This window comes from Delphinus delphis, chromosome 5, assembly GCF_949987515.2.
Source record: "Delphinus delphis chromosome 5, mDelDel1.2, whole genome shotgun sequence".
In the NCBI taxonomy this organism is placed as follows: Eukaryota; Metazoa; Chordata; class Mammalia; order Artiodactyla; family Delphinidae; genus Delphinus; species Delphinus delphis.
Genome location: NC_082687.1, coordinates 7,523,800 through 8,100,515, shown reverse-complemented (window position 1 = coordinate 8,100,515; position 576,716 = coordinate 7,523,800). Strand labels below are relative to the sequence as shown.

Here is a 576,716-nt window from a genome sequence, read left to right as displayed (position 1 = left end):
AAAGAAACAGAGCAAATAATGCATCACTTCCAGAGCTCTGTACTGCTACGCATTAAATCTCATTTAATAACTATTTGTGGACCCCAGTATTTGGGAGGTACTGGGGTAAGCAAATTACTTGTGTTAGCGCATTGAATTTTCTTACGAATTCTAGGAGGCTCATGAGGCTTCAAGAATTTAAATAACTTTCCCAAGGTTATACAGCTGCTAAGACTTTTTTAAAAAATAAATTTATTTATTTTTATTTTTGGCTGTGTTGGGTCTTCGTTGCTGCGCACGGGCTTTCTCTAGTTGCGGCGAGTGGATGCTACTCTTCGTCGTGCTGCGTGGGCTTCTCATTGCGGTGGCTTCTCTTGTTGCGGAGCACGGGCTCTAGAGCGCAGGCTCAGTAGCTGTGGCTCGCGGGCTTAGTTGCTCCGCGGCATGTGGGATCTTCCTGCACCAGGGCTTGAACCCGTGTCCCCTGCATCGGCAGGCGGATTCTTAACCACTGCACCACCAGGGAAGTCCCCAGCTGCTGAGACTTAATCCTACGGGTGACAAACCTGAGAGCCTGAAGTCTTCACCACTAAACTGACCTCAACTGGCATCATTTTTATAATCATCAGGTACATCAAGTATAATGAAAGTAAACATAAAGAAATCATAAATATCAGAATTTTCAAAAAAACTGAAACACCAGAGCACATGTATTTACTGGCTTGGCTGTTGATTCCATAAGGAGGCAGCAATCCCACCTGCTGACACCAATCCCTCCTCGAGATGATTCTATTATAACCCATCTTTGCTCCTTCCATTACTTGCTCTGTTCTCCTTTCTGCCTTTCCTTCTTGGAATCCTTCACTTCAGTTTACAAATATGTTAAGGTCTCCCTTATCCTTAAAAGAGAAAAAAATCTCAACACCACTGTTTCCAGTACAGACAATACTGGCTTCCTCTAATCTAGGTTGCCTAATTTTGGGGATTAATGTACACCAACTTCTAAACTCGTTTCTCTACTTAAATGCTTCTCTCCAAGAGGACCAAGAATCTGTGAATCCCCAATTCCAAGGACTTGAGTTTCTCACGTCTCATCCTAATTTCACCCACTCATTTTACACTTCTGGCCACTTCCTCTTTCTTCACACTCTTTTCTCCCTTGCTTTCTCTTATGAAGCACTATTCAAGCTTTCATCTCTCTCTTCTTTTTCGTGCTGCGTTAATACCAGAAATTCCTGCGGCTCTATGCTGGTGCTTCTATCCTTCGTCTTACCCTGCCCCTTTATGTGGGCAAGCTCCTTAACCTCACGAAGTGTGTTTTCCCACGAGATCATCAGAAAGATTAAATGGGATAACGCAGGTAAAGTGTCTCACACAGTCTGGAAAATAGTAGCTGCTTATTCAAATGTTACCTAAATTTTTTAAATGGATGAATGAAATATAAAAGTGGAACTAAAATAACTGAGTGGACTGGCTGGCTGACACAGTTTAGAGTCAAAATGAGTTCACCAGATTTTTTTTTTTTTTTTTTTTTTTTTTGCGGTACGCGGGCCTCTCTCTCACTGTTGTGGCCTCTCCCATTGCGGAGCACAGGCTCCGGGCGCGCAGGCTCAGCGGCCATGGCTCACGGGCCCAGCCGCTCCGCGGAATGTGGGATCTTCCCGGACCGGGGCACGAACCCGTGTCCCCTGCATCGGCAGGCGGACTCTCAACCACTGCGCCACCAGGGAAGTCTGAGTTCACTAGATTTTTAAAAATTGTCTATGTGCAAAAATGCTAACTCTAACTCTAACTGCAAACTCTATACTTTTAAAATAGTATCTTGAGTTTGGTCAAGTCAATCATTCTTTAATCTGAGTAGGACAAGTGATAAACTAATGCCTCGAATCAAAAACACTCTAATAAATATTATCAGGAAAATCCTGACTTGTCTTGATTAATTGGAGAGTCTAGAGCCTGATGGCTGGGCTGAAATCCTGGCTCTGATACTTATCAGTTGTGTCACCCTGGGATAAGTTACCTCATGGTTCTGCACCTCAGTTTCCCCATGTGTAAAAGGAGGGAAAAACAGAACCTTCTACACAGTGTGGGTCAAAGGGTTACAAAAGTGTAAAGCTTTTACAGTAGTTCCTGGCATAAGGAAAACATTCATTAGATCTTCTAGTCATTATTATTCTGTGTCAAATATCTATTAGTAAGACAATTTATATAGTAGCTAAACCGAAGATCGTTATTAATGAATACTCAGGACATGGTGATATCTACAATTATACCCTCAAAAAACTATGTAGTCAATAAAGAGAATGTTCTCTCTTCAACAAAGCAATCTGGGTTCCTGCAGAAGAGCAGAAACAAACTCTCAATTCTCCTCTGGGTCAACCCCATCTCACTGGAACCTTTAAAAGGTGATGACCAGCCGGCTTGGTCAAGCCTCATGAGGGGATGGACCTCTTAGGGCTAGTACTGGGCTATCTACCTGATCAGGTTGGGGGGAGGACGACCATTTCACCTGCTGCTCGTTAGCCAGACTGTACTGACAGCTCTCACCTGGAATGCACAGGTAACTGGGGAAAACTAGGGGAACTCCAATACAGATAACCCCAGCGGAAAAGGGCGATAATTCCCTCTCTGTAAGGCCCCTTATTACATCCTTTTATGTTTTCTGTCTTAGCGGCAAAAACATTAAGTAAGAATTATATTTTACCCATAACTCCCTCCTCAGATCTTCATTCTCAAACTGATTTAGCTGATTCAAAACATCCTCAATCAAGTGACTCCTTCTGACTGTTAGATTAACGGTGGGCAGTAAAGCAAATTCAGACCTTTCTTGTTCCACAATGCCAGCCAAACTCGCGCAAGCTCGCCATCTCTTCTCCTGGGAAAAGAAAAATGTTTCACTCCATTTCACCGTTTGCTCTAAGTAGAAATTTACAAAGTAGAATAAACCGCTTCGGTTTACTATCCGCGCGTGCCACAAACATTTATGAAAAGGGCCCTACGTACACCCCTGGAGACAGGCTATATATTCAGTATTCACCCCCAGTGAGCAGACGATACTTGAGACATAGGAAATGAAAAGCTCTGTGGGGCTGGTTTGGGTGAGCAGGAAGGTGACCAACCGCGGGCTCCTCTGGACCACTGTATCCTGTAAACACAGCTGTGAACACTTCAGGGACCGACTAACGATTGTCAACAGGCTAAGAGACTGACTCGTGAGGCCGAAGCAGTGAGCTGAAGCCTAGCATTCTCATCAGGAAGAGGAGTGCAGACGTTTAGAAAAGAAGCCTGCTGCAGGAAAAGCGCAGGATGAAAGACCTCTCTAAAGATATCCTTTTCTAGGAGGAAAACTCAGACAAGAGATTTTAGGGGACAGATAATCTACGAAGTTACCATGAGAGAGACAGACCCACAGACTGACAGACAGACACACAGACCGTCCACCTGGAACCAAATGGCAATATGGGATCATTAACGTCTATGTCTCTTAGCAAAACAGAGAGAAATCAAATGCCATTTCTATAAAAAAATTACCGGAAGCTTGTTTAGAATCAAGAGAGAATAGTTACAGGGTTGAAGCAAAATCAAGTTCTCGGATCCTTTTTCCTTCCATTTTCCTTTGTTAAATATTTCATTAATGGTCTTACTTGGAACTTATAAATCAATTTCCTACTTTGTTTTATTATGGCAACTGCATTAGGTAAAGGTATCTTTTTATGACATAGATTTGAATATTATTCATGCATATAGATATACAGATGCATGTATCAGCATAGAAGTGACAACAAGCGCTAACACTTTCGGGCACTTTGGGAGAGGCACTGTTCTAAATGCTTTACCTAGATCAACAAATTTAATCCTTATAATAATGCAGCGAGGCGCATTTTCTGAGGCATTTTCAAGCGTACAGTTTTAAGTTCAAAACCCCTTGCTGGATACGCTGACAAACAGCACCAAGTCAGCTGATGACAGTAAGTACATCTGCAAGGGAAATACTTTTCACAAACCTTTATTATGGCATGATCACAGCCAGCCGTTTCTTTGGGTCTGAATTTCAAGAATCCTCTGTCACCTCTATTCCCACTACTATGTTTTCCCATTAGATTAGACCTTCTTATGTACTGGTGCTAATCCCAGTCAAGCCCACGTCTGCCATGCGTCTTTGAGTACCGTTCAGAAGACTACCGGCGCCAACCTCAAGGCAAAAGCCCTACAGCTAGGCCCAAGCTCTGGCCTTTGCTACAGAGGCCCTAATATGCCTTGAGGCCAACCCAACTCAAATTGTGACAGCCTCTCTAGCCTTCTTTTTTTTTTTTTTTTTGCGGTACACGGGCCTCTCACTGCTGTGGCTTCTCCCGTTGCGGAGCACAGGCTCCGGACGCGCGGGCCCAGCAGCCATGGCTCACGGGCCCAGCCGCTCCACGGCATGTGGGATCTTCCCAGACCGGGGCACGAACCCGCGTCCCCTGCATCGGCAGGCGGACTCTCAACCGCTGCACCACCAGGGAAGCCCATAGCCTTCTTCACTAGAGTATAAGCTTCTTGAATGCTATGACCACCACTGGTTTCACCAGTGAGTGGCTCCCTTACCACTCCTCTATTATACACTGGAAAAGGTACTCATCATTTGATTTGCTAATGAAAACAAAGAAATAGGCATGCATACCTGTATTTTTAAAAGTGAGTCTGCATACAGTAGTTTAACTTTCGACAGAATATTAAAGATAAATGGAAAATGACTGAATATGACAGGATAGTGGATGTCCACTGAAGTGTCCTAAAAATGGAAATGACAACAATTTTGATAAATGAAAGGACAGAGAAATCTTACTTTACGCCTTACTTCCTAGCCTTAAAGCCCTGATGGTTTCAGGTCTCAGTACTTATAGCCAAAGCAATCCAAAATGCTGGTCAGTAGGGCTCAGATATATAAAATTCTAAGGAAATGTTTTATATCTATCAGTGAAAGGTATATACACCTAGTGTTTTCAGTACTCATTTAATTTCACCATTAATTATAAACTCTGGACATTTTCCCAAAGAGTCTGTTCTGCTGCCACCTGCACTTCTGAAACGTGAAATTAGTTCAGATGCATTCGGTAAGCAGGGGACTGACAGAATGCAGATGGCTGGTTAGCTCAGACAAGATTCTTCCCAGGCAAAGGATGATGTGCTAGGAGTAGAATTAGAACCTTCAGAGAAAAGGTGAAAAAAATCTCACATTAGCTGCTGAACTGGCAGCAAGAGCCCTTTAGCTTTATTTTAAGAAAATGAAAAAGGAGTACTTATACCCAGGGAACCCTCCCCAAAGTTACAGCCCTATCCTGCTGGCTCCTGGTGAGTTACCGAGCCTCCTATACCTACCTTAAGAGCAAAGCTCCACTCCCGCAGGTGTTATCTCAGTACCACCGGTCCTCTAATCAGGGTGTGGAGAGATTTCTACCCTTCGGTTTTTGTGCATTTTTCATCTCGCGGCACTGTCCACAGCCGCTTGCCTGGTTGATCTGAGCTATCCCCCCAGGTAGGAAGCACTTTTCTGTCAGTGTTCTGGCTACAAAACTGCATCGGTTTTGAGGGGTCTGCCTTGCTTTTCCCATAAACCCTGCTATTTCTATTGGGCAGCTCTGCAGAGTACAGGAAGTTTTGGAAATTCGTACAAAGTTACAGAACGAGTGCCTGTATTAACTTACCGACGATCAATACCCTCTTTAAATATGCCATACTTACTGCGCCCATTTTCCAGACGGTCCTTCTGTATGCATCTTCATAAAAATCAAGCAAGTGTGTGAGTTCATTTACTTTGAAGATATTTTCAGGCAGCTGACATTTAGTCTGGTTTACCTTAAATAAAACACCACCTGTGAGAAAGTTCTTTATACAAAGACAATTTTGCTTAATGGCTATAAATTAGATTATCAGAATAAACAGCAAGTTAAACATACTTTTAATGACCAGAATTAAGTTCTATCCAATTCCCCCACTGCCAAAGCCCCAAACTTTCAGGAGCATAAAGAATACCTAAGATTTAATAGTAGAAATTGATGGTATGATGAAAAACTTCTACTTTTAATCCATAAAGAAGTTTTAAAGAAACTCAAGTGCGAAGAAAAATACAGTGTAATATGAATCCAAACTACTCTGGGGCCCAATACTTCATGTCACGTTCTTTCTTTCTCTTAATTTGCGGGGGGCGGTTGCCGCACTGTGCAGCTTGCAGGATCTTAGTTCCCCGACCAGTGCCACTGCACGGGGATGCTGTTTCATCCCTGTGACTAGGACCCCGCTGATCTCAGCCTTGCACTGTCAAGAGCCTCAGAAGCCTCAGAGTCATGGAGAAAGAGGTGCGTCATCTTCGTGGATTCTGCTGGAGGTGTGTGGGGGGGGAGCTTGACAAACATTCTGACGCTGCCTGTTAGAGTCCAAGGGCAAAGCAGGATCCCTTCAAGATTTCTTCTGTTGCTGCTTCAGTATTTCTAGGAATTCTCTTTGTAAGTGGCAAGCTCATCACAATACACTTTCCCTGAGCTCTTCAGTAAACTGCTCAATTTTTCAAGACCTGGAATTATTTTGTTGATTGATCTTTCACTTTTATATAAAACCTTTAAAAACAGCCAGGAACAGGCATCACTTTTCAGCAGTAGGGCAGACCTTTTTTTTAAGCAGTTTGATAGATTAGGCACTTTGATTCACTGAAAACAACCATAAATACAGGATAAACTGTAAACCAACATTTTTGGATGGAATAATCAGGTCAAGAACTAAGGGAAGGTGGTACTTCCCTCGAGAGTATCTGCCAAACCTGGTGAACCTGAACTTCAGTTTCAATGGCTGAGGCTGAGAAAAGGAGACAAAGCCCAGACTCTGTTCAAATTAGGAAACCTTGCTTCATAAATCTGGGACCCAAAAGGGCTACCATTAGAGTGAACCAGGGTAACCTAGAAATGAACAAGCTCTTTCCTCCACTCCTGCATCAACCCATCCCCACCCTAACTCCAAGACCATGAGGCAAATTGTAGTTAAAATGGTGCGCGCGCGCACACACACACACACACACACACACACACACACAGAGTCACAAAATACATGATAATGAAGGAGCCGTGAGGAAGATTCAGCAGAAACTAAAGACAGCAAAAACTGACCTGCAAAGACTTCAGGTACCCAGAAATTATAAATAATGACCAAGAAAAAAAATTTAAAGAACCAATGAGAACTTCCAGAAGTGAAAAACATACTACTAGAAATAAAACTCAAAAGACAGTTTATGTTCTTTTTTTTTTTTTTTTTTTTTTGCGGTACGCGGGCCTCTCACTGTTGTGGCCTCTCCCGTTGCGGAGCACAGGCTCCGGATGCGCAGGCTCAGCGGCCATGGCTCACGGGCCCAGCCGCTCCGCGGCATGTGGGATCTTCCCAGACCGGGGCACAAACCCGCGTCCCCTGCATTGGCAGGCGGACTCTCAACCGCTGCGCCACCAGGGAAGCCCAAAAGACAGTTTTAATAGCAGACAAACATCACTGAAAAGCTAATTCATGAATAGGAAGATAGGGCTGAAGAAATCATCCAGAATGGGGTAAAAAGAGACAAACAGATGGAAATTATGACAGGACGATTAAGAGACATGGATGACAGAGCGAGAAGATCTAACGTACAAAATAAGTAGAATTTCAGGAGGGGAGAGTCAATACTTGTTTTGAATTAAAACGTGTAACAACTTAGAAATGGAGGGAACATCCTTTTACCTAGAAAGATTATTTTACAAAACCCCATAGTAAAGATGTTATTTAATCGTGATATTCAGAATTTTCCTTTAAAATCACCAACAAGATTAGGCACCTACTATCACTATGACTTCTATTCAACATTCCTCTTGAACAACTAGGGGTAGGAAGGCCTAGCCAGTGCAACAAGGCAAAGGAAAATAATAAAATGCCTAAGAATTGGGAAGAAAAAAACATTATGTTTTTCAAAGATATGATTGTCTGCACAGAAAACGCAGAAGTATCTACAGTTAAATTACTAGATATAATGCGAGAATTTAGCAAATTCACTGGTTATTAAAAAAATCAACATTCAGGGACTTCCCTGGCGGTCCAGTGGTTTAAGACTCCGAGCTTCCACTGCATGGGGCCTGGGTTCGATCCCTGGGTGGGGAACTAAGATCCCACATGCTGCACAGTACGGCCAAAAAAAAAAAAAAAAAAGGAAAAAGAAAACAAATCAATATTCAAAAATCAATGCATTCTTACAATGCATTCCTATAATCAATGCATTTATCTGCTGTTAAACCAACAACAGATAATATAGTTTTTAAAAGATACCATTTACAAAAACTTAAAAAAAGTTAAATACCCTGGAATAGATTTGACTAAAGATATCCAAGACTTTCATAGTAAAATAACAAAAACTCATTGAAAAACTTAAAAGATAATCTCATAAGTAGAAGAAATAGATACCATGAAGATTCACAACAGTAAAGATATCAATTCTCCCCAAAGTGAAGTACAGATTTAAATGCAATTTCAATCAAATTCCCAGTAAGATCTGTGTATGTGTGTGTAGAACCTGAAAAGCCAATTCCAAAATTTATAGGGAAGAACCAAATGCCAAAAATATCCAAGATTCACTTCAAGAACAAGACAGGAGTGTTTCTTTTAGCGAGTAGAAACAATATAGAGCCACATAAAATGATTAACAGTACAGAAAAGAGCCTGTATGTGAACCCCGCACACAGAAACTTGTTTTATGACAGTTCACATTACCTATCAGTGCAGAAAGGCCAGAATTTCAGTTAAGCGGTGCTAGGTAATTGTTTTCATATGGAAAATAATAAAAATAAATTTTCAGTTGGATTAAACACCAACGTGTGAAAGGCAAAGCTAACCTCAATACTCCCTTTAGACCTTGGCAGGAGTGACCTCTGCCCTCTGACTTAAAGGTCTTTGCTCTGGGCTTCCTCCAGCCAAGCCCCTTCCCACAAGGGGTCTGCAGGGTCAACGGGGCCTGTCTATATGGAGCCCACTCATCACACATCCCCATCTAGACTGAGCTCCAGAACCCAAGACCCGCAAGTCCCTGCCCAGACGGCTCCAAGCCAGCCCCGGGAGCTCCACAGGTTTCTCCCTCCACTTGCCCTTTGGGGAGTGGAAGTGTCACAGGTGACACACCCCAAGGCTCCAGGGCCCCAGGGTTGGCTAAGGAATGGCTATTGTGGGAGGTGGGATGGAACACAGAGACGTGGGCTGAGGTGTCCACACACGGCCACGTGACAGCCCTGGTGTGGGAGAAAACCAAGGAAGGAAGAGAAGCGCAGAGGACCTGGGGTGGGAGCGGGGAGGGTCCGTCGGAGCCTCCCCTTTCGCTGCAGAACTCTGTAAGGAGCCAAGGTTTCGAAATTCAAACCTGGCTTCCCCTGTCATGAGGAAGGTTTATTTGTCAAGGTGGGAAGATAGAGTATATTTTATTTCATTTAACACGTTGTTAGCTAGATTTCTAACCTTTTAAACATTAGACATATGGTGTATAAGCCTCTGTTTGAACTCCTCCTCTGGTCCCAGCTATCATCTCTGTTAGAAGACTATCTAGACTATCTAGAGCAGCCCTCGAGGCCAAATCAGGCCCTCTGCTTATTCTGTAAAGTCTCACAGATGCCTGAAATATTTACCATCTGGTCCTTTCCAAAAAGAAGCCCTCCAGATCCCTGATCCGGGTAACAATTTAAAACCTTGAAGGAAAAAAAAGTTTAAAACAAAACACATGGAGTAAAGATCATAAAGGAATAGACTGACAAAATTTTTTTTTTTTTTTTTTGGCCATGCCGTGTGGCATGCGCAATCTTAGTTCCCTGACTGGGGATCGAACCCGTGCCCCCTGCATTGGCAGCTGGGAGTCTTAACCCCTGGACCGCCAGGGAAGTCCCCAAATTTTATCTACATTAAAATTAAGAACCTGAGTTTTGGGCTTCCCTGGCGGTCCAGGGGTTAAGACTCCCCGCTTCCAATGCAGGGGGCCCAAGTTCAATCCCTGGTCGGGGCACTAAGATCCCACATGCTGAGGGGTGTGGCCAACAAGTTAAAAAAAAAAAAGAAGTGAGTTCATCAAAAACCACCAAGACAAGCTATAAACTGGGACTTGATATTTGCAACACATATAATTGACAAAGGACTAGTATCCAAACTAAAAAGTACTCCTATAACCAATAAGAAAAAATTAAATACATTTAAATTGAGCAAAAGGACAGGTATTCTATAGAAGAGGAAACAAGTACTGCAATTATAAACATGAAAATATGCTCTAATGCATCAGAACCAGGGAAATACAATTAAAATCATAATTTGGGGCTTCCCTGGTGGCGCAGTGGTTAAGAATCCGCCTGCCAATTCAGGGGACACGGGTTCGAGCCCTGGTCCGGGAAGATCCCACATGCCGCGGAGCAGCTAAGCCCGTGCGCCACAACTACTGAGCCTGTGCTCTAGAGCCCGTGAGCCACAACTACTGAGCCCACGAGCCACAACTACTGAGCTCGTGTTCCGCAACAAGAGAAGCCACCGCAGTGCGAAGCCCACGCACCACGGCGAAGAGTAGCCCCTGCTCGCTGCAACTAGAGAAAGCCCGCGCGCAGCAACAAAAACCCAACTCGGCAATCCATCAATCAATAAAGTCATAATCTGGCACGATTTCAATATGGCACGAAAAATATTTTCCCAATTTTAAAGTCAGATATGGGGCAACAGAATTCTCATCATTTCCTGGAGAGGATTTAAATTGGTCCAACCACTTTGGAAGACAGTTTGTCACTACCCATAAAGAACAACACAGGCATATCCTCCAACCTATCAATTCCAGAATTAGGGATGGAAACTAAAAACTAACTCTTGACACACGGACACCGAAAGATAAGTACAAAAATGTTGACAGTAGCATGTTTTCTCATAGAGGAACCCTCCCCCCAAAAAAGAATTGCAAATAGCACATACTGTATATCCATCAATACCGGAATGGATAATTCTGGTAGAGTCACACTATGGTGTGATACAGAAGTGAAAATGAAGTACAGACATAAGTATTAATCTGGATGAGTCTAAAAAAACAGAACGTTGTGTAAGCAGCATGTATTCGATTCATATGAAATTTTGGAAACAGCAAAATTAAACAGCATCGTGTCAAGAGATACTCATGGCTATAAAAAGATAAAGAAGCGTAAGTGAATGATTAACTGAAAATCCAGGATCCTGGCTACCTCCGCGAGGTGAGGGTGTATAATCTGTGAGAGACACACAGGCATTTCTAAAGCACTAGAAATGTTTTCTTTTTTAACATGGGTGGTAGTTACACTGATGTCTGTTTTACTACTTTCTTTAAACTGTATACGGATACTAGACACACTCCTTTATATGCATGACTTAATTCACAAAAAACAACATTTTAAAAATAACAGTACCGACCTCATGTTTCGTAAGAGTCTGCTTAAGTTTCAAGCCAGGTGAAACCAAGGGAATTTTTATTGCAAAATAAAGATACATGGGTTTCTAAAACAGCACTTACCCTGTGCAGCTTTTTCATCATTTCTAGGAGAGTTTTAATGTGATAGTTATTCTCCGTAGTTCCAGCCCAATAATTCAGCTGAGCAATGACGGCTGTTTTAAACATCTGCACCAGTCTGATGAAAGCAGCTTCTTGCAGAGATGCCCAATATTCCTCTGAGGGATACGAAGGTAAGTAACTGTCAGCATGTAATATTTCTTGGATTCTTAAAGGTAAAAAGTAGTCAGTATTTTCTGAAACTGGTGGAATATTTTCATATATATTGTAGTCATAAAGACACATTTGTAATAAATTTTTCAGTAAATACAATCGGAATTGAAAGTGTAGAATTTAATGTTCTCAAAAAAATGCCTTGACAGTAAGAGAGCCACAGATTGGATCTAATTCATTTGTTGGGGGGAAAAAAAAACTAGACAAAATTAATCAGTCACATTTTTTGCCCAGATGAAATAGCATACAGTATTAAAAACCAGATTAAGAACTATTTGTGATTACACGACTCTATTTTGCCCTCTTAGCACGAGTTTTTAACTCTTAAAAACCATCTTTCCGCATTGTATAAAAGAAAAATGCTTTAAACCAGCTTTTCATCGCTTACAATGTGACAAAACATATGAAAGAATGGACTTTCTTGGGCTGAATATGCTATTTGTGTCAAAAACCTCATTAGAATATAATCAAGCCCCTAGACCTAATTTCCAGTGTACTGGAAATACAGGGACAGGAGGAAACAATCAGACAAACCTAGATGTGAGACACTGAACAGGACTACTGACCCACGCTCTTTAAAAAAAAAAAAAGCCTGTACAATACTTTTCGGGACAAGTGCAGAAATCTGAATATGGCCTAGATGTGAGGTAATATTATGGAATCACGGCTAATCTTATTAGCTGTGGTAACCATGTTGAGGTAATACAAGATTCCATATCCTTAGGAGATGAATGCTGAATATTATGGGTAAAATGTCCTGATATCTCCAACTCACTTCCAAATAGTTCAGCATAAATAAAATGTAATCTGTACACACACGGCAACATGTTAACTGCTGTTGACTCTCAGGTAGAGAGCATCTGGGATTCACTGTACTAGTCTTTCAACGTCTGTGTATGAAGTTCTTCATAATGAAAAGTAGGGGGCAAAGGACCTCATGACCAAGCCACACAGGTATCATTACAAGAACGCTGAAAAGGGACTAGAACAGTCCATCTTGGATGAACACAGTAATTACTGCAGCATGTTAGAATATGCTAAGACTAGGAACTAACAACCATGAATGTGTTCACGATCACCTAAGTTTTGCCGTAACTTCACTAGGCACGTGTTTCCATTGAGAAGACAGTCATGTGTTTTCAAATGTAAACCATCCATCTTACCCAGGACCTCCGACGACTGGCCACGCATTTTATAAAGAGCCTCTGCAAAAGGAACCACCAGGCTCTCCCAGTTGTTACAGTCATGCATCACAGGACATTCTGGGAGAAGGAAGAAAACTCCTAAAGCTTCTTGATGTGGAGACTGAAATGGAAGATTTTTCAACAGAGTATCCCTGAGACATGTGGTTATCTGTAGTCAAAAAGGATCCAGGAAAAGACACTCAGAACACAGCAATTACTGTAATAAAATAAAGTGTGGAACCCGGAGTTTCAACCCACCATGAAATTGGAGCAATCACGTGGTCTCTCTAAAACCCATGTTCACAACCCATCTCATCTAGCTTCCCCAATACCTAGGTGTGTAAACGTGTGACAAGTAACCTCTCCGTCCAATTGTTGGGGTTCACGAAGGAGATCAAGAAGAAATCACATGTGCAAGATTATACTGGATGGACTCAGAACTAAAAGGCAGCCCTCCCAATCATGGTCCACATTCTTCCCTCCAGTTCCACTAGCACACCTCATTTTTTAAAGAGGATGTGTCAGAATCTCCCAAAGCAAAACAAAAATAAAAAACAAACAAAAACAACGAAAATCCGCATGGTTTCCTGTTACCTTCTCACAGAATCACCTGTCTCATCACAAACTCTCTCCACCAAACTCTAGTTTCTAGCCCTTCCAATCTTCTTAGTTTCCCCAATTCAGAATGCACGTGTTGAAGAAAAATTCAAATGGAATTCTGAATGTTTATGTGTTCTGTGGGCTCAGATAACGGTAATAATTTGCCTAAAAGCCCGTTAAGAAGATAATCTAGTGTTTACAGGGTTCTTATTATTTGTCTAAGTAATTCACATATATAAGTTCATTTATCCTTGTCGTTTCTCTGTAACATAGATGGTATTATTAACCCCGATTCATAAATGAGAACTCCGCACGTTAGGGAAATTAACCTGCTGAGGGTCACAGAGCTAAGTGAGAATCTCTCCTGATCTTTCTGACGCCAAAGCTCAAACTCAATCACTAAATTATGAGATACTAGCTAAATGATACCTCTACATCTACAAAATCTTACAATTATCTATTTTCACATCAAAACATCCTATTGGGCTCCCACCACGAGGTTCAGTCTTCAGAGTCATATGCACAACTGATGGTTGCTCGTGCCCGCCTCCTTCCTCTGGGCTCTTCACCATCCGCAACCCCGAACCTCCCAGCCCTTTAGAACCACTGTACCGCTCTCAAGCCAGTTATACTGTTTCACAGCTTGTGCCTTGGTGCACACCTTCCTGACTGCCTGGAATGTCCTTCCCCTGTAGGTACCTGGTAAACTCCCCTCCCCCTGGGCACCTTGTTTTGAGCACTCTAAACAGAGCTGACCGTTCACTGCCCAGGTAATGAATCAATTCATTCATCTAAAAATATTTATTAAACACCCAGTATGTTCTAAGCTGGGAACTAGGGAAGACAACTGACAGCTGCACATAGGTATCCGTCTCCTTCACTAAACCAGGAGCCTCTAAAGACAGGGGTCTCACCACAGTTCCCTACGCACAGCAGTATTCAAATATTTGCTGAATAAATGAAGGAAGGCCAAGTCTGTGAGTCCATGTCACAGAAATTGCAAAACAGAAACATTACAGGTCTTCTGATCCAACTGTCCCATCTGAACCACTGGGAGACTGCTCTGTGATTATGTCGCTTGCACTGTATATGATCCTGTTCTGGCACAGCTAAGGATAATTAGCCTTGGTGATGAACTGGTCCAACCTCTTCCCTTCACAGATGCAGACATGGCTTTCTATTCTTGGTGATCTTTCTACTAACTGCTGCAGAGTCCTGATAAAGGTGCATAATTAGGGATCCATTTTACATCAGACTCCTCATTGGGCAATGGTTCTGCCAAAGTTAACACAGTTAAATTTTCCATCTTCCCTTGAGAAAAGAGTGCACGAGAGAGAACCTGCAGCTAAGATACAGAATGCTGAGTGTGACAGACAGAGCAAGAGACCAGGTGAGGGAGGTGAGAGCAGGAAGAGAACAAGCACGAGACACAGAGAGGGAAAGAATAAGAGCCACAGAAGCAGAAGGAAAGACCAAATGGGGGGTGGGAGGAGCCAAGAGAAGTGAAGGAGGGGGAGAGAGCGTGCGCAAAAACGAGCCAGAGACCCAGAAAGAAACAGATTGAGAGAACAACATAGACAGTACCACCCCTAGATCAATCAGTACAGTAGAACAGGGAAATAAATTAATAAAAGCTACATTAGGAAAGGCTACCTTCATAAAGGAAGCATGCCTGAAGCATCCCCAAGAGGGAAGCCTAAAGATAGTAGTAACAGTGCTGAAACAAAGAAGCAACAATCCCAGAAAGAACAAGAATATTCTAGAACCTACAGAAAAGGAAGTGCAGACCAGGCAGTCCTTGGTGAGGGGGACATTCATATCAGAAAAAGTGTTTTCATTTCTATACTTATGTTTAAAATAACTGCAAATAAAATGTTGTTCTTATTCTAGTGTACCAGTCTCAACAAATATTTTTAATCATCGTCCTAAAGCCCTAAATTGAAAACATTCCCTCTAGGGGAGTGCCTGTACATACACGTGTATGTGTGTGTGGGCACTGATGAACTAGTTAGATTATTTGTAACCTAAGTGCCTCCTCTACCAGCTGTTTCACCCTAAGTGGGGAAACTCCTGAATGGCAGCTGAGTTTAACTTAATCTATATATGCCACAGGGTCTCAAAGAGTATCTGAAAACAAGATATTTCTTCTGAAATTTTGAGTTCTTATAAAAATGTTTCAGTGTATTTTCTTTTTCCAAGTAACAATCTGAAGAATACCACCGTGTTAGTAATCCAGTCCTTTTGGGTTAACTCCATAAAGGTGTCCCTTGCTGCATTTAAGTCCAAATGAACAGACATCGTTTCTGCAGCTATTCTGTGGAAGGAAGGTAAATGAAAAATGGATGAATAAGTAAATGAAAACGGACACTTCAAAATTAAATATTTTATTAGATTATTTATCCAGATGAAAAGTTTCTTCTCAAGCTTGCTTCATTTTAATAAAATTACTTTTTTCCCACCTTTTCAATAACTATAAAAATTTGACTGAATACAAACACAACTGAAAATATAGTTGACAAAATGTGATTATTTCTGAAATGTCAAAAAGTATCAAGGCCGCATTAACTATACGTACACTATCAGACTTTACATCAGATACTGTCTTATCTTAAATGAGTAATCAATAAGTATTTATTTTCCAGTACAAAAAAAAAATAGCCACAGGAAAAAGGTAAAGGTATTTCTTGTTTTCCAGTTACATGAACTACAAGCAGGGACCAAAAAAGGGGTTTCAGAGCAGTAAATTTTTAGTAATCAAAGAGAAAATTACTAATGAAATGTCTATCTTAACTCAAGAACTACGTTTATACTGGACTGAATATATTGTCTAAAATTAGACCCATTCTTTGTGAAATAATACATATATTTAGTGTCTGAAAACAGAAAAAGTTCTTTTAAATAAATATTATACCAATATTTAGGAAAAGAAGTACAAAGTCATTCTTTCATAATACTTAAAAATTCAAAGAAACCTTAGTATCTAGTAATAAGGAAGTAATCAAATAAATTAAGGTACACTCTTCCCATGGAATACATGCAACCACTAAAATGATGTTATGGGGAAATACTGAATAATATAAAAATGGAATAAAATGGAAAAATGGGCAAATGTATTAAGCGTGAAGAAATGTATAAAACAATATAATCCCCTTTTTTGTAAAACTACAGATTTGCATAAAAAATATTTATACAAACACTAGCTATTACGCTTAAGTGGTGAATTTTGGCTGATTTCCATTTTCTTTTTGTTTCATGTCTTTTTTTTGACATTTTCTACAGCAAGCATATATGTGCTTTTGTAGGGGAAAAAAAGGTAATTTTTAAAAAGAGATAAAGACACACATAATTATTTTACCCTCAAACCATTTTCTTTATCATCTATCACAGTTTCTTGAATTGAGACATAATGGACACATAACATTATATTAGTTTCAGGTGTGTACAACGTAATGCACTGATATATGTATAGCATATGCTGTGAAATGATCACAAGTCTAGTTAAAATTCATCACCACACACACTCACACATTTTTTTTCTTGTGATGAGAACTTGTAAGACCTATTCTCTCAGCAACTTTCAAACATACAATACAGTATTATTAACATAGTCACCATGCTATCGATACATAGTGTTTTCAACAGAATTTTAAATTTATTATATATATTACCTTTCCCTTAAAAAACTTCCAGCCAGACATGCAGGAGATGAAAATATCTCTCTGATTTCCCTATATTAGGAATAAGATGGTGGTTAAAACAAATCAGAATATGCCTCCTTGTAGCAGGAGACATGACAAATTGTCCTTCAAATTCCTCCCTCCATCTCCCAATTTATTTGCATATTGCCATGGGCATCTGAAAGTCTCATTTGCGAAATCTCAAAGTTTCAGAGGCAAACATGGGAAATAAAAAGATACGTACTCAGGGAAGCCAGAGGGGAAGGGGATAAGGCTTGACCTAGGATATTTTCTTGGACAAATAAAACACTCCCAACCCACCCAGCTTTCCAAGCCCTACTTATTTCTATTCCACTGGAGTAGAAACAAAAAAAAATTACCAGAAATGAAAGGTGGGGATGTATGTTCAGTTGTGTCATAGAAGTACTTGCACAAATAGCTCTTGACCATTTGTGCTCTGCACGATGCAGCTACTTGGTATAACTACTTTCCAGAATTAGGAAGCCATACCTAAAAATGTCTCTAAAAGGAAATGCCTGTATAAATGAGTATAGTTTGTACAGATGGTAGGAGTTCTACCATTGAGAGTAAGGTTGCCTAAGCTGTTCAGCTGTGAATAACAGCTCAACAAACAAGAGGCCCTAAAGTCAACGAGGGTTCAGAAACTGTAGACTCTATTTCCTGCGCAGTGTCACAATTAAACATATCAAAGGCCCAGAGAAGTCCTGCAGTAAAGAAAGACGCCCCCATGGAGCTTACATGCTAAATTGTATGTGTCAACTTGGCTAGGCCATGGTACCCAGAGATTTGATCAGACACCAATCTAGATGTCGCTATGAAGGTATTTTTTAGATGAGATTAACATTCAAATCAGAAGACTGTGAGAAAAGCAGATTACCCTCCATAATGTGGGTGGGCCTCATCCAATCAGTTGAAGGCCTTAAGAGAAAAAGTCTAAGGTCTCCAGAGGAAGAGGGAATTCTGCCTCCAGACTACCTTGGGACTCAAGCTGCAATATCAACTCTTCCCTGGGTCTCCAGCCTGCTGTCCTGCCTCAGAGATTTTGTACTTGCCATCTCCTACAATTGCATGAGTCAATTCCTTAAAATCTCTCCCCACCACCCTCAAACACACCCTATTGGTTCTGTTTCTCTGCAGATCTCTGACTAATGGACCACTAGCGGACCACAAAATCTCACATCTCTGTATCGTGCAGAACCAGTTGGGGAAACACTGCTTTAGAGAGGTATATGAGCAGACAGACACTTAGGGTGCACCTTTTTGTATTCTGCCACTGTTTAGTCCCCACATCAGCAATCCATCTCTTTACAGTGCCTTCATTCAAGGTAGGAATTCTCCTCCTCAGATTAACATAGGAATTCTGTAAACAAACAAAATAGTAAAATACAGTAACTTAGACACCACAGAAATAGGTATCCAACTCTTAGGCACGTTCTAGGGATAGAGAGTAATACTAAGCATGGATAACACAGCTCTGCAAAAATCATCAAGTAAGATTCTACCAAGGAACAATCAATCATTTATTTGTCTGGTTGCCAATTTCTTGTCCAAGGGTGCTTAGATCCAAAGTAAGTTTCTCTGATTGCCCCAACACTGAACACTTTGTACGGGTATGATCAGATTAGACTGAACATCGGACAGCTTTGAGTGGAGAGATCCTAAAGGACTGGGTACAGAAGTGGCAGGAACTCAGTTTGCCTTGGTGGAGTAGGATATGGAGGTTACAGACTGAGTATTCATAAGACTATAAACCTCGGGTCTTTTTTAGTACTGGCCGGCAAAGTCACTTCAGAACATCAACCTGCTGGTTCACTAGCACCCTGACCAAAATGCTCTTGGCAAGGAGCCCCCCGAAAGGTAAGCAGAGTCTAAGGAAATCACACGTATCTGACATACACTAAGGGCAAATCTGCTGACTTTTGTGAGTAAATACGTAGGTAGTTTAGACAATAAAGGATCGATAACGTCTAACCATTCCCCAAACTCAGCCTGGTAACCTGATGATTTTGGAATTCACCACATCTAGATTCTAGAACCTTCTGTGTTGCTTAAAATACCAAGTTATAAAACTTCTAGAGATCTATTTTTACCTCTTTTTCCACCCAAAGCAAAATGCTTTGATCTCCTCCAGCAATCATTATTAACTCCTTTTCTGAGGTATGGCTTTCTGAAAGGGATTTACAAAAAATAAGAGTTTAGAAACTCATCTGATACAAATATACACACTCGGCCTAAATAATTTCAGATTCTTCTTAAACTGAGTCCTTTTACCTTTCTGACAGACAAAGACTCAGTACATTTCCTACCGATAAAGCAGAAATACATATCTACTTCAGAGTAAAGTCTAGTTAGCAAACATAGATGGTTCGCAAGGTCGGCAACATGCTATCAGTTTAATACACATAATTAACATAAATGCTTATATATACAACACAGTCAAACAAATACTTGATTAGTTAACTGTTCCCTGGTTTAATTCAGCGCCTCTTACTAAAAACCCTATTTATTATTCTACAACTCAAGATTTAATCAACGACTACTGGCTGTGAAGGATGTTAAGTACTTCAAAAGCCTATGCAAGTGGTTATAAGAAATCAGATATAATACTTGATCTGCTTAAGGAAGTAACCCGACTGTTCATTTCCCCAGAAGAACTGAGAGAATTCTGGTACTTCCGGTCACCACTAAGCTTTCAGAAACAAGTGACCCAAGGGCTCCGAGGCACTTCTACAGTGGAACGTCTCAGAGCGAAGGCTCTAGAGTTACACAGGGCACAGTTCACGTGTCCAGCCACAACCCTTCCCGGGCTAACCTTCCGCCCTCCGAGTCTCTGCACCCTCCAGCAGAAGACAACTGAGAGGACACATCTCCTGGAACTGTTTAAGGGCCGGTGAGCTAGGCACAGTTTACACTGCCTGGCATATGTCAGCTGCTCATCATTCTGAGGGTTTTATACGATTATGAGTCAATTTAATCAGGTAAGAAGAACAATCACTATGGAATTAATAGGTCCCTTGAAAACTGGAATCAGAGGCTGCATAGGCCTCTGAACCCATACAGTCTATTTTATGTTGTATCGTTTTAAATCCACATTAATCTTAACCTGAAGGGCTAAGAGAAAACTAATGGTTATTTCGACTTGATAAATTAGATTGGCTGTGTTACGCTGGTTACAAGTAAACGAATGAAAGCAATGTTTAGAAAACCTCCCTTCACAGTCAGACACTTCTTTTCTTGCCCACATTACACACTTAGAACAATCAGTTTCTCAACCAAGGTATTCGTGCCGAATCCTGTGCTCCTCAAGAACTTACCAAATGTGAGTTCTTCCTTTGATGACAATTTCATGGGACACGGTATCAGCTGATTATGTGTTCCACCGTTCCCCAGTTGTCCTTCTTTTCCAGAACCAAAAGAAAAGACCTTCCCCAAATCAGAAACATAGGCAAGTGTGTGCTGCCTATTAAACGAAAACACATATGGTCCGTTCTCAATTATCCACAATGATTAGAGTATGCAGCAATCCGGTAAACTGAAGAAATTACGCTACTCGGTCAGGGAAACAGCTAACCGACTTCCAGTGGATGACATCAGCCACCTAGAAACTAAGAAACCACTCATGTGTGGCTGAGATGATTTTGGAACCCCTAAGCGTGCTGAAGGCCACGAGGCTGCACCCTGGCAAATGACGTTCCCTTCGTCAGAACAAGCACCACCTCTTGCCTTCTACTCCTTCTTTAGGTCCTGGCTTGAGTCCCCACCTTCTGGAAGCCATCTCTGAGTCCCTCCCCTCCCCATCCTAGAAGATAGCATTAGGTGATCCTCCCCGAGCTCCCGCTCTATTTCCCAAAGACCTTTATCATGCTGATGTTCTTACTGATTTGCCTGATGGCCTCTCCTACTATACAGATGTATAAGGAAAGAATCTGGCCTTACTCCGAGGTCTGGCTTTTGTCCTCACTTCCTGGGAGGTAATGTCTAAACCCTTAGAATTTTCCAAGTGATAGGAGTGTCTCTGTTATTCATGGTAGGCCCGCCCCTAAGACCACACCTAATAGTTTATCCAGGTGGCTCATGGAAGCCCCTCCAGCTGTATGTAAGCCCAACCTCTCGATACACAGAGGCTGGAGGCTGAGTTCAACTACATGGGCAAGAATTCAATCAATCATGACTAAGCAATGAAACCCCAATAACAACCCTGGACTTGGGTGAGCGTCCCTGGTTGGCAATATTCTTCAGTCATGTATCAGGCTGGGAGGAGGTAACACGGCCCATGGCTCCAAGGGGAGTGGACACCAGAAGCTCCTCATTTGGACCCCTTCTAGACTCTGTCTTATGCATCTCTTCCTTTGACTGGTTCTAACTTGTATCCTCCTCTTGTAATAAAAGTGACCATCAGTGTAGTAGCTTTCAGTGAGTCTTGTGTCTTTCCAGTGAATTCTCCTGTGTTAGCAGGGGTACTGCCTGGTTTGCAGTAAGACATTTCTAAGGTGAGGACTCCTTCCGTAACACATGCTACTCGGAGGAATGTATGTTACGAAAAATCCAAAGTGGTGACGATGTTCCTTTGGTCGATGCAGAGATGGAGTGATGATATCAATGGATAAACCTTTCTAACTCATGTTTGTTCATTTTTTTCCAAATAAATAACTTTTTTTTTTAAGATAAAAGTGCATTCGAACAGTTACAAAGGTATTTCACTAAAGGACCAACAGAAAGTAAATATATTTACACATTAAAAAAAATCAATGAAAGTAAATATCTATAGTAAAATATTTATTATGATTGTCTAATAATGTAAAATTAAGCATCTTCACCTATCTGAAAATGTCTGATACCTTTATTTCAATCAAAGAAACTCGATGGACATTTTATTAAACTACCTATCTAAATTTACTGTGCACATCTTACCAATTTTCATTGACACTTTACAACTCACCTTCCACATGCTATCTGGGTCACTCTATTCCCCACGAGTCCAGTTACCAAACAGGGTCTTAACTCATTCTGTGTTGAATTGTGACCGAGTTGCCCATACTTTCCAGCACCAAAAGTAAACACCAGCCCACCCTAAAGAAAGGGAACTTCATATCAGATTCTAGAGAAATATGACACAGAAGTAAACACTCACTGATGCAAAGCCGTCAGTGAAAAATCAATAAAATCACCATCAAAGCAAAGCCCCCCAGTGATCAGGACAGTCCTGCGTGTGGGCAGTGGTGACCTTTCTTCCCTGGGAAACGCCAGCTGCCCACATCTCCAGGTTCTAGTGCTTTCTCCACTACCAAGTGCTCTCCTGGAATTACAGTCAGAGAGACAAGGGTAACGCACCTTTGTTAGCAGGGCAGTGTGAGAGCCACCACAAGCGAGAAATTCAACTTTCTGATTGTCCAGCATTTCAATAAGGCAAGGAGAATCTTTATCTAGGCAAGGGAAAGAAGAGTTCAAGTGACCCAAAGGAAATGGTGAATTTCACACTAGAGTTCCACCTACTGATAAAATACCCAGACCACTTCCTCTAGGCCCATCACAACAGCTCCTAACACACTGACAAGAAAGGCTGTGTGTTGGTACATTTAGGTCTAAAAGCAGAGGTGGGCAGTGGTCAAAGGGCCACAGTCGGGGGCCCTCACCTGTGAAAGTGTCCCTTTCACTTCCCAGAGCCCCTTCTTCTCTTTTGAACCTGACCTGATTAGCCTTCATTGAAGCATACCTGATATTTCCAAGTCCCATCTAGCATTACCCTTTGAATGAACATAAAGCTTCTTTTTTTCTTTCAAAGTCTCTACTACACTGTCCTTCCCTTCCACTACCTCTTCTCTCTTTCACGATTATTTTCTTGTCCAAGCACTTAGAGATTCAGCAAAAATAAGTTCAACTGTCCTTTATTCCTTTTCCTCCTCTGAGTATTTTTCTAACACTGACTTACAGGTTCTCCTGAGTAACTAGCATTGGACCATGTGAGGCAGAAATGCAGTTATCTGATCAGTAACTCTGGGGGGAACGTGTTCATCACCACAGCTAATGAAGCAGCTGAGTTTGCCACACCTGAAATCTCTAACAAGGTGTTTGGGGTAATCAGAGATATTGCCATCTGCTTTGTAGGGGTAGCTCAACAACGCAAATTGTTGTGTTTTCGTGTGTGTGTACAGATGTAATGAATACCTTATGAGACTGGGACAGGTGAGTTTCTAAATAGAATTTTAGTATCCTTTTGTCCTAATGTAATTGGAATAATAGACATTTAAGTGCACAAGTACCTTGAAGGTCACTTCATCCAAACTCATCACTTTACAGAAAAAGAAAATAAGACCTAGAGAAAAGTAAGTGACTTGGGTAGGTCCTGAAATTAGTTAACTTCAAGTGGGAATCAAAGCCCAGGTATTCTGATCCCCAGCCCAATGCTCTTTCCCTTTTTCCCACTTGGCCCTGACACACGTCTCAATTACAGCCATGACCGGCACCCTGCGCATGCATGTCGTTTAGACCGATTCTGCCCTGAAGACAGAGAGATAACCGGGGAGATCAGTGCTAATGAAAGTGGGGATCTGAATCATTTTTGCCAGGGAAGTCTGTGGTACATTCATCTCTTACATGACAAATATATATTTGTTTAGAATATGAATTAGAAAATATGTTTCCATACTGTCGGTGTGGCCCAGGCCCAGCTGTCCACAATCATTTCTTCCCCATGAGTAAATGTTTCCCGACATGGATAAGGCCATGCTGTGGGCTTCTCCTGCAGAAATCTGAACCAAGGGGACTCCTGAGAGGTGCTCCACGATCTGCGGTGTAGGGACCGAGGCAAATCCTCTTCCAACTCCAAGCTGGCCGTCTGAGTTCTGTCCCCACGCAAAAAGCTCACCACCTTGACGTAAACAGAGAAAACGCTGTCTTAGTTAAGTTTAAAATGCAGCAGACATCACCCTAGGACATTATGTGCTATCCATACTATACCATCATGATCTCCTCCATTCAAACTGACAAGACTGCCCAGATCCTCTCATGTCTGGGTCAGAAAAACCAGAACCTTCACTTTAGCAATGACAGTTACAATTCCTTACCTCTTACCTCAAAGGGTAGTGCTATGAACTGAATGTCTGTGTCCCCCCAAAACTCCTACGTTGAAATCCTAACCCTCAGTGTGACGGTATTAGGAGGTGAGGCCTTTGGGCGGTGACTAGAATTAGATGAGATGGCGAGGTGGGGGGCACTCATGAATGGGGTTAACGCCCTCACAAATGGGTCCCCAGAGAGCTCCCTCGTCCTCTCTCTCCACCTGTTAGAAAACTGGCCCTCAGTAGACACCGAACCTGCTGGAACCCTGACTTTGCACTTCTACCTCCAGAACCGTGAGAAATAAATTTCTGTTGTTTAAGCCACCCAGTCTATTTTTGTCATAGCAGCCCGAACGGACAAAGAATAAAGCTATCTGAATATATTATAATCAAATTCAAGAAACACTTATGTTAAAAATCCCACAGGATGGGCCCATGAAAGATAGAAACATTCTACATTTGGGAAAATAAAACCTAAAACTACTTTTCTTTCTTTCCCTCTCCCAAGTGCCTTAAGATGCCAAATAAATACCTTAAAAATACATTGAAAACTGCAGCACAGTATTTTGAAAGAGTGAGCATCTTCTTCCATTAATTGAATATATGGAACATATTTTTATTTTACTTATTTATTTTAAAAATTTTTATTGGAGTATAGTTGATTCACAATGTTGTGCTAGTTTCAGGTGTACAGCAAAGTGAATCAGTCATACCTATACACATTGGATCATGTTTTTAAAGAAAAGTTCTTAGATATTATCTAATAGAGACGACAGTATCTAATGGGGTCTAAAAGAATATATCGGAGATTTAATCTTTACTGAGCAGGACCTGGTGGGAGACAGAGGTTTTCCTTCAAACGTAATTATCACATGCCTATCAGCCACCAGGAATATTATGATACGACTAAGAACGATCAGTAGTTCTCTTTCTTGCTTTCCCAACTTTCATTCTTCCTAGATTGTGATTTACCAATTACAAACCCTGAACAACCCCTTCGCCCCACATCCCTAGATCCTGGGCTTCTTGAAGGCACAGTGTGTCTGTCTCATCTTCACAACCTCAACATGGTAGATACAGTTTACTGAAAGATCTGTTCATAAATGGATGAACTCAAACAACCAGTTTTTTCCAATACAAGTTTTATACACTCAAACCTTAGCAGGGCCTTCAGTACAGGTCAAATACTTGATTACTTACTTCCCTTGAATTCCAGCTTTCATTCAGTTTATGTTTATATCTGTCCTACGTATTTAAAACATTTCCTTGATCCTGAATTCCCCCCTCTATCGCCTTCCTGTCTTAATTAGGTCAAGTTTCTTCAGGAAACACTCCATATTCACTACTTCCCTTCCCTACCATTATGGTATCTGATAAGAAACAGGAAGTAATAAAGGGCTGGGGAGAATCTCTGAATTCAAAAGGTAATGTTAAAACACGTCAGAGGCCTGCAAACTGGTCATAAAAGCAGACCCAAGGGATTCTGAGCTCCCATCATGGGAGCTAGAAGAGCACTAGGAAAAGGGAAGAAAGTTCTGGAAAAGGGTGGACCATGCCTGGTCCTGCTTCCAGAGAGGAGATTTTGATTATTCAGAATATTTTCACTGTTTCATATTTGAAAAATAAAAAAACATGGAACTTCTGAAATAAAGCTCTAGGCCCAAGAGGTAGCCCAGGTTCCATGTCACCAAACCAAACTTTCATGCCCCTGTAAATGCTCTCCTTGACCAGAAACACAGCATATGCAGTCAGCCAATCCCCAAGCACCACGTCGACGCTGCGCTCTACACTGATTTCCTTGTTCCTTGATCTTTCTAAATGTCAGCCACGCAACCTTAGCCGATCACGCCCGGTTTCCGCGTTGAGGCTTCTGACACTAAACTCGCCCTTGCCCGAAACCCCTCGGGAAGACTGTTCCACTGCTTGTGAAGCCCTGTACACTCTCAATCCATGGGTTCTTTTCCCTTAAATAAAGGACATCAAACTCGTTACCAAATTGTTTTAGTTTTGTCCTTTGACAGAAGAAAAGGTAGGAATAGTAATTATGAAAACCTGAAGATTTTATAGGTTCAAGAATTCTAATTTTGTATCTCCTTTAGTAGTGCTCTAGACCATATCACATTCAAAACCATACTTCTGTCCTCTTACAAAGTGAAGCACATACATTCTACTAGTTCTATACACACACACATTCGCTCCCTCTAAGAAACAATTAATATTCCAGAAAAGTACCTTTTGAGAGTGCAAGCGAATGATAATCTCCGCATGTGATCTGAATTATATTATTTTTTTCTTGTAAAATGCACTGAAACCTGATGAAAGAAAATGTTTTATATTGATCACATAATGGAAGTCACAACATTGATGTAAGAATTATTAACTGTATTTAATTAGGACTGAAGCTCAAAACATTAAATTTACTGCTTCACATTCAGCACATCTAAAATTATTATAATAATAACATGCTTTAATTAGTGGCTTAAAAAGAAAATAATGTGCATTACAAAACTGTGGTAAGATGATTCTAAGACACTTTTGCGAACAATAATTTTATGATGCAGGAATAATACAAGATGAAAATAACTTCTAATTCACATGATCTACTAGTAAAAAGTCTCACAAATCATTCCATGATAATTCATTTTTTCCCAAGGTTGAAAACTATTTCTGTAAATATAACTTATAGTATTATTATGAGGGTTAAATGAGTTAATGAATGTGCAAGTCCAGTTTGGGGCTACGTGGACTAAGCAATCATTTCCTTTAAATGCCAAAGCAACACATGGTGCATGCAATGGGAGACATAAATTGATTTCTAGTTCATTGATAGAATTCACCATTTACTTAAGATGTCACTGTATAAAGCAGGCGACAAGGATCATATAAAGTAACATCTTCCAACAAAAATTATGATTGCCTTTTGAGTAAAATTTAAATAATTTTTAATAAAAGAAAAAACCTTCCTTACCTTGCATGTTTTATGCTATAGTTGTACTCAAATGGTTTTCCATCTGAGGAGAGAACCAGCATGTGCTCTGCTCCTTGGTCCATGGAATGTATCTTCATTTTTTTCCCTAACTTAATGCACTCTGCAGAGCAAATCCAACCAGGAGCTGTCACCATTCTGTTACCCACTATTATTATGCATTTCATCATAATACACTTAAAACACCTGGGAAAAGTTTGCTTTTAGATTCCTGTTCAAGAAGTTCAGAAAGAGAAACTAAATTTGAAGAGCTAGAAATGAAAAAGGCTGTTAAGAAAATATACCTTAATTTTTGGACAACACAACTCTTTTTTTTTTTTTTTTTTGGTACGCGGGCCTCTCACTGTTGTCACCTCTCCCGTTGCGGAGCACAGGCTCCGGACGCGCATGCTCAGCGGCCATGGCTCACGGGCCCAGCCGCTCCGTGGCATGTGAGATCTTCCCGGACCGGGGCACGAACCCGTGTCCCCTGCATCGGCAGGTGGACTCCCAACCACTGCGCCACCAGGGAAGCCCCCACAACTAATTTAAAAAGTAAATATATTGTGTATTCTTTCCAAAAACAAAACAAATAACAATAATAAACCCCTCCTGACGCTCCATCTAGAAGCCAAGGCCTATATTCTTAAAAGGAGACATTTGGTTTGGGGGGACGATTTTTAAAAAGGATGTTGTTAAAAGAATTGTTATTGGCATTAGCGCATATTTAGCCCTTTATAAAAGTTAAAGATTTAAAACTGTCCACTATGCCATTTACTCTTATTTAATTTGTTCACAAAAAGTAGGATAGATTTGGGACCCTGTTTCAGTTTTCAGTTCTAACGAAAAAAAATTTATTCATGTAAAAATATCAAAGCACAAACGACTTCATAATAAAAATGCTAAGAGAACCAAAACAGTTTGGTAATAAAGAAGAAATCGCCCAACAGACTAAAGTTTTTTAGAGACCCAGCATTTCAAATCAGTTGAAAAAAAGGAGGGTTTATTCAAAAAAAGGTATTGGGACATTCGGCTAGCCAGTTTGGAGAAACAAATCAATCTAGATCCCCCTACTTCATTCCTTAAGTCAAAATAATTTCCAAGTGTATCAAAAATTTTAGGTTTAAAAGTAAAATCTTAAAATTTGTATAAAGATGAGAACATTAAAAAAAGAAATAGGATTGTGAATGGCTTTCTAACATAACACAAAATGCATAAGCCTCCGTAAAATATTGATGAAGTAGACAATAAAATAACCTTAGCTAAAAGCAAGTCGGGGAAAATTTTACAACATATATGACCGACAAAAGGCTCCTCTAACTCAATATTCAAAAACTCTTCGAAATAAATACGAAAAAGATGACAACTCAATATTTTCTTTTTTTTTTTTTTGTGGTACGCGGGCCTCTCACTGCTGTGGCCTCTCCCGTTGCGGAGCACAGGCTCCGGATGCGCAGGCTCAGCGGCCATGGCTCACGGGCCCAGCCGCTCCGCGGCATGTAGGATCCTCCCGGACCGGGGCACGAACCCGTGTCCCCTGCATCGGCAGGCGGACTCTCAACCACTGCGCCACCAGGGAAGCCCGACAACTCAATTTTTTAAAAAGCCAGGCAAAGATATAAATGAACAGGCAGTTCACCAAAAAGAAATGCGAATGACCCACAGAAAAAAAAACCTCGACTCCGCTCAAGTTAAAAGTAAAACGAACAAAAGTAAAATATCATGTTCTTCACTCAACAGAAGGGCAAATTTTTCAGTTAAGTGTGTGGCCATTTGCTTTCCCGCCCACCTGTAGAATGGGAGCTACGGACACCGGACCTAATCTCTACAGAGTTTACCACGGAGAAGTGCAACTGAAAGCACTCTTTAAAATGCCTGCAAACATCGTCACTGAGAACAAGATAACGCGAAAGACGTTCTCCAAAGACTCCAAATAGGAGCGGACCGAAAAAGGGGTCAGTGAGAAACACACTTGGAACAGAAACCAACGACAGAGGAGGGCTGGCTGAGATTAAGATGCTGCCGGTACACTCCCTCCGTGCGGTTGGCGGACGCAGCCGACTACTCCTCGCCACCACCCCGCCAAACTCCACGCCCACCGGGCTCGGGGCGGGGAGAGCGCAGGGATGCTGCACGAGCCAAGCGCGAAAAGCCCCCGGGCCGAAGCGCGTCTGCGGCCTCCGCCGACCGCTGCGGCGTCGGGTCCCCTTCTGAATGTCCTTCGCGGTGAGAGAAGGACTGCACACCCACAAGTCGGGCCACTCTTTAGAGAAGCGTCCCTGCTGGCCCCGACCGCGACTCCGACCCCGGCAGCCCACCGCACTCACACCCCCAGCCCGCGGCGGGAGGGCCGAGCGGGCGCTGCGCCGCCCCACTCACTCGGCTTCCTGGCGCCGTCGCTCCCCGCCGGCAGCTGGTGGACCTCGACGCCGGCGCCGCCGCGCTCCAGCACAGCCAGGCGTTCGCGCGTGCAGCACATCTGGCGCGTCGCCTCGGTCCTCCGGGACAGCGCGCTGCGGAGCGGGTCGGCGCTGGGGAAGAGCCAGAGCTTCGCACCCCGCAGCTCCGCGGGCCGGGACGCGGGGACTAGCCCGGGCGCCAAGCGCGCGCCGCCGCCCCGCGACCTCCTCGATGGCCTCCGCTCCATCACCGTTTTCCCGGGCTCCACGGCAGTGCCTCCGCTCTCCAGACCTTCGGAAGAGACCGAGCTGTGGCGAGGCAAGGAATGGGGGAGACGGCCGCTGCGAGAGCGCCCACGGGCCACGAAGCGTCGCGGTGCGGAGGCGGAACGAGCGCAACGCACGACAGCGTCGAGGACCCGCAGCCTCCCTACCCCGCCCCTGCCCCGACGCCGGGCTTCCAATGTGCTGTTTGGGGGCGGAGCCGGCAGTGTCAGAGAGAATCGAAACTGCCTTTTTTTTTTTTTAAGTGGGCGGAATCGAAAAGGAAAAGTTAAAGGGAAATTCTATGACTCACGACTGGCTTGGACGGTGGCCAGAATAAACAGGAAGCTGGCCGGTGAAGAGGTGGGTGGGCAGGGCTGAGAAGGTGTCCTCGGGCGGGCAGTAGCCACCTGAACTGGACAAGGTGGCCTTCGAAGAAACACTGCAATTCCACTAGGAGGAGCCCTGACACAGACGGACGTGCAGAATTTCCAGAAACTATGGTGGCCCGGAGAGCTGAAAGTTGTTAAGCATTCTGTTGGGGGCTCTGCCAGCAGTCTTGTGGTGAAACTAGTGCCGTACCGTACCACGGCCCACGCTGCGATCCCTGCAACCACTGATCTGCTGTCAATAAATCTTTGCCTTTTCTAGAGTTTCTTAGGAATGGACTCAAACTTGTGCAGTCTTTTGTGTCTGACTTTTTTCACTTAGCATAAGGCTTTTGAGATTCATCCTGTAGTGTTTCATCAGTAGTTCCCTCTTTGTTATTGAGTGGTATTCTATTATATGGATATACCACAATTTCTTTATCCATTTACCAATAGGCAGGCTTTTCAGTCCTTTCCGGTTTGTGCCCACAGAGAATAGAAGTGCTGTGAACACTGTGAACAAGTCTTTGAGTGGATAAATGTTTTCATTTCTTTGGGGTAAATACCTAAAAATGGAATTGCTGTGTCATATGGTAAGTACATGAATATCATTTTAAGAAACTACCAAACTTTTCTAAAGTGCTATACTATTTTGCATTCCATCCAGCAGTTTATGGGAGCTCCAGTCCCTCTGTATCCTTGCCGACATTTGGTTTGGTCAGTCTTTTTAATTTTAGCAATTCAGGTAGTCTAGAGTACTATCTTATCGCAGTTTTAATTTCCATTTCCCTAACGATTAATGATATTTAGCATTTTTTCAGGTGCTTATTAGTGCTGATCTCTGTCTCTTATTTGGTGGTCTGTTCATATCTTTTGCCCATTTATTCGATTGCTTATTATCTAAGGGTTTTTTATATGTATAACAGAGTTCTTTTTTTAATATTTATTTATTATTTTATTTGGCTGTGCTGGGTCTTAGTTGCTGCACATGGGATCTTCCTTGCAGCTTGCAGGATCTTCAGTTGCAGCATGTGGGATCTAGTTCCCTGACCAGGGATCAAACCAGGGCCCCCTGCATTGGGAGCGTGGAGTCTTAACCACTGGACCATCAGGGAAGTCCCTGTAATACAACTCTTTATGTTACATATAAAGTCCTTTATTAGACATATGTTTTGAAATGTTTCCTACCAGTCTGTGGCTTGCCTTTTGATTTTATTAAAAATGTCATTTGAACTAACACAATATTGTAAAGCAACTATACTTCAATTTAAAAAAAGCTATGATAAAACTAAAACAAAAAAATAAAATTACATGAAAAAATGTCATTTGAAGAGCTTAAGTTTTAATTTTGATGCAGTTTATTCATTTTTTCTTCTTTATCCATTTTTGTTTTTCTCTTACATAGTTCATGCCTTTTTTGTCTTACTTAAGAAACCTTTGCTTGACCCAAGGTAACAAAGATTTTCTTATATGTTATCTTCTAGAAGTTTTATAGCTTTAGGTCTTTGTTACATTTCAAATGAATTATTCTTTATGATGTGAGGTAAGGGAAGAGGTTCATTTTTTTATTCTTATGGATTTCCAACTGTTCCAGTTTGGAACAGTTCCACTGAATTGCCTTGGCGTCTTTGTCAAAACTGTTGGCTATATGTGATTTGATTTACTTCTGGACTTTTTATTGTGTTCCATTATCTGTATGTTCATTTTTAAAAAAAATTAATTTATTTATTTTTGACAGTGTTGGGTCTTTGTTGCTGCATGCAGCCTTTCTCTAGTTGCGACGAGCGGGGGCTACTCTTCGTTGTGGTGCGTGAGCTTCTCATTGCGGTGGCTTCTCTTATTGAGGAGCATGGGCTCTAGGTGCGTGGGCTTCAGTAGTGGTGGCACGTGGGCTTCAGTAGTTGTGGTTTGCGGGCTCTAGAGCGCAGGCTCGGTAGTCGTGGTGCACGGGTTTAGTTGCTCCGTGGCATGTGGGATCTTCCCAGACCAGGGCTCGAACCCATGTACTCCGCATTGGCAGGTGGATTCTTAACCACTGCACCACCAGGGAAGTCCTGTATGTCCATTTTTACTCCAGTACCACACTGCCTTGATTACTGTAGATTCTAATTAAGTCTCAAAATCGGTTCACTCAACTGTTCCACCATGGTCCTTCTTCAATGTTGTTTTGCCTATTTTAGGTCCTTTGCATTTCCATATACACTTTAAGATCAGTTTATCAATTTCTACAAAACAGACTGCAAGGATTTTGAAATTGCACTAAATTAGATCAGTTTCAGAAGAACTGACATGCTGATAATATTGATTCTTCTGTCCATGAGCATGTCTCTCTCCATTAATTTAAAGCTTCTTTAATCTCATTCAGCAATATTTTCAGGGAACAGTCGAACATATTTTCAGGGAACAGTCGAACATATTTTATTAAATTTATCCTTAGTATTTCTTATTTTTTGATGATATTGCAAATGGTACTTTAAAAAAATTCAGTGTAGGATTGTTGTGAGTATATATAAATGCAATTAATTTTTATATTGACCTTGAATCCTGACACCTTTCTATATTTACTTAATAGTTCTAGTAGTTTTTTTGTGTGGATCCCTTTGAATAGCCTACGGATACCCATGTAATTTATAAATAAGATAGCTTTACTGTTTCCTTTCTAATCATTATGCCCTTTCTGTTTTTTAGTTTGCCTTATTGTGTGGACTAAGTACATCTAGTACAATGTTGAACAGAAGCGATGACAGACATCTTGGCCTTGTTCCCAATTTTAGTAGGAAAGCATTTGGTCTTTCACCATTAAGTATGAAGTAATCAGGTTGAGGAAGTTCCTAGTTTTCCAAGAGTATTCATCCTGCATGAGTGGCTATTCATCCTGCACGAGTGGCTGTTGAATTTTGTCAGTATTATTCTACCTCTATTGAGGTAATGATGTGATTGTTTTTTCTATTATAGTGAAATATAATGGATTTTCAAATGCATTTCTGGACTAAATCCCAGTTGGTCACAAGGTAGTATCCTTTTTATATTTTATTGGGTGTTTGACACGTTAAAACTTTGTAGAAGATTTTTGTATCTGTTCATATGAGACATACATGTAGTTTTCTTTGCCTGTAATGTCTTTATCTGGTTTTGGTATTAGGGTAACGCTGGCAACAGAGAATTAATTGGGAAGTGTTCTCACTACCTTTATTTTCCGAAAGAGTATATAAAGAATTGGTACTATCTCTTCTTCATATGTTTAGTACAGTTCACCCATTTGCACAGAAAAAGTAATGTTGGAGTTGAAAGGCCTGAAAAACACAACCCAAAAGTCAGGGGCCTAAGGATCCCTAAGATTTAGAAGTTACCTTTTCCCTTAAAATTCAAATAGAATACATCTGGGCCTTCATTGCATTTATTGTAGAAACTAGATCTATCCAAAATAGCTATGGGGATTTGCCGGGGGCTTATGTTTCTACTAACCACCTTACCTTCTAGTGTCCTTGGTGCAGTCTCTATGTCTGTTCTGTCTGTCCTCAGATGCCTGCCCTCTTTCCACATCAGCACCCCAGTAGGAACTTCACCCCATAGCTTCCTTTCCCAAAGTACCACTGACACAAGGCTTCTGTGTGTGGTTTGGGATGACAATAGGCATTTATAGAATAGCTTACAGTGTAAAATTTAATATGAGATGGAAATGGCCCATAAAATTCATTTCCACCATACTTATATCTCTCCTTTAATTCATTCTATACCATGATGCTGAAAACATATTTCATGTTCTTCATTTTTGTCCAACTGTAATTAAATGGGAGTTCCTTGTTGGGCTTATTAGCCTTTAACCAAAATAAAGAATGCTTCTTGGAACACAGCAATGAGCATAAGTCATTATTCATTAAATTAATAAATCCCTTAACATTTAGATTTTTCAAATAGATTGTTTGGCTAAAATCAAAACTCTGGAGACATTCCAGAATATAAAAATATATATCTATGTGCCTCAAAAACATGTTGAATTAGTTTATAGTTTTATTTTTTTGAACTTCAGCATGTCTTTCATATTTGCAGACAGTGTTTATTAGATGTACAATTTTTTTTTTTTTTTAAGGCGGGCCTCTCACTGTTGTGGCCTCTCCTGCTGCGAAGCACAGGCTCCGGACGCGCAGGCTCAGCGGCCATGGCTCACGGGCCCAGCCGCTCCGCGGCATGCGGGATCTTCCCGGACCGGGGCACAAACCCGTGTCCCCTGCATCGGCAGGCGGACTCTCGACCACTGCGCCACCAGGGAAGCCCCCTAGATGTACAGTTTTTTAAAAATATCTGTTAGCTTTTAACATTTAGTATATTTTTAAATGATAATTATTGTTCAGGAAATAATTCAGTAAAAAGCAAGCATTCTCATAGCAAGTTTAAGGATTAGGAAATGTTGATTCATTAAAAATGTTATCCTTGACTCATCATGTTATTGTTTATCCCAGCATTTGTCAACTTATTCTAACTAAAATCCGTCAACACTTTGTACTAAGAAGAACAGAAGGATCGAAGGGTGAGAGAACCTGAGATCTGAGCCTCTCAAAGGTCACTATCACTCTGTGACCGTGGGTGACATAAATCCTTTGTTGCTGTTGATGGCTACTTGAAGTGCTTCCTCCATTCTTTCCATTGTAGAATATTTAGGGAGGTCCACAATATTATGACATGTAAGTGATATTGAGAAATCTCTTTCACTGAAAGTTTCAGGACAGCGAAATAGGATTCCCACCTTCCGTATGCTTTTTACATGCAGCCTTTCATTTCCTGTAAGAAAACTAAAAAGAAATAAACTTTGGTTAAGAGAGTTCATAGGAAGAGCAAAACTTAAAATGAAAAGGAAGAAATCAGTCACTTCACTCAACAAATATGTATTGGGTCCCCTTGTGCAAAGAGAACTACATGGGACCATGTGGAGTGAAAAAAAATCATGACATTTGGTCTTGGTCCTTGATCTAGTGAGTTCGTGATCTAGTTGAGGGGAAATTATATACCTGAAAATATAACAGCAAGATACAAGGAAGTTTAGTTTAGCTCAGCTAGGAAGTGTGAGGAGCTAACTCAAGGCAGGGAGAGAGGCTGGAGTGACAGGGAAGCTTCAGAGGTCACAGCTGGCTAGTCAGTTCTCAAGGAGATGAGCTGGGTGACCATTCTAGGCAGGGGGAAAAGCCCAAGAAAAAGCCAGGGGTAGGAAAATGTAAGTGAACTCACTGAACGTACAGCCAACAGAACCACTGGACTGGGCTTCCCTGGTAGCGCAGTGGTTAAGAATCCACCTGCCAATGCAGAGGACACAGGTTCGAGCCCTGGTCTGGGAAGATCCCACATGCCACGGAACAACTAAGCCTGTGCACCACAACTACTGATCCTGCACTCTAGAGCCCACGAGCCACAACTACTGAGCCCGTGTGCCACAACTACTGAAGCCCACGTGCCTAGAGCCCATGCTCCACAACAAGAGAAGCCACCGCAATGAGAAGCCCATGCACTGCAATGAAGAGTAGCCCCTGCTCGCCACAACTAGAGAAAGCCCGCGCGCAGCAACGAAGACCCAACACAGCCAAAAATAAATAAATAAAATAAATTAAAAAAAAAAAGAACCACTGGACTGAAGCAAAAGTTTCCCATTAAGAGAGAAGATTGGGGCTTCCCTGGTGGCGCAGTGGTTGAGAGTCCGCCTGCCGATGCGGGGGACACGGGTTCGTGCCCCGGTCTGGGAAGATCCCACGTGCCGCGGAGCGACTGGGCCCGTGAGCCATGGCCGTTGGGCCTGCGCGTCCGGAGCCTGTGCTCCGCAACGAGAGAGGCCACAACAGTGAGGGGCCCGTGTACCGCAAAAAACAAAAAAAAACAAAAAAAATCATTAAACCTAAACTATAATCTGGCTTTCATTAGTACTCACAGGAAAACGTATGCCAAGTACTTCTTTAATGTCATCAGCTTCATCATTTAGAACTTCTTATTTGGTTTAAAACATTATATTTATTATTCTTGTAAAATTTCAAAAGAAATAAATGTTCAATGGAAAAAGTTGTGGACAACTTAGAAATGTATAAAATGCCACGTAAATTTCTTCTCCTCCACCTACTCACTCCCTCTTCCTGGAATTAACCTCTATTTATGGTTTAATTGGTAGACCCACTGCTAACACAGACACTGCTGCACCATGGTGGAAATTATAAGAAGGAGCCCCTTCCTCTAGACCAGTCATTCTCAACCAGGGGTGGTTTTGTCCCCCAGGGAACATTTGGCAGAATCTGGAGACATCTTTGGTTGTTACGACTGAAGGGAGTTTTGCGACTGGCATCTAGTGGGTAGCAACCCCATAGGCTGCTAAACATTCCTACGATGTCCAGGTCAGCGCTCCACAACAAAGAATTATCCAGCCCAAAATATCAGTATTGCCAAGGCTCTACACTGTCAGAGCACATGGTGTAAATCTTGCCAGTTTACTCTTCCGCTAACAGTACATGAGAAGGGAATACTTCCCCCCCATCTGCTGCCAACCCTACATTTTATAAGAAACTTTTAACAGTTGTCAATCAGTAAGCAGAAAAATATCTCATTTTCATTTGCATTTTCTTGATTACTAGAGAGGTTGAGCATATTTTCATTTTATTATTATATATACACACACATATAGCCATATCTATATATCTATGTCTATGCATCAGAGATATTAATCCTTTGTCTGTCATATGTGTTGCCAGTATTTTCCTCACAGGATACAGTTTGCCTTTTAACTTAGAACAAGCATTTTTCAAACCTTAAAAAATAAAGTTGATGACACGCTGATTTATTCAAATAAATGAAATGATTAACTAGGATTTATTTAAAACAAATATAGCATGCATGATTCTCATTAAGAATATCATGTACTATCCAAAGCAACTGTTTCCATCTGGATAAATTCAAGAGACCAGGCCAGAGCTCCGTTTATTGTGCTGGTTGATAATTAAGGGGCATTTGGCTTTTCTCCATTTCTAAATGTTTACTTGATTATAAGTCATGCCAAAATTCAAATTCATCTAAAGAGCATGCACAATTATTGAAACTGAAGACCTTGTCTGTGTGTATAACATTATTTATATTTAAACTACTGAGACTGACTCCATATATAGTCCTAGAAAAGCAATTATATTTACTTACTTCCCCAAAAGAGGACTGAGTTCTTCTAAATCTTCTAATGATGGCTCTTGGTCCAGAAGTTTCTTAAACAGACCCAGTGGGAAAGGGAGGTTGACAACGTTAAAATTGTACAATAGAGTCCACACAGCAACCCAAAGAGGAAATATCTCTTCTTCTCAAATTTAGGGGGGAAAAGGAGAAGGAAAAAAATCCTTAATGTATTATAAATAATCAATAATCCAAAGGGATAATTAGATTAGTAAAAAAAGGTTTGCTTCCCTTTTCTAAAAGTCAGAAATTAGAAACAAAATGGGCTTCAGGAAAATCAAAATTTGAGGTTCTTACACAGGCTATAATACAAAGTAAATTCCTTCCATAAGTTAAAATACAAATGTTAACAGTTCAGGACACTGAATAAATGAATTTGCATTTTGTTACTAATAGCACATCTGGAATATGAAAAAACATGCTCAGATAGCCTTATAAACCAAGGTTTTCACTATTTAATTTTACAGTCTTTGTCTTCAAATTCATGTACAAACATGACACCAGGAAGAAAGGGTACACTTTATCTACACCTGCAGTGGGCACCAGGCATGTCAGGTGTGTGTCAGAGGAGTGTTCCCCTGTGATGCAGCCTCGACCTAGACGTGCTTACAGGGATAAGCATATGGGTCAGGGAAGGTGACCGAGGCCGTCGACTGTGAGGGTCTGTGGAAAGGAAGGAAAAAGTCCTGATGAAATCTCTTAAATTTGTATAGTGCCCTAAAGTTTTCATGGTGCTTCACACTTTGATATACCTTGTTTTAATCTCACAACAGCTCTGGAAAGCAGGCAGAACAGAAATTATGACAGCTGTTTTATAGGTGAGGAAACTGAAAACTCAGAGAGGCTAAATTACACAGCCATCAGCACTCAAGACTAGAACTCTGGGCTTCTAATCCCACATGACTGCTTCCTTCCCTATCCTACCGTGTTTCTCAACAACTATTACACTTAAAATCAGCAGCCTATAATTTCAAAAAATTGCTGAAGTTCCTGGTGTTTTAGTCTTATCGCTTCATCTACATATATAAAAAGTTTCAAGAGGAAAGAGACTGTGTTACACACTAACTTGAATCTTCTACAATATTTAATACAATGTGGGAACCTCAAGAAACAGTCAGCAAAAGCTTGTTGATTGATAAAAATCCTACCACTGGCACACGTTGGCCATTCCTATCTTTTAGAGGTTCATTCTTTCTCAGAAAGATACAAAACACGGCTTCCCTCGTGGCGCAATGGTTGAGAGTCCACCTGCCGATGCAGGGGACACGGGTTTGTGCCCCGGTCCGGGAAGATCCCACATGCCGCGGAGCGGCTGGGCCCGTGAGCCATGGTCGCTGGGCCTGCGCATCCGGAGCCTGTGCTCCGCAATGGGAGAGGCCACAGCAGTGAGAGGCCCGCGTACCGCAAAAAAAAAAAAAAAAAAAAAAAAAAACATGTTCTGATCTGGGCCTGAGATTCTGCTTTTCTAACAGCTCCAGGTAACACTGGAGTTCTGCGCTGTGCAGAGTGTTTTGAGTAGCAAGGCTTTATGTGACCTAATTTCACATTAGTATATGTTGTGTTCGTGTTACAGTATATGGTATATTTTTCTGTTCTGAAAAACCATAAGAAAACAAATAAAAAACTTACATTGACAGGAAACCGCACGTAGGAACCCTCTTCAGGATATATGAACATCCCATATTCTTTCTTGGTCATATCTTCAAATATACGGTGGAAGAACTCGGACTTCACCCCTTCTCCCACAGAACGAATTCCTTTAATAACTTCAACCTGAGGAAAGAGAACACAGTCCCAGGTCCAGATTTAAAATATAATGCCTTGACCTTTACGGAAAAGTTTCAAACCTGCCATCACCAGGATTCCCAGAATCTGCTCTCCTTACCTGACTGTACTCTGCTCTCCCTCAATCTGCTTCTGAGCAGCAGATGCCATGAACCTATTTACTGTCAGATTACTGTATAGTGAGTGCATGGGTCCCTTCCACGGCTACGTGAACCAAGTGAAGCGGGATTCTAGCGAGGCTCAGCATTCTCCAGTTATGTTGACCAGTGTCTTGAACCAAATTTTGATGTGCTTCAAACCCCTGGGCCACTAAGTTCCTCAATTCTTCTATCTTGTTTATCTTCCTCTCATCATTCAGGCTTTAAAACTTCGGCTCCAGTCAACAATTATTTGGTTTCTCCTGCCTCTCCCCTCATTAGGACTTCAGATAAACAGCCCTCCCCATCAGCCTGGGCATGACACCTTTGTAGGAACCTTCAGAGCTGACTGCCCAGAATGCTCCTGTGGGCGTCAATAAGAACAGGTCCCTCGTTTCTAAAGTCTGCCTCTGGGCTTTGTAGTTGAGTGCTGTCCTGGGTTTCCTACTACCTCTCTAAATACTCCTTCCATCCTTCCCTTTCTGTCTGTTTCTTTTTATCTTTTTAATACAAGTCTCAGCAAGCTTCACTAAGAGTTCTCTTTCTCTTCTGTTTGCCTAGAAGATCTTACTTACTGGCACTGTGATCAACCAACTCCTTGGCCATCATCTCCAAGGGTCTGCCTCACATTCCATCCAGAGATCCCAATAATAAATTAAACTTGCTTCTGATTTTCCTATTTCTGCTCATTTACACTAGCAAGTCCGCCTTTGCCACGGTCAGGACCTGCTCATAAAGGGCCTTGACAACCTTGCCTTGTTCAGAGGCTATAGTTTGATTGGATTTGTCTTGAAGTTTGCCTTCTTACCTCTTTGTCATCTCCTGCAGGCAGAATCATTTTCTATTAATTTCCTCATAATGAAGATTTGAAGGAAAATAGGTACAGAGGGAGACAACAACTAGAGAGTCTGGCTTATAAAATAGTTTCTGTGTTTTCCATTAGAGTCCCCTGCTGGGGAGCATACCTCTCCTCTCTGAGGCCCACCCTCAGGTTCTGACTTCTCTGAGAACTTAACTCTTCCCCTCATGGCTGATATTAGGAAAAGTCCCTCCCTTCTAGACAGATTCCAGCCCTCACCTACAAAGTTAGTCATTATTCTATGGGCAAACGATCTGAGGTACCGCACAGTGAAAACCCTACAGATGCCCACAAAGGGTGAAGTGAAGGATGCCGAGAACTGGAACCAATATACTGGAAAGTCTACGACTAAAACTAGAGCCAAAAGGTAGGATAAGTACCTGTTGCACCTGCTGCTTGCTGATTGCAGTCACAGCCCCAGTTCTTCACCCCTCCTTGACCCAGGTCTCTTGTGTGTGACTTTGCAGTTCCCCTCATTAAAGAGGCTGAGTATATTTTGCCAGCCCTTGACCTGAGTTCAGCCATGTGACTTGCTTTGACTAAAGCAATGTTTGTCATGTGACTGGGCTTCCTGTCTTGTACCTCTGACAATGCTGTGAGAACACGTCTGCGGGTCCCAGGAAGAAGATGGAAGACGTAGGAACGAGGGCCCCGGACCAAACTGCCGCAGCCGGGCCTAGCCTAGATCAGCCAATCCGTAGCTAACTCGCAGACATGTACACAAGTATAGACAAAACCTGCAAAGCCACCCGGATGAGCTCAACTTAGATTAGCAGACCCTCAGCTGAATCGCAGATCTATACAATTATTATTTTAAGTCACTGTGCTTGGGATGGTTCATTAAGCAGCATTTCTGTAGCCATAGGTAACTAATAGTTAACTCATAACCCAGTGTTCAGTTAAACACCCCATAGCTTTTCTCTGAAGGGGAAGCAAGGAATCCTGGAAACCATTAGGCTGATAACTCTAGTTGCAAACACAGGCTCTTCCTGTGCTACATTATATGAACGTTTCCCTCCCACATTGGTAAAAATATCCAAGGAGGCTTTTTACTGCATCACTAATGTTTTCCGGAGGTCAGTGACTTCAGCTTGGCTCAACTGACGCAGAGCATCTTCAACTAGGTGACTCTGTCTGACTCCAAGTGTAAATGGAGGGGATTCATCCTTTCCTCGCAGAATTATTTGCCCAAAATCCATGCAGTCTATCCCTTCTGATTCCTAGAAAAAGAAATATTTTAGGAATCCTCATAGGAATACTAGGAATTGTTTAATATTTCAAATAAACATAGTTTATATAGCACACATGTATGCCTACCATTGCCGTATACGCTCATATTGTAATTATTTAAGGAAAAGAACATCGTATCCATATTATGGGAGATAAAGAGATGGCAGGATCTGTGGCATCTAGGAACTGTATATAGGGGATTACTCACCATGGATGTACAGCTAAGTAGTCTCAGATCACTTATCATAGGAAACATAATCCTTACAGGCAACAGTGGTATTAAACATGCTGAAGCATTCATCCGGTGTCATCCACTTCGCAGTCTTGCCACCATAATCCTCAAAAATATAAGGGCAGTGGAGGAGCTCAGACGTGTCAGCTGTAGCAAGAAGACTAGAGGACAGGCTTTCCCAGAGAAAATCCACTCCTCTACTTCAAATACCTGTGATCCAGCTACTGAATTTGCATGAGAACTCCCTAAAAAGATGTCACTGGTGGCCTCATTTTGTAGCTAGCATTCTTCCTGGCCACGCAATACAGTACTTCCATGTAGCTTTTCTGAATTCTCAACATTTCCTTACCAATTTAGTCCCATAATCTTGCTTCTGCTGAACTCCCTTGGATTAGAAATCAGGTGCTGGACTTGCTTTGACCTCAACACTCCTCTAGGGCGTCTGCTTTATCCCAAGGACAGTAAAGGAGTATTTAGGATTTATAAACCAATGCAACCCTCTTGGGGCCTGTCCTGCAATAGTGACAGCAAGACAGGTGGATAATAGCTGTGCTATCCCAGGTTTCCAGGCTGAGTGTGGTTGCCCATATAAGCCCTCTACCAGCATCTGAGACAAGTGTGCCTGTGGCTCTAGGCTTGGGAAAGCCCTGTCCCAGACCTCTGCCACCACTAAGTACTGGGAATGTGATATAGGATGCTCCTAGATTCTTCTGCTTGTTCCTTAAGATATTTGTTGTAAAGAAATTCCAGGTTTGCAGGGAAATGCAAAAGTGCCATTTCTGGTCCTTCCTGGTGGTGGGTCTTCTCTTCCTTTGGTCCAGGAGTCTGCAGCTCTGGGATGCGTCGTGATTCTGACTGCCGAGCAACGTGTCCTGCGGCTCTGAGTGACAGGGAGTGTCCAGCAAAGCCCTCCACTGACTATAGCAGGGAGAGGTGTATGTGGCCTGTTGTAGGCCCCTCTTCTGTCACCTAGCCAAGAACTGGACTGGAAACCTGCAGCTTAACCTATTTTCCAGTTCCTCTACTCCCATTCTCCATGTACTGGTTTCCCCTCTCTACATTTATGCATTTGAATTGGTAATACAGTTCGGAGCTTACAATTTTGACTACATCCATCATCTCTCCCTTGGAAGAAAGGATTCTGGCGTGTGCTTTCTAACTTCACCCTTGACAACGACAACTAGAGTTTTCTTGTCCTCAAATCTTCCCTAATGCTTCATAATATGCAACCTGCCTGGGTCCACTGTCCACTCAACCCTCATTAACACGGTAGATAGGTTAGAAAGAGCGCTGCTGTAGAAGAAAGTACCAAGTAGGGAAGGACTTGTTTAAAGGACACTTACGGGGCAGTTAGGCTTCTCAAGGAAAGACAATCTATTTTCTCTCATTACCAGGGATGTTAGGAAAATTTTTAAAAGGGGTAGCTGGGAAACAAAAGAGGAGATGATTCAGTCAAATCTCCTTGTAAACATGCTGATGACAGACACTAATAACCTCAACTAAAGGAAGAGTCCGTATCTACAGAACGCTTTTAGCAGGATGGACCTTGTCCATCTAGGTTGCTTATTATAAAGAAACATGGAATTTATAGATTTACGGGGCATGGCTCACTGGAAAATGTCATGTAAGCTATATAATTAATAGGGTAAATAAAGGAAACGTTTGATAACTGAAATATCTCATTTTGTACATGGGATGTCCCAGACCTCTCCATGGCTCACCATGTGAGTCTTTAAAGTACAAATATCATAGATAAACAGATACAAACCTTTCCTGAGGAATGGCCTAGAAAACAAGCCTCAGCAATAAAGAAAATGTTTGGGAAATCTTCAGCATAATGTCTGGGGGTAGGGGCTGGGATGAGGATTATAGATACATAACTAAAAGCTCAGGCTGATGGCGGTAAGAGACACAAAACAGCATGCAAATGTGTCGAACAATACAGCTACGAGAGAAGCAGCAGAGGGGAGAGTAAGTGGGAAGCAGAATAAACTCACTGAATAAAGCAGATGTGGCACATATATACAATGGAATATTACTCAGCCATAAAAAGAAACGAAATTGAGCTACCTGTAATGAGGTGGATGGACCTAGAGTCTGTCATACAGAGTGAAGTAAGTCAGAAAGAGAAAGACAAATACCATACGCTAACACATATATATGGAATTTAAGAAAAAAAAATGTCATGAAGAACCTAGGGGTAAGACAGGAATAAAGACACAGACCTACTGGAGAACGGACTTGAGGATATGGGGAGGGGGAAGGGTAAGCTGTGACAAAGCGAGAGAGAGGCATGGACGTATATACACTACCAAACATAAGGTAGATAGCTAGTGGGAAGCAGCCGCATAGCACAGGGAGATCAGCTCAGTGCTTTGTGACCGCCTAGAGGGGTGGGATAGGGAGGGTGGGAGGGAGGGAGACGCAAGAGGGAAGAGATATGGGGACATATGTATATGTATAACTGATTCACTTTGTTAAAAAGCAGAAACTAACACACCATTGTAAATCAATTATATTCCAATAAAGATGTAAAACAAACAAAAGAATAAACTCACTGAATGACTCACAGGCACTATCCAGGAAGAAAAGATACCACTTGCGGCTTACAAATCAAGCTCCAAGACTCTTAAGCAAATATGAAAATCGAAAGACTAACACTAAGAACAGAGTAGTAACTAAAACTAGATTGAGGAAGAGAATGAAGGGAGTGGGAAAGAACAGTTACTAGATAATTTCAGTATTCCTCATAGTAGAAGAACAATGAATATTAGCTAAAAAGTATGAGGATTCAGGGACTTCCCTGGTGGTCCAGCGGTTAAGAATCCACCTCCCAATGCCGGGGACACGGGTTCGAGTCCTCTTCGGGGAACTGGGATTCCCACATGCCGCGGGGCATCTAAGCCTGCGTGCTGCAACTACTGAGCCCATGTACCACAACTAGAGAGCCCACCTGCTCTGCAGCCTGCACGCCACAACTTGAGAGAAGCCCGCAGGCCACAACTAGACAGAAGCCCACGCGCTGCAACGAAGAGCCCACATGCCGCAACTAAGACCTGACGCGGCCATAACTAAATAAATAAATAAAAAGAGTATAGGATTCAGGCATTATGTAATGATAAGAAACATAATTAAAATTAAACTGAAATGTCATGATTAAGCCGTCACATCTGGAAAAGATCACAAAGCTTAGCAACACTGCATCGGTGAGAGTGTGTGAAAGAGGCTTTTCATACGTTGCTGGTGGCAACGTAAGTTGGTACAACCACTACATACAGTAATTTGGCAACATTTAATTATTAAAGGAAAAAGATTAAGCATCATTCTACCTTCATATATGACTGATATTTTTCAGGGTAACTAAATGGCCCTGATTGACAAGGAAAAGTTCTTTACAGAATTCCAGTTAATAATTTTGGAAGGAACGATAAGATCAGAAATATCACCATTTTTCAAACTTTAACAATGCAATGGATGAAATTATTCATTAAAGGTTGGTGGAATGCATGTATCTTTTCAAATTCAACTATATTCACAGAAGTGGAATTTCTGGGTCATATGGCAATCTCCCAATTCATCCCATCCCCACCTTTCTCCCTTGGTATCCATATGTTTGTTCTCTACCTCTGTGTCTTTTTTTTGCTTTGTAAATAAGATCGTCTATACCACTTTTTTCAGATTCCACATATATGCATTAATATATGATATTTCTTTTTCTCTTTCTGAGTACTTCACTCTGTATGACAGTCTCTAGGTCCATCCATGTCTCTACAAATGACCCAATTTCAGTCCTTTTTATGGCTGAGTAATACTCCATTGTACATATGTACCACATCTTCTTCATCCATTCCTCTGTTGATGGACATTTACGTTGCTTCCATGCCCTGGCTACTGTGAATAGTGCTGCAATGAACACTGGGGTGCATGTGTCTTTTTGAATTCTGGTTTTCTCTGGATATATGCCCAATAGTGGGACTGCGGGGTCATATGGTAGTTCTATTTTTAGTTTTTTAAGGAATCTCCATACTGTTCTCCATAATGGCTGTATCAATTTACACTCCCACCAACAACGCATGAGGGTTCCCTTTTCTCCACAGCCTCTCCAGCATTTACTGTTTGTAGATTTTTTTGATTATGGTCATTCTGACTGGTGTGAGATGATACCTCATTGTAGTTTTGATTTGTATTTCTCTAATAATTAGTGACATTGAGCAGCTTTTCATGTGTTTGTCAGCCATCTGTATGTCTTCTTTGGAGAAATGTCTATTTAGGTCTTCCAACCAGTTTTTGATTGGGTTTTCTTTTTTTTGATATTGAGCTGCATGAGCTGTTTGTATATTTTGGAGATTAATCCTTTGTCAGTTGTTTTGTTTGCAAATATTTTCTCCCATTCTGAGGGCTGTCTTTTCATCTTGTTTATGGTTTCCTTTGCTGTGCAAAAGCTTTTAAGTTTAATTAGGTCCCATTTGTTTATTTTTGTTTTGATTCTCATTACTCTAGGAGGTGGGTCAAAAAATATCTTGCTGTGATTTATGTCAAAGAGTGTTCTTCCTATGTTTTCCTCTAAGAGTTTTATAGTGTCTGGCCTTACATTTAGGTCTTTAATTCACTTTGCGTTTATTTTTGTGTATGGTGTTAGGGAGTGTTCTAATTTCATTCTTTTACATATAGTTGTCCAGTTTTCCCAGCACTACTTATTAAAGAGACTGTCTTTTCTCCATTGTATACTCTTGCCTCCTTTGTCATAAATTAACTGACCATAAGTGTGTGAGTTTATTTCTGAGCTCTCTATTTGGTTCCATTGAGCTATGTGTCTGTTTTTGTGCCAGTACCATACTGGTTTGATTACTGTAGCTTTGTAGAATAGTCTGAAGTCAGGAAGCATGATTCCTCCAGCTCTGTTCTTCTTTCTCAAGATTGTTTGGGCTATTAGGGGTCTTTTGTGTTTCCATACAAATTTTAAAATTACTTGTTTTAGTTCTGTGGAAAATGCCATTGGTATTTTGATAAGGGTTGCATTAAATCTGTAGATTGCCTTGGTTAGTATGGTCATTTTAACAATATTGATTTTCTTCCAATCCAAGAACACAGTGTATCTTTCCATCTGTTTGTGACATCTTTGATTTCTTTCATCAACATCTTACACTTTTCAGAGTATAGGTATTTTGCTTCCTTAGGTAGGTTTATTCCTAGCTTTTTATTCTTTTTGATGTAAATGGGATTCTTCCCTTAATTTCTCTTTCTGATAGTTCGTTGTTAGTGTATAAAAATGCAACAGATTACTGTATATTAATTTTGTATCCTGCAACCTTACTGAATTCATTGATGAGCTCTAATAGTTTTTTGGTGGCATCTTTAGGATTTTCTATGTATAGCATCATGTCATGCGCGAACAGTGACAGTTTCACTTATTCCTTTCCAAAGGAATTTGGATTCCTTTTATTTCTTTTTCTTCTCTGATACTGCTGCTGGGACTTCCAAAATGATATTGAATAAAAGTAGTGAGAGTGGGCATCCTTGCCTTGTTCCTGTTCTTAAAGAGAATGCATTCAGCTTTTCACCATTGGGTATGACGTTAGCTGTCGGTTTTTCATATATGGCCTTTATTAAGCTGAGGTGGGTTCCCTCTATGCCCACTTTCTGGAGAGTTTTTATGATAAATGGATGTCGAATTTTATCAAAAGCTCTTTCTGCATCTATTGAGATGACCAGATGGCTTTTATTCTTCAATTTGTTAATGTGGTATATCACACTGATTAATTTGTGTATACTGAAAAATCCTTGCATCCCTGGGATAAATCCCACTTGATCGTGGTGTATGATCCTTTTAATATATTGTTGGATTTGGTTTGCTAGTATTTTGTTGAGGATTTTTGCATGTATGTTCATCAGTGATATTGGCCTGTAATTTTCTTTTTTTGTGGTATCTTTGTCTGGTTTTGGTATCAAGGTGATGATGGCTTCATAGAATAAGTTCAGAAGTGTTCCTTACTCTGCAATTTTTTGGAGTAGTTTGAGAAGGACAGGTGTTAACTCTTCTCATAGCAGCATTATTTACAATTGCCAATATATGAAAGCAACCTGTGTCCATCAATGGATGAATGGATAAGAAAGATGTGGTATATATATACAAAGGAATACTAATGAGCCATAAAAAAGAACGAAATCTTGCCATTTGCAGCAACATGGATGGACTTGGAGGGCATTATGCTAAGTGAAGGAAGTCAGACAGAGAAAGACAAATACTGAATGATATCACTTATATATGGAATCTAAAAAATACAACAAACTAGTGAATAAAACAGAAAAGAAGCAGACTCACAGATAGAGAGAACAAACTAGGGGTTACCAGTGGGGAGAGGGAAGCAGGGAGGGGTAATATAGGGGTAGGGGAGTAAGGGGCACAAATCATTAGATATAAAATAAGCTACAAGCATATACTGTACAACATGGGGAATATAGCCAATAGTTTATAAGAACTATAAATAAAGTATAACCTTTAAAAATTGTGAATCATTATATTGTATGCCTGTAACTTATATAATATTGTACACCAACTGTGATTTAATTATTTATAAAAAGGTTGATGGGAAATATTACAGTGGAAGAATGTGTTCACTACCTGAACCCACTGATTAATCTCAGCAAGAACAAAAGTGAAGCAACAATAATGTACTGAAGTATGGCGAGGTGAAAAGAAATTGGGCCTGGGATTTGCTTTAAAATATTATACGTTAGCAAAAATAGTAACAATTACAAAAATAACAAAAATGATAAATGAAGAAAGTATGGCAAAATGTTAATGATGGCTGAAAATTTGTGCTGTGGTTTAATACAGCATTATCTATATTTTGTGTATGTTTGAACATTTTACATAATAAAAAAGTAAGACATACATACCAGCATTTTTATATGGGAATCAGCTTGCAATAATTTAATTTTGGAGAGCAAATTAAAGACAAATGGAGGGCTTCCCTGGTGGCGCAGTGGTTGAGAGTCCACCTGCTGATGCAGGGGACACGGGTTCGTGCCCTGGTCCGGGAAGATCCCACATGCCGCAGAGCGGCTGGGCCCGTGAGCCACAGCTGCTGAGCCTGCCTGTCTGGAGCCTGTGCTCCGCAACGGGAGAGGCCACAACAGTGAGAGGCCCACACACCGCCAAAAACAAAAAACAAAAAACAAAAACAAAAAAACACAAAAGACAAATGGAAAATCACTGAAAATAATGGGACTGAGGTTTTCTGTAGGTATCTAATAATTAAAAAAAGATAACAGTTTTTATAATCGAAAGAAAAGGAAAACTTCATTCATTCCTTTACCTCACCACCTTTAATTATTTACTTCCACACTTTTCAGAATTTGTAAGAATCTATATTAACTAGAAACAAATTTCTAGGAAAATGCATTTGTTTTGTGACTGAAAGGTGTTTAAGTTTTCCATGATCATCTACTTTAGCAAATTCAGCACTGCAATGAGGAAATTTTCAAATATTAATTTATCAAAAAAGATACCTACCTAGCTACTAATGTGTTCCCCCTTTAAAGTATGAAAAACTTCAGAAAGTGAAAATGATATTCTTACCAGGTTTTTATCCCTACAGATCACTCTTCTTCTCTCTTCATAAAAGTTCAACAAAATGGATAGTTCATTTATGTTGAAAGTATTTCTGGTAGTTGACAATTAGCTTTGTTTACCTTAAAGAGAATATGACCTGTGATTTTCATTTTCTATCAATAAGTGATTTCATCTATTTTTATATATGGCCAGCATATAGATAATTAGAATAGAGCTCTATAAACCCAATACATTGGTCAATGATGAAATAGAGTTCTAGAAAACTTCCATGTTTTGATCCATAATTTCTCCAATTTTTACAAATATTGTAAAAGATGTAAAACATTGCCAGTGGAGATTAGTAAACCAATTCCCAGGGCACAGGTTCACTAGAAACAGTTTCTAGATACTGAGGATAAAAGCACAAAACAATCTAAGGTACTTTTGACAAATTCATCCCTTTCTCTATGAATTAATGAATATTAATTTAGCACACACTATTTATCAGTCATGAGACAAAACATATGCTAAAAGTTGTTGTGGTTTATACATCGCTTACTGTCTAGAAGAGTAGTCAGCAAACTCTTAAATTCAGATAGTAAATATTTTGAGCTTGGGATCATACAGTTTCTGGTGCAACTATTCAACCCTGCCATTTTGTAACACGAAACACCCTTAGACAATAAGTAAATAAGTGAGTACAGATGTGCCTCAATAAAATTTTCTGTATAAAAACAGGAGGCAGGCTTCCCTGGTGGCGCAGTAGTTGAGAGTCCGCCTGCCAATGCAGGGGATGCGGGTTCGTGCCCCGGTCTGGGAAGATCCCACATGCCGCGGAGCGGCTGGGCTGTGAGCCATAGCCGCTGAGCCTGCGCGTCTGGAGCCTGTGCTCCGCAACGGGAGAGGCCACAACAGTGAGAGGCTCGCGTACAGAAAAAGAAAAACAAACAAACAGGAGGCTGCCCATGGGCATAGATTGCCAACCCATGATCTAGTAGGTACAAACAAGTAATCAGGCACCTAGGATACAGTTTTGATTGGAGAAGGGCTTAAGGCGCTCAAGAAGGCTTCCCAGAAGAAGCAATGCTAGAAAATCAATGTTATAAATAAGCCTCCATCACATCCAATTAATCCAAATTAATCCAAGAGATAGAAGGCAGGAAATAAGAAATCTACAAATGTAAATTAAGGAAATAAAAAGCAGATATATAGGAGAGAAGATCAACAAATTAAAAGGTTGGGTCTTACAAAAAACCTTCTTGGTAAGACTGAACCAAAAAAAAAAAAAAAGATATATATAACTAATATCAAGAATGAAAAATATGATGAAACTACAAATTGTAATGTCCACTTTTTCTAAACAAAAGGAGTCCATTACCAAACATCTTTTTAAGTCTTCATAAAGTTTCTTACTTTTTAAATCTCCAATTATTTTATGTCAAACATTTCCCTTTTACTTTTAAAAATATTTGACTCCTCAGGATTCTTATTTGTCTTCTTAAAACTCTAACTGGCCATTCACAAAAGCATCAAAAACAATGAAATACCTAGGAAAAAATTTAACCAAGGAGGTGAAAGATCTGTACACTGAAAGCTATAAGATTATGATGAAAGAAATTGAAGAAAACACAAATAAATGAAAAGATATCCAATGTTCATGGATTGGGAGAGCATTGTTAAAATGTCCATACTACCTAAAGCCATCTATAAACACAATGCAATCTCTCTCACAATTCTAATGGCATTTTTCACAAAATAGAAAAAAACAATCCTAAAATCTGTATGAGACCACAAAAGACCCTGAATAAACAAATCAATCCTGAAAAGAAGAACAAAGCTGGAAGTATCACATGTTCTGATTTACAGCTATACTACAAAGCTATAATAATCAAAACAGTATGGTACTGGCAGAAAAACAAACAAATAGACCTATGGAACAGAAACAAGAGCCCAGAAATAAACTCTTACATATTTGATTGACTAGTATTTGACAATGGAGCCAAGAATACTCTCTGTGGAAAGAATAATCTCTTCCATAAATGCAACTGGCATAACTGGATAACCACACGCAGAAGAATGAAATTGAACCCCAATCTTACACCACTCAGAAAAATTATCTTGAAGTGGATTAAAGACTTAAGCAGAAGACCTAAATCCATAAAACTCCTAGAAGAAAACATCAGGGGAAAGCTCCTTGACATTGGTCTTGGCAATGATTTTTTTGGATATGACACCAAAAGCACAAACAACAAAAACAATAATTAATAAATGAGACTACATCAAACTGAAAAGTTTCTGCACAGCAAAAGAAACAATCAACAAAATGAAAAGGCAACCTATGGAATGGGAGAAACAATTTGCAAACCATATATTTGATAAAGGATTGATATCTAAAATATATACAGAAGTCATATAACAAGGAAAAAAATCAAACAATCCAATTAAAAAATGGGCAGAGGAACTGAACAGATATTTTTTCAAAAAAGACATACAGATGGCTAACAAGTACATGAAAAGGTGCTCAACATCACGAATCATCAGGGAAGTGCAAATCAAATCCACAATATGGTATCACCTCATACCTGTTAGAATGCCTATCATTAAAAAGACAAAAGATAAGTGCTGGTGAGGATGTGGAGAAAAGGGAACCTTTGTGCACTGTTAGTGGGAATGTAAATTGGTGCAGCCACTATGGAAAACAGTATGGAGCTTCCTTAAAAAATTAAAACTAGAACTACCATATGATCCAGCAATCCCACTTTTGAGTATATATCCAAAGGAAATGAAATCACAATCTCAAAGAGATATCTACAGCCCATGTTCATTGCAGCATTATTTAGAATAGTCAAGACAGGGAAACAACCTAAGTGTCCATGGACAGATGAATGGATAAAGAAGATATGGTGTACACACACACACTGGAATATTATTCAGCCATGAGAAACAAGGAAATCCTGCCATTTGCAACAACATGGACGGAACGTGAGGACATTATGCTAAGTGAAATAAGTCAAACAGAGAAAGACAAATACAGTAGGTTATCACTTATACATGGAATCTAAAAAAAGCTAAACTCAGAGAAACAGAGTAGATTGGTAGTTTCCAGAGTTGTGGGGGGGAATGGATAAATGTTGGTCAAAGGGTACAAACTTCCAGTTATAAGATGAATAAGTTCTGTGGATCTAATGTACAGCATGGTGATTATATTGTAGTTAACAATACTGTACTATATAGTCGAAAGTTGCTAAGAGAGTAGATCTTAAGTGTTCTCACCACAGTAAAAAATGGTAATTATATGAGGTGATGGAGGTATTAGCTAAAGCTATGGTGGTAATCATTTTGTAATGTCTAAGCATTTTATAATACATAAGTGTATCAAATCAACACGTTGTACACCTTAAACTTACACAATGTTCTATATCAGTTATATCTCAGTAAAGATGGGAAGAAATACACTACTTTAGAAATAGCAGTGCATTATTACTTCTGAAAAGCACTAACTTCTTTTTTTAATAAATGTATTTATTTATTTGGGGCTGTGTTGGGTCTTCGTTGCTGCGCACGGGCTTTTCTCTAGTTGCAGTGAGCAGGGGCTACTCTTCGTTGCGGTGCACGGGCTTCTCATTGAGGTGGTGTCTCTTGTGGAGCACAGGCTCTAGGCACGTGGGCTTCAGTAGTTGTGGCACGTGGGCTCAGTAGTTGTGGCTCGCGGGCTCTAGAGCCCAGGCTCAGTAGTTGTGGCGCACGGGCTTAGTTGCTCCACAGCATGTGGGATCTTCCTGGATCAGGGATCAAACCCGTGTCCCCTGCATTGGCAGGCGGATTCTAAACCACTGCGCCACCAGGGAAGTCCCAGCACTAACTTTTGTACATATTTTCTCCTATTGAGATTGATATTTTGTGGTGAAATTTGCTTTGATTGCCAATTGAGCAATTTATATTTATAAAAGCATCTTACTTTAGCTAATTGTTTTTCAACTGAACAATATCAATTTAATTATTTTATTTAAAATGCTCTGGCTCCTCCCTATCCTCCAATAACCATCAGGTTTATTAGTAGCTTTAGGTTACTTCTGGATTATGTTCTATTATGAAAATGCTGAATCATTCTCCTGAGTATTTGTGCCTCTAATATATTATATATAATATGTAACATATTCCACCAGAGTTTATCCAGTTAGCAAAACAAGCAAAATTCTGAATTATTAAGGGCTAAATAAAATATTTTCGTTCTTGATGTGCAAAATAAAACAAAACAAGCCTCCAAATGACTAACAACTAAGGGATCTTGATTTAGTTAAATGGCATATACATTCCTTTAAATGAACCCTTACCTTATACACTTCTTTCATCACTTCTAGAAGAGCTTTAACATTGTGGTGACTGAATGGTTTCAGTCCAACAAAACAGGTGAGAGGCGATGGCAGTTTTAAGCATCTGGACCAGCGTGTTGAGAGAGGATGCTTGCAAAGATGCCCAACACTGCTCTGAGGGGTGTAAAATCAGCCATGATAAATATGCACCCCCCAAAAAAACTCCCTCAGCTTCTAAGTTCTTTAATGTAAAAAATAGATCATATTTTCCATTTCTGATGGCATAACCCATAAAATATCTTTGAGAAGGATAACATCCTGGACAACATTTATTACTCACAGATCTGGAGAAAAATTTTTTTTCCCTGATTAAGTATCTTTGGAATTAAAAGCTCAAATCCAGGTTTCTGAAAAAATTTGTTGATAGTTCATATTTATGCTTGATTACTTGATTGACTTCATGATTTTCAAACTGAAACTTCCATAGCGTATCTATAAAGTCTGAAAACATAGGTGAATAAACAAATACAAACGCACACACACACACACACACACACACACACACATACACTCAAGACATATAATGTCATCAAGGACATTTTTAATCTGTAAGAAATAAGATAATATTATCTATGTTTTCAGACTGTATGAGCACCTTGTATAGATGGATATATTTTTAAATTAGCTCAGCAACAATATTTTAATATCACTGAGGTTACAAACTGAATTTTTGTACCTTTAAAAGACAATTCTCAAAAACAAACATATCAAGTGTTAAAATATATTTTCAAACTAATGTAACTAAAATAGTATGACCCAGATGCATGAATGGCAGATTAATTTAGCAGAGACTTCACAAATGGAACCAAATACACATGAGACTTTAGTATATGATGAAGGTGGCATTGCATATGAGTGGGGAATGAAACAGATCATTTAATAAATGTGTGACAACTGGAAACTGATCTGAAAAAAATGAAGTTTAATCAAGATAAACTCCATATAGTTCAAAGATTTAAACATAAAAATGAAACAATGTGGAGGAGGGATAAATTGGGAGATTGGGATTGACTTATACACACTACTATATATAAAATAGATAACTAATAAGGACCTACTGGATAGCACAGGGAACTGTACTCAGTACTCTGAATGACCTGTATTGGAAAAGAATCTAAAAAAGAGTGGATATATGTATATATATATGACTGATTCACTTTGCTGTACAGCAGAAACTAACACAACATTATAAATCAGCTATACTCCAATAAAAATCAACTTAAAAAATGAAACAATAAAAATTCTAATAGGAGCATGGGAAATCTTTAAATTTCATCATGAGGTAAACTTTTTGAGGTATGACCCAAATTCAGAAACCATAAAAGAAAATGTTAATATAGTAGGCTGCATAAAAATGTTTAAAAATAATTATGCATTGCAAAAATACAACAAAATAAAAAAATTTTAGTAACCTAAAGAAAAAAATTGCAACTCATACTATGGATAAAGAATTGTCGTATATGTATAGCTGATTCATTTTTCTGTATAGCAGAAACTAACACAACATTGTAAAGCAACTATACTCCAATAAAAATTAATTTAAAAAAATAAAGTAAATAAGTGATATGGGAAGATGTGGCAAAAAAAAAAAAAGAATTGTCTTAGTAGTTTAAAAGCTTCTAAATAAAAAAGAAAGATACTAACAACAAATGGAAAACTAGGTAAGAGGGAGAACTGATAGTTTCTAGAATATGATGTACAAATGGAACTGAATATAGGAAAACCAGCACAACTTCATTCATAATGAGAAAATTCAAATTCAAATTAAGAGATTCTTGGGGACTTCCCTGGTGGCGCAGTGGTTAAGAATCCACCTGCTAATGGAAGGGACACAGGTTTGATCCCTGGTCTGGGAAGATCCCATATGCTGCGGAGCAACTAAGCCCGTGTGCCACAACTACTGAGCCTGTGCTCTAGAGCCCATGAGCCACAACTACTGAGCCTGCGTGCCACAGCTACTGAAGCCCACACGCCTAGGGCCTGTGCTCCACAACAAGAGAAGCCACTGCAACGAGAAGCCTGTGCACCGCAACAAAGAGTAGCCCCTGCTCGCCGCAACTAGAGAAAGCCCACGGGCAGCAATGAAGACACAATGCAGCAAAAGAAAATAAATTAAAAAAAAAAAAAAAAAAGAGAGAGAGATTCTTGGGAATTCCCTGGCTGTCCAGTGATTAGGACTCCACGCTTCCACTGCAGGGGGGCCCAGGTTTGATCCCTGGTCGGGGAACTAGGATCCCAAAAGGGGCGTGGCCTGCCCCCCCCAAAAAAAAAAGAGAGATTCTTCTTTTCAGAACGGTATAGACCAAAGTTTGGTTCACACTGTGGAGAAGTGTGTGGGCTGATGCTCTCATATTTATTGATTAAGTGTAAACTGGTACATCTTCTGTCAGAGCTATGTTGCCCAATTCCAAGGGTGACAATGTGAATGGTAACCACTTAAAGCTGGACAACATGGTGGCCCTGACTTCTGTGGAGGGTCATTTGGCAAAATCTCTCAAGATTTAAAATGCACATACAATTTGACCCAGTAATTCTGCTTTCTGGACATTTCCCTGCCTGTGTAAATTTATGTACGTACAAAGAAATGCATGTTAGAACTGTTATAATAGCAAAAATTTATGTATATCCTCCCAATAGAATACTACTCAACCATTAAATGGAATGAGGCAGTCGTATAGGTCCTGTAACATAATGATCTCCAAGATATACTGTTTAGTGAAAAAAGCAAGTTGCCAAAGAATGTATGCTACCATTTTTAAAAAGAATTATTATTTCTATATGTTTTTATATAGAGAGAATATCTTTCAAAGGTTACACAAGAAACTCTACTCTGTAACTGCTTTCTGGGAGGGGAACTAGGTAGCTTATGATTCACCATACATTTCACCTTCACACCTTTTAAGCTTTGGACCTTGAACATTAGCTCAAAGTTGTAAAAGGATAACCCATGGCATTGAATAAAATAAAAAACAAGAACACAAAGTTAAACATTTTTTTCCTCACCTCTGGTCAAAATGTCTAAAGTTTTAAAACAACATAAAGTTTTAAAGTATGGATTTATCTTGACTGGATACTCTATGGTTATTAAATTCTGATGTCAAGGCCATGACCAAGTCTAAGATTTACACATGCTTTGTGATGATAGAGTAATGATCATAATAGCTTTGAAACCGAGCAGGACCCTGTGGGGCGCTCCCAGGTACAAAAGGCTTTCCCGTGCCTCCTGTTTCTTGATTGTAGGAAAAAGGCTTCAACCTCCGAGACCCTCCCTGGGTTCCAAAGGGCAGATTCACACTGTTACTAATTAGGAAGTGAGAGAATGCAGAAAGGAAGGAAAGCCAGTCCGGAAACAATAGTGCAGAGATGGGGCAGGGTCCTGGTTCCTCCTCGAGGGATATACAAGACAGTCTGACACATATCTCTGAGTGCTTCTACAGGAACTAAGACCCCACCCCAGGTGGAGGATGGTAACTTCAGGCTGACCATAAGCACTGGAACCCCAGACTGGTTACAACCAGAAAGCTGATGACTGAGATTCCCAGAGCACCATCCTGTTACCTCACCACCAACCAGTCAGAAGAAAGTCACACCCTCTGCAGCCCTCCCTGAAAATTTGCCTTTAGAAACTCTTCCCTGAGACCCATCAGGGAGTTCAGGTCTTCTGAGCATAAACTGCCCGTTCTCCTTGTTTGGCACTTGAAATAAACCTTCCTCTGCCCCAAACTCCAGTGCTTCGGTTTGTTTGGCCTCACTGTGCGTCAGGCACACAAACTCGGATTTGACGATAGCTTTAGGTTAATCTTTTCAATAATGCACATACCACATATTCAAACATTTGTGTAGTATTTTGCAGTCTATCTAAACTTTGCTACAACTTCTACTTTAGACAGTGACTCTCTATTGAGAATACGGATAAAGTGACATAAAGGTAATCACACTTACTCAGGACTTGTGAAGATTGGCCAGTCATGTTATGAACAGCCTCTGCAAACGGGACCACCAGAGTCATCCAGTTCTTAGGATCATGCATGACAGGACACTCTGGGAGCAGAAGGAAGACCGATAAAGTTTCTTGGTGTGGAGAACAATATGGAAGAGTGTTGAGCAGAGGATCCCTGAGACGTGTTGTTATCTGTGGTTGAAACAGGATCAGGGAGAGGCCCAGGATATATTAGACACAGAGTATTGCAAGAAAGAAGCTATGGGACCAGAGGTGTCATGTCCACTATGTTCCAAATGGAATAATCATTTAGTTTTCCCGAAACCTACTATTCAAACTCCATCACTCCTTGTTTCCCAAATGCCCCTGAAGTAGTATGTGAGAACCATCCACCCTATTTTATATTGGGGTGAATGAAAGAAATAAAGTGAAATCACACGCCGGGACCTACTGAATGAATCATAACGAACGGTTGCTCAATCAGAAGGGATCCATATCTAGATCTCTCTGACCTAAAATTCTACCGTGGCAGAGAAAATGCCATACGTTCACCTCGCCAACCCTATGTCATCTTCCTCCGGGGCTCGCGGGCAGATGGCATTGCCCAGCCTCCCCTGCAGTTAGGTGGGCCCATGCGACCGGGTTCTAGCTAACAGAATGTGAGGGAAGGCGATGTGTGACACTTCCAGGCTTGGCCCCTAAGGCCTCCCATGTGACCTTTCATACCCTCTTTCCCCATCTGCCAACCAACACAAAAGACCTGCTGGAGAATTTCGTGGCCCTGGGGCCTAGAATGACAGAAAGGAGACTGAGTCACCCCGGAATGAACCTGGGCAGGGGGGGAAGGGTGGTAGAATTTGCCACCCCCAGATATGCCACTCCAACACGAGGGTTATTTTAAGCTGAAGGCAAGTGAGAAAAAGCAGACGTGGAATGAGCTCTCTGGCCTCTCCCATCTACCTGAAAACAGAACATAAATTCCCCTTGTGAAGGTGCCCTCCTGTCCCCAGCTTCCCGTCCCAGGAAGGGGATAACAACCTGACTAGCAGAGATGAGCTGGCGCTGAGGAAGGCTCTACACCGCAAACCTCACTAACTAGACCTTAGCCACCATTGCTTTCTTCGTGTATTTTCCTTCCCACCATTTGCCAACCCAGAAGCTCAAAGTCCGTATCTTTTGTCTTCTCGCTTCTCTACAAAATTACTGTTCTTCACTAAGATGCTTTAGAAGCCCAAGTTCTAACCAGTCCTTAAAGTTACTCATCACTGAGTATTTCCATGTATAAGTGGGATGCACATGTTAATAAACCTGTTTTTCTCTTGTTCTTCTGTATTTTCTCAGTGTAATCTGTGAGGCCCCAGCCAATGAAACTAAGGTAAGGAGAGCAAAAGTAATTGTTTTCCTTCCCTACAGGTGCCTCCTATAGCAACCCTCTTTGGACTTTGGTGTGAGAAAAAAAAAAAAAAATCTTCACTGTGTGAATTGCCCATTGAGATTTGGAAGTTGTCTGGAGAAGCTCATGTCTGGAGGAGGTAATCAAGAGGATGTTGACCCTCAAGCTGGACCTGGGCAATCACATGGTCCTCACCCACTCCCGTCTGTTTGGAATGCATGCTCTGCCCACTGTTCCCATAGTGGGAGCTGTTCCAAGGATGCAGCCTTGAGAGAGTAAGGTGTTGCCGAGACTATGTGGACAGTATACGTGACTGAACCCAGCAGTTAATGCCTCTATATGAACTTCAGGATTCGGGCGGGCGGGTGCAGATCTACTCATCTTGCGGCCACCCAAGACAAGCCTTGTAAGTTCCCTTGCTTATTAAACCTGCTACCTTCCAATCTGGAGGGGCTGCCTCTTTCTTCAGTCCTTCCTTGTCCTCTGAGCACAGGGGGTGGTTTCTGAACCAACAGCTTATGTATTCTCTCTAACAGACCTTAGATACTCTTAACTGTGAGTATCTGCCTCCACATGTCCTAAGCATTGTTAGATGATACATGCAACGATAAACTGTGAAGTACTGTATACTAGTATTACACTGATGTTCTTACAATTTGTTTTTTCATATATCCAGAAGAACATGACTTCTGCGGAATGCTAGTAGGTGTACATGGGAAAACAGTGTCACAAAGTCAAATAACTTTGAGAAAAATAGGGTCAAAAAAGCTAGATTTCTTTCAGTATATGACATCATAGAGTCTTTGATTTACTTACGTGCATCACGACTCCATAATAGTATGCGGTGTTCCTAAAGCTGCTTCACTAAGAACCCCTCTTCATAGAGCATTCTGTGAAATGTTTCTTAGAACTCACACCGGGAAGAGCACCCCAAGTGATCTCCCACATAACCTAAATATTTATTTTAAAAATATACCTGATCACCTACACTATTCTTATTTTTTCATCTTGAAAATAAAAATAGGGACTTCCTTGGTGGTCCCATGGGTAAGACTAAGCGCTCCCAATGCAGGGGGCCCAGGTTTGATCCCTGTTCAGGGAACTGGATCCCACATGCCGCAACTAAGACCTGACGCAGCCAAATAAAATATAAATAAATATTTTAAAAAGTAAATAAATAAAAAGTGTCTACTGCATATTAAGGAACACTCTCCCCCTTTCCCTTCCAAATGTAGGGACCCCAAACGGTATAAAGATGATTTTCAACTGAAGACGTCAGAGATTCAGCTGTTGTGGAAAGAAGCCTTCAGAGCTTTTCTCATCTAACTAAAGGCAGAGGCTTCGAAGGGTGAAGCAGCTATAAATCCTCTCCTGGGTGGGCAGGCGAGAGAGCTTCACTGCCAGGAAAAAGACCCCGCACTTGCACTTGGATGAGAAATTGCAGAAACAAACGTTATCACAAGCTATCCTATCTTCCATGTGTCCCCCTAAATGCCCATCTGTCTCCCAATGGAAATTGTTTCATTTATTTCTCCCCCTTCCCTAAAGTTGGTATATAAACCCTCATTCCTAGCTGCTCTTCACAAGTAGAACTTCTCTTTTCTGTTAATCTGTCTATTCTTAATCGGTAGGTCCCAAAACATATGAATCCCAAACTAGTACTCTTTTCATAAGTTATGCCTCTCAAGCACTGTTTTTCTCATATTGAAAATAAAAACACTGTATCTACTGTACATTTAAGCATGCACAGCGCCTAATACAGTGTCTGGCATATAGTAACCTCATAATAAACACTAGCCCCTCCCCATCACACTTCCATCTCACTCAACTCCTAACAAAAGTAAACTGTAATCATATCGGTTCCTGTAAAGAAATTCTATTGATCTATTTCTCAAGTGAATATTGGTTATTACCAAAGAAGAAATCCATTCTTTTTTTGTTAACTTCTCGCCACTTCTAAGTCCACATCAATGGAAATAGTTTCTCCAGATTCTCTTTGGATGCAAGAAATGCAAAAAAAACCACATAAACAGATGTAAAGGAATATTCCTAACTTCATATACCATTAGGTATAATTTTATTTTACTATATATCATATATTATCTTTTTTCTTAAAGCTTGCATTCTTTCAAAATAATCAATTTACTTGGCACAAAAAAAAGTTATAAAGTCTATGTTCTCCTAATAGAGAATAGGTAACAATTTATTATCTCAAGTTTGGGCTGCAAGAATAGCAAAAGTTTACATGCTGCGTCTGAGTGCTGAAACCATTTACCCTCACACTCAGCCTGCGCACCGAGAACTGGAACTCCCTAACCCCACCTATCTTACCATCTATATTTATATTACTTTGGGATTCCACTGTTTCATTAGCATGACTTTACTATTCCAAGACACCCTTGCCCAAGCAAACGGCTTGATTGTTCATTTTAGGAACTTCCTGAAAAGACCCATTAACTCTACCACGGAAAGCAATCAACAGTTTACGCCCTAAAATTCTTCGCATCTCTTGTCTCAAAATCCTTGCCTTGGGCTTCCCTGGTGGCGCAGTGGTTGAGAGTCCGCCTGCCGATGCAGGGGATGCGGGTTCGTGCCCCGGTCCGGGAAGATCCCACATGCCGCAGAGCGGCTGGGCCCGTGAGCCATGGCCGCTGAGCCTGCGCGTCCAGAGCCTGTGCTCCGCAATGGGAGAGGCCACAACAGTGAGAGGCTCGCTTACCGCAAAAAAAAAAAAAAAAAAAAATCATCCTTTCCTTGCTGTTTCCAACCGTCCTGGATTGTAGTATCTTTCCTCAATCCTGATGAAGTCCCCAATCCTCCCCTCCCACACTGAAAGACCTGCCTTAATCCAAACTGTTGATTTAAAAAAATTCAGACCTGGCCATTCTCCTCAGAAATACTACCAAGGCTTTCTTTGCCTAGGTGTGGCATTTCCCTGGGTTGTGTTGGTAATATTTGAGGAGCTTGCACTCTGTAGGACGATTTGTCTTTATAATGTACTATTAAATATTTCATGCTTGCTAGATTAACCAATCAATTGTAATACTAGGCCTAAAACATTTATGCAAGTACCAAAACAGAGTACTGTAAATTTCCCTGTAAAATAAATTCTCCTTTGCAGCCTTTGGCGTCTTAAGATCAAACCTTCAGGTTTATCACTCCTGGGAAGGGGACATGGAGACACTTTAGAAAGATAATTTTCTTAGTGTAGAAAAGATTCTCCTCTAGGTAATGAGAATTAGCTTGAGGCTACAGTGGGGAAGAAACAGGATACATTACATGGTAGAGTCCCCTCCTTCCTAGGCTAGAAGGATGGCAAGAAGAGGATGGCAAATGGGAGAGAAAGCCGGCAGAGGGAAGCAGTGTCTTGATTTCTCATCTCCTGCCTTTGGCCGGGATGTGTAGAGATGAATAGGGATGCCTCTGGGGACTCTAGAATGATAACTGCCTCGTGAGCTGTGGTGGGCAGGCATGACACTCATCTTCCCTGGGCTTCTCTGGTTCCCAGGTGAAGCTGTTGGACCCAACAGTTCCTCCAGTCTCCCTGAGGAATGGCTGGGAATGCAGCTGGGTTAAGAACCAAAGGGACAATGGCGGGGGGGGGGGCGGGGGGAAAGGGAGGGCAGGTTACTTAGAGGCAAGAAGTACCTGCAACAGGGGTTAAGCGAATAGTGAGTACCGCCTAGCGGCGGATGTGTACAGCTATCTTCTGAGGCCAAGTCAACAAGGGAGGGACAGGACCTGACCTAGCGAAGGAGGATAGAGACGAGCGACACCAGCTGCGGACAGACCTGCAGGGCACCGGCCTCCGGAGAAGACAGAGGGCAGCCTAAGGGCCCCTTTATGCTACTATTCCCCCTCCCCTCCCTCGTTACTGCTAAAGTAATTAAACAAGGAGGCCATTACACTGCAGTGGCTCCAGTGCCATGGTGGCCTATAAAAGCAACCCAAAATCTAAGCCTGTAAGTGCCTCAAAGTTATGAATCAAAAGCTAAGGGCAGCCAATCACAAAAAGCCCAGTAGGCTTTGAGTTATAGCCAGTCAAATAGCTTCCTTTCTTCGTTTCTGTACCTTCTCCGTATGTCTCTCCCTGAGCTCCTCTCGCCGGTGCACTCTTAGGCAATTCTGAATTGGTGCTGCGTGATTCAAATTGATGTTCGCTCAAACAAACTTACAATTTTTAATATGCCTCACTTTATCCTTCAGTAGTTCCCAGGTGCAGTATTGGAGCGCATAGAGGGAGGCGAAGAAACAGAAGACCAAACATTGAGCGATTTAAGAGAGGAATTGTTTAAACTACTGAATCAGACCAAGTGTCAAACCAAGTAGGAGAGAAGTTAGATTCTCCTCTGTGGTAGTAAGACTAGTTAAAGATAAAATAAATAGAATCTGTTTTCCTTACTGATCTCAAAATAAGAGCTTCAGAGCACAGGCCTGGCCTCTAAGTACAAAAGCAATGTTCGAATGAACTGATCACTCCTAGATGCAAAGATTCTGAAAAAAACACCATTCCTGCCAATCAGACAGCAGAGAAGGGCAGGGCAGAGGCAGTGAACAAGGTAAATTAGAAATTACAACTTGCAGTGGTCCAATAGGAAACTACTTTACAAAAATGGGAGAATTCTGTAACAACCTATGGAGTTTTCAATGTTGGATTCTTTTTTGTTCATAGATAACAAAATGCACATATTAAAATGACTGAGTCGAAACATTTCATTTTAAATATCCCCCAGTGTTTTAAATAAAGTTAAGTCTCATGTAAATGTTACCTTTTCTTTAAAAACTTGCAGTCAGACAAGCAGGAGATGAAAATATCACTCTAATTTCCCTGCAAACATAATAAGACAAGGTTAAGTCACAACATACTATAAGCATATCCCTTTTATCTTACCAAATACTGTATGTAACTGATGACATGGAACCATTGTTAACGAAAATAACTGCTCTCTTAAGAGTCCTCCAAATTCTGGGTATACTTTGTGCATGTGACTGCTAAATCTCACCAAAACCCTTCATAGTTGATTTGATCAAGTCATCTAGATTTAAATAAAACGCATCTTTCTGAAAACAGAAACTTCTGGAGCTCCAGAGAATAAACTATGAAGCTATAAAAACAGTCTGCCCTGGGAAAGGCTTTGTGGCATAGAAAGTATTTTTGATTCACTCCTGCATCTTCCTCACCTATCAAAGTGCCTGGCATATTGTACATCCTCAATATACCTCTGTTAAAGAAATGATGAATGAATGAATAAAATGACTTCTTCAAACTAAGAGATGGTAGAAGAGAACCATGATTAAAATGCAAATGCCTTCATGACAAAGCCAAATCCTCTCTCTTATGTCTAGGATAAAATGACCAAGGCTTCAGAACCAAATAAAAGTGCTTTCTCCTTTTTTTTTGGGCTGTGCCACACGGCTTGCAGGGTCTTAGTTCCCGAAACAGGGATCGAACCTGGGCCCCCAGCAGTGAAAGCGCAGAGGCCTAACCCCTGGACCGCCAGGAAATTCCCAGTTTCTACTCTGTCAGACAGAGCCACCTCTCAGTCACTTACTTCATGCTCTGCACTTCCTCTTGCCACTGCCATCCATTTTTCTGTCAGCGACTGGTTAATTCCGCTTATTTCTGGCAGGGTTTTCCTGGAAACGTTGGTGGAACTAGTATCCTTCTAGGAAGAAAGAAAAGAATGATCAGGAAAATACACACACATTAAGTAGTGAGTAAAACACAGGTGGGAGATGGGCCCCCATCCTCTCAGACAGTGGGGTTTTGTGGGAGGAGCCAGAGCATCAGACTGGCCTGGCGCTTCCATTTTCTAGCCTTGGCCACTTTGCTTGGTCCAAGCCTTAGCTTTGTTATTTAAAAAATGAGATAACACAAAAGAACTGAAGACAGGGACTCAAACAGATACTGTATGTCAATATTCATTGCAGCATTATCCACAATAGCCAAAAAGATGGGAACAACCCACGTCCAGCAACAGCATCAACAGATGAATATGGTACATCCATACAATGGAATATTACTCGGCCATGAAAAGGAAGGAAGTTCTGACACATGCTGCAACATGGATGAACTGTGAAAACGCTACGCTGAGTGAAATAAGCCTGATACAAAAGGACAAATATTGCACAATTCCACTTATATGAAACAGGCTAATTCATAGACAGAAAGGGTATTAGAGGTTACCTGGGGTTACAGGTAGTGGGGAATGGGGAGTTATTATTTAATGGTTCAAAGTTTCTGCTTGGGGAGAAAAAAGAGTTTCTGCTTGGGGTAATGAAAACAGTTTTAGAGGTAGATAGCGGTGAAGGTTTTACCACATTAAAAAATGAGATTAAAAGATATTAGGTACACAAAGCCTTTGGATTATAGTAAGTACTCAGTAAACACTAGTTTCTTTCTGCCCTTTAATCATCCACAGGTTTTTGCTTTTATATCCGTGGTTTTCAAACTGATAACAGAATCACCTAGTGATCTTGTTAAAGCCTAGACTGCTGGGCCCATCTCCACAGTTTTCGATTCAACAGGTCAGGCGTGGAGCTCAAGAATCTGCATCTAGCAAATTCCCAGGTGATGCTGAGGCTGCCGATTTGGGGACCACATTTTTGAGAACCATCGTTCTACATAGTATTTGAAACCAAATGGCTCAACCAGAGGTGTCAGAAATCACTGTCTGGAGAGAAAAACCTGTCTTTAATATATTTTTCCAAGGACATTAGCGCTCTGCTCTGTAATATACCTCTGCTTCCACTAACTTATAGTAAATCAGGGAATTCTGCATCACTTTTGTTTAATGCTTAGCTAAAGACCTTTTGAAAAAGATGTATTACCGTGACTCCCAAAGTTCCCTTCACTGTCTTGATCTGAGTCCTGGGTGTTCCCTGGAGTTCAACCATGAGGAAGCTTTTTTCCCTCCACCATCCCAGGGACCTTAGGACGATGAGGTGCTCCCTACTGGCATTTACAGACCATTTCTTCTACTTTCTTCTTCAAAATCCCGGCTCCTCTGAAGCACATAACAACAGACTGTATCACCTGCCAAAGTCCTAGTCACGACCCTTCAATCACTGGAAACTTTAGCACCTTGCTGCCTGTCTTCCTCAGCACATCCACGCCTGTCATCATTCTTCCTGTCCTTCTTGGCAACTTCGTCCTTCATGAACCCAGTTTATTGCCCCTCTTGATCTCTCAGTTCTTTATCTTGTCTCCACTCTCTTCCTTTGCTCCACTGCAGCCACCCAGGCCCTGGGTCGGGGCTTCTAAACTGATCCGCCTGGCATTTTGCGTCTGATAATTCTCTGTTGTGAGCGGCTGTCTTGTGCATTGCAGGATGTTTAGCAGCAGCCCTGGCCTCTACCCACCTGATGCCAGTAGCAGCCACCCCGACATACATGCTCCTCCCTCAGGACAACCTCAGCTGAGCACAGACATTGCCAGGTGTTTCCAGGGGCGCAAAACCACTCCTAGTTGAAAACTATTGCCCTAGATAAAGGTGATATTCTGTACTTTATAATCACCAGTCATTGTTCCAGGGACTTCCCTGGTGGTGCAGTGGTTAAGAATCCACCTGCCAATGCAGGGGACACGGGTTCGAACCCTGGTCCAGGAAGATCCCCCATGCCGCAGAGCGACTAAGCCCGTGCGACACAACTACTGAGCCTGCGCTCTAGAGCTCGTGCTCCGCAACGAGAGAAGCCACCGCAGTGAGAACCCTGTAGAGAAAGCCCACATGCAGCAACAAAGACCCAACACAGCCAAACAAACAAACAAAAATTGTTCCACCTTCTAAATTTCCATTAGAAACATTCTCCTCTCTGATCATCATACACCATCCTTCGAATTCACTGACTTCAGAGTGGAACTCCCAGGCTAACATTCTTTGATGCTGGAATGAGTTAAGACTTGGGGGCTGTTGGGATGAAATGAATGTATTCTGCATGCAAGAAGGACATGAATTTGAGGGGGGCAGTGGCAGAACGTTATGGACTGAGTGTTTTCCCCCCAAATTCATATATTGGAATCCTAACCCCCAATGTGATGGTATTAGGAGGTAGGGCCTTTGGAAAGTGATTGGGTCATGAGGGTGGAGCCCTCAGGAATGGAACTAGTGCCCTTTATAACAGACCCCAGAGAGCTCTTTCACCCCTGTTCCTTCTGCCACATGAGGATACAGTGAGAAGACAGCCATCTGTAAACCAGGAAGCAGGCCCTCGCCAGACATCAAATCTGCCATCATCTTTTTTTTTTTTTTGGCCACACTGTGCAGCTTGCGGGATCTTAGTTCCCAGACCAGACCAGGGATCGAACCCCGGGCCACAGCAGTGAAAGTGTCAAGTCCTAACCACTGGACCACCAGGGAATTCCCAAATGTGCTGTCATCTTAATCCCAGACTTCCCAGCCTCCAAAACTGTGAGAAATAAACTTCTGTTTATAAACCACTCAATCTATGGTATTTTGTTATAGCAGCCCGAAGAGACGAAGACACTTTAGAGTGGAATCCACTCCAACATTCTTTGAGGCCACTGGGCTCTCCAATCCGTCAACCCTATTGTTTGTTCATTATCTATCCTACCCAGCTTAGGTTCTACGGTCAGCAGTGTAATCAGTCATTTGCAAATACCTCCAAGTCTTCTGTCCCTTTCCTATTGTACTTACCTAGCAAAAGTCCACCTGTAGTTAACCTTCAATCTGAATTACTCCAAAGGAATCCAAGCAGCTTAACATCAATGGAGAAAAACAAACACCTGTGCCGACTGATTTCACCTTATGCCCTACAACCACAGATTTCAAATGGTCACTCTATACTGTCTCGTAATCTCCCACGATGTTCACTGTCTCACTCTGAGTCACTATTGCACACTTTCCGTTTATTCCTAAACCTGTAGCAATCTTCCTCTGCTTCACTAAGTTTCAAATAAGGACCGTGCCTTGTGCATCACTGAGAAAACTGAAACAATCAGGGAAGAACTAATCACCTTCCCACAAGCAACCTACCCTCACCTCCACTGTTCCTCATCTGAACAGAATAAAAATTTCTGCCCAAAGCCCTACGTGCCACACTGGACGCCTGGCCCTGCTTCCTGGCTCCTATTCTGGGACAGTATTACCTCTACAATCATTCCCTCTTTCTCGTGCATCATCACTTTCTCCTCCTGAACTGGATCGTTCTCACTGGCATACAAACATACCTTAATATCACCCATCCAAACAACAACAGAACTTCTCTAAGTGGGAAACACAAGAGAAGGGAAGGACCTACAAAAACAAACCCAAAACAATTAAGAAAATGGTACTAGGAACATACATATCGATAATTACCTTAAACGTGAATGGATTAAATGCTCCAACCAAAAGACACAAGCTTGCTGAATGGATACAAAAACAAGACCCATATATATGCTGTCTACAAGAGACCTACTGCAGACCTAGGGACACATACAGGCTGAAAGTGAGGGGATGGAAAAAGATATTCCATGCAAATGGAAATCAAAAGAAAGCTGGAGTAGCAATACTCATATCAGACAAAATAGACTTTAAAATAAAGAATGCTACGAGAGACAAGGAAGTACACTACATAAACATCAAGGGATCAATCCAAGAAGAAGATATAACAATTATAAATATATATGCACACAACATAGGAGCACCTCAATACATAAGGCAACTGCTAACAGCTATAAAAGAGAAAATAGTAACACAATAATAGTGGAAGACTTTAACACCTCACTTATGCCAATGGACAGATCATCCAAAATGAAAATAAATAAGGAAACAGAAGCTTTAAATGACACAATAGACCAGATAGATTTAATTGATATTTATGGGACATTCCACCCAAAAAAAACAGATTACACTTTCTTCTCAAGTGCGCACAGAACATTCTCCAGGATAGATCACAACTTGGGTCACAAATCAAGCCTCAGTAACTTTAAGAAAATTGAAATCATATCAAGCATCTTTTCTGACCCCAATGCTAAGAGATTAGAAATGAATTACAGGGAAAAAAACGTAAAAAACACAAACACGTGGAGGCTAAACAATACATTACTAAATAACCAAGAGATCACTGAAGAAATCAAAGAGGAAATCAAAAAATACCTAGAGACAAACGACAATGAAACACGATGATCCAAAACCTATGGGATGCAGCAAAAGCAGTTCTAAGAAGGAAGTTTACAGCTATACAAGTCTACCTAAAGAAACAAGAAACATCTCAAATAAACAATCTAACCTTACACCTAAAGGAACTAGAGAAAGAAGAACAAACAAAACCCAAAGTTAGCAGAAGGAAAGAAATCATAAAGATCAGAGCAGAAATAAATGAAATAGCAACAAAGAAAACAATAGCAAAGATCAATAAAACTAAAAGCTCATTCTTTGAGAAGATAAAAAAATGTATAAACCATCAGCCAGACTCATCAAGAAAAAGAGGGAGAGGACTCAAATTAATAAAATTAGAAATAAAAAAGGAGAAGTTACAACAGACACTGCTGAAATACAAAGCATCCTAAGAGACTAGTACAAGGAACTCTATGCCAATAAAATGGACAACACGGAAGAAATGGACAAATTCTTAGAAAGGTATAGCCTTCCAAGACTGAACCAGGAAGAAACAGAAAATATGAACAGATCAATCACAAGTAATGAAATTGAAACTGTGATGAAAAATCTTCCAACAAACAAAAGTCCAGGACCACACGGCTTGACAGGTGAATTCTATCAAACATTTAGAGAAGAGCTAACACGCATCCTTCTCAAACTCTTCCCAAAAACTGCGGAGGAAGGAACACTCCCAAACTCATTCTCTGAGGCCACCATCACCCTGATACCAAAACCAGACAAAGATACCACAAAAAAAGAAAATTACAGAAAAATATCACTGATGAATATAGATGCAAAAATCCTCAACAAAATACTAGCAAACAGAATCCAACAACACATTAAAAGGATCATACACCATGATCAAGTGGGATTTATCCCAGGGATGGATGTATTCTTCAGTATATGCAAATCAATCAATGTGATACACCATATTAACAAATTGAAGAAGAAAAAACCATATGATCATCTCAATAGATGCAGAAAAGGCTTTTGACAAAATTCAAGACCCATTTATGATAAAAACTCTTCAGAACGTGGGAATAGATGGAACCTACTTCAACATAATAAAGACCATATATGACAAACCCACAGCAAACATCATTCTCAATGGTGAAAAGCTGAAAGCATTTCCTCTAAGATCAGGAACAAGACAAGGATGTCCACTCTTGCCACTATCATTCAACATAGTTTTGGAAGTCCTAGCCATGACAATCAGAGAAGAAAAAGAAATAAAAGGAATCCAAATCGGAAAAGAAGACGTAAAACTGTAACTGTTTGCAGATGACATGACACTATACATAGAAAATCCTAAAGATGCCACCATAAAACTATTAGAGCTAATCAATGAATTTGGTAAAGCTGCAGGATACAAAATTAATGTACAGAAATCTCTTGCCTTCCTATACACTAATGATGAGAAATCTGAAAGAGAAATTAAGGAAACACTCCCATTTACCATTGCAACAAAAAGAATAAAATACCTAGGAATAAACCTACCAGGGAGACAAAAGACCTGTATGCAGAAAACTATAAGACACTGATGAAAGAAATTAAAGATGATACAAACAGATGGAGAGATATACCATGTTCTTGGATTGGAAGAATCAACGTTGTGAAAATGACTCTACTACCCAAAGCAATCTACAGATTCAATGCAATCCCTATCAAACTACCAATGGCATTTTTCACAGAAGTAGAACAAAAAATTTCACAATTTGTATGGAAACACAAAAGACCCTGAATATCCAAAGCAGTCCTGAGAAAGGGAAATGGAGCTGGAGGAATCAGGCTCCCTGACTTCAGACTATACTACAAAGCTACAGTAATCAAGACGGTATGGTACTGGCACAAAAACAGAAATACAGATCAATGGAACAGGATAGGAAGCCCAGAGATAAACCCATGCACATATGGTCACCTTACCTTTGATAAAGGAGGCAAGAATATACAGTGGAGAAAAGACAGCCTCTTCGAAAAGTGGTGCTGGGAAAACTGGACAGGTACATGTAAAAGTATGAAATTAGAACACTCCCTAACACCATACAGAAAAATAAACTCAAAATGGATTAAAGACCTAATTGTAAGGCCAGACACTATAAAACTCTTAGAGGAAAACGTAGGTAGAACACTCTATGACATAAATCACAGCAAGATCCTTTTTGACCCACCTCCTAGAGAAATGGAAATAAAAACAAAAATAAACAAATGGGACCTAATGAAACTTCAAAGCTTTTGCACTGCAACGGAAACCATAAACAAGACCAAAAGACAACCCTCAGAATGGGAGAAAATATTTGCAAATGAAGCAACTGCCAAAGCAGTCTTGAGGGGAAAAACCGGAGCTGGAGGAATCAGACTCCCTGACTTCAGAATATACTACAAAGCTACAGTAATCAAGACAATATGGTACTGGCACAAAAACAGAAACATAGCTCAATGGAACAAGATAGAAAGCCCAGAGATAAACCCACGCACCTATGGTCAACTAATCTATGACAAAGGAGGCAAGGATATACAATGGAGAAAGGACAGTCTCTTCAATAAGTGTGCTGGACAGCTACATGTAAAAGAATGAAATTAGAACACTCCCTAACACTGTACACAAAAATAAACTCAAAATGGATTAGAGACCTAAATGTACGACCGGACACTATAAAACTCTTATAGAGGAAACCATAGGAAGAACACTCTGTGACATAAATCACCACAAGATCTTTTTTGATCCACCTCCTAGAGTAATGGAAAAAAAAACAAAAATAAACAAATGGGACCTAATGAAACTTAAAAGCTTTTGCACAGCAAAGGAAACCATAAACAAGACGAAAAGACAACCCTCAGAATGGGAGAAAATATTTGCAAACAAATCAACAGACAAGAGATTAATCCAAAATATATAAACAGCTCATGCAGCTCAATATTAAAAAAACAAACAACTCAATCCAAAAATGGGCAGAAGACCTAATAGACATTTCTCCAAAGAAGACATACAGATGGCCAAGAAGCACATGAAAAGCTGCTCAACATCACTAATTATTAGAGAAATGCAAGTCAAAACTACAATGAGGTATCACCTAACACCAGTTAGAATGGGCACCATCAGAAAATGTACAAACAACAAATGCTGGAGAGGGTGTGGAGAAAAGGGAACCCTCTTGCACTGTTGGTGGGAATGTAAATTGATCCAGCCACTATGGAGAACAGTATGGAGGTTCCTTAAAAAACTAAAAATAGAATTACCATATGATCCAGTAATCCCACTACTGGGCATATACCCAGAGAAAACCATAATTCAAAAAGACACATGCACCCCAATGTTCACTGCAGCACTATTTACAATAGCCAAGTCACAGAAGCAACCTAAATGCCCATCGACAGATGAATGGATAAAGAAGATGTGGTACATATATACAATGGAATATTACTCAGCCATAAAAAGGAACATAATTGGGTCATTTGTTGAGACGTGGATGGATCTAGAGACTGTCATACAGAGTGAAGTAAGTGAGAAAGAGAAAAACAAATATCATATATTAACGCATATATGTGAAACCTAGAAAAATGGTACAGATTAACCGGTTTGCAGGGCAGAAATAGAGACACAGATGTAGAGAACAAACGTATGGACACCAAGGGACAAAAGCGGCAGGGGATGGGGGTAGCGGTGTGATGAATTGGGAAACTGGGATTGACATGTATACACTGATGTGTATAAAATGGATGACTAATAAGAACCTGCTGTATAAAAAAAGAATTAAGAGAGATATTTTAAAAAAAAGAATGCAAAGAAGCTTTAGGAAAAGCTTTACCAGTTTGGTTGGTGCACATTTTCCTTTTTATGTTTCCAAAAGCCTGATGCATGATAAAAATATATGATCAATTAAGTCTAAAAAAAAAAAAAATACCAATAGGGCTTCCCTGGTGGCGCAGTGGTTGAGAGTCCGCCTGCCAATGCAGGGGACACGGGTTTGTGCCCCGGTCCGGGAGGATCCCACATGCCGTGGAGTGGCTGGGACCGTGAGCCATGGCCGCTGAGCCTGCGCGTCCGGAGCCTGTGCTCCGCAACGGGAGGGGCCACAACAGTGAGAGGCCCGCGTACCGCAAAAAAGGAAAAAAAAAAAAATCAAGTTCTTCTGATGCTACTCAGAGAAATGCCAACACATGTCAGATTTCTGTAAGTTATTACATCTAAGTTTTCTTTTTAACTTTAAATGCATTAAAATGAACCCCAGTGCATTAAACTCAACAGGTATCATTCTTTTTTTAAAAAATATCTTTATTGGAGTATAATTGCTTTACAGTGGTGTGTTAGTTTCTGCCTTATAAAAAAGTGAATCAGCTATACATATATCCTCTCCTCTCTCTTGTGTCTCCCTCCCATCCTCTCTATCCCACCCCTCCACGTGGTCGCAAAGCACCGAGCTGATCTCCCTGTGCTATGCGGCTGCTTCCCACTAGCTATCTATTTTACATTTGGTAGTGTATATATGTCCATGCCACTCTCTCACTTCGTCCCAGCTTACCCTTCCTCCTCCCGGTCCTCAAGTCCATTCTCTACATCTGCGTCTTTATTCCCGTCTTGTCCCTAGGTTCTTCAGAACCTTTTTTTTTTTTTTTCAGATTCCACATATATATGTGTGTTAACATACGGTATTTGTTTTTCTCTTTCTGACTTACTTCACTCTGTATGACAGACTCGAGGTACAGGTATCATTCTTATTCAAAAAATTACTTCCTGATGACACACAGGAGATCCAGGAAGACTTTTTTTACCTTCTGATAATGCCAGGGAGTGGTAGCATCCACAGGAGACTTGTATAATTTTCATACCAGTCAGAGTTTCTATCTTCCTATAATAAAAATGATACAAAATCTATTAATCCTTCTTCAGATTGGGTCACCAAGTGGACTACAGATATTTTAACTTATTTTCTTGTATTTCTGTACTATTGGGTTGGCCAAAAAGTTCGTTCGGGGGTTTCCATAACATCTTATGGAAAAACCCGAACGAACTTTTTATTCCAAAGCCTTCAAGCTATTTTAACGTGTCATCAACATGTACAAAGGTGCAGGGCAGAATCCAGAACAATATATAATTCAAAAGGGAATTGGGCTTTTGAATTATTGGGCTTTTCACACATTGTATAATGTACTAACTTTTATGCTATACTTATCAGCCTAAAAGAAAACTAAATTTCTTCACACACATATAGTCCAGGGCTTTAGAATTTATAGAGCACTGTCACCTACAACACCTATCTCACCCTGTGAGATAAAGATACCACTAGGCGGGCTTCCCTGGTGGCGCAGTGATTGAGAGTCCGCCTGCCGATGCAGGGGACACGGGTTCGTGCCCCGGTCCGGGAGGATCCCACATGCCGCGGAGCGGCTGGGCCCGTGAGCCATGGCCGCTGAGCCTGGGCGTCCGGAGCCTGTGCTCCGCAATGGGAGAGGCCACAACAGTGAGAGGCCCGCGTACCGCAAAAAAAAAAAAAAAAAAAAAAAAAAAAAAAAAGATACCACTAGGTTGATTCCTATTAAACTGCCACTTTTGTGGATCAAAAACATAACTATCGGCAATTTCACACGGCTCAACCTAGGAAAACTCAAAGAGGTGAACTAGTATCAGTTGTAGAACAGACTCAAACCTTGGGCTTTTCATTCCAAGTTCAGTGCTCATTCCCCCAAGCCACAGCAATCTCTTTTTTTTTTTTTTTTTTTTTTTGGTTTTTTTTTGCGGTACGCGGGCCTCTCACTGTTGTGGCCTCTCCCGTTGCGGAGCACAGGCTCCAGACGCGCAGGCCCAGCGGCCATGGCTCACGGGCCCAGCCGCTCCGCGGAATGTGGGATCTTCCCGGACCGGGGCACGAACCCTTGTCCCCTGCATCGGCAGGCGGACTCCCAACCACTGCGCCACCAGGGAAGCCCCTACAGCAATCTCTTATACAATTTAATGAGCAGAGAAAGTAACAAAAGGTAACTTCCTAGCATTAAAAAACATGTTTTTGAAAATTTCCGATGCACGTAATTCATGAACACACAGTTCAGACTGCTTGTCATATCATTTGGCCTAGGAAGCTGTGTGTGAGGATGTGATTTTTTACCCCGATTTTACTAAGGAAAATATTAGGATCCAGTGGCTTATGACAAGCCAAAAGGTTATGTTGGGAGGAAAACCTTTCCTCTTCCAACTTGTGTCCCATGATTGGGGACCTGCAAATTAACTGAGTATAAACAGATTAACAGGAGAAAAGGCAAAGTTTATCTACATGTACAGACAGGAGCTCCCGTAATGGGAAATTTGTACAATAGCCTGAGTAGAGGTGTACATATATTAACTTAGCAAAAGGGATTTATTTAGGGCTTGCGTGGGAGAGGATGGAAGGTTCAATTGGGTTTTTGATGCTGATCGGGCGCTTTGTCTTTACAACGGCTGAATTCATAGGAAACTCCCTCAAAGGACGGTTAATGGCAGCTGTATCTAAAACAGGTAAAACTAAATCTTACCTGTTTTAGTCAGGTAAGATGTCTCTCTGTGAACTTTCTGTAGCTCAAAGATTTTCGCTTTAAAATAATCTTTACACCAACTCTGGAGGTCCAAGTGGGTCCCACAGTTATTTCCAGTACCTAAGATTAAAATCACAGGGTCACAGGTTCTCACTTCATGCTGCCCTGCTCTTTCATAGACTCTAATTAAATAACAACTGGTGTTATACCTTGTCTTCTTCGCCCCTCCTTCCCTCCCTACACTGTAACCTGTGAGGTTAGGGACTGTGTTTGTTATAGTCATCTTTGGACCCTGGCATCTTGCATGGTGCCTGTCACATGAAACTCAAAAATACTGAAAGAATAAATGAATGAATTAAAATACGTACTTAGGCATAAAATGTATTTCCTTAAATTCTCCAATTCCCAGCTGTCCTTCAGAACCAGATCCCACGCGAAGACCCTTCCTTTGTGACAGCCAGCCAGGGAATGCTCCTTTCCACAGCTCACCGGACCAACATACAGAGTCTCCAATGCCGGAATTTGTTCTTTAGGAACAAAAACAAAACTAAACCTCCCATAAGATTGTTCATATAATACCAAGTTTAAGAAAGTACTTTTCCTCAAAAGGAAGGGTCACTGGGATTTCCCATCTCTTCCAATGACTTTTCAATCAAGGCCTAAGGTCCACCTTAAAGGTGTGAAGGAAACAGGCTCAGTGTGTGGCACTGTCCTTATGGGAATACGGCTGCTATTTAAAAGGGTGGGCATGTGGAGGAGGGAACCTGTAAGGACTTGCTGCCCTAACATTTCTCTATGAGGGTGGAGTCAAAACCCAGCCAGATAAAGGAGAGAAGATGGGATCACCCCTCCTCCATTCCTCTGACTTCCCAGCCCTGAAGAGTGAGAACAGTGCCTCCTTTGCTAAGGGCAGGGAGCCTGCCTGACTGTGAGAGGCAGATGCCAGAGGCACTCACAGTGAAGAGTGCAGTAGCATGCCTCCCAATGGGCCAGATGTGCCCACAGATGAAAACCTCAGCACATTTCCCTACAAGACAATCCAAGCTGTTCTCCCAAAGCGTTTGTCTCTGAATTATCGGAGGTTTGAAGTTAAGCACGTCATTACTGGTAAAGTTTTTCTTAACACTTGAGTTTTCTTTTTTAATCTTGTGATCTTATCCTTTTCAATGATTTACTTTGCAAACTATGCAACGATAAAAAAAATTCCCAAAGATTCATATACTCATGGAGGTGGAAACTGGTACCTTCTTCCTGGAGAAGAATTTGGCTTTAAGTGTCACGTTCTCCCTAATTTCCACCTGAAGGGGATCAGAATATGCCACCCCAAAATACGCCACTTTGGCCTAAGGATGACTTTGAGATGAAGGCAACTGAGAATCAACAGATGCAGAAAGAGTTCTCTGCCTTCCCCTTATCAACTTAAAAGCATAAATTTGTGAAGTTGGCATGAATTTCTCCTGTGAAGGTGCACCCCCCCTTCCATACCAGGAAGAAAAGAATGCCTCTTATCACCAGAGCTGGCACTGAGATGAGTCTGCATAAACAGCCCTTAGTAAAGTAACACTTATCTTCCATTAGTTTCCCTCATATACTTCTTTTTTTTTTTTAAGATGTTCATTACTTTTATCTTTTTTTTTTAAGTTGTTTTATTTTTGGATGCGTTGGGTCTTCATTGCTGCACACGGGCTTTCTCTAGTTGCGGCGAGCAGGGGCTACTCTTCGTTGCAGTGCGCGGGCTTCTCATTGCCGTGCCTTCTCTTGCTGCGGAGCACAGGCTCTAGGTGCGTGGGCTCAGTAGTTGTGGCGCACGGGCTTAGCTGCTCCGCGGCACGTGGGATCTTCCTGGACCAGGACTCGAACCCGTGTCCCCTGCACTGGCAGGTGGACTCTCAACCACTGTGCCACCAGGGAAGCCCCTCCCTAATATATTTCAAAGACACTTCTCCACAAATGATCATCCCTCAAAACCCAAACCCCCTGTTCTTTGTTAAATGGCATATAAGCTCCTAAGGCTAACCACTTCTTGAGTTTCACTTTTCTGTGAACTCCTGTGCACATAAAATATTTCTAAAGTTGGAAGGTTTTTTCTCGTTAATCTGTCTTTGTCAGTTTAGTTCACAGGCCCTCAGTATAAGAACTAAGAGGGTAGAGGAGAAGTTTTTCCTCCAGACACATCTTTTGGAATTTATTTTAAGTAATCAGAAATTTGGTCAAATATTTACTCAATAATGTCAATCATACTATTATTTATAAAAGGCCCTGATGAGATAAAAACAAACTTCCACAAGAGGAGAATAACTGAATTGTACTGTCAGAACCTGGAACGTTACACAACAATTTAAAATTTATTTTAAAAAATATATAATAAAAGGGCAATATGTTCATGATATTATGTTTGACGAAAACGCAATTTAGAGTTAAATTCTGCATATATAAAACTGTATAATGACATGATTTTATAAAGATTAAATGTATAATAGGAAAAAAAGGCCAAAAAAATGCATCAAAATATTAGTTGTCTTTGGGTGTTAGAATCATAAGCGATTTCTTTCCCTGTGTCTCTATTGATATAATAATCAATAATAGCAAAATGCTATTATACATGTTTTTAATCTGAAGAAAAAAGACGCCCTAGGGTATTTCTGAGGGAGTTTCAGGTGTCCAAACCACAAACCACGTTTGCAAGGTCACTCTGTTCCAGACAGATTCGCAGAGGTAAGGACTGGTGCCAAAAGGCATCTCCGTCCAAGGGAACGCTGCGCAGTTTAGCGCAACTTTCAGTTTCGTTTTGAAGACGGAACAACTGGAAACCGAAACAAAGCCGAGGCGCCTCGGGAAAACGAAACGGGAGGCGTTGCGCTCAGGCTGCGCGGGGCTCCGTTCTCCCGTCTCCGGCGGCCCGCGACCCAGCAGAAGTACGGGCCGCTCCCGCCCCCAGCCGCCTGCCCGAATCTGTGCGCTCTGCCAGCTGCGGCACCCAAAGGCTAGGGACGGGCGCGCGCTGACTTCCCAGGAAACGGGAGGCTGGGAGAGCCGCGCCCTCGCTGGCGTCCCCCTGACGTCCAGCTCGCCCCGCGCGAACGGCTTTCGGGTGTCGAACCTGAGCGCCAAGTGTTGAGGAGCAGAGGGACCCCGGAGGAAGAGCGCCTCAATGTGCATCCTAGCTAAGCCCCTTGAGAGCGCTGTGACTCTGGGCAAGTCACTTCCCGATTCTGTGCCTCGGCTACCACGTCTGTGAAATGTGGACAGTAATACAGCGAATCTAATGATAATAAATTGTGTTAGAATAATGCTTAGAGTACTTAATAAAAGCATCTGCGTGCCAGCCCTTTTTTAGGCGGTTTTTGGCACTGGAAATACAAAATCCTCATGGTGCTTACATTCTCCTATTTATAAACAGATAAATAAATATTTTGTATGATGTCAAGTGGCAACGTGAAGAAAAATAAAACAGTAAAGGAATGCAGGGCGAGGGCAGAAGGAACTAGCATTTTTTTTTTTTTTTTTTTTTGCGGTACGCGGGCCTCTCACTGTTGTGGCCTCTCCCGTTGTGGAGCACAGGCTCCGGACGCGCAGGCTCAGCGGCCATGGCTCACGGGCCCAGCCGCTCCGCGGCACGTGGGATCTTCCCAGACCGGGGCACGAACCCGTGTCCCCTGCATCGGCAGGCGGACTCTCAACCACTGTGCCACCAGGGAAGCCCGGAACTAGCATTTTTTGGTAAGATATCAGGGAAGACCTCTCTGATGAAGTGACATTTGAGCAGAGAGCCAATGGGACCCGGGGAATGAGGGAATGAGTCATTCTCGTATCTAAGCGCGCAGGGTGAAGTGGAGCATTTGGAGGCTTTTGAGAAGAGAAGTGATATGATCTGACTTTAGTTTTAAAAGAATTATTCTGGCTGCCATGTAGAAAATAACAGAACAAAGACGGAAGCAGAAAAGCCAGTTAGGGGAAGCTGCTGTCAGAGCCCAGGATAGAAGGATGGCTGAGTCCAGGACTGAGGTGATATCCTAGAGGGGGAGAGAGAAGAAATGATCACATTCAACATGTTGTAAAAGTCAGAGTCCACAGATTGGCTGATGAATTGGAAATGGGAGGAAAGAAGGAAAGGGATTAGGATTACTCCGAGGTTGGCCTGAGCAACTGGGGTGAAAGGTGGTACCCTTTACTGGAGTGGGAACCCCGAGAGAGCCACCAGTTTGGGGCTGATGGATCAGCAGTCCAGTCTGGTGATAACTGTGAGACGCTTATTATACAAGGAGGCAATAAGATCAATCATTCTGGAGTTGGGGAGAGACACTGAGGCAGTCATCAAACTGGGAATCGTCAGTGTAGAGATGATACTTAAAGCCAGAAGACTGAATGAGATCACCTACGGGGTAAGTGTGTTAAGCATGTAACAGAGGACTGATCTTAGGAGGAAAACCAGGAAGGGCGGTGTGCGTAAGCAAGTGAAGAATAAGGGAATGATTAACTCTTGTCAGTTGCTTGTGGAGCAAGGTTGAGTGTTGATCTTTAGGTTTGGCCAAATGGAGGTTATTGGTGACTGACAGCATTAGCCATCACCAGCATTTTCGTTTTATTTTTCTTATTATAGCATCCATTTATATACTCTCAGCTCACCTCTCCTTACTACTATATTTTAAGTAAAGACAAGAATAAATGTCATTTGCTTTTCTACCTCAAGAGGGTCTAGCTCGTGGTAGAGGCTAATAAGTATGTATTGGACAAATGGGTTGATGAGTGGTGAGTAAATGAGTATCGGTCATACTTCTGGTTCCATTTCATTAGGTACCATAGGTAACCTTTTTCTGAATACTAATTTCCTAAATGTTTTCCACTTTCCTTAGGCATAAGACACCGAGCCCTCACATTAAGTTATTTCTTTAACATGAAATCTGCTGGAGAACTAAACTGTAAATGTACTGCATCATTTTGTGTCCCCACCACCTAGCACAGAGTGTGTCACATAAAAAGAACTCAATAAATGTTAGTGAGATAGTGAATAAATTAAAGAAATTGAGAACATTTGAGAAAAATGTAATCCCCGATTCATCTGTGTTCATGCGCTTGGAAATAGTAGCTCCCAGTTACTGAATGTCTACCATGTGTTGACTATTGTATATAAAATTTCTAATTTAATTCTTTCAACAGCTTTTCTCAGTTAAGGTTCTTTTGGCTGCAAGTGACAGAAAATATGACCTCAGCTCGCTTAAGCAAAAGGGAAATTTACTGGTAGATTGCATTATCATTATTCAGAAATATTTGCTGCCCCTCTCCACCCTATGGCATGAAGCTTGAGTATGTGAATTTGTTCTGGCCAATGGTGTGCAAGCAGGAAGCATCCTCCAGGGAGATGGTTTAGGAGCTAGTACTTATTTTCCCTACTACTCTCTTTTCCCTCTATTACAACTGGTGATTTTCCAAACATAGCTTGCTCCATCATCCTGGGTCCCAGATCAAAAACAACCTAGCAGAGTTGCAGCCATCCTGTGTAACTAAGTGAGAACTAAATCTTTGTTGTTGTAAGCCCCTGAGCTTTGGGGTGTTTGTTATCACACAGCATAATTTAGCCTCTTCGGACAGTCACATAACTGAAAAGTCCATCGTCATGGCTGATTTGGGGAAGTGCTGTCAACAAGGGCTTATACAATGTCCGAGTGACTCCACTTCTCTGTATCTCTTCCTTCTGCCTCTTGCTAACGGGACTTCATCTTCAGGCCCCAAGCAGTGTAACTGCACAATTCCAGAATCTCCTCTGAAGTGGCAAGAGGGTTACAGCAGCTCTAACCTTTATATCCAGCTCTCAGCTTCACAGCCTGCAGACAGTCTGCTCACAAACAAAAGCCATGGTGTTTAGCCATGATGCTCTCAATGGCCCAATCTGGGTCACATGTCCACTCCTGAGCCCATCAGATCTGCCTGCAAGAATCTCTCATGAGCACACGTTCTGAGAGTGCGGAGTAAGCAGATTCCCCAGTGAAAGCTGGGCATGTTGCTGGAAGAAGTGGGGGATGGATGCCAAGGAGATAAGCAACAAGGATCCTCTACATCCGTCACGGAAACTAAGCAGTATTATCATTCCCATTTTGTAGGTGAGGAATCAAGGCTCAGAGAGTTTTGCTAACTTGTCTGACGATACGTGCATATAAGTGGCAGGATTTTAACATTGACTAATTTGACTAGAAAGCCTATTTAATTTCTACTATAACATACCTGTTGACCTTTAACAAATAGAATGCCATATATTTCTCCAGCAAAGGTGGGTTTGTTTGGGATCAGCGAAGAATTGCAGTCTGGGGTCTGCACTCATGGTGACCCATGTGCAAATCCCCCCATGGCAAGAGAAGGAGAACACTTTTATAGAGGGAAAAGGAAGTTGGGAGGCCCGTAGTACGCTAAGAGTCCATGGCTTTTCATTGGCTGAGTCCTTGCCAGAGAAGTCCTTTTTCTTCCTGCTGGGCTCTGCTATTGTCCAGGGCTTGAGAGCTCCCCCTTCTGGTATCGCAAGTCCATTTAATTGAGGTTTGTTATAATAATTTTTGCACACTTTTGAGTCCCTGACCTCTCCTCTCGGGCCCCCTTTGGGTTAATGGCGCATCCTCACAACCCTTCCATCTAGATAATTCCAATTCATCGTATATTCTCTCCCCATTGCAAAATCCTCCCCGAATCAATTAGTTGCTGAAGGATGCAGGCTCATATCAGAATCATATTTTCTATGCACCTTATATCTTCACCACTCCTACCCTGGTTCAGTTCTTCTGCAATAACATCTCACATGTCTGTATCTCTAATATCTGGCATCTCTAATCAATCTTTTACTTTCTCCTAAGAGTTATCTGCAGAAAACACAGTTCTGATCATGTCACTTAACTGTTCTAATCGTTGTTGGCCTATTGCTACAGAAATAGTACACACAAAATCCTTTGTGTATAATCTAAGGCCCTCCATGATCTGCTTGTTTGATGTTTCCAGCTGCATTTCAGCAGCAATTACAGACATATCTTGTTCTCTCTCTCTCTCTGTCTACTGTCACAACGAACAACTTGCCTTTTCCTCCCTGATTTTTTCCAAATCCATCCCTTTGTTCACTTGAGAAGAGGAATTTCCTCCTCTCCATTTGTTTACAGAAATAGTATGTCTTAAATGCTTCATCTCTGTGAAGTTCTTCTTGGACTCCACAACATCAATTACCCCCTTCTGGGCTCCTACAACAAATGATGACCTCAGTACGTACACACTCCCATGATTTCACTCTGTACGGCTATGTTATTTCACCTTTGCCCAACCTTTGCCTCCTTCTCCACCCTCTTTCCACCAAACAGCACTGACTCAGAGTGACGTGAGAAGGATGTTAGGAAGGGGATGAGAGAGAGGATGAGCTTACAAAAGGTCATCATGGAACACATGGGGTTGAGGGAAGCAGAATAAACCAGGTAGGAGGAGGGGAAATGGGCCTGAGGTCAATCCTTGAGGATCAGCTGGAAGGACATCTGAGAAGAGGGAAGGGTATAGCATTTCCATTGCTATCCTCTGCCATCGTCTTCCTAGACCCACTTCTGTTTAACCCACAATGCTTCTGAGTTCAAAGCCCATTTCCATGCTACTTAGCCAGGACAGCCCTTAGACGGGACAGATAAATGGAGAATGGACTGCACCCCATGTATTAGCTTGGTTTATGATCACACTCTAGCTGCCATCCCAGCTACCTCCGGAAGGCTCCTTGGAAAATGTCATCCAGTGACTCTTCACAAATGGACAAGACAATTAGGAGAGCCAGTACTAGTCAGTGGGAGAAGAAACCGCCTGCTCAAACCCTGACCTTTCAGGCTCCTTAGAGATAAGAGGTAGTAGTTTTGAATTTTATCTCTAGGTGGCAGTATGAGCCAACCTGATCCTCTACTCTTAGGCAACACGTTCATCTATTTTTTATGGTTGGCAAAGTAATAACGGTTGACATCTCTTTTCTATAGGTAATCTTATAAATATCCACAAGGATGTTTATAATTTTCTTTCCCATGCTCATTGTAAGGTATTGGTATTTAAATTACTTAGGGAAAAAATGACAAAACCCTACTCTCACGTATATCACTGCCATAATGCCTTACATCGTAACACTGCGTTTATCTGGAGTCTACCTGCAATCTCAGAGCTCCGAAACATAGTCGAGAACTGGGAAGAAAGAGGAAAAGTGCCTCTGAATCCTAGAAATCGTTGCCACTCAAGCCAGGGTATTCTAAACATGTTACACAATAACAAATTGAGGACTGCCCCAGGTTTGTCTTTAAAACACTGCTTAACTTAATTGGCTAACCTATGAGAACCAGTGAAGCTTTCCTTGTAAGTTAGGATTAGTTTTGCCTGCATATAATTAAAATGCCAAATAACAGTGATGTAACAAGATACAAGTTTATTTCTCTCACACATAAAAAGTCCTGAGATATGTAGCCAAGGGCTCCTGTGGCACCTCCATGGTTTTTCAGGGACTCAGGCACCTTCTATGCATTTCATCTGAGAACCCAACTTCCACCTTCAAGGTCACCTCACGTTCCAAGGTGACTGCTGGAGTTCTAGCTATCACAACTCTATTCTAAGCAGCTGGAAAGTAGAAATGAGACTGCTATCCCCCAAATCCCATGCAAGACTTCTGCAGACATCTGATTAACCAAAACTTGTTTATAAGTAGATGCATAAGATGCTGGAAAATGTAGTTTTTAGCTGAGCATCTTACAACTCCAAATAAAATTGGCATTTTGTTACCAAGGAGGAAGGAGAGGATTATTAGGTGGCAATGAGCAGTCTCTCTACAACCAGCAAGGAATTTGAGATGTTTGGTCCAAACATATACAGCAGACAAGGCAGCTTCATGGGTGCGTGACCAGTGTTGTACACTGAGAGGGTCCTGCTCTCAGAAGGCCCTGCACTTAGTTTAATGTTCTGTCTTAAAATTTTTAACAACTTTACCTTTGAACTTGTGTTTTATAAGTGCAGTCTGATGTAACACTGGAATATGCAAGTGAGCAGGGGAGATACATGCAATATGTCTGCTATTTCTTGCCACCCTGTTCACATATAGTGTTCAAGATGCCCCATGAGCACAAAATCCCATTGGGTCCATGATGTGCTCAATGTGTTCAATGAGACTCAAAGCTAGTATAAGCTAAGCATGTTACATCTACGACTGAGTAGTAAGTAGGGACACTGATAGCCCCTAGAGGCCACACTTTCTTTTTGAACAAGAACTGGGCTTCCAACACAGAAGGAAGGCAATGGCATTCGAAGAAACACAAAGGAGCAAGAAACCCTACCACACCATTCCTCACTCCCATTAGTTCTCAGTGTTAGGCAACCACTTATGCTGAAAATGCTGATATAGAAAGAAAAGGCGTCACTGTGGAGAACAGTATGGAAGTTCCTTAAAAAACTAAAAATAGAGCTACCATATGATCCTGCAATCCTACTCCTGTGCATATATCTGGAGAAAACCATAATCTGAAAAGGTACATGTATACCCCAGTGTTCACTGCAGCACTGTTTACAATAGCCAAGACATGGAAGCCACCTAAATGTCCATCAACAGAGGAATGGATAAAGAAGATGTTTTATACACACACACACACACACACACATACACACACACACACACTTACCCACACACACACAGTGTAATATTACTCAGCCATGAAAAATGAAATAATGCCATTTGCAGCAACATGGATGGATCTAGAGATTATCATATTAAGTGAAGTAAGCCAGACAGAGAAAGACAACTATTATATGATATTGCTTATGTATGGAATCTAAAAAAAAACCATACAAATGAACTTATTTCCAAAACAGAAAGAAACTCACAACATAGACAACAAACTTATGGTTACTAAAGGGGAAAGGGGTGTGAGGAGAGGGATAAATTAGGAGTTTGGGATTAACATATGCATACTACTATATATAAAATAGATAACCAACAAGGACCTACTGTATAGCACAGGGAATTATATTCAATATTTTATAATAATCTATAAGGGAAAATATTCTGAAAAAATATATATGTATGCATATATATATACACATATATATGTATGTATAACTGAATCGCTGTGCTGTAAACCTGAAATTAACACAGTACTGTAAATCAATTATACTTCAATAACAAATTTTTTTAATTAAAAAAATGTGAAAAGTCCAACAAAATTTGATTTTCCCCATAATGAATACTTTCATACTTTCACTGAAATATCAAATATTATATTCTTTCAAAACTAAAAAAAAAGGTTTCCTGTATAATTTTGAGGGTCACTTTGTTAAGCTGGTTAAGTTGTGAATATGTTAAGCTTCCATCTAGTCTCAAGAGTGGTAGAGGAGGAAGTCTATTATTTTTAGAGATTCTCAGTGACTAATTTTTTCGTTTATAGCCCTAATTTATTTAGATAAACTTCAGCTCATAAAGTCTTTCCTGGGATTTGAGGGTTCACTTGAAAGCTAAGTAACTGGGGAAACTAATAAATTAAGAAAAGAGTCAATGTGGGGAAAGTGAAACTGCATTATTTAATAAAGAGTTTAAATTACGAAAGAAAAGAAAAGATAGGGCAACCCATAATTCCTTTTCCTTCCAGTCCTTCCTTATCATTAGGCCAAAATTAGAGTGTTGGTAGAACACGTGGGAATCAAGAAGTGGAATAAAACAGTTGAGTTAATTTGGGGCAGTGTTTCCACTATTCTGATAAGGATGAAACACACTTATAAATAAGAGCTACAAAATATAAAGTGCATAATTTTTATGATTTTGCATACAAGTTAAACGTTTGTATTTGCATTTAAAACTGGTGTTGCACAATGTAAAGGTGAACGGTAGAATTCATGCTAATAATTTAAAATTATATATATTTTTTTGAATAACATTAAGCAAATAAAAACACCATGACAAATTGAAAAAGACTGTGGAAGATGACCTCACCAACACCAAACAACCAACCAAGCAATAATGTGGAAGACTAATCACCAAGATGTGGATGTTAGAATGTTTACTATTATTCTTCACCAAACAAACAACTACAAAAGGAAAATGTCAGCAAATTTCTTCCAGCAAGCTGAGACACTGGGAGTGTCTGCACAGACCAAGAGAGCAACCTCGTGGGTTTCAGCAAAAATCACTAGGTTTGGGCTTCCCTGGTGGTGCAGTGGTGGAGAGTCCACCTGCCGATGCAGGGGACACGGGTTCGTGCCCCGGTCCGGGAAGATCCCACATGCCGCGGAGCGGCTGGGCCCGTGAGCCATGGCCGCTGAGCCTACGTGTCCGGAGCCTATGCTCCACAATGGGAGAGGCCACAACAGTGAGATGCCCGCGTACCGCAAAAAAAACCCCAAAAAACAAAACCACTAGGTTTCTATTTTTTCCTGCTTCTACTATTTTGGTAATAGGAACTGAAAGAAGTATTAATACCACATGGGAAGACCTCCCCCACCAAAGAAATCTGAAATACATAGTAAATGTTTTTTCTCTCTTTTGTTCATTTTAGATGCTGGTGGTAAACTTCCAAGAGTTGTGATTTTTTTTTCAAAAAAATGTATGCCCTTCTTATTAATTTCTAGGATGAAGGGAGAACAATATTTTGCTTTCTAATGTGACTCTGAAAATGAGCAGTATGAAGTTCCTCAAAAATTAAAATTTTTACCCTTGAAAGGAAAAGATGGGAAAAAAAGAGATTGTAGAAGAAAATTATAAAAAATTATATTTTATACCTTTAATTGACCTTTTTTTCCTAGTCTTTGAACAAGTGGCTCTGAATTTTCATTTTGCACTAGGCCCCACAAATTATGAAGTTGCCACTGATGTCACGGTTTAATAACTCAGACTATTCAAAAACATTTATTTTCTAGAACTTATATAAACTTATTCTCCAGCCTTTGTGCTACAGAGTGGGCAGTGATCTTAAGTTTATCATTTAACTATCTCCATCTCTTCTTGTTTGAAATGTTGCTTTTCAGGTAAATACTCCATTTTCAGACATTTTCTTCCTTCCCACTCCCTCCAGCCCTGTGTCAATAATGAAAGTTTGGAAAGAAAAGATAAAGTAATATAGCCAAGTCAAAATAGAAGGCTGTTCCCATTACAGATTTCATCAGGAGAGCTCATCATTGTGTCATGAAAGTTTTATGAGAATTTTTTCACACTAGTGTCCTTAACTATTACTAGTTTATAATATGCAGGAAAAGTCAAATCAGAATATAGAAATTCAGTAAAATATGATGTCAGAAACAGTAATCATGAGGAAAGGAGAGTAAAAATGAAGAGTTTTTTAAAATTAGAAATTAAGATATCAGCAACTTAAAATAATCACATATAGATAGATTACTAATAATCACAAATATATAAATTACTATATAACCACAAAACAAAAACATCTATAATAGACACACACACAAAAAAAGAGAGAGGAATCCAAACATAACACTGAAGAGAATCATCAAATCACAAGGGAAGAGAAAAAAAGAAGAAAGGAGCAAAAAAGAACTACAAAAACAATTAACAAAATGCCAATAAGTACACACATATCAACAATTACTTTAAATGTAAACGGACTAAAGGCTCCAATCAAAAGACACAGAGTGGCTGAATGGATACAAAAACAAGACCCATATTTATGCTGCCCACAAGAGACTCACTTCAGATCTAAAGACACACACAGACTGAGTGTGAGGGGATTGGACAAAAGGTAGTCTATGCAAATGGAAATAAAGAGAAAGCCAGGGTAGCAATACTTACATGAGACAAACAGACGTTAAAATAAGGAATGTTACAAAAGACAAAGAAGGATATTATATAATGATCAAGGAATCAATCCAAGAAGAAGATAAAACAATTGTAAATACATATGGACCCAACATAGGAGCACTTAAATTTATAAAGCAAATACTAACAGACATAAAAGGAAAAATTGACAGTAACACAATAAGAGTAGGGGACTTTAATACCCCAGTTACATCAATGCACATATCATCCAGATATAAAATCAATAATGAAATACAGGCCTTAAATGACACATTAAACCAAATGGACTTAATTGATATATAGAACATTCCATCCAAAAACAGCAGAATACACATTCTTTGTGAGTGCACATGGAACATTCTCCAGGATAGATCACATACTAGGCTATAAAACAAGTCTCGGTAAATTTAAGGAAATTGAAATCATATCAAGCATCTTTTCCGACCACAGATTATGAGACTAGAAATCAACTACTAGGAAAAAACTGAAAAAAACACAAACTCATGGAGTCTAAGCAAGAAGCTACTAAACAACCAATGGATCATTGAAGAAATCGAGGAAAAAACTTAAAAATACCTGGAGACAAAAGGAAACAAGTACACAATGATCCAAAAACTATGGGACACAGCAAAAGCGGTCCTAAGAGGAAAGTTTAAAGTGATATAAGCCTACCTCAGGAAACAAGAAAAAAATCTCAAAGAAACAACCTAACCTTACATCTAAAGGAATTAGAAAAAGAAGAACAAACAAAACCCAAAGTTAGTAGAAGGAAAGAAATCATAAATTTCAGAGCAGAGGGACTTCATGGTGATCCAGTGGTTAACACTCCATGCTCCCAATGAAGGGTGCCCAGGGTCGATCCCTGATCAGGGAACTAGATCCCACATGTCACAACTGAAAGATCCCACATGCCACAATTAAAACAATTAAAAGAATAAAATACCTGAGAATAAACCTACCAAAGGAGGCAAAAGACCTGTGCTCAGAAAACTATAAAACACTGATGAAAGAAATCAAAGATGAATCAATATTGTGAAAATGACTATCCTACAGAAAGCAATCCACAGATTTAATGCAATCGCTATCAAATTACCAATGGCATTTTCCATAGAACTAGAAAAAAAAAATTACAATTTGTATGGAAACACAAAAAACCCCGAATAGCCAAAGCAGTCCTGAAAAAGAAAAATGGAGCTGGAGCAATCAGGCTCGCAGACTTCAGACTATACTAAAAAGCTACAGTAATCAAGGCAGTATGGTACTGGCACAAAAACAGAAATATAGATCATTGGAACAGGATAGAAAACCCAGAGATAAACCCACGCACCTATGGTCACCTAATCTATGACAAAGGAGGCAAAAATACACAATGCAGAAAATACAGACTCTTCAATAAGTGGTGCTGGGAAAACTGAACAGCTACATGTAAAAGAATGAAATTAGAACACTCCCTAACACCATACACAAAAATAAACTCAAAATGGATTAAAAACCAAAATGTAAGACTAGACACTATAAAACTCTTAGAGGAAAACATAGGAAGAACACTCTTTGACATAAATCACAGCAAGATCTTTTTTGACCCACCTCCTAGAGTAATGGAAATAAAAACAAAAATAAGCAAATGGGTGCTCACTTCAGCAGCACATACACTAAAATTGGAATGATACAGAGAAGATTAGCATGGCCCCTGCACAAGGATGACATGCAAATTCGTGAATCATTCCATATTTTTAAAGCTGGGACAAAGTGAGAGAGTAGCACTGACATATATACACTACCAAATATAAAATAAATAGCTAGTGGGAAGCAGCTGCATCACATAGGGAGATCATCTCAGTGCTCTGTGACCAGCTAGAGGGATGGGATAGGGAGGATGGGAGGGAGACGCAAGAGGGAAGGGATATGGGGATATATGTATACATATAGCTGATTCACTTTGTTATACAGCAGAAACTAACACAGCATTGTAAAGCAATTATACTCCAATAAAGGTGTTAAAAAATAAAAAAGATTTTAAAAAATGGTGAGTAAAACTGCTATTGCCTTACCACAAATCAAGGTGATAATACCCAACTGTACTAGTTTTTATCACTATGTTTTTGATGAAGCAATAAAAGTAATTAAGTTTCTATCCTTAAGTAAATTTTAAAAAAAATTCTGTGTCATAAAATGATAAGTACAATTAAAAACATTTCTTGGATACCCAAGTTTGAAGACTGTCTTGAGGAACAGCAATTAAGCAACTGTATGGTGTGCAAACTGAATTAACTACTGTATTCATGGAATATTTTTACTTGAAAGAAGAACTGACTTACAAACCATGGTTATTCAAAATCAGGCTTGTGGCAGATATTGTTTTGAAAATAAACAAAGTGAGACTGTCACTTCAGGGAAAACCATGGACAGTATTTGTTGTCAGTGATAAAATTAGAGTTTCAAGCAAAAATTAGAATATTAGAAAAACTGTGAGCTTGGTACCTTCTCAATAAAGATTTTTCTGATGAGATAAAAATAAATAAATAAATAAATAAACAAATGGGACCTACTGAAACTTAAAACCTTTTGCACAGCAAAGGAAACCATAAACAAGACAAAAAGTCAACCCTCAGAATGGGAGAAAATATTTTCAAATGAAGCAGCTGACAAAGGATTAATCTCCAAAATATACAAGCAACTCATACAGCTCAATATCAAGAAAACAAACAACCCAATCAAAGAAAGGGTGGAAGACCTACCTAGACATTTCTCCAAAGAAGACATACAGATGGCCAACAAACACATGAAAAGATGTTCAGCATCACTAATTATTAGAGAAATGAAAATCAAAACTACAATGAGGTATCATTTCACACCAGTCAGAATGGCTATCATCAAAAAATATAAATGTGGGAGAGGGTGTGGAGAAAAGGGAACCCTCATACACTGCTGGTGGGAATGTAAGTTGATTCAGCCACTAAGGAAAACAGTATGGAGGTTCCTTAAAAAACTAAAAATAGAACTACCATATGACCCAACAATCCCACTACTGGGCATATACGCAGAGAAAAGCATAATTCAAAAAAACACATGCACCCCAATGTTCATAGCAGCACTATTTACAATAGCCAGGACATGGAAGCAACCTAAATGTCCATCGACATTTAGGAATGGGTAAAGAAGATTTGGTACATATATACAATGGAATATTACTCAGCCGTAAAAAGGAACGAAATTGGATCATTTGTAGAGATGTGGATGGACCTAGAGACTGTCATACAGAGTGAAGTAAGTCAGAAAGAGATAAGCAAATATCGTATAATAACGCATATATGTGGAATCCAGAAAAATGGTATAGATGATATTATTTGTAAAGCAGAAATAGAGACACAAATGTAGAGAACAAATGTATGGATACCAAGGGGGAAAAGGGTGGGGTGGGAGGAATTGGGAGACTGGGATTCACACATAAACATTATTGATACTATGTATAAAATAGACAACTGATGGGAACATACTGCATAACACAGGGAACTCTACCTAATGCACTATGGTAACCTAAATGGGAGGGAAGTCCAAAAGGGAGGGTATATCTGTATGTGTATGGCTGATTCATTTTGTTGTGCAGTGGAGGCTAACACAACATTGTAAAGCAACCATATGCCAATAAAAATTAATAAAAAATAAAATAAAAGTTCCCGCATGCTGCCATTAAAGATCCCACATGCTGCACCTAAGACCCAGTGCAGCCAAATAAATAAATAAATAAATATTTTTTTAAAAAGGTCAGAGCAGAAATAAATGAAATAGAGACTTAAAAAAATAGAAAAGGTCAATGAAACTAAGAACTAGTTCTTTTAAAAGATAAAAAAAAAATTGTTAAACCTTTAGCCAGAATCCTCAAAAAAAAAGATTTCAATAAAATCAAATGAAAAAGGAGAAGTTACAACCAACATCACAGAAATACAAAGGATCATAAGAGATTATGATGAACAATTATATGCCAATAAAATGGATAACCTAGAAGAAATGGACAAATTCCTAGAAATGTACAGTCTCCCAAGAACTAACCAGGAAGAAATACAAAGTATAAAAAGACCAATTACCAGCAGTGCAATTGAATCAGTAATTTAAAAACTCCGAACAAACAGAAGTCGAGGACCAGATGCCCTCACAGGTGAATTCTACCAAACATTTAGAGAAGAGTTAACACCTACCCTTTTCAAACTATTCCAAAAAATTGCAGAGGAAGGAATACTTCTGAACTCATGCTATGAGGCCAGTAGCACCCTGATATCAAAACCAGACAAAGATACCACAAAAAAAGAAAATTACAGGCCAACATGACTGATGAACCTAGATGCAAAAATCTTCAACAAAAACAATACATTAAAAGGATTATAGGAATTCCCTGGCGGTCCAGTGTTTAGGACTTGGCATTTTCACTGCCGTGGCCCAGGTTCAATCCTTGGTCAGAGAACTAAGATCCTGCAAGCCACATGGCATGGCCAAAATAAAATAAAATAAAAATAAAAGGATTATACACCATGATCAAGTGGAATTTATCCCAGGGATATAAGGATGGTTCAATATCTGCAAATCAATCAATGTGATACATCAAATTAACAAGTTGAAGAATAACAACCATATGATCATCTCCACAGAGCAGAAAAAGCTTATGACAAAATTCAACATCCATTTATGATTAAAAAAAACTCTCAACAAAGAGTTGGGAACTCATCTCATCATAATAAAGGCCATATATGATAAGCCCACAGCTAACAACATACTTAATGGTGAAAAACTGAAAGCTTTTCCTCTAAGATCAGGAACAGAACAAGGATGCCCACTCTCATCACTTTTATTCAGCTTAGTATTGGAAGTCCTAGCCACAGCAATCGGAGAAGAAAAAGAAATAAAAGGAATCCAAAATGAAAAGGAAGAAGTAAAACTGTCACTGCCTGGAGATGATATGATTCTATAGAAAATCCTAATGGCACCACCAAAAAACTACAAAAGCTCATCAATGAATTTGGTAAAGCTTCAGGATACAAAATTAATATACAGAAATCTGTTGCATTTCTACACACTAACAATGAACTATCAGAAAGAGAAATTAAGAAAATAATCCCATTTACCATCACATCAAAAAGAATAAAATACCTAAGAATAAAACTTAACTAAGGAGGTAAAAGACCTGTACTCAGAAAACCATAAGACACTGATGAAACAAATTAAAGACAACACAAACAAATGGAAAGTTATACTGTGTCCATGGATTGGAAGAGTTAATATTGTTAAAACTACTATACTACCCAAGGCAATTTATAGATTAAATACGATCCCTATCAAAATATGAGTGGCATTTTTCACAGAACTAGAATAAATAATTCTAAAATTTGTGTGGAAACAAAAAAGACGTGTAATAGCCAAAGCAATCTTGAGAAAGAAGAACAGAGCTGGAGGAGTCATGCTCCCTGACTTCAGACTGTACTACAAAGCTACAGTAATCAAAAGAGCATGGTACTGGGATGAAAACAGATAAATCAATGGAGCAGAATAGAGAGCCCAGAAATAAATCCACACACTTATGGTCAATTAATCTATGACAAAGGAGGCAAGAATATACAACGGAGAAGAGACAGTCTCTTCAATAAGTGGTGCCAGGAAAACTGGACAGCTACATGTACAGGATGAAATTAGAACATTTTCTAACACTATATATATACAAAAATAAACTCAAAATGGATTAAAGACCTAAATGTAAGGCGAGAAACCATAAAAATCCTAGAAGAAAACATAGGAAGAACACTCTCTTTTTTGTAAATTAATTAATTAATGATTGATTGATTGATTTTTGGCTGGGTTGGGTCTTCATTGCTTTGCGTGGGCTTCCTCTAGTTGTGGTGAGTGGGGGCTATTCCTCGTTGCGGTGCGCGGGCTTCTCATTGTTGTGGCTTCTCTTGTTGTGGATCACGGGCTCTAGGCACGCGGGCTTCAGTAGTTGAGGCACATGGGCTCAGTAGTTGTGGCTCGCAGGCTCTAGAGCACAGGCTCAGTAGTTGTGGTGCATGAGTTTAGTTGCTCCGAGGCATGTGGGATCTTCCGGGGCCAGGGCTCAAACCCGTGTCCCCTGCATTGGCAGGCAGATTCTTAACCACTGCACCACCAGGGAAGTTCCGGATGAACACTCTTTGACATAAATTGTAGCAATATTTTTTTGGATCTGTCTCCTAAGGTAAATAAACAAATGGGACCTATTTGAATTAATAGTTTTTGCACAGCAAAGGAAACCATGAACAAAACAAAAAGACAAGCTACCGAATGGAAGAAGATATTTGTAAATGATATATCTGATATATTTGCAAATGAAAATCTGATAGTATTCAAAATATACAAACACATACAACGCAATATCAAAAAAACAAACAACCTGATTAAAAAATGGGCAGAGGGACTTCCCTGGTGGCGCAGTGGTTAAGAATCCGCCTGCCAATGCAGGGACACAGGTTCGAGCCCTGGTCTGGGAAGATCCCACATGCCACGGGGCAACTAAGCCCATGTGCCACAACTACTGAGCCTGATCTCTGGAGCCCGTAAGCCACAACTACTGAGCCCGTGTGCCACAACTACTGAAGCCCGCGTGCCTAGAGCCCATGCTCCTCAACAAGAGAAGCCACCGCAAGGAGAAGCCCGCGCACCGCAACGAAGAGTAGCCCCCGCTTGCCGCAACTAGAGAAATCCCATGCACAGCAATGAAGACCCAACACAGCCAAAAATAAATAAATAAATAAATAAATTTATTAAAAAACGAATGTGCAGAGGATCTGAACAGATATTTTTCCAAGAAGACATAGAGATGGCTAACACACACACACAAAGATGCTCAAAATCACTAATCATCAGGGGAATGCAAACCAAAACCACAATGAGCTATCACCTCACACCTGTCAGAATGGCCATTATCCAAAGGACAACAAATAGTCAGAGTTGGAGAGAATGTGGAGAAAAGGGATGTCTTGTGCACTGCTGGTGGGAATGTAAATTGGTACAGCCACGATGGAAAACAGTATGGAGATATCTCAAAAAATTAAAAAGCGGGAATTCCCTGGCATTCCAGAGGTTAGGACTCCATGCTTCCACTGCAAGGTGCATGGGCTTGATCCCTGGTGGGGGAACTAAGACTCCATAAGCAAGTGGCACAGCCCAAAAAAATTTAATTAAAATAAATTAAAAATAGAACTACCATATGATCCAACATATCTACTCCTGGATATTTATCCAAATAAAACAAAAGCACTAATTCCAAAAGATATATGTACCCCTATATTCACTGCATCATTCTTTATAACAGCCAGGATATGGAATCAACCACAGTACCCATCAATAGATGAATGGATCAAGAAGATGCGTTACACTGGAATACAATAGAATATTACTCAACCATTCAAAAGAATGAAGTCTTGACATCTGTGACGAGATGCATGGACCTGGAGGATATTATGCTACATGAAATAAGACAGAGAAAGAAAAATGCTGTATGATTTCACTTATATGTGGAATCAAAAAAACAAAACAAAACAAATGAACAAACATAACAAAGCAGAAATAGAGATAGATACAGAGAACAAACAGGTGGTTACTAGAGGGGAAGGTGGTTGGAGAAGGAAAGAAATAGGTGAGAGAGATTATGACGTACAAACTTCCAGTTGCAAAATAAATGAGTCTTGGGTACGAAATGTTCAAGGGACTATAGTCAGTAACTATGTAATACCTTTGTACAGGGACATACTACAACTAGTCTTATTGTGGTGATCTGTTTGAAATGTATAGAAACATCAAATCACTATGTTGTATAACAGGAACTAACATAGTAGTGTAGGTCAATTGTACTTCAAAAACAAATAAATAAACAATCTCATAGTAAAAGAGATCAGGGCTTCCCTGGTGGCGCAGGGGTTGGGAGTCCGCCTACGGATGCAGGGGACGCGGGTTCGTGCCCCGGTCCGGGAAGATCCCACATGCCACGGAGTGGCTGGGCCCTTGAGCCATGGCCGCTGAGCCTGTGCTTCCGGAGCCTGTGCTCCGGAACGGGAGAGGCCACAACAGTGAGAGGCCCACGTAGCGCAAAAAAAAAAAAAAAAAAAAAAAAAGATCAGATTTGTGGTTACCAGAGGCAGGGCGTAGTCAGGAAGAACTGGATGAAGGCAGTCAAAAGGTACAAATTTCCAGTTATAAGATAAATAAGTACTAGGAATGTACTTATTTACAACATGTACAACATGATAAATATAATTAACACTGCTGTACATTATACATGAAAATTCTTAAGAGTAAATCCTAAGAGTTCTCAGCACAAGAAAAACAATTTTTTTAATTAAAAAATTATTTTTCTATTTCTTTAATTTGTATCTATATGAGATAATGGTTGTTCTCTAAACTTATTGTGATAATCACTTCATGATGTATGTAAATCAAATCATTATGCTGGGGGATTCCCTGGTGGTGCAGTAGTTAAGAATCCACCTGCCAATGCAGGGGACACGGGTTCGAGCCCTGGTCCGGGAAGATCCCACATGCTGTGGAGCAACTAAGCCCATGCACCACAACTACTGAGCCTGCGCTCTAGAGCCCGCGAGCCACAACTACTGAAGCCTGCATGCCTAGAGCCCGTGCTCCGGCACAAGAGGAGCCACCACAATGAGAAGAATAGCCCCTGCTCGCCACAACTAGAGAAAGCCCACATGCAGCAATGAAGACCCAATGCAGCCAAAAATAAATAAATAAATATATTTTAAAAAAATAGTTTAAAAATAGAGATTTAAAAATAATCATTATGCTGTACACCTTAAACGTATACAGTGTTGTATGTCAATGATATCTCAATAAAACTGGAAGAAACAATGCATACATACATTTTTAAAAAAGAGATATGTAACCACTGTTGCCCACCTTGTGATCAGAGCTCAGTTTACTTAAAATATTTTCCCCCATGCCCTTGGCATCAGAAGTAGGTTTGTATCTCCTTAGGTTGCTACATCAGAAGCTGAGGATTATTTCTTCTAAGACCCACAAGTTTGAAGCAGGTGCCTAGTTATTATTTACGCATCACTTTCTTCTCTTTTAGGAGTAGTGATATGAATTAAAATATTCTTGTGGTGGATGAGTTGACAATACAATGGTATAACTTTGCTTCCTTATTGCCAACACTTCCAGTAATAAACACGTTGACACTTCTCATTTTCTCAACTCCCAAGTAGAACTTTAAAATATATCCTTCCAAATTTCACACTCCATCGAAAAGAAATTGTTTCCTACCTAATGAGAAAAAAAAAAAACACCCACTCTCTAGTTAAGGAAGTATTCGTTATAAGTGGCTGATAAAGTCCTAAAAGGGGGGCAGACTCCCTACATTGTTCTTGTGTTCACTTTCCATTCATTCATTTAATTTCCATTTACTGAGTACCCCACTTATACAAGGTACCACTTGAGAAACTTCATGGAATTTGTGCCCCAAGATGATTAACTGTCACAGACCAGATGAGACATGTACATTAGTAACTATAATAAAGGGTATATATGAAGAGAATCATGGTTGGGAGCAAACAAAGGGTTATAGGCACTCAGAGAGGGAAAGGATCTTTTTGGCCAAGGAAGTCAGGGTAAGTTTCATGGAGGATGTTGCCACTGCATAGTACCATAAAGAATGTGGAGAATTTCAACTTACAGAAATGGATGCAAAGGAGTCTGAAATGGAGACTTGGCATGAACAAGGAGACACAGGTAAGGTGAAATTACTGTAGAGTGGTTTCCTAAATAACCGTCAAGTTTTAAAGTCAAAAATGCCAAAGATCTTTAAACCCATCTGTCTGAGCAGTTTGACTAGGCCAATTTGCCTGGGGCCTGGAATGGATATGGAAGTACAGGTAACCAGGTAGAAAGACAGGAGACCATGGCAGGCCTGGGAGGCCAGGCCCTCAAAATGAATTCTACTAAGCAATGGGGAACCCTTGAAAGGAATGGAACACAGGAGCACCAAGATTTCAGCCAAATGTGTGACCTGATTATTTTATATTTAAATCTAGAGAAATTACTCCAATGTCAATTTAGGTCAACAAGAATTTGCCACGCACTGACCACAAATACCAGGTCCTAGGTTACATGCTCTGGAGTTCAGGCGTTTGAATATTTACCTTTCTGATTTCCTACCTTAATGTAATTTGATAAATCATAAAATGAAATACAATGTAGGTATAGATATACAATAGCCATTCAATTTTAAAGTGGCCTGTAGAGGTTGGGGGATAGAAGTAGAAGAGATTTAAGAGAAAGAAAACAGAACACCTTTGGAGTGAGTGTCATGTGTCACACGCTGCTATGAGCTTTACACATTATCTCATCAATGCAGTATGAATATTAGACAGTTTGGGAGGAGTGAGGGTGGCAAGGTGAGATACAGAGATGAGGCAAGTACAGAAAGAGAGCTGATGCCTCAGTCTTTTTTTAAAATATTTATTTATTTGGTTGCAGCAGGTCTTAGTTGCAGCTCACCGGCTCCTTAGTTGTAGCACGTGGGCTCCTTAGTTGTGGCAGGTGGGCTCCTTAGTTGTGGCAGGCAGGCTCCTTAGTTGTGGCATGCAAACTCTTAGTTGCAGCATGCATGTGGGATCTAGTTGCCTAACCAGAGATTGAACCTGGGGCCCCTGCATTGGAAGCACGGAGTCTTATCCACTGCGCCACCAGGGAAGTCCCTGATGCCTCAGTCTTACCAATGAGGTTAAACTCCTATAAATTCCTTTCCAGTTACCTCCTGTACGTTTCGTTTTATTTCCACCACTTAGGCTCAGATGAGTTTGTGAACTTTTCTGAAGCTCAGTCCCCTCATCTGAAAATCACAAGAGCCTTATGTAAGATCCCTAGCAGACTGCTTGCTACCTTAGTAGGTGTTTACTCAATGACCATTCCTTTTTCCTCTTCTATTAATGGAAAGAGGTCAAACAGGTCTCTGTTTAACCCGAGGGTTTCTTTTAGTAAATTGATGAATCAGGAAAAAGTAGGGGGTATGACGGAAGTACATGCAAAGGCAGTGGGATAATAATCTTAGCAATCACGTGGCACAAAAATGCGGCTAATCACAGGGTAAAGGAGGCAAGAGAGCATAGATAATCTGTACATCCCATCAAAACGATTACCTCCCTCAGGTTCAGGGGGCCCGTCTAAGAATGTCATCAGGCCTGTTTGACTATTTGAAGGCTGATTGTAAGAGAAGACATACTCATACTAGATAGAGTTAGTTCCTGAGTATCAACCTTCCATCATATTCTCAGCTCTGGACTAGGCACTCGGAAGGATTTACAGAGGATAAGGAATCTCATCTGCAACAGAATACGTACACATATAAAACAGAGAAAAACAAGGAGAAGCTAGAATTAAGAACTAAAACGGGTATTACTGACACCTGTGGTAGGAATTCAGAGGACAAGAGGAGGCCACACCTGGCCAGTGGCGTCAGGAAAGAAGAATGACCTTGCAGGGATGCTGGAGAGAGAAGTTAGGGCAGATCCTAGACAGAAAAAGAAACAAGGTCAAAAGCAGGTAGCGGGCTTCCCTGGTGGCGCAGTGGTTGAGAGTCTGCCTGCTAATGCAGGGGACACGGGTTCGAGCCCTGGTCTGGGAGGATCCCACATGCCGCGGAGCAACTGAGCTCGTGAGCCACAGCTACTGAGCCTGCACGTCTGGAGCCTGTGCTCCGTAACAAGAGAGGCCACGATAGTGAGAGGCCCGCGCACCCCGATGAAGAGTGGCTCCCGCTTGCCACAACTAGAGAAAGCCCTCGCACAGAAACGAAGACCCAACACAGCAAAAATTAATTAATTAATTAATAAACTCCTACCCCCAACATCTTAAAAAAAAAAGCAAGTAGCTAACGATGAACCTGGTGTGTTTAGGGGACGGTGAGTCTGTGCGTATTTGTGGGAGGAGAGGAAAACAAGTTTCAGCAGGAAGCGTGGGCCAAACACAGAGGCCCTGACAGTCTACACTGAATGTAGTAAACTTGGAGGTGTTTGAGCAACCACAAGAGGTGAGAAAACAGTACTTTTATTTTTTATTTTATTTTACTTTTTTGGCCAAGCCACATCTGGGATCTTAGTTCCCCAACCAGGGATCAAACTCATGCTCCCTGCATTGGAAGCACGGAGTCTTAACCACTGGACCACCAGGGAAGTCCTGAGAAAACAGTACTTTTAAAAGAGCCTCCTCAGGGCATCGACCCTACAGTTCAAGGCTTCCCAACCTGCTCTGCCCCGTTTTTGTACGGCCTGTGAGCTGAGAATGAATTTTACATTTTTAAATGATTGGGGGGGAAAAAAATCTAAGGAAGAATAATATTTTGTGACATATGAAAATTATATGAAATTAAATCAACTACATTTCAATTAAAATTTTTAAAAAATTAAAATTAAAAATAAGTAAAATAATAATTATAGCTTAAGAAAATTTAACTTAAATCTGATCAAGCTTCTAGATTAAGTAAAACAGATTAGATAAAACACAAAAAAGGAAATTATATGAAATTCAAATTCAAAGTTTTATTGGAACATCATCACTCTCACTTGTTCGCTTATTGTCTATGGCTGCTTTTGTGTTCCAGTGGCAGAGTGTGACAGAGACTGTATAGCTTGAAAAGGCTATGACATTTACCGTCTAGCCATAGCCGAAACTGTTTGCAAACCCCTGGTTTAGACTGACACTGGGGAAACAGGGATAAGAGAGAGCATCAGGGTGGGGACTAGGACAAGGTGCGTGAGGCACTCTCTTTGGCCACAACATTTAAGGGGAAGGGGTGCCGAAAACACTCAGCCAATCAAATAATATTTTAATGCAGTATTTTTAAAAATCAAAAATAATGACAAAGACAAATGACGGAGCAGAAGCAAGAATAACTACAATCCTGCAGCCTGTGGAATGAAAACCATTGATAAAGGTTTATCAATTTTGTTTATCTTCCGTGTGCACAGAAATCTCTTTCATTCCTATACACTAACAATGAAAGATCAGAAAGAGAAATTAAGGAAACAATCCCATTCACCACTGCAATAAAAAGAATAAAATACCTAGGAATAAACCTACCAAGGAGGTAAAAGACCTGTACTCAGAAAACTATAGGACACTGAAAAAAAGAAATCAAAGATGACACAAACAGATGGAGAGATAGACCATGTTCTTGGACCGGAAGAATCAATATTGTGAAAATGACTCTTTTACCCAAAGCAATCTACAGATTCAATGCAATCCCTATGAAATTACCAATGGCATTTTTCACAGAAATAGAACCAAAAAATTCTTAAAATTTGTATGGAGACACAAAAGACCCCAAATAGACAAGGCAATATTGAGGGAAAAAACAGAGCTGGAGGAATCAGACTCCCTGACTTCAGACTATACTACAAAGCTACAGTAATCAAGACAATATGGTACTGGCACAAAAAACAGAAATGTAGATAAATGGAACAGGATAGAAAGCCCAGAGATAAACCCATGCACCTATGGTCAACTAATCTATGACAAAGGAGGCAAGGATATACAATGGAGAAAAGACAACCTCTTCAATAAGTGGTGCTGGAAAAACTGGACAGCTACATGTAAAAGAATGAAATTAGAACACTTCCTAACACCATACACAAAAATAAACTCAAAATGGATTACAGACCTAAATGTAAGACCGGACACTATATAACTCTTAGAGGAAAACATAGGAAAACAGTCTTTGACATAAATCACAGCTAGATCTTTTTTGATCCACCTCCCGGAGTAATGGAAATAAAACCAAAAATAAACAAATGGGACCTAATGAAACTTAAAAGCTTTTGCACAGCAAAGGAAACGATAAACAAGAGAAAAAGACAACCCTCAGAATGGGAGAAAATACTTGCAAATGAGTCAACGGACAAAGGATTAATCTCTAAAATGTATAAACAGCTCCTGCAGCTCAATATCAAATAAACAAACAGCCCAATCCAAAAATGGGCAGAAGACCTAAATAGACATTTCTCCAAAGAAGATATACAGATGGCCAAGAGGCACATGAAAAGTTGCTCAACATCACTAATTATTAGAGAAATGCAAATCAAAACTACAATGAGGTATCACCTCACACCTTTTAGAATGGGCATCATCAGAAAATCTACAAACAATAAATGCTGGAGAGGGTGTGGAGAAAAGGGAACCCTCTTGCACTGTTGGTGGGAATGTAAATTGATACGGCCACTATGGAGAACAGTACGGAGGTTCCTTAAAAAACTAAAATTAGAATTACCATATGACCCAGCAATTCCACTCCTGGGCATATACCCAGAGAAAACTATAATTCAAAAAGACACATGCACCCCAATGTTCATTGCAGCACTATTTACACCAGCCAGGTCATGGAAGCAACCTAAATGCCCATCAACAGACGAATGGATAAAGAAAATGTGGTACATATATACAATGGAATATTACTCAGCCATAAAAAGGAACGAAATTGGGTCATTTGCAGAGATGTGGATGGATCTAGAGACTCTCATGCAGAGTGACGTAAGTCAGAAAGAGAAAAACAAATACCGCATGTTAATGCATATATGTGGAATCTAGAAAAATGGTACAGATGAACTGGTTTGCAAGGTAGAAATAGAGACACAGATGTGGAGAACAAACGTATGGACACCAAGGGGGGAAAGTGGGGGGGTTGAGGGGAGTGGGATGAATTGGGAGATTGGGATTGATGTATATACACCAATATGTATAAAATAGATAACTAATAAAAACCTGCTGTATAAAAAATAAAACTCAAAAAAAAATGTTAATCTCATCCAAAAACAGCCTCGCAGAAATGCCTAGATTAACGTTTGATCAACGTCTGGGCACCGTGGGTGGCCCAGCCAAGTTGACACATAAATTTAAACATCACACAAGATAATAAAATTAATTTACAATCTTAAAAAAGAAAACAAAATGACTCACGACGAACAAAATAACAATATTTACATAAAGATAGGATCAATAACAGTGGTGCATTGTGCCACATCAGAGACTCAGGCAGAAGGAAAATTAGTAAGTATTGAGAGAGCTGGTGCCCCCTTAAACTTTACATGGGAAGCAAGTGCTTCCCTCAGCCCTAACCTTGGCCCTGGCGTCACGGTGATATTCTGGAGAGGGTCGGGATGGTTAGGGACGAAACAGGGTGGCAGAACGTATGGAGACTTAGGAGTAGATTTCAGATCTTAGGTCTCAGATCTCCACTTTAAAGAAGAGAATTTCACCCATTTCACCCAAAGTTGAAGCCAAAACATAAGGCTCTACAGTCCAGCCACCAGCCCCTCAACTCTCCAATACTATTCCTAACTGCTTCCTCGCTGGCTTCCCTGAAACCACTGGGATTCCTTACAGTCCCTTCACAATGCCAAGCACGCATCATCTCAGAATCTTTGCACCCTCGGTCCCTCTGCCTGGAGTCCTTGTCCCTGACATGCACGGGGCTCGTGTCTCGCCTCCTTCAAGACTTTGCTCACGTGTCACCTTCTCAGAGTGGCTTCTCCTGACCACACTATTTAAGGCTAGACCCACCCTTTCACCCCAACCCCTCCCTGCTTTATTTTTTACATTGCATCTCTCGGCCTCTAAATATTATAGAATATAACGATTTTCTGGGTTTATGGTGTCCTCGTCTCCTGCGCAATTGCACGCTCCACAAAAGCAGGATTTCTGTCTGCTTTGCTGCTGAGGATGCTCAGCGCTTAGGTGAGAACGGGCACCGCATCCCTACCCAATGGCTGACTGAACAGATCCAGTAGAATGCACGGTGCAAAGGGAAAGGAGGATTGCTCTCTTTTACGTCTAGGGCATTACTGCTACTAACAGTGAGTAAAGAAACTTCTCCCTTAAACGAAAAGGACACTGTCCAAAATGTGAAAATTCTCACAGCTGCTCCCCTTGACCTGTTGACTGGTCTTCCTGTACACTCAGTTTTCCTTCCTCTTGAAATTCTTTATTTCCTGCAAAATCCTAAGTTAACTGCTCTCTTCTTTCAAGGGTAACTTTAGTCACAACAGCCAACTCTAGAGACACAGAAAAGGCAATCGGTTATTTGTCTGTTTAGCTGTAAAACTGTCTTTTCTTCTTTGACATTTTCCTTGATTCTGTTATCACGCGTGCCTTTCTGTTCAGGGCTGAGGCAATCCGTCTGCAATCCAGTACCCTCTTGCTGATTCTGCCAAGAATGAGTCATAAGTCAGTCGGCTTGCTCACTTACACCTGATAACCCTCCTTCTCAGAGTCCCTGCTTCTTTTAGCCTGGTATGCAAAGTATCAGCTAGTCGCCTGGCGATCCCCAGGCAGCTGAAAGCCCTGTGGGTAGGGGAGTCATGAAGAAGGAAGGAGTAAGCTGAACTTGACTCGAAGGTTTCCGTCCTTAGTCTTAAAGAAACAAAGGTTCTTTTTCCTAACTGCAACCTATCCAAAGAACCTATCTTCCCATCACCCCGCATACTATAGCTATGCTGATAGTTATTAAAATTGGAACATCAAATTTATTTTTATACAGAGGGAGTAATCAATACATGTACTTTTCTAATACGGCCTTCAATGCTACCCCAAATTTCTTAGCTATTGATTTTTTTCCCTCTCCTACCCTAAAATATATGTATTTTCTAATAGTTACCTGTCCATTTAATAGCAATAAGAGTACATCAATTGCCTAGGTCAGGTGTCAGTAAACTTCTGTGTATTGAGGGGCCAGATAGTAGATGTTTTAGGCCTTGCAGGCCATACAGAGGTCCTATGATGGAAGGAAGTACGGCACCCTTGAGAAAAAACATTAGAGGGACTGAAGAGAGCTAAGACGTGCTAATGAGAGCTAACATTTGTGGAGTACCTATCAGTAAGATCTAAGCACTTTACATTGGTCCGCACAACAGTCCCAAGTGAAAGATACTACCATTATTCCCATTTCAGAGATGAAAAAACTGAGGCACCGAGAAGGAACCAATCCAAGGTTACAGAGTTAGTAAGTGGCAGAGCAGAAATAAGATTAGTTTGGAGAAGTAGGATAGGACCAGACATGCAGTGATGCACAGGCCTAGTTAAATTTTTTTATTTTTATGATAAGAGAAAAAAGAAGTCACTGAAGTGTTATTGAAGGAGGAAAGCTCTGTGTGTGTGTGTGTGTGTGTGTGTGTGTGTGTGTGGTAACGTGAATGTATTTGCATTTCAAAACAATCACTTGAACTGTAGCATGAGAACTAGTTGAAAGGATGGCAAGAGTGGCTACTGAGAAACCAGTTAGGACGTAAATGCTGTTGTCGGGGCAAGAGCAAGACGTGATGGTAGCAAGACTGGGGAGATGGCCCTGGAGGAGGACAGAGTGGATGTGTCTGAGATACATGTTGGAGAGAAAGTGGGTGAGAAGTGATAAGAAGGTAAGAGGAGTCACGTGTCAAGGATGATCCACAGGTGCCTGGCTTGTGTAACTGGACGGATGATGGTGCCATTCTCTGACGCAGAGAACACAGGAAGAGGAGCCAACCTGGGCTTGGGAAAGAAGGCCATGAATTTGAGGTATTTTGAGACATCTCCACTTGGCGATGTTAGGAAGTCAGTTGTATTTGTGGGTCTGGAGCTCAGAGAGGTCTGTGCCAGAGATCTGAATTTGGCAGCCGTCTGTGACAAGCAGGAAACATGGAAATGGATGAGAGCAAGTAAGGAGTGAGAAGACTGCCTAACATGTAGTGAGGAAACCCGAGTTTTCCTTGGCCTGGATTCAGCTCTTCACACCTCTTTCCCCTTACTGATACACACCCCCGCTTCTGAAAGAGCAAAACACGTCCAACCGTTAATCAGGAGGAGAAACATCTCAAGAAAACTTAGACAGAGAACACCCGGAAAGCACCTTGCCAAAGAGCGTCCCCAGAAGCTTGGAAGAATTACTTCAGCTTCTGCAGGAGCTTGTGGTACAGATATGGAATAACCTGAGCATTCAGAGAGGTGGACTCTTTTTTCACGTTATGATTCCCAGAGCTATTGTTTCATCCATAGCCTGCTACGCACTGCACATTCACCAAGGAAAAATACACATCTAGCCCTTACACCATCTATTCGTGCTATCATTAAAATAGCTCTGGGGCAGACACTTATCTATCATGAGAATTTTCATGAGATAAAAATCTGAACTTTAAGAAAGAGCAAAACAAACTCTTAGTTCATAAGCCAGTGAGGATGAATGTTTCCATCTAAGTTCATTAGTGAAGTTTCTTTCTCGTTCTGATAGGGAGTTGTGAACTAACTGAGAAATGCGGCGATGAATAAGAGAGGGGAGCTGGATCAGCCATGCCAGTATTTCTGGACTGTTCAGTCAGCAGTATCAATAGAGCAAATCGTTATAACTCCAGTTTTGTGACAATCTGGTCACGTCTGTTAAGAGTGTATGTAGGGTTTCCCTGGTGGCGCAGTGGTTAAAAATCCGCCTGCCAATGCAGGGGACATGAGTTCGAACCCTGCGCCACCGGGGAAGCCCCCACCACCATTTTTTGAGAATAACTCCTTACTACCGATCAACCACAAGCTCCTAGATTCGTCAAAATTATTCCACCAAGGTGGAGGCCACTGTCCCCGGCGTGGTCAACATACATCTGCAAGCTTCTGACACCTACCTCGCTCTGGGCTTCTATTTCAACCACGACGATGTGGCTCCGGAGGGCTTGGGCCGCTTTTTCCGTGAATAGGCTGAGGAGAAGTGCGAGGGCCTAAGCGTCTCTTGAAAATGCAAAACCAGCATGGCGGCTGTGCCCTCTTCCAGGACGTGCAGAAGCCGTCTCAAGATGAATGGGGTAAAACCCAGGACGCTGTGGAGGCTGCCATTCTCGGGGAGAAGAACCTGAACCAGGCCCTTTCCCACCTGCAGGCCCTGGATTCTGCCCCTGCAGATCCCACCTCTGTGACTTCCTGGAGAGCCGCTTCCTAGAAGAGCATGTAGAGCTCATCAAGCAACGGCTTCCCTAGTGGCGCAGTGGTTGAGCGTCCGCCTGCCAATGCAGGGAACATGGGTTCGTGCCGCGGAGCGGCTGGGTCCGTGAGCCATGGCCGCCGAGCCTATGCATCTCCGCAACGGGCGAGACCACAACAGTGAGAAGCCCGCTTACCGCAAAAAAAAAAAAAAAAAAAAAAGAAGAAGATGGGCAAGCACCTCTGCAGGCCTGGCTGGTCCCCAAGCTGGGCTGGGCCAGTATCTTTGAAAGGCTCACCCTCAAGCACGACTAGGCGCTTCCAGAGCCCCTCTGGTGTCAGGGCTTCTGCCTGAAGCCCCTCTCTGCAGCCACTAGACAGCTTTTTAAACACCCTGGAGCCCTCTCCCAAGTCTTGGACCAAATAGAATCAATAAAGCTTTTTGCAGGAAAAAAAAAAAAAGCAGGATTTGAAGTTTTATAATACTCTGCTCACAATTTTTAAAAAATATATGAAAAAAATCTTGAATGAAATTACCAAAAATTAAAATAGTTTTATGAAGGTGGTAAAACAATGGATGGCGATCCTTCTTATTTTCCAAGTTTTCTGTAATGTATGATCACATTTAATTTAAAATACTCTATTCAGTATTGTTATGTCAAATACTTAAATATGTTTCATTTTTTTAATTTAAAAAATGTGTTTAGTTGTTTATTTTGGCCACGCCAAGCGGCTTGGAGGATCTTAGTTCCCCGACCAGGGATCAAACCCATGCCCCCTGCAGTGGAAGCGCAGAGTCCTCACCACTGGACAGCCAGGGAATTCCCTGTTTCATTTATTTTAATTACAATTTAAATATATTATTTTAAAATGCAATAAAAGTTGTACCTTATGGAGGGCTGGAATTTTTCTACATCTCCATCTGGATGGAGGTTACCTGAGTGTATACCTAATAAAAATACTTGTGTTATTTATGACTGACACAAGTTATGCATATTTATATATGTATATCTGTTACACCTCAGTAAAAGAGTTTTTTAAATTGTAATCCACAACACGTTATCTAAGGTATAGCGGATAAATGAGGCTGACTGTAATTCTTTCTATATTTACCTTCATTTTATCAATACGACACAGTATGATATTCCTGATTTTTAACCTCAAAGACAAAAAAATCTTAGAGCATTCCTACCTATCACTGTCTGTTTACTGGAAAACCCTTGTCTCTGGACATAGTACCAAGCTGTCTTGATTGACAGATTGGAAGTGAGGACAACAGGATGGTAGGTAATCCCTCAACCCATAAGATTTCTGGTAATAATAATAGAAATAAAGAGAGAAAACACAGATTGAGACTGGGGATGAACTGCTATTTGAAAACATAAGAAAAATGATCTCTATTTATATTACCACTTGTCATTTTCTTGGTACTTTTTATTCGGAAATTCCTCACAGTGGGAACCTATAGGACACAGACACAAAATGTAGTAAGGTCAAATCTTTGTCAGAAGTGGTGCTGGGAAAACTGGACAGCTACGTGTAAAAGAATGAAACTAGAACATTCTCTAACACCATACACAAAAATAAACTCAAAATGGATTAAAGACCTAAATGTAAGACCAGACACTATAAAACTCTTAAAGGAAAACATAGGCAGAACACTCTTTGACATAAATTGCAGCAGTATCTTTTTTAACCCACCTCCTAGAGTAATGAAAATAAAAACAAAAATAAACAAAAGGGACCTAATTAAGCTCAAAAACTTTTGCACAGCAAAGGAAACCATAAACAAAACAAAAAGACAACCCACAGAATGGGAAAAAATATTTGCAAACAAAACGACCGACAAGGGATTAACCTCCAAAATATACAAACAGCTCATGCAGCTCAATGTCAAAAAAACAAACAACCCAATCAAAAAATGGGCAGAAGACCTCAATAGACATTTCTCCAAAGAAAGATATACAGATGGCCAAAAAGGACATGAAAAGATGCTCAACATCACTAACTATTAGAGAAGTTCAAATCAAAACTACAATGAGGTAACCTCACACCACTCAGAACGGCCATCATCAAAAAGTCTACAAACAGTAAATGCTGGAGATGGTTCGGAGAAAAGGGAACAATTCTACACTGTTGGTGGCAATGTAAATTGGTATAGCCACTGTGGAGAACAGTATGGAGATTCCTAAAAAACTAAAAATAGAGCTATCATATGATCCAGCAATCCCACTCCTGGGCATATATGCAGAGAAAACCAAAATTTGAGAAGATACATGCACCCCAATGTTCACTGCAGCACTATTTACAATAACCAAGACATGGAAGCAACCTAAATGTCCATCAACAGAGGAATGGATAAGGAAGATCTGGTACATATGTACTCAGCCATAAAAAAGAATGAAATAACGCCATTTTCAGCAGCATGGATGGACATAGAGATTATCATACTAAGTGAAGTAAGTCAGACAGAGAAAGACAAATATATGATATCACTTATATGTGGAATCTAAAAAAATGATACAAATGAAGTTATTTATAAAACAGAAACAGACTCACAGACATAGAAAACAAACTTATGCTTTCCAAAGGGGAATGGTCAGGGGAGGGATAAATTCGGAGTTTGGGATTAACATATATATGCTACTATACATAAAATAGATAATCAACAAGGCACGGGGAACTCTACTCAATAATCTGTAATAAACTATATGGCAAAAAGAATCTAAAAAAGAATGGATATATGTATATGTATAACTGAATCACTTTGCTGTACACCTGAAAATAACACAACATTGTAAATCAACTCTACTCTAATATAAACTAAAAATTAAATTTAAAAAATCTTTGTCAGAAATTAGCAATCAGAGCCAGAGCTAGAACATGAGAGTTTTCGAAACACAGTCCTGAGATTCAGATGTGCTTTTTTAAAAGGTCAGATCCCGAGAATATCAGTCTTCTCAGTGGAAGCTGTCTTTTTATTAAAGTTGGTGTCCATTTAAATGTAAATTTTTGAGTTATTACTAGAAAGAGTATGTCTAATATCTCAGACTGTAGGGAGCAATCTTTCCCCAGAGCTCCCTGACTGGAGATACTCCCTGATGAACAGGGATATGCTAATTCAAACAATTTGTAAATTTCAGGAACTGTTTTCAGGAACAGCCTAGCTTACTCTCTGTGACCTGGAACAATGCCCATTTGGAGATGTCAGCATAAAATGAGAAGTATTATATCACTTTCCCCTGTACCTCTGGCTCGTGTATGCACATGACTTTTTCACTATAAGCCTGTAAAGAAGGTCACTTACTTTCCCGTGTTTCTCATTCTTCACGATTATCACATAAGATGTTTGAAAATATTAAGTAATAATATTATTTCAAGACTCTAAATGCCAAGTGCCCAAATTTACCCTATTTCTTTTTTTCCCCAGCTTTATTGAGATATTATTGACATATAAGCTTAAGATATACAACATGATGATTTGATACCTGTATAAATTGCAAAATGTTTATCATACTAAGGTTGGTTAACCCTTCTGTACCCTCCCATAATTACCATTTTTTTGTGTGTGATCCCTGATTTTTTATTTTTTGAATTATTTTATTATTTTTATTTTATTTTTTTTTATTTTTTGCTAGGAGAGTTGCAGTCCTTTCAGGAGGCTCCAGCAGAGAATCTGTTCCCTTGCCTTTTCAGCTTCAGAAAAGAGCTTACTGGAATCAAGTGCTAGGATGGACTCCCCTGTCTCAGCTTGGATTGTATGCACACCTGTGAACAAATCGTTGTACCCAGGAGAAACTGTTACTCTTCCAAGGCTGGCATGGCTAATGTTTCTACTTCTGGAACCAGGGAGTAGTTTTAACTCCATGTGAACTACCTAATGGAATACTTGAAGGGACTAGTTCTCCAGCGCAAACAAGGAAGATGAGGTGCTTTTAGCAGTAGTAGGACTAAGCACTGGTCGTGCAAAAACAAGCAAACACAAAAAAACCAGTTGTCAGATTCACAGAGATTCAGAGAAAAGACATTCACATTTTTGCTATACAGTCAACCAGGCTGCTCGATCCAAGGGTTACTGAGTACTGAGCACTGGGTGCTACGAAAGATGCAAAGATAAGCGAGACAAGGTCCTACTCTCTGGGAGCAATCGTCCAAAGCTTTGCTTTCAAACTTTAGTGGGAATAAGGTTGCTTAGGGAACTTGTTTAAAATGCAGGTTCTGGGCTCTCTTGCAGACTTGTTAGGTGATTCTAATACAGGTGATCTCTGAACAGTACTTTGAGAAACACGTGTATAGGAGGTGTCAGCACATAGACATACACACAAAAAATGATGATACAAGGAAGAAGTGGAAATTCTCGAGAGTTTTAAATTGTGTGCTCCAAGGGTAAAGCAAGCAGGCCTTAGTCTCAGCTGTGAGAGATGAATGAAGATTTGGTGGCCATAAAGAGATACATTCTGGTTTTTAATAAGCAGAGGAAAGAGCAAGGCATTCTAAGTGAAGCAGTGTGAGTCAAAGCACAGACCCCTAGGGCCCTCAGTCGTCCTTTTTAGAGAGTGGTCTGAATAGGATAAAAATTGCATTCTTGGTAGTAGGCTGTAAAAATAACTTAATGCCACCGAATCTGTGTACTTAGAAATGGTTAAATGGTCAATTTTGTTATGTATATTTTACTTTTTTTTTTTTTTAAGTAACTTAAGACCTATTGGTGGAGGGATTCTATCTATGTGATAGAAATTCGGCTTGCGTCTGGAAGCCCTGATGGTTGGAATCCTCTCAACACTTAAAACACAGCAAGTGATCATGGCCTTTTTTGTTGTTGCTTTTAAGTATTAATCTACTTATTTGGCTGCGCCAGGTCTTAGTTGCGGCATGCAGGTTCTTCAATGCAGCATGTGGGATCTAGTTCCCTGACCAGGGATCGAACCCAGACCCCCTGCACTGGGAGCACGGAGTCTTAACTGCTGGGCCACCAGGGAAGTCCCCAGGGTCATGGTCTTTATCAGCAGGAATGTTGTGCAAATATTTGCTCCCTGCTTAGGCTCAGTCATCAGAAAGGATGGGGGGCCCTGGCACTGGGGCAGGATTCTGGAGGCTCCTGCTCTGCCAGCTGCAGACCTTCTGGCAGAGGTCCCGGGGGAGGGGCAGGGCATCCAGGGCAGTGAAAGGCACTTGGGGGTTCAGGGAAGCAACTGCGTTACCAACTGAAATGGAAGTGTTTCAATATTTTCAGAACTGGTCTGACTGTATCAGTGTAAACTGGCTGAACACCAACAATATTCCTGGGTGTTTGGGGCATTGTGTTCTATTTCCAGCACCTGTTTAGCTGCAGGAAAGCTTAAAAAGAAGGCTGGATTTGTCTTTTCCTAGCATATCTTACCGAAATGGATCCTCCGCTACAGTTTCACTTTTCCTCTTCTCCAACCTTTCTACCTGCAGTGATCCCCATACACACACTCCCACGCGCCCAGTTCCCAAGAGTAGACCTCAACACCAACACCTGAGTGTGTTTCAGGTGCTTCCCAAGTCCCCAGATCAGTCCTTCAGCATCTCCCTTACACACCTACCCAAGCTCTTCCCTTATAGCAACTTGCCTGACACCCCACCCAAGAAACAGACCTGATAAATCAAGATGAAGACTTGTACTTCTAAGGATGACCTGTGAAGGCCTCTGTTGTCCAGAGTGGTAGACACACCCCTGTTGCTGTAATTTCCAGGAGAATGGTTGCTGGGGTTAGGAGCTATTTTTGAGAATAGAGTCGTGTGACATCGCTCATCTTCTCTTTTCTTTTTTTTTTTTTTTTTCCATCGCTCATCTCTCATCGCTCATTTTTTTTTCATCGCTCATGACTAAGTAAAATAACATTCACCAAGAATCCCAGAACTCCAGTGACTGCAACCTCATTTTACATGATCTCAAATGTGTCAGTACGTGTTCTGTCTCTAACCCCTTTCCTTTTCCACACTCTCTCTTAGGCAATGAAACAATGGAATTAAAAAGGTGAAGTAGGGCTTCCCTGGTGGCGCAGTGGTTGAGAGTCTGCCTGCCGATGCAGGGGACGTGGGTTCGTGCCCCGGTCCAGGAAGATCCCACATACCACGGAGTGGCTGGGCCCATGAGCCGTGGCCGCTGAGCCTGCGCGTCCGGAGCCTGTGCTCCGCAACAGGAGAGGCCACAACAGTGAGAGGCCCGTGTACCACCAAAAAAAAAAAAAGGTGAAGTAACCAGATGCAATCAGGTATCCTGAATTGGATCTTGGAACAGAAAAAGGATATTAGTGGGAAAACTGGTAAAATGCAAATAGATTTCTGTAGTTAATAGTATTGTACCAATGTTAATTTTTTAGCTTTGACAAACATAGTATGTTATATAAGATACTAACATTAAGGGGAAGCTGGGCGAAGTGTACATAGGAACTCTCTGTACTATCTTTGCAACCTTTTTGTCAATCTAAAATTATTCCAAAATAAAATTTTTTTAATAAATTTATTTATTTTATTTATTTATTTTTGGCTGCATTGGGTCTTCGTTGCTGCGCACTGTCTTTCTCTAGTTGCAGGGAGCGGGGGCTACTCTTCGTTGCGGTGTGCGGGCTTCTGACTGCGGTGGCTTTTCTTGTTGCAGAGCACGGGTTCTAGGCGCACAGGCTCGGTAGCTGTGGCCCACGGGCTTACTTGCTCCGTGGCATGTGGGATCTTCCCGGACCAGGGTTTGAACCCGTGTCCCCCGCATTGGCAGGCGGATTCTTAACCACTGTGCCACCAGGGAAACCCCCAAAATAAGTTTATTTTTAAGAAAGGTCAAGAAGGAAGAGAATCTAGTCCATAATTAGATTCTATTCAAAGAATGACTGCATTCCAATGATACCACTAACACCCTCAGTGTAAAATCTTCCTCCAGGTCATTCAAAGCAGGCAAAGGCAAACTGGCATTCTGGTGTTTTAGCAACAGTCCACAATGCATAATTGTTAAAAACATTACACAAAAAAAGCAGTCCAAAAAACAATTAGAACAAAACACTAAAACATTTTAAAGAAAATATGTTTATATTGATTTAGATTACAGATACGAAGAGAAAAATTAACCCCAATAGTTGATTTACTTTTGAGAATACCTGTGGATTTCATCAAACTGTTGCTTGAAGTACCTCCAGGAATGAGACCAGGAAAAGGAGGGGAAATGTATACGTTTGACTCTATATACTTTTTTTTTTTTTCTTTTTGCGGTACGTGGGCCTCTCACCGCTGGGGCCTCTCCCGCTGTGGAGCACAGGCTCCGGACGCGCAGTCTCAGCTGCCATGGCTCACGGGCCCAGCCGCTCCGCGGCATGTGGGATCTTCCTGGACCGGGGCACGAACCCGTGTCCCCTGCATCGGCAGGCGGACTCTCAACCACTGCGCCACCAGGGAAGCCCGACTCTATATACTTTTGTACTTCATGACTTTGAATTTTCATTTTCTTTTTTTTACAATGAAAATGTATTACTTTTATAATTGTTTAAACAAAGATTTTTTTTTCCAGTAGCAGGTTATGTATCATGTGGAAGAGAGAGCTATGTTTGAAATGGAACACCAGCAACAATTATAACTATAAAATAAGAGAAATGCAGTAATCAAAAAGAAAGCAAGAGAGGGAAGGAAGTTTGCTAGAGAACACATCCAAGATGTTCATGGTGCTTATTACATATAAGATGGATTTTTTCACTTCTGTATTTTGTTTTCTATGATCAATATGTGTTTTTTCATAATTAGTAATATTTTTGAAATTAAAATTACAACCTATACATACATGTATTTATCAAAATTTTGGTACATGTATTATGACACATGCTCCTACGTGGCTCTTTACACCTGAGTAAATGGCAAATTTCATAATATGAATCATAAACTAGCTTCAGAAAAAATTCCTATATCAAAAAAAAAAAATAGGCCTCAAGACCTTGGCCATTGATGCCTAATTGGTTTAGTTTCCTTTTCGAAGTTATTTAGAAAAAATATTTAGCTGTGTACAAGGGCTGCTTTCCAAAATTCTAGAAGTAATGCTCAGGGAGATGCTGTTTGGATATTTCTGTGAAGTGTCTGAAACCAAACATTTGCGAAGTATTTTTGAAAGAAGAACTTCAAACCTCTGGTTTTCTCTCCCTGTGGTTTCTGTTCTCGTCTCCCCTTGAACATCCTTGAGGCACCGCAAACAAAACAAGCCCCAAGTCACATCCAACCTCTTAGCTCTTTCCCAGTCCCAAAATTCTCCTCCTCCAACCTTGCCCTGGAATAGACAGCTAGTGGGAAGCAGCTGCATAGCACAAGGGAGATCAGCTCGGTGCTCTTTGACCACCTAGAGGAGTGGGACAGGGAGGGTGGGAGGGAGACGCAAGAGGGAGGGGATATGGGGATATATGTATACGTATAGCTGATTCACTTTGTCATACAGCAGAAACTAGCACACCACTGTAAAGCAATTATACTCCAATAAAGATGTTTAAAAAAAATTTTATGTTGTATATATTTCAAATATTAATAAAGCAGTTTCATTGGAAAAATTAAAAAAAAACAGGGCTTGATTCTCTCCAAAAATAACTGATTCTCTCCAGCTAGATCTGGAGGGGATTTTGCTTCCCCCACCCTAGGAAAGCACTGGAGCAAGTGGGTCGCATTCTCAGAGGTAAGGGGAACATAAACGCCAGGCAGAGGAGGAAGCTCTCAGGGAAAGTGGTGTGGCAGCACTAGACCCCTGGAGCAGAGGAGAGAGAGATTAGCAGCTGAAGTGAGTGTAAACTTTGGAAGGATATTTAAAGGGGATTTTTAGGAAAGTCTGCCTTGGAATGTGTTGCATCCCCCAGCCCTACCCCAGCACGGCACTCCACCCTTCGTCCCAAAGTCTCTAAAAAACCTGAGTCCTCCATTTATTGGCTGTATGGCCCTGGGCAAATCAGTGTACCTCTCTGTTTATTGATCTCCTCATCTGTAAAATGGGGATATGATTGCACTTACTTTATAAGGGTTGTTGTCAGGATGACCTGAATTAATCCTATTCCATAACTCAGACAACACCTGACTACACTGTAAGAGCTACATAGCTATGTATGAGTCAGCTACTATTTTTCTGGGCGCTCATAGTTCAACTAAAGCTGCTTTTAATGTACCCTGAGCAGATTGGCTCAAAAGTAACCCTGTAGGCTTCCCTGGTGGCGCAGTGGTTGGGAGTCCGCCTGCCGATGCAGGGGACTAATAAAAAATTTCCCTTCTGTGTATAATCTTTCTCAGCAACCCTAGGCAAAACTCGTCATTTCTTCGTCTCTGCTTCCAGGTACATAGCCCTGCCTTTGCACTTAGCCGGTTGTGCTGGAATTGTTTGTTTATGGTCCTGTCTTTCTCAGTGGAATGTGATCCTCTCAGTGACAGAGACGGTGACTAATTCCTTGTTGGCCAGAACCGTGCCCACATGCCTGGCACATCAAAGATGTTTAATAACAGTGTGATGAGTGGACGAATGAATAAATGAGTGGATCAGGTGACATCTACATTGGTAGGAGAGTAAATACAGTTTAGAAAAAAAAAAAGGAGCAAGTAGTATACAGGATCCACCAATAGCCTTGTGACTTTGGGTAAATTTCTTATACCTTGTGCCTCAGTTTCCTCATCTACAAAATGGCAACAATAAACCTTCATGGCTGTGTGATGATTAAATTCGTTAATAAACCTAAAGTGCTTAGAAGAGTGCCCGCCATATAGTAAGCACTCTATGTGCATTAGCTGCTGTTGTTTTTTTTTTCGTTTATGGAGAGAGAATTATTGTAAACTCCATGAGAGAGAGGCACTATGTCCTGACTTATCATTTAATTCCTAACATCTGCTACAATGCTTCACATAGAACAGGAACTCAATGAAGATTTGTGAATAAATATCAAAATAATTTTTAAAAGAACAAAAGAGAAAGGAATGAAGAAACAACCAACCAAACAGACAAACCAAAAAGGGCCAATGGGAATGCATTTGGCACAAAGTACAAAGAAGCCGCTAAGTCACCTCAGTTCTTCACCACTGGGCTAGAGGATAAGGTGTACTTGGAGTCCCTGAATCTTTCCTTTAACTCTCGTGAGAACTTTGACTCTGTCCACCTCAGTCAAGAGCGTTTTTTTAAAAGACAGTGATGGGGACGGACTTCCCTGGAGGTCTAGTGGTTAAGACCCAGAGCTTCCACTGCAGGGGGTATGGGTTCAATCCCTGGTCGGGGAACTAAGATCCCTCATGCCCCTAGGTACAGCCAAAAAAAACCCAAAAAAACCCACAAAAAGACAGTGAGAGGGAAAGGGATACTGCATACAGGGAATGATTTAACACAAGACATTAAGAGCCAGGAGAGCCTGTGTTTTCTTCTGCAGCCCACGGAATCATGACCTGCTGAAGCCACATGTTCTGATCCTCAGCTTGATCTATAAAAATCAAACTCTAGGGCTTCCCTGGTGGCGCAGTGGTTGGGGATCCGCCTGCCGATGCAGGGGACACGGGTTCGTGCCCCGGTCCGGGAGGATCCCACATGCCGTGGAGCGGCTGGGCCCGTGAGCCATGGCCGCTGAGCCTGCGCGTCCGGAGCCTGTGCTCCGCAACAGGAGAGGCCACAGCGGTGAGAGACCCGCGTACCGCAAACTCTAAGTATGTGCATGCCTGCCTGCAACCAGGCTATGCGATCATGACTTCAACAATCACTTGTCACCTGCATTGCAGGAACAAAGTCAAAATGTAAGGGTATTGTCTCAGTTTACACTACTATACCAAATCACCATAGACTGGGTGGTTTAACAACAGCAATTTCTTTCTCACAGTTCTAGAGGCTGGAAGTCTGAGATCAGCCCAGCATGGTTAGGCTCCGGGGAGAATCCTCTTCTGGGTTACAGACTGTTGTCTTCTCATTATATCTTCACACGGCAGGAAGAGAGCCAGCTGGCCTCTTCTTATACAAGAAGAGCCTTCGTCATGAGGGTTCCACACTTACGACCCAATTACATCCCAAAGGCCCTACCTCCAAAACTATCACATTGTTATCAGGGTTTCAATATATGAGCTGGGGTGGGAGGTAGATGTAAATGTTCAGTCCATTGAAGGTGATTTGTTTCTTCATGTGTGGAGAGGAGGGGCAAAACTTCATCTCTCCCCATCTTAGGTTCTTAGGTTTCCGGCTGGGGCTCTTTAGCAAAAAGACAGATGAATAAGGGAAAAACAGTTTATTCATGTCGGGAAAAACTTAACATGAAGAGTAACTCAAAGTGGTGGCTGAGAAGTCTGGCTTTTCTATAACATAGTCAACAAAGAACAGTACATTTGTAGCAAAGTCACAGGACAAAGGAACCTAGCTTTAGGCTTCCAAGTGCAGCAAACTGTGGGAACGTAAATATATGGGAGGAAACTAATGAAGTCAGGTCTGTCTGTGGATTCCTCTGCTGCCGTCTCTGGACTCATAGAATTTATCTCCAGGAAAAGGGGAATTTATATCTTGCCTATAGGCGGAAAAGGGAGCAACTAGGGAGAGCCTTTCCTGTGTTCATTGCTTTTCAACTGCCTTAAGCTCAAAATAATGTTTAGGTCAAAGAGGTTTATTTTGTGGTGATGTATTCTGGTCTCCTTCATTTACTACCCAAAAAGGCCAAGAGAAGGAGAAAAATAAATGGGAAGAATTACTCTGTCTCAGTCCACTAGTTTGAACCCCAAACTAGAAAAAGAAAGCCAAGGGAGAAGGTATAACCAGATTATAAACTCCATGAGGAGACTGTCAAAGGATAAGTTTCAAAAAGTTAAAAATACCATTTTCATAAAAATATGTAATGAACACATGTCAAAGATTTTATTCAACTAATTAACAGGGGGCCAGCAAGACAGTTAAGACTGGTTCCTACTTAATGAAAGAATGTTAGCATAAGATTGCTACACTAGATATAAAACTGGTTCATGTTCTTCAAGGCAATTAATTGTAGCCTTTGGAGTTATCTTTTCTAATGGACAAAAATTATTTGCATCTTTATGGGAAAAAACATGTAACTTCACTATGATTGGGCCCTTTAATCAAGAGTAAACAGTGGACTTCCCTGGTGGTGCAGTGGTTAAGAATCCCCCTGCCAATGCAGGGGACACGGGTTTGAGCCATGGTCCGGGGCCGCAGAGCAACTAAGCCCACGAGCCACAACTACTGAAGCCCACGTGCCTAGAGCCGTGCTCCGCAACAAGAGAAGCCACCGCGATGAGAAGCCCGCATGGCAATGAAGAGTAGCCCCTGCGCACAGCAACTAGAGAAAGCCTGCGCACAGCAACAAAGGCCCAACGCAGCCAAAAATTAATTAATTAATTAATTAACTTAAAAAAAGTAAACAGTGACTTGAACAAGGTATATTCCCCCTAGATTATGAAATATTCCTTGGGTTTACCTGATAAACAATGCCCTCCCATGACATTGAAAGTACACTCATGTTTTTGCTTTATTTCCAAGGTTTAAATAATGTTTCTTAATAGAAAGGATTTTATTCTGTTTTCTTCACTGCTGTGTTACTAGCACCTAGAAGTAGTGCTCATAGAAAGGAATAAAATAATGCCATTTGCAGCAACACGGATGGACGTGGAGATCATCATACTAAGCAAAGTAAGTCAAAAAGAGGAAGATAAATACCATATGATATCACTTACATGTGGCATCTAAAATATGACACAGTGAACTTATCTACAAAACAGAAACAGACTCAGAGTCATAGAGCACAGACTTGTGGTTGCCAAGGGGGAGGGTTGGGGGAGGGTTGGATTGGGAGTTTGGGATTAGCAGATGCAAGCTATTATATATAGACTGGATAAACAACAAGGTCCTATTGTATAGCACCGGCAATTGTATTCAATATCCTGTAATAAACCGTAATGCAAAAGAATATGAAAAAGAATATGTATACATATATATAACTGAATCACTTTGCTGTTCACCAGAAACTAACACACCATTGTAAATCAACTCTACTTCAATAAAAAACAAACAAAAAAAAGAAACTAGTAGGCTCTTGATAAATACTTGTTGAATGAATGTTCTAAGAAAGCTTTTGTTAGTTGGTTGTTTATAACGCAGAATGCATTTTCCTCTAACGTAATGTTAGAAATTATGGTGATTAGGTCTCTGGTCAGCCCACAAATCTTTCTATCCTGCAATGGCACCAAGAGAGCCTGCTGCCAAGGGCAGGAATGTTTTCATGAGAAATACATTCATCTATTCAAAATGGAAAAACAGGGAGTTACCTGGCCGTCCAGTGGTTAGGAGTCCACGCTTCTACTGCAGGGGACACGGATTCGATCCCATGTCTGGGAACTGAGATCCCACAGACCACGCGGAATGGCCAAAAAAAAAAAAAAAAAATTGAGAACCATGGCCACATCTCTCCCACCTCCACACTTACATCCCCTCCAGCCCACCCACCAATCCCTACCCCAGAGACCTTTCTGAGACCTCAAGGTCTCTATTGCTGGACAATGGTATGGGGAATTTCCCCAGCGATGCTGGCCGCTTTGTGCGTGGGCCTGCAGCAGGCTGTGGTTGAAGGAAAAGAAGGAGCAGGGAGCAGGTGGCCTTGGCTTTGAGGATGAGGTGCTGCGAGGCCTGGAACTCTGATTGTGTGACTCCCAGTATTGCTCTCGGTCATGTGCTTTTAACTACCTTTCTTTTCTTCTGTAGGTTCCAACATGGACTTGCCTACTTCCCTTTTACTATCACCATCTTATGTTCTGAGCAGAGTCTGTCTCTTCTGTGAACCACTGAAGGACAGAATGAGGTAAGGGGGTGGGCCTCAAAGTTCCAACCCTCTAATGACGCCTTGGTCTTTATGGCAATCAGCCCCCATCCTGAATCCACCAAGAGTGGCCTCATCGATTTAGAAACTGTGTACCAGGAACCAAGAACAAAGACCAAGTATATATTTATCACATACCCAGCTTCAACACATGAGAATTCATCTGCTTCATCTATACCTCCGCCCACTTTTCCCCAGCCCTCACCAGACTATTTTGAAGCAATCCATATTATAGAATTTCATTCATAATATTTCAGTGTTTGGGACTTCCCTAGTGGTGCAGTGGTTAAGAATCCGCCTGCCAATGCAGGGGACACAGGTTCGAGCCCTGGTCCAGGAAGATCCCACATGCTGCGGAGCAACTAAGCCTTTGCGCCACAACTACTGAGCCTGCGATCTAGATCCCGCGAGCCACAACTACTGAGCCCGCGTGCTGCAACTACTGAAGCCCGTGTGCCCTAGAGCCCGTGCTCCGCAACGAGAAGCCACAGCAATGAGAAGCCTGTGCACCACAACGAGGAGTAGCCCCCACTCTCCACAACTAGAGAAAGCCTGCGTGCAGCAACGAAGACCCAACACGGCCAAAAATAAATAAAATAAATTTATTTTTAAAAAATTTCAATGTTTGTCTTTAGAAGATAAGAACTATAACAATAATACTATTACCACAGGTTTTGAAAGGTTAAAAATAATCCAAAAGGTCTGTGCATTGTAACTGTGGTTACATATTGCTAACTTGCCCTCTTAGAAGGGTGCAAAGGGGACTTCCCTGGTGGTCCAGTGGTTAAGAATCTGCCTTCCAATGCAGGGGATGCGGGTTTGATCCCTAGTCGGGGAACTGAGATCCCACATGCCACGGGGCAACTAAGCCCGCGTGCTGCAACTCCTGAGCCCACGCACTCAGAAGCCCGAGCACGCAACTAGAGAGAAGTCCGCGTGCCGCAATGAAGATCCTGCATGCCGTAACTAAGATCTGACGCAGCTAAATAAATCTAAATAAACAAATAAATAAATAAATAAAATAAAAGCTCATGAAGGTGACCAGATATTAAATAAATATTGAAAAAAAAAAAGGAGAAGAAGGGTGCCAAGATTTGCCCTTCCACCCCCAGTTTACAGCAGGGCCAGTCCCGATATTATCAATCTTTTTCATCTCCACCAATCTATGTCTCTCGAAAAGGATGTCTTTTTCTAAATCTCATTTCTTTGATTGTTAATGCGATTGAGCAACTTCTCATTTCATACTGTCCATTTATATTTCTTCTTTTATAAAATGACTATTCATGTCCTCTGTTGATTTTTCTATGCATCAATCTTATATTTTAACTTAAAATAGCAAGGATTTTAACACACATTGCATCACCTGTATTGTATATAGTAGAAAAAATTTTCAAATGAACTTCATTTTCAAATAATTGTTTAAACTATTCATGGTAGGTCATACCATGGTACTACATGTGGCCATTAAAAAGTATATATTTGTCAAAACCCACAGAATGTACAACACCAAGAGTGAACCGTAATGTAAACCATGGACTTTGAGAGACAGCGATGTGTCAAGTCAATTGTGACAAATCGATTGTGACAACTGTAACACTCTGGTGGGGGGATGTTGATAGTGGAGGGGCTGTGCATGGGCGAGGGGGGCAGGGATATGTGAGAACTCTCTTACCTCCTACTCAATGCTGAGAACCTGAAACTGCTCTGCAAAGTAAAGTCTACTTTTTTAAAAGTATATATTGCTATGGACAGCTATTACCTAAAATTATGTATTAAATGTTCATATTGAGATCATTTCTCTCACTGAGTATACTATTTAAATACGAAAATATTACTTTGCACATATAATCTAACATAGTACAATCCTAGATTCAATAACGATTAACCATGAAATTCTATTAACATGCATTTTAAATTCCTCAATCATTTTGTTGAATCAACTTTAAGTTTTTTTAAAAAAAATAGGCTATTATTAAGAGCAGAGTTTGGTGCACCACAAAATTGAGTGGAAGGTACAGAGATTTCCCTTTTACCCCCTGCCCTACCACATTCATGACAGCCATTAACTTTATCTATATTGACATGGACAGCCATTCATTATACATATGTGTGTGTGTGTGTGTATATGTGTATATATAGATATATATATAAAGTAAAAACAAAATTAACAGAAGAATATGCGTAATAAATAGGATACAATTTGAGCTTCAATATGTATATTTGCAATTGCATAGGAAATACTTAGGATAGCTAACATAGTTTATTGTTATCTCTTTTTCATGTAGAAAAACAGAAGCTCTGAGAAGTTAAATGACTTAACTAGGAACAGTCAGCCATAAAGAATAATGCCAGGAGAGAAAACCAAGTCTTTCTGGCATGGAACCTGGCTTAGTCCATTTTAACATTAGGCAGGATGGTCTGAGGGAATGCCAGGAGCCACTGGCAGAATGATGCAAAAACTGGGGTTGTGGGTACATTCGTTTTAAGGAAAGCTTAAGGAAACCATGTACATAGCTGGGCTAGTAGGAAAGCTGAGGGACATACCAAGAGCCATTGTGGAATCAATGGTTCAACCTCAGTTTAGAGCAAAACCAACCATTTTCCATTTCAGAGAGCCAAGGTTTAAATCCTGTTTTGGAGGAACCACCCCTGGCTACTGATCCTTAAAATAGTCAAGAAGTTAGGTTGCCTCAGGATTCAGCCATAATCTTGCAACCTCTGTTATCTTATTGATAGAATTGTTTTGGCTTATCTAGCTCTAGGCCATCTGATACAGTCTCCTATCCAAGGCAGAAATCCCTCCCACAGACTTACTGATGGATATTTTTTCATCTTTACTAGCTCTATAAATTCTGACCTTTTTTTTTTTTGGCCATGCTGTGTGGCATGTGGGATCTTAATTCCCCGACCAGATATTGGCTGTGCCCCCTGCAGTGGAAGCACGGAGACCTAACCACTGGACCGCCAGTGAATTCCCTGTGTGCACATTTTTATCGTATGGAAACAGTATTAAATATCTCCATCCAGTGTTTATATTTTTCCACTCAGCACTATATATTTAAGAGTCATCCATGCAGCTTTGCCCACATCTAACCTGATGCTACTCACAGAGCCATTAGACTCCAGCATGTGCATGACATTTAACCTGTCTACTCACCCAGGAATGAGCACCCACATAGACTCCAACCCCTTTCACCCTGGGCTGTGATGCCAGGAACATCTTCACACATGTTCCCACACAGACCCGTGTGAAAATTTCTTTGGAATATATACCAGGAGCAGAATTGCTGGGCCACAGAATACGTGTCTTCTTCACAAGACTAAATTATGACAGATTATTTCTCCAGAATGGCTGCACTAGGTTAGATGCCCCCCAGCAGGGGAGGAGAGTATGTTCCTCTTTTCCCACATCTCTTCCAACCCTCGACAGGATCCACATTTCTGATTTTTTGTCAGCCTGAAAGGTGTGAAGTGATATCCTTGTGAATGTTTCAGTTTGCATTTCTCTGACTACTAGTGATTCCTGTTTATATTAAGTGACTAACCCATGGTAAAGTCCGTGAACTGAGAAGGGTCAGATCGAACCTGCCATTTCAGGTGCATACCTTGTGCTGTTCCCAGGGGAGGCCGACACCAGTTTTTAAACAGCCTGATTGCGATATAATTCACATACCACATAATTCGTCCATTTAAAGGGCACGATTCAGAGTTGGGCAACCATTACCACCGTCACTTTTAGACCATTTTATCACCCCAAAGAAACCCTGTACCCATTAGCATTCATTCTCCATTGCTCCCCCAAACTCTCACAGCCCTCAGCTTTTGCAACCATGAGGCTACTTGTCTATACAGATTTGCCTCTTCTGGACATTTCATATAAATGGAATCACACAGTATGTGGTATTTCGAGACTGGCTTCTTTCATTAAGCATAATGTTTTCGAGGTTCATCTGTGTCATAGCATGTATCCGTACTTCATTTCTTTTTACTGCTAAATAACACCCCCATTGTACGGATGTACCACATTTTCTTTATCTACTCATCAGCTGATGGACACGTGGGTTATCCCCGCTTTTTGGCTATTATGAAAAATGCTTCTATGTACATGCCTGCACATACTTTTGTGTGGTTGTGTCTTTTTCTTTTTTTTTTCTGTGTCTGTGTCTTAATTTCTCTTGGGTATATACTAGGAACTGCCGGGTCAAGTGGTAACTCCATGTCTGACACTTCTAGAAATTGCCATATTGCTTTCCACAGTAGCTGCACAATTTTATATTCTCACCAGCAATGTATGAAGGTTCAAAGTTCTCCACATCCTTGTCTATAATACTCGTTATTGCCTATCTTTTTTTATTATAACCATCCTCATGGGTGGGAAGTAGCATTTTATTGTGGCTTTGATTTGCATTTCCCTAATGACTAATGACGTTGGGCATCTTTTCATGTGCTTGTGGACTATTTGTATATCTTCTTTGGAGAAATACATATTCAGATCTTTTGCCCACTTTTAAATTGGGTTGTCTTCTTGTTACTGAGTTGCAAGAGTTCTTTATATATTCTGAATGCAAAAGATCCAGCCGTTCCTAGGTATATATACCCAAGAGTTTGTTCTCACAATACTTCTGACACCGAACGTGAGGGCTTTTTTTCCCCCACACCAACCAATTCTCCAGCTCTCTGGACACCAAACAGGTGTCCCACACTTCAATTCAATTCTGATACTAATAATTACCTGGTGTAAGTGCAGTCTCACTTCAGGTTGTCACCTGTACTCCTAACCCACCAGCTAGAAATCAAAGTTCCCATGACCCACCCTCCCAGGTTTGGTGATTTGTTAGAATGGCTCCTGGAACCCAGGAAAGTAGTTTAGTTACTGCTATTGATTTATTATAAGGATACAACTCAGGAATAGGCAAATAGAAGAGATGCATAGCGCAAGCCAGGGGGGATGGAGTGCAGAGCTTTTCGCCCTCTCTGGATTATGCCACCCTCCCAGCACCTCCATGTGTTCACCGACCCAGAAGCTCCCGGAACCTCATCGTTTAGGGGTGTTCGTGGAAGTTTCATTATGCAGGTATGACTGATTAAGTCACGGTCATTGGTGATGAGCTCAATCTCCAGCCCCTCTCCCCTCCCTGGAGGTTGGAAGTAGGACTCAAAGTTGTAAACCTCTAATCAAGTCTTGGCCTTTCTGGGAACCAGCCCCCATCGTGAAGCTATCTAGAGGCCCATCAAGAGTCACCTCATTAGAACAGAAGACGCTCCTCTCACTCAGGAAATTCCAAGGGATTTAGGAGCTCTGTGTCAGGAACTGGGGACAAAGACCCAATATGTGTTTATTTTTGTGCCACAGGTCGACATAGATCGGATTGAAGAGGAGTAAAAGAAAGAAATCAAATTCCAGGTTGGTTATCAATTCAGTTTAATTCATTTCCCACACTAATAAACATTACCTATGTGTAAGCTATTCTGAGCCTTTCAAGAAGCTTACAATCCTAACACAAATGAATGGACTGGAGACTCTTAAAACTGTGAAATAGCAGAAGCAGGAATTGTTCGATAATTTCGGTGTCTCCAAGGCTTAGCAAGCGTCCTGCACAGTAGCTACTCCACAAACATTTGTTCAATATAACTGAACTGAGATAAGGAAGTAACTAAAAGATGAGGCAGAAAATATTAAGCGACACAAAAGTACAGGCCTCTCCCGGTACAGCTGTCTACACTAGTCTTTGAGTTTAAACAGGAGCAGAAGACGGAAAAAGCGGGGACAAATGTGAAAGAAATGAAGAGAGGTGAAAGGAAGGACTTTAAAAGCAGATCAACGACACCAGTGGTCAGCTGAAGCAAATACGGAGGGGAAAGCAGGGTGGACCCTTGCCCTCAGGGACTTAGGACTTTTAAAAGGACTCTTGTAGAGATAATCAGGCTGAGCTCTATCTGCACCAGTAATTACGGCTTCTGCCCATCTCAGGTGTTTTTAATCAGCCCTACTGTTCTGTGCCACACAGGTGTGAAGTAAACAACAGCAAACACTGAAAGGTATAAAAGGCCAAAATTGCTGAAGAGGAAGGCAGCAGAAACCATGTCATGAAGTGAGAACAGGAGTATTTAGGTTAATTTTATGTTCTGTTTTCTTTTCTGCTTCCACGTCTCACATGTGAACTGACTAACAGCCCTTGGAATTTTCTGACGGTGGCCAACTTCACATGGTATTTGTTTGATGCAGTTTCCCACAGGACAGTCCTCGATGCAGCAAAGGCTTTGCAAGGTAGACATACAGACGGCCAAAAGGCACAGGAAAAGATGCTCAACACTGTTAATTATTAGAGAAATGCAAATCAAAACTACAATGAGGTATCACCTCACACCAGTCAGAACGGCCATATCAAAAAGTCTACAAACAACAAATGCTGGAGAGGGTGGGGAGGAAAGGGAACCCTCCTGCACTGCTGGTGGGAATGTAAATTGATACAGCCACTGTGGAGAACAGTATGGAGGTTCCTTAAAAAACTAAAAATAGAACTACCATATGACCCAGCAATCCCACTACTGGGCATATACCCTGAGAATACCATAATTCAAAAAGAGTCATGTACCACAGTGTTCATTGCAGCAGTATTTACAATAGCCAGGGCACGGAATCAACCTAAGTGTCCACTGACAGATGAATGGATAAAGAAGATGTGGTATATATACACAATGGAATACTACTCAGCTATAAAAAAAGAATGAAGTAACGCCATTTATAACAACACGGATGGACCCAGAGATTGTCATACTAAGTGTACTAAGTGAAGTACGTCAGACAGAGAAAGACAAATATCATATGATATCGCTTGTATGTGGAATCTAAAAAAATGATACAAATGAACTTACTTACAAAAGAGAAATCAACTCACAGACTTTGAAAACAAACTTTTGATTACCAAAGGGGAAAGGTCGGGGGAGGGATAAATTAGGAGTTTGGGATTAAAATGTACACATTACTATACATAAAATAGATAACCAACAAGGACCTGCTGTATAGCACAGGGAACTCTACTCAATGTCTTGTAATAAGTTATAATGGAAGATGATGTAAAGAAAAGAATATATATATATACACACATATACATATATATGTATAATTGAATCCCTTTGTTGTACATCTGAAACTAACACAACAGTGTAAATCAACTATATTTCAATAAAATTTTTTTTAAAAGAAAAAAAGGCTTTGCAAGGAATGGAAGGATTTATTCGTTCATTCATTCACCCATTCATTTAACAAATATACTTTGAGCAGTGGACTCTGTTTTGATGTGGGGGATATTACAATTTAAATGAATATCCACTTCTCACAGAGCTCACAGTCTGGGGAGTGACAGACACAAATAAATGAATGAACGAGTAAACATCTGAGGTGCTGATAAATGCTCTGAATGTGGGGAGCGGCAAGGGGATAGACGGTGAGGGACGGGTATTTTAGGTAGGTGATCAAGGAAGACCCCTCTAATACACTGCTGAGTGATCAGACAGCTGACGAGGCGAGAGAGTGGTCCGTTGAGCTGTCTCCTGGGGAGGGCCAGGGTGGCAGAACGGAGCTGCCTGGGGAGAGGGGAACATGGGCTCAGATTGGGAGCCAGGAATAAGTATACGACGTCATTTATATTAACACACACACTTTATATTCCTGGCTTCCTTCCTGTTTTATTTTATGCTGTACATGATCAGCTGAGCTTTTTAACCATGTTATACTATATTTGTAATTCCTCTCCAACACGCTGTATTTTAAAAAGTTCACTTGCCTTTTCCAAGGATGTCTGGCCCTCTAAATTCTGTCACAGATTCAGAGTTTTTTAAAATGTATTCCTTTAGGAAAAGAGATTCAAAGGTATGTAGCTACCATATGGCCTAGCAACTTCACTCACATGCAGAATAATGAAAACGTGTCCACACAAAAACCTGCACGTGAATGTTTATACAGCAGCATTCTTCATAATTCCCCCAAAGTGGAAACCACCTCAATGTCTATCACCTGATGAGGGAATAAACAAAATGTGGTGTCTGTCATCTTAAAAATTTGAAAATGCAAACCAGACCTTACAACACATATGTGTAAGGGATCATCTGTCTGCAACAAACGTCAAAAACTTGCCTTCTCTCAGCAGAGTTGCCTCGGCACTTGTACTTCTTACAAGGTGGCAGGACATGGAAGCTGCCAGGCCTCTAAGAGGCTAGGAGTTGAGACAGTGTTTCTTCTCTGTATTTTATTGGTCAAAGCAGCTCCAGGCCAGCCCAGATCCAAGGGTGTGCAGAAATAGATTCCATCTCATGACTGGGCAGTAGCATGTGAGTGCAGGAAGGGAAGAATCGGAGATAAACTAGCATGAAGACAGAATAGGTTGGGGAGCAAGAAACCAGATTTAAAATGTCAGAAGCCACTAACAACTAAAGGTCAAACTATATTTAAAATAGTTAAAAGTCAGCTATTATACACCACAGTGGATTGATTTGTGGGTCTCAATTCTTTACCCCTCCCTGTACCCACACACTTACTTGATGCAGACTATACTTCCCTGCCGCTTGACTTTGGTCTTAGGTATAAGTGTTATTTATCGATTGTTGCATACCAAACCCTTCCCAAACTTAGTGGCTTAAAATAGCTATGTCACAATTCTACGGTTTGGACGGGGGTTCTGTTGCTGTTCCGACCTGGGCTCATTCGTGAAGTTACATTCAGCTAAATAGGCAGCTTGGGGGCTGAGCTAGGACAGCTGGGATGGCCAGGCCTCTCTCCACGTGGGCTTTCATCCACGAAGAGGCTCAACTGAGTTGGGTTTCCTCATCCTCATGTGGTGACCACAGCATCCCAAGAGGGTGAGGGTGGAAATACAAGGCCGTTTTAGGCTAGGGCTCACTGAGTCACAAAACTTCACTTCTATCACACTCTACTGGTCAAAGCAAGTCACAAGCCCATCTTCAAGAGGTAAAGAATATGTCTGGGAAATAAACTACCTCTTGATGGGAGGAGGTGAAAATAGGTTATGGCCATATTGAGTCTACGAGAGCATGTGACTTGCTTTGGCCAATGGCATGGACACTGCAGTGACTATGCGCCAGTTCAAGTCTAGGCCTAGAAGATCCTTGAGCGTCTCCTTTTCTTGTGCTTCTGCCGTCATCATGTGAAGAAGTGCGTGGGGTAGCCCACTTGCCCAAGAATGAGAGACGCTCTGAGCAGAGCTGATCCGGCCAGTCTGTAGTCCTGCAGTGAGATGCAGAGCTGCCCAGCTGAGCCAAACTTAGGTCGGCTGAACCCCAGCCAGGCCGCAGAAGCAAGAACGGGATAAATGATTATTGTTCTCAGCCAATGAGTATTTGGGTGATTTGTCGCACAGCAATAACTAATACATAGGGCAATTTTTAAGAGCAAATATTTGTGAATAAAATTTATATCCTGTCTTATATTTGCTTCTAACTGTATAAACTGTATATATATATATATATATATATATATGTCACTTTCAGAGGCTCCTCTAGTTAAAGGCAATAGAAGAAAAAACTGCTATATTTGGGGAAACATCATTAGAGTTTCCACTACAACAGCACTTTCAGAAGCAAAACCCCCATCACAAATAATTGTATTTATTCATCAAATATTTACTGAGTGACCAGTATGTGTCAAACACTATACCTGCGACTGTGGTATCTACAGTGATGAATGTGTGTGTGTGTTACGATCAGGTTGGGCAGCTCTTAACAGAAATGGTTGTTATGGTTGCTCCATAGAGCAGTTCCCCAAAGATCTGACCTCCTCTCTTACTGCTCTGCCATCTCTACCATGTCATATTATGACCCAAGATGATTCTTAAGTTCCAGCCGTCATATCCACAGTCCAGGAAAGGAGAATGACAGAAGGGCATGCCTCCTTCCTTTGTAGTGTAACTTTCTGGAAGTCCATGTGTTTCTAATTACATCTCACGGCACGAATTTAACAGCAAGACCACACTAATTATACGGGAGGCTAGGAAATGATCTTTTCTTTTTGCCAGCAGTATGCCCAGACGAAAATCAGGGGTCTGTTACTAAGGAGGAAGGGAAGAATGTACACTGAATCGGGCATCTAGCTGTCTCTGCCACAATACATAATGGATTTTACTTCCTGGGAGCAACTATATTAATTTCTCAGTAATGACTATACTAGTAAATCTATTGATTTTTCAGTCCTGATCTATCCATTCCTATTGTCAGCATTTTCATTAACATTTTTGGTATTTCTTATATATATCGTATCATTATTCATGTTCACTCACGTTCAGTACCTATACACCTAGGATTTATAAATTCCTTAAAGACAGAGAATATCTATCTATATCTCCACAGAACTCACTGCGGCTGCTAAATGGTGACTGAAGTCAGTTATTAAGACAGTCCACCTTCCCCTCATGTTCCTTTTCTGGAATAAAGAAGTCTGTAATATAAATTCCAGTCCTGTATTATTTATATAACACGTCTTGATCTTTCAAGATCAAGTGGATCTCCGCTTCATCTCGTTAGACTTCTGGTTGATGAATAACTCACTTTTGATACAGAGAAAGCAGTGGGTCACCACGTATTCTGGACCCCATGCAGTTAGGTCAAATGGGGAAGTCCTTAACTTATATTATTGAGGCTCTTTCCTTCAATATTCTCCCATTATTCTGTCAAATGCCCCTAGAATTTGCCCATTAGAAATTAATTTCTTTGTGTTAAGAAGTATCTATTTTCTCATTAAATGCATGGAAGGTTATCTTTATAAGCTATTCACCAGTCATTCACATTTTAGAGTATTTTGGAAAAAAAAGACATTGTCCTGGGTTTGTACAACGGCCAGTATCTCCAAGTGATTGACCCTTGCCAGCTTTTTAATTTCCACGGCGCCACTCATGCCCTCTCTTCTCTGTTTATCCAGTTGGGATTCCATGGTCCATTGTTATAGTTTCTCTCCTCCCTGCTTTGTTATATCCATGTAGCTAAAGCTTAACCTGTTCAAATCTAACCCTTCACCTAATCTGCCTCTGCACCCAAGTAGCTGAATGTGGCTGGAGAAAGACATTAACACACACTAACTGGTCTCACACCAAATCATGAACCTAGCCTCAAGTGGGTCCTTAGATCTGTCCAGCTACCCTGCCAGCTCACCTGGGTCCTCCAACGCCTCCCCCATCCCAGATGACTAATGTGCTCCTTTTCTTGCAAGTCAGTCTTTCATTCCCTTCAAATTATTCTCATCAGCATGCATACATGCTATAATATTTTCCATCTTAAAAAAATACCCCTCTGTTACTGCCTCGTTCCTATGTCCCACCTTAAAATCAAACTCCTCAAGTACTTTTAGAGTGTTTGCTCCCTTACTTCTCATTCTCTCTTGACATTCTCTCTTGAACTCATGACAATCACGTTTTTGTGCCCTCACTGCACTGACACTGATCTTGTCTGGGATGGTCAAGCCTAATCATCAAACAGCTGCTTACACTCTCCTTGAAATGTTCTTTATTGCCTTTCTCTCACTTTTTATTGGATTTCCTCCTAGCTCATTACTATTCCTTCTTAGTCACCTTTGCCTGGACCTCTTCCTTTTGCCAACTTCTAAATTCTGCAAAATCCCAGCGCTTTGACCTCCAGCCTCCTCTCCTCTCCATCCATCTCACTCCCTAGGTGATCTCATCCTCGTGGTTTTAAATTCTATCTGCACACTGGTGACTCCTGAATGCATGTCTTTCGCCTTGACTTCTCCCTGGAACTGACACAGGAGGGAAGGGGTCAGGGTACGACCTTTAAAAGAATGACATAGCCATAGGGCATGACAAAAACTGGTTAGAACCAACTAGGTCCGAGGTGGCAGAAGATCTGACTTCCAGTGGACTTTGAGTCTCATTATACGCTCACTGTAATACATTAGCATATGCTAAATGACACACCACCAGCACCAGACAGTTCTGAGGCCAACCATAAAAGCTCAAAAAGTGGGTGGTGGCCCAATTCCTGGAAATCTCTAACCCTTCTCCAAAATAGTTGGAATAATCCTCCCAGTCATTAGACTATGCAATTATCCAGCCCGTAAAAACTAACCACTACATATTTGGGGGCCTCTGAGCCTTCCGAGATGGCTCACTTCTGTCTCTGTAGTGTGTTTCTCCCAAGGCCGTTCTCACCTTTTGAAATGGACCGCGTTCTGTCTATGGAATGTGTATCTCTCTAAATAAATCCACTTCTTACCTATCACTTTGCCTCTCACTGAATTCTTTCGGCGATGAGACATAAAGAACATGAGCTTCCTTAAGTCCTGGGATCAGCTGTGTGACCTCAATTAAAAGACAGTGGGTTCAAGTCCCAACATGAATTTTGACTGGGTTCGAGTCCAGGTCCGTGGGTTGAAGTCCTATCTGAGTTGTGTGATTTCAGAACCACAGATGAATATATCTAAGTCCTATGCAAAAGCTTTATTGTATGTTTACAGGACGTCACAAAGTTAACATCCTCAAGGTGAAACTCTCCATTCTCCTCCAACAACTTTCTACCTGGTCTCCTAGTTGCTACTTTTGCCTCTCCCAGGGTTCATTCCCTGCACAGCAACATGAGTGATCCTTTTCATCACAAATCAGTTCACAACCCTCACCTACTCTCTCTCCCCAGGTCTTCTCAACAAAGAGAATCAAGTCTAAATTCCTTTTCTTTTCTGTCCTTTCCTTTCCCTATCTTATCTTATCTCGGTCTACAACGTCTTACAGACTGGTTTCTCTCTGACCTCATTTCTGCTTAATTTCACTCATTATCTATGTTCCCGTCCTGCAGGCTTCCTTGCCACTCTGCTGCAGCACCTTTGTGCGTGCCCTTTCCTCTGCCTGGAATAGTTTTCCTCCAAATATATGCAGGGTCTGTTCCCTCCCTTCCTTCATTATGGTTCCTGCCCCCCAATGCCAGGCTTTTCCCTCACTTCCACACCTCAAATAGCACATACTCCTTTCTCTATCCCATTATTCATCATTTATTTTTCTACAGACCATTCATCGTTACAGATATCAAAGAATATATTTATCTGTTTGGTTTTCTGTTCCTTCCTCTAGAGTGTATGTTCCATGAGGACAGAAATTTTGTGTGTTTAGTTCACTGCTACATCCCCAGCTCCTAGAATAGTTTCTAGTACATAGGAGGATGCATTAAATAAATATTATTTGAGTGAATGAACAGCCATTTATTAAGCAAACAAAAGAGTTTTAATAGAGGAGAGGAGAAAGAAGAAAGAAGTTTTGTAAGCAGGAAACTGTGTCAGAGACCAGTGAGCTCAGGACCAGTTAGGGTGTTCTAGGCAAGGACAGGGAATAATAAAAATTCCTAACATTAACTAGGTTGTCTAAAGTCAAGAATGACTCTGATCACACACAGTATGAAGAGGCTGGATTAGTACTCGCCTGGGATACTAAAAATTTGGCCTATAATTCTAGCCTGTAGTTACCAGCTCTGTGGTGTTGGGCAAATCTCTTCACCTCTCAGAGTTTGCATTTAATTTTCTGAAAACTAAAGGGGAGACGAAGAGGAGGAAAATAGTTCAAAGGTACCTCCCGGCTCTAAAATTCTTTGGTCATATACTGACTTCCGGACAGGCCGAAAACCTTCTGGGGCCTTTCGTCTCCCAGGCTACAGATGTAGTTCAGTGAGTTAAGAAGACAGAGGGGAAAGATGCCTGGTGGCAACCACTACTCCATTAAGATCCTTATCAACAGTAAACAGTATGCTCTGCCTTCTCATGGGCCCCACTGGGAAACCAAAACTCCTTCTGGAATAAAACTTTCTACATCAGTCCCGTAAAAACAGACAGTAGATTCACCTAATTCCAGCTTAGCAAGCAACACTGCAAAACGGGCGATGATGTCTGATGTGTTTTCCCGCCCACTGAAGTCCTTGCCAGCGGGCTAGGCTTAGGTGAAGTCACTCCTTAGGTTCGATCTCTATTCTACTCTAGCTGGTCGTTTTCTCCCACTTCAGTGCTTCCGAGTGATGTGTTTGCCCCTTGCTCTTTCTCTAAATGCAGCGGGCCTCCAGGAGATGATACTAGCTAATCCCTACCTGGTAAAACAGGAAATGCTCTTTCTTTTTTTCTTGCCACTTAGCTACAATCTATGTTCTTTAGTCACAATCTATGTTCTTTTCTGGTGCATGAATTAGTCAGAAATTTAGGCTTATGTGTACAGTGTTTTTCACTTGTGGAACACATCGAAACAGAAAGCCAATTTTTGTTAATCTGCAAAGCCAACTTTGGTTAAAGTAATTTAAAGGCTTCAAAACAGAGATGAGTAGGAACATCTTGAACATACAGAGAGACACTGTGGTCAGCGGATGTGCTTGGGAGACTGAGCGTCCTAGGCTAATGCCTGCTTTCCACTCACTACTTCGTGGCCTGGGGCAGATCATTAACTTCTCTGTGCCTCAAATTTTCCTCGTCTGTAAAAGAGGGATAACACTACCTACATCAAAGAGCTGTTGTGTGGACATACATCAGGTTTCTGTAAAAAGTTGATTTCCAACAGATGTTAATGGCAGGCAAAGATATTTACGGAGGCAGCGGGAAGAACATATAAGGTATCAGTGAGTTCAGCTTTCACTTTTTTTTCTTGAGAGGTGAAGAGCACAGCAGTTAAGAACACAGACTCTGGGGCCAGGCTGCAAAAATTCAAGTCCTGGCAAGTCATCATTTATAAGCTATATGACCTCAGGCAAATTACTTAATCTATCTGTGTGCCTCATCTGTAAAATGGGGAAGATAATAATAACCTTATCTCATTGGGTTGTTAGAGTTAAATGAGTTAATACACATCAAGAATTTAGAACCGTGCCTGGACAGAATAAGCATTTGTATGGGTTAGTGTGATGGTTAAGGTTATGTGTCAATTTGACTAGGCCAAGGTACCCAGATGTTTAGTCAAACATAAATCTCGATGTCTCTGTGAAGGTATTTGTAGATGGAATTCACATTTAAATCAGTAGGTTGGGTAAAGCAGATTTTACCCCCGTAATGTGGATGGGCCTCATCCAGTCAGTTAAAGGCCTTAAGAGAAAGACTGACATCCCCCAAGGAAGAAGGCGATCTGCCTCCAGACTGCCTTGGGACGTGAGTGCGGCGGCGTCTCTTCCCTGGGTCTCCAGCCTGCGACTCTGCTGCAGGGCCTCTGTGCGTGCCCTCTCTTTCGCCTAGAATACTTTTCCTCCACATATACGCAGGGTCTGTTCTCTCTCTTCAGATTTGGACTTGCCGGCTCCCACATCCCATGAGCCAATTCCTTAAATCTCAGTCTCTCTCTCTCAGCCCCCGCCCACACACCCACACACACATACATACACACCCTATTTGTTGTTTCTCTGGAGAACCCGAACAGTTAGCAATTATTATTTTTGTTTGCAGCACAAAGTGATACTCTATTCTGCTTCTTCTCTAAGAGTACAAGCAATCAGTAATCACATGGCAAACGTTCACTTTAATCCTTCCGTTTCTGAAGATTTAAGAAAACTAAGAGGAGAAAATTAAGGTTTGCCTAAGCAGAGGCAAGGGAGCGAGGGGGTCAGAACCCTCACGGCAGGTTTAGGAAATGATGAGTTTGGGTGGAATGAGTGTCCATTTAGGGAAGTAGTAGATCAGAAGGCTGCTGAAGGGCAGGAACAAGCTCATGGAGAAGTGTGAATACTAGCCTTAGAAGCTTAGAATTTTTTTTTAAACACTGTTGGAAATGGGGAGCTCCTGAAGCTTCGTGAAACCGTGCTGTAAGATGAAAAATAGTACCAGTGGGTGTAGGATGAATTAGGAGGGAGAAGCCACAGAACGAGAGAACGTGTAGAAAATATTATGTAACCTTGCTTTCACCAGTTACATACAGTTCCAAGAGCACTAAGCATCTATTTCTACACGATTTTCATTGGGTCACATTTCAGGCCATATGACAGTCCCTCATGTGGGCAGGCTGACGTCTGTCTCTTGGTCCCCTTCCCTTTCTTCCCTTTGCTGTAACTCTGCCCTCTTCCCGAATCTCAGCATTCTGCCTCTTCCCTGTGGTCTATGCAAAGGTGGGGTGGCGGCAGGGAACACCATTTCTGTTGTCCTTTGCGACCCGGGGATATCGTTCCTGGTTTCATTCTGGGAAGATGATTGTCGATTCTTATTTTATGGGAAGGTATCTTCAAGAGAACCAGTGTCCCTCTTGTTAACTTCTCATAGCATAATCATTATGTGCTATTAGTTTATTTGAATTTTCACAACTTTTTCTGGAGTATTCTTGTATATAAAATCTAGAACACCCAAAGCCAAAGTAACATTTAAATGGTAAATGCTAAAGGCTGGTTTTCGAGTCTATATTTAACACTACCAGGGTTAAGAAACACAGTCCGGTACTTCCCCAGAGTATGCTAATTAACTGGGGGAAAAATACTGTCTCTTCTGTCATTGGAAGGGAAACTGACCAATAGGAAAGCAGTTCAGCACCTACACCCACTCTGTATACCTAATGAGGTGTGTTTGTACATGCCAATGACTCATGCTTTGGGTTGCCTGACAACCAGTGACAAATGTGCCTTTCATCATCTCTTACAATGTTACTTTGGGATACTGAACTCTAATCTAAATGAGACTTAGGAATGAGTTTAGAAAATTAGGTATTTCCAACAAGTTATAAGCGTACATACTTCTGAAGTTAACAGATCTCAAAGACAATGATAGTTTCTACTAACACTGCATGCATTTTTCTGTTGTTTATCCACTTGTATAAAACTACTTATTCGAACATTCCCTTCATTCTACTGACAAGAAAAGTACTGAATATTCCTTATGAAGATTACAGGGAATTTTTGGCTTGTTTCAGCCATATCCTAATAGCAGTACATTAGCAGATATGACTTGGCAATAAACACGCAATTTACATTCTTGAAGGTGCAACTCTGACCGTGTCATTCTGTATCATTTCCCACAGCTGGAAGGGTACAATTTTAATTTTAATTTGTTTATATGTTGCTTTATAGGTGGACCGAACTTTTTTTTTTTTAAAACTAGCTATTTATTGGCTCCTCCAGTTCACGTCAAGTAAAATCTTCAAAGAATAATAACACTGGTTTTTTATATGGGACAATTAATCCTCTGCTTAATTGAATTCTTGTAGCAGTTATGAAAGTCAGCCAAGGCAGGTTCTATTTAGTGTTATTTTACATCTGATAAAAGAGGGGCACAGCAAAGCTAGCTACTTGTCTGAGGCCGCCCATTGGTCAAAAGCAATGTTGGCATTCCAGACTCAGGCGAGGTATATTTTCTGTGAGTCCAAGATACTTCTCAAGAGTTAGAAACTTGTTTTTTCTTTCTCATTCTTTCTAGGTAGGCTTGTATAATATTCAGCAACTGAATAATCCCTAACTTAAGAGAAAGACAGAGACAGAAAGGGGAAGAGGAGCCACAACACTCCAAGAATAATACTTAGAGAAAGCCATACTTTTCCAGTTATAGCATTCACCATACCTAGATAAATGCCTACTATCTCCTCTGCCCCTCCCAATTTTCATGAGAACAGAGACATTTATATTTTTCATTCGTTGCTATAAACCCAGCAGAAACCTCATGAAAAGTTATTGAAAAAATGAATGAAAATTTCTTTTTGAATAAAACTGCCCCAAGAATACCTCAACCAAATGATTTTAAGTTGGAGCTACTAACTGTAGGAGTCAGGATAGGCTAGGTTAAGTTAGCTCAAGATGTAGCAGCAAACAGTATCAGGGGCTCAAAACCACAAAGGTTTGTTTCCTGCTCAGCTATCTGGCCACGATGGGTTGGCAGCAGGATTCTGTTCTCCACAGTTAGTTACTCAGGAACCGGACGGAAGGAGAAGCAGTGATCTGCAACTTCGTTAGTTGTAATGGCAGAGGGAAATAAGCCTTGAAGGGTCTTGCTCCAACTCAGAAACGCTGTCACCTCCACGCACAATTCACTGACCTAAACTAGTCACAGGCTCCCTACCTTCCCACAGCACCACCCATGAAGGGGCCAGAAACTGCCTGGGAGGTGGAGAGCAGGAACTATTTGGCAAATGGAGCTAATGACTATCATATTCCATTTCCTTGATTTTGAGCTTTTGCAATTTAAGTAACAAAATGCAATTTTGTTTATAACTTTTTCTATATTTATAAAATACGATTTTCCTCATAATAGCCCTATATGAGAATGATGCATAATGAGATTAAATACTTGAATAGGGCCAAATAGAAAAGTCAGAGGTGGAAATGGAAAGATAATTCAGAGCTCTATAACACTGGTACTGGATGAAGCTCATTTATTCCATATTTGTGGGAAAAAAAGCAACAATTACATTCTAAAATAAAATCAGTGCTACAAGTTTTAATAGGGTTCAAAGACAAGATGTAAAAATTGTTTGTGTCAGGGTTTTGGCAGTTATTCTGGTGACACACAGAAGGGACATCTGGGCTAGCAATTCTAGATAGAAAACCACCTGAACTGTGGAAAACTACAAGCTAATATCTCACACTTTAGGCATGAGGCCAGAAGTAGCATCCGGAGTCTTACCTGGAGAACTGCTGATTCTAACGGAGGAAAAGAAAAAATGTTTCCTTTTACCGTCTTATGTTCTCTGGCTGGGACCCTGGAAATTAAAATGACAAAAGACAAATAAAGAAGAGAAAAAACAGTTTTAATCCTGTAAGTATGAATGGAAATTTCATAAAGAAATGAGACTCTAGGAGACCAGATGATTGAGGTTTATGTACTATTTTAGGCTAAACAAAGGAAAAGGGGCTTTGGAGTAGGGGAGGCAAGTTACAGGAATGCAAGGGGAGGAAACGTGTACTAAGTAAGGGTTGTCTTGTTATGTAGAAAGGAGTCTGTCAGGCGGTAACAGTTATCTCTGGGAGTAGCGCTCTTTCTGGTACTTCCAGGAGCCACCATGAAAGATGGAAATTTCCTTTATAAATGTAAATTTCCTTTACTAAAGGGGAAATTTATACTCTATTTTTAGGCAGGGGGAGGTGAAGAGCTTTTTCTGAATCTCCTGGTCCTCAGTTGCCTTTAGCTCAAAATAATCCAAAGAGGGCTTCTCTGGTGGCGCAGTGGTTGAGAGTCCGCCTGCCGATGCAGGGGACACGGGTTCGTGACCCGGTCTGGGAGGATCCCACATGCCACGGAGCGGCTAGGCCCGTGAGCCATGGCCGCTGAGCCTGCGCGTCCGGAGCCTGTGCTCCACAACGGGAGAGGCCACAACAGTGAGAGGCCCGCGTACCGCAAAAAAATAATAATAATAATAACAATCCAAAGAGGTGTATTTTGGGGGTCACATATTCTGGTACCCTTCACTGACTATACAAAAATACCATCTCTAATGTTTTAACAAGAAAAAAAAATTGGTTATTCATTAGTGAATATTAATAAAATTATCAATTCATTATTCCACAGTATTTGGCCCCCAGGAGCATTAGCAACTAATCAGGAAAATGGGTAGTGTTAAATTAATTAAACAAGGAGGCCCTTAGACTGAGGTGGTTTTAACGCCTTAGTAGCTTAAGTAAACAAACCAAAACCTAAATCTATAGTGCCCTAAGGTTAAGAAATGAAAACCTAAGGACAACCAACCACAAAGCCAAACAGACTTCCCCAAATAAGGTACCTGTTTAACCTGTAGCCAATCAAATCATTTTCTTGCTTGGCTTTCACATCTTCTCTATAAAATCTTGCCTCTAGCTGCACTCCTAACCAATTCCGGTTTGGTGCTGAACAATTCCAAGCAGTTTTGGCTCAAACTCTTAAAATGTGTAATACGCCTCAATTCATCTTGTAACAGTTCCAGTCCAGTGGTTCATTAGCCTAAATCTCAAATGGTTTATGTCCTCACTTTATATTTTATAAGGCCTCCTGCGACCTGTCCACCCACAGCCTTGTGACCCATCTTGAGTATAATTGCCCAATAGTGACTACTATCAAATAGTTCAAGTCTTTAAAATATAAAGTGAAATAAAAAGGAGCTCAACTTAATGAAGCATGGAGTGTTGCATCCACTTGATTCTTTTGGACATTATGCAGTGATCCCGCATGTTGACTATATGTACATTTGTACTACATTTAGCCATGCTTCAGAGATGCAAGAAGCAAAAATAAATAATTCTAAAGAAGTAAACTGCTGGCTTTATTCCTAATCAACTGTGGTAGAATGTGGAATGGTATGGTTTTCAAATATAACTCCAAGGACTGTATTAGCACCAAACATATGCATATTCTTCAGGTCAGCCTAACTGACCTTGTTTATCATATGCCTGTGAATTACAGTCTTTTGTAATAAAAGGATGTAGCAAAGTCATGATGTTCTCAAATCCTGGACATGCAGTTTGCAACTGCTTAAAAAGAAGGTCAAAATGCCATACATAATTACAAGTGTTTTAGACTTCCAAACTTAAAATTTCTCACGTCAACAGTTCTTGTTGCCAAAAGTTTTCACATTTGTGAGAGCAAAGCCCTTGATGATCTGGGGTCTGTATGTTTGAGATACTGCAATACATGGTACTATATTACTGATGAACAGATTCAAAAATAACTTAATTGTATTTAAAACTCAGCCACCAGATCTCTCCATCAAAAGAAAAGGCCAAAAGACACGTACTAGAATGTTTATAGTAGCACTATCTGTAATAGCTCCAAACTGAAAACTACCCTAATGTTCATCAGAAGGATGAATTCAAAGGAATATTTACAGAATGAAATAACATGAATAATCTACAACTATATGCAACAGTATGGAAGAATCTCATAAGTATAAAGTTGAATAAAGGGCCAAACACAAAAGAGTGTATACTTCGTGATTCTATATATATCAAGTCCAAAGACAGGCAAAACTAATCTATGTTGTTGAAAGTCATGATAGGCAATGACTGGAAGGCAGTATGATGGAGTCCCTGGGTGTTTATAATGTTCTGTTTCTTGATCTGGGTGGTGGATACACAGGTGTGTTCAGATTGTGAAAATTCACTGAGCTGTATACACTTGGGATATATGCACTTATATAGAGAGAGACACACACACACATAACAGGGTGGGAGAGGGCTTTCTGTAAATAAGATTGCCTTGTCTGATGGTTCAGATATGCATGTGTAGGTGTGCGTGTGTGTATATATATATATATGGCTTCAATAAAATGATTAAAGAACAGAAAATTCCAGGAAGCCCATGAAAATTGAATCACTCTCTAAACAGAATGCTCAATGAACTGGTTTCAGAACAGTTGTCCGGGGAATGGGATACCTAATATGTCAAAACAAGCTAATAATTTATCTTTAAAATCTCTGCTTTTCTCTACCTCCAGTGATATCACCATAGTTTAAAACAGGTCATCTCCCACCTTGGAGTTCCTCTGATTTAGTCTCCTAACCAGTCTCCCAATAACCTGTTCTACCTATTCACCTACACATTAACCAAAGCAGTTTAAAGTCTAAACCAGATCCTTTTTCTCCTTTGCATAAAATGCCTCAATAGAGTCTCATTATATTTAAAATATAAAGCAAATTCCAAGTCTTGGCTACATCCTCTGGCCTCTGTCTACCTCATCTCCTTCTGTCATGCTGCTCTCTCCCTCCCTCTAAACTAGACCCACACTGGCCTTTCTGTTCTTCCAAAATGTCAAGCTGTCCCACCTCAGGACATTTGCTCTGCTGTCCCCTCTGCCCAGAACAATCACTTTCCAGGTGCCGTGGCAGACTGATCTTCTCACTCTTTGTTTAAACGTTATTAAGTTCTTATAGAACAACCCTCTCTAGCTAACCTCAACCTCCTATTATCCTCTGTATCCACATCTGTTTATTTCCTTCCTTGACATGATTTGTTATTATGTCATTTGCTTGTTTACCTCTTTCTGTTCTCCCTCTTCCTCCTCTTTAGACTGGAAGCTTTATGAAGGCATCTATCATGTCTATTTGTGTCGAGATTTATCTCCAGTGCCTGGCACACAAAAGGTCCTCCCTAAACACACAGAAATACTTGTGGAATAAATGAATCAACATTCTCAAGGGGAGTCTCCTGGCTGTCCACTGATTAGGACTCCGCGCTTCCACTGCAGGGGGCAGGGGTTCCATCCCTGGTGGGGGAACTAAGAGCTCGCATGCCACGCGGTGCAGCCCAACCTCCCCCCCCAAAATAAATAAATAAAAAGTGAAAAAAAAACCCACACATTCTCAAGGGATCACGAGATGCCTGTTCAGTCACGAAGAACGGTGCACTGTTGAGTTTTTCAAAGAACAGCAATGAAACCAGATGTCTTTCATTACCTCCGCCCAGGCAAAGTGTTGGCATTCCGTTCTGGCTTTCCTAGTTGTCACTACCGCTCCACTGCCCCAAGCGACACACTGCCTCTCCTCAACCCCCTGGCGAGGGACCAAATTTCTCGACCTCACCCACCGCAGAGGCGCTCCCTCATTGGCCAGAGAGCCACGGCCTTCGGAAGGGCGGACAACCCCGCGAGCCACCACTGGCCCAAGTTGACGTCGCTCTGCGGTGCACTGCTGAAAGTCAGCCAAGTCCAACGGCCCTTGCGGGGAGGCTCGGTCCCGTCAGAACCTGTGATTGGCTGCGACCGAGAGCCCGGGAGGCGTGCGCGCCTCGCCGCTGAGCGCGGATTGGTCGGAGCTGCCATCAGTCAGCGGGAACAGACGTGCCCCTCTCCATCTGGCAGCTGCCCGAGAAAAATTCTCGAGAATTTCCAGCAGTTGAGCCAGTGGGTGTTCTAACTGCTTGCTCCAGAGACTGGAAACATCGGAGAAGGCAGTCTTATTTACAGAAAACCCCTCTCCCGCCCTCCGTTAGCTAATTACAATTTTTCCAGGGACATTGCCATCACGAGGTAAGAGCCTGGAGAGTGTACTTCATTTATTTAACCGTTTATGATACTTACGGATGGGGGCACAGCCCACTGCTCCCGGTCCGCGGAATGGAGGGTAAACGGAGGAGGGTTCCCCAGGGAGGGGAGAGGAGGGGAGGGGAATATCTGTTTAGTTCCCCAGCCCCTTCAGTCCGAGCCCGGCGGCCGGTGCCTGGGTTCTCTGTGCGCAGCTTGCTTTCTTTTCGAGTTCTGGAGCAGCATGTCCGGGCGGGGCCCACCTTGGTGGCTGAGCCACCGGCTGCCGGCATTTCCTGCGGAGGCTTCGCGCTCGGCCTGAACTTGACTGCGAGCTGGAGGCTCCTGCCGAGCGAGGGTGGTGGGCCGGGCTGGAAGGAGGGAGGGGACCATGGAAGGGTCGATGGACGGGAAGCAGGGGCCGCCCGCCCTCGCTTCCCTTTAGCGAGGCCCCGAGTCGCCTAGCCCCAACTCCCGGACGCGAGGATGCTGCGGGGGTCAGCGCCTTGTCGCCGCTGCAGCTGCGGCCGGGCCGAGGGAGACGTGGCGGTGGCCGGAATCTGTCCGCGGAGACTGCGGTTGGGAGGCGGGGTCTGGGCGGCGGAAGGTGCGCGAGGGAACCCAGCCGGCAGCATTGCCGCGCGCTGCGCCGGTGGGAGGCTGCGCTTGCTGCGGTGTATCGCCCTGGGTCGCTCAGCTGTCCCGGCCAGCGAGCCAAGCCCAGGATCCCGAACTGTCCAAGGGTGAGCTTTTCAGGGGCTCGGAAGAGAGAAGGATGCAGATCGACCTGAGGACGTGGGTCTTGCTTTGCCAAGAGCGCACTATAATCTCAAGGCCTTGTGGCTGCTGACGTCTTCTTTCGCAGCCGCCGTCTGTAGGTTAGAGATTTCCCAGGAGGTGACAAAGGCGAGACTCCGGGTGGCAACAGCCAGGGAATTTGGAGTCTCTAAAGCTCCACCGGCCTTTCTGAGCTTCAGACTGGAAATGTGCAGCATGGCCTCTCCGGTCCTTGCACGCTCCACCAGTGCGGAGGGAAGAAGGAGGTGGTCGGCGCTTTAGAACTGGGCAGCTAAGGTGACAGATTATGTTGGTCTTGAAAGACAGCAATAGTGTCGTAGTCTAGGGGAAAAAAAGTCTCAGTTATAATTTTTCAGGATTTTTTTCTCGGAACCTTAGCCGGTTTCTCTTGGTCACCAACACAGGCACCTGCTTCCCTTGACTGGAATCTTAGAGAAGACGAAGAGTGGGAGAGGTGCTGGTGATAGAACGTAAAGGAAAATTCTTCTTCTTTTTTTAAAAAATTTACTGAAAATTTAATGTGTAGCTCTCAACGTTGTATTAGGTGCTCTAGAGGAAATGAAAAAGGATAAAATACACACTTTATACTCAGTTGTTCTGGAAAATTCTTAAATGAAGGTTTGGAATATGGTCTGTATCCACATTAACTGAAATGTTTTACCAGATATTTATGGAATCAGAATGATGAATACTTTTCATTGCTCCCATGTTCTTGTCTCTATTCACACATCTAAATACATATGTTCACATCAAACCTAAGAGGAGTCATTGGAGGTTTCTGTTGTTTTTGTTTTCTCCCTCATGTAGACTAGTAGATTTTCTTTCCTTCCTCCTAGCAGGGTACTGGTAAAGAGGATATTGGAGCCCAAATTTCCTGAAATACATTTTGGAGGTTTCCATAATATTTGAATCGATTGGGATGATTTTTTCTTTTTTCTAGAGTGCTTAAAGAATTATTTTAAGAATATTAAAATTACCTGTGTTTCCATTGTGTAAGTTACTGGTATAAAGATACCTGAGTGCCACTTTATAATGGGCAAATGTGAATACTTCGTTAAATATTTTTGCTAGAGGTATAAATCTAAGCAAGTTTCAGTAGTACTGATCCCTAGAACTCCTGAGTAATTTTGGCATGTGCTTAACATGACAGCAATAAACTGCACTTTTTACCTGCTTTCAACAGTCAAGAGCAGTTTAACTCAAATCCCAAGTGCACGCTGCTGCCAGAGACCGGGAGCGCCTCCCTTTTCCAAAAGCACATTTGGACAGCTCCAAGGTGTTTAAATCATTGCGGGATTATAAAATTGGAATAAGATGAAGATGTAAACTAGGCACAGCAATCTTGTAGCTGTGGCTTTCTTCATCACTCCCCCCCCTTTCATTTTTAAACAAAGTGTATACTTCGAAAGTTTACTAGAAACCAAATGTCTTTTTTTTTTTTTTTTCCCTTTCTGATGCTTTTCACCTGAGATTTCCTACTCTCAGGATGTGGCTTTTCACCAGCGCTCTACTGTGGAATCTCTATGCCTCCTCTCGTGGACTCACAACTTATTTCATTTAACCCTCTTTGCTGAGAATCCCCCCTGCTAGTCAGCGTTGTTCAATCAGGGGTCAACTGTCAGAGTTCTGTGTCAGGACTTTAAAGTATGAGATTAACCAAAAGCATTGAGGAGGAGGAAGATGGAGGCCTGGTCACACAAATGAATATTAAAATGATGAAAATGGAAAGTATTTTCAGCGTTTATTTATTGTCAGTATGTAGAATATATGCAGGCTCACACTGACACGTTTTAAAAAATTCATGTGATTAAAGTAAATCATGAGCCATACGTTTTGTGTTGATTGGGGAGTAAAAACAGTTTTGGTTTTGAATAACATATAACCTTCAAATAGAAGCAAAGGAGTAAACACCTCTTTTTTTGGTAATGGGATGTGGTTTCCCTTTGATAACCGGAGGTGCTATGTCTCCCCCGACCCCAGTATCGTCATAAAAGAAGTGAGTTTCAGACTTTAGTACATGATATTAGCTAAAAGGCCAAGAGGGAACGGCCTCCTAAGTCTTTTGTGACCCATTAATAGTTTGGGAGGCCATCTTCATTCTAAATTCTGAGAAGGCAGGGCTCAGAGGTCTTCCATTGCTTAGGTATCCAAGGGCGTTCTTTGGAACCTCATCCTTTCCTTCTACTGCTTTACTTACTGAAAGGAGTAATGGTCCTTCCTACACACAGCTAGACTGATTTCCAAAAACTTATTGAAAATGATTGTTTCAAATCTGTAATGCATTTTCTTGTAGATGAATTCAAGCTGGGCTTTTTGTGTGTGTTCATGTGTGCCTTTTGGGGAGATACATTTTTTTCAAATTCATTTTTTTATTGTGAATCAATTCAAACGTGCAGTTGAGAATCATATAACACCTGTATACCCTCCGCCGGCATTATCAAATCGTAACATTGTGCTATTTTTTACAGTTGGTTTTTAATTCATAAAGGAACAGAACGAAACACTGTGGAGACGAATTTCTGCTTAGAACCTTATTTGTATGGCAAACTGCCAGAAACACAGCCCTTCCCGCAGGGGTGTAGGAATTCCCCCTGCCAACGCCCTGGGGAGGCTTTCGGATGAGCTGCAGCTGTTAGTGTAAATGCATAGACCAGTGGCTCATAAATCAGGGCTGCTTGTCACACGGGCAGTTGCCCCAGTTTCTGAGATCACACACACGACCCAATTTACATTAACCAAAATAATAAAGTTTAGTAAGTTGAGAAATCTTAAACTGAACTGAGATCCTAGATTGTATCTTTGCTAAAACTTGGGCACTCTCTGAGTACAGAACTATCATAAATATTCTATTAACCAGTTTTCTTTTTTTTAAATTTCTAACTCTTGTAAGAGACTTTGTTACTGTTAATATTTTTCCCCACCTTTTCTTCAGAGCAGTGGAGTTAATGAAGGGAAGACTATTTAGTTACACCTGTTTTCTATATTCTCGCTACTCAAAGTGTGGGCCTGCCCGACCAGCAACTTGTTTGCAGGACCAGGGAGCTGGTTTGAAATACGGCATCTCAGGTCTCACCTGACAGACTGAATCAGAATTTACATTTTAGCAAGATCCCCAAGTGATTGTAGGTTAAAGTTGGAGAAGCACTTGTTCTATGTGAGCTGTGCACATTGTCAAATTTTTATAGAATTTAAACCCTGTGAACGGGGTAGGTAAATCAATTCATTTTTGATCCACTATTCTTAGAAGTAGGCTGTTAAGTGCCACCTCCTTTACAGACTTCATTCTTGGTACTATCTAATGATATATCAGTTATATTTGAAATCATTGATGGAGTCTCTCTCTCTTTCTCTCTCTCTCTCTCTCTCTCTCTCTCTCTCTCTCCCTCCCTCCCTCCCTCTCCCTTTCTCTTTCTCTGTTTCTTTCTACTCAGTTGCATCGTTTCTCTGGAAGACAGCCCATTGTTGTTCCACTGACGGTTCCCTAATTCCTGAGTCCTCTGGAGTTATGTCCACAGCTGCCTTACTTACTTTGGTTAGAAGTGCTGGAAACCAGGTGAGGAGGAAAGCGCTACTCGGCGCCCGCCTGCTGCAGGACGACAGGTGGGTGACGCCCACGTGCCACAGCTCCACTTCAGAGGCCCGGTGTTCTCGGTTTGACCCTGATGGTAGCGGACGGCCAGCCACCTGGGATAATTTTGGCATCTGGGATAACCGCATCGATGAGCCGATTCTGCTGCCGCCCAGCATTAAGTATGGCAAGCCGATTCCCAAAGTCAGCTTGGCGAACGTGGGCTGCGCCTCGCAGATTGGCAAACGAAAAGAGAACGAAGATCGGTTTGGCTTCGCTCAGCTGACAGACGAAGTCCTGTACTTTGCGGTGTATGATGGCCATGGCGGACCGTCGGCGGCCGATTTCTGTCACACCCACATGGAGAAATGCATCCTGTACGTACAAACGATACAATGGCTTTCACTCTCTGCAGTGTGCCTTCTGCTTCCTGTTTAAACTTCACCTTTTGGCTGAGACATTCACTGCTTTTTTTTGTTTGTTTTTCTATGTATGTATGGCTGCATTGGGTCTTCGTTGCTGCTGTGCGCGGGCTTTACTCTGGCTGCGGTGAGCGGGGCTTACTCTTCGTTGCGGTGCGCGGGCTTCTCACTGCGGTGGCTTCTCTTGTTGCAGAGCACGGGCTCCAGGCGCACGGGCTTCAGTAGTTGTGGCTCGTGGGCTCAGTTGTGGCTCGTGGGCTCTAGAGCGCAGGCTCAGTAGTTGTGGCTCGTGGGCTCTAGAGCACAGGCGCAGTGGTTGTGGCGCACGGGCTTAGTTACTCCGCGGCATATGGGATCTTCCCGGACCAGGGCTCGAACCTGTGTCCCCTGCGTTTGCAGGCAGATTCTTAACCACTGTACCACCAGGGAAGTCCCAAGGTTCACTGTTAAGGTAGTTATTTGCGTGCTTTCACACTATTGTTTTATGAACAAGCAGTTGCTCAAGCATGCCAGTTATTACAGATGATTATTACCACTTCAGAAATATGTATGTTTTAACAACTCCCTTGGTGAGAGCATTGACCAGAATCTGCAGCCCTTGACTTGTGATCATTTCAAGTGAATTAACATAATAAAGTACATGATCTCATGTACTCTGAGAATCTATGAGTAACATTTACTCCTATCAGTGCAGGGCACACAGTGCTTCAGTAAGTGGTAATTATTCCTTCAAGTGGTATGAATAGCTTGGAATACTTGTTGAAAATAGCTTTAGATGATTGGCATTAGAATAGGGAAAATGCTTTTAATGAGGGTGCTTTGGAGCTCTTTAAAAAGTTTATTTACCGCAATTATTATTAATTATTATTATTATTAATTATTCTACTGCTAGAATTAAAAGAGGGGGAGAACATGTGACAGTTATGACCACGTGACTCTTCTTCCCAAGCATAGTTATTCATACCGTTCATCAGTTGATTTATATATATTTTGCCTTATTCCACAAAGGAACTCAGTGGCTTAAATTTAATATAAAGGAACTCTTGACTTCTCAGGGTTGTGATAGTGAGGATTAATTTTTTAAGGATGGAGACTTGGGCTTTTATTTGACTGTTTTTAAAGGCTTATCTCTGTGCCTGATTCTTTCTCAATTTGATTCGTTAATATGTGGATCTGAAGCCTCTGAAAGGCAAGCCACGGAGGTCCATTGTATGGAATGAGTCTGCTAGCTGGAGGGACCAAGAGGAAGGCTAGAAACCTGTAGTCAAATGACTGTTTGGGGCTCTTTTTTCCTCTCCATGAAGGGATTTGCTTCCTAAGGAGGAGAACTTGGAAACTGTGTTGACCTTGGCTTTTCTAGAAATAGATAAAGCCTTTGCAAGGCACGCCCACCTGTCTGCTGATGGTAAGTAAAGCAATCTCTTTCTTTACTGTCCTGGGGCATTTCAGGGAAAAAGGAAACACTTTAAGCCCTTTAGGGGTGGGAGTTTTAATGTAAGTTTATTTGTAAGGATGCTTATGTTGAAAATGATTTTTTAAATGAAGAATCACTTTAAATGTTATTTGGAATCCAAACGAAATCCACTTTTAAATGAACTATATTGGAGATTGTTTTAGAAATTGGAGCTCCAAAATGGCTCTGATATTGAATTTCAATTTTACAAAGATTAAAAAACATTTTTTAATCTGTTTGATTGCTTGTTTTATGGGCAAGAGGTCCGTACTATGAGAGGGTTTATTATTTTGGGTTCTTTTTTTAAGAGGAATCTGACAAGCAAGTACTGAAATTCACTACAGGGTAATCTAATCTAGCCAGAGAGTAAATGTCCACATCAGAAGAAAATTGCTAATTGGTCCTCAATAGAAAAGGACAATGGCTAATATGCACTACTCTGTAAAATTAGAAGGAAGATCTTTTTTCTTCCATTTCTTAAAAAAGCTTGATCTTGCAGCTTTCCCGTGGTAACTAGTTGACATTTTTTTTTATTCGTTAAACACAAGGCCATGGCAGCTGAATTTTAGAATTTGTGTACTGTGTGACCTTACATTTTGAAAGTAAAATGTTTCTGATTTTGACTAAGTTTATCAAAACCATTTCAGGAGAATGTAGCTGATGTTTTTTGGTTAGCTGGCCCCCCAGTTTATTGCTCATAAAGTTAACCTTGAAAACTTCTGCAGCAACCATTTAAATGTATGCATATAGACCTCATAACCGATTTGAAAACGAATCACGCAGTAACATTAATCTGTGTTTTGTTCGTCCTTTTGTTTAAAGGAGGTCAAAGTGTACCACAGCAATGTTATTTTTGTAATTTTCAGTTGGAGGGCCTAGGGCTGGAAATTCTGGCTATTTCACAGATGAGGAAGTGAAACTCAGAGAGAGGTAGAAGGTCAATTGCAGAGTTAGGCCTGAGATGTTCCTGGCACCCACCGTGGCCTCTCTCATGGGCGTATTTAAAGATGAGTATTAGAGAGGATGATTCTAGGATGGCCCTATTTGCCATTTTAAGAAGTTTTTCCTCCTCTTTTTCGAGAACTTTATCATCATCATACTTCTCCGAAAAGCATTAGAGTCCACTCTCTTTGTTCAGTTCAGGGATTTATTTTCTCGTTTGTAGATTATTCAGGCCCATTTTCTCTTCTCCGTTCCTTAGGACTTTTCTTCCGCCTTCCAGCTGGCCCCTCACCTTGTGAAAATAAGGGTTGAGAGACGGTAGATTTTAGCATAAGATTCTGTACTTGTTCCTCGTGGGGAAAACATACAAAAGTGAAGAGATTCTGTACTGGTTCCTCGTGGGTAAAACATACGAAAGTGAAGAGGACATCAAAACACTTTCTTATAGCTGTATTTTTATAACTCTGAATATTGCTATGCTTTTATTTCATCCATAAGCAGGTCGGCTGTGTATCACACCACGAAGTTTATTGGCTGTAGCGCAGGTGGTGTGCCCCAGCTGTTGCGTAAATAGGTAGAGCTCACTGGGCAAGGTTTTCAGAAAGGAATGTTCAACTTTACCATGGGAATGTGGCCAACAGTCAAAAACCAGTAACCCTTCATGGGTGCGGTTAGCCCTTTTGTAAAGGATCTACTTGACGAAGATGCTTAAAACAGTGATAGATTTGGTATAAAATGTGAGAGTACTCCTTTCATTTATTAAATAATAAATTACAGTTAAAGGGAATTTTGAACTTAGGGAGAGAATTGACTTAACTTGCCTACCTTAAAAGAACCTTTCTAAAGATACCTTTCTCACATCAATTCAGTTGTGCAAAAACATTAATCATAAAAATGTACTTCATCTCTAATAATGAAGTGAAAATTTATTTATTTAACTTAGTTCCTCTGTCACATACTTTGAGTTAATGATCTCAGACCTTTCATAAGATAATTCTAGAATTTATTTTTCATTTGCTTGCGAGTATAATGGAGCATGACAGAATGATGCTTAGAGTACTACTAAAAGAAAAAGAAAGGGTCTGTTATGACATTGTTGTTCTTAAGTCTTATTTTCGATGTATTCTTATAGATCAGTTAGTCTGTGTGGTTTTTTTTTTTAAGTAAGTATTTTGAGAACAGCTTTAAATTTATTCTTAATCGGTTGCCAAGGCTTCCAAAGGTGGCAAAAATTGCCTTTTGATTTTTGGGGGCTATTTTATCAAATATATTAAAGCCACTAAAGATAGGATGCTGTACGTCGTTTAACCTTTCAATATGCGGATTTTTTAAAAAAAAAAGCGTACCACTTCAGATTTCAAAGTGATTATTTAAATTAAAAAACATTTTTTAGTTTTTAGTAAGAACCGAAGCAGTATCAGTATTATAAGAGCGAATAATATTCTTTTTGGCATAGCTGTGAGTAGGACCCATGCTAGTTAAATAAAATTGTGAAGTAAGTGCAGTTTGCCCTCTCCAATTTCTTTCACCTTTTCTTTCAGCATCAGCTCCATTTTCCCTCCTTGAACCCTTTCTGTGATCAGCTTGAGGGTAGGGGCCATGGCTTATTCAGTTTTGAATCTCTAGGGTTCAGCACCCTGTAGAGAGTCTGGAAGGTACTCAATAATTATTTGGACTAAACTGATCTCCACTGCCTACGCTTTCTTACCAAAGTTATTATAACTTATCCCTTGATTATCCTATAGCTGATTTAACCAAATTATTAACATAATGTATATAGTTTAATGAGTTATCACTTCTAGGGGGGATCTGAGTTTTGAGTAAGGAAAGCTGAAAAGAGATTGGTTAAACCATAGGAATGAATCACTAATGCTGGAATTTCAGGTAGGGAAGAGTGCCCCACGTCATACTATTAGCTTTCTCAAAAGAAAGTGAAAATAATAAAGTGAAAATAAAACACTCTCTTTTTAAGACTTTCATCCAATATCTGCATAAAATACTTCCAATTACCTCATTAGCATTTAAAATATTTACTATTTCAGTTTAAAATGGGGGTAGTTTGAGGAGAATAAAATCAGAATGCCACTTATCAAGAAACAGACCTTAAGAAATTGCTAGCTATTTTTATTGATTTGTTGTAGATGCATTTTCAATTTACCCTTATTTACAACTAGCTAATTTCATCATCATCTTTGAATATTTTGTATTCATTTTATACCAGTCATGTGTATTTTTACAATTAATGAAACCAGCCAGTAAGTTCAAGTGATGTCCCATTAGTCTATTGTTTAATGAACAAATTGTCACTCAAACCAGATGGTAGAAAACTTAGATGATATCCTCTATATCCGATAAACTCTTCGAAGTGTTTCTAGATTGCTTAAGATTTGAAAGCAACAAAGCTCCCCAAGAGACAAATGGATCAAAAAGAGAAGACTTGCTCTGACGTTCAGAGTGGGAGACGTTGGTGGCAGCATTGTGAGTCTCATTGGAAACTTCCATGCTCTTCATGTTCCTTGATCTCTTTATGGAAGAATTACACTAAAAAATAACCAGTGTGAGAAATGCCATGTTTTTGATTTCCCTTCTTATGTTGGAGGCAGCCAAAAGCAAAAAAAATAGGGAAAGCATTGAAGAGATATTCTTATTGTGCTGTTACTGCTTCAACTGGTTACTGATTTAGTGTTTATGATCATACATGTCTAGAATGCCTATTTTTGATAAACACTGAAACTGTATTGGTTTATACATATTATTTTTTACACAGTTGAATAATTACCGGGGGCAGGGGGGTTATACTTTGAAAAGTACAGCTTTACTCTTTATGTTGCCATTCAAAATCTTGATCATTTTTCTTTTGATATATTGACCTGCGACACTGGAGGAAAGAGAGAGCTGCAGAAACTCCCATTTTATGAATTACATAAAATTGTAAACATGCATTAGAGCTCAAGAGCCTTGCTAGCCTTTATTTAAACAATTAATTTAATCTTCTGTTCAAAAAATGCCTTATAGATACTAAAATCCTTGCATTTAGCACCATTAACAAATAAGTCACTCCTTGTGTCTGGTATAGGAGGTGCTTTGACTCCTTCTTGATTTATATTTAAATCCCAGTAATTTGGTGGTATACTGTAGTTTACATCCTCTCTGGTATGCTTGTCAGATACGAACTATTCAGTGCTCTACCCATGAATTCCCAGGAATTTTCCCTTTTGTAACTGGGACAGTTCTGATATTGATACCAAACAAATTTACGGTGCATTTTTTTCAACTCAATAAACGTACTGATTTACTCTTCAAGACTGACTGACTGACTGTGTGTGTGTGCATGAGTATATAGATGTGTGTCTGTGTTACCACAATATGTGTCTTGGTACACATACATTTGAAGATAGGTTTTCCTGCCTTGGGAAGCCACAAAACCAAGAAGTGTTGCTCTGTGATGAAAAACAGACTCAACTACAAAATACCATCAACTTGGGCAAACTGAGTTTTGGAATCATTGATTTGGCATCTCCTGGAATATTATATAATTTGCTAGTGAAATTTTCACCAAAATAAAACCCTTCCCCTTATTTTGCAGCTCTTTCTCTACCCTCCCCTGTGTTGCAGGTTTGTAATGTTTGAGCACAATTCCTGGGTGAATTTCCTATTTGCCTCTGTGCGTGTTATTTGTGGCAGAGAACTGTGCCTGGTCAGCAGCTCTAGACCTGGAGCCCGTGGACACTATATGCTGGGCTTCAGTGGAAAGAGAGATCTGCTTAATTTTGTCCCAGGTGAAGGAGTCCAGCGGTTCCTAGCCTGGACTACTGGAAGGTTCCCACATCCTCTTTGTCCCATTAGTTGAGATGACTTGCAGTAGAAAATGTCCAGTGAGTGTTAAGAACTTATTGAAAGATGTCTTAGTTTTATAGTTTTGTTGTTAGGGAAAAAAGTGAGAATTTTTACTTCCATGTTAAATGTTAAATGAAAATAAATGCTGATTTAATATTTATATTCTTAGATGCTTAGCAAACCAGAACCAACAGTTTTGAAAACTTTCCCATAAATCCTGGGATTTTGGAACTGTGAAGTTGGGTTGGTTAAAAACTCAAGCTCTTTTAAATTCCCAAATGGCAGAGCCGTGATTATAATCCTAAGCAGCTAAACTTGAAGTTTTCATTTATGAGGTTTTAACTCTTGATGTAGCCAATTAAAAACCACTTTTAAGAAAAAGCTGCTCCTGGGACTTCCCTGGTGGTTAAGACTCCGAGCTTGCACTACAGGGGGCACCAGTTCGATCCCTGGTCGGGGAACTCAGATCCCGCGTGCTGCTGTGTAGCGCGGCCAAAAAAAAAAAAAAAAAAAAAAAAGAGAGAGAGAGAGAAAAGCTGCTCCTGTCAGTTTAAACAAAGGAGAATACTAAACTCCCTGGACAGGTAGCATCTGAGTAAATGCCTGTGTTTTCTCGCCTGGCTGTTCTCATCATTTGAAAAGATTACAGAGGTTCAACTGTAAAGCTTCCCTTGTATAATGTTTTAGGACACTCACAAGTTGACATTTGTAATATAAACATCACAGATACACTAAAACGTTTGTGTTGTACGACTATGATATGTTACATATTTTAGTTTTGCCAAGATGACACTACTTTGGCACAGCAGTTCCAAAATCAAAAGAGATAAATGGGAAGATAGTGCAACCATATACGCTCTCTCTCCATAAAGTAAATCCGGCACGGATATAGAAGATTAAGCAGGGTTTATTCATGTTTTTTTCCATTTTCCTCTTCTGAGTAAAGCAGGCATTTTAATATACTGATTGGAAAATACTTGCATATATATCTTTCCAAAATGCATTACTGCTGTTTTGAAAATTGTCTTTAAAAAAAAAAAAAGGGAAAGACTGAGCTTCCGTCAGTCAATAGCACTTCATTTTTCCTAAATCTGCCTTTGAAGTCAAAATCATCTTTAGATGATCACCTGAATATTTTACTTAGATGCTTTAAAGAATTAACCATGTTACTGAAGATAATACCTGCTTTAAATGCTATCTTTTTTGATTTTCTCAATTTGCTTTCCTTTTCAGCCCATAATCTCACAGTACTCTCACTTTGACAAGGCTCAATGCACCCTCAAAACTTTTAACAAGCAGTAAAGAACTCAGGGCAGACACTGTTAGAATACACACCAAAGAAAGATGCAAAAACGCCCTCTGGATTGGATGGAGGAAATAGCGGTGACCTCCAGCCAAGCAACGTATAATTTTGTTATTGGTTGGAGGAAATTAATATCCTTGGAGTGCTCTGGGCCCAGGGCTTGACCACAGGATTAGCACTTGGCAGCACTGTCCGGCATCTGGGGACAGACTGATTGTTCGCTGGAACTACAAGCGTGAACTATACCAAGTTTATGGGAAACTAGAATGAATTTCATTCCCTGCCCTCCAGATTTACTCCTAATATGATGATGGCTGTACCTTTGTTTCACGTCTGGGGAGGACAAAGATGAGAAAAGAATGTGAACCTTTAACCGTTTTAGGATTTTTTTTGGTGAACATTTGTAAAATTAAAATAGGTGTAGAAGGAAAGAATATAAAATATAGTGCTTGAAGAGCCAATGAGGCCCTTGGCATATCTTGCTTAGCCTATTAACTGATGATAATTTCACAGGACAGGGGTAAGAAATGGAAGAAAAAAGCTGAGTGCATAGATTTTAGAAAAGTTGGCTTGCCTGAATGGGCTCTGTAGACCAAAATCATCCTGCCATATTAGCCAATCTAATTAAAATGTAATGCTCTTAACCCCAACACCTGATGCACACACAAAGGTGTAATAATGATCCATTCAAGTGAACCCTACTGCATATAAATAGAAGCCATTTGGAGACAGTGATGCATTTTTTACCAAATTAGGTTAGCAACTTTTTCTGTTTGCATGGAGCCTTGTTACTGAATTAAATACCTCTTTCTCTGCATGCTCTTACTTACATAGTTCATTTGCATTTTATTTGCATAGCTCTAGTTAAATTAGAATGATACATTTCAGCATTAGTTTAACATGCCTATGTTTTATCTTGTAATAAAAATTCCACATCCAATCATTTGGCCGTCACTGACTTGTTCTCTTTTTCATCGTGTCTGCAGCGACCCTTCTGACCTCTGGGACTACTGCAACGGTAGCCCTTTTGAGAGATGGTATTGAACTGGTTGTAGCCAGTGTTGGCGATAGCCGAGCTATTTTGTGCAGAAAAGGAAAACCCATGAAGCTGACAATTGACCATACTCCAGAAAGAAAAGATGAAAAAGAAAGGTACCACCTCCACTCATCAATCTTTCTATAAGGATAGTATTTATATAGTTCAAGACAGAAATAAAACCTTGCATTTTAAACTGATTTTATGCTTAAGTTTAACGGAGCCTTGGTTTTCTGGGTATCACAACGTAGTCTTTTAACATTTTTTTTGACCAGGATTAAGAAATGTGGTGGTTTTATAGCTTGGAATAGTTTGGGACAGCCTCATGTGAACGGCAGACTCGCGATGACCAGGAGTCTTGGAGATCTGGATCTTAAAACCAGTGGTGTGATAGCAGAACCGGAAACAAAGAGGATTAAGGTAAGAAAGGACTTGCAAACCCTTGATACACAGGCAAGGAAGGAATGCAGGATTGTCTCCAGCCGCAGGCTTTCTTGGAAGCCTTAATTGAAGCCAGAGTGACTTTTATTCTTAGTTTTTGAAAAAATATTCATTTTATTTATTTATTTATTGGTTTTGGGGCTGCATCGGGTCTTACTTGTGGCACATGGCATCTTTTTGTTGTGGCACGCAGGCTCTTCCTCGCGGTGCGTGGGCTCCTCTCTCGTTGTGTCACTCGGGCTCCAGAGAGCATGGTCTCAGTAGTTGCGGCACACGGGCTTAGTTGCCCTGCGGCGTGCGGGATCTCAGTTCCCCGCCCAGGGATTGAACCCGCGTCCCCTGCACTGGAAGGCGGATTCTTAACCACTGCACCACCAGGGAAGTCCCCAGAATGGCTTTTAAACAGAAGTTATTAATGGAAGGATAGATAAACTTTTCAGATAAAATAGGGTAGTGCTTTCCTGGCCTAATGTATGAGGAAGTGTTGGCTTTGTGTCACCCTGCTGTGGAATTTGCCTGGAAGCATCACTGTACTGCCCTTGCTCACCTGCACTTCATCATTCAGCATCCCTCTCCCTTGGAAGCTGAGCCTGACTTCCTTTTTCCACCAAGCTAAATAATTGTCCCACCTCTCTTTTTGTGACATCTTCTGCTTGTTACTAATCATTGCCCCCATTACGCTACGCTTCCCCCAGCATACACCCAGTGGTGAGCCGACACTTCACCTGTGCAACCCCCAGCCTGCTCTAGTACCTGGGAGTGTAGGCTCCCAGTAACGGCAGCAAATGACTGTTAATTTATTGAACGATTTTATGTCTTATAGATATCCCACTTATATTCATTTCGTCTAACAAATACTTACATAGCAGTTTACTATGCGCCAGGCTCTGTTCAAAATAGCTACTCCTACCCCATTTTACAGAGAAAACAATTCTGGAGCACATACACTTCAACCTACCTATGTTTGCCCAGTTGAAAAACAGAGGTGGGTTTCACACCCAGGGAGCCTGGCTCCAGAGACAGTGCTCTCAGCCATTACATCAAGCTGCCCGGTAGCATTTAGCTACCTGGCTTCTTCCTCCACGGTGTTACTAAGTAAATGTTAGGTTTGTCCTCAGTGATTGATGCTACATGTTGCCACTTTTGGCCTAAATGCAGGCCTTCCATTTTCACTCTGTTTGCCTACAAGCTCTGACACACGGCTGACCACTTGGAAAACAGATAAAATTGTTGCATTATGAAGATTATCCTCAGGCTGTCTGGCTTATAACCCTGTGCGTTTGGTTCTGACTGCAGCTACATCATGCTGATGACAGCTTCCTGGTCCTCACTACAGATGGCATTAACTTCATGGTAAACAGCCAAGAGATCTGTGACTTCGTCAATCAGTGCCACGATCCCAGTGAAGCCGCCCATGCAGTTACTGAACAGGTGACACAGCAGAGCTTCCGCTAGAGAAGTCCCAGGGCGGGGAGGAGAGCACAAAGCCAGGTGCAGGTTTCGCTGCAGCCTGGAGGGGCCACCACTGACTGCAGATTTCTTTGAGATCTTGTGTTTTAGCTTTAGTATTACATGGAATTTTACACTTGACTCCATAATATTTCCAATTAAAAATGTTTTTCCAATTCTTCCAAGTAGTTAAGTAAAATCAATATGCCAAGGAAATGAGCTATGTTTCTTTTTTGGCTTTGTACACATCTTGAAATGACAGTAACAGCATTGGTAAATTATAACATTAGCAAATACTCATGTCACCGTGTGTCAGGCACTTTTCTATGCATATGTATTTAACTCATGTAATCATCATGATAACCCTCTGAGGCTGGAGGTAGGATTATCCCTTCTTCACAGAGGAAGAGAGCGGAGGCACAGAGGCCGAGACATTAAGTAACTTATTCAAGATGGCAAGATTGTCACAGTGCAGAACTGGTCTTCAAACCCAGACAGCCGGGCTCCTGAATCCAGCCACTGGACCCTTTTAAACTAGACTGCTCCACATGAATATCCAGTGTAGAAACACTATAGCACAGTCAATTTCTGGTTTTGAAAGATGGGTGTGTAAAAACAAACAAATACGAAAAGGTATATGGGTGAGTGGTATGTTGGTGTGCCAGTCAGAGCTAAAATTTGGAAGCTGGATAATATCCAGTAAAACAAAATGTAAAATTTCCATATGTTAATACTCTGTTTGGATAGGTAGCTGTCTTTTTTTTTTTTTTTTTTACTTTATTTATTTTATTTATTTATTTTTGGCTGCATTGGGTCTTCATTGCTGCATGCAGGCTTTCTCCAGTTGCGGCGAGCAGGGTCTACTCTTTGCTGCAGTGCGCAGGCTTCTCATTGCGGTGGCTTCTCTTTGTTGCAGAGCATGGGTTCTCGGCGTGCGGGCGTCAGTAGTTGTGGCTCACGGGCTCTATAGAGCAGGCTCAGTAGTTGTGGCTCGTGGGCTCACTATTTGTGGCTCACGGGCTCTAGAGGGCAGGCTCAGTAGTTGTGGTGCACGGGCTTAGTTGCTCCATGGCATATGGGATCTTCCCGGACCAGGGCTCGAACCCGTGTTCCCTGCATTGGCAGGTGGATTCCCAACCACTGCGCCACCAGGGAAGCCCCTATATCATATATTTTTTATCAATCTTTTTCTTCAGAGTTTTGACCTCAGGCTCTGAGGTATTTTCTTTTTTTTTTTAATAAATAAATTTATTCATTTTTGGCTGCGTTGGGTCTTCGTTGCTGTGCGAGCAGGGACTACTTTCCGTTGTGGTGCGCAGGCTTCTCTTGTTGAGGAGCATGGGCTCTAGGCACGCGGGCTTCAGTAGTGTGGCTCGTGGGCTCTAGAGCGCAGGCTCAGTAGTTGTGGCTCGCGGGCTCAAGCGCAGGCTCAATAGTTGTGGCACATGGGCTTAGTTGCTCCACGGCATGTGGGATCTTCCCGGACCAGGGATCGAACCCAGGAAGTCCCAGGCTCTGAGGTCTTTTGAAGTACATTTGCTGTAATCCCAAGCATTTATTAATGCTGACTATATAATTTGCTATTTGCATTAGTTCCTAAAATTGATTTATAATTCCACTGTAGGAAGTTTAGTTTATGCCAGTTTTCTATTTTGTATAGACTGTAATAAACTTTCTTACAGTTTTATATCTTTATACACATCCACTTCCTTAGGTTATTATTTCTTTAAGCTAAATTCCTAGGAGAAGAATTGCTAGGTAAGAGCTAACACTGAATCCTTAACCCTGCATTATTCCCTATGCTAAATGCTTTACGTGTGTTTTCTCTTCAGGAGCTACGTATCTTGTACCTTAGTCCACTGGTGTATTTATTGCCAAAACCGCTACAGTGGCATATAGTTAATATAGTTGTTTGGGACATCAGTTATCCTATATGCAATTGATACAAACCACTGTGAAATAACTGCATTAGTAACTGTGTTTTAAGCCAGTTTGGCCTTCCAGAGAAAGGCCATTTCTTTTTGTACAGACTCTGATTTCCATTGTTCATCTCTTCCTTCCTGCCGTAACTTGCAGGCAATACAGTATGGTACTGAAGACAACACTACTGCAGTAGTAGTGCCTTTTGGTGCTTGGGGAAAATACAAGACCTCTGAAATCAACTTCTCGTTCAGCAGAAGCTTTGCCTCCAGTGGACGATGGGCCTGATCACTTGCTGGGACTTGGAGATTCTGTGCAGTTTTTCACTGATTGTGTCAAGAAACTGATAAGATTTTAAAAAGCTGACTGTACCAAGGTGACCCTAGGACTCACTAGATCAGTACACACATCACTATAAACTTAGTAACCATCTACATAGTAGTTTTGCACAAATACCTGTCATATTTATGTTCAACTAACTGTACATACTCAGTATAAATACGTGTAATTCAGCTATTGTGAATGAGTCTCTGAGTGAGCAAATGAAAAATGGTTTTGATACACTTGCTGAGTGTTAAATTTCTCTATGAACTTCTTTTGACCATTTCTGATCTTTATTCATTTGACCAGGTTCTTGCCTTCAAGTTCTTCAAAACTAGTCAGTATTTTGACAGCTACTCAATGGTTATCTGCAAGTGTTTCTTTTTAATAACTGTACCAAGCATTAAGGATGAAAACTGAGTTCTCTGTTACTGTATTTTGTACTCTGGATCACCTACTGGTGAACGTAACAATGCAAAAGAAATTAATTCAGCTGACATGACACTGCTAGGCTGTATACATACGTACAACAGTGCACTTACGTATTTCCACTGTGTCACCAGGTCTCTCTTGCCACCAGTCAATTCATTCCTGGTTTTCTGTAGGTAAGAATGCTGTATAGCTATGACTATTCCTTCGTATCAGAAAAGAATGTCCAGGCTAAGAGTTCTTTGGTCAAAGCTATACAGAGTTATATACTGACAGTATCAAGTATTTTGTATAACGTTTCCATTTGTTATTCGAATTCTATGTTTTGTGTTTTGTATACGGAATGTTTATATTATCGCTTTTTGTATAGAGTCAGCAAGTCGGATAATTTGTCAGTAAAAATAATCCCACATTGACTGATAACTGCTACAGACATAGCTTGAGGTTTATGTCTCCTTTTTCTAAGACTCCTAAGAAAGACTAAATCTAAAAAAAAAAGCCTTATCTATTCCAGCTTGCTATGTAATTTAGGAGTATAAAACTATATTTCCTTATATCTGTGTGTAAGTTTGCTGTTAAAATGTGAATCTCTAAATGTGTGTATGGAATTACATCTGCAGTTTATTTCTGCAGACAGTGTAAATTTGTTGTATGTGTAGGTGTATGTACATATGTATATTTTAGACTAATGGAAAATGAAAGGGAACAATCCTGCATAGCTCCTTCACCAGTCAGCTTTCAATTATTGATATGTTTATCTCTAAGAACACTTGACAAACTGAGGGAAGTTTCAGAGTGGAGAACCAATGGTTACTGGGAGATAAGGAAATAGATTAAAAATGGCTGTAGGAGATATTCTGTGGTGGGTAACTTCTGTGGAAAAACCTAGGAACAGAACAGCATTTGAAGCTACATTGCTGTATTGTAATTTGCATATAAAATAATAGGATGTGAGAAAAATACTGAAGTGTTAAGAATGACGTGGAGTTCTGTGGAAACAAAAGAAAAACCAAAACGATAAAGTTGATGTACCTTCAACTCTTAGTTTTCAGGTTGACTTTTCTTTAAGTTTTACTCAAGGCTTATTAGAAGGAAGGGGGCACAACATCGATATTCACATCTCACCTTTTTGGGAATGGAAGGAAAGAAATCTTGAGTTTTCCTGCCTGTATTCATCAGGAATTATCCTTTGCGAAAAAGTGGTATGGAAATATTTCAAGGTGTTTTTTTTTTTTCAAGGAAGTTTGGTAAAAGAAAGAGAAACGTTACAAGAAAGGATATGGTCTTCTATTCATTGCCTGGGAAGTGAGGAACCAAAGGTAGGCCTGGAAAACTTTCTCCCTCTTCCTGAGTAGGGTCTTGGGACATAAACTTGGAAGCTACATTTAGGAGTATGGAGAGTTTCCAAACTAACAAGCAAACAGAAACTCTAAAGCACAAGATGACCTGCTCGAAATGTAGGTTTTATTTTTGTTTTGAATTCTTCACATTGCTATTCCTCTCTTTTCCTTTAAAAAACCAGCGTGGGGGTGATGTCGTTGACTTCAGAGGTCTAAGAGCCACTGATGCGTTGGGTGGATTGCCATCTGTGACAAAGAAGAATTTGTAGGACATGTAGGCCTTGGTCTGGAGTGGATTTTGCTCTGCTCAACCTGAAAGTTTTTAAAACCTGAATCTAGTCAGCTTTGACTAAAGCATGAAAACACACTAGTGTCTGTTTTTCAAGCCACGACGTTGAAGTATAACTTATAGATTATTATAATCCATAAAAGATAAGCATACGTGTATTAGGCTTTTAAGTCTATTACTGGGAATTATGCAAATAGTAATGGAACAGAAGGGCTGTTCTAAATAGTTTTTTGGCTATAACTGTGAATTTGCCATGTGGCTATTACCATGTGGGTACAGGTATGGTGTAAATTATATTAATGTAATTAAACTTAAATCAATTGTATTTATGTTTGCCTTTCATTTATATGTAGTATATAAATCATCTTTCTAAAATAAGTTGCCTAACTTTATTTGCCATCATTGATTTGGCAAAATATTCTTAAAATCATTGTGATTTTTCACAAGTATAAATTCTTAGGTACCTTATATATTCAAGTGTAAATGCAGTCCTGCTTTCCATCAACCATTTATTTGTTACAGACCCTTGTGTTAAGTGCATCAAAGTTGTATGCACTTTTCTGAAAAAAAAAAAAAAATAAAGTTTTGGCAGGATCACTTTTGAATTTCAGTACTCTATGATGGGAAATTACTTACTTGGAAGAATTCTTAGCATGTCATTTAAATAGAAATTATTTTTTCTAAGTGGAACTGAATTTTTTTTTAAACAAATCTTGGGAGAGAATGAGTAGGCCTCTGCTAACTCTTCAGTATCAGACAGGACGTTTAGTTTTCTTTCTAAGAACGGACAAGGATTTAATTTCACAGTAATATTATAATAAGAAAATGCTTCAAGGTGCAGTGGGGGAAGGGATGGTTAAAGTTTAGCATTGAACCCTTAAACACAAACATATATTTGTATTCTCCTTTAGCACTTCAGTTCACATACCTGCGTCTGTGCAAAGTGACATAAAATTCTGGTTGGGTTACGTTTTACTGCATTTATTATATTCACTTATCTGGATGACTTCAGCAGAAATAAAAAGTCATGTCTTTAGAAGCCAAACTGTGATGACCTGCCTGTTGCTTTTGGCATCTGGAATGAGACTGCTTGACTCTCTGGCAGCTCCCCTTGGTTGTTAGATGGTTGAAACGGTCCACTGATGGTCATACTGCGCATTCGAGGCTGTGAAGTCGTGGGGTTGTTCCATCTCCAAGAACGACTCCTCTTCCACTGGATTCCTGTACAGAATTGAGCGGTTTGCTGTCTCCCAAATTAGTTTCTGCTAAAGTGCTCTTGTGTACATTTGTTTTATAATTTACCAAAGTACTAATTGGGTGTATAGCACTTCTGTAGTGGGCTGATGTAATTGCTGCTTTGACCGTTGTTTTAAAAGTATGTATTAGAGTAACTGTAAGCATACTAAAATCATATCTCAGTGTTCAAAGCAACATTTAAATAAAGTATGTGCATTAAACACTTTAAAATCAAATTGTGTTTATTTGGCATCCAGACTTTCCAATATTTATTATGTGACCCTGTGAACACTGATGTAAAGGAGTCAGTGAATGTTTGGAAATTTTTTAGCAGCCAAATCCTGGCTGTTTGCAAAATTAATGTGAAGGATCTTTGAAAACATTATATACACACTTATCTATTCAAATCTTTTCGATTGGATTGAAAACAAGATTTATCTCTCATTTTCCTCTTCCAAAATATTTGTTGGTACATAAGAAGAAAATGGTTGTGATTTCTACAATATGTTGCCTGTGGTATATTTTACTGCAGCATTTCCATGTATTAAAAATTAGAAACAAGTGTTCAGTGGGAACTCAGCAATATGCATTTAATGTAAGCAATTTTTAATGTCCTGCCATTGATTGAACAAAATGTCATAGTTGCAATCTTTCGGCACAAGGATCTCTTCTAGAGTATCCCCTGAAGGTAACTTGGTAAACTCCATGGTGGCAGAGATCTATTTCATTTTGTTCAGACTCCTGACCTAGCACTTTTTATAAGTTCAGCAATGAGGATAAAATGTTTGCTAAATCAGTGAGTCAATGCATTCATTGAATTACATTTTTATTAATTTTATGTTAGTGGGGAAATGGGCATTAGATATTTTAAATAATAAGCCAAACATAGTATTTAATCGTGAAGGAATAGTATTTAACCTCTTTTGGTGTTTCCTTAAGACAATGATCAGTTACGCCTTGTAAAGTGTAAGTTAGTATAAATATGGTTCAGAATCTTGTTCTGAACAAAACCTAAAGAGCAGTGCTGCATGGATGACTATAATCTTGTTTCTTTAAAAGGTGGAGAAAGGGATATGAATATTAAGGGTCTTTTATGTGCTATGCTCTTTTGCATATATTATCTCATTTAATCTTAACAACCATACAGGGAAGTCTTTCTAATTATCATTTTTATAGATGAAGAAATAAAGCCCTTAAGTAGCTAATAATAGCAAGGTCCAATCCAGACTCCTTTGACTTCAAAGTCTGTTTCTTCTCTTACCATACCTCCTTTATACACTAGCAAAAGCAAAACCAATTCACTACTATCAAACGGCTATTAACATCCATCTGCAGAAGGCTCTCTGGTGGACATGAAAAAGAGTGACATGGACACGACCCAGAAACTAACTCAGTGGATGAATGAACATAATAGAGGCAGTAACTGAGCATTTGTCACCTAAAACTAGAGTAGAGAACTAAATTATGTTCCAGCGAACAGTATAACTGGGGAACAAGTGAAGAATGAACAGAATAATGCTTTAAACAGTACAGGGTTTAGATGGTCACTTACGGAAGTCCAATAAGTCAGTTTACCAACGGTAAGCATTTTTTGAGAACCTACTGCATATGTCTAAATGACACTAGGGTGGGTCTAGCAGGGCTTGGGGCTAGTGGTTCACAATATCCCTAGAACTCTGTCCGGAGACCGACAAGTGAGGAAAGTGAGTTATACCAGAAGGATATCAGTGTTCACCTGGAGATGTGAAGCCAGGATGTTTGGAGCCGAGAGAGATCTAACCAGTGAAGTCACTGAGCCTTTGTTCACATGTCAAGGGTAGGTTCTTTCAAGGGCCAGGAGACTTAACGTCATGTCTTAAGAGGCAGGCGGCCAAAGGCAGGACCGGTAACATATTTCGTGCCAAATGACAATGCCAGGTCCTTATTCAAGACAGCAACTGCAGAGCACTAAACCAAGTAGGGGGCCCCTCTAACAGCTGGATCCTGTGCAGGTCGTGCACCCATAACCAGAAGGAAAATACTCTGTAAGAGCAAATGCAGCAAAAGAAGGGAGCACATTCATTGCACACCCACGGCCTTTCGCCAGTGCGCGGGCACTCACCGGACAAGATGCACTGTGGTGCTTGGCCCCAGGCGGCGACTACGGCTGCTGCCCGGGATCCCTGGTTTCTGCCCACCGAACCAGGCAAAGCCCGAGCAGCTTGGCGCCCTGACTCCACAGGCAGAGATGAGAAACAGCGGTGGGCGGCGCTCTCCTCGCTCTCGGGAGCGGGAGGGGGGACTGCGCCGAGTCCCTGCATCCCCCGCCCGGCATCCTCGCCCCGCGCCCCTGCATGCCCGCGCCCCGGCTCCACTGGTCTGGCGGCTGCGCCTCGGGAGGGCCTGGCGGAGACCCGGACCTGCGGCGCCTGAAAGCGGGTCCGAACAGCTAGCTGCCCTTCCCGTCCCCCTTTGTCGCTCACTTCCTCCTCCCGTTCCTTCCTTCGTCCCTTGCTTTTCCCCCTGCGGCGGCTGCGCCGGCCGGACAGCGAATCTGCCTCAAATACCGAAGCTGAGCGAACCGCCCGCCGAGCCGCCCGCCGGCCCCGCCTCCTCCCGGCTCTTCCTCAGTGCGCGCCCGGCGGGTCTAGCGGAACTGGCCGCGGCCCCCCGAACTGAACTCACCGGCGATGGGAGGCCGGCCGTTCGGGAAGAGGACGTGACTGTCGGCGGCGAGGAGGCGCTCTTCTGCCCGGGGAAGCGCCTGGAGCGGAGAGCGGGTGAGAGCTGTCCCCGGGCGGTGTCCCCGCAGCCAGGGGGCTACTGTAGTTCCTCAGTCCTGGTGGTCGGTTCTGGGCAGCACAACACAGCGTTTGCTAGGTACTAACTCCGCTTTGCAGGGAAAACTGAAGAGATCGAGGGATTGGTCTGAGGTTCCGTCGGCCTTTCTGTCCAGCCCAAACCCTCATTCCCAGGCACTGCCCTATTCGTAGCTCTTGCTTAAATGTTCGGCCTGGTGGCCATGTGTGTCCCAACTGACACTTCTTGCTGTTTGGGCGACAGGATCCTGAATGGAGCCAATGCTTAGCTCTAGTCAACAACCAGTGAGATTCCTTCAAAAGTCTATACTAAGGGATGGACCGGCTCTCTAGCTGTATAATGGGAGGAGCTAGGTTTGAGAGGACTTGTCAACTGGCAGGGCCATTTCTAGATAATGCGCACACTTTTGACTTTGCAGAGAGGAGCTACTTCCCCAGAGGGGGACGGACGAGTGGAGGGAAGAGCTACCTCCATCCCAGCCGAGTCTCAATTCCAACCCATGGCCAGTTTGAGAGGATTTCTGTACAGGCCCAAACTCCTACAGATAACAAAATACAAAAAGCAGGTACCAGAGGGTGCTGGCTAGGAATTCAAACCCAGCCCTGTTTCATCCCAAAGTTAATTATTTTCCACTACCAAAGTCAGGTAAGGTTAATAAGTACTTACGTATTAATAATTATGTGGAAAAAAATTCCAGAAGGGACCTGAGAACGCTGCAGCTGTTCATTGGAAACCAGGAGGGATAGAATAATTGGAAAATGTGTCAGGGGAAGGAGAGGACATAGTAAAAGCACATCAAGACTAAGACCAAGGGCTTCCCTGGTGGCGCAGTGGTTGAGAGTCTACCTGCTGATACAGGGGATACGGGTTCGTGCCCCGGTCCGGGAAGATCCCACGTGCCGCGGAGCGGCTGGGCCCGTGAGCCATGGCCGCTGAGCCTGCGCGTCTGGAACCTGTGCTCCACAACGGGAGAGGCCACAACGGTGAGAGGCCGCATACCGCAAAAAAAAAGACCAAGGCAAAAGGTAACCAAACTCTTAGACCACATTCCTGACTACATTTGAGGCTGCTGCTTCCCCATCTCTCATTTACTGCATCCTGCCTTCAACTCTACCACACCAATGAAACATCTGTCTCAGAGGTCCACAGTGACCTCTTACTGGATAAACATAGTGATTCATTTTAGTTTTTATTTTATTTGACATCTCTTCCACATTCAACATGCCTGGCTACTTCCGTCTCATTGAATCAGTCTCCTCTCAAGGCTTTTCTGTCACCACTTTTCTGTCTAAATATCTAGCAGCTGCTGTGATTGTCTCCTGCCCTTTGATTGTTGGTGTTCCCCAGGTTTACCTTATTAAACCCATTAAACCTGTGTGGAGGGGAAACAACTAATTCAGGTTGCAACTGAAACAATAACCACCTGCCCCCTTCACTGGTGCTTTTCCTAACAACAACCATCATAGCTGGGCAGCAGAAGTGCTTTATGAATAATTGCCGTTTCTTCACACGGAATATTGAAAAACATATACTCTGGGGTCACAATTTAATCGAATCAGGAGTTTCTACTGCTTCATCAAGGACAAAAAATCCACCCTCTTCTCATGGTGTACTCTCCTTGTGTGAGCCAATGCATTCTCATGACGTCACCCATCACGTGCATACTGATAACTTCCAACTGTTTTCCCAGCCCAGATTTCTCTCCTGAGTTCCACGCTCAGATGTCCAGATATGGGCCGGAAATGTCTGCTCAGAGGTCCTATAGGCGCCGCAGTTCAACATATGCAAGATGGAATTCCCACCCAAACCAGTCCTTCTAGTCTGCCCATCTTGATGAATGGCAGTGCCTCTCACTCAGACCTTCACATCTGTAACTCCTCCGCTCCATCCTCACCGCCATTTCCTTAGATCCAGCTGATGCTGTGGCTTCCCAACTGATTGCCCTGCCTTCAGGGTCACCCCTTGTCCATTCTCCACTTGGTCATCACACACACTCGTGTTTGCGTTTTTTCAATCTCACCACCCAGATAAAGTAAAAGTCGTTAGCATTGCATAAAAGACCCTACCTATGGGGCTTCCATGGTGGTGCAGTGGTTGAGTGTCCGCCTGCCGATGCAGGGGACAAGGGTTCATGCTCTGGTCCGGGAAGATCCCACATGCCGCGGAGCAGCTGGGCCTGTGAGCCGTGGCCGCTGAGCCCGCGCGTCCGGAGCCTGTGCTCCGCAACGGGAGAGGCCACAACAGTGAGAGGCCCGCGTACTGAAAAAAAAAAAAAAAAAAAAAAAAAAAGACCCTTCCTTCCCGGTCTGTTCCCTGCCCAGGCTGCACAGGCTCTGGTCTGGCAGGCTCAGCGGCCACGGCTCACGTGCCCAGCCGCTCCGCGGCATGTGGGATCCTCCCGGACGGGGGCACGAACCCGCGTCCCCTATTCTGGCAGGCGGACCCTCGACCACTGCGCCACCCAGGGAAGCCCTCTCTGTGGGTTTTTGTTTTGTCCGTCCCCTTCTGTGCCTTCTTTCCCCTCTCACTACCTTTCTACTTTTTTTTTTTTTTTTTGCGGTACGCGGGCCTCTCACTGCTGTGGCCTCTCCCATCGCGGAGCACAGGCTCCGGACACGCAGGCTCAGCGGCCATGGCTCACGGGCCCAGCCGCTCCGCGCCACTTGGGATCTTCCCGGACCGGGGCACGAACCTGTGTCCCCTGCATCAGCAGGCGGACTCTCAACCACTGCGCCACCAGGGAAGACCCTCTACTTTTTTTTTTTTTTTTTTTTTTTTTTTAACTATCTCTCTCCCTGCCTGACTGAATTTCTTCTTAATATTCTCATACTTCTCCCTCACTCACCTAAAAAAATGACTGATGGCTATGAACTTTAATAAACTTACAGAAGAAGAAACTTAATAATGACTATTAAAGCCCTATTTTCTTTTTCCCAAACTGATTTCTGATCTCTGCCATGTTTAGGCATACTTTTTTTTATATTTAAAAATCAGTGAAAACATTCATGTTGATTTAGTTCTGATTTTCATCACCTAATATAACTTTATACCGAAGGGGATCAGGATATGCCCCCCTACCCCCAATATGCCCCTTTGGCATGAGGATTAATTTGAGCTGAAGGCAATTAAGAATCAACGGATTGCAGAAAGAAGCCTTCTCAGCATTTCCCTTATCTAAGAGCAGAAACTTCTGAGAAATGAGGCTGTCATAAGTTCCCTCTTCAGGATGAGCTTACTCCTAGGAGAGAGATCAAAAGTAAATAGGCCGTAAATCTCCTCTCTGGGAGTTTCGTGGTCATGAAGGAGATGGAAAAGCCCACTTGCATATTCATAAATATTATCACAGGCTTTCTTATCTCCAGTTTATTCTCCTAAAAATCCTTTTCTTTCCTATGGAAACCTACTTGTTTTTTCCATAGATTTTTCTCCATCTCCCTCTTTCCCCTACTAAGTTAGGTAGATAAGCCTCTGTCTTTAACCAGTTAGCTAGCTACTAGCTGCTTCCATGTGAATAAGGCTTTTTTCTCCTGTTGTCTTTTGTCAGTTTAATTCAGAGGTCCCCAAGAGCTCAACCTAAGGGTACAGCAAACGTTTTTTCCTCCTCCAATACTCCATATGCCATGATCAATATAGACCATATACTTGTTAATTTTTATGATTATGGTATCATATACCACAGTTTGTCACATTCTCCTCTTGTGGGGCACATTGATGTTTCTGATTTTTTAGTCTTTTTAAGTATCTCCTTCCTTTAGGACACTTCCCTTGTGTTCTCTGCTACATAAGATATATACAAACATACAAATGCATAATTATGGACATATATAAAATTTGCTGCATTTGTTGTGTAGATCTTCAGTCTTGTGAAAAAAAGTAAAACTGAGACAGGCTGGGACCCAGGACACTTAGCTGCAGTGCTGCATTCTCGCACCTGGACACACTTCTCATCCAGCAACAAAATACAAAGAAACTCTACAGGACTAAAAATAACTGCGTGCATGTGCAGTTGGGACAGATTCTGGCCCCAAAAGATACAAAGAGACCAAAAATAGCCCAACTGCCACTTCTGAAGAGCTGGGACCAAAAACAGGGTGTTGGGGGCAACAGCACGGTAGTGAGCGTGCCCTGTGCGCTCAGTACCACCAGAGGGGTGGGCAAAACACCTAAGCTACCCCTCTGGCCGGACCCCTGGTCACAGCACTACCCTCACCCCGTTTCAGGAGCCAGCTCGCTCCCGGTCAGGGAACAAGCAAGCAAGGGAACCTGTTCCTTGTTCTCCTTCCCCCGTGCTGCTACAGGGGCCCCAATAAAGCCTTGCATCTGGCCTCTAGTCAATTTCTATTGATTGCGGAAGGCCAAGAACCCTGGTCGGTATCAAAGCCAGGCCTCCTGAGACATTCTCTTCGCTATAGAGCTGATCACGGTACCAGTCCTGAACTACTGTACCTAGATTGCTTCAACACTGAACATTTATCAGCAGTTGCACAAACTTGCGAGGCAATAAAGAGGTGAGGCTGGTCTGCCCAGTAAAAAATGGTTGCTTTGGTTGGAGCTTCCCTCTCCTAGAGCTTCTTGTGTAGCCAGTTCAGTACATAACAAGTTCGAAGAGTTCACAAGGAGAGTGTGTCACGATGACTGCTTTTCTGTTGTAGCTTTTGGCTTTTAAAATGCAGAAGCACCGTGGAAGCAGGTTTGGTGTTTCCAAGTTCTGCCAGAAGTGTGATTTTATTTTAAGTAATGTTCATAGCCTCAGTTTATGTTGTCATTTGTTCACAATGATGACTGTAAACCTCGTTTAAATGATTACTGTGTGAACAGTACCATACTATAGGACTACAAAAGCCTAAGATACGGCCCTTAACTCTGAGTAGTTGATAATTGGCAAAGTGAGAAACCCAAACTGTGAGTGCTGAGGGACTTGTACATAACCATTGAGAGTCTTGATAATAAAAGCATGCAACATAGGATTTTTGACTCTTTGTAAACAATTCCTAAGTCTTGAGTTTGCTTCTGAATCTTAAAGATAATTTGGAGCAACTTTTCCATACCCTGGAACACAGGAATAGATTATCATAAATTTACATGAATGCATTCTAGTGAATTCTGAAGACTCCATCATAAGCCAACATAGGCTGGGAAACAAAACAAAAAGTTTGGGATAATATCAAAGGCCCTTCCATCATTTTCAAATGCTTAGCTAAGGACTGCTCTCTGTGATTGCCTCTCAGAGCACTGAGGAACGGTTAAAGCCGGGGGAAAAACAGGACTGGCAAAATACTTGCCTGGGTATCACCTTCCCAACCTCCCCTCCCTCATAATTTGGATTGGCTTCCTCCCCACGCCATACTGCGGATTCTGATAAAAGTCTTCTCTAGCTAAAGGACTTTACTGTTCTTTGAATTAGAGGACGAAGCTGGCTGTTTGAAACCTTTCTCACTTTCCCTATTCCAAAGGCTTCAATATCTGCTCAAACAAGATCAGGAATTCAAGTCCATCTACACCCTTAGGGACATACATATTTTTGAAAGATAAAGGAGGCCTCCAAGAATTAGACATGATTTTTGCTACAACTCTTCACTTGTGCACAGTGCTTCCTTTATAAGAAATAAGGGATCTTCACTGGTTCTTTGTCTTTGTAAAGAAAGAGCTGGGGATTTCACCGAAGTTCCTAGGAGTGGTTGATTTATTCCTAGCTGTCTGAAAAATAGGTGTTCCAGGGTAAGATAATATGCACTGGTAGATAGTGTGCCTAAGTCAGTAGAAGGGCTTCCATTTAAAAAGCTTCCTTCCCATAAGTTTTATCTTATTTAAGAGGTTTAAACCAGAGGTTTTCAAAACTTGTTCCACAGAACCTGGGGGGTCCTTAAACATTTTATTCTGACTTTTTGTTTGTGAGATTGTGGATATCTTTGATTTTAAAAATACATGAATATATTCTTGTGAAGATTTGTGAATTGATTAATATATTTTATCAAGTACCTACTGGTATACCAGGCACAATTCTGGGGACTAAGGCTATATCAATGAACAAAGCAAATAAAAATTCATGCCCACATACAGCGTAATTCTAGTGGAAGGAGAAAAACAAACATAATAAGTAAAGAAATTACATAATATGTTAGAAGGTGATAAGTGCTATTAACAAAAATAAGATATGGTAGATCAAGAATGCTAGTAGGAGGAACTGCAATTTTTTTTTTGAATTCTCATAGTTGACTTTATTTTTTAAACATCTTCATTGGAGTATAATTGCTTTACAATGGTGTGTCAGTTTCTGCTTTATAACAAAGTGAATCAGTTATACATATACATATATCCCCATATCTCTTCCCTCTTGCGACTCCCTCCCACCCTCCCTATCCCACCCGTCTAGGTGGTCACAAAGCACCAAGCTGATCTCCCCGTGCTATGCGGCTGCTTCCCACTAGCTATCTATTTTACATTTGGTAGTGTATATATGTCCATGCCACTCTCTCACTTCATCCCAGCTTACCCTTCCCCTTCCCTGTGTCCTCAAGTCCATTCTCTAGTAGGTCTGCGTCTTTATTCCCATCCTGCCCCTAGGTTCTTCAGAACCTTTTTTTTTTTTTTTTTAGATTCCATATATATGCATTAGCATACGGTATTTGTTTTTCTCTTTCTGACTTACTTCACTCTGTATGACAGACTCTAGGTCCATCCACCTCACTACAAATAACTCAATTTTGTTTCTTTTTATGGCTGAGTAGTATTCCATTGTATATCTGTACCACATCTTCTTTATCCATTCATCTGTCGATGGGCATTTAGGTTGCTTCCGTGACCTGGCTATTGTAAATAGTGCTGCAATGAACATTGGGGTGCATGTGTCTTTTTGAATTATGGTTTTCTCAGGGTATATGCCCAGTAGTGGGATTGCTGGGTCATATGGTAGTTCTATTTTTAGTTTTGTAAGGAACCTCCATACTGTTCTCCACAGTGGCTGTATCAACTTACATTCCCACCAACAGTGCAAGAGGGGAACTGCAGTTTTATGTTGGGAGGTCAGGTGGGCCTCATGAGAAGTTACCATTTGAAGAAAAACTTGGAGGAAGTGAAAGAATGAGCCAAATAGATAAATAGGGGAAGAACTTTCTAGGGAAAAGGAGCAGCTAGAGCAGTGGCCATGAGGTGGGTCTGTGTATGTATATTTGAGGTATAACAGGGAGATATGGTCTCACTACATTGCAATCGGTAAAGGGGAACATGAGATGAGAGGGATAGGGGTGGAAGATACAGATTACATGTAAAGGTCTTTGGCTTTTAATCTAAGAAAAATAGGAAAACAGATGCATACGTGGTGGGAAGTCTTTAAACAACAGAGATGTATATGTTCAAAAAAGTATCCCCGCCTCCTAAGCCCATACTTTCCAGACATTGCTGCCATTTTGAGTCATATCTTTCCAAAGGTTTTTCTATGTGATTACATACATAGATGGGTACATACAGAAATACATAGTTTTGTTTTGTGAGGGCAAGTGTGTGTGTCTGTCTACATGGGTGCATTTTAACATAAGTGAACTTATATGCCCTGTGTTTATTAGCAACTTGCTTTTTATAATTAATATGTCTTGGAGATCTTTCTCTGTCAAAACAGTACATAAATTTCTATCTCATTCTTTTTTGTATACTATTCTGTTGTAAGCATGCGCTCTGTTTTGTTTAACCATATACCTTTATAGGTAAATATTTAGGTTCAAATTTCTCCCCTTTCCTCCCTTCCTGCCTTCCTCCTTTCCTCCCCATATTGAATTACTATTGTCTTAATATTACATTTAATAACATAAAATTACATGTTACATGAAACATGGGAGGAATTTGAAAATTAAAGTTTGTGTTACCTTCTTTCAGAAAAGCAATATGTGTTTCCTAAATTGGGAGCACTTAGATTTACCTCAATGGAAAAAAGGCCTCAGTTACTTCTTAAGCAAGGACTTATCTAATGTTTATTGTTTGGAATAAATGGGAATCATGAGAATTTGAGCCCAGGTACTCTGAGCTTTGCTAAGAGTTTACTCAGTCAGCTTACCTAAGTCGACCATGGGTCTATATCAGTTAGGAAGCAAGTGAGAGGCCCACGTACCGCAAAAAAATAATAATAATAATAATAATAAAAAGAACCCTGGAGGGGTTATTTCTTCATGATCAGAGTTTCTATTTGGGGTGATGAAAAAGTTTTGGAAATGGGTAGTGGTGATGGTTACATAACATTGTAAATGTCATTAATGCCACTGAATCAGACACTTAAAAATGGCTAAAATTTTATGTTATATGTATTTTACCACATTAAAAATGATAAAAAGAAATAGATGGGACTTCCCTGGTGGCACAGTGGTTAAGAATCCGCCTGCCAATGCAGGGGACACCGGTTCGAACCCTGGCCCGGGAAGATGCCAGGGAGCAACTAAGCCCGTGCATCACAGCTACAGAAGCCCACATGCCCTAGAGCCCGTTCTCCGCAACAAGAGAAGCCACCGCAATGAGAAGCCTGTGCACTGCAATGAAGAGTAGCCCCCGCTCGCCGCAACTAGAGAAAGCCTGCACGCAGCAACGATGACCCAATGCAGCCAAAAGAATTTTTAAATATAAATAAATAAATTTTAAAAAGAAAAGAAAAAAAGAAATAGATGGAATTTCTTAACAGCTTGCATTTCATTTCAGTAAATATTTACTGACTGCCTGAGCTGTGCTTAGGTATGCACGGTAGAGAGGAAAATCAGGATAGTGACTTGACCATAAAGAGGACGTCCAGCAAGGCGAGTTCAGTAATCAGCGTTTCACGTATCTCATGATATTGTTATGCCAGCTCTCTAAGGAAAGCACGATTGTTACCACCATTTTATGTTGCGAAGCCTTGGATCAAAAAACTGGTCACGGGTGGTAAAGGGTGGAGCCAGAAGCTCTTAGTATGTGTCAGATTTTGTCACCTGACATCCTTCATGTTTTCGCTGAAATGCCTATTTAATACAACCTTAACTTCCTGTTATACTTCTGGTTTAGAAAAGAACATTAGAAGGATAGCGGGTTCCAAATATAGTTCTTCTCTTCAAATCTCTAGTGGGCCTTTGCACTGAAACCTAATGCCAGCTGTGCTTTGGTTTCTTTCACTTCCTTTCCAAATCTGTGTTATCTTCCTGCTTGTATTCTTTTGCTAGAAGACAGAGCTTGTGAAAGGAGGCCCCTGTTACGTCACATCTAGCAAAAGACAGGAAGTTTACACAGAGCAAAACTATTTGCTAGAATCGGTTTTTATCCTTGCTAAAGTTGCCATGAGTGTCGGAGATACTGTCGTCAGGATTCTCTTGCACAAAGGAAAAGATATAAAAATATCTCTCTGACACGTGAATTTCTGCCTTTTTTATCCCCTTGCCAGGAACGTCGGAAAAGGATCCCAGGCTGGTTAGAGGCATTAGGTTGTCTGTTTGAATCCCAGTGATCGAGAAGGAAATGTGGTTAATAACCAGCTAACAGTGGAGAAAAAAGGAACTCAAGGAGATAGGAGAACTGGACATTATCCCACGGCTAGCTTATTTGGAAAGCCTCAGTCTTTCTGGTAGTCGGAAGACCTAGCCGGGGGCTGGTAAGTTTCCTCTCTGGTGCTTCCTCTTGCACCTTGAGAGCTGGAAGGAAGGGAAGCTCCTGGACTTTAATAGACGCGGACCTTGGTCTAAGTCTCTGTGGGAAAGCCAACAAGAGTCCAAATCTTCTCAGTATCACCACTGCCTCTCTACCAAGGTGCTTTCCTTCCAGCATCACAGATCATAACGGAGGTGAGTTGTTTGTTTTTGTTTTTTTCACATGTTCACACTGAGTGGAGAATCTTGATTCTTTTTTGGTATGTGCTTTTAACAAGTGTGTCGATTAAACCAGTACTTCTCATACTTGAATGTGTGTATGAATCACCTGGAGATGTTGTTAAAAAGCAGCAGAATTCAGTGGGCCTGAGACTCTGCATATCTGACACGTTCCCAGGTGACCTCGGTGCTGCGGGCCCATGAACCACGGGTAACAACGGCTAACACCCTCTCGGTCTGTTGCTTTTGGGGGAAAGGGGTTGGGAGATGCTGGCAGAGTGAAGGCATTCGGCTGAGCACATGATTTATGCAGAGCGCCTGGGAGGAAAATCAGACACCATTGTGCCCAGGTCGTACCTGCTTTGATGGACAGTCTCAGAGTTTGGGCGGTTGTGTTAAATAGTTCCTAGATGTGGTAAGCCACGTCCCCCCAAGTGAGAGAGGATGTTGGTCTGCTCCGTAGACCGCATGGGCCACTTTGAGCAGAGCCAGAAACATTGTTGCAATTTTGGGGAATAAGTATCCACATCGTGCCTTAACTGGGGTAGCGAGTGGTCCTTTGAACGTTTCAGCTTCAGTTGAAAATTACACATCTAGAAAAATAACTGGTGTCTTCCTCCTACCATTTGGAGGTGAAGATCGTACAGCGTGCGAATCTGTGATGCAGTTTAAAGTCAGTTGGAGTATGGAATACGATTGATGTGTTTTCTCTTCTTGTGAGAGTGTTCCTCTTTAAATCGAGCAGCCCTCTGTCCTAAATGATACATATTTATCAGAAAGTTGCTTTTAATCCGAAAGCCACAAGCCAAGAGGGCAAAAAACAAATAACAGGGAGGGTACCTATTCTGTGCCTCTTGAGGGGAGAAGCAAACAATGGGAGAAGAAAAGGGAAAGAAAGGCAAGTTGTGGCCCGGGAAGTCAGATGTGCAAAGTGAACACAAGAAACCCCAGCGTGATAATAGAATTCTTTCCCTCACATGCATGGGAGTTTTTCTAGAGCAGTAGCTCGCGTCTTCCTCAGCTAGAAAAATGTGCTTGAGACAGCATAGGTAAATTTAAAATTGCATTTTGTTTTGTTTCGGGTTTTTTTTGCGGTACGCGGGCCTCTCACTGTTGTGGCCTCTCGTTGCGGAGCACAGGCTCCGGATGCGCAGGCTCAGCGGCCATGGCTCACGGGTCCAGCCGCTCCGCGGCATGTGGGATCTTCCCAGACCGGGGCACGAACCCGTGTCCCCTGCATCGGCAGGCGGACTCTCAACCACTGCGCCACCAGGGAAGCCCTAAAATTGCATTGTTTTAATGAACATGCTGGAACTATTTGTCATTGAGTCAAGGACAGTCAATGGAATCAAAGGTCAGTGGCGTGAACAGGCCTGGTGAGGTTCAGTATGAATCCATTAAACCATCCCAGACGGAGGGGAGTTGCTTCTGTTTGAAATAAACGTCAAATAACATTCCTTTCCATTATGGAGCATAACGGGGGTGTTACTTAAAAATTTAACAACTTGCTTGGCACAAAGGCTGCCTAATCAAAACAGAAGCTGCTGTAAAGAGCCCACACCAAAGCAGGCCACACTGACAGGCAGTAAGAAGCGCAGCAGGGCTGTGTATCAGCCTCAGCTAAGCCTGCATGAACTTCTACGGGGGGAGAAATTGTAAAGCTACAGATGAGTTTAGAGACATATGATCACAGTCCTACCACCACCTGTCAGCGCTTTGGCCCCATTCTCTCAGGTGAGGCCACTTCCCTGACTTTCCAAGCCTGGAGCAGCCCCTCATTCCGGCTGTGTTATCTCCTGCAACCTTCACTAAAGAAAGGAGGGATCTCTTCAGTCACTGCAAGTGACCCAAAATCCTATCCATTTCCTGAGTACAAGGGAAAATGCGTGTATTCTTTTGTAAACAGATACGGCAGAAAAGGAAACTTGATCAGCACGCTATCCTTCCATACAAAGCATTGTCACGTATCTCACCCTGCTTGATTTTTCACAGCCATCATGGGGTACACGTCAAGGGGATTATTATTTTTACCTGTCAGTGAAGAAACTGAGGCTCCAGTTAAGCAATTTCTGAAAAGTCACACAGCTGGTTAGTAGGTGTGTTGGATTGAAACTTGGCCGTTTGCTGTAAGTTCAGGTTTATCCTGTACTTTTCTTCATCCCGTCAAGCATCCTCTCAAAACCTATGACAACCATTATTGTTCTCTGCTAGGATTTGTTGACTTTTAATGTCAAAATTTGAAACGTTTGTGCATTAAAAAGAGTCCTGTTTCTAGGATTGTCAGAATTATCCACGTTTGTCATAACCTTTGCATCCATTAGCGCCTCTACTCCCTAGGAATAAGCATTTTAGAGCAGGGCTTCGCAGACTTTACTGTGATTGAAAATCACCTGGGGAGCTTGCTAAAACTCAGATTCCTGGGCCCTAACTTCAGAGATCTGATTCAGTAGGTCAGGGCCCAGGCCTGAGAGTTCGCATGTCTAATAGCTCCCAGGTGATTTGAATGCTACCATCCAGAGACCATGCTTTTAGACTACAGGCATAGCTTCGGTCAGTATTTTTAAAGAACATATTTATGGTTTAATGAGGAGGTTTTGTGTGCTTAACAACAGAGATGATAGAGTCAGAATTCCTGGGTTTGAATATTGATGCCGTCACACTTATAAGCTGTGCGATCCTCGGGGACTTAACCATCCTGTGCCTCAGTTTCCTAATCTGTAAAATGGAGACAATGATACCACCTACCTCATATGGTGGTTGTGAGGATTAAATGACTTAACAGTTCCAGGCACAGACTATCTCTATGTGTGTTTGCTCTTATTATTTCTAAGTCTTGCTCAATTCATAATTATACTTTATAGTAGAAACACCAACAGCAAGAAGATATTGCGTGAGCAGGTATCAAATGCTGTTCTTTGATGTAGATGTTACCCCAGGACTTAATCATGAGTTACACATGTTCTTACGCGTGTATAAGTAGATGTCCTGAGCTGTCAGCTAGCGCTTCCCACTGAGGGGATAGAGAGCAGATGATGATGAGAAGTTGGCAAGGGCCCGATCACGCAAGGCTTTACATGTCCTCTTAAAAGCTTGAACTTAACTCTGACAGCAATGGAAGACATCAATGTAGTTTGAAGCTGGGGAGTGCAATCAGAATTGCATTTTAGAAGTGTCTCCTGCTGCAGCATGGAGGCCAGTTTGGGAAAAGGTTAGACTACAGGCAGAGAGCTGTTTAAATAGACTGTTGCAACCATCATGGAGAGAATTAATAAAGGCTCAGACGAAGGCAGTAGAGTAAAGCTCAGAGCAGGAATCCCATGGTTCAGGTGATGGAATGGAGCGTACGCCATGACTCAGAAAGGAAATGTGATACTGTGTTAAAACTCCTTCGCTTATGCCTCTTCTCTCCATCGAGGCTCCAGGAGGCTGAGGACTGAGCCTAACTTCTGTGTAGTCCCAGCCCCTAACTCCTAGTAGGTCTTTGATGGATGTTCGGTAGGTGAATGGATGAGGGGGAATAAATCAAATCCTCCTTGTGGTCAACAAGCGTCTATGTGATCTGGCCCCTGTATATCTCTCCAACCTCATCTCCCTTCTCTCTCATCTTTGTTCTTATCACGCTGGCCTTCCTTAAGGCCTTTGAAAATGCCCAACTGTGACCGCCAGTCCAGAGGGTATCAGACTACTGCCCTTGGGGAAAATTTGTCTTGCCACCTATTTTTTTTATTGAATGAAGTATTCTTTAAATTCTATAGTGCTTCACAGTTTTCGAAAGTTTCACACAGATGATTTCATATATCCCATAATAACCCCCCTTTCTGTAATCTCCTCCTCCTATATTGCCCCCCCTTCCCTCTCCCCACTGGTAACCACTAATTTGTTCTCTATACCTGTTAGTCTACTTCTTTTTTGTTATATTCACTAGTTTGTTGTATTGTTTAGATTCCACATATAAATGATATAATGCAGTATTTGTCTTTCTCTGTCTGACTTATTTCACTTAGCAAAATGCCCTCCAAGTCCATCCATGTTGATGCAAATGGCAAAATTTTATTCTTTTTAATGACTGAATAGTATTCCATTGTACATATATACACTACATCTTCTTTTTCCATCCATCTGTTGAGGGACACTTAGGTTGCTTCTATACGTTGGCAATTGTACATAATATTGCTGTGAACCCTGGGGTGCATGTATCGTTTTGAATTAGGGTTTTGGGTTTTTTTGCATATATACCCATCAGTGGAATTGCTGGGTCATATGATAGTCCTATTTTTAGTTTTTTGAGAACTCTCCATACTGTTCTGCACAGTGGCTGCACCAATTTACATTCCCACCAACAGTGAAGGAGGGTTCCCTTTTCTCTTAGAACTGCCATTTAATCTTCTATTTTCTGTTTGCTCTATATCTCCATTGTTTCTTTTTTCTTGTGTTTCTGTCTGCCATTTTAGTTGGCTCGTTTTCTATGATATTCTTCTGAGTTTTCTCTTTTTCTATGTTTCGTGTCTCTGCTCTATGTTTATGTTTTGTGGTTACCCTGAGGTTTCTATAAAAAGTCTCATAGATAAAGCGGTGCTTTTTCTGCTGCAAGCATTTTGTTTTCATTTACGTTTATGTTTTTGTTATTTCAAATTATAGCTTTTTATGTTGTGTTTGTCACCATACTGAGATAGCTAGCTATTTTTCTGCTTTCTTTTATTCTCCCTTTAACCCTTTTACCGTAATTAAGTGCTTAAAAACCTTTTCTGATAAAGAGTTACAATCTTCTAGTTCTGTTTATCACCTTGCTTAAAATTTTGTGTATTTCTGCCGTATTGTTTCTGGTAGAAAAGCTCCTTTCAACATTTCTTGTAAGGCAGTCTACTGATGATGAACTCCATCAAATTTGTCTGGGAAATTATTTCTTCTTCATATATGAAAGGTAAGTGCTGGGTGGAGCGTTCTTGACTGACAGCTTTTATCTTTCAGTATCTGAGAATGTTGCACTCCTTCCTGGCCTGTAGGTTTTCTGCTGAGAGATCTGCTGATAGCATAATAGGGGTTCCTTTGTAGGTTACCATCCTTTTTCCTCTGGTTGTCCTTAAAATTCCTTTTTTTTTTAATCATTGACTTTTGACAGTTTTAATATAATGTGTCTTGAAGAAGGTCTTTTGCATTGAGGTACTCAGGTATTTTCTTAGCTTCATAGATTTGTATGTCCAGTTCCTTTACCATGTTTGGGAAGTCCTCACCTATTATGTCTTTAAATAATTTCTCTGCTCCCTTCTCTCTCTTTTCTCCTTCTGGGGTGCCCATTATCCTAATGTTGCCTTTCCCAAAAGAGTTGGATATCTCTCAAAGAATTTCCTAATATTTTTATCTTTTTTCTCTCTCTTCTGCTTGTATGATTTCCAGATTTCTGTCTTTAAGCTCACTAATTCCCTCTTCCATATGACCTGCTTAATTTCCAGTACTTTCTAATACGTTCTTCATCTCGTTTATTGTGTTCTTCAGCCCCAGAATTTTTTGGTTCTCTTTTAGAGGTTCAGTTTCTTTGGTAAAGTATTCGTTCTGTTCATTAATTTTATTCCTGAGCTCATTAAACTGCCTTTCTGAGTTTTCTTGTACCTTGTTGAGTCTCTTCAAGACAGCTAGTTCAAATTCTCTATCAGTTAGATCACAATATTCATGACTCTAAGTTTGGTTTCTGGAAAATTGTCATTTTCTTTTCATGGTACAGTGTTACTGTGGTTCTTCATGTTGCTTGGTGAAGTATTCCTCTTCTGGTGCATTTGAAGTTAAATGACAGGTTAGCTGTTAGAGTCCTTTCTTTTGTTTTCCAGTAGATGGTGGTATCATACAAGTTTATGGTTTCTTTCACCTGAGCTGCCTCTGGTCATATTTGAGATTCAGCACTTGCCATTCTCAGCTGTCTCTGTAAGAGGTGTGGCTCCATGCCTTTGTTGTCACTTCTTGTTCCTCTGGGGTGGTTATTGCCTTGTTTCTGCCAGAACTGCTCTTGTCACTGGGATGGTGGGCTCTTTCCTTGCATCCAGGATCCCTTGAGACACAGGCTGCCCAGTGGGGGGAGGGAGACATTGGGAGGGGAGCTGGGGTCAAACAGGTATCCCTACCATGTCTGGTGTTGTAAGGTTTGCAGGCTCTACCACTGCTGATGATGGGTGCAAGGGCTGGGGTCATGAGTACCTCAACCAGTGGAGGAACGGTGTCCCAGGCCCCATTGCCGCTGCTGCCCAGTTACCTGTGGCCATGGGCGCTAGTGCAGTTGGGAGGCCAGAGTCATGTGTGCCACTTCCCCTTCTGCTACTAGGTTCTCTGAAGCTATGGGCTCTGAGTGTGAGTTGCTAGAGTCCATTCAGAGTCCCAGCATTAAGATTCATTATCATGAATTTAAAATCAGACAATCATAATTTTTATGTGTTTTTCTCCATCCATATTCAGGGGCAGGGGTGCAGGCACAGAGTGGGGGAGGTTTGAATTTAACTAGAGATTCTGGTTTTGCCAAGCAAGTGGCAACACAAAAGAGGAACAAGGGAGTTGAGGGTGTTTGCAAGGGTATTATCATAATGAATGATCATGGAATTTCAGCTGGTATGGAGATTAAAGATACCAGTAGGGATGAGGCAGAGTGAAATATTTGTGAAGTTAATGATTATAGGTCCTTGTGGGGGGTGTGTTAGAGTTGGGTTACTAGAAGGAGCTAGGTGGGGAGGTGCAGAGAGCACGACGCATAAAATGAGGTTGCGAATGACTGTGTCCACGGCACGCCCTGGAGGTGAATAGCTGAAGCAGGGTGGAGAACAAGAACACTGGAGGAGAGAAGTTCAAGGTAGGCAGAGGCCAGCATGCTAGAAAAATCACTTATGAGTATGTTGCATTCACCAAGAGGTACGACAGAAAGTGTTAGAGAGACTGACAGGGCGCCAGTTACTGATTAATGGGGGAAGAGGTCCTGGAGTCCCGAGAAAGCAGCAGCCGTGGAGAGCAGTCAGTGATGAAGTCTGGTGACATGAAATTCAAAGCTGAGATGTGGAGGGAAGTTAGTAGATGACCCACTTTGGGATGTCCGCATTTTGCAGTGGTTTCTTCTTTCAGAAGAAAGCTCTTTGGTTTCTGTAATGACTTTTTAAAAATAATTAATTAATTAATCAATGAATTAATTTCCGGCTCTGTTGGGTCTTCGTTGCTGCGCATGGGCTTTCTCTAGCTGCGGTGAGAGGGGGCTACTCTTCATTGCAGTGCACGGGCTTCTCACTGCGGTGGCTTCTCTTGTTGCGGAGCACGGGCTCTAGGCACACAGGCTCAGTAATTGTCGCGCACGGGCTTAGTTGCTCCGTGGCATGTGGGATCTTCCAGGGCCAGGGGTTGAACCTGGGTCCCGTGCATTGGCAGGCAGATTCTCAATGACTGCGCCACCAGGGGAGCCCCTGTAATGACTTTTTATGCTTTAATCACAAGAGGGCACCAGAGTCCAGTGAAGGATTATTTTTGTTCTTATCTAAAGCTAGGGCAACCGCATTTACTCTGAGTGAGGGGGGCACGATTAATAATCACTTGGGGCTACATGCACAGGGACTTTCCTGTGCAAACTGGGACATAAGCCCTGCACAGTATGAACATGGCCAATTTAATTATGAACTAGCTCTACACTAAAGGTTCTCATTCCCAAAGATCACTACAATACTTATGACACACAGGCAGATTAGAAAAAGTGACCAAACTTGCTCTTATCTTGAAGAGAAGATCAAGAAAGACTTTCCTCTGCATCCCACCTCCCTAATTATATTTATTTCCTATCCCATTTTTCCCCTCAGTGCGATCTTAGTTTGACTGTATCTTCAAGTAAGAGAATTGCTCTATCCCAAATTATCTTGGTCATTTGAAAGTAGTCTAAAGTGTTCTCTAACTTCCCATACTTCTTGGGACTTCCCTGGTGGCACAGTGGTTAAGAATCCACCTGCCAATGCAGGGGACACAGGTTTGATCCCTGGTTTAGGAAGATCCCATATGCTGCGGAGCAGCTAAGCCCGTGTGCCACAACTACTGAGCCTGCACTCTAGAGCCTGCATGCCACAACTACTGAAGCCCGCGCACCTAGAGCCCGTGCTCCGCAACAAGAGAAGCCACCGCAATGAGAAGCCCATGCACCACAACAAAGAGTAGCCCCCAGCTTGATGCAACTAGAGAAAGCCCACATACAGCAATGAAGACCCAGCACAACCAAAAATAAATTAAAAACAAATAAAAAGAAAACCAAAAGGAGAGCAGCTGTTAAAAACAAACAAAAATTCTCATGGTTCTTTTCTGAATATCTTTTATCTTCTATATTACATGATAATTATTTCTATACTTGTTTTATTTCTTCTTTTAAACATGACTTACATGCTGAGGACAGTAAAGAACAGATGTTGAAAATGGCTCTTTCTTTTTCCTTCCAGTTTTATTGAGATATAATTGACATCCAGCACTGTATAAGTTTGAGGTTTACAGCATTTGATTTACATGTATTATGAAGTGATTATCACAGTAAGTTTAGTCAACATCCATCATCTCATATAGATACAAAATTAAAAGTCATCTTATGAACATAAATTCAAGTATGGTTGAAAGGGGATTGTTGTGAATAACAAAAGATGCTCCCATGACTCCTATCACTCAGTAAATTACAAGAGTTTTAGAAGCTGTGTCAGGAACCGAGGACAAAGACCAAATATATATTTCTTACTGGATGTCACACGTCCCTTTTGAAAACGTACCATCAGCCTCCACTGGTGGGCACCTAGAGAATTTGAGGATGGGGGCTGGTTGCTTGAGAAACCAACTATGTGATTAAAGAATTTCAACCTCATCCCCCAACCTCCAGGGAGGAGAGGAGGCTGAAAGTTGGGTTCATCAGTCACCATTGACCAGTGATTTAATCAATCATGACTACATCATGGAACCTCCATAAAAACCCCTAACTGAAGGGGTTCAGAGAGCTTTAGAGCTGGTGAACACATCAAGGTGCTGAGAAGGGGGTGTATCCAGAGAGGGCATGGAGCTGCGTGCTGCCTCTCCCATCCTGGCCCTAGGCATCTCTTCTACTTGGCTGTTAACGAGTTGTATCTTTCATACTAAACCAGTACCAATAAGTAAACTGTTTTCCCAAGTTCTGTGTGCTGTTCTAGCAAATTATCGAACTTGAGGAGGGGCCTGTGGGAACACCTGATGTCTTTTCACTTCACACTGGCAGATGCCTTGGGGAATTACACCTGGGTCTTTGGGTCTAGCCAAAGGGCACACTAACGAAGCTTAAATACATATGACTCTTACGGCAACATAATAGTTGGCCTTCCTCTACAGATTTTTTTTTAAGTATTTCATTTCTCTTTTTTTAAACTATGTATTTATTTTGTTTATTTATTTTCTTTATTGTTTTTGGCTGCGTTGGGTCTTAGTTGCAGCATGTGGGATCTTTTGTTGCGGCACATGGGCTCTTCTTTGTAGCGCACAGGTTTCTGTCTAGTTGTGGCGCGCGGGCTTCTCTCCAGTTGTGGTGTGCGGGTTTTCCTCTCTCTAGTTGAGGCGCGTGAGCTCAGTAGTTGTGGCATGCGTGGGCTTAGTTGCCCCACAGCATGTGGGACCTTAGTTCCCCGACCAGGGATCGAACCTGCGTCCCCTGCATTGGAAGGTAGATTCTTTATCACTGGACCACCAGGGAAGTCCCTCAGCTACAGATTAAAGCATGACCTACTGCATTATTTCTGCTTCCCATCTCTACCTTTTCTTGACCAATACAGAGATTTCTTTCTCTTCATTCATTCCAGTGAAGAGGAGATGTAAGTTCTCCTATGTAGGCCACAAATAGTCACCCTTTAGTGTTGAAGTCCTTTTATGGATGTTAAGATGAGCAGCCCTTACAAGGCAAAGCCAGGTATTTTCTTAGGAATAAATTTTGGTCCATTTTAGCACATTAAAAGTGGGGGGGAAACAAATTGATCAAATCTAATCTTGTCTAATCTCAAACATTGTTTCTCAGAGTGTGGTCCACAGTCTACCTGCGTCAGAGTCAGAATCACCTGGTAATGTTCTTTTAAAGTCTAGATTCCTGGCTTCTTATCTACTGAATCAAAATCTTGTTTGTGTGTGTATGTATTTTGTAAGAGTCTTTATTTATGAAAAGGACCAAAGTGATTCTGATGTATTCTAAGCCAGCTGTCATGGTTTTATAACTAGTTGAATCAGCTTAACTTTCGTTAGTGTGCCTATAGCTATATTCAAGACCTGCTAGGGACTTCCCTGGTGGCATAGTGGTTAAGAATCTACCTGCCAATACAGGGGACACGGGCTTGAGCCCTGGTCTGTGAAGATCCCACATGCTGTGGAGTCACTAAGCCCATGTGCCACAACTACTGAGCCTGCGCTCTAGAGCCTGTGAGCCACAACTACTGAGCCTGTGTGCCACAACTACTGAAACCCACGTGCCTAGAGCCCGTGCCCCGCAACAAGAGAAGCCACCGCAATGAGAAGCCCGTGCACCGCAATGAAGAGTAGCCCCCACTCACCGCAACTAGAGAAAGCCGCGCGCAGCAACGAAGACCCAACACCGCCATAAATAAATAAATAAATTTATTAAAAAAATAAAACGAATTCCTTCCGATAACCAGTAGATAGCAAGACTATCTATTGATGCCACTCAAAGCAATAAAATTATCTTTTTTTAAAAAAAAAAAGACCTAATAGACAACTTGAATAGACCTATATCTTAAAGTACTTGAATCAATAATTAATAACCTTCCAAAACAGAAAGCACCAGATCGAGATGGGTTCACTGGGAAATTCCACCAAACATTTAAGGGAAAATTCTACCAATACTCATCCATCTCTTTCAGAAGATAGAAGCCAAGGGGATACTTCCTAACTCACTCTATGAGCAGTATCCTTACACCAAAACCAGATAATGACATTACAAGAAAAGAAAACAAAGTACAGACCAATATCTCTTGTGACATAGATGCAAAAATCCTCCATAAAATATTAGCAGGTTGAATCCAACAGTGTATGAAAAGAATTATATACTATGTGGGATTACACACCCCAAATTTTACACAACATGGCCTATATTTCAGGTAGGCAAGGCTGGCTCAGTATTTGAACTAAATTATTGTAATCAGTCACATCAACAGGCTAAACAAGAAAAATCACATGATCATATCAAAAGATGATAAAAAGCATTTGATAAGATGGAATACTCATTCACGGTAAAAACTCTCATCAATCCAGGAAGAGAGGAGAACTCCCTCAGCTTGATAAAGAACATCTACAAAAAGCCTACAGTCAACATCATACTTAATGGTGAGAAGCTAGACGCTTCTCAGGAACAAGGAACAAGGCAGGAACAAGGCAATGATGCTATCTCTCAACACTCTTTTTCAGTTATCGCACTGGGAGTCCTAGCAATGCAATAAGACAAGACGTTATGGCAATTGGGAAGGAAGAAATAAAACTGTTTTGGGCTGCAGATGACATGCTTGTCTATGTAGAAAATCCAAACAAATCATCAACAACAAAAACAGTAACAGCAACAAAATGGGAAAAGGATTTGAAAATGAATAGATACATGTGTATGTATAACTGAATCACTTTGCTGTACACCTGACGCTAACACAACATTGTTAATCAACTATACTCCAATATAAAATAAAAATTTTAAAAAAAGCAATAACAACAACAAAAACTCCTGGAACTAATAAATGATATAGCAAGGTTGCAGGATGCAAGGTTAATAAGCAAAAAGTCAACCACTTTTCTATATACTAGCAATGAACAAGTGTAATTTGAAATTAAAAATACAGTACCATTTACATTAGATCCTCAAAAGTGAAATACTTAGGTATAAATCTAACAAAATATGAACAAGATCTGTGTGATGAAAGCTACAAAACTCTGATGAAAGAAATCTACGAATAACTAAATACAGAGATATTCCATATTCATGGGCAGGAAGATTCAATATTGTCAAGATGTCAGTTCTTCCCAACTTGATCTATAGATTTAATGCAATCCCAATAAAAAAGTCAGCAAGTTATTTTATAGATATTGACAAACTGATCCTAAAATTTATATGGAGAGGCAGAAAAACCTGGTATAGCCAACGTAATACTGAAGGAGAAGAACAAAGTTGGAGGGCTGAGACTACCTGACTTCAAGACTTACTATAAAGCTACAGTAAGTAAGACAGTCTGATATTGGTGCAAGAATAGGCAAATAGATGATGGAGCAGAATAAAGCCCAGAAAAAGACACACGTGAATATAGTCCACTGATTTTTGACAAAGGAGCAAAGGCAATGCAAATGGCATAAAAATAGTCTTCAACAAATGGTGCTAGAACAAATGGACAGCCACAGGGAGGACAAAAAAAAGAATCGAAGCACAAACCTTACCCCCTTCACAAAAATTAAAGTGCATCATAGACCTAAATGGAAAATGCAAAGCTATAAAACTCCAAGAAAATAACATAGCAGAAAATCTAGGTGATCTTGGACACGATGATGACTTTTTAGATACAACACCAAAGACAGGACCCATGAAAGAAATTATCGATAGGCTAGGCTTCGTTAAAATTAAAAGCTTCTGGGGCTTCCCTGGTGGCACAGTGGTTGGGAGTCCGCCTGCCGATGCAGGGGACACGGGTTCGTGCCCCGGTCCGGGAAGATCCCACGTGCCGCGGAGCGGCTGGGCCCATGAACCATGGCCGCTGAGCCTGCGTGTCCAGAGCCTGTGCTCCGCAACGGGAGAGGCCACAACAGTGAGAGGCCTGCGTAACGCCAAAAAAAAAAAAAATTAAAAGCTTCTGGTCTGTGAAAGACAATGTCAAGGGAATAAGGAGACAAGCCACAGACTGGGAGAAAATATCTACCAAACACATATCTGATAAAGGACTGTTTTCCAAAACATACAAAGAACTCTCAAAACTCAACACTAAGAAAATAAACAACCCCATTAGAAAATGCCAAACACTTGAACACAGTGTTCACACGGTGTTCAACACAGTGTTCAAGTACCTCACCAAAGAAGATATATAGATGGCAAATAAGCATATGAAAAGATGCTCCACAACATGTCATTATGGAATTGCAAATTAAAACAGGAATAAGATACCACTACACACCTATCAAAAAGGCAAAACTCTAAAACACTGACAGGGATTTCCCTGGTGGTGCAGTGGTTAGGAATCTGCCTGCCAATGCAGGGGACACGGGTTCGAGCCCTAGTCTGCGAAGATCCCACATGCCGTGGAGCAACTAAGCCCGTGCGCCACAACTACTGAGCCTGCTCTATAGAGTCCGTGAGCCATAACTACTGAAGCCTGCGCGCCTAGAGCCCGTGCTCCGCAACACGAGAAGCCACTGCAGTGAGAAGCCCGCACACCGCAACGAAGAGTAGACCCCACTCGCCGCGACTAGAGAAAGCCCGCGTGCAGCAGTGAAGACCCAACGCAGCCAAAAAATTTTCATATAAATAAATACATTTATTTTAAAAAATTCTTTAAAAAAAACAAACACTGACAACATCAAATGCTGTCCAAGAACTTTCATTCATTGCTGGTGGGAATTCAAATTGGTACAGCTACTTTGGAAGACAGTTTCCCAGTTTCTTACAAAACTAAACATACACTTACCACGGGATCTAGCAATCACATTCCTCAGGATTTACCCAAATGAGTCGAAAACATAGGTCCTCACCAAAACCTGAACACAGATGTTCACAGCAGCTCTAGTCATAACTGCCAGAACTTGGAAGCAACCAAGATGTCCTTCAGTAGGTGGATGGATAAATAAACTGTGGTACATCCAGACAATGGAATATTATTCAGTGTCAAAAAGAAATGAGCTATCAAGCCGTGAAGAGACATGGAGGAAACAAATGCACGTTACTAAGTGAAAGAAGCCACTCTGGGAAGGCCACATGCTGTATGCTTCCAACTACGTGACCTTCAGGGAAAGGCAGAAGTATGCAGACAGTAAAAAGTCAGTGGTTGCCGGGGGCAGCAGGACAGCAAGGAATGTGGAGCACAGAGGATTTTTAGGGCAGTGCAACTCTTCTGTGTGACAACACAGTGGTGGATATCTTTGTCGAAGTCCATGTGCACCACCAAGAGTAAACCCTGATGTAAACTATGGACTTGGGGTGATAATGAGACGTCCGTGTCTGTTCATCACTTGTAAGAAATGTTCCACTCTGGAGTATTATGTTGATTTGGGAGAGGCTGTGCTTATAGAGGGCAAGGGGTATATGGGAACTCTGTACTCTCTTCTGTCTTGCTGTGAACCTAAAACTGCTCCAAAAATTAAAGTCTATTTAAAAGGAAAAAGAAAACATATAAGTATTTAATGAAGAGGCATGTATGTGTAAACAACACCACCGAAACCAGCGTGACACGGAAATTATTCACTTAATGCCGGGCTTTTTGGATCCCAGTTCTACTGCATCCTAATCTGTCACCTTGGCCACCTTCCTGCTTCCTCATCTGTCACAAAGGAGACCCCTATCTCCTAGGTTGCTGAGAGGACAAAACCAATTAAACCATGTTAAGTGTTTAGAAAAGTGTCTGGTAGTTAGTAAGTATACAATAAATGTTAGCTATTATTATTAATATTAAGCAACACAACATTTTATAAATGTATCATGCCAGGAGATGTCATGTCTGCCGGGAAAAAAAAGGTACACATTTTCTTAATATAAGTATATGCCCTAAAATATGGTAGAAAATAGCATAATATGACAACATATGATCCATAGACCAGATAGTCTCTTTTGATACTCCTAATTAAAAGCAGCTATTTGGTGACTCTGTTATAATGTTAAGCAGAGCGATCATTAAAATATGCAAAAACATCGTACGTAAGTATGAGATTCAGGTCGAGGAGGTGCACAATTATGAAAATTGAGGGAGATAAAGATTATTGGATGACATGAGTCAAAGTGAGATTTTGCAAATAAAATGTCCAATATCATGTTAGTCCAGAGATTCTTGAAGTGGGTTGTTAGGCAGGACGTATCTGCCCCAGGAACTGTTCTTTTTTTTTTTTTTTTTAATTGAGTAATGTATTTCATACAACCAATGTTAAACTACATTAAGACTCTATTCTCTTGATTTTTTAGTTTCTTCTGATATGTATAGTCTAGGAATTCAGAAGATACAGAAAAGGAAAGGAGAGGCAGCAAGAAAGCTACAATGGACAGGGCAGAGTGATTAGAGGGTCTAGTCCCGTGGTTCTTGTGTCTTGATGTGTAAGAGTCACCTGGAAGCTACTAAGGAACACAAGGGCCCAGGTTCACTGAAACAGGAATGGGTCTGGGTCTTTGTATTTTTACCAGATTTCCCAGACGATGGTGGTAGGGACCAAGGTTTGATCTAGACTGTCTATCTAACTAATCTCTTCCTTACTGCTCAAGGCCCAGGAAGGCGCAGCATGGACATCAGCTGAGCGCCAGCTAGAAATGCAGACTCTTGCGCCCCATCTCAGATCTACAGAGTCAGAATCTGCCTTTTCAGCCAGATCCTCGGGTGGTTCCAAATGCACATTAGGGGTGGAGCAGCCTTGGATTTCAACCTGTCTGCAGGTTAGAATCCTCTGGGAGAGATTCCGATTTAATTGTGTGGGGTTGGCCTGGACTCTGGAGTTTTTAAAAGTTCCCCAGGCTATTTAAATTTCAGCCATGTTTGAAAAGAGCATAGTAGCCAAAATCACAGCATGAATATAGGTGCAGTACTATCATGTTTAGCTCAAAGGGTCTTTTTTTTTTTAAATAAATTTATTTATTTATGCCTTCATTGGATCTTTGCTGCTGTGCGCAGGCTTCCTCTAGTTGCGGCAAGCAGGGGCTACTCTTCGTTGCGGTGCGCGGGCTTCTCATCGCGGTGGCTTCTCGTTGCGGAGCACGGGCTCTAGGCGCACAGGCTTCAGTAGTTGTGGCTTGAGGGCTCAGTAGTTGTGACTCCCGGGCTCTAGAGCACAGGCTCAGTAGTTGTGGTGCACGGGCTTAGTTGCTCTGCAGCATGTGGGATCTTCCCGGACCAGGGCCCGAACCCGTGTCCCATGCGTTGGCAGGTAGATTCTCAACCACTGCACCACCAGGGAAGTCCCGCTCAAAGGGTCTTTAACAACTGCAGTATTCTGTGGGCTGCCCCCAGCATGGTACTCATGGGACAATATCCATTAATGCCCCTCAACAATTTAGAGAGATTATATTTGTAGAATTATTTGTTTGAATAGTTTAGTAACATAAAACTCTCCTTAGTTTCTCTTTTTTCTTTCACTCCCACCCAGATTCCTTACCCTAGCAGAGTAGGTTTCCATTCAAATATATCTTTTTTTCTTTAAGATTTTTTTTTGGATACGGACCATTTTTTAAAAGTCTTTGTTGAATTCGTTACTGTTTTATCTTTTTGGGGGTTTTTTGGCCGTGAGTCATGTGGGATTTTAGCTCCCCGACCAGGGGACGGACCCACACCCCCTGCATTGGAAGGTGAAGTCTTAACCACTGGACAGCCAGGGAAGTCCCCTGTTCAACTATATATTTAATAAAACTGTTTGGCGTTCAGCAAAGTATCAGTAAAATTAGACTCCGTTCATAACCATTGAAAACACTGAGGATGATACAGAAGACTGTACTGCAGCTTATTCAGGGACTGCAGAGGTGAGGACAGAAAGGCGGATGGATCTGAGGAGGAGGTACAAAGATGAAAGAACTGAGGGAAAGCAGAGAGAGTGAATACTTGCTTGTTCTTTTTGGTTTTGTAAACTCTTAATGACAACTGGATTCTAGCCACTGGATTCAATGACCCAAAGCTGCAGCCAGCTGGCAACCATGGCTTGTTTACAAAGAAAGTCATAGTTAACAAATTGTGGGATGATTTCTTCCACGTGGTTTAATTAGAGTGTTCCAATATTGAGGCTCCAAGATGACATGACAGCTACACCCGAGGAACTAGGTTTTCTTTAAACCTCATAAAGAAAAAGCGCAGCTGAATGTTATTGATGGTATCAAAGTAAAATTTTGATCCCAGTGGCACAAGGCTAATCTTTATAGATGACCCAGAGATACTGACTTTCTGTTTTTGCACCAGAAAGTCTTAAAGCAGCAGCCAGATCAAAGGTGTCTCTGTTCCTGAAAAGAGAAGATAACCCTCTAAATATAATTACATACCTCCTTTTAATCACTTTGCAGAGCTTCTATTTTTCTCTAGTTTTCTTCTCTTCAAGTAGGAAAGAATTTTGTTGGCTTCGGAAGGAGCCAACATACTCTACCTAGAAAGAACTCAGGCAAGTCAGTCCCCGACTGCAAGAATAACAGGTATGGGATATTGGTTATATTTGCTTAGTGTACCATTTGGGTGCAAAGGATGACTTTACTATAGACGTTCAGTAATCAACAGCGTGGGCGTAAAGTTGCTCACCCCCAGTGGCCACATGTGTCTCTGTGTATGTAATAGTTTTGTACCTCTTCAGCGGATTTCAGGTTCTGGATCAGCTGGCCTCATTTGGCACAGTAAGAAAACTCCATTTTCTTTTATTTGTTTTGTTGCCTACAATAAAGGGGGTCGTTGACAGTGTTTTGAAGGAATGGAGGACTTCAGTTGCTTTTGATGAAAAGAGATTGGTGATTCTCTCCGTCATAGAATGATTAATTGCATGGTTTTGGAGGATTCGGATACTGATAGGAGTATTTGATTTCATAATTTTAAGAATAGTTGGTTCTGCATGGAACTAGACTTGAGGTCTTCAGCTGCTGCAGTATTTGTCAGTGAAATACAAAATATGTTTGTGATTCCACAGACCAGGAAGGCCAGGCTGGCCCGAACAGTGCTACTCAGCTTCCTAAGAGTGGTGCCAATTCTTTGCTTTGGCTTTGCCTTCCTAAAGCTGCTTCCCCCTCGGCCAGGAGCTGTTCACCCTTTCCCGAAGCACGTCTACCAGCTGGGGCGCATTAGGAAATGGCCAAACAATTCCTTTAGTTCTGTTTCCTTCAACTTCCACTGGCAGAGAACTTGACAGCCTGTCGTCTTTCCTGAAGCACAATCACCGAAGCTGTTGGCGTCTCGGGCTCTTCTCTATAAAATGATTGCAAAGTCTTCCAAAGACCCGGCAGACCGCAGCATGCCAGCTCACCACTGCGCACATTACCCCTCAAGATATGGGTTGCTTGACTTTCTCTCCGTTTATTTGGTAAAGCCAGGATTCTAGTCTTAAAAATACGTAAGCATTAAACCCCTTGGGCGTGTGTTTCAGTTACATTTTCAGTTGCAAAAATTCTTTTCTGTCTTGGAAAAGTAGGGGTCTAAACTTTTTTCACACTGCCTTCTGATATACACACTGATTCCAACTCACTTGGTGTAAAAAAAAAATATATATATATATATATATGAAAATATATAAACAACCCACAGATGCATACTTCATTCTGAAAATTTACTCTCTTCCTTCACTTTCACCAACATACTTTTATCTCCCCTTTCAATGTGGTAACCTGTCCCATCACTTCTTCCTTTACAGTGCTTCAGAAATGTATGTCTTTCTAAAACCTGTGAACTTAGTTTAGCTTACCTTTTATTCCTTTATATCTGGACTGTTTTCTAACTACTGTATTCTCTGCCAACAGTGCTCACTTCTTTAGTCTAACTTAAACCATCCTACACCTTGTCCCTAGTATAATCTTTATTCTAGAGCCACCAAACTCTTTCATCTATCCTTACTGTTGAAAACCCATTCATTCTTCTCCCTATGGAAAGAATCAGGTCCAAACTCCTGAGCCTGGGAAAAACAACCGTCACAGCCTGGAGCTAAGAGGCCTTTCCTCACTCTTCTTTTGTAAACACCTGGGCTGCAGTGTGAGAGGATCAACTCGCATCTTAAAATCACATCTGTTATTTTCTCACTTCCATCCCTTTGGCACACACAGGCTTCTGTCTGCTTCTCAGACCTTTCCCCATTCTTACATCTTCAAACCTAATATGTTTTTCAAGGCCAAGGTCCTTAAAGACCAGCCTCCTCCATAAAGGCTTTTTGACCCCTGTAGCCTACAGCAGTCTCCTACTTTGAGCTCTTAACACTTATTCTCACTTATTGGCAACTTGTCACTTACTGCCTCTTGTATGTCTTCAAAACGACTGTCTCCTATTATCATTTAACTTTGGGATGTTTATAACTTATCCCCTCAACTAAATCATGAACGCCTTCATTCATTTATTAATGTTAACTGGGTTTACCAAGTGCCAGGTACTGTGCTATAGCTGTGGGGAGAAAGTTTGTTTTCTCCTTACAGTGCAGTTCTCAAAGCAGATTTTTTTTTAATGTGTAACAAGTAGGTTTCAGGCATGATGCTCTAGCAGAGACTTCTGCTACACTCCTCAGTGTCCGGTGGAGAAATCTGTCAAAGGTACTGAAGTATATTAAAAGGATAATTTTTATTAACTCTTCCTGGGTCTTCAACACTATGGACTTCCCAGTTATTGCATGAGTTCAGTTAGACTCCCTACCTACTGGTGCTTTTATAAAAATTGTATTTTAGGGCTTCCCTGGTGGCACAGTGGTTGAGAGTCCGCCTGCCGATGCAGGGGACACGGGTTCGTGCCCCGGTCCGGGAAGATCCCACATGCCGCGGAGCGGCTGGGCCCGTGAGCCATGGCCGCTGAGCCTGCGCGTCCGGAGCCTGTGCCCCGCAACGGAAGAGGCCACAACAGTGAGAGGCCCGCGTACCGAAAAAGGAAAAAAAAAAAAAAAAAAATTGTATTTTAACATCACCGTTAGAAGCAGATTCTGTAAGATGGTGTGATATGGTTAACTATTAAGTGGTATAAACGGGGATGGATCCTAGGCTCCTTTTTTTTTTTGGTATGCGGGCCTCTCACTGCTGTGGCCTCTCCCGTCGCGGAGCACAGGCTCCAGACGCGCAGGCTCAGCGACTATGGCTCACGGGCCCAGCCACTGCAAGGCATGTGGGATCTTCCGGGACCGGGGCACGAACCCGCGTCCCCTGCATCGGCAGGCGGACTCCCAACCACTGCGCCACCAGGGAAGCCCCTAGGCTCCTTTTTAACTGAAATCTTAGTGATAGGACCTGTGATCGGTTCGAAAAAATACCCTTCTTCCACTGAGACTAGAGACAAGCAGGCTGCTATGGGCTGATGAGATATACTAAATTTGAGCTTTTTTGATCCTCTCAAGGGATGTTTTGAGGGGCTGAAAAGCCTATTCAGAAGTCTACTTGAATTTTAGAAATTAATATTTGGAGATCAAAGTTATAAATTCAAGGCTCTAGTTTTTCTCAAGTCTGTAAATTCAGTTTACTGATGCGATTGCTCTGTTTAGAAGTCTAACACATTTTATTATTCACTTCTAAGAGCCCTTTCAGTAATGTTTGGTCTAATTTATAAACTCATTTAATTTAACACTTCCAAACACTTTGTACGTGGAAGAAGGAAATTCAGTTTCCCTAGTGTGTTGGGGGACCCCTAGACCACCCCGACCTTCAGATTCACTGGAAGGATTTACAGACCTCAGCGTGTAGGTCTACTCATAGCTAAGGTTTATTATAGCAATGTAGTAAGAATACACAGGCAGATTGTAAGGGAAAGACAAAGGCAGAGTCTGGAGGACTCCATCTGTAAGCTTCCCTGTGCTCTTTCCCTCTCACAAGGGGTCACACAGAACATGCTCTTTCCCCAGCAGTGGAAACTCAACAACATGTGTGCAGTATATTGTTTTAAATTTAATGTTTATTTTATATTGGAGTATAGTTGATTTACAATGTTGTGTTAGTTTCAGGTGTACAGCAGAGTGATTCAGTTACTCATATACATATATCCATTCTTTTTCAAATTCTTTTCCCGTATAGGTTATTACAGAGTATTGAGTAGAGTTCCCTGTGCTATCCAGTAGGTCCTTGTTGACGTGTGCAGTATGTTGGCCTGGGGAAGCCACTCGAGAGTTAGAGCCTAAGGTTTTTATTGGGTGCTGAGTATGTAGACGCGCTCTGCCTAGCATGCGCCAAAATTCCAGACTCCCCAAATGCGAGCAGGCATTCAGCCTAAACCATAGTGTTTGCACAAGCAGTCTAGGCAAAGTGAACCATCCTTATCAGTTAACTACTGCATAGGAACACTCCGTGACTCAACTTCCAGGTGCCAACCAAGGGCCAACCTCCAGAGCAGACGTTTCTAAGGATAGCAGTCTCAGACCTGCTGTGTGAACTCTTTTCTGCACACTTAGGTACTCCTATTTTCTAATTGAACAAAATAAGCTTTCGCAATTGCTCAAATAATGCATATGAAGAAAATAATTGAAATGATAATTCTGGTAAACCCTAGTTCTTTTAATTTTATTTATTTATTTTTATTTTTTGAATATTTATTTATTTTGGCCGTGCCGAGTCTTGTGGCACATGGGATCTTCATTGCGTTGTGCGGGATCTTTAGTTGTGGCATGCGGGGTCTTTAGTTGCAGCATGCGGACTTCTTAGTTGCGGCATGCAGACTCTCAGTTGCAGCATGCGGGATCTTTAGTTGTAGCATGCGGACTCTTAGTTGCAGCATGCATGTGGGATCTAGTTCCCCAACCAGGGATTGAACCCAGGCCCCCTGCGTTGGGAGCACAGAGTCTTATCCACTGGACCACCAGGGAAGTCCCCAACGCTAGTTCTTTTAAATGTCCTGTTATTTACTACAAATTTAGTAGGATTTCAACTTTAAATCAAAAGCCTAAATCACTTATTTAATTACACATTTGAAATTGGACTAATGGACCAAATTCTATTAAATAGCGTAAATTTATAAAATAGCAAATAGATAAAAATTCTTTAATATCAAAGTATTAACATGTATTTGATTATCTTAAACATTTCTAGGATTAATTCCAGTTCTTCCTAGAATGAAAGATGCTTTAACACTAAGGAAACTATGTCACCCCTAACACTGCTCGCAGATATCTTAGCTGGTATGGTAGCGTGACCTGGAACTGGAGATTTCTGCAGAGGTTGAGTTCTTGCCCTGACCTTGAATTGTGGTTGATTAGGTAACTTAAAGGTGAGTTATTGTGATATCCCTGCATTTAGGTTACATATTAGCTAATTCTTCTGACAGCTGACTGAAGTCTGCAATTTACGCTAGTTTAAACATTGACAGGACGATGCTTTTTTTTTTTTTGAATTGTGGCAGAGGGACCTTAATCTAATTGTTTATTTTGGTCTAAATTTAAAGCTTTTTGGACTTAATGAAATTCTTCATTCTTTCATATTCTTGCTATCTTTTAGGACCATACATTTTTAGAATATTTATTATTCTAAATATTATTAGATTATTAATATTATTATATTATTAGAATGTTGGGTATGCATTTATGGTTTTACCTGTGTGATCACAACTTTCAAAGTAATTTATCCCCTTACGTGGTTTTTTTTAAAAATAGATTCTTTAAAGGAGCAGTTTTAGGTTTATAGCAAAATTGGGTAGAAGGTACAGAGATTTTCCGTATGTCCTCTGCTCACTACCCCGAACACACTCTCCTCCATTAGTGATATTCCCCATCAGAGTGGTGCATTTGTTCCAGTCAGTGAACCTACATTGACACATCATCACCCCAAGTCCATAGTTTACATTAGGGTGTACTCTTGGTGGTGCACATGGACTTCGACAAAGATATCCACCACTGTGTTGTCACACAGAAGAGTTGCACTGCCCTAAAAATCCTCTGTGCTCCACATTCCTTGCTGTCCTGCTGCCCCTGGCAACCACTGACTTTTTACTGTCTGCATACTTCTGCCTTTCCCTGAAGGTCACGTAGTTGGAAGCATACAGCATGTGGCCTTCCCAGAGTGGCTTCTTTCGCTTAGTAACGTGCATTTGTTTCCTCCATGTCTCTTCACGGCTTGATAGCTCATTTCTTTTTGACACTGAATAATATTCCATTGTCTGGATGTACCACAGTTTATTTATCCATCCACCTACTGAAGGACATCTTGGTTGCTTCCAAGTTCTGGCAGTTATGACTAGAGCTGCTATGAACATCTGTGTTCAGGTTTTGGTGAGGACCTATGTTTTCAACTCATTTGGGTAAATCCTGAGGAACGTGATTGCCACATCCCATGGTAAGTGTATGTTTAGTTTTGTAAGAAACTGGGAAACTGTCTTCCAAAGTAGCTGTACCAATTTGAATTCCCACCAGCAATGAATGAAAGTTCTTGGACAGCATTTGATGTTGTCAGTGTTTTAGAGTTTGGAATTTTTTTTTTTTTGGTTGTGCCACGCAGCGTGCAGGATCTTAGTTCCCTGACCAGGGATTGAATCCAGGCCCTGGGAGTGAATGTGCAGTGTCCTAACCACTGGACCACCAGGGAATTTCCTAGAGTTTGGCCTTTTTAACAGGTGTGTAGTGGTACCTCATTCTTGTTTTAATTTGCAGTTCCATAATAACATGTTGTGGAACATCTTTTCATATGCTTATTTGCCATCTGCATATCTTCTTTGGTGAGGTATTTGTTCAGGTGTTTGGCCCATTTTTTAATGGAGTCATTTGTCCTCTTAGTATTGAGTTTTAAGAGTTCTTTGCATATTTTGTTTAATAATCCTCTGTTAGATATGTCTTTTGTAGGTATTTTCTTCCAGTATGTGCCTTGGTTCTTCATTGATTTTCTCTGTTGATTTCCTGTTTTCAACTTCATTATTTCTGCTCTAATTTTACTTTTTCTTTCTTTTTTTTGGCCACCCTGTGGCACGTGGGATCTTAGTTCCCTGACCAGGGATCGAACCTGGACCCCCTGCATTGGAAGCACAGAGTCTTAACCCCTGGATGGCCAGAGAAGTCCTGAATTTTACTTTTTCCTTTTCTCTGCTTTGTATTTAATTTTCTCTTCTTTTTCTCATTTCCTAAGGTTGAAACTCAGATGACCCATTTTAGATCTTTCTTCCTTGCTAAAATTAGTACATTCAATGCTATAAATTCTCCTCTAAGCTCTGCTTTTGCTGCATTCCACAGGTTTTGATAAGTTGTATTTTCCTTTTCATTTAGTTCAGAATCTTTTTAATTTCTCTTGAGATTTCTTCTTTACCTATATGTTATTTAAAGCGTATTGTTTAATACAAACAGAAGAAAAACAGACTCATCGATACAGAGAAGAAACAGGTGGTTGCCAGAGGAAAGGGTGCTGGATGGTGAGAAATTGGTGAAGGGGATTAAGAGGTACAAACTTCCAGTCATAAAATGAATAAACCATGGGGATGTAATATACAGCGTAAAGAATATGGTCAATAATATTGTAATAACTTCGAATGGGGACAGCTGGTTACTAGACTTATTGTGGTGACCATTTCATAATGTATGCAAATGTCAAATCACCATGTAGTACACCTGAAAGTAGCAAAATATTGCATGCCAACTATATTTTAATTAAACTAAATAAAATAAGACTGCGTTGTTTAATTTCCAAATATTTTCAGATTTTGTAGCTGTCTTTCTGTTATTGACTTCTAGTTTAAATTCATTGTGGTCTGAGTGCAGGCATTGTATGATTTCTATTCTTTTAAAATTATTAAAGTGTGTTTTATGGCCCAGAATGTGATCTGTCTTGGTAAGTGTTCCATGTAAGCTTGAGAAGAATGTGTGATCTGCTACTTCTGGAGGAAGCAGTCTCTAGATGTCGATTATATCCAGTTGATTGATGGTGCTCTTGCATTCAACTATGATCTTTCTTAATTTTTGACTGCTGGAAATGTCCATTCTGACAGGGGTATTAAAGTCTTCAACTACAACTGTGTTTTTATCTGTTTCCCCTTGCAGTTCTATCAGCTTTGCTTCGTGTGTTTTGATTCTCTGTTGTTAGGTACATACGCATTAAAGATTGTTATGACTTCTTGGAGAATTGACCCCGTTATCATTATGGAGCGTCACGTTTTATCCCTGGTAATTTTCCTTGCTTTGAAGTCAGCTCTGTCTGAAATTAATATAGGTACTCCTACTTTCCTTGATTAGTGTTAGCATGGTATATCTTTCTTTATCCATTTATTTTTATTTATTTATTATTTTTTTTTTGCGGTACGCGGGCCTCTCACTGTTGTAGCCTCTCCCGTTGTGGAGCACAGGCTCCGGACACACAGCCTCAGCAGCCATGGCTCACGGGCCCAGCTGCTTCACGGCATGTGGGATCTTCCCGGACCGGGGCACGAACCCGTGTCCCCTGCATTGGCAGGCGGGCTCTCAACCACTGCGCCACCAGGGAAGCCCCCCATTTATTTTAAAATATATATGCATGTATATATTTAAAGTGGGTTTTTTTTAAGGCAGCATGTAGTTGAATCTTATTGTTTGATACATTTTGACTATTTCTGTCTTAATTGTTGTGTTTAGACCATTGATGTTTGAAGCAATTATTAATATATTTTGATTAGTATATACCACGTTTATTATTGTTTTCTATTCATTACCCTTGTTCTTTGTTACTGTTTTCGTCTTCCACTCTTTTTCTGCAACTTGTGGTCTTAGTTGAGTGTTTTATATGATTCCATTTTCTCTCCTTTCTTAGCATATCAATTACAGTCTTTTTAAAACTTTTTTTAGTGGTTGTCCTCAAATTTGCCATATACATTGCAATATACAACTAATCCTAGTTCACTTTTGGATAACACTGTACCACTTCTTGGGTTGTGTAAGTACCTTATAATAACAAAATATTCCTGATTCCTCCCTCCCATCCCTTGTATCATTGCTGATATTCTGTTATCTGTTAGACTATTAAGAATAAGAAAGATAAAAGGTTTTTTTGTTTTTATTCACATCTTTATTGGAGTATAATTGCTTTACAATGGTGTGTTAGTTTCTGCTGTATAACAAAGTGAAGCCACTATACACATACATATATCCCCGTATCTCCTCCCTCTTGTGTCTCCCTCCCACCCCCCCATCCTACCCTTCTAGGTGGACACAAAGCACCAAGCTGATCTCCCTGTGCTATGCGGCTGCTTCCCACTAGCTATCTATTTTACATTTGGTAGTGTATATATGTCCATGCCACTCTCTCACTTCGTCCCAGCTTCCCCTCCCCCTCTGTGCCCTGAAGTCTGTTCTCTACGTCTGCATCTTTATTCCTGCCCTGCCACTAGGTTCATCAGTACCTCTTTTTAAAATTCCATATATATGCGTTAGCATACTGTATTTTTCTCTCTTTTTTTTTCTTTGATAAAAGGTTTTTATTTACCTTCACTTATTCTTTCTCTAATGTTCTTTCTTTATGTAGGTCCAAGTTTCTGACCTATATCAATTTCCTTCTCTCTAAAGAACTTCTTTTTAACATTTCCTGCAAGGCAGATGTACTGGCCACAACTTCCCTCAGTGTTTGTCTAAGAAAGTCTTCATTTCTTCTTCGTTTTTGAAGGATAATTTTGCAGGGTACAGAATTTTAGGTTGGTTTCTTTTCTCTCTCAACATTTTAAATATTTTCCTGTACGTTCTTCTGGTTTACATGGTTTCTGAGGAGCAGTAGGAGGTAATTCTTTGCTTCTCTATAGATAAGAGGCTCTTTTCCTATGGCTTCGTTCAAGATGTTTTTCTTTGTCTTTGATTTTCTGCAGTTTGGATATGATATGCCTAGGTGTAGTTTATTTGGCATTCAGCCTGCCTGGTGTTCTCTGAGCTTCCCGTGGTTTTGTGCTGTTATGGACTAAATGTTTGTGTCCCCCCAAAAAATTCATATGTTGAAATCCTAACCCACTTGTGATGGTATTAAGAGGTGGTGGTGGGGCACCTTTGAGAAGTAATTAGGTCATGAGGGTGGAGCCTTCATAAGTGGGATTAGTGCTCTTATAACAAGAGCTATGAGAGCTTGCTCTCACTCTCTTTACTGTCTGCCATGGGAGGATACAGCAAACCAGGACACAGTTTTTCATTGGAACCGAATCTCCTGGCACCTTGATCTTGTACTTCTCAGCCTCCAGAACTGTGAAAAATAAATGTTTATTGTTTAATTAAGTCATCCAGTCTATAGTAACTTGTTATAGCAGCCCAAGCTGACTAAGACATGTGGTCCTACCCTGGCACTGGTTCCCACAGAGGTTCTTGTTTGTGGGTTTCTGCTCTAAGTGCAATTTTAGGGAAGCAGTTTGTCCCATGGACTCACTTCTCTGACAGATCTAAGAAAAGTTATTGAATTTTCAATCTCTTCAGCTGTTTTATTTGTTGTTAGGAAAGAGTGATGCCTTCCAAGGTCCTTACATATCTGACTGAAAATTGGGAGTCTGCTTGAATGGTTTTAAATGCCAATTTCTGTCCTCAACAGTGATGGCCGACACACTTTTTTGTATGTTTCTATGTCTGAATTAGTTGTCAAATGATTAATTGCTCAAGCAGCAAAAATTAGTACTTGGTAGTGTGGGGAAGGGGAAATTTCCCCCTTAACCCCTCTTGAGTTCTTTTGGCTGGTCTAATAATTGAATTAACACAAGACAAATTAACAGGAAAATAATTTAATTTGTACACACAAAGGTCTCATAGAAATAGGACTCCCCCTCCCCCAAGCAAACAAGCACACTGTTTATATATTATTTTTAGACAAAGAAACAATTATTTGCAAAGATTTAACAAAACAAAAGGGGCTTGTTCTTGGGGTAGCCGACTAATGAAGAAGTAACAAAGTTAGTTTATATAGCTTTCTCAGCCTTGGATTCCCTAACTCTGTTGATAAGGATGCTCTCTATCCTCCTGGTATAGGGAGAGTACCTTCACACACTCGATTTATTTCCCACTTGCACAGGGAAAGAGAGGAGTCAGAGTGTTAGTTTTCTTTTCTTTTTTTTTAATATTGTTTTTTTCACCAGCTGTTTCTCAAGTAACATTCAAGATAATTAGAATTCCACTGAGGCATTTTTTGGGATGTCCTGTGGCTGGGCCCCAATAGTTCCCTCCTCTGAAACTTCCCTGGAAGTTTTGCGTATTAAAAATTGAGCTCTTCCATTTCAAAGTCTCTTAGTCTTGACAATAGGTCACTTCCGTTAAACTCATTCAGGAGGTGGTAGTGCAGTTGGGTTCCCAAAGTTAGGCCTATGGTGCAAGCAGGTATTTAATAAGAGGCATTTCTATGGAGACAAAAGAAAAACAGTGGTTAATAATTGGATCAAATTATAGATAAGTTGTTGAGTTCTCAGGGTAGCCAGGTGAGAAGATTTCTGGATTTCAGGGTTGAAGCAGCTTTTGTAGTTTGAATGTCTTTGATGATGTCATCCGACGTTCAGGTAAACTTTCTGAGTGGCCCATATAGCAACAGGCATGAGGAAGACTGTCTAAACGTGAGTTATTGTGGTGATTTTTCCAAAATTTATTTTAAAACATCTAGCTTCAGTTTCTAGGACTTTAGGAAAAAGGACAGTTTTAGTTCTCAATGATTCCAAGTTAAAAGGGAGGGAGAAAATTAAAAGTGCTAGCCTGGGGACTTCCCTGGTGGCACAGTGGTTAAGAATCCGCCTGCCAATGAAGGGGACACGGGTTCGAGCCCTGGTCCGGGAAGATCCCACATGCCACGGAGCAACTAAGCCCGTGCACCACAACTACTGAGCCAGCGCTCTAGAGCCCGTGAGCCACAACTACTGAAGCCCTCACACCTAGAGCCCGTGCTCCGCAACAAGAGAAGCCACTGCAATGAGAAGCCCGTGCACTGCAACGAAGAGCAGCCCCTGCTCGCCCACGGACAGCAACGAAGACACAGCACAGCCAAAAAAATAAATAAATAAATGTTAGTTTGGAGAGTTGTAGCCAAATATTGGAGGAAACTAGAAAAATTCAGGGTTCAGTCCAGTTTTCAGAAAATAACAAAACCTCAAGGGAAATTAATAGCACCAGAATCTAAGATCCACAAGTGTGTATTTTAGTTCCTGCTGAAGCTTATTTTTTCTTTAAAATCACCCTCATTTTTACCAAAGATAGCCACACTAAGGCTAATTTGTTTGCAAAATAAGTCTAGATTCAACAAACTTGGCCTGCTTATTTACAGAAGTGCAGCAAGAATAGTGGTTGACCATATAGGCTCTTTTAAATCTGCTTCACTGGAATTTTTCATAAGGAATCTACAGACTGAACTTTTTTTTTTTTAATCTTTTGGCTGCGCTGCCCGGCATGTGGGATCTTAGTTCCCCAACTAGGGATTGGACCTGTGCCCCCTGCATTGGGAGCACAGAGTCTTAACCACTGGACTGCCAGGGAAGGCCCCTCCAGATTGAACTTTTAACAGCCTCTTGAGGCTAAGAAGCCAAGTCAAACGTTTGTCATCAGAATTTGCCTGCAGTACCCATAGATTTGGGTGAATTCCTCTCTTCTTGAGGTCCCTAAAATATCCTGAGGTTCCTGGGCCTGCCAGAAAGTGTGACCTTCCTTACTCACCTGGTAAGGCACAGGGAACCCTGTAAGCAAGGTACCAGGCTGTTTCTCCAAAGGGCTTTGTTGCCTCCATAGAGTCAATCTTATTTTGTTAAAGTTGTCTGGTCATAGCTGAGTCTGTATATGTCTCTCTCAAATATGCTCTTCCAGTCAAAACTTTAGTAATATAATCATTTTCCAACTGTGTCCTGTTATAAGGAGAACAAATTTTTTTGTGTGTGTGGTACGCGGGCCTCTCACTGCTGTGGCCTCTCCCGTTGCGGAGCACAGGCTCCGGACGCGCAGGCTCAGCGGCCATGGCTCATGGGCCCAGCCGCTCCGTGGCATGTGGGATCTTCCCGGACCGGGGCATGAACCCGTGTCCCCTGCATCGGCAGGCGGACTCTCAACCACTGCGCCACCAGGGAAGCCCAAGAAGAACAGATTCTTATTGAACATATGCAAATAACTATATTGCCAAGAAAAGAATGTTCACTGAGAGTTTCTGAATTCTGGAGGGATCAGGTAGGGAGGAAAAAGATAAATGTTTCAATTCTGCTTACAAAGGTATAATTTACCAAATTGCTCTAAGTCATAATTAGCTTGAAAGAAAAGAGAAAAAAGTTTTCTTAAATTTGAAGAAACAAAATGTTAAAAAAATCTGCAATGTTTCAAGTTCTTAAAAATCATAAAAAGTTATGATCATTTTCCTCATTTCATTTAGTCCTTTGTAATTCTTGTTCGGCTTAATCTTTTGTTAGAAGTTTTATGCAGTCATCAGTTTCTCCATTCTGTAAATTTTTTATCCAGTTCAATGATATAATTTGAAAGTCACCAGAAACTTGAATTCTAGAGTACTTGTTAGCTTCCTGTCCATGAATTTCTCTGAAGGTGAAACACACTTGCAGGAAGTTTTTGTAAAAGCATCTGAATGAAACACTAATTGTCTGTAAATGATAAAAGTCTTTAAAATGTCCTTTATTTAAGATCTGATCTGAAATGTGACACACAACATTTTAAGACAATAACTAGAATCATGACTGATAACATTAATTAGGACATGTCCAAATTTTAGGAATTTCTTAAAATTTTAGAGCATTTATATTAATAACATTTACCCAAACAATATAACCTAAGAAGTTTAACATCATTTATTTGACAATGCTTCCTATGTAATTTAACCTACCCAATTAACCTAATTAGTTTAAATCTCTCTTTTATAAGAAGAGAAAACAAATCTTTTCACGTGTTCCAGGAACTCAGAAAACTCCACAGTTATTTCTGGGTCAATAAGACTTCATTTAGAGTTATGATATTTGGGAAGATTGTCAAAAATATCAAAAAGGTTTTAAAACACTTGGTCAAATAGGGTCATAGGTCACTGTGAAACCATACTTAGTTATCCATTTAATCAGAGCGACAAAGACTTCTCAGGCAAACACATAAATAGTTATAAAAGGCCTTAGCTCTTTTAATACTGAAAAGACTCAGTTCTTTTTTTTAATTAAGTAATCAGAGACCTGATAAAGACAAAATATAGAATCTATATTTTTCTAGATAGATTACATTAAAGATAAAGAAAACCTTTGTTTGCAGTTTCTCATTGAAAGTAGACCAATGACCTAAAAAAAGACTCTGTCTTATTTTAAAAAAATATTTATTTATTTATGTATTTATTTATTTATTTGGTTGTGCCAGGTCTTAGTTGCAGCACGTGGGATCTTTAGTTGTGCATGTGGGATCTTTTAGTTGCAGCATGTGGAATCTAGTTCCCTGACCAGGAATTGAACCTGGGCCCCCTACATTGGGAGCACGGAGTCTTAGCCACTGGACCACTAGGGGGAAAAGGCCTCTTTCCCTCTGTTTTTTCTCTTTTATTTCAGTTGGTAGAACTGAATTAATCCAGGCTCAGTCTCAGGTGATTGAGGGCTATGTTTACATTTCAAAGATAAGATTTTAAGGGACAGAGAATGAAAATACAAGTTTTCTCCTAGGAGTTTTGGAGTATATTTCTCTATTGTCATAAGTCTTAGAGTAATTATTATTAACTTTTTTCCTTAAATACAGGACAATTTTTCTCCAATATCCTGATCTTTTTATAGTGTCCACAGGCATTTTGAGAGAAATAGGCAAGGTTTGGGGATTGGTAAAGATAGACGGGCCTTAACTTGTTTCTAAAGTTGCATTTCTGGTTTTCGTAGAGATTTACAAGACAAAGATAGTTGTTTCTGTTAGCCCTTGGCTATTAGCTTCCAGCTATCTATTTCTCGGTTATTTGTAGGAGGGCCTGGGGAATTGCTAAGAAGATGGGGTGATTTTTTTTCTTATTATTGAAGTATAGTTGATTTATCATTTTATATTAGTTTCAGGTATACAGCATACGGATTCAGCATTTTTATAGGTTATACTCCATTAAAAGTTATTATAATGCTATAATTCCCTTTGCTGTACAATATATCCTTGTTCCTTATCTATTTTATGCATAGTAGTTTGTATCTCTTAATCCCATACCCCTAATTTGCTTCTCCTCCCTCCCTCTCCCCTTTGGTAACCAAAGCTTTGTTTTCTATATCTATGAGTCTGTTTCTGTTTTGCATATACATTCATTTGTATTATATTTTAGATTCCCCATATAAGTGATATCATACGGTATTTGACTTATTTCACTAAAGATGATATTCTCTAGGTCCATCCACTTTGCTGCAAATGGCAGAATTCCATTCTTTTTTATGGCTGAATAATATTCCATTACACACACACACACACACACACACACACACACACACACACACACACACCATTTCTTTTTTATCTGTCTGTTGATAGGCATTTGGGTTGCTTCCATACTTTGGCTATTGTAAATAGTGCTGCTGTGAACATTGGGGTACATGTATCTTTTCAAACTGTATTTTCACCTTTTTTCCAGATATATACCCAGGAGTGGGATTGCTTGATCATGTGGTCGTTCTACTTTTAGTTTTTTGAGGAACCTCCATACTGTTCTCCATAGTGGCTGTATCAATTTACATTCCCACCAACAATGCAAGAGGGTTCCCTTTCTCCACATGAACAGCGTTTGTTATTTATACACTTTTTTTTTTTTTTTTTTTGCGGTACGCGGGCCTCTCACTGCTGTGGCCTCTCCCGCTGCGGAGCACAGGCTCCGGACGCGCAGGCTCAGCGGCCATGGCTCACGGGCCCAGCCGCTCCGCGGCATGTGGGATCTTCCCGGACTGGGGCACGAACCCGTGTCCGCTGCATCGGCAGGCGGACTCTCAACCACTGAGCCACCAGGGAAGCCCTTATTTATACACTTTTTGATGATGGGCATTCTTACAGGTGTGAGGTCATTGTTGTTTTGATTTGCATTCCTTTACTAATCAGTGATGTTTAGCATCTCTTCATGTGCTTGTTAGACATCTGTATGTCTTCTTTGAAAAAAACGTCTGTTCAGGTCTTCTGCCCAGTAATTTTTTTTAAAGAAGGGGAATTCATGCTGGATCTTTGTTTTAGGTCTGACTTCTGTTCTTTCATCTTTTTTTTTAATATTCATTTATTTATTTGGTTGCACTGGGTCTTAGTCGTGGCAGTCTGACTCCTTAGCTGTGGCATGCGAACTCTTAGTTGTGGCATGCATATGGGATCTCGTTCCCTGAACAGGGATCAAACCTGGGTCCCCTGTGTTGGGAGCACAGAATCTTAACCACTGTGCCACCAGGGAAGTCCCTGTTCTTTCAACTTAATAAGAGATTCCCTAAGGCTAGCTGTTACACTTTGTGTGTGTGTGTGTGTGTGTGTTGTCGTTTCACTTTAATCTTCCCATAAGTACCAATATGACAGTTGTTTATGACGAGAGCTCTAATATTTTTCCTTTTAAATATAGCCAATTTAAAGGATTCATTGCTTGGCCACTGGTGAGTAGAATCTTATGTTTCAAACAGTGACTCAAACCAATAAGCCTTTTTTAATGGCTTAACCAGAGATGCAAGAGGCATCTCATAAGAAAGTATGTAGCCCTCACAAGATCCACAAAGTTCATTCCCAGAGTTAATCTGAGAAAGTAAAAGCCTTTTCATCGCTACAGTTGGTAAGAATGGTGTAGTGAAAATAGTGTCCCTGGTTTCCCACAAGAACGTGGGATGCCTCCAGTTATAGGCCTACTGATCTGTGACACTGGGCAGGTGCTACTGGATCGGGACTTTTCTACCATTAACAAGTGAAGGTTGAGACAACAAAGGCCCTTTATGGACTAGGATCCCTTGTGATAAATTCCCCTGAGAGCTGGCATGGCTGGACAAGGAAAGTGCTGTCTATGACTTTGTGTCTCGGAACCCCAGTCTATTCCGCTGGCCACCAGACGCACCCCAGTAAGTACTACTTTCAGGTGGTGGAGACCAGAGAGAACATTCTCACTGGTCATAAAGCCAAGCTCTCAAGACATAGAACAAGATGGAAGAAAAGCCTCGTCCAGTTTTTACATAGGGGACCTACAGCAAAGTTTGTCTAAATAGATACTGGTCTGGTGAGAACTGTTAACTCACCTGTCTGTGAGGCCATCTCAAACGGCTGGCTATATAAAGGGCCTCTGCCTGCTATTCTGCCTATGGCTTTTCCTCCTTATGAGAAATTGCACAACAGAGACAAAGAAAAACAGTGGCCATCTCTGGGAGGAAACGATTAATAAGGATCAAAGTACTCCTTCACCAAATACCAGCACTGCTATTTCCCCAGGAAGCCGTTCCACGAATATCTTCTCTTAATCTAGGTTTAGAAAGGGAGAAAAAGGACTCTCGCCACTTCTTCCTTCCATTGGACTCCGCAGGCAGAGATCTGGGAGACTGATGTGGTGAGAACCCTTACCTCCTGCTGACCTTTGTCAGAGGTCCCTGGATTTCTCTGCTGCAGCCTTGGGGTGGGCAGCAGAATGCAGCCAGTGTCCTGCCAACTACGCCAGCTGTTGGGAAGGGGAGATTTCCCCCTTACCCCTCTTGAGTTCTTTTGTCTGATCTAATAATTTAATTGACACAAGACAGATTAACAGGAGAAAAAAACAATTTAATTCATAGGCATGAATGTCTCTAGAAATGGGACCCGTGAAGTAACCAAAGCAGGCTGTTTATATATCATACTCAGACCAAGAAACAACTCTTTGCAAAGGTTTGACAAAACGAAGGGGCTTGTGCTTGGGGTAGCGGACTAATGAAGAAGTAACAAAGTTTACACAGCTTTCTCAGACTTGAATTCCCTAACTCTGTTGATAAGGATGCTTTCTGTCCTCCTGGTAGAGGGAGGATACCTTCACGTAGGAGATTTATTTCCCACTTTTAGGGAGAAAGAGGAGGATCTGAGTGTTTTTTTTTTTTTAATATCGTTTTTTTCCCACCAGCTATTTTTCATGTAACTTTAATTTAAAATAATCATTATGCCATTGAGGCATATTTTGAGGTAGCCTGCCCTGGGCCCCAACAGTAAGCAGTACTGAGGTAAGATCAACTTAGTTAGGAGGCTGGCCTCACTTATGTGGGCCCAGAAACTGGATCTTTTCACTGTATACTTGTGCTGTTGGAGCTCATAGTTGCCAATTCACGACAATTCAACTCAAGAAATTGAGGTATGAATCAGAAGGATAATTAATTGATTATCTTACGGGACATTCCTTCCAATGACTGAAGTACTCAAGTCACCTACTTCAGTGTATCAGAGTAAAGATAAGTGTATATACTTGAGAGCTTTTCCATCCAAGTAATGGAAAATGCTTGTGTGAGCTGTCTCAACCCATAACGGAGAAAAACATCTTTAGGGGCTGGAAGTTTCCTATTGCCCTGACCCAGTGTTAAAAGTGTAGTTAAGGATTCTCAAACTCTAATAATTGTGGCTAGTGATAATAAAGACATGATTTACGGGATGGTTCTCATGTGCCAGGAACTCGGCTAAGCACTTAATCCTCACAGAATCTTCCGAGATAAAGATGATGACACTTTGGTAGATGAGGAATGTTAAATCCTGTTCATCCTGCAGTGCCAGCTCTGCTTTACCAAAAGTGGCCCACTAGGCACTCGAACTCCACAAATCAAGCTCACCCACACCATTAGTAAAACCCGGAGGCAGGATTCAGAGGTAGTACTCTCTGAGCTCACCATATACTATCTTGGACTGTTTTTAGTTTCTATATAGACCACATCCTTGTGTTAACACATTAGTTTTTCTGATAGGCTACCCTAAAACTAGTTACAAAGGATTCAGTTTTAGCTTTGGCCAGTTAATAAAGGTGATTGTGAAACGTTTTCCACGAAATTTTATAACCTAGTATGAAAATTAATAAAGTGAAACCTCACTAAAATGAAGTAGGGAGACCAGAAGGGGGAGCTCTCACCCAGTACAACTCCACATCAATTACAGGAAGGATTGTCAAGTACAGAGCCCAAAAGAAGAGTCAACAGAAAACAATCATCATTTACAGCCCCCAACAGAAAAAGGTGTACAGTGCACCTCCAGGAAAAGGTGTACAGTGCACCTCCAGGAAAAGTTGTGCATTGCACCTCCTAGAAGAAATCCACTACTGGCAACTCAGCCAATGAGAAACCGTCATTACCCCGAACTGTCACTTTTCTCCCGTGGACTTTCATTCAAAACAACCTTTCCCAACTTGCCCTCTTTTCTTTATAAAATAATGTTCCTCTCCTTTGTTCACTGGACTTGCCTATGGTTTTCGCCATGGCATGTTTGTCCCAAATTGTAATTTTCTGCTATCCCCAGATAAACCCATTTTTATCAGTGAAACAACTGACTTTGATCTTTAAGATCAATACTAGGATATTTTAAACATATAAAATAGTAGAGACTATTGGACTTCCCTGGTGGCGCAGTGGTTGAGAATCCGCCTGCCAACGCAGGGGACACGGGTTCGAGCCCTGGTCCGGGAAGATCCCACATGCCGTGAAGCAACTAAGCCCGTGCGCCAGAATGACTGAGCCTGCGCTCTAGAGCCCATGAGCCACAACTACTGAAGCCCGTGTGCCTAGAGCCCGTGCTCCACAAGAGAAGCCACTGCGATGAGAAGCATGCGCACCGCAACAAAGAGTAGCCCCCGCTCGCTGCAACTAGAGAAAGCCCACGCGCAGCAACAAAGACCAAAAAAAAAAAATATATATATATATATATATATATATATACATACATACATACATATATATATCTCAATCAAGTCACTTTTCGTCTCAAAACCCTCCACTGGTTTTCTACATTTAACCAAAAGCTCAAAGAACCAATGAGCCTCTAGGCCCTATACCATCTGCCTCCCCATTAGCCATCACTCCATCTCCCTCCCTTTACCAGTACCCTAGCCCGTTTATATTGTGCCTTGAAGATGCCAAGCACTTCCAATCTGAGAGTCTGGGGCCTGCTGCCCCCTCTATAGCACCGCTCTGATCTCAGTATTTTCCTTAGAATTAAGTTTAGTCGTAAGGCTGTGGTATAAAACAATATAGATGTCTACCTCTCATGTTCAAGAAATCCAGAGGTAGGCATTCCAGAGAGAGTATAACAATCCCCTGGTTTCAAGAACTCTCATTCCTTCTATCTTGTTGCTTTGCCATAGGTAGCTTCTGTTCTCAGTCATCTCATGGTCCAAGATAGCTACAGGAACTCCGGTATGTTTGGACTCCAGCCCACAGGAAAGGGGAAGCAGGAAAGAGGACTCTATGTTTCTAAGAAATGTTGGATAAAGGAGGACATGGAACACCTGATTTTTTTTGTTTGTTTGTTTTGCGGTACACGGGTCTCTCACTGTTGTGGCCTCTCCCGTTGCGGAGCACAGGCACCAGACGCACAGGCTCAGTGGCCATGGCTCATGGGCCCAGCCACTCCGCGGCATGTGGGATCCTCCCGGACCGGGGCACGAACCTGTGTCCCCTGCATCGGCAGGCAGACTCTCAACCACTGCGCCACCAGGGAAGCCCCGGAACACCTAATTTTTTAAAATGTTTTTTGAAGTTAAACCTTTGCTGTCTAAGTAGAATCCCATTGCCCTTCATGGGAGCCTCAGAGGACAATAATAAAGTATTCTTTTGAACTGAACTTATTTCTTTTAACTTTTTTTTTTAATAGATTTTATTTATTTATTTATTTGTTTGTTTAAGGCTGCTTTGAGTCTCCATTGCTGCACACGGGCTTTCTCTAGTTGCGGCGAGCAGGGGCTACTCTTTGTTGTGGTGCACGGGCTTCTCATTGCGGTGGCTTCTGTTGTTGTGGAACTCTAGGTGTGTGGGCTTCAGTAGTTGTGGCTCCCAGGCTCTAGAGCACAGGCTCAGTAGTTGTGGCGCATGGGCTTAGTTGCTCCGCGGCATGTGGATCTTCCCGCACCAGGGCTCGAACCCGTGTCCCCTGCATTGGCAGGTGGATTCTTAACCACTGCGCCACCAGGGAAGCTCTGAACTTATTTCTAATCACTCCACTCGTAAAAATGTAGTTAAGCTTGATCTTTTTGTACCACCTGTGGCCGAGGAGAATTTAGATTTTTTTTTTGTTTTAGCAACAGAAATGTTTTTTAAACTTAAAAATAAATGCACAGCTCCAATGTATTAAAAATATATTTATTATTATTTATATGTTAACATTTATACATTTACTTATTAGGAAGTAAGTCAATAAAAGCAGTATTTTTGATGAGCACAAAAATGTTGTGGAAAATATTTATTATAGTTGCAGAAAGCCTCCAAAATAAATTTATTTCTGCATTTGGTTGTAAAGTATCAAGAAAAATCTGATTCACAGACTGTTAGTCAGAAATAGCATTTGTATTGTTTTGTTCATCTTACAATTTTATGATTTTCTCTGATTATAAACAGAGATGACAAGAGAAGATATATTCTGAGATACATATAAAAATGACACAAGTTAACACACAGGCTCCCAGTGTGGTAGATAGTACACGAGAGGATACAGTAAGTATGTTTATATACAATTTCTTAAATGTCTTAAATGAATAGATAAATACATATATACACATACATATTTAGGATGAACATATTGTTGTTTATTGGCTTTAAACTGCTTTAAAACTGCTTTATTGAAATTTAGATACTATACATTTTAAATGTACAATTCAATGAATTATAGTAAATTAATAGAGTTGTGTAACCATTACTGATCTAATTTTAGAACCTTTCTATCACCTCAAAAACTTATGCTTACTGGTGCCAGTTGCACCCCAAAATATATAAACAGCTCATGCAGCTCAATATCAAAAAAACAAACAGCCCAATCAAAAAATGGGCAGAAGACCTAAATAGACATTTCGCCAGAGAAGACATACAGATGGCCAAGAGGCACATGAAAAGCTACTCAACATCACTAACTATTACAGAAATGAAAATCAAAACTACAATGAGGTATCACCTCACACTGGTTAGAATGGGCATCATCAGAAAATCTACAAACAGTAAATGCTGGAGAGGGTGGGGAGGAAAGGGAACCCTGTTCCCTTGCACTGTTGGTGGGAACGTAAATTGATACAGCCACTATGGAGAACAGTATGGAGGTTTCTTAAAAAACTAAAAATAGAACTACCATATGACCCAGCAATCCCACTTCTGGGCATATACCCAGAGAAAACCATAATTCAAAAAGACACATGCACCCCAATGTTCATTGCAGCACTATTTACACCAGCCAGGTCATGGGAGCAACCTAAATGCCCATTGACAGACGAATGGATAAAGAAAATGTGGTACATTTATACAATGGAATATTACTCAGCCATAAAAAGGAATGAAATTGGGTCATTTGCAGAGATGTGGATGGACCTAGAGACTGTCATACAGAGTGAAGTAAGTCAGAAAGAGTAAAACAAATATCGTATATTAACGCGTATATGTGGAATCTAGAAAAATGGTACAGATGAACCAGTTTGCAAGGCAGAAGCAGAGACACAGATGTAGAGAACAAACGTATGGACGCCAAGCGGGGAAAGTGGTGGGGTGGTGGTGGTGGTATGAACTGAGAGATTGGGATTGACATGTATACACTGATGTGTATAAAATAGATAACTAATAAAAAAAAAATACAGGTGAGACATACCTGGTGGACTAAGCAGGTATGGAACAGGCCCTGGAAGGTAGCAGACCTCATTGATAAAGTGGTGACAAGGGACAGTCAGTTACATCATAATGTACTCAGGTCTATTCCTACACTAAGCTGGAAAGAAGTGATACAAAGGATGGGTTTGGGCAAGAGCCCAATGAGACTGTAGAGGTTTCTTCCTTGACTAGCAGAGGAGGTCGCCCTGCCGGCTGTGTGGGCGAGCCAGGAGTGGAACCCACGCGGTTCTCTATGGCTGACCCTACTGCTGCAGCAGGAGGAGGGCCAAGAGAACCAAGGTTCCCTTGCTGAGATCCGTGCAGTTTGGATTGATGCGTACCTAATGCCTTCAGCACCACCTCCTAGGCCTTTCTCCTTTTAAGAAGAAGCAGGCCTAAGACAGGGGTTGAGGCTCCTCTGTTTCTATCTGGGACTGGAAGATTTATGCACTGGTTAAAGTGTATTGGGAACTTGATGGCATTCAAAGTTGTCAAACCTGGGACTTCCCTGGTGGTCCAGTGGTTAAGACTCTGTGCTTCCACTGCAGGGGGCACAGGTTCGACCCCTGGTTGGGGAACTAAGATCCTGCATGCGGCATGGTGTGGCTATAATAAAATAAAAATAAAGTTGTCAAGCCTGTCAGCCCCTTGTGACAGTGGGGCGCCAGTCAATGCCGTGCCTAGAATCCCCCATCAGCATAGTCAAAAAGTTACTTTGGATGTGGAAACAAATCTCTAATTGGACTATGGACCGATTCCAGTATATGGGTGGGCTCTTTTGAGCCAGTCACGCAAGATGCTGTAACTGATAACTGCTGAATGCACTATAGGAAGAGTTGTGTTGAAAAAAAGTTTTTTCTTGCCTGTCTGTAACATTCCTCTTTCCCACCCCAAACACTAAGTTAGTTTCTGACTCTATAGCTTTGCTTTCTCTGGGCATCTCATTAAGTTGAATCCTGTAATCTTTTTGTCTGGCTTCTTTCACTTAGCATGTTCTTGAAGTTCGCCCATCTTATAGCATGAATTATTAATTTTTATTGCTGAACAATATTCTACTGTATGGATATACCAACTTTTGTTTATCTATACTCACCAGTTGGTGCACATTCAGGTTTTTTCCAGTTTTTGGTTATTAGGAATAATGCTACATTTGCTTACAGGCCTTTGTGTGAATATATGTTGTTATTTCTCTTGGATAGATTGCTAGGAGTGAATTTCCTGAGTCACGTGGTAAATTCATGTTTAACTTTTAAAGAAACTGCCACATTGTTTTCCAAAGTAATTGTATCACTTTACATTCCCACCAGCAATGTGTGGGGGTTTCAGTTTCTTCAGATTCTCTCACCAGGAGTTGTTATTGTGTCTTTTTGCATATAGCCATTCTAGTGGTGTGAAGTGGTATCTCACTGTGATTTTAATTTGTATTTCCCTAATGACCATCACGCATATTTTCATGTGCTTATTGGCCATTCATAGATCTTTGATGAAATGTCTATTTAAATTTTTTGCCCATTTTAAAACTGGGTTATTTATCTTCTTGGTATTGAGTTGTAAGTGTTTTTTATATATTCTGAATACAAGTTGTTCCTCTATCCTATACATTTTTTTAAAGGCATGTGCAATATTTACATTTTTAATTTCATTTACAGAATGGAACCCAAATGCATAAATGTTATTTATGTTGGGGGGGAATCCATGTTATGAATAGAAGTTGTCTATGAGATATATGATTTGCAAATATTTTCTCTCAGTCTGTGACTTGTCCATTCATTTTCTTAATGGTGAAAATAGTTTGAAAACGATATTTGCATAAAAACAATATTTGCATAAAATAGTTTAAAAACAATATTTGCATATTTGTGGAGTCCTGAAGCCTCTCCATGGTACCCCAGGATTATCAGACCATAATTTGAAACCTACCGCTAGGAAGCATTTCACGGCATTTAAACTCAGCGAGCTGTGTAACTCATCTTCAGCAGAATCATGGACTGATGGAGTTGGAAGGGGCCTTGCAATTAACCAAATGCCCTTCTAATTTTGTAAATAAACTCCTGAATGTTTGAATGACTTAATGGCAACGCCTGTGTGCAAGGTTTTATGGAACCCTGGAGGTACAGCTTGGATTTGAGGACAAACAAACACATCAGGGGTCAAGAGTCCAGCTAAGGCCAGAGTACAAAGTGAAAAAAATCAGCATTTCCTGATAAGACTAGGGATTTATTCGCTGGCTCGTGATAAAAAAGTTTAAGCATCAAAGAAGGGTAAGGAAGAACTCTAAACTCTGTAGAAACCAGGCTTTAAAAATAGAAATCCACCTCAACAACTGTTGTAAATACTAAGAAAAAAACAAAATTCATGAGGTTAAGGGAACTGTATTGTGTCCAGTATTTGAGGGTTAACTTTGCACATTTATCTCAGACTACCGATTGCCTCCTTTGCATTTATGATTTACGTACATTTCTTTCTGTATACCCCTTTAAACGTATTCATTCATTTAACAATGAATTTACTGAGTACCTATTATAAAGCTACAAACTGGCCTTAAAAATTAATTCTCACTCTTGTAAGGAAAATACATAAGTAAGCAGTTATAAAATTATGGACTAAGTATATATTTTATAAGTAGGTGTATTTTTGAGAATAAGAATGCCATGAAACAAAAAGTTATTTCTTTGAAAAGATCAACAAATCTTTAGCTACATTGACTAAGGAAAGAGAGAAATTACTAATAATATAAAAGAATACTACACGGGCTTCCCTGGTGGCACAGTGGTTGAGAGTCCGCCTGCCGATGCAGGGGACATGGGTTTGTGCCCTGGTCTAGGAGGATCCCACATGCTGCGGAGCGGCTGGGCCCGTGAGCCGTGGCCGCTGGGCCTGCGCGTCCGGAGCCTGTGCTCCGCAACGGGAGAGGCCGCAACAGTGAGAAGCCCGCGTACCGCAAAAAAAAAAAAAAAAAAAACAACAAGGCCCAAAACTATATGCTGCCTCTGTGAGACTCATCTCAGCTCTCAACACAAACATAGGCCCCAAGTGAAGAAATGGAAGATGACCCTCCAAGAAAATGGCAGCCAAAAGAAAGCAAGTGTGGCAATTCTCAAAGCAGTCAAAATAGACTTCAAGACAAAAAAGTCGATAAGAAACAAATATAGACATTAAATAATGATAAAAGGGACAGTCCATCAAGAAAACATTTATTAATATATATGCATCTAACATAGGAGCACCAAAATATATAAAAGCAATTATTAAGAGGCCTAAAGGGAGAACTTGACAGCAACATAATAATAGTAGGGGGCTTTAACACCCCACTTACATCAATAGATATATCATCTAGACAGAAAGTCAACAAGGAATCATCAGCCTTAAAGGAAACACTGGACCAGATAAACTTAATAGATATATAAAGAATATTTCATCCGAAAGCAAGAGAATACACACTCTTCACAAGTGCACGTGGAACATTCCTAAGGATAGACCCTATGTGGGGACACAAAACAAGTCTCAGTAAATTCAAGAAGATTAAAATCATGTCAGGCTTCTTTTCTGATCTTAATGGAATGAAACTAGAAATCAGCTACAAGAAGAAAGCTGGAAAAATCACAGATGTGTGGAGTCTAAAAAGCATTGCCACTGAACAACTGTTGGGTCAACAAAGAAATCAAAGTAGAAATTTTAAAAACCTGAAGAAAAATGAAAATGAAAATGTAACATATCAAAAGTTATGAGATTCAGCAAAATTGATACTAAGAGAGAAGTTTATAGCGTACAAGCCTACCTCAAGAAACAAGAAAAATCTCAAACAATTTAACCTGACACCTAAAGGAGCTAGAAAAAGAACAAATGAAGCCCAAAGTCAGTAGAAAGAAGGAAATAATAAAAATCAGAGTAGAAATAAATGAAATAGAGACTAAAATGACAGTAGAAAAGATCAGTGAAACTAAGAGCTGGTTCTTTGAAGAGATATAACAAAATGGAGAAACCTTTAGCTAGACTCAGTAAGAAAGAAGAGAGAAGGCTCAAATAAAATCAGAAATGAGGGGCTTCCCTGGTGGCGCAGTGGTTGGGAGTCTGCCTGCCGATGCAGGGGACACGGGTTCCTGTCCCAGTCCGGGAGGATCCCGCATGCCGCGGAGCGACTGGGCCCTTGAGCCATGGCCGCTGAGCCTGCACCTCCGGAGCCTGTGCTCCACAACGGGAGTGGCCACAACAGTGAGAGGCCTGCATACCGCAAAGAAAAAAAAGAAAAATCAGAAATGAAAAAGGAGAAGTTCCAATGAAGACCACCGAAATACAAAGGATTATAAGTGACTACCATGAACAGCTATCCATCAACAAATTGGACAACCTAGAAGAAATGGATAAATTCTTAGAATTATACAACCTTCCGAGACTGAATCATGAAGAAATAAAAAATCTGAATAGACCAATCACTAGTAAGGAGATTGAAACAGTAATCAAAAACGTCCCCCCAAATAAGAGTACAGGATCAGACAGCTTCATTGGTAAATTCTACCAAATATTCAAAGAATATTTGATACCTATCCTTCTCAAACTCTGCCAAAAATTTGAAGAGGAGGGAACACTACCTAACACATTTTACGAGGCCAACATCACCCTGATGCCAAAACTAGACAAGGACAACACAACAAAAGAAAATTACACACCAGTATTTCTGATGAACATAGATGCAAAAATCCTCAACCAAATTATTAGCAAACCAAATTTAATTTGTGTAGCCTCTATGGAAAACAATATGGAGGTTCCTCCAAAAATTAAGAATAGACCTGTCATGTGATCCAGCTATTCCACTTCTGGGAATTTATGCAAAGAATATGAAAACACTAATTCTAAAAGATATATGCACCCCCATCCCTGTGTTCATTGCAGCATTATTTACAATAGTGAAGATATGGAAACAACCTAAGTGCCCATTGATAAATGAATGGATAGAGAAGATGTGGTGTATATATATAAAGGAATACTACTCAGCCATAAAAAAAGATGAAATCTTGCCATTTGTGACAATATGGATGAATATTGAGGGTATTACGCTAAATGAAATAAGTGAGACAAACACCGTATGATTTCACTCATCTGTGGAATCTAAAAAGTAAAACAAATGAACAATTATAACAAAACAGAAACAAACTAACAGATACAGAGAACAAACTAGTGGTTACCAGAGGGGAGAGGAGTGGTGAGAGGGGCAAACAGGTAAAGGTGACCAAGAGGTACAAACTACTGGGTATAAAATAAATAAATTACAAGGATGTAATGTACAGCACAGGGAATAGTGTCAATATTTTATAATAACATTGTATGGAGTATAATCTATAAAAATATTAAATTACCATGTTGTACACTTAATATAATATTGTAAGTCAACTATACTTTGATAAAAAATTTTAAAAAATATATAGAAACTATATTATTATTGTCTTAATGTCTAAAAGGATCAAATAAAATAATTTGTAATATAGTTAAAAAAACAAAACATTGCAGTACTGGCATAAGAAGAGACATATAGACTAATAGAATAGACTAGAGAGCCCAAGAATAAACATTTGTATGGTCGTTTGATTTTCAACAAAGGTACCAAGATCACTCAATGGGAAAAGGACAGTCTTTTTCAAGAAATGGTATTGGGTCCTGATTTCAAAGTATACTACAAAGCTACAGTAATCAAAACAGTATGGTACTGGCACAAAAACAGACACATAGATCAGTGGAACAGAATAGAGAGCCCAAAAATAAATCCATAAATAAATATGGTGAATTAGTCTATGACAAAGGAGGCAAGAATATACAATGGGGAAAAGACAGCCTCTTCAATAAATGGTGTTGGGAAAACTGGACAGCTACATGCAAAAGAATTAAACTAGACTATTTTCTCACACTATGTAGAAAAATAAACTCAAAATGGATTACAGACTTCAATATAAGACCTGAAACTATACAACTCCTGGAAGAAAACAGGGGGTATGCTTTTTGACATCAGTCTTAGCAATAGTTTTTTGGATCTGTCTCCTCAAGCAAGGGAAGCAAAAGCAAAAATAAACAAATAGGACCACATCAAACTAAAAAGCTTTTGCACAGCAAAAGAAACTCTCAACAAAATGAAAAGGTAGCCTACTGAACAGGAGAAGATACTTGCAAACAATATATCTGGTAAGGGGTTAATATCCAAAATATACAAAGAGGGACTTCCCTGGTTAGGACTCTGCACTTCCATTGCAAGGGGTGAGGGTTCGATCCCTGGTCAGGGAACTGGGATCTGCATGCCACACTGCACAGCCAAACAAAAACAAAAACAAAAGCTTAGGCAGTTCAACAACAAAAAAAAACAACCTGATTAAAAAAATGGGCAGACATTTGCAGCAACATGGATGAACCTGGAGATTATCATATTAAGTGAAGTAAGCCGGACAGAGAAAGAGAAAGACAAGTATCATATGGTATTGCTTATATGCAGAATCCAAAAAAAAAAAAAAAAAAAGATACAAATGAACGGAATGGAATCCACCTGCCAATGCAGGGGACACAGGTTTGATCCCTGGTCCGGGAAGATCCCACATGCCGCGGAGTAACTAGGCCTGTGCACCACAACTACTGAGGCCCGCGCACCCTAGCACTGGCACACCACAACTACTGTAGCCCATGTGCTCTAGGGCCCACATGCCGCAGCTACTGAGCCCACGTGCTACAACTACTGAAGCCCGCGCACCTAGAGCCTGTGCTCCTCAACAAGAGAAGCCACCGCAGTGAGAAGCCCACGCACCGCAACAAGAAGAGTAGCCCGTGCTCGCCGCAACTAGAGAAAGCCTGCACACAGCAACGACCCAGTGCAGCCAAAAGAACGTATCAGTTGGTTTCCTGCTTTGAAAGATGAGAATGACTCATGTTTCTTTCCACCTCCTTTCACCTCCCCCTTAGCTTTTAAGATTTGTAAGTTTTTATGTTTATAATAGTTACATTATGTGTATAAACATAATTTCCATGGTGAGAAGTATTATTTTCTATATAAATGTATTTTAATGCATATTACCAATCTTTTTACTTATTTTTTTTCCAGAGTTCTTTATTTTTCTCTCTCTGTTAATCAGCTGGGTCTTGTTGTTAGTTGGTTTTTTTTTCCATCTAGAGTTCATGGATGCTCTCTGCTCTGACTTCTTTAATGGTCAAGGATATTTGTCATCACTTGGCATGGTGGATAAGGCACATGGAGAAATACTATGACTCCAAGGAAATTAGGCATAAGATAAGTACATTTCATTATTAGGGAAAGTGTGACATTTAAAATTAAATTTACTTTAAACGTTGTAGCCTACTCTTTGATTTAATTATTATATTTATAGTCTGCCTATAAAAAGGAAGTAAATAGCTTAAATTAAAAGAGTTGGTGAGGGACTTCCCTGGTGGTCCAGTGGTTAAGAATCTGCCTTCCAATGCAGAGACGCGGGTTTGATCCCTGGTCGGGGAACTAAGATCCCACATGCCGTGGGACAGCTAAGCCTGCGCGCCACAACTACTGAGCCCTCACACCGCAACTAGAGAGGAGCCGGCGCTCTGCAACAAAGATCCCATGTGCCGCAACTAAGACTCAATGCAGCCAAATAAATAAATATTAAAAAAAAAGAGTTGGTGAAAGATGATATATGAGATAAATATGAAAATTACTAAGAGTCCATATCTTTGGACATATGAAAATATGTATGAAATACATATGAAAATATTTATGAATAACATTATTTGGCCTCTGAAATTTGTTTCAAAATAATCTGTGGGAGAGGGAGAAAAGAGAAGTATCAATGAAACAAAGAGAGGCTACTAGCTGAGATCAGCACATAGGCATTCATCATACTGTTCTTTCTACTTGTGAAATGCTTGCAAATTTCCATAGTAGGAAGAAAAAGTGAAGAAGATGACAGATACATTTGAGGACTTCTATTTTCAGTGATACTGCAGTTAGAGACCCTGAAACTACCCAGCTACATGATATCTAAAAATGCTTGGTAAAATTTTAAAACCACTCTTAAATGACTAGATGAGTCCACTAAGATCAGAATGGAGTAAACTAAATTTTAGAGCCTTGGATACCCTGAGGCCTACGGTCGTTTTTATTGAGACTCTGAACTGCATTGCACAGAGGGGACAGGGACAAAGCCTGAATTCACATAAAATAGAAGCATAATGCCTGGGCCCGAGAGAGGTGCACCCTCAGAAAGGGCGAACTAAAATGGAAACCCACCCTGCAAAGGTGAACCACAAGAACACATTTCTATCTTGGGCTGGGCTATGAATGAAAGTTAAAAAAAAAAAAAAAAAAAAAAAATCACGTCCTTTGAGAACTTGTAGCCACTGGCCAGACCTCAGGTAGTTTGGGACCCAGTCCACCTTCTTTGTATGATCCCAAAACACAAGCCTATAATTTAAGGAATATCAGGGTAGGTAATATCCCCAGGTGTCTAAGAGAAGCAAAAACAGACTTTCCCAGATGAGCATACCCTCAACCAGGCCTCAAGGAATTTCCTAGAGACAGGTAACAAAAAACTCACAATAAAATATTATAAAACAGAAATCCAGCAAGCCACAGATAACAGAACTAGAACCACAGAGAGGTCAGCTTTTATAATTAATTATCAGAATTAAAATTTAAAAATAAGTCTGCTTGAAATGTTTTCAGATTTAAAAAGGGCATTGAAAACATGAGCGAGAGAATAGGAGACTAATAATTAGGCCAATTTGAAGAAGAACAAAATATTACTTTAAGAAATTAAAAAAAAAACTTACTAAAATTAAGAATTCAAATGGATAGAAAGTTAAACGAAAGATTAATAGACATGTATACGCGATAGTGAGAGGCCCCACACACCGCGATGAAGAGTGGCCCCCGCTCGCCGCAACTAGAGAAAGCCCTCGCACAGGAACGAAGACCCAACGCAGCCAAAAACAAAATAAATAAATAAATATTTAACTGTATAGAGTATTAGTGACCAGGAAGATATATCTGAGGAAATTATCCAAAGTATAGCCACAGGGAGGTAAGATGTGGACATCGTAAGGGAGATTAAGAGCCACAGAGGAGCAGGAAGAAGGCCCAACAGACTGCATCTGTGTCTTCCTGTTTCCTACAAATGGAGCAGCCCACTGGCTACATCCCTAGCCGGAACTTAAAAGCACTTTTTTATTTTTTTTAAGGATCAACATAATTTTTTTCATTATCAGTCTTACAAATTACTGAGGTGGGGCAAGGCTAGGATTGTAGCTTGAAGCTCACTTTTTTTTTTTCTTTCTTTTTTTTGCGGTACGCGGGCCTCTCACTGTTGTGGCCTCTCTCGTTGCGGAGCACAGACTCCGGACGCGCAGGCTCAGTGGCCATGGCTCACGGGCCCAGCCGCTCCGCGGCATGTGGGATCTTCCCGGACCGGGGCACGAACCCGTGTCCCCTGCATCGGCAGGCGTTATCTCAACCACTGCGCCACCAGGGGAGCCCGAATCTCACATTTTTGTTGAGAAACAATCTGATTGGGGAAGCCGTGTCACTGAGCAGAGGGCCGTGGAGGCGTCCCAGGTTACGAGCCATGTTAGAGACCTTCCCAGAGGCAACAGGGGAGACCAGGCGCTTCACAGTCAGAGGTCTACTCCAGGGGCTCTCGGTGTCCACTGCCCCCCTTTAGGGAGGCACGGGGAGGCACGATGGGCTTCGGGAGCTTCACCCCGCAGGTGCTTTGTCTCTGTCTCAACATTCCCATCCACATCACACAGCCCCAGGCAGAGTTGGGCGGTGCTTTGTCCCACGAACCTCCACCCTTTTATAAGTGGGTAGACCCATCACTGCTCTAGGCTTCAAGCAGAGAGCCTGGCTCCAGTCCCCCGCTTTGTGTCATTGGAGTTCCCTTTATTCAGCCAAACTCCTTACCACCATTACCTGCTTCTAGACTCAAGGCCTTCAGCCCACAAGCCTGGTAATTAACATTCTGGGTTCCTTTCATGGAGATGCTCATCTTGGTTTTGCAACCGACTGGACTTTTTTGTTTTTCTTCTTTTACTTTGATCCATTGTGACTGAGGGGGATTTTGAAGGGTGAATGAATTTATTCTACATTCTCTCTTCAAAGAAATTTTTGAGCAGTTTTTACAGGAAATAATAGTGTCCTTATTTCTTATATCTGCAATAAGGAGCATAAGTCATTTACTGTCTGACCTAGGGCAAGTTGCATAATCTCACTATGCTTCAGTTTCATCATCTGCAAGATAGAGATTTTAATAGAACCCACTAAGGACATTGTTGTGAAGATGAGATGAGGTTTAAAAAAAAAAAATGCACAAAACCTAAAGGTACTTAGAACACTGTCTGGCAAGCAGCAAGTACTCAGTAAACATTAGCTGTTATTATTGGTACTGGGTAAAAAGCGAGGTTACCTTATGTTTTCCAAATATACATTATTTTATTTTTATTCAACCCAGTGACATAGGTATTATCACCCTTAATTTGAGGTAAGAAAGTGAGGCACCCAAGGGTCAAATAGCAAAAATTGTAGCGGTGAGATGAACCTTGGGTACATCTAGATTGGCTGTTGGCTTTGTTACACAGAGAATGATTAATGTATGTTTCTTGGTCTAGTATGGGTGATGACATAGCGAAGACTAAGATGTCGTTCTGGGTGAGGCTGTAAGGTTTTGGCTCTGTTGATATTAAGTATTATAATAGATGGCATGACAGCCAGCAGTGAAAAAAGTCTAAGGCATTATATAATGAATCGTGTGTCATTTAATGCTGATTACACTTTAACTTCAGTTGCTCCCAGGCTCCCGCGAATGAACTCTTATCTCTACAGGCAATAAAATGTTTATAGCAGTCAGTAATGTATCAAATGAAAAAGGTCAATCTCAATGAAACCCTCTTCCATTTTTACAACATTCAGGTAAGGGTAGATACACCCCTGCATTACGTAAGATAAACTCACTTTTATTTTTCAGTCAATAAATATCAAGTATTTGTCTGTTCAAGGCCCTGAGAAAGGCAACACTGAGGAAATACACTTAGGTGGAAGACATGCTTTCTATCTTAGTAATTCCCATTAACGATCCACAAGGTATTCAGCTTCTTAGGTTTGAGATCTTAAAGTCAGCTCCGGCTTCTTTTGTCTCTCACTTTCAATATTTTATCCATTACCAGGAACTGTAAATTCTTACTTTATGATGTTTCTTTTGTGTCTCTTTCCTCACAAATTTTTTCCACCGTTGCTCTAGTTCAGTCTTTATTTTTTTCATTTCCAGACTGATCACTGCCTTCCCACATTCCCCCAACCATTCTACACATGAACAGATTAATCTTCCTAAAACACCACTTTGACAATGGCATCCCTCTACACTAAACTTTCAGTGTTTTCTCACTCTCAAGGTAAGTCTACATTCCTTGGTTTGGCATTCAAGCCTTCCATAATTTGGCCCCAGAAGATACTCTCCCATTTCTATTAGTACATTACCGAGAATGGAGCCTTTGAACTGCTCTTTGATGGAGAGTTTCCATGAACAAATGTTGTGTGCATGTTCTGCAATGATGAAACCTACTTAATCAACTTGTTTTAATCTAGCATCTCCCCATCTTTTTTTTCACAGGACGCATATCCATAAAGTCCTATGTTTAAGTAAACTTTTAAATTGCAGTATAACATAATACAGAAAAAGTAAAGAAAATCTAAGTAAACAATGTGATGTATATTTACAAAGTGAACATACCTGTATATCTGCCACCCAGACCCCCATATATATTTTTTTGTTTGTTTGTTTATTATCAGTATCCCAGGAGTCTCCCTTATGATCCACCCTAGTCATTGCCCTTTTCAAAGGTAACTACTCATCTTACTTTTATCACTGTACATGAATTTTGTCTATTTTGGTTTCTTTTTTTGGCTTGTTTGCTTATTTTTATTGAAATATAATTGACATATAACATACACAAATATGTATGTGTGTATATATATATATATTTGATCTGAGTAACAGATATACAAGTGTGTTTACTTTGTAAATACATGTCAAGCTGTTTACTTAGATTTTCTGTACTTTTTCTATATGTGTGTTATACTTCCATTAAAAAGTTCACTTCATTAAAAAAAAAGTTTACTTCAACTAAAGACTTTATAGGTATGTGAAATTTACTTTGGTGGACTCTCAACATCTAAACTTTCAGTCTGTTTTGCAGGGACAAATGTTACAACCTCTGTCCCACTTTGAAACTCTGCAGGTTAATTATCTGTACCTACCTAATTATATACATTTTTTCCTCTGCTATGCTCATTTTTTTAGGGCTTGACTACCTCTGTGAACTTTACAACCAGATGAGTTATTTGGTCTCTTGTCTGCTATATAAAGAAAATTATATGAATCAAGGTGGTCCGGCTGCACATCTGGCCTCAACACCTCCACCATCCCCTGCTGCCCGCCCCCCGCCCACCTTATGTTGTCTCTCTCTGTATTAATGCCACCTTCTCTTCTCTTTTCTCTTCTCTTCTCTTCTCCGTACCTATAAAAACATTGACAACCGGTTTTGGTATTTCTCCTCTTTCCAAGATGTCGCTACTTTGGCAGAGTCTGTGTTTATTTAGATGACCAACCCATCACCCTAGCTGCTGTGCTATTTGATCTTCTCAACTTAATCTTCAGTGTAGGCAGAATTCTAAAGATCCCCTTCTCCCCCAGGGTCCAAGATTCCACTGGTATGTAACCAAACATTAATCTGGGTACTGCTCTGAGTAAATGTGAAGTTGTGATTGAAGTCCAAATGAGTTCACCCCAAAATATCTAGATTATAGTGAGATTATCTAGATGGGCCTGATGTAATCACACAAGCCCTTCAAAAGGAGGAAGGCGAAATCCAAGAGATTAGAAGTTTGAGAGCCTGCTTTGAAGATGGAGGGGAGTCACATGAGAAGGAATGTGGGCAGCCTGAAGCAGCTGGTTTACTGACAGCAAGGAAACAAGGACCTCAGTCCTAAAACTGCAAGGAATTGGATTCTGCCAACAACCTGTCCTTGGAAGTAGATTCTTCAGATAAGAGTCTTCAGATAAGAGCCGGGCTGGCTCATGCTTCGATTTGGCCCCATGATACCCTAAGCAGAGCCACACCTAGCCCGCCTAGATTCCTGACCTCCAGAATTTTGAAATAATTAATGAGTATTGTTTTAAGATGGTAAACTGATGGCAGGTTCTCAGCACTAGAAGGTAAATATACCTTCCTTCCATTTCCAGAATTTTACTGTCACGTTGAAACCATGGGACCTTGTCAAATCCTGGAGTGCCAATATTCTATGCCAGCTTCCTATTCAGTGACTTCACCGTCCAGTTTCAGCTCTTCAGCCTGCAAGTGACCCCGCTATAGGCTCCCTTTCTACCTGTCTCTTCCTGGATTCACTTTCCTAGGATGAATCACTTCACCCGCTCAAACTCATGCTCCATTTTTCTATTGCCTTACCCACCCAGCAAAACCACATCCTCGAATTAATTCAACCTTCTAACCCGCTCTATCTTTACTTCTTTGTGATTGGGAAAGCCATGCCCATTTGTGGCTTTGAGAGCACCACTTTTATAGAGTCCAGTCTTAGGGGTCCTTGGTGTTGCTCTGTAGTCTCTCTCTGGGTCCCTTGGAAGAAAAACTTTTCCTCTGCCAATAGGTCTAGTGGGTCTGGGGGAGGAATGAAAGTTAATTGACCACAAACCGATTAAAGGAGAAAAGATCAGGTTCTGGGGCTTACAGACCAGCTTAATAGGGGAAAGGAGGGTGGAGAGAAAGGGATTCTATGGGAAAACAAAGGACTTTTAGGAAAGACAAGTAGGCTTTTAGGGAAAGAAAGAAGTATGACAGTTTGTGATGTTGGTTTACGCAATTTCTTATCCAGGTATGCGTGGTTGGTCTTCTACCAGGCACTGAAGCTCCTCTGAGGGGATTTATAGCAGCTTTACTCTCTGAAGGCTCTGCTTTTAGTCAGATAAGGGTAGCTTCAAAAAACAAACAAACAAAAAAGCTTCTTTCTGCAACAGCTGTATCTCATATGGCTTCAGTTTAAATAGTCCTCATAGGAGCTCTGTGGGTCCCCACATGTGCATCTTCTTTGTTTCCTTAGGGCCGTGTGGTAAGGAGAATAATGACCTGCCAAAGATGTCCATGTCCTAATACCCAGAATGTGATTGTGCTAAGTTACCGAATCAGATGACTTTAAAATAAGGAGATTACCCTGGTTTATCTGGCGGGTCTAATGTCATTATAAGGGTCCTTAAAGGTAGAAGAGGGAGGTAGAAGATGAGAGTCAGAGAAAGAAATGTGATGGCAGAAGCAGGGTCTGAGAGATGCTGTGTTGTTGGCTGGAGGACGGGGCCATAGCCCAGGAACTCAGGAAGCCTCTGAAACCTGGAAGAGTTTCCAGAAAGGAACCCAGAACTGCTAACAGCTTTGGTTTTAGCCCAGTGAAGCCCACGTTGGACTTCTGATCTACAGAAATGCCAGGTAATACGTTTTCGTTGCTTTAAAGCCACCAGTTTTGTGGTAGTTTGTTACTGCCGCCACAGGAAATGAATACAGGCCTACTTTAGTATTCATCATTTTTTCAGATCCCTGATCTTCTCATTCGCGCCCATACTCTCAGCAGATCCCCCAACTTCAGAAAGAAGGTGGAGTTGTAGGCCATACATTTCTTTCAATTTTCTCTCTTTTCCCTTCTTAAAACAATTATTACATGAGGACACCTCCTGACTCCCTTCCCCTTTGCCACAATTAAAAAAAGATATAGGGCGGCTGGGCCCGTGAGCCATGGCCGCTGAGCCTGTGCGTCCGGTGTCTGTGCTCCGCAACGGGAGAGGCCACAGCAGTGAGAGGCCCACGTACCGCAAAAAAAAAAAAAAAAAAAAGATATATATTTTTGGCTTTTCTAACACTAATTCGTCTGAATTCTAATTCCATTCTACTTTCTAAGGTACCTGATTATAGCAGTTAACCACCTTTTCTTCTTTATGGCTTGTCTTCTTGGCATGGACACATATTCTGGCCTGTAATTTAAACCAAACAAGAAATATTTTCTCTGAACCCCAAGATAGTCTTTAGGTATACTCCTTTCTCTCACCTTCCTTTTATAGTGAGACCTTTGGGAAGAGTTGTCTATACCCTGTTCCTGTTTTATCCCTTACTCGTCAGTGCTCAAGCAACTACAGACCGAACAGTCTCTCACGGAGTGAGTCAAAGGCCCCTGGTAGCTGTAAGCAGAGCCATGGGGGGTCATGGTGCATATGGCCTCTTGCACCGTTTTTTATTTGCTTCAACTTAAGTAGTAATGAAAATAAATATACTGGGATCCAGTACAAACATTATATACATAACCCAAATGCCCCCAGGCCCATAATAAGCCCTGCCTGAAACCTGAACTTGCTAAGGGGGAACTGACCCTGAGTTCACCGCTTGGAGTAAGCACTGAGGAATGGACTGGTTCCTCACCAGCTCCTTGCACTTGGTGGCCAGGCAGGCAGATAGACTGAGAGCTCAGGGCGGCTCAGAGAGCTTTGGAGGATATTAAGAATCCTATGAGAAGGATGAAGAGAGCTTCTCATAGGTCCATATAAGAGCTTTGGTAGTAGAGTGCCTGATTGACGGAGTTCTAGGCCCAGGAAGTTTGTTCCTTTAATGAGAAGACTTTTTGATTTTGCTTTGGTTGCCATTCTATATAATATATAAATCATATCCTTTATCAACATTAAACAAATTTGTAACCGTCTGTTGCTGACATTCCGTCAAGCACTGATACCCCTGTTAGAACCATACAAGCAAACACCCCTCACTGGTGTGATGATTGGAAAGTACTATGCTTCCCTTCTCCCCGACAAGTCTCCCAGTTATTTTTGGAGTTTTCAAAAGGGAGACTCAAATGACTTCATGATTGAGACTATCGGCTCCCTTTACCTGAAGGCATCTGTTTTGAATCATCTAGTTATGTCCATGCGCACTGCCTACAAAAACACATGGTGACACCTCAGGCCTTCCAGCGCCCATTTAAGATCTCCAATGTGTGCGTCAAGGGTGTGGACTCCAGACGGCCCCAAAGCTTTCCAGTTGGGACTGTAAAGAAATCCTAACTTTGATAATTCTGTGGCTTGACTGCAAGGCACCTAAAACGTGACAGTGACTTCAACCAGCTTGGAGATGGTCCAGCAGGTCAGTGATATCATCAGAGATCCAGGCTCTTTCTGTTTACTTATGCCATCTAAGAAATTAATAGAAAGAAATGGGGGGCTTCCCTGGTGGCGCAGTGGTTGAGAATCTGCCTGTCAATGCAGGGGACACGGGTTTGAGCCCTGGTCTGGGAAGATCCCACATGCCACGGAGCAACTGGGCCCGTGAGCCACAACTACTGAGCCTGCGTGTCTGGAGCCTGTGCTCCATAACAAGAGAGGCCTGCGCACTGCAATGAAGAGTGGCCCCCGCTCGCTGCAACTAGAGAAAGCTCTCGCACAGAAACGAAGACCCAACACAGCCAAAAAATAAATAAATAAATAAATTTTAAAAAAAGAAAAAAGAAAGAAATGGGGGAAAACTTTACATTGAAAATTTACAAATAAACCACAAACGATCATTAAACATTAAAAAAGCTTATTGTAAGTCAACGTAATATAAATTAAAACACTGATATGCCATTTGTTACATATCAAGTTAAAAAAAATTATTATTCTGTCTAGTATTTGTGAGAATTTAGGGCAACAAGCAATCTTTAAATTGTTAGGAGACTGAATTTGGCACAAACTTTTTGTGGGAAATTTAGCTGTATGTCTTAAAATTTTTCAAATGAGCATACTTTTGCCTCAGCAATTCCCTGTCTGGAATTTACCTGAGTGTGCCTTGACACAGCTGCAGAGATGTTTTGTGAATAATAGGAAGATTGGTTAAATTAATTATGGTACATAACAAGAGGACTGAATACCATGTGCCCGCAGGGAACCATGTTTGCAATATAGCAGTTTTACAAAATAATAACAGCTACTGCTATCGACTGCTATCTAATGACTTTGCACACATTGTCCCATTTAATCTTTGTAACTACCCTGAGAGATCCTTTCCCCTGATTACCAATAACCACTTCAAGACTAAGTAACTAGTTCAAGTCTCCAGCGTTTGGGAAAGCCAGGATTCAGACACAGGCTATCTGACTCCAGAGATGATGACGTTCATCCCTGTACTTTGTATATAAACCCAATTTTGTTTTTTCAAAAAAAAAATGTATGCAGAGAAAAAGACTAAAAGCAGATGGTATGTGGCTGATGGGTTACAGGGGATTTTCATTTTCTTACTTGATACGTAATAAGAGAGAAAAAATTTAGTTAAATGGAAAAGAAAAAGTGCCAGATTAGGAACACATTCAGGGACTTCCCGGATGGTCCAGTGTTTAAGACTCTGCAGTCCCACTGCAGGGATTAGGGGTTGCAACCCGCATGCCGCGCCGTGCGGCAGGGAGGAAAAAAAAAAAAGAAGAACCAGGCTCTATGAATACTGGGCAGTTACTCTATTCAGAGAGGTTGTGAGGTGGAGAGCAGGGAGAACAGAGGGCAATGGTCTGAGAAACTGAGTCACCCATTTAGCCTAACTTTTGACCTTGTGTAAAATGGCCTCCTTTGGACCAGGTGACTCATATGTAAAATTAGGACCATCGTCTTCAGGTTCCCCCCTCCCTAATATTGTTACCTAAAATACCCAAACACAAAATGAGAAGACAGGGCATTTGAAAATAATTAGCCCGAAGTAAGATGCTAATTTATAAGTTAAAATGACTCTTTATAATGCCATACATTTATGAAATGCTGGCTTTAATCTGAATTTCTCAAACAATTTGATGGCAGTGATCAGCTTAAGAACGTATTGGGATGAGGTTAGGAACTCTCTTCCTGAATCTGAAACTTTCCTGAAACTTTCCAGCTTTTCCACACCATCAGTGTATTGAACAGAAGTACTGATATTTATTACAGGAGTGTGAGGGACACATTTAAACTGTTCATAGTACTATTTTCATTCAGCAAGTTTTGTCTCCTCCACCCCTAGATTCAGTTCCTGATTTTATTGGCCCTGGGGCGCGCACACCTGATTTCTCAGAAGCTCATTCATTAGAGACCGCCTACTTGCTCTGGGGGTGGACAACGTGAGACAGAAAAAATAAAATCCGAAAAACAAAACTCGGTGTCCGCTTCCCCTGGTGCTTAGGAGCGTGGGACACCGGGAGTGGCCAAGTCCATCCAGGTCAGACCAGGTATTGATCGGCCCGGGGAGCGTCCTGGGGCTTCCAGGGCCAATCGCCCCAGTCCGTTTCGTGCGAGCCCCGGAGGACAGGAGCTGTGGCTTTGTCCCTGCGGACTCCGGGATAGTCATCTCCGTCAGCCGGTCCCCGCAGGCAGGTGACGGTGTGGTCCAGCGCCAGGCTGGATGCGCTCACACAGCCCTCGCCCGCGTTCCGCCCGAGCGCCGGGCCCTTATCAGCGGCTAGGTAGGCGGCGCCACGCCTCCCGCCGGCCTTCGGGCACCGACCCCGAGGGAGCCGGGGTGCGAGAGAGGGGCCCCGCCCTGCGCTCTTTCCGCTCGTCGCCCGCTTCCCCTTGACGGTGACAGTCATCCGGGCCAGCGCCTTCCCAGGCCGGCCCGCGGCGCCGGTGAGTGCGGGGCTCGCGGGGAGCGCGCGGGCGCGGCGCATGGGCTGCCCGCCGGGGCGTGGGCGTCGGTCGGAGAACGTCGCCCCCTCGGCGGGCGCGGCCTGGGTCCTGGGTCCTGGGTCCTGTGCCGCTACGCGCCGGGTCCGGAGCGCGCGCGCCAGGCGCAGGAGGGAGCCAGACTGGGCGGACGCTGGAAGGAGGCCGCCTGGAAAGGGGCGCGTAAGTGCGGGCGCTTGCTCTCCTTGTTGAGTGGGAGCTGCTTCGGTCGGGTATGTTTGGAAGGTCCAGCTGACTCAGCTTAGCGTTTATGTAAATGATTGTTAGTGCTCTGCCTCTGAGCATCACAGCACCGGAGACGGAAGCCCTTAGTTAAATTAAACTGAACCACTGTTTAACTGAGCGAGTAAACTGTGAAAGCCGTTTGGGATGTGTGTGCCGTGAAAGGTCCGTGGCTGTTGCGTGTATACATTTGGTAGAGAATAGAAAACTGTACAACTGAGATGACTAGGTTTTAATTAGTCCCTCTCAGCCAGTTTCATTTGAAAGTAAGTATGAAACAGACTGAAAATATAGACTCTTTTTTTTTTTTTTTTTTAAACCAGAAAACAGTGTCTTGGTGCACCCGATTCCGTGTCTGGTAGTGTGTGTTAGCCGGTTGGTAAAACTCTTGCCTTTCCCCGAATGTATGAAGCTAGAGTTGATACTGGGTGGATTAAAACTTATTGAGTATGGGAATAGGAGAGAAATGTGTTAATATTGGTGCTTTTAAAGGGATTAGCCAATATATTCTATGTCTTTTCTCCCCAGGACATAAAATGTGTCCACAACTTTGGATGGTTTGCCAAAGAGTTATATTGAGCTGCCTTTTGTAATTTTTCTGTGGGTAGTTGACTTTTAATGATTAACTTCAAAAAATTAACCAGCTTATTTCAATACTTATTAAAAATAATACTGGAGAAGTTAGAACAATACAGAGAAACATATGACCAAAAAGTTAGATTGTAAATCTAGCCAACAGGTAAAAAAATACCTGTAATGTTGCCTCATTTTATTTTCTTGCCCAATAGTAGAAATATAAAAGCTCATTACACTTTCAGAAAAAAAAAAAGATTCATAGTAACAAATGTATACTGGTCATCTTTGTTCCAGACCCTGGGCATTCAGCAAGAGCTCCCATAGGAGACATTGTGTTGCATCAAAATGGTATGAAAATACACTGAACAGCCAAAATCAATTTCTGTATTATTTTTATTAAGCATTCAAGAACAATTTGAGGCAAGCATAAGTGTTACAGATGGAAAGTAAAATGCACCAAGAGTCACCATGGGGGAGCACGTTAGAATGGATGTGGACAGCAAATTAAAGTGACGCCTTGGAAGCTAAAATAAGAAGGGACCGATCAGTCACACAATTCAGTGAGGATAAAGACAGGAAATGTATGAGATCCTTAGAGAAGATTTTCCTGGCATCTGCTTCTGAGGCAAATGTCTTGTGTCACAGAAGGATGCAGAGGAGACTGAAGGATGGCGGTGGGAGAGTCGGGGTGCCCATCCCATAGTACATGCCAATAGTGCCTTTTCTAGGACTGCTTGCTGTAGTGGTCATTTTCCTTGCCGTAAGTATTATGAGAAACGCTTGTAGGTTCCTAAGCCCCTATGGTCACAAATGCTGCAGTTCGATAGTTTGGGCTTATTTGGGGGTAAATCTAGATTTTATAGAGGGATAGATGGACCTCATGTCTTCAGATACTCTGTATTTCTCTCTCTAGCTTTTTAAAAAATTTAATTAATTAATTTTTGGCTGCGTTGGGTCTCCGTCGCTGCGTGTCGGCTTTCTCTAGCTGCGGTGCGCAGGCTTCTCATTGCGGTGGCTTCTCTTGTTGCAGAGCATGGGCTCTAGGCACGTGGGCTTCAGTAGTTGTGGCTCGCGGGCTAAGCTGCTCCACGGCATGTGGGATCTTCCCGGACCAGGGATCGAACCCGTGTCCCCTGCTTTGGCAGGTGGATTCTTAACCGCTGCTCCACGAGGGAAGCCCCCTTCTGACAGCAGTTTGGCAGCAGTCGATATCAAGTGGGAAGTTTTATTCTCTGTTGCTTATTGGGGTTATAGGTTAGGGTTGAGATTTTTTAGTGAAAACTAAAGAACTTGAATGGCCATCCTCTCTATAGGATATAGGATATTATAGGTCTACAGGAAGCTAAAGTTTATCCTTTAAAAAATCAGTTCCTACTTCACTCCAGGATGTGAACCAAGAAACTGTCTAGCTGAATTGGGCCTCATAGTTTTGTGTTATTTTCCCAACAGCAGTTTTATGAGATCTAATTTATGAGAACATATCATTGAGTTCACGCCTATGTAAAGTGTACAGTCTGTGCAGTCATCACATTTTCATCATCCTCTCCCCTAAAAACCCATTAACACTCACTCCCCTTTCTCACCGCAGCCCCCTCGCCCCCTCTTGTTTTTTGGAAGCCGGTATTCTCCTTCACTAGGAGACTGTTAGAAAGTGGACATCTAATTTTTGAGCCACACAGTTAGCTTGTTTATAGAAATAAATAAAACGTCCAGAGAATCGTAGCATTGAAAGTAGTGTTCTGTCGTTTAAATTGGGGTTGGTGGGTGTGGGTAAAGCAGAAGTGCTGCCCTTATCCCAGTTTCAAGGAAGAAGTTTTGTTTTCGGCAAGAAGGGTGGAATGAAATCTTGGCAAGGTCAGAAACCCCGTTGAAAACGCTGCTCACTAGCTCAGTCCCTTTGGGCTTGCAATTGAAAAGACCTGTTACTCTTTTTTTAAAAAATTTTTTTTAGAGAGTTTTTTTTCTTTTCTTTAATTTTATTTATTGATGGCTGCGTTGGGTCCTCAGTTCTGCGCGTGGGTTTTCTCTAGCTGCGGCAAGCGGGGCTACGGTGCGCGGGCTTCTTATAGCAGTGGCTCCTCCTGTTGCGGAGCACGGGCTCTAGGCACGTGGGATCAGTAGTTGTGGCTCGAGGGGTCTAGGGCGGAGGCTCAGTAGTTGTGGTGCATGGGCGACCAGGGCTCAAAACCCGTGTCCTCTGCATCGGCAGGCGGATTCTTAACCACTGTGCCACCAGGGGAGTCCAGACCTGTTACTCTTTAGAACAAGGTTTGGCTGGAAATTCGTGCTTAGGCCCAGGTAGCATTAGGCAGTTCTCTGTCATTTCACAGGCATTGAGTTTTTACCCAGAGGCATAAAAATGGAAGTCTCTAGAAAGCAGCAGGCCCTATGATCTCTCTCTGAAGACACTTGAGCTGAGTGTCTCACAAGGAAAGAGTAATAAAGACTGCCTGAGAGGTACCCACACCTCGGATGCCTTTGCACAGGAGGTCTGCCTCTTCTTTTCCCGTCCTGCACAGCCCTACCCTGGCCGCACCCTGGGCCCACCCTGGGGGAAGGGAAAGAGGGATAGAAAAGTTAGAGGGACAACAGGATCCTTAGAAAGGGAGAAGAAAGTGTTTCATTTTCCTCCTTTTCCTCCATCATCCCATATTAGTTTGGAATGCCTTAAGACAAGATTATCAGGTCCTCAAAATTAATAAAAGCGGCCGTTAACTGTGGTGAGTGCTTGCGGTCTGCAGGTGGTTTTTACATTCATTCTCATTTTTTTGCTCACACCAAACCTTTCAGGGAGATATTGGAGTTTCATATTTATAGAGAAGGAGGCTGAGAATTCACAGGGTCATTTATAGCTGGGACAAAAAGACTGTGTTGAACTTTATTAAAGTTCACCAATCCTTCCTTTCTTTTTTCTTTTAAACTTAGCCTGGTCATCTGTTTCTGTTTCCTTCCATGTTCACAGAGCAGCTCATTTTAAAGGCATGCAGGGACGTGAAAAGAGCCTGTGATCTGGTGGGAGTAGGGAGGCCCAGACCTAACTTAGGTCGAATCAACTGTGCCGTTTCTTCATTTTCTACTTTTGATGAAGTCTTGTCAACTCTCTGGGCCACAGTTTCTTCATGGGACCAGAGAATATATGAGTTTGAATGGGAGAGGTCTGATTTTCTTTGAGTCCACAAGTGGAATATGGGTTAGTTGAAAATGCCAGATTAGTTCTACAGACTGTCAGGTGTACTGAGAACACTTAGTATTCTTATCTGACCCATCAGTGAAGGGTTCTGCAAACCAGCCATGTACCTTGTTTTAGAAATCTTTCTGATTCACCTTTCTCCTGTTTCATAACACAGGGAGACTGTTACATGTCTTTCCAGGGTATCTCATGATAGTTACCTCAAATAGAACACGTGTACTTCAGAAACCATAAAGCCGTGGGCTAACTGTAGTTAAAAACCTAATTTAAGTCGTACCTTAAATCTGATAGTACTGTTATTATCATGCCAAACCGTTCACTGCTTCCATCGGAATCTAAGCTATGAGTACAATATGTTTGACATGTGCAATGCTGATTTACGCCCAGTTATTACCAGCAGCCTAGGGCCAGGTGACTCATTCCAGTTGCTACAGCGTAGATCCATCCTTGCTACTTTTAGCTCTTTCCTGGAGCTACAAACCCCTCACTGTGTTCTGATTTCATCCTTAGATATATACCTTCCCTCTCCCCCAGTGAGATGTGTTCTATCTTGCTTCCTAAGTGGAAGCAAGCAAAAATTCAAGTGGTTTGAATTTTTCAACAAAAATCAAATTGCTGTTCTCCTCTCCCTCCATATGTTATGAGAAACAAGGGAAAGAGATCTTTGATGTGTTAGTCTTTATAAAACAATGCTTTTCAGAATAGATACAGTCGTGACTGGGTTGGTTTTAAAGAGCAAAGATGGCAATTTAAGTCTAATATTACACTTGCGTTATAAACATTGAAAAATATTGGGGTTATTTCATTATTTATTTTGGAATTATTTTTAGACTTGTTGCAAAAAAAATGGTACAGCGAGTTCCTATAGCATCTTACGTAAACTGCAGTACCATTGTCGGAACTAATGGATTAACATTGGTAAATGCTATTGACTAAACTATAGACTTACTTGGATTTCATTGGCTTTTCACTCTCCTTTTTCTGTTCAGGATCCAGCCTAGGAGTTAACATTGCGTTTGATTGTTGTGTATCATTAGTTTCCTCCAAACTATGTCAACTCATCAACCTTCTGTTCTGTGGTTTTTCCTGACCTTGACACTTCTGAAGCGTACTGTTCAGTTATTTTTTAGAATGTCCCTCAGTTAGTACTCAGTATTTTCTCATGACTAGATTGAAGCTATCCATTTTGGGCAGAAATATTAGAAGTAATCCCAGTGCATCATAGCAGAGGTACATGATGTCTTAAGACTTTTGTAGACCTTGGTTAAGTGCTGTTTGTCAGGTCTCCGATGGAAAGTTATCATTTTTCCTTTTGTATTTAGTAGATATCTTGGGAGAGAAACTTGGACCATGCAAATATCTTGTTTCTCCTTAAATCTTTTTTTTTTTTTTTAATTTATTTTATTTATTTTTGGCTGCATTGGGTCTTCGTTGCTGTGAGCAGGCTTTCTCTAGTTGCGGTGCATGGGCTTCACATTGCAGTTGCGTGTAGAGCACGGGCTCTAGGCACACGAGCTTCAGTAGTTTTGGCACACGGGCTCAGTAGTTGTGGCTTATGGGCTCTAGAGTGCAGGCTCAGTAGTTGTGGCTTATGGGCTCTAGAGCGCAGGCTCAGTAGTTGTGGCACACAGGCTTAGTTGCTCCGCAGCATGTGGGGTCTTCCTGGACCAGAGCTCGAACCCATGTCCCCTGAGTTGGCAGGCGGATTCTTAACCACTGAGCCACCAGGGAAGCCCCTCTCCTTAAATCTTTATTCACTAGTTTTAGCATCCATTGGTGGAACTTGATGTACATGGTACTGTGTTGTTCTAATGGTGATTTAAAAATTGTTTTTCTCATTCCTTCGATGTTTATTAAAGAGAATTCTTCTGTAAGGAAGAGCTTTTGCTTCACCATTTATTTATTTATTTATTTATTTATTTATATTTTTTTTTGCGGTACGCGGGCCTCTCCCGCCGCGGAGCACGCGCAGGCCCAGCGGCCATGGCTCACGGGCCCAGCTGCTCCGCGGCATGTGGGATCCTCCCGGACCGGGGCACGAACCCGCGTCCCCTGCATCGGCAGGCGGACTCCCAACCACTGCGCCACCAGGGAAGCCCTTCACCATTTATTTATTCAACTATTTGTATCAGTACAGACTCATGGATATTTATTTTATTATATAGGTTATAATCCGATACTGTCATTATTTAATTTGCTGCTCAAATTGTTCCATCTTTAGCCACTGGGAGCTCTTTTTTCAGGTTGGCCCCTGTGCCCTTTTGACATACCACCTCCCTATCCCCGTTTTTTAAAAAGCATTTCCTTACTTTCTGGTATCATGAAATGCTCCAGGCTCATTTTTGTATTTTCCATGCCCCAACCCTGGCATCAACCATTTCTCCAAGGCACTCTGCTTCCTCGTTTTGGAGGCTGTTATAAGAAACCAAGATGTGGGTACTAGGTGTGTTGCTGGGAGTTGCTTTGATATTTTTAAGTTTCATAGATTTGTGACCTAGCAAATGCATCTCTACAAGGCAAGTAATGCCTTAAATTTCAAACACTCTAGAGGCCCTGATTGTATTTGCCAATTTGGGTTCAGTCTCTTGTGGGAAAGAAATGAAATTGGCAGAGTTTAGAGCGTTAAAATTTCCCACTTTTTCCCAAATGATGACCCATAAGTGCTTATAAAACAATGAACACATTAATTTTTATTTTTTCAGGCTCTGATAAGGAAGTAGGATTTTTTTTAGCTTATTAACTTATTTAAACTATGTCCCGACCAATGGCTCAATATATGTGAAGGGCAGATATGTACAGATTGTATCTTTTTTTTTTTTAATTTTATTGAAGTTTAGTTGATTTACAATGTTGTGTTAATTTCTTATGTACAGCAAAATGACTCAGTTGCGTGTGTGTATATGTATATATATATTCTTTTTCATATTCTTTTTTCCATTATGGTGTGTCACAGAATATTGAATATAGTTCCCTGTGCTGTACAATAAGACCTGGTTGTTTATCCATCTTATGTATAATAGTTTGCCTCTGCTAATCCCAAAGTCCCATTCCTTCCCTCCCCTATGCCCCCTCCCCCTTGGCAGCCACAGGTCTGTTCTCTATATCTGTGAGTCTGTTTCTGTTTCATAGATATGTTGATTTGTATTGTATTTTAGGTTCCACATATAAGTGGTATCACATGGTATTTATCTTTCCCTTTCTGACTTACTTCGCTTAGTACGAAAATCTCTAGGTCCATCCATGTTGCTGCAGATGGCATTATTTCATGCTTTTTGATGGCTAATATTCCACTGGATATATATACCATTTTATCTTCTTTATCCATTCATCTGTTGATGGACATTTAAGTTGTTTCCATGTCTTGGCTGTTGTAAATGGTGCTGCTATGAACATAGGGGTACATGTGTCTTTTTGAATTATAGTCTTGTCTGGGTATATACCCAGGAGTGGGATTGCTGGATCATATGACAACCCTATTTTTAATTTTTTGAGGAACCTCCATACTGTTTTCCATAGTGGCTGCACTGAAAAAATTTCTTTTTAACTTTCAGTAATCATATTAGTGATGGTAGTGTTAATATTTTATTACTCTGAAATTATTATGTATGTAATGTGCAATAAAACAAAGAAATAATTATGAGATATTCAGATTCTATCATCTCCCGAGTGTTGAGAATCATTATTCTTTGTGTGGAAGAAAGAAGACACAGATGTAATATAAAAGTGGTTATGTGCAAACCCCATACATAGTCTTGAATTCAGATCAGAAGTACCAGTCAGTGTGTATTCATGTTGTGGACAATCTGTTCATATCACTTTTTTTTGGCATAAGTTAAATTCCTTTATTTATTTTTAACACAAATTAACCATATGCTCTAGAAGCCAGGTTGGGTGACAGAGTGAAATAAGATATCTCTTTTTTTTTTTTTAAGGGCAAAGATTTTATTTATTTATTTATTTATTTATTTGTCTTTAAGGGTTTCGTGCCCTTTTTTTTTTTTAAACATCTTTATTGGAGTATAATTGCTTTACAATGGTGTGTTGAGATCATATCTTTCAGATGTGCAAAATGTCTTCAAATGAATTGTGAGGTCCTGGCCCGCACCTCCTGCCTCCCCCAATCTTGGGGCAAGCCGTTGAGCCTACTTTCTCATTCTGAAAAGAAGGGTTTTAGGCAAGATCTTCATTTCTCTTGTCTTTTTGTGTGCTCAGTGGGCCCCTTAATATCCAGAGGATTTGGACACTCTCCCTATATTTTAGTTATAATTTTAGTGTCTGTTGATTGAGTTCACAGTGATAAAAAGATTCAGTTAAATTTCAGATCCATATTTATGTTAATCATGCTAGCTTACTTTTGATATTGAAATTTATTTACTCAATTAAACTTTATTTTAATCTTAGCCAGTTCTGACCATGTACAGAACTCTTTTCTCAGGGTTCCATTTCCACATACCTTCTGTAACTTTCTTTTTACTTTCAGATTTTGTCCTACGCTTTTCCTTTCTTTCTCTCTCTCCAGGACAAAATTACTTTCTTTTCCCCCAACAAAATGTGTTTCCACTTTATATACCTTTTTTCCTTTCATACAAAGATGTTTTCCTTACCAATTTTAGTTGTCTCAATTACATATATTAACCAGAATTCTAATCTTTTAAAAACCTTAATTTCTAGTGAAAACTAAGAAGTAAGCAATTATAAACTGTCTTCCACATTATTATTCTGTAGATTGGCAAAATCTCAAATACTGTTTATGATTTCTAAAAAATAGGTGCTTTTTTTAATAGAAAATTTTTCAGTGTGACATCAAACATTTTTATTAATAAACCTAAGTATCTTTAGTTTCTCTGTAAAAGGCAGCCTATGTTGAGTAATGTTTCAGTATCTTATTTTATTTGGGAAGGATCTGGACATTTAATAAATTTCCATCATTTAACTTAGCAAAACTCTGAAGTTTTAAGTCACCAAAAATCTGGAGAAACTATTTTTTAAGTAGACATACCATAAAACATAATTATTCTTAAAGAATTTACCTAAAAGCTCTTACCCCATTTATATCTATTGAATTACAATTGTGTTTAGATTACCCATGAAAACTTCGTGAGACATTAGACCAAGTCAGCCATCATTTCAAGAGATTTTTCTTGATGAATTTAACAGAGATAATATGACCTATTTAACTTTTAGTAAACCTAGGTGTAATAAAAGTAAGACATGTCTGTATTAATTAAACCAACAAATTTAAACTTTAAAACTGGATATTAACTTAATATTTCCCAGATCACATGAACTTGAAATTTGGGTTAGTTTTTTATTATATTTAAAGATACTCAATTTGTAAGTGCTTACTTTTAAGTCAGTTAAATACAGGTCTTTTATAAAGTTAATTTTGATAATATTATCTGGAGGTATGGACATATCATATGTATAATGTACACATGGACATATAAACAGATATAAATAGAGATCTTATAGCTTCATTTCAAAACTTAGTCATGAATCAGTTATTACATTATAAACTTACTAGTCTATAAGTAATATTTGGAATAAGTTAAATTTATTTGCTCAGATGACTAAAGCTTTTCACTATTGTCGAAAAGATTTTTAAGATTTGTATCTGTCCTTGATAAATCCTGAAGGAGGCTGTGAATTAGATTTGGTGAGGGAGCCTTTCCAGCAGTTTGAGTTTAACAAGGCCTCCCTCTTTTTCCCTTTTTCTTTTTGTTGGGTGGAGGGAAGGGGGTTCAGGTTCTACCTGATTGAGCTAATTAGGCTCAGTCTCAGGTCCTTGTGGGCTGTACTTACATTTCTGATTTGTAGAGATTTGCAAGACAAAGACAGTTGCTTTTAATTCCCCAGAGAACTGGTCTGCCACCTAAATGGTATTGAAAGATTGATTTGCCCAACTACATTTTCTTTAATTTGCTTTTTTATATCAGTAAGATTTCCAACTACACTGAAAATCAAGAGTTCTATGTTCTAGAACTTTAGGGTTCAATCTATCATGCCTTCCAAACTTTGCACAGGACATTCAACAAAGGCCCTCAGATTCTAAGTGTACAAATTAAACCCAGAGCAATTTACCCTAGGGGCAAAAAAAAAAAAGTCTCCATTATTGTTTTTATTAGTCCCTGAATATTAGCTCCCAGTTCTATTTCATATTGTGTGGGCTCAGATAACCTTATTGATTTTCCTTTGTACTTTTAAGCAATATTACCTGAGGGGCAGATTTATGCGCCCTATCTTATACCAGGCAAGGGAAGCATTCCCCAGTGAGACCTAATGTTTATCCCATAATATAATTGGTAGAAGAGATGTAACCATCTTGCATAAAGCCCATTCAAATATACCAACTTTTATAAAGGTTCATCTCAATTCTATCAACTCTTATATCTTTAATTTTAGCCTCCATGAAGACCCCATCAACGAGGCTTGGTCTTACTAGGAGTCCCAGTGTCTACTTAAAAAAAATGCACAACATGAGTGTTGCGAGTTAAGTTTTATTTGGGGCAAAATGAGGACTGCAGCCCCGTAGACGGCATTTCATAGAGCTCTGAGAAACTGCTCCAAAGAGGCGGGGGTGGGGGGGAGGTCAGTATATACGGGATTTTGGTGAAGGGGGAATACATGCAGTCAAGCACATATTTTCTGCAGGTTTCTGCTAGTCACGAGGAGCAGATGTCACCACGAAGGATTTTGGTGCTTTTCTAGATATGAGGAGATACAAGAATTGTGCTCATAAAATCGGCTCCTGAAAATATCTAACTCTCTGAAGACCTGTGCTGCCAGCTGTTCCCAGAGCACAGAGGGCTTCATTTCTGCTCTCTGCCCTGAACTCCTTTCAGGTGGTGTTGAAAATCAGCAGCTCCAGCAGCACATGACTTAATCCTTGCAGAGGTAGTTGGCAAGTGCCAATTTGTTGTTGACCCTAGAAACCTTTCTTTGTGTCCCCCAACCCTTTTATCTATGTTTGTGTAAAAGGCTTTGGGGTCCCCAGTTGAGGGGTTGAGCTAACTTGATTAATTGGCCTGTTGCCCCAAACAATTGCTGGTCAGGTATCTCAGTGTAATTTTCTAGCAGACTTTTTTTTTTTTTTTGATGTGGACCATTTTATTTTTAAGTCTTTATTGAATTTGTTACAATATTGCTTCTGTTTTGTGTTTTGGTTTTTTGGCCTTGAGGTATGGGGGATCCTAGCTCCTTGACCAGGGATTGAACCTGGGATGGAACCCGCAACGCCTGCATTAGAAGGCCAAGTCTTAACCACTGGAACACCAAGGAAGTCGCCAGCAGCCTTTTAAATACATGTATGTTGTAAACTGGGGTAGAGTAGACTTGTTTGGGGCTCTTTAGTATCGGGGACCAATGGAGGTCCCTTTGGCCATCCAACCTTAGTGTTGTATCAAAACATTGATTTTAATCCCATTAATGTCTGTTTTATTTATCCCATTTCTTAACCATCTAAAGATTTTTATCCTTTTAGGGTAAGTCCCTTTAAAATTTCCACCTTGTTGGGAAGACATCTCTAGACTTTCCCTTCAGTTTCTTATTCCCTTGTTAATCAACCTGATTAACAATTAATCTAATGTTTTTATTAGCATCTGTAAGACCCATTGAGGGGAAACTGACCACAGATGCAGCTTCCCAAACTGTTTTTTTGTTGTTGCTGTTTATTTGTTTTAAACTAAGGGAGTTGTTAAGCTTAGCCGTTATATTTTTTTGTATTTACTTTCTGCTTTGGTCTTTTCATCGGTACCAATAAAACAGTTGTTTATAGTGAGAGCCCTCTAAAAATTTACTAATTCAGAAGTCTCTCCAATTTAAAAGATCCATTGTCTGGCCATTGTCAGAGCTCTCAAAACACGGGGGGCAGAGCGGGGGGCGGGGGGAGGAAAGAAGGCATAAGATCAGGTAGAACATTTACATCTCAAAGACCCAGGGAGAGAAATGCAAGCTCCTCCTAGAAGGGCTTTTGTTCCTTTAAGGTCGGAATTCTGAAAAGGTGTTTTACCAAGCTGGCTTTTTGTAGCTGTGCACACAGCTAGAATGTTTTTAGTTAATTAATTTTGGAATGTTAAAAGAATTAATTGGGGTTCTTTTTTTTTTTTTTTGCGGTACGCGGGCCTCTCACCGCTGTGGCCTCTCCCGTCGCGGAGAACAGGCTCCGGACGCGCAGGCCCAGCGGCCATGGCTCACAGGCGCAGCCGCTCCGCGGCATGTGGGATCCTCCCGAACCGGGGCACGAACCCGCGTCCCCTGCATCGGCAGGCGGACTCCCAACCACTGCGCCACCAGGGAAGCCCTAATTGGGGTTCTTTTAACATTCATTTTGGAATGTTAGAATAATCCCAATTTGGCCATTTTTAGGGTGAGATTTCCTTTAATTCCCAACTAAGGAGGTATTTGTAGGAATAAATTCTGTATGTGTATGTTGCAGCAAAAATAGAAAAGAAGTTTTTCCTCTCCTGAGAACAAGGAAGGTAAAGGAGACAGTGAACAGGCTAGAGAAGAAACATAACCTGGCCTGAAAGAGTTAATCACTCCTTGTTTTATTTTAACTGTTACTAATCTGTAGTGTCTGTAGCTAGATTGGTACTTCACAAAGCTAACCTCTCACTCTCTGACCCTATGTCAGTTACATCCTGCCCCTGTCACCCCTGACTCTGTGTGCGTTACATCCTGCGCCTGTCACTGCCTAACTTTATGTAAATTCCCTCTGCTCCCTGGCGGCAAACCACCCCCTGTAGCTTTTGCATTTCAGAAAGAAGGTCTCGCAGGCCAATAAACCAGAGACAGACGGACCCAATTACCGGGCCGCCTGACGCCACGATGACTGTTTTGAAATAATGCAAGGAGAAAAAGAATGCAAGACCTTCACTACTTTGGTCCTTATCATATACCACAGACTGCGAGCCCCGCATATAAAATCTTCTCCGATTCCCCAGTGGTGGTGGAGGGGAGGAGGGGCACAATTTTGGAGGCACTAGCCCACTGTGTCCCCTCTTGACTTAGCAAAGAAATAAAACCACTTTTTTCTCTTTTCTCCTAAATTCTGTCTCCGTATTTCTATTCGGCGCTGGCGTACAGAAGCCGAGATTTCGGCCACAAATACATAATAAAATCTTCCCAGTGTCTCTCAACTGTGGTAACCCGCTCACGTCTTTAAACTGAGCAGAATCTTCCCAGTGTCATTCATCTGGGGTAACCCAGGTACCTCTTCTTGAAAGTAAGTTCGAGGAAAGTCTACTCTTCCAATGAGGAGTTTATCCACCACCAAATAAAGCTTAGGATCATCAGCCAGTAGTGGGAAATCCAAGACCCAGAAGAGACTTACCTAAATTCGTCTGGAGGCGGCCGGGCACAAGAGGCCTTTGCTGGTACCAAGGCTCCAGAGCCTCCTAGAGTTCAGGCGAAGGAGAGAAGTCTGCTCTGGGTCCCTTCGTTGTTCACTAAAACGGTCAGCTGAAGAAAAACGCACAACCTAAAAGTTGCAAGTTAAGTTTTATTTGAGGACCTTACTGAAGACTGAAGCTCAGGAGACAGCCTCTTGGAGAGCTCTGAGGAACTGCTCCAAAGAATAAGGGACTAGCCAGGATATTTAGGAGTTTTTGCTGAACAACAACAACAACAAAAAAAACAAAAACAAAAAACAAACCGTGTAGTCAGACATCAAAGACAACTGATAGTCACAAGAGACAGACATCACAGGTTAATGATTTTAGTGCTTTTCAATGTATGGGAAGATACCAGCATCTGGGCTCATTGTAGTAATTCCTTAGATATGCATATGAACGATCTAGGGCCAGTGCCCAGAACACACAGTGCTTCCTCTTTTTCTCTAACTTCCCCTCGGTGTGCACCATGGGGGCTTGGTGGAGGGGCATCGGGAGGTATGGGGATGGTGGCTGCAGGGCGGGTGGCCAGAGCCTGGTTTGCTGCAATGACGGGCAGCACTTCTTGTTTCCTGGGACGGCAGGCAGCATTCCCTGTCCACGTCTGTCAGTTCCCTCTTAAGCGTAAGTGAGTGTGAGTGTAAACGTAAATGTAAAATGAGTGTAAAACGTAAACATAAGTGGGTTTCCGTGGGCCTGAGGCTGGACCATTGTACTTGCCCCTGCTTTTCCCTGCCTGGGCAGAGTCGGGGGAGGTGGGGTTCTTTTGGAATGGGCTGGACAGCAGAGACTCACTATAAAACCTCCACTGGCCGTGACCTTGCTGTGGCAGTAGGTGCCTTTTGCCTGCTGGAGTCCTTCCTCCCAGCCCCACCTTCTTGTGGGCAAAGGGCTGCAGACCGGGGATACTCCTGGCATCCTAAGGTATATATCTGAATACACTCTTCCTTAGAAACCAGGTACGTACAGTTTCTGAGTGCTTGTCTCGTGTCTGGTAGTGTCTCTGGGGCAAAACATACCCAGCTGTCATAGGCTGGGAGGAGGGGTGCAGGACGGTGTTCCCATCTGGGCTCTTGGATGGCTGCAGTAGCCTCTAGGTGGTCTCCTTGCTCTGTTCCCCCGCCCCCCATTCCCAAGTCAGCGTGATCTTTTTAAACATAGTTCGATTTTGTCATTGCGCCACCCAGAACTTTTTGGTGACTTCCAGTCTCATTTGGAGCCAAGTCCAAAGTTCTTGCAGTGGCCTGAGGCGCGGGTGCTGCGAGAGCTGACCTGAACCTCTGATTTCCTATCCTACGCTCTCCCTCCCTCTGCCTCAGCCCCGCTGGCCTTGCAGTTCCTTAGACTGACACTTGGACTTGGTGTCACGCCTCCAGAGAGCCACCCTCAGGTTTCTGCTCAAAGGCCTCATTGGAAAGGCCTCCCCTGACCACTTTTTCTCTTCTGCTTTAATTTTTTCTCTTTTGACATTTTTCATACATAACCTCATTGATGGCAGGGATGTTTGTATGTTTTTGTTTTGTTCACTCCTGTATCCCCAGTGCCTGTCACGTAGTAGAAGTCTAATGAGTATTAGTGAATGAATTTTAATTCAGCAGATGAGAAACAGGCTTAGAGAGGCTAAGCAATGCCTCCAAGGTTACTGGCTAGTACGTTTAAGGGCTGGAGAAACTCGAATCCCATACGTTTGATGATGGGTGTTAGGTAGCATTTTACAAGCAGCCTTTGGAGGGAACATCACAATTTCATCCGGGAAACTGCTGATCCAAAGATTAAGAAACTTTGGGATGTAACATATATGTAAGTTACACTTAGTCTAACTCTTCATTTTTACTCGCAATTTGACTAAATATTTTCTAGAAGTTTCAGTTTTCTGTCGCAGATTAGGACAAATTTGGGCAGAATCCTTGCAAATTTTGTCAGAATGCAAAAGAAAAATGAATAGCAGGGGTTAGGGACGCACCCCCGTACAGTCAGAAATCCATGTATAACTTTTGACTCCTCCAAAACTTAACACATATTTTGTATGTTACACGTATCTCTACATATATTTTATGCATTCATGACATACCTAACTTCCTTCATTTTTTTTCAATATTTCTAGGCTACATAGTTTGCAAGTCTTTTCAAATTGTTGCAAATCTTAAAAAAAAAATTTCTTACATAGTTATGGAAAAGAAATCCACATATAAGTGACCTGCACAGTTCAAACCTGTGTTGTTTAAGGTGTTGCCAAATGCAAGTTCAGGTGCCCAACGTACAGTGAGGTCAAACAAACTGAAACATCGGAGTTTGGAGCAGAGGAAGGTTTATTGCAAGGGCCAAGCAAGGAGAATGGCCATTTTGTGCTCAAAAGACCGGAACTCCCTGATGGTTTTTGGAGAAGTGTTTTTATAGGCAAAATTTGGGGTGAGGGCTGCACGGTGTGTGACTTTCTTCTGATTGGTTGGTGGTGAGGTAGCAGGGCGGTGCTCCAGGAATCTAGTGCTCAGCCTGAAGTTACCGTTGTCCAGCCAGGTGGGGGACCTCAGTTCCTGTAGAAGAGCTCAAAGATATTGTAATATATATCCCTTGAGGAGGAACCAGGACCCTGCCCCCAGGGTTGCACTATTGTTCCTTTTTTTTAAATAAATTTATTTATTCATTTATTTATTTTTGGCTGTGTTGGGTCTTCGTTGCTGCACGTGGGCTTTCTCTGGTTGCGGGGAGCAGGGGCTACTCTTCATTGAGGTGCGCAGGCTTCTCACTGCGGTGGCTTCTCTTGTTGCGGAGCACGGGCTCTAGGCACACGGGCTCTAGAGCGCAGGCTCAGTAGTTGTGATGCACGGGCTTAGTTGCACTACCGCATGTGGGATCTTCCCAGACCAGGGCCCAAACCCGTGTCCCCTGCACTGGCAGGCGGATTCTCAACCACTGCGCCACCAGGGAAGTCCCTGCACTATTATTTCTTTACTGCCTTTCCATTGTTTCTGGTTCCTTCACTCTTCTAATTAGTAACTGTTTGAATCTGCCTTTTGGAACTCAGGGAAGGTCTAGGAGACTGAAGCCTTTTCCTACATATAAGAAACCACGGGCACAGAAAGGCTTTTGTTCCCAGGAGGACCCCACAGGGTGCTGCTGGGTTTCAAAGGGTCAGCTGTATTTACTTTATGTGCACTTGTATCTATTTAAAGGGAGGATTAAGATTAAATTGAAAAAGGGACAGAAAACAGATCTGTGGTTGTCAGGGACTTGGGGGGAGGGAGAGGGAATTTGTTTGGGATGATGGAAATGGTCTGTGTCTTAATTTTGGTGGTAACATGACTGTATACATATATATATATATTTATTTATAAATAATTATTTGGCTGTGCCAGGTCTTAGTTGCAGCACCCAGGATCTTTGTTGCGGCACGTGGGAATCTCTAGTTGCGGCATGCGAACTCTTAGTTGCATCATGTGGGATCTACTTCCCTGACCAGGGATGGAACCTGGGGCCCCCTACACTGGGAGCGTGGAGTCTTAGCCGCTGGACCACCAGGGAAGTCCCATGACTGTATACATCTTCGAAGTCCAAAAACTGTACTTAAGGAGGATAAGTTTTACTGTTTACAACACTGTTTAGTGTTGACGTGTTTTTAATAAACATGACAGAAAACAAAGATTAGGCTGAACCATGAGTATAGTTGGCATTATATTGGAAGGAATGTTCCCCCAGTTTTTGTTACCTGTACCTTTTTTCCATAAGTCACTAGTTCCCTGCAGATCCCTCACTGGCCTTACGGAGTATCTCCTCTGTGCTGGAAGGATGGGGATGTGTAGGACGAGTGAGAGGAGGGCTGCAGGGACCTGCGGAGCTTCCAGAGTCAAGTCTTCCCTCCCTGCAGGGCGTATGTCACCCTTTGATGGTCTTTGCTTACTTTTTCAGCCTCTTTTTCTTAACTGCCCCGTCCCCAGAGCTGCACTCTAGTATAACGGACAGCATGCATTTCCCAGCACAATCTCTTTCAATTTAATGGTGTTACTTTCCTTTACTAGGACAACTTTCTTCTCTTTTCTCTTCTTCCCGTACAACTGGTTAGTCTCCTCTAGGAGGCCATGTGCTGCTTCATGAAGGATGGAACTGGTCGTAATCTGTCAAGTGAATTTGAGGCTGTAGGCAAAGGAATGGGGAAGGACATTGCTGGCCGGAAGAATGTTCTGCCTTGAAACGGGATAATTATTTTTTCTGTGAACTCCAGCTGTGTTGATATATTGAGTTCTTAGGTGGTGTTCGTTAAGATTTGTCCTTACCTTTCATAGATTCCAGGCAGAATCTTCTGTGGTGTGTCTTTTCGTTCTTTCTAATTTGTACATGTAGTTTACTAATGCTACCAGAACCTAACTTCTCTAAACAGGATGCTTAGTGACTTCCTGTTGTTAGAATATCTTTATGAAACCACTTTGCTTAATACAGGGATGTGGCATCTTGCGATTTAGTCTTTCATTCAGTGGGAATAATCGAGAACAGGGTATGAAGAGCTCCAGAGGATACGAAGATAATGGATGTTAGGTCCCTGCTTTTACAACAGCCTGTGTGGGCAAATTTTTAGCTTGCAAATGCAAATGTGGCTCTCTGAAGTGGCAGGTTTCCAGTAAAGTCTAAAGGAGATACTTTAAAATATCATTCTTTTACTTGTAATTTGGGAGCTGGCTGAAGGCCAAAAGGGCGCGAGAGGAAGGTTCCTACACTATGAGCTGGGGCTACAAGAACATTTTAGTGCTAGTTTGGTGAGCTGTGATCCACGTACTGGTCATACACTGTTAGAGAGATCTTTGTGACTCTTAGAGGAAAGCCCTGGAGGGTGGCTGGCAGGGTTATATTTTATTTAAATTAATTATTTTTCTTTCATTAGCCTACCTTTGGTGTTTGAAATTCTGAATAAAGCAGTATGAAATTCACCATGAGAATGTTATGAAATTTCTGTTATTGTTAGGGAACTGTGGATCGAAACCACCAGCCTTGGCCAAGCACAAGCAGGATAACTGCTTGCCAGAGTTGTCTCACAGCAGGGGGTCCTGATAAAGAATGAGGTGTTGCCTCCAAAAGCTAACTGGGAGAATCCGGGAGGGGCCAAAAGGAGGAGGGAGGAGACGATACGTCCTGCCAACCTCCCAGAAACCTCCTCGCTGGAATCCATCTTGGCTGAGAGACGCGCACGTCCCCAGGGAGGACCCTGAGTCAGAGTGATGGGCCAGAGACAACCCAGAAACTACCCCCGTTCCCATGAAGCCTGAGACCGTGAGCCACGTGGCAGAGCAGTTCTCCTGGGGTCCCTTACCCTATTAGGGGTGCCAGGTCGCTCTCCACCTGGCACCCCTAATAAAGTCTTGTCAGCATGTGTGTCTCTTTGGACAATTCATTTCCGAGTGTTAGAGCAGAGCCCACTCTCGGGCCCTGGAAGGGGTCCCCCTTTCTGCAGAAACACGGTCAAAAATGTTTTGGTAAAATGTGAATTCTGTTTGGGGATCAGATTTAATTCCTTAGGGATTCACCTCATTTGTTTTCGCTTGAGGCAAGTGATGTAATTCAATTTAGCAGTTGTTCAGAAGACAGCTCTAAAATAAGCATTGCCTTTTTTCAGCCATTGTATACTTAATCATTTTATAGACTTGTTATTCTCAACCTGAAATATATAGCACTCTCCTGTTTTTGAAATAAAAACAGTACAGTTTTGTGCTGTTTTAAAACTCAGGAATGAATTTATTTGGTAACAGCATATAGCAAGTATATGCATCTTTTTCTAGTCTTCTTTTCTTTGATGCAGGATGGATATGAGAGTGGGTGGGGTGACCTCAGTGTTCAAGTGTATGTATCTTTTATGGGGTTATAAAACTGGTTATTTATCAAGTAACCCAAGAATGAGGAAATACATTTTTAAGAAGTAAACAGTCTAGACCTGTGTTGTCCAGTATGGTAACTGTTAGCCACTTGTGGCTATTTAAATTTAAGTGAATAAGTTAAATAACATAAAACATTCACCAGCTACATTTCAAGTGTTGAGTAGCAGTAGCCACGTGTGTCCAGGGGACAGCACTATTTTATTTTCCCTGTGCATATTACTATAGAATGTGGAAAGAGGCGTAGGTGCTTTTCCATCTGACCTCCAATTATCTTGAACACAAGAGAATCACTTCCTTGGGCCTTATTTATAGCATTTTTACACATCAAGAACCAGATTATCATCTATAAAATCAGTGATTTGTTGTGTAATTTGTGAGAATAAATGGAGTGGGTAATTTTTTTTTTTTTTTTTTTTTTTTGGCTGCACTGCACGGCATGCGGGATCTTAGTTCCCCAACCAGGGATCACACCCGAGCCCCCTGCAGTGGAAGCACAGAGTCCTAACCAAGGACTGCCAGGGCATTCCAGGGAGTTGGTAATTTTTAACTTTGTCAAATTATGTACCTCTCGGCTGGTGCTTCCTAATCGCCACTATTGTAAACATATCCTTAGGACTTAGTCCTTGGAGTCCTTGGCGTTCCTCTCTTAGGTGCAGAGGAGGGGAGGAAAAACTTTTCCTCTACTCTTTTAGGTTCTGTTGTTGGGGACCTGCAAATTAAACCAACAAAAGACAGATTAACGAGAGAGAAAGGCAGGTTAGATTCAATCATGTGGAAAGGGAGTTCACAGAAAAATGTAACTCAAAGGAGTGGTTAGAATTTGAGCTTAAATGCCATCTTCATAGAAGGAGAGGGGGAGAAGGGCACTTATGGGAACACAAATGACTTTCAGGAAAGATAACTGGGCCTTTAGGAGAATCGATGGGAAATAGATAAGTTTTTGACAGGTCTGTTTAGGTGTGGTACAGATTTCTCTTTGTCTCAGGTGGTAAGAGTCAGTTTTCCCTGGTTGCTTCTGGGGAGAGGACTTATGACAATTTGCGTGAGGGCGTGCTCTGCTTCTAGGCAGATAAGGGATTTCAGGAACTCAAATGCCTTCAGCTCAAAATAACTTTTATGCCACAGTGGTGTTTCAACAGCCACTCGCCTTCTGATTCAGTTTCAGGGTCTTCATACCACTTGGTGTGTATCTCTAGGTCCTCTCCTGTCAGCATCCAACCGTCCACTGTATCTCTGCTTGAATGTCTCAAAAGCATATGTCCTAAACCGAGCTTCCTGATCTTGTCCTGAAATCAAAGTGAAGAAAATGTTTCCAGGAGAGAATATTCAGCTTTCAGTGTTGCTGGTGGTTTGACTAAGAATTGATCATTAATACATTCAAAATCACGTAATTAGCCATACTTTCAAAGGGTGAATTTTATGGTCGGTGAATTACATTTTAATCAGAAAAGTCATTGGATATGTCACTTTGGCAGTCACCTAATATTGTCAGCAGTGGTTTTGGTGTGAGGGTGAGGTGGGATGCAAGCCTGATTGGAGTGGTTTTAAGAGGGACTTAGGAGGGAGAGGGTAACGGATGGACAGGAGCTGTGGGAGTTTGTTGTTTTTTTTTTTTAAAGAAAAAGAAAGTGACACCAAGGGGCTGTTAGAATTTGGGACTTATATACCGTCTTCATAGAAGGGGAGGGGGAGAAGGGAGAAGAATTACAGAATTTTATAATCAGGAGAGAAGGAAAAATTGATGCAGGGGAGAAAAAGTGAGGGGTGGTGGAAGATAACTGGGTAGGTGTCCTTGAGTAAGCAACAGGGAATGAAAAGCAGAGCATAAGTAGAAGGTTAACTTAGGTAGGAACTGTGGGAGTCCTAGGGGAGCTGTCCTCTGATAAGTAGAGGGAGTGGGCTGGAAAGATAGATGGATAAAAGATGGGAGAGTTCAGTGGGTGAGAAGACACCGTCTTGATTCACAGTGCCAAGGTGGGCAGCATGTATGGCTGAGCTAGTAGGGGGGCACCGTCCTTCCAGGAGAGAAGGCCAAGGGGCTGGTAAGCCAGGGACAACGGATCTTCTTATGGATTTTGACACTTACTGCACCTGCCAAAATCCTAAACCTTACAGTTGTGTATGACAGTGTAAATCCCTTGATGCCTCTTGAAAAGCAGTTCACAGTTAATCAAATGTGGGTCTGTAGCATGTTTTAAAAATCAGAGAGCAATACATTATTGACTGCTGAAGACCCCCAAGAAGGCTTTGTGGTCTGTCATCCACGAGAGTCTTGTTTATGCTTCTCAGTTTTTAACCAAAGATCTGTCTCTCTCTCTCGGATGTCTCACAGGCATCTAAACCTTACTGCGTGGGAACAGAGCTCTGGAACTTTTGAGGTCCCCTCTGTCATTACCCAGGCCCATCCCTTTGTCCAAGCGTGTCTCACCTGGTTTTCTGCAGGAGCCTCCTGACTGGGCCTTGCTTCCACACTTGGCACACAGCAGCCAGAGTGGTGGGGTCTTTTTTGTCTGTCTGTTTTATAGATTTAATTAATTAATTTTTGGCTGCCTTGCGTCTTTGTCGCTGCGCGCAGGCTTTCTCTAGTTGCGGCGAGCGGGGGCTACTCTTCGTTGCGGTGCACAGGCTTCAGTAGCTGTGGCATGCGGGCTCAGTAGTTGTGGCTCGCGGGCTCTTAGAGCGCAGGCTCAGTAGCTGTGGCGCACGGGCTTAGTTGCTCCGCGGCATGTGGGATCTTCCCGGAGCGGGGCTCGAACTGTGTCCCCTGCGTTGGCAGGTGGATTCTTAACCACTGTGCCGCCAGGGAAGCCCTGAGACATTGTATTTTTTAAATTTTGTAATCATTACTGTAACTTTTTTGTTTCATCATGGAGTAATATATTCTTCCATATTGGTGTCAGAAATAAGTTTGTTTTTTGGTATAATGTGCTTCAGCTTAGTTATGCCTGCTAATCTCTTGAGTTGTGACACATGAAAAACTAAGACCCTGTTGTCTTCCTGAGGAAGATGATTAGAATCCTGGTGAGGAATCCAGCACCTCCTAGCAGTGTGAATCACACACTTAAGCCCAGCACAGTGAAGGCAAGCTCGGTATGCACACACTTCTAAAATTGTGATTGTACTTATAAGCTTTAGCCCTCTGTCTTGGACGGATGGATAGATGGACGGGCATGGATAATCTTTCTTGGGTACTTTAGTTCCAGTTGGTGCCTTTTATCAGCAGAAGATCTCACAAAAATTTTGTATGAATGTCTGTCTTGAGCCAATGACCTATTTACATTCAAGTGGTACGTTATTTGATTCTCTTAATGAGCCTCGGGAGAGGGTTAGAAGGTGTCTTCGGTGGCTGAACATCAAATGGGGATGGAGGCCGGAGAGGCAATTGCTGGTATCAGACAGGCATAGTTTGGCTTTTGAAGGCATGGGGCCTGGCTGAAGAAGTCCACAGAGTCAAGATGTAAGGTCTCTAGATTACTTGGACCTTGAGTCTTCTCTTTCACTGCTTTAAGAGAGTAGGATTTTAGCTAATTATTACCATTCATTGTGTTCATAGATTAAAACCAAGCTCTTCTAATTTCCTGGGACCAGTCTCTAAGTGGTTTCCTACTTTTGCAGTTTCCAAGATTGAATAGTGTTTTAAATGTGACAACAATAGAGCAGTTTGGGGGTACAGGAACCATTACAGATTATTTTGGTGTGGGGGCAGTTCTACTATGATATTCTCAGGCATGGTTTTCTTGTACGTATCCTGCTTTGGTGTTCCTAGAGCATTTTCAGTCTGTGGCTTGATACCTCTTTTATGTAGTAAAAAAGCCTACTTTTTCAGTCTGGAGGTTTTTTTTTTTTGTTTTTGTTTTGTTTTCCATGGTGATACGTGGAATTTTCATACACTCTTCAATCTGTATGTTTTCTACATACCAGCCTACCAGTTCACTAATTCTTTCCTAATCTGTGTCTAAACTGCTAATAAACTCATCTATTGATTTTTAAAAAAAAATACAGATTCTGGTTCTTTGATGGTAGTCTATCTTTTCATTTATTTTCTTAGACGTGTCCCTCAGTTATTTTAACGCAGATGTCTGATGACTCCAATCTGCAATATCTATGGGTCTATTTCTATTTTCTTCTTTTGGAACATTAGGTCTTATTTGCTGGCATGCTTGGTAATTTTTGATTGAAAATTTGGATGATAATAAGTTTCAGAGTGATTTAAGTTTCTTATAGCAAAGTATGAGTGGATCACTTTGGTTGAGTGGAAGCTGGTCTATTTCTGGGTTGCCCATATTTCCAGGTCATAGGCCTAGTGGGATCTCAAAAACTTCAGGTTTTCAACTGGTAGACTCACAGCTCCAAACTTGGTCTCCCTAACACTGAGAGGCTACTTAAATATTTGTTCAGCTTTCTGGCCTCTAGCAGCTTCCGTCTGCCTGGTTTTCCTGAGTTTCGCCCCACGTATGTGCACTTTGCCTCGAGGGGAAAAGGGCACAGAGTGCTGGCTGTGCCTTCAGCCTCCCTCCTTTCCAGGAACTTGGCAGCTCCAGTCCTGGCTGCCTTGCTTGCTCTCATTAAAGAGCACTCTTCAAAGAGCTGCATCTTATATTGTGTCTGCTTCTACAGTTGTTCTTAGGAGAATGATTGGTTTGGACCAGCTACTCTACCATAGCCAGAGAGAAGGTTCTTCATGGATTGTTTTGATTTTTAAAAATTAAAACTAGTTTTATGGAAGTTTCACATTTCAAACCTGTTTCACAAGCTGTTAAGTCCACTTTAAGGTCTTACTCTAAATCCTTTAAAGGGGCCTTTTTAAATTTGTTTACTGAAATATTTTCAACTTCATTTATACATTTAATCCTCACTTTTTGTTTTAAATTCTTTAACTGCTTAACTACTGGTTTGATTTTCTCCATTATTTTTGTACATAATTCAAAACCTTCCTAGAATTTAAGTGTGTTTGCTCATTAAGGGAATGATTTTGTCATTTCAAAGACGTTTGGAGTTTATCTTCCTAGTTGATTGAAGGAGCATATAAAGTCTGGACCTTTTTTTTTTTATGCAATTAATTTTATTGTAAATGTACAGGTAAATGTTCTATTAGAATTTTGGTAGATATTTTCGTAAATGAAGAACCTTTTTCACATGAAGAATCTTTGCCATGTGCGTAATGATTCTTTCATTACATATTACAAATCTATTTTATTAAATATACGGATTAAAGTACGAGTACTAAATCTGACTTTTCCTGTACATTCTTCCCATTCAACAGCACACTTCACTGTAACAGATTACACCCAAGACCTCTCAAACAGTTCAGACATTCCTAACCTTACAGTCCAATATTGAACCTAATAAACTGAGCTTAACTTGCAAAAGTGAGAGGTGGTCTGCGGCCCATGCCCGGCGTCTTACCAAGTCGGCCAGCCTGCACAAGGAGTCCGAGAGCTCATCAAAGATGAGCACGGTCTGGGGCCCCGGTGGCGTGGAGCACACGTGGCCCACCAGCTGCTCTGTGTTCCTCAAGGCCTTCTCCTGGGCGGCACGGAATCCTTCTGGGGCGCTGAGCTTAGGAACTCCAAACAGGCCCTGAAACCCAAAGAACAGTTCCCACTGATAACTAAAAACATGACCTGGGGGTATTGAATACAAATACTTTCTTCATAAACAAAATCTTGGTTTTCGTTGATGTTTCGTATCATCATGACACCTGTCATCACAGGTATCACTTTCACATTCCCTGTGACATTCCACATATATGACACTAAAAATGTTTTAGAATGTAATTTTTTTTCAATTTTTAATATTTTAGAAAAAACAAAAATAGAATGATACGGGTTCAAAGTGCAGCTCGGTCACTACCATGAAACCTAACTCACAGAGTAGCAAGGATTAAATGATACACGTTTAACAAAACCATTTTAACAGTGCCTGGCACACAGAAAGCATTTAACAGATGTCAGCTGTAACCGCCATCACCTGTGTGACCCTGGTCGAGTTCTCTCCCCTCCTTGGCCTAATTTCTCCATCAGGCATGAAGGGATGACAGTATGTGCTGTGTCTCACAGCACGGACACAGGAACGAGGTTAGTAAGTTCTCAGGACCCTGCCCGGCACTGAGTGAGGTCCAGGGCACAGCATCAGGCGCCCCACAGAGTATAAAGTAGGGACGGTGAGTTGATTTCTGAGCACATATATATTTTAGGAAGATTCAGTAAACAGGCTAAACCAAGTCATAGACTGAAACTGGCAGCAAATTTTATACCTTCCCAAAGCATTTCAACACCTTGATAAAGATAAAAATCACTAATCTGATGGGAAGGAAGGACCGTCTTCTTGTACCGGTTCGACTGCACTTGTTTTGATGCCCAGGAAGGCAGACAGAAACCCCAAACACAGCACATCCCCGGCATGCCAGAAGTGTACCATGTACTTTACACAGGTCCTCTCCTGTAAATCACACAATCCTAGAGCACAAACAATTGTCAGTCTCCTTTTCACGGATAAGGTAACACTTTCAGAGGTTTAACGAACGTGTCTGTGGTCACTAGCGACCAGTGGGAAAGCCGCAACTTGAACTCGCTGCAAGCATCCCTAAAGCCCACACGTTCTCCACGCTCGTGGACTGCAGCTGGCGTTGGAAAGTCTTGCCTCTGTAGAAGGCCAGCTCCGGGGACTGGGAACCCCGCTCTTCACCGTTTTAACCAGCTGCCCAACGCAGCGCCTAACACAGGCGGGAACTCACGAAGGAGGCAGATTACCAGGGCCAGACCCACTGTGTAGACAGCTTTGCATCAACAGGTGCTTCACGTGGCGATTGCGGGAAATACCAAGAGGTGAAGCGTTCCGGCCTGACAGGGCCCACTGTTAACGGCACTCGCCCAACAGGTCCAGGCGGCGGTGCCCACTGGGCATCAGCTGGTGCTGACCCACCGGACCCGGAACCCGGCCCCGAGGCCGCCTGAAGTCTGGTGCTTGCTTTATTTATTTATTTATTTTTTAACATCTTTATTGGAGTATAATTGCTTTACAATGGTGTATTAGCTTCTGCTTTATAACAAAGTGAATCAGCTATACATATACCTGTATCCCTATATCCCCTCTCTCTTGCGTCTCCCTCCCACCCTCCCTATCCCACCCCTCTAGGTGGTCACAAAGCACTGAACTGATCTCCCTGTGCTATGCGGCTGCTTCCCACTAGCTATCTATTTTATGCTTGGTAGTGTATATATGTCCATGCCACTCTCTCACTTTGTCCCAGCTTCCCCTTCCCCCTCCCCGTGTCCTTAAGTCCATTCTCTAGTAGGTCCGCATCTTTATTCCCATCTTGCCCAAGTCTGGAGCTTTAAATTCAAATAAATCTCTCTTATCCCTGACTGCCTGGCCATCCCCCTTTTTGTAATAACTGTGTCATAGACTTAAACAAAAACGGGGTGATGGTGATCATGTGGTCTGTCCCTGATCTTGAGTCGTATCGTAATACACTTTTCAAGTCAGATCTAACTCCCGTTCATCTTTTTTCTGCTTCGTGAGTTTTGAGAAATGTTCATACTCTCCCTATTTACTTATTAGATGTTTAATTGACACCTAATTGGAGTGTATGTATTCAGAGTTGTGTCTGCCTCCCTAATATAGGTTTCAAGGTTGTTCTTATTGCTGTGATGTGGCCTATTTATTGGAAATGGAGCTATTTATTGCATTGAGGTTTACAATGGACTTGTTTAAAATTTTTAAAAGTATATTTCATTGAATCCTGTATATGCAAAATATTTTTACTTAAACATGTAATCAATATAAAAATGACCAATGAGGCATTTCCCATTAAAAATTTTTTGGTGTCTATTTAAAATTTAAATTGAGATATAATTGATACATAATATTATATTAGTTTCAGGCATACAACATAATGACTTAAAATTTGTATATACTGTGAAATGATCACCACAGTAAGTCTACTGAATGTCCATCACACACCAAAGTCACAAATTTTTTCTTCTTATGATGAGAACTTTTAAGATCTCTCTTAGCAACTTTCAGATATACAGTACGGTATTATTAGCTAGAGTCACCATGCTGCAGATTATATCCTCAGGACTTAACTTATTTTATAACTGGACGTTTGTACCAAAACCGAATTGTTTTAAGTGTACTCTTAACTACTGTTTACCGTCTCATTTACTGTCAACTTACTGTTGCTTTTCCCTCTCCAGAGAGGCAGAAACACTCCAGATGTCTTCCAGGAGTTACCAAGTTTCTGTCCCAATGTCCAAAAGAAACACCAATTGCATCCCGGAGACAACCTCCAATGACCTGAAGACGTTTACTGGAGGAGCTGTGTTAAGTTTTCATAACATCTGCTATCGAGTAACAGTGAAGAGTGGCTTTCTACTTCGTCGGAAAACAGTTGAGAAAGAAATACTAAAGAATATCAAGTATGTGCATGAACTTTTATTTAAATAGGTCCATTGACATGCAGTGAACCTGGCAGGTTTTGCTTATCGCAGATAAAGGTGTACAAGTCTATACAGATATACGGACACATGCTTTCATTTCATTTGGCTGTTTCATTAGTGAAACAGTTGGATCACATGTTAGGTGTATGTAAATGTGAGACAACTATAGCTTAGCTTAAGTTATGCTGTTGAAGTCCAAAGTGATAAGAGAATTTAGGATCCAAATTAATACACTTATTTATATTTTAGAATCCAAGTCAGCATAAAACTATGATTTTTGTTCTCCTCATCCAGTAACTAATTCATCACGTGGTGGTGGAGTGGGCTGTAGAGTGAGGGGAGAAATGGGCATTCAGATAGAATCTACTGGGTCCCAGGTATCTCTCTTTCATATATTATAGCCTTTAGGGTTTTCATGTTTTTCTGATTTCCAGAGAATTGAGCTGGATTCTACCTCTCTGTGGAGTAGGGAGTGAATCTAGGTTTGCTTAGGTAGCGTGGCCTATGTGTTTTGTTAATTTTTTTGTTTAATTGGGGAAATAATTATTCCTAGACAAAGGAAGCAACTTTTTCGGCTTTCCAAGCCTGGAGGAGTGGTTTTATAAGAGCCCTTTGGCCAGGTATGGCTACAAACCTATATGGAATCAGCCATTTCTCATATCATCTACATGCATTATATGGGACTGTGGTCTTTTCTGTTACTGGCAGCCAGCTGCTTCCAGAGGGCTGGGAGATGACAAATAGGGGAGAAAATTTTTGGATGTGGGTGGGGAAGAAACAATGGGGATCTGAGACTGGGTTGCTGGAAGCCAGGTGCTGTGCAGAACTAGATAGTATTTTCTCCATGCAGTAACAGACCGTCATGCCTGCTTCCTTGATGCTTTCTTGCGTAAAGAAACCCTGAGTATGAGAATAAGGTGAGGAATGGTAGACGAAAAGCTTTTATCTTTTGCCACATGCCTAGACTGGAGTCAACTGACCTTTCTGAAAAGCTGACAGGTTTTTTGTGGAGCATACTAATCAAGAAAAATGCTGGTCACTTCAGATTTTGTGCTGATAAGTGGAAGGTAACAGACGATTTGAGTATGTGCAGGTTGAATAAATTTAAAATATGTGCTGCTCGAGGGTTCGTTTACCTTGCTTATGTTTTAAAGCTAGTAATTAGTAACTTGATACAGTAACAGTGTCATCTGCTCAAGGCTTCGTAATGTTTTTATGATTCAGTGGTGTGTGTTTCAGCAACAGATGAGTTCACCCTTACATGCATTCCTAGGTTCATAAAAACTCAGTCAAATCTTGTAATCCTTTCAAATTTTACAGTTAAAAGGATACCAGGGGTCGTTTTTCTTGCTTACTCACATTTCTTATTTAGGCAGTAATGTTTCTTATCTTTTCCCCCATCTGCAGGCTTCAACTAAGTAGAGTTTCTGGGATGGGGAAAAGGGTGCTCTCATTTATCTTTTTTTTTTAAAATTAATTAATTAATTAATTAATTTTTGGCTGTGTTGGGTCTTCATTGCTGCGCGGGGGCTACTCTTTGTTATGGTGCGCGGGCTGCTCACCGCGGTGGCTTCTCTTGTTGTGGAGCATGGGCTCTAGGCACACGGGCTTCAGTAGTTGTGGCTCACGGGCTCTAGAGAACAGGCTCAGTAGTTGTGACGCATGGGCTCTAGAGTGCAGGCTCAATAGTTATGGCTCACGGGCTTAGTTGCTCCGCAGCATGTGGGAATCTTCCCAGACCAGGACTCGAACCCGTGTCCCTTGCATTGGCAGGCGGATTCTTAACCACTGCGCCACCAGGGAAGCCCTGTCTTCTTTTTGATTCATGTTTGATAACGCCATCAGCATTCAAAATAATAACTGTGGGGTTTCCCTGGTGGTCCAGTGGTCAAGACTCTGTGCTTCCACCGCAGGGGTTTCGGGTTCGGTCCCTGGTCGGGGAATTAAGATCCTGCGTGATGAGCAGTGTGGCCAAAAACAAACAAATGCTCATAAATTGTTAATTATTTTTAAAAAATAGTAACTGTATTCCAGAAAAGCTGATGAGAATCTTGATTTTTGTTTTTCCTTTGGACATTTTATAATCTCATTTGTAGAATGAATGTAGCATCTCATTTCCCTCTATGGGGGAAGAAGCTAGAACAAAATCTGACTCTGAGAATTCATAAGGGCGAGGTTTTGCTCCCTTATAAAAACTTCCTGTTATGCTTCGTTTGTCTCCATACCCAGCAGTTGAACTTTTTCTCACCAAAGCTGAAGATTTATAGAAAAAATGATCCATTCCAGTAGATGTGTGGATATCTTGACCTCTTCAGGGAAACTCATTATACTCTTTGGGGATTTTTTTAATTAATAATTTATCGTGAGATAATTTCAGATGTAAGCCTTGCAGGAACCTAACCCATTCACCTGTCAACATTTCACTGCATTTGTTCATCACTCTGTTGCTTTATATACCCATTGTCGTCAACGTTTTTCTGAACCAGGTGAGAGCCAGCTGTCCGTACGGTGCTCCAGTATTCCTGACTCCTCCAGTGCCTATTGTCTAGAAATAGGGACCCTCTCTTACATAGCCACTCAGTCATTGTCTGGGAGCAGCTCAGGGGAAGTGTAGCTTCGTGATGAGTGCGGTGGTGGGTCCTGTGAGCCCTTGGTCGGCCATGCTCTGCACAGAGCTGGCTGATCGTCACATGGTGTCTCTGCAGTCTCATCCAAGCTGGCTTATTTCTGTCCCACCCCCTAATCTCGGTCACCTGGTCATGTTGGTGTCTACCAGGCTTCTTTGCCATAATGGCACCATTTTCCCCTTTGTAAGTGATAAACATTGAGAGGAGAGATACTATGACATTATTCCGAAATCCCATTTCTCATTAAACTTCAACTGACCAGCTTGAGCTGCCATTGATGAGCCCTGCCTGAATCAGCAGGAACAATCTGATCTGGTAGTTAGTTGTTCACTATTTACCAGAAGGTGATTTTCTGTTTTCATCCATCTCTTCTATATGTATTAGTTTGCATGCTAATAAAAGGAAAAACTTTATTCATCATCTCTGTGTTCATTTATTTATATCAGTATAGACCCATGGATTTGTATTTTATTCAATAGCCTTCAACAGTAGTGGATTACTGTCATTATTTATCTTTTTTTCTTAAACTTATTTTATTTTATTTATTTATTTTTGGCTGCGTTGGGTCTTCATTACCGCACACAGGCTTTCTCTAGTTGTGGCGAGCAGGGGCTACTCTTCGTTGCGGTGCATGGGATTCTCATTGCGGTGGCTTCCCTTGTTGTGGAGCACGGGCTCTAGGCACGCGGGCTTCAGTAGTTGTGGCTCGCGGGCTCTAGAGCGCAGGCTCAGGAGTTGTGGCGCACGGGCTTAGTTGCTCCGTGGCATGTGGGATCTTCCCGGACCAGGGCTCGAACCCGTGTCCCGTGCATTGCCAGGAGGATTCTTAACCACTGCGCCACCAGGGAAGTCCTGTCATTATTCATCTTGATCTTTCTCTTGTTCCTGACTTGGTCAGTGGGAGACTTTCAAGATAGGTTCTGTATTTTGTTTTGTGTTTTAACTCATTCTTTTGACACATACTCTCATTCTTTGAATATTTTGTCGGCACAGCAAGAATTTTTGGACTCACTGTGTACTCACCCTGCGTCAGACCTGGGATCAGCTGATGTTCCTTTGTGTGGAGGATGGTATTTACAAACCAAGATCTGGGTGTTGGGAATGTTTGTTGCTATTAGGATCTTATAGCTTCTAGGCTTTCTCGGTGGACAGACCTAGGTAGGTACTGACTATATGTATGTTTCAATATACACACATGTGTGCTTATACACGTATCTAAAACTTTCTGTATCTGTGTATGTAGATGAAAACCCATGACTTCTCATTAATACGTCCTCCAATTTATATCTAACACTCCAAGGTTCTTTCCACATTTCCGTGTTTGTAAAACATCTTCTCAAAAAGTAAAGAACCTGGTTCTCGTTGTCTTTAATGTACTCATTGGTTTCCTCAATCAGTCTTCTTATTCCTCAGTGTACGCAGTCTCCTGCCCTTCCACCTGTTTCCTCTCCTCCTCCTACCTCCCTTTGCAGCCTGTGTTCTTGGGTGCTGGCATTGCTGCACCTCTACCCACTTTCATCACCTTCGCACTAAGAAGGGAAGCGGAAGTCTAATAGAAATGATGGACGTATTTGAACGTAAAATAACGAGTAGGGAATGTCACTAAGTTTTCTTTCTAGTCAGACTGTACCTATTTTCCATACACTTTTCCTACTTCTTAACATTTGTTTTTACTGAAAACATTTCTTTTGGTTTTCCTATAAGTAATTGTCATTTATGGAAATGTTGAGACTCACTTATTCAACAATTGTCCAGTGCCTATGGGGTGCTTGACCTTGTGCAAGATGCTAGTGACACAGATATGGCCTCTGTCCTGAGAAACCGTCTAGTCTAATGGGGGATTCAGACAACTAGAGTACCTCGCTGTGTCATTCTACTGTGATAGAAGGGTTAGGAGACACAGTGGACATCCCTAACCCTAAATCAGAGATTCAGGGGTGTGGGGAGAGAGAAGGTGAAGATTGTGTGCACGAGTGTGTGTGTGTAGGGGACAGTAGGGTAGGGTAGGGAGAGGCCATCCTCCAAGCATTGGGAATGGCATTGACTGCTCCTTTATAAACGGAGACCAAAGGATGAATCATTATCCACTAAAAAAGTAATACTTGTGATGTGACTCCTTTAGCTAGGTTTCACTTCGTGTGTCCAGTATTCAGGGGTCTTCCCTTGTAGACCCCTGTGCTACATACTTTTGGACGGAGGCTTAACACAAGATGACATAACTCTTGTTGGCAGGGTTTTACAGTCTAGCGAGGGGGACTTTGCTGCGTGTAAATGCTATAAAGCAGTGTATAAGGGTGGGAAATCGGCTTTGAGGGATGATAGTAGGACGGGGGGTAGGGTGGGGAGACAAGGGAATTGTAGACCATCGACTGCTTTTTCTGTGAAGGGCCTGGCCTGATGGTAGATATCTTCAGCTTTATGGGCCATCCATCTGTGGTACAACTACTCATCCCTGTCGTTGTAGCATGAAAGCAGCCACAGACAATAACGCAAATGAAGGAGTATAGCTCTGTTCCAGTAAGACTTTGTTTATGAAAACAGAAGACAGGTGACCAGCTGTCGTTTGCTGATCCCTGGTCTTGAATGTAAATTCCACAAGGGCTAGGACTTCGTTTTATTCTCAGCTCAGTCTCATGTCCTAGAAGAGTAATCTTGTTATACATAGTAGACATGAGATAACTGTGTTTAATGAATGAAGGGAGAATTAGCCGCTGCTCCAAACTGGAACTGTTGCAGCTGTAATTCTACACTGCTGTCGTTTTCTGTCATGCTAGGGCTTAGTGCCAAAGTAAACCCAACTGAGGGACCTGTAAAATTCTTTGTCTTAGAACGTTTACATTCAGTTTGGGATTAGTTATTTCGGATTGCTTGGTCTCGATTTGAGGAGATATTTCTAAAACCTGGAAAGGTTTTCTGACAGCAGAGTTTTAGTGAATAACAAGCTTGTATCTCGTGATTTTAGAAGCTGTTACTAGATAGCTACTGATAAAGAAAGTGCATCAAGAGCTATTGATAGATGCATCTTGAAAGTTCACCCAGCCATTAGCATGTCTTTTTTACATCTGTGGGGAAAGTCACTGAAAGAATAAGAGATTTTTCTGTTTTACACCTTGTTCCTGGTTTACCTAATTCATTTATTTTTGTTCAGTGTTTCAGCTAATGAGCAACGCGAAAGGTACATGTCACCCTAGCAGCAGCCATTTCACAGTTGTGATGATGCAAACACAATAGTCAGTAAGTGCTGAGGTCCTCCTGGATGGAAGCACCGGGGGTACTTTGTAAAGTTCATCACTTACAACAATTGTGTAATCATAGAATTGGCGTCTGTGAAAATCATGATCTGGGAATGGAATAGCCTTTGGCTTTGGACCATCCACTTGGAATAGATACCATTTTCTCTGTGGAATAAATTTTGATTTACCTACCAGTTCCAAAGAGAGATTGGATTTAGTCACCAGGGTTTTGAAAGGGCTTTTCAGGCCTCTATTTCATCACGCCTACATAACTGCGGAGGCCTTGCCCTTAATTTTCCTTTCTCCAGTCCATCCTCCTTAGTCATTCTACTGGCTACCGTTAGGATAAGTATTTGCTTTCTTCTTGAGACTCAACACAGTCAAAACTGCCTTAATTTTTTCTACCTTCTGCTTTCTTATTTTATTTTACTTTATTTTTGCGGTATGCAGGCCTCTCACTGCTGTGGCCTCTCCCGTTGCGGAGCACAGGCTCCGGACGCGCAGGCTCAGCGGCCATGGCTCACGGGCCCAGCCGCTCCGCGGCATGTGGGATCTTCCCGGACCGGGGCACGAACCCGTGTCCCCTGCATCGGCAGGCGGACTCTCAAGCACTGCGCCACCAGGGAAGCCCAGCCCTTCTGCTTTCTATCTGAATTTTCACCACCCTCCAACATCTGCTTAGTCTGTTTGGAAGCGTGCTGTGTGTACACCATGTCTATATATCCTTAAAGGTTGTCTCCTTTAGAAAGTGGCATCTACCACTTCTAAACGGAGAATTTTCCAGTCCACTTATCTCATACTTTACAAGGAAGAAGACGATATATCTTGAGAGTGTATGTTTTACTTTTCTAATTTGATTAAGAATTTTGTGAGGGGTAAGACTTGGTGATATTTTCTTTTTAACCCCCTGAGGTGCTTTATTCCAGCCATTGAATTTCTATTTCAGATATACTGTTTCTTTGTCTGACTAGATTTGTACAGTGAGAACACTTCTACTGGTGATTCTAGAAGTCCATTGACTTACTAACTGTGTAGACCGAGGTAGCAAGTCAGGTGACATGAAGATACTAGTCATCTGGTGTCACTCAGAACTTGTTAATGCACTTTACACCGTGAAAGAGGAGTAAGTGTAGCAGAGATGCTTCACCAGAGTCAGTTACATCAGGGAACCAGTGTGGAGAATAAGGGAGGGGAATTTAGAGGGACCCAAGTCATTTTTCTTATAAGTCCTGACTTGTGGTTAACATTCTTTGTGTGCAAGATTTTTGTTAATCGACGTTTCGGTTTCTTTTTCCTTTAACGGTTGATTTGTGGGGTTTTTTTTCCCCTGTCTATAATTTTATCAGCCTTCATTGAGTGTATTAAATGCAAACCCTAAATTAATAGAACTGGTTGTAAAGTGGTCCAATAACTTGATATCTTTCTGTATTTACAGTGGGATCATGAAACCTGGTCTCAATGCCATTCTGGGACCCACAGGTGGAGGCAAATCTTCGTGAGTATAACAGTATAAGTAAGATTTTTCTTTGTAGTTTTAGTGTGTGGTTTTTAATAAATTGGATTATGGTTGCCATAAATATTATGTCAGTTTCAGGTGTACTACATAGTGGTTTTTTTACATCTTTATTGGAGTATAATTGCTTTACAATGGTGTGTTAGTTTCTGCTTTATAACAAAGTGAATCAGTTATACATATACATATATCCCCATATCTCTTCCCCCTTGCATCTCCCTCCCTCCCACCCTCCCTATCCCACCCCTCTAGGTGGTCACAAAGCACCGAGCTGATCTCACTGTGCTATGCGGCTGCTTCCCACTAGCTATCTACTTTACATTTGGTAGTGTATATATGTCCATGCCACTCTCTCACTTCATCCCAGCTTACCCTTTCCCCTCCCCATATCCTCAAGTCCATTCTCTAGTAGGTCTGTGTCTTTATTCCTGTCTTACCCCTAGGTTCTTCATGACATTTTTTTTTAAAATTCCATATATATCTGTTAGCATCCAGTATTAGTCTTTCTCTTTCTGACTTACTTCACTCTGTATGACAGACTCTAGGTTCATCCACCTCACTACAAATAACTCAATTTCGTTTCTTTTTATGGCTGAGTAATATTCCATTGTATATATGTGCCACATCTTCTTTATCCATTCATCTGATGATGGACACTTAGGTTGTTTCCATCTCCTGGCTATTGTAAATAGAGCTGCAATGAACATTGTGGTACATGACTCTTTTTGAATTATGGTTTTCTCAGGGTATATGCCCAGTAGTGGGATTGCTGGGTCATATGGTAGTTCTATCTGTAGTTTTTTAAGGAACCTCCATACTGTTCTCCACAGTGGCTGTACCAGTTCACATTCCCACCAGCAGTGCAAGAGTGTTCCCTTTTCTCCACACCCTCTCCAGCATTTATTGTTTGTAGATTTTTTGATGATGGCCATTCTGACTGGTGTGAGATGATATCTCATTGTACTTTTGATTTGCATTTCTCTGATGATTAATGATGTTGAGCATTCTTTCATGTGTTTGTTGGCAATCTGTATATCTTCTTTGGAGAAATGTCTATTTACGTCTTCTGCCCATTTTTGGATTGGGTTGTTTGTTTTTTTGGTATTGATCTGCATGAGCTGCTTGTAAATTTTGGAGATTAATCCTTTTCGACATTTGACGTTTGCATTCCTTATGAATGATCACCATGATAAGTCTAGACATCTGTCCCCATATAAAGTTATTACAATATTATTGGCCCTGTTCCTTATGCTGTATGTTACATCCCCATGGCTTATTTATTTTATAACTGGAGATTTGTACCTCTTAAATCTCCTCCACCTATTCTTTTCTTTTTTAATTTTATTTATTTATTTTTGGCTACGTTGGGTCTTCGTTGCTGTGCTCGGGCTTTCTCTAGTTGCATCGAGCCGGGGCTACTCTTCATGGCGGTGTGCGGGCTTCTCATTGCAGTAGCTTCTTTTGTTGCAGAGCACGGGCTCTAGGCACGCGGGCTTCAGTAGTTGTGGCTCGCGGGCTCAGTAGTTGTGGCTCGCGGGCTCTAGAGCGCAGGCTCAGTAGCTGTGGCACACAGGCTTAGTTGCTCCACGGCATGTGGGATCTTCCCGGACCAGGGCTCAAACCCTTGTCCCCTGCATTGGCAGACGGATTCTTAACCACTGCACCACCAGGGAAGCCCCCCACCTCCAGTTTTAGTGTGCTTTTAAAGATCACTCTTATGTGAGCAGGTATTTCTTGAACATTTTCTGCATGTCTTGTCTGGTTCTAGTTGCTGTGGATAATGTGCAGTTGTGCTAGTTTGGGGTTCTGTCCTAAGGGCCAGGAAGGTCTTACTAGGTCAGCTTTACTAAGAGGACATGATAAGGTGATTGGCATATAGCTGTCAGCTATGAGTTGAGCTATGGAGAGGAAAAGGAAGGGGATACAATTGAAAGTCGGGACATGGAGCCAAAGACATCAGTGAAGGCTTGTGTCTTAGACAAAGGAGCACGTTACCTGCCTTGGCACGCCAGAGGTCAGACAGCCTGGAGGGCAGTTTGGGTAGTCTGTGCTGGATCAGCCAGCAGTGCTTTGCTTTCATGGTTTTGGGCTTTATTGTAGCATATAGTAAAAAAGAAGGAAGGTGAGATTCAAAATATAGCTATATGTTTAGTTGAACCATATAACTTCTTGGTCAGTTAATTTTCGAACTTGAGCAAAATTTGGATTCAGATTAGCTGAGAGGTAAAGCCTGAGTTGGAGGGAATAAATAACGATAACATATGTCTTTTTATAGGTTGTTAGATGTCTTAGCTGCAAGGAAGGATCCACATGGGTTATCTGGAGATGTTTTGATCAACGGAGCACCTCGACCTGCCAATTTTAAATGTAACTCAGGTTACGTGGTACAAGTAAGTATTTGTGGATTTGCATTTTAGATTTCTTCTGTTTCTGTATTGGCAAGTGCCTTGGCTAATGGTTGAGTGTGCTTCCAGTTGACTACGGGACATACTCGTAGAAACAACTTCTCTTCACACCAGCTTTTCATGATCTCCTGTAAAATTCAGGACAGTGTTAAATGAAAAGTCAGGGAGAATCTGGAATATGATCCTTGTGAGGGCAATGATATCAATTCTTGTTATCATATCATTTCTAAAAAACATTGCTGTTCTACTTTTTTCCTTTACCTTCACCTCTCTCCTTCACCTAGCTTAGAACAGTGTTTTGGCAAATCCTGGTATCAAGCAGTGTAGAAATGTTTGCTAGTAATGATCACAATTACCTGTGTTCTCTTTGGGTGTACAGGTAGGGAATGAAAATGATTTCATCAGGCTTTGCAGCTGTTATATGGAGTTAGTTGTAACTTGTATAATTGCAAGTATAATTCATTATTAGCTAGAACTTTCCTTGGGTATGTTATTTTTGTGGGTAAGTTACATATACCAAAGAGTGAGGGTATTAGAAAAGACCTGCTATGTCTTGTTAAAACGCCATTTTGCTTTAAGGATGATGTCGTGATGGGAACTCTGACAGTGAGAGAAAATTTACAGTTCTCAGCAGCTCTTCGGCTTCCAACAACTATGACAAATCATGAAAAAAATGAACGGATTAACATGGTCATTCAAGAGTTAGGTCTGGATAAAGTGGCAGATTCCAAGGTAATGTGGAAAATGTGTCGTAGCCCGCAAATCGGACTCACCTGTGTGGATAGTATAACTTGTTCAGAAGTTTTCTGTAACATGTATAGTAAAGAGTGGCTGCTTTCTGTAACCATGAGAAAAGTGACTACTTACTTGATATGAAGATGGAAGTTAACCAGGTTAAAAAACCTAAAAATGATTGAATCCTGGAAATGAAGTGTGGCCGTGTGGTCCAGTATGTGGAAGTGTTCTTTGCAAAGAACACATGGCCCTTTCTGTGTGATTACAGCCCTCGGTCTTCTCCCACCCTGATTGTTTGTCACGTCTCATTCCATGTCTTCACGCTAACTTTCCTTCTTCCTATTTTCTTTTCCCCTTTTAGCTGTCCTTCTTCTGTTCCTCCAGGGGACTTTGTTCCATTGCCTTTGAGAGGTACATTTCTGGAATTGGTACATGATGAAAATCCAAGGGTTCCTGCTCTGTATGTTTCACTTTGCTGCAGTTTGGCTTCCAGAGTTATATCCAGTCAAATTAGGGTTTATTTCTAATTTGTGTGGCATCCAAGTTGTTTTTCTAGAGCCTTTCTTTTGGCACTTTTGGCTTCCCTTCCTCCCTCCCTCCCTCACTGTCCCTCCCCCTTTCTTCTGCCAATATTTACTTACAGACTGGTATGTGCTGGGCTCTTTTAGATTTTTGAGATAAAAGTCGTGGGCAAGAGAGAAAAGTAACTCCCTTTGTGGGTTATACAGGATCGAGAAGAAGAAATGAAATGAACGAGTGAACTTTACAGTCGGTGACTAGGTATGAAAGCTTTGCTGGGAAAACACCTGAAGCTTTCCGTGAAGATGAGCTTTTTAGATTGTGATGGCCCTAGTCTAGTCCCCCCGTGATATCCTTTACGTAGACGTAACAAAGAATGGGGGTATCCTGCTGGCTGCTCTTTCATACGATACTTTCTGACATATTTTGCTGTAGTTTGTTTGGAAAAATAACTCTGAGATGCCACCAGTTTCCACTAAATTCTTCCTGTAAGCGACTGGGTTTTCCTTTGTGTTATAGCTCTGCTTATTGCTTGATTTTCTTCCCAATAAGGTATTTACCATTCTTTACCCTTAGGTAAAAGTTCTCTACCAACAGGCAGTTATCGCCCTAAGTTCCTTGCGTGGATTTCCAGAGAAAAATAAGCTGAAGGGAGTTGTTGACTTAGAATGTATTTATCTAATTCATTGAAGTACTTCATTTAAATTTTTTTACTTTTTATGAAATTTTAAGCATAACAAATGTAGAGAGTATAGTCTGATTACTCAGTTGTTACGGAGTCCAAGCTCGAACAGCTTGCTGCGTGACATCAGTAAATTGAGAGATGAGTTGTTGGGACAAGGAATAGCGACTTTATTTGGAAAGCCAGCAGACCAAGAGGATGGTGGACTCTTGTCCCAAAGAACCATCTTACCTAAGTTAGAATTCAGGCTTCTTTTATACTAAAAGGGGAGGGAGTTGGTTGGTTGGTTGCTGTTGCAGACTTCTTCCCGTTGGAATCCTTTGTTCTTGCAGCTGTCCATGTGGATCTGGTCACAATGTTCCCATAAACGTCCAACAAGACAAATGTTATTCTCTGCCCTGTAACTTTTTATCTCTATGTAAATGGAAAAGTGGTACACCTTGAAAGGTCAGAGCCTTGACAATGGGCTATCCTGTATATTTCAGGCTCTAGGCAACATTCTTTCATAAAGGGTGCAGAGCCAGCATGACTAAGCACGGGCAGCAGAGCACAAAGGTTAGCGCTAAAGGAGTAGATTCAATATGGAGTCAGGTTTGTTTTTCTCTGTTACATAGTGATGATATGATTGTAGTATACTTAATATAATGGCACAATTACTAATAACATTTACCTAGATTTCCCAGTTGTTAATCTTTTCCCATAATGACTTCAGCTTCTTTTCTCTGAAGTATTTTAAAGAAAGTTGTAAATTTCATGACATTTCACTCTTGAATACTGATTATGCGTCTTAAAAAAAAAGATATTTACCTACATTACCACAATACCGTTATCAACTAACAGAATTGACGGTGTGTTAATCTCAGCTCTGTGGAGCCATATTCACTCACATTTCCCCATGTCGCCTCCAGAATGTCTGGCACAGCTCAGTTGTTAGAGGGTCCAGTCAAGGGCATGAACAGCACGCACTTACTATCTCTTTGAAGACTCTTAATATAAGGATTATTTCCTATCTCCTTTCTCCCCCAAAACCTTTCTGGTCCCCTACCACACAGGGACACTGACTAGTTGAAAGGCCCAGCCAGTTACCCTGTAGAATAGTCTACCTTCTGAATTTGTCTGAAAGAATAAGCCGGGAATTCTGCGGCAAGTTAGGGTACGGGAGGGCTCAATTTGGTAAACCTCATGGTGATTTAAGAGATGCTAATGTGGTGTGATAGAAAGTGAACTTTCCTAGCTGCCCAGCTGCACTGAGGACTTTGGGTGGGGCGGGGGCAGGGAAGGGGGCGTCAGGAGGCTGTAAGAAAGACTAACAAATTATAGATGCTTTCAGCAGCTTTTCTACTCCTGTCTTCAGCTCCCGTTTTGGTCTGTGGCTTCACTCTGTCAGGGCCATATTTCTTAGTGTTCTGGCTTAACTGCCTTAAGATGAAATATATGGCTTGATGAGAAACATATAGAACTGTTAAAAGCATGGGTTTCATATCAGGCTTAGCCACTTACCAGCTCTGACCTGAGCCTCAGTTTACTCTTCAAATTAAAGAGAAACCTACCTCTTTGCCCACATAGTCGTTTATTTGCTGTTCAGAATAAATGAGGATAATGAGATAAAGTGCCTCTTATAGGGTTGTCACATACATGTCGGGAGCTCAACAAACGATAATGGCTGTGGGTTTTATTGTTAATAACAATAATATCTGTGCTTTAGGTGGGAACTCAGTTTATCCGTGGTGTGTCTGGAGGAGAAAGAAAAAGGACTAGTATTGCAATGGAGCTTATTACTGATCCCTCCATCTTGTTCCTGGATGAGCCCACAACTGGCTTAGATTCCAGCACGGCAAATGCTGTCCTTTTGCTTCTGAAGAGGTAAACGCTAGGGGAACATTATTCTTTCATTCATCCAATATATGGTGACCTACTGTGTACCAGGTGTTATTCTTGGTGCAAGGGACTCAGCAGTAAGTGCCACAGACAAAAATTTCTTCCTTCTTTGTTGGAGGGAAACAGTCAATGAACAAATGGAAGTGTTGTATGAAAAATGAAGCAGGCTAAGAGAGTAGCAAAAGATGGCTGTGGTGGGATAGAGGTGCTGTATCACATATAGGATGGTCAGGGAAGACCTCAACGAGGTGACGCTTGAGTTGGGAGCAAGGGAGCGAGACCTGGATATATGGGAGAAGAGAGTTCTAGTGGAAGGGAACAGCTGTGGCCCTGCGGCAGAGCGTGCCTGCTGATGTGTTTGGAACCCAGTGACCTCAGGAGGGGTGGGGACTCTTATTGATGACTTTGCTCAAGCTGCCATAACCTAGTACCGCAGACTGGGTGGTTAGCTTAAAACAGAAGTTTAGTTTTTCAAATTTTTGGAGGCTATATGTCTAAGATCAGGGAGTTGGCAGGATTGTTTCTTCTGAGGCCTCTCTCCTTGGCTTGTAGATAGCTGTCTTCTCTCTGTGTCCTTACTGTATCTTCCCGTGGTGTGTCTGTGTCCCAGTCTCCTCTTCCTTTAAGGACACTGGTCCTTATTGGATTGTGGCACCCACATGACCTTATTTAACCAAAATTACCTCTTTAAAGACCCTATCTCCAAATACAGTTATATTCTGAAGTGCTGGGGGTTAGGACTTCAACATGAATTTTGGGGACACACAGTTCAGTCCATAACAGTTAGAACGGGACATGAGATGGAATTGAGTGGGTGGCAGATTATATAGACTGTAGGCTGCTATAAGAGCTATGGTTTTTAATGTCTCTAGGGGACATGGGAAGCTTTCAGAGAGTTTTAGAATGGAGGACTGGCAACTGTCTGGAGAAAAGGCTGTATAATTGGGCAAGGGTGAGTGGCAGCAGTCTGGTCAGGAGGCTGTTTTATTAGCTCGTTTGAGGGCACCCTCAGCTACTTCTATTCCACTTTGTATTGAAATGATTGGTCTGTTGGCCTGTCATCTTTGAGGCAGAACAAACTTTCTTGGCTAGCATATAGTAAGTGCTTAGAAAATGCTTGAATTGATGTGATTCTTCTCATAAAGTGTTTTCAATAATACCAGATTTTGAATAGTGATTTTGGCCTTTGTTTCTTCTACCCATAAGTAGTAACTCCTGTATAAAGATAGGAGTTACTGTCTTTTGGCCATGGTATTAGACCAGGGATCAACTCCCAGCCCTGCTCCTTCTAACAGTGACACTTGGAGCCATTGCTTAATTCTCTAAGCCTTATCTGATATAGAACAGTAATAATTATTATTGGTACTGCCTCATAACAATATTGTGTAAATTTAGATGAGGTCATCTATAAAGTATTTAGCAAAGATCTAGTCAGTACTCAGTAATGTTAATTGTATTATTAGGGCAGAAGAATGAAAACCAGTTCCTAAAGAGCCAGAAGTCTTAAATGATCAATGAGGATGGGGCATATGACCATTGTTTTAATATTTAGTTCATAATAAGTTTTAAAACTTGAGTGTACTTACAAATTACCTGGGTGCTAGTTAAAAATAGGGTCCCATAGACCCAATAGGTCTGAGTAGACTGTCCAGGGATCTGTATTTTTTTTTTTTTGCGGTACGTGGGCCTCTCACTGTTGTGGCCTCTCCCATTGCGGAGCACAGGCTCCGGATGCACATGCTCAGTGGCCATGGCTCACGGGCGCAGCCGCTCCGCAGCATGTGGGATCTTCCCGGACCGGGGCACGAACCTGTGTCCCCTGCATCGGCAGGCGGACTCTCAACCACTGCGCCACCAGGGAAGCCCAGGGATCTGTATTTTTAATTAATATTCTGATTGATTCTAGACTACCCATGGAACACCCTTTAGAAACTGTAGTGTTTCATGAAAGCACTGAATTTACATTCTCTACCTATCAGACAGATAATATGAGATGAGAATTTAGTAAGAGAAAATCAAGTTGGAAGAGGAACAAATGATCTAAAGGCAGGAATAATAAAATACGTTGCCAAGAAACGCAAGTTTCAGATGTTTAATGACTCGTTATCTCCTCACTTTTAATTCAGGATGTCTAAACAAGGACGGACAATCATCTTCTCCATTCATCAGCCTCGTTATTCCATCTTCAAGTTGTTTGATAGCCTTACCTTGTTGGCCTCAGGAAGATTAATGTTCCACGGGCCTGCTCAGGAGGCCTTGGGTTACTTTGCATCCACTGGTATGGTTGACTTCTTTATGAAGTAAGATCCTTCATTAATAGTATCCTAAAGGAGAACAAAGGGGTCACCTGGAGTGCTGTTTCATCTTTGAGTAGATACACCATGGTTTCCACTACTCCGAAACATCTTCAGTTAGTTTAGTGCTAGTTCTTCACTCTGCAGTGCCAGCTTGTTGTTTAGGTATCTTTTTCTGTCCTGTTTGAGTGTGTGTGTGAGTGTGAGTGTGTGTGTATTTCTGCTGGGTCTGTATCTGTTCTCCTTCTCAGTTCTGGTGACCTTTCCCTAACAGTTCAATACATAGATTGGTCTCATAGCCAGTTATCTGTCAGTTGAATATTCTTGGAAAGGCCTAATGTCCCTACAGTATTTGTCTTCTTGACCATGATAGAGATTAGGCTTTACCATGTTTTTCCCTTACATGGGATGTTGATCTACCTTGATTGGGGGTTCGTGGAGATGCTACTTAATTTTCTAGTAACATTAGATTGCGGATTTAGCGTGTGTGTGAATTACCTGTCGATATAATGGCTAGTCGTAAATCTGACTTCAATGGGCCAACATTCTGATGGCTCTGGACTGCCTGGTTCTGTTTAAATGGAAATATGTCATTTTTTGGTGACTTACGCAATCTGCTTCATCTTAGAGATCCTTGGATATGATTATAGATGATGCTCCACGAACTCAGATATAGTTTTAAGTATTTGCTAACCACATTTTAAAATGTTTTGGTTTAATCTCTATCATTTAAAACTAAGAAGCCTTGCATGGGTCTAGGGAGTTTAGGGGGGCTGAACCTAAGGATCAGACTACAGGCCAAGCTGAGTTCAGATAATCGTGTTGCTTCTGAGTCTGAGCTCATGCTGTTTGCTGCACGACAGGCCGGTATAGCAGGAGATGAGTCGTTGGGACAAGGAATAGAGACTTTTTTCGGAAAGCCAGCAGACCGAGAAGGCGGTGGACAACTGTCCCAAAGAACTATCTTCCCCATGTTAGAATTCATGCTTCTTTTATACTAAAAGGGAAGGGGGTGTGGCTGGTTGTTGAAAACTTCTTAGTGTCGGAATCCTCTGTTCTTGCAGCTGTCCATGTAGGTCTGGTCGTGGTGTTCCTGTAAACCTCCAACAAGACAAACGTTATTCTCTGTTCTGCAACTTTTTATCTCTATATGAATGGAAAAGTGTTCTACCTTTAAAGATCAGACCCTTGAGAATGGGCTATCCTGAATATTTCAGGCTATAGGCAACATTCTTAACTTGTAGCAGAAGCAATAGAATACAAAGGTTAAAGTAAAAGAAACAGATCCAATATGGAGTCAGATTTGCTCTTCCCTATTACAGTGCCACAAGAAGTCAAGGTAAGCATTCAGCTGTGCTGTGCCAGCCACATTCTCTTGAGAATGATGTTCTGGTGATTTGTTCTCTATATTGGAATTACAGGAGCATAGCAGAGGCCCATTTGGACCTGAGTTTAATAGGGGCAAAAGCAATCATTGCTAAAGTGGGTACTGGCATTCTAGCAGTCCCCAGGTGAACTTGGAGAGCAGAACATACCCCAGGCCTCTCCCAAACACCGTCCTGCTCTGCCTTAGCTGGCTTTAAGGAACGTTAGTTCTTCTATAGCTTTTTTTTTTTTCTTGGACTTATATCTAGATTTCTGAAGAAGTTCTGATTAGCACCAGAGCATATTGATAGCTGTTTCAGGTCTCCTGAATTGTAATGCGTAAGGACCAAGCACTAACAGAAGACTTGCTAAGAGTCCAAGGTTGGTGTGGAGTGTGCTGTTTTGTGAAGAGTCAGAAAACTGTTGAAATACTGTGCGATTAAAAGGAAGCGGTAAATTAGTGAGGGGAGAAGAGAGAAGAAAAGAGGGAGAAATTGTTAGATCCTGTCTCTCCCAGCAACGCCTCCCTCACCCACTGAGTCTTTATTTCCCAAGACTGTCACGTTTGTGTACCTGAGTTACCTTCTCTTGCAGGTTACCACTGTGAGCCCTACAATAACCCTGCAGACTTCTTCCTGGACGTCATTAATGGAGACTCCTGTGCTGTGGTGTTAAACAGAGAAGACACAGACGGTGAAGGTAAGCAGACGTGTTGAGAGTCACAGATTATTGCCTAATTGAGTTGGATGAAGCTTAGCCACGTGGTAGCTCACTAAAACGTGGCTGTGTGAATTTACATCAGCGCTGTCCTCTGATTACTGGTTGTCCCAGTTTGTTTGGCTGCTGTAACAAAAATACCATAGACTGGGTGGTTTAAACAATAAACATGTATTTCTCACAGTTCCGGAGGCTGGAAGTCCAAGATCAAGGTGCCAGCAGATTCGGTGTCTGTTGAGGACCTGCTGCCTGGTTCATAGATGAGCGACCATATTATTGCCTCCTCATGTGGTGGGAGTGCGGAGGGAGCCCTCTGGGGCCTCTTTCATAAGGGTACTAATCCCACTCCTGAGGGGTCCACCCTCGTGACCTAATCATCCCTCAAAGGCCTTGCCTTCAGATACCATCACACTGGGGATTGGGTTTCAGCATTTGAAGTTTGGGGGCACACAAACATTCAATCTCATAGCATCAGTCAACACAGATTTTGTTGTCTGTGAGAGTGCTGTTTTTTTTTTTTTTTTAACATCTTTATTGGGGTATAATTGCTTTACAATGGTGTGTTAGTTTCTGCTTTATAACAAAGTGAATCAGTTATACATATACACATGTTCCCATACCTCTTCCCTCTTGCGTCTCCCTCCCTCCCACCCTCCCCATCCCACCCCGAGAGTGCTGTTTTTGATTTAATCTGTAAATGAGCATTTATAGGATGGTGTCAGTTCTAAGGGCAGTTGCCATTTTTTAAAAAGTGCCCATTGTTTACATAGTGGCCCCTTGGTATCCATGGGGGATTGGTTTCAGAACTCCCCCCTCCCCCCCTCCGCAGATAACAGAATCCAAGTGTGCTCAGGTCCCTTACAGTAGGCCCTCCCTATCCCCTGGGTTCAACGTCTGTGGATACCGAGGGCCAACTGTAGAGTGTTTTGAAATAAGAAACTTGACAGTTTATGCATTTGCACATTGTAAAAAGCGAAGACCAGGTTTTTTATTAGGAATTATAACTCCATATGGTGAGAAGTCTATCTTAAAAGATTTAGGGTCCAAATGTCATAATTAGGAAAAGATCAGTGAGTTTGCTGTATCCGTAAGTTGACGGAAGTAGGCCAATTTACTCTGTTTTTCTACTTTGTAAAGCAGTGACAGCTCTCATAACTTTTTATACTCAAGCTTTAGAATTAAGGTACTAGGGAAGACTCTAAGAAAGGGGTTACAGAAAAATGGACTAAATCAGCTGTTATTTTGTTAAGAATGTTTCCCTTCTTTATCCACTTTTATTCCAAAGCCAAGGAGACTGAAGAGCCTTCCAAGACAGATACTCCACTCATAGGAAAATTAACTGAGTTTTATGCCAACTCCTCCTTGTTCAAGGAAACAAAAGCTGAGTTAGAGCAACTCTCAGGGGGTCAGAAAAAGAAGAAGATTTCAGTCTACAAGGAGATCACCTATGCCACCTCCTTCTGTCATCAGCTTAGATGGATTTCCAGGCGTTCATTCAAAAACTTACTGGGTAATCCCCAGGCTTCTATAGCTCAGGTAACGTGGCAGAGTCTTCTAATTATGCTGTAAAATACTCATTTGGGGGCGTTAGGTTCTGATACAGTCTATTTTAGGATATGCTTACCTTCTACCCACACTTTTATGTATTTGTTTATCCCCATTCCATTTGGGGTATAGAAACAAGTAAAACCCAATTAAGTTTTTACTTACAGAAGATTTTTTTTTTTTAATCTTTTTTTTTTTTTTTTGCGGTACGCGGGCCTCTCACTGTTGTGGCCTCTCCCGTTGCGGAGCACAGGCTCCGGATGCGCAGGCTCAGTGGCCATGGCTCACGGGCCCAGCCGCTCCGCGGCATGTGGGATCCTCCCGGACCGGGGCACGAACCCACATCCCCTGCATCGGCAGGCAGACTCTCAACCACTGCGCCACCAGGGAAGCCCAGAAGATTTCTTTTTTAATGGGTTGTTTTCTTTGGACTGTCTAATTCAGAATTTTGGACAATTTAGACAAGCTGTAATGGATCATCTTTGTAGAAAAAAATTTTTTTTTCATAAATTGTGAAGTAAAGGAAACGTTTGACCACATCTGGGGTTTTCTGGTGGCCGCACACGTTCATTTCCTGATGCATTCAACAAGTTCTTACTGATCACGTGCTGCATCTTGGAGCTTGTACACAGCAGTGAACAAAGTGGGCGGAAATAAAATCCCTGCTCTCGTGGAGCTTGTTTCCTTATGAGGAGAGACGGAGGATCAATTCATATAGCAATAAGATATATAGCATGTCAGGTGGTAAAAAGGGCTAGGAAGAGAGTTTAAGCAGAGAAGTGGAGAAAGGAAGAGAAAGAGAGAAGGAAGGGAAGGACGGAGAGAGGAGGAGCAAGGGAAGGGGTTGGTTTGCATCTTACGTCAGGTGGAAAGTGGCCAGGGAAGCTTTCAGCTCAGTGTCATGTCCCTGAGGGCTGTAGGGCTGACCACTGTCTGCGCAAGGAGCCCGTGTGCAAATGCTGTTCCTTATGAGCGACCTTCCTCGTGGAGGGCTTCTGATCTTAGGAGAGCGCTGGACACCTAAAACAGCATGAGGTTAACGCAGAGGTAGCAAGCCGGCTTGAATTCCGTTCAGTAAGGCTCCACTGTCAGACTGACTTTCTCTTAAGCTGAAATCATGTTCTTTTTCTCTTTCGGCTGACTCCGTTGATAGTTGTTGAGAATTACTCCTTCATGATTCTTCCGTTATTCTTAAGCCCTCTGTCATCCAAAATCCTCCTGTTCCCAGTTCATTGGTCCATCCTTTCTAAGGAAGTCAGTTTAGCCAGTTATTTTGGGGTTGGCCGATTTTATTATCACTGAACTTCTGCCAAGTGCTAAAAGATGGCATGTTGTCGTCTCCAGTGAAACATCACTGACTTCTTACCACACGTGCACCATCATTTTCGTACCGCAGTACTGTCGCCTCCTAAGTATTAATGCCGAGAGCCTATATCCCTCTTTGAGACATACTGCTAATTGCTCCAAACAGTTTTGTACTTGTTATTTGGCATTTCCGTCAGAACATGAACACTTCTGTGTACTTTCAATCAAGGGTATGTTTTTATCCTTTTAGAGTAGATTTGATGTCATTTGGGAACAAATTCTGTTAAGTAAGGTCAACCTGGTTATCCATTGTTCAACTGTGAGATGATATACGGCAGGTGATTCTCAGTTTGATTTATGCATTAGATTTTTTTATTTGGAAAATAAATTTCTCTTGTCTCTAAAAGTGGTTTCTAAATGCCTTGTCCAAGTCACATACTGTCGGCCCTCAGTATCCCAGGTTCCATGCATGCTGAGGTTGGAGGAACCCATGGGTGCGGAGGACTGACTGTACGACTCCATTTTATGTAAGGGGTTGGATCATCTGTGGATTTTGATATCCACGAGGATCCTGGAGCCAGTCCCCTGCCGCTACCAAGAGATGACTCCATATGGCAGTTCTGGGCAGGGGTGATTGGAATGTGGGGCTCTCTGTAATAGTACACCAAGTTTCTGCACCTCCTGGTGCTAAGCTTTCTTCAGATGCAAACCCCATGCCTAGTGCCTCCAAGTTGCACGTTCAGCCTACTTACCTCCTCAGTGACCTCAGTTCCACAAAAGAAATCCCAACAATGTTCAGAGCAGTGGCAACCTTGCAGAACAGGGATAGAACCTCGCATCTCCCTGAGCATCTGCGTGGGGTGGGGGGGACTCTTCTTCAGATGTGTCAATGCTGGAATGTTAGCTTAAGACAGGAGTAGGCAAACCTTTTTTCTAAAGGGTCACAGGGTAAATACTTTTGGCTCTGCAGCTCACATGGTCTTTATCTCAAGTAGTCAAGTCTGCCGTTTTAGCAAGAAAGCAGCCGTAAATACATTTTAAAAAATGAACATGGCTGTGTTCCAATCAAACTTTATTCACGGACGCTGAACTATGAATTGTATGTAAATTTCATGTGGCAAGAAATATTCTTTTTTTTCTTTCAACCATGAATACAATGGTAAAAAACGATGCTTGCTCGTGGACTGAACGAGGCCTGGGGGCCACAGCTCGCTGACTTCCGGTTTAGGGTTTTTTATAATCTTGTGAGTGTGTCTTTTATTTCTGTAAGTGTTTGAATGTGGAGCTATTAAAATGTTTTATGGCTTCCTGTTGATAAATCTGGTATGGGTCGTCTTACAGCCATACTTGGGTTTGAACGAGTCATTTACACGAGTTAGACTTTGCTTCTGGTAATGCATTTAACCAAAGGTGGTCTTTGGAAGATACTGGAATGAACGGATTATCTGTGTGAGAAGATTTAATGTCCATTTAATGTGCCAAAGTTTTCCTGATCAAATCAACTTGGAAAATACTATCGTATCTCGTGGAGATTCATTGTTTCTATTAGCACATTTAACATTTGGCCGTGGATTAATTTTTTCACCGACAGCCATAAACATCCCTTAGAATCCACCTTGAGAAATGTTGATAAACACATCTGAACAAAGATAGAATAACACATTTAGGAAATTTCTTTTCAAAAGAGGCCAGCTGCACAGAACTCATAGGATAGAATTTCTTTGCTCCATTAAGCCATGTTTAGTTTTCCTGTTTATTTTCTTTTCCTTAATGTAAGAAGGAAAAACACAGACACACCTTGTAAAACCATGACAGAATTATGAGATTAATCATTTTGTCAATATGTTTGAAGAGTTTCCTTGAAAATACTTTTAGAATTTTGAAACCTTTAGGAAACATCCAAAGGATAAAACTGACAGTCTGTTAACATAAGTTACTAAGTTTGAATATAGAAGAAACAAAGCATGTGGAGTGTCCAGTTTTAGAAGTCTGACTATTCTTATAGTTATACAAGGTGAAAGTATAGACTTTGTGTACATGTGCATGCACACATGCTGATGGGGTTATTATTATTTATTTTGGAAGCTTGATCTGTTGACGTGAAGTATAGTATATATATATATCTTTATAAATTTATTTATTTTTATTTATTTATTTTTGGCTGTGTTGGGTCTTCGCTGCCGCGTGCGGGCTTTCTCTAGTTGCGGCGAGCGGGGGCTACTCTTCGTTGCAGTGCGCGGGCTTCTCATTGCGGTGGCTTCTCTTGTTGCGGAGCATGGGCTCTAGGCACCCGGGCTTCAGTAGTTGTGGCTCGCGGGCTCTAGAGCGCAGGCTCAGTAGTTGTGGCGCACGGGCTTAGTTGCTCTGCGGCATGTGGGATCTTTCCGGACCAGGGCTTGAACCTGTGTCCCTTACATTGGCAGGCAGATTCTTAACCACTGCGCCACCAGGGAAGCCCAAACTACAGTTTATTTTGAAGGTAATTAAAATATGCCAGGGTAATAGATTTTTTTGTTTCAAATTTCTGACTGTCTTTTTTAACAAGGCAATTTTTAAGGACATCTCAAATCATATTCTTTCCAGACTGGTCTTCATGAGCTAGTCTTCACAGGTCATGATCCTGTTTTGCAATTTTGTTTGCTTCATGCCAAAAGTGTCTTGACAAGTTACTTCAAGTCTTGATACTACTGCACTGTTGTAGTACTGAGGTGTTTTTTTGTTTTGTTTTGTTTTTAAACTTTGAAGGTTCCAAGGTACATCGTGGAATATTTTGTTTTCTTTAGGTTATCATTTACTATATTTTTAAATTCATTTAATTAAATTTAATTCAAAAGTACAATAAGTAGAATTTCCTTAAATAAATTATAATGTAACCCTTAACCCTTCGCTTATAGAAGTGTCCTTAAGAGACAGTTTGTCAGTCTTAAAAACCAAAGTGATGTTTATCCAGTCTTCTTAGGAGTCATCAAACAAGAGTGAGTGGGTGAAGGTAGGTAAGAGTGGCAAAGCACTGGCAGCTTAGTCCTGCTGTTGGCTGCAGGCCCTCCGGGCTGAGGTTGCTGGAGAAGCAGTGACAGGAGGGTGGGTAATGCACTCGGGTGCCCTCAGAGAAAGCTGGCTGAGTGCTTTGGTGACAGAGACAGTGCACTTTTCCAGTGCAGGCGGGGACTCTCCCGACCCCTACTTCCTTATTTTGCAAAATTACATTGTTAGAATTTTTTTCATGTGTGCTTTAAAATTTTTGTTCATTTTTATTTATTTTTCATGTTAAGAGTAAAGGTATCCTGTTTTTATTGGAGCCTCTTGAAATATCACACTATGCATGTTCACTAGCACAAAGGTTGAGAGTTCAGGCCACCACTCTTAGCCACTCGGACTTTAGTTTACCCCCCGGACTATTTTACTAGGTGCTTGCATGGTTCTGCTACACTCTATGGCATTCCCAGGCCCAGTAGCCTGAACTGGACCATGAACTGGCAGGGCCCGGTAAAGCACTGGGAGAAATCTTAGCTTTTCTACTGTGTCGCCTGTCAGTCTCCCTAGCACAGAGATAAATTATTTTTATTTCAATTTAAAAAGTAGTCTAATAACATACACTGTTTTATATTTTCCCAAGGACTGTTATGGCCAAGCCATTGAAAATACCTATATCAATGGAGAGTTTCATTATGTAGCCAGATATATTTTAATAATAATGTGTTAAGTTTTTACCTTTAACTGAAATTCTTTTTTTTCTTTTTGAAAAGATAATTGTAACAATCGTTCTGGGACTGGTTATAGGTGCCATTTTCTACGATCTAAAGAATGATCCTGCGGGAATCCAGAACAGGTGAGTAAGTCTGGACCTCGACTTTGAGAATGTGCTGTTACTTTTCTTTCAAGCTTATGAAAATCCATTACGAATTTGAATGTGAGATAAGCGAAGGGTAAATTGAGGAGTAGGATAAGTCAGAGAATTGAAAGCTGAATGGAAGAATCAATTATTTAGTGCTAAAATATACAGAACATAAAATGTACCCTCTTAACCAATTTTCAGTGTCTAGTTCACTGGCATTAATTACATTCACGTTATTGTTCAGCCCTCCCCACCTTCCAACTCCAGAACTTTTTCATCTTCCCAAACTGTATCTCTGTACCCACTGAGCAGCAGTTCCCCGTTCTCCCTTTCCCCAGCCCCTGGAAATCACCATTATACTTTCTGTCTCTGATTTTAACTAGTCTAAGTACCTCATGTAAGTGGAATCATGGAGTATCTGTCTTTTTGGTGACTGGCTTTATTGCCCCTAGCATAATATCTTCAAGGTCCATTTGCGGTGTAGCATGCGTCAGAACTTCTTTCTTTTTAAAGACTGAATAATACTCCATTGTATGGATATACCACATTTTGTGTATCGATTTATCTGTCCATGGACACTGGTTTGTTTCCACTTTTTGGCTGTTGTGTATGATGCTGCTATGAACATGGATGTACAAATAAATATCTGTTTGAGTCTCTGCTTTAAATTCTTTTGGGCATATATGCAGAAGTGGAATTACTGGATCATTTGGTAATTCCATTAATTTTTTGAAGAACTGCTATCCTGTCTTCTACAGTAGCTACCTGTGTTGCGTTTCTACCAGTAGTGCACAGGGTTTCAGTTTCTCCCCAACCTTACCAACACTTATTTTTTCTTTTGTTTTCTTTTTTTTTTTTTAATAGCTACCCTCATTAGTGGACAGTGGTATCTCATTGTGGTTTTGATTTGCATTTCCCTAATGATTATTGTATTGTTGAGCACCTTTTCATGTGCACATTGGCCATTTGTGTTTCTTCTTTGGAAGCATGTCTATTGAAGTTCTTTAACCATCTTTTTTTTTTTTTTTTGCGGTACGCGGGCCTCTCACTGTTGTGGCCCCCCCACCCCGCCGTTGCGGAGCACAGGCTCCGGACGCGCAGGCCCAGCAGCCATGGCTCACGGGCCCAGCCGCTCCGCGGCATGTGGGATCTTCCCGGACCGGGGCACGAACCCGCATCCCCTGCATCGGTAGGCGGATGCTCAACCACTGCGCCACCAGGGAAGCCCTAACCATCTTTTAATTGGATTTTTTGAAGATTGTTGAGCTGTTAAATTCCTTATATGTTCTGGATATGAACCCCTTATCAGATATAAATTTGCAAGTATTTCCTGCCATTCTGTGTGTTGTCTTTTCATTCTGTTGGTGTGTCCTTTTTTAAAAATATGTATATATTTATTAATTTAATTATTTATTTTGGCTGCGCCGGATCGTAGTTACGGTACGCGGGATCATTTAGTTGCGGCATGCAGACTTCTTAGTTGTGGTGTGCAGCCTCCTGAGTTGCGGCATGCATGCGGGATCTAGTTCTCCCACCAGGGATTGAACCTGGGCCCTCTGCATTGGGAGCGCAGAGTCTGACCCACTGGACCACCAGGGAAGTCCCTGTTGGTGTGTCCTTTGATGCACAAAAGTTTTAAAATTTGACATAGTTCAGTTTATCTGATTTTTTCTTTTGTTGCCTGTGAGTTAATTTCCTTTTAAGGTTTTGATTTGTTTGACATGGGGTGGTGGTGGGGACTCAGTTTTTTCTGTTGTAGGGTTAGTACTTACGTTAGTTTACCTTACCTGGTTTCGGTCATAACGTGCCCTTAAAACTGTGTTTCCTGATGAGACTTTGTAATGGAACACAACATGGGGTGAATAGAGGTGCTGAGCAGAGTGGAAGACCGCAGAGTTCTTCTTGGCTTTATTTATTGAGAGCCGCCCTGGGCCTGGCACTGTCCTCCGGGCTTTACATCCAGGGTCTCAGTGTACCCTCCCAGCCAAAGAAGTGGATGGTTTTATCCCCATTTCACTATTGAGCAAAGTGGTAGTAGCTTAAGTTGAATCTGTTTTGATATCTGGAAAAGGATGATTGTTTATGAAAGGAAGAACGAGCATAAAAGTCAATTCTTCACTCAGGTAAAGTAAGCTATCTCCTGTGGGGCATCAGATAGTGAGATAATTACTGGAGCTTCTTTCCAGAGTTATGTTGTTTTTCTTTTTATCTTCCCCGAGGGCTGTGTTCTTCTCTGGTTTATTTGAAACTTGCTAGTAATTGATGGTTTGTACCCTTTGTAGATGCCATATTTTCGTGAAGCACAGAGTATATAACACAGGAATCCAGAGTCCGTGGGTCTTTTGTGTTGTGCAATGGGAAGCATTTGGAAAAAGATACTGGGGAGCCTGTCCGCAACTGGAATTTAAGACAGGAACTGGAAATCTAGTCATTAAAGCTCTTGGTAGAAGAATCCAGAGAAATTTAGAAGAGTGTTAACTGTTTCTTCAAGTGTTTTCTGGAAAAATAGAGCTTTGGAGCTATTTTAATTTGTATTTTTGACTTAAGCTTACTGCCACTTTTTATCATTTGAAATTGCCCTGGAGGCCAGTGTGGTTTGGTTCTCTTTTCGTGGGAATGAATTATTCCAGGGAGATGCTCTCTTTGTTCTTTCTCTAACCTGTATAATGATGTGTGGAATATGAGCTTCTTTGACCTAACAACTACCTTACAGAGTTGTGGAGATAGCTAAACAAATAAATGTATATTAAGGGAAGAGATATTTTAAGAATATTTGCATCAATAAGCAGATATTACAGACATGAATTACCACCTTGGAAAGAACTAGAATACATTAAATTCTTTAACAATAAAATCTGTTTAGTGTAAAATAAATTATCTTATGATTTAGGAGGAATTTCACTATGTACTAGTTCAAAATCTTTATGAACGTTATTGTACCGTTAGATGTAACACTTAACAAATTGAGCTGAATTGTTGCCATGTCCTGTGTTTCTGAAATTAGCTTTTATGTTGATATTAGGCTTATTTGTGTGCAGAAAGTAGCATAGTTGCTTGCATTATAGGCCTGGCTTTTTTCCATTTATTTATTGTATAAACATTTACTTATTTACTTATTTATTTGGCTGCGTCGGGTCTTAGTTGTGGCATGCGGGATCTTTAGTTGCGGTGCACGGACTCTTCATTGTGGTGCATGGGCTTCCCTCGAGTTGTGGTGTGCAGGCTCCAGAGCACACGGGCTCAGTAGTTACAGTGCACGAGCTTCTCTTTAGTTGTGGTGCGTGGGCTCCAGGGCACGCGGGCCCAGTAGTTGCAGCACACAGACTTAGTTGCCCTGAGACATGTGGGATCTTAGTTCCTCGACCAGGGATTGAACCCGCGTCCCCTGCATTGGAAGGTGGATTCTTTTTTTTTCTTTTCTTTTAATAAATAAATAAATTTTTGGCTGCATTAGATCTTCGTTGCTGCACACGGGCTTTCTCTCGTTGCGACGAGTGGGGGCTACTCTTCCCTGCGGTGCGTGGGCTTCTCATTGCGGTGGCTTCTCTTGTTGCAGAGCACGGGCTCTAGGCGCGCAGGCTTCAGTAGTTGTGGCACGTGGGCTTAGGGCGCAGGCTCAGTAGTTGTGGCTCATGGGATTAGCTGCTCTGCACCATGTGGGATCTTGCCAGACCAGGGCTCGAACCCATGTCCCCTGCACCGGCAGGCGGATTCTTAACCACTGCGCCACCAGGGAAGTCCCTAAACATTTACTTTTAAAACAGCCTGTTCCTTAAGTTCTTTATTTTGGGAGGAGGGAGTGTTAAAACCAATTACTGAGTGTCTGTGGACTCTGTTTTTTTAGAGGGTTATACACTTGGGTTTACATTTTTAAAAATTCTCTTATTTGTGTGTCATTTAAATGATGTGCTGCCTCATCTCTTTTCGTTTCAACTCACATCCTCAATGTCAATTAAATCATTAGGTTAGGAAGGAAAGCCCAACAGTGTTTCAGGACTGTGGGCATGCTTTCATGAAATTCATATTTCTGTCGAAGTGTAGATTAACTGAGTACTTTCCTTTTTAAACTTCAGTTATTTTACTGAGAGAGAAGCATTAATAGTCTTCCTTTTCTCATAGGTGCACAAATTAGTTTTTCCTTTATGAGCATTATTTTGGGGTGTTTTTTTTTGAGCCCGTTGGAAAGAAACCCCATTGGCAGTGGGTGGTCAAGGAGACTATCAAGGCTGTGCTGGTGGTGGTGAGGCGGATGTGTACAATAAGATGTCCCTCCACAGTCTTTCATTTTGCCTCGTCGTAGTTTCTGCTTTACTCCACTTTTGAAGAAGTGGCTAATAGCGGCTTTTAACCTTTGCAAGCTGTATTTGGCTCCCTGTTTCTCTGTTCACACATTAGGAGCTGCAGTTGGCATTTTGTTAGTTAAAATCCAGGGTGATGGTATTTTTATGGCCTATGTAATTGTCAGCTTGGCTGCCATAGACGGGGCCAAAGACCCACAGACTGGGTGGCTTGAACCACAGAAATTCACTTCTCGCAGTTCTGGGAATCAGGTTGCCAGCATGGTCGGGTTCTGAAGAGGGCCCTCTTCTGATTTGCTGCCTTCTGGCTGTGTCCTTGCATGGCAGAGAGCAAGCTCTGATGTCTCTCCCTTTTCTCCTAAGGGCACTAATCCATTGCGAGGGCCCTACCCTCATGACCTCGTCTAAACCGGACCACCTCCCAAAGTCACCATCTCTAAATGCCGTCACGCTGAGGGTTAGGGCTTCGGCACAGGAATTTGGGGAGCACGCAATTCAGTCCGTAGCAAACTGGGTCATGAATTGCAAACTGTGCTATATGGAGTCCCAGGGGTATCACTGTGGAGACACAGGGGTGAGGGAGTGACCTGATGGGGCTCATGCTTCCCTCTCAGTTTCAACCAGAAGAGTCGTTTGTTTAATGTGTTAAGATATCATTCGAGGGAAGAGTTTTGCAGGTAGGAAAAGGACCTAAGAATGTTTAATTGACTGCAGTGCTTTCGTTCCCTCTCTCTCATCGCAGAGCCGGGGTACTCTTCTTCCTGACCACCAACCAGTGTTTCAGCAGTGTGTCGGCCGTGGAGCTCCTGGTGGTCGAGAAGAAGCTCTTTATGTGAGTAGGTCTCTGTTTCAGGAAGGGGGCTGCTGGTCAAACTGGTCATATCCAGAATCAGACCATGGCTTTGTTCTTGGGGATTACCAGTGTTCTCTCAGAGGCTGGGAGGAGAATCACGAGCACATGGGGCCTGATACCAAGGGAAAAAGGAGTTTCGAGTTCAGGGCCTAGCCCGCGAATCCACTGCTGCAGAGGAAGCAGGGAATAAAGCGGCTGAAAAGGAAGAAGTCATGATGACTGTCACAAGGAAAGCTTGAGGGGCTTGGTAGAGAGAAGGTAGTGAGCTGAACAGTAAATTCAAGTTGAGGAGTAAAGTTGACCAGGGATGTAGACCAAGCCCTCAGTGGAAGGGAGAACGGAAGGGCCAGAGGACAGCCTTAAAATAAAGGTGGGCTGTTTTGTTTCTTGTTTTTTTCCAAGTTGGAAGAGATTTGCGTGTTTACATGTTGCATAAAGGAATCATTAGAGAGGGGAAGAATGAAGATCTTGGTGGAATAGTTTGGATTTACAAGGAAGAGGAGGGATCTAGAACTTCAGAGGGAAGAAAAGAGGATTTGAGAGCTGACAGGGGTGTGTGGTGGGCAGGCATGATCATGGAAAGAAGTACCGTTTTCTTTTGTTTATCATGATAGTGGAAGAAGTAAAAACAGATTAGTGACCCAAAGCTGCATTTGAGGCTCGGAGAATAGCAACACCACCTTCTTCATAATTAGAAGCAGGGAAAAAGAAAAGCCTCTGTGACCGCTGAGATCCGCTTCAGACATGCTGGCCTTCAAGGAGAGCCACTGTCGGAAGAGAGGGAGGCGATGCAGTACCCGTCCCCCTGGCGTGTGTGTTAGGAGGGCGAACCGGCCGGCATTTGGAGGGAGTTACGCAATGAGAAGAGGGGTCACTGCACAGAGCCTTGGGGGGTGATGTCCCAGGGGAGGCGCACACGTGAGATGCGCCTGGCGCTGACGGGGATGAAGGGTGGTGGGTTAGCCTCGAGGACGTGGAAGCTGTAGTTCTTAGATCCAGGGTGGCAGCAGAAATAGGTATAGCCAAGTGGTCTAATCTTCTGGCCTTTGCCTTCTTCAACTAACGTAGGATGTGTGATGTGAATCTTTGTTTTTAGACATGAATATATCAGTGGATATTACAGAGTGTCATCTTACTTCTTTGGAAAACTGTTATCTGATTTACTCCCCATGAGGATGCTACCAAGTATTATATTTACTAGTATAACATACTTCCTGTTAGGTAAGCCGTGAAACGAAAGGTATGTGTTTTTAGTCTTGGATGTGAGGGGACTTTTTGCAGGCGTGCTTTGGTTCTCAGAACTGGAAGTCAAGTCCTGAGATAAGGAAGCATCTGTTCATTACGTATGCTCTGGCATAACTCTTCTCTGAGGAGATTTTTGCAAGACTTTTTCCAGAGTAATTTTAAAACTATTTATAAAACTATATTTTATAAACAGAGATACTCTGTGTCATATACAAACATGGAAATAATTCCTAAAACTATTTGACACTATGTTGGAGGAGCTGGAGCTGGGATATTTATTACTTATCTATTTATATTTTTATATGTGTGTGTGTGTGTGTGTGTGTGTGTGTGTGTGTGTATGAAGATAATGAAAGATAGTGACTTCTGGTAATAAAAATATTTGTTCGATAGATGTAGACAGATTGATTTTTTTATGCCGTGTGTTTAGACTACACCCCAAGCTCATTGTATCAGAATTTCCATATATTTCTCACATACACACGCACCAGAAATATTTCTTTTCTGACAAAGCACTATTCATTGAGTGTAAAATTCCATTTTACAAATAAGAGGTGTGTCGTAAAGAATTAGGCATAGATCCTACATCCTCAGACTCCTAACTGGTGTTCTTATGGCTGTTCCAAAATCTTCAGATTTTTGTATGACCCACAGTAGGAGCCTATTTTCGTTGACAGAGCAGTTTTATGAAACTTAATTTAACCCCGTCCTCAGTCCCAGAGTTACAGGGTGATTTGTCTTGGGAGACTTGGATTATGGACACGTCCCCCAGATTTTAAAACCACTGGGAAGGCGTGTAATCCTGACCTTCCCAGTATCTTCACTAATACATTTACAACAAACAGTGAGTAATGTGGTGATGTCTAGGTAAAATGAATGTGGTCTTGGCAAGTTTCCTTCTTAGAAGAGAAGGCAGTAGAATGCTGGCCAGTTGTGTTGCCTGCAGCTCTCCACCTCAGGCACTCAGAAATGGTTAATAATTACAAATAAAGAAGCATGAGTGTTACGTGGAAAAGTGCTTATGCAGTGAGCCTGTAAAAGAAAACTGCAGGACTTCCACGGCGGCGCAGTGGTTAAGGATCCACCTGCCGATGCAGGAGACACAGGTTCGATCCCTGGTCTGGGAAGATCCCACATGCCATGGAGCAACTAAGTCCGTGCACCACAAGTACTGAGCCCGTGCACCACAACTACTGAAGCCTGCACACCTAAAGCCCGTGCTCCGCAACAAGAGAAGCCACTGCAATGAGAGGCCCGTGCACTGCAACCAAGAGTAGCCCCCGCTCGCCGCAACTAGAGGAAGCCTGCGTGCAGCAACGAAGATGCAACACAGCCAAAAATAAAATAAATAAATTTTTTTAAAAAAAGAAAACTGCATATAGCATATAGCTTCCTACAGTTATATCGGGGGGAACAATGAAAGTGGTGACCCAGGGTGGTTGGATAGAGGATGGACTTTTTTCCATCTGATACTAGTTTCTCAAAATATTATAGTGTTATTTGCACAATAACAATACACCCTGACGTAGACAGTTGGATTAACCCCCTCTTTGCTCCCTAAGGATTGAAACCACAGGTGGAGGCCTTCTTCGTCATGATGTTTACCCTGATGATGGTGGCTTATTCAGCCAGTTCAATGGCACTGGCCATAGCAGCAGGTCAGAGCGTGGTATCCATAGCAACGCTTCTCATGACCATCTCTTTTGTGTTTATGATGGTGAGTATGAACTGTGCTTCCCTGAGACGTAATTATTTCCCTTTGTTCTCCCCCCGGATTCACCTATCCTGTAAAACCTGCTTGAGGATTCTGTAAATCCTTTTGCTTTAAGGAGGCCGTATATTGAATTATAGTTTATATCATTAGAGAACGTACCAGCTTTTTCTTCACCTTACCCAGCCTTTTTTGCTACTGTTCTAAGATAGTTGTTATGACCTTAGTTAACATGTTGTTACCGATGAGCTTTAAAAAGATGCCTCTTGGTGACATATCGTGAAAGCTTGATCGACTGGAACTTTAAAAACCAGAAAAATTTTGATTTTTCAAATTTAAAAAAATTGTAGAAATGACAGGCTCATTGTTTGACTTCCCTGCTGGTGTGAGAGAACTGCTGGCTTGTTTAACTGGCCGCTGAGATGGTTTGGTTGGAGGAACTACTCTCCAAGCAAGGGAGGAACTTAGTTCCATGAAAGCAGCAGCATGTGGCATGGGCCTATCTTGTGTCCCTCCAGTATTTTGAAAAGGAGTGTTTTAAAAATACTGAACAATTCCAGTACTAGGTCCCTTCCTTTCTGGGTTCCTGACATTCCTTTATGTCAATATATTTCTGTTTACCTTTTTAAACAGCTATTTAATCCTAACCTCACGTGGCCCTACGTTTTTTTAAATTAATTAATTAAGTTTTGGCTGCATTGGGTCTTTGTCGCTGTGCGCAGGCTTTCTCTAGTTGCGGCGAGTGGGGGCTACTCTTCATTGCAGTGCGCAGGCTTCTCATTGAGGTGGCTTCTCTTGTTGCGGAGCATGGGCTCCAGGTGCGGCAGGCTTCAGTAGTTGTGGCACGCAGGCTCAGTAGTTGTGGCTCGCGGGCTGTAGAGCGCAGGCTCAGTAGTTGTGGCACATGGGCTTAGTTGCTCCGCGGCATGTGGGATCTTCCCGGACCAGGGCTCGAACCTGTGTCTCCTGCATTGGCAGGCGGATTCTTAACCACTGCGCCACCAGGGAAGTCCCCACAGCCCTACATTTTGCACGCACAAAGGTGATTCAATAGGTGAAGGGAACCAGTTATCACATTTCCCCACTAACATCAAGTAAACAGGAATGTGTAGCCTATTTACTTAATCCACATGCCCTTTCTGCTAGAGTAGCAGTACCTGTCTTTAAAAGGTAGGTAATTAGCACCAACTCTTGTCAAAGTTGAATTCTTCCATTTCTGAGTTTGAAAAGTACCAGTCTAAACAGTATTGAGAAAGTGATCAATTTTATGTGTATTTTCTATAATGTCATCTAATAAATAAGATGTTCTTCAAATATAAAAATGTTTCATTTGATATATTAGATGCTTTGATTTGTTTTTATTTAAGGGTTTGTGTATAGAACTTTATAAACCAGTCATAAGACCGTATTTTACTCAGAGATGCTGTCTTATGTATTGAGCACTTGGTTAAGTCAAGTTTAAAACTATGTAGTCACAACAGGAACACTGTCATTGTTATGCCCGTCCCAGCATGCCTTGTGCCAGTTAGGAGATGTTTTACGTGAACCTCTTCTCATGTAGCCATCTCTTGCTGGAGCAGACCCTCCTGGAATTTCCATTGTAATACTGCTTTTTGGTAGCTTTAAATGAAGGTATTGACCATATTTTATGCTGTGCTTTACCATATTATGCTGTGTACCAGTTCCAGTCTTTGGGTTATTTTAAGCATGCATTTTGAACCCAAAATTATTCCTAAAGTCACACAGAGATAGAATGCAAACCCTTGTAAATATTACTGTGTTAATGGAAATAGGGGCATGAGGCGCTCAGGATATGTTCGGGTGTGTTTATTGGTGGGAACATATAGTTGGTTGTATCATTAGAGCAGTCAGTACTTACTGACCTTCCACTGTGTGCAGTTACAGAGAAAGTAAAAGCCTCAACAATTAAAAATCTTCCAGTTAACTAAAATGTACATCGTTATTCCTTTAGAACCCTAAACAGCCTCGGCTCTAGAGAGATACACATATACAAAGAGGACAAGGTAAGTCTTCAGAGTAGTGGAAGGGATTTCAAGGCAGAAGTGTTCACAAGGCCGTCGGGGACTTAAGGAGGGTATTTGCTAGAATTCTTCATGAAATCACTCCACCAGTTCTGATTCTTGGTACTTGTTTTTTGTAGATATTTTCAGGGCTGTTGGTAAATCTCAGAACCGTTGTGCCTTGGCTCTCATGGCTTCAGTACTTCAGCATTCCTCGATATGGCTTTGCGGTATGTTCTCCTTGTCTGTCGCTTTGACTGGTTCATTGTGCCCATTGCTGGGAACAACCAGAGTAAAGCCCAAGCATCTCATGTCCCCAGCCACGGGCTGTGCAAGTTTTAGGACAATGAAGGAGAGCTTCCTGTTAAGCCTTGGGTCACCTTGATAATCATCTGGGGTTTCTCCAGTCGCCCTGTTGTTGAAGGGAGGTGAAGGATGGGGAGATAACTCAGAGTAAAGGACAAAGATTACTAATAGATATAAAAAAATATAGTGTTTCAGTTCATTAAAGAAATTAATGAGAGGATGGGAGCCTAGAATACATTTTTTTATTTTTTTGCGGTACGTGGGCCTCTCACTGTTGTGGCCCCTCCCGTTGCGGAGCACAGGCTCCGGACGCGCAGGCTCAGCGGCCATGGCTCACGGGCCCAGCCACTCCGCGGCATGTGGGATCTTCCCGGACCGGGGCACGAACCCGTGTCCCCTGCATCGGCAGGCGGACTCTCAACCACTGCGCCACCAGGGAAGCCCCCACTGTATCATTTTAATTATAGTGTTTATGGGGTTATAAAATTGGGGAGAGAAGAAGGAAAGAACTGTGGGATAATATAGCCAGAGATCTCTCCTCTTGGCTTTTGTATTAGAGCCAGAATCCCAACCCTTGGCCTCTTGATTGCCAGGAAAAATAATTTTACTTACTTTGGTGTGACAAAGACTGTGAACATGAAGCTTGGTTTGTTTTTAGAAATAGCAACAGAGATTAAACTCAGAGGATGTGATTGTGATAATTCTTTGGAAACTTTCTGAAATTTAAAACTATTTTCCTTGCCCTGTTCCCACTTGTGTTACAGGCTTTGCAGCATAATGAATTTTTGGGACAAAACTTCTGCCCAGGACTCAATGTAACAACAAACAGTACCTGTAGCTATGCAACGTGAGTTTGCGTTCAGTGTCTTAATGGGTTTGCTTACTGTTGTGGTGTGATGCAGAAACACCACTGGGCTTAGAGCTGGGGAGTCCTTTCAGGGACACTGACTTCTCTGAGCCTGGATGTTCTCATCTATAAAGTGGGTTGTACGCTAATGCACGTGAAAGTGCTCTACAACTCCTAGGTATTCTATTACGGTCAAAATAGTATTTCAGTTGGAGAAATGTTTCTTATGTGTTACTTGTTTGTTTGGGGCACTTTGAAAAGATCCTTCTGCAGTTTGGATTGTGGGTTTGAGTTTTTACTTTTTAGAACATTTGAGTTTGAAGTGAGCTGCTTTGATATTTGTAGCACGGCCTTAACAGTATCAGAACTGTACGGATTATACGAAGTGTACGCCATGAACTTACAATTCCTGTGAGCTCAACCCATGGCAGTAAGAGCTGAAAGGGCAGCAGGAGTTGGGGAGAGTGAACATTTTCCTGCACAGTCCTGACTCATGCCTCTTCCTCCTGCAGTTAGGAGACAACATGAAATCAAAGTCTGCACAGGTTTTTTTTGTTTCTTTTTTTAACTGACTTGGAATACTCCCTATTAAAGGATGTCTCCTCTAAAGAAAGAACCACATATTTCAGTGAGCAGAGAAGGAAATCCCATTTTTTGTATAATAAACAAAAATGCAGAATTTAATCCAATTAGACGTGTTGTTTTAAAATTGAGCAACACTTTCCTTTTCAGTGATGGCTGTTAATGGTGTGATGTTGATACATTGATTAATGAGAGGAAAGAGAATGCTGGTAGCCTAACTCTCATGAATATTCAAGTAGAACAGAAGTAATTCTTAATAATAGGACAAATTGCTATTTAGAAGTATTGCCAGAAAACCTCTGTGAAGAGAAGCTTTCTTCATCCTGCCCACTCCCTTTCTTTTGGTCTGGGTATAACTTTTTTTTTTTTTTAACTGCCAAATTCCAAGAGTTGCACAAAAATGGTACCAGGCGATAGTTACGCTTGTGCCGGGTATTTTTAGTACCAGGTCCTTTTCGAATCTGTGTCAGGGCTACTCCATCCTGCTCTGCTCCAGCCCCACTAAGGCTTTTTCCCTGGTTTTAGAACTCGCAGCCTGTGTTTCTTTCGTACGGCTGATCTGTGGGTAATAAGCTCTATAAAGAGCTTTGATCATCTTTGTAAGGGCCGTAGATACCATCTGCTGAAGCTGAGACTTTCCCCATCAGGTGTTTAGTGAAAAATTCCTTGATGAATGTTTCTGCCCTTTGAGGAGAGCAGCATCGTAGACTTGGAAACAAGTGAACTCGGGGAGGCTGGCAACTTGGTTCAAAGTACGAGTCTGTAAATTTCGCCAAGTTCCTTAAACTTTAGTCTCCTCACCTTTTAAATTTGGGTTGTTTTAGGGATTACCTAAACTATTATAGGCTTCACAGTATCTAGCAGAATCTAGCAGTAAGCACTCAACGACTGTTTTCTGTATATTTTTACGATGCATATGGCTGACCTGTGGGCCCCCGTCACATCCCAATAAAACAGAATTATAAAGCTAAAACACACAGACACCCACCCACCCACCAAAAAACCCTCCCAAACTGTTTTCTGTTATAAACGAAGGGATGGGTATTTAAGACGTGGTAACCTGTAGGCTTTTTAAAGGAACAGTGAATATATTGAGTGAAGTTTGACAGATGCTAAGAATGAAGTCATATTCTTTTTCTGTTGAATTTCAGATGTACTGGCGAAGAATTTCTGGAAAGCCAGGGCATCGATCTCTCACCTTGGGGCCTGTGGAGGAATCACGTGGCCTTGGCATGCATGATCGTGATCTTCCTTACAATTGCCTACCTGAAACTGTTATTCCTTAAAAAATTCTCCTAAGTTCCTCTTTAACTTACATGATTTACCCCACATTAAAAAGGGAGCACCTCGATTTCAGTATTCACTGACTTTTTGGTTGTCTTCTTTTCACTTGCCATCATACTGTTTTTCAGCAAGGATTATTTTCAACAGAAACATTTATAGAAATTACAGTGAACCTGAATTATACTTGAAAGAACCCAAGTCATAAACTAGTGACATTATGTACCACATATTAGTTCATCTAGTCAGACAGTAACCACGGGGAAGAAACCTCGTTTAATTTACTGACCTTAAAAAAATCGAGTTCTAGAAACTTGTGACAAGTCACTAATATTTCTGGTATTGGTTTTTTCCTCCCCTTTAAAAGGAATAGCTTCAATATTATATGAATCTATGATCTTCCATACATTGATGCTGCAGTAGACGTATGAAATCCAAACCTTGTTGGCAAAACCCAGTGTCATTTGTGGGGTAAAAAAGCCATTATGATAGAAAAAGCTTTTTTTTTTTTTTTAAAGAAGATGTTGGGGGTAGGAATTTATTAATTTATTTATTTATTTTTGCTGTGTTGCGTCTTCGTTTCTGTGCGAGGGCTTTCTCTAGTTGTGGCAAGCGGGGGCCACTCTTCACCGCGGTGCGCGGGCCTCTCACTATCGCGGCCTCTCTTGTTGCGGAGCACAGGCTCCAGATGCGCAGGCTCAGTAGTTGCGGTTCACGGACCTAGTTGCTCCGCGGCATGTGGGATCCTCCCAGACCAGGGCTCGAACCCGTGTCCCCTGTATGGGCAGGCAGATTCTCAAACACTGCGCCACCAGGGAAGCCCGATAGAAAACGCTTTGATGAGCCTTCTAATGTTGTTAAAACTTACTGAAGTTTCCCTCTAGTGGAATTAGAATATCTCAGGGTTCTCAGCTGGGTTTTGGACTACAGGTGTAGAGGGCCAGGCGTCTGGTGACTTACCCTCCTGGGGGGCAGTTCAGTGGTTTGTGATCTCGGTGTGCATGATAATCTCTTGAGGAATTTTGCTCCAATACAGACGTCTGGGCTCCACGAGCCGCACTGCATTATGGTCTCCAGGGCTACTTGCATAAAGAACTGTCCACGGCAGGATTGGTGATTTCTATGATCCTTCCCAGCTCTGAAAATTTTAGACTTATGATAGAATAACTGGGCTTATACAGGTTTTTCCCTTCCTTACATATACATCTCATTTACTTACACATCTTTCCCAGTAATAGGGAAGTGTTTTTAAACTTTTTTACTGAAGGGTAACATAGGGAAAAGTACAATCCAGTGAGGAGGAACACACCTGTGCAACCAACAGTGTCAAGAAATAGGACATGACCAGTGCACAGAAGCCCCCCCACCGAGCTCCCCTTCCAATACTGCTTCCTCTCTTCTGAGTTATTTTTGAAATGACACTTGTATACTCCCCTCTGTTGCTATTATCAGAACATCACTGCAGCTCACTTTTGTGTTCCTGTGTGTATAGATATATCCTTAATTAAGCCTCCCACTCCCATTAATAAACTATTCATTTTGGAATAATTTTAGATTTATTAGAAGAGTTGCAAAAATTATGCAGAAAGTTCCTGTATACCCTTTGCCCAGCTTCCTTTAATGTTAACATTTTATGTACCATGATGCATGTCAAAACTGAGAAATTGGGACTTCCCTGGCAGTCCAGTGGTTAAGACTCTGCCCTTCCAATGCAGGGGTGTGGGTTCGATCCCTGGTTGAGGAACTAAGATCTCACATGCCATGGGACGCGGCCTAAAAAAAAACAAAAGTAGAAACTAAGAAGTAGGGACTTCCCTGGTGGCGCAGTGGTTAAGAATCTGCCTGCCAGTGCAGGGGACACGGGTTCGATCCCTGCTCCAGGAAGATCTCACATGCCACGCAGCAACTAACCCCGTGTGCCACAACTACTGAGCCTGTGCTCTAGAGCCCACGTGCCACAACTACTGAGCCCGTGAGCCACAGCTACTGAGCTCAAGAGCCACAACTACTGAAGCCCACGTGCCTAGAGCCCATGTGCCACAAGAAGAGAAGCCACTGCAATGAGAAGCCCGCGCACCCAACAAAGAGTAGCCCCCGCTCGCCGCAACTAGAGAAAGCCCGTGAGCAGCAACGAAGACCCAACGCAGCCAATAAATAAATAAATATTTTAAAAAATAGTTTTTTTTAAAAAAAGACCATCTGGCATCCATGGAAGGAAGAAAGGAAGGAAAGACTTATTTTTTTTCCCCCTGTTGACTTAGAATCTCTGAGGAGTGGAACTGGAAATCCAGGTGATTCTTTGGGAAATACTGAGGGTTGTAATAAGGAGTTAAGACCATTTAACGTACATTTCTTATGATTCGATCTTGATCCAGTCACAACTGTGCAACAGTTGTGTTCAAAGCCATCTATTTTGTATCCACCTAAATATCAGGATCACATTTAGAACTAAGTGAGCGCGTTAACATCACCGGATCTCCAAACCTTTTTTAACCTGCAGAATCATTCTTATACCCGGCAACCCCACAGAACAGCCTTTCAGTCATGACGGTTGAAAGCGGTGTTGCTCGGATCCAAGTAAGGATGTGGCCTCTTGGTTTGGCCCCGTTTCTTTGCCAGGCAGGAAAGCTGAGGCATTGTCTCAGTGATTGAAAGGCTTGACTGTGTAGTTTGGAAAATCTCAAGCTGTCTCATCTTCATTTTGCAGATGAGGAAACTTGGGTTTCAGAGACTGTGACTAGCCAAATACTCTGTGACAGGTTATTTCCTTGCTGAGATCTGGAACGTACTGCAGTAGTACCTGTGCCCAATCTGTGGGAGTCACTTTTGTAAACATGTGCAGAAGCCAGGATGGGGACAGTGGCTTCAATATAAGCTAGAAAGTGGTACCTAAAAGAAGTTCAGGATCTGTGACGTGAATACAGGGTCTGTTTATCTCTACAGTTAGGTAAAAGTTCCCCCACTTCCCACTTTGTCATTCTCCATTTCCCAGGCCTGTGGACTTGATTAACTTACTCTGTATCTTTCTTATCCACAAAATAGGGATCCTCATAGGATCTGCCTCCACAGAGGTGTGAAGATTAAATAAGGTAATGCATGTGGTGTATGTAAAGTGGCTAGAAGCACCTGCCTCATAGGATGCGCTCCGTACATCTTAGCAATTACTGTTACATCCCACAGGACATCACAGTGGTTACTGGCATCGTGCCAGTTCATGCATGACCCCCTTGGCAGGGACTGGAGTAGTGCCGTCCTCCAGGATCGTCCTGGGCATCAAACCAGGGCTTGTGGGCCAAATCCAGCCCACTGCCTATTTTTTGTAAATAAAACTTTACTGGAACGTAGCTATGCTCATGCCCGTTTGTATGATCTGTGGCTGCTTTTGCACCACGATGGCAAAGTAGTTGCAACAGAGACCATTACGGCCCGTAAAGCCTAAGATATTCACTATCGGGCCTTTTATGGAAAGTTTGCAGACCCTCGCATTAAACCAAGAGTGCCTGTTCCCAACAGTTAGCACACACAGGTCCATGTGCCAAATGACAGTGGCCTCTCTCAGTATCATTCCCATTAAACCCATTTGCAGAATTTATGCTTCCTGTCTCTGTAGCTTGAGGCACTGCTGTACTGGAGTTCCTGAATCCTCAAGAGTGAGGGTACCTTTTCACCTGGGAATACAGCAGGGGCTCCACTAAACCTGAAACTAGCAGTATGTCTGCCACTTAGTCACTTTGAGATCCTCACACTGGTGGAACAGCAGGCAAAGGAAGCAGTTACTGCATTGTCATCTCTGTCAGGAGGGGCTAGACTTCACAGCTACATAATGGGGCAGGGAATTCGCAGAGGGAACTTGGTGTTTCCATGCTAGGTGGTCATAGTTAACAGGCAGTCTGGTAAAGGACTAGGGAACCAAGGGCTCTGTGCCCTTAGCGATGAAGGTGTGAATCATTGTAACAGGCAAGCAACCTAGTACAACTGAAGTTCTGGCCAAGAATGAGGAACCTCTAAAAAGGACGGTAGAGGAGAGAATAAGAAGTAATTCTGGGCCTGTGACCAGCGGCAGCAGTGAGGACTAGCTAGCTCCACTGCCCCTCCTGTATTGTGTTTTCTAGAGATTCTTGCTGACCTCCCTCGAAAAGTCCAGAGTGCACTTAATGTGGGCATGCATGCATCGGCATGGCGCTGGTGCTGTGTCTTAGCTCCTCTGCACCTGTTGGGTCGCGGCTGTGGTGGACGGCTCCACGTGAGCTCAGATCATGTTGACATCAATTACCCCTCCTCCAGCCTGCACCACAAATCTCCTCACTTTTCTGCGCTAGGGCCTTCTCCAAAGCTGAAGGAAACTGCTCAGCCCGCGTGCAAGTGTGGCCTGAAACTGCAGGGGTGTTCACACCCCAGGAGCACCGCTCAACCAGCAGGGATCAGAGCCAGTGGACCAATGCCCCAGGCTTATGTTCTTCAGATAAGGAATTACAGGAGGCATTCCGCAGCCTTCTCAGAGGTGGAGTTGGGCTTCTGTGCCTACAGAGTCAACTGCAGTGACACACCTGTGTATGAATTTCCTCCTTTCCTGGCTCACTCTTGTTTCCTACTCCAGTTTCCTAGTATCACCTGAACTCAAGTCCTTGCCTTGGTTTTCTTTTAGAGGATCACAAGCTAAAACATATTCCTATTAAGACCAGAAACAAGACAAGCATGTCTACTATTATTGCTAGCCTCTAACATGGTACTGTCCGTATTTACAAATGAGCTGGTCTTCTTCATAGAAAACCCAAAGAACCAATGCAGAATCTATTAGAGGTAGTAGAGGAGTTCAACAAGCATGATATATGTAAGATTTATAAAAAAAGTAGTAATTTTCCTTTATGTCAGCAATAACGAACTAGAAAATATAATGGAAGACAGGATACTGTTCATAGTAGCAATAAAACCATATTAAGGAATGCATAAAATCTTTAAGAAATTTAAAGAAACAGGGCATTAAGGAAGTTCTGAACAGATGAAGACTTATGTTTCTGATATTGTAAAGACGTCAGTTCTCCCCAAACTAATGAATAAATTCAATGCAATTCCAACTAAATTTCAGCAGGACTTTCTGCTCTCTTTCCTCCTCCCCTACCCTCATGCCCCGGGACCCATCAAACTTGTTCTGACATTTATATGGAAAAATAACAGTACACAAAAATAGCCTAGTCAATAAAAAGAGGGCCAAAGAGGAGGACACATATGAAGACCTTGGCACGTACGAAGGAGGACATACTACAAAGTCATAATAAAACTTATTGTGCAGGAACATTCCGAGATGGGTGTAAGAGGCTAAAGGATTCAAAAACAGACACATATATACATGAACCTGAAATATATCAGTGATGCCATGAACTAGTAAAGAAAATGACCTATTTAATAGAGAGTACTGATATAACTGGCTCAATTCTATGGAGAAAAATTTATGCAAAGTTACTCTTAAGAGTTAAAGGTTACTCTTAAGATGTATTCAAAGTGAAAGTAAAACTATAAGTTTAATAAATAGAAGTTTGTGACCTTACAAAGGTCTCTTTAAAACCCCCAAAACAATACAGGAAAAAAAAATACTGATGGATATTACTATTAATACATGAACACCAAGGAAACATTGACAAAATTACCAGTCTGATGAGAGATATTAACAGTCCAAAACTGATACGGGATTACTATTTAAATCACACAAGGAACTTATGCAAATCAACAAAATAGACTATGACCCAGTGGAAAAATAGACAATGAACAGAAGCACACCTGTTTCCCATTAGATCAACGTGTACTATTTTAAAGATTTGAATGGGCAATTTACAAAAAGGAAACCCAAATGTTGAACAACTATATAAGGCAACGTTCAACCTTATTAGGAATCAGAGAAATGCAAAATAAAATGACACCTTATTTCAAAACCATTCAATTACAAAGATTAGGAAGCTGGATGGTACCAATGCTGGTGAGGGTCTGGGTAGAACTGGTACTTTCATGCATGTAGTGAAATTGTAGACTGCTGCCGTTATTCTGGAGGGCAACCTGCCAGTTCTGGGTGAAATTAAATGTTTATATACCTGGGACTCAGCATCCCACCTCTTGTAACGTACCCACAGAGGAACTCATGAAAAGTCAACAGGGGAATCATGTATGAAGATTTTGAAACAGCAGAAATACTGGAGCCAACCATTTACTATAGGAATGCGTAAGTACAATGCAGTGGCTGTACGTTAGGAAACACTAATATAATCATCAGAATAACTTACTAGAGGTACCTACTGCAGAAGAAGTAATGTGTCAATCGTTGTTTCTGAACATAGAAAGATGCCTTTTTCAAAGTCTAAGCCTTTACTATTAGTCTCATGATACAAGACAAATTACCCAACTGCTTCTACTTAAGAAACAGACAACTCTTAACATCTGCTATTAAGTCTTTATTAGGCAGTAAAGTGCTCAGTATTACACATTAATGAAATTCTTGATTGTTGAGAGACTTGCATATGTAACAACTTCTTAATGATACCAATATAGAGGGGAAGATGATAGGGGAGGGAGAAGGAGGTAATTCTCCGTGACTAAAGAAGAAAAGACAATATGTAACTTATGAGTAAAGAGAAAGAACTCTGCAAAATTTTACAGGTGAAATGAAAAACAGTGTGATACTAAGTATCATACAGACTTTCTAGTGACCATAATTGATATATGGCACCTGGTCAGTACACATGGATGCCACATCATGGCTGCACTTCAAATTGAAGTTTGTTTACATGTAACAACATGGTACACATACATAAATACGTACACTCAATATCCCTGGAATGCAAACTTTAGTACCTAGTAATAAAGAACTTTGTGTAGCATATTCAAAAGAAAGCAAAGATGGAGATGAGCCGTGGGAAATGACTGTTAAAGAAACCCAATCTGTATCACTTCTGTAGAAGGCAGCTAAAAAAAGGTCGGTTTGCTCATGTTCTCTTTGAAGATTTGACTGGCATAGTCTACCAGTTAAATAAACAACGATGTGAGTTTAAACTACAGTATTAGAAACAGGCCTCGCTGCTATTCTCCAGGTGAGAGTTATTCACCAGCACTGCATTCTCTCTTGCTCTCAAAGGTCAGCTTACTCAGTTTTGAAAAACAAGATTTTCAGTTTTTGTTGAGAAATAGGTTTCTTCCCCATAAATTTGGGGAGGCCCTCTCCTATTAAAAAAAAACAAACAAAAAAAACAAAAAAACTGCTGCAAACTCAAAAACTTTAGTTTATACCTTCTGATAATGGTTGAACTTCCAGTAACCAAAACTCCTTTTCATTAAATTAAGCTCCACTTGGGTTATAAATTCTAGTTTTGAAACGCAGGATCAAGAGAATTTGAGTTCTGTGTTCTTAAATGGTATAAAACTCAAACCTTAGTTTTATAATATGATTTTCAAAAGTCCTTAATATTTTGTGTAAAATGAACATATTTACTCAGTTAAAACGTTCAGTACATCCTAAAAGATTTAGTAAGTTGACCTTCCTAGATTAGTTACAACATTAAATTCAGTTGCAAGTAAGTTGAGCCACATGGGAAAAGACATAAGGATGAATCTTTATATTAAACTAATTATTAGAAAAAAATCAAATTTAGTGATTTGGCTCCTTCCAATTCTACTGTGCTATGGTCAGAGATGACACTGTAACCCACAATTGGTCTTTAGTGGTTTCATGCAGCTCATTTCAAATGAGAGTGAAAACAGTGTAAAAATTAAGAGAAATGGTTAGTCCCCCAGGCATTAGATATGATAAAATAACAAAAAAGCATAGTGTTCAACAACATTTATCGTAACCATTCATACAAATTCTAGCATAATGACTACATACCCATTCTATGGTTTGGGGTTCTTCTCTAGCTCTTTTAGAAAAGTGTACCCCAGGAAGGTAGTTGAAATAAAAGGCTCCTTTCTTAAAAGAAAGCTATGTATTAAGCCCATGAGCGAAGCCTCAGTGGAAAGGAATGCCCCTATTTTCCCTTCACACACTCGGCAAAAATGACAATACTGATTTTTGTGATTGGAAATAAAAAACTCAGAAGCCTTTTCACAGTTCTTTTTTTAGCTTTAAAAGGCTACTTCATTGTCAACTGAGGAGACTCAGTTATGGTACCAAGTGGGCATACCACTCAATATACTTTACAAAGATTTTCTTTTCTGTACTCAATATTTACACCTGGATTTCTTATATGAGAAAAAGAAAAAACATCTTCTTTGATCCATGGGCAAAGTTTACCTAAAATAAATTAAAGTGCAGAAGAATTAACGATTGGTCACAAAGACCAGCATCATATATGGTGGTCAGGGCATATAAATAGTGTACCTGTCACGGCAACTCAGGACAGTCACCTTCTCACCTATGAAGAACACATATAGTAGCACATGTCCTACACGTGGATATTGGAACTCCCGTTTCCACCTCCACCTTCCATTCCTTCTGCAGATTGGGAGGAAGAAGGGCGGGAGCTCCTGGGGCGAGGCTGACCATTTAGTCCCACTGGTGTGCCTACACCGTGACTTATTTGGGAAGCTGCATCATCGGATTCCCAGCGTTCCAACTCTTCCCGCACCAATCGTTCCATCTGTTCCCTGTGGATTTCACTGTCACGACCCAGCCTTTCATCCTAATCAAGGAAAGAGAAACCAAGATGTTGAGGCAGAGTGATGCATCCTCTCGTACTCAGAAATTGCCTTAGGGAATTTGGGGACCCAATCATCTGTACTTAGGTAAGGCTGGAGCAATAACACCAGCCTTAATAGCGATTCTGAGAATCAATGGAGTAATTTATAGTAATAAATTTATAGTAATTTATAGTAATTCTACAGTCCAGTTAAGGCAGTTAGCATCAGTGTGAGGAGTATTAAGAAAGCAACACCTCTGGGTTATCATTTTATCTGCACTGATCTGCAGGTATGGGGAAAAAACATCCTCTCAGATTAAGGGTTACAAACTATGACCCTGATACTTTATAGCATGAGGGTGTTTCTGTTTCAGACGACCACTGACCTCAGCCACTCCATCCAGCAGCCTTCCCAGCACCTCCCTTCTCTTCAGTTTGGCCCGCTCCATGATCTCCAGCTTCACTATCACAGCATCAATCTTGGACACAATGCTGCCGATGGAGTGTTCCATTCGGTCCACCCGTCTCACTAGGCTGCAGGAAACGTGGTTGAGAGGGGCAAAGCCACTGGCTTTTCGGCCCAGTTGGTTTGTCAAATGGAAATGCTAAGATTTTTTTTTTCTTAAACAAGATTATGATCTAAACCACTCTCTAAATAGTCTCAAACTTTAGAGAGAAACTCTTAAACACTGCTGGTGGGAACGCTAAACGGCACCACCTTTTCGCAAGTCAACACTGTATCAGAAGTACGCCTGTCAGAAAAAGGTATGCCCATTCTTTCTTTCAGATATTCCATTTTTTGAAAAGTTTTAAAGGACATAAGTATGTGCGTAATTTTTGGCTACAGGGATATTCCCTAGGGTTCTGCTTATTAATAGTGGGTCACTGAAAAATGGTTACTTTAAAAATTAACAGAAGATTGCTTAAATATATTCTTCTTCATCTACACAACAGAATTCTAAGAAGACACCAGAAATTATACTGTGACAGTGTTTAATGCAACAGAATGATGTTCACATTCTAATGATGAAATAGAAGGATGTCAGCTATAATGTAAATGAAGAAGTTAGACAATAGCATGCTCACTTATGACCCCATTATCTTGAATAAACAAAATGTTATATAAACACTTTAAAAACATTTAATAGGAGACAAAACTTCTGGAATGGTGGCATGAGAGCCCTGGAGGCCCTCTCCCCATCGAAACACCATAACTTCTGAGAATTTTTCTTTTTTTTTAATTTCTGGAAATTTTCTTAAGGGCATACAACAAACGAAGAAGCGTTTATTTAAGAAAATCCACTAAAGCAGCCGCACAGCACAGGGGATCTGCTCGGTGCTCTGTGACCACCTAGAGGGGTGGGACAGGGAGGGTGGAAGACAGACGCAAGAGGGAGGGGATATGGGGATATATGTATACGTACAGCTGATTCCCTTTGTTATACAGCAGAAACTAACACAACATTGTAAAGCAATTATACTCCAATAAAGATGTTAAAAAAAAAAAAAGAAAATCCACTAAATTTCAGTAAGAATAAGAGTGAGACTGGAGCCGCCATCCGCCCTCTCTCTTGCTCCCTAGGTCAGTGTGACAGAGCTCCACTGGGGGTGGGTGCAGCAAAGAACACACAGCCCTATCCCGTCAGCTCCTAGAGGGGGGAGGGAGGGGCAGGCTGCCAGCATTTCTCATCCCTATGCCTCCACCTCCAAATCCACAATGCAGAGGCTCTAATCCAGGCAAGAGTGGATGAGAGGCTCTTTTCTTCCACTCAGCTTCCAACGGTAGGGTGGATTTTCCCTGCTGGGAGAGGTGAGCTGAGAACGCCAAAGGCTGCCATCCCAGCCCAGTGCCTTATTCATGAAGCAGGGGTGTCACTGTGAGAGAGATGGGCCAGCCGCTAGTTCTGGAGCAGTGGCACAGAAGTTTCGCCTAGGGGCAGAATAAGGCCATAGGACAGAGCTCCAAAGCTTCCCCAAGTGAACTTCCTTTAATTTGGAACAAACTGTGGGTAAAGTCAATCCTAAGAATGCTCTCGAAAACAGTGGAGACTGTAGTGATAAGCAGTTAAGAGGAGGCCGGTCACTTCATGAGATCATCAAGTTAAACTGTTTACTGGCAAGTTTACCAGAAAGAACCAGGGAAAGAGATAGCTAAGAAGACAGCTAAAGACTGGCTTCAAAACCTACCCCTGCAAAGGGACCTGAATTTCACTGCATCACTGTGAAGAAATTTGTATCCCAAGACATTATTGAAAACAACAGGCTGATCAGCCAACAATTAGCAGAACTGAAGGGGCAGACGTAATATCAACAGAGGCAGAAGGCGTAACAGAGAGAAGAGGAAAAGGGAACAGACAACGCAAGCCCTGCCAAAACCCCTGTCTTCCCAGGATGACGGTGTGCATGGTCAGGGTGTGACCTCTAAGAAGGACATCAGCAGCTTCACAACGCGGGGGAAACAGACTTCACTAAAAAACAAACGCACAAACGACAACAAAAACAAGCTCTGGGGGGAAGGGGAATTTATACATATATACAATGTTATTTAACGTTTCCAGGTTTCAAAAAAAAAAAAAAATTACGAGACACAAAGAAAAAGGAAAATGTGACCCATACACAGGAAAGAAAAGCAGGCAACAGAAAGTGCCTTTGAGAAGGCCCAGATGCAGACAGACTCAGCGGACAAAGAAGCCCAAGCAGCTGTTCTAAATATATTCAAAGAACTAAAGGAAATCATGCATAAAGGAAAATAAAGGACAGTATGATGGTGTTGCCTCATCAGATACAGAATATCAATAAAGGGAGAGAGACTGTTAAAAAGAACCAAAGAGAAATTCTGGAGTTGAAAAGAATAAGAAATGAAATGAAAAATTCACTAGAGGGTCTCAAGACTACATATGAGGCAGCAGAAGAAAAACCAGCAAACTTGAAGATAGATGGGCAGAAACTATGCAATCTAAAGAAAGAACAGAGAGAAAAAAGAATGACGAAAAATGAACAGAGCCTAAGAGAAACATGGGATATCATTAAGACCCCAACTACACATAATGGGAGTCCCAGAAGAAAAGGAGAGAGAGAAAGGAGCAGAAAAACATATGACGACATAGTGGTTGAAAACTTCCTATATCTGATGAACATATTATGCATCCAAGAAGTTTAATAAACTCCAAGTAGGATAAATGCAAAGAGATCTACACTCAGATGTATAGTAAGAATACTGAAAGACAAAGGCGAAGAAAAAAATCTTGAAAGCAGCAAGAGAAAAATGACTCGTCACATACAAGGGAACCTCAGTAAGACTAACATCTGTCTTCTCGTTAGAGACAGTGGGGGCTGGAAGGTAATGAAGGTGAAATAAAAATATCCCAGATAAAGAAAAACTGAGAGAATTCATGCTAGCAGGCCTGCCTTAGAAAAGATACTAAAGGAAGCTCTTCAGGCTAAAAGCAAGTGATTCCAGATAGTCATTAGAATCCACATAAAAAAACAAAGAGCACTGGCAATGGTAATTATTTAACTATAAAGGATAGTATCAATGCATATTTCTTCTTTTTTCTCTTAACTGATTTAAAAAGCAATTGTAGAAGACAATATGTACATACTTATATTATTGGGTCTATAACATATAAAAATGTAATAGTATATTTGATAATAACAGGACAAATGAGTTAGATAAGAGCAAAGTTGCATTGGAATACAGAAATGATATCAGATAGTAACTTGAATCCACAGGAACGAATGAAGAGAACCAGGAATGGTAAGTAAGAAGGTTAATACAACAAACTCTATATACTTATCTCTTGTTTCTTGTCTCAGCTCCTTTAAGAGACACAAAATTACATAAAGTGATAATTATAAGAATGCAATGTTGGGTTTGTAATACACATAAGTAAACGTGTATAATAATGGCACAAAAAGGGAGAGGAGTTGATAGTTATATAGAAATGATATTTCTATATCTCATTGGATTAATTAACTTAGTATAAATATGAAGTAGATTCTGATAAGTTGATTTGTATATGTTAAGTCCTAGAGCAGCCACTAAGAAAATAACTAAAAAATATTGTGAAAAAAATCATTAAAGGAATTAAAATGTTACACAAGAAAATATTCACTTTATGTAAAAGAAAGCAGCAAAGAAGGAAAAGAGAAACAAAAAAGACCTATAGAAAACAAAAAATAAAATGGCAAAACTAAATCCAATTATAACAATAATAACATTAAATATAAATGGAGTAAACATTCTAATTAAAAGGCAGAGATTTTCAGACTGGATAAAAAGACCAGATCCAACTACATGCTGTGTAAAGGAGACACACTTTAGATTCCAAGATACAAACAGGTTGAAAGTAAAAGGATGGAAAAAGATATATCATGCAAAAAGCAACCATCAGAAATTTGGAGTTGCTATAGTAATGTCAGATAAAAAAGACTTTAAAACAAAAAAATTTACTAGAGATAAAGTAGGACATTTTATAATGAAAACAGGGTCAATCAATTAGGAAGACACACCAATTATAAACACGTATGCATATAACAACAGAATTCAAAATATACAAAGTAAAACCTCACAGAAGTGAAGTCGACAATTTAATAATAACAGTTGGGGAATTTAATACCCCACTTTCAAAAACTGGATAAAACTAGGCAGAACAAGGAAATAAAAGAACTGAATAACACTAAAAACCAAGTAGACCTAAAAAAACATCTATAGAATATTCCACTCAACAACAACAGAACATACCTCAAACGCACATGGAACATTCTCCAGGATATACCATACGCTAGGCCATAAAAACATTAAAAAATAAACACATGTAAATGGAGACACAAACACCAAAATGTTAACTGACATTTTTGGTTGCTGGGAATATGAGAGATTTTAATATTTTCTTTTGTTTTTCTTTATTTGCTAATTTTCCTATAATGAACATATTACTTTTATAAAAAGAAAAAACACCAATAAAAGTTATAAAAAAGAACTGATGATTAGTAATGGAAAAGACAAATTGAGAGAGGTGGCAGGAACTACTTAGTGTCATTTTGATGCCTGTCAACTCAAATTCTGCCAATTCCTTTATACTTACACTTGAAACTCTTCATAAGAAACCCCACTGGAGATGCTTCCCCTCCTTCTGGAGCTATGCCCACTGTCTTCATCATCATCCTCCTCAGAGTCATCCAGGCTTCGAGGGAAACTTCGGCTGCTCATGGGGCGTGGTAAAGAGCTGTGATCCAAGTCCAGGTCCTCCTGGAGAACACGGTATCACTGAGTGATGAGCAGGAACCCCCAGACTCCACAGAAGCTTCACTGAGGGCATGGGCAAATGGGAAATGGGTGTGTGCCATTTACCCAGGATTTCTGTGAGGTTAACACCAGACTGTGATTCTCATACTTTTCAATTTTAGATTGGCAAATTTTCAAAACAGATTTTAATGACCAGCAAGAAGTTGCTAACTTTTTGTTTGGACAAGAAAGGACAGTAAAAACAGAGCAAAGCGGAGAAAAAAGTAAATGAAGAAATATATTATCATCTTTTCATAAAAGTTAACATAGGTAATAGCTACAAAGTAAGGAAGGATACAGTCTTAGAATAAGAATTGTATTAAATACAGCCATGTGAAAATATTACTCATTGTCTTCTTGTTCATGTTTCACTATGACTGAAGTTTTTCACCTGTTGGCACTGTTCGGTGGAGCAGCATTTGGAAACCACTGTTCTGTACTGTCTCCTCATAGGAAAGTATGTGTGACGTTAATTTGTATTCTCTGTACCTCAGTTACCATGATTTTTTGTTTGTTTGCTTAACCATTTATTTATTTAATAAATGTATTTAGTTTTATTTATTTATTTTTGGTTGCATTGGGTCTTTGTTGCTGGGCGCGGGGCTTTCTCTAGCTGCAGCGAGCGGGGGCTACTCTCCAGTGTGGTGCATGGGCTTCTCATTGCGGTGGCTTCTCTCGTTGTGGAGCACGGGCTCTAGGTGCGAAGGCTTCAGTAGTTGTGGCACGCAGGCTCAGTAGTTTTGGCTCACGGGCTCTAGAGCACAGGCTCAGTAGTTGTGGTGCACGGGCTTAGTTACTCTGTGGCATGTGGGGTCTTCCTGGACCAGGGCTCGAACCCGAGTCCCCTGCACTGGCAGGTGGATTCTTAACCACTGTGCCACCAGGGAATCCCTTAACCATCTATTTTTAAAGTTAAAGCTTTAAATTATGTTTTCTGATTATAAAAGCTCATGTAAGTTTATTTTTAACAGTTTCATAGTAAGTATTCAAATGGGAGGCAGCTGTTAGTTTTATTTTATTATAAATGATAATTTAAAGAACAACTAGTTAATTGTATCTCTCCTGAGAAATCTTTTTTTCCCATTCTCATGGACATTGTGAAGTATATAACTACTCAGGTTTCCCCTCAAGTGGCTTTACTAGAAAGCTTAGGGCTAAATTTGTTGCTCAGTCTTATTAAGCATATGTATTTTTGTGGAATGCATTTTTTTTTTAGTTTCATTCACATTCAGTTTTATATCTGTTTTGTTTTGCTCCACTCTTCTTTTTACATTTATGCTAACATTGCATTTTAATATATATATTTTTAAACTTTTTATTTTATATTGGAGTATAGCCAATTTCAGTTTCAGGTGCACAGCAAAGCAACTCAGCCATACATATACATGTATCCATTCTCCCCCAAACTCCCATCCTTTTTGGAGTAAGCAGGGTACTACTACATCAATTGAGAGAGAGAGAGAGAGAGAGAGAGAGAGAGAGAGAGAGAAGGAAAAAGAGAAGACACACACACACACACACGCTCTCAGTAATCCACTACTTAGCAAGGTGTTTGAAACATGGTAGGTAATGAATCAATCATGTGCTCCTAAACTAGACCCACCCTCTCTTTTTCCAGGTCGTCTCTCATCTGCTGGTGCTCACGTTCTGTCAGTTCTTGGTCTCCATCCTGGTCGTACTTGGTGAATATTGCCTCAATCTCTGCATCAGTATGGCCCTTCCTGAAATTAGTGAGAGGTTACAGATGAACTCATTCATGTACATGGTCCAGCCCAAACACAGAGAAATCCACATGCAGGAGGAAAGGAGAAACTGCTGAGTCAGGGCCAGTCCTCCTCTTACAATACATTCCAGAAAGACACCCACCTCTGAAAAAGAAGTGTCTTCATGAGCACGTGGGTCAGCCTATCACCAAGGATTTACCTTTACATAAGGACTTTCCCAGGGCCACAGAAATTGTGATTCTTACCCTTTGAGATCTTGTCGAAGTTCATCAAAGTTTAACTTGCCTCCCCCTTGCCGCAGACTCTCTGAAATGTCATCCACGGTATTTTTCTTCAGTTTTAGTTTGACCAAGGCTTTATGGTAGCCCTGTTGGAAAGAAAAGACTTGATTTAGTTTACCCTCCTTTTGCATTTGCTCTGCCTTCCAATTGCAGTGGTAACTACTGTAAACCAGTGACAAAAACAGTGCCTGATGTAAGCGGGCCACAAAACAAGTATGTGTTGGATGAATGGTGGATGCATCCCGAGTTGTCTGTGAAGCTCTTGTGGGAGAGTTATATGGGAAGAGTCAGAGTCTTTCCATAAATCAAGAACTGGGGGCCTTTTGGTTTGTATTCACGTTTAGGTTACAGGAATGAAAATCACTGTGTTCCACAGCTGTCTGTCTCAGAATATGTAGGAATGTGCAACAGTTCTTCAGAAAACTAAGAAACCTGAGTCATGGATTAATTAGTTTCTATATCATTTCATAGTTGGTAATTTCCTTACATATGTCACGTGTGTGAAAAAATTTCGGTGACGTGGAGATGAGGCTCTTTCACTAATACGTTGCAGGCAGACCTTGCTATGCATGGCAGCCCGGGGCTGTGCAAACCCCCAGGCAACTGTGTGAAGCGATGCAGATGATCAATAGGAAAAATTATGATTGTTCTGTGACCTTTAAAACTTCTGTCAAAACGTTAAAAACTCCCTTGGTGTTGGTTATAAATTTTAGGGAAATTTAAAAAATAGTAAAATGAATATTTTAGTACGTTGACATTTTAAACAGTAGAAACATCGAAGATGAAAGTTTTACTTCTTTGTTAAAAAACTTATCCAGAGCAGTCTGAACAGTGCTGGCACTCTTCTTGTTGTTGTGTAACTTACAATATAGAGCGAGCATCTTTTCTACGTCTTGATGAGTTATCATAATCCTTTCTTAACCTGTATCAGCTTCCAACATTTTATCCCTTGCACTTTCAAAGCTGTGAAATATCTCCAAGAGCTCCTTTAACGTGAAATTTGTTGCCAGTGTGATTTCCTCTGAGACACCTTTATCCTACTCATCACAGTCACTTTCCTCATTTATGTTGATAAATTTGCCTTCACTGAGTTCTTCTGGCTGCCGTCTAGCTCTCGAATGGTGGCAGTGTCAACGCTCCCCTGGCCAGCTACGTATTTCTTCTGTAAATCCATTACGTTTGTTTTTAATTTCACTTCCAGTGTTATCATTCCTTGTTTCTTTCCTATACTTTCTTCTTCGCTGGCCTATTCTCTATTTTAATTATGCATATTTGTAAAATGTCACACGGTTTATCACTGGGAGATGAGGGCACAACACAACTACAAGTTTGGTACGTAAACTGAAGAGCAGATGCTCAGTGACCATCCTTGACTTTGAAAGAAGTGACATTATTAGTCACTGATTATGATGCACATCTGTTATTTATGTAACGACCTGAAGAGCTAGTAGTGAAGTTTGTCCTTCGTGCTATTACTCAGTCAGTATACTGTAATAACTGAAATTTGAACTATGTTGAGAGGCTCGTATTACTTAACTGAAATCACTGATACTGTGCACATCAGAACCGAAGTACAAAGTGAGGACTGCTTGTATTACCCCGGGGATTTGCTAGAATGTAATCGACTATTATGCAAAATTCAGGGTAACACAAATGTTAGGTCCTGTCCAAGGGACTTTGTTTGACAAAGCGGAAGTTCTCTGTTTCAACATGATTCACAGACAACATTGTCCTGTGGTTTGAACCAAACGGAAAAATATTATGGTTAAGGAGCCACTGTGCGTTAGCTGAACGATGACAGGGAACAAGCTGTGTACTTCAGATGTAGTTATTTGTTGTTGTTTAAGTTTTGTATTTTAAATCAAGCATAGAAGTCACATGGAGAAGAACAAAGCTGCCCAGCTTTCCTGCCCTGCCCTTCCATGAACAATTAAACGCTTCCTGAGAAGGTGCGTAAGTGAAAGTTCTCAGGCCCTTAGGTCGTGGCCTTGCTCCAAGGACTTTTTCCTTTGACTATTTTAACACTTCCCTGGAAGGTCAGGGTAAAGAGTGAACAACAAAATATTTGCCTCTAAAACATCTTTCCCTTTTTTTTTTTTCAAATCGTAATTAAGATAGACGAAGGGAAAATGTCTTTATATAATCTTCCCTTCCCGTTTATTCTGAACTCTGGATCTGAAAGTGAGAGCCGACTAGAGGAGATATCAAAATAAATAAAGGGGATGAACCCAGGAGCTCAGCTCTTAAGAGGCAAAAGAGATTATTGAGAATTTAATTCTAGGGCACTAAAGGATTCCCAGAATTTAAGTTCAAGCTAGCATTATATCCATCTCTATCTCCGACGTAGAGAACATTTAAGTTATTCCTGGAACACAGCAATCTACACTTTAAGTGGTGTCAATGGATCAATGTTGATTTGGCAATCTGGCTGAAACAATGTTCATTTTATATAGAAAATAAAACGATTCTGAGAATTAGGGCTTGTCATACCTTTCTGACAAGATCCGAGAGTTCCATTTCAGCCTTCTGCTGGGCCAAATCAGATTTAACTTCAGAGTAGGTATCATTGATGATGGCCAAAAACATATTCTGTTTGTAAATCAAAGGAAGGTAGAGATTAAAGAAGAAACCTAAATATATTTTGTTAACATCAATCTAAAATTTGACATGTCTTTTTCTTTTTTTAACAATTTGAGTATTTTATGAAGTCATCAATTAATAGTTTTGCTACCAAATTCTTTGGGAAAATTAGTTTTTCCATTGTCATGGCAAGGGAAAATGCAATATATATTCTTACTTACAAAACCATACATTGATATATTTTGCAAAAAGAGACAATAATGAAATAGAACAAAATATTAATGTATTTACCTATGAATGGTGGGATTATTTTATTACTTTTGCTTATCTGTTCTCTACATTTTTTCATCTGACATAAATCATTAGAGGTGTAGAACTCTAAAGAGCTCCTCAAATTTCAAGTCAACACAGACAAGTGGAATTCTATGCTCATTCCAAATATTGTTATAATAGTTGAGATTCCAGAACATATTTTAAGGAGGTAAAAAGACCTCTGCAAACAGAAACATGGCAGGCCTAGTAGAAAGAGAGTCAAGAAAAGCTTAATGCTAAAGACAGAGACTTTGGAGTCAAGCAAACTTGGGTTTCTGTCTTGGCGCTGCAAGACTATATTGTGTAACTCTTCTACTCCTAATTTGAAATTTTGTTTGTTTTTACATTTATAAAATGGGAGAAATAGTAGTACCTCCCCTACAGATGTGTTGTAAGGATTAATGAGTTCATCTACGTAAAGTGCTTAGGACAGGGCCTAACGGATGGCAAGTGCTACATAATTTATAGCTACTATTATTATTCAGTGGTGGTTAGTTCATTTTCCTGACTTGTCCCTTCCCCACTATAATGGGTTGTATTTCTAACACCTATTTCCAACGGGTTTCTCAAAGCACCACACCCACTGATCAGGCCCTTCTTTAACATGCCCTTCCATTGTTTTTCCTTTTTAGCATGTAACTATGGTTTGTGACTGTACAGTTGTGTACTACGTCTGTTCTCCCCACAGGTCTGTGGAATCTTCATGAGGGGAGGGTTGGTATCTATTTTCCTTACCACTTGCATCCCCAGTACCCAGCACATTGCCTGGAATATAGTGGCTCAGTAAATATTTATTGAATGACTGATGAATGAACAAATGAGAGCTCTATTATTTTGATGAGCTACTAAATCTCGATGAATTAAGGAGGAATACCGTTTAAGATTCTGTAGCAGAAATGAGAACAGGATATAAAATACACGTAAGTTCCTGGCTTAATGCCTGATTCTAAGGGTGGACAGTTGCAGTCAGTGGACCATGTCCCACCTTCGCCCATCCAACTCAGGCATCTAATGTTCCATTTCTGTTTCCAAATGATGGTTAGCTAACACCTGCAAGTGTCTTAGTTGAAATGGATTAAAGTGTGTGTCCTCTGAAGAGATTTCAAAACATGGAAAGTGACTGAGAATGGCTCTCGAAGGTGTGGGGAGAGGAAGTTCACCTCGTCTCCATCCTGTCTCACGAGCGTCACTTAGTTGTGGGACGGACTTTGCAACAGGAGGTCTTTCCCTGTTGACGCCAGGGCTTTTGCTTCCTGACTCAGCTGGGCCTCCGCATGCCACTGTGGCTTTTTAAGTGGCGGCAATACGTTAACACCCAGCAGTCATCTCAGAACAGCGGCCAGCCCTGCACTTGGCTTGCCATTAAAAAAAAAAAAAAAAAAAAATCCGTATTGACAGTAGCTTCCTCTCTCTCTGGAGGGTACAGGGAGAACAGTTCCTTTTTGTTCAGTGGTACAAATAAATATTTCAGTATAAACACAAAAACTAAGAGCTTTTCATGTTCTAGTGATCGATCTGATAAAATAACTGAATAACGTAGGTGCACTGCCTACTAGAGGACAACATTCAAACAAGCCCACACTGAGCATTTCCAATTGCCACCATCGCGTCCCTCACTTGGCAGACTGATGTACAAAGAACACTTAGGTGGCCTGAGATTTTTATTCTCTTAGTAGACATTCAGGGATTCAGCTGCTCCAGAATTCAAAGTACTACCAATGTTAGAGAGCGTAACAAAGGCTTACTCTTCCCTCTTTTTTCTTCTTTAATATATAACAGGAAAGAGAAACTTTTTTTTTTTTTTTTTTTTTTTTTGCGGTACGCGGGCCTCTCACTGTTGTGGCCTCTCCCATTGTGGAGCACAAGCTCTGGACGCACAGGCTCAGTGGCCATGGCTCACGGGCCCAGCCGCTCCGCAGCATGTGGGACCTTCCCGGACCGGGGCACGAACCCACGTCCCCTGCATCAGCAGGCGGACTCTCAACCACTGCGCCACCAGGGAAGCCCTAAAACTAATAATGATACATGCATACAGCAAGATATAAATGGATTTGCATGCTATTCCTGCCTCTTTCAGTACCATTAAAGTACATCTAATTCTCAGTCAGTGATTACATATACATAAGCACTAAATACCTGGACCAGCTCTGGAGCGCTTACAACTGAATTAATGAACTTGATACAAAGGATCTTTAGAAAATCCATTAAAAATGGAAACAATGTTTTTCTTCTTCAAATGGTTAAGATTTTATTTTCTTAAGGAAAATCTTAAGTGTTAGTGTTTAAATGAAAAATACCCATGCCTAGGTTAAGCTCACTTAATTTAATACTTTCTTAGTGGAGTGGACAAATAAATGTATAAATGTTAACATGAAGAAAAAAAATGCCTTTTAAAAAATCTTAATTAATTTAAGGCCAAAATGTTAAAAATGTGCATCTGTACCAAATCAAAAGCATAAAAGAATTATTTTTGAAAATAATACTTAAAGCCATTTCCATTCATTGTGAGATTTAGTTTTAAATTAAAATTTGAATACTTTTTGTAGGCAGTCTCTAGATATATTAAATATGAGTAAGTTAAAACAACCTATCTTGATCTTGAGACACAATAATTCACTCAAATGTTACTCCTGACACCCTGCATCTGGCTGGCTTTGTCAGTTTCTATTTTTAAAAAAGAAAAGAAGGAGAGAAATGAAAAGTCACTCAAGCAAGTGACCACGAAAGTGCTGACACTCGTGTTAAAAAAAAGCATGTAAGTGTATTCTACTTCTTAAAGGGCAAAGCACTATTTTAGGAAACTATACATTTGCACTTGATCTACTTCTTTTTTTTGCACTGAGTACATATATAAATGAAAGATCATGGAAAAAATACTTGGTGAAGACTTAAAACTGTGAATGAATGAGAAGTAAAATAAAATATGTTTCCTAATATCTACGTTTTTTACTATTCCTGAGTCTTTAAAAAATTGATAGGGAATAAAGTGCAAGAGAAAAGAAGAGATGATGATTTATGATGGTGATTCATGAAGTCTAAAGCACCTCGGTATAAACAACAGTGTACATACCAACAGGATGAAGAACATAAAGAACACAAACGTAGTGAAATAGATTGGTCCCAAAACTCGATTAGCTTCCTCCATCTCTGCGAAGTTGACGTCACCCAAAATGATACGGAATTGAGTGAAGCTACAAAAATAAAACAAAGCACAACACCACAGTACGAAAACAAAGCATGTCCAGCATTCTTCTGACGTAACATTTCTTAAGAGATGATTTCATACTTTTGGACCTTTTGTTTTTTAATCAGCGTGGAAAGCTACCAAATAACAGAAACGTGTCAACCCCTTTGGAAAACTCTTGTTACTCATATGAGCAGCTAGAGCCTTCTAGAATCAAAAGAATATGCTTTCGTGCTAACTGTGTTATTTCCGTTTGGTAAAAAGAAAATATATTATTAGATGGCTTATAAAGCAATAGGCTCGAAGAAAGTAAAACGTAATCTGGGTAAAATATAATAACCCTAAACCTTCACAATGGTCACCCTGAGTCTAAGTTTAAAATCTCGTAAGAAAGAAAGATTTTTGAAGGATAGTCAAAATTGTACATGTATGAAGATGCACTATTTCAATGCACTTCGAGTGGGGTTGAGAATTGCTGCACGTTGCCAGATGCTGGGTCTTTATCAGTACAGTTGTTTCCATTCCTGACTTTCATCAGACAGCAACATGAATTAGGGGTCCTCGTGCACAAAGCCCCATTAACTCCTATTATCACGATCATCTTATTTCCTAACTAACTCCTTTCTAGGTGACATGGAGGTCTGAAATGGTTTTTCATAGCCTATTTGAGAACTTTGGAAAAAGACTGAAAATTCCTGTATTGGTTTGAGCTTCTCCTAGAATATTAGAAATACCCTTTTCTTCTTAGAAAATAGGCTGAAGTTTGAAGTTTATGGCAACATTATTTAATAGGAATAAAAGTATAGGCAAAGGTCTCTTAAATGCTACCATCTGCATTTGGTGCTAAGAAGACCTCAGTCTTTGGAACAGAGTTGGCTTACTATAGCTGTTCTTCTATATCTTACTACTTTAGGGCTCTGTCTTAAACATTAATGTTTCAGAAGGTATTGTCATCTTTGCATTGATGGGTCAATGTTTCTGGGAAAGAGAATCAATTCTTTTTTTTTTGTTTTTTTATTTTGTTTTGTTTTTTTGCAGTACACGGGCCTCTCACTGTTGTGGCCTCTCCCGTTGCGGAGCACAGGCTCCGGACACGCAGGCTCAGCGGCCATGGCGCACGGGTCCAGCCACTCCGCGGCATGTGGGATCTTCCCGGACTGGGGCACAAACCCGTGTCCCCTGCATCGGCAGGCGGACTCTCAACCACTGCGCCACCAGGGAAGCCCTAATTCTCATTTTAAACAACTGCTTTTAAGTACTTGGTAGTTAAATAGCCACTGTGAAGATTTCTTTAACCTTGAGAAGGCAGCACTGTCTATGATTAAATTTTTCTTCTTAATTTCATACATACTTACATACACTCTTGGAAAGTACTGAAGTCATCAACCTGAGTGCCAAAGACAAGGTATGCCAACTGAGCGTATGCTAAGAAAATAATGAAGAACATAATTGCAAAGCCAAAGAGGTCTTTGGCACACCGAGACATGGTTGTGGAGAGCTGACTCATGGTCCTGTTAAAGTTGATGAATTTGAAGAGCTGTAAAAGAGAGGGGAGATGAGATACGAGGATGAATGAGTAAACAAACTGCGGTATATACATGTGATGGGTCATTATTCAGCCCTAGGAAGGAAGGAAATTTTGATTCATGCTACAACACGAATGAAACTTGAAAGCACTGTGCTAAGTGAAATAAGCCAGACACGAAAAGACAAATATTGCATGACTCCACTTACGTGAGGTACCTAGAGTAGGGAAATTCACAGAGACAGAAGGAGAGTAGAAGTTACCAGGAGCTGCGGGGAGGGGGAAATGGAGAGTTAGTGTTGAATGGATAAAAAAGTTGCAGCTGGGATGATGAAAAAGTCCTGGACACGCACAGTGGTGATGGTTGCACAACGCGGTGAAGGTACTTAGTGCCACTGAGTTGTACACTTAAAAGTAGTTAAAATGGAAAATTTTGTTATGTATACTTTACAACAGAAAGAAAGAGAGGACAAAGATGACTTGCTTTTTTTCAAATCCAGCCACTTATATTTTCTCATTTATAGTGAAAACAAGTTTAATTATAATTAAAATGACCATTGATATTTTTCTCCTAGAAAGATTAAAACAAAGGAGGAAAAACCCCACAAATGAAAACTAGCTAGATAAATGACAAGGACCTACTGTGTAGCACAGGGAACTATACTCAACATCTTGTAATAACCTATAATGGAAAAGAATCTGAAAAAGAATGTATGTACGTACATAGGTATGTAACTGAATCACTTTGCTGTACACCTGAAACTAACACAACGTTGCAAATTAACTGTACTTCAATAAAAACAAGAAGAGTTAACATAAAAAAACACTAGTTAAGGGACTTCCCTGGCGGTCCAGGGGTTAAGACTTCACCTTCCAATAGAGGGGGTGTGGGTTCGATCCCTGGTCGGGGAGCTAAGATCCCACATGCCTGGCAGCCAAAAAAAACCAAAACATAAAACAGAAGCAATATTGTAACAAATTCAACAAAGACTTTAAAATTGGTCCACGTCAAAAAAAAAAAAAAAAATCTTTAAAAAGAAGACACTAGTTAAAAAAACCTCCAGAAAATACTTATTGTATATTAACAGTCACTTATTGTGCATCAGCTTTGTGTCAGGCATTGGCCAGGGCTTGGAGCGAGGATCTGAACCGGGCTCTATCTGACTGCACAGCCACACGGCGCATTTCTGTAGACAGGCGCAGAGGGTACTGCCCAGGTTCAGCAGCTCGAGCCCAGAGGGCAGGACACACCGCACGGCTCTAGCTAGGAGTCTAGGCGGAAGGAAGTGGGCAGATCCGTTAGAAGCTGAGCTCCAATCTCTGCCTTAAAGAACCTAATGGTTCACAAGGTCTCGGGGGCAAGATATTTACAGGCGAAGCACTAAATGAGACGAACACCCTGAGGCACACGCTGAAAGGAAACCTCTAGAATTGTACTTAAAGACCTCTTATAAAGCGCATCTGGCACAACGAAATGTTTCTGACGGTTGTTATAATCACATTACTTGACACGATTCCTCGTAGTATTTCTATGAGATCTTGATTATTGTTCTGTTTTGTGATAAAGGTACGGCACGTTAGTGATGGTTTCTCTTGAACGAACATGTAACTGAATAAATAGCACGAGAGATACAGGACGAGGTCTAAGCCCTCTGATAAATCTCAGGCCTTCCAGGTGTGAATAACAATTCGGGAAAACAAGTAACTGTTTGGAAAGTACCTTCTAGAACGGTGCTCTTCAACAGAATTTTCTCTGATGATGGAAATGCTCTGTATTTCCGCTATCTAAGACAGTAGCCACTAGCCACATATAGACACCGAACACTGAAAATGCGGCCAGAGTGACTGAGGAACTGAATGTTTAATTGCACATCATTTTAATTAATTTAAATTAAAATCTAAACAGTTACTTGTGGCTGACAGCTCCTATCTGGATGGCGCAATCGTAGAACTTAAGTGGTGACAAGCTGGCAGCTGGCCTCAAAACAATGACATTTCCTCAACCTGCAGAATCGAGGCTCATCGTGTATGAAGTGACCTGAGCTTTCACGCACGAGGAAAGGCACGTGATGCCTTGGGAGAAGAAGGAAATGAGTCGTGAAGGTACTACTCGGAGGACCTGTCTGTCCCAATCTCAGTTCTAGGTAAAGCTTCTCTGGCCTCCACCTGGAAAGGAGGCAATCCTTCCGGAGAACATTTCCAGGGCAGGATCTCTCCCTTTCCTTTCCCCACCCTTCCCCTCCTTTCTCTTAGTTCCTTTTCCTTCACCTGGTTCACCCCACTTACGGTGAAACTTGAACCTGTCTCTGGGTTAGCACAGCCAGGGGCCCCCAGGCCCAGGTGACACTCAAAGGTCTCCTAATGCATTTGTTAAATGAAACCTCCAAAGCCAGGTCTTCCAAGAGTGCAGGTAGCAGGCAGACAGTGAGATGAACGGTCACGTGAGTCCTGCGAGCTGACTTTACTTGTAAACACGGGGCTGGCTGCCTAAACTTGGCCACAGAAACCAATTCAAGTCCTTCAACATTTTGTGTGACTCACGTTAATAAAAAGACGAAAACGATATTAAAGATCTGAACCTGAAATTTATAAATTACCTTAATCCAGACAAAAAATACTATGACAGCAGCTATGTTGTTGAACTGTATTTGCCAGTATGCCAGATTCTCAAAGTTGGGGAAAGCACTTTGATCTTCTAGAAACTGGAGGAGCACCTCCACATTCGATGTTCTGTGTATGTTGATTCCTGCAGCTACCACTGACAGCTGGAAGACAAAAGATTTAGATATTAGTGCAGTGTTCTAGAAATATATAACTCACCTTAAAATGACTAGTTTATCTTCCTTCACAAATGTATTAATTCTAGGGTTCACCATTCTACTCACCCAACGGCATGCATAAATTAAGTCACTCACACGGAGGGGAAGTGTTGAGCACTGCCGTAAAAAAGGAAAAGAATATATTGCTCGCACTTCCTTGGTTAGGAATAGAAACCCAGTGAGCGCACGTGTGCACGCAGGTGCCCGCACACGCGCATGAACACACCCGAGAGATGTCACTTCATTACAAAAGGAAACTCAAACAGGAACGCCTTCTGTTTTGTTCTGCCACCTTCACGTACATCACTTTCCAGCCTTGTGCTTTCCCAGGCCTCGTCTCGCTCTGTTTTTATTTGCGGGGCTTCTTTTTCTCCATCTTCCAGCCATCTATTCTTTCCTTTATTCAACAAACACATGGTGGATATCTGTGTACACAGCACCGTGCGAAGGCTCAAGAGGAACAAATACAGGTGAAAAGTACAAACCTCGTCCTCGAGAAGCTTATACTCTGGTTCAAGAGCAGATAAACACCCAGAGACAAAGAGTACAAAAGCCTTCTAAGAAGCTGGCATCACACCACATAGGGGAAGGGTGAAACAAGACATGTTCAAAGGAGCGCCTGTGACAGGGAAGAATGAGCTTGGTCTTAGATGGCGGGAACGAAGGGCACAGAGGGCTCGACAAGGCTCGCAGTGGGTACATGTGAGCCAAGGGTCCCCCACTTGCTTGCTTCTGTCCTTTAACTCATGACCATACAATTCTTCACATCTGCTTTGGTCCTGGCCTATAAAAATCCGAGGGGAACGCTGGGCCCGCCTCGCACCCATCACCACTGGATTAACGTGTATGTGTGTAAAGAGCTAGGGGTCAGCCATAACCACCGGGCCCCCACATGGACCCCGAGTCCACGGCGTGCGGGCTACGGCAGGTGCCGTGACCTCCGCGGCCCATCTCTCTCTTCTCACGGATGATGGCCGAGGACCACTGCATCAGCCCTTCTTGAGATGCCTGTCTGGTGATTATCAGAGTCAGGGCCTGCCTGTCTGCCAGCCTCGGCTGCAAAAGCCAGCCTCACCACCGTCCTTGTCTTCCCTGTGAAGGGTTCCCACGCTTAGTCTAGTATTTTTTGCACTGGTGGTAGGAATACTTCCCTTGAGCTCTCTGGAATACCCTGGTAAGTGTTTTTCTGCATGGACTTCACTGAGAAAAAAGGGCTGACTGACTGAATCTCAAAATAACCCTTTACCAACTCTCACTAGGTACCCTTTGTTTTTGCTCTGCCCAGGGAAAGTGTTTATAAAAATATGGAATATGGGGTCATCTATACAATGCCATAGAAATACACTAAATTTCCTGAGCCTCTTCCTTCAAAATAGAGAATGAGAGAGAAGCAGAGAGGAAAGAGGTTCGGTGGGCATTCGGGTCGTTACGTGGCTCTGAGTTTTCTTGGAGATTTTCATCTCTTATCTACAAAAGAACTTTCTTCCTTTGGCATAAGCTTCACGGAAAGCGTGCCCTATTTCTAAAGGGTCAGAGAAGGTTTCAGAGGAGAAGTAGGATTCCAGTAGCCGTTCCTTGTTCTCATAAAAGCACACTGCCTGAACTGTTGTCTTGTCAGCATTGAGAGTTAAAAAAAATAAGAGCACAGGGAAGCAAGTTTTCAAAGAAACATTTGCAAAATTCTGCAGTTGCTTAGCCAAGAAACTATCCTCACTTTCCATGATGTCATCAGCTATTTTTCCAGCGGTCTCCAAGGTGGGTACGAGGCAATTCACTGGGGTGTGAGATGAAAACATTAAAACGTATAGGCAGGTGATAAGAAAGTGTTAGAATTCTACTTGTATTTATTTTTATCCAAATATTTCAAATTCTATGCTGTGTATGTTTTTACAAATGTAATTACACCACTACACACACACACACACACACACACACACACACACACTTTATAAATAAAAATACACTAGGGTGTGGCACTTCACTGATATGTTACATAATCAAAAAGCTGAATGCCGCGGACTAGTCCTTTGCTCACACTGAAGGTATTTGGGTAAAAATAAAAAGAAAACATTAATTAGCATAATATCACACCCACTTTTTTACCATTATTCTCAATGACAGAAACATAAACGTATCCACGTAAACTAAAAGAGCAAAGTTTGCATCCTTAGGGCTCCAAATAATAATTGTTTTCCAGAACGATTTTCAGTGTATATGAACAGCACTCTGCCATCGTGCAGTACAGAAATATTTTGAAAAATTATTTCCCGTATCATCGCCTTTCCTGCCTCCTTAAGTACGGAAATTCTTTTGTAATTCTGTTCATTATTAGTATGTTGAGAATTTGGGAATCAAGAGTTCAGCTGCAGGAATTGTGATGTTACACAGCCATCGTGAAAGAAGGGGTGCACTTCTAACTGCATCAGGATCAGATGGGTTCCATGCTGTATCCTACAGGAACGTGTATTTTATGTAAAAGTGATTTCTGAAGTACACATGTATGTGGCGTGAGGGCGGTGGCAGAGTGGCTAAGAGGGTTATCGTGAGGACTAAATGAACGTGCCGTAGAGGAAGAGCACGAGGAACTGTGCCTAGCACAGACAGCTTCTAAGTGTTAGCAATTACTGTTATTATTGCTCCTATTAATACCATTATCGCCACGCAATGCACACATATAGCTTGTTTATGTCTTAAGTCTCCTTTTACTTACATATGAATAACATTTTTTCTATATTTAATAGCATATTAAAATACATTAAGTGACATACTTTCTATATATTCCCAACTAACTCTAGTGATGATTTGATAATGACTTGATGTAAATGCTTCCCAAAGCCAAATGAACTTTTGGTTGGGGAGGAACAACACTGGTTAAGAAGCAGGATAACAGAAGGGAGAATGCTAACAGGATAACGCATCACTGACTAAGATTTCAGAGGCGCAGCTCTGTCGCTGCACAGTGGAAAGGATGGACTTTTAAGCACGTAACCATTAAGCATGTTGTTATATGCTCTAATGTGTAACAGACTAGCAGAAGATTACGTGTTATTGCTGAAGGGAGAAAAGCTTGCAAAAATACATCTTACACTAAGGCCTCTGGAAGGAAGTGATTAAGATGATGCTGAAGAGAAACCGTCTTGAACAAGTGTTGGAATTTGTAACAGAGTCACGGGCAGGCAAGGGCTCCACAAGGGGTCCCAGTCTTAACTCAACCATAACTCTGCCTTACGGTTTCCTGCACCTCCTACAGAAAACGCTGATGGCCATCATTTACATTTTGTACACTGTGGACTATCTGCAGGACATTTGAACCTGCAGGGAGGTTTTCTCTGCCACCTCCAAAGCTTCCTGGATGTTTCTTTATGCCGTAACTTTACACATGTGCAGAAACATATAAACTGATTTTTGCTGTAGCTGAAGAAAAATATTAGCCAAAGCAGAATAAACAAGATTGCTTTCTCCCCACATCTCGTGTGGCGTGCCAAAGCCAAACACGAACTACTATCCCATTCTTGTTATTAGTGTGGCCAAGTGAGAGCTTACTGTAAGTGCCTCTCCACTTCCATACGCAGAAGGGTCACTCATGCGACGTGAGAAGGTTAGTAACAGTGACGCTGATATTACAGAGGAGAACCTTTAGATTCTCCTTCGGGAAGGTCAAGACGCACAGCATTGAGGGGAGCGAAGACTCTAACGCATTTTTATAACAGGGTAGGGGATTTGGTGTTGTTCTCAAACCTACCACAATGATCACAACATCCAGACAATTCCAGAAACTCCGGAAATAGTGCAGCTTGTGAATGCGAATTTCCAGTATCTCTTCCACCACGTAGTAAAGGATAAAGAAACAAAAGATAATCTCACAGGCTGCCAGGAAGAAATCGAACGTCGTGACGTATCGGATCAGCTTCACAGGCTGAAACCGCCAAGACGGAATCACACCGCCTGTTGCCGGGAATTCGACCAGTAACCTGCGTTGCAATAAGAGCAGTTAACACGACGAACAACGTCAACAGTAACAACAACACAGGGATGCAGCCGGGAAAAAACATCGTCCATTCTGTCCCTGCTCTGAATAAAACTGAGACCACACGTCACTCCAAACCAGTGGCAAAATGTTTTTTATCACGGCCGGGAACTCCATCCTTGTAGAATTTTGTGTTACAAAAAGAACAAGCCTTCCCAAGGCCTCCCAGACCAAAGAGGTTATTCGTCCTCAGTCTCCCATTTACGCTTCTGGTATTGAGACCACTCAAAATGCTATACGCTTATTTTTAAATGTAGAAGTTAATCAACAAACAAGACTTTATAGGACTTTGATTAAATGCAAGTCCTTCAACTGGGTAATCAAGAACGTAAGAAATATATGTCATCACTCAAGACACGTATGGCCTGCTTGAGAAGCAGGATGTCTCTTTCATATACATGTAAGGACAGGGAATGAGTTTCTCATTCATGCATTTGGTGACACCTAACCAGAATCAAATAATTTGCCTACGGGGACCATTTTGCTATCGGAACTGCTCAGAGCCTTATAGTGGATTGGTGCCCAGTAAATGCCTGACCGTCTGCAACACTGACATACGCTCTTACGTTCACAGCGATGGCACTGATCTTTAGTGCTTTCTAATAACTGAAGTGAAGATGCTTCTTGCCAAATTCCCCTTTGTAGGTGTCACACTGAGAAGGTTAAACGATTCACTTAATGGTACAATTTCCCTTCGCACTAGAAACAGACTCTCTAGATCCTTAACTTGAAGGCTTTTAAAAGATCTCCAGTCAGCAATCAGGTGTAACCATCTCTCCCGTTACAGGATGGACAGGACAGGTGGCCACTCCTAGAACCTAAGTATCTAGGGCTCAAGCATGAGCAATAATAGGCAAGGACTATAGCAAATGAGAATTGGTCAAAGCTGTGTGAAACATCTTCCTTCCCTGGCACTGTCAACCTCCTGTTTTCTTCCTATTCAATACGCTGGAGCGTAGGGGTGAGAACCAGAAACTCAGGAGGGCAATACTGAGACAAAGAGCCTTGTGGCAGCCTCAGTGTGAACTCACAAGGGCAGGAAGTGGCCTCTGTGTGCTGAGTCATCTCTCTCTGCCTGTTCTGGTCCTGCATCGTCAACCCCTCCAGAAACTGAGACAACAATGTAGAGAAATGAAGCAACCGCCTTGACAATATTCACTCTTAAAAGTATGGGGGGGAAGTGGGAGACATACTCATTTGTACCTTCTATAAATAGATATTTCCTTAAACGTCAGTCAGAGTTGCCTGCCTGCGTGTATCCTCTTTCTGTGCTCACTGGAATTATTAGCAGAAGTTCAACAATAATTGCAATAGATTTTCATTCATTTCTAGTCATAACTATTACTTGATTTAATGTGATATTGTTTTCTGCAAAAGTTATTAGATATAAAGACTGGGAAAATCCAACTGGCTATGTAAAGCACAGCTGAGTTTAGCCTCAAAAGTAATCACAGAGTAAGGCTATTATGAGAATGCAGCCTTCTTATTTGGTGGGTAAATATATGTGCAAGTGATTCACGTCAGCAACGTCTGCATGTTGCTGCCACATTCACTAGGAGGATTAAAGCGGGTGAAGCCTGGACCCCCCTTGCCTTGTTCTCCGTGTTTTATAGCACCTATTACCTTCTAACATGCTATCTAATTAATTTGTTTCCTTTGCTTATTGTTTATCATCTAACATCTCCTCCTGGTTGAATGTGAGCTCTACAAGGGCAGAGATCTTTCTGATGCATCCCAAGAGCCTTGAACAGTGCCTGGCACATATTAAGTGCCCAATAAATGTTTGCTGAATGAATGAACGAACAAGAGGTCCCAGACAAGCCGGTGGGATCTCTGTCGGTTTCCTCACTGTCACCAGAATGGTCATGATGACAAACATCACAGAATCTGCAGAAGGAACTTTACGTGCCTTTGGTAATTCTTGAGTGTAAGCAGGTACCGGGGCACCCTACTGAGCACAGGCGTAGCCCCTGACTACTGTGCTCATGTTCTAATCGCGTGCGCATCATCGGAGAATGGGAAACTCAGGGAAATGAGTCAAGATACGATGCCTGGGGGCCCTGGTAGCAGAGCATGGAGCAATGATCACCCTCGTGATGGGAAAGGCTTGATGTCAGCAAAACACGGTGCTTTGTCTGGGACGGTTCCAGCCTTGGGATGAACTTGGACCAGACTTAAGCTTCTTCCTAACTCATAACATCCCCGGATCCTAACTCCCTTCCTCCAGAAACCCCTATCCCAGTAAGCTTTTTGGTTTTCACCCCTCCTTGCTGTCAGCTCTGATCCTTGAAACTCTCATTTAGCCAACTGCAGGCAATGATTTTCTGGTCTAACTCCAGACTAGGACGTATATACAAACACACGGAAGTGGGAGGCGTGGGTGCCCTTTATACACACCTGATCACACAGAACAGATTGATGTTGGCATTGTACACTGAAAAGTCAATAAAAGTTGCCCGGGTTCCCCGGTCCAGCCAGCCGTTTTTCTTGAGGTTAGCAATCTGAGCGGCTGTCTCCTCTCTTGTTCTTGACAGATCCAGGTAATAACCAGCTCCGCTGTAAGTTGCGATCATTCCCCAGTGGCTGCTCCCATTCAAGTCTTTTTCACTTGTGTAGATCCAACTAATTCAAAGACAAAACGAGCAGGTGAAAATCAGTGGAACACCCGGGGCAACTACGAAGACAGCGTACGTAACAAATAACGGTGAGTCCCATCGAGCTGGGGGATGTGCTTGCCACGGTGCTTTGTGTTTTCTGACATCATCCTCATATAGCTATTATGCCCATTTTAGGAATAAGGGCCCTGAGGCTTAGTGAGGCCAAGTCAGCCTCAGATCTTTTGAAGGTAGAGTCAGGAACCCACCCCAGGACAGTCTGCCTTCAGAGGCCTGTGCTGTTAGCCCTCAGTTTATATGGTTGCCTTTCAGGGTGACTTACTTAGGGACTAGCTGACCCTAGGCCCCCCAAAAATTGCAGCCAAAAGAGGTACGAGTTCATCAAGTGCCACGGTCAGCAGCTCAACTAAATAAGACTCCACACGGCATTTGGGAGCTTAACCCACAAACGTTTACAGGCTCTCAGGAACCAGATGCGTCTCTGGTATTAATAAGGATGGAAAGATGAACTAAGATCCTTTCTCTCCCCAATTTATAATAAGTGGGGAGAGGAAAGTTGTAATTAAACACCGAAAATACAAGGTAGGTGATAAGAAGAACCAAAAAAGAATCATAGAAAAATTGCTCGGGCCAAGCAGAGGGAAGCTAGGCTTCTTTGGAGGTTCAGCGATGATGGGAAAGGTGAACCAGAGAAGGCTTTGGAAGAAGCCACGTTGAACCTAGGCTGTGAAAGGTAAGCAGGATTCAGACGTAGGCAGGTGGATGGGGAGGGTGTTTTTAAGCCTGAGCCAGGCGGGGCCGGAGACGTACAAGGCATCCGCCAGTAGTTTGGTTTGGCGCCCATATGATGAAGGAGAGAAGGCTGAAAGGTGGACTCTGGTCAGATGGTGCGGGGGCAGGCGTGAAGGGGTCACCGAAGGGAAGGTCTCTGGGAGGCACAGAACAGGGTTACCTGGAGTGGTGAGGAAAGAGAGAGGACGCATGTGTGGAAGAGAGTTAACACAGTGGGTCCGAGACCGCCTCTCCTTAAAGCATCCAGGTTGGACTCGGCTGGCATCTGGAATTTCAGTGATAAACGGCTCCCTACACTGATATGAAACTTCCTCTGACCAGAAGGAGAGGCTCACAGTGCCTAGGCTTCTGTACAAACAAGGTGGCTCATGCCCACGCCTGCCTCCCTTCTGGGAGTCTGAGATTTGGGGATGTGCTGGCCAGAGCCTGCCTATGTAACCAGCACCCAGAAACACATGGGAGGCGCCAAGTCTCTGCTGAGCTTCTCGGACAATGCTTCCTACATGTTGTGACAACTCGTCACTGGAGGAAGACGCGTGTCTTGTGTGGCTCCACTGGGAGAGGACCTTTACAACCCGGCACCTGGTTCCCTGCAGACTTTGCCCCACGAGCCTGTCCCTTCCGCTGTTTTTGCGTATTTCCTTTCACTGTAGTAAAGCTCGGCCATGAATATATGCTGAATCCGGGGAGCCCTTCCACAGAATCGCTGAACTCCGTGAGGCTGGTCCCAGGGACCCCGACATGGCTGAGTCAGCTGTCCTTGCAAGAACCGATGAGGCCTGAACTAGAGCAGTGAGCTGGGAAGGACAAGGGAGGGCCGAGACAGGGCCACGGAGGTGACTGTCAACAGAGCCTGGCACTGATCTGGAAGCTGGGGCAAGGGAGAGGGGGCTTCTGAAGAAAGACTCCAGTCTCTTTTTGGGTAATGCGAAGATGGTGGTGCCGTGAACAGGAGGAAGGACACATTCGACAAGAAAGTGATGAGTTCCGGGACTTCCCTGGGGGTCCCGTGGCTAAGACTCCGCGCTTCCAATGCAGGGGGCCCGGGTTCGATCCCTGGTCAGGGAACTAGATCCCACATGCCTCAACTAAGAGTTCGCATGCCGCAACTAATGATCCTGCACGTGGCAACAAAGATCCCGCGTGCTGCAACTAAGACCTGTCGCAGCAAAAAAAAAAAAAAAAGACTCCGCGCTCCCAATGCAGGGGGCACGGGTTCGATCCCTGGTTGGGGAAACTAAGATCCCGCATGCCGCACGGCATGGCCAAAACTAAACAAACAAACAAATAAATAAATAATGAATGATAAAAAGTGACGAGCTCAGTTTGGGGCATACTGAATTATCGGAGCTGGTGGGACATACAGGTAGCATACACACTCATCTTCTATCAGACTCTGGCAGGACCTGGGGTGGTTTAAATACACACAAGAAGGATCCCTTCAGTAGCCTACCCTGTAGTGAAAATCACTTATAAGCGTCTTGGATGTTCTAGGCACTGTTCAAAGCTCTGGAAATACAGCAGTGAACAAAACAGAGTCCCTGCCCTCAAGAAGCTTGAATTCTGACGGGGAACTGAGGGCAGCAGGCAGCCACTCTAGCAACGTAATTAATATGGAAGCAGCAACGTGGCGTCATAAAAGAAACATGGGTTTTGGAGTCAAGCTGGTCCCATTTACTAGCGGTGATGTGTTTTCATCTATAAAATGGAGCTGATACCTATTTCAGAGTTGTTCTGTGAAAAGTAGATGAGATAATGCATGAATTCACTTCTTAGACAGCGTCTAGCATGGAACAGAGGCTGCATGAATCTCTCTTACCAATGGCATGAGATGAGATAAAATATTAGACAAGGTACCATAAGTTCAAGTGCAAACTTATGCTTTGCAGGAACTGGAAAAAGGAGCATTAGTGAGCAAAATCACTATCACAACCTGGAAAACATGTCTTTTGAGATTCAGTCTTTTTACTCTAAATCTTCGGATGTTTAGTAAGTTTGTTCCTTATGGGTCCAGGTACTAAAGAGGGTGTGTACTGGACGACAGACGAAGAATCTGGTTATGGAAAAGGTGTTCGTCCTCATTGCGTATTAACTAATCTGAATTCTGGTGTCTCAGTTCTCAAGAAAGGGATCTAGATGAACTGAAAGAATTAGTTTAGTGAAACTTAGAAGACAATTCTATCCACAGTGACTCACCCAGGACCCGTGCCCCAAGATGTCCACCTTGGGACAACCTGAGAACTCTTCTCACTTTTTGTAATAATTCTAGAAATAAGGACTGTCCTCCCTTAATACACAGGATGTTTTAAGTATGTTGACAAAGAGCACCCAAAATCCCTGCAAATACGCACAATGCAGACACGTACTCAAAATCAAAAACACACATTTGAGAAGGACAGCCTTTAAACCAGACAGAAGAACTGCCTCATGAGCTTATGATACACTTTAAGTAATTGTAGTGTGAACACAAATTTATTTCTAAGAGCTAATACAAAAGAATTTCTGTACCAGAAACCTTCCTAGTAACAACCTGGTGAACCATGTTACTGGATTTATAAAAATAGGATCCAGGCACCTTAAAAGAAACCCCTGAAGGTGAAGGTAGCTTCTTTCCTGTGGGGATATGCTCAGCCATTTAGCCTTCTGAAAAATAAGTATGCAGAAGCTGAAAGGGGGTAAAAAGTACAGAAAACTTGAGAAGCCAAAGTTTGGCCACGGCCTTAAATACAGGCATTGAAGGCATCTTCTCCTTGGTGAAGGGGTTAGAGAACGAATGAATGAATGTCCGTGACAGCCCAGGGCCCCGAGCCACAGACACTTACGCGGTTCCATTTCTCGGACCGAATGGAGCCCTGTCTTCACTGCTGACAGAGTAGACATCATAGCACTCTTTAATCTCATCTCTCAAGTCCAGGGGGATGGAACAGGATCCGTTTCTGACTCTGAGTTGCCGTATACGTGGTACCCCTAAGAGTAGGTTCTCGTAGTAGATGAAGCTTCGGTCGTCGCCTTCCGTTCTGTTGCTGGGTTGCATCTTCCAGTAGAGCCCGTCCAACAAAGCGCCTTCTGCAAACTGAAAGCAAAGGCACCATTTTTGAAAAACTCTCAGCTCAGAGGCTGCCTTACTCCTTCCTGGGATGTTTGTGTGACCAACAGTTTGGCAACTCTGTGAACAGGGTAGAGTGACAAGGGTGGGTTTTGTTGTCAGAGAGGCTGGACCCTGCTCCAGTCCTGCTCCGTCATCTCCTTGCTGGCTGTGAGGCCTCGAGCGTCTGTAATGCCTATCTTTTGTATGGTGGCTACACCTGGCACAGAATGGGCACTTCATACGTGGCGACTCTTGACTTCTACTCCAGGACTAAAGGCTGGGGAGAGGGTGCAGTTTGCAACGCATCCGTAACCATGATCAATTCCACTTTCCCTTATTACAACAGCATCTCACATAATCATGGTTCACCATCACTGGAGAGGAAAAGATGATAGTTTTGAAAACCAGTCTGCTATCTGATGGACCTTTTAATTGTCTGGATTATTTTGTCATAGGGTGAATGAACTCTCTCACTTCTCATCCCCCCCCTCCTTCCCTCCATTTTTAGAGTGTGGCATTCATTATCACAGAACTGTATACATGTGAGAAGTTTCTCATTAGTTTGCCTGTAGGAAAGACAGACCCAGCCATTTCTCAGTGTGTTATCCTTATCAGACAATCAACAGAGATGGAGTGATTTGCCCCCTTGAGGTGGAAAAGATTCATATTATACAAGTGTGGTTTTGGATGTCAAGTATTTTTAGGCATTATTTAGTATATTTAGGTTCTTGTGACCCAGTTCCTCTATCTTTAAAATCAACAGCTCTGACCCCAGGGTTTACTAAGAATTTTAGCCAGTATTTCCCCAGAAGGAAGTAATCATTTCCTTTCCAATTTCCCTCCCCATTCTCTTAGATTCTGAACACATCTCCCAGATCAGTTTCGTATTTTTCCTGTGGTATCCCTCATTGCTTATCCTCTAACACTAATGTTGGAATTTGTGACAAGTTGGGGAGGGCTGGGTTGAATTTTACATTAGAGATCTTTGAAAGAATGTGCCTGCCTTGTATCAGGCTCGGTTCTGGGGTACATTCCAACACCAGCAAAGAGACAAAAACAAAAAACGAAGCAAGACAACACAATGAAATTCCGCCCCCGTGGGCCTGAACTGAATTTACGAAGCTAAATGGACAATTTTCAAGAGCAAGAGGTCATCTGCAAATACCTTCCAGAAGTCTTCCACTGAAGAAAGAGTTTTAAAGTTAGTTTTCTCCGTTTTGGACACCGGGGTGTCCAGGAAGAGCTGGGACATGATCCGGGTATAGTAGTACACACTGGAGCTCATCATCCCATAGGTCACTGGAAGACAGAAAGGGCCAAATGAACTCTGCCAGGGATCCTGCACACGCACTCACACGATCCCGGCGGACGGGCAGACAGCCATCCCGCCTCCCTTCCCTGCATCGTTGTTCCAGGATCCCTCCCCAGCTCTCTGGCTTATACAAGAAATGAATTAACACTGGCTTCCATGAAACAAAACTGGCTTACCACTGAGCACCGGATTAAGATCAGGTGCCCCCTCCTTGACACTTGGGACCTCCAAGACGCCCTTCGACTTCGCCTCCCACCACGTCCCGGAGCACCCTCCCTGCCCGAGAGCCCTACGCCCCAGCAGACGCCACGCCGAGCCCCACGTTCTCCAGCTGTGCGCCTGCCGCCCCCTCTGCCTACGACGGCGTGGGCAGCCCACTCTCGTCTTGTTCCCACATCAACTCCCCATTCTCGTGTGCCCTGCTCTGCACCCTGAGGCTGACCGCTGCAGACCGACTGGACTCCCCTGTCTTCTGGTTTCCGGTGCATTCAGCCCACAGGAGGCCACACAGGAGACCTGACGGCCCGAGGAGAGAGAGAGCTGGGTTTGTTCTCCCTGCTCCCACGCCCTCACTGCCTGGGTGCAGTTTGCTGGGGACCCTCTAACGGTGGCCACCGCTGCTGGGGGCATCTCTTCTCCCCCAGCCACACCAGGTTCACACCACGCCATTCCCTGCCCTTGTCCCTCCAGGCCCGGAGGTGGGAACCTTGCCCAAGAGCCTCGTGTCCCCTCGTTGGCTCCTATAACCCTGCCACCACACCTCTGTAAACGGTCCTTTCGCTGAACTCCCACAATTGCCGCTGTGAGTCTCCCATCTCTTTCCTTCTGGGATGCTGACTAACAGACCCATCTGCCTCCCAGCCACCTACCAGCTGTTGCGTGGCACACTCTAAACTCAAGCCACACCCCTGACGTGAAGACCTGCCGATCTTACCAGCCCATTCTGAATGGTCCCGGAGAAAGGTGGGGCGATCGCGTACAGGCTCAGCAGGTCACAGGAGATCAGGCTTTGAGTCTGGGTCATGCCTCTTACTTGCTGTATGAGCTGTACAAGTTGCTCAGACTCTCTAAGCTTTAGTTGCCTCTTCTGTAAGGAGTAATTAGCTATCTCATGGGAGTTTTTGGTGTTTAAAAAAATATATAACTAAATGGGACTTCCCTAGTGGTTCAGTGGTTAAGAATCCACCTTCCAACGCAGGGGAGGCAGGTTCGAACCCTGGTCGGGGAACTAAGATCCCACATGCCGCGGGGCAACGAAGCCCGCACGCTGCAACTACTGAGCCCGCGTGCTCCGGAACCTGTGTGCCACAACTAGAGAGCCCGTGTGCCACAAAGCAGAGCCCACACACCGCAACAAAGACCCAGCACAGCCAAAATTAAAAATAAATAAAGGGAAAGAAGAGGCAGAACATCATTTCTTAAAAAAAAAACAAAACTAAAAATTATCCAATACAGTGGCTGACACTTAAATGTCCAATAATGGTGGTTCTTCCTCCTTAACCAGATCGCTACAACGTTATCTATTAAAAATTTCAGCACTTTAACGAGTGCTGTCTTATGCCGAACTCTAATGATTGCAGGTATCATACGCTTTGATACCTACAATTAGATGACAAAACACTTCAAGAGGAAGGAAATACTTCCTTTTATGCTTCTTTTGACCACAGAGGTTTTATAGGTCTTTCGACCACAGTTCTCAACACCCAGCAAGCAATGACTACTTAGCTGATTCTGTAATAATCTTCAGGCAGCATACAATGCATTTTAAAACCTCATAATAAGTGATTTGGGGATTACATCTTTCCTTCACCTAGTCCCCTTCCCTACCCAAACATCACAGAGAATTAAGATTAAAAGAGAGGAGTGGATAATAGTGATCCAAACACAAGCGTGTCTGCGAGGCATCTCGAGCAGTCAGTCAGTGAAGCAATAAACACACACGACCACGTGGCTCGTGTGCCGCATCTGGAGGGGAAGGGACCTCTTCCAGTCCTCACAGTTAGGTTCCATCACCTGTCATCCTATGACCCACTAATTAGGACAACACTCCTCTTCCAGTGTTACATAACCTGTCACCTCTTAAGACTGCATCGGACTGGAGTTCAGGGTTTGGACTTTTAATCCATTGATGGGACAAGGTGTTACACATGAAGATGCGCAAGATGTGATCTCTGGGGCTTCCCTGGTGGCGCAGTGGTTGAGAGTCCGCCTGCCGATGCAGGGGACGCGGGTTCGTGCCCCGGTCTGGGAAGATCCCACATGCCGCGGAGCAGCTGGGCCCGTGAGCCATGGCCGCTGAGCCTGCGCGTCCGGAGCCTGTGCTCCGCAGCGGGAGAGGGCGCAACAGTGAGAGGCCCGTGGACCGCAAAAAAAAAAAAAAAAAAAAAAAAAAAAGATGTGATCTCTGTCCTCAAGAAGAGGTGCTCACGGTGTCCCCAGGGGGAGCACTGCCTACCAGCTCCCACAGAGGGGTGGACAAGGTACGATGTGTTCTGCAAAGGCCTTCTTCAGATCCAAAGCTGATATCATGCTAAAGAGGGGTCGTGAAGGCTCCCCAAAGCCGACTAAATGATTATTACATTGAATTTTGGAATTAATTTGAAATTAGAATTTTCTTTGGATTGGCTGGTTAATGTAGATCACTCTTAAATTTTTTTACCTGTGGGGTTTTTTTGGTTGTTGAAAAAGAATGATGACAAATTATTTAAATTTTTTGATTTATAAATATGCAATATGTATGTATTTTAGCCACTGATTTTAAAATGCATCTCCTTTATTGTCCTGTACTTTTAATACTGATTGCTTTTGAAATTCTTAGGACCTGTATGGAATTTGAGAACTTCACTGAAAGGGAAGGGGTACATCCTCTTGGCTATGCAGTGCCACCTGCTGGACATCCAGAGAAATAATGCCACCTAGTGGTTGAAGGGGATGACGATTCTAACACCTTCAGTCAGCTAACGTTAACTCCGTCCCTCCCTTGTGCCAGGCAGTGGGCTGGTCCAAGGGATATCTTCAAGTGACAGCTCCATACACTCCAGGGGTCAGCTGCATCATGAGTCCAGCTAGGCTGGAGCTAAAGGACCCCCCGGGATTTGAAATCAGAACGATTTGGGTTTGAGTTTAAGATTTCCTTCACCCTTAAGTCAGCCTCCGTGTTCATAATTGTGGGTCTCGGTATCTTGGGATCTTGGACAAGTATTTAATTTTTCTGAGCCTGAGTTTCACTATCTAGAAAATGGGAATAATAACATCTAAGGCTTTTGTGTAGTTCACTGGGAGAAATGTTATGTGAACACAGATTTTGCATACTGTTAAATGCAATAGAAATGTAAGACTATTACATCGTTTCTCCTTTCAGTCCCTGATGGGCAAAGCCCACTTGGAAGGTAACATACACTCTTTAAATGAACTGAATTGTAAAGAAGAAAGTTACATCATGAAATAACCATAAACGAGTATCAGAAAGGAGAGGAAAATATTTTAAAAATATAAGGTAAAGGACACGTATATCCTATGTGCATATATTTTTTTCTGCTATTTAGTCCTCGTCTTAACTCTCAGATTTGATTTTCTATGAAATAAGCCAGAAAAGAAAACATTATCACAGCATCACCAACTAATCAGCATGTAAACTAACTAAAGCTGTCTTAAAACATGGTCTCGGACTTCCCTGGTGGCGCAGTGGTTAAGAGTCTGCCTGCCGATGCAGGGGACACGGGTTCGTGCCCCGGTCCGGGAAGATCCCACATGCCGCGGAGCGGCTGGGCCCGTGAGCCATGGCCGCTGAGCCTGCGCGTCCGGAGCCTGTGCTCTGCAACGGGAGAGGCCACAACAGTGAGAGGCCCACGTACCACAAAAAAAAACAAAAACAAACCAAAAAACATGGTCTCATTTAAAAATAGGCTACAGACACCATTTTCTTCTTAATATGGCTGAAAAAATATAGGCTTAAATACTAAAAACTATATAAAGGGGACTGCGCTGTATAAACTCTAGATCAGTGGAATAAAAAGCAAAGAAAAAATTTCCAATGTAACAAAAAGAAGAAGAGAAATGAAAAATACCAAGAAAGTGTAAAAGAGAGGAAAAAATAAGATGGCAGAAATCTGACAAAAGCATGAAATGTAAAGAGCTTAAACTTACTAGATCATAGTCTTAAATATTGGTTAAAAAATTTAAAAATGTATCTTTAGAATTTTTATGAGACCCATTCAAAATGAAGTTAAAAATAAAGGAATGAGAAGATATATATTAGATATACAAAAGGTGTTAAGTGGTATTGCAATCATCTGACAAAGGAGATTATAAGGTGAGTACTGAGTTGAAGAAAAAGATGATCTTTTATTGATAAATGATACTTTACACAATGATATAACTAGAATGAACTTTTATGTATTGAATAACAATATCAAGATATATAAAGCAACGTCTTCTAGTAATAGAAGGAGAATTACCAAAACCACAATAACACTTAGAAACAAATTTACATCTCTCAATCTTTGACAGAGAAAGAAGATAAAAATGATCTCGGGACATTAGGGGTTTTATAATAGAACATACGACTTAATGTATTACATAGATATCAAACTTTATACTGTATCAGAAGGGATCACTCACATTCTTTTTCAAGGTTTGGGGAGAGGCATTCATGGGGGTGATGTTAATAGTAAACCAGATAGAGAACGTGAGCAAAGCATGTTTGGATGGACAGGGTGAGTCCAGGTTGAGAAATGTTAAGGATGCCCCTGAGATGCACCGGTGGAGAGGTCCAGTAAAAGCTGGCACAAGATTCGTGGTCCATGAGAGGTCGAGAGGAACTTGGGAGCGCCAGCGTACAGGACCAGCTGAAGCTGCAGGGAAGATCCCTTGAAGAGAAAGGCAAAGACCCAGTCACAGAAAATCGTCTGTCTAAACACATCTCAGAAAGAAAAAAATGAAGAAAGTGAATAGAGTAAGGAGGGATACAGGAAGAGAGGGAGTCACAGAAGCCAAAGAGGGAAGTTTGTGGAATGCCAAATGTCTCATCTGGGACCAAATGAGAGAGAAAGGCTAAAAGGAGCCCATAAACTTTGGCAATTAAGACGTCCCTGGTGACCTGGGTGAGGGCCTTTCAGGAGGCAGAGTGAGGCTGCAGAATAAACCAGAGAGGTGCATTAAAATTATTAACACGCCCAAATATTTTAATGCAGTTTCGGTTAAAATTCAAAGGTAAGTGACAAGTTGTGATGGAAATCTTTGAGGGATAGAGGTTGTCAACACAAGTGCTTTTGTGTATGCCTGCCTGTATTAAGTAGTGTAATTTTTTTTTAAAACAAGAGAGAAAAGCATGTAATATTTACATAGAAGTTACCACGAAGAAATAAAGAGAAAGCTATGCACGTGGAGTAAAGGCCATGTTTAAAGTAATATTTATATATGAATATACATTTCTTGTTATTGTAGTGTTTTTTTTTTTTTTTGAGGTACGCGGGCCTCTCACCGCTGTGGCCCCTCCCGTTGCGGAGCACAGGCTCCAGACGCGCAGGCCCAGCGGCCATGGCTCACGGGCCCAGCCGCTCCGCGGCACATGGGATCCTCCCGGACTGGGGCACGAACCTGCGTCCCCTGCATCAGCAGGTGGACTCCCAACCATTTACTCTAAGTTCTAACAGCTCAGAACATAAAAGTTAAAAAATATCACATCTCTTGCTTAATAACTTTTAATGTACTGAATAGATCATTTCTAGGTTTTCAGCATTTCTTAGATAACATGCTTTTAAAGGTAATGAGAGAGATTCCTTCCTAAACAAACAACAGAAAAGTTCAGAAAATTAGGAAGAAAAAAGCAAGAAAACGAATGTTGTTCATACATATATACTTTTTAGCTTAAATAACACCTTTTTTTCTCTTTTTCTTAAGTTCCCACTTGGATAGTCAAATTCTCAGAAAATGTGAGAAGTCATGCCCTGTTTGAGTCTCATTAAGAGCTTACTAGTATTAGTAAAAACCAGTGTGGGGATATTACATAAATCAATATTCAATTTCTTAAAATTACAAATATCAAAAGCTTAAATGTTTCCTTAATCTTTTATGTTCAACTTACACATCTTCTTATAAATCTAGTAAACAAAAAACATTTTTAAAGGAAACTTTGAGCGCTTAGTCAATTGAATTCAAGGTAGTAAATTTTAATGTAATAAGAATGGCATTATTAAAGTATTGATTAAATCAGGACTCTCTCCATTTACAAAGAAGGGAACTCTTTCCACGGTTGATGTTGGTTTTTAAGCATTTCTAAGTGTACACTGTAAGAACAAACTCCTTTCCCTGAGGAATATGCTAAGAGGTCCTGGTGGTCATAAATCTGCTTCCTGTCTGTTCTCATAAAGGGCTTTAGAGAGGACATGACAGAACTCCATCAACCAATATCCTTTGATTCAGAAGATAAGTCCTTTGCCCGTGACCTTCTGGACTTGGAGGCAAACGGTTTCTAAGAGTTGTTTCTGGCTAAGGCATCCCTCCCCTCCCAGACAATGCAGGAATGTATTGAAAGAAGAAAGGAGAAAGAAAACAGAAAGAGATGAGTCTGCAGTAAGTTTCCTACGGAGTAAAAATCTACAATTATTGAAGATTTGGAAGAAATGATTAGTTAGAGTGAAGGCATCCACACAACACATCCGAATCCAAAAAAAGGGGACTTTTAAATACAAATAGACATAAAAGCAATATTAGGTGACATTATTTGTATTTTCTGAAAGTTAAACTTGGAAAATAATTCCTGTGTACACTTTACATTACTTGATGTAATAACAGTAATGCTGTAATTATTGTTAAGAATCGAATACAAAAATCCTTTTACTTGGTTACTTGGTGTCTGGCAGGTCGCCCTATGCCTCTCATAGTGAAAATGGTCACAACTGACAACAAACCGGCCAATCAAATAATGCCGAATTTTGATCGGTGTTTACCAGAGGAGAGAGGAGAGCTTTACCAAACTGTAAATTGGAATTGATAACAGAGGAGAGAACTTCTGAATTAACCGTCACTGGTGCATCTACAGTTCCTCTTAATCATGAGTTTGACAGGTCAAATATTTCCAAAACTTTTCCTCTAGTGGAAGAAAATGTTCTACTTACGGATGCACAAGACTATGAGAAAAAGGAGATACGTGGCCAGTTCCCGTAAAACACTTTTCAGGTGTTTCTCTCGGTCAGCGCTGCTTTCCTCCATGAGCCTTGTTCCCCAGAGACCTTTAAAACAGTAATAAAGGAAGTCATTTTATTTTTTAAAAATCTCATGAATGGCAAAAGGAAAAACACATAAAAAACAGTATACCTTTAAGGGAGATGCTCCTGGATTTTTTTTTAGCATGCTCTAAAGGCAACCGAGAAATGGTTTTAGCAGGAATACCTTTAATTTAGGAATACATCAGCCGCTACTATCCCCCCAGATGTGCAAAACACAAGGCAATGATCTGATCATTGTCTAAACTCCCAACCTCATTAGAAAATATCTTAGTAAAAATTTAGAAAGAGAAGAGGAAGTTTAGGTTTAATAATTATGCATACACATCAGTCCTTCCTATATGCGGGAGGAATTACCGTGTTACTAAATTAATTATCCTCGTTAGTACATGACGTAACATTGCAAACAATACTTTTTAGGTCACCCCTGATGAAAAGAGGTCCTGGTCGGAGCACCATTTCATTATGGAAACATCTAGCAAGCTTCTAACAAACCGGTGTAAAATCTCTGCTCTGTACCCATTTTTGCCTTTTAAGAAATTCAGTGCTGACTGATTACACTAAACACACTTAGCTGAAAAGTTTTTAAAAAATGCCAATTAACGTATGATTTTTAAATGAAAAGCAACAAACTCATCTGCCTTCCCTCTCTCTTTGGAGAAAGGGTAAAAGCAGCACCCGTGCTCCATATTTTAGCAGATGGAAAAAGCGTTGGGCCGGCTGAGCGAAGATGACATAAGCCATGGTGAGCTGCCTGGAGAGAGATCCCACAGTTGTGGACGCAGCCAGCAGACAGACATGGTGGCCGTCCAAACCCCAGCTAGTGAGCAGTGTGGTCAAGTCACACTGCTGGTTACTTGGAAGAGCCTTAGTGTTTTCCAAAAAAGACAAACCTCTCAATTCTTTCTGTTAGATTAGGTCAGCTGTTAATGGCAAATTGCCTCACACTTCTATCCCACAGACTTTAACCCCTTCCATCACAGAAACTCACCGAGCCACTGATGCCACAATCCAGCCACACAGAGAACAAGGGGAAAATGGTATATGGTCTTGCACTTGGAAGAAGTGACTTCATTGCTAGTGTTTATGTACTTTTTAAGTCTTATAATCATACATTAGTTCTACTCCTAAATTGGGGTATTCGTTTCCTTTTCTTCTTTTCTCCCAAATTTCCTTTAGGAAAAATCAGCAACTGCTCTCAAAGACACTGGGTTACGCGTCCTAGGTTTCACCACGCCGGAAGGGGAGCATGACTTATGACCAGGTTTGCTTCTGCCAACACCTGGTGGTTGTGTCAGGGGATTACTCACTCAGAAGAAATGCACCAAGCAGAATGTTTGCTCGCTGAAACTCCATCATAGTAAAGAATTATTACGAACTTAGATGACATGGAAAATTACAGCTCAGAATAACACAGAGGCAGCCAAATATTAGGCTCAGTAGCCCTGGATAAAACCACACCATTTCTCTGGGCGTATTTCTTTTGGAGGCCAGGCCTAAAATATACGCATAAGTGGAAATTGCTAGTCCCTTGACCATCCGCAGAGACTGCTGCCTTGTCTCACTTGGTCAGTGATTTCACTCTTTCCCATGGTTTATAAACAATTACGCAATAAGGAAAAGTCATGGTTCTTACTATTTGCAAATGGTTTTGCTTGACCTATAAACAGAAAACACCAAACTCCTATCGAGTTTTCTTCAAGCTAAATTTGCAATGGTCTACGGCAATTTAAGTCTAGCCCTTGAATGACACATTCCAAATGAAAAGAAACAAGCCCTTTTATTTATATGTTATGTGAGTATATTTCTATGCATTTACTTTTTTCTAAATTTCTCTAGCTACCTCCTCAAATACTTATTGCTTTACAAATGTCATCCAGTTTCCCCACTGGGTGTGTATGTAGTAGGGTCAGTCTTAGGATACGGGGATCCCTTCACATCCTGATGGGTGAGAAATGCTGCATCCACAAATGGAAAAAACAGCTGTCCTGTAGCCAACTACTTCCCATGTTTAGTTATCATCAGGGATGATAGAATAAGAATGGTGAAGGGCAGCGTTCACGTCCAAAATGGGAGCGTTCTTCAAAAACAACTGTTGTCTTTTCCCGCCATCATCCCAGCTGCGGAGGGAGTGCCTCCAGGCACTCACGTTCAGTACATAACGTGTCTCCATCTGTTAGGAGAACACGATTATGAGGGGACACGGGACAATATGCCATTTCCTTCCTGTGTAAGAAGGTGATCAGTCAATGCCAGAGCCCAAAGTCGGAGCACATCACCTCAACAATAAGTGTTACTTATTAATATGCATATTAACTAACATGCAATTTATTTGCAATTAATATGCAAATTAACATGCATAAACTCTGAGATGGGTAATCCAAAACACCAAAAAGGTCTCCAACATAAATAACTGACTTTAGAAAAAATGCCATTCTGCAACTCTTTTATCCAAATGCTTCCAAACCCTTTTTATTTTGCAATATATAAAAAAAAATCACAAAGAGAGAGCAATATAATGAACTCCCATGTACCCCTCACCCAGCTTCAACAGGTATCAACTCAACACCAACCTGGATTCATGGAAACCCTCACCCACTCGTCAATTATTTTGAAGCTAATTCCAGCAACTGTATCATTTCACCTGTTAATATCTCAGTTCCACGGTAAAAACAATTCAGTGTGGCTCTTTTGCCTCACGTTAACCCTGTCCCATCTGAAATACATTAACCCACTGTGACTCACTGATCGTGACAAGGTGCAGTGTGGAGGTCTGGAATCCAAGCTGTGTTCAAATGAAGGGTCAGCCACTTAGGAGCTGTGAGACCTTGCCTAACGCCATGAGCCTCTACTTCCTCATTTGGAAATGAGGTAAGAGTACCTCTCTGTGGGGTTGTTCTGGGAATTAGAAATATTATGTGTACAGCAATAGAGTGGCGGCAAGAGGCCCTTTTATGGCTTCAGAAACAGGTCCAAATCTGAAATGTCCTACTTCTGACGCCTAGTTGGTCCAGATTTGAGAATGGCGTGGAGACCCAAATCCATATGGACTTTGAAGTCATTGTGAATTGCCTGACCAAATTCTCATTGCACTCACATGATAAAAGAATCCTGTTTTGGGGCTTAGACACATGTGGGCCTTGCTTAGGAAGATGTATACAATCCTTCTTCACAGTGATTTGAATTGCAGGGACACCTTCAGAAAGGGAAGTGACTTTTTACTATTGGTCTGTTTTCTACAGAATAGTCAGTTGCTACCTTATGATACTGATGCTGGAATCTCAAATTTCTTAGGCAGCCCCCTCCTGAGATGCAGACAGGTGTGTGCCACAGCTAATGGCGTGATCTACCTGCATATTCCACAGACAGCTCACACTCACATGCCCCAAACTGAGATTTCTCTTCTGTTCCTTTCTCTAGAAACCTGTTTGCCCTGTGTGGGTTAATGGTACCAACCCAGAAACATGGGTTTCATCCTGGAACAGGCCCTTTTCATAACCCTCACATGGAGGTGGTCCACAATTCTGATAGTTTCTCTCTTTCATCTAGCGCTCTTCCATCCCAGCTCACAATCCTCAGTGCAACTGACACTTTATCACTGTATCACCTTTGTCACTTTATCCTGACCTATTCTCCCAGCATTTGGTGCTATGCACCTCACCCCATTCTCTACATTCTTGCTAGAATCATCTTCAGATTGGCATGATATCATATCAGCCCCCTGCTTGAAGCCCTCACTGACTCTGCCTACAGGAAAAAGTACCAATGAGCTACAAGCTTGCTTGGTCTTACTTCTCTATTTTTCCCTCCTCCAGCTCCCCCCTGAATCCTTCAAAACATAACTCAAGATTCACTTCTTCTAACCTCCCCAGGTAGAGCAGGTCCTTTCTTCTTTGGGTCCCTCCCACAACTGGGACCTGGCGTTGCAATGATTTACCTACACTTCTCACCCCCCTACTAAACTCTAAACTCCTTGGGAGTTGGGATCTTGTATTATTCATCTCTGTATCCCTAGTACCTACCACAAGGGAGATGCTCAATGTCTGTTGACTGCACAAACTGTGTTACTAGCATAGCCTTATCACACCCTGCAGAGTAGCAACCCTCCCTCAAAAAAAAAATCCCCATGCGATGAAAATACAACATCTCACTTGTTCACAATTATAGTGCAAATAAAAAGGGAAAAGGAAGCAATTATGGAGTGAGGGTTCAATTAAAAATAAAGGGAAAGTCACAATAGCCAAAAGGTAGAAACAACCCCAGTGTTCATCAACTGATGAATGGATAAACAAAATGTGGTATATACATACAAGGGAATACTATTCAGTCATCAAAAATGAATGCAGTTCAGATACATGCTACAACTTGGATAAACCTCGAAAACGTTATACTAAGTGAAATAAGCCAGATATGAAAGGACAAATACTGTGTGATTCCACTAATATGAGGTACCCAGTAAAGAAAAATTCATAGAGTCAGAAAGAGGAAGAGAGGCTGGGGGGTGTGGGGAAGAGGAGGGGAAGTTATTGTTTAATGGGCAGACCTTCTATTTGGGATGATAAAAAAGATCTGGATATGGACAGTGATGATACAATATAGTGAGTGGGAGAGGAGGTATCTATTTTTTAGAGCAGCTTAGCCCACCCTGACCAATACAGCTAGTTCTTTATGATTTCTCCAGGAAAACAAACAAAAAACCAACCAAGCATATATGTCTGAAATAACAGAAAGTGACTTTAGTACCCGGATATATCCATAAAACACATTCAACTTTGGAAATTCAGAAAATATGATAACTCATGTAGAGTCTTAAATTTTATCTCTGCATTAAGAAGCGTTTGCTAAGAGAAAAGTAAACGAGATCATTGGGTTGGGGAAATCTTTTAGTCTGGAGCAGTCTTTCCATCTTTCAGCCTTCCTTTGCTTCCTTCGGGGCAGGCCTCCGTCAGCCCTTCACTGGCGGCCTCCTACCTGGTCCTCCTGCTTCCCTGTCTCCTTCTGCAAAGCTCTCCTGCCCAGCACACTGCTTGACTCGTATTCGCTTTCAACGTGCTCTGCCCCTGCTCAAAACTTTCCAACTGCTTCCTAATATTTAAGGGTAAATTCTTAATTCCTTAGCTAGACACAATTTCCTCCCATCCTCAGGCCTCAAACATTTCTTCATTGCTATCTTACTCCTGCTAAGAGGATAGATCTATTTAGTGTCCAAGGAGAGAAATGACCATTTGCTGTCCAGCTCAGATTCATGTCATTTAACAACAACACAGGATATGCTGAAGCTAGAAGGGACCTTGAAGATTGGGTTCAACTCTTCCATTTTATACATGAGGAACAGAGGCCAGGAAGTCTGAGTGAGTTATGGAAAGTCACAAAAGGTTGGAGACCTCCAGGGAAGCTCCTGACCACTCCAATTTGAGTAATTGCTCCTACCTTTAGAAATTCCAAGTCACTCTCTCTTCTGACTCTGAGCACTACTTATACAATGTATATAAGATTTTTTGTCATCGGTATCCCAAGAGGGGGGAAAAAAATCACAACTCATTCATGGTTATTCATTTCACTTTTCTGGGTTTCTGTCCATAGGAAAATGGTGATGTGCTATATATATATATTTTTTTGGTAGCACCTAGTATAGTCACTAATTATTTAACAAATGTTACTTAATAAGTGACAAGAGTATCAACTATATTTCTTCATAAAAGAAATAAAATAAAATTTATTCTAAATTTTTCTGTAAAAAAGATTTTCATGATTCTATTCTACTAATTAGACCACTGATAAGGTTTGACTAGAAGTTTTACTGTTACCTTATTCATTGTAAATTTTCTGAAACTTTTCTTTAAAAGAAATGAACTTATACATACACTCATATATTTCATTTCATTATATTCCATTATTGAGTTTATCCAAAGAACATTAAGTGTTATCAAATACTTAAGCTGAATTAACAGGATCATGACTTTCCATTATTTATTAACTTATAAGAAACTCCTCTCACTTCAGTGAATACTTTAAAAAGCACAATTAAAACAATTAAACAACCTGAAAAGAGTATGAGAGTTTCTTACTAATCTACTCACACAGGTTATCCAAAAAGGATCTTTTGGTCCCCACCATGCTCTGAATCAAATTAACTAGCATAATCACTGTGTAAGAGTACCAAAATGTACACTTTTAGAATCTATGATTTAATTTCTATTTATGAAGCACTCACAACATGGCAGAGACTTGCTACACGTTTTATGTTTCACCTCATTTAATCCTCCCAAGTCAAGAATAAGTATTATGATCATGTCTTTAAAAAAAAATTCAAAAACTGGGGATCAGAGAGGTTAGGCAATTTGCTCGAGGTCATGTAGCCAATGTGTGGTAGAACTGGGGTTCGGGTGTAGGCCTGACTTGGTGTTAATCACGTTGCTGTAAAAACACCTGGATAGCTTTTTGTGCAAGATTTTCAAAACTGACAGGAAGAGAAGGGAAAGGAAATTTTCAAAAGAACTGAGAATGGAAAACTCTTAAAAGTAGAGGTTAAAGTCACTTGGATGGCAAGAGCCAATGCAACTCTTTTCCAAAGATGCCTCTGACAAAACTTTGCAAAAACAGGATCCCATTTGCTCTTGGAAAATTTGTGTCCTCTTAATAAGCACTGGCAATTTTGAAAATTCCTTTCCTGCCTTTTGGAGAGCTGGGTGCACCGAACTCTGACACATTTCCACACAGCTGGTATCTGATGACCTCACTGTCTCATTGGAACTTCAAAGAACATTAACTTAGTTATTTAAAAACATACTTTCAACTTTTTTAAACAACATTAGCATTTACTTTGCAACTGTTTTAGAAAAATACCTAGACTTAGAAATGGCCGAATAACTGTTTTGCTAGACAGTTTATTCTATTCGTGGCGTTCTTAACAGCTCCCTCTCCCCCAAACAACCAGACACCGCCAAAACTACATCAATGACTATCCAGCGACACCCTTCCACAACTAGGACCCTGTACTGCGTACCCATTCCGGAAAGGGGTAAGGGGCAATAGGGCATCCAGGACAGTGAAAGGCCATGGGTACTAGCACATAAGTTTCGTTTTCATTTAGTGAAATTCGCAAATATGCAGTTGCAACCACCATTCGTTGCCTTAGAATATTTTTTTCCCTACAAGGAAAAAACCCCCCCAAACTCCAGATGTACCCCTTCGCTCTAATACGGCTTTCACTTATTTCCAAAGGTAAGCATAAGCTGACACATCTTTTAGAAGAAGGAGGTATCCAATAAATTTGCACCAACAAGGGCGCAGTGGAATTCCGTGCTGGGTACCGGAAATAGAACGGAATTAGCAGAGGTGCGGAAGACGCTTCTTAGGGAGGCGGGGACGCAATGGGAACGCGAGCGGGAGCCCTGGAGAGCTGCCCTCCGCGGGCGATGGCTCTGGCGGCGCCCGCACTTCTGGTTTGTGCATCAGCCGCCGAGGGTCGCGCTCTTACCTCGCAGCCCGCGAACCAGCCTCTCGGCCCAGGCCACTCGCGGCAGCTGCCCGTCCAGGGGGAGGTGGCGATGCAGCGGGTCCCCGCCGCCGCCGCCGCCGCCAGCCGGGCTGGGGCTCGGCGGGCCCTGGTCCTCTCGCTGGCGCCGCCTCCCGTTCGGAGGGCCCGCGCCGTGGTAGCCCCCCAGCCCCCTGCCCCTGGCGCACACAGAGCTCACAGCTGAGGAGGCGACCGACCTCCGGCTGCCCGGGCGCCACTCTACGTCCATCTCCACCACCATTCCCCCTTCTTCTCCCTCCACCTCCTCTTCCTCCTCCTCCTCCTCGGCCTCGAAGCCCGGGTTGTCGCGGCTCCACGCCTGCCGCGAGCACGACGAGAGCGGAGGAGATGGGGAAGCCGAGGCTCCGGCCGGGGGGTCCCGCGCGGCCGCCTGCCGGATGCGCTCCATCTCGATCTCCAGGCCCCTCTGCTCGCGGAGGCCGCCCGGGCCGGCGAAGCCGGCGCCCGCGGCCCGCCCGCCCGCCATCAGCCGGCCCGGGCCCGCCGCTCGGGGCGCCGGCGTCCGCTTCGCGTCCCCGGGCTGCTGCGGCTGCACGCGGCTCGAGTTCACCATCGTGGTCACTGGCGCCCGGCGCGCCGTCGCCCCATGCCGCGCTCGGCGCTGTCCGCCGCAGGAGCCATGTTCCTTTCTTCCCGGGGCCCGCCGCCTCCTGCTCTCCGCCCCCGAGCTCCCCAGAGTCCCGCGTCCCTCGCCCGCCCCCTCGGCCCGCCTCCCCCCGCCTCGCCTCGCCTCTCCTCGCCTCGCCCAGCGGCCGCGGCGCGCTGCAGGGGGAGGCGCGAGGCAGCCGCCCCCGCGGCCGGCGCGCTGGGCGAGCGGCGCCTGGGCCCGTGTCCCAAGTGCAGCCGGGGCCCGGGCGTCCCCATTGCGTTCGGGTGGGAGGGCTTCCGGAGTTGGCACTGCCTGCGTCACCCAGAGTGGTGCTTGGGTCCCTGCTAGCCGCCAGCCACTTCTGCCTCGGTTGACCGCGGTGCAGGGAGCGAGGGAAACCCCTTTGTGCGACGGCGTGAACAAGCGAGATCCGGCCCGAGCCGGTCTGCAGCAGGGTCAAAGGTCGTTCCTCCGTTTGAAAACTACCAGCAAACTCCTAACAGAGCCCTATCGCTGACTTCCTTGGCCTTTGGCGCGCTCACCCCCCGCCCCAATCCAGCAGCTTTTTGGAGGGTTTGCTGACTCTGGTTGGCTCCTCTGTCCACGCGTTGCGGGGACCCCGAGGATTCGGCCGCGGGGCTCTTGGATCGCTGATGCTCCGCAGAGCTCGACCGCCCCCTTCCCACCGTCTCCCCGTCTGTGAGTCACGGAATCCCGCCTCAGGCCGCAGGTCCAGAGCTTTATTCCCGCTCTCCGGAGCACATCCAGCTGGACGCTCTGCAGTTGTCTCAAACTTCACCCATCCCAAGGGAGGTTTGTTATCTTTTCCCTTCTTCTTTTAAGCCTGCTTCACCTCCTGTATCCCCAGTTGAGAGCTGAGGCATCGTCACTCCCCAAAGTACACTTCACGATAACCTCATCTGTCTGCTCTTCGCCTCCAACACCTCATTTCCCCCAAATTGTGTTACTTTTGCCCCACAAAGGTCTCTCTGATTAGGACCTCTGTTATTCATTCCCCTTGTCAATGATTTAGTCCAGGGCCCTTACGACTTGTTTTATGCTGCGTTGGAACAATGGATCTGTCAACTCCACCATCATTTTTCACTTCTGGGTACCCGCTGTTTCCAAATTGGGTTCGCAACCAAACCTGCTCATGTCGCATTGATGCTTAGACACCCGTGGAGGCTTCTGACAGCTTAAAAGGTAAAAATTTAATTTATGTAGTTTGGCTTGGTAAATTTTCATAATCTGCTGCTATATTTTTTTTTGCTAGGGCTGTCGTAACAAAGTACCACAGACTGGGTGTCTCAAACGACAGACGTTTATTTTCTCACAGTTCTAGAGGCTGGAAGTCTAAGGTCAAGGTGTTGGCAGGGTTGGTTTCTTCTGAGGTCTCCGTCCTTGACTTGTAGGTGGCCGTCTTCGCCCTGTGTCTTCACATGGTCGTCCCTCTGTATGTGTCTATGCCTCAATTTCCTCTTCTGAGGACACCAGCCAGATTGGATTAGGGCCCACTCTAATGATCGCATTTTAACTTAATTACCTTTTAAAAGACCCAGTCTCCAAATACAGTCACATTCTGAGGTACTCTGGTTGGAGGGGTTAGGGTTAGACTTCAACACGGGAATTTCTGAGGGGGACACAATTCAGCCCATTACAGCTCCCAACCTGCTTTTCCAGCATGGTTTCCCACCTGTGCAGCACGCTTTGCTGCTTCCCTGTGCCCTCACAGCATGCTGCTCGTATTTAGGTAATCACGGCCACCCATCACCTAATCCTGCAGTTTATCTATTCAGGTATCTGTGTCCTTCACTTAACTATGAGCTTCTCAAGGGCGGGGCTGATGCAGTCCATCCAGTCTCCTTCAGAAGACATTTCCTGCACACTGAATTAGGAGCTGGCATGCAGAGCACAGTATGACACAGCCCCTGCTCTCAAGAGGAGACAGACAAATAAACCGGCAATAACTGTCCTGGGTGAGGGCTGTGATGCCTGTCGTCTGAGGAGCCTCTACAGGTGCCGGTGCCCCTAACAGAGCGCTGCCAGATTGCATCTTCAAAGGATTCCCAACAGACACCTGGCCGGAGGAGAGCCAGGCCTGAGAAAAAAGAGCAGAATCTCAGCCCAAGTGTTCTGCTGGAGAATAGGTCTAGTTTAGTATTCTTAAAACATGATTCTTGACATCAGTGTGACACTTGTTAAAAATACACATTCCACGTCCCCACTCCAACCTTATGGATTCAGAAACTGCAGGATTTCAGGCCTGAAATTCTGAATCTTCTCTGAGGATTCTGGAGCATCCTAAGTTTGAGAAGCACCCACATGGTCCACATGCGTGGGGTTTCATGAAACATTTCCCTCGGGTTCCTAGCGCTTCATTGTCACCAGTGGTGCCCTCTTCTGCAATCCCAGGCCTAGAAGAAACTTCAGTGGTCTTTGAGTCAGACTAACTCTTGGTCTTGTGCCTGCACTGTGCTACTTCTGAACCCTGGTTCAGTTCCTGCGCTGCCACTTCCTAGCTGTGTGACCTTGGGCAAGTGGCTTTACCTCGTTGTGCCGGAAAATGGAAATAATAATAGTGTTCGCCTCACGGGGTTGTTGTGAAGATTAGGTGAATTAATACATGTAAGGCATGGGGAACACTTCCTGGCACACGGTAAATGCTCAAGTGTTAGCGTTATGAGCTCTTATAGCTTACTTAGGATAAGTGTTTTCATCTATTAGAATTGCATATTTGGAAGTCTTTGTCCTAACCAGACTATGAGCTTCTTGAGGATGGACACTCCATGACCAAGACAGAGGATCCCATAACAAATATTTATTGAGCACCTAGTAGGAGCCAGGCACAACGCCAGGACAGAGTGCAAGCAATGACACTAGTGAAAAGCCCCGCCATTAAAGAGCTTGCATTCCCCGCGGATTGGTTGGGGAAATGAATGAATCTAGTCAGGTACAGTCATTTTAAGGCACACAGCTAGACCTCTGGCTATGACAGGGGTTCCTAATTCTTCTTGTAGAGGTCTTTTTAACTTTCGCATACCACCACTTCTCCTGCAGGCTCCAAGGGCCCTTGGAATAGCTTATGCCCACTTGAAGCTATTATGTTCCCTGCTCAAAATGCTGGTTTTAGTTTTGTGATGTTTGTCTCCCAAGGATATTTTGATTTTCCAGAGTTCAAGGTTTAGAAGACAATAGACTTCTGCTTGTTCATTTCTTGTTTGTTCTTCCTGTTTGCTGCTAGCAGGCCTAGAGTCCAGAGACATAAGGAGACTGAATGGAGAAACAATAATATCAAGGAATGATAAACAAATTAATTCAAGTGCTGTCCATGTATTCAGTGCAAATTCTGTGCATTTACTATACATAGTAAATAACATTATTATTTTAGTCAGAATATGCAAAACAAAATACTCTTTGGACACATCCTTCAGGGAGTTATAATCTCAAGGGAGAGATACACACACTGAGTAAATAACAATAGACGGGAGAATATGATTTAGTGTCAAGTCAGTAGTGAAGGTTTTCAGCATGGGAGGGGTTGAGAGGAGAGACTGCCCATCCTCAGGCTGGCGTGGGAAGCGCAGGTAGGCAGGCCAGATCGTGGAAGGCCTCAGATGCGTCGTTAGGAGTACAGACTTTATTCTGTAATTGATGATAATAACATGCCCCCTTTCTGTAGTGTCAACTATTTAAATCAAAATCTGAAATATTCTTTCTAAAACTATACCCCGTCCCTCAAAGAATACAGATTGATTGAAAACGTGTCCGCACATACATAGTTCAGATTTAGATGTGTGCTTACCTGAAACTCAAATCACAAATCGTTGAAAGAAATACGCTTTTTTAAAATGCACAGCGATATTTGTGTAATATGACTTAGATAGTATTTGATCCACAGCGTCTTTAAATCCTACACTGTAGGAGTTTCTCTACTAATTTCAGTCTTAGACTTCATAAACCCTTCCCCAGCTGTCCAGTATATTTCCTGCTCAAATATTTATTTATTCATTCTTTCTGGCTGACCAATATTCTCTTTCCTGCTTTTACCTTGACTCTTTTTGCCCCTTCAGAGCTCCTAGCTTTTGCTCAAGCAGGCCCTGAGGTTGTAAATTTCTCTCCCTTCCCACAGAATTCCTTCCTTTAGTACCCATCGTAAAACTCTATTTCTCATAAGAAGTTATCCCTTATTAAATAAGTGAGATACACAAACCTATTTTTCTTCATCTGGTTGCTACATCCTATTGCCATATTACAAATTTCAGTAATCTATAGGGCCTGAAATACTGTGTGGGATAGATAATGTAGATTGGATACTATTTGGTTTTGTTTCATCTGTGTGGTCGATTCTTCTGGGGACACACTTATAAAACCTCACCTATTAGTGTTAGTGCCACTGAGGACCTTCAGAGAAGTCATTTAAAAGGCGACTAGGCTAATTTAATACTTAGCATTCTCTACACCTCTGACTTCTGTACTTTAGAATTGCCTGTTTGTTTCCTGTTTTGCTTTTATTTTCCAATCTGAACTGATGAAGCAGATGCAAGCTGAAGTACCCATTGGTCCCACAGATTCCACCTTCAAAAGGAAATCCAAAAGGAGCCTCTGGTATGTGCGGTGTTGCTTAGCAACCCACCCAAACAAACACGTTTCTCTCTCAATTTTTTTCTCAGCCCTTATTTATTCAAGAACATTGTAAAATAAGTTTTTAATCACTTGACATCTGAAATCAGAAGAAAATTTGGTGTTTGGGGCTTTATAAGAACTGCCAACCATGCTAAAATGTTTACTTTATTTCTCACTTTACTGCTCTAATAATGCAAGGCTGGGATTTGTGGTATTCCTCTAAATGTCTGGAGTTTGGTTTGGATATACCCCTGCTTCTGCGGGGGTAACCTTGGAGCCATCGTTGGTTGGCACTGTGATTTTTGATGATCTAATCTCCCTCAGTTTTCTTCTCTGAATAATATGGTTAAATACCAACCTTACAAATTCCTGCAGAATTTTCGTTGAAGACATAATGAGGGAATATTAATAAATTCATCAAACACATATAGAATATCCACTAGACGCCAGGTACCATGTGGAATTCTGGCGAGGCAAAGATAAGACATGACTCCGACCTTCAAGGGGATCAAGTCTTACATGTCAACAATGCCACTTACACCGTAAATTAATATAATATTGTAAATTAACAATACCTCAGTAAAAAACAAAAACAAAAAAGGGTGCCTGGAAACATTTTTACATCACTCCCAAGCTCTCTTCTACATTGAAAAGACTTATGAATCTTTCTAGACTCAGGCATCATTTCCTTTTGGAAACTTCCTTAGCCACAAGCCTGGCCCCCCTGCTTGAATTTTTTTTTCTTGTTTTTTTTTAACTTTTTATTTTATACTGGAGTATAGTTGATTAACAATGTTGTGTTCGTTTCAGGTATACAGCAAAGTGATTCAGTTATACATATACATGTATCTGTTCTTTTTCAAATTCCTTTCCCATTTAGGTTGTTACATAATATTGAGCAGAGTTCCCTGTCCCATACAATAGGTCTTTGTTAGTTATCCATTTTACATATCTCCCTGCTTGAATTTACTTGCCATCTACCTTGCAAACCTTTATCACAGCATTTACCACCTTATATTGAAAATGTCTGTTAACATAGTCTTCCTGAGTAGGACTGTAAAGTCCTGGAGAGCGGAGACCCTGCCTCATTTAGTTTGTAGTTCAGCAGCCCAGCAACCATTTCCCTTTCTTATTATAACGGTAATCAGTTTTTCTCGGGAAACAATCCTCTCCGTTCTGAGTCCCTGAGTGCCTCAGGTGTGGCTGACACCACTGCTAAGCTCCCAAGTGGTGGGTGTGGATCTCAGGCTTGGCCAACCAGCGTATCATGTCCCCTTGACACCTGGGAATGGTATTTAAGAACAGGCATGGGAGCTGGTTCTATCCAATGGAAATCAGAACAGATTTTGTTTTGTTTTGAATTCTTGGAAAAGAAAAGCTTTTCTTCCCACCAGATTTGGAGTTGTAAGGATGTAAGTCTAGACAAGCTGGCAGCCAAAATGTTTATGCTAGAGGAATAATGGAACAATATATATACATGAAAATATGTATAATGTGAAGACTGGAAGAATACCAAAATGGAATTAGTGATAATGTTTGAGTGGCCATGCTATTCAAGAACATTGTAAAATACATTTTTATAATTTGCCATATTCTAGTTTTGTCAGATGCAGATATATGTCTTTAGCCACATTCAAAAGAATTTTGAAGAATATAGGGCCAAGAATAGAGCTCTTTGGAATATTGTGTGAGGCTTTTCTCTTTACCAACTCAAACTTATTCATTATTACCATTTGGGTGTAGTTATTCAAAAATTTTGAATACAACTCTACTTTTACTAGCCCAGATTTCCAAAAGGATGTCAGAATTTTTTCCAAAGCCTTTCGATGCCAACATGGGTGATGCTTACAGCTTTCCCAGATCTACCAGACTTTACAGAATGTCTGCTTTATAACCACCTAGCATAATCTTAGATATGATTAGGGTGCAAAAGAAGTTGTCTTTGCCTTCAAGGCCTGTATAATTAGCTTGCAAATACAAGCTATACACAGATAAAGCAATTACCCGGTGAGTGCTGTATGGTTGCTGGGAAGGTTTCTATTGTTGTTGTTTTTGTTGTTATTGTTTTGGAGTCTAGCTCCTAGGTGAGTCCTAGGAGATGGAGAATATGACCAGGTTCTGATGACATCATTTGAGCCTCTGAAACCAGCACTAATTGAAGTTAGATCTAACCGTGGACTTCGATAGCCAAGAATTTCTTTTTTGCTTAATTTAAGTTTGGGTTTCTGTCTCTTGCAACTGGAGTAGTACTAACTAATAGATTTGAATAGAAGTGGATCATACAGACTGGTAAGAGTTGTGTCAATGATATGCATAAGATGCTATATGAACACACAATTGGGCCCTCTCATCTGAGCTAAGTGGGCTCAATAGGGCATATAGGGTGGCTAGTAGGCTAACCCACTCTGCAAGCGTTAAGAGATTAGAGATTTGGGGGATGCCGAACCACACTTTTCTTTCTTAGTGTCTTTGACATCTTTACTATAAATACTATTCCAAAGGACCTTTTAAAGATGTCTTTTCATTCTTATAGTATTTTTTAATAGCATAAGTTCATAATTTTGATAATGTCCAATTTGTGAATTTTTTCTTCGGATTGTACCTTTGGTATCATATTTAAGAAATCTTTGCTTCACTTAAGGTCATGAACATTTTCTCCCATATTTTCTTCTAGAAGATTTATAATTTCAGGTTTTACATTTCAGCACATAATCCATTTAAAGATAACTTTTGTTTATGGTGTGAGGTATGAATAGAGGGTTGTTGTTTGTTTTTTTTTTGCATATGGATATCCAATCGTTGCAGCACTATTAGTTGAAAAGACTATCCTTTCTCTACCGAATCACCTTTGCACCATTATTGAGAATCAATTGACCGTATATGAGTGTTTATTTCTAGATGATCTGTTCTGTTCTTTTGATTTATGTGCTTAACCTTTTAGTAATACCTTCCTGCTTTGGTTACAGTAGCTTCCCTCACTCTTCCTCACAGGCTATATAAGGGCTTTTAAATTTGTAAATTTTGATGGTTTAATTGTATTGAATGACTCTTTCTAGTTCCAGTCCCTACTTTGGTATGACCCAAAAGGGCTGTTGCTCATCAGTTGATCATAGAGCATTAGTGAGCTATGTTGGGTTTCTGTCTGAATGATATTTTGAAATTACTTACAAATGTAAATTTTCATGTCAATCATCAATTCTTTAAATGAATCAAGCAATTATTTTATTAATTCATCAATGTTTGTTCAGTAGCCTTTGACTCTTCTTCTGAAAGATAAGGACATTAGCAAATGTATACTGTCCACAAACAAACACTTTTTAAAATTAACAATAACTTTTATGTAGCCAAAGTCTATAAACTTTCATTTTTAACCTAAAATAATAAAGATAATATTTACTTTATACATTTAAGTGTATTCAGTACTCATTACCAGTACTTTTTTTTTTTTTTTTGCGGTACGCAGGCCTCTCACTGCTGTGGCCTCTTCTATTGCGGAGCACAGGCTGCAGACGCGCAGTCTCAGCGGCCATGGCTCACGGGCCCAGCCGCTCCGCGGCACGTGGGATCCTCCCAGACCGGGGTACGAACCCGTGTCCCCTGCATCGGCAGGCGGACTCTCAACCACTGTGCCACCAGGAAAGCTTCTACCAGTACTTTTTAAATATGAGTTCCCTTTCCTTGAGTTCATTCTCTCTATTTAGTTTTTTGGGATAGATTTTTTATCAAGCAGTTCTTTTTTTGTTGTTTTTTTAAGGCGGACGCATTAAAGCTTCATTGTTCCCAGAATACGTACAAAATTGAGAATGCCTTTCCGTTGCCATAAACATAAAACAAATGGGCTGGGCACAATATTTTTGGCTCAATCTTTTTTTTCCTGTTTGCAGGATTCTGGAAACATTTCTCCACCTTCCTCTGTCATTAAATGTTGCTGTGGAGAAGTAAGAGGTCTGATTAAACCCACATTTTTTTTTCTCTCAGCCCTAGCAGGTGACTTGATTTTTCTTTCCAAAAGTTACCTGTTTAGTGAGTTTTTTTAAAGAGTACACATTTGGGTCGATCATTCTGCATAATTGTTTTTCTGGGAAATACTGTACAGGTTTAATCAGTAAATTAAAATTTTCATTTATTTTAGGAAAGCTTTCTACTTTTATAATTTTGAAATATTCTGTTTCATTTGTTTTGTTCCCTTAATCCAAGGGTACCAATAATGCATATGTTGGAGCTACTGTTTCATTTCTGTATTATCCTCTTTCTAATGGTTTCTGTCATTTTCTGGTTTTGTTTTTAATAGGATTTTTACAAATCATGTCCCCCACGTTACTGTACTTTTCGTATTTTCGTAGTTTTAAATGTGGCTTTCATTTCCCTAATTATTTATTTTAAATCCTTAATTCCTTTCACGAATTATGCCAGCTCCCTTTTCATTTCCGCATGGTCATATATTTTATTTGATCTTTTTCATTCTTTTTTTTAAAGTTAAAATTATTTTTAAAGGATTTCTGTTCCTGGCCCTGAGGGAGCAACAGAAACATATTTACCCACTTACCTTAAACAAATAAGAAACTAGTCCAAATTTATGATGAATGGTTTCAAACATTGGACAATGGACAGTGATGAATAGTAATCCTTGAAAGAAGATAAACAAACAACGTGAGTCCTATGGTTTCTCCAGTAATTCCCTAGAGAGTGATTCCTGGCTGCTGTGCAGTCTCCCTTAGTTGAGAAGACAGAGTAAGTTGAGAATTTGGGGAAGCCAAGGTGGATGGAATTCACAGAGTACCAGAGAGGAGAGAGCCACACAGAGAGAGAGCTCCAGAGATCTCCAGGGTGTTGCCCTTGAGTCTTCAAAGCATTTGAAGAATCTGCCTGAGGCAAGAGGAAGAATTACCAGAAAGGAGCAGGTGGAAAAATTTTTGATGCTCTCATAGAGGGGGAATATTTTAAATTCTTCAAACATCCAAAGCAGAGAAACCTTGCTATACATGGGGTGTTGAGTAGAAACCTCAGAAGGGTAATGCCTCAGTAGTGAGGCTGAATTAGCCTAGAATAAAAGCTTGTTTGTTCTGTATAACTTTTGGTCAAAATAGTCTGTTGAGTATGTCATCTATTTCCTAAGTGAATCTAAGTGATATGTTAAAATTTTTCACTTTATTATATTCTTTCCCCCTTATTTAAAGACTTTGCTTTAGATCAGTTTTAGTTTCACAACAAAGTTGAGAAGAAAATACAAAGATCTGCCTCCACATATGCATAGCTTCCCCTATTACCAGCATCCTGGTCAGAGTGGTACATTTATTACAATTGATGAGCCTATATTGACACAATATTACCACTTAAAATCTATAGTTTATATTAGCGTTCATTTTTGGCGTTGTACATTCTACGGTTTTGGACAAATATATAATGACATAGCCATTATTATAGTGTATACGGAATAGTTTCTCTGCGGTAAAAATTCTCTGAGCTGCGCTTATTCATCCCTCCCTCACCCCCTAGCTCCCAGCAACCACTGATCTTTTTACTGTCTGCATAGTTTTACTTTTCCCAGAATGTCCTCTAGTGGAGTCATACAGTACGTAGCCTTTTCAGATTGACTTCTTTCACTTAGTAGTATGCTTTAGCGTTTTCTCCATGTCTTTTCATGGACTGAGAGCTCATTCCTTTTCAGTGCTGCATAAAATTCTGTTGTCTGGATATACAACAGTTTATTTAGCCATTCACCTACTGATACCTTGGTTGCTTCCAAGTTTTGGCAATAATGAATAAAGTTGCTATAAACATCCATGTGCAGGTTTTTGTGTGGTTATGTTTTCAACTCTTCTGGGTAAATTGCTGTATCCTGTGGTAAGAGTATGTTTAGTTTTGTGAGAAGCTACCAAACTGTCTTCCAAAGTGGCTGTATCATTTTGCATCCCCACCAGCAGTGATCCTTGCCAGGATTTGATGTCGTCCGTGTACTGCATTTTGGCCATTCTAATAGGTGTGTAGTGTTATCTCACTGTTTTAACTTACATTTCCCGGACGACATATGATGTGGAGGTTTTTTATATGCTTATTTGGTAAAGTGTCTGTTAAGGTCTTTGGTCCATTTTTTAACCGTGTTGTTTATCTTCCTATTGTTGAGTTTTAAGAATTCTTTTTATGTTTTGGATAACAAGTCTTTTATCAAATGTGTCTTTTAAAATATTTTCTCCCAGTCTGTAGCTTGTCTTCTCATTCTTTTGACATTGTCATTTGCAGAGCAGAACTTTTACATTTTAATGAAGTCCAGCTTACAAATTCTTTCTTTCACGGATCACACCTTTGGTATCTTATCTAAGAAGTCATCATCATACCCAAGGTCATCTAGGTTTTCCTATTATTATGTTTTCATCAGTTATTTATTGTGATTGTAATAGTTTTTGCTATGTAACATTTTGTCTCCCTGTTATTTGGCGTGTAATGGTTCATAATAGTTAAATCTTTATTGGACCTTTAACAGTATAGAATAGACTCATAGCTACATTGCACGCTATTTGCTTTTTAATTCTACTTCTTTGACAGTACTATTGCAATTCTTTTTAAAAATTTTAATCTGTTTATAAGGGAAACACATAAAACAAAGAGAAACAAAAACGTTGTAGGATTTATTATTGTTATTATTTTTATCATTATCAGAATCTGTCTTTGAACAGAGGGGCTTCATCTATTTACATTTATTTTTTCCAGCATTATTGCGATATGATTTACAAATAAAAATTGTACATAATTGGGTGGTATGATGCGATTTTTTAAAATGTTGTACAATATGGTGATTTAATATACATATTTATTGTGAAATTATTATCATAATCAAGTTAATTAACAAATCCATTACTTCACATAATTACCTTGTGTAACTATGTATGTGTGTGTATCATGATGAGAACACTTAAGACCTACTCTCTTCGCAAATTTCAAGTAAATGCAGTATTATTAACTATAATCACCATGCTGTGCATTAGATTTCCAGAACTTATTCACCTTATTACTGAAAGTTTGTACCCTTGAACCAACATCTTCTCATTTCCACCGCACCCCAGCCAGCCCTGGAAATGACTGGTTCTATGAGTTTGAATTTTTTAGAGTCCACGTATAGTTGAGATCCTACAGTATTTGTCTTTCTGTGTCTGACTTATTTCACTTAGCGTAATGTCCCCTGGGTTCATCCATATCATTGCAGACAGCGTGATTGCCTTGTTTTTTAATGACTGAATAATATTCCATTGTGTGTGTGTGCGCATATATATATATATATATATATATATATATACGCGCACACACACCACGTTGTCTTTATCCATTCATCTGTTGATGGACTTATGTAGTTTCCGTATCTTGGCTGTCGTGAATAATGATGCAATGAACGTGGGAATGCAGATATCTGTTTGTGATATACTGATCTCATTTCGTTTCGATATATATCCAGAAGTGGATTGTTGGCTCATACAGCAGTTCTATTTTTAATTTTTTAGGAACCTCCATACTGTTTTTCATAAAGGCTGTGCCAGTTTACATTTCCACCAACACTGTATAATGCACTGTATGATGCATTTTGAGTTAATTTTTGTGTATGGTATAAGATAAGGGTCTAATTTCATTCTTTTGCGTGTGGACATCCAGTTTTCCCAGCATTGTTTTCTGAAGAGATTATCCTTTCCCTATTGAGTATTCTTGGTGCCCTTGTCAAAGATCTGTTGACCATATATTTATTTCTCAGCTCCCAGTTCTGTTCCATTGGTCTGTGTGTCTTTTTATGCCAGTACCATAAAATAGTTTGAAATCAGGAAGTGATGCCTACAGCTTTGCTTTTCTTTCTCAAGATTGCTTTGAGAGGTTTTGCTAGATGTATCTGTAAATACTTCATTGTACGTCTCTTAAGAATAAAGCCTGATCCACTTTCATAAACATAATGCAATGATCACACCTAAGAAAACTATTAATAATTCCATAATATGATCTAACGTACTGTGTATATTCAAATTGCCATAATTGTTCCTCAAAAGTGTTGTGTAGTTTATTTCTTTCTTAATCCAGGAGTCAAAGTTCCTGTTTTGCCCTTGGTTATACCTGTTTAAGCTTTTAATCTAGTATCCTCCCTCACCTACTCCCTCCTTTTTCTCTCATCCCATTGACTTCTTTTGTAGTACTGAAAGATTTAGAAAAGGACAATACACTCAGGATGCTCAGTTAATTTGAAGGTCAGACAAACAATGAATCATCTTTTAGTATCATATGCCCCTTGCTTACACTAGAAGATGATTTGTTGTCTTTCTGAAATTCAAATTTAAGTGAGTGTCCTGTATTTTATATGGCAGCCCTACTTTTCAGAAACTTGAAGTCTGTTGCATTACAGAGTAGCTCAATTTCTAGATTTGTTTGTTTTCTTCTGATTTGAATCGGTTAAACATTTTTTACAAAAGCATTTCATAGGCGATGGTGCGTCTTCTTATTGTGTCACATTAGAAGGTACATATCTAATAGTCCCATTAGTGAGGCTGTTTGATTACTGGATGAAGAGGGCGACTACTAAATCTCTTTAGTTAAAAGCATCTTCTTCCTTTGGAATTAGTAATTAGTTGAGTGGTGTTCTGAGACCAGGTGAATATCCTGTTCCCCATAACCTTCTGTGCAATGATTTTAACATTCATTAGGGATCATTTCCTGAATCAATACTACACTGTGGGTTGCAAAATGATTTTGCAATTTTATTATTTCTCCTACATTTATTGTAAGTTGGCATTCATCTGCAAAGAGGATCTTTCTTTTATGCTCTCTCTTATACTATCACTATATACTAATGGAATTAAGAAATCCAGTTTGTTATTATCTGTTACTGCCATTATTCTTTTTACTCTCAAATTACTCCAGTTTTGGCCAATGGAAGTTCCCTTCAAGTCTGCTCTTTGGTCCCCCGTATATGATTCCATTTTGTCTTTGAATGCTTTCTTGCTTTCTATTATTAAAGAGGCTTCCCAGGCTTAATTTTTAACTCATTTTGCCCAAGACCATGAATAAGCCTTTTCCTCAAAGAGCCTGCGACAGCTATCAGTTTACTGCTGCTCTTCTCAGGGTCCATTGCCTCTGTGCCACTTTGTGATACTGGAGTTGGATCCTGTAAGCGTGTTTCCTTTGCCAGCTGGCACAATGGCAAGCTTTGTCAGCAGAGGGCACTGGAAGGACGCTGCGGGGAACAGGCTGCCTGGGCTGGTGGGAGTCCTCATCCTCTCTTTTTGCTCCTAAAGGACAGGTGCTGTGACGTGCTTGCAGAGCATCCAGTACAGCTCACTCTCCAGCTGGTTTCGCCGGCATCCCGGCGGGCAGTTCCCTGCTCAGTCCTGTACCATCAAGTTTCCTGCTTGCCAGCCTCAGTTTACTGGCAGTCCGGTGGGAAGTGCCCTGTTTGGCGACTTCAGCCCACCAGCTATGGACCAGGTCTGGCCCAGGATGACACCGCAAACTGCTCTGTCATCCCCTGGGCTGCAGCTATCTCAGTTTGGGGGAGACTGCCTCTCTCTCTCCAAATCATTCCTTATTTGAGTACTCTCAATCCTATGGTATCGTTAAGGTTTTTTTTTTTTTAATCTCCTATGCTTAACCCCCTGTTTCTAGTTAATAATTCTTTACGTTAAATTTTCCCTGTTTAAATTACTGGTGTGTTTCTTGTCTTCTCACTGAACCTTGACGGATACAGTACAGAGGATGGTCTTTAATGGTACCACCATTCAAAAATGCAGTTTCAGGATTATCTTGGTCGTACCTTTGGATTTGAGTACACTGCTGAGCCACTTGCCGATGGGAAATGGGGTGCTTATGTCTGATGACACACCACAACACAATGAATACAGCTATCGCCTACGGCTGATTGTGATGAAGTGTCAACAAAAGCAAGTACGTTGGAAGCCCAGTGCACTTGACTAATGATGACAACAGGATGGTGGTATCTTGGTCTGTTTGGGCTACTGCAGACTGGGTGCCTTATAAACACCATTTCGTTGTAACAGTTCTGGAGGCTGGAAAGTCCAAGATCAAAGTATCAGTAGATTTGGTGTCTAATGAGGACTTGCTTTTTGGTTCGCTCTATTTGCTGGTACCACAGTGTTTTTATCAGAGAGGCTTTAGAGTCTGATTGAATATTTGTTAGGGCTAATCCTCCCTTATTGCTTTTATTTTTCAGGATTTTCCTTCATATTGTTGTATGTTTATTTTCCCATATGAACTGTAGAATTAGCTTGCATCGCTCCAGGGGGGAAAAATTTACTTTTATTTTATTTAGAATCACATTGCATTTATATATTATTGAGGGAGAATTGACATCTTTATGATGTTGAATTTTCCTATATGAGAACAAACAATGTTTTTCTATTTAAGGCCTCTTTTTTGTCCTATGGGAGTGTTTCACAGTTTTCCAAAACAGTCTTGGCACATTTCCTGTTAAGTATTTTGTCTTTTATTTTGTTTGTTTCTATATTAAATGACATTATACCTTTCGAATGGTCACTGTTAGTACTTTTTCTATTTATGTTCTTAGCTAAATTTTATACCATACTATATTTCAGAACTGGTTAGTTTTATTTTTAGCACTGATTCTCTGTTTTCTAGGTGTTGTGTTATATAATCTACATAAAGATATAAATGAATTATTTCTCAATTCTTATGCATCTAAATGTTTATTATTATTAGCTTATATCTCCAAACCTACGTTATATAGTGGCGGAGAGAGAGGACATACTTGCTTCGTCCTTGATCTTAACGGGAATGCCTGTAATGTTTCTTCATTAGGTATGGTGCAGGTTTGGGGCTGAGATATAATATATTTCATCATGTCAAGGAAGTGTCCCTTAATTTTTATTTTATTTTTATGAAACTATGAATGAGTGTTGAAATTTGTCAAGGGCTGTGTTACACTTTATTATTTGTTCACGATTCTTTTTTCCCTTCCTCGTTCATGATTCACTGTGTGAGGACTGTACTTAACCTGCACGTTGATATTGGGTTTGATCATATGACTTGCTCTGTCTTTAATTTTTTTTTTTTTTTTTTTGCGGTACGCGGGCCTCTCACTGTTGTGGCCTCTCCCGTTGCGGAGCACAGGCTCGGGACGCGCAGGCTCAGCGGCCATGGCTCACGGGCCCAGCCGCTCCGTGGCACGTGGGATCTTCCCCGACCGGGACACGAACCCGTGTCACCTGCATCGGCAGGCGGACTCTCAACCACTGCGCCACCAGGGAAGCCCTGTCTTCAATTTTTTTAACTGAAGTATAGTTGATTTACAATGTTTCAGGTGTATGGCAAGATGATTCAGTTATATATATATATGTATATGTGTATATATATGTATATATATATGTTCTTTTTCAGATTCTTTTCCTTTATAGGTTATTACAAGATATTGAATACAGTTCCCTATACTATAGAGTAAGTCCTTGTTGTTTATCTGTTATATAATGTGTATCTGCTAATCCCAAATTCCTAATTTAGCCCTCCCCCCCTTTCCCCTTTGGTAACCATAAGTTTGTTTTCTACGTGTATGACTTGCTTTGAACAAAGGGGTTTGATCAAAAGTGACAGTGTGTCAGTTCTAAGCCCAAAGCATCATAAGTTTCTGCTCACCTGTCTTCTGTTCCTGCCTCTACCATCAGAAAGACAGACATGCCCTGGATAGTTGATCCTAGATAGAGAGACGTATGGAGCAGACCTGAATCCGTCCTGCAGCCTGAAGTACAACCCCTGCAAACCCACAGACTGTTGAAGGAGAAAAAGAAAAATATTTGATGTCCTAAGCTACTTAGATATTGAGGGTGTTTGTTACTCATTATTTTCACAGGAATAGCTGACTGATACAAATTCTTTGTTATCATCTATAAGTCTAATCATATGATATCTTTCTCCCTAGATCTAACTATATGGTGAATTATAGGAATGAATTTACCAATATTGAAGCATCATTGTTTGGGTATAAATCCCCCTTGATTATGATGCCTTCTTTAAACTTGATTTTAGATTCTGTTTATTTAGAATTTTTCCACTGCTACTTATGAGGGAGACTGATTTATACGTACGTGTGTGTGTGTGTGTGTGTGTGTGTGTGTGTGTGTGTGTACATTTGCAATCATTACCAGGTCTGAGTGTCAAAGTAATACTTGTTTCATAAAGATCACTTGAGAGTTTTCTTTTTCTGCTACAATTTAAATGGTATTAGGGTTATCTGGTCTTTGAAGTTTTGATAAAATTCCACTGTAAAGTCATTTGGGTCTAATTTTTATAGTTAGTTCTTTGATAACTTTTTGTCTTTCCACTATAGAAGTTTGTCTATTTGTCTTTTCTATGATTAGCAAAGTTAATTTTGGTAAATTGTATCTTCCTAGGAAATAATCTAATTCATCTAGGTTTTCCGTTTAACTTGGACTGAGTTGTGCAAAATATTATAAGTTGCTTCTGATTTGTAAAACTTCCTCACGTCCTTGGTTATCTCCTTGTTTTTATTTCTTATTTGTGCTTTCTACCCTTCTTCCTTTATTGGGTTAGCTAGTGGTTTATCTGTGGTGCTGATTTTTTTTTTTTTAACAAAGAACCAGCATTTTGATATATTAATTTCTACTATTTTTTCTGTTCCCTATTACTTTTAACTTTATTATATCCTTCCCTGTGGTTTCTTTTGCTTTACTTTGTTGCTCTTTTCTAAGTTTTAAGATGGCAACTCAGTATCCTTATTTTCATCCTTTTATTGTTGCTGCAAGAGTTTAAGGCTATGGATTTTCTGGGATCACTGGTTTAACGGTACTCTAGTGAGTTATGTTTTCATTAGAACTATTTTTTAGAAATTCTGCAATTAAAAAATTTTCCCTTTTGTCCCAAGAGTTGTTTAATAGAGAAGTTCTAGATTTCCAATGAGATTTCTAGCTTTAAGAAGAGCAGAGGAGCAAGGTATAGAAATAAGGCCCTTGCTCCACTTCAGGTTTCCAGAACTTTTAGTTTTGAATGAAGTTGAAAATTTTGATTATTAGCTTTTAGGTTTTTTCCAGTACAAAGGGACTATTTGTTTATTATCTACAAGGGATCAGAATAGCTATGGGACTTACCAAGTTGTAATCCAAGGGCAAGGAAGCATAAATTCACTGCGAAAATGAATGGAGAATGGTAAAAACCAATAAAATTGATTTGTGATTGCATCTAAGCTTTCATTAGCTTTGACATAAGCTTTGTGAAAATTAGAAAAAGTTTGCTCTCACTCAGTGGAAGTGGCCTACAGAGCCCTGCATGGTTGGAGGAGTTCTGGCTGAATATCAACCTCCACTTGACTCCTGTTTCCTTGACTGGGAACTTTAGCTCAGCCAAGGGCTGTATGTTTGATCCAGAAGGTCTTAGATTGCTGTCTACTAAGTCCAGCACATTAATTAAAATGATGACATGTATTAATTGCCAGGCAACTGTAGGGAATCAAATAAGAAATGCAATTGACACCACCAAACTCTCATTACATTCGAGATATAAGATTTATTCACACCAACAAAAATAATCACAACAAAATATAAACTAATTTAAAAAACAAAAGATCATAGTGACATGAAATTTTATATTCTCAAGTGTGTAAAAGGTTTTTTTTGCTTCTACATAAACTTCTTTTCATAAAAGGGTAGCAAACATTAAAATGCAATGATGGTTTGCATTTCTTATATGGAAAGAACATAGGCTAAACCCTGAAGCTTTTAGTGTGCAAGGGTGTTACCATCAAGTCACACACTAAACTAATGATCAAAACCATGATCTGTTTCCAGATCCACACACACATATATTCACCAACTAAGCAGAGAAATAAGCATTTCGTATTCTGTCCCACTCTGCTATAATGTATTTTTTCTTTTTACTAAAAGCAAAGTAGGAAACTGTATTTTTCTCCTTTTAATTGACCTCAGAAGAGGCACTATCCAATTCATGAGAAACACGAAGTTTCAGGTGTTTGTCTTCTTCACTCTTAAGGTCTGGGACTAGCTTGTCTTCGCGGCTATGGAATTCTTGGCTGTGGAATTCATGGCTGACTTTGGAATTATCCTGACTCTCAATCACATCGGAATGCTCATAGCTGTCATCCTCGGCCTTCAGCTTGAATTCTTTGGAATGCTCACGGCTGTGGGTTTCCATACTGCGGTCATCCGGCTGACTCGTCTCCTGACTGTCCTTCCCACGGCTGTCCCAGTCAGAAGCCCTGTGGAGGCGCTGGGCAACCAGGATGGCCTTGGGTGCATCACCCACCTCCTCGCTCTCCACGTGTGACGTGACGTCCTCCTCTGTGGCATCTGGATACTGAATCACAGAACAAACGGGAGAAGAATTCAATAAACAGCCAGAGATGGGAACACTGTAATTTTCTTCTGCTTTTTAACTTTCAGGCCAAGGTATTCTCTAACAATGTCTAAATTTGGCTGAAGCAAAAAAATAATACTAGCATGTTACTTTTTTTCAAACTAAGTCCTTTCATTACGTCATCTCCTTTAGTTTAATAGGTACATCAATTTTGTATGAGAGGAAACCCATGAGGAAGGTCTCATTATCTGTTTTACATAAAGGGAAAATGAAGCGAAAGTTAAAAGTAAAGGAACTCGTACACGGCAGGGCTATGTGCTAAATCCAGATCCTTTTTTAATTTAAAAAAGTGAATAGAGGGCTTCCCCAGAGGCGCAGTGGTGAAGAGTCTGCCTGCCAGTGCAGGGGACACGGGTTCGAGCCCTGGGCAGGGAAGATCCCACATGCCGTGGAGCAACTAAGCCCGTGCGCCACAACTACGGAGCCTGCACCCTAGAGCCCGCGAGCCACAACTACTGAGCCCCTGCGCCACAACTACTGAAGCCCACGTGCCTAGAGCCCGTGCTCCGCAACAAGAGAAGCCACTGCAATGAGAAGCCTGCACTGCAACGAAGAGTAGCCCCTGCTCGCCGCAACTAGAGAAAGCCTATGCGCAGCACCAAAGACCTGACACAGCCAAAAATAAATCAATTTAAAAAATAAATAAAAAATCAAATAGAATAAGTGCTTTATAACCAGGATTTGGAAAAATAGCATTGTGATTGAGAGACAAAATTAGGGAGAAATTATGTGGACTTTAATACAAAAACCAATAAGTGGGAAAAGGTTTTGTATTCAATGATCATAAAGTAATAATCCTTGCTGAATGAATGAACAAGTGAGCATGCAGACCCTTGTTCCCTAGAATTGGGCTCTACTCATAACCACCTCATGTGTCTTGTTCAAGGATTTACCTGGACTTCAGATCTGCGGAACATCTTTTTCGACCTCAGTCCGTAAGCCACACTATCACCTCGGCCTTCGTATGTGTCTCGGGTCGGGACAGGTGGAGTGAAGACGTAGGTTGCTGGAACGTCAGTGGGAAAATCAGTGACCACTTCATCAGATTCATCAGAATGGTGAGACTCGTCGGAATGGTCAGTGTCACTGGAGTCACTTGCGTCAGTGTCCTGGCTGTCTCCATCCTCTTCGTCATCCACAGTGTCTGTGTGCTCAGGGCTTTCATTGGACTTACTCGGGAGGGTCTAAAAATCAAGATGATCGGAAAAATTGGTGTCAAGGTTTTTATTTTCCTTTAGCCTTTACGGCGCCTTAGTCTTTTACTATCTTTATTTAGTTTCAGAATCTTTTAAGTCTTTATTGAATTTGTTACAATATTGCTTCTGTTTTATGTTTTGGTGTTTTGGCCATGAGGCACGTGGGACCCCAGCTCCCTGACCAGGGATTGAACCCGTACCCCCTGCCCTGGAAGGCGAAGTCTTAACCTCCAGACTGCCAGGGAAGTCCCAGTTTCAGAATCTTTGTATTCACAACAAAGCACTCAATGGCTTTTAAGAGCTAAAGTGAGCATCTTCCAATTTCCCTTTTAACACAAGGATAAATGGAATCCTATACTGAGTCATTTTTCTAGCTTTTTCATAAACATTATTTTCAAGCCAAATGTATGAGTTATAAATTTATATCGATAACATGTTTTTCCTTGATCATTTTAGACACTATTTAATTTACCAAATTCAATGATGCGGTAAATACAGGTACATAATTGTGAGATTGTTTTTTTCTATGACAGTTCTCAGGAGATCAGAGCATCCATGTATTAATGCTCACCCCAAACCTAAAACTCCTCCCTATTAGCCTGGATAATCAAAAGGCGACCGTGTTATCCATGTGTACAAACTGCAGCTCAATTAACCAGTTAATGTCTATTACACTTCTGATTGCAAATATATTGGGTCATTTATCTAACTTTCCTTATTAGAAATTCTTAGCATCTTCAAATAGAATCTTAAGGAAAACAAATTTAAGTTATCCCTTTGCTTAGCAAATATATTACTAATTCCAATAAAAAGAATAGTTATTAAATAAACCATTATGTTAGCAACAGAAACGTTCCTGGAGTCAAAGTCTTGGCTTTGGTAGGCATTAATTAGATGCTTACCAGATATTAGATGACAGCAACAAAATATCTTAAATAAATTGCAAGAGGCTTAGTATTTCAAACAACAGACATTAGTAAACATTTCCTGCCACACTAAACTTATTTGAAACCTGGTATTTCTGACATTTAGTAAACACTTGTGTTTTTTGTTGGCAAGTTTTAGACAGGAAAATTTTTTTTCTTTCTTTTTTTTTTTTATGGTTGGCTGAGCTCATGTTAGGAAGGGAGGGTGGGTCTCAAGATGGTGGGTCTCCAGGTTTTGAGGAGAAAGTTCCTAGTTCCTATTGTTCCCTTGGATGGTGGTGGCAGAGTCACTCAGAGAAATGAGACAGATATGAATCGGGCTACCAGGAGCCCGTCCCATAATATTTCTCCCATACCCGCACCTCCACTCCACTAAGTAAAGGCTCTACTTCCACCATCCCTGACCTAGAGCCCACCATACTGTTGGCTCAGTATAATCAGGTCTGCAGAAAGTTCAAGGCTTTGGGTAGGGGTGTGATGCGCCCCTGGAATTTCAGGCCAGTGGATAGACAGGGCATTTACTGGAGAATTTTAATGGAATTTTGCCAGAATTGAACCCAGGCAATGTCACCAGGAGAAAGAGTTGCTTCCTTAGTTCCTCCAAGACATGGGGGACCTTGGATTCAAAGTGGAACCTCACCTCTTGCTTGTTATCAGTTTCCTCAGAGGACACAGTATTCTGAAGAAAGAAGGGTATAAATCAGTGTACATCATACTCTCTTAACTTTTTTATTCAAAAAGTTAGCCTTTCCATACAAAGCAGGTCTTAGTTTTTAGCCTCATTGGTGGACGACTTAAGCGGGAAGACAACGTGACAGATCAATTGGTGTCCCAAGTTCACCTTTACCAACAGGCAGGAAGGATCCACTTAACAAGCCCAAGTGGCCTGCTCGGTGGCTGTTTTTTGTGGTGGTGGTTCTTTAACTGTGAGAATTTTAATATTTAGAATTAATCAAAATTAAAAATACCTGTGGTTCTAGGAAAGTCTGCTTCTGAGATGGGTCAGGCTTTAGCCACGTGGCTACAGCATCTGGGTATTTGTTGTAAAGCTACAAAAAAGAGTTGCGTATTTGTCATTATTAAGGAAAAGAAACAGGGATCTCTAAGTGATAAGCTGAAAAAAACAACTCTACTTCCCCGATCTTGATGGATAAGCATAATATGCTTATTATAATATGCTTATTATAATATGCTTATTCAGTCACCTGGAGCCTGAGCTCTATCTTTCATAATTTATTCTTTCTGGTAGAGTCGTTTAACAAACCCTTACGTAGCACTTACTGTGAGGCAGACACACTTTCAAAGTAATTTACAAATACTCATTCATTTAATCCTGGGAGAGGTATCAGTATGATTACTCCCATTTTACAGATCAGGAGAAACCCAGCCACGATGAAGTTAAGTGGTAGTAAGTGGCAGAGCCGGGGCTCAAATCCAGTGGCTCTTCACATTGATGGTACACTGTGCTTTTCTGTACGTTTGTTAGCAGAAATTCCTCTCAGATGAAATACAGCTAAAGCAGAGGGGCCCTTAATTTGTGTTGATCTTCCTTGTTTCCTGTCTCTGCGGAACAAGGAGAAACTCTCTAAGGCTGTGCTGTCCAGTATGCCATTCTCTAGCCATGAAGCACATGGCTATTCAAATTTAAGTTAATTAAAAAAAAATTAGTTCCTCGGTTGCACTAGAGCGTTCAATAGTCACACGTGTCTAGTGGCTACCTTAGTGGGCGGGGCAGAAATATATCAACACCATTGCATGAAAGTTCTATTGCTTTAAGGTGCCAAAGACGTGAATGGAATGGCCTTTACTTAGCCAAGTCATTTATCTGGAAAATGATAGTAATATGCTAATGCAGAGGAGTGGAAATTGCTCTGAATAAGTGTCATCTGGTGGGCTGTACGGCCCAGGGCGATCACTTCAGGTCTCTGTCATGGAGAAGAGTTACCCTGGGGGTTCCAAGAATTCCTTCACAGCCACAAAGGAGGAGAAGTGCAGGAAGGAAACCAGTCAGTAGCACTTTGGGTTTCCCCATGGTTGGCTCTAACCAGAGGAGCTTCGTATTGGGCTTCTGTGACAGTTTTTGCTGAAAGAATGGGTTCCTTGACTGAAAAATGTGAAAACGACTAGTCTAGATGAGTTCAAAGTTTCCCTCTTTTTTTTCTTTAAAATATATATATTTATATAAATATTATACAGATAAATGTTATGATTGATTACATTTAATATACATATTTATTCTGATGATACCTGTAATACAGGCTTTATCTGTATTTATAAGATAAATTTATAATTTTTAAAAAGTAATATGAAGAACAAATAGATAAGAAAAACAAACTAAAATCCCAGTAGTCATATCGCTCATAGATAACCGGTGTTCATCTTCAGGGGTGTCTCTTTATAGACTTTCCATATTTCCTACTAGCTCTAGATTTCTAGGCTTCTAGAAGGTTGAGCTCTTCACTTATCTCCTAAATAACACTTAACCACTTATACAGCCGTGGCTTCATGTGCCGTATTTTATTCTATTAAAAAGGCACTAATTCTTGCCTCAAAAAGTGTGATCACTATTTTCTCTGGAAATGTTACTTTTCTGGCTTAGTGCTGTGATTCAATACTTGTGTTCTTAAATCACCTGGAAAACAGACACACTTACTTCTACCCACTTGCACACCCAAACACAAGCAGCAATACTTCTCCTAACATCTTCATTAAGCAATCTAATTGCGGTGACCCCAGGCAGCTCTATAGTGGCCTTTATTCTGTTTATCTGGAATTGAACTCTGTGTGCCTTTTTGTCCAAGCTCCTTGGGACAATGCCCGTTTGTTGTTTGGCTGGCATGCTTTCACCCTGTGGAGGGGCAGGTACATCTACGGTGCTGGTTGAATAATTATAATAAAGAATTTGATTTGGTCTTATCTTTGTCTAGAAAAATGTGATCTAACGTCATCGGATGAGCACAATAGATACAAACGGCATAAACAGACTTTCTCTTTATAATGGGCTTCTTAGCAAATATCTTAGGAGATATTGTGAGTATTATGGTTATGCCAACTCTCCAATATGTGAGGTGAATTTTAAACTTAGCTTGCCACTAAGTAAAGCAAAAGATGGAATTTTTTACTTCTACAACAGTATGTTGACTCATGGAAACAAAAAGTCACACAACTTCACAGAACTCATTTTACATAAATGATAGACCTAGAGCATCATTTTATTATATTAAAAAATCTAGTTTGGTTTTAAGAGACTAAAAGCAGTTCTGTGCTTGGTACTGGCCTAGAACCATAGCAGGCACTCAATAAATACTTATAAGTTATTTTGTTTGACTATGAAAATAAGTAAAATTGCCATACATTTGTAGTACATCTTCCAGCAGTTGCAAAAATAATTTAACTATATGATAAACCTAAAAGATGCTCACCTGCTTTTCCTCAGAGCTGCCAGAATCAGTCTGTTTAACCTTTGAAACAGAGAAGGTGAAGAGAGATTACAGTGTGAACATGTTCGTAGCACCTTGAAACACACAATTCATTTATTTTGAGGAATTTTCTTTAAGATTCAGCTGTACTCACTGGAAGGGCGGAGGCGATGCCCAAGAGGCAGAAGCAAATCACTGCAATTCTCATCGTAATCAATGTTCCTGCAAAATATTTTGTAAGAAATACTTGATCTTTTCCTAGGTTAAAACAGTGATGCTTTTTTAGGCTACCACATTACAAAATCGTCACAAATAAATATATATTTTCTGTAGAAATACTCTCTACTTCTTAGAGGAAAATTTTCTTCTTAATATTATGATCTTTTGAGTTAGTATTTGTAATGCCACCTCCTCTATTCTCCATCTTTTCCTATTAGGCAAGGAGAGAGGAATTTTACAAGTCTATATTTATTCAACTTTAAAATTTAGAGTTTCAGAGATTATGCCGTTGCTACCTCATGTCACCAGCCATCTAAACCTAAAAACAGATCAACAGTAATTGAGTTCAAGTAATAAGCTGGAATGGGAATATTTATTTTTTAGAGAAGAAAAACACAAAGAGAAAGAGAGAAAATAAAGCTGTGAGAGAAACTTGCTTTCTCCATTTTCCAGCATGCATTTCAAATGCGATTTTCAACTTAAATTATTTAAAAGGTGTTACTTAGGTGAAATGAAGCTATCTCTAAAGTTAATAATTTAAGTAAGGTATTCTAGAAATTTGAAACAAGAAAGAAAAACACTGAAAACAGTCAACAGCTTTCCTATTTGTAAGTCTAAATAGTGTCATACAGGTATTTTGGATAAATGTTAATAGCTAAATACAGAGGTAAAAATATTCAGAAAGGTTTTTTTCCTTGAAAACAGGATAAGTCAGATCATTAAATAATTAACATTATCATTTGTTTACATTAGCACTAAAAATCATTTTCCTTTTAAATTGTCTCCACAATCATCTATCCATTTAAAATGATGTAGATATAATCATTCCAAAGGGGCATAGACATTTCCTTTTTTTTTTCTGATGGCAAGAAGCAGTTTCAGTTCTTTTGAGGATGGCGTGGAAATATTTTTAAGTTTTCTATTCGACTGTCTTTCAAAATAGCCGGCCGCCTTTCCTGCAGGAGATCTGCCCCGGATCTGGCATGCTTATTCCAAAGACTAGGACCGTTTAAGTCTGATTAACACCTTTTACTGTTAAACCATTTTCCTTACGGCTTGACCTTCCCCATGAAATGAAACAGTGCATACACAGGCCAGCAAGCAAGTAGCAAACTGCAGCCTTACCTTGGTCAGCGGCAGCTAAGAAGAGCCCGGTCCCAGGCGGTGCTGATGCTGTGCTCAGGGCTGCACTCTGGGCTCTTCCTCTCCCTGCTGTTGACAACCAGGACGTCTCAGAATTTAAAGGCTGCTCCAGACATTCTCCACCAACACAGGGGGTGGAGAGATGTGTCATGAGGTTTTTTGCCACTGCCCAACCCACTTGCTCCTACACTTCCCCCTCTGGTTTTGTGGTTACAAAACAAACACATGCACACACACATACACACACACACACAAACTACTCTGCAGTTAAAACATTACTTATGCACAATATCATTAACTAGCTTTTTCGTTTATAGGATTGGCTCTCAGCGTCCTGGAAGGGCATCGAGGGGGTCCCATAAAAAGGGAGGGAGGGAAATGACTAGTTCTTACAAAGGCTCTATAATTTCTGAATTAGAATAAAAATAGAATCTAAATCAGTCTTAAATAAAATTAAATAGAATGGATTTTTGTTTCTTTTGGTTTAAATAACAGATGAAGGTAATATATGCAACCAAATTTGCCTCACAATTATACTTATTTAAGAGCTATCAGGCTATTGTTCAGATACATACAAAGAATTCAGAAACCCTTCCTCCATTTTTACTTAAGCTCTGTTTTGTGATTTCAGGTGTTTAGCAGCCTGTCATTTAAACAAATGGCATTAGTAACATTAAAATCCACGTTCACGCTCATTAAATTGGATTTACATTGACCTTTCAAGGACGTGGATTTTTGTTGCTGTGTTTGAATTGTTTGGAAGTGATGGATCTGCTAACTGCTGTGTAAAATAGAAGAAGGGTAATTTATTCTCAGTGCGGCAGAAGTAAAGCAGTTTCTGACTGAGATCAGGGTTACTGCTGGCAAGTGCTGCTTCAGGAGCCAGAGTGTGGCTCTGAGTTCCACTCTGCCACTGATTAGCTGTGAGACCTTGGGCAAATCACTTAGCCTATCTATACCTGTTTTATATCTGTCAAATGCACAGTTCGTGGGCGTTTTGAGAGGTTTAAGTGAATTAGTATGTGTAAAAATAAAAATACTTGGCACATATATGCAAATACCCTGCCTATTTTAACCACTGTATGTGTGTTAACTATTATTAAGATTTTTAGGAGGAGCAGGTAGTCATGATTTGTAATACCTTTAAATGGAATAGGTTATTGGAATGAGATCAGATGTAAGAATTTTTTTTTTTTTTTTTGGGGTACGCGGGCCTCTCACTGTTGTGGCCTCTCCCATTGCAGAGCGCAGGCTCAGCGGCCACGGCTCACGGGCCCAGCCGCTCCGCGGCATGTGGGATCTTCCCGGACCGGGGCACGAACCCGTGTCCCCTGCATCGGCAGGCCACTGCGCCACCAGGGAAGCCCCAGATGTAAGATTTTTTAACTGTGTTCATCGACAGGGTAATTTGCACACCTCTGAAGGGCTGGATTAGATTTCTGAATTGTCTTTTTCTAATTTTTCTCCCAGGATATATAAAGTTGGTTACTTAATAAGAAAATTAAAAAGGAAATTCTATATTAAAAAAAAATTTACAGGGTATTCAAAAGGTGTTTGAATGAAAAAAAATTACAGTTGAAGGTTGAATACTGGAACAGAAATTAGGGGTTGCAGAGCTCTGAGTCCACTTTAAATATTTAATATTGTTTTGAGATTACTTAACCTCTTCATCTACATTTCTCAGTTGTGAAATGGAGATTGCAGTATTAATTTATCTCACACCTCCATTGTAAGAATCACGTGTAAAGTGAGATTAAAGTTAAATGTTCCTATTTATTATTGGTTGTATTAAGGTGTCAACTCCTATTTACCAAGTATTGCTTTTTAAAAAAAATAAGTTTATTTATTTATTTTTGGCTGTGTTGGGTCTTTGTTGCTGCGTGTGGGCTTTCTCTAGTTGCGGCAATGGGGGCTACTCTTTCTTGTGGTGCGCGGGCTTCTCATTGCAGTGGCTTCTCTTGTTGTGGAGCACGGGCTTTAGGCACGCAGGGCTCAGGAGTTGCAGCACGCAGGCTCAGTAGTTGTGGCACACGGGCTTAGCTGCTCCGTGGCATGTGGGATCTTCCTGGACCAGGGCTCGAACCGGTGTCCCCTGCATTGGCAGGTGGATTCTTAACCACTGTGCCACCAGGGAAGCCCCCAAGTATTACTTTTAATATAAATACGGTTGAATAATTTTTTGTAGTGTTAACGTAACGAATCCATAGGTTTGTAGACACTTGGTGGGAGGAAATGTATCTCTTTTAAATTGTATGTGTTTCAGATGAATTGATATTGTTTATTTGTGGGTTCTAAGCACACATTTTAATAATTCAGATGGCAGCTATCTCTATAAAATACAAAGCACACGGGTTATAACGTTGCAAAAACAGATTTCTTATTTCTGCTCTTAAAAACTGTTTTTTTCCCTTTAAACACATAACCCACTTAAGCTGTCCGATTGTCAGTGTAGCGGAGGGAAGTTCACATATTCTAAAAAACCCCCAAGATTTCCACAGGATTCGCTACGGTTTACTCTGCGCCTGCGGGAGTGATTTAATAGGAAGTTATAGGAATAGATTCTGCTGGAGCCCAGCCATGTTGAAATGAACCACGTGACCTATAGGGCTCTTCCGGTCATAGCGCCAACGTGCCACATGGTGGCAGCGTTTCTGAGAAGGAGTTCAGACCACAGCCTGGTTCCGTCAGTGATTCCGGCAGGATGGAACGTTCACGCGTTTAATGACTGAGCCATAAAACAACTGTGAGGTCCTCCATTTCTTGGAACGTCAGGTGAGGAAATATTTCCCAACAATGACCCGCTACACATAAACAGGGAACACAGAGGCCAAGGGAAGCAAAGCATTCTTTTCTGCTTCGCTGTTTTCAGCAAACCCAGGTGAACGCCATGGGCTCCTTCCCCGTTTCCCGCGCTGGCTCAAGAGGTTGCCGATTCCGAGGCTCACGCAGAGTAAAGGCCTGTGAATTCATGGTTAAAGAACGTGTCTGGGATGCTTCAGAGATGAGAGGATAAAATGGTTTGTGATAGAGGGGGTTCTGTAAAGTATGAGATGGATAGTGCGTCATTCTGAGTTTTGAAGAGGCTCGTGCTTCTTGCTTTTCGTCATTAAACGTGCTGCTGGCATTTTTTTCTGAGTAAGATTTTCCAGCTGTCAGAATTAATGTGTTAAATGATTTGAATCAGAGAGGCTTGATCTGTAGCATTTCCACATTATTTCCATTCTTGATTAGGTTAATCCTGGGTTGTTAAAATCAAAAGGTCAACATGATCAAATTCCTTCTAAATCTTGTATGTGGAAAGGAAAAAGTTTAGTTGTTAAACTGGAATGAAGAGTGGGTTGTGATCATAAAATATAGGCACTATAAGAGGATATGTGGAAACACAAAGAACATATTTTTTTCTCGAATTACATGAAAATTCTCATATAATAGGAAAATTTGTGTCCAACTGTTTTGGTGGACTTTATTATACTGACTTCTAGTTTATTTGGATATTTCTATTTTATTAAGTATAATAAACTATTTCGACTGTTAAAGCTCTATAAATAATTATTTTTTCCCTCGAGTCAAGGTTCAGATAAAAAGCTGATCTTGGTACCATTGCCAATCTGTCATAGAGAAGTTGGGAATGATATCTAATAAGAAGCCTACCACTCATCATTTCATCATATATAGACTAGGGAAGCAGGGAATTATTTATTAGAGGGAGGGAAACAAGGGTTGAAGATAAGAAGGTTTTTTTTTTTTTTTTTAAGTTCAGACATGAAAGTAGAACATTTCAGAAATACAAAACAGATACGCCGTAAAACTTTTTATCCCATTGCTCAATAAATTAGTCAACAAAATTTAAAAAATGGTCTTAAAAAATGGTCTTATTATCAGAAACATTAACATCACTTAAAACAAAAGAAAAAAGTTTCATTTTAGACCCATAGAATTGTTATAGAGTAAATAAATCTTCAATAAATTGTTAATGATTAACCACTCAACCCTCCATCCATAGCAACTAATTCTGAGCATAGAGTTCTTGCTTATCAATATAATGCATGGGCACTATGCTTGAGTCCATATATCATATATTGATAGCTATTATTTGCCAGTACTCAAGAATCTAGCAGTATTTCTTTGTTAAATTATCATCACTAACTTTGAGGCCATTCTAACATTCTTTAAATGATAGATTCTTTAAAGTGGACTTAAATTATTAATTTTTTTCTTAAAATGGTACCCTTCTTACCCTCCTGGAACCCATTTATTCATGAAAATCAACTAAGAAATTTAGAACTTGTGCAGCCAATGGAGTGAAGGGGGCGTGGTTTAACAGTAAATTCAGTGGGATGTGGACAGAGAAGGCATAGGGTGGAGACCCTGTGTCTACACTGGTGTTGAAGGGATGAGTGTTTTGAGATTGGCATCAAACAAGAAGTGTTTCTTCCCATCCAACAGCAATCATAGCAGCATGGGACTCGTGTGTTTTGCTATATTTTAAATCATGGATAAAAAAATTAATGTACTTTTTATAATAATATTAATAAAAATAAAACCTTTTTTTTTTTAAAAGGAGGGAAATCACTCCCAACGTATGACTCTAATAAGTCAATCTTTGATGTTCTGAGGATTTTATATTCTTACCTCCCCAAAATGGGTTTTCTAGAAGTATTTTCTCAATATGGGTCACATGAATTTCTTTCAGATTCTGTTACACCAAGAATAGGAGATCAAGGACAAAGTAACTGAAAAGGTTGGCTTGTTTCTTTCCTGCAAAATGCCGCCTGTGGTTTTAGCAGTCAGTTTCGTTGCCAAACAGATCAGGAACACCAGCCTTCTCCATAATCTGGAGGTGTTTTTAGACTTCTCTTTCCCACACTCACTTGTCTTCATTTCCAAGCATCTGTGGATGAGATTGGTTTAAACAACCTATTAATTTCACTTTGTTCGTGATGAAATTATTCAGGAATCAGAGCTGGTGACCAATTTCTCTCCTCTTTTTACCCATTTCATGCTTAACAAATTTCTACTGCTTGTTTTTTTCCATAAGAAATCCTTCCTTGTAGTTTACCTTTTCTATTGTAACAAAGAGTAAGCCCAGAACTTCTGCCTTTGCTCATTAAAAGGAGAGCAAGAATGGGAATTATATATGTTTTCATGGAACACCTATAATGTACTAGATTTGAAAGTATATATTATGTCTAATATGCTTAACAATCTATGAATTCAGTATTATGATCTTAATTTTTCAGTTAATTATAATAGAAGCCATCTACTTGCAGTCACTTCTATATACATGATTATATTCAATCTTTGCAAGCACAGGAAACTCTGCTCAGTATTATGTAACAATCTAAAGGGGAAAAGAATTTCAAGAACAATAGATACATGTATACATATAACTGAATCACTTTGCTGTACACCTGAAAGTAACACAACATTGTTAAAGGTACTCCAATATAAAATAAAAATCAAAACAAAACAAAACAAACAAACAGAAGAGACAATAATCTTGTCTGTAGTAGGTTCAAATCTAATAAAAATGTAAGGCTTTATTTTTCCACATATGCTACCCAGCTAGTGTCGTGGTATGGTCATGACACAATGTGAGAGAATGTTAGTACATCTCTCCTAGTCTCACACTGTTATGAATCACCAATTCAAAATACATGATTGCTGATTGTGGGTTAATATAGTTAGCTTCATATTTAATACATATAATGACCTTAAATATTAGTTGTCTTGATTAGCTAAATTTTGAGTGAATCGCTCATCATATTTTAACAGGTCCAAAAATCTAGACAAAGGCGTATTTCATGGTTAGCCTTATGTCTTACTATATTTGGTACTTATAGTATCTACTGTAATAATTGTGGTAGGTACTGCTGGCTGTGCACAGAAGATTCATATTCTTCAGAGTAGTTGCTGGGAAGCAGCTGCCCAGATGAAACTACATTTCCCAGCCTTTCTTGCACCTGGGTGTGGCCATGTGACTAGCTCTTGCCAATGGAATGTGGAATAAAGTGATATGTTTCACATCTAGGCTGAAGTGCCTAAAAACTAAGTGTGTCTCCTCCATAGTCGTCTTCTTCACCATTTGGCTGAATGGAGAGGACTCTGAAGCATTTTTGGAGGGCAGAAATTCAAGGAGGAGATAGCTTGAACTATCTGTTGACTGGGAACCCTGGTATTGGATAGTGTATGAACCAGAAACATGCTTCTGTTGCCTTATATCACTGTTACCTGTTATAATAGCAGGTGTTACCTTAATGTAAACTTGTGCACATAATAATGTTCAATCCATAGTTTTTGAATGTTAGTATCTGTGTGCCAGATCACTAGACACATGAGACTGGATTTAAACTGTGGTGTCATAACACACACACACACACACACACACACACACACACACACACACACACACATGATTTCTATCTTATAATTCCTATTTATATAAATTTCTATTCATTTTTGATTCCCCATTTCTAAAGCACTGAATTAGTCCTTGTGAAATTCTCATATATTAAAATCGGAGTTGATTATTTTATACAATAAGTACATCACTCAATTCTAAAAGGTGACGGTGTGTAGTACCAGTAGATATCTTAAGTGATTAGGTTACCAGGTTTCTCTTGATCGTCCGTTTTTGTTTTTCCCACTTTTACCAGAAGAGAATTAGTCTTGATACAGGTTTTAGTGGATAGAGTCCAGTGTTGGAAACCAGGGAAACTGAGTTCTTTCTTGATTATACTGCCAGCCCCATTAAATGTTGTTACGTTAGTTTGCCTGTGAGGAGAGAGAGGCTACAGTTATCTCTCAATAAATAATAAATTGATCTTGCAGCTTCTGATTGTTCACACGGCATCATTTGCTTCTACTTCGTAATTAGACCACCTGGCTTTTGGGCACCTTTTGTTTTCTGGCCTTGTGTTCACCAAGGGGCAGACAGGCGAGTAGAGATGCAGTTCAGAGCCATTTATCTAGTTATATTTGAGAACTTGAAGTCGTGTTCTCTGAAAGTTTTGGATGACTTCTGTTCTCTGCTAGGAATGTGTTTACAGATTAATTTTAGTCTCAGTTGCCTTTTACCAGATCAACTATTGTGTAAGTGGTGAATTCTAGGAAACTTGAAGAGTTTTAAAACATTTCACCATGGTTCCCGCTATGGAGGTGACCATAATTAGAGGAGACGGGAGGTTAAGTTAGAAACTGTGTATGTTTGGGAGTTGGAATTTTGACACTTGCTTGTATAGCTCACTGATATTCCCCAAACCGTAGTTGCCTTTTGGTCTGTGGATCGTAGCTTGGCCAGAGGTGAGCCAGAGTTCTTAGTGAGGCAGTGAAAGAAGTCGTGTATGGCATCTCAGCAGAGCTGGAACACCCACTCGTCTCGGTTGGGAGGAAGCGGAGGCTGGGAGCAGGAAGGTGGCCTTTTCCCGCTTTTAGACAGTGCCAGAGCGTCTCAGGCTGGGGTTTCACTTTACTTTGTTTATGTGGAGTTGGTTCAGACACAAGTGAAATTGTGGTGTCTTAACCTCTAGAAAGATTTCAAACATACATCTTGCTTCATCAAGCTTGGTCACTTAAGAATCCAGTTTATATTTTAGAGATGATGGCATTCTGAATTTAGAAAGATGAAAGTGACACACTTTAATTTAAATCTCATAATCTTTGAAAGTTTGGGGATGTAAATTAATGAAAACATTTAACTTCTTTTTAAGAAGAAGGATAAGAATCATATACACAGGAAGTCTATTTTCCTTATATATATATATATATATATATTTTTTTTTTTTTTTTTTTTTTTTTGCGGTACGCGGGCCTCTCACTGCTGTGGCTCTCCCGTTGCGGAGCGCAGGCTCCGGACGCACAGGCTCAGCGGCCATGGCTCACGGGCCCAGCCGCTCCGTGGCACATGGGATCTTCCCGGACCGGGGCACGAACCCGTGTCCCCTGCATTGGCTGGTGGACTCTCAACCACTGCACCACCAGGGAAGCCCCTAAAATATATTTTACCTTCATAGTAGTTTCATAAAATTGAGCAACTCATTTAATTCTTGTGGTCCTGTCTTCTATCCTGAGTGTCAACCATGTGAGCTGGAGAACTAGGACCGGGAAATAAAATCAGTTTAATTTTATTCTGCTGTACCAGCTATGTGTGAACATACGGCTATCTGTGTGTAGCTCTTTCTCTCACACGAAGGACTGGATTTTTTTTTTTTTAAACAAAAATCCATGAAACATAAAAATACACAATACATATTTGAACGATCTGGGAAAAGAATGCTACGAAATTAATAAAACTTATAAGTGTTTGAGTAACTTTAGCACAAAAATAGAAAATGTCTAGTTATATGGGCTAGACATGGACTTATAAATATTAAATTTAGTTGCCCTGAAGCAACATAATTTTAGTATCAAATGCTTAAAAACACTAATTTCAGTCAATAGAGTTTAAAAATACGGATTGTAGGTACTTGTTTGGCTAATAAAAAAGTATCTTTGAAAAAAAAAACAGGTAGTAGGAATCCCAAAAGATAAATAGGAGACCTCTATTAAAGATAGCATTTCCCAATCTAGTACTATCGTTCTAGTCCTAGAATCTCCCAAACAGCTGGAAGAGGAATGGTAAGAAGACAGGGCATTGAGAAAAAGAGGGGCAGTTCTTAACTTGAGGTTCTCTTTTAGTTCTAAGATGACTCAGGTTCTAGATGGGCAGAAAATCAGTAAAAATGGCAGCAGTTTTGGTTCAAATAAAAAAAGATATCTTCTGTGGTAAATATATATATACCACATATATACATTGTGTGTGTGTGTGTGTGTGTGTGTGTGTATATATATATATATATATATGTATATACATAATGCGATATTACTCAGCCATAAGAAAGAGTGAAATGATGCCATCTGCAGCAACATGGATGGACCTAGAGAGTATCATACTAAGTGAGGTATTTGTCAAAGACAAATATCATGTGATGTCACTTATATGTGGAATCTAAAAAATGATACAAATGAACTTACTTACAAAACAGAAACAGACTCACAGACATAGAAAACAAAGGTATGGTCACCAAAGGGGAAGAGAGGGGAGGGATAAATTAGGAATTTGGGATTAACAGATACACATGACTATATAAAAATAGATAAACAACAAGGGCCTACTGTATATCACAGGGAGCTATATTCAATATCTTGTAATAACCTGTAAAAGAAAAGAATCTGAAAAAGAATATATAAACATAACTGACTCACTTTGCTGTACACCAGAAACTACATAGCATTGTAAATTAGCTATACTTGGATAAAAAGATAAAAAACAAATAAAGATATCTTCAATGATAGTCAAATCAGTGTATTCAGAAAGCAGCATGGGAATTGGCATGAGCTAGGAGTTTTTTTTTCTTGGTATCTAAGTTTTTAGTCAGGTGCCAAATTGAAAGACTTCAGCTGTACTCATCCTTTGATTTACCCTTCTAGATCAGGGGTCAACAAGCTCTTGGGTCAAATCCACTACTTACTTTTGTAAATACAATCTTATTGGAACATGGCCACGCCCACTTATTTATGTAGTGTCTGTGGCTGCTTTAGTGCTACGACAGTAGAGTTGAGTATCTGGGAAAGAGACCATCTGGTGTGCAAAGCTTAAAATATTTACCATCTGGCCCTTTACAGAAAAGGGCTCACTCCTGTTCCAGATGAAAGCTCTTTCCTTTTTTAACCTATTCTTTAACTCAAGCATGTAAGTCAGTCTCTCACCCTAGTTCCAACACTGTCATTTCTGGCTACATCAAGCCATTTTGTGGTCTGATGAACGGTATTCCACGTGTGGTGTCATATACAGGGACCTGGCTTTGAACCATGCAGTACAATGCTTTCTAGTTTGTTTTCACTCATCCTGATAATGCCTTGCTTAACAGTCAGCATAGGACACTGAATCAATGGTATTAAGGTTGTGTTTAATGATCTTTGGAACTCTCTGCTTATGAGCAATAGCTCATTAGACACAATCTTGTGAAAGTACTTGGAATTTCTGCCATGTGCTCATCTGATACCTGTCACTTTTCCTGCCCTTTCCATATAGTCCCTTGTGAGATAATTATGTAATGATACCTGTTGTTCTCATCTTCTGCTAACTCAAAATCTTAGTATCTTTTGTAAATCTTGGAGTTTTAGTATGAATAATGATCGTACTACCTTTATTAATGTCTTTTAAACATTTAAAGTGCTTTCAGATTGCTGATATGAATTGATGCTTGTAATGGTGTTTGCCTCTGGGAAGGGGATCTGATTGGCTAGAGACAAGGATGGGAAGGAGACTTAAATTTTCACAGAAATAAATTTTATAGCTTTTAAATTTTGTATCATGTGTGCATTAGTTACCGATTACTGTGTAGCACTATTACCACAAATTTAGAAACTTAAAATAACACACATTTATTATCTCAGAGCTTCTGTAGGTCAGGTAACCAGGCATGGCTTTGCTGGGTCCCTTGTGTGAAGAGTCTTCACAGAGCTGTAACTGATGTGTTGGCCAAGGCTGGAGTCTCATCTGAAGACTGGATTGTGGAAGGATCTACTTCCAGGCTTACATGATTGTTGGTAGGATTCAGCTCCTTGAGGACTGTTGTACAGAGAGCCTCAGTTCCTAGGTGTTTATTGGCTGGAGGCCTTTGTTCCTCTCCAACATGACAGCTTGCTTCATCAAAACATGCCAACTGAGAAGGCAGTGGGAGGAGTCTGCTAGTAAAATGCAAGTCAAAATTTTACGTCCTACTCTTCTGTGGGACATCCAATTACCTTTGCCTTCTTCTGTTTGTTAATACAAGTTGTTAGACCATCCCACACTCAAGGGTAGGGAATTACTCGAGGGCCCGAGTACCAGAAATTGGAGATCATAGAGAGGCTGTTTTAGAGTCTGCTTGTCACCACTGTGTGTATTATCTATATTTAGTAAAATTAAATAAATAATTTTAGACATTCAAGACGTAAATGAAAGTCTCAGTATAATGTGTGAAATATAATTTCATTTTTCTAAATAAAAAATGACATGTCCATAAATACATGTATGTCTATAAATGCATACAAAATGGTGGGCATGATACAGATCAATGATTAGTGTCTTTGTTCAAGGTGCTATAACAGAATACCATAGACTGGGTGGCATATAAACAACAAACATTTATTTCTCATAGTTCTGGAGGCTGGGAAGTCCAAGACCAGGCAGCTGCACATTAGATGTCTGGTGAGAGCCCACTTCCTTGTTCATAGATGGCCATCTTTGTGCTGTGTCTTTGCATAGCAGAAGGGGCGAGGGAGCTTTCTCGGGTCTCCAGTACCATTCGCAAGTGATCCACCCTTATGACCTAAGCACCTCCCAAAGACCCTATCTCCTAATACCTACATACTGGGGATTAAGTTTCAACATATGAATTTTGAGAGGGCAAAAATATTCATACTATAGCAGTGATTAATTCTATGGAAGGGAGTGAGAGAGGAATGGGCATAAAGGAGCTTTCATAGTTTAATCTAGGTCTTTGTTTTCTTCCAAGAAAAAGGAGCTAGGATCATTTTATAAAGTTATAGAGGATAAATGGCTTTCCAATGGCGTATGTTCACTTAATCATAGGATCAGGACTCAAAACATAGTTTTCCTAAATGTCACAGTTTTTTTTCCTATTTATTTATTGGATGATTTGTTTATTTCTAAAGTAAATTGTTTAAAATAAACACTAAACTAAATAAGTTCAGAAAACTTATTAAAATTATTTATAAGAATGATAGATATTAGTTTGTCTGTTGATTCCTGGCTAATCTTATTGGATGGCCATCTCTACTCAGTATGTCTGGTAATTAAGCCATTTTTAAAACCATGATAAAACAGAAATCTGTATTTAATCCTATGATGGGGTTACCTGATTTAGCAAAGGAAAATATAGGAAGTCCAGTTAAATTTGAATTTAGTGTTTTGGGGTCATTTTTAACATACCTTAAGGTTTTTTAAATTATAAGCTATAATGAATGCTTAAGACTAGAATATTTTTCTGAAAATTGAGAAATTAAAAAAAGTTTTAAAGAGTCCAAACCTTGCATTATTTTCTTTGAGTCTTCATCATCTTTTCTACTCTTCTGAAAGAGTCGCTGAAATCTCTCCGTGGAAGTATAAAGAAGTAATGTAATTTTGGAGAATGTGATTTACTGGCCTAAGTTAGCCAGATTTGACTTCATGACTATATTCCAGGAAAACAGAAAAGCAAAACTCAGCAAGGAACTAGCCTGCAGCTAAATTTCAATAAACGTCCTGGAGACGGAGCTTTGTGTCAAGATCCTTTGTACATTGATTTAGTAGATTTTTTTTTTGCTGTTTTAAACACATTATTCCTTGAAGTTTATCTCGATGATGTAACATAATTGGATTGCCGACCAATTACTGCATGAGTTCTAAAGTTGCACTCTTTTAGATTGAATAACAGCTCTCTGGTGGGGAAAAGAGGAGGAGCGAACGGGAGTGTGCCATCCTTGTCCTGATTGCTGTCAGCTCCAATCCTCTCATCTGCTGGGCTCAGCTCTGGATCAGAGGGAATGGCCCCGTAGGCTGCACTCCCAAGCCTCCACTCCGCCCGCCTTCGGCCCATTTCAGTCAATAGATGGTGCTGACAGGAGATGGGCAGGCAGGAAGAAGGGGGCAGCCTGGGATTTCTCCTTCTCTCTCCCTGCGTCAGGCAGCATCTCTGACAGTGCCTGTGCCCTCCTTCTGGCCTCAGCCTTCCCCTGGTGGCCCCAGGCCCTGGGCTCTCGTACCATTCCCACTCTCTTCTCTGGTTTTGGGAGGGCAGTGGCCCCGATGGTGTTGTCTCATGGAGCCTACATGGCGTCTCAGAACTTCCATCTTCCATGGTATCAATTCCCTGTGTTGAAATCTTCCTGTTATGTGTACTGGTTTCTGGTTTTCTGGATAGACCTTGCTCGATACAGGGAACATGGAAAGTTTTAGGAGAATATCAGAAAATCAAAGATCCGTGTTTCTTTCTCCTTGACATCGTCTTCAGGGTGTTTCAAATAAACAAATGAGCAACTGTTCCTTTAGCACTAACGCTTTCTCTTTTTCAAAGATCAGAGGCTGCTCAGGGTCTTCCAGAGCAGACGATTCCTAAGAATGTTTGGCTAGTAGAGCATGAACCTGCCCTTTGCCTCAAACCAAGTTTTCTGTTATTTTCTCCAGGAACACAGACAATTTCCTTTTTTTTTTTTTTTTTTTTTTTTTAGTGGAGGGGAGAGGCCATCATTTCTAGGTCAATAATTCTTAAAATGAATCTGTACAGGAAAAGAGAATAAAGAAAGGCAGAATGAAATGGGGAAAAAAAGGAGTTTAGAGATAAGGGGAAGATGGGAAGGAAGGAAGATGACATGGAATCAGATAATGTAACTGTCCTCTCGGACATAAAGGCAATAGCTTTGATTAAAGGGGGATTAAAAAATCTATTTTCTCAGAAATGTTACTCATAACGCTGTAGTTCGTTAACACATTTCAGATATTTGCATGAAATCATAAGCTATAGGCATATAGGAAACGATGTTTGCGATAGCTATTGTAAATACTAATAATCACCACCTCTCAGTGAACTCTTTGTTTGCCAGCAAAGGGAAGGAAAAATCTGTCATAGTGAAAGCAGTGAGCTTGACAGATAGGCAGCAGTGGCACAAACCTGATGGAGGTGAGGGGCCAGCATATCGCCTTGGTTTGTGTAGGTGTAAAACTCCCTACTCCAGAAAATTTACCTTCCATTTTGTGAGCTAAGGGCCTTATTAGCTGACCTGCTAGGCAAGTCAAACCTAGAACTAGAATTTATGGAAGTCACAGATGGGCTCACTGCTTTCTGGAATCAAATATAAGCACCTTTCTTAAAAGTCCCAAGGCGTTATTGCTGTACAGTGTACCGTTATCCTTAAGAGCAAGGGTTTTGCCGTTAGCCTGCTTTGATCACTTTCTAGCTGAGGCATCTTGAACAAGCTAGTTAACCTCTCTGGGCTTCCTTTGTAAAATAGGGACAGAAACAGCACCAGCTTGGTTATGTTACTTGCTTTGATGTTTGGGTTCCACATAAGTTAAGTGAAAAAAAACTCTTGACCATATTTTTGCATGCGATTGTCTACTTAAACGTAATGAAAAATTCCATTTTTAAAACAAATTGTGACAGGCGATAAAAAGCGGATACTGTACAATAATGTGGAACAGAAGATATCGTGGGGCAAGCGAAATGACACACCAACCACACCAAAGGCCGGTCTTCATCCAAAGAAGGTGATATTGTGTAGATGGTGGGATTGGAAGGGGAGGACTCTATTATGAGCTTCCGGAAAACCAAAAAATTAATTCCAACAAGTACTGCTCCCAATTAGACCAACTGAAAGTACCACTCGACGAAAAGCGTCCGGAATTAGTCAATAGAAAATGCATAATCTTCCATCAGGATACTGCAAGACGCATGTTTCTTTGATGACCAGGCAAAAACTGTTACAGCTTGGCTGGGAAGTTCTGATTCATCCACCGTATTCACCAGGCATTGCACCTTTGGATTTCCATCGATTCTGGTCTTTACAAAATTCTCTTAATGGAAAAAATTTCAATTCCCTGGAAGACTGTAAAAGGCACCTGGAACAGTTCTTTGCTCAAACAGATAAAAAGTTCTGGGAAGATGGAATTATGAAGTTGCCTGAAAAATGGCAGAAGATAGTGGAACAAGAGGGTGAATACATTGTTCAATAAAGTTCTTGGTGAAAATGAAAAATGTGTCTTTTATTTTTACTTAAAAACGAAGGCATCTTTTGGCCCACCCAATGTATCTGTGATTTTGAGCTCATAAGTGTTGAGTAGTACTTCTTCACAGTGAACCCATTGATCTACCTACCTGTGGCACTTTAGGTAGCAGGCAGGCCATTTTTTCCCACTTTCTGTTTTATTTTACTAACAACAGCCTCACTTACCTCAACCATCAATGTTCTTAAAAAAATTTTTATCTATTTATTTTAAAACTCTATAGTGCTTTACAATTTTTAAAGTTTCACGTACATGATTTCCTCTAATCCCATAATAACTCCCTTTTTTGAATCCCTTACCCATTTATTGTTCCCCCCCGCTTCCCTCTCCCCACTGGTAACCACTAGTTTGTTCTCTGTGAGTCTGCTTCTTTTTTGTTTTACTCACTAGTTGGGTATTGTTTAGATTCCACATACAAGTGATACCATACAGTTTGTCTTTCTCTGCCTGACATATTTCACTCAGCGTAATACCCTTGAAGTCCATCCATGTTGAGGCAAATGTTTTGACCCCAATCCCTCCTCCCTAGAATTTGGAAACACCTATGGCTTTTGACTAGTTTAATGCTCTCACCTTCTCAAGTGTGCAGTAGTAGCACAGAAGATTCATTAAAGATGACGGCAGAACAACATTTATAGTCTAGAAATGAGAGCACATGTTTGTAAGTAAGAGCAGTGAGGGTGAACAGTCGTTATGTGCCTGGGCTAGAGGGGAGATGGGTCGGGGGGGCTCCAAAGCCCAGCTCACTGTCTTTCTCCTGGTTTTATTCACATAGCCTGTGGAATTGCTACCACACCACTGCTCCTGGACCGCCTCCTACGATGAGACTCTGTGCCATTTTGCAAACACTCAGAAGGATGAAACCTCAGAGCAGCTAAGGTAAATGTGATGATTCACAACTTCTTTTCAATCACTAGTTCGTGAACAGAGGAAAGAAAAATGAACATAGTGAAGGCAGTGAGGTTTGATAAATAGGCAGCAATATCACAATAGAGGAGAGGAAGCTGGACTCAAATGGGACAGCTATTCCCTTTGTCCTGGATGTTCACACTGGTTGCATGAGACACCTAGACACGAAGGAATGCCATCTCTCCCGCTATGTGCAAGGAACGGCATGTCTCCTGCACAATTTTTCTAGGTCATCCTCAAAGTAGTAGTATTTCTCTCCTCTAAATTACCATAGAGCCTTTTTTTTTTGAGTTTTATTTTATTTTATTTTTTTACTTATAAACAGTAAGTTTATAAGTAAACTGGTTAGAAGCTGGTTAGTCCAAGATCAGGGCACCAGCAGATTTGGTGTCTGGTGAAGGCCACTTCCTGGATCATAGATGGCAACTTTTCACTATGTCCTCATGTACCATAGAGCTTTAAATTTCCTCTTTTTTATGGTAATTAACATCTCTTCTCCCTCTCAGTTGGATGAGAGTGGGAGAAAAGGGAAAAAATAATACAAAAAATGAATCCAAATAAAAAGATGTGGTAATATCAAATAAGTTATTTTGATGGTGTGGTCAAGAAAGGCCTCTTTGAGGAGATGATGTATAAGCTGGGATCTAAAGAATGAGCAGGAATTGGCTATAAAAGCAGAGAAAAGAATGGTCCAGAGAGACAGAACACCATGCACAAAGGCTCCAAGAAAAGAAAAGACCTGGGGTGTGTATGAGGTCAGTATGAGGCTGTAGCCCAGTCTGACTGGAACTCAGTGAACGTTCACAGAAGAAGAGAGTCTTAGGGAAGGCAAATCCATATCAGGAATAAGTGTCTATTCTAGCAAGGACGAAACACTGCCCCTTCCATGATGGAAATGTTCCAGTGTAATCAACCAGACGCCGGGTAGCTGGCTGGTCACCCGGGGGGGAATGGCACCATGACCATGAGGGAGCTCAGTGCTGGTGTCTGCTGAGTGGCTGTGGCCACTCAGGTGGGCCTTGTTGAGGGGCTGTCTGTGTTGCTGAGCCCATGCATAACCTCCACCCCTGCCACCGTGGCCACTTCGCTCATGAGCCCACTGGGTGACTCCAGTGATGGCTGGGGAAAGAGGCTGACTGGTGTCCACAGAACAAGTTATCCTATATCCTATTGATTATTATAATCCTCCTCTGCTGGCGTCACCCTTTGGTGAGCATTCACGTAGGACACAAACACCTTCATGATCTTTGGCTATTCTGGTAAATCTATCCACATACCTCTTCTCCGAATTTCTTTGTCCCCAATTTCCCAATCATGTTTCTTCCGAGTCCCTGATCACCCAGCCAAACCATTGGCCATAGCAACATCCCCTGACACCCCCCCCAAAAAAAGAAAAGAAGAAGAGAGCCTGACCACTACATCTAATTTAATTGGTCAGAATGTTTTTAAAAATCATTTTTTTCTGGAATGTATTGCTTGACTAGACACAGTAGATTTAGCCATATTATTTAGCATGCTCTGTCCAATGCAGATAATACAGAAATGATTTCTTAATCACTAGAAAGCCTGAAACGTAAAAAGATAATTGTCAGTTAAAGATATTTCTACTTAAACTTTGGTTTTGTTCATAAGGTATATGGAAGTTTATGAATGCATTTCCATTAAAAAATATACTTAAAGTTCAAGACAAGATAATCACTTATTTTTGAAAAATGTATCCTTTTGTTATCTCGTCATCTTGAGGGAAGTATGACCTTGCCAAGCATCTTTATTACTACGTCTTCTATTTTTTGCCTTTGTATTTGAAAATCATGGAAAACCAAAACTAGAGGGAAAAGCCGTAAGTGAGTAATGTACTACCCAAAGTGGTCACGAAATATCTCTTGATTAATTCTGTTAAAGTTTACAGTCATGAAGTGAGAGAAATATTTTATTTTGTATCTTAATTTTATGGGGCAATTAATTTAATTATTTTTCTAGAACAAAAGAAATGTGATACCTAAACATATACTAGTAACTGTCAGGAATTCATTCATTCCGTTAACAAAACTGCAGTGGACCGTGCAAAGCTGGGCTTTCCAAGAGTTTGAATTCTAATGTCAAGGCTAACTACTACAAACTTAACAAATAAATGTACAACATAACGTCGTGTAATGATAAATATATTAAAATAGTGGATTGTGTTCATAGTGTCATTATCATAATCCTTATCTTCAAATTCAGCTGTCGTTTTAGAAAATCATGGGTAGCACACTCTTTTGTAAAGGAATTTGCTCCCTGTTATAAGGTATAATAATTTGGAAAGTAACTTGGAGCTAAGCAAGAAGGTATCAAGCAGTTATTTTGGGTTCTAATTTATGCAATTGTTTTTTTCAAATATGTGAAGTTTGTGAAGAAAACTCTTGTCTCTTTAACTTCTTGTTTAAGTAGTAAAACAGAAGTCTAGGAAATTCTACGACCAAGTGATAATGACAGGTTATTTGTTGGCGAACTTTGTTTTTTTCCTGCCCGTAAGCGTAGCCTTAGGAAGATGAAACCTTCACCACAACATAGGTGTACATTTTGCTGACTTGACAAAAATTGTGCAATCCAAATCCCAATCGTACAAATTAGGAATTACCCTGGAAAACCTAACTGAAACTGACCAAGACTACAATTATAACAAGAGCGGTACTTGAGCCCCCCAAAGTCGGTTGTTTAGGATAGTAATTACTAAAGGCAAAACTCAATAATAAAAATTTTCTTCTTCTGAAACTGGTCACTAGGGAGTTCCCTGGCAGTCCAGTGGTTAAGACTCCACGTTTCCAATGCAGGGGGCACGGGTTCAATCCCTGGTCCCACATGCAGCCTGGCACGGCCAAAAAAAAAAACCAAAAAAAAAAACTGGTCATTAGGTAGAAAATTCTATTCCTGTTATGTAGAAATCCTTCTTTAGCTGGCTGGAGAAAGAAAGTGTAAAATTAGTAGTCTGTTCCACAGTACTGTTTTGCGTGTTAGACGAGACAGTTATCTAATTGTGTGTGCTTTAGAGGTACTGAAACATTTAGAATGTGCAAGAATCTTTTCAGTCCATTTGTATTCTTTTCACTATCTTTCACATCAGTGTACTAGGATATTTATTATCGATTATGTGGCAATCTGTCAAGACAAAGATGAGTGTTGAGACGCTAGTCTAATCAGGGCTACTTGCTATTAAATTTAAGAGCAGAGATGCAACACACATCACCTAAGCGCCTGTTTTCTGCCAATGCTATAGTGGCACAATGTTGACTATTTACTTCATTGGAACCTTTCAGAAGGAATCTGAGCTCAGTCTCAGTGGGTCTATGTAACTGTCTTGGGTTAATATGAGATTCTGTGTAAAGTAATATGCCAAATGGTAACTACCTATTAGACATTTTCCTTTTTTCATACCTACTTAAGATTCACTTTCTAGGCACTCCACAATGCCTCTGGGCCCTTAAGGGTGGAAACCTACCTTCTCACAGGGCGTTCATTCAGTACTGTCTGGTTATGCCAGCAACTCCAGGAGCAGCTGTTTGGATGTCATCAAATCTCCATTGTCTCCTCTTGTTCCGATATCTGGATCTGCTCAGTTTTTAGTTTTTACCTCTCTCTTGATTCTCGAAACTGCAGTCCTTTTTCTAAATCACTTTTCTCCATTCTGAACTCTGCCCCCATTCCTTCATTGACCAAAGTATCAATAACACAAGGCATATTTGTATTTAGCAGACCACACTGAAGCTTTGAAGTTGTACAGTGGAATTACATTATTACTGACTGCAAGCCAAAAGTTAAAATTTAACGAGTCATCATTTTTCTACCATGGCCTCCATTGGTCATCCATCCACCATTCCTTACTGGCTGTCTCTCCTTTGGCTTGCTGCCTTCACTTCTGGTCATAGCCATACCCTCCCTCTCCTGTCCTTTCCCTATATTCTCTCATATTAGTTTGCTCAGGCTGCCATAACAAAATACCACAGACTAGGGAGCTTAACCTACAGGAATTTATTATCTCTCAGTTCTGGAGTCTGGAAGTCCAAGATCAAGGTGCTTCCAGGTTTGATTTCTCCTGAGGCCTCTCTCCTTGGCTTGCAAATGGCCATCTTGTCCCTGTGTCCTAGCATGGCCTTTCCTCTGTACATGCATCCCTGGTGTCTCTTCTGTGTCTTAATCTCCTCTTCTTATACGGACACCAGTCAGAACAGATTAATGTCTACCCTAACAGCTTCATTTTAACTTAATTATCTCTTTAAAGATCTATCTTCAAATGCAGTCACATTCTGAGGGTTTAAGGCTTCAACGTATAAATTTGGAGGGAGGGGGACACAATTAAGTCCATACTGTTTCCCAAGTCCTTTCTTTTCTGTTCCACTGGCAGTTTCCAATCCCCAAATTTCAGTTCCTTTTCTAAAGCAGAGCAACTTTGTTTTCCATTCAAAACCTGGCTGTATGTTTGAAGCAAAATGATATCTACATTCAGACTTCACTTTTTCTAGCTCAGGTGAAAGTTTTAATAGTATGGTTTCTCATCCAATACAAATAGGTTCCATGTCAGGACTCCATCAGTTTTTGTACATATGAGGGACAAACATGATTTATTCTCCTTGTCCCAAAGTTCCCTCGGGACCACTGGATGGGACAGAGTTGGCTGAGACGCTTGGTTTTTCCTTCTTCCAGCTCATATATTTTCTCTTGAATTTATTCATTTATGTTATAAAAAGAAGTTGTAAAAATTAACTCAGAGAGAAAAGGAAATACCTTCTCAGCTGCTAATACATAGGTCTCAGGAATTTTTTTAAACAAAAGGTTATCCATTGCATAACTGTTATCCACCATCAATAAGCCAAAGTAATACCCAAGTCACCATACCTCCCCATCCCCAGTCTCTCCTGACAGCTCCTGCTTCAATTCCACTCTTTTAGAGACTTCCTTTTCTTTTCTTTTTAAAAATATTTATTTATTTATTTGGCTGCATCGGGTCTTAGTTGTGGCACGTGGGATCTTTGTTACCACATGCAGGATCTTTAGTTTTGGCGTGTGGGATCTAGTTCCCTGACCAGGGACTGAACCCGGGCCCCCTGCATTGGGAGCGTAGAGTCTTAGCCACTGGGCCATCAGGGAAGTGCCAAGACTTCCTTGTTAATTCAAAGGCACTCTCAGCACTCATCTCTCAAGAAATCTTTATTGGCCAATTGATCTATATTGTCTTTAATCTTTACAACATTCCTGTGAGGTTGATATTATTAAACATATTATGCAGATGAGAGGTAATAGGTCAAAGTCTCAGTCTTATGCTATTTAGCGACAGAATCTGAATTTAATCTGTGTCTGCCACGTCCTACTGTCTCTGCTGTTTACACTGCACAAGAATAGCGGATTCACAAGAGTCTGGAATTCTCAACACTCTTAGTCTTGTCTTCAATATTTGGATACTGTAAGGTCTATCCAAGTTTATGTTCCTCTTGCCCCTTTTTAAAAATTAAAAAGAATATTTGGGGGAATTATCTCCAAAGCATAATCTGCTAAGATTATCCTTATTAATTTTGCATTTTACTTTCCCATGCTGGTTGACATTCGTTTACATATTGGCAGTCGTGGCTGTCCCCTCCTGGTTTTGGCAGGGAGAGAAGAAAGTCATGCCAGTCAGAGCCCTACACAGCAGGAGGAGGGGCACAGCAGTTGGTGGGAAGCCCTGAAGGGAAAGCGTTCTGGGTCAGTACCAAAGGATGACAGTAAATAATGAGACACCATTCCAGGAAGCCACAAGCTAGTGAAAGTTTTGGGAAAGAAATGCAACATTCATGAGCCAAGAGGTAGTTCAAAAGGTGAATCAAGATGAAAAGCCCAGTAGGAGAGGCGAGAGAATAAAACATAATGGTTAGGGTCCAAAGGAAATAAACATAGACAGGTTGAAGGGGGGTTTAAGAACAAAGCCTTTGATTGTGCTGGTATTGTCCTTTATGCATTTCTAAGCGTGCATCGTTAGGGCCCAGTTAAAATGTCACCAGAACTGGAATTTTTGGAACTACCTTTCTATAAGAAATGATTGTGTTATAGGTCTCTAAGGTAAATGCTTGGTGAGTGTTATTTGGTTCTTCTGAATTCCTTTTTTTCCCCTAAGTCATCACGGTGGGAAAGAGAGACACAAACACAATCAGTAGTGAATTTTTATTGAATGCTTCAATTCTCCTAACAACCCTATGAGAGAAGTATATGATTATTCCCATTGTACAGATGGGAAGAATTGAGGCACAGAAATGCTAAGTAACTTTCCCATGGTTGCACAGCGGTAAGTGGCATGGCAAGGATTTGAATTGACTGCTATGCAGCTTAAGAGAGAAAATAATGACACAGTGCAAACAAGTGAGGATTCAATGAATTCTGCTTCGATGAGGATTAGGGAGACTTGTGCTAATGAGATGACGTGTCTCCTGTGGGTCATCCCACAGCTTGGTACCCATGTGAGTATTACCTCTGATTGTGCTTTTACATAAATATTACCCTAGGTACTGCTCTCATTACCCAGACACTGAAGGTAATACATGAACAAGGATATGTCCTGATTTTTCTTTTACAAAATAACCCCAAGTCTTAAAGGCGTTCCCACTCCACAGGGCTGGGATGCGCCATTCAAGGGAGGGTTTGTTTCAGAAATTCTAGGCATCAAGCGCTACAGTGATTCATTGCTTACACTGACGTCCTTAAAGAACTGGTAGAGATGGATAACGTGTTAAAATCCGCGTGATGATCTTTATACCTCAGGCAGTTTGGATAAGAGGAGAGGGTGCTTTCTGAACAAAATGTTTTCCTGAGAGTAGTTCTTCTTGTACGAATTATCCTAAAGGTAAGAGTAGACTGGACTAGACATATTAGTTCACTTCTCTTTTCACTGGCATGGTTCTTTAACAGAACTCCCCATGAGAAAAGTTCGACAGAAAAAGGAAGTTGATTAATTTCTTTCTCAAAACATTTATCAGTGAGTATGTTTTTATACATGTTTGCTGACCACTGCTTTAAACATTTGCTAATACAAGTGGCAGAATGCTTCTGAACATTTCCAGCACACCACTGGGGAATGCAGCTGTGTGGATGAGGACACACAGCACTCATCCCCTTCTAAGTGTAACTGATAAGCTGTGTGGAAAGCCTTGGACGGATGTTGAGCGGGCTGGTGACATGCTCAGACTCGCATTTTAAGTTCTCCTTTAGTGTAACAGTTATTAATTTTTGAAGATTTAAAAATATTCAGCAGCAAATAGCATATAGGCTTCAAACTCTTCATATAATAGAAATATAATAAATAATCACCCCCTTCTGAGGAGAAAAGCTAGCTTAAAAACGGTCCCAGTGGGCTTCCCTGGCGGCGCAGTGGTTGAGAGTCCGCCTGCCAATGCAGGGGACACGGGTTCGTGCCCCAGTCTGGGAGGATCCCACATGCCGCGGAGCGGCTGGGCCCGTGAGCCATGGCCGCTGAGCCTGTGCGTCTGGAGCCTGTGCTCCGCAACGGGAGAGGCCACAACAGTGAGAGGCCCGCGTACCGCAAAAAAACCCCAACGAAACAGTAGCAGTACTTGCTCTATGGGTGATACGGGTCATAGAGTGTGACTGTATTTGAAGAGGTGACTAAGTTGAAATGAGGGCATTTGAGTAGACCCCTAATCCAATAGGACTGGAATCGTTTTTTGTTGTTTATTTTGCGGTACGCGGGCCTCTCACTGCTGTGGCCTCTCCCGTTGCGGAGCACAGGCTCCAGACGCACAGGCTCAGCGGCCATGGCTCACGGGCCCAGCCGCTCCGCGGCATGTGGGATCCTCCCAGACTGGGGCACGAACCCGTGTCCCCTGCATCGGCAGGCGGACTCTCAACCACTGTGCCACCAGGGAAGCCCTGGAGTCTTTATAAGAAGAGGTGATTAAGACATGGACACAGATAAAGGGAAGACCATGTGAGGACACAGAGAGAAGGTGGCCATCTCCAAGCTAAGAAGAGAGGCCTCAGAGGCAATCAACCCTGCTGAAACCTTGACCTTGGACTTCTATTCTTCAGAACTGTGAAACAATACGTTTCTGTTGTTTAAACCCGGGGTCCCCAAGCCTGGACCGGACCCGGGCCGCGCAGCAGGAGGTGAGCTGCGGGCGAGCGAGTGAAGCGTCATCTGCCGCTCCCCCATCGCTCGCATCACCGCCTGAGCCATCCTCCCCACGCCCCCCGCCCCCGTGGAAATACTGGCTTCCATGAAACCTGTCCCTGGTGCCGGAAAGGTTGGGGACCGCTGGTTTAAGCCACCCAGTCTGTGGGTGCCCAACTAATACGTATCTCAACAGCAATAACCATAAGGAAGAAACCATTATTGTCTCCATTTTACAGATGAAGAAACAGAGACACAGGGACGTTAAATATTAGCACAAGGCCAGCAGGCAGATGGGAAGCTTGGATTTGAATCTAGATAGTTGTCTCCGGAGTCTGAGCTCTTCACCATTCTTTTACTCCCTCTCTGATGGGACATTCTCCGTCTTTGGGCAGGGCTTGTTTTCTAACAGCTGTTATTCCTGGAGCTTGACTCGGGGGTTGAACTGCCTTTTTGATTAGGACACTTCTTCGTGTCTATGACTCTAGCTCTTTTCTTTATGGCTGGTTAATTTCTCCAGAAAGGAGTCCTTTACTCGCCTACATGGTAGATATATTTCTGGGTCCCAGCATTTGAAATCAGGGCCAGGGAAGGGGAGAAGGCAATGAAGTCCTACAATTTTCTATGCAGACTTCACTTAATCTCATTTCCAGCCCCAAGTCTCTCCATACTCATTCTAGCCAACGTTTCCAAACCTGAAGCCTTTCTGATTGAACGCCTCCAGGGAATATACCTTTGGTCAACGCAGTGCAGTGTGGATGGAGGGGAAAGGAGGGCTGCTTGCCCTGATCAACAAAGTGGAGGAAGTTACCTGGTCCTTCCAATACAGACTTTCAGCGGGTCTTCTGGTGTCAGCCTCACACCTTAGTCCCACCATCAATAGCTAATGCTTAAGCTCCTGGGCCCCTCTCATCTTCGTCAGGAGTGTCACACTTCCTCCTGGGGATGCCACTCCCGCATCCGCCGTTCCGGTCACCACCACTCCTTCTACTGCCCTTCTTCCAGTGCGTCGGCATCTTTGGTCCACCGTTGTTTCCTGTTCTGTTTTCTCTCTCTGAATTTACAAGCTTTGGCTTTTTTACGGCCATGGTAGTGAGTTTGAGAAGAGAAAGAGGATGTCTTTGATCTATTTTACTAGATTTTCTGACACTACCTGTTCCATGACATTGTTCGAGTACTGGGCTTGGTTTCACTTGCGCTCCCTTCAGCTTTTGATTGGATGAAATCAGTTGTATTAGATGGGAGGCACATACAGGTGGGCATCTTTTTGTTTAGTTCAAACCTGCTTTGCCAGTGTGGAACTAGGATGGATCACATGTGTCTGTTGTTAGAACCACACAGACGTGATTCTGAAGAAAGTAACAGCTCTTGCTCAAAAGAATGCTGTTCTGGCTCAAGTAGGTGGCCTATACAGACCAGCTTTCCCCAACCCATAACATTATTTGACTTCCTTTTAGTAAAGTCTTTTCCAATGCTTCCCATTGTGCTGTTTTTAGTGGTACTTTTTCATTTGCAACATTTAAGGGCGTATAAAATTTCTCAAATTTTGGCTGAAGGAAAGAAAGGAAACTTTAAAACACTGACTATGGATCCTGGGAGAAATCACCTTCTTAGACTTGCTTATTGCAGCTCTAACGCGGTGGTGTCCCAGGAAACGTGGACTATTGACTCCTTGCAAAAGCTGTAAATGTACATCTTAACCAGCAAACTCCTCTTAGAGGTATCTAGGACTGGACCTTCAGCTTTTCTGGAAAACATCCTAGAGAACACCATTTCCAGGTGTTTTGAACACTCATGATCTATAGAAGACACCAGAGTATAATATTCTAATAGTTAAATTAAAAAATCTTGACGCTCATAGACTCAGAAAGTGGTGAGCTCTTGCTGTACCATGTGTGAGGTCATGTTCATGAAAAAACATTTACCTGTTACTTTGATGAATGATGTATCCAGATCCTATTATATCATTATTAGGCCACAAGTAGAAAAGTGAGAACAAATGGGATTAAATTATAAAGGTGTGTTTACAGAAGCTTTTAGGGGACATTTTGAGTCTTCTCTTTTCCCTTTAAACCTCTGAGCATCCCAGCAATGATAATGCAATGACATTGATGCTGATTTTTCTTTTTTTCTTCTTTGTGGAAGGCCATGGTTCTTGAGATGTTTATGGCCACGATTTAAATGTTCTTGGAGTCCCATGAGTATCTTACAGTAGAATTTAAAAAATACTTCATATAGAATTATTTTGGGGGTGATTCTGCAGTTTTTTGTATGCTTAAGTTTTCATTTTTCCGGAACAAGAAAAATTCTCTAGGGATTTGCATAATTTCAAACCCTAAGAAGAAAGTGTGAACAGGCAGGTGGATTTCAAGTGTAACGTCTATTGAGTTAAATAAGGTGCCATTTGTTTTGCTAACTAGAGAGGAACTGTTGACTTTGTCAAAAAGATGTAATGCTTGGGTGTTTTTATAATTCAATAAAACACAGTTTCCAGCTTCGGGCTGAAAACAATTGTCTTACTAGTTTTTTAGCCATTATGCAACTGGGAAGAGGCAAGTGGAGAATGCTTTCTTTGTGCTGGAGCTAGAATAATGTAGAAAGCTGCAGACCTTGGGCAAATTACTCCTCAAAGTGTGTGGAGAAGTCTGCCTTTAATTAAGACCTGATGGAGTGAGCTGCAGTATTTTTATAGCAAGGGTGATTTAAGAAATATTCCTTGTGAAAATATTCTATGAAATATTTTAGTTTTAGTTCTTGTTAAAATAAGATTTTATTGACTTTCTATCCAAGGGATGTGAGGGGCAGGGCAACAACCTCTCCTCTGAATACAGTCTTCCAATAGTAGTGCCTCTTAAACAATGTCTAAAAAGTGGTATGTTGACATGACTGTTAAGACTATTATGAAAAGACTTCAGAGGAAGCAGCATGAAAGCAAGAGTGACAGACTTACGGAGAGGGAAACAAAGGGTGGTCCCTTTGTTATAAACTCACTTCTGCATTATCCAAGGGTTTGCACACATCGTGGGAATATGGCTAGGCGTCTGCTTTCCGAGTATTTTTATATCAAGGCATCAACGTGCTTTGTAAATACAGACTCCAGAACAAAATACCTTTAAGACTCTTCTTACTGAATAAGTACAATCTGTCTCAGCTGCAGGTTGACAGAATAATGGGACATCCAAATCCAATCATTTTTCATGGACCTTTTTTTTTCATGTCTCTTGGGATTACACAAGACCTGGCCTCTGGTTTGGGTCCATCATAGTCACCACGGAGGTGCTACCGGTCTGAGCTCTTATCATCATTCTCAGATGGGAAATTCCTGGCTCCCCTGTGCTGAACTTGGCCGTCAGCACCTTCACTGCATGACGTGAAGGTGAGAGGGACTTAATTCCAGATCCATGCTGCCACTCCATTCAGAGGTCTGGCAGTTTCCGAGGGTGCTGCCCTGGATAGAATATAGAATTCTGCTTCTTATGGAAACCGCCACTTAACCATCCTTTAACTCGAGGAATCCAACTGTCTCCTGGGGTGAGATCAGACCTCCCTCTGACTTCGAAGCCCAAGGTCCCCACCAACCACTAATTGGGCAATTTACTTTCTTCCTACTCTGTGCTTGAACTCCACAATGTATTAACACCTCCCGGGGCAAGAGATCTCAGCATTCATAAAAGAGAGGCCAGGTATTATTTCTGTTTGAAATAATTCTTTCGTTCTTTTGCTAGTGAGTCCATTTAGCAGTGGGGGCAATTCATTAAGTTGTTTTTTTTTTTTTTTTTTGCGGTACGCGGGCCTCTCACCGCTGTGGCCTCTCCCGTTGCGGAGCACAGGCTCCGGACGCGCAGGCCCAGCGGCCATGGCTCACGGGCCCAGCCGCTCCGCGGCATGTGGGATCCTCCCGGACCAGGGCACGAACCCGTGTCCCCTGCATCGGCAGGTGGACTCCCAACCACTGCGCCACCAGGGAAGCCCTTGTTTTATATTTTACCGTTTATCTATGGCTGTAGATTATCACAGATGTAATAAGATGGTAATGCAATTGCAGTTGCAGTTCTGAACGAGGTATCTTCACTGGAGCAGGAAATAAACATAGCCCCCTGCCTGGTGTATAGCTATTGACCTAGTACATGCTTTCTTGGCATTTTTATCAGCTAAATTCATAAGGTGTAGTTTGCTTTCTAGTAGCAGGGATAGCAGAATACTGACGTGCCTAAGGGCTATCTAATCTATGTCAACCCACCTCAGTCCTCTTACAATGTGGTTCGGGGAAACTTGATCATCTTGATACTTTATAGCCCATTATGCTAGTGCCTTAGGTTGATGAAATTATGCTCATTGGACCTAGTGAACAGGAAATACCAAGCACCTACATGCCTTCACAAGACAGACATGTGTCAGAGGGAGGGTGAAAAGCCCTGCTGATTTCAAGGACCTGTCACATAGGCAGAGTTTCTAGATATCCAGTCATCTTGGATGTATTGGGATATCCCTTCTCGATTGAGATATGAGTCTCTGTGCTTTGCTTGGCCCACTGCAAAGAACAGGCACATTTTGTGAACCTCTCTGGAACTGGGAGGCTGCATATGCCACATAAGGAGATGCTAGGTGGTCTTCACACTTGTTGGAAAACCTGTAATGCTGCCAGTTATGAGCTTGGAGTAAGAAAAGCAAGGAAGGTTCCTCGGCAAGTCTGTGCCGCTCGCACCTGTGACCTGTTAGACCTGACGGTGTTAAGCATTTGTTTTGGACAGAGATGTATAGAGCTTCTTTCAAGCTCACAGTGCAGACCCTTAGAGTTTGGAAAACTTGACCTCTTCTGACAACTATGCTCCGCTTGAAAAACGTCTTTTAACTTGCTACTGGGCATGGTAAAGACTGAACACCTGATCTTTGAATATAAGTGAACACATGACCCCAAATGCTCATTATGAACTGGGTGTTATGTAAACCGTTGCACCATAGATGTAGACATGTGCAGACCATTCCGATAAAAAATGAAAATGGTCTGTGTGAGACAGGGCCAGAGGAAGTCAGAAGGCACCAAGAAATGGCGTGAACGAATGGCTTCGACTCCCGTCGTTGCTGCTCTTAACTCTTTCCTGCCATTCCCTCAGACTATACCTACCATCTGATGGGGGGATCCTTTACGACCGGCCAAAGGGAGAAGAAAAAGGATGAGCTTGGTTTCTGAACGGATAGTCTGTGGGCATCAAACAGAAACGGATGGTTGCCACATACAGCCTCGCTTAGGGGTGGCACTGAAAGACAGCGATGAAAGAAAATACTCTCAGTGGGCAGAACTTGGAGCAGTCCTCTGGTCGTCACTTAGTACGGAAGGTGAGATAGGCTGCAGAACGGATTTGCATAAACTGGATAGCCCAGCGGTTAAGGCTTTGGGAAGAAAAATACAGGAAAACTAGGGATAAGGTCTCAGGGAGAGGTATGTGGATGGGCCTTTCAGCATAGCGAAGATGGGAGAATATCTGTGTTCCATGTAAATGTCCGTTCAAGGGTATCCTAGTGGTGAATGAGTGCTTTTGATAATTAAGTGGATAAGATGATCTCTCCTAGGGATGTCAGTCAGCCTCTTTCCCTAACCTTTCATATGATTGGTCAATGGAAGTATATGAAGTAGGTATGGTGGCAGGAATGGAGGCTGTGTGTGGGCTCACCAACAGGGGTACCCTCACATCAAGACCGATTCGTTCGACACCAACGCTGTGTCCAGTCTGCCTGTAGCAAAGGCCATTGCTGGGCTCTCAATATGATACCATTCATGGTGTTCATGTCATTCTCCTGGAATTGTGGGATGGCATCTGAAGGCTTGCTTTTGGCACCATCAGGAGTAAAATCCTGTAAGGACAGGATGCTGTGTACAAGATTCCGTGTACACCTTCAACCAAGGCCAATATAAGGTACCATCCTCCATGTATCCATGTATCCAGGAACTGGAAGTGAGAATGGACTTTCCAATTATTATACCAAATATATAATTGGGGGAATTTTGTCTTCCCATCCGTGCAAGCTTGGTCTCAATGGGTTTATAGTACTGGAGGGAAAAATGCGTCCATTAAGGAATTCAATAATAGTTCCATTGGATTAGAAATGAGCCTGCCCACTGGTCATTTTAGGCTACTGAAGCAATAGACGGAGAAGAGGTTATTGTACTGTTTGGGGTGATGATTCTGTTGATCAAGGGGAAACTGAGTTACTGCTCTGCAGTGCAGGGTGAGGAGAACAATTTCTGGAACCCAAGTGGGACTCTTAGCTACTTAGGAGTCTATTACCCTGTGGCCCTTGGCAATAGAAAACCGTGGCAACACCATAACGACAGGACCGCCAAAGGACCCAGCTCCCATAGGACTAAAGTTTTGACTCAAGTGATCAGGTTAAGAACGTATTCAAGCAACGTGTTTTAAGAAAATAAGGAACACATGGAATGGGGATTGGAAGAAAGTCCCTATGTTAAAAATGTAGGCTTAGTGACCAGTTACAGAAGCAGAGATGGTAACACCTTTGCCTTGTAATAATTGTTTCTTTCCCCCATGTTTCCTCCCACTGCTTTTATGAAGAGCACTGTTTGTGGTTAGCATTTTAGGTTGCAAGTGGTGATGTGACTGCATTGACCTTGAAAGGATGGTAGCTGACTGGGGACACAAGCTTTTCACTTAGGCAGAGGACCGGAGTGGATGCTGAGAGGCAAGAGGAGTGGAGAGTGCTGGGTACTTTCTGCTGCTTCTCCATCCTTACTCATCATTCTCTGTGCGGATCTTCATCCCTGGACTTCTTTGCTTTGGATCCTGACTGGGTTGGGCCAGTGGGATGCAGGGTGGCTCCTTCCCTTTGTGATGCTGCAGGCTGTCTCTGTCCATTTCCTAAAGGTTAAGGCTCTTTTCAGCTGGCATTCTCCATGTAACTACCTTCTCTGGGTTTGGATAGCCAGTCCTCTCAGGCTTTGGGCTCCCTTGTGAATAGCCCACGGGTACTGAACTATTTCTGGTTTGTTCCTTAAAACCTACTCACGGCAAATGGTCTCTTTTAAGAACTCTCCTCAGATTACCCAGTCTCAGTATGTCCTGTTGGAACCCTGACTGATTCATACACAATACTTCATTTAATCTTTATAACCACTCTATGACATAGATTGAATAGATCTTGTCACTTCCGTCTTTGGAACATTCCAGTGGCTTTTCACTGTACTTGAACAAATAGCACAGCTTATAAAGCCAACCTTGATCTGGTTTCTGCCTCCTTCTCCAGGCTGATCTCTTATCGCTCTCCCTCAGCCCCATTGCACTGTCCACTTTAAGACCCTTCACTGCTCTCCATCCCGAGAGTCTCATCCCAGATATCTGCCTGCCCGTAATTCAGATTTCAGTGTGAATGTCATCTCCTCAGAGGGTCTCTCCTTAACCATTCAATCAAAAGTCATTGTCCAAACATTATCACATCATCCTATGTTAACTCTTCTTATAGAACTTATCACTCATTGATATTTTCTTATTTATTTTTATGTTTATAAAATCTCTCGCTCTCCCTCTCACTCCTTTCTAGAATGTAAATTTCCTGAGAACTGGCTTTTAATGTTTGTTGATGTTGAATAAAAAAGCAGGGATTAACTCTGTTCTATTGATAAAGTAACAGAAGTTCAGACGTTTAAAATTCCTCAAGGATTCACAGTTATTACTGGAAGAATCAGCACCTGTGACTTCTGATATCCATACTCCAGGGTCCATTACCCATCCGATTTACTGAACACGAAAATGCCGTGGACTACTCAGCCATAAAAAAAGAACAAAATAATGCCATTTGCAGCAACATGGATGCAACTAGAGATTATCATACTAAGTGAAGTAAGTTAGAAAGGGAAAGACAGATACCACATGATATCACTTCTATGTGGAATCTAAAATAAGACACAAATGAACCTATCTATGAAACAGAAACAAAATCATGGACATAGAGAACAGACTAGTGGTTGCCAAGGAGGAGGGGACTGTTGGGGGAGGGATGGAGTGGGAGGCTGGGGTCAGCAGACGTAAGCTTTGATACATAGAATGGAGAAACAACAAGGTCCTACTAAAAAAAATGCCGTGGAAGAGAGAATGCCACGAGAGAGGGTGTAGTGGGTACACCATCAACTAATGTCAGATCCAAAACTCCTGGAAAAAATAATTCCGGGTCTCTTATCTTCTTAGCCCATTTTGGGTTTGGAAATGAATTGTTTTACTGGATATTAAATTACCATTTCTCCCCAAAAACAATTCAGTAAGATGTTAGAAGTGTTCCATGATTTAGCGGCCAAAATAACTTTGTTAAATGCTGAGTTAAGCACATCTCTTTACTGCAGGAATTCCCAGAGCCTTTAATTTGTACCTTGTGAATTTCCAGGAGGTGGATGTACGGCTACCCAAACTGATTAGCATAGAAAATACTTTTATGAGAATCCTGTTAGCGTCTCATAGAACATGCATTTCCTGGAACACAGTGGGTAAGCACGGAATTAAATCTTTAGTGATAGACATCGCGTTGGCAGAACAGTTTCATTGCAAAGATAAATATTAAAAAATTATTTTGTGTTTAGAGAAGGGAGAGTGAGTACGTTTGTATTGGCATCTTCTAAATTTCGTGCATATGTGTGGTTTATTCAGTTTTATGAAAGTCTTTTTTTTTTCCAAGCATGTGTCTGCCAAATTTTTATTTCTCTGGTCAAACCACAGATTATTTCTGACAGCCTGAGTATTCTGGTAGAAGTGCTGAAACATTCGTGAGTCTATTACGGATGTCTTCTGCCCAGATCCAGACAATTTCTAAAGGAACCTGACAGTCCGTTGTCTACCTCCAGTTCAGTCTGCACAGTTGTAGTTTGTAGTCTGTTCTGTAATATAAGTTACGTTTCTAAGAAGACTCAAGGGATTAAAAAAGATTGAATAATGCAGATGTTTCAATGAGGAAAAGGGACTTGGGACTAGAATGTGTAAGAATAGCAAGAATAAAGTTATTTTTTCCCCACAGGAATTTTAATAATAAAATGTTTTCCAAACTCTAAGACTTTATGATTGCATGCTGAATAAGTTGGCTTATCAAAACAGACAGAAACAGAAACCAGACAGAAGCATCCTCTTTACCTTTTCATCGATCTAAGTTAAGAAGCAGCCTCTCAGTTTCCTGTTGCCTCCAGCTCGGCCTTACTCTTATAACTGTGTTTGCAGCACAGTTTAAAATTACCACCAACTTTAAATAAAGGAATTTAAAAATGCATGAATCCAGAACAGGTATTCATACCGCATAGTATGTCACTTGTATGGTTCTTCGTATTCGAACCCAGTTGCCATCCAGAGGTCCACGGAGTCTTCAATGTTTAAGAAATACTACCCTGAGGATGTCCAAAGCTCTCCCCAAGATTTCTGTGAATTCTCAGGGCCTCTTCCGTTTCCTGGGCTCCTGTGTTCTCAAGCTCTTGAGAGATAAACTATTGCCTGCTGTATCAGTAAACAAAGGATGTCCCAGTCATCGGCGATTGCAGCCACCTCCGACAGTGAGCTGGTGAGCCCTGAGAGAACTCAGGAAGGAAACAAAGAATACCTGCCATCTAGCAGCCATCAGACCGCAGCCACGCCCCAAGGAGAGCCCTGAGCAAACTCAGGATTTGGAAAGCTGGGATACTGGCCCCAGAGAGCTGAGGCGTATCAAAGGAATGACTTCACTGAACCCAGATTCTTGCATCTTACAGAAAAGCGCTAAATTCCTTAACTTGAGATATCTAGTTTTCTTTCATTAACAGTAATCTTTTGTTTCTACTACCTGCCCTTTGTTGCAAAACTCCTATATATCCTAGCTCCCCCCTCGCCTCCTGGAGCAATTTTCCCAGGGTTACTTGAGATGCTGCCTCCCAGGCTTGCTGTCCTCAGCACGTCCGCTGAAGAAAGCAGAGCCCTCCACTTTTAGGTTGTCAGTTTTCTTTTAGTCGATGCTCCGCACCATAAAGACCCAGATGTGATATTTAATCCTTTTGCCAATTTAGACTTATTTCCTTCTTACACAATCACAACATTCAGTGGGTGTAGTAGACTCCGCTATCAAAATGCAGGAGAAAGGGATCACATAAAGTCCCAGATAACAAACCACTTAAATCTGCATACTAGATACTTCTCTCTCTCTTTCTCCCTCCCTCTGTCTCTCTCCCTCTGGTGTGGCCAGAGGGACACTGTACCTAGTGGGTTTGTGTCACAGACGAAGAGCTCCAAGCTTAGGAAACGCCAAAATATTATAATAAGCTTTAAGCAGACCTGCCAGCCGCAAACCTGGAGGGAGACATTATCGTTACTATAGCAGCCAGAAAGCAAACCCATGCTCCACTCTGGAGGGAGACACTATCTCAGCCTTCCAAATCTGTTCACTCTAAAACCATCCTTGAAAAATAGTCTAGAACCAAAAGACAGTTCCTACCTCTGCTCACCTACAGAGAATCCTTTCCCAACAGCTCTGTCCCAAGTACCTTTTGATACGTAAATTCTCCTTCTATCTATTTTGCCTCTGCCTCCTCCGCCCTCCCAGCTTCTTTGTGGGAGAAACTGGTGCAGTAGAACCCTAACAACCTGGAATTTGCCAGCTGAATCTGTGGTGTCTTTTAACGGTTCTCCTCCTGTGTTTCCTATAAATTGATATAACCTTGATCAGATTCCGGTTTCACCTTTCACAAGAACACTGCGTAGGTGGTGGTGTCCGAAGAGCCACCACGCTGGCATGTGTCCTTTCTGTGATGTTAGACGCCATCGAAGATCATTTATTCTTTAGGGGTTACAAAATGGTGATATTATAATTCTTTAACACTTCCTTCGTTGATCAGCTGCAACACTTCCATAAAAAACTTTCATAACTCTTTGGTTACTCTGAGATACAGTTCACATAGAAAAGGGAGGTTAAATGCTCGATTCTTTCCCTTTGTTTAATGGCTTTCAACATAATCGGTTGGTGCCCTCACGCCCTGCTTAGATAACCAGTGAGTATCATTATAAACTCATGAAATTAAGCATACTTGCAATTGCTGTTATTAGCCATGCTATTATTGTTTCCAAGAGTTTTTTGGTAAAAGGTGAATCTAAGATGCAAATGGAAATGCTAAGACACAGAATATACACTCATGAGCAAAAATGAGGTGAAGGGATTTGCTTTATTAGACAGAAAGACATATTGCTAAGTGACAAAAATTAAGTATGTTGTTGGTGCAAGAATTGACAAGTAGACCAAGAGGATGATTACCGAGTCTCCAGATAGATGGGAATATAAATTGGTACAATCACTTTGGGAAGAAGTTTGGCGTTATCTGCCACACTTGAAGATAAGCATACTTATGACTAGGGTGACCAAATAATGTTTTCTCAAAACAGTGCACATGGGTTCTATTTTTTTCCTCAACCTCATCAGCCTTTGTTATTTTCTGATTTTCTTGTTAGTGGCCATCCTAACAGGTGTGAGGTGATATCATTGTGGGTTTTTCTTTTTGTTTTTTTTTTTGCCGTACGTGGGCGTCTCACTGTTGTGGCCTCTCCCGTTGCGGAGCACAGGCTCCGGACGCGCAGGCTCAGCGGCCATGGCTCACAGGCCCAGCCGCTCCGCGGCATGTGGGACCTTCCCGGACCAGGGCACGAACCCGTGTCCCCTGCATCGGCAGGCGGACTCTCAACCACTGCGCCACCAGGGAAGCCCCATCATTGTGGTTTTGATTTGCCTTTCCCTGCTGACTAGTGTTGGTGAGCAGCTTTTCATATGCTTGCTGGCCACTTGTATGTCTTCTTTGGAGAAATATCTATTCAAGTCCTTTGCACATTTAAAAATCGGGTTATGTAGTTTTGTTGTTCTTGAGACATCCCTTATCAGATAAATGGTTTTCGAATATTTTCTCCCATTCTGTAGGTTGCCTTCTCACTCTGTTGACTGTTTCCATTTCTGTGCAGAAGCTTTTTAGTTTGATGTAGTCCCATTTGTCTGTGTTACTTTTGTTGCCTGTGCCTTTGTGTCATAACCAAGAAATCATTGCAAAAACCAATGCCATCAAGTTTTCCTCCTATGTTTTCCTCCTAGAATTTCTGTAGTTTCAAGTCTTTATTCCATTTTGAATTGATTTTTGTATACAGTGTATGGTAAAGATCCAACACCATTTTTTGCATGTGGCTATCCTGTTTGCCAACACCATTTGGTGAAGAGATTATCCTTTCCTCATGTTGTAGTCTTGGCACCCTTGTTGAATGTCATTTGAATGTATATGTGAAAGTTTGTTTTTGAGCTCTCTATTATTTTTTTCTTCTGGTTTTATTGAGATATAATTGACATGTAGCATTGTATAAGTTTAAAGTGTACAGCATAATTACTTTACTTACATATATTATGAAATGATTACCAGAATAAATTTAGTTAATAACATCCATCATCTTATATAGATATTAAAAGAAAAAAAGAAAAAAAAATGGTTTTTTCCCTTGTGATGAGAACTCTTAGAATTTATTCTCTAACAGCTTTCAAATATACCATGCCTGGGCTCTCTGTTCTGTTCCATTGGTCTATGTGTCCATTTTTCTGCCAGCACCACACAGTTTTGATCACTGAAACTTTGTAATATGTTTTGAAAAATGCAAGGCCTCTAGCTTTGTCCTTTCTTGGGATTATTATGGCTATTTAGGGTTCTTTGAGATTCCATATGAATTTTAGGTTTTCCCTATTTCTTCAAAGAATGCCATTGGCATTTTGGCAGGGATTATATTGAATCTGTAAATTACTTTGAATAATAGGAACATTTAACAATATTAAGTCTTCTGATCCATGAACATGGAGTGTCTTTCCATTGATTTGTAGCTTCTTTAATTTCTTTCAGCAATGTATCATAGTTTTCAGTATACACGACTTTCACCTTCTTGGTTAAGTTTATTCCTAAATAGCTTTTTTTGATGCTATTATAAATGGGGTTGTCTTATTAATTTACTTTTCAGACTGTAGTGAAACACAATTAATTTTTGTGTTAATGTTTTTATCCTACAGATTTGCTGAATTTGTTTATTAGTATAACAGCTTTTTTTGTGTGTAGAATCTTTGGGGTTTCCTACAAACAAGATTATGTCATCTCTGAACAGAAGTATTTTTACTTTTTCCTCTCCAGTTTGTATGCCTTTAATCTTTTTTTCTTGCCTAACTACTTTGGCAAGGACTTCCAGTACTACGTTGAATAAAAGTGGTGATGGTGGGCATCCTTGCCTAGTTCCTGATCTTAGAGGAAAAGCTCAGTTTTTCACCATTGAGTATGATGTTTGTTGTGGGCTTATCATATTGGCTATCATTATTTGAGGTAATTTCCTTTTACTCCTAGTTTGTTGAATGTTTTTATCATGAAACCATGTTGAATTTTGTCAAATGCTATTTTTGCAACAATTGAGATGGTCATGTGATTTTTATCCTTCATTCTGTTAATATAGTGTATTACATTGATTTTTTTTTTTGTATGTTGAGCCATGCTTGCATCCTAGGAATAGCACCCACTTAGTCATGGTGTATAATCCTTTTAAGGTACATTTGAATATGGTATACTGAGTATTTTGTTGAGAATTTTTGCATCTATATTCATCAGGGATATTGGTCTGTAGTTTTCTTATCTCGTAATATCTCTGTCTGGCTTTGGTAACAGGATAATGCTGGCCTCATAGAATGAGTTTGGAAGTGTTCCCTCCTCTTAAATTTTTTGGAAGAGTTTAAGAAGGATTGGTATTAATTATTCTTTAAATATTTGATAGAATTCTACAATTGAAGCCTATTGGTCCTGGACTTTTCTTTTTTAGGAGTTTTGATTACTGGTTAAATCTTCTTACTGGTTATAGGTCAGTTTAAATTTTTTATTTCCTCATTATTCTAGTAATTCATCCATTTATTCTAGGTTATCCAATTTGTTGGCACATAATTTTTCATAGTAGACACTTATAGTCCTTTTTATTTTTGTAAATAAGAGGATTTATTTTTATCTTTTATCCTTTTATCTTTTTTCTTTCTGATTTTTGAGTCTTTTTTTTAGTTAGTCTACCTAAGAGTGTCATTTTTTTTTATTTTTTCAAAAAACCCAACATCTTAGTTTCCTAATATTTTATTTCTTGAGTCAAGTGGTGGCTATATGGGAATTTATTTTGTGAAAATTCATTTAAAATTTTTTTTAAATTATTTATTTTTGGCTGTGTTGGGTCTTCATTGTTGCGTGTGGGCATTCTCTAGTTGCGGCAAGCAGGGGCTACACTTTGTTGTGGTGCACGGGCTTCTCATTGTGGTGGCTTCTCTTGTTGCAGAGCACAGGCTCTAGGCACACAGGCTTCAGTGGTTGCAGCACTTGGGCTCAGTAGTTGTGGCTCGCGGGCTCTAGAGCGCAGGCTCAGTAGTTGTGGCGCATGGGCTTAGTTGCTCCGCAGCATGTGGGATCTTCCCAGACCAGGGCTCAAACCCATGTCCCCTGCAATGGCAGGTGGATTCTTAACCACTGCACCACCAGGGAAGTCCCTGTGATAATTCATTGAATTTTACATTTATATTTCACATATGCTGTGAAAGACATAATAAAAAAAGGAGTTTAAAAAAACAAGTCCCCTCTGGCTATCCCATTACCAGAGATTTCTTCGTCTCAGTTGCTCCTCTTCTACCTCTCTTCTTTGATTCTTGTGTCCTCTCTTTCAGAGCCCTACAAATAAACATTGGTCTTTCTTTATTATACAGAACAGTTCGTCTCTCTCTAGACCTTGCTATCAAACTTGGACAGCCAAACACATCCAATCAAGGAGTTCAGGAGTCAGGAATCCTCCACTTAACCAGTTTAACCACCTTTCTAGAAGGCTGTTTTAACCCTATACATATAAAACAAAGTATTTCCTATCATATGAAAAGCAACTTCCTTTGCTTTTGAGTGATACTTACTTCTGATCACAATTGTGTACAACCAAATGCCCTCTTAAAAATGTGGACCTATCGTAACCAATTTGTCTACAGAGAACTCCGATCATTCAGAAAATGCCTATACTTTATTTCTCTTGTTTAGCTTTAGACAATCCATCAAAATCAAGAGGAGTAAAGCAGAACTTATTAATGTGGGCTGTGCATTAATCCGAATATGTGAGGGAGGGGAGCCTATTAATTAGTTAATTAGTAGGCGTCCAGAGTGATGTTTTCCTTTGCAGAATTTCAGTGAGCAATGGGTAGTTAGATAAACTAGAAAGACTGATTCTTTTAGTTATTTGTGAGCAATCTCAGCAACTCCTTAAGTGGCAATAACTCACAATAATTTCCTACCCCAAGAATAGCTTAATAAGTTTGGAGAATCAGACATAAATTATTGAATATATTGGATTCCATATCCTAGCTATGTTGGATTCTGCTTACTCAGTTCATAGCATTAATTCATGGTATTTTAAAGAGCTTTCTGAAATCTGTTCATATCATCCTTACTTCCTTGCTGGAATACATGCCCCAGGAGAGCCGGAATCTTTTTCTGTTTGTTCACTGATGCATACCAACCGCCTAGAACAATGTATTCCCCACTCCAGTGCTTGACCATGATTTTGGGGTAGGGGACAGCAATGTACATCTCATAGCACATATGAATGTAATCAACTTTGCTGCCACAGGTTCAATATGTAACATGATGAGAACAGTTTAGAAAAAAGTAAAAATTGCTACTGTCAAATGTGGAGACGGACAATAAGTGTTCGTTGGTCTAAGTCGTCTTTCAAGCACAATTGTATTATGACTAATAGGTTTGTGTAGGAGGCTTGGGGAGGCTTTGTGGCTTCTCCTTGGCATCACATGGCATGAGAGAGAGGAGTGAGTCAACCAGGTTAGCAAAGCACTTTTGTCTGTAGACAGCAGATCTGTGAGTAGCCCTAGACCGTAGAAGCTGCTTGGAAATGTGGACATGGCTCTCCATTGGCTATATATTACTATTACCTCCATTTTACAAAGGAAGGGACCAAAGCACAGAATATTAAATAATTTGGTCAGGATCAGATAATTGTTTGAGTAGAATAGCTGGGATTTGAACCAGGGCAATCTGGCTCTAGAATCCATTCTTTTGCCTACATACTGTAGATTCTACAGAGAGTGATACCCGTCACTGGTGATATTTGATAAGATTCTAGGTAACTGCTAGTGAGGGAGATGTGAAAGGTATTTTGCTATTTAAAAGATGGTTAGTCATCTTTCTCTCCTTCCAGTTGGATGTATGTGGACAAGTGCTCTGTGAAGAACTTGCAGTTATTCCCTGTTGGGGTGTGTTTCTGGCTACAAGTTTCGAAATCCTGTTCTCAAGTCTTTCTGATGATGCTGTGAGCTATTTAAAATACTTTCATTAAAATTTCTGCTTAAACTAGCCATAGTTAGTTTCTGTTGTTTTCAAATGAGAGCTTCTGAGTAACAGAATTTAAAATGGAGAGAGCAGGTCAGGAGATGGAGAGAGACCAGGTCTTCATGACATCATATGGGTTCCTGAATCCAGCTACAACTGAAGCCAGCACTCCCCTTGGTTTTTCAGTTACATGAACCGATGAATTCTCCTTTTCCTTAAGCCAATTTGGGTTGACTTTTGAAACTTGCAAAGCAAATAATTCCAGCTGTTACTATATTGTACTCTTCCTCTTATTCTCATGCCTTTTTCTATCTTTTTATGATTTTTGTGATAAACTTTAAAATGAATAATACTAAAAAGAAAAAACAAACAAACAACCCATTTAATCCTCATATAAGCTGTTCATTACTGTGATCCAAAGTTCTATTAACAGGGCCAGGCATCTGTTTGCTCTTTAATATGAGATGAAGTAAGGACAGAATTTGACAACTGTTGATTCCATTTTTCTTTCCTATAAATTCTTTAGTTGTTTGAGCTTTTCATTTTCTTTTTAAGACTAACTCATGGGAAGTGAAATAAAATGCGTGATTTTCTATCTGACTTCTAAGTTCCATTAACTTAAAAATGGGCTTGATACTTACTAATATTTAAATATTAAAAACTCACACAGTTGTGTGCACTTTTATTATTTCATAATCTGCCTACATTGCATTGTAAAAACATAAAATACACATTCAATCAAATTGATGGTCTCCTCCTAGTGGAAGAGTTTCTAGAGTACAGAGTGTAATTGGCTGAAATGTTTGACATCAGGTTCCTTTTTTTGTTATTAGAATTTCTGGCACATGCACTTTACACACATGTTGGTCAAGGAATGTTGCTCCCTCCTTCCCAAAGTTATTGCTCCTCAATGTTTATGAAACACAGTTACACAGTTAAAAATATTTTTTTTCAGAACATGGTGATATGGGTCAGTGAGTTTACTCAAGGGCATGTGATTTGGACTTGTATCAAAACAGTCAACCAGGGTCTTCCCTGGTGGCACAGTGGTTAAGAATCCACCTGCCAATGCAGGGGACACGGGTTCGAGCCCTGGTCCGGGAAGATCCATATGCCGTGGAGCAGCTAAGCCCATGTGCCACAACTACTGAGCCGGCGTGCTGCAACTACTGAAGCCTGCACAGTCTAGGGCCCACGTGCTGCAACGGCTGAAGCCGGCATGCCTAGAGCCCATGCTCTGCAACAAGAGAAGCCACCGCAATGAGAAACCTGCGCACCGCAACGAAGAGTAACCCCCGCTTGCCGCAACTAGAGAAAGCCCGTGTGCAGCAGCGAAGACCCAAAGCAGCCAAAAATAAATAAAAAATCTAAAAAAAAAGCAGTTAACCAAGATGAAATCAAAATGAAAATGTCAACTTATTTGAATGGATACATCTGTGTTATTTAGAAAAGATTTAAGAGCGTGTTGGCATAGCCTACTGGCACAAATATAACGTTGGACTTATTTTTATTCTTTGGGTTTAAAAGTGTAGTTGATTTTTATGATTATAAAAAGTGAATACATGAACATTGTTAAAAAGACTAAAAACTGTAGGAAAATTCAAAAAAGAAAAAGTATGCATAATGTTACTATCAGATATAACATTGTTATTTTGGAAGTGTCTTTATATCTTTTAGCCAGACATAGATATTTTTATATATATTTTCTTTTTTGAGATAAGTATGTCCATATGATTTTGCATAATCCTTTTAAAATAACTTTAACATAAAAAATAAAGTAACTTTATGATAAAATATTTTTAAATGTTGAGCTTTGAATCATCTGTTATTTTGATAAATTAGTTCATTGACTGAAATTGTTACTTTTCTTTTGAATATGGGAATGTACAAAACTATGGCACTATAATTATAGCTTGTAATCATTACAGATCTAGAATAAAGTCTTAATTTTTATAGTCTCATAATATACTTGGTATTATCAGGTTTAAAAAATATAAACCATCCCATTTAATTCTCTAAGTGACTTTAAATGGTATATAAAATAAGTAGCATTAGCCTAAATGGAGTGGGGTTGGGTGGAGAAGTTGGATAAAATACATACTAAAAGAAGTCAGGAGACCTAGCCACCCAAAACTAATCAACTCTGTGACTGTGATGAGTACATTTTTGTATCAACTTTGCTAGACTACGGTGCCCAGTTGTTGGTCAAACACAAGTCTAGATGTTGCTGCCAAGGTATTTTTTTACAGATGTGATTAACATTTATAATCAGTTGACTTTAAGTAAGGCAGATCGTCTGGGAGGATGAAGAAGTTCTGGAGATAGGTAGTGTAATGTATGTAAAAGAATGTGAATGTTCTTAACACCACTGAACGGTACACATAAAATGGTTAAGATGGTAAATTTTATGTTATGTATAGTTTTCCACAGTGAAAAAAACGTAAAGCAGATTGCTCTCTATAATGTGGGTGGACCTCATCTAATCAGCTGAAGGCCTTAAGAACAAAGGCTGAGGTTTCCTGAAGAAGTAGGAATTCTGCTTCAAGACTGCACCATAGAAATTCTATCTGAGTTTTGGACATTTTGACTGAAATCTGATGGCCTGCCCTACAGATTTTGGACTTGCCATTCCCTGCAATCACACGAGCCAATTCCTTAAAATAAATCTCTCTCTCTCTCTCTCTCTGTTTCTCTGGATAACTATGACTAATACAGAGAACTTGGCTAAGAGACCCCGAGTTTTAATTTCTTCAGCTGAAGGTTAGGAGATGGAATTAGATCAGTGGTTGTCAAATTACAGTCTGTGGATCAGTGTTCATTTTGGACAAAGCTCTACCCAGTCTGTGATAAAAAGAAAAAACAAGTTGGTAAGTTTTTTAGATAACGGAGTGTGTTCAACTATATTTTTCTCTCTGCTGCCCCCTCCCCCTGGGAGTAGAGAGCCTTCCACTCTCTTTTGGAGTGGAAATAGTCTTCCTTTTATGAAGTAATGCTGCTGATACTTGGTAGTTGCTTGTTCTGTCTTACCAAGGCAAAATACAGAGTTGGCAACTTTAAGTCAGTTACCAAATTTGGGAAATTCTTACTAGTTAACGTAATTGAAAAATCTGGGAGCCACTGCCTTAGATGATCTCTTCCAACTCTAAAATTCTAAAGCTCTAAGATAAGATATTAACGACTCAGAGCAGTAAATCTCCACCTAGTTAGAGAGTCAGAAATAAACAAAAACAGAAACAAAAACAAAAACCCCACAAAATATTATGAAGGCAAAGAAAGAAATTATTTGTGAACTTTTAGCCATTTCAGATTACTAATGCTACCCCGTATTCTGTAAACACAATAGAGGGCAGTGACTGTGGGTTCGTACAATATAACTTCCCTGTTCTGCTGGTGAGACTTTCAGCCTCAATTCCTGGTAGAAGTTAACATTTAACATGTGTTTAGTTGAGCCTTCCAGTTATTTCATGGTTAGATAAAAGAGATTATCTAAACCAGCTTCACTAATCTCAATTTTCAATTTTAATCTGATGGAGCCAGGGTAACCAGAAAGCCAGACTCTGTGGAAAAAGAGAGGGGACATTTCCTTTTCCTTTTGAATAGCTTAATATCCTCATATATTAATAACACAAACAGCTAAAATAACACCTGGTTTTCCATATATAGCTGGCTTTAAAATTCAGCCTTGCAGCTCACTAGGTAGTAGAAACCAGTCAGTAGTCCTTTGATAGATGACTCTTCAGTGGGTGTAGAGGTGAAATTACAACTATAGTGACTTACTTGTAGGCAAATAATAGGTGAGCTTAAAGAGCTGTGCAACCAGGATTCAAATCGGGGCTTCAGTGGCTGCATTTGGGTCTCTCAGGCACTGGTCTGTCATAATTGCTTACAGATTATCACTGTTCAGGGAAGAATTCAAATGAATTCACTTAGCTATAATATTCTTGAGGAGAATCATTGAAAGCTTTCTTCCCTTATCGTACACTAAAAAAAAGATTTATCAACCTTAAGTAGAGTTTAAGATAATTTTCCAAACTAAAGTATATACTTTTAACTACAGTGTTATATTTGGGGTGCGAGTGTCTTCCAAATATTTCCCTCTGATTTATACTGAATTCTTCACTTTTGTTGATGTGATTCAAGTCCATATAAAAGGCAGAGCTTATCACTATAGATCTAGGTATATATTGACCAAATATAGTCGATCTTCATTTAAAAGTTCCAACTTTCATTTTCTCATTCATCAAGAAGGTCTCATCTTACACAGCTTCTGTGTTTGCATGTGGGCAACACAAACAGGTTTTGAGTTTCTACTTTCTCTCTCTCTCTTTTAAAAATATGGGCAACAGAAAAAAGTGTATTTAATTCTTTCTTGTCCCATTTCCTTATTCTGTGCAGGGTTTCCATTCATATGGTTGTAGTCATAGTTGGTATCAGGATATAAATATCGTTACTACTCAGCAATAGAAATGACTTTTTTCTCAACAGGGACTGTAGAATTAATGGCTCTGGCTAAATGATGTCTCTATCTGAATCTTGCTTTTTAATATTTATCTCAATTACATTTCCATTAAGTCTGGCGAAGATGCAGGGCACCTTTCCCAAGGACACTTAAGTAGAGGTAAACAAAGTCGGAGGGAGGTAATGAGAAGTGATATCACAGTGAGTCACAGGTCTGGTGCTCTAGCTGACAACCGGGGATGTAAATTCCTAGAATGGGTCAATTTTATCAGCATATAAGAGAATAAAGAAATGTCATAAGACCTCAAGAGAATCTCTTTTCAATCTGTTTTGTTTATGGCAAGGGGCCTTCAAGAAACAGGCAAGACCAGAAGTGGCAATTAGCTGTAAATAAAACCTGTGTTTATTCGAAGACAGGGTATTCTGTAAAGCACTGTGAATATTTGGATTCTTGCAAAGAACTGTGTCTAGTTTAACTGAAATTTGCAAGTGCAGATGAGAGAAGAAAACATATCCAGGAGAACATAGCACACCATATGGGTATCTGGTGTCCTGTCCTGTTTTGTTTTTGTTCTAGTCACAGGATAAAAGTTTCCATTTTGCCTAGAGCGGCGGCTATTGCAGGACTGCACCACAAATTCCATTAACATGCATTCACTTATCTGCTGTGTGCCAGAAACCGAGGCATGAGGATCTGCAGGAAAGAAGCATATTCCTGCCCATACTAGCAAAAGAGAATGAGAGACAACTGAGAATTATGAATTATAATCCAGTGTGATGAGTGCTAAGTAGAGTGTGATGTGGGAAGAAAAGTGAGGACTTAGGGTTACTGACGCATCCTGGTTTGACTGGTAGTTTTCTGGTTGTAGCACTGAAAGCCCAGTCCTGGTTTTGACTGGGAAACCCCTTCATCCCAGCCAGACCCAGACAGTTGGTCACCTTAGTGAGATACCCATTTGGGGATAACTGGGCGTATTAATGGGGGTTAGAATGATGAAATTTCCCAGAGGAGAGAAAATATGTAAGCTATGTCTAGAAAGGCTGAGGTAGAAAAACGTAGGTGTTACAGGCTGACTCATGGTCCCCAAGTTATCAGGTCCTAATCATTGGAACCTGTGAATGTTACCTTATATGGCAAAAGGGATTTTGCAGATGGGATTAAATTAAAGATTTTGAGATGGAAAGAGTATCCTGGGTGATCCAGGTGGTTCCTAAATGTAATACTAAATGTCCTTATGAAAGGGAGGCAGAGGGAGATTTGACAACAGACGAGGAGATGGACACAAGAGGCTGGAGTAATGTGCAAGGAAGAGGGCACCAGCCAAGGACTGTTCGTGGTCTTCGGAAGCCAGAAAAGGAAAGGAAGTGGATTCTTCCCTGGAGCTTCCAGAAGGAACCAGCCCTGCTGACACCTTGATTTTAGTCCAGTGAAACCGATTTCGGCTTTTGGTCTCCAGATCCTAAGAGAAAAAATTAGGGTTGCTTTAAACCACTAAGTTTGTGATAATGTGTTACAGCAGCAACAGGAGGCTTAATATAGTGGGGAACCCAGAGAAGGGCATTCTAAGCAAGGGAACAGTATAGCAAAGGCTGTTAGAGAACAAGGGCTGTTCAGGATATTACAAGGCTCCAGTCTGGCAGTTTGGCCGCAAAGCACGCGTGGGAACACGGTGGGAGAGGAAGCTTCAGGGGTGGGCAGGGCCTGGAACCCAAACGACCTTATAACTCACATTAAGGAGTTCTTCTTCCATCTGGAAGACAAATGAAAATGTATTCAGTGATGTAAAGCAGGGCCGTAATGAGGTCATATTTGCATTTAAGAAAAGTCTTTTTGGTAGCAGGATGGAAAGTGGATTACTGAGAGGAGGAAGAAGATACAAAGAAGCAGGGAAATCCATTGAGAATGATCACATCGCCCGGGCCAGAAAAGGCAAGAGTCTTGATGGAAAGCAGGGGCAGTTTCTAGGGATTCTTAGAGGGTGGATTATACTGGACTTGAGGACCAACTAGGAAAGGTTGACATTTTCGTTTGAGTGCTACGGAAGACAGAGCTGTCATGAGTGAGATAGGGAATCCAGGAGGAATAGTGTGTGTATAGGCTGTGGGTGGGAACGATGGGTTAGCTTCTAGACATGTTGGATTCAAGGAGCTAGTGCTATATACAAGTAAAAATTTAAGAGGACAGTTCAATAAAGAATTTTTAAAAAGCTTTGAAAAAAAAGAGTTGTCTTTGGGACATGGGGGCACTGAAGGGAGTAGAAATGGACCAAAGACAAGGTGGTGGGTAATGCAGCCTTGCCTTCACGCGTGGCCTTTTCTCTCTCAGCATATGTCCGGCCATTGCTTGAGCATCACCATCCAGTGCTTTGCTGGCTGTGGCTCAGATAAAAGTCTCAGTTGACCTACTTCATTTGGTCTCTGCATCTCTTACCTTGCTGCTCTCTTGTTTGTCCTCATGCCACTCCTTAAGCTCTGATCATGCTGCGTTTCTGCTCAGGATTCTTCCGTAGCTTCTCCAGTCAAGTGACCAGCAGATAAAAATTACTGAAATAAATTATTGTTTAAAAAGCGAATGGGGCTCCCCTGGTGGCGCAGCGGTTGAGAGTCCACCTGCCGATGCAGGGGACGCGGGTTTGTGCCCCGGTCCAGGAAGATCCCACATGCCGCGGAGCGGCTGGGCCCGTGAGCCATGGCCGCTGGGCCTGCGCGTCCGGAGCCTGTGCTCCGCAAGGGGAGAGGCCACAGCAGTGAGAGGCCCGCGTAACAACAACAAAACAAAAACAAAAACAAAAAAAAACAGTCTCCTCCTTCCCCAAAATATAGACTTATAAAATTAGTGTTTTCCCCTTTAGAATCAGTTTTCAAGGAGGGTGACTCAGTCATCTAAATTAGGTTAACAGTACTTAAAATGGGATTGAGCTCTCCCTTTCACTAGACCTCTGAACCATTTCTCATTCTTTTAAAATTTTATTTATTATTTTTTAAACATCTTTATTGGAGTATAATTGCTTTACAATGGTGTGTTAGTTTCTGCTGTATAACAAAGTGAATCAGCTATACATATACATATATCCCCATATCCTCTCCCTCTTGCGTCTCCCTCCCTCCCACCCTCCCTCCCACCCCTCTAGGTGGTCACAAAGCACCGAGCTGAACTCCCTGTGCTATGCGGCTGTTTCCCACTAGCTATCTATTTTACGTTTGGTAGTGTATATATGTCCATGCCACTCTCTCACTTCGTCCAAGCTTACCTTTCCCCCTCCCCGTGTCCTCAAGTCCATTCTCTACGTCTGCATCTTTATTCCTGTCCTGCCCCTAGGTTCTTCAGAACCATTTTTTTTTTTTTTTTAGATTCCATATATATGTCATTCTTTGAATATAGTCTTTGATGGCAAGTTTCCATACTCTGGGATGAATATGATATTGAAAATGACTAAAAGTCATTGCAACCAAATACAATTAATGAGGTATAAGTATAAAATGACACTTCCTTGTGTGCTCATAAAATAGCTCTGAATATTACTTCCAAAAATTATTTCAGAAACAGTTGGAACAAGGTCAGCATGTTTGAATTCAACATAAGATCACCCATGGTGACCTTCTGGGAATAACGCACTTACTTCCCTTTATATTTTAATTAGTGAAAAAATACTCTTAGTACTTTATAGTTCTACCTCTTGGTCATGACAGATGATGTGACAGCCCAGGATTATAATTAAACAAATGTGCCTGGGTGAAAAGTGTAAAGGTGTCCACCACCTCCAGGCCTATGGGGTACAAGAAGCCAATTCCCTTCCTTTCTTTTATGAGCAGAAGAAGTGCTTTGGGATGAGTGTGATGAAAGCCTTAGTAAAGCAGGCGTGTGTGTGAATGGAATTGTCCCCCATTGAGGTTGACTGAACTCACCAAAGAAGAGAAGGAGGTGACTTGATGCTGTAAGTTCTTGTCCTAGGTCCTAACCTGGGGACTTCCATGGACTTCAGAGCAGCCAGGGCATAGGGTGTTGTTTGTGCCTGTTGGTGGTCAACAGTCTGCTCTCTTAGCCTTGGTAATGGACAGAGTGCCCATGTCCGTGCCAGGGCAGCTACAACACCGCTTACCTTCCTGCCCTGTGAGAAAGCACACGTGGGTAGCTCATAACTTACAGGCCTCAGGCAATGTCGCGGTTGTAGCTGGATGTGTCACCTTATTGATGCCGTCACACGGGGTGGCTTCTCAGAGTCGTGTTCTGTTCAAGGAGCCCAGTCCTCACTCAAACATGTTTTAAAAAGTGTTCAATTCATTAAAGCATTAAAGTGCACAGAACTTATGGTCTTTTTGGACTCTTTCTTGGACGCTTATTCTTCCACATTTCATTCTGTTTCACACTCCAGATTCTCATTTGGCAACTCCAGTTCCCCCTCTCTTGCTAAGCCTTTCCCTTCCTCTTGGCTCCTGGGTTCTGTAGTATTCTGTCTGTTCACCAATTCTGCATTCCAAAAGGCTAGAAAAGAGTTTGGCAGAGATAGACTACTTCAGAGAAAGTGAATAGCAATTGGACTGATAAATCAGGAATCAGTTGGCAGTTTTCGAGGGGTGGGGAGGATAGAGAATCTGAATACTCCCTTATCAATATTTTTTTGAAGTATAGTTAATTTACACTGTTGTGTTAGTTTCAAGTGTACAGCAAAGTGATTCAGTTATACATACATATATGTATGTACTTTTTCAGATTCTTTTCCGTTGTAGGTTACTACAAGATGCTGAATGTAGTTTGCTGTGCTATACAGTAGGTGCCTGTTGTTTACTTATTTTATATATAATAGTGTGTATCTGTTAATCCCAAACTCCTAATTTATCTCCCCCCATCCCCTTTCCCCTTTGGTAACCATAAGTTTGTTTTCTATGTCTGTGAGTCTATTTCTGTTTTGTAAACAAGTTCTTTTGTATCATATTTTAGATTCCACATATCAGTGATACCGTATGGTATTTGTCTTTCTTTTTCTGACTTACTTTACTTAGTATGATAAGCTCTAGGTCCCCCTATGTTGCTGCAAATGGCATTATTTCATTCTTTTTATGGCTGAGTAATATTCCATTGTATATATGTACCACATCTTCTTTATCCATTCATCTGTCGATGGACATTTAGGTTGCTTCCATGTCTTGGCTATTGTAAATAGTGCTGCAGTGAACATTGGGGTACCTGTATCTTTTCAAGCTTATCAGTATTTTTTTTAGCATGTTTAGTTTATAATTCTAATATCTCCCACCACAGGTTCTAGTGTCTGTGCTGCTTTCCCTGTGTTATGTCATGTGTTCTATTCATTTCCCACAGTATTTTAGCCAACCATCCATTACAAAAGTATTTTTTGATTGTGGTTGTCGTTTGATTATTCCTTTTAGTTCTGCTATGTCTCCAACCTCTCTCTATTGTGCTGCATCGTCTTCTTCTTGTGCCATGACTTAGCATCTCTCCCCAGATTTAAGCCATGTATCCTTTGCCCCTATCCTGCATTGTCTGGTTGCTGGGACAGGATGGAACTAATAGATAAAACAGGAGCAGAGCAAAAGGAGATGCACCAGTTTAGGCAGGGAGGGGTCAGCACGCAAGATGTAGCTGCAGACAGCAGGAGATAAGGATGGAGGGTTTGCCTCTGGGGAAGAAGCTCATCTAAAGACTGTGCCACGGCCTCCCAGAACAATTCAAAAAGAAAGAATCTAAAAATGACTTGGCAAATGGAAGCATCTGTGAATAGTCTCATAGCCTTTCCGTGGGACTACCTTGAAGGGGACCAAACTATTGGGTTGGCCAAAAAGTTCGTTCGGGTTTTTCTGTAACATCTTAACCGAAAACATATTTGCTGTTGTACATAATGCTGCATTTAGGAAAGAATCATTTATCTGACTCTATAGTCGTGTCTCCTAATTTCTGTCTATTATCTTTCATATCTGAAATAAAGGTCGACAGGCATCACGAATTATGCAAATGTGGCATCTTTTCTTCCCTCCTCCCTCCCTTCCGCCTTCTCTCTCTCTCTCTCTCTCTCTCTCTCTCTGTCTGTCTCTCTCTCTCTGTCTCTCTCTCGCGCTCTCTCTCTCTCCCTCTCTCGCCTGAAAGACCGGACAAGGGGCTAAGGCACTAAAACATTTCCACCATGTACATAAGCTAGTAGCTATCTAGGAAACCTAAATGCACTGCTGTTTTAGTTTCTCATGCAGGCCACTGAGAGTTGTTTCTTGCCCTAGTGAAAAGCATATGGGGTCCTCCAGCAAGAATCAAGAGGTTAAAGTAGGGAACAAAAGAGCTTTCAGAGATTAGGTTCTCAGGAACCTGAACAATCAAGCACTCATCTCTTCAGCCCTGCCTCTCACTGTTTATCGGATACAAGTTCATTTCTTGCTCTTTGCTTTTATATCTAAAGCACATCTTCCTTTTACCTCCCCAGATCACTCCATTCTTTATGGTTCAGATCAAGTCCCAACTCTCCCAAGATTCTCTCTGCCCTGGCTCACATTAATAATTATGTTCTCTGAAATCCTATAGAAGCTTTTGGTTCTTGAATCACTGAGAACTTACACAGCGTAAATGTGGGAACACATAAATGGGGAAGAATTGAAGAATGAAAGGACTGAGAGAGGCTTTGCCAACCTGCCTGGTTGACCTGCCATAATTTGACCCAGTTTTTCTTACATTAAGTGGCAACTGCTGTCTAGCTTTTAGCTCCAACCACAGTTACCCTCGTAAGCTGTTAAGACATAACTCATAAAAGTGATCAAATGGAGCATTAATCAGATCAATGGGTGCTGTGCGAAGTTAAATACAAAACAGGCAGGTCTAGAATACGACAGTAACCATGATGGGGTAAGGAGACAATGAAACTAAGGTTGCATTAACTCCAGAATCAAAGGGCTGTATAAAGATGGCATAGTCTGCGTATATAAAATGTTGACAGTGTTTTCTGAATCATTGGTTAAAAACACATCTGTACGGCAGAGCAGGCAAAAAGGTTTGCTCCCTTTTCTCTTTCTTTAAATGTTAAAACCCAGGGCTGAAAGGGCAGCCTCTGAAGCATTGTGTTCGTTTTTGTTTTGGTAGGTGGAGTTCACTAACCACAATGACAACAAACACTCAGAAACGGGAACTTACCCTATGGCATCAGTTCAGACTCTTGAAACCAGGGATGTTTTCCTGTCTGATGGATAAGCCACCAAGCACAAATTAGAAACATATGCTTCATGGTTCTCTGAGGATGTTTATAGCTCAGAATCTATACTTCCCGAGCATCTCTACGGCAGAACCATCTGCATAGGTACTGAACATTTTGCAATAATTCTAGCCCCATTCTAGCAAATTTCGACTTCCCTGTTTTGAAATTAGACTACACGTTTTCTTTCCTCCGTGGAAAAAAATATCTTTGCAGAAAGAAGTTGAAGTATTTTCCATACTACATGTGACCTAGTTACATACTCACAAGGTCTGATATATTAACCAAAAGCAAGGATGATTTTAGGTTTATGTACTTAACTACCTCCCTTGATAAATTCAAGCACTTCAGTATAATCTGTTCTTCACAACAATAAGTTGAAGTACGAAGCACAGCAACATTCATAAAAATAGAATGAAAAACATTAGGGCTTCCATTGGGGGACATAAATATGCCATTTGGATTTATAAATCTATTCCACCAATATTTATTATATGTAATGTGCACAGAGCCAGTGTTATGGGGATTCAACAAAGAAGCACCATTGTTGCTTTTTAGCTTCACTGAACTCACATCGTTGGAAAGAGAGCACTTGAAAATGGAAGTTGATAATAGAAGATAATACGACAGGCGTTGCCTATATGTATACAGAAAGTGGCAGTTTGGAAGAGGGATTTTAATTTAGCCTGAAATTGTCATTCTTTTTTAAAATTAATTTATTTTTGGCTGCATTGGGTCTTCGTTGCTGCGTGCGAGCTTTCTCTAGTTGCAGCGAGTGGGGGCTACTCTTTGTTGCGGTGTGTGGGCTTCTCATTACGGTGGCTTCTCTTGTTGCGGAGCACGGGCTCTAGGCACGCGGGCTTCAGTAGTTGTGGCTCACGGGCTCAGTAGTTGTGGCTCACGGGCTCTAGAGCGCAGGCTCAGTAGTTGTGGTGCACGGGCTTAGTTGCTCTGCGGCATGTGGGATCTTCCCAGACCAGGCCTCGAACCCGTGTCCCGTACATTGGCAGGCGGATTCTTAACCACTGCACCACCAGGGAAGCCCTGAAATTGTCATTCTTTAATTTTAAACACAGTAAGGGCAGTCTTATTTAGGAATGGATTATGGAATAATGGACAATATAAATGACTGATTTACGCAGAAAATGCCAATATCCTAGAAAGGAATAAAGCTCTGGACCGGGAGCAGTGAGTGCATAGGAATGAGATTCCACAGAGAGGTGATGTGTCCACATAAAATTTGTCCAACCACTTTGTTTTCTGAAGAGACCTTAGAGTTCCCCTTGTACAAAATAATAATCGTCCTCTATCTTCTTGAAACTTTTATTCTGAGTGACACTTTACTTCTTGAATAGGTATCTTCTAACTCTTCCTTTTCTTCCATAAATCCCACCTCCCTCCCTGAAGCATTTTCTACCAAACAAAAGAGGTGTTAATGAGGCCATTGCCACCCACAAGTGACTGACGGAAATAGGCTGTCCTCAGTTTGCTTCACTCACTACCACACCCAATACTCTCACCACTTTTCCTGAACACAATACAAGTTGGGGGTATTTAGTTCATGTGGTACTTCTGTTTAGTTGTCTTTCCCTTGTTTCTGTCTGTATTCATGATTCTGTCCAAGACAATCATGAGCTCTATACAATATTTATTTATTTATTTATTGGCTGTGTTGGGTCTTCGTTGCTGCGTGCGGGCTTTCTCTAGTTGTGGCGAGCAGGGCTACTCTTCGTTGCGGTGCGCGGGCTTCTCATTGCGGTGGCTTCTCTTGTTGCAGAGCATGGGCTCTAGGCGCACAGGCTTTAGTAGTTGTGGCTCACGGGCTCAGTAGTTGTGGCTCACGGGCTCTAGAGCGTAGGCTCAGTAGTTGTGGTGCATGGGCTTAGTTGCTCCGGGGCATGTGGGATCTTCCCAGACCAGGGCTCGAACCCGTGTCCTGTGCATTGGCAGGCGGATTCTTAACCACTGCGCCACCAGGGAAGTCCCTCTATACAATATTTAACACAATCCACTAAGCAGATTAATGCTTCAGTTAATGATTGGAAGTTATAAATAGAGTGCCTTAGACATTTAAAAGGGAAGTTTCATTTTAACATTTGTAAGTCACAGCAGGGCTTATTGAGAAAGTTTCCAACCCTAAAGTAGAATACTGGTGTCATCTTTTTTTTAAAATGAGACGTTTCAAATCTTTTCTCTTTACCAACTCAAACAACTCAGAGTTTTTGAGTATGTTAACAAAAAATGATTGAGTAGAAGTGAAAATTTTTGTAAAGTAGGGGACACAGGGGGAGTAATGGAACCTAGAAAGATTCTAAGGGCACAGATGTGGCAATAGGACCCTAAAACTACCTAGGCATCGCCTAGAGATTTCAGTTACTGCCAGTACCTTCATTGCTCAACCCTGAGATGTCCATCTGTTTCTTTGTATCAGAAAATCAGGTTTCCGTGGAAGGCAGGGTCAAGTTCGCTTCTGTACCCCTCCTCCACTCTCCATTTCTTTTTAGCCAGCAAACTCTACCCAAGAGAAGTTCACAGAAAGAATAGCCCCTGAGGTCTCTGCTCTTTTTATTTCATTGACTCTAAAATGGAGGAATTTCTTATCTGAACTTATTTTTCCAGCTTTCTGTTGAAAGTTGCTAGTAAGAAATCCTCACCAACAGAAAAATTTTAAAGTTTGCTTTTCATGTTGGAATTGCATAGACTTTGGATTCAAGTCTGTGAATTTCTGTCCTTTGTTCCCACCAAGCTATCTGGTCCCAGGCAACTTATGTAACTTGCTCCCCTCTCAGTTTATTTACCAATGAAATTGGAATAAAATAAGGAATCATTATTTCCACCATAGACACTGAACTCTAGTCTTCAGAAAGTATGGCTTTCTTTGGGACAGTTTAGAAGCTAGCGTTGGCCGCCTTCCTGAGGTAATCAAGCTGTAAAGATGAAGTTGATAACGGGTCCCAAGATGCACAGATGGCATTGGTGTGAATTACTCGGCACCACCTTCTGCCGAGTGGGCAGTGGGCAGCTCTGCTAGTCGGTGAGAACCAAGGACTCTCAAAGGTGCTCATCTCGAATCATGAATTCACCTTAGACACTGGTAGCTTTGTCGTGTGGATTCCCTGATGGTACCGTTGGCATGTTTCATTGGCCATACTCCATTTAAACCGTTGTTACTTTGGATCCACTATTCTGTCTCTACAGAATTTTCTCTCATTTGGAATAATGCTTCTCAAAAATGTCTCTAGGTTAACCTCCTTTAGCCTTTTGCTTGTCTGTCAAGAATGATAGTGTTCTCGGGGGACTTCCCTGGTGGTCCAGTGGGTAAGACTCTGCGCTCCCAATGCAGGGGGCCCGGGTTTGATCCCTGGTTGGGGAACTAGATCCCGCATGCATGCCACAACTAAGAGTGTGCATGCTGCAACTAAGAAGTCCACATGCCTCAACTAAAGATCCCGCCTGCTGCAACAGAGATCCCGCGTTCCGCAACTAAGACCTGGCGCAGCCAAAATAAATAAATATTAAAAACAAAGAATGATAGTGTTCTGTCAATGATATTAGTCATGGTAGTGTTGATATATAATAATAGCACTATAAGTGGCTGAGACGTATGTACCATTTACTGTGTGCCAGATACAGTGCTTTCCATATGTTAATTCTTTGAATCCTTCCAATAGCCCTCTGAAGAAGGTACTACTATAATTACCTTTTTACAGACCAGGAGACTGCCACAGTTTGTTAGCGATGTGTGCAAGTCTTATAGCTAGTAAGTGGTGGGGTGGGGATTTGAACCCCTGCAGTCTGGTTCCCAAGGCGTTACTCTTAGCCTCTATGATGCACAGCTTCTTTATTAATAATGACAAATACTATTTATTTTGTGCTTTCTCTGTGCCTGGCACTATTTTAAAGTAGTTTATATGCAATATTTCACATATTCTTCAAAAGAACCCTATGAGGAAAGTTTTTACTTCTAGTTTTCAGATGAGAAAACTAAGGCTTAGAAAAGTTGAATATCTTACCCAAGCTCACAGAGCCAGGAAGTGGCAGAACCGGTTTTCCCCAAAACCCTTAACCTTAACTTGACTACAAAATTGTCCAAGGTGCACGCTCCTAGCTTCCTCCGAACTGAATGGAAAATTCCATTTAAGTTATTTGTCATTTCTTATAACCTCTCCATAACGTCATATCAAGAAGATGACTTTAATCTGAGGCAAACAATTTTTTAAAAATTCAAATATTTATTCTTAATTTATAAGTGGTGAGAAAATACTTTCTGAATAGGGAGGAATTGGTATGTTCATAAATAAAAGTTCGGGGCATGTGTGGAGAAAAGTAAGTTATGTGTTTTGACTGGAGACTGTGGGAGGGTAATAAATCTTGAAATTATACAGGAAGTAAGCCTGAAGAAGTAGGACGTGGCCAAATCATGGAGAGCCTAGAAAGCCTGGTTTGCAGTTTTAACAAACCGTGTAGTCTGTGAGGATCCACTGAGAGCTCTGTGGGGAGCCAGGGCCCAATCGGACTTGGGGAGATTCCTGGGATGGTGGAGAAGCAGAAGTAGGAGATTAGGTAAAAGGCTATTGCATAGTTTTTGTATATCCACCAAAAGATGCACAAGAATATTTATGGTACTTCATTCATAACAGAAGCTTTATTCAGTCATACTGAGTGAAGTGAGTCACACACAGTAAGACAAATATCTGATATTGCTTATATGTGGAATCTAAAAAAAAGGGTACAAAGTAACTTATTTTCAAAACAGAAGTAGAGTCATGGGTGTAGAAAACACACTTATGGTTACCGGGGGTGGCGGGGGAGGGATAAATTGGGAGATTGGGACGGACATATACACACTACTATATATAAAATAGATAACTAATAAGAACCTGCTGTATAGACCAGGGAACTCTACTCAATACTCTGTAATGGCCTATATGGGAAAAGAATCTAAAAAAAGAAAAAAGAGTGGAGATATACACACACACACATATATATATATATATATATATATATATATATATATATATGATTCACTTTGCTGTAAATTAACACAACACTGTAAGTCAACTATACTTCATAAACATAAATAAATAAAAAACTAGCAGCTTTATTAATAAAATCCATAGAGTGGAATAATAAATAGCAATAGAAAAGAACAAACTGCTGTTATACACACTGATATGAATGAATCTCACAGACAAAGGCTGAGGGATAGAAGCCAGACACAGAAGAGCATATCCTAAAAATAACAAAAAAATTAAAAAAAAGCATATCCTGGATTCCAGCGACAGGAAGTTCAAGAATAGGTAAAACAAATCTGTGGTGAGAGAAGTCGGAATAGTTACCTCTGTGAGGGCAAATGGTATTTATTGACTGGGAAGGGGCATGAGTCTTCTGGAGTGTTGGAAATATTTTATCTGGGTGGTATTACACGGTTTTTACACACATGCACACACACACACATACGTATGAACCTACGTATATATGTAAAAATTCATTATTGAGTTGCATACTTACCATTTGTGAACTTTATGGTACATATGTTATAACTCAATAAGATGATTTTTAAAAAGATTATTGCATAGTCCAGTCAACTCTCCTAATCATTGTAGACACTTTCCAATGGAGGGTTTCCTTTTCTTTTTCTCTAGTTAAAAAAAGAAAGCAGGGATTTCCCCGGCGGTCCAGTGGTTAACACTCCGCACTTCTACTGCAGGGGGTGCGGGTTCCATCCCTGGTCGGGGAACTAAGATCCCACATATCACAAGGCCTGGACAGGAAAAGAAAAAGAAAAAAAGAAAAAAAAGCGAATTTCTTCTCTTACTTTAGATTTTCTTCCCGGAATTCATTGAATCGTTGGCAAGAGTGGTGGGATCCAGTGAGAGGTGGAGAAAGGAGAGAAGGCTTCCGAGGTGATTGTGGGGAGGAGAGGAAGTGAATCAGCCTCCCTGGGTGTGATGCAGGGTTGGCGGTCCCACTCAGAGATGGCTTCTCTTCCTCAGACGGTGATTTCAACATAGCTTCCCTGTTTTTATTTCCCTCCACCAACCACTGTCTCCTGTGAATGTAAAACGAGTCAGGTCACTGGGGTTAAAATAACCAGGGACTATTTTTTTTTCTTAAACCTGGAAGCTAATTGGTAATTTGTATCTACAGCAAAGTGATTCAGTTATACATATATAGTCTTTTTCATATTCTTTTCCATTATGGTTTATTACAGGATATTGAATATAGGTAATTTGTATGTAAAACATACAAAGGGTTTGTAGTAATTAGCCCATATGAATGCCTACAAGGTGTACATGGAAAGCAAGCTGATTTTCTTGCAGGATTACTTATATGGAAACATGTCTCTGAGATGAACACACTGTTTGGTAAACAAGCTGGTACAAGCCAGACTCAGATACATTTATATTTTTTACAACCAGTGATTTTGAAAATTCTTTCAGATTCGAGTATTTGCTGAGCAAATTCTATGTGTAAAACAAGGCACTGTTGTTGTCGGGAACCCGAGATAAATGAGGTGTAGTTCCTGTCCCCAAGGAGGATATAGTCTAGCAGAGAAGATCAGACTGGTGCCCGATGGTTGGCTGGCAAGAAAGTATGTGATAACTACTAAGAGAAAAATGCCGACTTCTTGGGAGTTCAGAGAGAGATGGTAGGATTTCAACAGAAAAAGTGAACAAGAATCTTTGGAGAGAAAAGGGAATGATGGCATCTCTAGCAACTATTTCTTTTTTCTTTTTTTTTTTCCTTGAAGATTCTGATTTTATTTATTTATTTTTTTGGCTGTGCCGTGCGGGGTCTTAGTTTTCTGATCAGGGATCGAATCCATGCCCCCTCAGTGGAAGGGTGGAGTTTTAATCCCTGGACCACGAGGGAAGTCCCTGTAGCCCTATTTCTATGGTACACTATACAAGATGCTATCACATACTTTCTCACTGAGTCTTTAGAAAAACTCTGTGAGTAGCTACTGTTCACTTTATGTTCCTGATGAGTAAACTGAATCATGGAGAGGTAGTGACTTTCCCAAATCAGAAGACGCAGGACCTAAACCCAGGTCTCTCTGACTCCATAGCCCTTCTTCATAAGAGCAGACAGTATACTCTAAAGTTAAGAAAATGGACACTTGAGCTAAACTAACTGGCCTTGAATTGCAATCTTTTTACTCCCTTGCTTGGGGACTTCTTGCAAATTCTTTCTTTCTTTCTTTCTTTCTTTTTTTTTTTTTTAGTACACCCCTTTCTTCATCTGTGAACCAGGGTTAAAAATAAAAATGCACTTCAGTAAGATTAAATGTTTACCTATACGAAGCATTTAGAACTGCTCCTGTAGGTATTAGCGTACACAAGTGCTTGCTACTATTATCTTTTTGAAAAAACATTTTATTATAGGGACTTCCCTGGTGATGCAGTGGTTAAGAATCCACCTGCCAATGCAGGGGACACAGGTTTGATCCCTGGTCTGGGAAGATTCCACATGCCGCAGAGCAACTAAGCCCGTGCGCCACAACTACTGAGCCTGCGCTCTAGAGCCCATGAGCCACAACTACTGAGCCCACATGCCACAACTACTGAAGCCCGCCCACCTAGAGCCTGTGCTCCACAACAAGAGAAGCCACTGCAATGAGAAGGCCTCGCACTGCAACGAAGAGTAGCCCCTGCTCTCTTCAACTAGAGAAAGCCGGCGTGCAGCAACGAGGACCCAATGCAGTCAAAAATAAATAAAATTTAAAAACAAAACAAAACACCTGATTTAAAAAGAAAAAAATAAGAGACTGTGCTCCCAGTGCAGGGGGCATGGGTTCAATCCCTAGTCAGGGAACTAGATTTATTATAAAAATAATGTATACTCTATAGAAAACTGGCAAGTGACTTATTAAAGAGTTTGACACACTTGTAGAGGCAAGACCAACACATAAAAATCAATAATATTCCTTTACCCAGCATTGATCTATTTGAAAATGTATTCGAAAAAAGATATAATTCAAAATAGCAACAAAAGCTATAAAGTATTAAGGAATAAGAGTTAAAGAAAATGTGCGAAATGTTTATGGAGAACATTTGGAAAATACCAAGATAGGTTGTGTCGGGGAGGGAAGACATTGTAGATAAAGGGAATATCCTGAACAAAGAGAGTGAGTGGGCGTTTTTAAGGAATAGTTTGGTACAGGGTGGGATACACACAACAGGGAGTGAGATTAAGGCAGAAAAATCCATTCTGAGTAAGATCAGACTAAAGATTTTGCAATTAATAGGTAGCAGGAAACCACCGCAGACTTACGAACAGGGAGTAGGACTGACCTCAGAACAGAAGGATACTTCAGGAGAAAAGAATTTAAACAAGAGCCTGAGAATTGCCCGGGGGTTGGGTAAAGTTTAAAATGTATTGATTTTAGAATGGTTAAAAAGGAAAAATGAGCCCTTTATAAATAATTCTAAAGAATAAATCTCAATTATATATTCTTCTCTGTGAATCACTAAATTGTTTTTAGATGTGTGTTGAATCTGAGTAATCAAGTAAATTGCTACTTGGTTTACCATCTGAATATCTATTATGGTCATCAGGTAATGATAAACTTGGAGGTTTATATTTACCTTGGCTTGTTTTGGGACTATGGCGATGTGGTAGTTATATATTAACATGCTCTGTATGAGAATGTGAATAGTTCGACTCAAAAAAATTCCTTGGCAAAAGTTGGAGATTTTTGGAGGTAGCAATACCAAGGAATGACATTAATAATTTTTTATTTAATGGGATGGAATGCAAAAGACAGGGGTTACATAAAGGCAGAAAGGAAAGGAAAATGAAAATGTAGTGAATGACTACTGTATGCTCCATTAGCTAATTTAATCCTGACAACAATGTCATAGGGTAGGAATTACAGTATTATCCCCATTTCACAGATGGCAAGTTAAACAGGCTTGTTGTCAACTTTCCCTTTCATTATGTATTAACAATCCATCCTCAGTAAATTACTTAACCTTTTTAAACCTATTACCTCACTGATTAAAATGCGGGAATAGTAATGCCCAAGTCCCAGGGCTATCGTCTGGATTAAATACAATAACACACATTAAATCCTTAGTCCAATGCTTGGCTCACAATAGCTAACACGTCCTGACTTACCATGGACCAGGCACAGGGCTGAGAAATTTAAATTCATCATCTCATTAAATCTTCACACAAACTTTATTGTAGGTACCCAATTGTTACTATTGTTCTAAGAAGTAACAAACTTTATTCTTATTTCATTGTAGTTCAGAGAGATTGTCACATATCCAAGGTCAAGAAATTAACAAGTGGCAAAACTGACATTCAAATTTAGCTTTGAGGGCAAAACCCAGAAACTTTTACGAATACTCCACATCAGAAAATAATAGAAATACTAATAAATTACCTAAATTTTTTTCTGATTTGGACTCTGTTGAGAGAATAAGACATTGACTAGGTGTGCTTTGAACATGAAACAGGTATCATATATTTTAATTTTTTTCTAATGTATGTTCTTTTATTAGTAAGGAAGATTTCCTTTCCTGTCCCCCATATGTCATATACCTTCAAAATAAAGAATAAGGCAGGAGTAAGAAAGAGGAGATGAGGGGACAAATGTGCAGTTACACGTGACAGGCAGAGGAAGGGTTGCCCCCAGACCATTGTCAGAAAGAAGAATGAGGCTAAGTGATGCAATAGAAGTATAACATGTTTGGGGACAATTGGAGAGGGAGTGGGGGGTTTCTGGGAGGAGGAAGGAGAGGACAGAGAGAGCAGATGGGATGAGGGCGGAGGGAGAGGCAGAAAGAAAGACATGGTGACAGCGAGGCAGGGCAGAACCGTGCAGCGTGGTGGGGCAGGAGACAAGCCTGGAGCCCCATCCGATCCCAGGCTCTCTGGGCTCTGCATTGCATCCTCGGTGGAAGAGGAAAAGTTGGCACATCTTTGCTTACCTGACTATACTTTCTCTGATGATCTTTTGTCTCCTTCAAGTACACTCTGTTACTTGTCTAATTGCCACCCAAACGTGCATAGTTGCATAGTTAGAACCTTTCTCTTCTGACTCATGAGAGGAGTGAACATCATAACGTAGTTGACTTTCCTGGAGCTATTTGTAGGACTGTCTGGTTTGCTTGGAATAATGGCTCTTTTCTTTCTTTGTTTCTCATCAGCCAGTGTGGTTTGTGATTTAATAACCAGGGAGAGCACTGAAATTAATACTGGTCAATTCTTAAGCTTGAAGGAGGAAAAGGGAGGCAGGAATTTTAAATTGTTAGTTCTCTGTTTGTGGGCAGCTTACTGTCTCCTTTGGAAAGAGTTTAGGCCAGGCAAGATCTTACCAACAGTTTTAAAAAATGAGCATGAGAAGGGACATGCCGCTGTTCCTACATTATTTCCCCTTTGCACACAGTTCAGTTCCTAGATGAGAAGACAATTTTTGCCACTCTGTACCCTTTAAGATGTATCCAAAATGAAGTGATGGCTTGTGGTGATTAATTCCCTAAAAAAAACCCTTTGTTTCTTAATTTTTTTGGATGAGTGATCTAAAGTTTTTTTATTCAAAATTATATCAGTGGAAGATAGATAGTTTTCTTTTGTGTGCATAGGTGGTGTTGGAAAGCTCAGATAGGAGATGAGTGTGAAAAATTAAGACTTAGATGTCTAAGCAGGTGAACTTACTTCAACCAAAGTAAGGTTCACAGCCAACGTATGTTCCCTTTTTCCTTAACGCCTTGGAAGAGAAGCTATCTTTTTTTTTTCTAAAAGAGAACAATTCTTCCTCTTGCATCGGTAGACCAAGAACAAAGGAACACTTGACTGTTCCTTATTTAGGGGAGGACCGTTCTTTATTTCCTAATATCCACTAGGAAATATTCTTAGGATACAGAATACACATTTTGAAAAAATGAGCGACTGCACTGGACAGTCAGTGTTAAAGAAAATGGACATTTTCCGGTATTGCTTTTGCTGATATATGGTAAATATCATGTTAATGGACTTGCCGTAGCACTGAATGAATGATTGTACGAACTCCCTCCGCTAACCCTTCCTTTTTTTTTTTTTTTGCGGTACGCGGGCCTCTCACCGCTGCGGCCTCTCCCGTTGCGGAGCACAGGCTCCGGACGCGCAGGCTCAGCGACCATGGCTCACGGGCCCAGCCCCTCCGCGGCATGTGGGATCTTCGCGGACCGGGGCACGAACCCGTGTCCCCTGCATCGGCAGGCGGACTCTCAACCACTGCGCCACCAGGGAAGCCCAACCCTTCCTTTTTAAAACACTTACTTTGGGCCTGTTGTTTATATTTTTTCATTTTTAATTTAAAAAATATTCTCTGTCATAATATATATTACTTGATTTCATCTCAAAAACTTGTACACATTATGCTGATGTCGAAACTGAGGTTCTGAGAGAGTGAATAAAGGACAGAACTGGGATTTGAACCCTGGGCTTTCTAACCCTATACCATATGCTTTTACCAGTATATTCTACACATAGGCAACTATGTGTATATAGTAGAGCCGTTAGTGACTATTTGTTCACCATAAAAATAATTCGGCATCTTTCAAGATTAAAAAAAGTAAACTTATCCAAGGTGGCTTCAGGAATCTCCTGTTTAAAACTCAAATGGATTCTGCTCCCATCAGACATGACCACAGGAATCCAGTCATTTGATCAGATTCTTTTTCTCTTACTCCATCTCTTCTGACTGTTGTTGACCATTTCCCTTAGGTCATCTCTTACCATCTGATAACTGACTTTCCAGTCTTCTGCTCTCGTCCCCGTATAGATTTTCCCCAAATGTGGATGTGAGCCACTTCCTTACTTCCCCAAAGCGTAACAATCACCAGGTAGTTGCATTTAGAAAAACTCTTGAAAAGGGTCATGAATTACAGAGGGAAGTTACAATGCAGAAAAGAAAGAAAACCGTGAAACTCTACATTAGATCAACAGATGCAACTTCAAGATATTTGTACCATCTGTCAGCCTCACACCTTCACAGAAAGTCGTTTATTTCTAGGTCCCGCCTGCTTGCTGGTGGCAAGCCAAGTGCCATTCCAGATGGCTATGCCTCTGTTCTCACATTCCAGTTGCCCACTCCCAAGGGAAACGGACTGCGCATGCCTGCCCTCAAGCTAACATCTGCCTCCTCACGACGGTCATTGCTGAGCTCAGAGCCCGCCCTGAAGCCTGCTTTTTACATGGACACTTCGAGCTGTTTGGCTTCTCATCCCCTCACCCCTCCCTCCAACTAAAGGCTGGGCATTCACTTTTGCACAACCGGAAGACCCATTACGTTTTGTGCCAAATCCAGTCTTTCCCCAAAGAGAAGGTCTCTCACTGCCCAGAGCAATCAGAAACTACTGGTACAATTAAACATTTCTCCGGCTTTCTTTACAAGTATAGGAATATTGAGGTCCTGGCTCTGAGACTCTCAATACCCAAACATAATGGCAAGTCTGTTTTTCTTTGTTGTTTTTTTTTTAGGCAAAGTTAGTGCTTTAGTTGTAATACATTACAAAATATCCAGGTTCTTTTATTTTGGTTGTGAGTGGAGGCAATAACTTTCTAGTATTTTTAAGTAAAGAGCAAATTACGGTGCGGAATATGAGGCACGGAGGGGGAGATGTGCAAAATTTGCTGTCGGTGGATACCTTATAGAGGTCTTGGATCTCAGTTGCATGTGGAACACTGACATTTTCCTGTTGAAATGTTTCACAAATGATTGCTGTTAGATATGTCTTAAGGATTTGTCAAGAGCTAGTTCACTTAGCTGGATAGAACACAATACTCTTAAAACAAATGGGTGAATGATTCTTGAATGGATAAGCTTGGTTCTGTTAACTGACCACAGATTCTCCTTAAAAAACAATGCAAAAAATTGATAGTACTGTAGTTTTACTTCTTGGATTCAAGCCAATTGTTTACTGTGTAACCTTGCGCACATTACTTAATTTCTCTTTATCTCAATTTTCTTGTTTGCTCATTGACTATAATAATAATACCTGCCTCAAAGAATCGCTGCAAGGATTAAATAATAGGTATAAGGCCTTAACCCAGTACTTAGCGCACAACAAGTACTCAAACAATGTTGACTCTGATTACTGGTATTAGTAATACTACTAGTAGTTTCAGCTGATAGAGGTCACTCATTGTTCACTGTCTCAATAAGAATATAACAGGTGGGTGATTAAATGATGTCATATCCAGCAGAGTTAAGATTTTTGAGTCTCCTGGCTTCCAGTCTTCGTTTTATCACTTGCAAGCTGTGTGACTTTAAGCAAATTGCACAACCTCTCTGTGTAATGAAAATGGCACCTACCTCACAGTGTGTTGTGAGTATTAAATGAGTTTATCCATGTAAAGAACTTGGCATAATGTGTGCCATAGACTAAGCCCTGAAACATTAGCTCCTTCTCTGTTCACGTCCTTCATTTTATCTTTCTTATGTTATTATTATTACTTTCTTTTTGCGGTATGCGGGCTTCTCACTGTTGTGGCCTCTCCCACTGTGGAGCACAGGCTCCGGACGCGCAGGCTCAGCGGCCATGGCTCACGGGCCCAGCCGCTCCGCGGCATGTGGGACCTTCCCGGACCGGGGCACGAACCCGTGTCCCCTGCATCGGCAGGCGGTCTCTCAACCACTGGAAGCCCTGTTATTATGCTTGTTACCTGACTTTTACTACTGTGAATAGTGTCAATATCCTGAAAGGATTGCCTCTTCCAGGTACAGAGTCATGTCAAAGTGTTCAGGGCTGAGAAACACTTGCAGGTCAAGGAGTCAGGAAAAGGTATCGAGTTAAAATTCTCGGAAAAGTATTTTTCTTCAACCAGAAGTGACAAGTTTAGGTCAAAGAGAAATTCCTGAGAAGGTACTAGGGGACCTCCTCCTCCTCTACATATTCACAGAAATAGTCCAGGATGTGGCTTATTGCCTCACCTGAAGGGTGGGTTTCCCTGCCCTCCTGGGCTGCAGTCAGCTCTGAGTCACAGCTGTGTCACCCCCTCCTCCCAGCCCAATGCCACTTCCTGAGGCTGGGGAGGATTTTCCTCCAACAACTCCTAGGCCTGCAATGACCTTGCTATTTTAAAGGGACACCGGAGGCAGGATGATGTTGTGAAACGCAGCTCCAGCTCAGGATACAGGGACTTTGGCTCCTGGCCCTAACTTCAGCCCTGATTTATCAGTTGACCTTGGGCGAGTCATTATCTTTTTGCCACTTCATTTCCATTAAGTGTAAAGCAGAGAATGACGTCTACCCTTCTGAACTCATAGGATCATTTTGAAGATTCCATAACAACATATGCAGATACCTTTACACATTTAAAACATTCTTATTTACCTGTGTAATACAATTTAGTGTGATGGAGAAAGCAGGGGCTTGGAGATGAAAAGACCTGAGGTCTAATTTCAGTGCTGATACCTGCTAACTTTGTGACCTTAAGTCAATCCCTTACTTTCTTTGAGTCTCATTTTCCTCATTGGTAAAATAAATATAATGATTACCTCTTGGGTGGTTGTGAGTGTTAAATGGAATGAAACTTCTGCAAAATATTTGTTTTTCTTTTTCTCTAATGACTATGTCCAGGTTTTTTTCAAAAATAAGCCTTTTCCCTTCTTATTTGGTTCACTAAAATTTGTATACGTGTGATATGGAGTATTTCTTATTCCTTTTCCAGAATTGTACATGTATACGTGTATACACGTATATATACATATATATTTATTTATATACACATATATAAAGTATATTTATAAAACTACTTCAGCTTTCCTGGGATTTCTTAAGTATATATGTTCACTTATCAATATAAAAATATATTTTACTGAAGTGTTTATGTGTATGTGATGTGCTTCTCATATATCTGTATCTACCTATTAACCAGGGGATAGATATAACACATCGCGCACACAGTATATAAAGCGTATGTATATAATGACACAACTCATAGACAGTTTTATAAACATAGTCTTAGTATATGTGCTGCCGCAGCGAGCACTATAAATACAGTCTTAGTATATGTGCTGCCGCAGCGAGCACTATAAATACAGTCTTAGTATATGTGCTGCCGAAGCGAGCACTATAAATATAGTCTTAGTATATGTGCTGCCGAAGCGAGCACTATAAATACAGTCTTAGAAAACAGTCCATTTAATGCTTCATGGGTCGCCTCTAGATCCTAGCACAATGAGTGACACACAGGAACCTTTTAGTAAATTTAGTAAATGTATTTAGTAAACGTATTCTTTTTTTAAGTAATAAACTAGTATTCTATAAGGACCTAATGTGTTTCTATTTAAAATGCAAATTTGATTATTATTCATAATTCTCCATCTTAAATTCCTACCCAAATTGCCTACTCTCACCTAGTCAGCCTTCTATATTTAGTTTAAGAAATATTCTACTAACATAAATATTAACTTTTAGGTTCTTGAACATGTTCCTAGTAATAGAAGTTAATATCAGTGGAATGTATTATTTAATAGATTAAGAATTCATGGTTATATTTTAACTCTTTCCCAAGGAACGTGGAAAAACCAGGTCTTATGAAATTGCTATATTTTGTGTTCTATTTGATAGGGACACAAATTCCTTGAATTAAAATTCATTTATTTATTTTTCTTAGTATGAGCATAGAATAAATTTTGGTTTCTGATTACTAAGTCTCAAAATTATCTTTAAATTCAGCTTCTTATGACTTTTTTTAAAAATTAAAAAACTTTTCCCCTTTTACAAGTTTTATTTTTTCATTTAAAGTTATCTCCATTTATCATGTTATACATTTTATTTTTTGAAATTTTTGTTTTCTTTTTAATTTTACAAACAATACACATTCGTTGCAGGCAACTAGGAATACATAAAAGCATAAAGTAAAAATTAATAATCACCCGTAATCTGCGGCCCCCAGATATAACCATCATTGGTATTTTGGTTCATTTTCTCCCAGTGACTATATATATTTTTAATTGAAGTATAGTTGACCTACAACACTATGTTAGTTCCATGTGCCCAACATAGTGATTTAATATTTCTATACATGACAAAATGATCATCACTATGATATATCTGGTTACCACTTGTCAGTATACAAAGATATTACAAGATAATCGACTATATTCCCCATGCTGTACATTTCATCCCCATGACTCATTTATTTTGTAACTACAAGTTTGTGCCTCTTAATCTCCCTCACTTATTTCATCTATCCCCCAACCCCCTTCCCCTCTGGCAACCACCATTTTTTTCTCTGTATATATGAATCTGCTGTTTTGCTATGTTTGTTCATTTGTTTTGTTTTTAAGATTCCACATAAAAATATAATCATACAGCATTTGTCTTTTTATGTCTGACTTATTTCACTCAGCATAATACCCTGTAGGTCCATCCATGTCACAAATGGCAAAATTTCATTCTTTTTATGGCTAATATTCATATATATATATATATATCTGATATATATGTGATATACATATATATCACATCTTCTTTATCCATTCATCTATTGATAGACACTTTGCTTCCATATCTTGGCTATTGTAAATAATGCTGCAGTGAACATAGGGTGAATATATCTTTCTAAATTAGTATTTTTGTTTTCTTCAGAAAAATATGCAGGGGAGGTATTGAAGTATCCTATGGTAGTTCTATTTTTAAGTTTTTGAGGACCCTCCATACTGTTTTCCATAGTGGCTGTACCAATTTATGTTCCCACCAACAGTGCACAAGCGTTGCCATTTCTCCGCATCGTCACCAACACTTGCTACTTGTCGTCTTTTTGCTAATAGCCATTTTGACAGGTGTGAGGTGATATTTCACTGTGGTTCTGATTTTCATTTCCCTGATAATTAGTGATGTTGAGCATCTTTTCATGTGTATGTTGGTCACCTGTATGTCTTCTTTGGAAAAATGTCTATTCAGGTCCTCTGCCCATTTTGTAATTTTTTTTTAATGTTGAATTGTATGAGTTCTTTATATATTTTTGGATATTAACATCTTATCAGACATGTCATTTGCAAATATCTTCTTCCATTCAGTAGGCTGCCCTTTTGTTTTTTTGATGGTTTCCTTCACTGTGCAAAATCTTTTTAGTTTGATGTAGTCCCAGTTGTTTATTTTTACTTTTGTTTTCCTTGCCTAAGACACATCCAAAAAAATATTTCTAGGACAAATGTCAAAGAATCTACCGCCTATGTTGTCTTCTAGGACCTTTATTGTTTCAGGTCTTATATTTAAGTCTTTAATCCATTTCAAGTATATTTTTGTATATGCTCTAAGAAAGTGAGTGTTTTGCATGTAGCTGTCCAGTTTTCCCAATACCATTTATTGGAGAGGTTGTCTTTTCCCCATTGTATACTCTTGCCTCCTTTGTTGTAGATTAGTTGACTGTATAAGTGTGGGCTATTTCTGGGCTTTGTATTCTGTTCCATTGATGTATATGTCTGTTTTTGTGCCAGTACCATACTGTTTTTTTATTACTGTAGCTTTGTAGTATAGTTTGAAATCTTCGTCTACAATTTTGTTCTTTTCTTTTCAAGATTGCTTTGGCTATACTGGGTCTTTTGTGTTTCCATACAAATTTTAGAAGTATTTGTTCTAGTTCTGTGAAAAATGCCACTGGAATTTTGATAGGGATTGCATTGAATCTGTAGATTGCCTTGGTTAGTATGGTCATTTTAACAATATTAATTCTTCCAATCCATAAGGCCAGTACGTCTCTTTATTTGTTTGTGTTGTCTTCAATTTCTTTCATCAACACTGTGGTTTTCCAAGTACAAGTCTTTTACCTCCTTGGTTAGATTTATTCTTAGGTATTTTATTCTTTTTGATGCAACTGTAAATAAGATTGTTTTCTTTATTTCTCTTTCTGACAGTTTTGTTATTAGGATATAGAAATGCAAGAGATTCTGTATATTAATTTTTTATTCTGTAACTGTATTGAATTCATTGATGAATTCTCATAGTTTTTTGGTGGCATCTTTAGGATTTTCTATATATAGTATCATGCCATCTGTAAACAGTGGCAGTCTTACTTCTTCCTTTCCAATTTGGATTCTTTTATTTCTTTTTTATGTCTGATTGTTGTGGCTAAGACTTCCAATACTACGTTGAATAAAAGCAATGAGGGTGGGCAACCTTGTCTTATTCTTGATTTTATAGGAAATGCTTTCAGCCTTTCTCCTTTGAGTATGATGTTAGCTCTGGGCTTCCCATATATAGCCTTTATCATGTTGAGGTATGTTCCCTCTTTACCCACTTTATTGAGAGTTTTTATCTTAAATGGATGTTGAATTTTGTCAAAAGCTTTTTCTACATCTATTGAGAGGACCATATGGTTTTTTTTTTTTTTTTTAGATGTTGGTAGGAGTTTATTAATTAATTTAGTTTTGCTGTGTTGGGTCTTCGTTTCTGTGCGAGGGCATTCTCTAGTTGTGGCAAGTGGGGGCCACTCTTCATTGCGGTGTGCGGGCCTCTCACTATCGTGGCCTCTCGTTGTGTAGCACAGGCTCCAGATGCACAGGCTCAGTAGTTGTGGCTCACGGGCCTAGTTGCTCCGCGGCATGTGGGATCCTCCCAGACCAGGGCTCGAACCCGTGTCCCCTGCATTAGCAGGCAGATTCTCAACCACTGCGCCACCAGGGAAGCCCGACCATATGGTTTTTATTATTTAATTTGTTAAGTGGTGTTAATCGATTTGTGAAAAATAAACTTTTTACTTTGAGATAATTGTAAGCTCACATTCCACTTTCTTTCGGCCCTATGAATTCTGATGAGAAATTATCTGTCATTAGAGTTGTTTTTCTCATATATAAAGAAAAAGTGTCTTTTCTCTCTGGCTGCTTTCAAGCTTTTCTCTTTGTCTATAGTTTCCAGAAGTTTAATTATGATATACCTTGGCATGGATTCAGCTTCTTGAATCTGTAGGTTTATGTATTTTGCCAAGTTTGGGAATTTTTCAACCATGATATTTGCAAGTACTTCCTTTTTTTTTTTTTTGGCCAGGCCACGCAGCATGTGGCATCCAAGTTCCCCAACCAGGGATCGAACCCACACCCCCTGCATTGGAAGCACAGAGTCTTAACCACTGGACGCCAGGGAAGTCCCTACAAGTACTTTTAAAGTTTGTTTTTTTTCTCCTCTCCTTCTGGGACACTGATGACACAAATGTTAGCTCTTTGGTGTAGTTCCACTGTTCCCTGAGGCTCTGTTTATTTATTTTTCCATTTTCTCTCTGTTGTTCAAAATGAGTAATTTATATTGTTCCATCTTCCAGTTCACTGATTCTTTTCTCTTGTCTTCTCTCCTCTATTTTTGAACCCATTCACTGAGGTTTTCATCTGGGTTATTGTACTTTGCAGTTCTAAAATTTATTTGGTTCTTTTTTTTATTTCTTTACTGAGGTTTTCTATTTTTTTTTATTTGTTTCAATTGTGTTGGTAATTTGTCATTGAAACATTTTTATTACGGCTGCTTTAAAATCTCTGTCAGGGGCTTCCCTGGTGGCGTAGTGGTTGAGAGTCTGCGGGCCGATGCAGGGGACACGGGTTTGTGCCCCGGTCCGGGAGGATCCCACATGCCGCGGAGCGGCTGGGCCCGTAAGCCATGGCCGCTGAGCCTGCGCGTCCAGAGCCTGTGCTCCGCAACGGGAGAGGCCACAACAATGAGAGGCCTGCATACCGAAAATAACAAAACAAAACAAAACAAAACAAAACAAAACTCTGTCAGATAATTCTAATGTCTCTGTCATCTTGGTGTTAGTATCTATTGATTGTCTTTTTCCATTCAGTTTGAGATCTTCCTGTTTCTTGGTATAATGAATGATTTTTTAATTGAAAGTTGGACATTTTCAGGTTATTCTATGTGACTCTGGGTCTTTTTCAAACCTTCTGTTTTAATTGGCTTTTTTGGACTGTTAACTTGCTTTTTTTTCCAGTACAGGAAACTTCCGCCCATTACTGCCAGGTAGAGAGAGACATCCAGGTTCCCCATGTGGCTTCCATTGGAATATACATATATATATATACACTGAAAGGTGTTGGGGGCTCCTCTTGACCACTGGGCAGTTCTGGTTTCCTATGTGGTCTCCAGTGACACCATGGGTGCTGGCCTCATTACTGCTGGCAGTGGTCAAAGTCTCGACTCTCCACTAGGCTTCCTCTGATGAAGGAGGAATGCTTCGTTACTGCTGAGTGGAGGCAGAAATCCAGATGCCCCACGGAGTCCCCATTGATCCCATATGAAGGGGTGTGTGGGAGATCTTTATAGGCCAATGCAGGTGAAAGCCCTGGCTCCCTACCTGACCTTCTCTGATGCCACCCTGGGATCAGTGTGCCTTGTAACAGCCTCTTAAGGGTGGAAGCCTAGGGTTCCTACTCAGTCTTTGCTGGTGTGGAAAGGAGTGGGGCATCGGTTTTTCTGTGGTGTTCAGTTGGAGTAGAGTGGTTATTGTCTAAACGTTTTCTGTTTTGCCAGACTGCCCCTTTCTTCATTCTTTGGTTAGAGAGAGAGGGCTTTTGTTGGGGCTTGTAGTCTGTTCGCGCTGGCCTTTCTGAGTTGCTGGATTCTTCAGCTCCAGGTCTGGTATGTATGACACACATACGCACAAAACCAAGGGCGTTTACCACTGCGTTGTTTCTCAGGTCCCAAGGTCCCCAGCCTGTCTGCCTTTCAGTCTTCTTACGTTTGTCTTATATATAATGTCCAAAGTTTTTAGCTGTCCTAGTTGTCCTTAGTGGGAAGAGTATGGAAAAGTATGGCTATGCCATCTTCCCAGAAGAGAACAGGCCACGTATTCTTTTCTAAAATAAAAGTCCCATGAAAATGTTCAAAGTTGTAACTTACTCATCTGTGCTGTCCCTTTCAATCAGTTTTTCCTTGACCCAAAGTATTCCTAAAGTGACTGAGATGGAGATTCACAGTCTAAAATGTGTTTTTATGATTTTAATAAATCTCACCAGTATAAGGGTGGGTAAGTTTAGGAAAACTGTGCTAAGCAGTTTCCTTTACTGCTGAATTTCTGAGGACTTTTAATGTTAGTGCATATTCCAACTTTCCCAGGTAATATATTCCTGAACAGGGGAATAGACTGATAGATTTGTTATTTAGAGGAGCAGGCAGGTGGTGATATACATAATAATATAGATAACTAAGTAAAGTATAATTTAAAAATTCTTGCATTAAGATTAAAATAATATTCTCACCCCCCCCACCAGTAGACAAAAGTATATATTAATATGCATGAAAGAAAGTAAAGACTTTAAGTCACTTTGTGGGAAGATTCTTTCATTAGACCAGCATGTACCACTCCTGGTTTCATTCCCTTACCCCATCCCTATCTTTGGAATATCTTGTTAGTATTCAGAGATTTAGAACACACTTTCTGGGCTCTATCTCCAAGATTCCTTAATGGCCCCTCCATGTAATTAATGAAATGGAGAAGTTGAAGGAGTAATATGATGACTGAATGGAAATTAAAGGCACATTTGAAGGCCACTCTATGTTGGGTTTCAATTAAAAAACAAACAAGAAACAATGGAATGCTCTGGTAACCTTGCAGAGAGGCGCTGTTTTCAGCCTTCTGATAAACTAGTCAGTCTGGGCTTTGAGTGCAGTAAAGATTTGATTAATAAACAAGACTCGTCAGAAGTAATCCAATGTATTATGAATCGAAAGGTAATTTCTTACAGTGACATGTTGTATAGCTGGACAAAGAAAATAGTATGTTTTCCTTCCTTTGGTACAAGTTTGAAGGGGGAAGAGAATGCATAAAATGGAAGAGGAAAGAGAGGACCCCTAAGGAAGGATGTGGTGAGACGGTGTAACCGAAGAAATTCCATGTGAAGGAAATGACAAATTCGACATTGCCGTTGTCCACAAAAGCATCCATTTGTCTGGGCCAAAGATTACATGTTTGTGCTGGAGCGCTATACACGCTCCTTTCTGAGTTCAAAACCATTTTGAAAGCTGAAGAGGACAGTTGGTTCCTTTCCTTAAATTATAGTTTTCATTTGGCTTATGAACCAACGTGGTATGTTTTCCATACCATCTGGGTCCTGTTTTTTCCCTTGCCTGAAATCACAGGCAGAGGGCTTGGAAGGGAGCCCCCGGGCATTTAGTGAGCTTGTGGCCATCATGTAGGAACATTCAAATTTCCTAAAACCATCCCCTTTAAATGTATCCTAGTAATTAGGAAGGAATATTCCAAAACATCTTAATGCAAACCTTTTCCGTTTTCAAATGCTTGTGGAAAATTTCAAACCTATAGAAATACAGAGGGCAGTAAAGCAAACTTGCATGTACCTCTCAATCAGCTTCAGCAATTAACAACTTTTAGCCAGTCTTGTTTCTTCTATACTTCTGTTCCCACCCAGCAAATGTTGAGGCATATCCCAGGCATCATGTCATTTCATTTATAAATATTTCACTGTATACCTCTACAAGTACTTTCATCAGGAGGCACACGTTACCCGGCTGTCTCCCTTTTTGTAAGGTTAACAAGTATTGATGACCATTGTCTAGATCTATTAATTCATTAGGGGTGCAGAATGATGATATTATTTTGTTGACTTTTAATCTCCCTTTAGCAATAGAATGACTTACGTCCTGGTCTTCCCTCTCCCAATTTCTTTAGTAACTAAAGAAATCTCAGTTTTCACAAATCTTTGAGTACAACTTAGAATTAATGTTCATAGACTTTAAAATTTTTTTAATTGATTAATTAATTTTTACTGAATTTAGCTGATTTACAATGCTGTGTTAGTTTCAGGTGTACAGCAAAGTGATTCAGTTATACATACAGATATATCTATTTTTTTTCAGATCCTTTTCCATTATAGGCTATTATAAAATATTGAATATAGTTCCCTGTGCTATACAGTAGGTCCTTGTTGGTTATCTATTTTATATATAGTCGTGTATATATGTTAATCCCAAACTCCTAATTTATCCCTCCTCTCCCCTTTCCCCTTTGGCAACCATAAGTTTGTAGACTTTTATCGACAAGTTCCTTGACACAGCTACATGGGTTTAGAATTAACGTCATGTGTTCCTGAAATACAAGAATCAAAGTAATCTATTTCTTCTTAATAATGTGGTACATTTATAACTTTAAGTCATAAGAAAAATTCATGAGTTAATCAATTCAACTAGTAAGCACCAAAACAACTTATAGGTTATTGGTTAGGGAGTTAGTTGGTATTTTTTAAGTATGATTTGGCAAGATCTTTCAAAATTAAATATGCAGAAAAACCTATGAACTAGAAAGTTCACTTCTAGGAAATTTATCCCATAGATAAGTTCCATAAATTTCCAAGGATATATGAAGAAACTGTTCATTAAAGTGCTATTTATAATTTTAAAAATGGGGGGAAAACCCCTCAATTTCCTTAGCAGAAGACTGACTAAATAGTTTTACATCACAGTAGATGAACTACTGTGACATTTTTACAAAGTATTAAGTAAATCTCTACGTACTGATGTGGAGAGTTTACAGTCTGTGAACTCAGTGTTTGTGGCCAGGCAGGAAATGGAATTCTGTTACTAGGAACTGTATACAATCCTACAATTTTTAAAAAATGAAAATGTATTATTTTTTAATAAAAACAAAATCTAAGAAGTAATCTACAGCTTTAGATAAGATGGGGAAAAGGAATTTGATGGAACCTCAGTATCTATGTTAAGGACATTTGATGCACGTGCAGAATCTTACGGTTGGCAATTGTTAAATCATGAGGGACAGTCTCACTTTTACTGCCGAGCATAATTAACCAATGACAATGGACAATGAATAGGAGATTTAGCTCTTTGGATTGATGATTCACGTCAGTTGGACAGAGGTCAGAGCACTGGGTTAGGGCATGATGTTATGTAAGTGATAGAGAGACCAGTGAGTTCTAGCTGGAGAATGATCAGAGATGAGATGGGGAGATTTCAGCTTGACATTTGTACATTGGGATGGACAGGACAAATGTGACTGGCATTTCAGACAAAGATGACAAAGATATATGCTTGGAGAAAGGTGAGCAGACTGCTTTGGTTGGCTGATGGGTTCATGCAGGTACGGTTAGAAGGATATATCTGGAGCTTGAAACCTGGTTTGGGGGTGTGGCCTTTATTCTGCAGGCAACGAGAAGTCACTGAAAACTTACAGCGTTCTTCATAACCTTTTTTTTAGATTCCATATATATGTGTTAGCGTATGGTATTTGTTTTTCTCTTTCTGACTTACTTCACTCTGTATGACAGACTTTGTGACCACCTAGAGGGGTGGGATAGGGAGGGTGGGAGGGAGACGCAAGGGGGAGGAGATATGGGGACGTATGTATATGTATAGCTGATTCACTTTGTTATACGGCAGAAACTAACACACCATTGTAAAGCAATTATACTCCAATAAAGATGTTAAAAAAAAAAAAAAAACTTACAGGGTTGATCAGTGGAGGAGAGATTCACCGAACTGCCTTGAATCAGGGAAGAGTGATTGCTAATTGTATTTTATAAGGCTACAGGCATGAAATCACCCTTGAGGCCAGGTTTGAGCAGGAAGAGAAGCCTATCCCCCTTTGTACTCTCAAGCAACAGGAGCTGTTAACACCTGCCTCCCAAAGGAAAACAGTGACAAGAAAGCTGTCACCTTTTGCCTTTTGCTTATTGCACTAAATGGCTATTTTAGTGAAAACTCCATTCTGTCTCTCAGCACCTCTAGTTGTTGTAAAGTTTTCCACTGGAGCAAGGAGAGATAACAGCTGACCACTTTAATCATCGGAGTGACAGTGTTAGCTTTCCACCTTCCTAATGAAATTCTCCAGTTGGCTGTGAAAATAGCAGGAAGCCAACTATATTTAGCAAAGGAAAGCAACAAGTCTAAGCAGTGTGCAGAGAAGGGGAGAAATAGAAACACTAAGTCTTATGATTAGTGCAACAAACAGGACTGCCTACAATTTTCCATATTTTGTAACTGGCAAAAGCAGAATATTTTATTCTGCTTTTTAAACCAAAGTCAAGCCTACAGCTTCCCTCACTATTGTGTCTAAATAAAATATTTTATTCATTCAAGGGGCAGGGTAATTTTAGATTTCCAAAGAATGACAGAATAATGTGCTTTTCTGAAATAAACCAGCCAGTAAGTATGATCATGCTCATAGTCAGTCATTTCTATTCAATTAAAGACATTTCAAATCAAGGAACTGGCATAAGTATTTCCAGTCAATTTCCTATAAGACTTCTACTCTCGCATAGTCCTGTATTAAATTTTCTCCGTTTCTGTGAGCTCCAGCAACTTCACTTGAATTGAAAGTTTTAGCTTGTATTCACAAGACTTAATGAGACTTGGAATATAATACTTTTTCATGCTTAGAATTTCACATCCTTAGCACCTCTCTTGTAACCTGTCATCACCACTCTGGTATTTCCTGAGAAGCGTGCGTTTTGTTTAAACCTATAGAGGGAGGCATGGAGGAATTTACCAATTTATGAGATCAGTTCTATTTTAATTGAAAAGTTCTTCCTTTTATTGGGCTGAAATCTTTCTTCCAATGTCCCCTTAGAAGCGCTGGCCTCTTCATAAAAATAGACAATATCTATTCATAATACATATTAGCTTTTCAAATTTTTGAAATAGGTATAATCTGATCACAGTATATGTTTAATGGGCTCAGATAATTTCCAGCCTTTTTTTTTTTTTTTCGGTACGCGGGCCTCTCACTGCTGTGGCCTCTCCCGTTGCGGAGCACAGGCTCCGGATGCGCAGGCTCGGCAGCCATGACTCACGGGCCCAGCCGCTCCGCGGCATGTGGCATCTTCCCGGACCGGGACACGAACCCGTGTCCCCTGCATCGGCAGGCGGACTCTCAACCACTGTGCCACCAGGGAAGCCCCTTCCAGCCTTTTAACACATGTCCCACTTTTGATTCATAATGAGTGTATGGTCAACTCACCTTCCTAGATTTTAAATTAAAGGGCACAGATGTTGTACACCTGTGTGTTCAATTAGAGGAACAACTTTCTGACACTTTTCTACGGCATCTTCTTTGTGAATACAAGACCCATTGCCCAGAGCACCTGGTCGATTCTTGCAGTATGGACTCACATTAGGCAGACGCAGAAAGTGTTTGCTTAAACCTTCAAAGGGATAATGTTTCTTCTTCATCTATGATTTTACTCTGCATCTCCAACGGAAACAACTAAATTAAAAAAGAAAATTGAAAGGCTCTATGTTTACTCCAAGGCTAACAAATTGTTAGTTCATTGGTTTGTCAAGCCATTAATATTTTTTAAAGTATGGTTCAGAGTAGTTTTAGATACATACTTATTGTATTTAACTGCAAATTATCCTCCCTAGCATTGGGTTTGTTATTTTTCCAAATCATTTCCTCTTTGGTGGGCTGCTGTAGTTGTTAACTTCAGGAAGTCCCTGAAAGCTTGATCAAAGGAGGATAAATTGAAAAATCAATAAAATAATGCTTAATCACTAGTCCCAGTGTCCTCATTATTCTTGTCAAACCTCCAGGTGTCACCAGGGGACAATTATTAATAGAAAATCATCTTCCTGGATAATATAAAACACAACTCTTTCTTTAAGACATTTGTACTGTTTAAAAAGTCTAGTACAAAGTGAGAGCAAAATCTGGCAGAAACAATGGGAGTAAATCTTGAACTTTTTCTTAGAACAGGTTTAAATTATATTTGCTTACCATTGGCAATGCTAGTGTTCATTTTAATATGTAAACCTCTCACTTCCTTTGTGACATTTTTCAGTGTTTATGTAATTATAACTGGGTGTTCTGAGCTATCCCTCAGGAAAGGCTTCTGTCATATTTTAACGTGTGTCTAACCCCAAATCCTAAATACACAACCTCTATATTTAAAAAGGGAGGGAATTGTGTGGAACCTCCATGGGTGCCAGAGTGGCATCCACAGACTATAAAGTATATAATTCTTTTCCAATTTGTAAACAACAGAAGTCATCAGAATTTTGGAAACCTTTAATTGCCCTGTTATGTCCTGGGTCCAGCTAGGGGTTGAGTTCATAATGAACTCAACATACTCAGTAAGCCTTTAACTAGATCCTCCTGGCAGGGGCTTCTTCGGGCTTAGACAGACCGTGCCAACCCTTTGCCACAAGGGTGGCTGTGGATGGCAGTTGGGATCAAGTCTTCAATTTCACTCTAGAAAGTTCTCCCTCATCATCTACACCCTCAGCAATCTTTTCCTTCTTGAACAAGTAGCCATGCCTTGTTCGCTTAGCCCTACATGCCTCTCCGCCAGCTCTGGGGTTGTTTCAGCATATCCTTTAACTCATTTTGCTCAAGAAGTTTAGATGTACTTGTCTTGGTTGCCCAAGCAGACGCTAACTTCTTGAGCACCTTAACTCGTTCGATTCCCCACAGTTTTTAGTTTAGGTGTTCAATGAATAATTATTAATTTTACTCTTTCTGGCACTATTTGGACCAGCTTCATTTTGCCATCAGTTTTCGTACTATTATTGTATGTATAAAGTGCTTTCATAAAAGCACGCGTCTTTGATATAATACAGTGTCATACTCTTCACTTAGGGAGGAGCCTTCTTAGACTTCTGAGTACACCAATATAGACTTCTGTGATCTTAAGAAACTGCTTTTCACTGTTTTCCTACATCGGCTTGCAATACCGCTTCCTGATTTATGAGGGCAAAGCAAGTAAAGAGGACGTGTTTTCATAAGACGTTTTCCCTCTAAGTGGTACTTCTCAAAAACACCATGATTCTATGATTTTGGGTTCTCATATTTATTTTAAGTCACTGTTAGGAAAAGTTCCATATCACAGTAATGAAAACTAAGTGCTTTGAGATAACTTTTGGCCCTTGTTGGAGGAATTAATAAAAAGCTGCAAACAATTTCCCCCTTCCCCTACTCCCTTACTGTATTTTATGCTGTCCTTTTCCTTTACATTTTATAAAAAATCATTTGCAAAAAAGTAGCTGGATGAGAACTTTATAGAACTTGAACCTCAGCTCTGGGGTCAGTGCTACATGCGGGAGAGGAAAAACTTCATGAGCAGACCCAGCCTCAAGAGTTAGAACACAGCCAGGAAGACAAGATTTACAGGCACATAAAAAGTATAGAATGATATAAGGGCATAAAATTATAAAACATAATTAAGTGCACAGTGAGTAAAATACAAGTATTACATTTTACATTCACATAACTTTTTTTTTTAACATCTTTATTGGGGTATAATTGCTTTACAGTGGTGTGTTAGTTTTTGTTTTATAACAAACTGAATCAGCTATACGTTAACATATATGCCCATATCCCCTTCCTCTTGTGTCTCCCTCCCTCCCGCCCTCCCTATCACACGCCTCTAGGTGGTCACAAAGCACCGACTGATCTCCCTGTGTTATGCGGCTGCTTCCCACTAGCTACCTATTTCACATTTAGTAGTGTATATATGTCCATGCCACTCTCTCACTTCGTCCCAGCTTACCCTTCCCCCTCTCCATGTCCTAAAGTCCATTCTCTACATCGGTGTCTTTATTTCTGTTCTGCACTGATGTGCTTCAGAAACTTTTTTTTTTTTTTTAGATTCCATATATATGTGTTAGCAAACAGTTATGTTTTTCTCTTTCTGACTTACTTCACTCTGTATGACAGACTCTAGGTCCATCCACCCCACTACAAATAACTCAATTTCGTTTCTCTTTATGGCTGAGTAATATTCCATTGTATATATGTGCCACATCTTCTTTATCCATTCATCTGTCAATGGACACTTAGGTTGTTTCCATGTCCTGGCTATTGTAAATAGAGCTGCAATGAACATTGTGGTACATGACTCTTTTTGAATTATGGTTTTCTCAAGGTATATGCCTAGTAGTGGGATTGCTGGGTCATATGTCAGTTCTATTTTTAGTTTTTTAAGGAGTTCTTTTGATTTCCACTTGCATGGAATATCTTTTTCTATCCCCTCACTTTCAGTCTGTATGTGTCCTTAGGTCTGAAGTGGGTCTCTTGTACACAGCATATATACGGGTCGTGTTTTTGTATCCATTCAGCCAGTCTATGTCTTTTGGTTGGAGCATTTAATCCATTTACATTTCAGGTAGTTATCAATATGTATCTTCCTATTACTATTTTGTTGATTGTTTTGGGTTTGTTATTGTAGGTCTTTTCCTTCTCTTGTGTTTCCTGCCTAGAGAATTTCCTTTAGCACTTGCTGTAAAGCTTGTTTGGTGGTGCTGAATTCTCTTAGCTTTTGCTTGTCTGTAAAGATTTTAATTTCTCTGTCGAATCTGAATGAGATCCTTGCTGGGCAGAGTAATCTTGGTTGTAGTTTTTCCCTTTCATCACTTTAAATATGTCTTGCCACTCCTTTCTGGCTTGCAGAGTTTCTGCTGAAAGATCAGCTGTTAACCTTATGGGAGTTCCCTTGTATGTTATTTGTTGTTTTTCCCTTGCTGCTTTTAATATTTTTTGTTTATTTTTAATTTTTCATAGTTTGATTAATATGTGTCTTAGTGTATTTCTCCTTGGATTTATCCTGTATGGGACTCTCTCCACTTCCTGGACTTGATTGACTTTTTCCTTTCCCATATTAGGGAAGTTTTCAACTATAATCTCTTCAAATATTTTCTCAGTCCCTTTCTTTTTCTCTTCTTCTTCCGGGACCCCCATAATTCGAATGTTGGTTCATTTAATGTTGTTCCAGAGGTCTCTGAGACTGTCCACAATTCTTTTCATTCTTTTTTCTTTATTCTGCTCTGCAGTAGTTATTTCCACTATTTTGTCTTCCAGGTCACTTATCCGTTCTTCTGCCTCAGTTATTCTGCTATTGATTCCTTCTAGAGAATTTTTCATTTCATTTATTGTGTTGTTCTTCATTGTTTGTTTGCTCTTTCGTTCTTTTAGGTCCTTATTAAATATTTATTGTATTTTCTCATTCTATTTCCAAGATTTTGGATCATCTTTACTTTCATTACTCTGAATTATTTTTCAGGTAGACTGCCTATTTCTTCTTCATTTGTTTGGTCAGGTGGGTTTTTACCTTGCTCCTTCATCTGCTGTGTGTTTCTCTGTCTTCTCATTTTGCTTAACTTACCATGTGTGGGGTCTCCTTTTTGCAGGTTGCAGGTTCATAGTTCCTGTTGTTTTTGGTGTCTGCCCCCAGTGGCTAAGGTTGGTTCAGTGGGTTCTGTAGGATTCCTGTTGGAGTGGACTGGTGCCTGTGTTCTGGTGGTTGAGGCTGGATCTTGTCTTCCTGGTGGGCAGGACTGCATCTGGTGGTGTGTTTTGGGTTGTCTGTGACTTTATTATGATTTAGGCAGCCTCTCTGCTAATGGGTGGGGTTGTGTTCCTGTCTTGCTAGTTGCCTGGCATAGGGTGTCCAACACTGTAGCTTGCTGGTCTTTGAGTGGAGCTGCGTCTTAGCGTTGAGATGGAGATATCTGGGAGAGCTTTCACTGTTTGATGCTGCGTGGAGCCGGGAGGTCTCTGGTGGTCCGGTGTCCTGGACTCAGCTCTCCCACCTCAGATGCACAGGCCTGACACCCAGCTGGAACACCAGGATCCTGTCAGCAACCTGACTCAAAAGAAAGGGGAGGAAAAAAAGAAAGAAAAAATAAAATAAAATAAAACAAGAAGTTATTAAAATAAAATGTTTAAAAATTATTGAAAAGAAAAAGAAAGAAGGAAGAGAGCAACCAAAACAAAAAACAAATCCACCTATGATAACAACTGCTAAAAATTATACTAAGGACAAAACAACAACAACAAAAAAGGACAGACAGAACCCTAGGTCAAATGGTAAAAGCAAAACTATACAGACAAAATCACACAAAGAAGCATACACATACACACTCACAAAAAGAGGGAAAAAAATATATATGTATAAAAATAAAGGAAAAGGAAGAGAGCAACCAAACCAATTAACAGATCTACCAATTATAATAAACTGTAAATACTGAACTAAGATAAACATAAAACCAGAAACAAATTAGATACAGAAAGCAAACCCCAAGTCTACAGTTGCTCCCAAAGTCCACCCCCTCAATTTTGGGATGATTCGTTGTCTATTCAGGTATTCCACAGATGCAGGGCACATCAGATTGATTGTGGAGATTTAATCTGCCGCTCTTGAGGCTGCTGGGAGAGATTTCCCCTTCTCTTCTTTGTTTGCACAGCTCCTGGGGTTCAACCTTGGATTTGGCCCCGCCTCTGCGTGTAGGTCGCCTGAGGGCGTCTGTTCTTTGCTCAGACAGGAGGGGTTTAAAGGAGCGTCTGATTAGGGGGCTCTGGCTCACTCAGGCTGGGGGGGGAGGGAGGGGCATGTAGTGCAGGGTGGGCCTGCGGCGTCAGAGGCTGGCCTGATGTTGCACCAGCCTGAGGTGCACCGTGTGTTCTCCCAGGGAAGTTGTCCCTGGATCCCGGGACCCTGGCAGTGGTGGGCTGCACAGGCTCCCCAGAAGGGGGGTGTGGATAGTGACCTGTGGTCGCACACAGGCTTCTTGGTGGCGGCAGCAGCAGCCTTAGCGTCTCATGCCCGTCTCTGGGCTCCGCGCTGATAACCGCGGCTCGCGCCCGTCTCTGGAGCTCATTTAGGTGGTGCTCTGAATCCCCTCTCCTCACGCACCCCGAAACAATGGTCTCTTGTGTCTTCGGCAGCTCCAAACTTTTTCCCAGACTTCCTCCCGGCTAGCCGTGGCGCACTAGCCCCCTTCAGGCTGTGTTCATGCCGCCAACCTCAGTCCTCTCCCTGGGATCTGACTGAAGCCCGAGCCTCAGCTCCCAGCCCCGCCCACCCCGGCGGGTGAGCAGACAAGCCTCTCGGGCTGGTGAGTGCCGGTCAGCACCGATCCTCTGTGCGGGAATCTCGCCGCTTTGCCCTCCGCACCCCTGTTGTTGCGCTCTCCTCCGCAGCTCTGAAGCTTCCCCGCTCCGCCACCTGCAGTCTCCGCCCACGAAGGGGCTTCTAGTGTGTGGAAACCTTTCCTCCTCCACGGCTCCCTCCCAGAGGTGCAGGTCCCGTCCCTATTCTTTTGTCTCTGTTTTTTCTTTTTCTTTTTTCTTTTGCCCTACCCAGTTACGTGGGGAGTTTCTTGCCTTTTGGGAGGTCTGAGGTCTTCTGCCAGCGTTCAGTAGGTGTTCTGTAGGAGTTGTTCCACATGTAGATGTATTTCTGATGTATTTGTGGGGAAGAAGGTGATCTCCACGTCTTACTCCTCCACCATCTTGAAGGAGCACCCACATAAGTTCTTTCTCCAAGTTTCTCCAAGAATTTCGAGGTGTGGATTGTAGGTGCTGACAATGACTAACACTTACCCTATGCCATATGCTGAACAAAGGGCTTTGGCTGCATTATTCATTTACTACCGCACAACAATCTTTCTAGGTAAGGACTGTTATTATCTCTGCCTTAAAGGCGAGCACATCAAAGCCTACAGGGGCTAAATCACTTGTTCAGTATCAGAGGGCTCTTAGGGTAAAGTGTGCCCAAGTTTGACCCCATCTCTGTCTCTGATTCAGACCCCATAGCTGCTCTCAACCTTATTCTCTGTTCTTCAAACTGCAGGTCCCAGCTTACTATTGTGTCATGAGAACAATTTAGTGGGTGACAACTATAATTGTCAGAAATAAAGTAAAATAAAAATGAGCAGAGTACATTCCACATATTGTTTTTTGAGACTCCTGTGTGTAAGCGGACTGAGTCATGACGTGAAATGTAATGCTTAGTATGTGTTCGAGGCAAAGAAGTTTGAAAAGTACAGCCTCTCCGGGAAATCTTAATCAGGCTTAAGAGATTTATTATTAGAAACAGAGATTTATTGTTTTTTGTTAGTTGATGGATGAAGAGGTTGAGGACCAGAAGAAAGGCAGGATGACTTTTTTTTTTTTTTTTTTTTTTTTGCCACACCTTGCTGCGTGTGGGATCTTAGTTCCCCAACCAGGAATGGAACCCGTGCCCCCCGCAGTGGAAGCGTGGAGTCCTAACCACTGGACCACCAGGGAAGTACCCCAGGACTACTTCTTAAAATGAGAAATATATGGAACTGGGACTTCAGTTTGGCTTCAGTTTTGACAGCAAACTCACTGTACTATCCTAAAGGCTATGGTGAATGTAAAAATATTAAAAGTGCCCCTTCCCACCCCTCCCCTGCCCCTGGCTTCCAGTCTAGAGGAACAGGTAATGTTAATGGGGAAAGAGATGATGCATAAGAGGGGACTCTGAAGTATTATGAAGAGGCAGAGTACGTGTCACCTGAGTCACTTATTCTTTTGTGATTTGGGGTCTATTTGGAGAATGCTTTTTCAAATTTAATGGGAGGGAGTTAGGAAAAGAATATGTCTAAAAAGTCTTCTTGGGGGAGGCAATAATAAAGAGAAGGTTGTAAAACACTAATGTAGACCAGGGTAATTGGGAATGCAAAAACCTGAGAAGAAGTTAAGGGTGGGGAGAGGTTGCAAATTAAAGGTCAAATTTAGTAGGTACAGAAAAAATTAGAAGAGACAGAAGGAAAGGAGCTAATAAGTCAATGGGCTTCAGGGAAAACATTCAGGGGAGTATAGCAAGTAAGACCCGGGAGCTCTGTGGGGAGAGAAGAAATGAATGCAAGAGAAAAAGGGAAAGGGGCTTAAAAAATATTAACGTGGATTGTGAATAAAACCCCTTTGACGCTGGTCTAAAGAAGAAGTAAGGCTTAGAATTACACTTACTTGGTTTTGACTTTTGAACTTCAGTGGTGGCATTAAGAAGTCAATGTTTGGGATGAATAATCTGTGCTTTTTAAATCTTATGTAAAATGCTACAAAATGCTGTTATCGTAGGTTCTCTGGCGCCCTCCTGTAATACAACTAGCTGAGCCCATATTAGTTAGAAGCCACAGCAATTGATTGTGTTTCTTTGAAAGCAGGACCTGAAGAGACTGGGCCTCGTACACCCTGGACTTTATTTGGGTTATGGAGTTTATGTCATTATTTCAGAGTCATTTAGGCTGAATGGTCTGCAGCGTGTGTGGTTCGTTTCTTTAGAGCTGCCTCAAGGACATTCAAGTGTATTTTGTGCAACTTTGAACACCTATCTGTATGAATGCCACCAGTCCAGAGAAGTCCAAAGATCTAGTGTCAGAGTATCTACAAGGGAACCAGGCATCCTCAGTTTTTTCTTGTCCTTAGGGGGGAGTCATGTCTTCTAATGCTGTAGAGAAATGATCCTTCAGAGATCTTGCTGCAAAATCAATGTCCTTCTTGGGAAATGAGTTGAAGTCTACCTTGTTCCACTTACTAGCTTAAAATGATAGGATCCTCCTTCAAATGAATAGTAATGTGGTCCATCTCCCACTGTCAGGGATGCACTCAAAATCATTCATTGTATTGTGAATAAAGTCTTTTTGTTATCAGAGAAGGTTTACTTCACTGTACTAAAGGATGAGGGTGTTTGTTAAATGGACTACAATACAATATGCCAAATTAGACTTCTCAAAAATAATACCAGACCCCAAAGTCAGAAAGGCATAGGGCTTTTGCCTTAAATTAGGAGCATAGCTGTTCTAGTTCATTTAATAAGGAATGCCTTACCAACGATAAATCCCTGAACTACCTGAATCAATTATATAAATTAAAGGAGCAGAATATAGCTAGAATTAAATGCAATTGAGTTCTTTCTTACTACCTTTAAAACGTGTCAGAATATTTAACATGAGATCTAGCCTTCTAACAAATTGTTAAGTGTAGGATACTAACTCAGACATGATGTTGTATCACCACCTCTCATCTCGCATGACCGAAACTTTATACCTATCAAAAAACAACTCCCCGTTTCCCCCTCCCCCGGCCCCCAGCAGACACCAGTCTACTCTGCTTCCATGAGTTTTTTGAGGCTATTTTAGATACCTCATGTACGTGGACTCCTTACTACCTTTAGGTTGGCATATGAGTGTTGGTATAGGAATGAGAGAGGTAAGGGAGAAAAAGGAGCAAAATAATGGTCAAGGGCAGGCAGGGACTTCCCAGACATAGTTTGGAAATATTCCAAATTGTGTAGTTAAAAATAAATAATGGTTTTTGTACATTTCTTTTTCCCAGTTGTGCATTGTCTGATGTGATCATGACCTTGTCAGCAAGTTCTATTTTCATTGTGACTGGAAAATCTTTTCCCTCATGCTCACTTTGGGGAAATTTTAGTCTTTACGACTATAACTTCTTCTTTCACTAATTTGCCTTCTTCTCCTCTGTCTGAGAAGCTTCATGGAAAGTTCAACTCATTTCTCTAAGAGTTTCCTCCTCAGGGTCATTCTAAAATTTCATTGTATTATATAAATTTTATTTTAGTAATTTCTATTTCCCTTACAATAAATATTGTTCTTTATTGCTTAAACCTATGTTATGAAGCAATATAGCTGGCCCAACCTCAATTCAGGTGGTATCAATATGATTGGAGTAGTGACAGAAGAATTCTGTCACTGGAAATGGAAAAAATACCTGATATTTTAAAAATGGATTTTATGATATCCCCAGTTTCTCCTGATTCTATTAGGGAGTTACTATCAATTAAACTTTGCTTTGTTTTGAAACTTTTTCAAGAATTTCAGAAAGCATCTCAAAATGATTTAAGGAAATCTGTGAGGTACCACAAATGGGCCCAGAAATTAATGGATTAGAAATATAATAACTTCACTCTGATGCTCTCACTCTTTGCACATACAGATTTGTGTAACACTGTAAATTATCCTCTAGGTTAAGATTTACATTTAAAACTGGCTTCATTTTGGAGGGAATGGGGACATTTATATGTAACTTTTGTACATTCTTCTGCATTACGATACATAGTTAAGCTCTATTCAATATGTAATTAGTCCCATGCTTAGTGCTGTAATAAAGAACATAGGGGTTACAAAGAACTAAGTGGTTTTCTGCCAAGGAGAAAATCATCACTGAAAAGATAAGACAGCACTCACATGAAACTTCTTCAGGGAATTAAAGAAACTTAGTTTCATAGCGAGTATACTCCTTTAAATCACCCACGTGTATGTTGGCAAAAACCTGAAACATGATGAGAAAATAAATTAACCTTCAGTTGTTCAACAGGAGGTATTTTTGTAACTGTCTACTGAATTAGGCATGGTAGCCACAGGAAGCGTAGGAAATGAGGTGGGATAGAGAGCGGGCTGGGATGGTGCTAGTTCTGTCCTACTGTGTTTCAGTGAAGTTTTGTATAAAGTGGGCTTTAGGATGTTTGCTGAAACCCACGTACGGGAAACGTTTGGTTTGAACTTGAGGTAACATAAGCTGTCATGTCCTGGGCTTACTGGCTGGCCTCAGGAAGCCTGTCGGGAAGGAGCTATCTCCAGGAACCTCCCTGCCTCTCACCCACTGAAGAGGTCTTACTTTGATTGCCCAACTAATACACCCCTTCTTGGCACCCTTAATCTTCTTCTTACTCTTTGTCTATGGCCATACCACCCTGAATGCGCCCGATCTTGTCTTATTCTTATTTCTATGAGGAAACAAATATTAAAAATATAAGAAGTTTTCATAGCAAAAAGAAGAGACAAAGGCAAAGTCTCTGACTTTTATACGCATCAGTGGAACCTGGTCGTATCTGAATAGCAGTGATCTCTTGCAGGGCTGGCTCCATGGGCAGGTGGCCTGCCTGTGCTGTCACACAGACCCCCTACTCAGAAGGGACACACACTTGGTTTAATGCGCTGCTGTTGCCATCTTGAAATTCTTAATAATTATCTTTGAACTTGTGTTTTGTGAGTCAAGTTTGATGGGACAATGCAGCCTGCTCTTGAGCAGATGACCTGAACAGGAGAAAAGAAGGAGCTTTATAATTTCGTACCTTTCCCTTGCTTTCCCTGCTTTCTGAATTAGAGGTCTTGCATTTTCATTTACATTGGGCTTCGCAAATTATGTAGCTGGTCTTGTCTCTGTAGATCTTTACAGTTTTTATTCTACTAATTATAGCACACCTTTCGAGAGTTTTCTCCTGTAAGTGGTCATGTTCATCTATTAAACTTGTATCGTAATGTTTTGTTGCAAACATTCTTGAGACTAATAGCTAGGAGTAAGTTTATTAGAATCATTGTCTTAGTCTGTTTGAGCTGCTATAACAAAGCTACCCTAGACTGGGTGGCTGAAACAACAAACATTTATTTCTCATAGTTCTGGAGGCTGGGAAGTCCCAGATCAAGGCAAGATTCAGTGCCTGCTGAGAGCCCACTTCTGGTCCATAGACAGCCATCTTTCTGTAACTTCACATGGCATAAGGGGCAAGGGAGCTCTCTGGGGTCTCATTTATAAGGGCACTAAATTCCATTCTTGAGGACTCTGCCCTCATGCTTAACCACCTCCTAGAGGCCCCACCTCCTAACACCTCACGTTGGGGATTAGGTTTCAACATCTGAAACATCACATTGTTTTCACTGTAATATGCAACCGTGGTAGCAAGGTTGCGGACAGAATTCTGCCATATGCTTAAGAATTTATTAGCAAACCGACGAAAACAACAAAGGCACAAGAAGACCCCACTTTGTCTTTTTTGCCTCTCCGACAAGTACTCTGCAGGAAGGATTCGCTCTTACTTAGGCAACTGCAATAACATTCTGATGGCAGATCCAGCTAACCCTCTAGTTGGTTAGGAAACAGAATTCTCCATTCCCTGGGAGGTTAGATGGCCTTTGTCTAGAAGCATCAGGCTACTGGGTGCATCACATTCTTTTCCTCTGTACATTCAGAAACAAGGTCCTTGTACGATCTCTCTAGCTTCACGTGTGTTTCTGTGGGTTTACCCTGTCTGGGCTTTATTTATCTTTCTGAATCTGTAGGTATTGTCTTTTGCCAAATTTGGAAAGGTTTTAGCTGGTATTTCTTCAAGTGCTTTGCCCTCTTTTTTCCTCTCCTTGGATTTTCATGACACAAATGTTAGATCTTTGATGATAGTCTCAACTGGTCTCTGAGACTCTTTTCACTTTTTCACTATTTTCTCTCTGTGTTCATTGATTCTTTCCTCTGTCCCTTCTATTCTTCTACTGAGCTCACCCACTAAGTTTTTTATTTCAGTTATTATATTTTTTAGTTCTTAAATTTCTGTTTGTTCTTCTATTTCTTTTCTGAGACTTCTCGTTTTTCATTTGTTTGCAGCGTGTGCATAAACTGGTCGTTGAAGCATTTATGATGGCTGCTTTAAAATGATTTGTTAGATAATTCTAACGTCTCTGTCATCTCAGTGTTGGCATCTATCTTTTCATGGCATGCCTTTTTTCATTCAGTTCAAGATCTTCCTGTTTCTTTGTATGATGAGTGACTTTCGGTTGAGTCCTAGCTATTTTTATAATATATTCTGAAACTCTGGATCTCATTTAATTTCTGCTTTAACTGACTTTCTGTGACTCCACACCAGCAGGGGAGGGGTACGCCCTGCCTCATCAGGGTCAGGTAAAGGTGGAAGCCAGGTTTTCTCACATGGGCTCTGGTTGACATCAAGTGTGTATGTGTGTCTGTGGTTCCCCATTACTCCAGGCAGGGGTGAGATTTCTGGCTCCCCATGTGGTCTCTACTGGCACCATGGGTGGGTGACACTATCACCACTGGGTAGTAGTGAATGTCTCAACTCGTTAGTAACCCTTCCCTGATAGCACCTCAGCAGGGAGGGGCTGGGTGGGAGTAGACCCAGGCTCCCCACTTGGTCCCCATTGACACCACAGGGCCAGCTCCCCACAGGCTGGCTGAGAGGAGAGTCTCAGCTCCCTTTCTAGCCTTCTCTGACCCCGTCCTGGGGTCGGAGTGTGGAGGGGGGCACCTCGTTACAGCCTCTTGAGTGTGGAAGTCTGGGCTCCCCTTGGCTTGCATAGGTGGGTGCTGGGACAGAAGTAGAGCCATTATTGTCTAAAATTTTCAGTCTTGCTGGGCGCCCCCGTTCCTGTTCCTTTGGCCAGAGAGGGTAGGCTTTTGTTGGGGCTTCTCTTGGTCTACTCCGGTTATCATTTCTGGGTTGCCAGTATCTTCAGCTCCAAGTCTGAGACATAAGAGGCAAAAAGAAAACCCAGGGAATTTAACACCTTGTCATTCCTTGAGTCCCAGGGTCCCTGGCCAGTCTGCCTAATTCTCTCCACCTATCAGTGTTTTCACTGGTTTGTTTTACATATATGTCCATTATATATGTAACGTATGTCCATATATATTAGTTGTACTCAGCAGGAGGAATAGGGAAAAGTACCTCTAATCCATCTTCACTGAAGTAAAAGTCATCTATTATTGTTATTTTAAAAATCTTTTTAAAAGAGCAGTTTTAGGTTCACAACACAATTGAGAGGAAAGTACCAAGATTTCCCATGTACTCCCTCTCCCGCCCATGCGTAATATCCCCCATTATCTACATCACTCGCCAGACTGCACATTTGTTACCAGGGACCAACCCATTACTCAAAGTCCATAGTTTACCTTAGGTTTCACCCTTGGTGTTGTACGTTCTATGGGTTTGGACAAATGTGTAATGACTTGTATCCATAATTAGAACATCATACCAAGCATTTAAACCACCCTAAAAACCCTCTTTGCTCTGCCTATTCATGCCCCCCTCCCCAACTGACCTTCTTGCTTCCATAGTTTTGCCTTTTCTAGAATGTCATATAGTTGGGGTCATACAGTACATAGCCTTTGCAGATTGACTTCTTTCACTTAGTAATATGAACTTAAGTTTCCTTCATATCTTTTTTATGGCTTGAGAGCTCATTTCTTTCTAGTGCTGAATAATATTCCACTGTCTGGTTGTATCACCTTGTATTTATCCGGTCACTTACTGAAGGACATCTTGGTTGCTTCCCAGTTTGGGCAATTATAAATAAAACTGCTATAAACATCCATGTGCAGGTTTTTGTGTAGACGTGTTTTCAAATTCTGTGGGTAAATTTCAAGGGGAGTGATTGCTGGATCATATGATAAGAGTATGTTTAGTTTTGTAAGATCTTGCCAAACTGTCTTCCAAAGTGGCTGTACCACATTGCATTCCCATCAGCAATATATAAGAGTTCCTGTTGCTCCACATCCTGGCTGGATTGGTGGTGTCAGTGTTCTGGACTTTGGCCATTCTAATAGATGTGTGCTGGTATCTCATTGTTTTAATTTGCATTTCCTGATGACATATGGTGTGGAGCATCTTTTCATATGCTTATTTGCCATTTGTATGTCTTCTTTGTTTGCACATCTGTTAAGGTCTTTGATCCATTTTTTGGTTAGGTTATTTGTTTTCTTATGTTGAATTTTAAGAGTTTTTTGTATATTTTGGATAACAGTCCTTTTTTAGATGTGTCTTTTGCAAATATTTTCTCTGTCTGTGGCTTGTCTTCTAATTCTCTTGACATTGTCTTTCACATACCAGAAGTTTTTAATTTTAATGGTCTAGCTTATCGATTATTTCTTTCATGGATTGTGTCTTTGATGTTGTATCTAAAAAGTCATTGCTATACCCAAGGTCATCTAGGTTTTCTCTTATGTGATATTCTAGGAGTTTTATAGTTTTGCATTTTATATTTAGGTCTATGATCCATTTCGAGTTAATTTTTGTGAAGGGTGTGAAGTCTGGGTCTAGATTCAATTTTTTGGCATATGTGGATGTTCTGTTTTCCAGCACCATTTGTTGAAGAGACTATCTTTGTTACACTGCTTTGTTTTTGTTCCTTTGTCAAAGATCAGTTGACTATATTTATGTGGGTCTATTTCTGGGCGCTCTATTCTGTTCCATTGATCTATTTGTCTAGTCTTTTGCCAATACCACACTGTCTTCACTACTGTAGCTTTTAGTAAGTCTTGAAGTCAGGTGGTGGTCAGTCCTCCAGCTTTGTCCTTCTTCAACACTGTGTTCACTATTCTGGGTCTTTTGCCTCTCCATGTAACCTTTTGGATCAGTTTGTCAATATTCATAAAATAACGGTATGATTTTGATTGAGATTGCATTGAATCTATAGATCAAGTTGGGGGCTTCCCTGGTGGCGCAGTGGTTGAGAGTCCGCCTGCCGATGCAGGGGACACGGGTTCGTGCCTCGGTCTGGGAAGATCCCACATGCCGTGGAACAGCTGGGCCCGTGAGCCATGGCCGCTGAGCCTGCGCGTCCGGAGCCTGTGCTCCGCAATGGGAGAGGCCACAACAGTGAGAGGCCCGCGTACCGCAAAAAAAAAAAAAAAAATATATATATATATATATAGATAGATATAGATATAGATAGATAGATAGATAGATCGATCAAATTGGGAAGAACTGGCATCTTGACAATATTGAGTCTTCCTTTTCATGAACATGGGATATTTCTCCTTTTATTTACTTCTTTTTTGATTTCTTTCATCAGAGTTTTAGAGTTTTTCTCATGCAGATCTTGTACATATATTGTTAGATTTATACTAAATGTTTAATTTTAGCATGTACTAAATGGTATTAAATTTCAGATTCCACTTGTTCCTTGTTGGTATACAGGAAAGTGATTAATTTTTGTATATTAACTTGAATCCTACAACCTTGCTATCATCACTTATTAGTTCCAGGGAGTTTTTTGTTGTTGTTGATTCTTTTGGGTTTTCTATACAGATAATCATGTCACCTGTGAAGAAAAAAGTTTTATGTCTTCCTTCCCAATATGTATACCTTTCCCCCACTTTGTTGCCTTATGGTATTAGTAAGAACTTCCAGTATGATGTATGAAAGGACTGGTGAGAGGGAATATTATTTTTCTTTAAATCTACATTATCACATTTTTGTGTAGTTTTGTTTGTACTATTCTGATTTTAATAGTATTACTGATCTTATAGACTAGGAAATGCTGAAGGGCACAGGCGAGCCAACATCATCATGCAACAGGGCACTGTCCTAGCCTCCACCCTGTTCAAAATTCTTACAGATAGCTGAGATGAATGCCTAAAGGTAATGATATATTTGCATCTCAAAAAACTGGGAGTGATAGTTAATACCTAGGATCATAAAATCAAGGTCCAGAAAACCTTGATAAAATTGTATTATAAAATATTACGTTAGGAATTTTGTTTCTGAAAATAAATTATATAATATGGTATAAAGGGCAGAGCTGGTCTAATATTGGTTCTTATGGAGTAAGCAACAAGCAAACGAAAACAGAAGGAGGGTAGCACTTATATAATTAGAAATTAAATAAGAAGCAAAGGAAACCGATATTAATTCAGCCTGTAATTGGGGCCAAGCACTGGCAGAGGCATTTTGTAGGTGCCAAGGAATCTAACACAATCCTAGACTATATTAACAGGAGTTAGTAGCCAGGATATGGGAGGTAACTGCCACACTGTGTGCTGAGAGGTGTAGGTGATTTGTGGACATGGTGCCCAACTGATTGAAGATGACCAGCATGGTGACAGGTCACACGAAAGGTCATTGAAAAAGGTTTAATTTGAAAGATGTCAGGTAGAAAAAAATGAATTATTCTGTCTAGAACCAGAAGTGCAAGGTAGTATGTTCCCTGTCAATGTAAGTGTTTAAGCAGTGGCAAAATGACCAGCTGTTAGGGATGAAAGAAAGTGATCTGCTTTAGGTGCGCATTGGACTAGATGACCTCTAAGGTTCCTTCCAAGAATCTAGGTACGTCTTTAGGCCAAGTTAGAAAAAGAATGGCAGAGCGTTCATGTCATGGGGGTTTAATCCTCACCAAACTGAGCACAGCTGGTCTCCAGCTTTAATGAGATTCAGACAGTGAGAAAGAAAAGAGGTATTCCAGTTAAGACAAATTCCAGCTATTATCTTAGGAAACAGGAAATTCAGGGTTTTACAGGAGAAATGTCTGCCAATAAAAGCTGGAGTTAGTTTCTAGGGGGACTATTATTCAAACAAAAGAGCCCTTGTTTTTGATTATGGAGTTCAAAAGTAATGGGATATGAGCATCATAAAAGAGAGGCACCTGCTTGTGTATTAAAAAAAATTAATTTCCTATATGGAAATATTGTCTCCGAATTTAATCATGAATGAGAAGGAAAAAGACTCAAGTGCTCTGCTTCATTTTGTGTTAAAAACAAAAAAGTGATCGAGGTTGCCACCTAGTGACTGTTTCCTGCTGTTCGATTTTAGCTCTTGAACATGGGTCCCGCGGCAGTGATGTCGAACCTGGCTGTGCATTAGTATTACCTGGAAGTTTTCCTAAACTTTTGATTTCCAGGACCTACCTGAAGCCGAAATCAGAATCTTTGAGGTGGGGCTCTAGGGGTTCTGCTCTATTTTAAAGATCTTCAGATGACTCTACTGGACCTAGTCTACCACCGGTGTTCGGAATTAACTTCCCTGGGGACATACTGTGTGTGGGATGAAGTGTCACAGAGGCAAATTTATTGAAAGTGCAGGATTTACGTACTTGCTCTAACAGCTTGGTTTCAGCAACATGCAGCTTGGTGTTGCACCTTTGTACTTGAAACTTAAGATAGGCTTAACATGGCTAGAGTTTACCCTACTACTGAATACAAAGATACACAATCAAAGATGTTTATTATAACACTGGTTTTAATACTGCTTAACAAAAAACTGCTTCAGTGTTCATCAATAAAGTTTGGCTAAAAAATAACAGTAAATCCAAACATTGAAATTCTATGGGCGCTCTATTCTCTGTATGCTGACACCCCAGGTGTATTATGTGCAGAAAGCGAGCTGTTATTTCTAGGAAAGAAGTGATTCTGATGTAGGTGGTCTAGAACTGATCTCAGAAACACTGCATTAGTGAGTAGAGGCAGTAACAGGTGTGATTCAAGGCCATGAACGGGGTCCAGGGATTTTCATTTTTAACGGGTTCCTCGAGTGATTTTGATGCAAATCAAAGTTTGAAATCACGAGCTGGTATCTTTCCAGTGACCCTCAAATCAGTCTCCTAGTTCTTCTCTAGGTTAGTGGACAGTCCAGAACTTCCTCTGTGTTAACCTGGCCCTGTGGGGATGCTCTCAGTCTGTGATGAAGAGATACTGTGCCTTGTGGCTTGTCTCTACCAGCAAATGATGAAAATATGATTTAAAGTGAGTTTATAAGATGTCTTTCAAACACAGACCTTTAGACAGGCTCTTGCAAAACGGAACATTTTCCCAGTTTGTGGGTGGGGTTTCCCCAATTCACCCCAATGTGGAAAGTAATCTGGTGGCTGTCAAGCTGTGGTGAGCCATCAGGTCACGTACAAATCAGTCGGTCTAGCAGGATATGACCACAGCATATGTCTCTGTAAAAGACAGAACAGAAAGTGTGACAAGGAAACAAAGAAGGAACTGAAGGAGCAAAGGTCAAAAGTGCCATAAAGGGCTGATTTGCGATGTGTTTGCTGTTTTATGTTTCCCAAAGGCTTGGGTTCTGGGAGATTGTCCCTTGTTATTTGAATTTTCAGCTAGTAGAATTTGCGAGCAATAATCCATGAGTCTGCAGTGTTCTCCTACAAAGTCGCCTATGTGCCCTGTCCAGTGTTAGGTTGGTGAAAGGAGCCAGCCCCTTACAGGGAGGGTCCCTCAGTTGGGCTCACGTGTTTTATGACAAGGGGCGGGAGATTGGAGGGATCAGTGAAGATGGAGAATATGACTGTGAAAGCCTCTTCGGACCCCCAAGCCTCCCTGCAGCCAGTGGAAACGAGCCTTTACTCTGACTCTCCAACACGTGGTGTTACAGGGATTACATCTTGTTTTTGGTTTTTTGGAGGTGGACCATTTTTTAAAGTCTTTATTGAATTTGTTACAATACTGCTTCTGTTTTATGTTTTGGTTTTTTGGCTGCAAGGCATGTGGGATCTTAGCTCCATACCAGGGATGGAACCTGCACCCCCTGCATTGGGAGGCAAAGTCTTAACCACTGGACTGCCAGGGAAGTCCCAGGGATTATATAGTTTCTTTTGTTTTGTTTTGTTTTTGGTTTCTTTTAACATCTTTTTTGGAGTATAATTGCTTTACGGTGTTGTGTTAGTTTCTGCTGTATAACAAAGTGAATCGGCTATACATGTACATATATCCCCATATCCCCTCCCTCTTGTGTCCCCCTCTCACCCTTCCTATCCCACCCCTCTAGGTGGTTGCAAAGCACCGAGCTGATCTCCCTGTGCTATGCGACTGCTTCCCACTACCTATTTTACATTTGGTAGTGTATATATGTCAGTGCTACTCTCTCACTTAGTCCCAGCCTACCCTTCCCCCTCCCTGTGTCCTCAAGTCCATTTCCTACATCTGCGTCTTTATTCCTGTCCTGCCCCTAGGTTCATCAGTACCACTTTTTTTTTTTTTTTTTTAGATTCCATGTATAAGTGTTAGCATACGGTATTTGTTTTTCTCTTTCTGACTTACTTCACTCTGTATGACAGACTCTAGGTCCATCCACCTCACTACAAATACCTCAATTTTGTTTCTTCTTATGGCTGAGTAATATTCCATTGTATATATGTGCCACATCTTCTTTGTCCATTCATCTGTTGATGGACATTTAGGTTGCTTCCATGTCCTGGCTATTGTAAGTAGTGCTGCAATGAACACTGGGGTACATGACTCTTAGAATTATGGTTTTCTCAAGGTATATGCCCAGTAGTGGGATTGCTGGGTAATATGGTAATTCTATTTTTAGTTTTTTAAGTAACCTCCATACTATTCTCCATAGTGGCTGTAACAATTTACATTCCCACCAACAGTGCAAGAGGGTTCCCTTTTCTCCACACCCTCTCCGGCATTTATTGTTAGTAGATTTTTTGATGATGGCCATTCTGACCCGAGTAAGGTGATACCTCATTGTAGTTTTGATTTGCATTTCTCTAATGCTTAGTGATGTTGAACTCCTTTCATGTGTTTCTTGGCAATCTGTATACCTTCTTTGGATAAATGCCTTCTGCCCATTTTTGGATTGGGTTGTTTGATTTTTTGATATTGAGCTGCATGAGCTGCTTGTATATTTTGGATATTAATCCTTTGTCAGTTGCTTCATCTGCAAATATTTTCTCCCATTCTGAGGGTTGTCTTTTCGCCTTGTTTATGGTTGCCTTTGCTATGCAAAACTGTTAAGTTTCATTAGGTCCCACTTGTTTATTTTTGTTTTTATTCCCATTTCTCTAGGAGCTGGTTCAAAAAGGATCTTGCTGTGATTTATGTCATAGAGTGTTCTGCCTATGTTTTCCTCTAAGAGTTTGATAGTATCTGGCCTTACATGTAGGTCTTTAATCCATTTTGAGTTTATTTTTGTGTATGGTGTTAGAGAGGGTTCTAATTTCATTCTTTTACATGTAGCTGTCCAGTTTTCCCAGCACCACGTATTGAAGAGGCTGTCTTTTCCCCACTGTATATTCTTGCCTCCTTTATCAAAGATAAGGTGACCATATGTGCATGGGTTTATCTGTGGGCTTCTATCCTGTTCCATTGATCTATATTTCTGTTTTTGTGCCAGTAACATACTGTCTTGATTACTGTAGCTTTGTAGTATAGTCTGAAGTCAGGGAACCTGATTCCCCCAGCTCCATTCTTCTTTCTCAAGATTGCTTTGGCTATTCGGGGTCTTTTGTGTTTCCATACAAATTGTGAATTTTTTTGTTCTAGTTCTGTGAAAAATGCAGTGGTGGTTTGATAGGGATTGCATTAAATCTGTAGATTGCTTTGGGTAGTAGAGTCATTTTCACAATATTGATTCTTCCAATCCAGGAATGTGGTATATCTCTCCATCTGTTTGTATCATCTTTAATTTCTTTCATCAGTGTCTTATAGTTTTCTGCATACAGGTCTTTTGTCTCCTTAGGTAGGTTTATTCCTAGGTATTTTATTCTTTTTGTTGCAATGGTAAATGGGAGTGTTTTCTTAATTTCACTTTCAGATTTTTCATCATTACTGCATAGGAATGCAAGAGATTTCTGTGCATTAATTTTGTATCCTGCTACTTTACCAAATTCATTGACTAGCTCTAGTAGTTTTCTGGTACCATTTTTAGGATTCTCTATGTATAGTATCATGTCATCTGCAAACAGTGACAGCTTTACTTCCTCTTTTCCGATTTGGATTCCTTTTATATCTTTTTCTTCTCTGATTGCTGTGGCTAAAACTTCCAAAACTATGTTGAATAATAGTGGTGAGAGTGGGCAACCTTGTCTTGTTCCTGATCTTAGTGGAAATGGTTTCAGTTTTTCACCATTGAGGACAATGTTGGCTGTGGGTTTGTCATATATGGCCTTTATTATGTTGAGGTAAGTTCCCTCTATGCCTACTATCTGGAGGGTTTTTATCATAAATGGCTGTTGAATTTTGTCGAAAGCTTTTTCTGCATCTATTGAGATGATCATATGGTTTTTCTCCTTCAAGTTGTTAATATGGTGTATCACATTGATTGATTTGCGTATATTAAAGAATCCTTGCATTCCTGGGATAAACCCCACTTGATCATGGTGTATGATCCATTTAATGTGCTGTTGCATTCTGTTTGCTAGTATTTTGTTTAGGATTTTTGCATCTATGTTCATCAGTGATATTGGCCTGTAGTTTTCTTTCTTTGTGACATCTTTGTCTGGTTTTGGTATCAGGGTGATGGTGGCCTCGTGGAATGAGTTTGGAAGTGTTCCTTCCTCTGCTATATTTTCGAAGAGTTTGAGAAGGATAGGTGTTGGCTCCTCTCTAAATGTTTGATAGAATATGCCTGTGAAGCCATGTGGTCCTCGGCTTTTGTTTTTTGGAAGATTTTTAATCACAGTTTCAATTTCAGTGCTTGTGATTGGTTTGTTCATATTTTCTATTTCTTCCTGATTCAGTCTCAGAAGGTTGTGCATTTCTAAGAATTTGTCCATTTCTTCCAGGTTGTCCATTTTATTGGCATAGAGTTGCTTGTCGTAATCTCTCATGATCCTTTGTATTTCTTCAGTGTCAGTTTTACTTCTTTTTCATTTCTAATTCTATTGATTTGAGTCTTCTCCCTTTTTGTCTTGATCAGTCTGGCTAATGGTGTATCAATTTTGTTTATCTTCTCAAAGAACCAGCTTTTAGTTTTACTGATCTTTGCTATCGTTTTCTCCATTTCTTTTTCATTTATTTCTTCTCTGATCATTATGATTTCTTTCCTTCTGCTAACTTTGGGGTTTTTTTGTTCTTCTTTCTCTAATTGCTTTAGGTGTAAGGTTGTTTGAGGTGTTTCTTGTTTCTTAAGGTAGGGTTGTATTGCTATAAACTTCCCTCTTAGGACTGCTTTTGCTGCAGTGTATTGTTTAGCCTCCATTTATTTGTATTTTTTCAGATTTTTTTTCCTGTAGTTGATATCTAGTCTCATTGTTTTGTGGTCGGAAAAGATACTTGGTATGATTTCAATTTTCTTAAATTTACCAAGGCTTGATTTGTGACCCAAGATATGATCTATCCTGGAGAATGTTCCATGAGCACTTGAGAAGAAAGTGTATTCTGTTGTTTTTGGATGGAATGTCCTATAAATATCAATTAAGTCCATCCTGTTTAATGTATCATTTAAAGCTTGTGTTTCCTTATTTATTTTCATTTTGGATGATCTGTCCATTGGTGAAAGTGGGGTGTTAAAGTCCCCTACTATGATTGTGTTGCTGCCAATTTCCCCTTTTATGGCTGTTAGTATTTGCCTTATGTATTGAGGTGCTCCTATGTTGGGTGCATACATATTTACACTTGTTATATCTTCTTTTTGGATTGATCCCTTGATCATTATGTAGTGTCCTTCTTTGTCTCTTCTAATAGTCTTTATTTTAAAGTCTATTTTGTCTGATATGAGAGTTGCTACTCCAGCTTTCTTTTGATTTCCATTTGCATGGAATATCTTTTTCCATCCCCTCACTTTCAGTCTGTATCTGTCCCTAGGTCTGAAGTGGTCTCTTGTAGGCAGCATATATACGGGTGTTGTTTTTGTATCCATTCAGCCAGTCTATGTCTTTTGGTTGGAGCATTTAATCCATTTACATTTAAGGTAATTATTGATATGTATTTCCCTATTACCATTTTCTTAATTGTTTTGGGTTTGTTTTTGTAGGTCTTTTTCTTCGCTTGTGTTTCCTGCATAGAGAAGTTCCTTTAGCGTTTGTTGTAAAGCTGGTTTGATGGTGCTGAATTCTCTTAGCTTTTGCTTGTCTGTAAGGTTTTTATTTCTCCATTAAATCTGAATGAGATCCTTGCTGGGTAGAGTAATCTTGGTTGTAGGTTTTTCCCCTTCATCACTTTAAATATGTCCTGCTGCTCCTTTCTGGCTTGCAGAGTTACTGCTGAAAGATCAGCTGTTAACCTTATGGGGATTCCCTTTTGTGTTATTTGTTGTTTTTCCCTTGCTGCTTTTAATATTTTTTCTTTGTATTTAATTTTTGATAGTTTGATTACTATGTGTTTTGGTGTGTTTCTCCTTGGATTTGTCCTGTATGGGACTCTCTGTGCTTCCTGGAGTTGATTAACTATTTCCTTTCCCTTGTTAGGGAAGTTTTCAATTATAATCTCTTCAAATATTTTCTCAGCCCCTTTCTTTTTCTCTTTTTCTTCTGGGACCCCTATAATTCAAATGTTGGTGCGTTTAATGTTGTCCCAGAGGTCTCTGAGACTGTCCCCACTTCTTTTCATTCTTTTTTCTTTATTCTGCTCTGCAGCTGTTATTTCCACTATTTTATCTTCCAGGTCACTTATCCGTTCTTCTGCCTCAGTTATTCTGCTGTTGATCCCTTCTAGAGAAGTTTTAATTTCATTTATTGTGTTGTTCATCACAGTTTGTTTGCTCTTTAGTTCTTCTAGGTCCTTTTAAAATGTTTCTTGTATCTTCTCCATTCCTTTTCCAAGATTTTAGATCACCTTTACTATCATTATTCTGAATTATTTTTCAGGTAGACTGCCTATTTCCTCTTCATTTGTTAGGTCTGTTGGGTTTTTACCTTGCTCCTTCATCTGCTGTGTGTTTCTCTGTCTTCTCATTTTGCTTAGCTTACTGTGTTTGAGGTCTCCTTTTGGCAGGCTGCAGGTTCGTAGTTCCCGTTGTTTTTGGTGTCTTCCCCCAATGGCTAAGGTTGGTTCAGTGGGTTCTGTAGGATTTCTGGTGGAGTGGACTGGTGCCTGTGTTCTGGTGGTTGAGGCTGGATCTTGTCTTCCTGGTGGGCAGGACCACATCCAGTGGTGTGTTTTGGGGTGTCTGTGGCCTTATTATGATTTTAGGCAGCCTCTCTGCTAATGGGTGGGGTTGTGCTCCTGTCTTGCTAGTTGCTTGGCATAGGGTGTCCAGCACGGTAGCTTGCTGTTCATTGAGTGGAGCTGGGTCTTGACATTGAGATGGAGATCTCTGGGAGATTTCCGCTCTTTGATATTATGTGGAGCTGGGAGGTCTCTTGTGGACCAATGTCCTGAACTTGGTTCTGCCACCACAGAGGCACAGCCCTGATGCCTGGCTGGAGTACCAAGAGCCTGTCATCCACACGGCTCAGAATAAAAGGGAGAAAAAAAAGAAAGAAAGAAAGAAGATAAAATAAAATATAGTTATTAAAATAAAAAATAATTATTGAAAAAAATTTTTAATAATTAAAAAAAGAAGAAAGAAAGAAGGAAAGAAAGAAGAGAGCAACCAAACCAAAAAACAAATCCACCATGATAACAAGCGTTAAAAACTATACTAAAAAAAAAAAAAGAAACAGACGGACAGAACCCTAGGACAAATGCTAAAAGCAAAGCTATACACACAAAATCACACACAGAAGCATACACGTACACACTCAGAAAAAGAGAAAAATGGAAAAAAATATATATCTTTGCTCTCGAAGTCCTCCTCCGCTATTTGGGATGATTCATTGTCTATTCAGGTATTCCACCGATGCAGGTACATCAAGTTGATTGTGGAGATTTAATCCGCTGCTCCTGAGGCTGCTGGGAGAGATTTCCCTTTCTCTTCTTTGTTCGCACAGCTCCTGGGGCTCAGCTTTGGATTTGGACCCACCATTGCGTGTAGGTTGCCGGAGGGTGTCTGTTCTTCGCTCAGAGAGGACGGGGTTAAAGGAGCAGCTGCTTCGGGGGCTCTGGCTCACTCAGGCCGGGGAGAGGGAGGGGTACAGAGGCGGGGCGAGCCTTCGCCGGCAGACGCCGGCGTGATGTTGCACCAGCCGGAGGCACGCTGTGCGTTCTCCCGGGGAAGTTGTCCCTGGATCCCGGGACCCTGGCAGTGGCGGGCTGCACAGGCTCCCCGGAAGGGGGGTGTGGACAGTGACCTGTGCTCGCACACAGGCTTCTTGGTGGTGGCAGCAGCAGCAGCAGCGTCTCAAGCCCGTCTCTGGGGTCCGCGCTTTTAGCCGCGGCTCGCGCCCGTCTCTGGAGCTCCTTTAAGAGGCGGTCTTAATTCCCTCTCCTCTCGCACCAGGAAACAAAGAGGGAAGGAAAAGTCTCTTGCCTCTTCGGCAGGTCCAGACTTTTCCCCAGACTCCTTCCCGGCCAGCCGTGGCGCACTAACCCCTAAAGGCTGTGTTCACGCTGCCAACCGCAGTCCTCTCCCCGCGCTCCGACTGAAGCCTGAGCCGCCGCTCTCAGCCCCGCCTGCCCCGGCGGGTGAGCAGACAAGCCTCTCGGGCTGGTGAGTGCTGGTCGGCACCGATCCTCTGTGCGGGAATCTCCCCGCTTTGCCCTCCGCACCCCTGTTGCTGCGCTCTCCTCCGCGGCTTCCAAGCTCCCCCCTCCGCCACCTGCAGTCTCCGCCCGCGAAGGGGCTCGTGGTGTGTGGAAACCTTTCCTCCTTCACGGCTCCCTCCCAGAGGTGCAGGTCCCGTCCCTCTTCTTTTGTTTCTGTTTTTTCTTTTTTCTTTTCCCTACCCAGTTACGTGGGGAGTTTCTTGCCTTTTGGGAGGTCTGAGGTCTTCTGCCAGCGTTCAGTAGGTGTTCTGTAGGGCTTGTTCCACATGTAGATGTATTTCAGGGGAGGAAGGTGATGTCCACGTCTCACTCCTCCGCCATCTTGAAGCTCCCCCTGAAGTTGTTTTTGAAACGCAGGCTTCATAGTGTCTTAAAAACTAATGCATCTTGAGTGTCTACTTGGTTGAAAATGGGTCCTAATAAGACTGAGTGAGAGGGACTTCCCTGGTGGCGTAGTGGTTAAGAATCTGCCTGCCAATTCAGGGGACATGTGTTCGAGCCCTGGTCCAGGAAGATCCCACGTGCTGTGGAGCAACTAAGCCCGTATGCCACAACTACTGAGCCTGCGCTCTAGAGCCAGACATCCACAACTACTGACCCCGTGTGCCACAGCTACTGAAGCCCATGTGCCTAGAGCCCATGCTCTGCAACAAGAGAGGCCAGTGTGATGAGAAGCCCGCGCACTGTAACAAAGAGTAGCCCCCGCTTGCTGCAACTAGAGAAAGCTCACGTGCATCAACGAAGACCCAATGCATCCAAAAATAAATAAATAAAAGTAAATAAATAAATTTATATATATAAAAAAAGACTGAGTGAGGAGACAAGGTTGTTTCTTATGGATTATAGCAGTTGCCCTTAAGTTGTCCCTACATCCAGTCTTCTGCCTTCCAACTCCCCCTACCCAGTCTTTCTTAAGCTCTAAAATATATATAGTATAATTTAAAGTCATTGACTATCAAGCCCTCGTTTGCCCGTTAGAGCTCACTGTCAGCAGCCCTTCTGCATGCGTAATACCTCCAGGAAAATGGATTTTACGAATCTTTGCTCTTTCCTTCAGCTAGAGTTCATCTCTTTCCTCAGAACCCCTATAATCACTTTATGTTTCTATTATTGAACTTACCACAATCTGCCTTGTATCTTTTCTATCCCTTTCTTCTTGATTAAATTACAGTCTTAATAAGAGCCAAGAGCATCTCTTTTCTTCTGACCCCCATGTAGTTTTGTAAAATGTGGTCCTTCAGTAAATGCTCTTCAACTGACCTGAATGTTATATCAAACAGGATCAGGTATCTTGACTGGCTGGAGTTGCCAAGAACAGTTTAATTAGGGCTACAAAATCAAGGTAGATATTTACAAGCTGAGAAATCTAAAACAGTGAGGTTGGAGAGAGTAGCAGATGCGGAAATAAATTCCATAGCCTGGTGTGATCTTTTCTTTTTGGGCACAAGGTGGCAGACAGTGCCCACTTCAGTAACTGCATGCAAGGCAGCTTAGTGAGGCAGAAATTTCCTGCCCTTGTTTGGAAATCTGTGTTTACTTAAAAATAAAAAAAATAAAAAAAAGTGAAGCTAGTGCAGCTTGATGGCTGAAACCTGGGTTTGGATGAAGCACAGACCCACTATCTGACTGCAGGCTGTGCTCCCGGATCTCTGGTCCTTCTGTTTGGGACTCACCCCTCCATCATCCCTTAGCAATGTATCGTGGATATTGAAACATTTAGAGTTTCCCTTAAATGGATGAAGAAAATCAAACGTTGTCAGTGTTTTGAATAAATATGCATGAACACTGAGGCTTGGAAGGAGGAAACAAAACCTGACCAGAGAATTGAAATGTACAGTTTCCACACTAGGTAGCAGACTAGGACAGACAATCTTCGGAAGGTCCCACCTATAATCACCCAAAGAAAACATTAGTTTTTCTCTGTCAGCTCATTTTTTTGTCTTTACAACAGCAAGTATTTTTCATGTGATCAGACCTTTCACATGTAAAGGTCTGATACAATCTAGATATAACTAGCAGGTTGATTTCAATTCATTTATCTGTGATTTAAATGCTAATATAGTTTTCTTCACTTCATTAGTTGCCTTCAGTTGTATGTGTGTGTGAGTGTGTGCACCAAAACTGTCTTTTAAGAAAGCAAAGTACCTGTACTAGGAATAGTTTATTTGGGAATTCTGATTGTGACTAATTTATTAGGTGATATGTTAAGTCTTGCTATTGATACTGGTTTCTGTTATACCCAGGAGATGGAGAAGAACTGAGGGGGGAAAAGTATTCCTTGTGTGCAGGTTCTAAGAAGCATTTCTTTCAGGTTCTCTCTCTTTAGAGATATATGTGTATGTGTGTATATATATATATATATATATACACACACACACATACATATATATGCTTACATATTCATATATGTGCATAAATATATACATACACTCTCCATGTGTATGTCTATATATACATACATTCATATATATAATGTATATTATGTATTATGTCTGTCTGTGTGACAAACATATGGTAGTACAGTGAGTGTTTAAGAGCAGAGACACTGGAGCTTGACTGCCTGGATACAAATCCTAGCTTACTAGTTGGATCATTTTCTAACAGTTCTATGCCTCAGTTTTCTCATCTGTAAATGGGGATAATAATACTACTTGTGTAATAGGGTGGCTGTGCAGATTAGAGGATGTAACAGAGCATGGCACATGTTAGCCATTGTTATTTGAGTGTAACTGATTTATTCCGTAGCTTATACTACAGCTTTTATTTAGTAAAAAAAAAAAAAAAAAAAGTGTACCTTCTATCTACCCAATGTGGGAGTTTAGATTTTTTGAAAGCACCATAATGTGGTATTGACACTGACTTGTATTCATTTGTGTTATATAGATTATTCAACTCGATAATTAAGGTGCTGTACAGAAAGTGTCAGTCATGATTTCTATTTGGCAACTTTCGTCTCAAAGAGACAAGAGAAATAATATGCACCTTGATTATTGTATTCCCTATCTCTCTCTCTTTCTTCTTCTCTTAGCCCTTCTCCTTGAGAAGAATGTCAAAAATGGAGAGGTGTATTCATTAGGAATTCAACTCAGCTATCAGTAACCACCAAAGGAGCAGTTGCTTAACAAATCGAGAACTGTTGAAGGAAAGAAGCGGATGGGGCTGGTTGAGAGACATCTCTGTGATTCTTCTGTCCTTTTGTGTTAGAAAACCTACACTCCTCCTATCTCGTTTACTCTCACACTGCTATCACATTCACACTTCTGACACCAGATGTGTGGGGTCTTCTTCCCCACACCAAGTATGTCTGTGACCCTAGCTGGGTGTCCCCAAATTTAACTCAGTTCTGACACTACCCAGAGATAGTGTCCGATCCCACAGATTAGGGGCTCAGTCCTACAAGACTGTCTCCGTCCCCCACTTCAGATGCCAATGGCAAGTCCACGTTGTCACTTGTGCTTCCAACCTATTGCCTGTTGATTGGAGGTTCCCAATACGCCCTCCTTGGGTTCCATTACTTTGCTAGAGTGGCTCACATAAGTGAGGAAAACAGTTTATTACTGTTTACCAGTTTATTGTAAAGTGATATGATAAAAGATACAGATGAACACCCAGATGGAAGAGACGTGTAAGGCAAGTTCTGTGGGAAGGGATGCCGAGCTTTCATGCCCCCCTGGGTGAGCTGTTCTCCTATGATGTGTTCACACAACCTGGGCCCTCTCTGAACTCCACATTTTGGGGATTTTTATGGAGGTTTCATGGCATAGGCATAATCAACTATAAACTTCATTTCCAGCCCCTCTCCCCTCTCTGCAGAATAGGGGGTAGGGTTGAAAATTTCAAGCTTCTAATCGTGGCTGGGTCTTTCTGGTGCCCACTCAGAGGCACCTCATTAGAACAAAAGACACTGCTAACACCCAGGAGATCCAAAGGGATTTAGGAACTCTGTGTCAGGAACTGGGGTCAACGACCAAATATTAGAACAAAAGATGGTCCTAGTGCTCTTATCACTTAAGAAATTACAAGGGTTTTAGGAGTTCTGTGCCAGGAACTGGGAACAGATACATGTGTGTGTGTGTGTGTGTGTGTGTGTGTATACACACACACACACACATATATATATATATATTTTTTTCCCTATTATCTCACGCCCTTCCTTCATGGTCACAGAATGGCTGCTGCACCTCCAGGCATCATGTTGATGTTAAGCAAAGAAGAATAGGGTAAGAAAAAAAGGACAGGTGGTATTAACTGTATACACTCTCTTACCAAGAAGACAAAAAGCCTTCCAGAACTCCACTCCTCTCTCTGACCAGGAGACTTAGGGTTAATTTCCAGAATGGTATCACAAGGCTATTAGCTGGAAAAGCATCTACGCTAAAAGCCAGAAAAAAGAAATAGGGCTGAGATGATTTGGAATCAGCCGATGAGTAATATCTGCCAAAGCAAGTTTTTGTCCTGGTTTTGCACTTGTGCTTCTCCTTCTCAAATTCTCCCTGTTGCCCTCCCTCCACCCCATTCACCTCTTTGTCTAGAATGAGGTAGAACTGAGAAAAGTGATAACCTGGAGAGTTGCTTCAGGAAATAAAGACTTGCTTTACTAGAAGTTATAAACGTGCAACAGAGGAAAGAGCATAGAAGGACATGACGCAGGATATCTTTATTAGAGCAGAAGCAAAAGGAACTACTGGCTGGAGCAGAGTGGGATGTAGGGAGGCTCTCAAGCTTTACCCAGTGGATTAATTTCATAGCACTGCCTTTGCCAGAGGCAGAACTAATCTTGTTGTGTCTGAAATGAAGCACCACAGACAGCAGACTTCCTTATAGATCATTTAATTACAGATTATCATATGAGAGAGATTGTTTTTCATGTCTACAGCGCAAACAACAAAGGAAGGGTTTTGTGACACAACCTATTTTTAAATGATATCTATTCAAATATTACCTATTCCATGAATCCTTAATGAATTCTTTTTCCTTAAAAAAGCATCATAACTTTGAATAGGATTTCATACTGTGACCGTCAAAATAGCAACAGTTCTCCCCGGGAGGCCAGGTCTCTTGGCTTATTCAATTCCTGGCTCTGTCCGTCTGGTCTGCTGTCAGGTGGCTCCCCTTTATACTGTTAAGTCACAGTTGACCAAGTATCAAATCTTTATCCTGCTGGGAATTTCTAGTCACCATCGCTGTCACTGGAGCTGCCACTGTCTGATGATTCACTACTGTCATGCTTTTTAGGGGGTCGAAACCTCCTCTTGGAATGGGGCTTTCTGTAACCCCAGGAACCTTTGCTTTGTGACACACCCTTGTTCTGCATAGAATTATTTCGTCTGTGGGGCACAGAATAATTTTTCCTGCTGTGTGTTATTACGGTCCCTTCATTATTGGGGCCATTATGGGAACCTATTTCATTTTTAATTTCATTATCAAGACCACGAGAAGGAATGAACTGGCCCTGACCTTTGCCCTTACTCGGAAATCTTTGTTTTTCATTTGAGGTCATTTGATTCCTTTTAGAATGTTCTGTATCTTTTCTACTACTACCTTTGCCATTTTTCGGAATTTCATTAGTACTTTCAGCTCCATCACTACCGCCATCTTCTCTTTTGTCTTCTGTGGGTGCGTGAGGGTAATGAAACTCTATTTCCCCTTGACGAGCATTTTGGCTGCCGCCATCCACTCTGCTTCCTTCTTCTCCAGAAAGTTTCTTAAAATCGGTGCTACCTATGATGTTGTTGCCCTCCACCAGGCTTACATCAGCAGCATTTGCCTTTTGGGCTGTTTCATCCCTGGTTCCAATGGTATTTCCACCATTCCCTTCTTTCTCTGGGATCTCATTATAACCTGGTCCTCTCACATCAGGATTAATGGTCTCAGCTTCACTTGGGCTGGAAAACTCTGTTTGAATATCTGTACCTTCTCGGTCAGGACGAATAGCATCTCCTTTACCAGAAATGTCCTTAAAAGGTGGACCATCTCCACTGAAAGGAGAGCTACTGTCTTCCTGCCCTTGGAGATCTGGATAACCACTGCCTTCAAAATCACTGGAGACCTGTTTGGCTTTGGGGAGCTGTTTTAGACAGTCCATGTTGTGTTGGATACGGTGGGTACTTTTGCTTTTTACTGGAATATTCTGGGCTTGGGAATCTCTTTGATGATTCTTCTTAATTCTTGAGGGGGCTTTAGCATAATTGGCACCTGCTGGAACTTTGCTTAAAACATTCCGGGCTTTGTTCTCTTTGTTTTCTTCCCTCAAGAGTTCAGTCACAGCCCCTGGCTCCATTATGTGGTGCATGTTATTTCTGATGAGAGCTTTGCCGTATTCTTCTTGGTCATGTAGCTTGCTAAGGGCATTGTCTCCATCCTCAGTCCCACGACTCCCAGTCGATTCAGGATAAATGGACGTCTTCAGGTCATTGTGGGCATTTTCTTTGTTACTAATCCTGTAGTCTTTATTCATTGTCTGTCTATCTTCCAGAAGATTTTGAGATTTAGTGCTTTTGTTATTTTCATTGGTTCCAGGGAGGGACACGTCTTTCTCTTTTTCTTGGACAATGTTTTCTTGAGGCACTGGCTCTTGATGTCTTCTCTGGCCAGAATGGGGAAGAGCAATATTGTCTTTGTTCTTTTCTTCCTGCTAAAGTGTAATTTTCAACATAAAGTGGTTATTTTATGTTAAACTTTTAAAATTTAATAATTCTTAGGCAATAATAATAAATTTTAAAACCCTGCCAGATACTTAATAAAAAGAGTCTTTTAACTCAATAGAGATTTGTTGGTAGAGATAATTCTGGAACGGCCAAAGCAGGTTTCACGGAAAAAGAAGGATGAGAAAGGCTTGAAGAGTGGGTAAGATTCAAATACATGTAAGGAAAATGGTGAGAACATCTTAAGAGTAAGTGGTATATTCACATATTTGGAAACAGGAAACATTTGAAAGATAATATGAATAACATTATAAGGCTGGAGTAGAGAAATCCTAAGAGAATAATACAGAAGAGAATCCAAATAAGAGAAATAAGTTTGGAAATATAGATTAGGGCCTGATTTTAAAGGAGGACCTGATTTTAAAGAGGACAGTGTGGTCCTCATCTCGTGACTAGTGACACATTGCAAGTGAAATGAAGTTCGTCTTTCAAACATGATTTTTCTTGCTCTCATTCTCTCTCTCTCTCTCTCCCTCCCCCCCACTCCCATTCTCTCTCTTTGCTTTCACCCTGGTCTTCAAAGGTATAAATCTTTTCCTCTTCTCTTTTTTCTCAACAGAAAATATACAAATAGAAGAATCTAGGTTCTGACATCCAAAGAAAATATTTTGCAGCAGGTGTTGGCCACCCTAGCTGTTGTCTGAAAAAGGATTCATTAATTTTATTTTTTTCCCTCTTTTGTCATGTAATAAACCAGATTTGATAGTCTGGGTCAGTAGTTCTCAAATTTAGCATTTCTCGTAACTATTCTGAAGGCTTACTAAAATGAAGACTGTTGGACCCAATGGCCAGAGTTTCTGATTCAGTGGGCTTGGGGTGGGGCTCTGGAATCTGCATGTATGACAAGTTCCCAGCTAATGCTGGTGCTGCTGGTCTGCGACCACCTTTGGAGAACCACTCTTCTGGATCCTAAGTTTAAGTAATGAGGTCCGGATGAGAAAAGTCCCTGAGACAATAATGGGATGAAAAAGAGAAAGTGGAGAAGAAGGGTAGAGTGTTTATGCCTGTATCTCAATTTGTCCTTTTTTTTGTGGGGGAAGGTCTGTAAAATGCTGCTTCATAGGCTGCACCTTACCAACTCGAGGTACAGCCAAGGTGCAAGAAGCTTGAACAATGTGGTCAAGAAGAAGGAGGGGCTGAGATTGCTTTTGCCCACAGCACTCACTGTTTCTCTGTGGCACAGGCTAGATATGGAAGCATCTGAGAATGGTTAGGAGCTTTCCAGAGGGAGTGATGTGGCTCTAGAAGGAGCAAAGTCGATGGAGCATATATACTAGGAACAAATGTGAGTCATACGCGAACAAAGAGGGGTCTACATTGTCCGTGAGAGCCAGGAGAGCCTGAATCAGCGCTGCCCCAAGGCTGTACTGTTTGGTCCTAAGCTACTGTAGCCAGTGGCTTCATCTTAGGGCACCAGCAGGGCAAGCAGTACGCAAGGGGTCGAGCAACATTGTCCCGTCCATGTCCGAGGAGCCCACGTCTTCCTCTCCACTGTGGCTTGAGCCGTGTGTGTGCATATGGTATATGGTATATGCTGGACGGTGTAGGCCACCCCCAACTCCCTCACGTGCTTGCACGCCGTCTTAGGGGAAGAAGGAGCATCTGAGCATTTTTATCCAAAAGGGACTGAAGGGCTTCCTTAAAGAAGTATTTCCATGAGTAGATAACCTTAAGTTTAAACAGGTTGAATTTAAATTAATTTCTGCACACTCCCTACCCTTTCATTAGCCCACGGGTAGGAGCTCTTGAGCAACAGAACAATTATAGACAGAATAAATACCATACTTTCTCTCCACCACAGACCTGTAGGGTGAGCTGAAATTTACAACACCGCTACATAGACCTCTGAACTGGCGGGTAACATGAGATCAAAATAAGAGATATTTCTTGAGGAACTGGGACACGTAAGAAGTTGGGCTGGGCGCTACATGTTCTGAGCAATACCTGATGATTTATTGAATGGCAGAGGCAGCAGTCCTGCAGGGGTGTGGAGGGTGGGCGTGAGGTGCTGTGACAGAGACCTTGTATTCAGTCAGGGTCTGCACAGACAGAGGGTCAGAGCTTTGTAGAACCTGGGACTGCAGGCATAAGAATTTGGTTTTATTTTGCAAGGGATGAAGAGCTAGTGAAAGTGCATGATCAAGAGATTAACAAAATAAAAATCAGAGGTTTAGGAGGAATTGTGGTAAGAAAGGACAGTCAGGAGGATGCTGCAGTGTCCAGGAATGAGATGTAATCGCTTGGATTAGGACTATGCCAAAGAAAAATGTCACAAAGAAAAACCACCTACTGGTGCCCAAATAGAAGAAGGGTTAATACCTAGAACGTTGACATGAAAAAGTGAAGACAAGAGAAAAAGATAGCTTTAATATTAGACATGTTGACGTCGATGGGATATAGAACCTAAGCTCAAAAAGCAACATCCAGTTAGAGACTGAATTGGGTGTCACAGCCTCCCAGCCCACGTCCTTTCCAGTTTCTATGACCTGTGGTCAGCTTGAACATCCTTGAACATTTTATGAGCTAATTGCTTGTTACTTTTCATGTCAGATCTTTTCATTTATGGATATGCTAATTTTTTCAAGTTTTTTTAAACCTGCAGCTAGTAACTAGTATCCCTTTTTTTCCTGATGCAGCAGTCCTTAAGGTTATTTCCTCTTTCACATAAAACCCTTCCAGGAAAGTCCAAGTTTTCTCCATATTCACTGGATGCTTTCTCTTCTCCAGGTTGACATGTGCAGAGGCTCTTATTAGGTCACTATGTTCAGATCCATCCTCAAATAGGAGTACTGTTCTACTTGGAAGACTGCCTGCTTTTATACATAAATCTTATTAATGTTGGAAGCTGTGGGGAATTGTTGACTCAGCTCACACTTGAACCTCAAGATAAAAATGGTTTACAGAAGTACCCTCTGTTCTTACAAAGCTGGCTCACATGCAGTATACAAAAGTTCCAAAGTGTAGTATTTTTTTTTTTTTTTTTTGCGGTATGCGGGCCTCTCACTGTTGTGGCCTCTCCCGTCGCGGAGCACAGGCTCCGGACACGCAGGCTCAGCGGCCATGGCTCACGGGCCCAGCCGCTCCGCGGCATGTGGGATCCTCCCGGACCGGGGCATGAACCTGTGTCCCCTGTATCGGCAGGCAGACTCTCAACCACTGCGCCACCAGGGAAGCCCCAAAGTGTAGTATTTTTAAGATATAATTTGAAATGACTTATTTGGGAGGAGTTATCATTATTCACTAATCTTTTATATTGGCAGGTATATTCTGAAAATAGATAAGGTTTTCTCATGAGGAAAAGTATAATAGAAAAAAACGTTAGAGTGAATTATTTCTGAATAAAAAGTATTTTAAACATTTAACCTATTTTAAGGCATTCCATCTGGGAAATTTTTACACAGACATTTGTATTTTCCTTTGCAAGTAAGTTCATTTGCTCACTGCTAATATACACTTTTGAGTTAAACAAGTGCATTATAATAATCCCTTCTTAATTTTTTCCCCTCCCTGTTCTGAAGTGGGAAGTTTTGTTTTATATTTGGTGTTTTTACTGCTTTTAAAACAGTAACGTGTACACTAATGGTGTACCTTTCTTTAAAGACTGAAGAGTTTTTATAAGTAAAACATGAAACAACTTTTAAATTGTGATGGTCGATCATTTTTGCACTGCTTATGTTAAATGACTTCCTGTGGCACCGTTTCCTGTATGATGGTCGTACAGTCAGTTAGCTGATCTGCTTTTCTGTCTCCATGCCTTACCTCATATTATTCTTTTCATGGAGAACAGTCTCTCCCACACAAATGTTTGCTCAAACCCTACTCATCCTCCAAGGTCCAGTTCGCTTATTTCCATTACGTAGCTTTTCCTGAACACCACACTAGGAACTAAGCTTTTCTACTCCAAGCCCTGAAGCATGATTTTTCGGGTACCACTCACATAGCACTTTGCACATTCTGTCTCGGGTTACAATAATTTTTGTAAGCACCTTTTGTTTCTTTTCTAACTCTAAAATCCTGTAGAGAAAGAGTTAAGTTTTCTCAATCATTTTATCTCTCATAATATCTTGCACAATAGGAAGCTCTCAGCATGGATTTGTTACAACCAATAAGTTTAAAAGGCAGCTAGCTTTAGAGGTGCTAAGTCTTCGAGATGCGTATAAAGAATATTGAGCAGAACAGAATAACATTCTGAAGGGAAGCTACTACTTTCATGGGGAATGAGGCCAGATTTGAAGAAAGTAAATAGTCCTTTTGCTGATGGCATTTTAAACTGTTTCTAGCTCTGTGGCCAGTGAGTCTGCAAGAAAGGACTGAGTGAAAAGAATTATTGTTTTATTCCAGTGACAATGCCCTTATTCTTTCTCTTCCAAGCATTCTGACACAGATGGCATCATCTGTGGAATGAATTTAAGGGACACTAAAATGTGCCACTTTTTAGGCCAAAATGATTTCTTTCTAATCCGTTCCCCCCTGCCCCATTAGAGCATATGGTAGAATATGTCCAGAAAACCTCCTTACAAAGGATCAAACTTTATTCAGAAGCAATAACATGAAAAACTCAATGGGTGTCCAGTATCCACCAGCACCACATCTGCTGTGGCAGGTCCTGAAGCAGGGCAGGGTTTGGGCCAGGGCATGCGGTAGCCCATCTGTGTCAGAAAGACACTGGGACACAGAGTTCCATAGCAGAGATGCTCCAGGAGCCTGGGACCGTGGGAAGAATATAAAGGCACCAGCTGTAGACAGAAACCCCAGAGAAGGCAAAAGTCAACTTTGTCTTCCCTACAGTTTCGCCTAATGTTTGTCCAGAGTTTGGATCATGATAAAATCACTAGGATTCTGCTTACCTTCACATCAGTTTGATTTTTCCTCCCAGACGAGGTATAAACAAACTTAAAAAGATAATACCCATGTTTCTCGTGGTGGCCCTTGTATGTTATCTACAAAACACAACATTATATTAAGGTGGGTTTATCTCTTACGAAGAAGTTTTCTGGCTCTCTTTTTGATAGTACAAGGTATTTTTAACTTGGGTCAAGTCTATTTCTGCATCTAACAAGTGGTGGTACATCTGATAACCGCAGGACGGCGTGTGTCAGCGAGCTCCTGAAGAGAGCAGCTTGTTCCTTTCTTTTCTATCTCTAAGTCTGTTTTCCCTGAGGACGACTGTCAAACAGTTCTCTCCCCCAGGGTGTATCAATCTTATTACCAAATTTCAATGGAAATGGAGCACTTGGACATATTTTCAGGTAGGAGGAGGCAGAGGGACGAGGTGAAAGGCAGATTTTACAGTATTCATGCTGATGGCAAATTGGCAAAACTCCCAGCATGAACATTCAGGCTCCCAAGCTTGTGGTTTTTGCCTTTGCAGTTTTCAGCTGAGATAAAGAGCGGAAGATTGTTAGTTTTTAGAACAGAATTTTCTGAGACTGCAAGAAGAAACCATGGTAGGCAGAAGTAAGTTGCAATTTGGTGACACGAAAAGCTGAAGGTACTTATTTAACTTTCTGGTTGCATCTGGAAAACTAACTCCATGTACATGCAATTTCCCCATGAAGACTTGTTAACTCACTTCCCTTTGTTTTCTCCCTCATTTATCTCTCTGTTCTCACGTACATGTGTGGGAAAATATTGTTTGCTAATAACAATATCCCAGAACTTTTATTCATCCCTCTGAAGGAAGAAATCATTGAAGAGAAAGAATTCCCATTCAGAAGGCTTTTCTCTTTTCTACCACACATTGTGTGAATTAAAGTGCCAAAATTATGCTGTATAATTTTTCCATTTCCATTCTAGGTACACAAGAATATTTTGACAGTTAAAAATTTCCTCTTATTGACTTTTCTCTTTACAGAGTTGGAAGGGGTGTATTTGAGAAGAATAATTCTGTTTACCCTCTGTTCTTCCACAGAGTCTTGCTTCATTTTCTCAGCCTGTGGTTGCAATGTCTGAAAGGAAACAAGAAATAAAACTTCACTAAACACTTCTTTCTTTCATTTCTTCAAACAGTGAATGTTTCCTTTCTTATTCTCTCACTGGGGCGTATTATTCAATGTGGAAAATCATTCTGACTCAAAGACGGTGGGCACACATCACATTTGTTTCTGTATTGAAGGAGGATGCCGACCTTCCTCCCCCGGGGGGAGATAGTGCCGGCTCCACTGCGGAACCACGTTCAAGTGTGGGAGAACAGCTGAGTTGGGAGGGGTGGCACTCCAGGTGAAAAAGCTTGGATGTCATTGGTATCCACTGAAAAAGCTTTCCCTGGCACACTGGGAGTGTTTAGTATCAGTGAACCAAAATCAGAGTTGAGTGATGTGGATTGCATGTGCGTTGATTGTATAAGTTCAGTCATTGCTATTCCAGTTAAGGTAAGATGGTCCAGCAAGAGTGAAACCATAGCCCTGCACCTAAGGGGAAGGAAACCACCTGAGGATGGCGCTGCATTGTTGCCAGTTACCTGGGCAGTTTTTTCTTTCAGGAAAAGGGAAAATGACATTTTGAAAGGTTGTGTATTATAGAATGTGAGAATGACACTATAAACCATTAAACTTTCCATTACTTCCACTATTAAAAGTCCAGAATTTTACCTAACATCAAAACCAAGAAAATTACTTCTTTTTTTTTTTTTTTTTTTGCGGTACGCGGGCCTCTCACTGTTGTGGCCTCTCCCGTTGCGGAGCACAGGCTCCGGACGCGCAGGCTCAGTGGCCATGGCTTACGTGCCCAGCCGCTCCACGGCACGTGGGATCTTCCCGGACCGGGGCACGAACCCGCGTCCGCTGCATCGGCAGGCGGACTCTCAACCACTGCGCCACCAGGGAAGCCCTAGAAGATGACTTGTTTTCAATTCCACAATAATTTTTCTCCCCTAACTGCATATTTTATAATTCTACCCTTTATTGCCCTCTGCTGATGTCGGTTCTTGTGTGATCTTGTGCATATAAATTTAGAGCATTGCATAACTCCTCAGAAATATCAAAACAGTTAAAATAGTTCTGGAAATGGGGGTATAGGAAAGAGAAAATATAAAAAACGAGATGGGTAGATATTAAGCAAAAGAGAGAAATGACAGTTTGGGGTATTCGGTATTTTCTTACAGAACGCACACACAACATGTATTAAAAACATACTTGATGGTATGTTTAATACAGTTCACGATAATAAATCATGAACTTACCACAAGGTAACATAACAAAGTCTTTATAGTCTAATTGCATATCAATGAATATTAATTGAATTGCATGGCCCAACAATCATCTTTTATATTCTTGCACTTAAAGTTTTGTTTTTTAAGGAAACAACAATGTCACCCTTAAATATGTCTTTTTGACATAAAAATTATTCTGAACTGAAGGCAATTAAGAAGTAGAACATGTGGAAAAACCTTCCCCTTTTCTGCCTAAAGGCAGGAAGTAAATTCTCCTTTTACTAGAGACAAACTCTTATCAGTCCAGAGATGGCACAGAAGAATCTGCAAACAAATCTTGTTAAACTAATCCTAATCTTCCTAGTTAGGGGAGAGAAGTACTCCGCAGTCCTACTTGGACTTCCCCTAGCCCCTTTATCTTGCCAATTCTTCACAAATGTATTGTTTCTTTGTCTAAAAGGTATAAAAGCTTCCTGCTCTGGTCACTTCTTTGGGTCCTCATTCTCTTGTGAAGGGCTTTCATGTACATGTAAAACTTTAATAAAATTTGTGTGCTCTTCTCCTATTAATCTGCCTTTCTCAGTTGAATTTTCAAACCCAGCCAGGGACCCAAAGAGGGTTGACGAAAACCTTTTCCTCCCCTCGAGTTTGAATTTTGATTATGATTCCAGAACATATGTAAGTGGCTTAGTACATACTAATTTCTGATACCACCATCTGTCATTAAGTACTTTAGATAATTACTCAGATAGAATCCATATCTGAAAGAAAACATTACAGTTAGCCCTTCGTCATTCCAAGTTTGTCTCTGTGTCCTTGCCGAACCTTTTTAATTTGAAATCTGCCCCCCTCCTTCCCCGCCCGCCACCCTTCACACCCACTTGGCAGCTCTCCTGCCCTTGAACGTGGCCCTGAAATGGAGACGGCATTGTTTCCCTCGGTCGAAGAAGACTGGCATCCTCTCTCTCTCTTTTTTTTTTTGCTGTACGCGGGCCTCTCACTGTTGTGGCCTCTCCCGTTGCGGAGCACAGGCTCCGGATGCGCAGGCTCAGCGGCCATGGCTCACGGGCCCAGCCGCTCCGCGGCATGTGGGATCTTCCCGGACCGGGGCACGAACCCGTGTCCCCTGCATCGGCAGGCGGACTCTCAACCACTGCGCCACCGGGGAAGCCAGGCATCCTCTCTTGGCCGGTGGTCACTGGGTTGGTGTTGACACAGCACATTTCTTGGAAGATGGTCGGAGATGCCACTGCAGCTGTTCTTCGGAACGTGGTGCTCAAAACAGGCTCGTCCTCGGCTGGTGGGATGAGCTGGGTCAGCGGGGCCCACGCCATCCTCCTTATGCCTAAGCCCGTGCCTCTGTGGCCCCGACTGAGCAAAGTCAGTCGTGTGCATCGGGCCTGGCAGATGTCTATTTTAAGCAGTATGTCCCCTAGAGGACTGCTAGAGCATGTGTGCTGAAAGGGGACACGCCTTTCTCAGCTCCGGCTCTCCTCGCCGGTTGGCACAGCTCGTGCCCGTCAGTGCATTTCCCAGTTGGTTGCCCACTCGCTCAGGACCTATGTGTAAGTTCTTCTGACAACAGAATGACCACTCGCTTCCACGCTTTTCCAACTGAAAAGGTTACTCCGAGAAGTTAGGATGTTTTCCAGACACTATCTAATTAGCACTGTGTCTCCTTTGCAGAAAATATCTGTAGCACTCAGCATTTTCACAAGATGACTTCGTCACATCCTGAGCACTCATCTGGGTGAATCAGAGGCAAGAGAAGACACAAAAGGAAATTGGAGCTTGATCTGGGTTAAGCTGAGGGGGACTTCTTCCCATCTTTAACCTCGCTGATGAAGACAAAATCACCAGCAGGATCTCCCAGTGTTGCAAGAACTACAGGAAAGGTCTGGTCCCTTCATGTTATCGTGTAGCTATAAAGTCTGGTTGCTTAGTCATGGAGCATTCAAGTCAAATTCTCTCCGTTTTTGGTAAAATATTGAGAAATTCTTTTGACAGGTTATAATTTGGATATATTTACTCACTAGCATTAGCTGATTGAAACACTGTGGCTGGCTATTGGTTTTCTCAAAAATATTTTCACTGGCATTTCTCCAAAGGCAACATGTAGCCATCTTGTAATTCTTCTCACATGTTCGTTGAGGGCTTCAATGTCTGGGTGACAGACATTTGTGTCAAGGGTTGGATGGGTCCTCTTTGTGTGGTACTTTATTGTAACTGAACAAGGTAAGTGCTACTAATTTCAAAAGACATCGCTTAAAAGAAAAATAGAAGAAGAGAGCAAGAGATTATATGATGCATAACTGAATCTGTAAATGCTTACTGGTGCTGCCAGGGTCAGACTGAAAAGGAGCAGTCCCAAACAGATGATTCGCATCTTTGAGAATCTCTGTAAAAAGACAATAATATTTTACCCTAAAGCATTGCCAGTTATGAACTGCAGCCATAATAATAAATAAAACAGAAAAGTCTATACAAACCTCCTTCCCCTTAGCACTCCATTTCCTCTTGTTTAAAAAAAACTACATATAATTTATATCCAAGTGTAGAAACTTTAATCTGAGCTTTCATATGTCTAATTATTCCAATGTGAAAATGAAAATTGTCCAATATTATGAAAACAATGAACTTGGATAGAAATGGAGTTCATAGACATATTTATTTGCTCTATTGTCAGCCCAAACTTTTCCCTTTTATCTTTAGAAAGAGACCATTTAATTGAATTATTTATATAATTCAGAATAACATTAAGCAAAGAGTCAATAAACTTTAAGGTAGATCAATAGAAATGATGTAATTTGAACAAGAGAGAGAAAAAAGGGTTTTTAAATGACCATTCTTTTCTTTCAGTCCTTTATAAATATATTCTACTTCCTCAGGGACCTGTGTGATGGTAGCAGTGGTCAACCCAGAATTCTATCTCTTAGAGAGGAAGTAAAGCAAAATTGTTAAGAAATAGGTTTTAAAGTTAGATCTGGGTTTGAGTTCTTGGCTCTGTTATTTAATAACCAAGGGACCCTGGGCAAGTCATTTAAACTCTCTAAACTTTGGTTACCTCATTTGTAAGATCTGAATAATACTTATACTTGTATCTGATGAAAAAATTCTTAGTTCTTTACACAGAGCCGGGCACATAGTAAGTGCTCAATAAAGGTTAGCTTTTGTCATTAAAAAAATAAACAGTTAAAAAAAAAAGAATAACATTAAGTTAGTATAGCAACTCATAACAGACTCTAAATGAATCTGCCAGGGTGGCAGGCTTTACTGTGAGGAATGAAATCTTGTTCACCACCAGCCCTGTGCCTGAATATATATCCTCGTACTCATTAGCAAGATATATGAGGTGGAAGCCACCTGTGGGCTGGAGACCAAACAATTTAGGTAATAGTTATATTAATAGCTAACATTATTGAAAACTAAAATGGGCCAAGCACTGTTCTAAAAATTTGACATATATTCAATTAATTGAGCTTCACAGTAACCCTGTGGAGTTAGGTGGCATTACTAGTCCTGTTTTACAGATTAGGAAACAGACACAAAGTCAAGTAACTTGTCCCAGAATTCCCAGGTGTTCAGGGGCAGAACTGGGATTAGCATCCAGCCAATGTAGCTCTAACGCCAGACTCTACAGCACCTTGAATAAGTTTCTTCTCTTTTATCTTATTACAGAAAAATCTACATGTAGTTGATGTAAAGCAAATCATAGTATTTTACTGGGATCCACAAAACGATGTTTAAAACACTAACATTTTCTTATGGATAAAGGTACCTGTTTATATGCTAAGAGGATCTAGTGAGTTCACTTAAGTCAAGTAGCCATTAGATTGAAAAAGAAAGTCAACATAATTTTGGATGACTGATCTGTTGGTTTTGATATTTAGTATTTTACTAACTACCACACAGACATATAGCAACCAATATGAGAAGTAAAAATTTACACCACTCTTTGATATTACTTGAGAGAAAAGTACTTTTAACAGGAAAAATAATCTAAATACTGTTGCAATCTTTAACCAGTTCAAGGTAATAGCTTTTATTTGGAGAAATAAATATAACTTTTAAATGTATTCTAAAATCCTGGGCTATTCTCTTCTAAATTAATACAATTTTAAGGACCTTAATCCTAGCTATAATTTAGCTTCCAAGCATTTTAGAGGTTAGGACAGTACAAGTCAAGTATCAAATGACAATGCTGATCACTAGAAATATCAGTACAGATGAGGTTTGAAAGTACAAGTCTGATCATATTATCCTTATTCTGTCCTATAAGCAAAGGTGTGGAGTAAAACTGAAGTCTTTGAGCTACTGTGGCGCTTGCTAATGTTGGTAGTCAAATCAGAGGGAAAGCTGCTACCAAGCCACCAAGTTCAGTCGATCATTTCTGGAGCTGGTAACACACTTTCTCTTTCTAAAACAAAGCACTACATAGTACACAGGTGTGCTCAGTAGAGAACACTTTCAATATGCATTCATTTTCAAAAGCCAGCTCCCTACCTGGACGGCACGCATCCTACAAATGGGAACTATGTTATAAAGTTGTTATCGAGAACATCAAGAGAGCCAAATTACCTGGGGGCCTTTGACCTTCAGAACACCCGGGTTCTTCTGCAGAATTAACGGTGTCTGGGCATTCTGCTGAAATTTAAAGTTTGTTAGAGTCCCCAGTGGCCAATCAGCACTGGCTCACTTAGCGCTAGCAAACAATTTGTTACCAGTGCCCACAGATAACCATAGGGGGCAAAGTCATTTTAATCTAAAAATGTTTTTGTGGTAGAAAGCTGCTATCAAATGTTCCAGAAAGTGGGATAAACAGAAAATATAAATACCTCAGCTTGGTGTATCGTGTTGTCAAATAATTAAAATTGATTTTAGAACTATTAACTAGGACTGGCTGAATAACTCACGAGTTTATAAATAGAAAACAGTGTAGCTATCCTCTTATGTCAAAAGCTTATAATTTCAACTGTGCCTGAAGGAACTTCAGCAACATTTAACAAAAGGGCATTGAGTGCCTATTATGTGACCAGCATTAGGGAAACAGCAGTGAATGAAACACAGGAAAAAAAAAAATCCCTGTCTTCGTGGAGTTTATAAGCTGGCAGGGAGACAGACAATAAATAAGATGAGTAAGTAAAAAATGTTATGTTAGGTAGTGACAGAGACTAAGTCTAAGAAGAAAAAGTGTTGCAGGGAGGGGACAATAACAAGCATTGAGAGTGGGGACATTGGGTTGAAATTTTATTTTTTAAAATTTTTAATTGTTTAATTTTTATTTTGGGGCTGCGCCACATGGCTTGCGGGATCTTAGTTCCCTGACTAGGGTTTGAACCCAGGCCCTCGGCAATGAGAGCGTAGAGTCCTAAACACTGGACCGCCAGGGAATTCCCTGGGTTGAAATTTTAGATAGTGAGGCCCAGGAGGGCCTCGTTGAGAGAGTGACTTTTGAGTAAAGACCTGTAGACATCTGACTCTCTAGGGGAAGAATATTCTAGGCGGAAGGAAGAGAAGGAGGAGAACCCCTGGGACAAGAGCCTGCTGGCTTGTTCCAAGACAGAGAAGAGGTCAGGTTGGCTGGATGGACTGCAGGAAGGGAGTGTAGCAGGAAACGAGGTCAGAAAAGTATTCAATGGCAGATGATGTAGCGCCGCTGGGTCATCGCGAGGCCCTGACTTCACCCTGAGTGAGAAGGAAGCCCTTGGAGTTCTTGGGCAAAGGAGGAACTGAAGGAGGGACTGAGTACGCAAAGGCAGAGACCGGCGAGGGAGCTCTTGAAGTAATCTGGACTTGAACCACCAGGGGTGGTGAGAAGTGGTCACGTTCTGAATGTATTTGGACAGTAAAGCCAGTAGGATTGGCTGACGGACCGGATGTGGCTGGGAGAGAAAATCAAGAAGCAAGGATGGCACCGAGGTTTTTGCCTTGAGCAACTGGAAGAACAAAGTTGCTCTTTAGTATTGTTATGGGGGAAACTGCAGGAGTGGTTTAGGGGGAAATATGGAGAGTTTGGGTTTGTATGTGAATGTTATAAAGTGGTCAATTTAGGACGTTGACTTTTTCAGTGAAACGAGTGGCACACGCATGTTGGAATAAGCTTTTCTGGGGCAGTAGTTGGCCCAGTCTGGCTGCCAAAATCATGACTGCAGTAGTTCAGGAGGCTCCATTCAGTCTAAAATATTATACGACCTGGAGGGGTAATTAGAACTTTATGTGAAACATCAATAAAAGATAATGTAAGAATTGTTTAACCCATACTAAGGGATAAGAACTACCAATAGCTAAACACAACGTTAACAGACTATAAATGATATTTAATGAGATTTAAATGTAAACTCCCAGTTTCTCCTAACTTTCAAAACAGACAAAAACCAAAATAAAACAAAGAAAGCAGCCCTTAGGCAGCCTTAGCTGAGAGAATGGTTTCTTTTCTAGTGCAGGCTGAATCCCTATTTTTGATCCTCTTCTGAGTGTACGTAGCTGGTTCTTAAAACTTTTGCCAGGATTAGAATTTTAGCTTTTAGGTTGGGGACACTGCTGACTCACAGTCGTTCAACCATGGGGTTTAGAGTATTTGACATTGTCATTGACAGTGGAGACGTTTAACTGGTAGCTTTGGAGTCAAACAGACCTGAGTTCAAATACTGACTCTACCTCTTGTTTGCTGTGGTCAATTGCTTAAGCAACTAAATTGAACTTCTGTGAGCCTCAATTTCTCCATATGAGAATGGGGAGCATCATAACAAGCTGAACTTTCATTGAATGATTACTATGATCCAAGTATTCCTCTAAGTGTGGTATATTAACTCATTTAATATTTACAAAAACTCTATATTGTAGCTGTTATTATCACGGATTTTAGTGATAAGACATACAGCAATTAAGTGACTTGCTTAAGGTCATATATCCAGCAAATATAAAAAGCCAGAATTTGGGCTTCCCTGGTGGCGCAGTGGTTGAGAGTCCGCCTGCCAATGCCGGGGACATGGGTTCGTGCCCCGGTCCGGGACGATCCCACATGCCGCGGAGCGGCTGGGCCTGTGAGCCATGGCCGCTGAGCCTGTGCATCCAGAGCCTGTGCTCCGCAACGGGAGAGGCCACAACAGTGAGAGGCCCGCATACCCCCCCCAAAAAAATAAATAAAAATAAAAAGCCAGAATTTATAATTAAGCAATGAGGGTCCAGAATGAGGTTTGAAAACCACTGCACTCTACTGTCTCTTACAGTCTGCATAAACATTAAATCAACAAATGTTCCTAAGTCTAAACTAAATGATAAATACATGATAGCTACCCATCCCACCCATTCTTCCCATCATTATATAATAATCTGGCATTCAGATGACATCCTTCTGCATCTCTTTTCTGTCCTCTCTTTATCTACCAACCATGTCTTCTTTTACGACTCAATTGTTGAAGGGAAAAAAATCAATGAAATGGTGAAAGAAATAATAGAGTTGACGTTTAAGAGCAAATGGTGGGCTGTTTCTCTAGACATCACAAATATTAATGACCAGAATTTCAGCAAAATGTAAAGGACTTGGCAGACAGAGAAAAAGGCTAACAGGAAAATGGAAGGAAAGGAAAGGAATGGACAAGCAGCAGTGTTCAGTCAACCGTAAGACTGAACAGAAACATACAGCTATATAAACAGTAGACAGATGAGAATACCACAAAAACCCTCACTTTAATATTCTCTTAACGCGATGAATTATTCACAGATTTCTAGAGCACTTAGGAAATCCGCAGCGTTTTAAGGTTTTACGCTCTTCCGTAACTTTAGAGTTTATAAGTAACTTTATACTTTTGAATGATCAGGTAGAAGTAAGCACCTGGTATGTGCCTCATACATGGTGCAACTTTAGAAAATGTTAGGGTGTTTTTCATTAATATTATAGTTTCAGATTATTTCTCAAATGTGCTTTTTCTTTGCCTTTCCTTCTTTCCAAAGAAATTTAGCAAGAGATCTCCCCTTTATTTAAGTGATGGGAAAGTGTTTAATTCTATCTAGATGAATCTGTGTTCTATAAGAGAAAACTCATAGAATGTTAAGAGAAAAGTTGACTTAGCTACCAGTCCTACCAAGGAGTAAACTGGCAGTAGCTAAATATATATATACTTCCAAAGCTAAAATGAATTCAAAGCTCAAAAAGTAAAAATGCAACTTGGGCTTTAAATTTAGAACCTACAATTGACTAAAGCAAGAAGAGAAAAAAAGAAAAAAACATTGAGCCTATCAAACTTTCTGTCTAAAAGTTTGCCGAGAAGAAACCATGGGGAGAAAACCAGAGAATAATCATTTGCTAAAGTTCTGTGAAGTAGAGGTGTTACTGCTACCCTCTTAAAGCTTGCCCCCTGGGTTGAGCTTGAACTTCAAAAACTGAACATAAGTTTCCTAAATGTTTTTTGTGTAATAAACAGTTTTTCCATAACATTTCTTAGGAATCAAAGATAAAGACCAGAGTTCTGTAAAAAAGGTAATCTAGCCTCACACTATTTCTATTTACTTGGAAAAGACAACAAAATAAAACAAAATTAAGAAGGACTAGAGAAAAACAGGAAATGGACCCAAACTTTCTTCTGGTTCTCGGTTCATGGTTCAAGAACAGACATCTCCACCAATGACGCACCTGGCCGGAATCTCCTGGGCCGGGCTGACACAAGGAGCTGCTCCTCAAAGAGATTTTCAGATGGAAATAGTCCACAAAACTTGTTTCATCTTGTGCTGGCTTTTTCATTTCTTACCCTTCACTTTATTGAGAACAATCATAAACTATGAGCTAACTAGGAACCTACACTATCTGTTCCAGCTACTGGACCCTCATCCAGGAGTGAGGCTTTGTGTTTTGTCTTGTTTTGTTTTTCCATCTATTTCTGGAATCTTCCATCCATCTTCTCTATACTTGTGCTCTAGGTCCAATTGTTTCGATATACATTTTTTTTTTTTCTGTACGCAGGCCTCTCACTGTTGTGTCCTCTCCTGTTGCAGAGCACAGGCTCTGGGCACGCAGGCTCAGCGGCCATGGCTCACAGGCCTAGCCGCTCCGCGGCACGTGGGATCTTCCCGGACCGGGGCACGAACCCACGTCCCCTGCATCGGCGGGCGGACTCCCAACCACTGCACCACCAGGGAAGCCCTTGATATACATTTTTTAAAACTTAGGATAGTAAGAACTCTTTTTATTTTCTGGGATCTTGGTCCCCAACTTATTCTTAACATTATTAGGTGACACATTTCTCTGTATCATCATAGGCAGTTAGAGATAAATATATACTATGCATATTTCTGAAATAACTGAAATAGCGCTCTATTTTCTAATTTATATATGGAACAAATACTGAGTTTTCCCTTCTGAAACAGTGGGGGGATCTCCACAGTGTTGTGAATGGAAAAGAAGGGCCCTTGTTGAGCATCTCCTCTTTACCATATGGACCCTTACAGATTTGTCAAGGCTTTAGGCATTTCATAGAATCATTTATTCCCCATTCATCTCCAGAAGAGAGTGTGAAATGGGTGTGCTGGGACTTGCCCTGTCTTTAGCAGAAGAAAATGTTTCTGTTTTAAATATGTTCATTCATGAGGATCAATATTCATCCTGAGTTTAAAAAAGGTCGCGTTTTAAAACGTCACTTACAACCAACTTTCTCATCTACCTCCAAATTATGGGGTTTTTTTTTTAGTTTTTATTATTTTTTTCTCTTAGTGTTTGGGAATTTCAACAGAAGTACATAAAAATTTCAGCCAGATACGGAACCACAAAGGGTCACGGAGTAGCATGAAGCTGGCTGTGTTCATTTCTCTGGGCTATTTGTTTACCCATTCAGCTATTACTGGCAAAGGGAAGGCATGTCAATATAATTTGCTTTTATTTTTATATTAGAAAGATGTCTTACTACACCTTAAAGTGTAATTCAGAGGGTGTAGTTAACATGTAATTATAATGATACCAGGCTTTTCCTTCAGGACATGGCGACATTGCTGGAAGAAGCTGTAAGGCTTCGTTGTGTGACCTCAGGAGGGAAATATCTCTCATTCCCAAATAGTTCTTGCCATTTTGTTGTGCAGGACCAAGTATCCTCTTAAGAGACAGAACATGATGACATATACCAGCTAGTTATTCATCGTATTGGACACATACTATATTCATACCTAATTTCGGCATATCTTGTCTTCTCAGGTTTTAAACTTCGTGTTTATATGTATTGTGTTATCATTTTATTTTAGCTCTCCTCTCATGACTGTCTTAATTCTCACAAATTCTCAGAATTTTTTCTATGCTTGTCTGTTCTTGTTTCAGTTATCTATTGCCATATGACAAACTACCTCTAAACTTAGTGGTTTAAAACACCCATTGATTGTTTTCTCTCAAGTGTCTGTGGGGTGACTTGTGCTGTGCTGTGCTATCCTCAGATCTCTCATTTGGGACACTCAGACAGGATGGGGGCAGGACTTGTCTGAAGACCTGATTGGGCTGCACATCCAAGATAGTGCTTTGGTACTTCTTCATATGACCTCTCTCTCCAGCAGAACCAACTGGACTTCTCATGTGGTAGCTCAGGATTAAAATACTCAGTGGGTTAAAAGCTCATTAACTGGATTTGTTGGTCTAATAGTAGAGGTTCCCATGCAAATTACATTCTGCTCTTTCTCAGGGGGCTTCCCCGCTCCTGAGACCCTCTAGGCTCTCAAGAGCAGAAAACAGAAGTAAGTGAAGCCTGGAACTGTTAGAGTCATGGTCATGATATTGGTCAAAGCAGTCAGATTCAAAGGAGTAGGTATATGTTCCACGCCTTGGGGAGAAGTGGCAACGTCACATTGCTGAAGACTTGTGGAAGGGGAGATAGTGTCGAAGCTGTCTTTGGAGAATACAGTGTGCCTGAGTCAGTCCCGATAGCAATGCAGGCATTGAGAATTCACTGAAAATTACTCTTAAAATGTTTGGTGTACTTATATTAGTCTGTTTCTCTCCAGAGAGACAGAACCCATAGGTTATACACATAGGAAGAGACTTATTATGAGGAATTGGCTCACATGATTACAGAAGCTGGTAGGTCCCATGATACACCATTTGAAGGCTGGAGACCCAGGGAAGCCAGTGGTGTAAATCCAATCTGAATCGCAAGGCCTGAGCACCAGACGAGCAGCTGGTGTCATTCCCAGTCCAAGGCAGGAGACAGGTGTCCCAGTTTAAGCAGCCAAGCAGGAAGCTGCCTTTTTGTTCTTTTCAGGCCCTCCCTTGATTGGGTGATGCCCACCCACATAGGGGAGGAAAATCTACTTTACTGAGTCCACCTCTTCAAATGCTAATCTCATCCAGAAGAATGCTCTCAGACACACCCAGAAATGAAAACGTTTAATTTGGGCACCCCTTGGCCCAGTTAAGTTGACATAGAATGAACCATAGCAGTACTGGACTTGATGATAATTCATTCTACACAGTGTAAGTAATGGTTTACGTTGTGCTGCTGATTCCCCATCACTGTCCTACAGCTAGAATCAAAATCAAACTTTCCCTCAGCTGGCTAAGGGGTTAGACGTACCTGACAATCTCTGTCACAAAATTTCAAAAGATAATTAGGATAATGAAAATAGTATCTTCAAATATTATTTATTAGACATAAATAACATTCTTGATGTGTTCAGGTCCGGGAAGTGTCAGAAGCATGTTATTAAGCAGCTGCGGAAAGGAGATAGCTCACAGATGGCTGGATCAAATATGAGAAAATGTACTGCATTTTTAGTGAGTTCACTGATAGTTTGTTTATATCCTAAGTGATTAACCACAGCTAAAATTTTAAATTAATCAGTTCTCTATGGTTGTGACTTTATAGTCATCCGAAATGGAAATCAGCAAACTATGGCCTGTAGGCCAAATCTGGCTCAACAGCTGTTTTAGCAAATAAAGTTTTATCGGACCACAGCCATGCCCATTTCTTTACATTTTGTCTATGGTGGCCTTTGCTACAATGACAGATTTGAAGAGTTGTGACGGAAACCATATGGCCTGCAAAGCCAAAAATATTTACTTATCTGGTCCTTTACAGAGAAAGTTTCTGACCCATGACTAAACTAGTGAAAGTTGAATTTGTGCTTTAAAAAGTGATAAGACGGGCTTCCCTGGTGGCGCAGTGGTTGAGAGTCCGCCTGCCGATGCAGGGGACATGGGTTCGTGCCCAGGTCCGGGAAGATCCCACATGCCGCGGAGCAGCTGCGCCCGTGAGCCATGGCCGCTGAGCCTGCGTGTCCAGAGCCTGTGCTCCGCAGCGGGAGAGGCCACAACAGTGAGAGGGCCGCGTACCACACACACACACACACAAAAAGTGATAAGACAAAATTCTGTGCACACTGATGAAGGTCTTATCTTCTTGGACCCTGGGAGTTATGAAATACAGGGGGAAAGCCTCCTGAAAAAGAACAGAATACATCTTCCATGGAACTTTTATTCTTAGAACAACAAACCAAGTTAATGAGTATCTAACCCACTGAGGGCAGAAAATATTTACAAGTATTTGCACTTGGATAAACAAAAGGTCCACGTGATTGCTTCATGATTTCCTTTTAATTAATATTGATTTTTTTTTAAAAGTAAGACTCATATTTCTTGACATTAGACTATCCTTTTCAAAAGAATGTATTTCTATTTTTCTGCTTTTCTCACACTTTCATTACTTTTTCTCTTTGTCACTCAGAGGGATTCACTTTGCCTAGAGATGGATTGGGATTTGGGGGGTTTTTTGGCTGTGCTGGGTCTTAGTTGCAGCACGTGGGATCTTCATTGCAGCGTGTGGGATCTTTTAGTTACGGCATGTAGGCCCTTAGTTGTGGCATGCGGGTTCTAGTTCCCTGACCAGGGATCGAACCAGGGTTCCCTGCATTGGGAGCACAGAGTCTTAACCACTGGACCACCAGGGAAGTCCCGGATTGGGATTTTTTTTAATAAGAGGAATCCAAATGGAAAGAAAGTCAATGTTTTGTTTTTCAGTTCTGAATAGGCTCTTGAAACTCTCAGCAGAAGCAATTATTTTGAAAACTAAAGCTTTAGTTTTGCAAGATGAAACTCTTGTTAAGAGAGGAAAGGGTGATAGGAAATCAGCAGGGTCAGCCATGAAAGAGGCAGGGTATAGAATTTATGTAACAATAATAAATTGAAATGGGGAAGGGGGATATTCAGCGCTCCCTGCAGATTAAACGTGGCTCACCCTGGTTGCCAGCTGGGGAGGATATTGATTGAGGCATCATGTTGGAGGAGGTAAGAGGGACTTGAAGTGAGGGGATAGGGCCTAGGGAGACCACAGGGAGAGGGGCAGAGTCATCTCTCAGAAGCAGCTACCCTGTGGCCATGCTAATACCCCAAGGCCATCCACCCCTGGGGTGTGGGCTGAGCTGGGAGGCCAGTCAGCATCCCATTGCTTGGTGAGGGCCTACATGTCACCATGAATCATCTCACATAAGTAGCCCTCTCTCATGCTAAGCCCGTCTGAACTCTCCATGTGGTCAATGTTCTTTAAATGGTCTAGGACACTCATAAGTCTCCCAAACCTTGGTATCTGGAAGAGGTACATGGAAGAGCAGCTCTCTGACAACCTTGCATGGTCTCCATATAGACCATGTGGGCAAGAACTGACTGCAGTCCAACCCGAGTCTTAGCAAAGTGCCCTGTGGCTGGCCAAATCTAAGATTTGATGATTCTATGATATATTGTGATAGTTTGTGACAATGTCACAAATAAAGAGTAAAGATTACCTATATTGCTGAATAAATAGTATTTATCACACTGTTCCCAAGGCTTCCATCTCATGAAAAGCTTTTGCTTACAAGGAGGCATTAGGACAAGAAAAAAAATGATCTATGAGTTCGCAAAAGACAATTTTTATGACCAGGTAATTCTATTACAATCAGATGCACCTAAATGTTTCGATGGAGAAAGGAAGGGACTGGAGAGGAGAGAGGTGATGATCTGAGTAGCTCGTAATGGGTCGGACTCTAAACAGCAACCCACTGAGTATACTCCACATGTAGGAGGTGAGGGAACAAAGACTAGGGAAGGAAATTCATTTACTCTCGATAACACCATCATTCAAGCCCACCTAACTCCAGGGCTCGTGCATTTTGCACAATACCAGTCTACCTATATAGAAAGGTATACCAAAATACCTGAAAAATATCAGAGGATCCTTGCTTTGGAAATATTCTTTAGGGCTCAAGTCATAAAAAAACATAGTTGGTTCTAAGAAAATTGTGATAGAGGACGTCTCGTTTTTTCAGCAATGCCTTATCGTTAGAGATTTCCTGCCCACTCATGGCTCAACATCCATTCCTGATGAATATGCACTAATGAATATAGCATTCCTAATGAATATACGCTAATGGTCAAGAGAACAACAGATCCTAAAGCTAGGCTGCTGCGTTGACGTTGTGACCTGGTGCAAGATGCTCAGCCTCTTTGTACCTCAGCCCCTTTGTCAATAACATGGGCGAGAACAATAAAACCTAGCTGACAGTTTTGTGAGGGTTAAATGAGTTAGCAATAAATTACATTATTGGAATAATTGGGAAAATTTGAATATGGACTGGGTACTAGAAAATATTATCATATCTAGGTTGAATTTCTTGAGAATGAGAATAAGAATGGTATGGCAGCCATGTCAGAGAATTCCTTGTTCTAATACTAAATGCTGAAGTGTTTAGGGGTGAACATTGTGATGCCGTGATGTCTGCAATCACTCTTGGCACTCTTCATATATATATGAAGAGAGGCACACAGAAATAGAAAGAGATAAATATGGCAAAATGTTAACCATGGGTGAATTTAGGTGCTCATGTACTAGCCTTCCAACTTCTCTGAAGGCTTGGCATTTTTCAAAATAAAGAGTAAGGAGATGATGGGTTGATGTTTGTGCGTATGTATAAGAGTTTTCTACCCCATCCCACTGCTATGCCACCTAGAACCAAATCAATAGGAGTAGGGCTGCCAGATGTAACACAGGACAGTCAATTAAACTTGAATTTCAGATAATGAATCATTTATTTAGTATAAATATGTCCCACATATTTCACAAATGCCAACTATTGCATAGAGCATACCTATACTAAAAAGTTACTCGTTGTTTATCTGAAATTCAAATTTAACTAGGCATCCTACATTTTTATTTGTCAAATCTGGCAACTCTAATAAAAGCTGTTTATTTCCCTGATATATGTGGCTGAGCCCGCCCACAAGCATTTCAAACTCTTAGTTATGTTGATTTATCCGTGAAAAAGATGTCTATCGTCCTTCTTAGTTTTAAACCATAGAGGAAGTAAGCTTTCATACTTTAGCTGAATCGTCATCCAGGTCTCACTTTTCTTCATTCTGAATCTCTCATTTTTCTTCTTAATTATAACACATTTGAAGGATTGCATTTTTATTTGTGATAAAACCCATAGATAGAATATACATACAGGTCACATCAAAATACATGAGGATGCTAATCAACCCTAATAGACAGTGATGGATGGGCAGTGTGATCAGAGAACTACACGTTTATTGTATACAGCGTCACTGATGGCAGTGAATCTCTTCTAAGAAGCACCGCTCGGACAGAGGGTATGTTTTAGCCATGAGCGCAAACACGTTGAAAACACTATCTATAGAGCTACAACCTCAACATGTTCAGTCACACACGATCTCATGCATTGGTTAACCACTTTGGAACGGCAGCACCATTCCACATTATAATATGCACATTTGTTATATTGCACCTTCCTGAGTTGAACTTTGAAAACGGTAACCACACAAAGTGCCGGAACGGATGAATTCATCCCAGTCTGGGCCTTCACTGGTGGTAGTAGTAATCTTGACCGTCGTAGCCGTCGTAGCTCCGCCCTTTATAGTAGCTGTACTCATCCTCATAGGCTCGGTAATTGTCCCCACGAGGTTCTCCATTTTCATTTTCGTAGATTTCATATCCATTGTCGTACTCATTGGTGCCTGTTTGTTCATACTCCCCCTCATATCCAAGGGTGGTGGTTTCCCCAGACGGTGGTGGGGTAGTTCCGTAGATCTCCTGGGGTGGAGCTGTAGGTTCAAATCCACCATTCGGAGAGGTAGTTGCCTTAGAGGCACCATTGTCCTGGCCTCCAGCCACTGTGGTTCCTTCTGCATTGGCTTCGGTGACATCTTCTTCGCCTTCTTCCTCTCCATTGTCCCCACCGCTGCTGCCGTGGCCATTGTCTATCTCTGTGCTGTTGGCGCTAGTGCCATTTACGCCCTGCTCATTATCATCCACTTCTGCTTCATTTTCATTTTCTTCCCCTCCTTCTTCATCACTTTCCTCCTCTTTTGTAGCCGCCTTTCCTATATCCCCAGCCTATAAGGGAAAGTTTGAAGGAATCCAAATTTAGGTGTGAAAAACATAAAACTTAAGGCCATTATTTCATCCAACATAGGCTGTACTGACAGCCTTGTCCTACATGTAATTCTTAATTGAAGCCAATTTAAGTTACCAAAGAATTGGTGGGTTTTTAAAAATTCAGAATTAGTACCTTTGTCATTGGGTTTTGAGGGAGAAAAAAAGGTACCTGATAAAATAAGTCTCTGTGGGAGATACTTTCTATAGCTTTGCTACTCACTTTCTCTGTCTTGGAATCCTCTTCCCAGAAATGCTATGGCATCTCTCAGGACCTTTTATCCATTGCTAAGATGCTTCTCCTTAGTCTTCTGTGATAATATTGAAAGTCAGTATAAGAACATGGAAAGAGAACTTCCATGGGAAAAACCTTTCCTTATTTGTAAACAGGGACATTGTACCTGCTCTTACTTTTTCATTGAGTTAATGATGATAATATAAAATACTGTGTGTAGAGTGTCAGGATAACCTCAGACTTCAGTAAAGCAATGAGAGCAGATTGAACATCTTGGAGGAATTGTTACCTGCGTGGGAAGCTGGATGGCAGCTAGACCTATATACCCTGTTCCAGGTGCGGTCTCCTCTCCGTAACCAAGTGTGGTAATGGAAAGGGTGGTGTTCTCAGCCTCTGACTCTTCGTCTTCATTTCCCTCAGAATCTTCATTCTCTTCATTGTTTTCTTCTTCATTTGAAGTCTCCTGGGGTAAGTGTCCAGAGCAAGAAAATTTATTTAAGCTAGAAGATAACTCAAGGTTTGTTGTAGTCGTGAAGCATTATTGGAAAGAACGTCCTCCGTATCCCTCAGCCAGCTTGTCACCCAGTGTTGACAGTTCTGCTTCCTCTTGTGCCATTTGCACCTCTCACTTCTCGGAACTCAATTCAAAGTTTTCTCGTACTATTTACCTCACTATAGTGTGTTTTAGATATTTATGTGTTCCGTTTAATCAATTCAAAAATATTTGTGTAATAATTTCAGCATATCTGACTCTATGGTATCATACAGTACATAGCTTAGGCTCTGGAAGGCTTGTTAATAGCTGCTATGACATGACAGTTCGTTAATTATTGTATTTGCTGACAAATAAGCTGAGGACTTCATACCTATTTTAAAATTTTTAAATTCCTTAGAGCAGTCTTTTAAGGTAGGGTTGTAACTCACACCCTTTAGAAAAGGAAAGTGAGCTCAGAAAAGTTAAATAACGTGTTTAAAGTCTCATAGTAAGTGATGAAACTGTATCTTTCTAATTAAAAAAAAAACAAAAAACAAACCTGGGCCCTTTCTGTGCACCGTGACGTTTTTGATGACAAGGAGGATTTATGTGAATTGTCCACACTATACCTAGGATATTTTTTCAGAAAAGAATTCCTTATAGAAGCCCCTCTCTTCAAACAAGTTGATTGTATGTCGTATTTACTATCAAAAAGAAGTGAATGTATTTCATTTACTTTCAGGAGTATTTAAAGAAAAAGAGACGTATTAAATTCAAAATCCATCTGCCAATATATAAGCCAGTTTTGAGAGGTGGGCAGTATTCAAAAGATGTCAGGCATTTGACACACAATTTTGCTGTGCAAAGAAGAAATCAAACACTCCAAGAAATCCTTAGCGATATATTACGTTATTGCAGGAAGATGTTTCTTAAAAATTACTACTCCTCAATGAATGTTATTATCATCTTTAACATTGTACTATTTTGCCTTTTCTCCATGTTGTTAGGCAATTGTTTGTTGATCGAGGTAACCTCTCAAAGTAATTCATAGCTAATATTGAAAGTCAGGAATTCATACACAGAATTTATTTACTTTAAATGAGTACTGGAAAACTGAATTTTTTCAATGTGTTTTTCGAGGGATTGTGGAGGTCACATGCAAAAGAATATGTGCTGCATGATTCCATACATGTATGTATGTGTGTGTGTGTGTGTGTGTGTGTGTGTATATATATATATATATATATATATATATATATATATATATATATATATATATATGGAACACAAAAAGAGCCAGAAACAATCTATCTGTTAGGAGTCAACATAGCAGTTGCCTTTGGTGGTGGTTGATTAATAGATGGAATGGAGCACAAAACATGTGCTGCTTTTTTCTGTGGGTGCCGGTTACCCTTAAGTGCTCAATTTCTGACATTTCAGTCATCTCTAAACTTATGATAATTGTGTTATGTACATTGTATTTCAATAAAAGTTTTATAAATGTGAGACTGAATAATTTAGGAGAGGGGAAAAAATGTATGATCACCAAATAGAAGATATGCCTAAGCACCTTCTCATGGGAATACAATTCCTGGAGACTCTGTATTTAATCTGAATTGCCAGTGACATTTTCAGGAAGAGACGGGGACAAAAGAGGTTCTAAACTCTCTTCAGGATGGACGACTCCCAGGTTTCTTCATCCAGTTTTCCACTCTCACTTTGAATGAATGGTCTTTGGAGCATTTATTCCTCTGAAGTTTCAAAACCAAACCACCAAATATTGACTGGGCACTATATATGTATAAGAAACTGGGCTGGGCAGTGTGAAGAGATGCAAAAGAGGGTACAGCACTGTTGACCCTCAAAGCGAGGATTGTTACCTATGGCCTCTAGTCTCCTGGGTCATGGGGAGTTTGCAGATAAGTTCGGGGAGGACCAGAAATGTTCAGAGATTGTTGGTAAAATATCGAGTACGTGAAATTTCATCAGAATTCTAAAGGAGCCTTAATGTTTCTCCATCCCAACCACCATCGTAACAAATGAAGAACCACTGTCAAAAGATATGCAGTCTAACTGGGAAATCTAGCTGGTAAGGCAATTTTACAATCTCTGTACAGCAAGCAGCTGTAGTTAAATGGATTACCCTAGCTTAGTTCTTGTGTAAGATTGCTATGTGGAACTCCAGGCAAAATTTTGTGGGATTTAGTAGGTGGCCTTTTTCCTGGTACTGGCTTGACATTCTTGTAAGGTACCCCTTTAAAAGCTATTAGGATAAATTGTGGTACTAAAAAAGTTACTTTTATGGTTAAAAAAAAATCAGGCTAATTATGCGTCACTTTTAAAGTTCCCACACCATTTTGTTTTCAAGAGAGCAGACGTTTGTCCATTTTGAGCAGGCATTTTGATCCATTTTAGACTGTCATTGTCCCTTCATAAATAGCATCTAAGAATACCTGAATTTAGAAGGTTCCCAAACCAGTGGATAGCTATAATTGACTACCCAGGAAAATGTACCTAATTACTATGTTTCTATGGGCAAGAATGTCAGTTATAAACATGTTAGCACAATTTCCAAGTTATATAGATGAATTTTAGCCATGAACTATACTAATTTGTAGTACTATATAGGAAGGTATTTATACATCTTGAGCATTTGCATTTCTATGAAAACATGAATTTTATTAGTAGACAAAAAGACATATAAAATTCCAATCAGAAAGAACAGCCCTACTTTGTGAGTCAAGAAAGGCAGATGAACCACAATAACACTGTAGAGGATATGAGATTAGCTTTCTTATACTACCCACTGATTAAACTGAATTTTTAAAGTTTAGTCATTAAAACAAGTATTGCACTAAGTTTAGGATTATTGTATGTTTGTCTTTTACCATCGTGCTCTATCCGCCCAAATGTAAATAATACTTTCTTTCCTCCTCTCCGAATTTACATTTCTTCCAGTTAAAATAGAGATACTTTTGTATTCATATACAACTTACACGTAACTTTATCCCCAAACTGTAATAGTGTTTTAAGCAGGTCATTTTATTTAATCCTCATTTAAATAATATCCTCCTTGTCCAAAATAGAAGGCTGTGGGCAGTTGGTAACCTGGCAATGTCTGTTTGCTGAGTGTAGACTACAGGAGACTAGTTTTCTATTTGTTTTTTGTGCTGCCTGGTTCGCTATGAAAAAACCTGCAGAAATTCCTTACCTTTTCTTCCTCCTCTTCTGAGCTCTCACCATTTTCATTTTCTTCAGATAAGTCACTACTGCTCTAAAAAAAAATGTATGCATGAATTCATAGACATATGAATATATATGTACATACATATTTATTTACTTAGAACAGTTCTCATGCTACTGTGAGAAAGATATGAGGAGATTGGACATCTGCAAAACAAGGTTAGAGAGAAAGGGGCATTTTACAGTGATCGAGATATGCATTGAAATATTCCATTTTTAACCTCGAAAGCATTGACAGTGTGTTGAAATATTTTGTACGTAAAAACGAGAGCAATGAATGGCAGAATGGCTTAGCTCTGAGAGAATGAGAATTATCTGGTCCAATTTTTTTATTTTACAAAGAAGGAATCTAAGCCCACACGGTTGTGAATTCTCCAACCAGTTCAAGGCAAGTCTTGAGCTAAAACATCGATCTCATTGTTTTATTTTCTTTATAAAATATGAATGAAATGATAACTAGGCTTTTTACAAAATATAAGGTGTTACTGGATGATTTTCATAAATAATGAGCTCTCTTGGTGAATTTAACTTAGAATTTGACTTGAAATTAAATTTGCATATAATTTTTAGTACCTTTTAATCTAATTAAAGCTAATGCCTAAAATGAAGTGTGTGTGTGTGTGTGTGTGTGTGTGTGTGTGTGTGTGTGTGTGTGTAAAGTTATATAAGAGAAAAATTCATTTACTTATTTAGGAAATTTATGAGTACCATTCCTCTAAAAAGCTCAATATTGAATGAGAATAAATTAAACCAAGGAGTCTGCATATAAAAATAAAATTATAAGTTAATGAGCTTTGCTACTTTTTAAAAGGAAAGGTATATCTAAACATCTGTTATCTGAGCCTTTAACAGTGGAGGAGATTTTTCCTCTTTCTCCCAATGTTAATCCAAATTGAACTTTCCTTCTTCCTTCTGCAACCACTCCTCAATGACACTAAGCATACGAGTAGATACCTAACTTAAGATTCTGTCATTTTCTGCTCTGCAAATTTATCTTTGATTCTGGTGACTCAGTTAAGTACCGTCGGTCTTAGAAAACATAGCTGCGGAAGAACCTTAGGGTTAGAGATCAACATGAGGGAATATTCTTGTCCCAACCCCGCTCAGGGCTCTCCCTGTTGGGCTCATTCTTCAGATGGCCAAGCCATCCACCCGAGGAAAGGAATGCTTGTCTCCTTGAGCCAAGAATAATCTTGGGTGGAAAAGAGAATAATTAGACCTGCTCTTCCACTGCTATGACCTTAATGGCTGTGCCTCCCCTAGCCCAGAGGTGAATAAAGCATTAGATTCTATTGGAACTATTTCTGTTTGTTAGTTAAATTATATAGAGAGGACAGCATACTTTGTCTCAATGGGAATGTTTTAGTCATTTTACAAGCTTTCCTTACCTCTAGCTTTCATCTTACTCCAACCATTTCACTCTTCAATTAGTATCTGCAGTGAGGACAGTTTTAAAACTGCATGAAATGCCTTGAAGACTTAGCATTTCTTATTTTCCTTTCTTTCATTTACACCTTATTACCAACTTGTCAATAAGTCTTATTGATTCTTCTGGAAGTCTTTCATATACTCCTTCCAACTTCTATCCCTACTGCATTTATTCACTTCCAAAGTATATATTCCAGGCACTGTACTGAGAATGAAGGTCGTAGCAAGAGAGGAAGTTGGAAGTATGGGCAGTTCCCCATGTCAAGTACTGTGATAACTGAGATGAGTCTGATGAAAGAAATTTAAGATAAAGTCCCTGCTGTCTAAGAGTTCACACACGAACCAAATAGCATTTTAATCATAAAAATACAATTTCCTCAGTTAAAAATGCTTAGGGTGTTAAGCTTATTGATACTTACATTTCTGTAGTCAAGCAGATAAGCTACAATGGACTGACAGCCTTGCAATCAACATAAGCTATTTCATGCAAGTTGGTATTTTAGAAAAGATTATATATAAACACAGATCAGTTTGAATAAAACACGAACTTCAAAGCCAGTGCAGCTTAATGCATTTGGGGGTGATAGTCTGGGCACTAAAGACTTAAAAGACTTAAGGAAATAAATAATAAGGAGCTATGGAAACATATAAGTAGACATGTAGGGAGAAAAATCTTGGAAGTCAAACTTTGTAAAGTGGGATGATAGATCATCAATACTAGATCAAACTGTTGGATCAGGAGATATATTTTATTGGATTATATTTTGAAAACAGCTGTCTTATTTACAAATTCTACATTGGTTGAGATAAATCTATCTGCATATAATCTGTAGAAATTTTGTATATGAAAGATCTGCTTAAAAATCTATGAACTTTGGGTCTATCAGTAAGGAAAAATATGACCTCTCCTACTATCTTTTCACTACAGACATTTGAATTGGGCCACACGTAGATATCTATAAAAATTTTTAGGTGGGAATACCTCCAAGTGTATGATATTTTAGAAAAGTTGAAGAGGTTGTCCGAAACGTAAATGTATTATCATTTCCATTTAAGTTTAAGAAAGACAACAAAGTTTCAAATGAGCAATGTTTATTTATGGGCAAACCAAAGAATGGAAGGCAATTCTGAAAACCCACAACTCTTGTATCATTGGTGCTCATATTTCTGTGGCCATACACATTCCCCATAATTATTATGGTGCTAGAAATACTTTAAGATGATCATTTCCTCCCATTGTATGAGCTGGAAGTGGGTTAGTCCAACATATGGCAGGATACTATGCCAAGCCACCGTGCTAAGGCATCGTTTTCAGCGGCCTTACTGCTTTTAGTGTCTCAGGAGACGGGGGTCAGATGGTGCATAATTGGTGCCCTGAGCCCAGACTGTATAGTAATAAAAATAGCACAATTCTGGTTTGTTGTCTATTTAAAATCAGCACCACACCCTCTAGTTTTCAGAACCCTCTTCACAGGTAACTCAGTAAAAACAGAAGTTCTTATTTTTAGTGTTTAGTTATTTTTTGTTTGTTTGTTTACAGGTTTTAAGGATGTTTTGTTTTTCTCACGAGGTTTTTAGTTTGCTTCTTGAATTTCTCTCTTTCCTCTGCATTCTTGAGCTACACTTTCCGTTAAAGTTATGCTCCAATATGCTGTATTGTTCTAGGGAACTACACAGGTCAAAGGTTAAGAAACTCTTCAGCAAACCAGTGGTTATCAGGAATTTTTTTAATGCTCTTTGTTGTTTATGAAGTCAGTTTTTTTCTCCTAAATTAAAAGCGTCTAAATTATTGGATATAAAACAGTTATATGACTGTATAATACGGCAATTAGTGGCCTTATCACTGACTTAAATGTCAACAACTGATAAAATTGTCCACTTTCGTCAGTGAATTAGACAAAACACCTGAACTCAATGTTCTGCAGTGTGTGCTTTCATGATGTCACTCTAGACTGGGCCCAAATGAGTTTACTGTCTATGTGTGTGGCTCTGCTTTACAAGAAAACCTTAGGAATAAATTTTATTTTATTATATTAAAAACAGACTGCTTGTAATCAGTGGTCTTTCTGGCTGAATTTCAGGGAGAGTTGAATTTAGGTGTTTTACAGTTAAATTTGATTCCCTTTCAATTGTAATGGGTGAGAAGGAAAATTAAGTTGTACACTTACCTGAACCGGAAATCGTTTTAGAGGAGGATAAAAGTAGGCGTGCTTGTAAAGGTAATATCGGGGCCTGTACTTATAGACCTGCATGAACACAATAAATGGTACATTCATGTTTCATGTGCAGTAAGTCTAGAGGGAGTGTAGTCAAGCCAAGGAAGTATATGCTAAGGTGAATTACCCCATTTTCTTCAGAATCTTCTAATTTGCCTCTTCGATGCAAATTTTTCATCTGTTTAAAAGAGCATTTAATTATTACATATTCTCTCAATACAAAAAGACAGAAATGGAAATAACCATAGGTTTTGAATAAAGAACTTACTGAGAGAGCACAGGCCATTCCCAAAATGCTGAGCAAAACTAAAGCCGTCTTCATTTTGCTTCTGGAATGAATGAAGTGGTAAAGTTAATGAGTAAAACTAAGAATGTACCCTTTTTTGCTCATACTAGGCGATGTATTTAATTGTTTTCATTTTTGTCCAATTAGAGTTTTGACTAAGTAGGACCAAATTTCTGCTTTTGTTCTCAAATTGTTCCTTCTGTGTAAGTGGTAGAAGACTGACTTTATCCATCTAGTTGAATAATCATGAGTTCCGTATTTGGTTTTAACCTGTCTGCTCTGATTTGTCAGTGGAAGACCATTTCATCACTGCCACAGGCTTGCATGTTCAGTGTACTTCATGTTGGGGCGTGGAAGCCTCCTGATGCCCTTGACGTAGAAACATTAGCTAGTGCAGTTAGATGACCTGTTTGTTTTGTTTATAATGAAAAACTAAGCAAAAACTGAATACATTCAGATGGTTGCTTTTATGCCAATTATCCTACAGGCTGTTTCCAGCTTCTCTATAGCTTTTGAAGTAAAAGTTTGTTTGTGGGCTTCCCTGGTGGCGCAGTGGTTGAGAGTCCGCCTGCCGATGCAGGGGACACAGGTTCGTGCCGCAGTCCGGGAGGATCCCACATGCCGCGGAGCGGCTGGGCCCGTGAGCCATGGCCGCTGAGCCTGCACGTCCGGAGCCTGTGCTCCGTGGCGGGAGAGGCCACAACAGTGAGAGGCCCACGTACCACAAAAAAAAAATAATAATAATAATAAAAAGTTTGTTTGTAAAATGTAGACTAGGAGGCATTTTCCCGTGGATATCTTAGAATACTTGATATTTTTTATATGTGTGAAAAGATCCATGACATGTGAAGTATTATTCTCATAACATGTAGCACCCAAATTCCATGTTTAAGGATGATTCTATGAGAAGAGTTATCAGAGTTCATCGTGGGATATCAGGGGGACATTTCCTCAAGTTACATTGTTCTCCAGCTCCATTTAAGCTTTCCATCACTGATGTGGGAGGTTGTCATGGAATGGATGTGGGGCTCTCCAAGGTCAGGGTGATAGTCGTGATGGAGACTTCAATTTTATGGAAGAATTGAAGATGTAACTGTCAGAATAGGAATACATTGTGAACAGTCCTGGGGTTTGCAGCCAGGCCAAGATCTCAGTTCCACATAGATTCCTCATAGGTAAAAGGAAAGCGATTGTGAAATTGAATCTTAATTTTATTCTATTTGATAAAATCCTATTTTAATAGAAGTTGAACAAACTTAGCTGAAAGCCACTAACACCCAGCACTTGCACTGACAAACACATTTAACTGAGAGTGCTTTCTCCTCCAGAGCGACAGTTTGGGCAACATTTTAGAAGCAATATGTAATGGGAATGGGAATTTCCCCATAAACACACTGGGAAAAGTAATATTTAAAATGTATGAAACGCATGTCATATACTATACACTGAAGGTAGATTCTGCATTTTATCGTCACTAGCCAAGATTTATTGCATCCTTATTGAGTATCTGATGCTAAAATAAACATTACACAGAGTAAGGCTAGAGTCCTGGAGAAGCTGTCTGGGGTCCTCTGTCACCTCTCTTTGTGGCAGAGTGGGTCTTTGATTTTGATGCCTGAAAACTGGCTCACCATCCTGTCTACTTTAGCAAAAGTTCTTGATGGCCACGCGGGGATAAAGTGGTTTCCCCTAGAGGAGACCCATCTGTCTAAGAAGCTCTCATTGCTACTGAGGGGCTCTGAACAATACTTTGACCTTGGCCACCCATGATGGAGCCCATCAACAAACAGGAAGATTATTGCTCTGCCACTTTATGAAAAGAGTTGGAGTAATTACAGTATCTTAAAGAGCTAAAATCTAAAATATGGAGAACCGTAGAAAGAGTTCAGAGTAGCAAATTTTCTCATTGCAAACCATAAAAACAACTAGATGAAAACACAACAGGAATAATATAAAAGGAAACAAGTGATTCATGTAGGTAGCAATTGGCTGCCTACATAAGTCTCATTTTATTTACTTTGTGATTCATCAAGAGCAAAGACCTCTATAGTGCCCACTACTAACCCAGACAACAATTAAAAACATTTTAAAGGATTGTTTTGAGAATCTAACTGCAAGTTTTTATTGGGAAGAGTATAAACTAACAACATCTCTTATTTCTCTAGTACTATGCATTTTTCCATTCTGCTTTTAGAGCTATAAGATATTAACACTTTGAAACCAAATATATAACATACTGTAAAATACTGTTTGAAGTACAGGTTAAGCATAATTGATGGAGAAATCAACATACATCGAGGCAGATTTGTAAATGCAAAACAGTATTTCAGTCAGATTACCTTGAATGCATCAGAATGAGTAAACAAATAGTTATCTGTGAGGTACAGAGGTAGAAAGTAGGAAGCATAATTTTCTAGTTTATGTACATAATAATAAGAACTTATTTACATGCTTAGGTTAATAAACTCAGCCTTTTGGAAAGAATCTAAAACATGAGGTACTAGTTTAATGATAAACAAGTGTTAAATTACATAGCAATTCTATACAATGTGTTAATATCCATATTTAAATAAAAAGTTCAAAACCAAGCCCGGAGATGTGAAATGTGGCGTGTTTGATTTTAAGATAATCAAGTCGTCATATTAAACCCTACCCTTTTGCAGTCCTGGAGTGAGAAGGCAGGCTCCCAGGAGTGAGTGACACAGATTGAGTATTTCCTCTGCTCTCTCACTCACTCATTCACTTGCTCTTTCAGGCTATAAACTCTTCTTTGCCTTCCCACAGCCAATCACTGTCATGGTCAAGGTGATGTCAGAATGTGGATTCTCACCAGAAAACCCCCGAACTTCCACACTTTTTCAAGACACAAGCTCAGCTGAATAAACATGAACTGTGGTTCTAGTGCCAAGAGGTTTGCATTGTGGAATTTAATTGAAGGTTTAGATGAAGATGAATAGTTTGAGTTCTGAATATATATAATAATATACTGGATTTGAATTAAAATAAATAGCAAAAGATTTAACCATTTAAACATTTCATAATTATACAAATTTTCATTATGTTGAAAGGAAGGAAAACTTACTATAATCAGATACAATCCTACATTATTAATTTAGTAAAAAAAAAGATACTAAATAATAAAGGAAAGAACCTGATAAACAAGTAATACTTTAGTATCAATTATTTTATTTTTTTTCCTGAAATATGCTTCAGAGACTCATAAATTAAAATTGGTGTAATTAAATGTCAAAACGTGTAAGATACATTTCCTGAAACATATTGCTGAGTATAAAGGTTTTACACTAAGTTTTTGAGGATTGTGCTACTGATACTAGCACAGTGTACCATACAGTGATGGTAAGTATGCCCTGGGTTGCATGGCTAGTAAATGGGGAATCTAGGGCTCAAAGTCAAGTCTGTCTAATGCTAGAGTCTACTTTTCATCACTATATATCCCTGCTGGCACATTCAGAAAACTTCAGTGATTCAGTAGATTGGAATATAGTGAGTGGAAGTAGGGACAGATGAGGATGGTCAGATAGGCAAAGACCAGATGAGGGAGTGGCCTTAGGCTGCACTAAGGAGTAGGGACTCCCTCATGGAAATGAGAGAATTCCAAAGGATTAAAGCAGAAAAACAATATATTTCGATTTGCAAGTTGGAAAAATCTTTTGTTGGTAAGGCAGAGCTGCGTTGAGGAAGGCAAGATTGTTATGGAGGAGAGGAGTTTCAAGAAGCTATTTTAGTGGTCCAGGAAAACAATGATAAAGGTCTAAACTAAAGCGGTAGCAGTGGGGATGGAAAGGATGGAACAAAGGAAAGCAATGTTAAATAGATAAAATTAACAGGACTTAGTAGAAGTAAGAGAAGTGGAGAAGCCGAGGATGATTTCTGGATTTAGGACTTGGGTAATTTTGAGAATGGTGTGGCCATATCTCATGCAATACCTAGCAGAGCAATTGGTATACTATAATCAATCAGTAAGTGATTAATAGTTAATAGTATAAGATATACTATCAAAGTTAATAGTATTAACTTTAATATTAAAGTTAATAGTATAAGATATAATAAAAGGAGTAGACAACTGAGAATCAAAAGATTGAAAGTTTGTTCTATGAATATGTGAGTCACTGAACCCCAAGAAGTCTTCAGTTTAAGCCATCTTTTAAAAATAAGGGGATTTTCACACCAAAAAAGACCCAGCCATTGCATTCCTCCCTCACCTGTGAAGTGTTCTTCCCAAGCAATAGAACTTGACTCTGATGAAGCCTCTATATCTACCAGATTAGAGAAAATACAGGGAACAGAAGACCATGTAAAATGAAACCATTGGGATGCATTCAGCCAAATCCAGAAAGTGGGAAACTTCATCAGACATATTACCTGGCTTCTATCTTATTAGCAGAAAAAATACAAAAGGAGGAAAGGGAAACTGTCGATTTAAGAGACTTCAGAACATAGACATATCTAGAGAAATTATGAAACAACTGGAGAAATGTTGAGTCCTGACCAGATATTTTCTGGTATTAAGAAATTGTTGTTAAGTTTTTAGGTATGATGATATTATTATTATTTTAAAAAGAATGCTCATCTTTTAGAGCTTCAACCTAAAATACTCATGGATGAAACAGATATCTTGGGGTGGGGATGAAGATGAAACAAGGTTGGATATAAATTGATAATCATCGGGACTTCCCTGGTGGTGCAGTGGTTAAGACTGCGCTGCCAATGCAGGGGGCCTGGGTTCGATCCCTGGTCAGGGAACTAGATCCTATGTGCATGCCGCAACTAAGAGTTCGCATGTCACAACAAAGGAGCCCACCCGGCACAACCAAATAAATAAATATGTTTTAGAAAAAGGACTTCCCTGGTGGCACAGTGGTTAAGAATCCACCTGCCAATGCAGGGGACACAGGTTCGATCCCTGGTCCAGGAAGATCCCACATGCCACGGAGCAACCAAGCCCATGCACCACAACTGCTGAAGCCCGCACGCTCTAGGGCCTGCATGCCGCAACTAGTGAGCCTGTGTGCTATAACTACTGAAGCCCGCGTTCCTAGAGCCCATGCTCTGCAACAAGAGAAGCCACCGCAGTAAGAAGCCCACGCTCTGCAACGAAGAGCAGCCCCCGCTCGTCGCAACTAGAGAAAGTCCGCGCACAACAACGAAGACCCAACGCAGCCAAAAAATAAATAAAATTTGATAATCATCAAATTGATGATTAGTCAATGCAGATTCATGACGCTATGCTCTTCACCTTTGCATATGTTTGAAGTGACCTATACAGGTTTTTTTTTAATGGAAATGATTGAACTAAGTGATCTCTAAGCCTTTTTCTATTTCTAATATTCTGTAATCTCTTACCTTCAATGAGTCATTTAAGCCTGATATATCCTTTCCAACAGCCCTATAGCTACTCTAAATTGACTAGATTTATTCATGCAAGTTTATTGGAACATTCTTTCTAAGAAGTAGTGCTAGAGGAAAAAAGAAACAAAACCAAAGATTCTTACTGCTTTTTGTTTTTGTTTTTTTTTATAACTAGGGCTGTCCCAACAACACCTTTTGTTAAGGTCTCATCATCACAATGGTCTTTATTTAAACAGGCTGTTATGGACTGATTCTCTTAGATGGCATATGAACACACATTCGCATCATTGATGCCACAACCAAGTTTCACTGTGTGATGAGTCATGTCTGGAAAAACCCTACACTCGTTGTGATGTACTCTTCTTTCTTACCTGCCACATTTACTCAGTTACCAAATCTTATTAACACCACCTCCACAGTTTCTTTGAAATCCATCCTCCTCCCTCCTTTCTTGTTGCCTATGCCTTTGTTCAAGTCCTCATTACCTCTTGCCAGGTTAGAATATCAGTAGTAATATTCTAATTGTGAGCATGTTGCCTATTTCCCCTTACCAAAACTTCTGTGACCACAGGATTTAGAATCAAAGATTGAACTGAAGTCCTGGTGCTGTCTCTTGCTAGCTTTTGACCTTGGGTAAGACTTGCTCAGCCCAAAAAGTCTGCCCCCAACTTTCCTTTCCAATATCGTTTATTACTTCTTGCCTGCTAGAATATATTTCAAGATGCTCTATATAGACTTATTAATAACTAAGTCTAAGAAGTAAATAAATACTTTTAAGACATATTTTCATGTGAAGTCTCTTAGCAGCTCTTAATTGAAATCTTAATAACCTAAAATTGTCTGCAATAAATGACAAAATTTCCTCTTTTCTATTAGAAAAATGCTAAAATTCCTGGCTATGCCAATATTCTAGTTCTTACTAAATCCTAAAGGGTTCCATATCTTTCTCTATGAAACCAAAAGGTAGTATGTAGTTTGGACAACAACCTTCACACCTATAGTGTTCTTCTCCTGAGCTACCTCACCGTCAGCCTGGTTGCTCTTTGATACTTCATCTTTGGACCCTTTTCTGCCCAATCTAAGGTGTCATACCTTTTAACACTAAGGTGTTAACCTTTTGATATTCGGTATGCATTTGCCCTCCATCCAAGCCTACCTATTCAACCTTTGCCTAGTTTTTCCATCAGTAAATCCCTGGATCTAGGACTTTATATAATCAGTCAATTGCTGTCACTCATTTAGTAAGCTTGGGTGGTGGGGGTCCAAAAGAGACAGGTTTTTTCCCCTTAGAGCTTGTAATCTAGTCAAGCTCTCCCTCCCCTCTTCCCTCCCAGACCTCCACTGTTTATGTGAAAGTCAAGTAATGCTTTTCCTAACCCCACTCAATTTGCCAGCAAAACTTTCATGTATTCCATAGCCAGAAAAAACAAATACCAAACATGTACCTAATATAAATTCCTATTTAAGAACCATCATGTTCTCTTACTGTAATATTGTGCCCTTGTGTGGTAATGGTGGTGGTGATGTGTGTGTCTGTGTCATCTGTTTTTTATTGTGAGATTCTAGAGGGCAAGGACTGTATCTATTTAAATTGCTAGATACAGAGTCAGGAAAACCACATCTATGGTTATTTACGTGAGACTGATGTTCTCATAGATTTTGACATCAGGTGAACATTAATGAGATATATCAATTAATTCCTTGCACTTTGATAAAGAGACGGTGAAGATTAGCACACAATGCTATTAGCAGATAGTAGACTGAGGGCAGGGTACTTATAGACTGTTCTCTGTGACGTGGTTCCTGTCTCCAAGGGGAAGATTCTGAATTTGTTTGTCTCCTTCCATATCTTCTTTATTCAAGATTTGGGAGAAGTGAATGAAGGTTAAGTCTGGTTGTATCTCTCTACAACCTGCCCAGGTACTTCTCTTTCTACTTTGCCATCTGCTTCTACCTATTGGCTCTCTTTCACTGGAATTTTAATTTTCAAGTCTCTTTTATAAAACAAAGACCAAAAAAACCCTCCTTCCTCCATACACATTCCCACCCAGCTACTCACGTATTTCTCTCTTCCTCTTCACAGTCAAATTTCTTGAGAGTTGTCAACATTTAATAACCCACCTTCTTCACCTTCTACTTGTTTCTCAGCCCACTACAGTATGGCCTCTGCCCCCATAACTCTGTAGAAACTTATCTCATAAAGGTTACCAATGACTTCATTCTGGTTAGTCAATGATTTCTTGCTGGTGAATTGCAATGGACACTTTTCAGTCACTTTCCTAGGTGGTGTCGGTAGCAGATACCACTGACTGTTTCCTCCTCTTTCAAAACTTCTACTTCCCTCCCGCATGCATCGTACTGCATTCTCCTGTTTCCTCTTCCCTCCCTGCCTCCTATTTCTCAGCTGCTCTTAAGTGCTCCTCTTTCTTTAGCTGTCTTTTGAATGTTGATATTTTCAGGGTTCTGTCCTTGTCCAGCTCCTCTTCACATTCTCCAGAGTCTCTCTGGATGAGCTCTTTCGTTCCCATGGCTTCACTTACCCATCTGCTGTTTTTTTTTCTTTTTTTTTTTATTCGAATTTTCCTCCTGGCTTCAGGGTCATAACGTATTATCAAACTTATAATGGAAATCTCCCCCTGGAAGTTACAAAATTACCTCAAATTCCCAACTACCCTTCCTTCTAATTGCTCAAGCTAGCAATGCAAGTCATCTTTATCACTTGTCTGTCCCCTACCCCTCCTATCCCAGTGTGGTCCTCTCAGTTCCACAGCCCTCAAATCTTACTTCTATCCACCCTCACTACAACTATTATCTTACTTGAGGCCACTGTTGTCTCATCTGGGTTACTACAAGAACCTCTTTATTTTCTTTTTCTCCAATCCATTTTTCACACCTTGGCCAAAATAAACTTTCTAAAACATATTTTCAATAATATGTTTTCAACCTCTGCTAAAAATTCCCCATGGCTCTAGGATCTTCAAGATAAAATTTAAACTTCTCAGAGTTGCATAGAAGGCCATTCATGATCTGACTCTTACATAGGACTCCAGCCCCACCCTTTTACTTTCCTGTCTCACACTAAGCTCAACTCATACTAAAGTATTTCATTTCTCTCCCTTTACACCATGTCTTTTCCCCTGGGCCTTTGCACATGCTATCTTTGTTTGTCTAACTCTGACCAGTCAGCCAGGACTCAGTTCTGATGTCACATCCTTCAGGAAGCCTGTCCTTAATTCCTATCTTCACTTTGGCTAGGTTGGTACCTCTTCTATGTTTCCAAAGCACTCCTGTGATAGTAATGACCCTTCTCTATTGGGGCTGATTGCTTATCTCTTATGACCTCTGAATAGATTAGAAGTTTTTGAGGACAGGGACAGGGTCTTATTTACCATTATATCTCCAAGCACTCATCACAGTGCCTGATGTAGGACATTTATTCCATAAATAATCTTGAAATAATTGCTGACTAAGAATGAATACTGAAAGACCATTATTGCGGTGTTTCTCAACTCTTTTTTTCCCCATTATTGTCCCATAAGGAGAAAAAAATAACTTCATTTAATGTCTCCCTAAGGAGAGAAATTAAATACTAAGGAATAATAGAGTTGAGCTTTGGAGGGCCATGAACCCTAAGAGAATGAGAAAGGGAATCTATATGATTTCCAGAGGGCTGTTATGTCTATATCTCTATCAGCCATAGTTAAGGAAAAAGCAAACACTCTTTTCTACATATGGACAGACTGAGGGATCATTTTGATCTCACTTTTTATCTAAAAAAATTTTTTAACCCTCTTTGTGTTTTGAGCTGGAAACAAATTTCTACTTACCAAAGAGAAGCTTTCATGCTATTACTTGATTAGTCAATAACTTTGTGAAAAACCTGAATGTTTACGTTGTGATGTTAAAATGCCTAAGATTTTTTATCAGCTCAGCACATTCTTTAGTGAAGAACTGAGAAATGAGTTCTCAGAAATCATCATTTCAGGGATTGCACAAGTGACAAATATAGTCTTTTAGTTACTAGCTGGGGTTATATTTTTGGTGTTCCTTAGGTTTTCTATTGCCTTGGACCTTCTGCAATGACCTGCAATAATAACAGTTTGTGATTCCACAAAAAGCAAATCACTGCCAGTCTTTAGTTGTGGTCTTGTTGTAATTTTGTATGATATGGCTCATCTCATTGCATCATCCGTAAAGGTTACAACACTCATTGGACGTCTGAGGCCACCTGCTTACTTAGTGGACATTTATTGGGATTTGCTTTGGTATTTTCTGCTTGACTGTGTCGAATGTGGATTCCTCGGGATACCTCTGGCCCAGTGCATTCCAAGCAAGCTTCTTCCTTTTCTCCCTTTTGGAAGAATAATCTCTCTATGTATGTCTCATTTTCGTCCAGATGATTCTTTTCCCCCTACCTGGGCTTTCATCTAGAACCTCTGTCCTAAACTTTTTAGTTTTAGGGTTTTTTTTTTCTTTTTCTTTTGATATTTTCTAGTTAATTCACTGATTTTCTCTATTCCTAAATAACTTTCTGTATTGCTGTCATGGTACCACACCTATAGAAAGAACTTATTTGATGTTGGGTGACTGACTGAATGACTGATTTTCTTGTACTTGTTACTAATGATGAAGTCTAACTACCATATCAGAATTTGAGCTCAGGACATAAGTTCCTTCCTCCTCTTAATCCTATGCACTACCCTAAAGAATAAAATGTCAGTTATTTAATGCATAAGAAATGCATTTCTTAGAGAGATTTTTTCTTGCGGTACGCGGGTCTCTCACTGCTGTGGCCTCTCCCGTTGCGGGGCACAGGCTCCGGACGCGCAGGCTCAGTGGCCATGGCTCATGGGCCCAGCCGTTCCGCGGCATGTGGGATCTTCCCGGACCAGAGCACGAACCCGTGTCCCCTGCATTGGCAGGCGGACTCCCAACCACTGCGCCACCAGGGAAGCCCTCTTAGAGAGATTTTAAATGCAAGATGGTTATCTATATCTTTGTAGTCTTCAGCAGCAGCCACACTCAGAGGCAAAGGATAAGACCACATGTCTTGCCTCAATTTTTAAAATCTAAAAAAATTTAAACAATTTATAATAAAATCAGGTGGAATAAAGTGATGACAAGTAAATAATAATAGGCCAAGTCAGAAATAAAATAAATCAGATTAAGCAAGAAATTTAACAACTCTGGAAAACATGAGCTTTTGTCACCATCAAAAATGTTGAAATAGGGCTTCCCTGGTGGCGCAGTGGTTGAGAGTCCGCCTGCCGATGCAGGGGACGCGGGTTCGTGTCCCGGTCCGGGAAGATCCCACATGCCACGGAGCGGCTGGGCCCGTGAGCCATGGCCGCTGAGCCTGCACGTCCGGAGCCTGTGCTCCGCAATGGGCGAGGCCACAGCAGTGAGAGGCCCGCGTACCGCAAAAAAAAAAAAAAAAAAGTTGAAATGCCTATTCTCACCTGAAACCTGGCAAAGTCTCTCTTTTGAAAGAATGACATTTATATGCAAAAAAATATGGGGGTTTTGGCATTTTTTAGATAGAAATATCTAAAAACCTAGACATAGTTATTCCTTGATAGAAATATAAAATTAAGTAACAGCCCAAAGAGGCCATGTTCAGTGTCCCCAATAGTGAAAGGAAAGTAGTGACTACAATGATGGGACGGTGGCCTGGAGACCCCATTAAAATTCAAGTTTTGTGATCTAATTCTACAAAGTTAGAAAATCTTTTAAAACAGATGGAACTTCTTATTTCTCTTTAAATCTGATGGGCTGTCATCGAGAGATGATGTCCTCCCTTGGTCTTGTGGCTTTCCATCTAGGGTGGGGGTCAAGGGATTTGCCTACAATTTCAGGCTGATTCCAAACCAGAGGCAAGTCCTCCTTGTCATTATGTTTTCCTGTAATAGCTCAAGACCTCCTGCTCCACATTCAAGTTCATACTTTATTAAGGTACATGGGCTGAGTCTTTGCTTTTGTTGGTGTTACTGTGTCAAACAGCAAGAAGCCACCACCCGTAAGAGGCCAGAATTGGTCTTTGTGGTAGAAGAAGTGTTGGTCACCATGAGAGACAGAAGTTCTCTATGCATTTGGATATTTTAAATTTGGTGGTAGATTCTATTCAGGACTCGAGGGAGACCTCACAAAAGAACAGGTTATTTGAGAAAAACCAAATCTAAAGGACTGCAAAGAAGGAAGCAGTGTGTATCAAATGAGGCGTTGGATTGCTAAGGGACCACTGTCCAGCTCAGGGGCCCATGGAGAACTCACAAGGGAGGGTGAGGGTGGGAAGGGGGAGCAAGGAGAGTTGCAGAAGAAGATGGATCTAATAGAAAAACTGAACACTTCACTGTGTCTAATCATAAGAAAGGCCCAGAAATTCAGACCTTCACCAAGTTCCTCCATGACACTGGTGCGAGAAATTTTTTTTGTTTCATTTGTTTCCTAAAATAAAATTCATATTTCAAGAGAGAGTTTGGCTAATACAATCTAGCCATTTGTCCCCAAATTTGAAGAATGGTTATAATTTTCTAAAACACACTCTTGCTAAGCAATAGCATTCCATGTACACCAAAAGGCTGCAGATTACTCATCTACCTAATGGTCACAGAGGCACCTGTTGAAGTAGGAGATTGGTAGCCTCTTAATTTCAGTTTTTAAATAAGGCCCCAAATGATATTTCTATGAGTCAGTAGTAAGAAAAACCGGTTTTTCTTTTTGTAAGTCTGTGATGTTGCACGCAATAGACTTGCCAAAGTTTCTTATCCATCCATCCATCCGTTGTTTTCAGCACTTACTCTGTACTAGGCATAGTGCCAAATGCATGCTGGGCATACAAAGATATCCCAATAAAAAGATACAAAGATATCCCAATAGAGTTAAGACAAGAAATCTGTCCATCATTTCTTTGTGAAGAGGTTAAGGTAAGCTCACTAGAGGCACTTTGATATACCAAGATGGCATCTATGAAAATGCCTGAAGAAACCATGAAACAATGCCTTTTATAATATTTCTTCACTTGACATTTTTTTTTCTTTCTCAAAGAACAGATCGCAAACTTATCAAAACTAAATAAAATAAAGACATTCTCAGGAAACTTTTTAAAGATTCCCAAGTGGGTGTTAACTGTGAATTTAGTTGAAGTGAGAGATATTTTTTTCATTGTTTTAGACCTGTGAAAAATACTGTCACCAACTCCAAAATACATGAATTAATTTCATTACCACAGGATTGGAAATCAATTTGCCTGCCTCTTACTACAGGTTTTCTTCTATTATCCCACCATCATTTTCACATTCACATTATTCTCTAGTACCATAGCAAAGTTATAGGCTATACAAAAGGAATTACATGTTTAACATGCACAGTAAGGAAAAAACCTGTGATCCCACTTGAAACTTTCAGACACCCTTATGTATATGGAGAACAACAGTCACTGCAGCATCCAACCTGCTAGAAAACACTGTATGGACAACTATGACGCTACTTTCAATTTAACTCTGTAGACCATCTAACTCAGAAGAGTACGTTTTCTTTTCGTTTTCCCTCTGAATTGCACCATACTTTGGCCAACGGTTCTGTGGTTGTTTCCAAGTAAGGCGGCGAATTGATGCAGTAAATTAAACATGCTTGCTGGGATGCACTTAGCATTGTTTCAAAGCTGTTAGGGCTTAAGGTAGCATTAGAATTCAGATAAGGGGCTTCCCTGGTGCCGCAGTGGTTAAGAATCCACCTGCCAATGCAGGGGACACGGGTTCGAGCCCTGGTCTGGGAAGATCCCACATGCCACGGAGCAACAAAGCCCATGTGCCACAACTACTGAGCCTGTGTGCTACAATTACTGAAGCCCGCGTGCCTAGAGCCCGTGCTCCGCAACAAGAGAAGCCACTGCAATGAGAAACCTGTGCACCACAACGAAGAGTAGCCCCCGCTCGCCGTAACTAGAGAAAGCCTGCGCGCAGCAACAAAGACCCAATGCAGCCAAAAATAAAATAAATAAATAAAAAGAATTCAGATCAAATCTGGGGCCTTTAACAAACTTGTTTTTTTTTTTTGTTTGTTTTTTGGGTTTTTTTTTGCGGTACGCGGGCCGCTCACTGTTGTGGCCTCTCCTGTTGCGGAGCACAGGCTCCGGACGCGCAGGCTCAGCGGCCATGGCTCACGGGCCCAGCTGCTCCGCGGCATGTGGGATCCTCCCGGACCGGGGCATGAACCCGTGTCCCCTGCATCAGCAGGCGGACTCTCAACCACTGCGCCACCAGGGAAGCCCCAGAAACTTGGTTTTTAAAAAAATTAAAGTGTAAATACATATAGTAAACTATGTGTATCTTAAGTGTACAGTTCATTAAGCTTTAATAACTGTTTACACCCAAATCAACACATAGAACAATTGCATTACTCTAAAAGTTCTCTCATTTTCTTTTCTGGTCTGTTCCCTCTGTTTGCCAGAAGCAAACACTATTCTGTTTTTCATTCCATGGATTAGTTTTGCCATTTCTTGAAGTTTATAGAAACGGAATTGTACAACAAGTCTTCTTTTGTGTCTGACTTCTTTCACTGAGCATAATACTTTTTATATCCATTTATTTTGATCATGTATCAGTAGTCCATTGTTTTTATTGATGAGTAGTATTCCATTATATAAATATACCACAATTTGATTATTCATACTCCTGTTTATGGGCATTTAGTTAGTTTTTTCTGTCATGAAAAAAGCTACGGTGAACATTGGTGTACCCATCTTTTTATGGACATATGACATGTTTAATTTTAAATTTAAGCTATAATGAAGTCAGAACATTGATACCTAAACTTTAATTAAGTGGCCACTTTGAGTAAAATCAGAGTATAAAGAAGACGGACTAGGAGATGGATACATTTAGTAGGATCTATAACCAGGGGGGGAACCAGAACACACCAGGGGCTCCACACTGCACTGTTCTCATTTTAGCTCTGAGCACTTCAGCCCCACTGCGCTGTGAGCTGTCATGGGAATAAGTAGACATCAGTTAGAGTTATACGTGAAAAGACATACTTAGAGACAGACATACATGGGTTAAGTTCTGGCTCAGTAACTTAAGACACATTAATTGACCACTCCGAGCCTTAGTCTTTCTCGTCTGTAAGACAAAATAATTCCCAATGTGATAGATATAAATATTAAATGGGATGTAAGAGTTAAGGTCATAGCACATTTAGTTTGTATTAAATATAATTAGAGATAGCATAATTTGTGTATCATAATGAGACAAAATATATTGAGGTTATAATTTGAGTCCTAGCTCATGCGCTATAGATAGTGGGATGATTTAAATTAAAAAAAAATTGTTGGATGTTAACTATAGACTTATTGTAGTGATCATTTCACAATATATATAAATATCAAATCATTATGTTGTATATCTGAAACTAATCTAATGTTGTATGTCAATTACACCTCAGTAAAAAAATAATTTTTGTTTTGTTTTAAGTAGGTGATTCTGTGGTTAAGCTTACATAAGGCAAACTGTTGCAATAAATGACACCTACTCTGATGGATAAAACCCCTAACATTAGTGACTTAATAAATAAAATCCCATTTCAGGATCCTTTCCTTAAATTTTGCCAAATGTTCAACGTTGTTGTTCTCTATCATCGAAATTGACTGCAAAAGGACATCATTAATGAAATGAGATTTTACATATTCCATCTTTGAAAATGTCTTTTCACACAGATAGATCCAGCTAAATACTGATATCAGTCCATAAGCATGCGATTTTAGTTGAGCATATTCATTACTTGGAAGGCATTGATAGAATTCTATTAGATTTGCCTCTTGATATTTGCCTTTTATCCTGTCATTACACTGCAAATTAATTACCCTCAATTGAAGGTAAATGGAAGCTCCTCAATTTCATTAGTTAAATAAATTTTATATTGTTATTAAATACATTTTGAAATTTGAAAAATGTCCTTCATACTTCCATGGAGGTCTGAAAAATGCTGCTGGAACTACAGTTCGAGCTTGGAAAATATATCTGCTGCAAATTTTTGTGAGAATGGAGATCTCACTACTTGTTTGAACATTTGACAGCCTGGGAAATGAATAAAGCATTGCAGGTGTAAGCAAGAATTATTGGTCCCCATTGTAGCGATCATTTCATAGTGTATGCAAATGTCAAATCATAGTGTGATACACCTGAAACTAACATAACATCATACATCAACTGTATTTCAATTAAAAAAATAATTATTGGTCCCTAATAACTTATAGTTTCGTTTACTTAGGTGGCCAAATCTTACTGATAACTGGAATTTTCTATTAAATTTAGTAAAATACAATATAATTCTCAACTTAAATTAATTTTTAATTAAATTATTTCATATACAACACAATTTACTGAATGACTCTCTGAAACATTTTTTCTCATATATTATTTGTCATAATAATTATTTATTATGTTCTATAGCCCTGTGGAATACATTACTTTTTCTATTGTTTTCCTGATCCCAGCACCTTTCTTTTCAGCCTCCATTAAACTCCTGGTTTGGGCTTTTCTATTAAGGATTTTGGGGAAAAAATCGACTAAAGAGCATTAGTGTTGTCATTCAAAATATTGTGTTGCCAATTTTTACTATACTGTCACTTTTAAATCATGATGTAAGAGCAAATAGCAAATTTAGAAATTGTTAACATAACTATTCATTCATCTTTTATTAGAATTAGAATTCATTTTAGCTTCTCTTAGTCTCAGTTTCCATATTTTTAATATGAGGGACATGATACCTATTTTAAAGTCCTTATGAGCAGTAAGATAGTGCGTAGGGAGTGTCTGCTACTGTGAGTCTTCAATATATTTCACTTCTTGGATCTTAAATTACTTAACTTAAACATTCCTTTTATAGATTTTGCATACATATATTCCTTTTATTTTTAAACACCTCAAAAAATTTGTTGTTCATATGACAGTTCACTTTCATCATACTCTAGGGAAACGTAACAGTATAGTTTTCTGAATCACATGTGTATGAATTTAAAGTATCCTTAAAATATACGTGTGTGTGTGTGTGTGTGTGTGTGTGTGGGTGTGTGTATCTAAACACAACATGTTGTGTGTATATTTAAAACAGTCTTTCCTCTACTGTTTTATTATATCTATAAATATGTTGCCTTTTCACTAATTAAACATTTTTTAGTGAGAAAATTAGGGAGGAAAATGAAAAAAGTATCAGCCATCATTCCTTGAGGCATATCATTCACAGACCATAGAAAAAGAACAAAACAGTTTGTGGACCACTGCAGCCTGAAACCAACTATTAGCAAACCAATGCTTTTCAAATGCAGAGGGTCACAGGGAACCCAGTACGATCTGCTGTTTCCAAGGATCTCAGGAGCAACACCCCATGCAGCAATGTTTTCTTTGGTGGCATCTTGTTAACTCACGAGCCGCAAACTTTCGTGCTTAAAATGTGGTTGAAAATCTAAGCAGAAACTTGTAAATGAGTAGTTTAGTGTCTTAAAACCATATACTTAGCCAAATGAAGGTGTGGCCCCATGATGTTTCTCTTTAGATGCCCAAACTTTGAAGAGCAAAGGGTCAGATCACTTTTAGGCATTGCTTGCATGTATGTAGAGGGCTCTCTCCTCTTATTTTCTCCCCCAAATATTATTTTCATAGCTTGGTGAAATGGGAGTCACCTTCTATATTTGCCACGTTTGAATATGAAGACTGTGGTGGTGGTTTTAATAACTCAGGAGTATTCACATGCTTCCACCCTGGAGCTATTCTAAAGAGAAACCACATTTCCAGAAATAAGCAAAGCAAACAAAAGAAAAACGAATGTGATGTCTTTTAGATTGCAGGTAGTAAGGTTACTGGTGAAACAATGTTTGGCTCTGTGATGTCTTTTAGATTGCAGGTAGTAAGGTTACTGGTAAAACAATGTTTGGCTCTGCAAATATATTTTCCCCTGCCATTAAGATGTAAATATAACTAGATATTTCTGCTCGGCTTTATTTTGGGACCCTCTGAATGTCAGTGGCAGGTCAGAAGGGAGATGGACTGAGGAACCCTGGAGAGCTGGAAGACCATGCCTGCTTGCAGGCTGTCCTGGCCTCAGGAGTGGCTCATTCTGTTGGCCTTTTCTCCTGGTCCTCCTTTGAATCTTGGTGAAAAGAAGGCCAATATTTTCTTTATTGCCCCCCCTCTTCTCATTTCTTATCCTTTCTGATGCCCAAAGACTCCAGAGCTTCTTGCTACTATCACCTTTCTGAAGACAAATGAAGAATTCAGCTGACTGACCAATACCACTTTATTCATTTGTTTCATTTGTTTATTCATTCAGCAAGTATCTAGAGATCATCTACTATGAATATGGTCACAGAGTTCTAGGCTAGACATTCAAGGGTATAAAAAGAAATGAAGGGAAGGCCTTCAAGATGGCAGAGGAGTGAGACGCGGAGATCACCTTCCTCCCCACAAATACATCAGAAATACATCTACACGTGGAACAACTCCTACAGAACACTACTGAATGCTGGCAGAAGACCTCAGACCTCCCAAAAGGCAAGAAACCCCCCACGTACCTGGGTAGGGCAAAAGAAAAAAGAATAAACAGAAACAAAAGGATAGGGACGGGACCTGCACCAGTGGGAGGGAGCCGTGAAAGAGGAAAGGTGTCCAGACACTAGGAGCCGAAACTCTGCAAGCCAGAAGAGTGTGGCAGGACATATTTAAAGTGATAAAAGGTAAAAACCTACAACAGAGATTACTCTACACAGCAAGGGTCTCATTCAGATTTGATGGAGAAATTAAAACCTTTACAGACAAGCAAAAGCTAAGACAATTAAGCACCACCAAACCAGCTTTACAACAAATGCTAAAGGAACTACTCTAGGTAGGAAACACAAGAGAAGGAAAAGACCTACAATAACAAACCCAAAACAATTAAGAAAATGGTAATAGGAACATACATATCGATAATTACCTTAAAAGTAAATGGATTAAATGCTCCAAACAAAAGACACAGACTGGCTGAATGGATACAAAAACAAGACCTGTATATATGCTGTGTACAAGAGACTCACTTCAGACCTAGGGACACATACAGACTGAAAGTGAGGGATGGAAAAAGATATTCCATCCAAATGGAAATCAAAAGAAAGCTGGAGTAGCAGTTCTCATATCAGACAAAATAGACTTTAAAGCAAAGACGATTACAAGAGACAAAGAAGGACGCTACATAATGATCAAGGGATCAATCCAAGAAGAAGATATAACAATTGTAAATATTTATGCACCCAACATAGGAGCACCTCAATACATAAGGCAAATGCTAACAGCCATAAAAGGGGAAATCGACAGTATCACAATAATAGTACGGGACTTTAACACCCCACTTTCACCAATGGACAGATCATCCAAAATGAAAATAAATAAGGAAACACAAGCTTTAAATGATACATTAAACAAGATGGACTTAATTGATATTTATAGGACATTCCATCCAAAAACAGCAGAATACACTTTCTTCTCAAGTGCTCGTGGAACATTCTCCAGGATAGATCATATCTTGGGTCACAAATCAATCCTTGGTAAAGTTAAGAAAATTGAAACCGTATCAAGTATCTTTTCCAACCACAACGCTATGAGACTAGATATCAATTACAGGAAAAAAACTGTAAAAAATACAAACACATGGAGGCTAAACAATATGCTACTAAATAACAAAGAGATCACTAAAGAAATCAAAGAGGAAATCAAAAAATACCTAGAAATAAATGGCAATGAAAACAGGACCACCCATAACCTATGGGATGCAGCAAAAGCAATTCTAAGAGGGAAGTTTATAGCAATACAATCCTACATCAAAAAACAAGAAACATCTCAAATAAACAAGCTAACCATACACCTAAAGAAATTGGGTTTCTATATCGGGTTTCTATATTACATGGTATAATTCCCTAAATTGTGCCTTTAATTGTTAAATAATTATATGATAATTTATATGATTTGATGTATTGGGATTTTGAGTAGCTATTCAAGTAAATAGCATTCCTCTTCTTCACCCAGGCAGAACAAGTTAAGAAATAAAATTTAATGGATGGTATATGGAAGACTGCCTTCCTCATTTGAGGGCTCAGTGCAAAATGAAAATATGAACCTATTTGTTTAATAATCATTAAGGATTCAAGACAGGGACAGCAGAGCATTAAACCAAGCCCAGGGACCTCTAAGCACAGGGACCTTCTAAGCGTGGGGTCCTGTGCGACTGCTCAGGAGGCAAGCCATGTGGCCAGACTTAGTATATGGAAGTCTAAGTACCAACCTGCTTACTAATGGAGCTGATGTAGGAGAATGTGTGAGAGTGAAATGGGCCTGCTAACTCAGACTTACCCTGCTGGTGACTGACCAATACCACATTTTCCTCTCAATAGTCCAACTCTGTAAGTGTTCAAAAAGTTAATCATTTACAAATCTGGTAATACATAAAATTATGTTAAGTGATGACATATCATAGATAATTATGTATCATAAAGGAAAGTTCTGAGTAATGTCGTTAATTCTCCTCTCACCTATTTTTTGCCTATTATACTTTCTCTTAACTTTTGCAAAAAGATTTGCTGCTGAGTCATGGAAGCTAGATGTCCCAGGAGATGGTGTCGCCTTCCTTCTTCACGTGCTATGAATAGCACAGGCACTGGCCATGTGCACTGAGCCCGCAGCAAGTGAGTGCTGGGCTTCAACCCTGTAGTAAAGAGGCCACTCCCAGTGATGGGAAGGAACTTGTCCTTCATGGCAATTTCATTCTTGGCTTTTCTTCTGAGAAGACACAAGTGAAGGACACAATTAGTGTCAGCAATGATGGGGTGTGTTTATTTTTCATGGTGTGGACATCCAACTTCTGGGACCAGTTCTGAGGTCAGTACTCGAGCGGCCACCCAATGGTTTCTTTCTTTTTGGTGTTTGTTGTCCTGGAGGAGTTAGAACTAAAAAAGTAAGGGTTGTGACATGCTGGAAATATGGCATGTCACAAAGAGAATAAAATACAGTTATGTGATACACCAATTGCACACATGAATTCCACCCAAGTCCTCACACTGAACCAACTGCTGGTAGCAGTTATGCCGTGAATAGGTTCAGACACAGCCTTGAGATCTGGAGAATCCAATCAGACGTTCTAATATTATTAAGAGTTGTATGCTCCAAAAAGTCAGGAAAAAGGAGAGAATAATGAATTCTGTTAATGATTTTTAGCAAGTGGATAAGAAGACATTTACATATTTTAAGAGCCAATGAATTACAAACTTCAACTGGGTACCTGCTGAATGAGGATTACAAACTAACTTTACTTGAAAATTGGGAATAAAATAATTCAAATCTGAGAAAATAGGTATGTACCCAACTTTTCCTTTATGTTTGGAGTCATTGATATAGCAACTATAAAATGGTTCACTGTGTCCCATCAGTGTCTTAAACAAGGACCTAGTGGCACACTGATCGATACCACTGGTACTTAAAAAACAAACAGACTACAAATCCACTTGCTGAGAACGAAGCCTAACAATATTTTCCTAGGAAAAAACACTCAAAATCATTGGGAGTGGCATAATTATTTTCTTAGTGAGTATCCATATTTTAAACTTGGAAAATTTAATATTAAGTATACAAGTTGTAAAGATAATTAAACCTGTATTATTCATGTTTTGAATTAAAGAATTAACATATTTGGCATCCTAGATATTTATAAGGTCGAAGAGAATTTTCTAGACCAAAAGTCAACCTTGTAATTTACTATAAGGAACAAATTTTTGGTTGCTGATTGTTGTACTTTATATTTGCGTTCTAGCTCATTGATTGATGTTCTTATCTTTATCATTTCCTTCCATTTTATTTTCTTTTAATTTATATATATATATATATTTGGCTGCATTGGGTCTTCGTTGCTGAGCGTGGGCTTTCTCTAGTTGAGGCGAGCGGGGGCTACTCTTCGTTGCGGTGTGCGGGCTTCTCATCGCGGTGGCTTCTCCGCGGCATGTGGGATCTTCCCAGACCAGGGCTTGAACCCGTGTCCCCTGCATTGGCAGGTGGATTCCTAACCACTGCGCCACCAGGGAAGTCCCCCTTCTATTTTCTTTAGATTCAATTTGTGTTCATTTTCTACCTCCTTGAGTGAATAATTAGATCATTAATTTTTAGCCTTTCTCGTTTTCTACCATATGTATTTAAGGCTATATATTTCTCTCCAAGCACAGCTTTAGCTGTATCTCATAAGTTTTGATAAACAGTATTTTCGTTATTTTGCAGTTAACATTTTTTTCTGATTTTTATTATGACTTTTTTCTTTGATGGATTATTTAGGAGTATATTGCTTAATTTTCAAACATATGGGTATTTTAAAGTTTTCTTTTTGTTTTTCTATCTAGTTAATATCTACCATGATCAGAAATAGTATTCTGATTTCAATCCTTTGAAATTTGTTGAGAATTGCTTTATGTTCCAAATTTGGTTGATTTTGATAAATCATCCATGTGCATTTGATAAGATCCTCTCTTCTAGAGTTATTGGGTACAGTGTTTAATATATATTCAATTAGGCCAAGTTTGTTATGCATGCTATTCAAATATTCTAAATCCTTTTTTCTTGCTGTTGTCTATTTCTTCTATGGATTACTGAGAGAATTGTGTTAAAATCTCCTACTAAGAAAATGAATTCATTCATTTCTAAGTTCTGTCATTTAAAAATTTGTATTTTTCAGGTTAAGTTTCTAGGTCCATACAAATTTAAACTTGTTGCATCTCTTGGTAAGCTGGTCTTTTTATTATTATAAAATGTCCACCTCTATCTCTAGTAACAGTGTTCAGTTTAAAGTCTGGTGTCTCTGATACGGGTATTGCGCGTTCTCGCCTGGTTGAACTTGCTATTGAAACCCCAACTCTGATTAAATCCACCTTTCTACCTACTCCACCCCTGGATCTGTTCAACTAAACGTGGCCAGAGAAACACCATGTTGGTTGCTCTTGCTTCATCATCATGACCATGAATTTCAAGGGGCCTCCTAATGCTGCCTCCCAATCATCCTATGTTTCTCTAGTTCTTTCATTCTCTCTCTCCCTGCTAACTGCTGCTTCATGTCTTCCTCTCCTTCATCCACATTCTCAGCTGAAGACCTGCTTTGCTAATTCACTGAGAAAAAATGGAGCAGTCCGAAGAGAGCTGGCACAGATTTCCAGCGTCCCACCAGCCCATGTTGTAGCATGCGTGCCCATGTATTCTGTTCTGTATGTCACTATCGATGAACTTCCTGTAATCCTGTCTAAGGTGCACTAAGATCCACCTGCTCTTACCTGCTCAAGGCTCCACTCCAGCAATCCTCACCTGTCTCCTAATTTAAAAATTCCCCGCTCCCCTTGATCATTCCCGACAGCACATAAGCATACAGGTTTCCCCATATTATCTCAAAAAAACCTCTCTCTGACCCTATACTGATAACAGATCAATCAAATGCTTATGCATGGGGGGAAATATACTACTTTCACCTTTTATATTGGCAAAAGTGTAAAATCGGATTAAAGAGTCCCTGTGGAGTATTGGGTAAGAGCCTGTGTTTGGAGTCAGACTACATGGGTAGTCCTACTGCTAGGAACACATCTTTGAACACATTTTTGGACTTTTCTATCCTTCAGTTTCTTCATTTGTAAAACGAGAACCAGAATTATACCTACCTCATAATAGTGCCCATCAATAGGGCAGCAGTAAATAAGTTAGATCCATCCATTTCTTGAGAATTCACCTCTCTCTGTGTGCAGATAAGGAGATTTTCAAGTTATTTATATAACAAGATATACTTTTTCAATAAAAAAGCATGGGGCAGAATAGTCTTGCCTAGGATGCTACCATTAGTGTAAAAAAGAAGGATAAAAAATTAAGTTTTGTATACACTCACATATGCATAAAGAAGCTCTGGCAATCTCAAAAAACTAAAAACAGAACCACCATATGACCTAGCAATTCCACTCCTGGGTAGATATCCGAAAGAAACAAAACACTAATTCAAAAAGATGCATGCACCCTAACGTTCATAGTAGCATTATGTATAATTGCTAAACAAATGAGTTAAATTTTGCCATTTACAACATGCAACAACATGGATGGACTCGGAGGGTATTATGCTAAGTGAAATAAGTCAGACAGAGAAAGACAAATACCGTATAATATCACTGATATGTGGAATCTGAAAAATACAACAAACTAGTGCATATAACAAAAAAGCAGACTCACAGAGAGAGCAAATTAGTGGTCACCAGTGGGGAGAGAGAAGAAGGGAGAAGCAAGATAGGAGTAGGGGATTAAGAAGTACAAACTATTATGTATGAAATAAGCTGCAAAGATATATTGTACAACACGGGGAAGAGAGCCAATATTTTATAATAACTATAAATGGAGTATAACCTTTAAAATTGTGAATCACTATATTGTACACCCATAACTTATATAATAGTATACATCAACTATATTTCAATTTTTAAAAACTTTTAAAAAGTAAAAATAAAAAAGCAGCGCTGGCAAAATTCACAAGAAACTGTTAGCAGCGGTTTCTTGGGGGAGTGGGCACAACGGGAGGCTGTGAGATCATAGTCATAGGAGTAGGAAGGAAACTTTTCACTGCCTGCCTTTTTATACTTTATGATAGATAGATTCACATTATGATAGATAGACTGGAAAAAATGCCAGAACATGTTAGTTCTCTGCTTAAAAACCTTTCTTAGAGAGCAATTCAGGGTGTTTTTTTTAACATCTTTATTGGAGTATAATTGCTGTACAATGGTGTGTTAGTTTCTGCTGCATAACAAAGTAAATCAGTTATACGTATACATATATCCCCATATCCCCTCCCTCTTGCATCTCCCTCCCTCCCACCCTCCCTATCCCACCCCTCTAGGTGGTCACAAAGCACCGAGCTGATCTCCCTGTGCTATGCGGCTGCTTCCCATTGCACTGTTGGTGGGAATGTAAATTGAACCATTTGGTTTTACGGTGACCTACAGGGCTCTGAGTTCTTTGGTTCTCTTCGCTTTCTCCAACCTCTTCTTTCTCTCTGCGCACCCACTCTCACAGTCATGCAACTCCTTGCCATCCCTTGAAAATATCAAACACACTCTTCCTCGTTGCTGTTGTTCTCTTGGTTTCAGTGCATTTCCTTCAATATACTTGTGGCTTGAGCTGTCACTTCCTTCAGGTGTCCGATCCACCACATGCTTCTCCTGATCATCCTATACAAAGAGCATGCCTCTATCTCAGTCATTCTTTTATTTTTTTTTTTTATTTTATTTTATTTTTTGCAGTACGTGGGCCTCTCACTGTTTTGGCCTCTCCCGTTGCGGAGCACAGGCTCCGGACGCGCAGGCTCAGCGGCCATGGCTCACGGGCCCAGCCGCTCCGCGGCATGTGGGATCCTCCCGGACCGGGTCACGAACCCGCATCCCCTGCATCGGCCGGCGGACTCTCAACCACTGCGCCACCAGGGAAGCCCTCAGTCATTCTTTAATAACCCCCGAGACACACACACACACGGGCGCGCGCACGCAAGCGTGCATGCACAACTTTATTTTTCTTCCTGGCATTTACCACCACCTGATATTATAATGCGTATGTACGTGCGTGCACACACACAGATTTGTATACACGTCGATTTCTGCCTCACTCCCTCAATAGAGGATGAGCTTCATGAGACCGGGGACATTATCTTTTGGGTTCACTGCTGTATCCCTGGTGTTTAGAACAGTGATCAGCACATAGAAATAAGTGATTGAAAGTGAAACCGAGTGTTCCAGCACTGAACAGGGCTCTCTCTTGATATGAAGCTACCACTTCTTGGCTGTTTCCCTCTATAGTTTGGCCCCAGTCTTAACTGCCAACAGTTTCTTATTCACATCCTCCCATTTTAGGAGCCCCAAGCCAAGTAAGTGATTTGAATAGAATCACTTGGAGACACTGGGGCTGGTTGCAAGAATGGGAAATCAGCATCTGGTTTCCCAGATGAAAGTTCTTTCTTGTCTGTGGCATGAAGATATTTTAAAGATATTGACCACTCTTTTTGCTTTTGTGTTCCTAGTTATCTTTAGGTTGGCTGTAGTTTGTGAGGTATGAATTCTTCAAGAAGATCTTAAAGAACTTCTCCTTGAAGAATGTGTTTCCTGAATTTTTGTATTTTCAAAACAGTTTAGCTCTTTTCTTTATACGTTAAATACACCTTGGCTATGTAGGAAATCTTTGGGACATATTTTCTTTCTTTAAGAATTTTGTAGTTATTGCTGCATTACCTTGTCACATGTAATTTTGTTGTCAAGAAGTCTGAGAGCATCCTGATTTTTTTTCCTTTGTAAGTTAACTGATCTGTTTTGCCTGGATACCCAAAAGATTCTCTATTTTTGAAGTCCAATAAGCTTACTATTCTTCAGGGTTGACCATTTTTGATCAACTTGATAAAGTTCTATGGGAGCTGGCTCCTCATTTTTTTAAAATTTAATTTTTATTGGAGTATAGTTAGTTTACAATGTTGTGTTAGTTTCAGGTATACAGCAAAGTGATTCAGTTATACATATACATATATCCATTCTTTTTCAGATTCTTTTCCCATATAAGCTATTACAGAATATTGAGTAGAGTTCCCCGTGCTCTACAGTAGATCCTTGTTGATTGTCCATTTTATGTACAGTAGTGTGTATATATTCATCCCAGACTCCCAGTTTACCCCTCCCCTGACCTTTCCCCTTTGGTAACCATAAGTTTGTTGCTCCTCTCACTTTCTGCACCCCAGCCATACTGGCCTCCTTTCTCTTCCTCAAACCCGAAAAGCCCTTACTGCCTCAGGACCTTTGGACGTCAGCTCTTTCTGTCTGGAATAGTGTTCTTCACATCTTCACCAGCCACCTTCCACAGACACCTCAGATCTCAGGTCCTTCTCCCTGACCCTGCCAGCCAATTAAATCCTCTGTCATTGGTCTCAAAGTTCTAGCCTCTTTCCTTCACAGCCATGGTCACAACTGAACTGTGGCCTCCGGCAGTCCACACCCCATCACCGTGCATTTGAGTCGCCCTATATACTCTTGTGCCTCAGTTGCCCTCTCCTGGTCATCAGGCCCTGCCCAGCTAAGAGGCCCGCCCACAGGGTACTTTTTATTGTACGTGGAGCTTCTTAAAAGGTCAGGCTTATTAAGGTATAACTTACATGCAATAAGGTACAGTTTTGACAAATGCATACAATCCTGGAACCATCACCACAACGTACGTATGATATTTCCATCGCGCTGAAAAGTTTCCTCAAGCCCCTTTGCAGTCCATATCCTTCTCCGTCCCCAGATTACAGTAGGTCATGAATATTTGATGAGCAAAGTTGAGTTACCTACTGCGCTCCGTGAGTTCTAACATCCGATAACTAGAACTCAGTCCAAATATCACAACTACAAAAAAACCAGTCATTTAATCCAGGAAACACAAAATACATTGGAAAAAAAGAACAACAACAAAAAAAGAAGAGAGAAATAAATTTTCTAATGAAATGATATATTTTGTCGAACCATAAACTTGTTTTTAAAGTGAAGTTCTAGTTTTAAAAATTAATTAATTAATTTTATTTTTGGCTGCATTGGGTCTTCGTTGCTGTGCGCAGGCTTTAGTTGCGGTGAGCAGGGGCTGCTCTTTGTTGCGTTGCATGGGCTTCTTATTGCAGTGGCTTCTCTTGTTTTGGAGCACGGGCCCTAGGCGTGCAGGCTCAGTAGTTGTGGCTCGCGGGCTCTAGAGTACAGGCTCAGTAGCTGTGGCGCACGGGCTTAGTTGCTCCGTGGCATGTGGGATCTTCCCGGACCTGGGCTCGAACCCATGTCTCCTGCATTGTCAGGAGGATTCTTAACCACTGCACCACCAGGGAAGTCCCTGAAGCATAAATTTCTAAAGCTCTTGAAAAAAACTGGAAATCACTTCAGAATACCCATTAAAGGGCCTCTCTACCTCTTCATCCTACTCTGATTATAACCATTTTTCTCAAATATTTACAATAAGATTTAAAACATTTATTGATTTGGAAGCTAATTACTAGTATAGTCAGTATTCAATTTTCAAACGGGTTGTTTGCAAGTTCAATCGTAAATCAGCTGTTTCTATCTCAGCAGGTGTTTTTATATACGTATATAACGTTATAAAAAATGAGTGTTTAAATATTGTTCAGAAAGAGTATTCTAATATTTGTTATTTGCCTGAATTCTAGATTCTGCAACCTGGGGAGAGACACAGTAAATATTTAGGAGGGAAAATGATCAGGACTTGAAATATCAAGTTGGAATATAGGAGATGAAATTTATGGATGAATAAAATAATGGCTCCTATGATTTGGACTTGGCAATGCCACCCACTGAAAGAGAGAACACACAGTATGAGGCATAGAGCAGGAGTTGAGAGATGACAAATTGCATCTGACATGACTGTGGAACATACAAGTAGACAAGTCCAGCTGGAGTTGGAAACAGAAATCTGAAATTTGGGGAAGAGGTTATCTGCGTATGGGTGGTCGTTGAGACCATGAGGCAATTAGATTCCTAAAAGAGTATAACGTGTGAAAAATGTAATTCACCAAATATCGAATTACTCAAAGCTCTCTGAGGAAACATCAATATATAATACATGGTCAGATAAGAGAAACCCATAAAGAGAGAGAGGGAAAACAGTCAAAGATTCTGTTTGGAGTATCATTATAGGCTCAAAAGAAAAACAATTGAAAACACTCTAAGTAAATCTGACTCAAATGCCACATAGACCTGGATGTGAAGGAGGTCATGGGACAAAGGCGTCAAGCTTTAACAAATCTCCGCTTCCCACCACAGTCTGTCAATCTGCCAGCCAGCTGTACCATCATCACCTGGGAAGCTTTTTAAAGATAAACATTCCAAGCCCCTTGCCTGTATATTTTGACTTAGGGGGTCTTACATGAGGCTCAGGACTCGGTATGTTTAGAAGCTTCCTCAATCCAACATTCCGCCAGCTTTGGACACTTCTTCCTAACACCTTCACCCCTCACCACCTCAAGGTGCACACTTTATTTTTTTTTCTTACAGAAGAAAATAAGACTCGGTGTATTTCTTGAACTTGGAGATGCATGGCTGAAGACAGAAAGTACCTTCTGTTTTCCTAGTTGTCACGAACTTTTGTGACTAAGAGAAATGTATAATTGCCAAGCTCAGAAACACCTGGAAATAAAAGAGGTTATTATAAAAATAAGCACCTGTAGACAGTATTTATTTTACTGAAAAAATAATGGTTTAGAGGAAAAATCAAACCTATAATAAAATTAATTATTGTTCTGTAAGCCATCCTAAAGGAGGGTTTCCAATAAAAGGGGTTCATTGTCACCATTCAGCTCTGCACGTGGCTGTCTGGGAGCTAAGGGCTACAGCTGCTCTTGGACGGGCATTATGTGATAACCTGAAGGGTCCCAAATAGGTTTACCCACCCAGGAATCCACAGAGCACTGGTCTTCCTCAAGGTGTTACTAGGTGGTCCACGAAGTAAATGTTGGTCAAGTAATTTTGAAAACTGCTCTTTACTCCATCCTTTTTTGGTGTTTCACAATGAATAGTAGCATACGAAGGGCCCTCAATAGTCCTGCAATCAAGAACCCATTAATTTTCTTTATTCTATTGGTTCCCCAATTTTTTGGACCACACTTTACTTTTTATGTAAAACACAGTCATGGAAATGGTGCTCCAGGCAATATCATGGCAAACTTTATAATTCCAATGAGACCAAGAAAAGAGTAAATAGGTGATCATCTATGAGCAAAAATGAGGAAAGCCTTAGGATAATTTGGAATAATAACATTTGACTGTTAATCTTGATAATACACAGTTTCTGAGTTAAGATAGAGTATGTCAGCATGTTGTAATATAAATGATAGTTCAAAGGAAATAGTTTAGAAATGCAAGGCACGCTACTAACTTTATTTTAGCAATATTCATCTCCTTAAATTATCGGGATAATTTAAAATATTGTTACTATTCATCGAAGTATAATAATTCCTAGGAGCTTTTTCTTACTAATGCTAGTAGCGTATGTTTGCTTAAAAGTATGAAGTTCATGTCGTTCAACATCCAGCTTACCTTTCTGGATGCATCTCCCATTGTTTATGCCATGCTCTAGCTTGCTACACTGAACTCCACAGCACTGTCAAACATGTAATGAATTTTTTTTTTTTTTTTTTTTTTTTGCGGTACGCGGGCCTCTCACTGCTGTGGCCTCTCCCGTTGCAGAGCACAGGCTCCGGATGCGCAGGCTCAGCGGCCATGGATCACGGGCCCAGCCGCTCCGCGGCATGTGGGATCTTCCCGGACCGGGGCACGAACCCGTGTCCCCTGCATCGGCAGGCGGACTCTCAACCACTGCGCCACCAGGGAAGCCCATGAATTTTTTTTAAAAAGTCTATTGAATTTGTTACAATATTGCTTCTCTGTTATGTTTTGGTTTTCTGGCCGCGAGGCATGTGGGATCTTAGCTCCCCGAACCGCACCCCGTTCATTGGAAGGCAAAGTCTTAACCATTGGACCGCCAGGGAAGTCCCTGTAATGAAGTTTTAAATTCTAAATTCTCTACACATTTGCTCACACTGTCATCTTGGCCTGGAATGTCTTCATCACTCATCTCTCAACGCTTCCTCCAAATCTACATTTCCTTCTCAAACTACTATTGGTCCTGACCACGTAGTATTAGACTTTAATCTGTCTCTTCCACTAAATTGTGAATTCCAATAGGACAAGAACTAAATCATGCTTCCTTGGGTAACACATAGGATTTTAAGGAATTTTCTACTGTAATTAAATTTAGAATACTCGATAATACAGTTCCTTCCCTAATTAAAACACATCCTCCTGTGGTCTGAGTTAATGAGATTCGATAGAAGGCGTCAAACGTGTCTAGCCCTCATAATCTCCCTTCATCTAAAGTTTGGGGCCATTTGGAGATCTTACTGTTAAGAGTTTGTCGGATCCTGGCTGTAAAACATTGAGCAGGCTCCTTGAGACACAATGGGGTCGATTAGTGATGCAGAAGCTCTGGCCCAGCAATAACACTTTTTGTCCTTGAGGCAGAACTTAAAGTTTGATAACAATGTAAATAACAACGGCCACAACAGAGTAGCTGTCCCGAGTACTTTTCTAAGGGCTTTACCTCTGTTTATTCACATAATCCTCCCAACTACCCCACGAGGTAGTCACTATCATTATCCTTCCCACTTAAAGGAGGGGAAACTGAGGCACAGAGAGGTTAAGTAACTCGTCCAGTGTTACCCAACTTATAAGTGGTAGAAGCAGAATTCAACCTCTAGATTCATTTTGATGGACAAAACAGAATCAGTAAATGCCATAGGTGTGGAATTTCTGGAACTAGACTACCTGTGTTCATAGCCCAATTGTGATCTTGGGTAAGAAATTATCTTCTGTGGTCTCATCTATAAAAATACCTTGTAGCCGTTTTAATTAGAGTGAGTTTTTTTGCTGTGCCAATCTGACTGTCTCAGGTTCTACCTGTTAGAATGAGTTCCTTTGTCCAATCTTTCAGGGTCATTTCTGAGAACAGAGAAGGATTTTTGCTGGGAAGGCCATACCACCTTAACAGTCCATGAGGTTTTTTGCAATACAATTCCATTAAAATTGCATTTTTAAAATTTTCTTGAAGTAGAGTTGATTTACAATGTTGTGTTCATTTCTGCTGTACAGCAAAGTGACTCAGTTATACATATATATTTTTTCATATTCTTTTCCGTTATAGTGTATCGTAGGATATTGAATATAGTGCCCTGTGCTATACAGTAGGACCTTGTTGTTTATCCAGCTAGTCAGCTGATTGTTTATCTTGTTCTCAAAACTCATATCAGTGACAGAAAGGTTTTCCATCACACTCTGAATCTCAAGTTGAAGCAGGGCCCCCATCCTCATGGCTTCTTCACAACGTAAGTGAACGCTCTGTCCTTCCTGCTAGCGTTGAGCTTTACAGAATCAGCCTCAGGTTCTGTGACAGGCCAGGCAGTGGTGACAAAGTGGGGCTGATCTGTCCCGGAATGCTCTGGCCTCTCCTGGGCTGTATTCCTGCCCATTTGCTGGTCAGTGAGAAGGATCAAGTCTTTGGACTAGCAGTGGATTTGCAGCAGAGGGTTTTTTTTGAAAGAAGATCAGTGCTTCCTGACTCTTCTAGCTTCCTCCAAATATCTCCATTTCAAACACCCCAAATCCCTCATTTTCTTCAACAAGGCACTTATTTTTTTGCAGGTCGCAGGGAATTTGTCACTTGCCACCCAGTAAGGCTTTGCTCATCTCGAGCTTCGTGGCCTTCCTTAGCTAGGCCTCAGATGGAAAATGCCTTTTCTTCACAAGGCTATGCACTGAACTGATGTCCCTTATCTGCTTTCCAACAGGCCCACCTGAAGGGAGCTCCTGTCTCTCTGCAGTCCTTGCTGGAGGCCACCCTGCCTACAGCTTCTAACACAGGCACCCCGCCAAGTTGCCAGCAAGCCTCAATGCTCCAGGGTTAGTGGCGTGAAGTCCGAGTCCCCAGAGGCAGCAGGGTGGTTAGGCTGCTGGCCTTGCTGCTGCATGAGACCTGCAGTTTCCCATCGTCCTACATGAGGGCCAGCGAATCCTCAGTTCTTCTCACCTGAACTCATCAAGCTCCACATGTTGGGGTCTGTCTTTTGCAGCCCCTATTTCTTTTATATCAAGTTCTAATTAGTATTTTTTGGTTGCAAGTAATTCAACCAAATCTAGCTAGCTTAAGAAAACGAGATATTTATTAGAAGGGTATTAGGATAATGGATAAAACTCAGAGACAGAAATGCAACTGGGTTTCAGGAACAAACCCAAATCAGGAACTCAAAATTGTTAAAATTCTCTCCATCTCTCTTTTCTATCCAGCTCTGTAGGCCAGCTTCATCGGTCTTTCTCTCTGTTTCCTAGCTCTGTTTCCCAATCTACATTTCAAAGAAGAAAAAAAAGTAGCCAGTGACAGCTTTGAATTTTATAAGTTATAGGTGTAATCACCTCTCTTACTCTTGCAGCTAAGATACCTTTTAAAAGGAAAGAGCAGTGGATAAATTCTACATAATTTTTCCTTGATTCTTTAAATTACATTTTAAAGAAGTATTTAATTTTAAACAGTCTCAAATGTGCAGAAAAGTTACAAGAATGGTGCCGGAAAGACTGTTTTATCCAGAACCATTTGAGAGTAGGTTGCCAAAATACCTCATCACCCCCAGACACTTTAGTGTATAATTCCTACTAACAGGGATACTCTCCTATGTAACAACAATATACCATTAATATTAGGAAATTAGCATCAACATATCACTACATCTAACCCCCAGACTCCATTCAAGCTTTCCAGTCATCCCAATAATTGTCCTTTATGGAAAAATTATGTAGTCCAGAATCACATGTTACAATTAGACATCTTCAGTGTGGACCAGTTCTTCAGTCTTTCCTTGATTTTCATGCCTTTGACGCTTTTAAAGTTTACAGAGCAGGTTACATATTGTAGAATGTCCTTCAAGCAGAGTTCATCTGATGTTCCTTCAGGATTAGAGTCAGGTCATGCTTCTTTGGCAGCACTGTCCTTGAAGTGATGCTGTGCTCTCATGGCATCTATCAGGTGGCATGTGGTTTAATTTTTCTCATGACTGGTCATATTAACTTTGACCACTAGACTCACGTGGGTTGCCAGATTTCTTCACTGTAAAGTTACTCTTTTCCCCTTGGAAATTAACAAGTATTTTGTAAGATGGTATGTTGAAGCCATGTCCATACAACACCCCTCAACAAAATTTCATTTTATTCATTCATTCATTTATATCAATATATTCATTTTCTTTCTCAGCTTCTTTGGGTAAATAAATTATTAGCATTCTGTGGCAACAGTGTCAGCTCATAACCTAGGACTCCTCTGATGCCTATACAAGCCAAAGACAATGCAACTCTCTCCTCGGAGCTCTTTTGGTCTGCAGGAGCATGCCCTTGCTCAGGGACAGCAGGAACAACTGGGAAGTTAATATCCCCAAGGGCAGTTGTCTTTCAATGAAGGGCGAAAGCTCGCAGATCAATCCCACAGCTTTCTTGCTCCTCAGGTTGGACAACTCAAAGTGTTCTACACTGTTTCCCAGAGTTCCTCAGAGGGACTGAGCCTGGTTACCTGCACCAGTACGTTGCTCAGTAGCACACCCTTTATTATTGGCTTCCTTCCCTTCTTGTCTAAATTTCCCACCCTCCCAAGAAACTCTGCTTCCTGCTATCACTTCCCAGTAAGCTACTTGCATTCTAATCCTTTTCTCAAGATCTGCTTCCAGGGCGCTCATCCTAAGACACGTGTCATTCCCACACGACAGAACCTTTAAAGAGATTTTTCTGTGTTTGCCACAAATTCGTGATCTGACAATTTGGTTATTAGTCATTCTTTCAAGACTTTGTTTTTCTCTATCTAAATAAAGGAGTACCTCCCCATGATACCAATCTCCCCACCAAAGTGTGGAGTCAAAAGAGATGGACAGGATAAATCAGTTATATTAAAATGTTCCCTGACTCCTTGCAGCCATAGAAAATCAGGCCAACCTGTATCAGCAAAGCACCATTAAACAAGGTACGTCCATGTCATCTGATCAATCAGTGCCTTTAAGTCAGAGTGTTATGCAATTGTTTTCCTGTTCTCTTGTGTTTCCATGGTACCTTAAAGTCAGTCCCTGAATCTGAGCAGAGCATCTGTTTCCCATCCTCCCTAGAGTACTTCTACCGGGAATTACCATTTTTACTTCATAAAAGTAAATGCATACAGTGCATGGCATTTTTTGAAGAGAGGGCTGAAAATAATAATATCGTACTTGCTATTCTTAACCCCTCCTCCCCAAAAACCACTCAGTACAAACAACAGCTAGACCAACTCCGTCTGGGAAGAGCAGATTTAGAAAGAAGGGAGACACTATATACAGTACCACACACGAGAAAGAAAATATAACGTCTCAGCCTGATACATTGTGGGATGCTGACTCACTTCTCAAAAAACTAAATAGTCTTTTATGCAATGAGTTCAGCTCAAACAAATCTCTCCTGACCCTGCATTGCTACAGGACTAGATGTCGCCAATTTTAATATCTGTATTGGACACTCTGTGTAATTATTTTTCCAAAAGAATGGACCAAACAAGTTCTCAAGTAGAGAAAACTCTCTGTACACACAGTACTCTCCTGTGCAAGCAACAGGGATAGTTGGACAAATGAAAAGAAGCAAGGAATATTGATGACATATTAAGAATAAACACGTAGTTCCTCCCTAAAAAATAAGATATTTGCAAATAGCACAACCTGCTCAATCTTGCTGGCCATCCATCTCCCCTGAGGGAACTTTGAGTTTTCCGGAAGAAAAGTTCCATAGTTATAAATAAATGTTCCAAACATCTCTATAATTACTTGTTACTTTTAAAGTATTATCCGGGTGGAAATTCATTTTACCTAAAGCGTATTTTACAACTGACTAGTATTAAGGAGTTTACTCCAAGAAAGGCACGTTTTTACTTTAGGTAGAAAAAGTTATATGAACACACCTCCCTTTCTACAGTGTGGGATCATTTTTCCTTAAGTTCTACCTCTCATCAGAGCGATCAGAGGCTGACAGGATTGATGGATCAGGAAATGACCTCTACACCATTCACTTCTCAAACTAAGTGCTTTTCACAAAAAACTCGTTTGAGGAAACTAATACCCAAATCTTTTCTGTCTTTCAACTCCTCGCGTTTGGCCTTGGGAAGATGTACGCAGTTCCAATGAGGGAATCCTGAGAGAAGAGAGAAGAAGCTCTTTTTATTTGTTTGTTTTACCGTCTTTGAATAGCCTGCATGCTCCTACAGTTATTTGCACAGGAGTTCAAAGCGTGAATCATTGGTTTTCCTGGACTCTCTGGTCCTGTACAAACTGCCGGTTCTGATGATTTGGTTTTGTGAAAACATCCTCTCCCACTGATACCTTCTTTCATAACATTAGAAGTGAGCGTGTGAAATGAATGAATCATACTTCTTAAAGAAAAGAAAAATGGCTTTTAAAGATAACACTTAAGATAACATAATCAGAACGGCTATCATCAAAGAGAACACGAATAGCAAATGTTGGTGAGGGTGTGGAGAAAAGGGAACCCTCGTACACTGTTGGTGGGAATGTATATTGGTGCAGCCACTGTGGAAAAAGTATGGAAGTTTCTCAAAAAACTAAAAATAGAAGTACCATATTACCCAGCAATTCCTCTCCTGGGTAGATATCTGAAAGACACAAAAACACTAATTTGAAAAGATACGTGCACCCCAATGTTCAAAGCAATGTTATTTACAACTGCCAAGATATGGAAACAACCTAAGTGTCCATCAACAGATGAAGGGATAAAGAAGATGTGGCACATATATACAATGGAATATTACTCAGCCATAAAAAGAAGCGAAACTGAGTTATTTGTAGTGAGGTGGATGGACCTAGAGTCTGTCATACAGAGTGAAGTAAGTCAGAAAGAGAAAAACAAATACCGTATGCTAACACATATATATAGAATCTAAAAAGCAACAAAAAAAATGGTCATGAAGAACCTTGGGGCAAGAAGGGAATAAAGCCACAGACCTACTAGAGAATGGACTTGAGGATATGGGGAGGGGGAAGGGTGAGCTGGGACAAAGTGAGAGAGAGACATGGACATATATACACTACCAAATGAAAAATAGATAGCTGGTGGGAAGCAGCCACGTAGCACAGGGAGATCAGCTTGGTGCTTTGTGACCACCTAGATGGGTGGGATAGGGAGGGTGGGAGGGAGGGAAACGCAAGAGGGAAGAGATATGGGAATATATGTATAACTGATTCACTTTGTTATAAAGCAGAAACTAACACACCATTGTAAAGCAATTATATTTCAATAAAGGTGTTAAAAAACAACAACAACAGATGAATGGATAATGAAGATGTGGTATGCAAATACAATGGAATATTACTCAGCCATAAAAAAGAATGAACTTGTACCATTTGCCTCAACATGGATGAACTTGGAGGGCATTACCCTAAGTGAAATAAGTCAGGTAAAGACAAATATTATATAATATCACTTATATGTGGAATCTAAAACATACAACAAACTAGTGAATATAACAACAAAGAAGCAGACTCACAGATATAGAGAACAAACTAGTGGTTACCAGTGGGGAGTGGGAGGTACAAACTATCGGGTGTAAGATGGGCTCACGGATGTACTATACAACACGGGAAATAGAGCCAATATTTTGTAATAACTGTAAATGGAAAGTAAACTTTCAAAATTGTATAAAAAAATAATAATTCCTACAAAATAAAACATTTCCCAGTTTCTTGATGAGATTCAAGGAAAATATTTCTGTGAACAAAATTTAAAAATTCATAATAGAAATAATAAATAAATATTAAAGTTACATTTTATATGTAGTTCGTCTAGAGCTTCTCTTCTTATAACAAATATTTTTGAAGATGAAATTAACACCTGAAGTATTATCTTTTGAGCAGTACTGATGCAGAGGCAAAGGGCTATTTTCCTTAACTATCATGCTATCTAATTAAACTCTATACTTTGCAATTAAAAAATTCTTATTCCAATGGAAGTTGATAAATAGCAAAATATATAAGTATCATATATAATTTGCTTCTTATCAGTCATTCGGCTATATATTAAATACTCTTTTGCGTCCAGGTTTGTTCTGAGTTCTGAGGAAATGTGAAAGAAGTATAAAAACACGATTTAAACTTCAACAGATTTCTTGTGTAATTGGGGGGAGGGATGCAAGACACAATTCTTATTATATCATTTCAAAAACCTCCTATGATCCCTCTCTTACCTATCCAATGACATCATTACACACTCCCACCGTAATTAGGGGCATCCACCATGTGCCTGATTCCCACAATTCTCTTTGATATACTCTAAAGTCTGGGCAAACCATGGCTACCCGTTACTTTGTGACAGTCCCTCACCGAGCTCCGAGCTCCGTGCCTGTGTTCAGACAGCGCCTGCCAGTTAGAAACCCCCTTCTCTCAACACCTCCTGTCTTCTTCCTCAGTTCAATGAAATCATTGTCTTTTCCTTACTCCCTTCTAGGTAGTAGTAATTCTTCCCTTGTCTGAATTCTTTTAGCTCTATTTCTCACTGTATTTTTCTTATTCAACATAGTATCATAGATACTTGTGTGTATTTCTTATTTGCCCCACTAAAATTACCCTAAAGCATTTCAAATAGCTTGTTTTCTACATATCTCCATACCCATTGTCTAACCCAGTGTCTGGTTTATAACATGTACTCAAATCCAGTAGTTGAATAGATGAATGAATGAATAAATGAGTACTTGAAATAATTAGGGAATAATTAAGAATAATAATTGTGTAGCAATGGATGCAGAGTACTAGGAGGGTAAAAGATATTGGAAGGAGGGAGTAAAATAGCTTGAATGTGGGCTGGACTAGTCTTAAGAGTAAATGGAGGATTTAAACCTGATTTGGGCCTTTAAGGATGATCATGTCAAACAATGGAACCAGGGTGGCTGAGAACAATCAGAAGTAGAAGTCTGGGGCTTCCCTGGTGGCGCAGTGGTTGAGAGTCCGCCTGCCGATGCAGGGGACACGGCTTCGTGCCCCGGTCCGAGAAGATCCCACGTGTCGCGGAGCGGCTGGGCCCGTGAGCCATGGCCGCTGAGCCTGCGCGTCCGGAGCCTGTGCTCCGCAACGGGAGAGGCCACAACAGTGAGAGGCCCGCGTACCGCATAAAAAAAAAAAAAAGAAGTAGAAGTCTGGCTGACTGATTAGAAGAGAAGAAAGAAATCAAAAGGCAGGTTGTGAGAGGAAAGTTGCAGGAATTACCTCATGTAAGGCTGAGCAGGAAATATACAAGCTACAAGCAAGATAAAACCCGATTAGTTGGAATCCCAGAAATTAAACTCTGTTTCTAGGACACAGGCTCTTTGCTGAGAAGAAATACACTCAAGACAAAAGAATGGGTTTTGAGTTGAGAAGGGCTGGGTTTGCTTTCAGTTTCACTATCTGTTGTTTTTGTTGGGCATTGGATTCTCCAACCCTCCGCTTTCTCATCCATAAAATGGGAGTTATAATTCCCACCCGATTGGGCTGTGTGCGGGTTAAGTAAGAAGCTATGTGGAAAGTGCTGGGCACGTATAAGGAGCTTGGTAAATGGCAAATCTGGTTAATTTGCCCTGGGCTCCAATTTGAATATTTGCTAGGTATGATTGTCCCTAAGTCCATTTGTGGCCAGAGGGTCTCTGAGACTTGAAGCCTGTTCCTAATTGTTCTACAAGAAGGCTTTCTGGAATTGATGTGGAGACCCTAAAAGAGGTAACGACGATTACGATGACAAAAGAACTCAGAGCGGCTAATATTTATTGGGTGCCAACATGGACTAGCAACCATGCTAAGTGCCTCATAAGATTTATTGCATTTAATCCCAACAGAAACATATATGGTAAATAAAGCAACGGAGACTGGTTTCTGGGTTTTTGCACAGGGATTCTCTTGGAAGAAAATGTGTCTGGATCTCAGGAATCCCAGTCAATGGGAACATAGCAGAAGCCGGAAGAGGGAGTCCAGGGGCAGTGAGAAGGCACGCAGATTCGGAAGCTTACCCTGACAGTGGAATCCAGGCTACAGTAGTTACAAGGGGTGGGGTAATCTCAGATTCAATCCATGCAGGCCTCTATCTCAGGGACTCCAATCCTGCAAGCAGCCAGGGTACAGGGAAATCTAAGCAGCAGGCGCTACTCAAAGCCAGACAGGTGGTGGCGCTGTGATTCTCAGCGGGACCCTTATGGTAGCAGGAAGCAGGGTACAGCCGTCCTGGGGAAGGAATTCTTATGAATTAGGGCAAGAATGGCCAAGTTTTTTTCTTTTGTATAATTTCTGAGCAAGCAGATGGTTGTTTAAAGCCTTGTGCTTGAGACCAAATTTAGGCTAAGCCATAAAGAGTATCATGATCAATTAGTGATGTCTGCCATGAGGCACTAGGGGAAGAAGTGGCAGCAGACCAGTTCTGACTCTTGGGTTTAATGGAAGAATCAGGACAGACTTGAAGATAAAGGAAGAAGAGATATATAAAAAGGGACCATTATAAAGGGACCTTGCATAATTCTTAGGGGATACAGGGAAGGAGAGACTTGGGGCCCATCAATCCTGCTCAGAACTGAATAGAGGGAGTATGCCTAGGGTAATCATATATATATCTCCTTTCCCCAGTCTGTTGCCTTCTTAAGAATTGACTGTAGTGTTTTAACGCCCCAGCTGCCCATGTTTCCCCAAAGTAAAGGCTTGGAGTTAGGTGCCCCATGTTTCCAATTTGTTATTTATAAAGATCCATGAGCTTCTCAGAAAAAAAATTCAATATGCATTCTCAGGAGATAATGATATTGAAAAAAACAAATATATATATATATATATTTTTCTTCTATATATAAATATATAGAGAGAGATAGACAACAGGAAGTTAAACACATTAAGTATTTATTATTTTTTATAACAGAATTTGGTAGTGCTATTGTTTGAAATACTTCAAAATAGTAATTTTATTTTGCTAAGAGACCTCTTTGAGAACTATATTTAAATTTCCATATAATTGTATTTACTTATTTAAGTAAGAAAATACAAATGCCAGCAAAAAGAAGAAAACATCTCAGAAGTCTTTCAATATATATTACAGCAAATTATTCTTTTTTTAAGTGAGGAACAGGGAGGTGGCTATTTGAACATTTTTTATCCTTGAAACCACATTCCTGTGGCATTACTCAAATTAAATCCTGCAGTCATTGGAAGTGGAAAGAGAAAATAACTATATTAAAACCAAACAGAAAATAAATCTGGATCTTCTTATTATATTTTGCTAGGTCTGTAACTTCCCAACCTGTTCTGTTTGTGAAAATAGACAAATATAACCCCCCACAAGAAGCAGCAGCTGTCAGTCTCACAAGTCCTATTTCTTAAAGCAGCCTTTGCTTTGAGGGACCAAGAGTAAGGTGACTATATGTAGACATGCCTATTTGAAAACCCTGTTCTATTGTGGTAACCTCCCAATTTATGTCTTACTCTAGGAGAGAAAAAGAAAGCCACATATGAAACAGGTTTTTAAAACATGTTTTTTTCAGAAAAGAAAAAGTCATGTCGGGGAAAAAAAAAGCAGTATAGTTAGAATGATTGCATAGCTTTTCTAATTGTGTCGTTTGAATTAACAACTTTTGAACAATGTTTAAAAATAATTTTCGAACTGCTGTATTATTTAACATAACAGAATTCTATCAGCGTGTATAGGGCAACAAGCACAAGGTATTATCTACAAAGTGAACTTACAAATAGACAAGGTAACAAATAAAGATGTAAAAACAAAGCAATATTTCTTATCTTCATGTTTTGTGCATGCAAACACATGTTTACGAAGGGTTCATTTTTCCCCCCTTTCATTCATTTACTCATTCATTTAAAAAGTATTTTTAGTGGGTTGAATTGGGTCCCCTCCCCCAAAAGATAGGTCCACCCAGAACATGTGGATGTAGCCTTATTTGGAAAAAAGATCTTTGCAGATGTGATTAAGCTAAGGATCTTGAGAAGTGATCATCCTGCATTACGCGGGTGGACCCTAAATCTAGTGACAAGGTCCTTATAAAAGACAGAAGAGGGGCTTCTCTGGTGACACAGTGGTTGAGAGTCTGCCTGCCGATGCAGGGGACGCGGGTTCGTGCCCCGGTCCGGAGGATCCCACATGCCGCGGAGCAGCTGGGCCCGTGAGCCATGGCCGCTGAGCCTGCGCGTCCGGAGCCTGTGCTCCGCAACAGGAGGGGCCACAGCGGTGAGAGGCCCGCGTACCACAAAAAAAAAAAAAGAAAAAAAAAAAAAGACAGAAGAGAAGACACAGAGAGGGAGGAGAGGAGAAGGCCATGTGAAGATGGAGGCAGAGGTTAAAGTGATGCAAACGTAAGATAAGGAACTCCAGGGGCCACCAGAAGCTCGAAGAGACAAGCGAGGATTCTCCCCTAGAGGCTTCACAGGGTGTGCCTTGATTTCAGACTTCTGGCTTCAGAACTGTTAGAGAACAAATTTCTGTTGTGCCTGGCCTGTGGTAATTTGTTGGCAGCCCTAGGAATCTAACAGAGCATCTCTGAGCACATTTCTTGTGCCATGTATATTGTTAGGCAAGTATACATCGGTGAATAAGATATCATCTTGCCCTGGAGGGAATCACAATCTGGTACATAAAACAGACACTTAACAAGGTGTGTTCTTGGTGAATTTTAGACCCAAGGATGGTGGAGGGTCTCCGTTACTGAGTGCCTTCCATTGTCCGTGAGTGCACTGTAGAGGCTCAGGTACCCAAGAAGTACCCCAAAATGTCTGCGATACTAAGGGAAGCTTTCTAGAGGAAACAGCGTTTTAGCTAGTCTTGAAGAATGGGCAGGAGTTTTCATGACGAAACGTTGGCCAGCAGGCTGTATAGGAGATAGCAAACTGAAGGAATGGAAAGTATGAAAGGCTCAAAAATGTGTCAAGGCAAAATAGAGAAGTTTTAACCTTGGCATGAGACAAGTCTTATAAATGTATTTGTTGAATCTGAATTGTAAGAGGCATGTCTCGCTGCTGCGTTATAGTATTGAGTGAAGGGGGATTAGAATGTTTGCTAGCATGTCGGGGGTGGGGGGAGATGCAACGGGGAGACAATGGAGAATTATAATCACTGAAAGGACAGGATCTGAGTTGATTTTAGGAAAATAACTCTAGTGGAATTTTTATTTCAGTTATTAATTCGTGTTCTCACCCGTTAAGTTTTCCTTTTCTCATTCCCTATTCAGGTAGACAAAAGCTTTACCTCTTCCTTGCCTTGAGGAAGGTTTGAGGGTGGCTTCTTGGATTTTGTTTTCAAAATCTTAAATCCACTGAGAGGATAAGGTTTGAGGAAGGTGCCTCTTAGGACATGAGAGAGAGAAGAGTGATTTTTTCCTAGGTTAAAAAGAAGTTTCTCTCCCAGATTGGAGACGAGACCGGGGCTGAGGGTTTGAGAGCAGGACAGAATAAATGGCATGCGTTGCACCGGGGATGCTGGATCCTGGGTTTGGGGCTCCAGCTTCACTGGATACTGTGTGCCAGGGGAAGCAAGGAGCTGCACAGCAGAGCATCAGACTGAACCATCCTTACAGGCTAGGGCATCAGCTTCTGCAGAAACCAGTATTGTCTCAGGGCTGACAACGGGAGGGATCCCCCCAAGGTTTGGCATTATATGAGATCCCCAAACCCTTGGTGCAAACCCAGTCAGGGAAGTAAGTGTACGCTAAAAAGGAGTGAGGTTGAATTTTCCACAAGCCCAACCAAATGGAGGCTTGGTAGCTAATTTAAATAAAGAGCAAAGTGTGATATTTTACTGAGTCTATAGACTAAGATTTATATCCATTAATCAGCAAGAGTGTTATGGTGGAGATCGCTAACTGTATCTAATATCTCTTCTCCTCCTTTCTCTTATAGTAATAGAACTCCTGAGCGTAGCTAGGTCCAGGGGCACCCAGAAGAAACTGCATTTCCCAGCCCCCATTGAACCCCAGGGTGGACACCTGACGAGGCTTTGGGGTTTGAGTGAAGTGTGCTGCTTAAGGAGCTCGCTTTTAAAAGGGCAGGGGTGTACTCTTCCCTTGCACAAGTTAGAGTCAGGGCAGGTGATGCAGATGAGGATAACCCAAAGGGTGATAGATCCACAAGGAGGACTCTGGACCTCTGGCAACTTTGCATAATGGAGTTCCCATTCAAACCGGAAATTTACAGAAAACAAAAATAAATTTCTGTCTTGTAGACCACTGTTTTTCACAACCTGATCAAATAAGGTGAACCTACATTCTCACTAACATCAGTCTGGAAGAGGAACTGGAATGGGGGGAGATTGATGGTGAGGAAAATGGTTAGTTGGTTATTAGGCAGTGAGAGTAGTTAACTAATGGTGGTATGAGAGGGAGAAGAGGGCTGGATTGAAGACAAGGTCCACAGGACGTGGTAATCGATTATAGGTAGAGGGCAAAACAGAGGGAGAAAAAAACTGTGACTGTAGGTGCAAAATGAGGAGTTGAGGTTAATGGTAATACGATCTATTGAGATAGAAAATAATTGAGGTGCAAGCCTTAGGAAGAAGAGGCATAATATAGTAAGACAAAACAAGAAGCCATTGGGCCCAGCAATGAAGAAAGCCTATTTTCTGTTCATTTCCTTGTTTTTACTAGTGGAAAAGCTTACTGGAAGCCAGAGCACATAGTAATAATAATAGGGCCCGTCACTGGCAACGTGTTCAATATTCAGTGAGTGTCTTAACACAATTTCCTCAGTTTTCAGAGAGCCTCTGTCAAAGACTGCTGTCACCTTCACTGTTTTGCTCAATAACTGAGTTTCCACAATACTCTCAGTGTAAGGTAAAAGTGAACCTTCTACTTGTTGTTACTTTTTACTAATTTAGAAAAGCATGATAATATAATGATAGATATATGTTATTACACATTTGTCAAAACTCGTAGAATGTACAACACAAAGAATGAACCCAAATGCAAACTATGGACTTTGCATGACAATGATGTATCAATGTTGGTTCATCGATTGTAACAAATGTACCACTGTGATGCAGGATGTTGGTGGTGGACGATGCTGCTTGTGTTGGGGAACTGTTGGCAGAAGCCACCCTCCTTGGCCAGGCCCAACTGCCTGAGTTGTCTCACGACAGGAGGTCCCAATGAGGAAAACTGTGCTGTCTCAGAAAACTAACCAGGAGAATTCGGGAGGGGCCAAAGGAAGGAGGAGATGACCAACCTCCCAGAAGCCCTCATGCTGGAATACATTTTGGCTAAGAGATGCGCGCTACCAGGAAGGACCCTGAGTCACCAAATATGGGCCAAGCAAGATGATTGGCCAGAGACAACCCGGAAACTACTCCATTACCATAAAACCTGAGGCTGCGAGCCACGTGGCAGAGCAGTTCTTCTGGGCTCCCTTACGCTGCTGCTCTCCGCCAGGCTTCCCTTCCCAATAAAGTCTCCTGCTTTGTCAGCGTGTCTCCTAGGACAATTTATTTCCAAGTGTTAGACAAGAGCCCACTCTCGGGCCCTGGAAGGGGTCCCCCTTCCTGCAACACTTGTGTGGCAGGAGGAGGGAGGTGGGAACTCTATTTTATGCTCAATTTTTCTGTGAACATAAAACTGCTCTAAATATATTAATTTTAAAAATACGTATGTGTGCTTTTTTTTTGACAAATAATAAACTGCACTGATCTTCCTTCCCTCTTATTCCAGTTCAAAGAAATCAATCTATTTTTCTTTAGAAAAAAAATGTCAAATGCAAGAGTTTCGGTTTCCCCATTCTCGAGTATTTAGAGTTATAATAAAGATGTTTTTGTAATTAGTATATATATCCGTTAGGCATTTCAAAGCTAGTGAGCCCACAGAGATTGCTGTATTTTCCTTTGTGGAGAGCAAATAAACAACTTTCTTTGAAAGAACAGCTTTTGTTATATAAGTTTGTTTAGGACTAGAATAATCAAGGTAGCATGGTTTTTAAGAGTTTGACCCCAGAGTTACTAACCTAGTCAATTCCTGGCTCTAACATTCATCAGATACAGGTTCTCAGGCAATTCTTTGTTACATTCTAAATTTTATTTTCTTCATCTCTAAAATGACGTTAATAGGAATACCCACAGTTCATTGATTCATTGGCAAGTTTGAGAAAACATATGTAAAGCATTTAGTATAAGGCCTGGTAGTCGAGACTGCTCAATAAATATGTGTCGTTGTGATTAGAGGGTATTTTCCAGTCACCAATTAACTAATGTCTTGGAGGACATTCAATCATTTACTGAGTAAGAAATGAACTGAATTCTGAAAATCCTGACTTCCAGCTCTAGCCATGATTGAAGGAATAGGTACTAGACTTACTCTCCTACGATTAACAACTTTGAAACTGGAAAACAAACAAACAAACAAAACTCCTGAAGCCGCTCTTCTCAGGCCTTGGTTAACAGACAGCTCAGGGCTGTGACCCTTGAGAGACACGAAGTCCACGTTGAACATCAAGTTCACTCTAATTTACTGAATGCGATTTCCAAATTGTGGCCCACGGAAACAGAGCCTGAACAGAAAGCAGCAGTCTTGCCATCCATCCATATGACACAGAGATTTTGAAGTTTGGGACTACTGAAGCAGCCGGGATTTGCATCTCAGGGCACCAGAAATAAGGGCGCTTAGAAGAGAAGCGCCCCAGAAATCTGCATCTCTGTCCTCTTGAATCTTTGACTGAGTACCTGTGCGTACACTTGGTCACTCAGAGGGGCCTAGTAAGGAGTGGCTACTTTGGGACTGTGAGCTGAATGGAAATCCCAGAGAATACATAGTGCTGGGACACAATGGAAGGAATGCCAGCAAGCCAGGGCTGAGGCCCCAGAAGAGTCATGGTTTAGCAGGAGGACTCCTCCGACCCTAGCGTAGGGATGCGCCTGTGCCACTCTAACAAAGCTTAAAGCCAAGCCTCAGGAGAAACATGCTGAGCTGCCAGTAAATTAATTCTCTGCCAGAATAAAACCCAACAGTCTTTACAGGAAGACAAATCCAGAATCCCAACAGCATAGCATTCCACTGTCCAGCATGACACTTAAAAAATTAGTAGGCGTGTGAAGAATCAGAAAAATATGACCAAAATTGGAGGGGGAGGAGGCAGTAGAAACAGACCCAGAGATGACAGACGTGTCGGAATTAGCAGACAAGGACTTCAGGCAACTGTTATAAAAAAGGCCCAAAATCTAAAGACAAAGATAAATAAATGAGTAAACAGATGTGGGATCTCAGTAAATAAATGGAAACTAAAAGAGAGCCAGGAAAGCACATGACAATTGTAGAACTAAAAAATACCTGAAATTTAAAGATATTTGCTGAATTGGGCGAAACAGAAGATTGGATACTACAAAAGAAAAGACTTTGAAGACAGGTTAAATAGAAACTTTGCAAACTGAAACACACACAATAGAGAAAGATTGGCTGAAAAAAAAAAAAAAAAGGAGCTTCAGTGACCTGCAGGGTATTGTAAAGTCATCTAATATTTGTGGAGTAGAAGTCCCAGAGGTAGAAGAGAACTTTTGGCAGGAAAAAAAATATGTTAAAAGAAATAATAGTAAAAGAAATCCCCAAATTTAATAAAAAATTAAAAAACACAGAGAATATTGTGCATCACCAAATAACTAGTGTCTCTGAGGACATCTATTCATCTCCTCAGCAAGAACTGAACATTTTAAAACAGTTTTGAAAATCTCAACTTCCCATTCTGACCATGATGGAGGAATGAGCCACAAACAGGATAAACAGAAAGAAAACCACCTAGGCATATTGTAGTACAATTGCTTTAAACCAAACTAAAAATAAAAAATTCAAAACATTCCGAAGAAAAAGACGTATTACATACAGGAAAGTAACAATACAATAACCACTGCATTCTCATCAGAAACAATACAAGCCAGAAAACAATGGAATGGTAGTTTTTAAATGCTAAATTAGGAATAAACTATGAATTTAGAATTTAAAACAAGCAAAATTTTTCATGAAAACTTAACTCCAGTGAAGATATTTTCAGATAACCATAGTGATGACCTGCACTACAAGAAATGTTAAATAAACTTATTCAGATTAAAGGGAAATTATACCAGATAGAAACTCAAATCTACATGAATGAATAAAGAACACTAAACATTTTTCTACTTCCTTAACTTCTTTAAAAAGAAACGAATTATTTGAAACATGAGTGATAATGTGTTGTGGAATTTGTAATGTGTAGAAGTAAGATACATGACAAATGCACAAAAGAGGGGAGAGGGAAATGGAAGTACATTTATGTATGCTTTTTACGTTATATATAAAGTGTTATTCTATCAATTCCAGGTGTACTGTAATAGGTTAAGGATGCATATTGTAATCCCCAAAGTACCCATTAAAGAAATAAAACAGTGAGATCATATGCCAAAAGAGGAGATTAAAATGTAATACTAAGAAATGCTCAATTAAAAAAAAGACAGGAGGGCTTCCTTGGTGGTGCAGTGGTTAAGAATCCACATGCCAACGCAGGGGACATGGGTTTGAGCCCTGATCTGGGAAGATCCCACATGCCGCGGAGCAACTAAGCCTGTGTGCCACAGCTACAGAGTCTGTGCTCTAGAGCCCACGAGACACAACTACTGAACCCGCATACCACAACTACTGAAGCCCACACACCTAGAGCCCATGCTCCACAACAGAGAAGCCACTGCTTTGAGAAACCTGTGCACCACAGCAAAGAGTAACCCCCACTCGCCACAACTAGAGAAAGCCCACATGTAGCAACAAAGACCCAACACAGCCAAAAATAAATAAATAAATTTTAAAAATTAAAAAAAAGAAGACAGGAAAATATGGAAAAGGAAAAAAAGATAGACGGAACAATAGAAAACAAATAGTAAGATGGTAGACTTAAGCCTAAGCATATGAATTATTATATTAAATGTAGAAATACTAGACCACCAGTTAAAAAGCAGAGAAGCATATCCAACTATACACTGTTCTTAAGATATTCTCTTCAAATATAAAGACATAGGTTAAAAATAAAAGGATGGAAAACTAGATATACCATGAAACACTAAGCATAAGAAAGCTGGAATGTCTGTATTAAGATCAACAAATTATACCATTTTTAGTAGCATCAAAAATAATAAAATACTTGGGAATAATTTTAACCAAGGAGGTGAAAGACCTATACACTGAAAGCTATAGGACATTGATGAAAGTAAGTAAAGAAGGCTCGAATAAATGGAAAGATATTCTGTGCCCATAGATTGAAAGAATTAATGTTACAATGTCGATACTACCTAAAGCAATCTACAAAATCTCTATCAAAAATCCCGATCGCATTTTTCGCAAAAATAGAACAAATAATCCTAAAATTTGTGTCGGACCACAAAAGACACCAATTAGCCAAAGCACTCTTGAGAAAGAAAAGTAAAGCTGGAGGCATTATACTTCCTAATTTCAAACTATATTACAAAGCTATAGCAATCAAAAGAGTATAGTTTTGGCATAAAAACAGACACATAGACTAGTGGAATAGAAAAAAGAGTCCAGAAATAAACCCTTGGATGTATGGGCAAACTAACTTTTGGCAAGGGCAGTAAGAACACACAATGGGGAAAGGATAGTCTCTTCAATAAATCATGCTAGGAAAACTGGATATTCACATGCAAAAGAATGAAACTAGACCCCTATCTTATACTACGCACAAAAATTAACTTGAAATGGATTAAAGACTTAAATGTAAGACCTGAAACAATAAAACTCCTGGAAGAAATGATTGGGGGTAATCTCCTTGACATTGGTCTTGGCAATGACGTCTTGGATAAGATCTCAAAAGCACAGGCAACAAAAGCTAAAATAAACAAGTGGGACTACATGAAACTAGAGAGATTCTGCACAGCAAAGGAAAAAATAAAAAAATTGAAAAGGCAACCTACAGAATGATAGAAAATATTTGCAAACCATATATCTGATAAGGGGTTAATATCTAAAAAATATATAAAACTTATACAACTCGATAGCAAAGTGAGAATAAGTTTGGCAGAATTTCTATTATACATTTTTTATGCTCAGTGTTTTTATGTTATGACTGGGTAGGATAATATAAGTGTTCTAAGCAGTGTCACAAAATTTTTTTTAACGTCTTTATTGGAGTATAATTGCTTTACAATGGTGTGTTAGTTTCTGCTTTATAACAAAGTGAATCAGTTATACATATACATATATCACCATATCTCCTCCCCCTTGAGTCTCCATCCCACCATCCCCATCCCACCCCTCTAGGTGGACACAAAGCACCGAGCTGAACTCCCTGTTCTATGTGCTACTTCCCATTAGCTATCTATTTTACATTTGTTAATATATATAAGTCGATGCCACTCTCTCACTTCATCCCAGCTTACCCTTCCCCCTCCCCGTGTCCTCAAGTCCATTCTCTATGTCTGTGTCTTTATTCCTGTCCTGCCCCTCGTTTCTTCAGAACCTTTTATTTTTTTAGATTCCATATATATGTGTTAGCGTATGGTATTTGTTTTTCTCTTTCTGACTTACTTCACTCTGTATGACAGACTCTAGGTCCATCCACCTCACTACAAATAACTCAATTTTGTTTCTTTTTATGGCTGAGTAATATTCCATTGTGTATATGTGCCACATCTTCTTTATCTATTCACCTGTTGATGGACACTTAGGTTGATTCCATGTCCTGGTTATTGTAAATAGAGCTGCAGTGAACATTGGGCTACATGACTCTTTTTGAATTATGGTTTTCTCAGGGTATATGCCCAGTAGTGGGATTGCTGGGTCATATGGTAGTTCTATTTGTAGTTTTTTAAGGAACCTCCATACTGTTCTCCATAGTGGCTGTATCAATTTACATTCCCACCAACTGTGCAAGAGGATTCCCTTTTCTCCACACCCTTTCCAGCATTTATTGTTTGTAGATTTTTTGATGATGGCCATTTTGACTGGTGTGAGGTGATACCTCATTGTAGTCTTGACTTGCATTTCTCTAATGATTAGTGATGTTGAGCATTCTTTCATGTGTTTGTTGGCAATCTGTATATCTTCTTTGGAGAAATGTCTATTTAGGTCTTCTGCCCATTTTTGGATTGGGTTGTTTGTTTTTTTCTTATTGAGCTGCATGAGTTGCTTGTAAATTTTGGAGATGAATCCTTTGTCAGTTGCTTCATTTGCAAATATTTTCTCCCTCCCATTCTGAGGGTTGTCTTTTTGTCTTGTTTATGGTTTCCTTTGCTGTGCAAAAGCTTTTAAGTTTCATAGGTTCCATTTGTTTATTTTTGTTTTTATTTCCATTTCTCTAGGAGCTGGGTCAAAAAGGATCTTGCTGTGATGTATGTCATAGAGTGTTCTGCCTATGTTTTCCTCTGCGAGTTTGATAGCGTCTGGCCTTACATTTAGGTCTTTAATCCATTTTGAGTTTATTTTTGTGTATGGTGTTAGGGAGTGTTCTAATTTCATTCTTTTACATGTAGCTGTCCAGTTTTCCCAGCACCACTTACTGAAGAGGTTGTCTTTTCTCTATTGTATATTCTTGCCTCCTTTATCAAAAATAAAGTGACCATATGTGTATGGGTTTATCTCTGGGCTTTCTATCCTGTTCCATTGATCTATATTTCTGTTTTTGTGCCAGTACCATACTGTCTTGATTACTGTAGCTTTCTTTGTAGTATAACCTGAAGTCAGGGATCCTGATTTCTCCAGCTCCATTTTTCTTTCTCAAGATTGCTTTGTCCTTTTGGGGTCTTTTGTGTTTCCATACAAATTTTGAAATTTTTTGTTCTACTTCTGTGAAAAATGCCACTGGTAGTTTGATAGGGATTGCATTGAATCTGTAGATTGCTTTGGGTAGTAGAGTCATTTTCACAATGTTGATTCTTTCAATCCAAGAACATGGTATATATCTCTCCGTCTGTTGGTATCATCTTTAATTTCTTTCATCAGTGTCCTATAGTTTTCTGCATACAGGTCTTTTGTCTCCTTAAGTAGGTTTATTCCTAGGTATTTTATTCTTTTTGTTGCAATGGTAAATGGGAGTGCTTCCTTAATTTCTTTTTCAGATGTTTCATCATTAGTGCATAGGAATGCAAGAGATTTCTGTGCATTAATTTTGTATCCTGCAACTTTACCAAATTCATTGATTAGCTCTAGTAGTTTTCTGGTAGCATCTTTAGGATTCTCTATATATAGTATCATGTCATCTGCAAACAGTGACAGCTTTACTTCTTCTTTTCCAATTTGTATTCCTTTTATTTCTTTTTCTTCTCTGATTGCTGTGGCTATAACTTCCCAAACTATGTGGAATAATAGTGGTGAGAGTGCGCAACCTTGTCTTGTCCCTTATCTTAGCGGAAATAGTTTCAGTTTTTCACCATTTAGAACAATGTTGACTGTGGGTTTGTCATATATGGCCTTTATTATGTTGAGGTAAGTTCCCTCTATGCCTACTTTCTAGAGGATTTTTTATCATAAATGGGTGTTGAAGTTTGTTGAAAGCTTTTTCTGCATCTATTAAGATGATAATATGATTTTTATCCTCCAGTTTGTTAATATGGTTTATCACATTGATTGAATAAGCAGTGTCACAAATATTGATGCATTGGATGATAAAACAAAATGCAATTCATGAATTTCCCAATTAATCTATCCTTTCGTAGACATCACTTCATTTGGCTAGAAGTGTAAAGTAATCTTTATATATATAAAGTAGAAGTACAAAGTGGAAATGTGAGAGAGAAGTTCATGTTCTCATCTTTCTGAGACCCTAGTTGTGGCAGGTGGGCTCCTTAGTTGTGGCATGGGAACTCTTAGTTGAGGCATGCATGTGGGATTTAGTTCCCTGACCAGGGAGTGAACCCGGGCCCCCTCCAATGGGAGCATGGAATCTTAACCACTGTGCCACCAGGGAAGTCCCTAAACTTAAAGTCTTAAACATCCAAATCAAGGTTTAGGGAGAGAACCTAAAATTCTCTATAATGTCCTTGAATAAAATCTTTGTCTCATGTAGCCGTAAGAAAGACATAGCTAAGGATCTTAACCAAGACCTGATTGTACAGATTGTCGAGTTTGCAAAACCAATTAAATAGTAATCATCTCAAGTTACACTAAGGTAAAGGCCTTGGTTGGGGAAAAACGGAATTCTGAAACAGTATGCGAGCATTTGGGCAGGAACAGACCACGTTGAGAATGCTAAAACCACCAAATCTCTCGGAATCTTCCTTGCCAACTAAAGCAGCCCTTCAAAAAACAATAATTGCTGGAGAGGGTGTGGAGAAAAGGGAACCCTCCTACACTTTTGGTGGGAATGTAAATTGGTACAACCATTATGGAGAACCGTATGGAAGTTCCTTAAAAAACTAAAAATAGAGCTACCATATGATCCAGAATCCCATTCCTGGGCATATATCTGGAGAAAACCATAATTTGAAAATATACATGCACCCCAATGTTCATTGCAGCACTATTTACAATAGCCAGGATATGGAAGCAAGCTAAATGTCCATTGACAGAGTAATGGATAAAGAAGATGTGGTACAGGAGATTGGTTCAACATGGCGGAGTAGAAGGACGTGCGCTCAGTCCTTCTTGAGAGAGCACCAGAATCACAACTAACTGCTGAACAATCATCGGCAGGAAGACACTGGAACTCACCAAAAAAGATACCCCACATCCAGAGAAGCCACAATGAGATGGTAGGAGGGGCACAATCACAATAAAATCAAATCCCATAACTGCTGGATGGGCGACTCACAAACTGGACAACACTTATATCACAGAAGTGCACCAATTGGAGTGAAGGTTCTGAGCCACACATCAGGCTTCCCAACCTGGGGGTCCAGCAACGGGAGGAGGAATTCCTAGAGAATCAGACTTTGAAGGCTAGTGGGATTTGATTGCAGGACTTTGACAGGACTGGGGGAAACAGAGACTTCGCTCTTGGAGGGCACACACAAAGTAGTGTGTGCATCAGGACCCAGGGGAAGGAGCAGTGACCCCAGGGGAGACTGAACCAGACCTACCTGCCTGTGTTGGACGGCCTCCTGCAGAGGCAGAGGGTGGCTGTGGCTCACCATGGGGACAAGGACACTGGCAGCAGAAGTGCTGGGAAGTACTCGTTGGAGTGAGCCCTCCCAGAGTCCGCCATTAGCCCCACCAAAGACCTGGGTAGGCTCCAGTGCTGGGTCACCTCAGGCCAAACAACCAACAGGGAGAGAACTCAGCCCCACCCATCAACAGACAATCGGATTAAAGTTTTACTGAGCCCTGATCACCTGAGCAACACACAGCTCTACCCACCACCAGTCCCTCCCATCAGGAAGCTTGCAGAAGCCTCTTAGGTAGCCTCAGCAACATTCGAATTATAGGGGTCCCAGGAGAGAAAAGAAAGGACCTGAGAAAATATTTGAAGAGAGTATAGTTGAAAACTTCCCTAACATGAGAAAGGAAATAACCACTCAAGTCCAGGAAGCGCAGAGAGCCCCAGACAGGATAAACCCAAGGAGAAACACGCAGAGACACATAGTAATCAAAATGACAAAAATTAAAGACAAAGAAAAATTATTGAAAGCAACAAGGGAAAAACAACAAATAACATACAAGGCAACTCCCATAAGGTTAACAGCTGATTTCTCAGCAGAAACTCTACAAGCCAGAAGGGAGTGGCACGATATATTTAAAGTGATGAAAGGAAACAACCTACAACCAAGATTACTCTACCCTGCAAGGATCTCATTCAGATTCGATGGAGAAATCAAAAGCTTTACAGACAAGCAAAAGCTAAGAGAATTCAGCACCACCAAAGCAGCTCTACAACAAATGCTAAAGGAATTTCTCTAGGAAGGAAACACAAGAGAAGAAAAATGCTTTCTTACACTGTTGGTGGGAATGTAAATTGATACAGCCACTATGGAGAACAGTATGGAGGTTCCTTAAAAAACTAAAAATAGAACTAACGTACGACCCAGCAATCCCACTACTGGGCATATACCCTGAGAAAACCATAATTCAAAAAGAGTCATGTACCAAAATGTTCATTGCAGCTCTGTTTACAATAGCCAGGACATGGAAGCAACCTAAGTGTCCATGGACAGATGAATGGATAAAGAAGATGTGGCACATATATACAATGGAATATTACTCAGCCATAAAGAGAAATTAAATTGAGTTATTTGTACTGAGGTGGATGCACCTAGAGTCTGTCATACAGAGTGGAGTAAGTCAGAAAGAGAAAAACAAATACCGTATGCTAACACATATATATGGAACCTAAAAAAAAACATATGGTCATGAAGAACCTAGGGGCAAGATGGGAATAAGACACAGACCTACTAGAGAATAGACTTGAGGATACAGGGAGGGGAAGGATAAGCTGGGATGAAGTGAGAGAGAGGCATGGACATATATACACTACCAAATGTAAAATAGATAGCTAGTGGGAAGCAGCTGCATAGCACAGGGAGATCAGCTCCGTGCTTTGTGACCACCTAGAGGGGTGGGATAGGGAGGGTGGGAGGAAGACGCAAGAGGGAGGGGATATGGGGATATATGTATATGTATAACTGATTCACCTTGTTATAAAGCAGAAACTAACACACCATTGTAAAGCAATTATACTCCAATAAAGATGTTAAACAAAAAAAAGAAAGAAAATGCTT

At 40.9% G+C, this 576,716-nt stretch overlaps 7 protein-coding genes, 2 long non-coding RNA genes, 1 other non-coding gene and 1 pseudogene across 20 annotated transcripts in view; 5 read left to right on the top strand and 6 right to left on the bottom strand.

Annotated features, from left to right (window-relative positions):
* The window catches only part of HERC5 (HECT and RLD domain containing E3 ubiquitin protein ligase 5), a 40,895-nt gene extending 10,815 nt beyond the window's left edge, over positions 1-30,080 (bottom strand). Inside the window, exons 1-16 of one of the 2 annotated variants that reach the window (XM_060011978.1) lie at positions 29,613-30,080; positions 27,237-27,357; positions 26,501-26,580; positions 23,857-24,078; positions 22,542-22,633; positions 22,150-22,280; positions 20,525-20,670; positions 19,301-19,377; positions 18,467-18,570; positions 17,181-17,240; positions 15,730-15,826; positions 12,892-13,081; positions 11,519-11,673; positions 5,704-5,817; positions 4,643-4,753; positions 2,684-2,854 (exon numbers count right to left, since the gene is read on the bottom strand). In XM_060011978.1, coding sequence (XP_059867961.1) covers positions 2,684-2,854; positions 4,643-4,753; positions 5,704-5,817; positions 11,519-11,673; positions 12,892-13,081; positions 15,730-15,826; positions 17,181-17,240; positions 18,467-18,570; positions 19,301-19,377; positions 20,525-20,670; positions 22,150-22,280; positions 22,542-22,633; positions 23,857-24,078; positions 26,501-26,580; positions 27,237-27,357; positions 29,613-29,880 — 2,139 coding nt within the window. In that variant the 5' untranslated portion in view covers positions 29,881-30,080. The remainder of the gene's footprint in view (positions 1-2,683; positions 2,855-4,642; positions 4,754-5,703; positions 5,818-11,518; positions 11,674-12,891; positions 13,082-15,729; positions 15,827-17,180; positions 17,241-18,466; positions 18,571-19,300; positions 19,378-20,524; positions 20,671-22,149; positions 22,281-22,541; positions 22,634-23,856; positions 24,079-26,500; positions 26,581-27,236; positions 27,358-29,612) is intronic. The other variant, XM_060011979.1, reaches the window with a different exon arrangement.
* A 59,886-nt stretch (positions 30,081-89,966) lies between these two features.
* Positions 89,967-90,073, top strand: LOC132426383 (U6 spliceosomal RNA). The gene has a single exon (XR_009519677.1). It is a non-coding gene; the product is annotated as a U6 spliceosomal RNA (small nuclear RNA).
* A 15,624-nt stretch (positions 90,074-105,697) lies between these two features.
* Positions 105,698-107,610, top strand: LOC132425672 (ferritin light chain-like; annotated as a pseudogene).
* Positions 107,611-120,228: 12,618 nt separating this feature from the next.
* LOC132425734 (uncharacterized) lies at positions 120,229-143,551 on the bottom strand. The gene is made up of 3 exons (XR_009519487.1): positions 143,313-143,551; positions 139,675-139,750; positions 120,229-120,628 (listed from the first exon to the last, which is right to left on the bottom strand). It is a non-coding gene; the product is annotated as an uncharacterized lncRNA (long non-coding RNA).
* Positions 143,552-143,828: 277 nt separating this feature from the next.
* PPM1K (protein phosphatase, Mg2+/Mn2+ dependent 1K) lies at positions 143,829-164,977 on the top strand. Of its 2 annotated transcripts, XR_009519486.1 has the most exons (8): positions 143,829-143,983; positions 148,207-148,720; positions 150,070-150,170; positions 157,287-157,452; positions 157,612-157,756; positions 159,074-159,208; positions 161,303-162,072; positions 163,136-164,977. XR_009519486.1 is itself a non-coding variant. In XM_060011980.1 (7 exons), exons 2-7 carry the CDS (start codon positions 148,281-148,283, stop codon positions 161,432-161,434), a joined length of 1,119 nt encoding a protein of 372 aa, XP_059867963.1. In that variant the 5' UTR covers positions 143,829-143,983; positions 148,207-148,280; the 3' UTR covers positions 161,435-164,977. The 2 variants fall into 2 exon arrangements, 1 of the variants encoding a protein (XP_059867963.1); XM_060011980.1 differs by having other exon boundaries at positions 161,303-164,977.
* An 11,910-nt stretch (positions 164,978-176,887) lies between these two features.
* On the top strand, positions 176,888-301,118 carry ABCG2 (ATP binding cassette subfamily G member 2 (JR blood group)). 6 transcript variants are annotated; one of them, XM_060011966.1, is made up of 16 exons: positions 176,888-177,348; positions 263,001-263,222; positions 270,539-270,598; positions 272,892-273,006; positions 273,601-273,753; positions 276,663-276,820; positions 278,962-279,113; positions 281,089-281,193; positions 282,497-282,747; positions 287,808-287,890; positions 292,937-293,026; positions 294,144-294,268; positions 295,855-296,009; positions 298,165-298,254; positions 299,095-299,177; positions 300,911-301,118. In XM_060011966.1, the coding sequence occupies exons 2-16, from the start codon at positions 263,020-263,022 to the stop codon at positions 301,056-301,058; spliced, it is 1,971 nt and encodes a 656-aa protein (XP_059867949.1). In that variant the 5' UTR covers positions 176,888-177,348; positions 263,001-263,019; the 3' UTR covers positions 301,059-301,118. The 6 variants fall into 6 exon arrangements, with proteins under 6 accessions (XP_059867949.1, XP_059867950.1, XP_059867947.1 ...); XM_060011967.1 differs by lacking the exon at positions 176,888-177,348 and adding an exon at positions 235,016-235,107; XM_060011964.1 differs by lacking the exon at positions 176,888-177,348 and adding an exon at positions 235,150-235,504.
* Positions 301,119-307,446: 6,328 nt separating this feature from the next.
* On the bottom strand, positions 307,447-354,691 carry PKD2 (polycystin 2, transient receptor potential cation channel). The gene is made up of 15 exons (XM_060011958.1): positions 353,950-354,691; positions 346,362-346,475; positions 339,097-339,230; positions 337,666-337,916; positions 333,834-334,058; positions 331,152-331,380; positions 327,188-327,355; positions 324,421-324,602; positions 322,952-323,072; positions 319,480-319,578; positions 316,954-317,075; positions 316,588-316,705; positions 314,785-314,948; positions 310,084-310,231; positions 307,447-309,700 (listed from the first exon to the last, which is right to left on the bottom strand). The coding sequence occupies exons 1-15, from the start codon at positions 354,560-354,562 to the stop codon at positions 309,464-309,466; spliced, it is 2,925 nt and encodes a 974-aa protein (XP_059867941.1). The 5' UTR covers positions 354,563-354,691; the 3' UTR covers positions 307,447-309,463.
* A 461-nt stretch (positions 354,692-355,152) lies between these two features.
* On the top strand, positions 355,153-566,847 carry LOC132425725 (uncharacterized). The gene is made up of 5 exons (XR_011246458.1): positions 355,153-355,411; positions 355,632-355,801; positions 396,088-396,191; positions 499,438-499,646; positions 566,094-566,847. It is a non-coding gene; the product is annotated as an uncharacterized lncRNA (long non-coding RNA).
* SPP1 (secreted phosphoprotein 1) lies at positions 372,719-380,636 on the bottom strand. 2 transcript variants are annotated; one of them, XM_060011962.1, is made up of 7 exons: positions 380,489-380,635; positions 379,299-379,366; positions 379,148-379,186; positions 376,694-376,774; positions 376,366-376,404; positions 374,497-374,787; positions 372,719-373,543 (listed from the first exon to the last, which is right to left on the bottom strand). In XM_060011962.1, the coding sequence occupies exons 2-7, from the start codon at positions 379,350-379,352 to the stop codon at positions 373,142-373,144; spliced, it is 906 nt and encodes a 301-aa protein (XP_059867945.1). In that variant the 5' UTR covers positions 379,353-379,366; positions 380,489-380,635; the 3' UTR covers positions 372,719-373,141. The 2 variants fall into 2 exon arrangements, with proteins under 2 accessions (XP_059867945.1, XP_059867946.1); XM_060011963.1 differs by lacking the exon at positions 376,366-376,404 and having other exon boundaries at positions 380,489-380,636.
* MEPE (matrix extracellular phosphoglycoprotein) lies at positions 489,068-500,137 on the bottom strand. 3 transcript variants are annotated; one of them, XM_060011959.1, is made up of 4 exons: positions 500,084-500,137; positions 496,496-496,549; positions 495,449-495,541; positions 489,068-490,531 (listed from the first exon to the last, which is right to left on the bottom strand). In XM_060011959.1, the coding sequence occupies exons 1-4, from the start codon at positions 500,135-500,137 to the stop codon at positions 489,068-489,070; spliced, it is 1,665 nt and encodes a 554-aa protein (XP_059867942.1). The 3 variants fall into 3 exon arrangements, with proteins under 3 accessions (XP_059867942.1, XP_059867943.1, XP_059867944.1); XM_060011960.1 differs by having other exon boundaries at positions 489,068-490,528; XM_060011961.1 differs by lacking the exon at positions 495,449-495,541.
* Positions 513,570-522,061, bottom strand: IBSP (integrin binding sialoprotein). Its single transcript, XM_060011598.1, has 6 exons — positions 522,008-522,061; positions 521,867-521,917; positions 521,692-521,769; positions 518,064-518,126; positions 514,667-514,840; positions 513,570-514,103 (listed from the first exon to the last, which is right to left on the bottom strand). The coding sequence occupies exons 1-6, from the start codon at positions 522,059-522,061 to the stop codon at positions 513,570-513,572; spliced, it is 954 nt and encodes a 317-aa protein (XP_059867581.1).
* Positions 566,848-576,716: the final 9,869 nt, after the last annotated feature.

Bases quoted from the DNA above. Each gene is read 5' to 3' on its own strand.
- PPM1K (XM_060011980.1), top strand. From the start codon at position 148,281: ATGTCCACAGCTGCCTTACTTACTTTGGTTAGAAGTGCTGGAAACCAG. The intron at 150,171-157,286 runs GTAAGTAAAGCA...TCGTGTCTGCAG, and splicing joins CGCCCACCTGTCTGCTGATG to CGACCCTTCTGACCTCTGGG. The intron at 157,757-159,073 runs GTAAGAAAGGAC...TTCTGACTGCAG, and splicing joins CGGAAACAAAGAGGATTAAG to CTACATCATGCTGATGACAG.
- ABCG2 (XM_060011966.1), top strand. From the start codon at position 263,020: ATGTCTTCCAGGAGTTACCAAGTTTCTGTCCCAATGTCCAAAAGAAAC. The intron at 281,194-282,496 runs GTAAGCAGACGT...TTTATTCCAAAG, and splicing joins AGAAGACACAGACGGTGAAG to CCAAGGAGACTGAAGAGCCT. The intron at 282,748-287,807 runs GTAACGTGGCAG...CTTTTTGAAAAG, and splicing joins CCCAGGCTTCTATAGCTCAG to ATAATTGTAACAATCGTTCT.
- MEPE (XM_060011959.1), bottom strand. From the start codon at position 500,137: ATGCGAATCATCTGTTTGGGACTGCTCCTTTTCAGTCTGACCCTGGCA. The intron at 496,550-500,083 runs GTAAGCATTTAC...GTTTCCTTTCAG, and splicing joins GTCTGACCCTGGCAGCACCA to ACATTGCAACCACAGGCTGA. The intron at 495,542-496,495 runs GTAAACAGAATT...TGTGTTTTGTAG, and splicing joins ACTCTGTGGAAGAACAGAGG to ATAACATACAAGGGCCACCA.
- IBSP (XM_060011598.1), bottom strand. From the start codon at position 522,061: ATGAAGACGGCTTTAGTTTTGCTCAGCATTTTGGGAATGGCCTGTGCT. The intron at 521,918-522,007 runs GTAAGTTCTTTA...TCTTTTAAACAG, and splicing joins GAATGGCCTGTGCTCTCTCA to ATGAAAAATTTGCATCGAAG. The intron at 514,841-518,063 runs GTAAGGAATTTC...CACTTACCCCAG, and splicing joins CAGAAGAGGAGGAAGAAAAG to GAGACTTCAAATGAAGAAGA.
- PKD2 (XM_060011958.1), bottom strand. From the start codon at position 354,562: ATGGTGAACTCGAGCCGCGTGCAGCCGCAGCAGCCCGGGGACGCGAAG. The intron at 337,917-339,096 runs GTATTTGCAGAT...CTTTGCTTTCAG, and splicing joins CAGTGGAAGACTTCTGGAAG to TTTGCAGAAGGCGCTTTGTT. The intron at 316,706-316,953 runs GTAAGAATCACA...CACTAATTTCAG, and splicing joins CTTCGACAAGATCTCAAAGG to GAAGGGCCATACTGATGCAG.
- SPP1 (XM_060011962.1), bottom strand. From the start codon at position 379,352: ATGAGAATTGCAGTGATTTGCTTCTGCCTCTTGGGCATCGCCTCCGCC. The intron at 374,788-376,365 runs GTGAGGTTCCAC...CTTGATTTTTAG, and splicing joins AAACTGATAACAAGCAAGAG to ACCCTCCCGAGTAAGTCCAA. The intron at 373,544-374,496 runs GTAAATCCTTGA...TCTGTGATTCAG, and splicing joins TCCGCAGATCTGAAGTCCAG to TATCCAGATGCCACAGAGGA.